The following is a 508,887-nucleotide window of genomic DNA, read 5'->3' as shown; positions in this document are numbered from 1 at the left end:
AACAAGCCCAGATAGGTTAAGTGGAGTGGCCAAAATGACCCTGCAGAAAGGGGTAGAACTGTCTGACTCCAGCTTCCAAGCATCTTACCTTTAGGCAGGAAGGCAAGGGTTCCAAACACCCACGCATTCCCCAGGCAACCTCACCAAAGCCCAGTGACCCCAGCAGCCAGAGGGCAGCCCTGAAAATGAGGCCCAGGAGCCCTTGGCTATGTTGTAAGAACTGTGAGAAGCAGTCACAATTAAATCCAGAAGGCTTTTTGGAGAAGTCTGCAGTTTGGGAACAATCCTGCTAAGTCATAGATGCTTTGAATTCCTCAGCTTTTGCCTTCAGAATTCCTGGCAGCTGCAGGCAGTAGATGAGTATTCGTGGACAGACACTGATTTCTCCCAGGCTGGGGAAGGTCAGGGCAGGCCAGGTCCAAGACTGAGAAGCCAGCAGACTGAATCTCTGCTCTAGAGAAGTCTAGAGGCAGGAAGGGTTTGTGCAGTAGATGCTGTGGTGCCCCGTGCCCAGGTGCTCCTGAGGGCCAAGGCACTCATTCTTCCCTCTCTCCCTACCCTCCACACCCCCAGCTGCCTCCCACTGCACCATAGGCCCTGCTGAAGAAAGATGTGAGCCTGTCTCCAAGATGACACTCCCTCGCATGGGCACCCAAGGACTGGTCGGTGCACACAGTCAGTGCACACACTTTCTTCCATCTGGACATCTCTGAAGAGAAGAGGCTCTTTCAAGATCCTCCCTCCAGCCCCAGAGCTCCAGGTGGGAGCAGCTGAGGCCACCCTCACAGCATATCACAGCCTAGCTCCTCTCCCCACATGCTCCTGCTCCGTCACAGATGTTGTTCCTGTGCTCACTCCCCAGTAAGCCACCTGCTCATAAATCTCCATCTCAGAGCCTGCCACCCAGGGACCAGAACGGGGGCTGCTTGAAAAGAAAAGAGAAAGAAGAATCCGGGAGGTGGGACGCTCAGTGTACCTACAAATAATCACATCTAGCCCCACCACTGCAGAGGGGAGAGAGTTTGCCCAGAGTCACAGAGCCCATCGATGGCAAAGCTGGCTCCAGGGACCTCTGACCCTCGTTCCCTCCATTCTTGGGGCTGATATTAAAACTGCTGACATGTTTGAATGTTATTTACATGTAAGCATTTTCCCTAATCATCACAGCACCCTGTGAGGTAGGTGTGATTCGCTTCATGTTTTTACAGATGATAAAACAGGCTCCAAGAAGTTGTAAGCGAGTTGCTCAAGGCTGCACTGCTTGCACATGGCGGAGGTGAGATCCAGCCCAGGTCTGTGTGATTCCCGAGCCCGCATCCTTTGCACGATGGCACATTTCCTCTGGCTCTTGGGAAAGAAGGGGTCTCTGGATTGTTATGAGGCTTCCCAGACCTGCGTGGATCCTATGCCCTGCTACTCTGAGCATAGAACCAGAGGTAGCAGGGCATAGGGCATGGTTCCTTCCCCTGAGAGAGCCCCAGGGAGGCCCTCTGTGGAGGTGGCACACACTCCCAGGCCTTGGCGGGCCGCGGCCCAGGTGTGGCCCCTGTGTGGAGCATCTCCTTTGGCAGATAAAGTTCCCACTCATTCCTCAGGGCAGCCCTGTTACTCTACATTCCAACCCAGGGATGCCGCCGCTTTAGGGCCAGGATTTAAACCAAATGTCCTGCCGCTCCCCAGGGATGTCCCCAAAGGTGGTAGAAATGTGTCACATTCATACTCTGTACACAAGATTCAGCATTGTTGTGATGTAAGATGTGGCTCACTGAGGAGGCAGGAGGAATCTCTCAGGATGACACACAATGAGGGAGCTGTGAATATAAAAGCCTCATTGCATAGCAGCCAGAACAGGAAAGGAGGCATTCCCTCTGCATAAGTGAGAAATGGAAATGGGCGGGAAACCAGGTGGGCCGACCTGCCATCCCTGTGGGCTGCTGTACCACGCCCACACATGCACACATCCCTGGACCCCCTGGACCTCAGCTAATAAAGCCTCCACCTGCAACTTCCACCTCATCCAGTTTCTGAACACACTTGTGGACCCTCAGTGCCCCAATGACATTATTTTACTCAAGCCTAGTGGCTAAGGCCCCAGGGGCTGTGGCCCTAAGCAGTGGCCTCTCCCCAGTCCCCAACACACCTGAGTCTCTGCCTTGGTCTCCTTGCCTGGCACTCTTGTTTCTCAGAGGAATTATTGCTGCTTGTGGAGCCAACCTGCTTGACTGAGGTTTTCACATCACGCCCAGTCCCTGGCTTTCTTTTCTGGGTGTCAGATTGAAGGATGTCAGTATCTGTGCTCCAGAATCTGGCCATTTGTGTTCCTTCTCAAAGGGATCGAGTTCCCAGAACTGTGCCGTGTTGGGGACAGCAGAGATCTGGGGATCAGTAGCCCAAACACAGAGAGAGGGTGGTCAGACGTGGGCACAGCACCATAGGGCTCCTGTGATGCTCCTTCTGAGCTCCTGAAGCTCAGACAAGGTTTGGATGGGACAGACCTGGGAAGAAATAATCCCATAGGCAGACATGGTGTCCAATATCCAACATCGGGAAGAAAGTGGGGGTTCTGGCTAGCAACCAGGCGCTTGACAGATTCAGAGCTCCAGAGAAGCATGAAAGGCTGAGCACCAGAACAGAAGAGGCCTCAAGGGCTGGACTCTGAGTCTTAGGTTGAAGGACGGAACTGCATCTGGACCAGCAGCAACAGTCCTGGAGATGACAAAACCAACCAGGGGAAAAAGATGAGGGCTCTTGACCCTGGGATGTTCACATTCCATAATGTGTGGCTGAGGAATGCCAAGAGTGAGCGATCCCAAAAAAGTGATCTGGGTGGGCAATGGAATGTCCAGGGATGCTGCAAGAGATAAAAGTAAAGGTGCTCCGTCTTGGAGAGGACCTGGGGCAGAACGAGACAAGATTCAGACACAAATATGCAGACTAGGGAACAGAGCCAGCCCCAGGTAGCACCATGAGGTGAATCACTAGAAAAATAGTTCTGAGATCTGTGTTTGAAAACCAGCTCTGCTCCTGAGTTGCTGAGAGACTTTGGACGAGTCACTTAAGGAAATGCATGGACCACTCAAACGGCGTGAGAAAAAATTAACAATGAGACGATTGATGAGAATACAAGGAAGGAGCTATTTTCAAAGGTAGGGGTAGGATTAAGGGAAGCAACAAGGGCTGATAAAGCCCTGGGGCTGGCAGCAGTGAGCAGTTGGTGCCATGCCAGGGACAGAGGCTATTACTGGAACCCAGCAAAATCTATAACTGTGAGAAAACTGGACAGGAGCCATGGCTTTAGGTAGAGGAATCCACTCACTGCTACAAGACTGAGGCCAGGCGGGGAGGGAGCAGAAGGGTAAACATCTCCCTCCTCCTCCTTCGGCCCTCCAGTCTCCTGCCAGCACCTACCAGAAGGAGGCCAGAGGCCAGGGCAGCCCAGCTGCGCTGTCCATAGGTGAGGCTCCTGGGACACAGGGAAGGTAGAGAGAGTTTCCAAGTGGGCCTGCAGGGGCAAACGAATACCCAGCATGCCCTCTCTGAAAACATTTCCTTACCCATAAAAGGAGGCAACAGTATCTGTCCTTCTTACCTCTTACGGGGCTATGAGGATGGGCAGGAAGTTCAAGCTTCAGGGGAAGGGAAACTGGATGACTTAAGTTCCTCTCAGCTCTCAGTGCCCAGGATTCTCAGTAAATAAAATCACTGAAAGAAAAACTGGACAGGAGAGAAAAGCCTGGAGAAGCTCAGTAGACCTATTCCAGAGAGACAGCAGAGTTCAAGTTTGAGTTCAAGTTTAAGTGGCCACCACAGTTGGAACAAACGTCCTTAGGAGACAGTGGGGCATATTGGAAAGGAGTGGTTAAAAGACCCAGATTCAAATTCTGGCTTTGCCACTTATTATTATTCTTGGTGTACCTCCAGGAAAGGTACTAAATCCTTCTGAGCCTTAATATCCTGAACTGTATAAATGGGAATAACGCCCCCCTAACACATATGCAGACTTGTTATAAAGATCAAATTCAAACAGAAGATGAACCCCAGTACTGGCAGACAGCAGGTTCTCATTCCATGTGAATTCCTTACTTTCCTTGCTTAGGGACACAGGTCATGGAAGGAAATCGCACAAACTTAATATGAAGTGGTGAAAGTCAAAGTGAAAAAGCAAGTGAATTCTATGTGACTCTGGAGAGGAAACCTATCCCCCAAAGGAGGACTGGGGAAGACCTGCAAGAATCTCAGACAGGCTGTAAGATAAGTACATGAGACTACAGAGTGACCTGATGTGAACGTCCAGGCATGACTCACACTCAGGGCGGACCAGGACTCTCCGTGTTCCAAAGCATGAACCAGCCAAAGCCCCAGGTCCCCACAGCGGCTGGTCCATCATGTCTCAAAGAACACGTACTTCAACAGGCATCCAGTGGCTTCCAGGTGCCCTGGTGGTTAGGACAGGCAGGTAGGGAAACCCTCGAGCACATGCTGTCCTCTGAGTCAGGGGCCACGCGCCTTGTTCATTCAATGAGGGATGTGAATCGGGTACTGAGGAAAGAGCCTGGATGCAGAGCCAGCAGTTCCGGATTCCATTCCAGCTCTGCCACTGGTTACAGCTTCTCCTTGGGTCTCCTTCTTTCATCTACAGAATAGGGATGACATTACCCTGACTTCAGAGCCCCCTGAGGATTCAGAAAGGACACATAGAAGAACATGTAAAAGTGAGCCGGACATGGTGGCTCACACCTGTAATCCTAGCACTTCGGGAGACGGAGGCAGGTGGATCACTTGAGATCATGAGTTCCAGACCAGCCTGGCCAACATGGTGAAACCCCATCTCTACTAAAAACACAAAAATTAGCCTGGCGTGGTGGTGCATACCTGTTATCCCAGCTACTCAGGAGGCTGAGGCATGATAATCACTTGAACCTAGGAGACAGAGGTTGCAGCGAGCTGAGATTGCGCTACTGCACTCCAGCCCGGGTGCACTCCAGCCAGAGCGAGACTCTGTCTCAAAAAAAAAAAAAAAGGGTGTATGTACAAGTGTGGTGTGATCAAACAGGAATGCCCCACACTTCCCTTCTGATGCTGCTGCTGTCTGTAGGGAAGCCACAATGGGGAAATGCCTCTTTCCATTAAAGGCCGAGAAGAAGCTAATCATCCCTGTGACGGTTAACATTGGGCGTCAACTTGATTGTATTGAAGGATCCAGCTTAGGTGGCTGGTAAAGTATTGTTTCTGGGTGTGTCTGTGAGGGGTTCCCAGAGGAGACTGGCATTTGAGTCAGCGGACTGGGAGAGGAAGCCCCACCCTCAGTGTGGGAGGGCACCAGCCAATCTGCTGCCAGCATGGCTAGAACAAAGCAGGCGGAAGAAGGTGGGATCACTTGGCTTGCTGAGTCTTCTGGCTTTCGTCTTTCTCCCGTTCCTCCTGTCCTTGGACATCAGACTCCAGCTTCTTGGTCCTTTGGACTCTTGGGCTTACACCAGTGGTTTGCTGGGGGCTCTCAGGCCTTCGGCCACAGACTAAAGGCTGCACTGTTGACTTTCCTTCTTTTGAATTAGGACTGAGCCACTTTCTTTCCCAGTTTGCAGACGGCCTATCGTTGGTTTTGCCTTGTGATCGTGTGAAATCAATTCTTCCTAAAAAACTCCTTTCATTTTACATATATCCTATTACTTCTGTCTCTCTGGAGAACTCTGACTAATATGGTCCCCAAACCCTGAACAGGTGGGAACTTATGCTCATTGGGATTGAGAACACAAGCATCCAGGCCCAAAATTCTGGGGAAAGAAATCATCTGGGGATGTGTGGTGGAACTAGTAGGGCAGACAGATTTGACAGAAGTGACCTCCATGGTGATGAATTCACCAAGATTACACTCAGAGCAAACTGAGCCACTGCAGACTCACGGAAGGAGCACCAGGGAAAGGTGAGCAGTGAGATCCAAGGCTGGGAATGACAGGAGTTGGAAGAAGGAGAATCCTGCCTGAGCCAGGGAGGAGCTGGCTCCCCTTATAATTCTCCTCCTTCCCCGCACACCATGTGCTAGAAGGCAGTGTAAACTGCGTAAGGTTGTCATTGCAGAGTGTGGGAGCAGTCATTCCCAGCAAATCCTCTTATCCTCGTGAGAGCACTCCAGGTATCTGGGTGGACACTAACTATAACCATCCTACTCAGAATGGGCCAATCAAAGAGGTTCCCTCTCTGCTTCCTATTGTTTGACTGAAAAGATGGCATCTCAGGTAGACTTGCTGCTTTCTGGATGTGCTTCCTGGGACACCAGCTCCCAGCCTGATTCCTGGCCCCTTCTCAGCCCTCTATAAATGTTCATGCTGCCACTCCTCCATGGGGTGCACTGCCATCCAGGCCCAGGACAACTGATGCTCACTGTCAAATGTTCGTGCTAAGCCCACTGTACAAGGGTTTCTCCTTGGAGCAGCCTAGACCCAATGCCCAAGACAGCACCCAGGTCCCAGGCCCATTTTAAAAGCCAAGCAACCCAAGGCCCAGGATCTCCAGAACTCAGCCTTGTAGACTGGGCCTTCCTCTGCTGTAGCCTCCTCTCCTGTAGACAGCCCTCCCTCACACCCCACTCCTCATCCCTCCTATTTCACTTGCTGGGCCCTGTTGACAAGGGTGATAGCTTTTCCTGCAGCCCCTGAACATCACGGCTGCTCCAGATGCTGTGCTGAGCTCCAGGGGTCTGAAAAGTCATAAGACGCGATCCTTGCCTTCAAAATGGTTATCCTGGGAATTGTAACTAGATCTGTGTGTGAATAGAAGGCTCAGAGTGGGAGTGAGTTTTGAAAGGAGGATCGGAGTTGGGTTATGAAGGACATTGAGTGTCAAGCTATGGGACCTGACTTTGTCCTGCACAGAGGAAATCACAGAGGGTCTCTAAGGCTTTTACAAAGCATGGAGGTGATACGATCAGGTGTGACCATGCAGTAAGGGGCCAAGGGCCCTGCCTGCTCCCGGAGCCCACACTGACGTGCTCAGCAACACCCTAGCCACCAGAGTTGTACCAATGCACACATCAATGCCTTCTGACCCCGAGTGCAAGTGTGAGGCCAGCTGTGTCCTTGCTCCCTTACTCACCCCATCCCACAGTCTCCTTACTGTTCTTTCCAGCATGATTGAGGGGTTTACATGGCCTTGTTGAAGGCCGAGAAGTCTCCCAGAGTTCAAAATGGAATACAAATATTAGAGCACAGGCCTTGGAGACAGGCGGATTGAGACCTAAAACCAAAGGTCCTTTCTGTGTGACCTTGAACAGGCCACACCCCCTCTCTGAGCTGGGTTCTGTTTCAGTCCAATGGCTCTGCTCACTACTGTGATGGTGCAATGAGATAAGATGCGTCAAGACAGCTAGTGAGTGGCCTGAGGAGCCAACACAGTTCATTACTGCTTGCTGAATGTGAACCTGACAGTTCAGGCTGGGGTCTCTGCGGAAAGAGGCCCGGGCAGGTCCAACCCATCAGGCCAGAAAAAATTCCTAATTGGGAGAATTCCGGGGACCACCAGTTTTCTGCAGACCATATCAGGCAGCCTTGTGACCCTCTGATGTCCCTGAGGTGGGAGGGGCTTGGGCTGCACTCCAAGGACTTAAAAGCTATTAATAGTCGGTAACATCAGAGCTATAGGTCCTTGTCCAAGGGACTCCATGGCTTTTCCCCTCTGCTCTCAGCTGCAACAGCCCTGTAGAACCACTGAGAAAGGATTGCGTTATTTGCAAAGCTGGTAAGGAGAGGGCATGAAATCCTTTCTAGAGAAGATCACCACTTTCCCCAAATTGTTTGTTTTCCAACAAACACCCATCCATTTCATCTCTGTGTTTCCAGCACAATAAATAAAAGCCTTATTTTTCTGCTCCTTGTTTAGTTACGTGGGGTTTTCTTCTGCATCATTGTCTGTAAATAGGAGCGCACATTGTAAAGCATGTCAACACTTTCTCATTTAATCCTTATTCTGAGGTAGGGACTACTTTTATCCCCATTTTACAGACAAGAAAACTGAGGCTATGAGAGCTTATGTGATTTGACCAAGCTGCAGAGCTGAAAATGGAATCTCCAGGATCAAGTTCAGGATTTCTGTCTCCACATCCTGCATGCTTCCCAGGGCTCCATGCTGCCTTTCATTCCCCTAAGAAGCTCCAACTAATGGCTTTTCAGAGTTGCTTTGTGAATAACACAGAAGCGGAGAATTTCAAAGTTTGAAAGGAGCCACCACATTTCCCACACAAGGCAGGAATCCTTCCTGCAATATTCCTGGCAGATGGTCTCCCAGAAGGGGAGATGAGGGGAGCCAAACTTAACAACCTCATGAAGGAGTATCTCATCTAGGTTGCCTTCTCTGACTTAACTGACCTAAACCATAAGGAAAATTCATCTATGTAACAAGAATCCCAGCACTGATTAGATCAGTGGCTCAGATGCTATCAAGGACCCAGGTTCTCCCAGCTTTCAGCTCCGCCATCCTCAGGGGATTGGTGTGGTTTTCCACATGGGCTCAAGATGGCTGCCACTTCCAGCCATCACAGACAAACAATAGCCAGTGGAAAAGAGAAGAATGTTTTGGGGGCTATTTCCCCCCATGTGTATTCTTCCTCTTCTTTGAAGCAACAAGACCTTTCTTGGTAGCCTTCAGTGACATCCTCTCAGGTCTCCTTGGCCAGGACAGAGCCTCATGGCCACCCCTAAACTAATCACAGCCAAAGGCAATGAGGTCATCAGGATGATTCATCTGAAAGAATGAAGATTTACCCCTGAGACAGAGATCAAGTGATCCTTCCACCTCAGCCTCCCAATTACCTGGGACTGCAGGCGTGCACCACCACACCTTGCTAATTTTTGTATCTTTTTTAGAGACAGGGTTTCACCATGTTGCCCAGGCTGGTCTTGAACTTCTGAGCTCAAGCGATCTGCCCACCTCGGCCTCCCAAATGCTGGGATTACAGGCGTGAGCTGCTGCACCTCAGTTTCTTGTCTGCCAAATGGAGTGCAAATAATTACCCTGAATCTTGATATGAATGTTATATATTTCCAAAATCCCAAGCACATTATGTGTGCTAATTAAATGCTAGTTACTTCAGTAATAATGAGAAAAATGTAGACCAAAACATATAAAAATAATCAAAAAGTACCAGATTGTAAGCTCAAGGGCAGAGACTCTGTCTCATTTATCTTTTCACCCCTGGCACACTACAGACTTCTTGGCATATAGTAGGCAACCCCCTGAATGTTTTTTGCATTAAACTGAGCTGATTTGTTGAGTATCACCTATGTGTAGAAATTATTTCAGTGCTGCTTAGTCTAACAGATAAGCATTTGAGTTATTTAGTTCTTCTGAAGATTAGTTTATTTGTAAGAGAAAATAGCATCTACTGGGACCAGAGATAATCGGTAAGCTCCCTCAAAACAGTTTTCCCTATTTTCCTTGTTGACAGACCCCAATTGTATTCAGTAATCCTATGTCTCCCCTTCCCTGATGGAACCTGCTGCCAGGGAGAACCCACAGTCAGGGAAGAGGGTGTGGGATGCTGCTTCTCTCTTTACTTTTTTATTTATTTTTTTGTGACAGAGTCTTGCTCTGTCACCCAGGCTGTTGCCCAGGCTGGATTGTGTCACAGTGGCAAAATTTTGGCTCATTGCAAGCTCCGCCTCCTGGATTCACGCCATTCTCTTGCCTCAGCCTCCGGACTAGCTGGGACTGCAGGCACCCACCACCATGCCTGGCTAATTTTTTATTATCATCGTGTTAGCCAGGATGGTCCTGATCTCCTGACCTTGTGATCTGCCTGCCTCGGCCTCCCAAAGTGCTGAGATTACAGGCATGAGCCACCGTGCCCGGCCCTCTTTACTTTTTTGATAATAAGTCCTCCTCAGGTCAGAAACATTGGTGAGTCATTCCTGGAATCATTTCCACCATTTTGAGTATCAACCCTTTGTTACCACCAGCCTCTGGTATCTTTGGGCCTCTGCCTCGGGATGAGCCGAAGAACATGGCCTCAGATGCCACAGGCAAAAATGAAAGACATTTGTTGGCCAGCTTTGCTCAAAAGTGTGCTTCTGGACATGCCATGTGGTTCCGGATCCCATGGCTCCACTATGAACCCATACCCCTGTTCTTCACCAACACAGACTGCCGGATGTTGCTGAGGTGTACTCTGCCCAGAGTTCTTTTCCCTCTCTGGGTTAAAGATGCTTTATTCCCTAGAAACAGATCCACTTCCATTCTCCTGGGTGCCCATAATGGGGCAGGGGTCAGGAGTAGGGGCAGTGAGCCACCCATCTGGTCTAGGAAGCCTGTTTTAATTAAAAGAAATACAATAAACATCCCTCCCTAAACTTCAGTGCGTCACACTGCAAGTCTCTTAGTGCCCTGGGACTTAGTGTCTGAAATCCTGAACCTCTGAGTACATTGAAACTTCTATGTTGACTGCACCCAGAGAGGTTTCTCCTTTCTCTTGGGAGCAAAGAGTTTTGGGCAACTTCTCAGAATACTTCAGCCTTTGTGTTAATTACTGGAAGTTCTTTATAAATAAGTGATTTCTGGGGAAACCTCCCCACTAGGCTCCCAGGACCCATGAGGTCTTCAGAGGTTGGGCTCAGAATGAGCATGAATCTAGCGTCTACTGTTTTTTCCACACTCTTTATCTGCCTACTTCTACCTTCTCCCACCTGGGTCTCAGTTTTCTGCCTTTGTTCACTTTAGTTTTTCTTGTCCGAGTCTCTTTTACTGACCTCTAATTAAGGACTCATTTGCTTATGGCCAGTGCCATAGCAAGCACAAGTAGAGGCCTGAGATTCAGGTTATACTGGGTTCAGATCCAGATACTTCCATTTGCCAGCTGTTTATTTGAAGGTAAGAGACTTAACCTATCTTTTTTGTATTATATATAGGAATAATCATTCCTACCTCATAGGCTGTTGGTTGATTAAATGAGATCTTCTGTGTAGGAAGCTTGTAACAAAGCCTGGCATTATCACTGGATACACAATCCATGTTAGCAAGTAGTTACACCACGCAGCTCACCTAAATAGACTCACTGAGTACTCAATATAGGTTTCTTAAATTGACCTGAAATAAACATTTTCCAGACTTCTGGGTTGCATTGAACAGGTTTCCTCTATCACCTCTATCTAAGTTAAAATTTAAAAACCAGAAGCTTGAAAGTTGAGGAGGGACAGGAGAGAAGGCAATGAAGTAAGCGGATGCTAGAAGCCTAGATTGCCTTTGGCTCAGTCCAGATTTGAGGGAAACCTGGAATTATTGCAATTTCATCACAGCAGCTGGTCCAAGCTAAACCTGCCAGAACTGCTTAGAGGCCAGATCTGGATTGCAGTGATAGCTGGGGCCTGCTGAGAAGCAAGAAGAAACTATTTATCTGACATTTTTTTCAACCCCAACCAAGAATTTTCTTTGGCTCAAGATGCTGTTGGGACCGGTTTTCATTTGCATGGAGCTCATTTGAGGACTGGTGCCTCTGACAGTGGAGACTTCTTAGAAAGACTTCCATCTTCCATCCCCCTGCCTCGTTTCCATGTGTGCCTTTCCCATGATTCAGAAATAATTATTCATCCAGGAAAGCTAATCCCTGGGTCTTATTTGTGCTTGGATTGTGCCAGAACCTCATGTATAAGTTCTCTCTGATTCAGCTCCACACACAGCCTGTGCAGGCCTGGGCATCAGCAAAGATGGCCACCAAGGAACATTTGCCCTCCTTCCAAATTGGCAACCTCCATCTAATTGAACCCATGTTAACTGATGTGGCACATTTTAATACATTTCACTGTTTCAAGCTGTGGCAGCAAATTAGAGTGTGAATCTTCTTAACAGCTGCTTCTAGAGTGCTGTATGAAATCTCTGCATCCTTGACTCTTTTCTGCCAGCCAAAGAGAGATTTGTCCATGTATTATATGTCCTGGAAGGGTTTCACGGCAGTCCTGTCTGGACTAAAATGTCACCATTTTGTATTACTATTACATAGATTCTACACTTTTTTCTTTCTTTCTTTCTTTTTTTTTTTTTTTTTTTGGTAGAGACAGGGCCTCAGTATGTACCCAAGCTGGTCTCGAACTCCTGACCTCAAGTGATCCTCCTGCCTTCGACTCTCAAAGTGCTGGGATCATAGGGATGAGCCACTGTGCCTGGCTCACTTTGCAAATAGGTAGCAGTTGAGGGTGGTATCAATATTCTAGGAACAGAATGAGATGTTTTTTGAGAAAACATTCAGAATGTATCCAATCAGATCAGCATTTTCTGCTCCAAGCAGTCACCCAGTTCCAATGACATCGCCAGGAGCTGCCTTAAGGAGCCTGTTGTATTTCTTTGGTTTGCCATTCTTTTACTAGAAGTAGTCAAAGCTAAGCACAGGAATGGGCTTTGCTTTATTGTTGTCATGGTGAAAGATTAGAAAAAACTTAAATATTCATTGATAGGGAAGTGGCTAAAATCAATTATGATACATTCAGTTAATGGAATACCACATAATCATTTAAAAAGTATGAGGCAATAAGAATGATCAATTGCCCAAAGTGATTTATAGATTCAAAGCTGTCCTTAATCAAAATTCCGATGGTGGTGTTTACAGAAATAGAAAAAAAAAAAAAGGAAACAAACACAAATATTCACATAGAATCATAAAAGACCCCAAATAGCCAAAGTAATCTTAAGAAAGAAGAATAAAATCAGAGGCATCATACTTCCTGATTTCAAACTGTATAACAAAGCTATAGCAATCAAATCAGTGTGGTTCTGGCATAAAAGCAGACACAGACGAATGAAACAGAATAGAGAGACTAGAAACTCATGCATATATGGTCAACTATTATTTGACAAGGGCACCAAGATTACAAAATAGGGAAAGGAAAGTCTCTTCCATAAATAAAGTTAGGAAAGCTAGATACTGACATGCAAAAAAAAAAAAGAGAAAGAAATAGAATCTTTATCTTACACCAGCACAAAAATTAACCAAAATGGATTCAAGACTTCAATATAAGACCTGAAATGATAAAACTCCTAGAAAAAAAAAAACAAAAACAAAAACAAAAAAAACAGAGAAAAAGCTTCTTGACATTGGCCTTAGTAATGATATTTTTACAGATGACACCAAAAGTCAAGGCAACAAAAAAGCAAAAACAAATAAGTGGGACTACATCAAACAAAAAAATTTCTGCACAGCAAAGGAAACAACAAAATGAAAAGGCAACCTAGGGAATGAGCAAAAAATATTTTTGAGTCATTTATCTGATAAGGGGTAAATACTCAAAATATACAAAATATTCATACAACTCAATAGCAAAGAAATCCCAAATAATCTCTTCTAAAAAGTGTTACAAAGAACTTGAATTGATAGTTTTCCAAAGGAGACATACAAATGGCTAACAGGTACATGAAAAGGTACTCAGTATCACTAATCATCAGGGACGTGCAAATCAAAACCACAGTGAGACATCACCTCACACCTGTTAGGATGGCTGTTATCAAAAAGATTAAGTAAGTGTTTGTGAGGATGTGGAGGAAAAGGAATCCTTTTATACGGTAGGTGGGAATGTAAACTAGTACAGCCATTATGGAAAACAATATGGAGGTTCCTCAAAAAACTAAAACTAGAACTACCATATGATCCAGCAATTCCATTTCTGGGTACATATCTGAAGGAAGTTAGATCAGTGCCTCTCTGCACTCCTATTTTCATTGCAGCATTATTCAAATTGCCAAGACTTGGAAACAAATGGATAAAGAAAAGGTGGTATATATAGACAATGAAATATCATCCAGCCATAAAGAAGAAAATTCTGCCGTTCATGACAATGTGGATTAACCTGGAGGGCATTATGTTAAGTGAAATAAGCCAGAAACAGAAAGACAAACATTGTATGATTCCACTTATATGTGAAATCTAAAAAGGTCAAACTCATACAGAGCAGAAGGATGGTTGCCAAAGGCTGGGGGTTGGGGGAAATGGGGAGATGTTGGTCAAAGAGTACAAACTTTCCATTATAAGATGAATACATCGTGGAGGTCTAATGTACAACACAGTGACTACAGTTAATACTTTTGTATTGTACACTTGAAATTTGCAAGTAGAGTAGGCCATAAGTGTTCTTACCACATACACACAAATGATAACTATGTGAGATGATGATGCATTAACTAATTTGATTGTGGTAATCATTTTACAATATATATGTATGTCAAATCATCACATTGTTCCCCTTAAATATATACAACAATATTTGTCAATTATACCTCAATTAGCTGGAAAAAAGAAAAAAAAGAATGAACACTAAGTGTTGCTGTGGACCAACCTCCGAGAAATACAGTTAAATCTGGAAATATACAAGATCTTGGCTGTATTCTTTCTAGTGAGGAGAACTAATGGCACAGGGGTAAGGACAGGGAAAAGATATCCTTCTCATCGTCTAATTTTTGTACACTTTAAATTTGGTACCTTGTGCATATTACTCATTCACACAATAATTTTTCAAACAGTAAGAGTCTAGTCCAAAAAAAAAAAAAGGCAGTTGAACTAGCTGTGTAATTCAGACAATTAAAATCATAAGTGCTCTCATTTTCTGAGCAATTACTCTATATCAGCTTGTGTGCTAAGGCTGCTTACTACATATTTTCCTCTGATTTTCTCCTCAAAGACATCCCATCAAGCAGATTTTACCGTCTTCTTTTTGGAAATGCAGCACTGTGACTCAAAGAGTTTAGGAAAGTTGCCTGAGATTACACAATCTGCACGAGGGTAAACCGGGATTCAAACCCTCGTCGGGCTAGCTTTTTCCACTGGCCCCTGGGGGCTTCGCATGGTCAAACATTCAATAAGACTGCGCCTCCCCCATTACTCTATCCCCAGAGCTTTGCAGAGTGCTTGGCACACAGGAGTTGTCCATATGTGCTGACTGAATGATAAACAAAAAGCAGAACAGAGCAAGAGTGTAGTGATTGCCTTAAAGGAATTTTACATAGATTGGAGCATCTTGGAATTGCAGGGTCACAGCCCATTGAGATTACTTGGAAGGCAACAACCTGAAATTGAAGGGCTAACAGTTCCGTGTGATTGCTTAAAAAAAATTACTCACATTGTTTCGAGTCACACCTCACAAAGCCTCATTGCTTCAAAATGCCTTTCTGGTGGAAGATGATTTCAAACAAACCAAAGGATGTGATTTTCATTAGGCTACCCTTAAAAATAGCTGTTTTCCAGATGGGATCATATGAATAAATAAATATCTCTTTTGTTTTATCTTCTGTTTTTTCTTCATGATTATTGGAAAAGTCCAACAACCTTGGTGATTCCTTTCAGGGTGAATGTGGGACCCAAACAGTTAAGCAAGCAGCCAATTTGCTTCCCTGCTGCCTCCCAGCCAAGGAGATGAATGGAATGCACATGAGGTCGCTTGGCAGGCATCCACATTCCTATGGGAACGATGCAGCAGCCAGAGCTTTGGGACATGAAGAAGCAAATGTGTGGGAGTTATGGGGCAAACTGCAAACGATCTAAAGTCCTGAAAAAATGCATGGAGCCTCTTTGGCCCAAGGATGCTCTGCAGAACACCGTCAAAGACCCTGCCCTTGCTCAAATCGATGATAGAGGCAGGACTCAGCACTGCCCTGTTCTTTCTTACTGTTGCCAAGGCCTGGAATCACATAGGCCACTTCCAGGACTACTGTAGATGTGAGTCCATTAAAAGAAGCTCAACAAGGAGTTCCATTTCTCCAGCTGATCTTTATACTCATTCCTTTTTCTCCCATACTCAAGGAAATTACCTTGAAGAATTTCTCTCCCCACTCTTCCTTTTACCTTTCCCATCCCTGTCTTTGTCCTTCCCCATCAAGGAGGGCTCGAACCCAATGGCATTTTCATTTTCTTCAACTATTTCCGTTGTGTCCTTTAAAATGCCCGCTAGAGACCAGGTGAGCTCACTTGAATTCTGCATGACAACTCCCTCCAGCTTTTAGAAGAGGCTACATCTGATCAATAATGATGGTGATATGGTGGAAGGTGGACTTTTCATTTAAAATTAGAAACCATGATCCTCACATATTTTCCCCCAAAGAGCAGTTTATAAGTTTTTTTGTCACCACATTAAAAAAGAAGCTCAAGTCTAGAGTTGTCCAACCAACCAGAGGCTTCTGGGTCTCCCCTAAACATCTCTTGTGCTAGTCGTGCTAAGAAATGCTTCCTACTCAGAGGAGGGAGCCCTGAGTTCTGTTTTACCTTCCCACTAAGGTGACTATGGTACATGGGAGTCACAGGCATTTTAGAAGCATTCCCTGTGGTGATTCTGGCTATGAAGACTGCTTTCTTTAGCGCCATTAGACTAGAATATGGAGGAAAGAGAGTCATTTGAAGCTATGGGGTTCTCTGTTTCCTCGTATCCCTAGTTTTTGCAAAAAGATACATTTCTATTCCATCTACAAAGGCAAAGATAAATGGGCAAGTCACTAGTTTTGTTAGTGAAGGCCTGCCTAATAAATGCCCTTAAAGGCAAAACTAGCAGTCTCTCCTAAGGCCAGCAAGCTAGGCTGAGAAGGCTATAAGGAAGGGACCATTCTGGCAAGAAACAGCAGTTTCTTAGGGAAGAAAAGGGGATTTTAGTTTTATTGGTCCCACAGGGCACCAAAATCCTAGACACCCTTAGGACCAGAGCAAAAAGAATAAAGGGAATAAGATGTCATGGGAATAACATTTCTCAGCTATTCAGTTGAAGTTCTCTGCCTGGCCCATAATTCACCTTCCTCGGTAGCTATGTTCCCTTGGTCACAAAAGTAGCTCCTGGCAGCAATACCTGTACGTATTATGCCCCACTCCCTGCCCCTGAAGGATTGCTCACTCGTGGATGCCTGACCGACCCAAACAGAACAAATCAGATTCTGTCTCCCGGGAGTTCAGATTTGGGATCCAGATATGCTAGTTGTCCCTGTTGGCTACTTGAATTGAAAAGATGTAATCTGGCAGCCATGGGGTGGCCACCTTCTGTCCTGTGGAGAGAGAAGTCTGAAAGCCCCTCTGCAGAGAGAGGAGAGGAACGAACTAACCAGGTGAACAGAAACAGAGAGAGACATCACACAGGGCCAGAGAGGCTGAAAGACCCCAAGCCTGGCTCCGGAGGGCATCCTTGCTCAGGTCTGGTCACAGGATCAGCCCCTGGATTCTGCAATACTCATTTATTCTTATGATAAATCCCCCCCCCCCGCCGCCCACACACACACACACACACACTTTTTAAAGTTAAGCTAATACAAGTGGGTTTCTGTTACTTGTAACTAAAAAAATATTGGCTAATGCAGTGTAGGAAGATCCACAGGCCAAGGTAGGCAAGGTTTGTATGCTCAAGTTGTCTACCTGGGCATCAGGGTGGGACTGCAACTGTACACGTCTAGTCTGGACCTCCCTCCTCCACAAAGCCCGAAGGGTTAGTTGTTGTTGCTATCTTACACAAGTCAGTCATATACATATTTCTCATAGCAAAGTTTCACGTAATAAGAAGTAAATACAGAAGTGCCTTAGGTGGAAGTCCAAGTGTAACTAAAGAATAATAAAGTAAAAAGTCCCTTATCATCTTTACCCAATCATCAATCCTACCTCCAAGATAACCTTTGCTAATGTCATACTTTATCCAATCTTAGATGCCATCACTTCCAGTTTTGGAAATGTTAAAAGGTAAAATGAGGTACAGTAGTATGTTGAGTATCCTTTCAAATATTTTTCTTGGCATTTCACATGTCCATAGTTTTGGGCAAAGCTATTCGTTTTTGTCATTCATAGACTCATTCTAAGAACACTGTTTTGCAATTGCCTTCTTAACATTTCTTGGAGCATTTTGCTTTTTGATAAAGGATTTTGTTCTATCTACCACTATATCTCCAGTGCCAGGATAGGGCCTCTCACATTATAGGAATTCAATAAAGAAAGGCTCAGCTAATCAAATGACCAGTCTCCTTAATTCTTCTAATGCCTACATGGTCTTCAATAATATTTATTTAACTTTTCCCCATTAAAGTAATCATTTTGGTTACTTACTTCTTTTTAATCTCTATAAATAATGCTGTTGTGAACATCCCAGCTCCATTGTGTTTCTATGACCAAAATAATTCTCATTGAGTGTTTACTATGTTACAGTTGTTAATCTAAGTGCTTTACGTGTAGTAACTTTTGAAATATTCACAACACCCATCTGAGGTCAGAGCTATGATCATTCCCACTTTTCAGATGACAAAGCTGAGACAGAGGCTAAATAACTTGCAGCAGCAGGGAATAAGTTAACAAGCAGGATTCAACAAGCAAGTAACCTTGCTCATAAGGCCAGGTTCTTACCACTGTGCTCCTTTATCTGGATGAGTATCATGAAATTGACTTATTATGTTAGAAGGGAAGAACATTTCACTCCAAAAAAATGCTACATCAATTCAAATTCACTCTATTCGTATTTGACAGCACCAGCTTCTCAAACACCCTTGCCAATAACATATGTTATCAGTTTTTAAATAATTTTAAAACATAGGTAAAAAATTATTTTATTGTTCACTTAATTTGTATTTCCTGGTTAACTGGGACATTGAGCTTTTTTCCATTGATTCTTGGCCATTTGTATTTTTCCTATGAGTTGCCAGCTCATTTTCCTTGCTCATTATTTTTCTTTTGGGTTGTCTTTTAATTATTTTTTGGAACACTGAACATTATTATAAATGTGACAAAAGTTTTATCTAGGTTTCTTTGATATATTTTGTCATTCAAAAGCTAAAAAGAAGATACAGTCAAATTCATCAGTTTCTACACATGGCTTCTGAATTTTGTGTCCTTTTTCACCCACAATGATAAAGTATTCCATTTTTCCTTCTAACATTTTATTTTTATGTTAAACTCCATATTCCATCTGGAACCTGTCTAGAGATGTAACTTGGGCTCTAACTTTTTAAAATGAGACCAAGTGTTCTCATCACTATTCTCTGATGTGCTATGCTTATCGCATTTTACATATCCATAAATGCAAGAGTCTATTTCTAGACTTTCTATCAAGCTTCATTGTCCTAATTGTCTATTCCTGTGCCATGACATTTATGTAAAGCACCAAGAACACAGTCAGCACATAATTAATGTCAGTTATCTCCCTCACCTCTTCTTAACCTTTCTATATTCTTTTCCTTTCCACAGTTTCAACCTATAGAATCATACCTATGTTATTTTTCACCTATTTAAAATCTCTCACCCTGAATTCTAGGGTAGTCATCTGACTATTCTTGTGTTTAATGAAATGAGATGGTGGGGTCACTTGACCAAATCATTTTTATAGCTTTACAGCTATGTATAATATGGCTTCCTCCCAATTCTATTAAACCAGCTAATCTTTCCTTATTGATCAGGATAAGAAATAAGGCTGAATTTCTTCAGGTTGCTTCTGAGGGTTCCCAGAGGTGAAATCACTTACAAAGCTGCTTGTCAATCATTCTGCTGTTGGCAGAGGTCTGAGGTTTTGGGAACCTCAGAGAAATAGCCTCCCATCACAGTTGTGTGCGCCATCTGTGTCCTTCCCATCAGCTGGGTCAGGATGCATCCTTTGGTCTCCTCAAGGCCATGTGGTCTGCCGCCCTTGCCCTTTCTCTCTTTACATAAAGGTGACTCTTCTGTCACCATATTCCAACCCAGTTCTGGTCTCTCCACAGAGCCAATAACACTATAAAATCCTTCTCAAGTAATACACAGTATTACTGCAAGTAACAAACTTTCACGCCTTGATGTTTTAATATTTAGGGCCATAATACAGTAAGTCCTCACTTAACCTCATCAATAGGTTCTTGGAAACTGCAAGTTTAACTGAAACAACATGTAACAAAACGAATTTTACCACATATAAACAAGAGGTCAGTTCCTACAGCATATTTGTGGTCCCCAAAACATTACCAAACTCCTAAACAAAGACCCAAACACTTCTAATAGTAAACATTGAAGTAAGTGTGAGCTATACATACCTTAAGAAAGATTAATAAAGAGAAGTAAGGTAATTGTTTACCCAATTTTTGGTAAATCAGCGAATGACAGTGGTTGTAGTGGTGATGAGTTAAATCAAGAAATAAGTGCTTGCAAAGCAAAAAATTGTCAGGAACACTTCCTCCTACCACATCGTTCGAAACCAACAATCACAAATATGGCAGGCTCGCAGAGCTTTTTTGTGCTGCATTGTTTATTGTTATGCATTTGTATGATTATGGTAGACTTGACGAATATTTATTTGACAATAATTGGTATTCATTTATTCATTCCTTTTCCAACCCATTTATTGCAGTTCAGGGTCACAGGTGGCCAGAGCCTATCCCAGCAGCTTAGTGTTGAAAACAGGAGCCAACCCTGGAGGCGACATCATCCCATCACAGAGCTCACTCACACACACCCACATTCTTAAAACCGGGACCATTTAGACATGCCAGTTCACCTAACAGGCACAACTCTAACACCTTAGTTAATATATATTGTTGATTCATTAACATTGAACTCATGACTAACAGCACTGGAACTCATGCCTGAACAAAGCTAATCTAACACATATATTTGCTCTGTAAGGCAGTTGGGAATACTAGATAACACTTCAGCACCATACTTAGGCACCAACAAACAGCACAAAAAATATGAAAATGTCATACTAAATGGGCTGGAAGAAGCCCACTTGTTTATAGTATTAGAGAAGGTAGAGCATCAGTTGTTTGACCTCAGCTGGGAACACGCACATGTCACACAACTGAAATTGGTTGCCACTACTTGTATCAAGAATGACTGCAAAAATACTATGAGTATAGATTCTGGGGTTATAAATACATTTTAGCAAGTAGGTGAATTCATAAATACAGAATATGTGAATAATGAGAACAGACTGTAGTTAGACCCAAATTTCACACTGTATACTAGAATAAATTCCAAAAGATCAAATCTTTAAGTGCAAAATAAAATAACCATAAAGTAGTAGAGAAAATAGTGGAGAACTTTCTTTATGACCTCGGAATGAGGGTAGAACTTATATTAAAACATAAAATCTAAAGGCCACAAATAAAGATTGTTAAATCTGACTGCAGTGAAAAAACAAAAACAAAAAAATGTTTTCAAGGCAAAAAAAAGTACTACAACCAAGGTCAAATTTAACTTATCAAATAATTAAAATAGCAAAAGATAAATGATGAGTCAGGAAAATATTTGCAATTTGTGTGACAGCAGAGGGATAATCTCCCTAGAATGTTAAATGTCCTGGACATAGACAAGAAACACGTGAAAAACCCAGTAGAAAAACTGAACAAAAGATATGACGAATTCACAGAAGAAAATATATAAACAGTTCATGAAACATATAAAAGGCTCGACTTTATTCTTAATAAGAGTAATGCAGACTAAAGCTATATTTAGGTATTATTTCTCAGTTATAATGGCAAAAATCCAAAAGATTTCAGAATGATGTAATAATGCTGGTATGAAGCAGTATATTCTTTCACCCTTTTTTTTTTTTTTTTTTTTTTTTTGAGACGGAGTCTTGCTTTGTCACTCAGCTGGAGTGCAGTGGCGTGATCTCGGCTCACTGCAACCTCTGCCTCCCAGGTTCAAGCGATTCTCCCACCTCTGCCTCCCAAGTAGCTGGGATTACAGGCACCCACCACCATGCTCAGCTAATTTTTGTATTTTTAATAGAGATGGTGTTTCACCGTGTTGGCCAGGCTGGTCTTGAACTCCCAACCTCAGGTGATCTGCCTGCCTCAGCCTCCCAAAGTGCTGTGATTACAGGCATGAGCCACCGTGCCTGGTTCCTTTCATACATTTCTATCACGAGTTTTAATTGGTGCCATCCCTATAGATGACAAATTGTCAATAATTATCAGAATTAAAACACATATAGCCTTTTTCTGTGAAATGCATTTCAATTTTAAAATTATTTACTGATACATAATAGATGTAAATATTTTCAGGGTATATATGCTATTTTGATACATTCATATAATGTGTAAAGATCAAGTCAGGGTAACTGAGATATCTATCACCTTAAATATTTATCTTTTCTTTATACTAGGAGCATCTGAATTATTCTCTTCTAGCTATTTGGAAATATACAATAGAATATTGTCAACTGTAGTCACCCTACTAATCTATTGAACAGTAGGCCTTATTTCTTCTATCCAATTATATATTTGGACCCATTAATCAACATCTCTTCATTGCCCCACCCCCCAACTCCCTAATTCTTCTCGGCCTCTTGTGAGTATAAACTTTTACCCAGAAATTTATCTTAAGGATTTATCCTATACAGGCATACATCAAAGATGCTATGGGTTCTGTTCCAGATACCACAATAAAGCGAACGTTGCAATAAAGTGAATCAATTTTTTTGGTTTCCTACTGCACATACAAATTATGTTTAGGGGAGGCACAGTGGCTCATGCCTGTAATCCCAGCATTTTGGGAGGCTGAGGGGGCAGGATTCCTTGAAGCCAGGAGTTCAAGACCAGCCTGGGAAACATAGTGAGACCTCATTGTTACAAAAAATTTAAAAATTAGCTGGGCATGGTAGTGCATGCCTGTAATCCTAGTTATTCAAGAGACTGAGGTGGAAGGATTGCTTGAGCTCAGGAATTCAAAGCTATGTGAGCTATGATTACGCCACTATACTCCAGCCTGGGCAAACAGAGCAAGATCCTGTCTTTCAAAAAACAAAATAAAATAAAAAGTATGTTTGTACTATACTGTAGTCTAAGTGTGCAATAGCGCTATGCCTAAAAATATACATAGTTAATTTTAAAATATTTTATTGGCAAACAATGCTAATGATCATCTGAGCCTTCAGCGATTTGTAATCTTTTTGCTGGTGAAGGGTCTTGCCTCCACGTTGATGGCTGCTGACTGATCAGGGTGGGTGGGGTTTGCTGAATTGAGGTGGCTGTGGCAATTTCTGAAAATAAGACAATAAAATTTGCTATTCAATGGACTCTTTCTTCCATGAAAGATTTCTCTGTAGCATGCAATGCTGTTTGATAGTATTTTACCCACAGAACTTCTTTCAAAATTGGAGTCAATCCTCTCAAATCCTACCACTGTTTTATCAACTAAATTTATGTAATATTCTATATCCTTTGATATCATTTCAACAATGTTCACAGTATCTTCACCAGGAGTAGATCCCATCTCAAGAAACTACTTTCTTTGCTCACCCATAAGAAAGAAGCAATTCCCCATTCATTCAAGTTTTATCATGATATTGTAGCAATTCAGTCATATTTTCAGGCTCCATTTCTAATTCTAGTTCCTTTGCTAGCTGCAAATCTGCAGTTACTTCTACTAAAGTCTTGAACTCCTCAAACTCATCCACGAGGACTGGAATCAACTTCTTCCAAATTGCTATTCATGTGGTATTTTTACCCCCTCCCACAAATCATGATTATTCTTAATAGCATCTAGAATGGTGAATTCTTTCGTGAAGATTTTCCATTTACTTTGCCCAGCTCCATCACAGGAATCATTCTCTATGGTAGCTATAGCCTTACAAAATATATTTCTTAAATTAAGTCTTGAAAGTCAAAATTACTCCTTGATCTAGAATGTAGAATGAATGTTGTGCTAACAGTCGTGAAAACAGTATTAATCTCCTGCACATCTCCATCAGAACTCTGAGGTGACCAGGTGCATTGTCAATGAGCAGTACTTTCTTTTCCCCCAAAATGGAGTCTCACTTTGTCACCCAAGATGGAGTGCTACGGTGCAATCTCAGCTCACTGAAACCTCCACCTCCTGGACTCAAGCAATCCTCCCATTACAGCCTCTCAAGTAACCGGGGCTATAGGCACATACCACCATGCCAAGCTAGTTTTTGCATTTTTTATAGAGATGTGTTTCACCATGTTGCCCAGGTTGGTCTCAAACTCCTGGGCTCAAGGGATCTGCCCATCTTGGCCTCCCCAAAGTGCTGGGATTACAGGTGTAAGACACCACACCTGGCAGAGCACTAATATTTTGAAAGGAATTTTCTGAGCAGTAGGTCTCAACAGTGGGCTCAAAACATTTAGTAAACGATGCTCTAAATAGATGTGTTATTATCTAGGCTTTATTGTTCCATTTATGAAGTGCAGCATAATTCTTAAGGTCTCTAGGATTTTTGAAATGGTAAATGAGCGTAGGCTTCAACTGAAAGTTACCAACTGCATTAGCCCCTAACAAGAGAATCAGCCTGTCCTTTGAAGCTAGGCATTGACTTCTCTCATCTCTAGCCACAGAAGTCCTAGTTGGCATCTTCTTCCATAGAAAACTGTTTTATCTACATTGAAAATATATTGTTTAATGTAGCCACCATCATCAATTATCTTAGCTAAATCTTCTGGATAACTTGGTACAGCTTTATCATCATCAGCACTTGCTGCTTCATCTTGCACTCTTATGTTATGGAGATGACTTCTTTCCTTAAACCTCATGAACCAACTTCTGCTATCTTCCAGCTTTTCTTCTACAGCTCCCTTGCCTCTCTCAACCTTCACAGAATTGAAGAGAGTTAGGGTCTCCTCTGGACTAGGCTTCAGTTTAAGGGAATGTTGTGGTTGGTTTCATCTTCTATCCAGACTTCTCAAACTTTCTCTACATCAGCAATAAGGCTGTTTTGTTTTCTTACTGTGTGTTCACTGAAATAGTACTTTTAATTTCCTTCAATAACTTTTCCATCGCATTCACAACTTAACAGTTGGGTGCAAGAGGACTTGCTTTCAGTCTGTCTCAGCTTTCAATATGTCTTCCTCATTAAGCTTAATAGTTTCTAGCTTTTGATTTGAAGTGAGAGATGTGCAACTCTTCCTTTCACTTGAACACTTAGAGGCCATTGTTAGGTTATTAACTGACCTCATTTTGCTATTGTTTTGTCTCAGGGAATAGGGAGGCCCAAGGACAGGGTAGAGATGAGGGAATAGCAGGTCAGTGGAGCAGTCAGAACAAACACATTTATCAAGCTTGCTGTCTTACATGGGCACAGTGATTCACAGTGCCTCAAAACAAATACAATAGTAACATCAAAGATCACTGATCACAGATCACCATAACAGATGTAATAATGAACAAGTTTTAAATATTGCTAGAATTACCAAAATGTGACACAGACACACAAAGTGAGCACATGGTGTTGGAAAAATGATGCTTATAAATTTGCTCCACACAAGGTTGCCATGAACCTTCAGTTTGTAAAAAATGCAACATCTGCAAAGCACAGTAAATCAAAGTGTAGTAAAATGAGGTATGCCTATACTTAGGCACATGCAAAATAACGAACAGACAGGCTTATTCATTGCAGTGGTGTTGGCAATAGCCAGAGATTAGAAAGTTTATGGATAAAATACAGATTTAAAAACTATGGTTATTTATACAATGGAAAACTGTGCAGTTGCAAAATGCATGAAAAAACTGGATTAACACAAAAAGATCACTAAGATATATTATTAAGCAAAAAAGCAAGATGCAGAATAATATCTTTGCTATCACTTGTATATAAAGGTGAAAAGAAAAATAGTTATGTGTACTGGCTTGCATATGCTTAAAAATTCGATGAAATGATTATTAAGAAACTTATACCAGTAATCACCCATAGTGGAAACTGAGCAAATACAGAAATGAGGTGGAAAGGATATTGTCTTATAATTCCTGATAGTTGACCCTTGGGAATGTATTACATATTTAAAAAAAAATAGAAAATTTTATTTTAAAATGGAAGCTTGATAGATTTGATTATAAGATGAAAGCACATTATCCTTTTATCAGCACAAACACAGAAAGGCAATTACAAGCTCTAGAAAGGGAGAAAAAAATAAATAAAAAGCTATACCTAAAGTCCTTGTCCAAACTGGAAGCAAACTAAACTTCATCATGATTTGTGTAAATGGCACGCTATATGCAAAGATAATCTATTTAACCTTGATGCTTGGGATAGCATTCAGAACTCACCTATTCCCTGATTTCCAGATTATTGAGCAGTATACAGTCACATCAGTGGGTGCCTTTTTAAATCCAGCCCAGCCTGTTACACACTTGATGAAACTAAGATCAATAGCATTCAATAGGGAAGATAACCAATGGGAAAAATCACTACTTGGACCAGCCACCTTGTCTTTCTGTAAAATTACTAAACTAGGCCAGGCGTGATGGCTCATGCCTGTAATCCCAGCACTTTGGGAGGCTGAGGAAGGAGGATTGCCTGAGCCCAGAAGTTCAAGACTAGCTTGGGCAGCACGGCAAGACTCTATCTCCTTTTTTGTAAATAAATTTTGGCCGGGCACGGTGGCTCAAGCCTGTAATCCCAGCACTTTGGGAGGCCGAGACGGGCGGATCACGAGGTCAGGAGATCGAGACCATCCTGGCTAACACGGTGAAACCCCGTCTCTACTAAAAATACAAAAAATTGGCTGAGCGAGGTGGCAGGCGCCTGTAGTCCCAGCTACTCGGGAGGCTGAGGCAGGAGAATAGCGTAAACCCGGGAGGCGGAGCTTGCAGTGAGCTGAGATCCGCCACTGCACTCCAGCCTGGGCGACAGAGCGAGACTCCGCCTCCAAAAAATAAAAATAAATAAAAATAAATTTTTAAAAATCACTAAACTATTAAAACTAAACCCAACTGTTGAATTTTTTTCTTTAAAAGTTCCACACTTCTCCATCTGATATTATCATAATCTAAAAACTCAACCTCACTTTGGTCATTCTACCAGCCCTACAAGGCTCTGGGAAGACAAGAATGATTCAAAAAGTCAGTGACTAGTATATTCATCTTATGAAAAGCTCCTTGGCCAAGGTCAACATTGTTTACTTTCTTACTGCAGTCAGTCTGTGATAAGAGAAGAGGAGGTACATGCCAGAGGGTTCCATCTGATTTTCACTACTCTACTGGAGTTCCAAGAGGAGCCACCCAGATTCTCTCCACCTGACTCAGACAGCACCTGGGAATTCCATGCGCACAATGAAAGCCTTAGTTTATGGATACACGTATGTGATTACAGCATTTTATCATGGTATAGACTCAAGAGCAGCGGCCAGCAAACCACAACCCATGGACCAAATCTGTTTTTATAAATACAATTTAATTGGGACACAGCCACACCTAGTCATTTACATATTGTTTATGATCCTTTCGCACTGTAACTGCAGAGTTGAGTAATTGTGACAGAGACCATATGGCCTGCAAAGCCAAAACTAGACTTTATCTAATCCTTTACTGAAAATGTTTGCTGAACCCTGCTCAAGAGTGTCCTGAACTGGTATCCAGCCAATTCTCACTAACAAAATCAGACAGTTATAACACATGTAGTCTGAATCATCATCACTAAAAACTGTTTAGCTATGTCCCTGTGTGTGTAACATATACACACACATATAAATGTATGGTGGCACGCTCTTACTAAAAAATAACAATAAGATTACTAATAAAATGTTCATTCAAAGAGACTATAATAATCTTATCCTCATTCTGCTTTCTCACAAGAATCCAGTATATTTCACATACCTAAGGGAGGCAGCATCATTTAAGGGACAGAACTATAGGTGTGCGCCACCACGCCTGGAATTTTTTTCATTTGTTGTAGAGATAAGGTCTTGCAGTCTTGCCTAGGCTGATCTCAAACTCCTGGGCTCAAGCAATTCTCCCACCTTGGCCTCCAAAAGTGTTGAGATTACAGTCATGAGCCACTTTGCCTGGCCAGGTACTTATTTTTTTAACTTCAAATTATTGAGGGCTGGAAGCTTCAGTAAGTTGCCACCAACTAGTAATCACAGAAAATATGTAGTTATCTGAAATATTTTATTTATGTAAATATATATAATCTTTCAGATATCTTTATAATTTTTATGTATAAAAATATACATATGTAGTTTTATATATATGCATACTTTAAAATTAATAACTAATGCTATCAGAAATACAGAGAAATCTTCACATCCTACAAATGAAGAGGAATCCAAAAACCAGAATAAACATGGGAACTGATTCTGAAATTCCTAGAGAATAGGGAAGAAATGTTTGTTTCAATAATGTAAGGATTTGTGTTTCTATACCCATGTGAGGACAGAAACGTCCCATGTGATACTGGGAGCTGGAACTGAGATATCTACACAAAGCTTGACATCTTCCAGGGAAGAAAAAACTATCCATCAGCATGCAAGTTATATTAGTTCATTTTCACACTGCTATAAAGAACTACCTGAGACTGGGTAATTTATTAAAAAAGAAAAAAAAAAGAAAAAAGAAAGAGGATTAATTGACTTACAGTTTCACATGGCTGGGGAAGCCTCAGCAAACTTAAAATCATGGCAGAAGGTGAAGGGGAAGCAAGGAACGTCTTACATGGTGGCAGGAGATAGAGAGCACAAAGGGGAACTGCCATACTTTTAAACCATCGGATCTTGTGAGAACTCACTCACTATCATGAGAATTACACAGAGGAACTACCTTCATAATCCAGTCACCTCCCACCAGGTCCCTTCCTCAACACATGGGGATTACAATTTGAGATGAGATTTGGATGGGGACACGGAGCCAAACCATATCACAAGGATTATGAGAAAGTTCATTAGTCTTTGCTTGGGCTCTAGGTTGAGAAAGGAAAACTCTCAACAACTTAAAAATGTGGACCAATACCATACATTGGTTTCAACTTTGAATTTACATTCTCCATGTGATCTGAGGATACCAAAGATGTCCAATGTCTAAAAACAATGATTTCATATATGTTTGTTAGCTTGTTTTCAGTGGATTTTCATCTGTGGAAATTCTGCGAAGTTGAGAAATTAACATAATCTGGTAGAAGGAAACACAAAACTACCCTTGAGGAACATTCCATCAACACAGGCTACATAGGATTCTGAAAGGAAAAAAAAAAATGTAATCAACAGGAATCATAGATATAGTCTGCATCCATAAAATAAGTACTTTAAAAGTACTTTTAAAGTTATTAAAGATGAGGACATCTATAGAGAACCCAGAAATAAATCCATACATCTATAGTGAACTCATTTTTAACAAAGGTGTCAAGAACATACATTGGAGAAGGGACACACAAATGCTGCTGGGAAAACTGGATATATCATATTCAGAAGAATGAAGCTAGATCCCTATCTCTCACCATATACAAGAATCAAATCAAAATGAATTAAAGCCTTAAATCTAAGACCTCAAACTAAGAAACTACTGAAATAAAACATTAGAGAAACTTTTCAGGACATTGGTCTGGGCCAAAGTTTCTTGTCCCACAAGCACAGGCAACCAAAGTTTCTGTGCCACAAGCACAGGCAACCAAAGCAAAAATGTACAAATGAGATCACATCAAGTTAGAAAGCTTCTGCACAGCAAAGAAAACAATCAACAAAGTGAAGAGACAACCCACAGAACGAGAGAAAACATTTTCAAACTATCCATCTGACACAGATTAATAATGAGAATATATAAGGAGCTCAAACAACTCATAGGAAAAAAATCTAATAATCTGATTTAAAAATTGGCAAAAGGTCTGAATAGACTTTTCTCAAAAGGATACATATCAATGGCAAACAGCTATATGAAAAGCTGCTTAACATTATTGATCAGAGAAACGCAAATTAAAACTACAATGAGATATTATCTCACCCCAGTAAAAATGGCTTTATCCAAAAGTCAGGCAATAAGGAATGATAGCGAGGATGTGGAGGAAAGGGAACCCTTGTACCTGTTGGTGGGAATGTAAATTACTACAACCACTATGGACAACAATATGGAGGTTCTTCAAAAAACTAAAAATAGAACTACCGTATAAACTAGCAATCCCACTGCTAAGTATATACCCAAAAGAAAGGAAAACAGAATTGTGAAGAGATATCTGCATTCCCATGTTTATTGCAGCACTATTCACAATAACCAAGATCTGAATTCAACCTAAGTGTCCATCAGCAGACTAAGAGATAAAGAAAATATGATACATATGCACAATGGAGTGCTATTCAGCCTTAAAAAAAGAATGAAATCTTGTCATTTGCAACAACATGGATGGAACTGGATGATAGCATGGTAAGTGAAATAAGTCAGGCACAGAAGAAAACAACTTTGTATGTTCTCACTCATTTATGGAAGCTAAAAATTAAAACAATTGAACTCAGAAATAGAGAGTAGAATGATAGTTATCAGATGCTGGGAATGGTGATGGTGGGAGGTGGAAGTGAGTATGGTTAATGGGTATAAAAGTACAGTTGGATAGAATGAATACAATCTAGTATTTGGTAGCACAACAGAGTGTCTATAGCCAAAAATAAAAAAGAAATAAAAAAATAAGGACTTCTACATGTGGTCAATATGGAGTAATAGAGATTGGATGCTCCCTCCCATCTGAAGCAATTGAGAAAAGGACAAAACACATGAAACAATTATTTTCAGACGCTGAACAGGCAGTTCCGGACAGTGTCATCTCACAGAGGGAAAACACAGAACATTTTAGCTTACTGCCTAGAGGGAGTTTCCAAGTCGCTGCATGAGAAGAGAGAATCTAAGCAGAGGCTAGCAATCTCCTTGAGCTGAGGAGAAACAGCTGGAAGATAGGGAGGCTAAAGTGGCTAGGCCTCACAGGACAGAGCACCAGAGAAGAGAGGGGCACATTAGGAGAGAGCTCCAGAATCTTCAAAGCCTTGAGTCTTCAGCTGAGGACAGATCAGAGAAAGCATGTGAGGAAACTACCAAAGGACGAGGAAAGAATCAACCAAAAAGAATCCAAGGAAAAATCTCCAAAGCTTACACAGAGCCAAGAATACTTTATATTCCTACCAGCCAGCATGGAAACCCTCATAATTCAAGGGCATTGAGTAAAGTACTTAAAAGGATATCATCTCATTAGTGGTATCAAGATTTAGAACAAAGAAATTTGCCATGGATAAAGAGAGATAAGTAATAAGAATGATGATGATGATGATGATGAAGGGATCAATTCAACAAAAGGATGACAAGTTGAGAAGATGTAGCTGAGAGTCTAGAGAAGCCAAGGCAGCTAGCATTTGCAGGACAGAGTATCAGAGAAGAGACAGTATCACAGAAAAGGAGAATCTGCAGAGGGTGCCTATAGGAAGACAGCCTGTTGTACCCTAAGACTGATGCCATCTTGAAGTGAAACTGCCATGATGACCCATGTTTGACTCCCACATACCAAGGTGTTCTGCAGTAAGATCTTTAGCAATGCCTCTAGCATAGATAATCCCTCATAAAGATGCTTATCTGATCTCCCCAGTGGTTGCAAGTTTTGCAGGAAAATTTGAGGCATGACCAGCTGCACATGTCTTTACCTTAAAAACCTGCTACATAAAGGACATTTTCTGGAGGGCAGGTGTGGGGAATCCACCATCTCTCAGTTCCCTGAGACCACTTTTTTTTTGCAAGCTCCTATTAAAAGTTTCTTTCTGAGAAACTGAATTTGTCAGCCTCTTTCTTCAGCCTATCAGCTCCCTAGCCTTTGGGGGTAGGTGTGCGTATACTTGCTCACTGTGGAACAGTACCCTTGAGGATTCAGCGAGTATAATAAGCACATGCATGCGGGGAAGCTAGACAAGGCTGGGGAAGGAACCACCAAAGATTTAGAAGTAACATTGTCCAGTGCTCACATACAGCTAGACATGATGCCTTTCCCCTTCAGCCAGACTGAAAAACTTTATGATCCTCAGAATGTAAGACAGAGTACACAGAACAGTCTTGCCTCCATAGTGGAAAAGAATTAGTCCTCTACTGAGTACTGCTCCAGCTTTACATAATAATCTGAAAAGCAAAACCTGAAAAGATCAAATGCTTCCGGTAACTTAACTGTGTCCCAGAACAAAGAGCAATAGCATTTTATGGAAACACAAAAATATGCAGTAACCATAATGGAAAAATTCACAGTATCTGGCATCCAATAAAAAATTCCTAGATACAAAAAAGGAGGGAAATATCACTTGTAATGAGAAAAAAATAAATTGAAAACAAACCGTAACTGATAATAGATATTAGAAATAGCAAGCATAGCCATTAAAAGTTACTACAACTATATGCCACATGTTTAAAAAGTTAAGTAGAGATATGGAAGATATAAAAAAGAACCAAGTAAAATTTCTAGAGAAGAAAACTGCAATGCGTGATGGCAAATACATTGGATAGGATTAATGACACATTAGATTTTGCAGAAGAAAAAATTAGTGAACCTGAAGATGTAACAATAGAAACTATGCAAAAAAAAAAAAAAAAAAAAAAAAAAAAAACCCAGAGAGAAAAGGGAATTTAAAAAAATGAGCACAGACAGCATCAGTGAGCTATGGGAAAACTTCAAGTGGCTTAACATACTTATAATGGAATCAGTAAAGAAGAGAAAACATAGGAGCAGAAACAAATTTTTGAAGAAATAATGGCCATAATTTTTACAAATTTGGTAAAAATCTTACTCTTACAAGATCTAAGAATCTAAAACTCTAAGCCAAAGAAATAAGAAGAAAACCATCCCAAGGCCCACCAGAATCAAATTGTCAAAAACCAGTGATGATTACAAAAAAAAAAATTTTTTTAAGCAGCCAGGTTAAAAAACATAATAAAAATCACCAATAGGTAACATGTGGGGGAACAAAGATAACTCAACAGAAATGATGTCAGTGGAAAGACAACAGACAACATCTTCAAAATGCTGAAAAAAAATGAACTGTCAGCCTCAATCTTCATATTCAGCAAAAATATGTTTCAAAAACAGAGGTGATTCAAGATCAAGGAGCTGGCAGGAAGAAGCAAAAAGAGAAGGTAATATTGGTTTTCCAGATATTCAAGAGCTGAAAGATTTCACCAACAGCAGACCCACACTACAAGAAATATTAAAAGAAGTCTCTCAGACAGAAGCAAAGAAATATCAGATAAAAATATGAATCTACACAAAGAAAGCACACTCGAAATAATAACTACACAGGTAAATATACAAGACACTGTTATATAAATGCCTATGAAGGTCCCTGATTCTAGTTCAGTCCTCAAATCCCATGCTATGCTTCTCTGGGCCTGTTTCACACATGTGCAGCTGAGGAATGACTTGTATTAGTTTATACAGAATCAGGGGATTCCCTTCTCTAGCTGTCTTCTGCCCAGGATTTCTCCCACACTTTCCAGGTCCTGAGGTCCCACCTCTTTTCGTTTCTTTGAATAGAAATACATGTTTCTCTCTCTGAGTATTAGCCTCTGTGCTTTCACAGTTTTGCATGGCTGGAGCCACACCCAGAGTAAAATGATGAGATAAAACAGAGGGAGTGCTCCAGAATCTCACACCACAGGAATCCCTTATTTCAGTTTCTCTGACCAGAGAGAGAAGTTTTCTCTCAAGGTTTTCAGTGTCTATGCTATTACCACCACCACTACAGCAGGGAGCTTCACAAATGGGGTTGCTGAAAAAAAAGATAAAAGAAAAACAACTGGGACTTTCCCCCTGACTCTCTGGCGTGCAGGAGTCTCCTCCTTTGGTCTTCTGGTCAGATGGGGAAGGCCTTCTCTGAGTTTTGCTGTCCATACATGTTATACAATTCTGCCACTGGGGCTACACTTGGATCAAACCCTGAAGACAAAGGAAAAAAAAACCAGAAAACTCCTTCCCATACTGCTTGTTCTTTAAGATTTGACATTCTTGCCCAATCTGACAACTAGTGTTTATTTTTGTCTTCAGGTAGTTTTTTTTTTTTTTTTTTTTTTTTTTTAATTCTATCCAGAGTTATTAATTGTAATCTGTAGGGAAGATAGGCCATAGTGGAGTGAGTCCATTTTGGCTAGCACCAGAAGTCTCAAATAAATTATTAAGGCAGGCAAAGGTTATAAACATACATTTGACAGTGGTAGAGAATCATAATGTCTGATAAACTCACGAAAGTACATTGACCTTCATTTATAATCAAGAAAATGGAAGTCAGTTTGATAAAATATACACACAGCAGTTTGGCAAAATTTTGTCATGTGATAACATCCAGAGTAGAAGATGATGTAAGAAAACAGGAATGGAATCATTTTATATTTTAAGTAGAATTATAAATTAGTATAACCAATTCCTAACCAAAGTCATCATACAGGTTAAAATAATTACAAGAGACTATCATATGCAATTCTATAGCTACACATTTGGAAACCTACAGGAAATATATCATTTCCTAACAAAATAAAAATTACCAATATTAATGCAAGAAGTAGCAAAAAAAAAATTGAATACATCAATTACAAAAGCTGTTAGAAAATGACAAGAAATCTACCTTTAAAAGTAATACTAAGTCCAAATGATTTTAGAATTGAGCTTTATCTAAGCTATGGGACAAATTATTATAATACTGTTTAAGTTATTCCAGACCACATAAAAATATAGAAACCTCTTGAACTTATTTCACTAGTAAAGCATTTTAATAACCAAATTGCTTGAAGATAGTATGAAACAAAGAAGATCAAGCTCACCCATGTATCTAGAAAAAGTTTTAATCAAAGTATTAGCAAAAAATACTGAAGGATGTAAAATAATACAATGTGACCAAATGGGGTATATTTTGAGATGAAAAGGTATAATAGCAAGAGATTGATAAACATATTACATAAAGAAATCAAAGGAAAAACTGTACCATTAAGCATCATCTGTCAAGATGTTCAAGATTAAGAAGTATAGCTGAGAGGGACCCCACCTGATTGTCTTTTAACTCCCTGAATTCTAGTTGTTTATGATCAACACTTCATTTGTTCTTCTTCATTATATAAACCAATACATTTTCTTTTTTTTGTTTCTTAAACTAGTTTGAGTTGGAATGCTGTCACTTGCAACTAAGTATATTTTCTGCTAGGTGCAGTGGCTCACGCCTGTAACCACAAGACTTTGGAAGGCCAAGGAGGAAGGATTACTTGAGACCAGCCTGGGAAAGCATAACAAGATATCATCCCCACAAAAAAAAATGTTTAGAATAAAAATTAGCCAGGCATAGTGGCACATGCCTGTAGTCCTAGCTATTCAGGAGGCTGAGGCAGGGGGGTCAGTTGAGCCCAGGAGTTCGAGGATGCAATGAGCTATAATTGTGCCACTGTACTCCAGCCATGACTACAGAGCAAGTCCCTACCATTTAAAAAAAAACAAAACAAACAACAACAACAACAGAAGGAATGTATATTAATACAAGTATCAACAGAAAAAATAGTTAATAAAAACAATTTTCCATAGTCACGTAGAGCATAAATATTTTAAAGTCAGTAGAAAACCATCATACATTGTTAGTAGGAATATAAAACAGTATAACCCTTTTGGAAAACAGTTTGGTAGTTTCTCAAAAAGTTAAACATAATATTACCATATAACCCAACAATTCCCCTCCTATGTATCTACCCCAGAGAAATGAAAACATGTCCACACAAAGACTTCATGTGACTGTTCACAGTAACATTATTCATAATGCTCCAAAACGGGAAAGAACCTAAAATGTCCATCACTGGTAAATGAATAGAGGAAACGTGGTTTAACCATACAGTGAAATATTATCCAGCAGTAAAAAACAAAATACTGACACACGCTACATCATAGATGAACCTTGAAAAACTTTATGCTAAGTGAAAGCAAGCCAGACACAAGAAACTATATATAGCAAGATTTCGTTTACATGAATTGTTCAGAAAATCTATAGGGACAGAAAGTAGACTGGTGCTGCCCTGGGGGTAGGGGCTGGGATTGACTATAAATAAATATAAAATATATCTTTGGAGAATGCAAATATTCTAAAACTAATTTATGGTAGTAGTTGGACCACACACTAAATGTTACTAGACATCACTGAACACTCGAAATGTTTATAATACTACAAAATATAACTTAATAAGATTGTTAAAAATTAGCCAGTAGATTCCTAATATACAAACAATAATCAGTAAAATATAGAAGAAAGCATTCAATTCACAACTATAGAAAGTCATAAAGTATCTAGAAATAATATAACCAGAAATGTTTGGTACTTATAGGAAACTACAAAATTTTACTAATAAACGTTAAATCTTGAATAAAAGGAGAGAGCTTGTTTTTTAAAAGTATATTGCACCATCGTAAATATTTCCTAATTTACACTGTAAATTTAATATATTTGCAAGCAAAATCCCAACAGGATTTTTAAAAGAGAAGAAACCTTAAAAATGATTAACTTTATCTAAAAGTATAAACATATGAAAATAATCAGGAAAATCTTTAAAAAGAAGAGTGAGAGCTGGGAACACACCCTACAGTATTATATTATCATAAAGCTACAATCCTTACAACAGTCCAATAGAATTTATAGATGTATCAATGGAACAGAATGAAAAGCTAATAAATTAGCAAATAAATATGCAAGTTTAATATCTTATAAAGCAAATTTCAAAGGAAGGGGAAAATATGAAATACTCAATATGTGGTGTTTGGACCTGTGTCAAGTCATTTGGAAAAACATAAAGCGTGATTCTGACCTCACTTCTTATACCGAAATAAAACCCAGATGGATGATACTTTTATAATAGCTCAATGGGAAAGGTTATTTTAAGCATTTCACAAAGATTAATGTCTATAGAGAAAAGGATTATAAATTGGATTGCATTTTAGTTAAAAGTATTTGAGAGCTCACTTTATCCCAGGCACTTTTCTGAGCATTTTATTTAACCTAAGATTAAAAGCAAGTAACGTATTTAATCCACATAACCAACTTGACCTATCTTCTGTTTCTCGTCATAGTCTCTCGGCCTCACCTGTCTCCCGGGCTCAGCCATTTGCTCTGCTTCACTCAGCATCTCAGCCAAAGGACACACCCTTCTGCTGCTTGAGGCTGAGCAGCCACTTACCTGGAGTCTCTGGCCCCTACTACAATCTCCAGACCCAGATGAAATGCCACTCCACAGAAGTGGCTACCCATAGCTGCCAAAAAGCCTGATAATGCAACCCACAGTGTGGAAAAGTTAACTCCTAGTGGGGAAAAATTTGACTCATAAAAGACAGGAAGCAGAAGGATAAAATCTCTCCTTCCTCCTGCCCACTGACTGTGCTGAGACATAGATGGCCATGCAGCCTGTCTGGAGGCTTCGTGCATGGCTGAGTGACTGACTCACCTGCTGAGACGCAGTTATGTGTTTGTAGTCATGACAGTAGCCAGTGCAGAAAGGCTTTACCCTACGTTGCTTCCGACACTTTACCACCTCCCTTTTCTTTTCATCCATTCTTGCTGCCCTGGGATCACATCTCTCACCTAAAGCATTAGCACTTAATCCTTGTCCCAGTGTTTGTATTTTAGAGAATCTAGAGTAGGACATTCAATTTTTCTGATAAGGAAACTAATTCACAGACAAGTAAAGAAACTTGTTAAAGATCATTCAGCCATTAAGCTTGGTTTTGAACACAAGGAAACTCATTAATCTTGTACTGTGTAACTCAGAAATAAAAACCCAACAGCAAACTGTGAACTATGGAATGCTATTTTTGGGATCAAGAGTAAGACAAGACAGGGGCAGGCACAGTGGCTCAAACCTGTAATCCCAGAACTTTGGGAGGCCAAGGCAGGTGGATCATGAGGTCAGGAGATCCAGACCATCCTGGCCAACATGGTGAAACCCTGTTTCTACTAAAGAATACAAAAAATTAGCCAGGTGTGGTGGCACATGCCTGTAGTCCCAGCTACTCGGGAGGCTGAGGCAGGAAAATCGCTTGAACCCCGGAGGCAGAGGTTGTCATGAGCTGAGATTATGCCACTGCACTCCAGCCTGGGCAACAGAGCAAGACTCTGTCTCAAAAAAAAAAAAAAAGTAAGACAAAACTGCCCACTATTATCATCTCTCTTCAGTATTAGATTGTTATACTATTATACTATGATACTAGAAATCCTAGCATAATGGCAAACAACAGAAACAGAGCTGATATTACTCACAGATGTTTTGATTATATATATAAGTGATTTTTAATCCATAAGTGAATTATTAGAATCAACTTGAAATACAAAATGTTGCTGCATACAAGGGCAATATACAAATCTCAATTATAGTTTCATACATCGCAACAAAACACAAAACTACAAATACTGCTTGTAATTGCATTTAAAATACCCAGGAATATATCTTACAGTAACTCTGCAAGACACTCACAAAACTATAAAACATTATCAAGAGAAATCAATAAGGATTCCAAAAATGGAGATAGAAATCACATTAATAGATTGTAAGATTCAATTTTATTATGTCATTTCTCAAATTGATCTATAGAGTCAAAGCAATCCTAATCAAAGTCCTAGCAAGTTTTTTGTTTGGAGGAAGTGGATTTTGAGTGTGTGAAATGTGTGCCAAGGGCCAAGAACAACCAAAAATGTCCTTGAAGAAGAAGAAATGGAGAGGAAGTTGTTCTAACAGATGTTAAGCTACAAGAAACTCAGTATTGTATTGGTACAAAGGTTGACAAAAATGAAAAAGAAAGACACAAGCAATAAGGTAAAAGATGCCATTGGATCTTACTTTATACCATAACTAAAATCAACTCTAGTTAGATTAAAGGTAAAATGAGAAGGAGAAACCTATGTAATTTTTAGAAATTAATATATCTTCATTTTCTCACAGCTGGAAATGATTTCTTTAAAAAGGTGCAAAAAGAAAAAAAAAACAGAAAAAGGCAGATAAATTCGACTTCCTTAAAAGTTAGAACTGCAGTTAATCAAAGAGAACTATAAAAAGAGGGAAAAACCAAGCAACAAATCAAGAGAAGCTATTTGCAACACATATAACTGGCAAAGGTTTTCTACTTAGAACACCACAGTTTTTGTATCTAAGACAAACAGTTTTCCACATTTTACCATCATGGACATTGGGGTGCATCTTATGATCGCTGGCAGGTTACAACGTAATTGAAAATGTTTTTTTTTTTCTTAATGTAATACAGTGGTACATTTTTATAGATGGTATATTAGATTTGATGAAAAACTGCATATAAAGAACACTGAAGATACCTTACATAAAAAACAATTCAAGACCAAAAATGGACAAATGACTTAACAGGAACTTCATGAGAGAGAAAACCAAAATGGTCAATAATTATGTGAAAAAATAGCTTCATTAGGAATCACATAAATGCAAATTAAAGCTATAATATATGTAGGCAAACATTTTTAAGTCTGGCAATACCAAGTATTAGCAAACATTTAAAGAAATAGGACCCTCTCATCCACCATGGATCAGAAAGTAAATTGGTAAGCCACTTTGGAGTACAATTTGCATTACCTAGTAAAGATTAACATGTCCAAACCCTATGATTCAATAACCCCTCTCCTAAGTATACATCATAAGAAAACTTTAATATACTTACACCAGATACATGTATGTGTGTGTATGTATTTAAAATAGCATCATTAAAAACATCAAAAAACTAAAAATGACACAAATGTTCATCAACAATCCACTGGCTAAACAAATTGATTTCTATCTCTGCAATGAAATATTATACATCAATAAAAATGAATGAACTACAGCTACATGCAGCAAAATTAATGTATCTCATTCTCAATGCTGAATGAAAGAAAGAAGTTACAAAAATGCATTCAGAATGATTTCTTTCATATAAAGTTCAAAATAGTCAAAACTGAACAAAAGATTATTTAGGAATACATAGATATGCAGTGCAAGTATGAAGAAAAGCAAGACAACAGTTGTCACAAAAGTCAAAGTCATGGTTTCCCATGTTCTAGTAGTAAGTAATTGTGATTATGAAGGGGCATAGCAACTTTCAAAGGTGCAGGCAATTTTCTGTTTCATATCCTAAGTAGAGATTGCACCTGTGTTCATTTAATTATAATTTATATGCATCCATTTATATAATCTTCTGTAGGTATAGCATATCACATTTTTTAAATGAAAAGAGTTGCAGAGCAATATGATCTCATTTAATTTTCATATTTAAATGTTAAGTACATATAGGTAGAAAAACTCTCAGCTGTTTTACTTAGGGGATATTATCTCTGGCATGTGGGGTTGTGAGTCTGTAAGAGATTTGTAGTCTGTGTTATGTGAATTTTTACAACAAGCACATATGACTTTGCAATCAATTAAAACAAGTAAGACATTTAATCAACTAGGAAAAGCATGCCAGGTAAAACACACCAGGTATTGAGACGGCCAACTTCACCCAAATAATTTGAATTGGACACTTCTGTAAAATTTTATATTCCTTGCCCTACTGCCTGGGTTGCTAAGAATCAGATTTCAAAGATAATTAAAGCCTTTAAGGAAAACCGATTCTACAAGCACAGCCAAAATTGTAAGGTGTTGACAGTAATTCTAACTACAGTCGCACCATCAGATCATTTCACAGTTCACCTTTGCCTCTTATAAATAATTCTCAGCTTCTTTAGACAACATCCCAGAGCCTCTTCCAAATATAACAAGAGTCAAAAACATTCCAAAATGTACACAACTGTCTTGTAGGGAGAAGGCAGTGGTCATGTAGTAGCGGCGCAGTGGCAGGGTGTGACGAGCGTCCAATTTGTAACACACATTACACCTCACACAACACCTCCAAGTTTAAAAGAAAAAAGAATCCCAGTATCTCACCTCTAACTACTTTATATACTAATGGGGTTTTTTTAGACCTCAAAAAAATGTTTACCAATTGAGTTTATATTAATAATATCTAATTTCCATTTCACAATTTTATTCTCATAAGCATTCAAACCATTTTTTTCTATACCAAACATTTCTATTTACAAAATCCCAAAACACCATTCTCCAACTCCCTGAACGCTAACTACCCCAAATAATAGAGGGCAGCAACCAAAGGCAACCACAGCTTTAATCTGTACTGTTCTTTGGCTTTTGACATTTGGCTCTGAACTTGGTCCCCTTCCCAGGGATTAAAGCAGTAGTAGTGTGCTGACAAATGTCTAACAACCAGCTTTCAGAAATGGGGGGACTGATATGTAGCACTTGCCAATTTCCACGGTGTAAACATTGGACAATGGACAATTTCAAGCTACCTTCCCAACACATCAGTGGGAAGAGATGCACAGTAGCATACCACTATATAGTATTTCTACCATTCAGTTTCAGTAGACATAACTCAAGAGCACAAATAATAGTAAAATGTAATAAAATCATTAGGAAGTAATAAGTTTTAAGTATTTGTTACCTTTGCTTTTAACATACTTTTAAATTACAGGTTTATAAAATTTAAAGTTTAATAATGACTATATCTAATAACCAGCTTGCAAAATTCCTGAAAATTTAACAATCAGCTCTTATGAGCTGGCACACCAGTGGCTCCGACCTGCCAAATGTCTTCCTGGTTCCAATTCGGACTTAACTTCCCATAAAGACCTCTGTTGGCTCTTTGCAGCTAAGAGATATATATTCCACTTTGGGCTTCCTTGGGGGCTGCCACACCCCTGCACAAACAGGTGCCTACTTTACTTACCTTTTGGCCAGGAAGAAACATTCCCTGAAGACTTTGTGCTATTCACAGCTTAGGTCTTCACCCTTGAGTTAGAAAAAAGAAAAAAAAAAAGCCTATTGAATTAAACTTAAAACTAGTTATTTAGAAGTTATAATAGTTACATTGCTTAATAAAGACAGAAAGACATTAATCCTAATCTTTGCTCCACTACTTACAAACTATAGGACATCATTCACCATCTGAGTTTCAGTGTCCTCATCAGTAAAATGGGAGTAACCTTATAGGTGGTTGTGAGGATTAAATAAATAATATCTGTAAAACAGCACAGTGTTTGGCATGGGATAATATTCAACAAATGGCGGCTGTTATTATCTGTTTTTAAATGCCACTTTTATGGGTTACAAATGTGATGCAAGTTTTGAAAGTTTAGAATAATATCAACTCCTGACTGACCAGCTCGTTATCAAAGCAAAATGCCTTCCAGAAATCACATTTCTATACTCACACTCAAATGTTAACATCAGGAATATGTTCTCTGACCCCCAAAACACCCAATCTGCTTTTTTATGCTAATGACCTGGAGAGGTGCATCCAGGCACGGGAAACACCATATTTAACAAAGTGGACACCATTTTCACCCTCATGGAACTCAGAGCCTAGTTGGGGACAGGGACATAGAACATAATCACACAAATATAAGTTCACATTGTTATAAGTGCCAGGAAGAGCAAGGAAGAGATGTTATAAGAAATTATTTTGGCTGGGCGTGGGGGCTCACGCCTGTAATCCCAGCACTTCAGGAGGCCGAGGCAGGCGGATCATGAGGTCAGGAGATTGAGACCATCCTGGCTAACAAAACCCCCATCTCCACTAAAAATACAAAAAATTAGCCGGGCGTGGTGGCGGGTGCCTGTAGTCCCAGCTACTTGGGAGGCTGAGGCGGGAGAATGGCGTAAACCCGGGAGGCAGAGCTTGCCCTGAGCCTAGATCGCGCCACTGCATTGCAGCCTGGGCCACAGAGTGAGACTCCATCTCAAAAAAAAAAAAAAAAGGAAATTATTTCAGGCAGATCTTATCTAGTCTAAGGTGTTAGGGAGTTTTCTGTTAGTAAGAGACATTTAAGCTAAGAGCTAAATGATGAGGAGTTAACCAGACACAGAGTATGGGGAACGCATTCAATGGTAAGGCCTCAGTCTTTGTTTAGGCCTTGAAGTGGGAGAGAGCATGGTGTGGTTGACATACTGAGAGAAGAAGCTACATAGGGCAATAAGCGTAAGAGGAAAACTATGTTGTTATTAACGTAAACTCGACTTGTTATTCCCCCCTTACTCTCCCCTACTGCATCTCTCTAGCTCTAAGAGGTAGACCCTATACCTAGAGAGCCCCTTGTGATTCATTTGATTGTCTACGTTTAGAGGTAGTGGCTGGGATCAAGTTTAATTAATTGCTCAGCATATTAAAGGTTGACTCAGAGGAGAAGCTGAGAGCCAGCAAGGCTGCATACTGCACTGGGGAAGGTAGTTGCAGCAAACAGGAAATACTTGCTGAAGATTAGAGGCTAGTGGAGGTATTTAACTCCCTTGTCACTGCCTCCAGCTAGGTCTCCAGCAGCAGCTGCATCTCCACTGTGATTTCAGATCCTACCAGCCCCTCCCATCTTGGTCTCAGCTCCCATCAGGAAACCCTGGCCACAGTGCTAGCTACCACTCAGTGGCACTGAAATACCATCCTCTCCCTGTGTTTCTTCAACCCTAAAGAAAGTTGTGTCTTCCTGTTACTGCTAATCTCTGGTTTCCTCAACTTTTCCTATTTCCTTACTATTCAAAAAGTGTTTCAGGAACCAGCAGCATTGGCTTTATCTAGGAGCATCTTTAAAATGCTGAATCTCAGGGCTCATCCCAAATCTATTAAATTTGAATCTGTGTTTGTTTATTTGTTTTGAGACGGAGTCTTGCTCTGTTGCCCAGGCTGGAGTGCAGTGGCACAACCCTGGCGCACTGTAACCTCCGTCTCTTGGGTTCAAGCAGTTCTCCTACCTCAGCTTCCCGAGCAGCTGGATTACAGGCATGCACCATCACGCCTGGCTAATTTTTGTATTTTTAGTAGAGATGGGGTTTCACCATGTTGGCCAGGCTGGTCTCAAACTTCTGACCTTAGGTAATCCACCGGCCTCAGCCTCCCAAAGTGCTGTGATTACACGTACAAGCCACCATGCTCAGCCTGAATCTGCATTTTTAAAAGACCCCAGCTGACATTAAAGTTTGAGAAGTAATGTCCTATTTGTGTCTTCAGGAAGACTATCCTCTAAGTAACAAATAGCCTATATTAAATTCCCTCTGATTGAAATACCTAGATGATTTCTGTCTTCTGACAGGATCCTGACAGTTTTTATGTTCACACTGTTCACTTATTTTCAATGCATATCACCTGTTGCGTTGTACTACAATTTTAACATTCTTGAATTAATTTAGATTCTACTGCTCAATCTAGTGATCTAGATTCTAGATTAGTGTTCACAGAACTCTACCATTTCTACCAGAATGTTTTTCCTTGAACAGCTATTCATTTCCAGATCCCTTGCCTGGTTTCTCTGACCAATACTTGCTCTTTTTTCTTAAGTTATTCAGTGTTGCCAATGAGAAATCTGATTTTTGTTTCTTGATAATGTGTTGCTGTGATTTTGGTTGTGTTTTATGATTTTTTTGCATGAATTTTTACATAATTTTTTTGTCTTCCTTAAAATTAAAAAAAAATGTCATCAGCAATATATAAAAGTCACCTGGAAAATACCAAATCATGTTAATCTCCAAACACTGGCCTTTTCTTCTACTAAAGAACAGGTTTTTTTTAAATTAAAACTTAGATATTTTTGTTTCATTCCAATCTTTTCTTCAGGAAATTTCATTTTATAAAATCATGTCTAAAACTGACATGAATGTTAGTCTTGCTTTTGGAATTGATTTATCAAACTCTTTTCATCTCACAACATTTCTGTTTCAGGTTTACCTGTCCTTTTTCAGAGATACCATGACTTTTTGCATTTTATTGAAAATAACAAGCAAATGTTTTCCAAAATATTTTCTGACTCCTGTAGCAAGTAATTTTTAGAGTTATGATTTCCCTTTGAGCCTAGAGAATAATTTTCCATTTCCTTTATGCTTTAGTAATTTTTATAGGGCACTTTAAAAAAACTTATTGACTTATCCTTGTACAAGGACCACTTTTTGCCAACAGGTAGAGGCCATGGCATCTCCTTGGTTTCTCTCTCTGTCCCTTTGGGTGCTGAAGTATTCTTTTATAAAATTTAGACTTCAAGTAGGAGTGTTTAGGCATTGCCCCCAGTCCTAGGCTGGGTAGGCAATTATCCTTCTTGACTGATCAGGGCTGAGGTGAACTCACTGACTTTGAGGCTAGATGCATTTGTTGGTTCTTTTATTATATAGAGCATAAAGACCCCATCCTTTTTCTCCTGCCTCTTCCGTCATCACTACCCCATCTCTACCGACTGCACTATTCCCAGAACTCTATCATTTCTACCAGAATGCTTTTCCTTGTATAGCTACTTTCCAGATGCAATGCATCACATGTTCTGTGAGTTGTAGCTTCTGATTATGTGTGGAAAAAAATTATGAAAATGAGAGGCTAGGACTTCTATCAAGCTAAAAAGTATCCAAACGCAGAAGAGACATTGCTGCATAAGGTTTGTCAATATTTTGGATCAATTTACATCCCTGCTTCCCAAAAGGGAGTTCCATGGTTTCTAAATAACTGTATTATCCAGGATGGACATATTTATCAACAGTAGAGCTGGAGAACATTCCCCTTCAGACTGTGGCATATGGTCCTTTCTGTAGCATCTAGTGTTTGAGTTTTTGCATATCTTCATGGATACATTAAGCGGAGAATATCAGAGAATATATTGGGCCCTGTTAATCTACTGCCATGGTAACAACAATAAAAGCTAACATTTTTTCAGTGTTCACTGCATGCCAAACACTATGCTTAGAGTGCTCTCTGTATATATTACCTCATATTTAATCCAGTTCTTTGCTAATATGGATGTTGGGGGCACCCTCCCTTTCTCAGGTTTCAGGTTTTCCTGTAGAATTAAGGATCTTCACTACAGCAAACTCTTGGCCTCTTGCTTACCCCTCATTCTCCCTGGGAGAGTCGCCAACCCATTGGTTAGTTGGGAAGAAGAAAGTAGAGTCACTTGGCTCAGCCACGTGTAAAACCACTCTTTGGCCTGAATGCATTCGAATCTGCTTGCTGAGTAAGCTTAGTGGAGAAGATTTACCTCCTAAAAGGGGCCTGTAATTTCCATTTCTGCCAGTGCCTAGTGACTATGTTCATTGTTGGGGTGTGGAATTAGGAAGCCCATCATTTCTAAGTATCCAAGTTTTTCAATACAGTTTTATAAGTAGCAACATGACATTTTTATACCCATCTATCTAATTTCTACCCTTTTAATTAGTTCCAAGTCTAAATGAGGAAGATAGGAAATTTTTTGTTGGTCCCTTAAAGTTTCCAAAGTAGGTATTACTAGCATCTCCATTTTAAGTTGGGTAAACACAAGCACCTGAACCAACTTATCCAAGGTTCATCCAGCTCATCAATGACAGAGCATGGATTCTCACTCAGAGTTCTACCTAGATATGGAGCAAATATTTGATTATCATGCCAAGCTAATCATCACTTCACCACTTCCCACAGCGATCTTCACAAAACCTCATCACAGCTTGAAGACGGCATTAGCGTTAACACCATCTGAGGAAAAGCCAACCTATCCTTCAACTCTCCTCTGCCCAATTCTCTCAGGTAGAGTTAGAGGCTCCATGCTCTGTGTTCTTTGTACCATCTTTTGTTGAAGAGCAAAGGTTTGTTCAGCAAATGAAAGGTTTATATATTCATTTCTCTCTCTAAACTTAGCATTCAGCACTGCATAGATGCCAGTTTAATTTTTTGTTAAATTGTTCATAGGAACACATAAACTAATACCAAATTATCCAAAGCAGCCACTTTAAGCACAAGGTCCACAATGATTCCAGGACAGACATAATTGCACTCCAGCAATATTTAAGCTACAGGGCTTGCCTTTATTCCATTTGGTTTGGTACTTTTTTTTTTTTTTTTTTTTTTTAGGTTTTTAAAGTTCCCTCTACCCTTGCTTTTAGAAAATACTGTGTGATAAGTCAGTTAATTGACAATATATATGATGTCCATGAGCCATTAGCACTATTTCGCTGCACTATGGCACCTGGCTTAATCTCACCCTGAATTGCTACAGGAAACCAAAGTAATTACATTAACACAACATGAAAATAATAACAATTATAGCTACCATTTATCAGCACCCACCAGGTACCAAACCCTATGCTAAATGGCTTAGACATATTAGCTCTGAGTTACACAAGAAGCCTCTGAGGTATTATCATCCCCATTTTACAAATGAGAAAACTGAGGCTTAGTGAGATAAAGATATTTGCCCCCTGCCACATCAGTAAGTGGCAGAGCAGGAATTCAATGAGTGCTGTCTAGCTTCAGAGCTGGATCCCTTTCCTTCATTCAGTGCCCTCTGGAATACTGTATATAGCAGCTGCTGTGGCGATTAGAAAAGATAATGGGTAGGAAAGTGCCTGGAAAACTCCACAGAGAACCAAGCATGTAAGAGATTATGAAGACTTGTGGAGAGCTTTGGCAAGGGCACTGTGACAATAGCCCTAGGGAGGGGGAACAAATTGATCTGGCTGGAGTTTCAGGACATTTCCCATTATCTAAGTGCTCTGAATTCAGTATTTCTGAAATAGTGGAGCTGCAGACCCTCTTTCTTTGTGAACCAGTCCCCATGTCTGAGAACAAAGGCAGGAGAGGTTAGTTTGGCTTAAACCAGTCATTTTCTCTTGAGACAGATTGAAGGGTTAGGGGTGAATAGTGGTGGTGTCCACTTGCTTTTGGGTCCTAGACATTGATTGATTCCGGACCCTACTCTGAGGGACAGCCAGTAACTTACAACACATGCTGAAACTTTTTCCATTTCAAATGCATTTCAAAAACACAATAGACCTGCATGTTTATTCTCTGAAATATAGAACAACAGAGCACAGATTGTTACATATGTTCTGAATGTTTCACCAGACTTCAGAGGCACAGAAAGGCTTTTTGTTCTTTCATTTACCCAAACATTTAATGGATAATTTCTGTATGTCGGGCATTGTGCTAGGCACCAAGGAACAAGACAGCGTCCCTGTTGTCAAAAAACTAAGACTACAGTAGGAGAGGCTGACCTATAAGCTAATTTTTAAAATATTACAATACAACATTAGTACAACAAGAGGAGTGTATACAAGATAAAGAAAATAGAATGAAAGAGAGCAATAACATTAGTACAACAAGAGGAGTGTATACAAGATAAAGAAAATAGAATGAAAGAGAGCAATACTTTCTGCCTATGGAGACTCCTTCCAAGAAGAGATGATGTCTGAGCTGACTTTTGATGACCAAATAGGAATGTTAAGCTCCACTCCTCCTACATGCATTGTTCCCCACTCTTCATATAGATCTGGTGCTTGAAAACACACTAAAATATTTTTAAAATAATTATTAAGCACATAACATATACAGAACACTAAGTTAGTACCTGTGCACAAGTCAAAGAACAAGGTATGATTCTATCTGTCTTACCTGTAAAAAAAGATTAGAGAAAAAAAGGCATGATCCAAAATAATAAAAGAATGAATAAGAATGAGGAAAGCATTTAACGTAACACTGGCTCTAAAAGATCAAGCGGGGAAAATGCAAACCCTGAATCGATAGGCAGATAATGGGTCAATAATGTAACCTTAAGAAGCTAGAAAAAGAAGAGCAAATTATATCCCAAACACATGTAGAAAGAAATAGTATAACCAAGAACAGAAAACAATAAAATTTTAAAAAAGATATTAGGGTTAGGGTTAGGGCAAAAGCAAAAGTTGGTTCCCTTAAATAATCAATATAATAAAACCCTACATCAACTTCTCAAAAATAAAAGAATAGAGCCTGGGGCTGGGTGCAGTGACTCACGCCTATAATCTCAGCACTTTAGGAGGCTGAGGCGGGCAGATCATGAGGTCAGGAGTTTGAGACCAGCCTGACCAACATGGTGAAACCCCATCTTTACTAAAAATACAAAAATCAGCCAGGTGTGGTGGCACACACCTGTGATCCTAGCTACTCAGGAGGCTGAGGCAGAAGAATCACTTGAACCAGGGAGGCAGAGGTTGCAGTGAGCAGAGATCACGCCACTGCACTCCAGCCTGGGCGACAGAGCAAAACTCCACCTCAAAACAAACAAACAAACAAACAAACACAGTCTGGGCAACATGGTAAGACCTACTCTACAAAAAATAAAAAAAGAAATTAGCTGGGCATGATGGTGCACACCTGTGGTCCCAGCTACTAGGGAGGCTGAGGCAGGAGGATTGGTTGAACCCAGTGGTTTCAGATTACAGTGAGTTATGATCACACCACTGCACTCCAGTCTGTCTCAGAAAAAAAGACAGACCTGTCTCAGAAAAAAAAAAAAGAATAAAAGAATAGATATAAATTGCTAATATCAGGAATGAAAAAGAGAACATCACTACAGATATTTCAGATATTGAAAGGATAAAATATTATCAATAATATAATGCCAAAAAATTGGCAACTTAGATGAAATGGACAAATTTCCTAAAAGAATGCAACTTACCAAAACTGACTCAAGAATAGAAAATCTGAATAAACCTATGTCCTATTAAATAAATTAAATTTGTAATTAATCGCCTTTACACACACAAAAATCTCTGGGGCCAGATATTTCCTAATGAACTCTACATTCAACATTCAAACATTTCAAGAAAAAAAAATACAAATTCTACACAAGCTCTTTCAGAAAATAGAAGATGAGGCCAATATTCCCTGTTAACAAAGCCTGACAAAAACATTATACAAAAAGAAAATTATAGATCCTTTATGAACATGGATTAAAAAAATCCTTCAAAGACAATTAGCAAATTGTATCTAGTAATATTTTTAAAGGATAGCAATTCATAACCAAGTGGGGTTTATTCCTGGAATACAATGTTGGCTTTACATTTATAAATCAATTAATTTATCATATTAAGCTATTAACAGAATTTAATGTTAATTTATAGTTTGTTAGTTTATCATATTATCATTGTAACAGAATATGGTGCATTTCAATAGATGTAGGAAGAGTATTTAACAACAGTTAATATCTATTCATGATCTAAACTCTGCAAACTAGGAATAGAACTTCTTCAACATGATTAAAGGTATCTACAAAAAACCTACATCTAACATCATACTGAATGGTGTAAAACTGAATATTTTTCTACATAAAATTTGGAACAAGGAAATATAATGCTGGAGATCCTAGCTAATGTAAAAAGGCAAAACAAAAAGGTAAGGACATATCATTTGGAAAGAAAGAAATAAAACTATTTGTAATTACAGGTGACATGACTGTAAACCTAGAAAATCCTAAAAAGTCTTCCTACTAGAATTAATAAATGAGATTAACCTTGTTTCAGCATACAAGATTAACATGTAAAAATCAATTGCATCTGTATGTATTAGCAACAAACAATGGGAAAAGTAACTAAAATATAATTTATAAGAGCATTCAAAAAGATGAACTACTTAGGTATAAATTTTTAAAAGTTATTCAAGATCTTAATTAAACTAAAGAGCTTCTGCACAGCAAAAGAAACTACCATCATAGTGAAAAGGCAATCTACAGAATGGGAGAAAATTTTTGCAATCTACCCATCTGACAAAGGGCTACTATTCAGAATCTACAAAGAACTTAAACAAATTGACAAGAAAAAAACAACTCCATCAAAAAGTGGGCAAAGGATATGAACAGACACTTCTCAAAAGAAGACATTTATGCAGCCAACAGACACATGAAAAAATGTTCATCAAACTGGTCATCAGAGAAATGCAAATCAAAACCACAATGAGATACCATCTCACACCAGTTAGAATGGCAATCATTAAAAAGTCAGGAAACAACAGGTGCTGGAGAGGATGTGGAGAAATAGGAACGCTTTTACACTGTTGGTGGGAGTGCAAACCAGTTCAACCATTGTGGAAGATAGTGTGGCGACTCATCAAGGATCTAGAACTAGAAATACCATTTGACCTAGCCATCCCATTACTGGGTATATACCCAAAGGATTATAAATCATGCTACTATAAAGACACATGCACACACATGTTTACTGCAGCACCATTCACAATAGCAAAAACTTGGAACCAACCCAAATGTCCATCAATGATAGACTGGATTAAGAAAATGTAGCACATATATACCATGGAATACTATGCAGCCATAAAAAAGGATGAGTTCATGTCCTTTGCAGGGACATGGATGAAACTGGAAACCATTATTCTGAGCAAACTATCACAGGGACAGAAAACCAAACACCGCATGTTCTCACTCATAGGTGGGAACTGAACAATGAGAACACTTGGACACAGGGTGGGGAACATCACACACGGGGTCCTGTCGTGGGGGGTGGAAAGGGGGAGGGATAGCATTAGGAAAAATACCTAATGTAAATGATGAGTTAATGTGTGCAGCAAACCAACATGGCACATGTATACCTATGTAACAAACCTGCACATTGTGCACATGTACCATAGAACTTAAAGTATAATTTTAAAAAAAGTATTCAAGATCTGCAAAATGGAAACTAAAACACTGCTAAGAGAAATTAAAGAAAATTTAAATGAACAGAGGGATATATTATGTTCATAGATTGGAAACTCAATATTGTTAATTTATCAATACTTTCCAAATTAATTTATATCTTTAACTCAATTCCTATGAAAATCTCAGCAGATTATTTTTAGATATTGATAAGCTTATTCCAAAATTTACAAAGGACATCAAATACCCAAAACAATTTGAAAAAGAACTAAGTTGGAGGACTTATATTACCTGATTATAAAGCTACAACAATCAGGGCCAGGCGCAGTGGCTCACACCTCTAACTCTAGCACTTTGCGAGGCTGAGGCGGGCAGATCATGAGGTCAGGAGTTCGAGACCAGCCTGGCCAACATGGCAAAACCCCGTCTCTACTAAAAAAAAAATACAAAAATTAGCCAGACATGGTGGTGGGTGTCTGTAATCCCAGCTACTCAGGGGGCTGAGGCAAGAGAATCGCTTGAACTCAGGAGGCAGAGGTTGCAATGAGCCGAGATCGTGCCACTGCACTCCAGCCTGGGTGACAGAGCAAGACTCCATCTCAAAAAAAAAAAAAAAAAAAAATTACAATCAGGACAGTGTGATGTTACAAGGGCAGATATATAAATCAAAGGAACAGTATCGACAATCCAGAAATAGATCTACTATATGTGATCTATTATTTATTTTTTGAGGCAGAGTCTCATTCTGTTGCCCAGGCTGGAGTGCAGTGGCACGATCTCAGTTCACCACAAACTCCGTCTTTTTAACAAATGGTGATGAAACAACTTTGTATATTCATTTGGAAAAACTTGACCTCATCCCTTATGATATAGTTTGGCTCTCTGTCCCCACCCAAATCTCACCTCGAATTGTAATTCCCATGTTTCAAACGAAGGACCTGGTAGGAGGTGATTGGATCATGGGGGCAGTATCAACCACGCTGTTCTCATGATAGTGAGTGAGTTCTCACAAGACCTGATGGTTTAAAAGTGTTTGGCAGTTTCCCCTTAGCTCTGTCTCCTGCCACCATGTAAGGCATGCCTTGCTTTCCCTTCACCTTCTGCCATGATTGTAAGTTTCTGAGACCTCCCCAGTCATGTGGAACTGTGAATCAACTAAACCTCTTTCCTTTATAAATTACCCAGTCTTGGGTAGTTCTTTATAGCAGTGTGAAAACAGACTAATAACCTTACCTCAAACATACACAAAAATTAACTCTAAAATTACCGTAAGTATAACAAAGAGGCTAAAACTATTAAACTTCTAAACATTGAGAAAATTTTTGCAAACTTAAGGTTAAAGATTTTGCATGTGTGATTTTCTCTTTTGTTATTTTCTTTTCTGAAAGACACAAAAAAGCATTAAGCACAAAAGAACAAAATTAATAAATTGGACTTAATCAAAACTGAAAACCCCTGCTCTGTGAAAGCCACCATTTTTAAATATTAAAAAGGCAAGTTTCAGACATATGTATATAATATATAGTTACATAGTCATTCTTATATATATATAAACACACAAACACATATGTGTGTAAATACATATGTACACATGGACACACACATCTGACAAGGAATTTTTTTCCTTTTTTTTTGAGACAGAGTCTAACTCTGCCACTCAGTGCAATGGTGTGATCTTGGCTGACTGCAACTTCCACTTCCTGGGTTCAAGCAATTCTCCTGTCTCAGCCTCCCAAGTAGCTGGGATTGCAGGTGTGTGTCACCATGCCTGGCTAAATTTTGTATTTTTGGTAGAGACCGGGTTTCACCACGTTGGCCAGGCTGGTTTCAAACTCCTGACCTCAAATAATCCACCAGCCTCAGCCTCCCAAAGTGCTGGGATTACAGGCGTGAGCCACTGCGCCCAGCCCTGACAAGGAATTTATATCCAGAATATATAAAGAACTCCTATACCTCATTCAGAAACAGATAAACAGGCAAAATATTTAAACCTCCATTTCACAAAAGAGGATTATGGGCAGCTAATAAATACATGACAATATGTTCAACATAACCAATCTTCAGGGAAATGTAAATTAAAATTATGAGACAACATGAACTAAAACTTCTGTGTAATGGTTAAAATTTGAAACACTGATAACAGTGTTAATGAGGATGTAGAACAACTGAAACTCCAACACTGATAGTGGGAATATAAAATAGTACCACTTGGTAAAACAGTTTGGCAATTTCTTAAAAAGTTAAACACATGCTTTGCATAAAACCCAGAAATTTCATTCACAGGAAATAAAAACATTTGAGAGATAAATAAAAGTATATGTCTAAACAAAGAGTTGTACACAAATGTTCACAGCAGCATTCTTTATAATAGCTCAAAACTGGAAACCACACAAATGTCTATCAGGAGGAATGCTGAATAAATTCTTGTCTATCAATACAATGGAGTACTACTCAGCAATAAAAAGAAATCCCAGATGTACGCAACAGTATGGATAAATCTCAAAAGTGTTATGCTGAGCAAAAGAGCCCAGACCCAAAGTGTACACACAATGTGTGTGTATATATACACAGAGACACATACCCCTTAGAATATCTATAAATCAGAATATGATAATAGTACTCCAATAACGTTACTCGTCTCTAAGTTCCACCCAAGAGATGACAGAATCAGGAGGTTCTGATATTTCTTGGAGATCTTTAGCCAGCCCTCTGAACCCTAACAGTTCAGAAGTAATTACGGCACCAATTACAGATCAAGCCAGCAGACACTGCTTTCTTCCCTGGGTAATAGACAAAACACAGGAAGTTGTGGCTTGGCAGTGATTCTGTGATAAAAGGAAAGCTTGCAGAACAAACCATAGGGAGGGAGGGAGGGAGATGGATAGGAAGTAAGGAAGGAAGACACAAGTAGAACTGTGAATAATTAGGTAGGAAGGGAGGGAGGGAGATGGATAGGAAGTAAGGAAGGAAGACACAAGTAGAACTGTGAATAATTAGGTTTCTCCCTTCGACTTTGACTCCAGGTTTTCTGTTCAGTTCTATGATTGGTCATGTCTATAGGTAACAAATAATTACGGTGTTCAGTACAGGATAGCCTGGTGGAAGGAAAACAGCCCTTGAAGCTCTCAGATCTAGGCTTCAATGCCAACTTTTCTATTGCACGGCTGTGTGATCCTTGGCAGGAGACACAGGATCTCCGTATTGCAGTCTCCTCACCTTCAAGATGAGGATAATAAAAGAATCTAGCTCACAGGGGCGTCCTGGGGATTAAATGGCACAGGCTTCCATCGAAATCTATTAGAAACTGGGTAGTCAAAAACTGGAGTTTTCAAGTGTGTGACCAAGAATAGACACAGGCTGCACAGAGCTCAGGGCCCAGTCCAGATTGGACGAGAAAGTTCCCTAGACCAAGTTGGCTAAGCACCACAGGTACCATTATAACGCCAGCCCTGAGGGATGTGAGCCAACTACTTAAGCATCAGAGAGGCCATGAAAGGCTTCAGCCTCCTCCACCCCATTCCTCAGCCACGTTCCTGCCAGAGGACCTAAGCTCTGTCCTCTGCCACTGTTTATCTTCTTGGTGCTGGAATCCCTAGAGCAGAATGTGAATGCGTCCTCCACCTGGGGAAGGATTGTGTCACAAGCTGGGTGCGTCCCGTGAAGTGTTTGCCCTGCTTGGGCTTAGTAAACACAAATGGCAGCCACCATGTGCTCTTGACCCCTCTGCTCCACGAGCGCGGAAGCTCCCTGGCCCAGTTGGTACTGGGTGCTTCTCCGCAGCGGCCGCCAGGGGGAGCCTGGGCCGGGAGCTCTGGGAAATTGAACAACTTGTTGAGGTCTTAGTTGTGGTAGAAAACCTTGAGGTAGTGTTAGGTCAGCACCTGGGAGGGTCTCATTCTAAATACACCAGTATTTGGAGGATGTTTGAGAAAGGGAAATTGTCCAACAGTTAAGTAAAAAGAGCTGGAAAATATATGATCTCCATACTCTTCCTTCACTGGCTGAGAGACTAGTCTGGGCCTTCCCGACTGCCCAATTTGCTGTGCAGTGGAGCCAGGTGCCGTGGGTCATGCCTGTAATCCCAGCAACTCGGGAGGCTGATGCAGGAGAATCACTTGAGCCCAGGAGTTCAAGGCTGCAGTGAGCTGTGATCATACCACTGTACTCCATCCAGCCTGGACAACAGAGCAAGACCCTATCTAAAAAAAAAAAACAACAACAACTGTGTAGTGGAAAGAGCAAGAATCAGAAGTCATGGATGGATCCAAGACTGTTCTGGACCCTCCCTAGTTATGAGAACTTGGACATGTCTCTATTTCCCTGAGCCTTTGTTTTTTAATAATGTCTGTAACCATTCATCAGTTATTTTCCATATGCCATGCTGCCAAAAATTATCTCATTCAATCCTTGCAATAATTACATGAACAAAGTGTTTGCTATGTACAGTTTATAGATTAAGAACTGAGGCATAAAAAGTAGCTTACACGAGGTTTTTAATCTACTAGTTGTTCAGATTTTTCTGACTTCAAAGAGTATGCTGAAGCCCTCTTCTATTTCCACTATACTCTCGTTTTCAAATGAGCAATAGTAATAATAATAATAATGCCTTTGTAACAGATTTTTACTTGCAAACTTGAAAGTTATTCAAATGATTATATTCAAAGTTTCTTGTTTTAAGTGTTTTGGGATCTGCAATGAGCTGAATGACATATGAATGAATGTCTCAAAATTCATATGTTGAAATCTCAATCCCCAATATAATGGTATTAGGAAACGGGGCCTTTGGGAGGTGATTAGGTCATAAGAGTGGAGCCCTCATGGATGGGATTAGTGCCCTTATAAAAGGGACCTCAGAGAGCTCTCTAGGCAACCCCACCACCTATTTTTTTTTTTCACCATGTGAAGACACAATGAGAAGACAAGCAGTCTGCAACACAGAAGAGGGCCCTCATCAGAACCTGACCATGTAGGTACCTTGATCTCAGACTTCCACCCTCCAGAACTGTGAGAAATAAATGTCCATCATTTATAAGCCACCCAGTCTGTTACTTTATTGTAGGAGCCGAAACTGATTAACACAAGGTCTAAAGGTCACTTTGCAAAGGGCTATGTCATGGTATGTGAATAGAGAGAAAAGGTCTGTGAAAGGGCTGAAGGCAAGACTGTGATCACAAGCATGACAAGGGCCTGAGCAGAGCCCATCTCGGGAGGCTCGGGCGGGCAGCAGCCTTGCCCCTCTGCCTTCTCCCCTTGCCTGGTGCTGATGCTGTTATAGAACAGCCCTATCTCCTTCCTGGCCACTCCTTTGCCCATGGAACAGAAGCTCCCAGTCCTCTAATGAAAAGTCTGATGAAACAATAACCTTTCCTTTGGTTTAACTATGCAGGCTCAAGGTAGCCTCTTGCTGCTTTATTCTTATGAAATTCTCTGTGTCTCTCATAAAACATTGGCCCTTTAATTTACCCAACATCTTCCTCCAATCTCCTCCTTCCACCAGCTCCAGGGATTGAATGACTTATAATAGCTAAAACTTTGAGCAACATAAATGCCCATCCATAGAGGACAGATTAAGTAAGTGATGCCACATCCTTAACAATGTTCATTATTTACCTAAAATGTTATTGTAGTTGAAATAAATACAACTCAAACTGCCTAAAGCCAAAATAGGGGTTTATTGGCTCTTGTAACTGAAAGGGCCTGGGACATCTGACTGCAGGTCTGGGAGGAACCAGGTGTTCAAATAATGTTGTCAGGAGCCTGCCTCTTTCCATCTCTTTTCTCTTTCTTCTGCATCAGCTTCATTCTCAGGCAGCAAAAATGGCTAACAGCAGCTCTAGGTTTTTATCTCACAAAATAGACCACCCCAGAAACTTTCAAGTGAAAATCCTGGGACTGTCTGTTTCTGGACCAATCTTGGTTATTCAGACCAGGTCAAGCCTTAATTAAGGGATTGATATAACATAAAGATTAGACCATTAAACTTCTAAAAGAAGACATGAGAAAATCTTCACAACCTAGGGATAGGCAAAGATTTTCTTAGATAAGACACAAAAAAGCACTACTTATAAAGGAAAAGAATGATACATTGAACTTAACCGAAGTTAAAAGCTGTTGTTTGACAGGTATCATTTGAAAATGGAAAGGCAAGACTCAGACGGAGAGAAAACAACGTCTCTTATGCTGTAAAATAGTTCTGCCACTGTTAAAAAATATACGTGTGTCAGTATGAAAAAAATCATTGAAAAGCTAGAGACATAGTGAATAAGTGAATAAAACAGAAATCTCTATTACCTAAAGTAGTTCATAATATTTATTGAATGAATCTTCAAAATATATTATTAAATTTAAAAGATGTACAGATTGATCCCATTTATGTTTTTAAAAAGATTGATCCCATTTATGTTTTTAAAAAGTATTTTGTGTATGTGTGTAAATGCATAGGAACAGATTAGAAGGGGTAACAGAAAGGTGGGCTTTTGTTTTTTACCCCCTTATACTTATGTAGATATTTAATTTATATAAAAATAAGTAGAAAATAAAAGATAATAAAAATCATCATGCAATCTTAAGCCCTCAGATCACACCCTGCGTGGAGCAGAGGAGCCATATCTTGTGGTTCTGGGAATTTCTCCAGATCCTGCCTCCCAACCCCACTTTAAAGTTTCATACATGATTGATTTTTCAAGTTTTAGTCTAGTTTGTGTAAAACTGAGCTTCTTACACTTGACAAATTGACATCTAGCTCTTAATTTGCCTTTTCTCCAAGATGCTACCTCTCTAGTCATTTCCTCAGTCCCGCCCATTTCAGCTGTTAAATGAATGATACGCCAACCTGTCGTTGATCTAAGCTCCCTACGCACTATGTCCTGCCCCAGCGATGTCCTCGGCAGAACAAGTGAGGAATCAACCTGGCTTTCTCAATAGGGTAAAACATTTGTGATAGGACTTTGAGTAATTTGAATCATGTGAGACATAAGACCGTGAGAAAAACTACCACATTTAACATGCGTTTAACACATAAGCATTACTATTTTCATTGAGTATGACGAGAACAAGCTCCAGAACAAGCTTTATTATTCCCATTTTAAATAGAGGGGGAGATTGAACCTCCAAGTTTAAAGAACATGCCCTAAACCACACAGCTAGTAAGTGGCTCTGGCACAAACGGAAGTCTGTCTGAATATAAAATTTATTCTTTCTTTTTTAACTACACCAGTTGGCAATGGGGAATATGAGGTGAGAGTAGGACCTTGGTTATCCCCAAATTTCCCTCCTATAAATTTAGAACAGACTCTATCTAAAGAATGAAGGAAGCTTCTAATCTGGTTTTATGTCCTCTGCACATCTCATAGATAATGTTGTTTTGAAATAGCCAAGGTACTAACCATCTCTGAGCAGAAATGGACATCCCGTCATCCGGAATGTGTCCCAAGTGGGCCTAATGACAATTTTTAAGTCCCCGACAAGAGGAAGCTGACTACTCAAAATAGCTTGATTATTTTTCCACTCTCCCAAATCAAGAGGAGTGATTTCCTTGAAAATATAAGGATTTCAGAACTTTCACAAGTGCTTCAAGTAAAATAAGATATAAAAATGTGCCTTATGAAGAATATGCGCATAATTTCCTCCCATTCAAATCCTCTTGGGAAAATATATTCACCTCAGTGCCAAAGTGGCAACTCTATACCATGTGACCAAGTCCCCTGATCACAGCTGATTGGGCCTGAGATGAACACCGGAAATTTAGGTAGTCACATTCTATTCCCTGGTGGAGATAATTTGAACTCAGGGAACAACTCAAAGAAGTGGTAAAGCATTGAATAAAAGTCATAAAACTGAATAGTGAGACTTCCTAGGACATTGGCAGCTAGGAGTATAACCCTGCTCAAGAAAAAAGACACACATATACTGACATTTTAATGACTCCTCCAGCCTAAGGAAACAGCAAGGTTAGCCCTGATCAGTGAAGTCCACTAACATCTTTTCTCCCCTCACCTCCCTCTCTTTTGATCTCTCTCTCACACACACACCCCCCTCTCCAATCAGCATGTAGTCCCTGTTTTTAAAACATTAAAAAGACACACCCACACAAGGCTTACCAGACATTTGAGAAAAGCCTTTTACCATAACAGATGAATAAAAAAACAAAAACAAAACAAAACAAACAAACAAAAAAACAAGAGGAAAAAAGGGGGAGAAGAGAGAGAGAGATACGGACAAATTAGAAACAATTCAGGAAATGAATAGACTTAAAATTATGGCTGGGAGCAGTGGCTCGCACCTGTAATCCCAGGAAGGTTGAGGCAGGCAGATCACAAGGTCAATAGATCGAGACCATCCTGGCCAACATGGTGAAACGCTGTCTCTACTAAAAATACAAAAATTAGCCAGGCATGGTGGCATGCACCTGTAGTCCCAGCTACTCAGGAGGCTGAGGCAGGAGAATTGCTTGAACCCGGGAGGCAAAGGTTGCAGTGAGCCAAGATCATGCCACTGCACTCCATCCTGGTGACAGAGTAAGACTCTGTCTTGAAAAAAAAAAATTGTAATACACTCAAGGAAATGGCAAATGAGGTTATTAATGTGGGACTAGATAAGAGAACCATTCTTCTGTTGGAAACATCTATAAAAACTGTGTTTTTAAAAAGTTTAAAACTGCCTAGAGTACTGAAGGGCCCAAAAGATAGTGAAGAACTGGTGGACCAAGATGCATAAGACAACAGAGCTAACATGGAATTAGGAGCTTCTTTTAGAGACACTTATCAATTCCAGAAAAAGTATCTAAGATGTTTAGCAGCCTTTGATAACCTTGCAGGCCTGGGGGCCAACAGGAGGTATCCAGGGTCTGCCAAGGAATAGAAGATGATAAACTTGCTATGTTTGGGTTAGGATCCTCAAGGGCTATGACTTAGAAGTGAAGGCAAATCAGAAGGTGACTCCCTTGTAGGAACTGAAGCCATGTTTTACATTATCTCACTTGTTGAAATTACATTAAGTTTATCCCAAATTGGTAGTGGCTCCAGAAACTTCACAGAAGCAAAGTAAAATCCTTTCCAGAGGAAGAACATAACTTCCAAGTCCTCACATAATTTCTAAAATAATTTGCACATATAAGATCTGGCACACAATCTTAAAATAACTTGGCATACCATAAGGCAAGGCAACAGAAAAGACCCAGCAGAAATAACAGACAATAGAAACAGACTCACAGAGATCCAAAGATTGCATAATTAAACAGTCTTTAACATAATTTGTGCCAATATGATAAAAGATAAGATTAACAGTTTCAGTAAAGACCTAAAAATATATACTTTTCAAACTCATAAAAGGACTTCTGCCATTTATGAGAAACTATCTTATATCAGACCAATATTTTGCCATAAATAACTAGAAAAAGTGGGAGATAAAGAAGAGCTCCCAACTTGACCAGGCGATGAAGGGATGTGAGCCCAGAGGTGGGAATCTCATAACTGGGCATGGATTTTTCCTTTGAAGTGTTCACTTCAAAAATGAAAAAGAAAAATTTGAAAGCAGGGTAGAGAAAGAGAATATATTATCCATACCAAAAAACCTCACAACAATCGCAGCTAACTTCTCAACAGAAGCTCTAAAAGCAAGAAATCAATGGGATGACATGTTTAAAGTGCCAAAGGACATTAAATTTTTATAGAAACAGAAGCAAAATTCTTAGGCTGGGTGCAGTGGCTTGTACCTGTAACCCCAGCAACTTGGGAGGCTGAGGCAAAAGGATTGCTTGAGATTAGGAGTTCAAGAAACAGAATTCCTTATAGCAAAATAATATAAATCAATAGAATTGAAAACAAAACAAAGGGAGAAAAAAGTAATGAAATCTAAAGCTAGTTGAAAATATCAATATAGTTGATAAATCTCCAGCCAGACTGATGAAGAAAAAAAATTTTTAAAGATACACATTACCAACAATAAGATTGCAGAGGCAGGAAAGATGTGGACATCACCATAGATTCTACAGACATAAGAGGATAATAAGGGGATACTATGATCAACTTTATGCCAATATGCTTGATGACATTGATAAAATAAATTCCTGAAAATTGTAAACTATCATAGCTCACTCAAGAAGAAATAGATAACATGAATGGTCCTATATCTATTAATTACATTGAATGTGTTGTTTAAAACACTCCCTCAATGAAAACTCTAGGCCCTGATGGCATTACTGGTAAATAATGTCAAGCATTTTAAGAAGAAATAATATCAATTCTATTTACAATCTTCCAGAATACAGAAGAAGAGAAACACTTCCCAACATATTTTGTAAAGCCAGAGTTTTCCTAATATTGAAACCAGAAAAAAAAATACAAAAAAACTGCATAAAATTTCTCTTGTAAATAGACACAAAACTCTTCAACAAAATAGTAGTCAAAATCTAAAGGTTATATATTGCATATAACCTTTAGAATTGGTATATTCCATTTACATGACATCTGCCAAACTCCAGAGGCAGAAACCATATCAGTAATTAGTTGGAGCTTAGGTAGGAGAAGAAGATTGATTTGAAACAAGCACAAGAGAACTTTTTTGTGGTGATGAAAATGTTCTATATCTCTCTTGTAGTGGTAGTTACATTACTATATACATTTGTCATATATCATTGAATTTATACCTAAAAACGGAGAGTTTTACTGACTGTAAATTATGCCTGAATTAGCCTGAATTTTAAAAACAATACCACTTACAATAGTGTCAGTTTCTTGAGGCTGCTATAACAAATTACTACAAACATGATGACTTAAAACAACAAAAATGTATTTTTTCATAGTTCTGGAGGTCAGAAGTCCAAAATCAGTTTCACTGGGGAAAAACAAGAAAATCAAAGGCACTTTCCAGAGGATCTAGGAGAGAATCTGTTCCTTGCTCCTTCCAGCTTCTGGAGGCTGTTAGCATTCTCGAGTTAATAGTCATCTCTCTCCAGTCTTCAAGGCCAGCATCTTCAAATCTCTTTCTGCTCCATTTCCAGATGGTTTTCTCCCCTGTGTGTCTATGTCAAATCTCTCTCTGTCTCTCTTATAAGAATGCCTGTGACACAATTGTATATTTAGAAAACGCCATCGTCTCAGCCCAAAATCTCCTTAAGCTGATAAGCAACTTCTGCAAAGTCTCAGGATTCAAAATCAATGTGAACAAAATCGCAAGCATTCCTATATGCCAATAATAGACAAACAACCAAATCATGAGTGAACTCCCATTCACAATCGCTGCAAAGAGAATAAAATACCTAGAAATAGAACTTACAAGGGATTTGAAGGACCTCTTCAAGGAGAACTACAAACCATTGCTCAAGGAAATAAGAGAGGACACAAACAAATGGAAAAACATTCCATGTGCATGGATAGGAAGAATCAATATCTTGAAAATGGCCATACTGCCCAAGTTCACTTATAGATTCAATGCTATCCCCATCAAGCTACCATTGACTTTCTTCACAGAATTAGAAAAAACTACTTTAAATTTCATATGGAACCAAAAAAGAGCCTGCATAGCCAAGACAATCCTAAGCAAAGAGAACAAAGCTGGAGGCATCATGCTACCTGATTTCAAACTATACTGCAAGGCTACAGTAATGAAAATAGCATGGTACTGGTACCAAAACAGATATATAGACCAATGGAACATACCAGAGTCCTCAAAAATAACACTACACATCTACAACCATCTGATATTTGACAAACCTGACAAAAACAAACAATGGGGAAAAGATTCTCTATTTAATAAATGGTGTTGGGAAAACTGGCTAGCCATATGCAGAAAACTGAAACTGGACCCCTTCCTTACACCTTACACAAAAATTAACTCAAGATGAATTAAAGACTTAAATGTGGCTCAGGCCTGTAATCCCAGCACTTTGGGAGGCCAAGGCGGGCGGATCACAAGGTCAGCAGATCAAGACCATCCTAGCTAGCATGGTGAAACCCCATCTCTACTAAAAATACAAAAAAAATTAGCCAGGCATGGTGGCGGGTGCTTGTAGTCCCAGCTGCTCGGGAGACTGAGGCCGGAGAACGGCGTGAACCTGAGAGGTGGAGCTCGCAGTGAGCTGAGACCATGCCACTGCACTCCAGCCTGGGCGACAGAGTGAGAATTTGTCTCAAAAAAAAAAAAGAGACTTAAATGTAAGACCTAAAACCATAAAACCTCCTAGAAGAAAACCTAGGCAATAACATCCAGGACATAGGCATGGGCAAAGACTTCATGACTAAAACATCAAAAGCAATGGCAACAAAGTCAAAATTGACAACTGGGATCGAATTAAACTAAAGATCTTCTGCACAGCAAAAGAAACTATCATCAGACAGAACAAGCAACCTACAGAATGGGAGAAAATTTTTGTAATCCATCCATCTGACAAAGGTTTAATATCCAGAATCTACAAAGCACTTAAAGAAATTTACAAGGAAAAAAACAACCCCATCAAGAAGTGCCCAAAGGATATGAACAGACACTTCTTACAAGACGACATTTATGCTGCCAACAAACATATGAAAAAAAGCTCATCATCACTGGTCATTAGAGAAATGCAAATCAAAACCACAATGAGATACCATCTTACACCAGTTAGAATGATGATGATCATTAAAAACTCAGGAAACAACAGATGCTGGAGAGGATGTGGAGAAATAGGAATGTTTTTACACTGGTGGTGTAAGTGTAAATTAGTTCAATCATGGTGGAAGACAGGGCAGCGATTCCTCAAGGATCTAGAAGCAGAAATACTATTTGACCCAGCAATCCCATTACTGGGTATATACCCAAAGGATTATAAATCATTTTGCTATAAAGACACATGCACATGTATGTTTATTGCAGCACTGTTCACAATAGCAAAGTCTTGGAACCAACTCAAATGCCCATCAATGATAGGCTGGATAAGAAAAACATGTAGCACATATACACCATGGAATATTATGCAGCCATAAAAAAGGATGAGTTCATGTCTTTTGCAGGCACATGGATGAAACTGGACACCATCAATCTCAGCAAACTAACACAAGAACAGAAAACTAGACACTGCACCAAAAACACATGGACACAGGAAAAGAAACATCATACACCGGGGCCTGTCAGGGGTTGGAGATACAGGGGAGGGATAGCATTAAGAGAAATACCTAATGTAGATGACGGGTTGATAGGTGCAGCCAACCACGATGACACGTGTAGACCTATGTAACAAACCTGCACGTTATGCACATGTATCCCAGAACTTAAAGTATAATAAAAAAATTTTTTTCAAGAAAAAACAGAATACCTGTGATAGCATTTAGGACCCACCCAGATAATTCAGGACGATTTCCTCACCTCAAGATCCTTAACGTAATCACATCTGCAGAGACCTTTTTTCCAAATAAGATAACATTTATAGGTTTTTGGGAACTAGGACCCAACATTGTTACAGGCCATTTTTCAACCTACCACAAGTAGGATCAAAAAACATCAAGCATCTAGCAATAAATTGGTTTAACTATGGTTAAGGCCTCTACACCGAAAACCACAAAATGTTATTGAGAGAAATTAGAAACTTCGATAAATGGAAGGAGAGAACATTTTCATGTATATTAAGACTTAATATTTTAAGATACCAATTCTCTCCAAATCCTCATATAAGTTACATGCAAACCTAACCAAAATGTCAATAGCTTATTAATGGAAATTGATGAGCTGATTCTCAAATTTATATAAAAATGCAAATCTGAGAAGAGCCAAAAGAAACTTGAAAAAGAAGAAAAAAGAGGAATTAGGAATAACCTAGTTAGGGAAAATAGCAGATGGGAGACAGGACTAACGTGCAGCTCCCGCTTGGACAGACAGAACAGCACATGGAGACTCACACTGTGAACTTCTGCTCCAAGAACCACCCCAGGTACATGCCAGGAAAATTGAAAAGAGTTCACAGATCTTGTGGAATAAGTGGCTTGCTGCTGGAAACTCCACGAGACAGCTGGAAAACTGTGAGTTCCCAAAGTGTGAGAGGGGAAAACCTGCCTCTGCATACACATCCCCATGGGAGAACCTGAAAATCCAGGTCGTGGGAGAGGATTTAATCTTACCTAGAGTTTAAACAGATTTAAGGAGCTCAGTGAAATATTAAAGTAGAAGAAGCAACAGGAAGAGCCCTGTAGGCACTCCCAGTCCCTAGCTCAAGCCCAGGGAAGCTATCCCTTACTTTATCTCACCGGGGTCCTCGGTGAAGGCAGCCAGCGGAACTAGAGAGGGGTCACAGGGTGAAAGAAGCTTCCAACTGAACTTTGTAAAAATTTCAACCAAGCACAAATTCTATTGAGCAGAATCAGGGGCAGCAAACAGGAATTGCTGCAGGAGTTGCAGCCAATGGTGTGAGCAGGTGAGAGGTGGGAGGTCTGAAAGCTTGCTTTCTCAGTGGGGAAACTTATAACCTGTGACAACATCTGAAATCCATGCACGGGATGCCTGGATAGAAACTCGGTGCTGTTAGCAGAGCATGACAGGAGTGAGACTGGCCTTGCTGGTTGCATGGAAGTTGGGTTATGCCTGCCACTGCCAGGTTCCCCCACTTCCTTGGCAACCTGTATGATGTAGCAGAGGCAGCCAAAGTCTCCCTTGGAACACCATCCCCCAAAGTGGCTGCAGCAAGCCCTGTCCAAGGAGAGTCTGAGCTCAGACCTGCCTAACCCTGCCCCCACCTGATGGTATCCCTCTACCCACCCCGGTAGGTGAACACAAAAGACATAAAACCCTGGGAGCTTTATAGCCCTGCCCATCACCTAAGAAACCCAAATAATTGTGCTGGTCAACTTAGGGCATGTTTATATCCCCCTTCTACTACCACAGCTGGTGTTCTCTTGAAAGTACCACCTCCTGGCTGGAGGTCAACCAACTCAAGCCATTACAGCAACTCATGACAGAATAATCCTGCTCCAAGAAAAGAGAAAACAACAGCTAATTCCACCACCTGTAACATCGTGGCTAACCAGAGGTCCTGAGCCTACCTACACGACAACTTCACTGCTAGCATAACCAGTATTCAAGAAAACCAGCACACTCAACAAAACTACAACCAAGGACTCTCACAGAGTCTACCTCACTCCCCTGCCACCTCCTCCAGAGCAGGTGCTTGTATCCATGGCCATGAGACCTGAAGACAGATCACATCACAGGATTCTTTGCAGACACTCCCCAGTACCAGCCCAGAGCCTGGTAGCCCCACTGGGTAGTTAGACCCAGAAGAGCAATACCAATCACTACAGTCTGGGTCTTGGGAAGCTCTATCCCTAGAGGAAGGGGGAGAGTACCACATCAAGTGATCACCCCATGGGACAAAAGAATCTAAACAGCAGCCCTTGAGTTCCAGATCTTTCTACTGAAATAGTCTACCCAAATGAGAAGTAACCAGAAAATTCTGGTGATATGACAAAATAAGGTTCTGTCATATCCCCCAAAAGATTACCTCCCCAGCAATGGATCCAAACCAAGAAGAAATACCTGAATTGTCAGATAAAAAATTCAGAAGGTTGATTATTAAGCTACTCAAGGAGGTATCAAAGAAAGGTGGAAACCAATGTAAAGAAACTAAAAAAAAAAAAATTAAGGATATGGATGAAAAATTTTCCAGAGAAATAGATACCATAAGGAAAAAAACAATCACAACTTCTGGAAATGAAAGACAAACTCAGAGAAATATAAAATACACTAGAAAGTTTCAACAGTAGAACAAGTAGAAGAAAGAACTTCAGAGCTCTAAGACAAGGCTGTTGAATTAACCCAATTTGACAAAGACAAAGAAAAAAGGAATTTTTAAAAAGTGAACAAAGCTTCCAAGACATTTGGGATTATGTTAAATGACCAAACCTAAGAATAATTAGTGTTCCTGTGAAAGAAGAGGAATCTAAAAGTTTGGAAAACTTACTTGAGAAAATAATCAAGGAAAACTTCCCTGGCCTTGCTAGATATCTAGACACCCAAATACAAGAAGCTCAAAGAACACCTTGGAAATTCATCACAAAAAGGTTATCACCTAGGCACGTAGTCATCAGGTTATCTAAAAGCAAGGTGAAGGAAAGAATTTTAAGAACTGTGATGCAAAAGCATCATGCAACCTATAAAGGAAAACCTAAGAGATTAACAGTAGATTTCTCAGCAGAAACCCTAAATGCCAGAAGGTATTGGGGTCCTATCTTTAGCCTCCTCAAATAAAATTATCATAGAAGAATTTTGTATCCAGCAAAACTAAGCTTCATAACTGAAGGAGAAATAAAGTCTTTTTCAAATAAACAAATGCTGAGAGAAGTCACCACTACCAAGCCAGCACCACAAGAAATGCTAAAAGGAGTTCTAAATCTTGAAATGAAACCTCAAGATATAGCAAAATAGAATCTCTTTAAAGCATAAATCTCACAGGGCCTATAAAACAATAACACAATGAAAAAAAAGAGGTATTCAGGCAATAACTAGCTTGATGAATTGAACAGTATCTCACATTGCAATATTAACATTGAATGTAAATGGCCTAAATACTCCACTTAAAAGATTCAGAATGGCAGAATGGATAAAAATCCATCAACCAAGTAGTTGCTGTCTTCAAGAGACTCATCTAACACATTAGGATTCAAATAAATTTAAGTTAAAAAGTGGAAAAAGATATTCCATGCAAACGGAAACCAACAGGGAACAGGAGTAGCTATTCTTATATCAGACAAAAAAACAGATGTTAAAGCAAGACAAAGAGGAACATTATATAATTACAAAAGGATTAGTCCAACAGGAAAATATCATAATTCTACATATTTATGTGCCTAACACTGGAGCTCCCAAATTTATTAAGTAATTACTACTAGACCTAAGAAATGAGATAGAAGGCAACACAATAATAGTGGGGGACTTCAGTACTCCACTTACAGCACTGGACAGATCATCAAAACAGAAAGTCAACAAAGAAATAATGGACTTAAAACTATACCCTAAAACAAATGGAATGAACAGATATTTACATGACATTCTACGGAACAACTGCAGAATATACTTTTTTTTCATCAACACATGGAACATTCTCCAAGACAGACCATATGATAGGTCACAAAATAAGTCTCAATAAATTTTTAAAAATCAGAATTATATCAAATATGCTCTTGGACCGCAGTGGAATGAAACTGGAAATTAACTCTAAAAGGAATCTTCAAAATGATACAAATACATGGAAATTAAATAATCTGCCCCTGAATGATCTTTGGGTCAACAATTAAATTAAGACGCACATTAAAAAATTCTTTGAACTGAATGAAAATAGTGACACAACCTATCAAAATCTCTGTGTTACAACAAAAGTGGTGTTAAGAGAAAAGTTCATAGTAATAAATGCCTACATCAAAAAGTCTGAAACAGCACAAATAGACAATCTAAGGTCGCACCTCAAGGAACTAGAGAAACAGGAACAAACCAAACCCAAACCTAGAAGAAGAAATGAAATAACAAAGATCAGAGCAGAACTAAATGAAATTGAAACAAAAAAAAAATGCAAAAGGTACATTAAAAAGCTGGTTCTTTGAAAAGATAAACAAAATTGATAGGCCATTAGCAAGATTAACCAAGAAAAGAAGAGAGAGAGAGAAGATGCTAATAAGCTCAGTTAGAAACAAAATGGCAGATATTACAACCAATACCACAGAAATACAAAAGACCATCCAAGGCTACTATGAACACAAACTAGAAAACCTAGAGGAGATGGATAAATACCTGGAAATATCCAACCCTCCTAGATTAAATCAGGAAGAAATAGAAACTGAACAGACCAATAACAAGGAGCGAGATTAAACAGTAATTTAAAATTTGCCAACAGCAAAAATAATCCAGGACCAGATGGATTCACAGATGAATTATATAAGACATTAGAAGAATTAGCACCAATCCTACTGAAACTATTCAAAAAAATAGAGAAAGAGGGAATGTTCCCTAGATCATTCTATGAAGCCAGTATCACTGTAACACCCAAACCAGGGAAGGACATAACAACAACAACAAAACACTACAAATCAATATCCCTGATGAACATACATGCAAAAATCTTCAACAAAATACTAGCTAACTGAATCCAACAGCATCTCAAAAAGATATGGGTTTCATATCATATGCAGGGATGGTTTAACATATACAAGTCAATAAATGTGATACATCACATAAACAGAATGAAAAACAAAAATCATGATTATCTCAACAGACACAGAAAAAGCATTTGACAAAATCCATCATCCTTTTATCATGCAAAATCAGGATGGAAGAGACATATCTCAAGGTACTAAAAGCCATCTATGATAAACCTACACCCAATGTTACAGGGAAAAGTTGAAAGCATTTCCCCTAAGAAATGAAACAGGAGAAGGATGCCCACTTTCACCACTTCTATTCAACACAGTACTGGAAGTCCTAGCCAGAGCAATCAGACAAGAGAAACAAATAAAAGGCATCCAAATCAGTAAAGAGGAAGTTAAACTGTTGCTATTCACTGCTGATATGATCATATACCTAGAAAACCCTAAAGACTTATTCAAAAAGCTCCTAGATCTGATAAATCAATTCAGTAAAGTTTCAGGATATAAAATCAATGTACAAAAGTCATAGCACTGCTATACAACAACCACCACCAAGCAGAGAATCAAATCAAGAACTCAACCCCTTTTACAACAGCTGCAAAAAATAAAAATAAAATACTTAGAAATATACATAACCAAGGAGGTGAAAGATCTCGACAGGAAAACTACAAAACACTGCTGAAAGAAATCATAAACAACACAAACAAATGGAAACACATACCATGCTCATGGATGGGTAGAATCAATATTGTGAAAATGACCATACTGCCAAAAGCAATCTATAAATTCAATGCAATTCCCGTCAAAATACCACATCATTCTTCATGGAACTAGAAAAAAAATACTAAAATTCATATGGAACCAAAAAAAAAAGAAAAAAAAAAGGTTCGTGTAGTCAAATTGAGACTAAGCAGAAAGAACAAATCTGGAGGCATCACATTACCTGACTTCAAACTATACTGTAAGGCCATAGTCACCAAAACAGCATGGTGCTGGTATAAAACAGGCATGTAGGCCAATGGAACAGAACAGAGAACTCAGAAGTAAAGCCAAAAGCTTACAGTCAACTGATCTTTGACAAAGCAAACAAAAACAAAGTGGGGAAAGGATACTCTATTCAACAAATGGTGCTGGGAAATTGGCAAGTCACATGTAGAAGAATGAAACTGGATCCTCATCTCTCACCTTATACAAAATCAACTCAAGATGTATCAAATACTTAAATCTTAGACTGGAAAACCATAAAAATTCTAGAAGATAGCATTGGAAAAACCCTTCTAGACATTGGCTAGGCAATGGCTTCATGACCAAGAACCCAAAAGCAATGCAACAAAAACAAAGATAGATTGATGGGACTTAAACAAAAAAGCTTCTGCACAGCAAAAGAAATAATCAGCAGAGTAAACAGCCCACAGAGTGGTAGAAAATCTTTGCAATCTATACATCCAACAAAGTACTAATATCCGGAATCTACAAGGAACTAAAACAAATGAGCAAGAAAAAACAAACAATCCCATCAAAAAGTGGGCTAAGGACATGAATAGACAATTCTTAAAAGAATATATACAAATGGCCAACAAACATACAAAAAAATGTTCGACATCGCTAATGATCAGGGAAATACTAATCAAAACCACAATATGATACCACCTTACTCCTGCAAGAATGGCCATAATCAAAAAATCAAAAAATAACAGATGTTGGTGTGGATGTAGTGAAAAGGGAACACTTACACTGTTGGTGGGAATGTAAACTAATACAACCACTATGGAAAAGAGTGTGGAGATTCCTTAAAGAACTGAAAGTAGAACTACCCTTTGATCCAGCAATCCTACTCCTGGGTATTTACCCATAAGGAAAGAAGTCATTATATGAAAAAGATACTTGTACATGCATGTTTATAGCAGCACAATTCACAATTACAAAAATATGAAACCAGCCTAAATGCCCATCAACCAATGAGTGGATAAAGAAAATGTGGTATGTATATATACACCATGGAATACTACTCAGCCATAAAAAGGAATGATATAATGGCATTTGCAGCAACCTGAATGGAGTTGGAGACCACTATTCTAAGTGAAGTAACTCAGGAATGGAAAACCAAACATATTATGTTCTCACTTATTAATACAAGTGGGAGCTAAGCTATGAGGATGCAAATGCATAAGAATGATACAATGGACTTTGGGTACTTGGGGAAAAGCATGGGGTGGGGGTAAGGGATAAAAGACTACACAATGGTAGTGTGTATACTGCTCAGGTGATGGGTGCACCAAGCTCTCAGAAATTACCGCTAAAGAACTTATCCATGCAACCAAAAACTACCTGTTCCCCAAATATGATTGAATAAAAAAAGAGAAAAAAGAAAAATTAAAGACCCAGATATCAATAGTTTAAAATATAAATGAAGTCATATGGCAATTGAATTTTAAAATAGCATTTTAATAATGTTAATGTACACAGGGGGACTAGAGAGGGATATCACTCAAATCATATTTCCCACTTTCTACCCCTGACTTTCCAGAGTAGCCACATCCATTGTAGTGAGGGCTTTAGTTAAGTGGAGAGAGCAGTAGGTGCTTAGGAAATATTTGTTAAATTGACTTTGGTAACTCAGTTCTGTTCGTAATTTTTAAAATAATAAATATCAAAAGAACAAAAACCTTCCCATGTCCATTAGTGATTCAGGGAAATAAGTGAGGACATACTAAATTTAGTGGATGTTAGATGAGTTAGTTCTCTATAAAGGTTTTTGTCCCATCTGTGATCTACAGACCAAGACAGGGGGACTAATTCTGTACTTCAGCTGATATCTAGGAAACGCCTGGCTCACTCAGTAATTCCTTCTGGTTAGGTGTGTATTTTACATCAGTACCTTTATCTACACAAATGACCCCAGAACCTCACTCTATTGTAACTCAGCAAACAGTACTGGTTAGTGATCTGAAATCAGCTGCCTATAGCAATAATGACTCCATTGGACCTTATCTTTCTATTGTGACTCCTAAAATTACTATTTCTTCCTGTTATAATGAAAAAAAGATCTCCATTGATTGCAAAAAGCAATGCCTAATATTATAGCATGATTACTTTCAGAATAAATTGAATACAGTATTGTCTAGTAATAATTATCATGTTAAGGAGATTTTAGTCTGCAAGATAGGAAGAAATACTGTCAATTAGAGACAATATCCAATACACCAATAACCAAACAGTACTAATGCATTAAACATAATTAGCCTTAGAGTTTCAAAAATACTTCAAAAGGCAAAGTTAAGTCATTTCCTGAGAAGATACAGTGATTGTCAACTGCAGCTTTAGTCATCCCTGTATCTGAGGCAGACCGAGGCTCAGAGGAGAGCACAATGTTTAAGAACAAGGGCTGGGTTATGTTTTGTCTTTTCTATTGCCCTCTGTCTCCACTGGACTAAGCCTTGTTCAGGCCCTTGTCACTTAACCTATGTTCCAATCTCCAGGCTGTGCCTCCAGCCATCTCTGCTACACACCATAATCCAATTCACTTAAAAAAAGAAAAAGTTAAGAGTTACGCTTTCCCAACCTGAAATTATTTGGGTCAGCTGGTATTGGTTACATTATGGTGAGGCAAAAAATATAGGTCTTATTGGCTTAACAAAAGTTTATTTCTTTCTTACGCTGCATATTCAGTTCTGATTGGCAGTGGGACTATATTCTTTTCAGACACTCAGACCTCCATGGAAGAAGGCTATAATGGGTCATAAGCCCCACAGTTGAAGGAAGGAACGTGACAAATCACACAATGATACTTAAATCTTCTGCCTGAAAGTGACATCCATGATGACCACTGACATTTCTTTGGCCAAGACAAGTCACATGACCCATGCCTATCTTCAAAAATGGGCAGGGAGATGCTATCCTACCATGTACCTGCAGAGAAGTGGAGTATGTGTGAACAATCCAAATAGCTCCTGCTTCTATAACAGGAGAATTTAAAGATGAGAAACATACCACCTTATGGGAAAGTTGAGGACCATTAACATCTCTTATAAATATTTTTTAATTTTCAAAGAAAATAAATTACTTCAGCACATCAGATAGCATTAGTTTTTAAAAACATTAAATTAGCAATAAAGACTCTATTCAATTAATTTCCTGTTATTATGGTTTTTGTCTCTGGAAAATTTAAGTTTTTTCTCCTCAATGATTTTGGCAGTAGCCATATATTCATTTTGCTTAGAAGCAGATACAATGTATGTGATAAGACATTTTTCTACTATCTGGTATTCCACCAAATGTCCCGTTTTATTTTTAAATCCTTATGACAAATAAAAAATCACATACTCCAGGCCGGGTGCACTGGCTCATGCCTGTAATCTCAGCACTTTGGGAGGCCGAGATAGGTGGATCACTTGAGATCAGGAGTTCAAGACCAGCCTGGCCAACATAGTGGAACCCCGTCTCTACTAAAAATTCAAAAATTAGCTGGGCATGGTGCCAGGTGCCTGCAATCCCAGCTACTTGGGAGGTTGAGGCAGGAGAATCACTTGAACCTAGGAGGCAGAGGTTGTAGTGAGTGGAGAAAAAAAAAATCACGTATTCTCTGTCACACATGTTCACAGTCTAAAATAATGTAATTTTATCTTCAATAACTCAAATTTTACAAGAAAAGATTTGAGATAGGAGAGAAATATCTGCAGTGGCTTATTCATATTTTATTTCTCTTCTCAAAGCCTTCAAAAATTTCCATCACCCACCTGTTCAGACACAAATTCTAATGTTTGGCAAACATAGTTAGCTATTTGCCAAAAATTCAGAACTTCCCAGTTCCATAATGTGGAGTTGGCACTGAGAAACAGCTCCCCTTGCAGCCAGGTATAGCTAATGAAATGAGTAGAAGTTTTTTTTTTTTAACTTTTTTATTATTTTATCTAAAAAGTACTTATAAAGCCCATACTATGTACCAGGTATAGATAAGTATTTGACAAATATTAACTCAGTTACTGTGCATAACAATCCTGTGAGGTAGTTCTATAATTGCCCCCACTTTATAGATAAAGAAACTGAGGGTAAAAGCAGTTCAGTGATGGAGAAGCACAGTAAGAAGTAATTGGGGTAAGATCTAATTCCAGGGCCAGAGCCCTTAAAAAGCAAGTGGGGCTTCTCTATGTTCTCTTCTATCTACTCTGTGGCCACAGTGGACTGCAGATCCACACAATTGTAGGGGCCTGGGTTTCTGATTAATCACAGGAAGTAAGCTGCCCACTGGCCAGGAACTCCCACACTAGACTGCCACATTAATGAAAAATAAAATTCTGTTGAGCCAAAGCACTGAAATTTGGGCATCGTTTGTTACAGCATCTAGTGTTTTTTCTTACTAATATCCATGGCAACCAAGACCACTGTAATTGATCTATGTCTGGAATCAGGAGGCCTGGTTCTAGCCCAAGCATAGTCTCCAGCTTAAGGAATGACCTTAAGCAAGCACTTCTTCCCTCAGGGCAACATTTAAAAAATAAGAAGGTTGGATTGATCAACATTTTACAGCCTGTATTTCATAGGACATTCTCGTTTTAATATATTTGCTTGAACTTTCTTGAAAACAACACTCCATGGACAATAAGGTAGGAAAATTTAGGATAATACATCTGCTTTGGAGACTCATAATGCACATTTGTGACATCCTTCCCTGAGGACTTAACACAGTATTCACCAGATGAATTTGACCATAGGACCTCCTAATTTTTTAAATTGGGAGATATTTATTAATACTTAGGGGATTAATTTTTTAATGGGGAATGATTAATTAGATGAATACAGAAACTATTCCCAGTACTACAACTGCTGTGCCATGATTTCCTACCTTTCCACATTTCCCAAATGCAGCTTTAATCAGGTTACCTCTTTATTGCTACATATGTGCAGCATGTATCTCCACTTAGGGCTGGGAACCTCTCACCTTGCTTCCTGAATCTGGAATAACACTTCCTCTCTTCTGCACCATTCCTAGTCTTGCCAATACTTCAAGGCCCAGCTCAACTCTGGTCTAAGAAGACCTCACAGTGTGATCTAGCACACGCCTTACATCTCTCTCACTCAAAACACATTAAACTGCCTGGACTCTCCACATGTGTTCATTAATTCATTCATTCATTCATTTATGAGACGGACTCTCACTGTCTCCCAGGCTGGAGTGCAATGGCACAATCTCTGCTCACTGCAACCTCTGCCTCCAGGGTTCCGGCGATTCCTCTACCTCACCCTTCCAAGTAGCTGGGACTACAGGCATGCACCACCATGCCTGGCTAATTTTTGTATTTTTAGTAGAGATGGGATTTCAACATGTTGGCAAGGCTGGTCTCGAACTCCTGGGATCAGATGATCCACCCACCTCAGCCTCCCAAAGTGCTTGGATGACAGGCATGAGCCACTATGCCTGGCCCATGCATTTTAGAATTAGATCCCAGAGAAAAATCTCTTGACAAACAGCATTTGTAGGACAAGAGTTAAGTAGAAGGTGAGGTTCTTGAACCATTTTGATATGCATTGCTGAAACTGAGACAAAATCTGTCTGGAAACAGTCATAAACAAGAAATATATGGGTTAACCCCAAGAGGAAGAAATGGGAGAACAAGTTGTGATCCTTACCCACAAAAATCTATGAAGCTCAAACAAGGAGTGATATGCAGTTTCAACTGGAAGTTCAGAAGCTAGTCTACAAACAAAAGGGGGTTATGTTGGGATTTCCTTATAAGTAGTTGCTACAAGATGGGTTTTTCTGTTTAAACCAGAATGAATATGCATTGACTGTGTGGGATTGGCTGTGTACTCAGTGTGCCTCCTCTACATTATGAGGGTATCCAATCCACTTAGATCTGGGTTTTAAAAATCTATCTCTGGCCGGGCGCGGTGGCTCAAGCCTGTAATCCCAGCACTTTGGGAGGCCGAGACGGGCGGATCACGAGGTCAGGAGATCGAGACCATCCTGGCTAACACGGTGAAACCCCGTCTCTGCTAAAAAATACAAAAAAAACTAGCCGGGCGCGGTGGCGGTCGCCTGTAGTCCCAACTACTCGGGAGGCTGAGGCAGGAGAATGGCGTGAACCCGGGAGGCGGAGCTTGCAGTGAGCTGAGATCCGGCCACTGCACTCCAGCCTGGGCGGCAGAGCCAGACTCTGTCTCAAAAAATAAAAAATAAAAATAAAAAATAAAAAAAATAAAAATCTATCTCTGATTTGGTGTGGAAGGTTGACGGGAATTAAAGATTGGAGTTAAAGACCAATTCAGAACAAGTTTCAGTTTTCTCCAGGTGGAAAAGGCAATGAGATTTTGACTAAAGCATGGAGGTGAAAGAGAATAAAGAGGTATTAGGCTTATTGCATGTATAAAGGGATGGAGGAGGAGAGAGGGAAGGAAGAAGAAAGGAAACGAAAGAAGGAAGGGAGAAGGAAGGAAAGAGGAAAGGAGAGGCTGAAGATGACTCCCAGCCTGCTGGCTACAAAACTGGCTGAATCCTAAGATTTTTAGAAGAGTCCTCCTATTTCCCCATACTCCCAGTTTGCAGAGTTGCCTAAGTGGGCAGCAGGAAAGGAGAGACCTTCCTCCCCTATATTATCCTGTTATGTTGGTCTCAAATTATCCCTTCAGCAGAGTAAATATTTCATACCCATTCTTCATTGTTCTAGGACTGGGTTTGGCAATCAGGAGTACATAAGGCAAAGGAGACCTTTCAAAAGGCTTGAAGTGGCATAGCCAGGATAGTCATAAACCAAATTGTCAATGACATGAAGCTAACTTTGGTTTCTCATCCAGATCCAGTTCCAGACAGGCAGCTCTCCTCACCTGCCCCATTTCCCACCTTACCCTACCACAAACCTCTCCATCAAGGAGTTAAGTCACTGTGAAAGAGGCCCTGTTGAGGGTTTAGGAAAGTGATAGAAAAGGAACATAGGAATCAGACCAACTTCATAGACCTTGCAGTCAGAGTGATCTGGATCTGAATTTCAGATGTTGGACACAAAAGTCTATGGTTCAAGAGAAAGGACCAAGCTGAAAATAGAAATGTTGAGTCCCTTAGGTCCTAGGGAGCAAAGGAATTTAAGGAGATGGCTCAGGGAAAGTGAAAAAAGAGCGAACTGTTTCTGAATCTGTTTGCTTTGAACCCCCCATGTTCAAAGCAGGCATTATGAGGGCCTTGCCTGGCTGTGGACACATTCTCTAGAGAAAGAATTTTCACAAACAATGAAACAACAATTTCACAACCAATTTCTACAAACCTCCCTCCAGGTTGTTTCACTCCCATTCTGTCATTTTTATATACTTGACTGTCTATTCAGACTGAGGAACCAACAAAAAAAAAAGAAGAAAAAGAGCCTCAGAGACCTAGGGACACCAAGTGTATCCATATATTCATAATGAGAGTCCTAGAAAGAGAGAAACAAAAGGGAAAAAATAATATTTGAAGAAACCATGGCCAAAAACTTCCCAAATTTGATTTAAAAAAACATGAATCTGTACCTCCAAGAAGCTCAACAAATTCCAATAGGGTAAACTCAAAGAGTTTCATACCTAGAAACATCATAGTCAAACTGCTGAAAGACAAACACAGAGAATCTTAAAAACAGCAAGAGAGAAGCAATACAGCACAAGTGGTCTTCATTAAGATTAACTTATTTCTCATCAGGAACTATGCAGTCTGGGAGGCAGTGGATGGCATATTCAAAGAGCTGAAAGAAAAACTCAAGAATTCTATATCTAGCAAAACTGTTCTTCAACAATGAAAGAGAAATTAAGTAATTCCAATATAAACAAAAACAGAGAATGGAGTTCTTCCAGCCTAAATGTAAGGATCCTAGACAATAACTTGAGTCCACATGAAGAAATATAGGTCTCTGATAAAGATAACTACATAACTAAATATAAAGGACAATGTAAATGTATCTTTTATTTATAACTCTTTTCTACTATATTAAGAGACAACTACATAAAGCAATAATTATGAATCTGTGTACCAATCATGTATCAGACCATGCAATGTATAATGAGGTAATTTATATGAAAATAACAGCACAAATAAGAGGGTAGGTACTAGAGCTATATAAGAGCAAAAGTTTTATATATGGCTGTAATCAACTTTGTATTAATGCAAATTAGACTGTTATAAGTTAAGATGTTAATTGTGGCCAGATGCAGTGGCTCATGCCTGTAATCCCAGCATTTTGGGAGGCTGAGGCGAGCGGATCATGAGGTCAGGAGATCAAGACCATCCTGGCTAACATGGTGAAACCCCAACTCTACTAAAAATACAAAAAATTAGCCAGGCATGGTGGTGTGTGCCTGTAGTCCCAGCTACTCGGGGGGCTGAGGCAGGAGAATGGCATGAACCCAGGAGGTGGAGCTTGCAGTGAGCCAAGATTGCGCCACTGCACTCCAGCCTGGGGGTCAGAGTGAGACTCTATCTCAAAAAAAAAAAACTGCAAAAAAAAAAAAAAAAAAAAGAGTAAAATAGGTCAATTAAAATGGCCCACTAAATAATATCCATTTTACACAAAAGAAGGCAGTAATGGAAGAATGAAGAAACAAACAAGACATAATACATATAGAAAACAAGTAACAAAATAGCAGATGTAAACCTTATCAGTTATTATATTAAATACAAATGGATTAAACACTAATTAAAAGACAAAGACTAGAATTATGATGGGAGGGTGCATGATTCAAATATATGTTGTCTACAAAAGGTACATTTTAGAATCAAAGTCACAAATAGGTTTAAAGGATGGAAATATGTGTACCATGAAAAGAGTAAACAAAAGAGCTGGAGTGGTTGCAGTATAGACAAAAGAGACTTCAAGTTAAAAATTCTTACTAGAAAAAAAGAGGACATTTTATAATGATAAAAGGGTCACTCCATCAAAACAATTATAAACATATATGTACTTAACAACAGAGCCCAGAAATGCATGAAGCAGAACTTGACACATTTGAAGGTATTAATAGGCAATTCATCAGTAATAGAAGGAAACACTTCCTAACTCATTCTTTGAAGCCAGAATTACCCTGATACCAAAGCCAGACAACTCACAAGAAAACTGCAGAAAGCTATATCCCTTATGAATATATATATAGAAATATCTTCAACAAGATACTAGCAAATCAAATCCAGCAGCATATAAAAAGGATCATACACCACGACAAAGTGTGATTCATCCCAGGAATGCAAGGTTGGTTCAACTCATGAAAAAAAGTCAACGTACTAAATCGTATTAATAGATTAAAGGACAAATCCACATTATTTTGCCAATAGATGCAGAGAAAGCATTGACAAAATCTAACAACCTTTCATGATAAGAACACTGAAGAAGGCAGGAATAGAAGGGAACTTCTTTGATCTGATAAAGGGCATTTAAGAAAAACCCAGAACTATCATCATACTTAATGGTGAAAGCTGATAGCTTTGCCCCTAAGGTCAGGAACAAGACCAGAATGTTTATCTCATCCCTTCTATCTAATCAGCATTGTAGTGGAGAATCTAGTCAAGGCACTAGGCAAGAAAAAGAAATAAAAATTATCAGATTGAAAAGGAATAAGTAAAACTGCTTCTATTCTTGGATAGCATACTTAAGAATAAATTTTAAAAAAGAAGTCTTGTACACTGAAAAGTACAAAATATTGTTAAGGAAAATAAAAGAAGTAAATAAATGAAAGAAATCTCATGTTCATGGATAAGAAGATATAATAGTGCTAATATGCTAACACTACTCAAAACGGTTTACAGATTCAACACAAGCTTTATCAAAATCCCAGCTGGTATTTTAATTAACAAACACCCTAAAGTTCATATGAAAATGTAAATAATCTTGAAAATAGCCAAACAAATCTTGAAAAAGTAGAACAAAGGAGGACTCACACTTCCTGATTTCAAAACTTACCACAAAACTACAATAATCAAAATGGTGTGGTACTGGCATAAGAAAAGACAAATAGATTAATGAGATAGAATTGAGAGTTCAGATAAATCCATATATGTGGCCAATTAATTACTGACAAGGGTGCTAAGACTGTTTAATGTAGAATGAATAGTCTCTTCAATTTATGATGCTGGGACAACTAGGCATCCAAATGCAAAAGAATTAAGTTCTTCCCTCAAACCATATATAAAAATTAACTCAAAATAGATGAAAGACTAAATGTAAAATGCTAAAACTATAACTCTTGAAGAAAACCTGGGTTAAGTCTTCATAATCTTGGATTTGGCAAAAGATTATTAGATAATGACACCAAATTCTTAAGTAACAAAAGTAAATAAATTTGACTTTATTGAAATTTAAAATTTTTGTGTATCAGAAGATACTATCAAGAAAGTGAGAAGACAACCCAAAGAATGGGAGAAAATATCATAAGTCATATATCTAATAAGCATTTAGTATCTAGACTATGCAAAGAATTCTTACATCTCAATAACAAAAAGACAAGTAATCCAATTTAAAAATGAACAGAAGACATTTCTCTAAACACACATTCAACATAACTTGTCAAATTATGGCAAATAAAAATCTCAACAAGCTACCACTTCACATCCACTAGGATGGCTTTCATTAAAAAAACAAATAACAACAAGTGCTGATGAGGATGTAGGGAAATTGGGGCCCCCATATATTTGCTGCTGACGTAAAAATGTAGTGGTCACTTTGGAAAACATTTTGACAATTCCTCAAAAAGTTAACTATATAATTACCATATGACTCAGCAATTCTACCAAGTATATATGTCTAACTTCTTTCACTTAATGTATATACAAACATTGAAAGCATATGTCCACACAAAAATATGTACACAAATGTTCATAGCAGCTTTATGCATAATAGCTAAAACATGAGAACAACCAAAACTTCTATCAGGTGATAAACGGAGAAATAAAATGTGATATATTCATATAATGGAATGTTACTGATCCATAAAATGGAATAAAATTCTGATTCATGCTACAATGGGTGAACTTTGAAACGTTATGGTAAGTGAAAGAAGCTAGACACAAAAGGTCACATATTTTATAATTCTATTTATATGAAATGTTCAGACAAGGCAAACCCATAAAAACATAAAGCAGATTAGTGGTTGCTAGGGGCTGAGGGATGGGGGAATGGGGAATGACTGTTAATGAGTATGAAGATTCTCTTTGGGGTGATGAAAATACTATGGAATTAGATAGTTATACAGTGGTAATGGTTACACTTCTTTATGAATATACTAAAAACCACTAAATTGTATACTTTAAAAGTGAATTTTGTGGTTTGTGCATTCTATCTCAATTTGAAAAATAATAAAAACACGAAAGCATTCCCACCCATCAGATGGAATCCCAGCAACATAACTTACGGACTAGTCTTTTAGGGCATCGTTTCTTCACTTGCCAATTAGACATATACCATCTGATATGGTTTGGATCTCTGTGCCCACCCAAATCTCATGTCAAATTATAATCTCCAATGTTGGAGGTGGGGCCTGGTGGGAGGTGACTGCATCATGAGGGTGGTTTCTCATAAATGGTTTAGCATCATCCCCTCTTGGTGCTGTATAGTGAGTGAGTTCTTACAATATACGATTTTTTAAAAGTGTGTAGCACCTCCCTGCTCTCTTTCTTGGTCCTGCTCCTGTCATGCAAGATGCCTACTCTCACTTTGCCTTCAGCCATGAAAGCTCCCTGAGGCCTCCCCAGAAAGCAGATGCTTCCTGTTAGCCCCATGGAACCATGTGCCAATTAAACCTCTTTTCTTTATAAATTACCTAGTCTCAGGTATTTCTTTATAGCAGTGCGAGAACGTACTAATACACCATCATTCCCACAAACTAGTGATGAAGTCAGTATACGTGAAGTTCTGAGCCCCATGTCCTTCATACTGTTAGTATTCCTAGTTGAATCTGAACTACTTCTTGTTTGTAGCATTGCCCTCTCTAATCCAGCCTTACCCAGGCCACCAGATGTTTTTCTGGTTCTTTAGTGTGGTGTAGTTTTTTTTACATGCTCTCTCTCTTTCTGAAAGTCCCAGGGAGGGAGACAAAGTAACATTCATTCAGGACCCATTATATGTCAGACTGTGGTCTGGAATACCATGTTAATTTAGGCCTCCAGACAATGCCATAAACTAGGATTTTTTTTTTTTTTTTGGAGATGGAGTCTCGCTCTGTTGCCCAGGCTGGAGTACAGTGGTGGGATCTCAGGTCACTGTAACTTCTGCCTCCTGCCTCCCGGGTGCAAGCAATTCTCCTGCCTCAGCCTCCTGAGTAGCTGGGACTACAGGCACATGCCACCATGCCCAGCTAATTTTTTTGTATTTTTAGTAGAGATGGTGTTTCACCATGTTGGCCAGGCTGGTCTCAAACTCCTGGCCTCAAGTGATCTGCCCATCTCAGCCTCCCAAAGTGCTGGAATTACAGGCACGAGCCACCATGGCTGGCCTGTTTATTTCTATTTTAAAGGAAAGGAAACTGAAACCTCAGTTTTAAAAATTCCCTCCAAGTCATGCCTTTGAAGGTAGGGACATTGGACTTTGACGGACCCGAGTTCAAATGTGACTCTCAACAAATCCTTTGAGATCTCCAGTAAGTGTCCTAAGCTTCTGAATATCAGTTCTTCATCTATGAGATGGGACAATAGGAGACTAAATGGAATTATGGAGTGGTTTTGAAGATTAAATGGGATAGAGAATATACACTTAGCACAGATTCTAAAATACATATGATGCTCAATGAATGTTAGCTAGTGTTAGTCTTATGAGGAACTAACCACTGGCTAAATTGAAATTAGAGGCTAGATCCATGGCCTACCAAAGCCTTCTCTTCCACTTCTCCATGTTGCCTCTTTCTTCTCTATACCTGTCTGAGCTACTCACCCTATCAATTGAAATGTTAAGTCAGCAAGGAGAGGGACTGAGGCAACTTATCGATAGACATACCTATCCAGTTTCCCTGAACACTTGCCAATCCCAGCCTTTTCTTCATGGATGTTACCCACGCTCACATGTGCACACACACACAGTGTTCTTGCCACTTCTGAGTAACTGGCACTCATACCCTCATGGAAAAAATGGATGCAGCTTGATCCAGAGTTTCACTGAAATATCCCCCCAATCTCACCTCATTGGCTTTTCACAAAAACTCCAAGACACATCCAAAAGGCTTGCAAAAACCTCTTTACCCTCTCTGGGTCTTCTTGGAAACTATTTGGCTTTTGCCTTTCCCAGCTACATCTGGTCTCAATGGAATGTGCTTATCGATCTTGGGAATGAGGCCAAACAACCTGGTACCCTGATGGCTAAAAAGGCTCGTACAGTTTGTGACATGCCATCAGCAAGTGGGTTAATACAGGATTTCAATTTCTTATCTTCTGCTAAGTTCCAGCAGACTCCGTAAGCACCCACCCTTCCAGATGAATTACCTTCTCCTGTCTCAATCCTTCTTTTTGGATCTCTATTAGTATTAACTGAGCATTAACTCTCACTATAATTATGAACTTTCGATATAACTTAAAGGAATCACTAATTCAGTTGGGCTTCCTGGGACAACTTGATAATAGGATTTCCCATTCTCTGGGGAGACATCATGGTAGCTATGGGCTTTGGTTTTGGACAGGCCTGGCTTTGGATGCAGCTTTATTCTGAAAGAACTTAAATGAGGTCCTTCACATATCTGAACCTCTTTTCTCATTTGTAAAAGTATCTACTGAAATTCACCTAACCAGGTTGTTAGTGGGAAATAAATAATAGGCACCATAGTACCTATTAGCATTGTCATCATTGTTGTTGCTCTTAGAATGCCACGAACAACCAGATAGGAACCCAGGTCAAATCACGCCCTCTTTGAAATTGTTACTTGTTAAAAAATTAACTATGGGATGTATAAACTTCAAGAGTATACACATTCTTTATACCCAAACACAACTTCTAAGACTTAGTAGAAAGAAGAAATAACCAAAGATGTAGGGCAAAGATTTAGCTACAAGACTGATGATCACATTGTTTACAATACTGAAAAACTGGAAACAAACTAGACATGAAAAATGAGTTCTTATACAGACAGTGGAACTCCCAATTCAGTGGATGACTTGCAGCCCTTTTAAATGTGGTAAACAAATGTTCATGATGTGGAAAATGGTTTACAATGTGTATAGTTGAATATACAGTTAAAGTGTTAAAAGATACTTACAAAATGGCATCTAGAACATGGTCCTGATTTTATTTGAAGGAGACTGTTGCAGAGGACAACATTTGAGTTCATAGAGAAAAAAATCAAAAGGATAATCATTAAAATATTAAAAGTAGGTTAGCCTTGTTGCAATTTTTCTGTTCTGTATTTTCTAAATTTTTGATAATGAAAATATTGAGAAAAAAGTAAACTTTTGGGTAAATTTTATTAATGAAAAACATACATGCAGAAAAGTCAAGAATTCTAGAATAGCTTCACAGATTTTGATAAAGTAAACACACATGAGTGATTAGTACCCAGATGATGAAACAGAACCCTTACCAGCACTCCACAAGCCACCCTTTTGCCCAGTTCCAGTCACTACTCACAGCCTAAAGATAACCACCATCCTGGTTTCTAACAGCCTGGACGAGTTTTGTTTATTTTTAGGCATTTCACAAATGAATCACCTCATATGCTCTGTGCCTATCTTTCTTCATTCACCATTGTCTGTGAGAGTTATCAATGTTATTGTATGTAATCATAGTTCATTCATCCTTATTATCTTCTAGTGTATGAACATTTATCCATTCTCCTATAAATGTACATTTGTCATTATTCATTTTTGACATTATGAATAGGGCTGCTAGATATATTCTTGTCCTGTTTTTTGTTGAACATATGTACCTGTGAAATTGCTGACTATAGGAAATATATATGTACAGGTTAGTAGATACTGTCAGTTTTCCAAAATAGTTATTCCCATACACACTTCCAGTGTCAGTGTGAGAATTCTTGTTGCTTGATTCCAATTACTTGTCAACATTTGGTATTGTCTTGTGCTTTCACTTTAGCCATTTCTCGTGGCATCACATTGAGGTCTTAATTTACATTTCCCAAGTAACTAGCGGAATTTAACACTTTTAAAATGTTTATTGGATATGTGGGTATTCTTTTTTTTGAAGTGCCTGTTTACGTCCTTTGCCCATTTGTCTATTAGGCTATCTGCCTTGGAAGAATTCATATGTTCTGTACACAAGTCATGTTAGATGTGTGTATCGGAAATGTTTTTTCCCCTTGTATAAACTTGATTTTTCAGTCTCTCAGTGGTATCTTTTGATGAAAGAGGGTCTTAATGACAATGTCCTGTAGGTCAGTAGGACTCCTGTGTGTCCTCTGGCAAGAGTGAGTCCCTGATGATATCCCATACCACGCCATCTAAACACAGGAAAGACAAACTTGTACTCAGAAGAGGTCTCTCTCCTTGTGAGGACAAACTGCTGGTCCTTTCAAGATGGAATAGGACCAGTAGCACTACTATCCCATTCGCAATGCTACTTTTGTTAGTCTGGGTCCTTGAGACACATGCCAAGATGGAACTAAATGTGCAAAGATTTTAAGAAAATGGGTAAAGAGTTGCAAAAATCTAGGAGAGGCATCAGACTATAAGTCTAGGAGATCCCAAGTATTGGAGTGACAGAAGAAAGGTTGAATAAAAACATCCTAGACTGCCGTGCAGCCTATGGAAGATTCTGCAAGGCCATCAGGAAGTCCTTGAGCCAAAGTCAGTTGTCAAAATTGTCCCATGCCTCTCAGCAACAGATCTGCCTTGGTATCTTGTGCTAGACTTAATTATTGCTGGGAGCAGCCTGTGGAAAGCACGGTCCCAGGGCAAACACAGTGATAGATTTTGGGGCACAGAAGATGTGTCCTTGGTTAATGATACTCCCTGTGGCTGGAGTCCTGCTAGGCACACTCTCAGAGGCAACACACCAAGATAGGGAATATGGGAGGAGGAGACAGTAGTGGTAAACAGGGAAGGTGATTGATGTGTTGACTTTGGGCATATATTGAGTTTGATACATCTTTTCCTCCTAGATATTCCATGTCCAGCCAAATATGCAGGTCTAGAATTCAACAAGGGGATCTGGGTTGCTCAGACAGAACATTAGGAGTGACTTCTAGAAGGGCCTTATGGGAAAAGGGAGTCTCAGGTATCTCCAAAAAGGAACAGTCAGGGGCTCCAGGCATTTCAGTGACTCCCTGCTCTTTCTGCCCAAATAGCTTAGTTGAGGAGATAGAGAGCAAAGAGGGAAGAAAGAGAGAAAGAGGCACTTTGTGGTAGACCATGGGGCCATTCTCAGACTTGAGGACTCTCATTACTATAATACTTCCCCAAACATGGCAGCCTGAGGCTGTTGACACATTTCAACTATATTTGTCTCTTGGATTTTCCCGCCTTGAACCTGAACCTAGCCAAAAGTAATTTGTAACAGCAAGAATTTTGGAGGGAAGCCAGTGTGCAATTATACACGAGCAAGCTTGCATGGACACTTACACACACACACACACACACACCACACAGTGCAAAGGATGTGAGGAGTCAGATGCAATGAATCACAGAATCTATACTCCACAACCTGAGAAAGACCATGTGGGCCCATGAGTCAGGATTAAACACCATGGTGACAAAGTCACTGAAGCCTGCCTCATGGGGCAGCAGTTTCTGCCCTTAACAGAGCCCCTAGATCTCAATAATTGCTTCAAAATCCACACACAGCAGCATACAGTTTTTCATAACTGGAGAAGCCAAAAATCGAAGTGTGAGGTCAGAACTGACAGCATCTCTTATGCACACCTGAGATGCAAGGAAGGTCCATGGTTCTGCCTGCTTTCCATTATCTGCCTCATTTCCAGCATCCAGAACACTGTTTCCCAAATGCCTGCAGCCTGGAACCTTCTCTGTGCTTGAATTTCCTCCTTGGCCTCCATCTTCCTGGCTGCTCCCAACTTCCCGTTCTACTTTTCGTTCTTACCTGAAATTGTCTTTTCAGTACTGTCCAGTATTTCTGCCCACCTCCAGGAGTCTCATGACAGACTAGGCTAGGTTTGTACACAAGGGCAAGGTATTAAAATTAACTCTGAACTAAGATTAAAATTCAATACTAAATTAAGTACTGAATTAAAATCCACAGATGCTACTGACCCATATTAACCAACTAGAAAAAGGTGTCCCTTCTCAAAACACCTTTCTTCTATGTCTGAAAATCATAATATACTAATTTTGTTAAAACAATTTACAACCATCATCCAGAAATGTTATAATAAATATACAAATTAATGTCTATTTCATGAAGGATGTCCTACTAGATGTGGCAGTATACAACCTAGACAACAGTCCATGGTAGCTGTCTCAGCAGTATATGGCAGCCATCTCAGCTCAACATCCAGGAATTGTCTTTCCTCTGTCTTTTTTTACACTATTGAATTTAACAGACTACATTTATATGAGTGCTTTTTGTGTGTGTGTGGAACCAAGGGACCAGGGGCCTCTGGCAGGAATTTCACAGATGTAGGCACTCACAGTCAAGCAAAGTCCTGGGGAGAAAGAAGAGGCAAAGACTTCCTGTGTGGGAGATACTCATGTGGTGGCCTTGGAGAATAAAAGAGCTTAGACTCAGAAAGTGTTCTAAGCAATCTAGAACACTGTTTCCCAAATGGTTGCAGCCTAAACCCACTCTGTGCTTGGATTTCTCCCTTGGCCTCTGTCTTTCTGGCTGATCCCAACTTCCCACTCTACTTCTCCTCCATCCTAGGGTGCCTCTGCAGCAGCAAATGTGGGTGCTTCAACAATCTGAAGTCTTTGGTTGTGAACAGTGCTAACCATCCCCAGGAAAGAAAAGCAGCTCTCTCCCCTGCTCTCCAGGGCCAGCAGATGGGCACCGTGGGGTCCAGCCCAGCCTGGCCAGAGCAAGTCCAGGAACACATGCTTCTCACTGTTCAGGGCACTGCTCAGATCCCCCAAGCATAGTTTTGGAAACTCTGATCCAGAACCCTGGATTGCAGGTTTTAAATCTTTTTTATTTCATGTTTACAAGTAATGCAAAATCATTTGAGAAAAATACTAAAAAGAATGAAGAAGAAAATAAGTTTCCCTTCATCTCATTAACCAGAAGTAAGTTGTCTGTTTTTTTGTTCTGATTACAGAAATAAGATAGTCATTGTAGAAAATCTAGAAGATAAAATTAAGGGAAACACTTTCTCTATCACTGACTGTCACTTCTGGTATGATCTTTTCAGTCTTTTCTTATGTACATTTTTGTTTTGAAACAGGGTCTGGCTCTATTGCCCAGGTTGGAGTGCAGGGTGTGATCTTGGCTCACTACAACCTCTACCTCCAGGGCTCAAACAATCCTCCTACACCAGCCTCCCAAGTAGCTGGGACTATAGGCACGTGCCACCGTGCTGGGCTGATTTTTGTATTTTTTGGTGGAGATGGGGTTTGCCATGTTGCCTGGGCTGGTCTCACTCTCCTGAGCTCAAGCAATTCTCCCACCTTGGCCTCCCAAAGTGCTGGTATTACAGATGTGAGCGACTGTGCCTGGCCTATGTACAGTGTTTTTAAAACAAATTAAATTATATCACAAATATGGCTTGCTATGGTATTTTTAAATTATTTGTATAGTATGAGCATTTCCAATCATTTTAAGATGTATTTCTACTTCTTTACTTTTAAAATCATTTCACTTATTAATTTATGAATAGGTAATATGTCCACATGGTACAAAATTTGAAAAACATGAAAGAACATAAAGTGAATAATTTTTCCCTTTGTTCCTGCTCCCCTAATGGGCCACCAGTTATAACAGGATTTTGTATGTCCTTCCTAATATAGCTTATCAATTTACACACACACCCACATTCCATTTAATATATTTAGGATATAGTTCCACAGAAGTACATGAGTGGAATGAATGATCTCATTGTTTTGAACAACTGTATAGTATGTTACATTGAAAGCTGTCCCATACTATGTACCCAATGCCCTATTGGTAGACATTTAGGGCACTTCCAGCTTTTGCATTAAAGCAATATTGTAATAACTCTCCTTGTATATATTTATAGATATCATTAGACACAAATGCAAATCCTGCAGTATAAATTCCTAAAAGTTAAATTCCTGGGTCAAAGGGTTTGCACATTTTAAATTTCAATAGATATTGCCAAATATCTTCCCACTTCCAGAGTATGTGGGACTCCAAGATGGCCCAGATAATCTTCATCTGGTTCATGTCCCCAAGTGCTCTCCTCCCACACTGAATCAGAGCTTGTCTATGTGATGCATAGAGTGTGGTGGAGATAGTGTGTGACTTCTGGGGCTCGATTATAAAAGGTCTTGCAGCTAAAATCTGTTTCCTTAGATTATTCAGGAAAGAGCCACCATGTCATGACAACACATGTCATGAGAAAGCCCTGAGGAGAGGTCCCTGTGGGGAGAAACTGAGACCTCCCACCACCAACTAGAATCGCCTTGCCAGCCATGTGAGTGAGGCATTTTGGAAGGGAACTGGGCGATGCAGTCGAGCTTTCAGCTGAGGGCAATCTCATGAAACACCCCAAGCCAGAAAGACCCACTAAGATGCTCCAAAATCACTTACACACAGAAACTAGGAGACGTGACAAATGTTTCTTGTTGTCATAAACTACTAAGTTTAAGAGTTTGTGATGCTGGGCGCGGTGGCTCACGCCTGTAATCCCAGCACTTTGGGAGGCCGAGACGGGCGGATCACGAGGTCAGGAGATCGAGACCATCCTGGCTAACACAGTGAAACCCCGTCTCTACTAAAAATACAAAAAATTAGCCGGGTGCGGTGGTGGGCGCCTGTAGTCCCAGCTACACGGGAGGCTGAGGCAGAAGAATGACATGAACCTGGGAGGTGGAGCTTGCAGTGAGCCAAGATTGCACCACTGTACTCCAGCCTGAGTGACAGAGCAAGACTCCGTCTCAAAAAAAAAAAAGAGTTTGTGATATTGCAATAGGTAACTAATACAGTGTATGAGAGTTCCAGTTCTCTCCCTCAAAAACACAAGTTACCAACCATTTTACTCGTTCACTAGTGATAATGGTATCTCATGTTGCTTTAATTTGCATCTCTCTTATTTGGAGTGAGGTTGAGCACTTTTTCATATATTTAAGAAAATTAGCCTGGCACAGTAGCTCATACCTGTAATCCCAACACTTTGGGAGGCTGAGGCGAGCAGATCATGAAATCAGGAGTTCAAGACCAGCCTGACTAACATGGTGAAACCCCGTCTCCACTAAAAATACAAAATTTAGCCAGGCATGGTGGCATGCGCCTGTAATCCAGCTACTCGGGAGGCTGAAGCAGGAGAATCACTTGAACCCGTGAGGCAGAGGTTGCAATGAGCCGAGATCACGCCACTGCACTCCAGCCTAGGTGACAAAGAGAGACTCCATCTCAAAAAAAAAAAAAAAAAAAAAAAGCAAATTAGTATTTTCTGTGAACTGTGTATGTATTTTCTCTGTCATTTTTTCACAGAGGCCTAATATTTCACCAAAGAAGTTTAATGTGACTAATTTAACTATTCTCTTATTATCAGACACTGAAATAAATTTCCACATTTTGATATGAGCAATACTGGCATAAACATCACAATTCTTTCTCCATATATCTGATCATTTCCTGAAAAGGGATTACTATAAAGAGAATTAGTAGGCAAAAGTGCATTATAAAACAGAATATGTGTAATCAGAGCTGTCTTGAAATCTGTCTAATTTCTTAAGGCTCTTTGTACAGACTAGTAAATGTCTTTTGTTTGTTTTTTGTTTTGTTTTGAGATAGAGTTTCACTCTTGTTGCCAAGGCTGGAGTGCAGTCACGTGATCTCAGCTCACTGCAGCCTCCGCCTCCCAGGTTCAAGCAATTCTCCTGCCTCCGTCTCCCAAGTAGCTGGGACTACAGGTGCCCGCCACCATGCCCGGCTAATTTTTTGCATTTGTAGTAGAGACAGCATTTCACCATGTTGGCCAGACTGGTCTCAAACTCCTGACTTCAGGTGATTTGCCCACCTTGGCCTCCCAAAGTGCTGGTGTGAGCCACCATGTGCAGCCACAAATGTATTTTACAAAAAACTTTCATTAACATATATTCCTACTTGTAGTATCTATCTCAACCCCACCCTTCACCAAAGTGAATATTATCATTAAAAAAAAAAAAAAAAAAAAGTTGTGCTGAGTATGGTAGCTTACACCTGCAATCCCAGCACTTTGGGAGGCCAAGGTGGGAGGACTACTTGAGGCCAGGAATTCAAGACCTGGCTGGGCAACAAAGCAAGATCCCGTCTTCACAAACTAAAAAAATTAGCCAGTCATGGTAGCGTGTACTTGTAGTCCCAGCTACTAAGGAGGCTGAGGAGGGAGCATTACTTAAGCCCAGGAGGTTGAGGCTTCAGTGAGCCTTGATAGTGCCACGGTACTCCAGCCTGACCAACCAAGCAAGACCCTGTGGCAAAAAAGAAAAAGAAAAAAAAAAGTTGCCAAAAGACAAAAATGGCCTTATACTAGCAACATTGCTTTGGAGGAGCATTCTCATCAAGAATTGAGAGATTCTTCCCAATCCCAACTTGGGAATTTTCTCAATCCCAACTTAGCTACCTGATGTTGGGATTGCACCAAGACGTGATTATTCAATAGAGACTCCTTAGGGCCTCCAGCATCATCGCAGATTCCCACTGTCACCTGCCTGTCACCTGAAATGAACCTAGCTTGGACAATAACTTAAGAAAAGGTAGCTGCTAAGCTTGTGAGAATCACAGAAGCTGGGATCCAATGCTCAAAGCTTTGGCCACATGGATGCCAAATTTCTGGGATAGCTCTGATCATACATATTCTGGTCATAACCCCAAAAGCACATGCATGGTTGTCAGACCTGGTGTCCCCAGACAGGGTGTGGAAAATGTGGGTGCAAATCTTATTACACATGCATTTCCTTGGCTCACATTCCCCAGGCACACTGTGAGGTACAATCGGGATGGGCCTATGAATGGCAGAGTGGCAAGAGCCCAGGGTCTTGACTGGGAGGGGTGAAAGTCTCCTGAAGCAAGATCACAGGCCTGTGAACTTCCCCTTCCAGGAGGTTTGGAATTCTCCAGGTCTCAAAGGCCTCTTCGATAAAACTTCAAACCAAGAGAGTTCATGTGGTATTATTTAAGCTTCAGGCCTCCTTTCTGCCCAGTCCCAGTCTCGTGCTGCTAAACAGTCAGGATCCTGCCCTCTTCTCTGACATTCCCCTTCCAGTCCTGCCCTGGACATTCTCACAGCCTTCCCATGGCCCTTGTCTTGCCCACCCTGCTTCCAGCCCCATGACAGCCTCTGGTCTCCCTTTCCTATGGATCACAGGCCTTCCCTGGGACCTTGGGGAATTAACAGAAGAAGGAAAAGAGCCTGTTTCCTACGCCTCTAGTTAATTCGAACATTTGGGGCCAAGGTACACCAGAGCCCCTTAGCAAAGGCTTTTCTCAAGACAATGGCTATAAGGCAGTCTCTTCCAAATCCACACATATAGTAGTGACCACATTGTCTAAACCAACCCAATCAAAATGTCTAACAAAATAGGGGTATCTCTGATTGTACTATTTTAGAAAATTCTCATAAAGGTAAGGAATTATTTAACAGACTGCTTTTATGTGGGGAAGATCATTTACAAATAAGATATAAGGAAAATACCCCCCAATATTAATCTTTTTCTTTCCTGAAACTCCCTGACTTTCACCTAATAAGCAAAGTCATCCATGTTGCCTTAAGAGGTAAAGGCCTTGGCCAGGTGCAGTGGCTCACGCCTGTAATCCCAGCACTTTGGGAAGCCGAGGTGGGTAGATCACGAGATCAGGAGTTCAAGACCAGCCTGGCCAAGATGATGAAACCCTATCTCTACTAAAAATACAAAAAATTAGTTGGGGGCAGTGACAGGTCCCTGTAATCCCAGCTACTCGGGAGGCTGAGGCAGGAGAATCACTTGAACCCAAGGGGCGGAGGTTGCAGTGAGCCGAGATCTGAGATCGTGCCACTGTACTCCAGCCTGGGTGACAGAGTGAGACTCCGTCTCAAAAAAAAAAAAAAAAAAAGAAGTGAGGGCCTTCAGGGAGTGAGTTCACAGACGATTAGATACTAACCCACACAAGTGATGGTGCCAAGAGGTGGTTCCACTGAAATGATTTCCCCCACACCCCCATTAAACACCACCAGTTACCCACTGCAGTCTCTCCACATCAACATACAACTTACGTTACAATTAAACTAATTCCCAAATTCCCAGCCACTGATTTCCAATAAGATTGTTCCTTCTGGCCGGGCGCGGTGGCTCAAGCCTGTAATCCCAGCACTTTGGGAGGCCAAGACGGGCGGATCACAAGGTCAGGAGATCGAGACCATCCTGGCTAACACGGCGAAACCCCGTCTCTACTAAAAACACAAAAAAAAAATTAGCCGGGCGAGGTGGCGGCGCCTGTGGTCCCAGCTACTCGGGAGGCTGAGGCAGGAGAATGGCGGGAACCCGGGAGGCGGAGCTTGCGGTGAGCTGAGATCTGGCCACTGCACTCCAGCCTGGGCGACAGAGCGAGACTTCGTCTCAAAAAAAAAAAAAAAAAAAAAGATTGTTCCTTCTATAGAAATCCATTCCTACCACAGGCCCCTACCCACCCCAAAGCCTCAGAACAGGATTATACTGTTTAACGATTCCATATCCCACAGGGCAAACATGGTGCCCAGTAGGCATGCTGTGTTTGTTGGACTGAACTAAACTTTGTGCATTGGTCTTGCTTCTGCCTAGTCCTGCCTCATGAACCTTTTGAATCTTTCAAAATACTGTCTTTCAAATATTTAAAGAAACCATCAAGTTTTATCTGAATATCCTCCAGTGTAAAATTTCCAACTCCTTCAACTGTACTGTGTGGCATTCATTCACTCATTCATTTAGTAATTGCATGCTCTGGGGTAATCACTTTAACAATGTGATTCAAATAACAGGTTCAGTGTGAACCACGGGTGAAAGAAAACTAGACTCACAATAGTGGAGTTGGTTTTTACATTTCATTAAATGGATAATTTAAAATGGAAATAGAACAGGAAGGTCAAGTAAAACTCAGAAAGTCCCCTAGAATTACCCCTCTCTGATGTCTGAGTGTTGTGTAGGTAGTTTTGAAATTCAAAGTTACATCCCACTTTATATGATCTGATCTGCTTGGAACACAGATCTTCTTTCCCACAGTCAGAAACAATGGTACATATAGAGGTGACTCCTCCCTACACCCTGAAAATCCAGCAAAGAGAGAAATCCATACTGAAGCTAACATGCTGTACATTTGCCACTGAATATTATGAGGTATTCTGTGGCCACAGTTGGAATGATTAAACAACACAGGAAAGCAATACAAGTTAATAAGGAAATTGTTACTTATTTTGCTGGTCCTTGAGGATAAGCAGATATTGTTCATTTATTCATTCATTCAAAAACCATGTATTGGGTTTATTTAGAAAAGAAGGAAAAATGTTGACAATATCTGCAGGGATTCTAAAAGGGTCTTCTGGACATCTCAAGGTACTCACAGAGTAATGCAACTAAATTACATGTGATTTCTCTTCTGAATGCACTGTTCTCTCTTCCTCAATACAGGTCTAATACCAACAATATTTACACACTGAAGGCATGAGTATGGCCATCTGGGGGGCTGTGATATTGTTATTGAGGAGTTTTCCAGAGATAACTAGACAAGAGCTACAAAACAATGGAAGGAACTTTAGAAGCTCACAGGTGTGTAACTGAACTAAAACAATTAACTGTGTACTGGAAAAGAAATGAATTTATTAAGTATCTACTTGTGCCAATAAACAAGACAGATATTTTCATAATTCTACAAGAGACAAAAGAAAGGAGGTAATGGGGGGAGATCTGAGTCAGCATATTCTGTGTTGGCCTCCATAAGTTCCTGTCATCTAGGATGTCTCGTTTGATCTCAGAGAAAGATCTAGGTAAGGGAGGAAAGAGTGACCTTCCCTATTGGTGTCAGAGGTACCAGAAGCAACACCTACCGCTGCCTCTGTGAGTTAAGGATGCCTGATCTGGGCAGCCAAGCTATATATACCTCCAAATGTAGATCCAAAATAATGTGTACACCTTGACCAAAACGTAATTGTTTTAGAATAATTGCATAAATTCTCAAAAGAAAAGTAAAAAATAAGTATTAACAACCATTGTGTTCTTCCCCACTTTATACTGCAGGATAATCCAGCATTGCTCACCCAATGTAAAGGCTCTATGGTGAATCCATCAGGCTGTCAGTCAAGTCTTTGTTGAGCTCCTTGGAAATGCACAATAGAAAACTATCCCTCATGGAGCTTACAATCAAATAGGGAAGTAGATGTTACTAAATAAGAAACAAGGCAGGGCACAGTGGCTCACACCTGTAATCCCAACACTTTGAGATCACTTAATCTCAAAGTGATCACTTGAGTAGAAGGATCACCTGAGCCCAGGAATTCAAGACCAGCCTAAGCAACATAGGGAGACTGTTTACAAATGATTTAAAAATTAGTTGGGCACCATGGCGTGCACCTGTGGTTTCAGCTAATAGGGAGGCTGAGGTAGAAGAATCGCTTGAGCTTGAGAAGTCAAGGCTGCAGTGAGCTGTCATCTTGCTCACTCTCTTGCCCCGCCTGGGCAACAGAGCAAGACCCAGTCTCCAAAATAATAATAATAATAAGGAACTTGAAATAATTAAATTATTACAGGTGTGGAAAGGGAAGATCTCAGTTTCAATGGAGCATTGGATTTACTCAAGTCAAGAGGCAAAGCGTGGGCTTCGCTGAATACTGATGCTAAAGCTGAGTTCTGGGCAATGAGTAGCAATGAGCCATGTAAAGAAAAGGAAGTGAGTAGGTCCTGAGGAAAAACAGAGCTTGCCATGTTTGAGGAACTGTGAGATAACTTTTGTGCCCAGTAGAAGACTAAGAATGAAATTGGTTCAAAATGAGGCTGCAGATGTAGGCTTAGATTATATAGGTTGACCAGAGTAGGAATTTTAGATTTCATTCTAAAAATCAATAGGGAATCATTAAATTGCTTTTAGTTAGAGAGGAAGAATAGCTTCAGAGCAAATTTCCATTTTTTTAAAGATTATTTTTGGGGTAAAACTTCCAGAATAGCCACCACCATCTCCCCCATCACCACATACCCCCCACCGCCATCTCCCCCCACATCCCCCTGCTACCACCACATGTCCCCAACACATGCTCCCCACATCCCTCCCACCGCATCTCTCCACGACAACCACATCCCCCCACCACCTCCACATTCCCCCCACCACCACATCTCCCCACTACCACATCCCCCCACCACCACATCCCCCCACCACCACATACCCCCCACCACCACATCCCCCTCACCGCCACCACATCCCCCTCACCACCTCCACCACATCCCCCCACCACCCCACCACCACCACATCCTCCCCACCACATCCCCCCACCACCACCACATCCCCCCACTACCACCACATCCCCCACCAACACATCCCCCCACCACATCACCCCCCACCACCACATCCCCCCCCACCACCACATCCCCCTCACCACCTCCACATCCCCCCTACCACCTCCACATCCCCCCCACCACCTCCACATCCCCCCCCACCACCTCCACATACCCCCCTACCACCACCACCCCTGGATCGTGGAAGCTGTATTCTAGGCAGGCACATCTGAGATGACCAGGGTACTCTTTCTCCACCCAGCCCTCATAGGATAGAAACTACCTCAGGATGGCAAGCTGCAAACACTGGTAGTCCAATAGCCCTCTGTCCACATTCCATGTGTTCTTAGGAGAGTTTCCATGCCAGGAAGGTCAAGCCAAGTAGACAAGGGATTGCCATCCACCCACCCCAACCCTATTCATAGAGCATGGGTGTCACATCGAGAAGTGGGTCTCGACCTCCAACTCTGGTGCATAGCACAGGGTCTCTGCCCAGGGGAGAGGCAGGCCATGACATGAAGAGTTCTGTGGCTCTGCCTGAGGGGACCAGCATTTGGAACACAGAGTGGAGAACTCCAGGCCTAAGAATGCTGTGGGTCATGGACAACATGGGGAAACCCCAGCTCTACAAAAAAATTAAAAAAAAAATTAACCTGTGTGGTGGTGCGTGCCTGCAATCCCAGCTACTCAGGAGACTGAGGTGGGAGGATCACCTGAGTCTGGGAGGTCAAGGCTGCAGTGAGCAGTGATCAAGCTCCTGCACACTGCACTCCAGCCAGGGCAACACAGCAAGCCCCTGTGTAAAAAAAAAAAAAAAAAAAAAAAAAAAAAAAAAAAAAAACCAACACTGTGGAAAACCATAAAGATCAGGTGGAGAATAATTAAGAGGAGGCTGGTAGCTCCGTTATACAAGCAAAACAGCAGAACAGAAGTTTAATAGAATGAGGGAAAGAGACAGCCAAAAAGAGGCCTCGTAGGATCACAGTCAACCCTAGCGGTCAAAAGGGTTGTGTGCATGTGCAAGGCTGCCCCCACACAGGAGCAATTGGAGCAGACATGGGGGACGACTTGAAAGCATTCCCCAAGCCTCACAGACTCATCAATACAAGGTGAAGCTTTACTGGAAAAAGGAACTTAAACAGAACATCTGACAAAACACTAAGTGAACAATAAGCTACTCTGCCCCAAGAGGCATCTCCTAAGAAGCCAAGCTTAAAAATAAAATCACACTCAGCCCTGGCAGCCTAGAAGACTGTGCTTCCTCTCTCAGGAGCAATCAGAGAGGAAACTTCCAAGTTACGAGTCCTCGGCTGAATCTGGAATAAAAATGTAAACTGCCTGCCCTGTGATAGCTGACTGCACACCACACATACATCCAAAAGTAAAAGGTAAAAATTTCACTGGTGACTTGCAGTTTCCAGTCTGGCATGTAAGAAGCTTGGAAGTCACCATTTCGTTGTAACTAAGCACACTGAAAAACCTGCTCTTCTTAGATCCGAGAAAGAAGTGAGGTTAAGATGCAAACCTCTGCCCCCCAAATTGGAAAGACCCACCGGTGAGTACAGAGAATCACAACTTACCACAGCAGAAACCACATGCGGAAACTTCCTCGGAACCAATGCTGTGGTACAGAAATCTGAACTGTAGCCGATAAATTGCTGGAGATAAAAATTCCATGGGGTCCCAGTCATTAGGGAACCTACACTTTTGTGAGTTCTGCCTGCTAGAATCCACAGAGTCTCACGGTGATTTGGGGGAAAAATCTCCTTGTGCTTCTAGCAGAAGAGAGGAGAAAAGGGAACCATTTTGAGGTACACAAGTGCATTTTATTCTTCTTAACAAGGTCTGCCCTCAGGAGAAAGTAGTTAACTGGAGCCTAACCAGCTGGAGTTTTATCAGCACCTAACTAATATGGAGGAAGGGAAATACCCAAATCTATTACCACTGGTTCCAGCTTTCCACGTGAAGGAAGAAAACTGCCTAACTCTAGCCCCTTCTAGACTTCCATGTGAGAGAAGGGAAATGACTAACTCCAGCCCACTCTTGCTATTCTGCTCCACCTGGGCTGCGAGGTGCTGAGAAGCACATGTGAAGTTCACAGTCCAGAGGCACAGGCTCCTATGGGCCTGTAGAACATTTCTCCGCCCCACAATACCTTACCACCACATTACTGAAGGCCTGTTTAGGGCGGTTCTTTTTACCCAGAACACCATATCCAGCCATCATGAAGAAATTATGAGGCATACTATAAAACAAAGAACACAGTTTGAAGAAACAAAGCAAGCATCAGAGCCAGGAGACATCAGACTAGGAATTTAAAACAAATATCATTAATATGCTAAGGGCTCTAATGGATAACGTTGGCAGAACACAGTAACAGATGGGCAATGTAAGTAGAGAGGTGGAAATTCAAAGAAAAAACTGCTAGAGATCAAAAACAACAGAAGAGAAATGAAGACTGCTTTGGTGGGGTTATTAGTAGACTGGACACAGGTGAGGAAAGAGTCACTGTGCTTAAGAATATCTCAGTAGAAACCTCCAAAGTTGAAATCAAATAGGAAAAAAAGACTAGAAAAAAACAGAACAGAATATCTAAAAACTGAGACAATTACAAAAGGTGTAAATATACATAATGAGAATACCAGAAGGAGAAGAAAAAAGGAACAAAAAATTATTTTTAAAAGAGTAATTATTTTAAATATTTGAAAAAATAATGACTGAGAATTTCTTCAAATTAATGTCTCACACCAAACCACAGATACAGGAAACTCAGAGAACAAGCATCATAAATGTCAAAAACCTACACCTAGGAATATCATATTTAAACCAAAGAAAACTGAAGATAAAGAAAAAGATCCTGGAAGAAGTAGAGAAAATGGCCAGGCATGGCAGCTCATTCCTGTAATCCCAGCACTTTGGGAGGCCGAGACTGGTGGCTCACTTGAGGCCAGGAGTTCAAGACCAGCTCGGCCAACATGGAGAAACCTCATCTCTAGAAAAAACACAAAAATAATTAGCCAGTCATGGTGGCATGCGCCTGTAATCCCAGCTGCTTGGGAGGCTGAGGCAGGAGAATTGCTTGAAACTGGGAGACAGAGGTTTCAATGAGCCGAGATCGTGCCACTGCACTTCAGCCTGGGCGACAGAGAAACCCTGATCCAAAAAAAAAAAAAGGTAGAGAAAATGAACACCTTATCTACATAGAAGCAAAGATAAGAATTACATCCAACTTCTCCTCAGAAAACATGCAAGCAAAAAGAGAGCGGAGTGAAATACTTAAAGTGTTGAAAGTAAAATACCATCAACCTAGAATGCTGCACCCTGAAAAATTATCTTTCAAAAATGAAGGAGAAATAAAGGCTTGCAGACAAAAAAAAAAAAAAAAAAAATTGAAGGAATTCGTTACCAGTAGACTTGAGTTTCAAAAAATGTTACAAGAATTTCTTTAGAGAGAAGGGAAATGATATACGTGAGAAACGTGAATCTATATAAACAAAGAAAGAAGAGAAGTCATACGTGAAGATAAAAAAAAAACTTTCATTTTTCTAATTCTTAATTGATCTAATAGATAAGTTTGTTTAATAATAGCAACAATGTATTTAATTATATATATTTTTCCACCAATATGCTTATGTATAAGTGAATGAATGACAGCAATAATACAAGGTACGGGAGGAAGGAATTGGGATTATTTTGTTATAAGATACTCACATTACCCATGAAGTGGTATAGTGTTGTTTGAAAGCGAACATGGAATAGTTATGAATGTAAATTACAAACACTAGAAAAGAAGCAGAGGGGCAAGAAAATAAAAAGAAGTATAATTGATACTGTAAGAAAGGAGAAAAAATGAAATTATAGAAAATGCTCTCTTAAAACCACAAAAGGAAGAAAAAAGACAAAAATAGAACATAGAACAAGGGCAACAATGGAAAACAGTTTTTTTAAATGATAGATATTGGCTGGGCGCAATGGCTCACGCCTTTAATCCCAGCACTTTGGGAGGCCGAGGCAGTTGGATCACCTGAGGTCAGGAGTTCAAGACCAGCCTGACCAACATGGTGAAACCCTGTCTCTACTAAAAAATAGAAAAAACTAGCCGGGCGAGGTGACAGGCGCCTGTAATCCTAGTTACTCTGAAGGCCGAGGCAGGAGAATCGCTTGAACCTGGGAGGCGGAGTTTGCAGTGAACTGAGTTTGTGCCATTGCGCTCCAGCCTGGGCAACAGAGTGAAACTTCATTTCAAAAAAAAAAAATTAGGCCGGGCGCGGTGGCTCAAGCCTGTAATCCCAGCACTTTGGGAGGCCGAGACGGGCGGATCACGAGGTCAGGAGATCGAGACCATCCTGGCTAACACGGTGAAACCCCATCTCTACTAAAAAATAGAAAAAACTAGCCGGGCGAGGTGGCGGGCGCCTGTAGTCCCAGCTACTCGGGAGGCTGAGGCAGGAGAATGGCGTGAACCCGGGAGGCGGAGCTTGCAGTGAGCTGAGATCCGGCCACTGCACTCCAGCCTGGGTGACAGAGCGAGACTCCGTCTCAAAAAAAAAAAAAAAAAAAAAAAAAAAAAAAATTAGACCAAAAATCAATGAAATTGAAATTAGAAATCAATAGAGAAAACTGATAAAATCAAAAGCTGTTTCTTTGAAAAGATCCACAAAACCAGTAAGTCTCTAGCCATGCAAGCTAATTTAAAAGAGAGAGAGAGAGAGAGAGAGAAAATACAAATTGTTAATATCAGAAACAGAAGAGGGAACATCACTATAAACATTAAAAGAATAATTTTTAAAATACTATAAACAACTCTATGCTAACAAATTTGATAACCTAGATGAAATAGACTAATTTCTTGAAATACAATCTTCCGAACTCATACAAGAGTAAATTGACAATCTCAATAGGCCTATATCTATTAAATAAATGGAATCAATAGCTTTCCAAAACAGAAAGGGCCCAGCTGAGATGGGTTCACTGGTTAATTCTACCAAACATTTAAGGAAGAAATCCTTCCAACTCTCTACAATCTCATTCAGAAGATAGAAGCAGAGGGAATATTCCCTAGCTCATTCTATGAGGCCAGTATTGCTCAATTCCAAAAACAGACAAAGACGTTACTAAAGTTAAAAAACTCATAGATCAATGCTTCTCATGACTATAAAAGCAAAAATTTTCAACAAAATATTAGCAAATTAAATTTAAAAATTTATAAAAAGAATTATACCTCAAGACCTAGTGGGATTTATTAACGGTGTTTAAGACAGATTCAGTATTCAAAAACCAATTAATATAATCCATCATATCATTAGGTTAAAGAAGAAAAATCATATGATTACATCAAGAGATGCAGAAAAACCGTCTGACAAAATCCAACACCCATTCACAATAAATACTCTCAGTTCACTAGGAATAGAGGGTGCCACAGTTTGGATGTTTGTCCCCTTCAAATCTTATGTTCAAATTTGATCCCCAGTCTGGTGGTGTTGACAGGTAGAGCCTAATAGGAGGTGGATGGGTCATGGGGGTGGGCCTGTAATGAACAGATTAATGCCCTCCTTTGGTGAGGGAAGGAGTGGAATCAGTGAGTGAGTTCTTGCACTATTAGTTGCCATAAGAACTGATTATTAAAACAAAACAAAACAAAACAAAACTGGCATTTTCCCTCTTTCTCTTGCTTCCTCTCTCACCATATGACTGCTGAACACATTGGCTTTCCTTCACCTTCTGCCATGAGTTGAAGAGCCTGAATCCCTCACCAGAAGCCAGTGCTAATGCTATGCTTACTTTACAGCATGAAGAACTGTGATGCAAATAAACCTCATTTATTTATAAGTCAGCCAGCCTCAGGTATTCCTTTATAGCAACACTAAATGGACTAAGAAGGAAACTTCCCACCTTACTGAAGAGTATTTACAAAAAATTACTGTAGTCCACAGCATACTTAATGGTAAGTAACTTAAAATTTTCTGAATAAGATCAGAAATATGGCAAGAATGTCTCCTCTCATCATTAATTTTGAATATTGCACTGGAAGTTTCAGTCAATACAACAAGATTAAAAAAAAAAAAAACCAAAAACAAAATAAAAGGTTTACAGATAGGGAAGAAAGAAAGAAAACAAAGGACATGAAAGGACAAAGGACAAAGAAAGAAAACATGATTATCTGTGTAGAAAATCTGAAAAATTCATTTAATAACTGGAAATAATAAGTGAACATAGCAGTGTTATAGGATACAAGGTTAATATACAAAAGTCAATCACTTTTTATATATACCGGCAATAAACAAGTGGGATTTGAAAGTAAAAATACAGTACCATTTACCTTGGAACCAAAAGCAATGAAGTACTGAGGCATAAATCTAACAAAATATGTATTTAGGATAGTGCAAAGGTAATTGTGGTTTTTGCAATTACTTTTAATGGCAAAAACTGCAAATTTTTTTCCTTTTCTTTTCTTTCTTTCTTTCTTTTTTTTTTTTCTTTTGAGATGAAGTCTTGATCTGTCACCCAGGCTGGAGTGCAATGGCACAATCTTGGCTTTTTCTACCTCTGCCTCCTGGGTTCAAGTGATTCTCCTGTCTCAGCCTCCCAAGTAGCTGGGATTACAGGCGTGTGCCACCATGCCCAGCTAAATTTTTTGTATTTTGTAGAGATAGAGTTTCTCCATGTTGGCCAGGCTGGTCTCAAACTCCTGACCTCAAGTGATCCACCCGCCTCAGCCTCCCAAAGTGCTGGGATTACAGGTATAAGTCACAGTGCCTGACCAAAAAAAACTGCAAGTTCTTTCATATACATGTTGTGTATGATATGAGAAAAGTTACAAAACTCTGATGAAAGAAGGTAAATAAATGGAGAGAGATTCCATGTTCATGAATAGGAAGATTCAATTATATTAATAGAGACATTGTGAAAAGGAATCAAATAATAGCAAGATACTATTTTTAATTCAAATTCAAAAAATACCTTTATATAATTTCTAAAAATACAAAACAGTCCCTGAAATTAAAAACACAAAATATAGTGTGCTGCCTAAAGATCATATTAGATACCACCAAGCTGGAAGACAAGGCTAAGACTGTAAAAGGAATGAAGTATTAAAAAGAAGAATTGGGCCTGGGGCAGTGGCTCAGACCTGTAATTCCAACACTTTGAGAGGCCTGGGTAGGTGGACTGTCTAAAACACCTGAGGCAAGCCTGGGCAACATGACAAAACCCGATCGCTACATAAAATACAAAAAAAAGGTAGCTGGGCATGGTGGCTCATGCCTGTAGTCCCAGCTACTTGGGAGGCTGAGGTGGGAGGATCAATCGAGCCTTAGAGGTCAAGGCTGCAGTGCACCATGATCACACCACTGCACTCCAGCCTGGGTGACAGAACGAGACCTTGTCTCAAAAAAAAAAAAAAAAAAAAAAAAGAGAAAATATTAGTGGGAGGATAGAGATAAAGAGGACACAATGAGGGGCTCCAACATGTTCAATATATATTCCAGATGAAAAAATACAGAGAATGCAAGGGAGGCAATATTCAATGGAATAATGGTAGATAATTTTTCAGAATTAATGAATAACATGAATTCTCATATTAAATAACCTTAATAAGAGAAAAAGTAAATATAAGTGTACACTTAGACACATTGTAATGAAATAGAACAAAACCAAAGACAGAAAAAAATTGCAAAGTCAATCAGTAAGAAAAGACAAGTTACACAAAACAGCAATAGGACTGATGTATATTACTTATTGTGTACTATTTATCAGCAGAAACTAGAAACAAATAAAGTATTATTTTCAGTAGAAATTTTTTAATCATAGGAGAAAATGATAAACAAGTTTGTGTGAATAAAATTTAAATCACATTTGCAATTCGTATTACCATTTCCTCTATTATTTCTCGGTAATGTTGTAATATGGTTTTTACAAACCCTAATACTAAGATTGACTCCAAAAGAAGCAGAAAACTGAAACAGGCTAATAACTACTTGTATTAATAGTCTAGTATACGTCCCCTGCCCCTCTACACACAAAGGAACTGGGACCAGTTTTATGAGTGGGGTTTGCTAAATCTTAAAAAAAAAGGGACAACTTTTTTTTTTTTTTTTTTTTTTTTTTTTTTTTTTTTTAAGACGGAGTTTCCCTCTGTCACCCAGGTTGGAGTGCAGTGGCAAGATCTCGGTTCCCTGCAAGCTCCACCTCCCAGGTTCACGACATTCTGCCTCAGCCTCCCGAGTAGCTGGGACTACAGGTGCCCGCCACCATGCCCAGTTAATTTTTTGTGTTTTTAGTAGAGTCGGGGTTTCACCGTGTTAGCCAGGATGGTCTCGATCTCCTGATCTCGTGTTCCGCCCACCTCAGCCTCCCAAAGTGCTGGGATTACAGGCGTGAGCCACCGCTCCCGGCCGACAACTTTCTTTTATATAAACTTTTCAGAAAAAGATGATAGATGATAGAGAAAGAGAAAAGATGATAAATTTCTTTTATGAGTTTAACAAAATATCGATGCCTAAACTAGGCAAGGAGGGTACAGAAAAAGAAAATTACAGACACATCTCTTCAAAAAATCTAGAACCAAAAGTCCTAAACAAAATATTGGTAAATTGAATAAAGGAATGTATTAAAAAGACAATAGTATGCTTAATTTTGACTTATCCAAGGATACATGGATAGTTTTTATATTAAAATGCCTGTCAGTTAATGTACCATATTAATATATTTTAAAAACCATTTTATTGGCCGGGCGTGGTGGCTCACGCCTATAATCCCAGCACTTTGGGAGGCCGAGGTGGGCGGATCACGAGGTCAGGAGATGGAGACCATCCTGGCTAACACGGGGAAACCCCGTCTCTACTAAAAAATACAAAACATTAGCTGGGCGTGGTGGCAGGTGCCTGTAGTCCCAGCTACTCTAGAGGCTAAGGCAGGAGAATGGCGTGAACTCGGGAGGCGGAGCTTGCCACTGCACTCCAGCCTGGGCCACAGAGCGAGGCTCCGTCTCAAAAACAAAAGAAAAACATTTTATTACCTTCTAGTTTGATGCATGCTAAAAGCTTGTACTAAAAGCTTGCTACAAATTGGGTGCTTGGGTGATGGGTGCACCAAAAATCTCACAAATCACCACTAAAGAACTTACTCATGTAACCAAATACCACCTGTTCCCCAATAACCTAGGGAAATTAAACAATTTTTTAAAATAAAATGCAATAGGCCAGGCACGGTGGCTCACGCCTGTATTCCCAGGACTTTGGGAGGCCGAGGCGGGCAGATCATGAGGTCAGGAGATTGAGACCACAGTGAAACCTCATGATCCACCAGCCTCGGCCTCCCAAAGTGCTGGGATTACAGGCGTGAGCTACCACACCCGGCCTAGAATTTTATATTTTAAAATTAAAGTAAAAACTTTTCAGACAAAAGCTGAGAAAATATGTCACCAGAGCCTTGTACTCTAAGAAATACTCAAGGGAATTCTTCATACTAAATGGAAATGACCCCAGTCAGAAGCATTGAACTATAAATATGTAGATAAAATAAATAAATTTTTACTGTTTAAAAACACTAGTAACAATGCCATGTAGAGATTAAAACATAGGTAGTAATAAAATGTGACAGTAACATAAAGTGTGAGAGGGATATAAATGGAACCAAACTTGTAAATTTTTTTTTTTTTTTTTTGAGATGGAGTCTCGCTCTGTCACCCAGGCTGGAGTGCAGTGGCACAATCTTGGCTCACTGCAACCTCCACCTCCCAGGTTCAAGCAATTCTCCTGGCTCAGCCTCCTGAGTAGCTGGGATTACAGGTGCCCGCCACCACGCCCAGCTAATTTTTGTATTTCTAGCAGAGATAGGGTTTCACCATGTTGGCCAGGTTGGTCTCAAACTCCTGACCTCAGGCGATCTGCCTGACGGCCTCCCAAAGTGCTGGGATTACAGGCGCGAGGCACTGTGCCAGGCCAACTTGTAAATTTTTGGCATGGTTCAGAAAGTGGCAAAAGTATTCATTTAAGGTAGGCTTTAATAAATCAAGGAATATGTTGTCATTTATTTAGTAACCACTAAAAGATTAATAAAAGTATACATTACTCAAAGATCAAAACAGAAGGTTATAAGAAAAATATTTTGTTAATCCAAAAAAGAGTAAGGGAGGAGCAAGGAAGAAACAAAGGAATAGAATGAACAAATAGAAAATAAACAGGACAGTAGACCCAAACTCAATTGTATCATTGAGTATAAACATTAAATACAAATGGGTGAATCACTGCAATTAAAAGATAAATACTCTGAGGTGGGAAGATCACTGGAGGTCAGGAAATCAAGACCAGCCTGGGCAGCACAGCAAGACCCTGTCTCTTAAAACATGGAAAAAAAAAATTAGCTGGGTGTGGTGGCACATGCCTGTAGTCCCAGCTATTTGGAAAGCTAAGGCGGAAGGATAGTCAGAGCCAAGGAGGTCAAGGGTGCAGTGAGCCGTGATCCAGCCACTGCACTCTAACCTGGGTGACAGAGCCAGACTCTGTCTCAAAAAATATATATTTATAATTTTTTAAAGGTCAACTATAAGCTGTTTATATGGACCTGGCATGATGGCTCATGACTGTAATCCCAGCACTTTGGGAGGCTGAGGGGGACGGATCGCCTGAGGTCAGGAGTTCGAGACCAGCCCAGCCAAAATGGTGAAACCCTGTTTCCACTAAAAATACAAAAAATTAGCTGGGCATGGTGGTGGGCACCTGTAATCCCAGCGACTCAGGAGGCTGAGTCAGGAGAATTGCTTGAACTTGGGAGGCAGAGGTTGCAGTGAGCCAAGATTGTGCCACTGCACTCCAGCCTGGGCAACAGAGTGAGACTCCATCTCAAAAAAAAAAAAAAAAAAAAGAAAGAAAGAAAGAAAAGAAAAAAAAAAACTGTTTATATACCCCAGGGGGAAAAAACCCTTTTAAGTATAAAGTTAAGATATATTGAGAGAAAAAAGAAAGAAGAAACATTGTATTTTGGTGTATGTTCCCTATACACTTGAAAATAATATGCATCATGCAGTAGTTGGCTGTAGTGTTTTATAAATGTCTATTAAGTCAAGTTGATTAATTGTACTTTTCAAACCTTTTATATCCTTAGTGAGTTTTTAATCTGCTTGTTCTATCGTTTCCTATAAGAGCTGATACCAAAGTTTTCCACTGTAATTGCTGATTTACACAGTTCTCCTTTTAGTTTTATTAATTTTTGCCTTTATATTTTGATACTGTCATTAAGTGCATAAATGTATATATATACACATAAGTGTGTATATATATGTTCATACATATATAAAAAACAACATAAGACACTAATGAAAGAAATATTACTACAGTTAAAGAGATTTCATATAATAAAAAGAAATTGGAAGATTTAACAACTTTTAAACATGGAAATTTTAACAAGTACTTTGAATAGCAAAAATATAGACTATATTTGTTGAACATAGTAGATTTCAACTATAAATAAATTTTTAAAAGATTCCTAGAATCCTTAGATATTTTGAGATTGGACACTTATTTTTGAATAGCCCATGGGTCATAGACTTAATCACAATGAAGGCCAGGCGCAGTGGCTCACACCTGTAATCCCAGCACTTTGGGAGGCCGAGGCAGGTAGATCATGAGGTCAGGAGATAAAGACCATCCTGGCAAACATGGTGAAACTCCATCTCTACAAACAAGTAGCTGGGCATGGTGGCGGGCACCTGTAGTCCCAGCTACTCAGGACGTTGAGGCGGGAGAATAGCATGAACCCAGAAGGTGGAGCTTGCAGTGAGCTGAGATCACGCCACTGCACTCCAGCCTGGGTGACAGAGCGAGACTCTGTCTCAAAAAAAGAAAAGAGTTAATCACAATGAATATCAGAAAATACTTTAAACTGAACAAAGAGCAAAAAATTTACTACATATAAAAATGTGTAAGAAGCAGTTACAGCAGTGCCAAGAGAGAAATGTAAAATGTTAAATGTATGTATGAGAAAAAAGAGAATGATTGAAAATAAATTATGAAAGTCTCCAATTTAGGCTAAAAACACAACAGGAAACAACTCAAATAAAGTAGGATAGATAAGATCTGAAAACAATGAAAGAGAAAGCGAATATACAATACAGAAACTTAACAAACAAAGCCTAGAGTGGCTCTTTGAAAATATTATTAAAATCAATGAATACATAGAAAAATTGATGAAAATAACGGAGAGAGTACAAATTATGAATTTCAAGAATTCTACAGATAAAAAGATAAAATGATATTATTAAATAATTTGGGTAATGATTTTGACAGTTGTGCTAAAATAAAACAAATTATTGCACAAATAAAAGTTAACAATATTGAAATAAAAAATACAAATTCTCAATAGTTCCATATCTATGAAATAAGTTACATTTGTCATTTATAAACTTTCTCCAGAGAAACCCTCAAACTTAAATGTTCTCACTCTTTAGCTCTTCTAAATACATAATTTAAAAATTCTTAATTTTACAGAAGCTCTTTGAAATCATAAAAATTTGACAGTATTTCCCAATTCATTTTATGAGCTAGCCTAATCTTAATACCAAAACTCAAAGAGGACATTCTAAGAAAGGAAAATTATAGATTACCATCCTCATGAACCTAAACACAGTAATTCTATATTTAAAAATCTGGGGTTATGTAAAAAGAGTAATATATAATGACCAATGGGCTTTTTCCACTAATGCAAGTATATTCATTATGTATTACTGCATAATAAATTACTTCTTTTTTTTTCTTTTTTTTTTTTTTTTTGAGATGGAGGCTCACTCTGTCACCCAGGCTACAGTGCGGTGGCGCCATCTCGGCTCACTGCAACCTCTGCCTCCTGGGTTCAAGTGATTCTCTTGCCTCAGCCTCCCTAGTAGCTGGGACTACAGGCACGCATCACCATGCCCAGCTAAACTTTTGTAGTTTTAGTAGACATGGGGTTTCACCATATTGGCCAGGATGGTCTCGATCTCTTGACCTCGTGATCTGCCTGCCTCACCCTCCCAAAGTGCTGGGATTACAGGCGTGATCCACCGCGCCCGGCACTTCAATTTTTCATGGTTTAAACAAAAAATATTTATTATCTCATAGTTTCTGTGGGTCAGAAGTTTGAGAGTTGCTCAGAAAGGTAGATTTGGCTCTCAGGGTGTCTCGTGAGGTTGCAGTTAAGATGTCAGCTGAGGCAGCAGTCATCTGAAGGTCTGAGGAGAACCAGATAGTTTTGCTCCCAAGATGGCTTACTTACATGGCTGTTGGCAGGAGGCTTCAGTTGCTTGACATGTGGGAAAGGATGTATATTTTATGATTTTATTTACATAGAATTTCTAGAAATGACAAAATTATACAAACAGAACAAACAGAAAACATTTCAGAGATTGCCTGGGGATTGGAAAAATAAGAGCAATGAACTGCAAAGGGGAATAATGAGGAAAGTTTTGGGGTGTAGCTTGTGATAGTGATTGCACAACAGGATAAATTTACAAAAACTCATCAAACTGTACACTTGAAATTGGTGAATTTAAGATGTGTAAAACATGCCTCAATAAATTTGTTAAAACATCAATCAGCATAATTCACCACATGAACAAAATAAATGAAAGTCTTACAAGTGTCTTACGAGATGCAGAAAAAGTATTTAATAACATTTAACTCTCATAAACAATAAAGTCTTACAGTAGATTAGAAATAGAGCAGAACTTTCTTAATCTTCTAAAAAGGTTGTTACAAAAAAAAAAAAAGCTAAAATTTAAAAAGGCTAACAACAAATGTTGTGGAGAATATAAAACATTTGGTATTCATATATTGCTTGTAGTAATAGAAAACAGCACTATCATTATAATAAACTTTTGAAGTTTCTTATAAAGTTAAACAGACTTAATCTATGACCCGACAGTTCCTATCCTAGGGATCAACCCAAGAGAAATTAAAACTTAAGTTCACAAAAGGACTTGGATGGAAATATTTATAACAGCTTTATTTATAATAGCCCCAAACTAGAAACAGCTTAAATGTTCGTCACATAGGAGAGTGAATAAAAATTTATGTCATGCTAAAAATATTTTGCTCAGCAAAGAAGCCAAACACAAAAGAATTCATGCTTTATGATTCCATGTATGTGAAATTTTAGAACAGCAAAACAAAAACATTAACAGAAATCAGAATAATGTTTGTGTATGTGGTGTGAGTAGTGACTGGAAGGAAGCAGATAAAATTTGGGAGAATGTAGAAATGTTTTGTATGTTGATTGAGTTACTGGTTACAAGGATATATTAAAGTTCATAAGATCTGTTTATTTTTACATATGTAAATTTTACCTAGATTTAAAACTCTTCAAAATTTTTATTTAAACATTTGCTACCTTCTCAATTCCTTATTCAAAAGCAGGTTACTTCGTTTGTTCTTTGCTAATTACACTTTACAACCTGCCTCTGAGTTCACAGTACCAAGTCTTAATAACTTATGTGGGGCTAAAGCAGTGGTCCTCAACCTTTTTGGCACCAGGGACCTGTTTTGTGGAAAACATTTTTTCCACAGACTGAGGTAGAGGGATAGTTTTGGGATAATTCAAGCACATTACATTTATTGTGCACTTTATTTCTATTATTTTACATTGCAATATATAATAAAATAATTATAAACACCATAATGTAGAATCAGTGGGAGCCCTGAACTTGTTTTCTTGAAACTAGATGGTCCCATCCGGGGGTGATGGGAGACAGTGGCAGATCATCAGGCATTAGATTCTCCTAAGAAGCATGCAACCTAGATCCTTCACATACACAGTTCACAATAGGGTTCGCACTCCTATGAGAATCTAATGCTGCCACTGATCTGACAGGAGGTGGAGCTCATGCCGTCATGCAAGTGATGGGGAACAGCTGTAAATATAGATGATGCTTCACTCATTGGCTCACTGCTCACCTCCTGCTGTGCGGCTCGTTCCTAACAGGCCATGTACCTGTCTGTGGCCTGGGGGTTGGAGACCCCTGGGCTAAAGGATGTTTTTTAAAAAATTAGTTCTGAATTTTGCACATGTAAAACAAAATAAAAGCCTACAATATTCTATAGCTGAAATCCTACACAAAGGCAAAGTATTGAATATTCCCACTGATTTCATATAAGATAGGATATTCACTGTCACCAGTTTTATTATGTTTTGTGCTGGAGATCTTAGCTCATACAACATGGCAAGAAAAATAAATAAAAATAAAGAACAGAAAAAATGAAAGAACTAAAACTGTCCTTATTTGCAGGAATATGATTAAGTACATAAGAAATAACAATGACTATTGAAATACTTAAGTAATTTAGCAAGTTTGTTGGGTACAAAGTCAATACATAAGCAATTTTATTTCTACATACTAATAACACCTATAAAATAAAATTAAGGAAATAATTTCATTTACAAACAAAAAGTATTAAATACATGAATATAAATCTAATGAAAAATGTTTAAGATCTTTAAATTGAAAACTACCAAGTATTTCTAAGAGAAATTTAGGAAGACACAAATAAAGAGTCAGTATTCAAAAATCAATGTGATCCACCATATTAATAGGCCAAAGAAGAAAAGCTATATGACCATATCAACCGATACAAAAAGAAAATGTGCTTGACAAAATTTATTTTCTGTTTGTGATAAAAACACTCAGAAAACTGGAAAAAGGGGGCCCTTACTTACCTTGATGAAGAGCATCTGCAAAAACACCATAAAGCTAATATCCCACTTAATGATTAAAGACTGAATGTGTTCCCTCTAAATTCCAGAACAAGACAAGTATATTAGCTGTCATCACTTTGGTTTGACATAGCACTGGAAGGCCTAGCCAGCATGATAAAATAAGAAAATGAAATAAAAGGCATATAAATTGAGGAAAAAAAAAATAACTGTCCCTATTTACAAATGACATAACTATCTACATTAAATAATCTCGGCCAGGCGCAGTGGCTCAGGCCTGTAATCCCAGCACTTTGGGAGGCTGAGGCGGGCAGATCACAAGGTCAGGAGATTGAGACCATCCTGCTTAACACGGTGAAACCCCATCTCTACTAAAAATACAAAAAAATTAGCCAGGCATGGTGGTGGGCGCCTGTAGTCCCAGCTACTTGGGAGGCTGAGGCAGGAGAATGGCATGAACCCGGGAGGCAGAGCTTGCAATGAGCCGAGATTGCACCACTGCACTCCAGCGTGGGCGACAGAGCAAGACTGCATCTCAAAATAATAATAATAATAATAATCTCAAGGGATCTTTTTCATTTTTTATTTTGAGACAAGGTCTCAATTTGTTACCCAGGATGGAGTGCAATAGTACAAACATGGCTCACTGTAGCCTTGATCTCCTGGGCTCAAGCAATCCTTCTACCTTAGCCCCCTAAGTAGCTAGGCCTACAGGCACACACCATTACATGTGGCTAATTTTTGTACTTACTATTTTTTTGTAGAGATGGGGTTTCACCCTGTTGCCCAGGCTACGAAATCTTTAAAAAACAAACAAACAAACAGGGCGCAGTGGCTCATGCCTGTAATTCCAGTACTTTGGGAGGCCAAGGCGGGCAGATCACCTGAGGTTGGGAGTTTGAGACCAGCCTGACTAACATGGAGAAACCCTGTCTCTACTAAAAATACAAAATTAGCCAGGCGTGGTGGCGCATGCCTGTAATCCCAGTTACTTGGGAGGGAGGCTGAGGCAGGAGAATCACTTGAATCTGGGAGGTGGAGGTTGTGGTGAGCTGAGATCACACCATTGCACTTGAGCCTGGGCACCTGGGCAACAAGAGTGAAACTCCATCTCAAAAAAAAAAAAAAAAAAAAACCCAACAACAACCACCAAACTAGTCTCCTAAAATTAATCAATGATTTCAGCAAAGCCCCAGGACAGAAAATCAATACACAAAATTCATTTTTATTTCTATACACTAGAAATGAACAAGTAGAAACTGAAATGAAAAACATAATGTTAACTATAATCACTCACAAGGAAAATTTAATAAACTGGAATTCATTAACATTAAATATGTTCAATTAAGAGAGTGAAAATGTAAGCCACAGGCATGGAAAATATATTTTTGGTGTACATATCCATCAGCGGAACCCTATACAGAACATAAAATGTTTTGGCAAAACACTAAAGAAAAGTTAGATGACCTTCACAAAAATGGGCTAAAGATGTAAACAAACACATCACAAAAAAGGATCACCAATAACTGAATGAAAATTTACACAGTATTATAGAAAATCTGGCAAATGCAAAGTAAAACCACAATCAGATAGGACTGCGCCTATACTGCTCTCTGAAAGGACTGGCAATATCAAGTGTTCATGCTAATGTGGAGCAACTGGAATGCTCATCGGAATGCTCATATATTATTATAGAGGAAATTTCATTTGTATAATTACTATAAAAACTGTTTGAAAGTATCTATAAAACCTGAACAAATTTATGCTTTATGACCTTGAATCCCTGAAAATATACCAAACAGAAATGATTGCTTATATTTATCAAAAATCTGGCCAAGAATATTCAAAACAGGTTTATTCATTATATTCCCAAATTGGAAGGCACACTAATGTACATCAATAGTGAAATAGATCATATATATATATATATATGACCATTATATATTAATAGATCATATATATAATAAAAGTATAAAAATAACTGCAACTATACATTTGAAATTCATGATTGTGGTGGCTTTTGAGGAAGTAGAAGGGAGGATAAAATTGTAAGAAGGGGTCAAAGAGAGTTCTGAATTGGTCAGTAATCTTTTGTTTCCTTCATTTAGAAGATAAACAAGAAAACAGTATCACCCTTAGATCTAGATCTAGGAAACAGTCGTCTCTCGTCAGCTCTGAACTTTAAACTTTTTTACATAATCACAAATTCTCTCAAGTATTTTATTTTAAAAATAATAAAATAAGGATAAAGCTCTCAAGTGCATTTTTAAAATATGCACAACTCTTTTCATTTACCATTACATTATTACATGATAATAATATTTTATGGGACAGAGAGAATCATCATTTGTAAGTGACAGCAGTAATTAATATGATGAATTTGAAATATTTTATAATACATTTTGTGATAATGATTATTTTTCATACAAACAGAAAGATATCTTAAGCTCTGAAAATGTAAGCAACAGTCCAGAAATAACTATGACAAAATGTTAGCAATTTTCAGTTCTGAGTAGTGGAAATACAACTGTTTTGTTAATCTAGTTATTGTATTTTATAGTGGAAATACAACTGTTTTATTAATCTAGTTGTATTTTGTAGACAGTTTAACATTTTTAAAAATATTAGGTGGTTAGTTTTATGATATAGCACAATGGGTGCTAATAATTTTCTTCCTTATACTCTTACTTTTCTAAATTTTAATATAATTAACACATTTTATTTTATAATCAAAAAGGAAAATAGCATTCTAAAATTAAAAATAACTGTTTGGAATGAGGATGATTTTAAGAACCTGATCCTTGCAGGAGCCTGTTTAAGCTTTTTAATACTTAAAGAAAAAACTGACCAAATAGGCCTTGTTAGTCATTCACAGACATCCACCAGTAGCAACTAGGTTATGGAGGAAAGTATGATGCTGGGGGTGCTGGGTTGGGGGTTTGGAATACAGAAGATAAAGGGAGAAGGTTAGAATGGATCTGATTACATTAGTGCAAAATAACAGCATGATTTAATCGGAGTGGATACCAGAAGGGGTGAATTGGCTGTTGGGAGACCAGCAATAAAGGACCCTAGGCTCCATGGACTCATCCCCTACCTTGTGTAATGTTGTCGTCTAGTATTTTAATTCTAGGCCAGGATTCCTCCACAAACTGGACATTATTTTTTACATTTTATACCATGTTTGTTTAGAGTTTGTGACATATTTACAAATATATTTGTTCATCATTCCTTCAAAAATTCAATCTATCATCCACTTCACTAATTATATCTTCAGTGGTATAACCTGACTTTCTTCAAATGGGTTTTGTATTTTCAATGGGAATTGTATTTCAATTCTGCCTGGTTATTCCATGCTCATACTTTAAGCTAGTCTTATATTTATTTAATTATATTGTATTAGTCAGTTCAGACTGCCGTAACAAACACCATAGACTGGGTGGCTCAAAACAACATACATATATTTTCCCAGAGCCCGAAGGCTGGAATTCTAAGATCAGGGTGCCAGCATTGCTGGGTTTGTGATGAGGCCTCTCTTCTTGGCTTGCAGGAGAAACCTTCTCACTCTGTCTTCATTTGGCAGAGGGACAGAGTGAGATCTCTCGTGTCTCTTCTTAGAAGGACACTGATCCTTTCAGACCGGGGCTCTATCCTTATAACCTCATTTAACCTCAATTACTTCCTCACTCCAAAAACAGTCAGGTTAAGGATGGGGGCTTCGATATATAAGTTTTGGAGAGATGCAATTCGGTCCATAGCACATATTAAATTTAATTACTTCAGTGTCCACGTCTTATATTCCAGTATCTATAGCTGTAAAGTTCCTACTTCTGTCTTCTGTTTTTTCTGCTGCTTCCTGTGAATGATGCCTTGCTTCTTAGTATGTTTTGTGATTTTGTTTTATAGTGAGTTACTCATTTTTGTTGGAACTTGATCTGTGGGAGTTCTTTGAGGCCTGGATTGAATATGCATTATTCCAGAGAGGATTTATATTTATGTCTCTCAGTCAACTAGCAGCCTAACAAGCAACCACTTTCAACAGTATCATCAGCTTTCTTTTTTTTTTTTTTTCTTTTTTTTTGTGCAACCATTGTAAAATCATTTGATGATTTGTGGTTACAAATTTTCAGATGATTATTTTCCCTGACACCCAACACCAAGGTCAAGACATGTATACAAGTTTTTGTTTCTTTTTTTGTCTCCTTTTTGTTGAGACAGGGTCCCACTTTGTCACCCAGGCTGGAGTGCAGTGGCACGATCTCAGCTCACCGCAACCTCTGCCTCCCAGGTTGAAGCGATTCTCCTGCCTCAGCCTCTGAGTAGGTGGGATTACAGGCACGTGCCACTACACCCAGCTAATGTTGTCTCCTTTTTTCCACAAGAGTTTGTTTTTCTCATTCACCTTGCCCTTAGAGTGGGGTCCCAGCTTTACATAAGGGTCTCAGGTTTGATTTCTTGCTTTTAGCGGCCTTCAGCTTTGCTTTCTATTCTCCACGCATCACATGGCTATGAAGGCAGGAGCCCCAGTTCTCTAGTATTTGGCAGGGTTTTCTAGGAGCTGCTCATCTCTCAGGGTTCATGCTTTCACATCATTTATGGCTCTGTAGATTGCTTATAGTTATTCTAGTTCAGAGAAATAATTAAAATGATATGTGTTTTTAAAAAATATAAAGTTGCATTTTTATTGCTCAGCTGGGAAATATGGTAAATTATTACACTAATAGTCCCCAGTGAATTATGTTTCCCTATGTCAGTGCTCCTTTGTAATGTGACTTGGATGTTACAGCTCTTATCATCCAGAGGTGTGGACAATTTTCTCCACCCCTTGAATCAGGGCTGACCTTTGGCTTATTTTGACCAGTAGAATGTGGTATAAGAGACACTGTATGACTTAAGAAGCCTTTCCACTTTGTTTTTGCTTTTCTTGAAAACTTCCAACATCATATGAACAAGTCCTAGATGAAAGACCACAGTCTAGAGGAGCAAGGCTGAGCCATCCCAGCCATCCCAGCTGAGAGCTCAGACATGGGAGTGAGGACATCCGAAAATGGCCATTCTCCCTGTAATCTATTAACTGAATGTAGCTCCATGAAGGAACTCAAGTGAGAGAAGCAGAACCTCCCAGCCAACTCACAGAATTGTGAGAAATAATAAATCATTATTGTTTTAAGCCACTAAGTTTTGGGGTGGTTGGTCACACATCAATGGAAACTGATACAAAGGGTCATTGCCATATGTATCCTCCCATATTGCTGGAAAAGGATGTCCCCAGTGTGGATATCAGAACTGAAGAGGGGTAATGATGGCATCCTTGTAGGGGAAACAGGGCAGGGTGTGGTGAAGAGAAATTGCTTGTGATAAAGAAATTTATAAAATACACATTAAGAATAATGAGGCTGGCACAGTGGCTCATGCCTGTAGTCCTAGCATTTTGAGAGGCTAAGGTGGGCAGATCATTGAGCTCAGGAGTTCAAGACCAGCCTGGGCATCATGGTGAAACCTCATCTGTACAAAAAAATACAAAAATTAACCAGTTGTGGTAGCATATGCCTGTAGTCCTAGTTACTTGGGAGGCTGAGGTGGGAAGATGGCTTGAGCCCAGGAGGCAGAGGTTGCTGTGAGCTGAGATCGCGCCACTGCACTCCAGCCTGGGCAGCAGAGCTAGACTCTGTCTCAAAACAAAACAAACAAAAAAAGAATAATGGAAGTTTTAATCATAAAGGAATGCTGGATTTTGTCAAATGCTTTTTCTGCATCTATTGAGATGATCATATGATTTTGCTTTTAATTCTGTTTATGTGGTGTATCACATTATTGACTTGCATATGTTAAACCATCCCTTCATCCCTGGTATGAAACCCACTTGATCATGGTGGATTATCTTTTTCATATGTTGTTGGATTTGGTTTGCTAGCATTTTGTTAAGGATTTTAGCATCTATGTTCATCAAGGATATTGGTCTGTAGTTTTCTTTTTTGGTTATGTTCTTTCCTGGTTTTGGTATTAGGGTGATGCTGGCTTCATAGAATTAATTAGGGAGAGTTCCTTCTTTTTCTATCTTGTGGAAGAGTGTCAAAATGATTGGTACCAATTCTTCTTTGAATGTCTAGTAGAATTCTGCTGTGAATCCATTTGGTCCTGGACTTTTTTTGTTGGTAATTTTTAAATTACCATTTCAATCTCTCTGCTTGTTATTAATAGGTCCATTCGGAGTATCTAATTCTTCCTGGTTTAAGCTAGGAGGGTTGTATTTTTCCAGGAATTTATCCATTTCTTCTAGGTTTTCTAGCTTATGTTAATAAAGGTGTTCATAGTAACCTTGAATGATCTTTTGTATTTCAGTAGTGTCAGTTGTAATATCTCCTGTTTTGTTTCTTAATGAGATTATTTGGATTTTCTCTTTTTTCTTGGTTAATCTTGCTAATGGCAAAATCATGGAATCAACCCAAATACCCATCAATCAACGAGTGGATAAAGAAACTGTGGTATATTTATATGATGGAATACTACTCAGCCATAAAAAGGAATTAATTAATGGCATTTGCAGTGACCTGGATGAGATTGGAGACTATTATTCTAAGTGAAGTAACTCAGGAATGGAAAATCAAACATCATGTGTTCTCACTGATATGTGGGAGCTAAGCTATGAGGACACAAAGGCATAAGAATAATACAATGGACTTTGGGGAATTGGGGTGAAGGGTGCTGGGATAAAAGACTGCAAATAGGGTGCAGTGTATACTGCTCAGGTGATGGGTGCACCAAAATCTCACAAATCAACACTAAAGAGCTCACTCATGTAACGAAATACCACCTGTACCCCGATAACTTATGAGAAAAAAAAGAATAATGGGAGCCAGTTTGTTCACTGTTGGAGAAGAGAATTAGAGACAACTAGAATGAATCCAAGGTTTGGCCGAATTGGAGGTACCAATATAAATTTAAGGCTGTTGATATATACGGATGTATAGAGAAAAAAGTGGCCAAATATGACATGATTTGATTATAAAAATAAATAATGATACTGATGGATTATAACCCATTGAATAAAATATGAGTCCAAACATTTATACAGATATAAAACAAAGAATAGGTCGGGCAAGGTGGCTCGTGCCTTTAATTCCAGCACTTTGGAAGGCTGAGGCAGGAGGATCACTTGAGTATAGGAGTTTAAGACCAGCCAGGCCAATATAGTGAAACCCTGCCTCTATAAAAAATTTAAAAATTACCTGGGCATAGTGTTGCATACCTGTGGTCTTAGCTACTTGGGAGGCTGAGGCAGGAGGATTGCTTGAACCCAGGAGTACAAGGTTACAGGGAGATGTGATCACACCACTTCACTCCAGCCTGGGTGACAGAGTGAAGCCCTGTCTCAAAAAAAGTGAATATAGCGAAAATTTGATAAGACACAGAACAGTTATACAGTGTCAGTGTATTTCGTCATGAATTGCTTATTAATTACATACATAGAAATAGAGTAACTTTCCAACTCCACAGCATGACACATATCACTTTAATCAAGTGATCAAATTTAACATCACCAATACTGTGACAAGTTGAAATCATCCAGGACATGATAGAAGGTGATCAGAAGAACACAGTATCATTACAGCAACATGCCTGGCAAACATGAGGAACTTGAATGCAGTCAGTGAGAAGAAGACAAGCCTGTATTTGTTAGCAATTGCCAAGTAAAATGACCTCAAAACTTCATGGATTAAACCAATATTTATTCTCTTTCACAGTTTCTATGGGTCAGGAATCTGGGAGTACATGAGCTGGAGGGTGGGGTGCAACCTCTCTTGAGGTTGCTGGATCCACTTCCAAGGTAGCTGTCACATGGCTTGCAAGTCAATGCTGACGGAGGATGGGAGGCTCTGGTTTATCTCCAGGTGGGCTTCTCCACAGAGCTGTCTGAGTGTCATGATATAATGCCTGGCTTCCCCCCGGAATTCTGCTTTTGATTTTGCTTAAAACAGGCTGGGCACGGTGGCTCACGTCTATAATCCCACCACTTTGAAAGGCTTAGGTGGGTGGATTGCCTGAGCTCAGGAGTTTGAGAGCAGCCTGGGCAACATGGTGAAACCCCATCTCTACCAAAATACCAAAAAAAATTAGCTGGGCATGGTGGCACGTGCCTACAGTCCCAACTACTGGAGAGGCTGACGAGGGAGAATCACTTGAGCCTGGAAGGTGGAGTTTGCAGTGAGCCGAGATAGCGCCACTGCACTCCAGCCTGGGTGACAGAACGAGACTCTGTCTCAAAAAAACCCAAACCAAACCAAACTAAACAACCAAGCAAACAAACAAACAAAAAACGTGTTTAAAGCATAGATACTTAGGGGTTTTATAGTGCAGTTATTTAATGCAGATCGTTTCTTAGCTGATCTTCCCTATAAAAGTCACAATGCTGGCTGGGCGCGGTGGCTCAAGCCTGTAATCCCAGCACTTTGGGAGGCTGAGACGGGCGGATCACGAGGTCAGGAGATCGAGACCATCCTGGCTAATATGGTGAAACCCCGTCTCTACTAAAAAAAATACAAAAAAAAACTAGCCGGGCATGGTGGCGGGCGCCTGTAGTTCCAGCTACTCGGGAGGCTGAGGCAGGAGAATGGCGTAAACCTGGGAGGTGGAGCTTGCAGTGAGCTGAGATCCGGCCACTGCACTCCAGCCTGGGCGACAGAGGAAGACTCTGTCTCAAAAAAAAAAAAAAAGTCACAATGCTTTATATTTCTTTCTTTCTTTATTTTAGACAAGGTCTCCTCTGTCACCCAGGCTGGAGTGCAGCCGTGTGACAATGGCTCACTGCAGCCTTGACTTCCTGGGCTCAGGCGATTCTCCCACCTCAGCCTCTCAAGTGGCTGGAACCACAGGCACATGCCACCATGCCCAGATAATTTTTTGTATTTTCAGTAGAGATGGGTTTTCACCATGTTGCCACTCCTGACCTCAAGTGATCCACCTGCCTTGGCTTCCCAAAATGTTGGGATTACAGGCATGTGCCACCACACTTGGCTCATGATGCTTTAAACTTGAGAAACACAGAAAAGGACAAAGAAAACATTAAAAATCACCTATCATCTAATTACCTGTCAATATGTTGGCATATAGCTTTCTGGTCCTTTTTCTGTGCATATGTATATATACACACACACACACATACATATACACACACACACATACATACACTGTATATTGACACATACTTAAAATATATATAAACAGACTATTAGTCATATTTTTATTTTAAATGCCCATAAACAATATTTTTCTACAATATAAAAATAAATTACTTACCTGCTTTTACACATCAAGTAAACAATGAGGCTGAGATTCAACCCCGTCTTGCTGAGCTACAAAGCCTTTACTCTTGCTCCCTGCCCTACTCTTCCTCCTAAAGCAGGAAAAAAAAAAAAAAAGCACAGATTTTTATCCCCCTCACCCATCAAAATGTATAAATAACAGCAATGATGCTTGCCACCTGTGCAGCTCTTTGCAGTTCCCAGCACCCATTCACACTGGTCTTCTCAGGATCTTCCAAAGAAGTGTACTTTTTTTTTTTTTTAATCCCGAGATGGAGCCTTGCTCTGTTGTCCAGGCTGCAGTGCAATGGGCCAATCTCAGCTCATTGCAACCTCCGCCTTCTGGGTTCAAGCAATTCTCCTGCCTCAACCTCCTAAGTAGCTGGGATTACAGGCATGTGCCACCACATCTGGCTACTTTTTGTATTTTTAGTAGAGATGGTGTTTCACTGTGTTTGGCCAGGCTGGTCTTGAATTCCTCACCTCAGGTGAACCATCCCTATCAGCCTCCCAAAGGGCTGGGATTACAGGTGTGAACCACCGTGCCCAGCTAGAGGTGTACTGTTTTTAATGCACCACCTTCATCCATATGGCACTTACATAGCTAATGGTGGTGGCAGTCTCTATTTTATAGCATTTATTTAAGAGGTTTATTTAAAATAGTGCTACATAGTTTACCACTGGCCCCTTTGGAAGTGATGTTGGGATATGTCAGTGATGTTGGGATATGTCAAACTTCATGTCAGATGTTGGGATATTCAATCATTCAATATTTGAATATCCACTCTGCACAAAATTCTGCATCTCAAATCTCTTGGGAGTGCAGAGATGTGAATACTAATTTCTTGCAGGAAGCACTCTGAAATTCAGCTCGGGAGAGAATATAAATATACATTTAGCAACACACAGTAGCAGCAGGCAGTCTGTACTCAGTGGTGGTAGCCATGGGAAGCAGAGAGCATGATGGGCTTTATCATCAGAAAGACTTCATTGAGAAGTAGGGACTTGAGCTCATTCTGCAATGATGGATGGAATGTACATGGAGCAAGGATTTCTGGCAAAATAAATTATTTTATTTTATTTTATTTTTATTTTTTTATTTATTTATTTTTTTAAGAGACAGAGTCTCGCTCTGTCGCCCAGGCTGGAGTGCAGTGGCCAGATCTCAGCTCACTGCAAGCTCTGCTTCCCGGGTTCACGCCATTCTCCTGCCTCAGCCTCCCGAGTAGCTGGGACTACAGGTGCCCGCCACCTCGCCCGGCTAGTTTTTTTGTATTTTTTTAGTAGAGATGGGGTTTCACCATGTTAGCCAGGATGGTCTCGATCTCCTGACCTCGTGATCCGCCCGTCTCAGCCTCCCAAAGTGCCAATAATAGGCCGGGCGCGGTGGCTCAAGCTTGTAATCCCAGCACTTTGGGAGGCCGAGACGGGCGGATCATGAGGTCAGGAGATCGAGACCATCCTGGCTAACATGGTGAAACCCCGTCTCTACTAAAAAATACAAAAAACTAGCCAGGCGAGGCCGGGCGCAGTGGCTCAAGCCTGTGATCCCAGCACTTTGGGAGGCCGAAATGGGCGGATCACAAGGTCAGGAGATCGAGACCATCCTGGCTAACACGGTGAAACCCCGTCTCTACTAAAAAATACAAAAAACTAGCCGGGCAAGGTGGCGGGCACCTGTAGTCCCAGCTACTCCGGAGGCTGAGGCAGGAGAATGGTGTAAACCCGGGAGGCGGAGCTTGCAGTGAGCTGAGATCTGGCCACTGCACTCCAGCCTGGGCGACAGAGCGAGACTTCATCTCAAAAAAAATAAATAAATAAAATAAAAAATAAAATAAAATAAAATAAAGATGCCAGGACCGGAATGCTTCAGATTTGTGTGGTAGAAAGTGAAGAGATGAGGTAGGTAGAAGGTGATAAAGAGAAATATGGATAAGAAGTTTCACCAGGTTGGGCATGATGGCTCACATTTGTAATCTCAGTGCTTTGGGAGGGTGACACAGGAGAATTACTTGAGACCAGGAGTTTGAGACCAGCCTGGACAACATAGTGAGACCCAGTCTCTATAAAAAATAATAATAATAATAAGGTGTGGAGGTGCATGCCTGTAGTCCTACTCAGGCTGAGGTAGGAGGATTGCTTGAGCCCAGGAGATTGAAGTTGTAGTGAGCAACGATCATGTGAATGCACACCACTCTGGGCAACAGAGAAAGATCCTGTATCCAAAAAAAAAAAAAAGAAGAAGAAGAAAGAAGGGGAAGAAATAAGGAGAAGGAGAAAGAGAAGAAGGAGGAGGAGAATAAGAATAAGAAGAAGAGGAATAAGAAGAGGAAGAGGGCTGGGTGACAGAGTGAGACTCTGTCTCAAAAAAAAAAAAAAGAAGAAGAGGAAGAGGAAGAGGAAGAAAGAAGAAGAAGAAAGAAGAAGGAGGAGGAAGAGAAGAAAAGGAGGAGAAGGAGAAGGAGGAGGAGGAGGAGGAGAAGAAGAAGAAGATGACGACGATGACGACAACGACGACGTCAGACCCAGGACATGTTGTGAAGAACCCTGAGTGTACATCCAGAACACATTTTATTAAATGGGATGAAACTTAGTCTGATGAGAGCCAGGTTCTAGGTGCGAAGTGAGGATTTAGAGTCTTTTTATAGAAAACTCCCCAGAGCCAATTGAAGGGAAAAGAAGAAGAAATGGGATGGTGGCCCTATAAGGTCAATTAAAGTTACAAACAATATTGGGGAGTTATGTTGTGCAACAAAGTTATGCATACTTGAAGGAAGAGACAGTCCTAATGGAGAGAGAAAGATGGAAGATGATAGACAGGGAGAGAGAGAATAGTGAAGCATTTTCCAATGAAGTGAAGAGGGCATAGAATCCAGAACACATATGTTGATGGAGAAGTTGGGAGGATAATTCCTTTGAGAAGGAGGGAAATCACATACTCTGAGACAAGAGAAATGGAGCCTGGCCTAAGGGTAGGGATGGACTGGTCAGAAGCAGGGAGGAGGGTAGATGATGTGTTGTCCTGGTTCTGGGCTAGGCAAGGCTCAGTGAGTTCAGGACAGGAGGTGATGAATAGTCTGGTTTAGAGAATGATGGTAATTATTTAAAGTGAGATTGATTGGCTGGGCGTGGTGGCTCACATCTGTAATCCCAGCACTTTCGGAGGCTGAGGCTAGAGGATCACTTGAGGTCAGGAGTTAGAGACCAGCCTGGCCAACATGGTGAAACCCTCCCTACTAAAAGTACAAAAATTAGCCAGGAATGGTGGCACGTGCCTGTAGTCCTAGCTACTTGGGAGGCTAAGGCAGGAGAATCACTTCAACCCATGAGGCAGTTCAAGAGATTATAGTGAGCCGAGATCACGCCATTGCATTCCAGCCTGGGCAACAGAGTGAGACTCTGTCTCATAAATAAATAAAGTGTGATTGATTGCTCAGAGGACAGATGGAAAAGAGGCAGAAATCTTGATGAGACAGCACATAGTTGCAGAAGTGAATTCATATCCAGAACCCCTAAGGGACCATTTTTAACAAGTGAGCTGGGTTTTCTTTTTTGTGTGTGTGGGGTGGATAAGTCCCTTACATTCATAGAGAAGACAGTGACTCTCCAGTTCTTTGTTTTGCCTTCCTTCATGACACTGAAATTTTCAGGGGCTAGGATTACCTCGGTTCTTTGGCAGCACCATCCAGTAGAATTTTCTGTGATGATAGAAATGTTCTGTATTTGCACTTGCCAATATGGTAGCTACTAGCTACATGTGGCTTTTGAGCACTTTAAGTGCGGCTAGTGTAACTGAGGACATGAATTTTTAAGTTTTATTTAATTTTAATTATTTTAAATTTAAATATCCACAAGAAACTAATGGCCACATTCAATAGTAGAACAGCTCTTGAATGGTCTCTTTCTCCTTAGTGAGAAAGGAGATAAGAACTTCTACAGGAGTGAAGGATGCATGAGGCCACACAGAAAATTTTGCTGTGGAGAGGCACTAGCTTTCCTAGTGACTACTCTGGTGAACTCTTAGAAGAGTAAGTTTGTAGTTTCAGAAACTCCACACTCTCTTCTCTTTGCCATCTTTGTGAGTTTGTTCACGAGGAGACGGTTTTGGAGAATTTTTTTTTTTCATAACTAGATTCTGAGTATTCTCTCATCTTAAGGACAGTCCTGTCCTTAAATCCACACATCTGCAAAGCAGAATTAGCTCCCAAGGATGTTTGGTGAGGAAATATGGAAACACAGGAGACCATTTCACCAAGGCCAAAGCAGCTCCAGTTCTTCTTTTGTGGTCTTAGAGAGGAAGTCTGGAGTCATTGAAATTATCCTGGCTTAGAATCAGAGAGACTTGGATTCAAATTTTGGCCCAGAAACAAGTTATCTAACCATTTTGGCTTTGCATTTGACATGTGTAAAATGGAAAGAACAATACCTACCTAAAACGACTGTTCTGGGTGTTATACATAATTAATAACTTATTTATATTTATTACACATGAATGTATTAATACCAGGTAATATGTTAAATATTGGGGATAAAATTGTGGGCAAAGCAGATAGGAGTCTTGTTCCAAAAAAGCATATGTTCTAGTATGGGAAGTTTCTTCATTCATTTTGTGTTGCTATAACAGAATACCTGTGGCTGGGTAATTTATAAAGGAAAGAGGTTCATTTGGTCCACAGTTTTGTGGGCTGGGAAGTTCAAGAGCATGGTGCCGGATTCTGGTGAAGGCTTTCCTGCTGTTGTAATAGTAGCAGTTCAAAGGGTGAGTCAAATTTGAAGGGGCCCAACATGCAAGGTGTCCTCGCTTTATAAACAAGTTGCTCTTGCAGGAATGGATCAAGTCTAATGAGAGCAAGAACTCATTATTGCGAGAACAGCAGCAAGCCATTTATGAGAGATCTTTCCCCATTACCTAAACACCTCCCATTAAGCCCCACCTCTTAAAGGTTTCACCTCCCAACATTGTTACCTTTGCAATTAAATTTCAGCATGAGTTTTGGCGGGGACAAATCACATTCAAACCATAGCAGGAAGATAAACATTCATCAAATAATCATATGAGTATATACTATATCTTTATAATACAATGATATGCTATGTAAAATTACAGACTATGATAAGTTCAGGAAAGGAGAGTAAAGGTGAGGTGATTTTTAAAGTATACCTGCATATTTTTTGATGCTCTTCCTCTCCCTCTTTTTAGAATTAGGTAGAATCTAATTCCTCTCTGATTAGATATGAGCCAGTCTTAGTGACTCACTTTTGAAAAATAGAATGTGGCAGAAGTGGTGCCATGTGGCTTCTGAGGCTAATTCATACAGAAGGATACAGCTGTCCTCTGTGCACTCACTTGCTCTCTCTCTCTCTCTCTCTCAATGCTTAACTTTGAGATCAAGTCAACATGTTATGAGGAAGCCTAGGAAATAAGGAGAGTCCTATGTAGAGAAGAACTGAGGCTTCTCAACAACAGCCAACACCAACGTGCCAGCCACATGAGTGAGCAGTCTTTAAGTGGAAACTCCAGTCTCAATCAGACCTTCAGATAATGCATTCCTGGCTGACCTCTGCAATCTCAGGAGAGACCACAAGCCAGAACCACTTAGCCATGCCATTCCCAAATGCAGAAACTGTGAGAAATAATACATGATTATTACTGTTTTAAGACATTAAGTTTTAAAGAGATTTGTTACCCAGCATTAGACAACACAATAGAAAACCAGGAGATAAAGTCTGAGGGATCAGTAAAGACTTTCTTGATGAAATAACCTTTGAACTTATAACAGGAGGAGAGGAATTAATTAGCTCAAGAAGAGGGAGAAGTATTCTAAGGAGCTATATCAACACAAACAACGGCCCTGCGGGCAATTGATAAATTCGAGAAATTAGGAGTTATCTAGTTTGGGAAGAACACAGGGTTGGGAGGGAGAGGTGCAAGATGCTTGAAAAGGTGTCAGAGGTAGGGGAGAGTTAGATCATTACGGGCCTTAGAAAGGACTTTTTTTCTAAACATGACAGAACACTCTTGAAGGGTATTCATCAGGTAGGGAGGTATCAAGCCTTACATTCTAGGTTTCTACTGATTCCCCAGAGACAGAAACACTGGATGAGGACCAAGTTTAGAGTGGAAGATCATGGTTTTGGATAGGTTGCTTAAGATACTTTTGAGATACCCAGATGGTGGTATCATGTAAGCGATCAGATATATACATCCGGAGTTCCAGAGAGAGAGATGGATCACATATGCATGTTTGGAAGACAACAGCGAAAAAATAATAATTGAAACCAATGGAATGAATGAGCTCAGCTGGAGACAGGGTATAAAGTGAAACTAGAAGAAAGCCTAAGATCCAGGACCACAAAATTCATGGCTTGCTAGAGACCAGGTCAGCTAATCAAAATGAGAGAGAGCCTCCAGAGAAGCAGGAATTAAATGAACAGATTGTCTCAGGGAGGTGGTGGTTAATAATGTCAAATAATCCAAGTGAGATGGTAGATGAAAGGCCTACCTAACTAGCTAGACTCATGAAAGACTAGAACGACCGCTGTTTGAATGCAATTCCTGATGGGTGCAGAAGCTCAATTGGAGAGGGCTGAGAAATAAGTAGGAGGTAAATAAATGGAGGCAATGAGGCTAGACAATTCCTCTCAGAAGTTTCGCTATGAAAGGGAAGAGAGAGGACAGTAGCTGGGCATGAGGCTAGAAAAACAGAGGTTATTTTTGGTTGTATTTAAGAGGGGAAAGAGATTTGTTTAAATGCTGATGAAAAGGATCCAGTATAGAGTGAAGCTGAAGATCTGGAAGAGAGAGGAATAATGTGTACAGAAAGGACTATGAAAATGTGAGAACGGGTAGGACTCACAACCAAGTGAAGTCCTTGGCGCATGGGAGGTATGTGACTATTGATAGTTCTCTTTAGCATGTATTTCTCACTTTGAAGAAAAATGGTGGCTGGGCACGGGGGCCGATGTCTGTAATCCCAGTACTATGGGAGGCTCAGACGAAAGGATCATTCGAGCCTAGAAGTTCAAAACCCGTAGGGGAAAACACACACACACACACACGAAATTGGCCAGGCATGGTGGCGCATGCCTGTAGTCCCAGCTAATCAGGAGGGTAAGGTGGGAGGCTTACTTGAGCCTGGGAGGTGGAGGCTGCAGTGAGCCAAGATGGCGCCACTGCACTTCATCTTGGTTGACACAGTGAGACCCTGTCTCCCCCCCAAAATTGTGAAATATTAATACAATAGTAGAAAAGAGTGTTTAAAATAAATACATAGCTTCATGAACCATTACAGTGAGCATTCGTGATGCAACCAGGCAAAAATAGACTTTGCCGGCAGTCCAGAAGCCCCCTTCCTGTGTCTTCCTTCTTCATCACAACACCTTTCTTCTAGTGATAACAACTACCTCAGATTTGTTGGTCATTCTTCTTGTTCTTCTATTGAACTTCTTTCTTCTTTCTAAATATGTATCTCTAAACAATGCTGTTAAATGTTCCTTGTTTTTGATCTTCATATAAAAACAATTATACTATATGGGTTCTTTTATTCATACTTTTTACTCAGTATATTTTAAGGATTCACCCATGTCATTGCATGTAGCTGTTGTTCATTCATTTTCATCACTGTATAGAATTCCATTGTACGATTATATAACAATTCGTTTATCCTTTCTAGCACTAGTGGACATTGCAGTTGTTTCCTGTTTGAGGTTATTACAAAAATGTCCAAAGAATATTCTTGCACATGTGTCCTGGTGCACATGCATCTGAGTCTCTCTTTGGTATATTATTAAGAGTGGAACTTCTAAGTCACAGAATGAGTGATTGTACCAATTTATACTTCTACAGGAAAAGATGCTCAATCTAATTAGAAATGAGGTGACTTGTATCATCATTAATACATCTCTCCTTGTCTTCCAAAGCAGTATCTTCTGGAGCCAGGTACAACTTCAGGGTAAACTCTAACCCATTGGCTCTGGCTCTCCTTTGTAGCTTCAGGCTGACTCGGAGTTTGTCTCAGCATGATTTGTTACCACTAAGTGGACCACTGTTTCAGTTTCTTTCTTGGTAAGAACTGGTCGGGGGAAATAAAGCCTTTTGTATCATTAGTGATAGACATGATTGTCACATCTCCAGGTAGGTCACCCCTGTGGACGTGGATCTTCCGCCTTCACTGTAGTGGGCAGCTCAGTGGGAGGCTAAGAGCATGAAATCTGGAGCTGGACTGCCCAAGTTTGAATCTTTGCTTTGCACTTATTAAATATGTGACCCTGATCTAGTTATTTCCTCTCTCCAGTCCTTGGCTCGTTCATCTATAAAATGAGACTAATAACAGTACCTACCTCATAGGGTGGCTGTGGGGATCAAATGAGGTAATACCCGGAAAGTACTTAGATCAGTGCCTGGCATTCCACTGCTTTGATTTATATTCATTTCAGCTTTGGTGACAGTAGAGGTCAGGGGTTATGAATACAGGTTATAAACATGAGTCAGAATGAATTCGGGTTCTGACTCTACTCTCTTCTGGCTATGTGACCATGGACAAGTCATATAACCTCCCTAACATCTCAGTTTTTCCCTTGTGTAAACCGGGGGTACTAATTACTAGTTTACACAGGTGCTGTGAGAACTAATTGAGATGGTCAATGCAAAACGCCAAGTGCTAAGCATGGTTGCAGTATATTGTATCTGTTGTCATTTTAGCAGGTTGCAGTTAATGTTCTTGCCCTTAGATGCTGGGGCCCTAAATCCATGCACTGGTCCTATGCATTGATCAAGGTGGCTGAGAAGAGTGAAAACATTTGGAAGAGTGGAGAGATGACAATGACAATGAGAGTCACTTCCCATTTGTGTGTATGTCCTGGGCAGGGCATACTTAGCTGCATGAGACCCAGACCACTCTCCAGGGGCTCAGATAGGTAGGCATCACCAGTAACACACATATGCTGGTAACCAACAGAATACAAGAAGCGTATCTGGGGCAAGGAGCTTCAAGGGTCCTAGAGAGGAAATATTCAGTTTAGCAGTCTTCCCGGAGGAAGAGGTTTTTAAGGTGAGTCTCAAAAAATATACACATAGAAGTTGGAGAAAATCTGGTCAAAAAGTCACATCATGTCGTAAAGTACTTTGGATCCTAGGTCAAGGAATTTTTCCTTAATTCAGTATGGAACGGGGAGATATTGTATTGCAAAGTGGCTATAAGACAGGAACTAATCTGAAAGGTGCTCAGGCATACTGGGCCAACAAAGAGTGGTTTAGAAACCCTACTAACTGGTTGGCACTGCCATCAAAATTTATCTGGTGCTTTTAGAAGATGAGATTTGGAGAGAGATATGCCTAGTACAGTTTTAATGCCAAATTAATTATGTGTTTTCTAACACATTTCCAAAAACCAGTGCCAAGGTGGTTGGGTTCATTATTGTGAACCTCACTGTACTACCTTATCATTGCCTATGAATTAGAAATAAAATGCACTTGTACTTGACTGTGGTGGTACCTACACAAGTCAGCAAATTGCATAGACCTAAATACAGGCACGTACGAATACGTACAGGTAAGACCAGCGAAATCTGAATAAGATGGGTGGATTGTATCAATGTCAATATCCCAATTGTGATACTGTATTAGAGTTTTGGAAGACATTACCAGTGGGGAGAACTGGGCAAAGTGAACAAATGATTTATTATTATTATTATTTTTTACAACTGCCTCTTACTCCGATCACTTCAAGAGTTGCAATTAAAAATGTATTAATAAGACTGGGTTCTGTGGCTCACTTTTGTAATCCCAGCACTTCAGGAAGCTGAGGCAGGAGGATAGCTTGAGCCGGGGAGTCTGAGACCAGCCTGGGCAGCATGGTGAAACTCCATCTCTACAAAAAAATTTTAAAAATTAGCTAGCGTGGTGGTGCGTGCCTGTAGTTCCAGCTAGTTGGGAGGCTGAGAAGGGAGGATGGCTTGATTCCAGGGAGTCGAGGCTTCAGTGAACCCAGATTGCACTCCAGCCTGAGCGACAGAGCAAGATCCTGTCTCCAAAAATAAAATTAAATAAATAATAAAAATAAAAATAAAGAAAAAAAGAAAAAGAAGAAAAACAATGTATTAGTAAAAGTTATGTTTTGTAGAAATGCGTTGCAGTAAGTCACTGTCCAGTCTCCTCAGTTACCCATATATAGGGATACAGGGATTCCTTGGGCACAAAATACGTTGTTATTTAATCCGGAGGCCTCAGCTGGAAGAGAGAACCAAGTGCCTAGAAGGAATGAGGCCACTGTACAGGAATTGCTTTGCAGCTTCTTGATAAATAATTGTAACAATCACCCGAAACTTCAGACGCTTTCTGTCCCCAGTGGGTCGACTTCACCCCTTTTCTGACTTACTGACTGGGTCTCTGTCACTTTTGCGTCACTACCTCCAATGGCAGGGTTAAAATTATTCCTTTATTATTGAAATGAAGTTTCTCAATAAAGGGCTAACTTAAAGTCGCCGGACGCAGCGTTTTAAAGTTTAGGAAGTTACTTTTGAAAAGTACAACCGGCAGAGATGAGTGAACTTAGTTTTTTAAGTGACTTGCAGAAGACCGTGCTAGCAGGGGAGGTTTATTATGAACTCTGTAATTATCCTTCTTTGCTAGGCTAAAGGTTTTCCTTTCCCAACAGGAAAAGGAAATTTCGACTTTAGTGAGATCTGTGAACTTTTATAAAAGTGAAAGGGAAGAGGAGAAGAAATGGCAGGCTGGGAATCTGGCCCGGAGACCAGACGGCGTCCACCGCGCTCGAGAGCAACAAACTGAATCGCCAGCAAGGAAACTTCTCTTCCCCACACTTGCAGACTTCCGCGAGTCCGGGAGCACTCAAGGCAGCAACCCGCGTTTCCGCGTCCCGGACTAGGGAAACTGAGGCACAGCAGGCAAGCCGCGCGCAACTCCGGCCTCGGCGCCTGCCCCCTGGAAGGAGCCCAGGCTTCCAGAGTTCCTCGCGCGAGCGCAGGGACTTGCAAGCCGCGGTACTCCCGTCCGCCCCGCCCCGCCCCGGCTCGGGACAAAGCCCGGAGCCCGCGCCGGGAGACGGAGGGCGGTTCCCGCGCGAGCCACGCTCCCCCGTGGGCGCGAGACTCCGCCCAGCTGCCGAGAGCCCGCGCTCCAACGGCGAAGCGGCCGCGCCGGCCCGCCCCGATTCCCCATGACGTCACCGGCGGCGGCAAGCCCCGCCTCCGGCCCCGGGCGGCAGGCCGCATGACGTCACCGAGGCCCCACCCCTCCGGAGCGAGTTCGGTCCTGGCGTTCATTTCATTCCTGTCCTCATTCCGAACATTCTTAGCATCGCTCGCGCTGCGCCGCGCCGCCCGAGCCGAGCCGAGCCTCTGCTGCCGCCGCCGCGGCCCCGCCGCCCGCCGCGGGCGCCCACCAAGCACTTTGCAGACTCGCTTCCACCCTGCGGGCCATTCCGCGCGGCGGGGCCCGGGCCCGGGGCGGCCGCGTCCAGGGACAGGCCATGCAGTGACGCCCCCCCACCCCTCCACCTTTGCCCGGAGCGCGGGCAGCAGCCCAGCGCGCCCAGCCGGCCCCGGGGCAGGAGCGGTGCTAGGCAGGGGTGGGGTGGCCGGGCCCGGGGACCGGGAGCCGGGGAGGGAGCCGGGCACCGAGCAGAGGGCGGGGGAAGCGGCGCCGAAGTTTGCCTCGGACTCGCCGGGCGCTGCGGCGGCTCCCTGGGCCGAGGTAAGTTGGCGCGCGGGGCGGATGCTGGGGTTCGGGGGGCGCACGGGGCGGCGGGGGGCCGGCGGCGCGTCCCTCGCGGGCCGCTCTTTTCTTTGCGGGCTCTGCTTTGTGTGCGACGGCGGGCGGGCACGCGGAGGGCCGCGGCCGGGCCCCCACACCCGCCTGCCCGCGCCCCCTCCGAGGTGAGCGGCCGGGCGCCGCCGCGCGACTTGCCAGGACGCCAAGTTGGGCCGCGCGCTGGGAGCCCGCGCGGCAACAGGCGGCCCCCGGCGGCGGCCCTGGAGGCGCCCGGCCGGCCGCGCCGCGCCCCCCGCGCGCCCCCTCTCCTGCCGCCTGCACGCGCACACACGAACACACCCTCGGGCGCCTTGCACGGGGTGCGCTGGGGAGCCAGAAGTTCGGAGCGAGCGCGGGCGGGCAGAGCCGCCGCCGCCGGCGCCGCCTCGGAGCCAGGAGCCGGCCCGGACCCCCCTGCTTTCGCCGCCTTTCCCCGGCGCCGGGGACCCCCGAGGCCGGCCCGGGTCTGCGCCGACTTGTGCTGTTGGCGGGGGGTTCGCTCCTTCTCAAAGATGAAAAAGGGCACGTTCGTCTTTGCCGCTTCTCCAGGACTGGTGCTGCCGCCGCCGCCGCCGCTTCATTGCACATTCAAGTGGAAAATTTTCAGGAGTCAGCAGAAACATTGTGTCCAAAAAAGACTGAGTCGCAGTTACCACCAAACCCAGGAGGAGACTCTCCCTGGAAAACTTCCCTTCCCTTTCGGTAGGAAATACTGGGGGATTTGTTTGTTTATTGGAAAAGAAATGATCCCCAGGAGGGGAGAAAATCTGGGTACACTTCTAGTCTTTGTTCGTAACATCAACACTTGTTTTCAAAAGTCTAGAGTCCCGCTTTAAATAAAGTTCAACTTCTGTGACTTTCCTTTTTTAAAAAAATAACGTTTGTATTTTTTTAAAAAGCAATATTTTTAATGAGTTGAAAACAATGAGGGCTCACACCTCCCCTCTCTTCTCATGAAAATAAATGAAATCCAGATCAGAATTTTCTTTGCTTTTAAATTGCCTTTTTTAAAAGATTTATTTAAAGTTGGATAGTGTCACTATATAAAAATATTTATAAAACAATGAAATACCAGCCACCAGCGTTTCTCAGGAGGCTTGTTAACTTCTCAGAAGCAAGTGGCTTCCTGTGATTTGCAGAAATGAAAATTGACCTCAGTGAGCCCTGGAAACTAAGAGACAGATGATGTTCCAGGAGCAGGGAATGTAAAAAGGCCATGTTTAAAAACAGTGCCTTGGAAGGAGCCCAGGTCTTGGGACAGAAAGGTCTGTTAAGCCTGCCACATTTCAAAATAGTAAAAAGAAATATTAAAAACACTACACGTATTGCAAAGGAGCAGAACATTATCAGTTCACAACAACCACAGGTTTCTTTCTCCCCGCTTTCCACCTTGATTGTTTTTGGAAGTTCGGGTGATCTGATGGCTTGGGGTGCGCTGGGTGCCTGCAGTGGTTACCTGAGTAGACACATCCCTCCCTTCGGGGAGATGTGATCCACTGTATAGTCACAGCCGCGAGTGGTCTCCTTTTTCTGCAGGCTGCAGTGAATCTTGCTGGTCTCCTAGGGATAGGGGCTTCTCTGAGGCACAGACTGGGGAACAGTCTTCAGGCTATGCCCGGTGCTTCACCCTTTCACTGTTGGGTTTGTGCCCCCCTTCTGTAAACAGCAGGGTCTTTGGGCCCAAGCATATCTGAATGCTTATAAGGACTAGACTTAAATCCAACTTCTTTACGAATCTTTTCCTTTTTAGAAGGAAATAGTAGAACTAATTACAGAGTGACTCAGGAAAGACAAATGGATTCGTTGAACCTTTGTCAGTGGTGAGGTTTTGAATTGTAGTATTTTTGGGGAAAGGCTTATTTTTCTAATCTCACTGTTTCCATAAATGGGCACAGATATTTTTGTTTAGTGTTTCTTTGTATGTGCAACTCTGTGTTGAACTCTCAGGTTTCAGGTTTTAAACAGTTAATTCTTTTATTTATTGTTGGTATAAAAAAATGAACTGATAAGCTATATCCATTACGGGTTCTTGCTGATGGTATCAAAGTGCCAAGGTAGACTATTTTATTTTTACTTTAATGGTAAATATTATTTGAGCTGCAGTTTTAGGGGACTATTAGAACTTTTTTTTAAAAACAAGCTTGAAACAAAACCAGTATGACACTTTACCTTGACAATAGGGGTAAAGAAAATTATAGGAAAGAATCTTTGTGTAAATTCCTCCTCTGTGTGATCCTTTATAAAGTAATGAACTCCGGGGAACATGCATGAGAGAGATTATTGGAGGGTTGGAGGGTTTTTTTTCTTTTCTTTTCCCAAAACAAAAACCAGGACTCACCATGACGTACACTTAATGAAATTTAATTTAAAGGGGGAGGACATCCCAATTTAGTTTGAGCCAGACTGATAGGAATTTCTCACTGAGAGGCTTTTTCTTGCCTTGTGGTACAATGTGTGCCCGGGCCCCAGCAGCAAACTAATTACACATAAGGGCGGGTTTGGGAGGGCAGCCTTGGGGGAGTCGGCTTCCTCCTCCCTTTCCCATTTCCTCTCTCCCCCCACTTACTTGATACAGCAGGAATTATATATTGGTGTACTCACTTGGGAGATTGGAGTCCCCTTTTATTTAGAAAAAGAACAAATAAGTCATAAGGAAAAAAATGTTCGAGTTTTTTTTCCCTGCTTGAGCTTCAGCAATTTATAAACAATTTTGTGTTTTGTTGGTTCTTAGAATACAGAGCAGCAATTATGAGGGCATTTCTTAATGGGAACATTTGGGAAGAATATACTTTTATCATCAGTGTTTAGATCATATTTGTTGTTACATATTTAGCAGAAAAGTATGTAATAGGAACAGTTTAAAGCACGTAGATCCCAAATGTTAAATAGACTTTTGAAGAAATGAACTGTAACATTAACAATATTTTAAGGTTGGTTAAGGTTGGTTGCTTCAGAAATGGATTGATCTCTCATACATGGTGGTCATACAAGAGCCTGGGCATTTGTAGAATTACTTTTCTCTCTAATCCCATGTGTTATGTGTTAATTATGAGCATAATTATGCTGCCTGCAAATGAAAATTGTGGTGTCTTATCACTCAAGATTGGTGCAAATAACTGTATGTATGATCTGATGGACTTAAAAATCATCATATTCACATACAGTAGTTGGATAACACTTTTAAGCTCCATTTTAGGCACTTTTTCTTGTACCCAGTAAAGAGATTGTGAAAGGGAAAATAAATAAATAAATATGAAAGCTGTGTTTAGAGGCTGAATCTGTTTAGTGGTAAAACTTTAGGGTCTGTTTTCTCCAAAGACTGAAGAATGTGGCCAAAACAAGTATCCAGATTTCTCTGTAGAACTGCAAGAAAATCCAAGCCAACCTTGCTGTTTTTAAATGTGAGCATTACAGCTTCCCCTTTGGAGTTCAGTGACTGGAACTGCAAACTGCTAATGTCCAACTTTTGAACTCAGCCAGAAAAATATATTGTAAGCTTATTGCCCTTTGACAAACCTAGGCTGTGCTGCTGCTGGGCTGCTTGGGGACTGATTGATGGCTGGCATAATCTTTTATAGCTGCATGGTGCTTTTTATTTTATAATAAGTCATAGATTACCTTGTAGTATTAATGTTTAAGTTGCATCTAGAGTTGTGTTTAAACCACATCGGTGATATATTTTATTCTTTCATATTCATAAAAGTGATGAAATGAGGTAATTCAAGTCTATCCTAAGCACTTCATATTTCAGGGTTGAGCTTTTTGACAGACACCTTATTTAGACATTGTTGTATTGCAATTAATGTGTACCTCTGAAATCGGAAGTTCTGGGGCTTCCCTCTTCTTGGGATAGTTTGTGGAATGCTAGTGTATTTGGATCTAAATAGTTGGAGTGTTTTTCTGTGGGTTTTTATTTTTCGTTTCAAAACTGTGAACTCTTGAGTGTCCTCAGTCTGTAAGATTCTCATTATGAGCTTCGTGGTTCATATTTGAATTTGGAGTTGAAATTTGACTGTTTTTTCAAATACATTCCAGTTTTGTAGTGGTACAGAATAGGGTAGCTTTGAAATATGTATTTTATTTTAGTCAAAGTAAAAATGGGTTGTCCTGGTGGGTGCATTTTCAGGATGATGTTTCTTACAAGGGTAGGTTACTCTTAGCTTTTAAATTCTCCTTTGGTCCACTGACTTTTTGCATAGTTGAGAGGATTCTCAAAAAAATAGTTTCTAATAGTCCAGGAGTCTTGGCTAACTGTGAAACTCACTCGTTTCCTCTTCTTGATTGGACAATGGTGGTGGTGGTGGTGGTGGTGGTGGTGGTGGTGGTGGTGCTGGTGGTGGTGGTGGTGGTGAGTAGGGGGAAGGTCCTCATAAAAAGCTATCTTTTTTCTGTGTTTGTGGCCAAGGGAAGGGTGTGTTGTACGCGCTATGCCCACCCCACTCCTTCTTTAAAACTGGTCTTTACTACCCGAATGCAATGCTCTTTATCCTTTTTCATGATTCACATTTGTTTTGAAGGCTGTGTCCTAGGATTTCATTAGTAGTTTTAATTTGCAGGCATGGGACCCTGGAAAAGGGGTTTAAAAGAGAAAGCTGGCTTATTGATGAGTAAGTTAAGCATCCGTCATCTCTAGTGGGAAATTCTGGTTGCTTTTAGGCATCTCTCAGGTTTAAATGTATGTGTAAAGTGACTGAAACACCCTTGACTGGGAATATACAACACTGTTGTTCTTACTGATACGTAAACTGAAAAACTGCCGCTAATGGTGGGAAATGTTAATTATGTGAGAACATATTGAACTTATATTCTCTGGCATGAACTTTTTTAAAAAAATGCATCAACTGTGCTGCTTTTTTTTTTTTTTAATAGGCACAGCTTTCTAATTATCATAATTCAGTTCAGCTCTGCTCTTGGATGGTGTTCAAGTGCAATCTCAATTTAACTTGAAAGGGGATTTTTTTTTTTAAACTTGGAATGTTGAAGAAAATTTGAAAAGTTCATCCAAGAATGTTGTCTGCTTAGGTGTGAGTAAATCTAGGGGAATGAAATGAGTGCCTTTCTGTAATAGTTCAATAGATCTGAGTATTAAGAAAGAGATTTTTTTTGCTTTGCTTTCTATCCAAGCATTTTTGTATAAACTGATGCTACACACTGCTGAGTTCTCTTTGAAAACCAGTGTTTTTCTAATAGATAGTAAACTAAATAAATGAATATTTTATTACCATCTGCAAAAATGGGAAAGTCTTTTAAGAGAGTAGAAATACAAAATTGTTATGAATTTATTTGACAGAAATCACTGTTAATCTTTTATACCAGCCAAGCCTTTAGAAGGTAATTGCTTTATCTGCTCCTTCTTTACTCTGTGACTTGATGGCATTTTGTGAAGGGAGTCATCTTTGACAGCGTTCATCCCAGTGTCTGTATCCTTTAATTTTTCTCTGACTTTAATAGCTTTTCAAAGAAAAAAAACTAAATGAAGCCCAAGCGCCAAATCCTCCGGGAATCAATTTTAATTGTAAGAAAGAAGAACTTAGATGGGCCTTCCGACTTTCGTCCAGCCTGACTCCTTCTGCTGAAATGCAGAGAGCCCGTGGAAACCAAATGACTTCATTTGCTCTGGCACTTAAGAACCGAATTCACTTCCGTGGTGGTGAAATAAAAGGAGCCAAGTGTTTTAAATAGCCACTCCCCGAGGCCCGCCCGCCCGAGCCTGTTGAGAAAAGCGCATTGTCTGCTTGCAGCTCTAGCTGGGAGCCTGCCTGGCTCGCCCTTCCCCACCGGGCAGCTCCATTTCTGAAGTTGACATCTGGTTTTCTCTCTGTTCACCTGATCTGTCCCCGTACACGCGCTCACATGCAGTGTGCACGCATGCATTCTGCAGGTAACAGGGATTTGTGACATTAAGTATGTGTGTCTTTCAAATCCCTACTGGGATAGGAGGAGGAACAAAGCTAATGGCACAAAATAAAATGTAAACACAGTAGCTGCCCCACATGCCGCCGCTGCTGGGTTTCTGTCCGATGGTGCTTTCTGGGTAGGCGTGCCTATTGTTATGGCAGCAACAGGCGGCAGAACTTGGGGCACCATATGGCGGATGTGGGCCTCAGATAAGCTGTCTGGTAATTTAGCTTATCAATAGCATTTTGATATGCTTCATTTTCAGATCACCCATTACTGTGGCTGGGGGTGTCTTGGGGGCTAACTGATTCTGAAACCATTGTGAGCGGATGCTTCCTTTGGTGGAATCTCTTTCAATCCTTTCTCCCTGGCTGCCTTTTCATCTCAAAGCCTTTGAGAGACAGTGCTGGTTAGAGTTAGAGCTCCATTAGCTGAAGGAACCATCAGCCCCATCTTGAAATGCTGGGCACTTAGAAGACCTTGTCATGTATTGTCATTGAGAGAAAAACAGAAAACAGATACTTAATAGCGTTTCATATTGTCCCAGCCAAGAAATTCTCTTAATTCAAAGTTGCTTTTGCTTTAAATATTGGAGTAAGTTTGATACTGTTTTCTAATTTTGATGAAAGGTTTCTACTTTTGTTATGCATTCAGAATACTCCCTAATTTCCTTTCACCTTTAGATTTTACCTTAGCTGTAAAATGCAAACATTATTACCATTTATATAACTTGAAATCAGGGAATGTGCCGTTTGTAATTTGGAGGCAAGAAGCGGCTTCCTTCATGCCTAGAAATTGTGAAAGTGGAAAAAATGCTTCCAGAACACCACTCAAGTGTCCAGTGAAGCTGAAGCAAAACTAAAATCTCCCCTACTCATGAATTGGTAGGGGAACTGGTGCCTCAGCTGGAGCCAGCTCAGGGAATCTGCACTTAGTAAGTGGCTCAGTGGAAGTGTGATGGTGTGCATGACCATGTGCTCATCACCTGTGTGACCCTCATTCACCAAATACTTGTGTCCCTGATATGTGGCAGGCATGGGGGCAGCTAGGGCGAGGCTGCCTGCATGTTCTCATTCACCTTTCCAGACCCTGCACCTTTTCTCACATTTTGCCTTTTGGGTTTGCAATTCAGGGCACATGGATCCATTTACATGGCTAATTCAGGATGGTTTTGACTGAAACCCAGGTCAGCCTCTTTCTGTTCCTGCTCCAGGAAGCTTCTGCCACATCAGTGGTTCCCACCTTAGCGTGTGCACTGCAGCCTCCATGGAGCTTTTACAGCCTGGGCACCACCTGTGAAGGCTTAGGAGGGTTGTGGTAGGTGCAGTGTGTCTGTATTTCTGAAAGGCCCCATCATAGTATCCGCTCCAGGCTGGGAACCATTGATCTAGATATTCTAATTTTTATCTGCAGATAGAATCAGGTTAAATTTGACCACTTCCAATTCTGAATGTGATTTTCTTCCCTCTATATTTGTGAGGCGGTGTACCTAGGAACATAGGCTGAATCTTTATGGAATTGACTAAGATGTTCATCATTGGTTTGAAAGATAAGCCTGCACAAAACTGAGGTCTTACCTTTCTATTCAGGGGAAGCAATAAAATGAACCAGAACCACCTTCTCTGTGCTCGGCATTCATCTGTTACTTCTTGGGAGTGTAGCACTTGTTTCCAGATGTGATTGTAGAGGTGTGTGTCATGCTTACTGGTGAGGGGCTTGAGAATGGAGTTCTGTCTGGCTGCTTGTAGAGGTTTTGCTTTCTCAGTAGCAGGGATGCTCCTAGAGGTCCTTGGGTGGTATGCCTGGTTTTGGAAAATGAGGGGATAGGAAGGGTGATCCTGATGGCTTTCTTTCTGGAGATGAACTGTGGATAAACCACCATGCTTTTCATTCTTTCCTTCCGTGTCTCTTCCCTTCACCTTGGGCACTTTGAAATCCAGATGCTCCTGGTTTTCATGCAGCTATACTTGCCACTGAGCATTTAAACGTTTATGGGTGCTACTGTGTGCCAGGGATTTAGTGATTAGGAAAAGGTGGCTAATGAACAGCGATCAGTAAAACTCACCTGCCTGGCAGAGTTTACAGTTTAGCAAGGAAAGCAGGCATGTAAAGAGGTCATGGTAATCCAGTAGGAAAGTTGTGTGTATGGTATTTTGTGAGTTCCAAGGTGCACATTTTTAACATGCTTGAACATTTTTGAAATTGGGATGTGTTTGACAATCATGACTGGCCAGGTGGTGGTAATGACCCTTGATGTTGGATACGCTCACCAAAGCCTGTGGAGTGAATGTAGTGGACAGGAAGAAAATTCCAGAGTCAGTGGTGAGCATTCCTAAGAATACCCTTATTACGGAGGGTGATATTGTATGGACACTGATCACTCTGAGAAGTTACTTTAGCTTATGTTAACCTGATTTATTTAGCTTATATTTTCCTTTTTATGTATGCACAAGATTGATAGTAAAAAGTTTCAACATGTATAAAATAGTATTTCTAAGTGATAAGCATTGTGACATAATTTGTTTCACAGTAGTACCTCTGAAATAAAATCCTGCTACATCTTACTGGCAGTGGTGTCTTAGGGTTAGTGAAATGTTGAAACAACACGTTTGCATCTCTAGTCCTAAGGATCTGGGAGGTTATACATTATGGATGGTTGTTGCCTTGAGAGTTGCTTTTAGGGAGTGGGGTTTTTTACATGTTTATATTTTTTAGGAGCATGAATTTCCTTGTGTAACATCAGAATAAAGGGGAAACACACTCACTGGGGTAAGCCCTCATGGTATATCCAAAGAGCTGTGTTTCTTGTGGTAGGAACTGAGGAGGGCTTTTGGAGGAAGTGATGTTGGAGTTGGGCTTTGAAGGAATGGGGGGAATTTTTTTCCAGATGCCATTTTGTAGGGTGAGTTGGGAGTAGGTTGTTAGAAAATAAACAAACCTTGTGAAATATTCTCCTGAGTAATGAACTTAACCCTCGCATATCGATAGGTTTATTGCCAATAATGGGCTACTACAGATTTGAAACTTGGCTATGAGGAATTAATTGAAAGGAGTGGGGTGGGGGAACTGATTGACATGAACAGTGGGCCGTTTCCTGATTTTGGTTTGGAAAAAGACAGGATAATGTGGGTTCAAAATTACAGATTTGGAATTGGACATACCTTGGCTCAGCTACTTGCTAGTATGGCCTTGGACAATTTACTTGTTCTCTGCAAGCCTTGGTGTTCCTGTCTATAAATTTCGATTGTGCCCACTATATACCAGACACATGGTTTGGTAAATGCTCAGTAAATAGCAACTTAAAATGTTATGTTGCCTAACAGATCTTGAAGGATTTTCTGCCAAGTCACCCTGGACAGTGAACCTTGAGGAACACCCAAGGCTGAGGTATTTACTTAGAAGAGCTGGATTCCTGGTCTCAGGCAAACAGATAGAAATCTAGGAGAGGCTGAGGCAAGCCCGTAAAGCCCTTGACCATTAATCACTTTGAACCACACTTCCCTTATTCATAAAGTGGAGGAAATCCATCAGTAAATACATAATATTTGAGGTCATTCCTTACCCAGTATGAATTAAATGGAAATACTTCAAAAACTGGATGGCATGGTGCAACTTCATCTGTCTAAAAGAAAACCTCTTTAGCTTCTTGCTTGAAAGTCACACTCCTAACATTGCAAGGGTTGGGTTGTAAAAGTTCTTTTATAAGTGGTTGAATGGAACTCATCTTTTCATAGGGAAACAAGCTTAGGGTCTCGGGCCTTCTTGTAAAACCATTGCATAATCCCCCCTGGGGTGCAGAGGGCATCCAGCTTCAGGTGCGGAGAAGAAAGGTACTTTTGCTGCCCTCATTACACCTCTTAATACCTGCTCAGGGCTTAGCTTCTCTGTGCCCGCACTTTCCCCATCTGGAAAATGGGAATGATGTTATCTACTTGGAAGAGTTGGAGTAAAGTTTAGATTAGGTAACTGCTGGCTCAGTAGGCTAGAGCTGCAGGTGTGGCTGCTGTTAAAACCCAGGCCATTCGTTTCTCCCAGTACTCCAGGCTCCAGAGATAAATCTTTGCCGCTCTCCTAAGACTCGCTTCCTCTGGGCCTTAAATGTGACTCAAATTATTCACACTCATGTGAATGAATGGTTGCCCATCTCTTTAGCCAATGATGTTTGTGAATTCCAGTGCCTAACTCCAGGTACTTCCTGGGTAGATGAGCTGAGTTCCTTCTGGAAGCTGTTGATAGAACCTTGTGTTTTCAGTCAGCTGCCTTAAGCTGGTCTTGCTCTGCTCACATTCCCAGCTACACTTCTGGGTGTGTCAGTGTCCCTGTGTTTTTAGATCTGGGCCACTCCCGGTGACTGGTCTGAGCAGTTAAGATTGCTTTGTGTGAGCCTGGGCCAGGGACCACCTGCATTTTATTGACATCTTTTCCTATTGTCTCTTAAGCAATGTATAGACGTGTGTGTTAATTAATCTGGTTTCCCAGTCTTTAAAAAAATTTAACAATTTTTGAGGGAGGAGAGTAGTCTGGTTAAGGAGAGAGACTTAGATTCAAGCAGGCTGATAGTGGATAAGGGGAGAAAAATAGGTTTAAGAGCACTTATTCACAACCCTGGGAGTCTACTAAAAGTACTGAATTACATACTTTAAAAGGGTGAACTTTATAGTATGTGAATCATATCTCATAAAGAAATAAAACCCTGGATCTAGTCACCACACAGAACAGCATCTTGTCATGCCCACCATGGTGTCCCCAGCACTCTGGCTGTCCTGTTTTTAGGTGGTCAAGTGATTAAGAATTGATAATCAGACCTAATAAGAAGAGTTTACATTTCTACCAGTTTGTTTAGAGGGGAGCCAGGAAAAAACATACAGTTCCTTTCAAAGATAAACAGTAGTAATATTTAAAATGAAAGATTTTTTACTTCAGGAAGATTCAGTTTCAATAATGTGGAATGATGTGCTCCTTAATGATAAATGTTTACCATGTTAACCCATCCTTATGGATTATACTTTTAAACAATCCAGGAACTAAGTCATAAAGGATAAAGTGGGAGATCATGAAGAGGAGACACCTGGAAGGCATGGGAGGCCACAAATCAGTCATTGAATCTGATTTACAGATTGACTTAAGAATGGGAAAAAACGGACCCAGAATCAGGTTAATGTGTACCTCAAGTTTCAGGCTTTGCTCTACCTAGCTTTTTTCTTAATTTTAACTTGGTCTTCCTTGTTCCTGTGTCCACCCACCAGATCTTGGCTGCCTTCCTTGTGGTTACTGTTGTGGCAGTTTTGCCCGTTTGTATTTTCTACAGGGCTGCCCTTTATGGTTCCCCATGGCTGTGTACCTGTTTGCCTGGTATAGTCCTGGTTTATGTTGCTTGTCTTGGCATAATCCTTAAAGAACCCTCTTTTACTATCAGAATGTCCCAGTTTGGATGATAAATTATATGCCTATTGTACTAATAGGAAACTGTCAGGGAAACTGGCAGACTAGACTTCTCTAAAATGGAGAGAAAATCCCGGGCAGGAGGGCTTTGTGGTGTCTTGGTATTGAGCTCATAACAGTATTACTTTTGAAGGATTGTCCCAGGCCATTTCTGAGGCCAGAGCTACAATAGAGGGGAATTTCAGGAAACAACTTTCCCTTCAAATCTGTGCTATTTCAACCAAATTGTTTCAAACCTTGTTCTTTTCTGTGGACGCATTCGTAAGTATTTTTAAAAAAATAATTCTCATCATTCATAGGAATGATTCAGCATTGGTTCATTTCCTTTTAGACCAACAAAGTTTAATTTAGAAAGAAGTTTTTTTTCAGTGGTATTCTGAAAGGTTGGTTTGTACTGTATGAAAATGGAGGATTTCAGATTATAATTTAGAACCTGTGGTCTTGGCACTCTTGACATTCTTAGGTTTCAAACTCACTTACCTGTGTTCTTTGGGAGACTGTGTGATGATGTTCTATGATGCACCTAAATAGATAAGCCAGAGCACATTGAGTGGAATTTTAGAAATTTTAACATAAATTTTTGTACTTTTAGAACTTTGCCTAAAACCAAAAGTAATTGGAAGGACGCTGCTCAGTTCCTGGTGGTTCTTTTGACACCACTGTTTAGTTATTTTGTGGTGTGTCTTAGGCAGTGACTTCGGGCAGGAGCGGAGGTGTTCAGTCCAGTGTTCAGCTCTGGCCCAAACAATGGCGTCTAGACTTTGCTGTTGAGAACTCTGCTAGAGAATTGTTACCTTGTTGGGGTGGTTCACTTGAGAGAAGGCATTTGAGGGTCCTGCAAGTGCTGGATCTTGGTCTCTCCACTTCTAGCTGGTGTGGAAGGAAGTCTTGGTTGGGAGTGCTCTGCTATGACTCTTCCTGTGACCTTAGGTAAGTCACTTGAAAATCTTTGGTTTATTTTTCTGGGAAGATGATGCTGTACTGCCTCTTGCCCCTCTAGCTGTTTTTGTGCTGGGCTTTTGATTAAAGAGAGAAAATGTGTGAGCCCTTAGGCAGAAAAGTCCTGGAGAACTGTTATCTTATCATACCATCCATAACCCTCAAAGACAGGTTTTGTGGAGGAGGAGCAGTACTGCTGAGTTCACTTTTAGTTGTGCTAATTCCTGGGCTTCTCGGATGGGAAGGGAAGGCTGACAGGCCAGGTTCTGTCTTAAGCCCATATGAGTTCCAGTTGTAGTTGAAGAAGCTGAAGCTCAGGGCAGTTGAGCTCCCCAGCATCACACAGCTACACTCTGAAACCAGTTCTTTATCTGTGTGACTCCACAGCCGTCAGGCTAACAAAGGACTGCACATCAAGTCACCTGTCAGGTTTTCTTGTGACATTTGAAGGGAGTTAAGATTGTGACATTGAAACAAAGGTAATCTTCTCATTTAGTGTATTTGCCCAAAAAAACGAGGACACAATACTTTTGTTTTCTTGGTGGCCCATTTTACTCCCTCTTCAATACAAACTTATGGCTAAGGTCTTGGAAAGTTGGGTGTGTCTCAGTTGAGCCTCTCAGAGGTTACTTATCCTACCTCGTTCACCTCTCTCCTGTGGGTTCAGTCCTCCAGGACTTTGGGGACCAGTACCCCTCACCCCCACCCCGTGACTGGTTATACTCACCATTGAGAGAGAGGGGGCAGGACTCCTTGGGGCCAGGCTAATCCAAACTGCTCTCTAGGCGGGTGTAGTGGGTAGGGGGGGACTGCTGTAGTTTGGAAGCTTGGAACTGGACCTGCCAGTATATCTGGTTTTGCTTTGGAATGTGCTGTCTTGGCAGGCAGGCAGAATAAGTTAGCCCCTCCAGCACCCTGAAGGCCTGGGTATGGAAATGGCCTTATGCTGGGGATACAGTTTAGGTAGATGACCTTGACTTCACTTTTTGATAACGGGAGTGCTTGGGAGCCTGCTGAGATGGGGTGAATTTCTCTCCTCCCACCCAGGTGACCAGCTTAGCCTGTGATAGGTGATGGGCAGTGATGGGGCAGCTGGCAGAAGAGAGTTAACTGTGCTTGCCCAGAGCCCTTCATAATCAGGCCTCTGAAAAAGGACACTGGGACTTTGAAATGGTGTTGTTTACAGGGTTGATATCCATCTTTGACACCTTGGTGGGTTTTTGGTGGGAGGCAGTGGGGCTGGTTGATACAATCTCTTCCTCCTGTCTACCTATTTCTGGTGTCTCTCGGCCAAAAGGTGCGTGATCACTGATTGCCAATTTTTAGGTATCTGTGCTCGTGTCTTTCCCCTCTTCCCAACTTGCTTGTACCTTCTTAGTCTTCATGCATTTCTTAAATTCTTCCTAGGTACTTCTGTTGGCTGTTTTGGTGTTGCCCTAACTCTGTGCAGTTCTCACTAGTGCTTGGTATATTTAGCAAAGTAGGCTGAAAGCATGGCTTGGAGGTCAGATCTTGGTTGCAGCTCCAGTTCTGCCTATTGGCTGTGTGATTTTGAGTAAGTGATTAACTCTCTCTGGGCTTCTTGTTTCCTCCTCTGCAAAGCGGAGAAAATAATAGTGAGCTTAAATGAAATATAGCAAATGACCCACTGCCAGCCTCTCTATTGGTTCCCCCAACCCACTGAGAATTCTCCTGCTTCTTCCGCTCTCCAGTTCTCTGTTCAGAGTCCTGAGGTTTTCCTCCCAGCTAACATGGGCTGGTCTGACTGGGGGTCATTTATTTGCCTTTTCATCTTCCTCCTTCGGGTTTAGTTTTAAGCTTTGCCCCAGCTTCCCCTCTTGCTGGATTTCCTGCTTTGTCATTTTTCTGTTTTTTTGTTTTGTTTTTAAATTTTTGGTTTGTCAGGCTGTTTCCCTTTAGTTTTCATATTTTCTGTTGTCTCTCCCTCCTCCCTGGAAAACACCCATCCACCCTTCCCCCGTCCACTTTTCACCCTCTCTCCTCTGCTCTTATCACTTTAAGATCTCAGAGACTCTACCCTGCAGTTCACTGCATTTCACCAAAAATGGTCATCAGAAAAGCACCACTTCTGCTCTCTTTAACACTGGATTGAATCTGTTGGCTTATAGAGTTCCCAGCACTCTTGAGAGTTGTTACTATTTTGGAATAATGTAACTCATTCTCATTACGCTTATGAACTTGTGGAATGACACAGGTTTCCTTCACTTATCTGTTGGACCTTGGGCAACCTCTTTATCCTTCTGCACCACAGTTTCCTAACCCCTGAAATGGACATAGTAGTGTCTTCCTTATGGGTTACAGTGCAGGTTCAGTGAGGGTGAGCACAGTGCTGACTCGCAGAGAAGTGTCTCATAAATATTAGCTGCCGCTGCTGTTTATGATTGTGACCACCATCATCCAGCATCTGTGAAGTAGAGTGCCAAGTACCTCTTCCGTAGCATCTGTCTCTCTTTTTTAAGGAGGGGGTCAGGAGCAGAATCTTATTTTTATTTTAGATTTTCAGTGTCTTTGCTTTGGGAAAGTTTAGTACAGTAGAGGGCAATGAACCCCTGTGCACCCATTATCACCCAGCAGCAATCATCACCTCATGGCTATTCTTGTAAACTCCTGGCTCCTCTCCCACTAGATTATTTGGAAGCTATCTTAGTTGTCATACCATTTCATCTGTAAATTAGTACGTATTTTAAAAATATGACTCTATTTTTAAAAAAACAACCAACTATGATACCATGATCACACCAGCACTTTAATCATTCCTTAATGTCGGCTGGGCATGGTGGCTCATGCTTGTAATCCCAGCACTTTGGGAGGCCGAGGTGGGCAGATCACGAGGTCAGGAGATCGAGACCATCCTTGCTAACATGGTGAAACCCCGTCTCTACTAAAAAATACAAAAAATTAGCCGGGCGTGGTGGTGGGCGCCTGTAGTCCCAGCTACTCGGGAGGCTGAGGCAGGAGAATGGTGTGAACTCAGGAGGCGTAACTTGCAGTGAACTGAGATCGCGCCACTGCACTCCAGCCTGGGCAACAGAGTGAGACTTCATCTCAAAAAAAAAAAAAAAAAAAAAAAAAAAAAAGTCCTTAATGTCAATTATCTAGTCACTGGATTTCTTTGATTGTCTCATAAATGTTTTTTCACAGTTCGCTTGTTCAGATGAGGGTCCAAAACCAGATCAACAGGTTATATTTGGTTGCTGTATTTCTTAAAACTCTTTAAATCTCATCCCCACCTTTCTTGTAATTGATTTGTTACAAAAGCCCCTGTGTTTCTCTTCTAGACTTCCTCGTTCTGGATTTTGTAGTTGTATCTCCATTGTGCTGTGTATTTTATTCTCTTATCCTGTGTATTTCCTATAAACGGAAATTTAGATGTCGACATTTGATCTAATTCAGGTTTTTTAAAAACATTTTTAATGCAAATATTTCATAGCTAGTATTCTACCAGGAGGCACACAACGTACAGTGTCACTTTTTCTGTAATGTTAGTGCCATTGATTGATGATCTCTGCCTGTATCTATTATTTCATGTAGTTTTTGCAAACGGATGGTACTCTGGTACTCTAGTTCTCTTTTTGGAGACAGGTCTCACTCTGTCACCCAGATTAGAGTACAGTGGTGCGATCTCGGCTTGCCGTAGCCTTGACTTCCTGGGCTCAGGTGATCCTCTCACCTCAGCCTACTAAATAGCTGGGACTGTCAGTGCGCCACCATGCCTGGCTAGTTTTTTAGTTTTTTGTAGAGATGAGGTTTCATAACCCAGTCTGGTCTGGAATTCCTGGGCTCAAGCGATCTGCTCACCTCGGCTTCCCAAATTGCTGAGATTACAGGCATGAGCCATCCCACCCAACCCATTCCTTCTTTTATGGAGAAGGTTTCTTTTATCAACTATATGGTTAACCTTGCATATAGTTTGTAAAGGAAAGTTTTTTTGTTTGCATATCATTAGGCAATCACTGATTTTAAATTATTGAATGCATTTCAGTCGATTGCAGTTCCTCCTCTTACTGATGCTCACATTGTTTCGTCTTTGGCCAGAGGGAATTTCTTTAGTTGGCTCCTGTGGCCTTTTGATGTGACCCTAATAATAGTCTTTTATAGTTTCCTTGCTGTCCGATCTCTTGTATATTCTGGGAGATAGAATGAACCATTTCTGCAGAGTTTGGGTTTCTTTTCTTGAGAAATGGAATTTCCAGGCTATGATGTGTATGCTAGGTTCTCTGCATTTTTCTCCTCCCACTCCTTCAGTTGAATAATCTGCTTACCTTTGGAAATGGATCCTGCCTCCCCTGTCAACTCTAATCGTGGTAAAAGCTTTCCTTGCACACTTGCTCATGCCTGGCCTCTTTGGCTCTCGTTTACCACTTTCATGCTTGTGCTTGTCATCTTGTCCTTTCCTCCCTTAAGAAAAAGACCAAGCTGAAGAATTACCATGGATGGTATGTGGTTTGACTTGCCTCCTGAAGGCCAAAACTCATGTTAATGTAGGCTTCACAGAAGTCTTTAGTCATTGCCTTCATCATGTCTACCTGATAGTTTGTTGTATCCTTGTGTACATAACCAGGACATGAGAGATTCCTTATCTTATTACCTTTGTGAGCCATTCAGGCTGCAAGCTGTATTTCGATGATATTGTTGGGTGCATTTGTACTCATCTGTTTCAATAAATTTTTGTTGAATTAAACTTTGTACTTCTTCTCCAAAGTGTTTAAAATAGAATGTATTTAATGTCCTAGTCATTTGAAGAATTTATTACTAGTCTGTTATTTTCATAAGCTTAAATAAGTTGAAGATTTGTAGTTTTACATATATTTATGCCTTGGACCCCTAGTTGTAACATAGCTATTGTTTTACTGCTGCGGGCGTACAGTAGTAGGCCTGTAAGTCTAAGATGAGTGTTTTTTATTTAACAAGTCTGCTATTAAACTTATTTTTAGTATTGTAATTTCTGTCTTTGCTTCTTGGAAATTGTTTTATACCTGTGTTGGTGCATCATAGACTATGCACTTAGGCCAGCCCCCCGAGTCGCCCCAGCGAAGCAGGGCTCATTTTAAAGACAAGCTCTAATGCTTTCTTCAGCGGTTCCATTCAGACCTACAGTTTTAGCTTCGGTAATACTTTTTTGTTTTGTTGGTGAAACAAAGCCGTATGCGTTCACAGTGCAGCCAACACAGTCTCACAACAGCACAAGTGAATAGTCCTGAAATTATCATCATTCTCCACACCACTGAGAAATTAACCAGCATCCCGGCCTGGGAAATTTTGGATACACATTTAATGCCCCTCACCCACCACCCTGGCTTTTTTTTCTCTTTAAAGCCCCAAGCTTAATTTAATGGTTCCTCTGTATTGAAGGAAAGTACAGTATTGTAGGGGTTTATTCCCCCCCTTCCTCCGTGGGCACTGAGAGTAGGGGGAAGAGCCCCGTAATTCACAAGGCAGGCCTCTGTGCCCCGCGGTAAACTCAGTTTCACAAAGGGAATTTTCATTATGGTCCTGTGGCTCCCTAACATAGTGGAGGCTTCAGGAGGCAAGTGGTAAAAGCTACCAAAGAAAAAGCTGGACTGGAGCCACTGACGTCATGTCAGTAAATCTGCTGGAGGAGCCCAGCCATGCAGCGCCTGCCAGCCGGCCCCTGCACTTTGGCCTTGCCTGGTCAACTGTTCTTACTGCTTCCTCCACCCCCACCCCACAGAACAGCCTGTGTTTTTTGTTCTTTTTCCCCTTTTCCTTCTGTGCAACTGGGCTGTGTCGAAACCCATAAAGGCTTTTGAAAACCACCCCTACTGGTCCTGTGCTTAATGTCTTGTGTGGGGAGAGTGGGGAGAATCCAACGATTCATGAATGAGGGAGGTTTTAAAACTTTTTTCTAGTGGCGACCTCTTTGTGATGAATAAATCCACGGGGAACATCATGGAAAGCAGCCAGAGGTGCGACCCCTGGTGCTTAGTACTTTCAAAGAGCTTTGCTTTTAAGTCCTGGGCTGTGTGCATGTGTGTCCATGCGTGTGTGCACGCGCACAGTAAAGGAGAGAGAAGCCCAGTCAGCACATGGGTGGAAATACAGAATATCAGCCTTCCAGCAGAGGATGATTTAAGAGAATGAGTTCCAGTGCGAGTCCTTTATTACCCATTACTCATTGGTCAGCTCACTCTGAACTCTGGTTTGCAACTGGAACAGTTAAGTCTTAAGCTGCATGCTTCTGTACATCCTGGATATTTAGAGTCACAACCCCAGATGGGCCTGAATTAAAATATTGCTGTGCTAAATCTATTTTTACATCTAGGGGAATGACATCTAAAAATAAACCTTATCCCACCTGTTATCCACTTTTGGGAAGTTGAAACGCTGTTAAGTCGCAGCCCATGGATTAAGCTTTGATGACGGCTTCCCATGTGATGCCTGCATTCCACTTTTCCTGCCATTGGCGTGATGTTTTCATTGTTTCAGTGACCGTTGTCCTCCTGTTTATTTTGCTGTGAATATTCATTTGCAAATAAGAGTGAAGCATAGGTTCAGATTGGTTTTGATGTTCCTGAATCTTAGGGTCAGAAACATATTAAAAGCAGTATCTTATCCATGAATCATGAGATGAGTCAGTTCCTGAAACCACTACAAGCCTCATAGTTCTTGGCTACAAGCAAAGGCAGGAAATCCAGGCTTCAATAACTTCCTTTCCCAGTCCTGGCTATAGCCGCGTTGGTGGTTAGGTTCTGCTGCCTGCCTTTGTAAGCGGTAGGAAGATGTATGTCTGAGGAACAAAGGCACTTGAGTCAATTTACTGAAACTGTTTATAATTTGTGGTCTTGATCTGAATGTCAGGCTGCATTGGCACACCCTGCTCTGCTGTGCGGCCCGGCACAACTCAGCCAGGAAAAGCGGCAGGCTGAGTCCGGGGAAGTGCCCCAGCAAACACATGGCAAGTATTTCAAGGGGCTTTAGTGTTCCAGTGAATCCTAAAACTTGGGGACATGCAAGCGGACACTAGGCAGAAAGCTCTGGATTCCATATGTATAGTTGAAGTATCAACTCTTTGTTTGTTCTCCATTTGAGAAAAAGGAGAGAAAAAAGAGAGAGAAGGGAGAGAACAAGCTAACACATTTGCCAGCCTGCCAAGCTCTGGCCTGTCTCTTGCTTTGACTTGCAATTTACTTCCTTATATACAGGGTCCTTTTTTTTTTTTTCTTTTTTTCTTTTTTGGGGTTCCTTTTGCTGTGTTTCAGGCCAGTCTTCCTGACTTCAGAATCAGTTTTATAACTGTTTTATTAAATATTTTAAAGAGTAAGGGAGAAACATGAAGTTGTCTCCCAACATTGGGTCTGCTGTGACTTGTATTTCTTTTTCTCCTTTGTGAGCAGTGCCTACTGTGTGTATGTACCCAAGTCAGAACAGAGTCGGGCTGGTCGTTCTATGTGAGGTTGGGACTCACTGTTGCTTTATGCTTTACTTGTGAATTTATGAGCTTTTTCAATCTTGAAAAAAATGGAAATTGAGTGTGACTCATTTTCATTTATCAATTCTTACATTCCTTTTCTACGCTAATTGGTGTTAGCTAGCTGTGGGATTTGAGAAAATGGGACTGAAATGAGACCCTTTCTCCCCCTACTGTAGGTTTATGTGGAGTCATTGGAAGTTCTGATAGAAGTCTAAAAATAGCATGGGTAGACCAACCCTGTGAAGAGACACTGAGAAAGATGGAAAAGAATTTGAGATGATGAGCAGTTAGATATTGATGCTGCCTTTTAAATTGAGCTTATTTCCAATTCATAGCTGGCAATAGCTCAGAAAGGTCAAATTCTGTTTCAGCCTTTGTAAAGAGTAAAATAAAAGCAAATGCAAAACTTTGCCTGGCTTTTTAATCAAGTGTGGCTCATTCAGCGCACAGCCAGGCTGGCGAGTGCCACTTCCTTCTTGTCGTTTGTATTTGTGTTTGGGTAATTTTCTGTTCAACTTCAGGCCTCACTGAAAGGTTCTGATAAGCTGTTGAGAAAGTCAGGCTCATTTTGATTTTAGAGGCTTGACTGGGAGTCATAATTTCTGGCTGTGATTCTCCAGATTTCAGGCTGGTACAAAAGCTCCTTAGTCTTAGGTGAGTTTCTTTGGAAATCACTGTGAAAATTTATTACTCTTATTAACATGTTAATAGTCACTGTCTAAACTTGGAAGAGATTTTTCCTTATGTTGAGAGAGATACAAATCCAATTATTTTTATTTGTCCTTCACTGATGGTGAGAGTTAACTTCTTTTTCATGTAGATTTCAGACTGGGATTAGAGACTGAATCGTGAATTGCTTATCGTCTCTGGACCGAGTTGTTCAGGGCCAGGGATTGATTCATTAATTAAAATAAATGTAAATGGATTTGTAAGCCTCCCGTAACAGATTATCCTATTAGCAGCCACACAGAGCACAGCCCATGATCTGTGAGGAATGTTTGTTGCCTTAGGTGAAATGGATCCAGACTGATGGACTCTTTAGGGTTACTTTATGAAAAACCCAGTGGCTTTTGTAAGGAAGGGGGCCTCACTTAACCTTTACACTGAGCAGATATTTCCTATAGATGGCAGATTATTTTGTTTTCTGAGCCTGCCCCAGAAGGCTTGAGTTCTGTTTGTGTGTTGTGTGAGTTTCTACTGTGCCTGCGTCTCCCCAGCCCTTGGCATTCATGCTGTCCAGGACTTTGCCATATTTTAGCCAGGTTCTGCCCCCTTTCAGGTGAGATTACTGCTAAGAACTCTAAAGAAAAAAGGAGGAACCAGAAATACGTTCCTATTTGATAGCAACAAAGTGCTTTTTTCCTCCAACCCAAGCAAGCTGCAAAGAAGACAGTTGCTTGTTATTCGAGGCTCTGACTGTACAGCTGTGCCTCCTTAGAGTGGTAAGAAGACAAGATGATGCTTTTGAAAAACTTTGTGGATTTAACAAAGGTCGGAGTTCATTCAGCGGCTGTCATTTGTGTGTGTTTTTTGTTTTGTTTTTGTTTTGTAATTGTGTTGGACAGGAAGATGCTTTCTATAGTAGGACCAGCTCACCTACCTTTTCTCTGTTTGGATCGAAGTGGGGATATCTGAGCCAAGTTGAGTTAAAATCTGTCTCCTGCCTATTTTGGGATTGAGATAGCAATCCTAGTTTGTCTTTGATGCTCACACTGTAGTTCAGGGAGACCTTAACTAGGCAGTAGATGTCGGACTCATGGGTGTAGAGAAGTGTGGAATAAAGCCACTTTGCAGAGAGACAAGGAAGCACAGTTGTGCTGAGGATGAGACGAGAGACCAGGGGAATAGTCTCATTTCCTGATGGTTTTCTGTTTCCTGGTTTTCATCTCTGCTGAGAGTTGGCTGCAGTTTCTGATTCAGGGGTCTTTTGATGGACACCTTGGCCTTATAATGAACTCGTATTCTCTTACCTTTTTTTCCTACCTTAGGTTAGTGGGAGTGGGTTTCTGTTAATTGAAACCAAATGGTGTTTTGGCCGACTAGTTTGTTGGGAAATACGCCCTGTGTGGTGTTCTAGGGTGGCCCTGTTCAGCAAAGGCAGCTCCATTTGGTTGTACGTGCCTTCTGCTTTGTCTGCCCTGCAGGGCTGCTCCCCTCAGCAGATAGAGCTGTCCTGGACCCCGTGCTCTCCTGTGTATTGGGTTTGAGGGAACATCATTCTGGTTCCTGGACTGTCTAGCTAACTGGGGAACAACAAGGGTTACCCACTTCCACCCTGTCTCAGACTGGAACATTTCAAGGCTTGACTTAGTCCTTTCTGCTGCCTGGTGTGCCCTGTGGATTTAGGCTGTGTGGTGCTAGGTTCAAGCATGGCAGGTGAGGAATTTTCCCAGTCGTGCCTGGGGGCACTGAAGAGTTCTGGTTGGCTGAGCACGTGGAAAGCAAGCCAGGTGTGTCATTAGACCTGAGTGTCCTGCCTGGTGGTACCACCCCTCCCTTCTTCCCCTCCCATCCCTGAGCAATGTGGAAGGCATGCTCTCAGTGGCCTTTGGCAAGTGCTTCCCTGTGATAAATCTGAAAAATAAAAAGTGCACAGGTGAGTACTTCCTCTGTCAGGGAATCTTCGGAAATCAGAGGATTTTATTAGCAAATGGATTATACAGCAGACGCCTTTCTCAAGGAGACCAGTATGGTTGGGGACCCATAGGGGTGGTGTCAGAATAAAAGCCTGCCCAGAAGGGAGTGTGGTAGCAGTGTCAATAAGCAGGGAGCAAATTTAGATGAGACTTGAGAATTTTAGGTAACAGAGTACAAATTATTTAAGAGGATAGAGGATAGATTTTTGGGGGGAGGAAAACCCCTACAAGCACATTAGCAGAGGTACATACATGCAGTATGGTTTGTTGGCACCTTCTACAAATTTGAAGCCATTTTAACTTGAGGCTCATTGTAACATATTTTACCTGTTTTGTTGGTGAAGTTTAGTTTGTATATTTAGGAAGTGGAAATATGGAGACTTTGTGCTTTAAATTGAGAGGAGCACAGTGAAGGAGGCGGGGGATATAGAAAGTTCTCAGAACAGAGGGCCGGGCGTGGTGGCTCATTCCTGTAATCTAACACTTGAGAGGACGAGGCGGGCGGATCACTTGAGCTGTGGAGTTCGAGACCAGCCTGACCAACATGGTGAAACCCCGTCTCTACTAAAAATGCAAAAATTAACCAGGCATGGTGGCATGCGCCTGTAATCCCAGCTAGTTGGGAGGCTGAGGTGGGAGAATCACTTGAACCCAGGAGGCGGAGGTTACAGTGAGCCAAGATCACGCCACTGCACTCCAGCCTGAGCAACAGAGTGAAACTCCGTCTCAAAAAAAAAAAAAAACAAAAAAAACAAAAAACCACACACACAACCCTCAGAACAGGTACCTGAGGGGTTTAGACTTTTACAAGTGTGTTTCTTCTGGTCATCATAGATCTAATAAAAAATAACATGTTCATATGGTGCTTTAGAGTTGACAAAGCTTTTTCAGTAGAGTAACTCTTTGATCCCTCACAACTTGGTTTGTGCAAGTGAGGAAGCGGGGACCGGGAGGTGAGGAGCCTTACAGTGAAGCCATGGCTGAAATGCCTCCTGTCATAGCTGCGACTTCCTTGCTGCACTGTTTTTTTTTTTTTGTGGGAGGATTATGTGTTAGGACAAGCTAGGGGAAAGATGAAGTGGGGGTGGAGGAGGGAGGGCAGGTGGGGTCTGGAGATGGTAAAGGAATTGTTTATACTACCAGAGCAGATGGGTCTCTCTGCAGTATTCAGAGCACAGGCAGAGCAGGAAGGGACTCAGATGTGGTTTTCAGACCAGCGAATATCTTTGTCACTTAAAAAGGTTTTTTTGTTTGTTTGTTTGTTTTTAATATTGATTCCTGCTGTTCATCCTGGATCTTCTAAATCTTAATCACTCATGGTGAAGCTTGGGTGATTCAGTGCTCTGAAACCTTACCAGGTGATCCTTAGGAGGTATCTGAGTCCCACTCAATTCTAGCCCCGTGTCTCTTTTTTTTTTTTTTTTGTCACCCAGGTTGGAGTGTAGTGGCGTGATCTCGGCTCACTGCAACCTCTGCCTCCCGGGTTGACGCTATTCTCCTGCCTCAGCCTCCTGAGTAGCTGGGACTACAGGCGCCTGCCACCACGCCCGGCTAATTTTTTGTATTTTTTTAGTAGAGACAGGGGTTTCATCGTGTTAGCTAGGATGGTCTCGATCTCCTGACCTCGTGATCTGCTCGCCTTGGCCTCCCAAAGTGCTGGGATTGCAGGAGTGAGCCACCGTGCCCGGCCAGTCCTGTATCTCTTGAACTACAAAAGTTTTATAGAATTTAGGTCTTGGTATGTCCGGGGAGCTTGTTAGAAATGCATTATATAAGATCCCATCCCAGACCTGCTGAATTAGAATCTGCATTTTAATAAAATTCCAGGTGATTAGGGCATGCACATTAAGTTTTGAGAAGCATTGCTATAAGATGCTTCAGGGAAACTTTAGGGACTGTAGCTGGGGTAATTTCACATACTCTTTCCAGTTTTGTTATTTGCCTTTTGACTTACCTTACGCAACTTTTTCATGCAGAAATTAGTTCTAAGTCAGATTTATCAGTACTTCCTTTATAGTTTCTGTGTTTTTTATTTGCATACGAAAGGCTTGCCTATTCTAAAATTACTGGAAAAAAGTCTTCCACTTTAAAAAATGAAATCATGGTATATTTTATATAACTGGATACGTCTCGAATTTGTTTGGACTGTAAGGAGCAAGGTAGGAATCTAGTCCCAGTGGCTGGTCACTTGTCTCAACACTGTATCTTTCACCTTTTTTTTTTTTTTTTCCATTGGTTTCTTCGTGGATCCATACACTAATTCATATATGTTTTATTATCCACATGTTGAGTTAATTACTGTAGCTCTATAATGTGTATACCTACCTATTTCTTATTACTCTTCTTTAAAAATTTTTTTTTTCCCTAGCTTTTCTCATCTGTTTATTTAATGAATTGTAGAAACTGCTTGTCTGATTTAAAACAATTCCAGAAGCTGTTTTTATTGGAGTGGTATTACATTTGTGGAATAGTTTACCTCATTCTGTTTTTTTAAATAGTTTTGCCTTTTCTAAATTATATATACCAGTAGTACTTCAGAACATTTTTCAGTAACAGTCATGCCAGCCTTTGCAATGGATAGTTTGAAACTTACATCTTCTGTGGGGTTTTATATTCAGAGAGACTTTCCATTTATTCTGTATCACTGCATCCTGTTTATTTCTCTCAATAAAACTAGTTTATTATCTGATTAACTCACTAGATTATAAGCCTCACAAGGGAAGGTTCCATTTCTCTTTATTTACCAGTGTAATTGCTCAGTATCTAGAAAATCTCTGGTACATGGATGCCCAATACATGTTTGTTGAATGAATGAAATTTTGGTAACCAGAGACTCTGGCCCTGCACTTGAAGATCGATAACATGTCGGATTGTTTGGATTTGGATCCCAGTTTGAATTCAGTGCACCTTTTGAGATTATTTTGCAATCTTTTGGGGGAAGCGTTCCTTCTCTGCCATTGAATTGAGGATGGAACTGGAAATGTTTTGATCTATGAGACTTGACAATTGGTGTGAATTCATTGTGAAAGTGGAGACTGATGACCCAGCACAGGCGTTGTCAACCCACAGGTTATTTGGAAAATAATGCTGTGAATCAAATCTCACCACTTTGATTCAGCAGCATCCCCCTTTTAGATCGTTCTGGTATTAATTTTTCTTTTAATTAGGAAAAATAAAATATTTCTGCAAAGAACTTTGGAGCTTTTTTTCTATAATTAGAGATCCCTTGGATAAATTAGCATCACCCATTTAAGCCCTTTTGTTTTAGGCACAAATACCCAACCTGTGTGCTCCTTATGGACAGGAATAGACTCTTCATTCATTTTTATAACTCTTAACCAGGTACTCAAAAAAGGTTTAATAAGAGAAACCAAATCATAAACATACAGTACATTCTAAAATTATAAATTAAAAAATGATGTTATATCTGTGGGGTGCAGTGGAAGTAAGTTTTGCTTGTATTTTAAAAGCCACACTGATCTACCTTTTTAAAAGCCACACTGATCTTGGAAACTTTTTTTTCTATGATGGGAGGATTTCTAGAAATTATGTTTCTTAACTCTCATTTATTTTCCCTCACCGTAGTATGAGACGTGCGGGATATTTGGATGGAGTTGGTCAGCTATTTGTAATACTGTTGCTTTTGCTTCCTAATTTATTTCAGTTTTATATTTGGTATAAAATGAAACTCCCCTAATATTTGAGGCCTTTAATGCATCTGGTGCCAAGTGACTTGATTTTGTAGATTATAAGTAGTTTAGTTGACTGCTTCTTCAATAAAAATTATTTTGAGAACGATGACAGTCGCTCCACTGCAGATTTTATGGTCCTCCCCTTAGCTTGCTGTGATGGTTGGTGAGAGAGATCACTTTGGGGAAAGACAAAGCAGTCTCCTCTGCTCTAGCACAGTCATGCCGTAGAGTTTAGATTTTGAGCAGAGCTGTAGCAGACTCCTCTGGGACCCCTTTGAATTTTGTGTTTGATTCTTCATGTGTACAGTGTACAATATTTGGAGAGTGTTTGTAAGACCGTTATGTTTTCTTTAATAAAACTGCATTTATCCTTGTGTGGACAGATTGTGTTCTTAGAGTCTAATTTCTTAGAGAACACTGGGAACTGTTTACTTAGATTTTTTTTTTCTTTCTTTAAATAAAGGCTTCCTCTGGTTTATCAGCTTTAAAACTATTGAAAGTCAGCCAGAAAAGTTGGTTGAAGGGAAAAGGCACTATTTTGGAATGTCTTAAATTTTAGTAACTATGTGTTGGGGGTGATTAGGGCTTTTACTTTTCTAGAACCTGTAGCAAACAAAACAAAACAAAAACTTAGACGTCAAGCCTAAGTTTCACCTTTCTTTTGATCTTGGAAATTGGAGTTTTGGAAAACCAAGCAGGGTAGGCTTAATTAAAGGAGATGCTGTTATCTTGAAGTCTTTCCTGAGTGAAGGGGAAAGTTGAGTAATCGGAAGGGTCATGCCTGTGGGTTTTTACTGTCTTTAGGTTCCAAAAGATGCTGTGAATTTTCAGTTCATTGTTTGCAAGTGTCTGTGTTGGGTGGTGGGGATTCAGAGAAGAAAAACTCTAGGCTAATGGGAAGAGAGGGTTGTGTTAAGGGGGCCGCTCCAGTCTACAGTGGTGAGTGATGTACAGGAGGTGTGGGGCCCACCAGATAAGTGACTTTAAGATAAATACTTAGAACTAGGAGTCCTGAGTTCCTTTTGAAGCTAAAATAAATAAAAATTATATAGGGAATAGAAGCTGCTGGTCATTATGATCTCCTGGACTACACTGGACATAAAAAAGATGACTTTCTATTAGAAGTTCTATCCAAGGAATGGGAAGATTATGCAGGAAATGTAGTCATTTGGTTACAGCCGAAGGCAAACTGGTGCAGAGCTGCCTGCTACAGCAGTCACAGGCTGCTTATTTCATCCCCAGCCCTCTCTGGCTGGCTCCAGGGCGCTTTGATCTGCTCACAGACTGTATAAATAGAGAGCTGAAGGAGATAGAGCCAACTGATGTTACTTTTCTGTGTATTCCCTTTATCCATGGTGTGCCCAGAAATGGTCACTTTCCCTCTCAGCACTCAGGGGCTGTCCCTTGGACCAGATCCTGTCTGCATTCAACCCTTGGTGCCATGGCAAGTCAGTGGTCCTAAGCTGGTATCAGGCTGCAGCGGTGCAGGGTAAGAATGTTGGAAATTGACCCTGTGTGTTACTATCTGAGAACATCATGGACAAGGTTAAGTGGAGTTTTTCTCTCTGGCTCACTGTCCAGACCAGTCCCTCGACACCACTCCCTCTTTATAGCTTCACGGCTTCCATCTGTAGAATGCTTTATGTCTTAAATATATTGTAGCCAAGTTCATGTTGAGCCTCACGACAATGCCAAGAGTAGAAGGGTAAGAATTGTTAGCCCCGTTTTAGAGATAGAAGAATTGAGGCTCAGAGAAATGCATCTGGGTGTGCATTTCAGTCTTCCCTGAGTGCATTTGTGGCTGAGCAGCTCCTCCAGCAGCACTGCCTTTCTCCAGGCCGCAGGCCTCCGTGAAACATTTCCCCTTCCCTTCCGTGTTCTTCCAAATCAGTTACTTCCTTCCCATTCCCTGGAAGCTACTTCCATCCTTCTCTTGTCTGGATTACTCTGGCAGCCTCTCAGATAATCTTCCAGTGCCATTGTGTCTCAGCAGGTTAATTAATTTGCTGCATCATCATCACCGTCATTATCTGATAGTGTACTTACATAGCCATTCTTGTGAACTGGCACTGTTCTTATTGCTTTGCAATTCATTTAATATTCACAATAATTCTGTGAAGGAGGTAGTAATATCAGCCTCATTTAATGAGGAAGTAGAGGCACAGAGAAGTACCTTGTCCAAAATTACACAGCTGTTTTAGGGGCTACAGCTGAGATTCAAGCCCAGGCCTGCCAGCACCAGGGTGCTTGTTCTGAGCCACTACATCTTATCCTGGGGCTCCCATTCTCAAAGCCTCCTCCCTACCTGCTTCATCACCCAACCAATGAGCACATTCCCCTTAGCCTGGTGCTTGAGACCTCCTGCAGTGTGGTCTCAGTATTGGGCAAGCATAGCAGTCCCACAAATTGAATCCTTGTCGCTTCCCAGATGTGCTGCCCTAGTCATACCATTCTCTCTCCCAAAAATGCTTCCCTTAGCAGAGGATGGGGGCTTTGGTTCTTGGCTCTGCCACTGACAATACATGTAACATAGGATGAGTCAGTCCACCTCCCCTAGCTGGACTCCCCTGCCCGGTGCGCGGAAATATTATCATAACACTGGTTGGTTGTGAGATTTGAGTGACGCATAGCAAGTGCTCAAAAATGGGGAGGATCTTTTCCATTGGTTTTGCCTGCCCAAGCCTCCCTATTTTTTCTTAAAGAGCCTCTTTTAGGAAGTTGTCTTGGAGTTCCTCCCTCCTTTACCAGGAGGGAGTCTTAGCTTTCTTTAGCCCATAAGTGTCTTAAAGCCACTTTGACCATCCAGCATATTTTATCATCCTTCGTTGTTGTCCTCCTTCCTCCTAAACTCTGAGCCCTTGCAGGATACAGGCTGTGACTTGGATATCTTTATATTCTCAGTGCTTTGTTTATAATAGACCCTCAGGATATATCCATTGGAGTGAGTGAATTTGGGGCCACTGGAATTCAATTATTGCATCCCTTGGAAAGCTTGGTGAGTGGTGCCCAGCGTGAATTGACCTGCAGGAGCAGCCATCTATTGTGTGTGCTGTTGCGCTCTACTTTGTATTAAATTCTTCCCTGCTATAGTTGGAGATCCCCCCCACCTCTTTTTATAAAACAGAGTCTCATGGGGTAGTGTAAATTTGCACAACCATCTTCTAAGCAAATTGGCTAAAACCCTAAATTCCCTAGAAGCAGAATGCCCCTGGGTGTGCTTTTAAAACCAGCATGGATTTGAGAACATGGAAAAAGTTATGTTAGAAGAACTTGACTCCTACCAAGTCAGAGATACATATTATATTTATTTTTATGGTTATGTTTATTTTCTTTTTATGGCTGAGTTGGCATTGTGTTTGGTTTGTGTTGGGAGCTCCCCTCTATGTACCTAGACTAGAGGAAGATGATAAATATATTAGACAAGCCTTCTGCCAAGCACAGGAAGAATGCATCTTAGTCATTCAGTTTGGTATGTGAAATTTGCTGGAGGGGCCACTGTTTTCCTTCTGAGAAGTTAGAGTTGAAGTGTCTGAGGCCAGTTGACCCCAGTCATAGTAACTGTACAGATGAGAAAGTCTTGGTTCTCTCTTCCAGCCTCCTGGCCAGTCAACCATGTTCTTCTGTCTCAGTCACTTGCAGCAGCCTCTTCTGCCTCTGTGCCTTTGCTTCCACTGGCATCTGCCTGGCATGCCACTCCTGACATTCCCCAACTGTTGTCCAGCTCTTGCTTCTTTCTAAAGAGAGGAATGTACATAATTTTACAGAAACCTTCCCAACTCCAACAGCATAATAAAACCAAGCCTTCCTTTTATTCCCTTAGTCCTCCATACTGCTGCTCTGTGTTGGCATTAACCATCTAGTCTTCTGCCTGTTGGATTTACCCTGTTGTCTCTCTCTGAGCCTTTTGAGGGGAGGAACTGGATTTTATCTTTGTATCCTGCTTGGCTCTCAAAGTGTGCTTGCACAAGTCAGAGAATTGGGATGGGATGATAATAACGTTTACCAAGTGCTGTGATGTTTTATTCATAGAACTGGGTCTTGGTTCTGGTATTGCTTATTCATTTTTGGCATCTTCAGATTACCTGGAAGGGTATTGCTACACTGTCAAAAATAAAATACAGTGAAATTTATGCTAATGAAAACATACGCCATGTGTATGCCCAACTCTATGCTTTGCACATTCAGTGGCTATCTCTGGAATGACTGGATTAATGAATAAGTGAGTAGTTGATTGAATGGAAAGAGACTCCATCCTCTGGGAAGGAAAGAAGAATGGAATGGGATTGACAGCCATACTACTCTTAAAGCTGAACTTGTTGCTTGGCTGGAAGGAGGGATGAGGCAGGAGCTAAGCTGACAGAAGCACTCAGGGAATTTGCGTTTCTCTCTTGATTTCTGTTTTAGGGAACCAAGAGGTCTTCGGTACCATCTCCCATTTTTCTAGACCACAAGCTTTTACCTTATTCTTCAGAATCCTAGAATTTTGCCACCAAGTTACAGCCTAAAGGAAAATACACTTGTAGCATGCAAGTTCTCACCTCAAAACCTGCTGTGAAAATAGTTGGTGTCATTGTAGAGTGATGCAGTGCAGAAAGGGGCCTGGGATGCTTCACCTGGAGAATGAAAGTCCCAAGTCTGGATCCCACATGCTCTTACCATCCACCTTGATAGGAGTGTGGGTGTGGCACCTGTCACCATTCTGGTTGCATTTGTGTGAGTTTATGCCAGGCAAACATGAGTAAAACCAATTCCTTCAAACACTTGACACAGAGAGAGGTGAAGAAAATACTATCTTACATTGTGAACACAATGGCAGGTAAGATTGCAGGAATGATGGTTTGTGTACAAGCTATTAACAAAAGTTGTGTGTTGCATATACAAACTTTGCTTTATTGTAGGTGGCCTTTTAGTTCGGTGCTATACATGTAGTATTCAAAGCGTATATTATATTACCATGTTGTCTTTTTACTTTTGTGAGTTTTTTGTAATGTGGATAATAATTCTTAGTTCACATCACAGTTTGTTGACCACTCAAGGAAAGGTTGAACTACAAATATTTCAAATGAGGTGATAAATTACTGTTGTTTTTTTTAATTGTCTGACACAGAAACTCCATTGTTCTAAATCTTTCAAATATAATGTGTGTACCCTCGTTTGTGTGTCTTGCTCAATTTTAAAGTATAAATAGAAGGAGTTCCATTAAGCAGTACAGGCTGTTTTCTTACCATGCTTACAAGGGCTGTTAGAGTATCAATGATGAAATTGAAACTTAGTTTGAACTTGATATGCAAAACAAAATAAATTTGACTCGTTTGAAATATTGCGTAAATATGTTCCGGAGCCTGGCACCAAGTATCTGGGGATTTTTAGAGCTGACCTCACTGAACATTGACTTATAAGATACATTTTAACAGTGTTTTTGAACTGGTTGAAGAAACCCCTTTTCCATTCCCTTCAAGTCAAGTATTTCCTGATGAGAAATATTCTACTTTAAAAGAGAAATTTCCTATTGCACGTCTTCAGGTTTCTGGGTTAGTTTAATTGAATGGATTCCTGAAGCTGCAAGTGGAAGGTTAAATAGGTACCATTTGCAACTATTTATCTGTGAATCAGAATTTTTTGAATATTGTGTACGCACAATGAAAGAGAAACATACTAGAGACTTCATTTTTGATTTAAACTATGTTCTTGAGAACATACTGTGATTTACATAATTCAGATAAATTATCTGTTTTGTATATTGTGGTTATATATAAGGTTTCCTCTGACAGAGGGTGATTTCTGCTGCTAAAGTTGTTTAAAGGCATTGCCCTTGATATTTCTGGCTGACAGTGGAGCTCCAAGGTGCAACCTGCTGTGGTTAAATTGGAAACTTGTCTCTGAGCCCTTTTCTTACCTGGCTCCTTCTAGGAGTCAAGATCCTCTGGTGTGGCCGGGCCAGATGGGCTAGCGCTGATGCACATGTGCTTCTGCGGTTCATGAGTGTTCCAAGCTTGAGCGGGAGGGTCAGCTTGGCAGTGGTGGTAATAGTCATATCCTTTCACCATCTCCATAATGGGCCTCTTCTTCCAGGCAAGAGCAGGTGTTATCCCCATTTTACACTGAAGAGAAAACCAAGCCGACAAAGGGCACATGATAGGCCCAAGGGCATCTCCTGACCTTGACCTCTTTTCACCATGCTGTTTTACACTCGTATGTCTCAGTTGCTGTGCCTAGGAGGAGTTCCAGTTTGTAAAACTCTCTCCAAATTGATAGCCAGTTGGAGATTTTTCGGAAGGCTTAAGTAAGGGAAAGAAATAGTACTTGTGGCACTTTTTTGGTTTTTTTGTTTTTTGCAGAAGCATAATGCCAGCAGAAGACTTATTTACTTGCGGTGCTATACTTGTGCGGCTGGTGTTTATCTCACTTTCTATACAGGAACGCAGTTGATGTGTTCTTTTAAAAACACTAGACCCGAGACCTGGGATCACCCTTCCACCCCTCCTCATGCTGTTTGCTTTGGCCGTCAGCCAGCTGCCTGCCTCTATGTGTCAAAAACAAGATCTCCCCACCCAAGGACATGATAGAGCTATCTGTAAGCCATTTTAAGGCACGTATTCACGTTTAATGGTGGCATTTGAATTAGTTTTCACAAAGTCTGTGCACCAGAAACAACTGCCTCACTCTCAGGCCACCTCTGAAACTTGGTGACATCATTCCTAGGTGATTCTCTCAAGGCTCTGCCTATTTATTCTTCATGCCTTTGCAATTCTAACCTTTTAATTTCTGTTTCTTGCAGCATAAACTGCTAGAAAGTAGGGAAGAGGGTGTCTGCTAGAGAGAGAGAGGGTGATAGCTGATAAGACAGGAAAAGATAAACACTATAGTTGGCACATTTAAAAGGCATATTGAACTGGGCTCTTTAGCCCTAATTGCCTTTCTTTTTTTGGAAGGTCAGTACTATCGTCTGGCACAGTAGGACACTGGGCACAGTATGATTGTGATGTTTACAAAGCATCATCCTTGTGTCTAGTAAACTCTGTTTAAGGAAACAGGAAGATTGTTAGAAATACTAAAAAATTAAATGAAAATTTTTGATGATTGAAGTGCTGATTAGTTTTTGGACTAAAGTATATGAATGAATAACAGTTTTTTCCCTGCAGATACTGCAGCATGAAATCTCGTGCTACATTGACTGGTGGCAGTGGTTTTTATTTTATAGAACTTTCTTTTCTATTGTTAATATCTGTGCTGTTGGAGCTGGCTCTGCTTTGGCAGTTCCCAAAGTCCCTTACAGGACAAGAATGATGAGTGGGGATATAAATCTCAGTTCTAGCAGCTGCTCACTCACAGGTGTCTTGGTGGAAGAATTGGGTCTTGTTGAGCCTGTAGCTTCTCTCTATATACTGCTGGGAGATGCTGCCTGTGAGTGCCTTGCTTGATGGCCGGGAGCTAGGGCTGAGGACCTCTTTGTGGAATAGCCATCTCTGCTTGAGGCCTGTGCAGTTGTGTATGCCTGTAGTGCGGTGTCTGGTAAGGCTTTCAAACTGTGGGCAAGAATGTAACAATAACCGTCACTTGTGAAGAGACACAGTTGGTGAGGTGAGTATGGATTAGTGCCGAGGAAAGTTTTGTGGGTCAGAGACTTTATCCTGCTGCAGGAGTTAACTCTTTTGGTCAAAAACAGCCTTAATTGGGATGGGACTGTGGAGAAATTTCATATGCGATTGGCAGGAGTCTAAACTGTGTAGCTTTTCTGGAGGGCATTTTGGCAGTGGGGATTAACGAGTCAAATGTGCATACACTGTGACTGGACATTTTCACTTCACAGAATTTATCCTAAGGAAAGATGTACAAGTATACACAAACGGATGTTCCTCCTCACCATAGTGGTTAGTATTGCCATCACCTGGGGCTTTATTAATAAAGGGGAAGTTAGATAAATTCCAGTAAAACCATACAGTGGAATATTATAAGCTGCTGAAGAAGATGGGGTCAATTTTTTTGTACTATTATGGAATGATGACAAAGAAATTATGTACAAAAGTCACAAATCAGTGCGAACAGTGTGATCCTATTTTCAATATATATGTGTGTATTAATGAGTGCATGTTATGTAATGGTTTATATGCATTAATTTTGGGAGAAAGAATATCAAGTGCTAATAGTGATGATCAAATGCTAATAGTGATTATGTAAAAACTCTTATTTTCTACTTCCTACTGCTCTGTATTGTTTGAACTATTTATAAAGGTAAAACCACAATAATTTGGGCCGGGCGTGGTGGCTCACGCCTGTAATCCCAGCACTTTGGGAGGCCAGGGGGGGTGGATATCTTGAGGTCAGGTGTTTGAGACCAGCCTGACCAACATGGTGAAACCCTGTCGCTACTAAAAATACAAAAATTAGTTGGACTTGATGGTGTGCGCTTGTGGTCCTAACTACTTGGGAGGCTGAGGTGGGAGAATTGCTTGAACCCAGGAGGTGGAGGTTGCGGTGAGCTGAGGTTGCACTATTGCACTCCAGATGATAGAGCAAGATTCTGTCTCAAAAAAATAAAAAAGCAACCAGAATAATTTGATGTTTACTTTTTATAGTTTTGTTTCTTTTTTTTTAATTTTAATTTTTTTTTAAAGATGCGGTCTTGCTATTTCACTCAGGCTACACTTGAACTTCTGGGCTCAAGTGATTCTCCTGTCTCAACTTCCTGAGTAGCTGATGATAGTTTCTTTTTCTACTTATTTGTTTTAGAGATGAGGGTCTTGCTTTATCGTCCAGGTAGGAATGCAGTGGTGTGATCATAGCCCACTGTGTCCTTGAACTCATAGGCTTAAGTTATCCTCAGCCCCCCAAGTAGCTAGAACTACAGGTGCGTGCCACCACGCCTGGCTAGTTTTTAAATTTTTGTTTGTTGTGTAGGGATAGGGTCTTGCTGTGTTGCTCAGGGTGGTCTTGAACTCCTGGTCTTTAACCCGAGTAATCCTCCTGACTCGGCCTCACACAGTGCTGGGATTGCAGCTGTGAGTTACCGTGCCCAGCCCTGATAGTTTCTTTTTAGAAAGCTGATCAGCATGGGGCCCTTTTTATGTCTTTTAGTTCTTTGACTTACTGGAACTTTTCAGATTTCATTTCTTAAAAAGGACTCTTCGACCTTTTAAAAGTCTACGACATCTTTTTCTTGTTTACCTAAACAGTAATGTGAAAAGAAATAATGAAGCCTTAACAAATTGTTTTTTTTTAAAAAAATGGAATTAGCCAGGTGCGGTGGCTCAAGCCTGTAATCCCAGCACTTTGGGAGGCCGAGATGGGCGGATCACGAGGTCAGGAGATCGAGACCATCCTGGCTAACCCGGTGAAACCCCGTCTCTACTAAAATATACAAAAAACTGGCCGGGTGAGGTGGTGGGCGCCTGTAGTCCCAGCTACTCGGGAGGCTGAGGCAGGAGAATGGCGGAAACCCGGGAGGCGGAGCTTGCAGTGAGCTGAGATCCGGCCACTGCACTCCAGCCTGGGCAACAGAGCGAGACTCCGTCTCAAAAACAAAACAAAACAAAACAAAACAAAAATGGAATTGTAGGCTAGGCACTATGGCTCACACCTGTAATCGTAGCACTTTGGAAGGCTGAAGTAGGAGGGTCATTTGAGCCCAGGAGTTTGAGACCAGCCTGGGCAACATAGCGAGTTCTTGTCTCTACAAAAAATAAAATTAGCTAGGCGTGATGGTACACACCTGTGGTCCCAGCTTTTTGGGAGGCTGAGGCAGGAGGATTGCTTGAACCTGAGAGGTCAAGGCTGCAGTGAGCCATGATCGCACCACTGCACTAAAGCCTGGGTGACAGAGTGGGACCCTGTCTCAAAATTTAAAAAAAACCCATGAATTGTATATGTGTTCTTTATGAAAATAATGCGACAGATATCATTGGGCATCAACTGTGTGCTGGGCGTACAAGGATGAATAAGATGTGGTTCCTGTTCTTCAGAGTTCACAGTGAAGTCAGGAGTGCAGCTATACCAGTAGTTGATGGTTAAACCGGGTGGTAGGTGCAAATGGAGGGCGGTACAGTAGACACAGTGAGAATAGAGTGGTGCTGGTAATTCATTTATTTAATCAAGAGCAAGCACTGGCCAGACACTGTTGTAGGCACTGGGACAGCAGTGAACAAGCAGGTAAGATCCTGTTCTCATGGAGCTTCTGTTCAGCAAGAGAAATAGACATGTCATGAAGAGCGTGACCGGTGTGAAGAGAAAGAGGAGAATAATGCCAGGTGAGGGGTTGTGACAAATGAGTTAGGGAGAGTAGCCCTTCGGGAGGAGGAATGATGGTATGTAAAGGAGGAGAGAGTGAGTGCTAGCGTCTCCTGGAAGGAGATGGAAGAGATGGAAATGGCATTGCAGGCAGAGGACCCAGCTGGAACAAAGGCACAGACATAGGATATCTGGGAGGCCCAAGCTGGAACAAAGGCACAGACATAGGATATCTGGGAGGCCCCTGCCATTTTGGGTGTACAGCAAGTTGAGGATGGTGTTTTTAGGACTGTACCGTGAATGCCATGTTTAGGAGCCTGGATTGATCTGTTGGTGACTGGCTGGCCTGCTGGACTTTAAACTGGGAAGAGATATGATTGGACTGGTGGTTTAGGAAGTTTCCTCTGACTCTGAGACTGGATTGAAAGAGAAAGACGAGTCAGAGTGGTCACTGGGGAGGCCACTGCAGCAGCTCAGGAAGAGGTGATCAGGCTGTGGAAGAGAGGTGGAATGAAGAAATAAGAATGTGCAGGACTAGAATCTGCAGGACTAGGTGATTATAAGCCATAGAAATCCTGGCTAGAGCAGGAGTTGAAAGAGATTGAGGTAATAATAACATAATTCATATTTGTTCATTTGAATCCAAGTTTGTCTAATGCCACTTCAAGATGTCCTCTTAGTAGTCACCAGTGATGTCCTGAGGTCAAACCCTGGTCTTTTCTCAGTTCGGCATCTCCCTGTTGTTTGAGATCTTGCATACTGCAAACCTCCCTGGAACCTCAGAGACCCTTTCCCCAGAGGTCCCTGGCTGGTGAAGGCCTGAAGACTGGGCCAAGTCCTCTCTTTATTGCTGTCAACATTGTTAGTCCTTTTGTGTTCCCTCCCCTGCATCTGGGAATGCAGTGAGATGCAGTTTCCCATCTCCTTTCTTGTTCCCTAAAGACTAGTAAACAGGCCCTTTACCCTCTGGGGGTTTTTACCAAGAATCAATAAAAGGAAATGGCTAAAGAAGCAAGGTAAGGTGTAAGGTGACTGATGTAATAAAGGCCAAGTAGCAAAGATAGCAAGGTAACAAGTTAACAGCTGTAGCAATGAAGCAAGTGTGGGGTTGCTCAGGAGGTTCTGCTCCTCTTGAAAAGTCACTGTCCTGATTGCTGGTCCCTGACTCTTGGTTAGGCTGTATCAAGCTTCCTGATCTCTTCTGTTATTTTTCAGGGTTGAATGTGCAGGGCCTGCCTCTCTCTTCTCTACTCCCCTTCTCCAGGTCCTCTGCACCTCTTTCTTCATGAAAGCTCTTCAGTCCAGTCCTAGATACTCAGGGAGGGTCCATTTCTGGGCCCACTTGGATAATTTGCATCTTTTGAGGGACATTCTCCATAATAGTCCCCAGCCTTATGGGGCAGTCTTTTTGAAGTATTTCTTCATGGAATCACCCTTGTCCTCAAATATCTCCCACTTGTCCGTCCGTCCGTCTGTCCGTCCGTCCGTCCATCCGTCCATCCGTCCATCCATGCATCCATGCATCCATGCATCCATGCATCCATGTATCCATGCATCCATCCAATAATTTGAGCTTCTTATTAGAGCAAATCACTGTTCTTAGTACTCAGGATATAAAAATAAAGTGCTAAGGGACTCTCAGTTTTCTTCCTACCACTCTGACCATGTTGCCTCTGGAAACTTTGCTGGCATTGCCTCTTCCTATGAGACCCACTGACATTTTATGTGCCACCTACACAGCTTCACCTGCTATCTGTGAGCTGCTCTCTGTGCATGGTGACCGCCATCCCAGCTCTGCAATTTATCTTGCTGTGTGGCCTCAGGCAAGTTCCCTAAACTCTGTTGCAGCCCTCAGTTGGTAAAATGGGAATGATAATGTACTTATTTGAAAAGTTGCTTTGCAGATTAAGTTAAATAATGCATGTGAAGTACTTGGCACATTGGCTGGAACAGATTAAGTACTTAAATGTTATTACCACCACCACCACCATCACTACTATTAGTATTGCTGCTATCACTACCATTCTTTCTGCCCTTGGGAAATATATCAATCATGTGAGAGTAATAGGGAATAAAATGAGAGACCAGACTTTTATCTGAGTGAGAATAAATCAAATCCAGTATCTTTGGGATTGATGTGGAAGCATTATGGGGCAATTTTGAATTGACATTTGTTGGGGGAGCCTGTGGGAAGACTTCATTAGGGATAAGTGAGTCTTAAATAGTACTTGGGCCTGAATTGATAAAGAAGAGGCATCAAATTTAGACCCAAGCTGAGTTGGAAAGGTCTTTAGCCTTCTGTCTAGTAGGAGGGTTCTTGGGTTGGTGGCCAGGTATTTCTCAGGTGAACAGGGTAGGGCCTGTGCATTCATTTGTTTGTTTGTTTGTTTGTTTGTTTATTTTGAGACAGTCTTTCTCCATTACCCGGGCTGGAGTGCAGTGGCATGATCATGGCTTGCTGCAGCCTTGATCTTTGGGGCTCAAGTGATCCTCCCACCTCAGCCTCCTAAGTAGCTGAGACTACAAGCATGTGCCACCATGCCTGGCTAATATTTTTATTTTTTGTAGAGGTGGGGTCTCATCATGTTACCCAGGCTGGTCTCAAACACTTGGGCTCAAGTGATTTTCCTGCCTCAGCCTCCCAAAGTGCTGGGATTATAGGCATGAGCCATTGTGCCTGGCCTGGGGCTGTGCATTTAATGGGAGGCTCCTCAAACCCGTGCCAACATTGAGGATTGTCTGCAGATTTATTTAATGTGCTGCATGTTTATGATTATGCCTGAGTGTTTTCAGATGTCTAAAATGCAAATTTATTCAAAACATTACTAAACATTGTATTAGTTTGTTGGCTCTTAGTCATTAGATATTAAAAGTAGGACTTATATTATGTGGGTGGCCTGTAGAACATTTTGGTGTTAGAAGGGGTTCCCAAACTTGAAAAAGTCAGAAACCACAGAATTTGCCTAATAAAACCAGAAGCAGATCCTGGCAGCATTCTAGCTGGAGGGTACAACCCAATTAAAATGGCTGTGTAATAAGGCGATCTTATATCTCATAGGACAGAAAGTCTAGAGGTACAGTGATGCTAGGGTTGGTGAGATCAGCAACTCAGTGACCTCATAGGACCTGGTTGTTCCCCTTTTCTACTCCGCTGTCCTTTGCGTGTCAGCTCCCTGCTCTCATGTTCAGCAAATGGCTGCAGCAGCTCCAGGCATTACATCTCCACACTGATGCCCCAATATATTTGTTCCTGGCCTCGCTTCTCTCAGTAAGGAAAGCTTTCCAATTACTGGCCAGCCTTCAGACTTTCCCTCATGTCTCACTTTGATGAATGGCCTAATATCACATCCCTAGATGAAACAGGGCCCAGGGAGTGGAATTCCCACACCCAGGTCAGGGATCCCAGTGGAAGAGGGAACGTGTAGATTGAATCTGGATTCTGCCTTCAAGAAAGGTGGGGTGGAGTATTTGGGTAGGCAAGAATATCTGGGCAGACAGGAACTCAGTAGGCTGCCAGGCAGTTAAGCAGGGTGGTAGCTGGGAGAAGACTCCCAAGCAGTCACATCCAGGGCTGCTCTTTGGCCAAGAGGCAGAAACCTCCCAAGCAGCGGCCCCAGGGAGTCTCCTGGCCCAAAGCGCAAGGAGAAGTGGAAAGGTGTTAGAGTGGGATGATAGGATCTGCACCCTGTCCCTGTCCCCAGCAGCTCTGGGCCATTCATCCTCTGTATAGTGCTCCGGGGAGAGACTACAAATGCTGCTTTTGACTTTTTTTTTTTTTTTTTTGGAGACAGAGTCTCATTCTGTTGCCCAGGAGTGCAGTGGTGGACCACACCTGGCTAATTTTTGTAGTTTTTATAGAGACAGGATATCGCCATGTTCTTTTGGCCTTGTTAAATGAGAGCCCACTGTGTCTTGGCCTAGGCACTGAAGATATAGTGAAGGACAAATAGGCATGGACTCATCGCTCTTTCATTCATTTATTTGGTCATTCATTCCAGTAGTAGTTTCCCGGGGCTGCTATAACAAAGCACCATAGGCTGGGGATTTAAGCAACAGAAATGTATTTGCTCACGGATCTGGAGGCTGGAGGTCCAAGATCAAGGACCTTGATCTTGGTTTGATTTCTTCCGAGGCCCCTCTTGTTGGCCTGCAGTAATGGTCTTCTTGCTGTGTCCTTGGGTGACCTCTCCTCTGTGTGTGTGTGTGCCCCTGGTGTCTCTATGTCCCAGTCTCCTCTTGTAAGGACACCAGTCACATTGGGTTAGGGCCCACCTTCTTAATCACCTCTTTAAAAGGCTGTGTCTCCAAATGCTGTCACATCCTGAGGTGCTGGGTATTAGGGGTTCAACATATGATTTTTTTGAGGGGGAGGCACAGTTCAGCCCATAACAATTCCAAAACAGTTCTCTATCGAGTGTCAATATGTGCCAGTCACTGCCCTGTAGGAATGTAACTGTGAATAAAACACAAAAGTCTCTACCCCGATGGAGCATACCATGGCGTCGGGGAGTTTAGTGGTCCTCAGTCACTGCTTTCAGTTTCTGTTTGGGACCCACCTAACTTAGTATGATTTTAGTACCCTCCTCTCCTCCAAATTCCTTATTCCTGTAAATTGCATGCCCTGAGACTGTTCCTCCACCAGAGACAAAACCCGGGGGTGGAAACGCTTTGTGACCCAGTGTAACCAGCAGAACAGGTGTCAGGGACAGGAGATCCTTTCCAGTTGAGCAGGACTCCTTGAGGGATCTGAGAAACAGATGGAGCCTGGGGACTGGGGAGGAGGAGAGGGTATGGGTCTTGGGTCCAGGGGATGGCTGGGCAAGGAGAGGCTGGGGTCAGTTTTCTTTAGCCAAGGGCTGGTTGCCTTCGTTTCAGTTGGGTGCGGGGCCCAGGTGTTCTGCTCCTGGAGAAACTTGTTTCTGGAAGCGGCAGCAGGCTGGCCCTCTCTCTGGGGAGCTGTGCGTGATGCAGACCAGGCTGCTGGAGACAGGCCTAGTGGCATGGGGGGCTTTGCCAGAAGGGGTTGGGACCAGGGAGTCACTTCCTGAATGATATGGGTTCTAGATGGGCTTACCATATTAAAAAAAAAAAAAGATGCCCAGTTAAATTTGAATATCAGATAATCAGTCTATGTCCCTTGATTCAAATTTCAGATATGCAATATTTGGGGAAAATTTATACTAATAAATTAATTTGAATGTCATTTTTCTGGCATTCACATTTAAGGGGGCATACCATTTTTATTTCCTGAATCTAGCAATCTCAGCTCTAGGGATTCCCAGATTAACAGGTGGTAATGGAAGATGGGGGAAAGGCCAGCAAGAATAATCATAATTCATTTTTTTACAATAAAAAGCTTGGCCAAGGAATCACTTCCTAGCTCACCCTCCCCACCCTCCCCCCAAGACTGAGACTGTCATTTGCCCCCTTTACATGAACAGACCTCACAGAGAGGTCATAGCCTGGTGACTTAGGATGGGCTTCCTGTCCTGTGCGGGCTCTTTGTCTGTTGACTTCCGGCCGAGGGATGGGGGCGGTGAGCAGGGAGCAGTCTGAACACTAGTGGAAGCTCCGGCGAACTCTCTTCCCTGCCCTCCTTTTCTTTTGCATTGGGGCCACTGGACAAGCAGAATTGCTGTGCCCCAATCCAGCCTCATCTATCTTAGAACAGTCAGGTGTCTGCAAGGGGGTGCAGCGGATAGTGTGACTAGGAGTTCACTGGGGGTTCCTGCAGCGCTTGGAGAGCACCCATTTTCTGCTGAAAATGGTTCCCCCTCCATTGAGGCAGCTTATAGTAACTGCTGCAACAGATATCAATTACTGCAACTTTACTGTATGCCAGGCCCCAGGTGAATACTTTAAATGTATTATTTAATTAGCAGAACAATTCTATGAGGTGAGCATTATTATCCCCCTGTATAAATAAGGAAACTGAGGCTTGGGAGGTGAAGGTCTCATTGTCAGAAAATGGTGAAGGCAGGATTTGAATCCTTGCTGAATCCCTAGACCTGAACCCGTGATCAAGAAGTAATCCTTTTTCTTTTCCTCCCAGGCAATGTGTAGATTTTTGAGGTCCCATTTTTAGCAGTGTCCTGGCACTTGCTTCTTAGTCAGGGCTCAGAAAACTTTTTCTGGTATAGGTCAGATGGTAAATATTTTTGACTTTACAGGTCACCTGGTCTCTGCCACCATCACTTAGCTCTGCTGTTGTGGCTTGAAAGCAGCCATAGACAACATGAAAACCAGTGGATGTGGCTGTGTTCCAGTAAAGTCTTATTTATGGACACAAATGTGAACTCCATGTAGTTTATTATTCCTTTGATTGTTTTTCAACCATTAAGGAATGTAAAAACCATTCTTCCTTCATGGGCCATGCAAAAACAGATGGCAGACCAGATTTGCCCTGTGAGCCATGTTTTGCCAGCCTTCTTTTAAGTCATCAGCAGAGAACATAACAGATCAGAAGCCTGGCTCTGTGTTCCCCACGTAGACCCTGAATAGCTTCTTGCCCTGAGGTCACAGCTTCTGCTGCTCCCAGGTGACTGACTGAGCCAGGATCCGAAGTAGTGGACTTGGCCTCTCAGCTGCCCACGATACGGGTACCAACTCACATACCATAGTTTGCTGTACAGAAAAAGATTCCTGCATGGATTTGTAGATCTTCAGAGAATGAGCCATAAACGATCAAGTCTGGCCATAGAATATAATGAATGTAGTTATAATGATCATAGACTATAATATCCAGAGTGATTTGGGACTAATAAATAAGTAGCCAGCAGAATTGAATGCGGGGCAGTTGTATGCCTCTGGTATAATGCTACCTTCTGCGTACAGCTGTGTGGGTGCTTGGTATTGTGTGTTTTTAAGTGAAAGGATCGATTGGATTTGACTTTCTGTCACTGGTGGGGTCTAGCTGCACCTGAAACACGAGTCAGGAGGCAGGGCCTTCCATTCCTGTTTGTCTTGACTGATGGAGGCTTTGTGTTTTATGGATAGAAGATGTGCTGTGTAAGGCGGACAGTGGAATTACACCTCCACAGAAATCACTCCTGGATGGAGAATCAAGTTTGCATGTGTGCCCTGTAGCATTCATTCTTGCCACATGCTGGGAGATGGGTGGTTATTAGGTTATGTCAAAGTAGTGTTTGCCTTAATACACAATCCTCCTGCAGTAACCCAATAATGGAAGTGGAAGGGAGGGAGGAGGGGAATGTGGTGACCTGCTTATTTCTGAAAGTGGGAAGCATCTGAAAGTCAAGGAAGCTTTGTGTGGTGTTAACAGGGAGCTAGTAGGGCTCTGTACCCCACTGCTCACCCCAGGCCCCTGGCAGGTTTGAGTTCACTAATTCTAGTCCTCAGGTAAGGTAGCATGGCTTAGCGGTCTGCAGGACAGCATCTGGGCTCAGACTGCCTGGCTCCTGGCCCACTGTTTTTCACCTCTGCCTTTGGGCAAATTACTTCACCTTGCCATTTACTGGGTTGTACAATGGGGGTATTAATAGGAGTACCTTTCTCATAGGACTGTTGTAAGAGTGAAATGAGTTAATGGATATGAAGGGCTTAGAACCATGTCTGGCTCATAGTGAGCAGCACGTGAATCTTCCTTGTGGTTGTGGTGGTGGTGGTGAAGGTAGAGGAGGAAGAGTGGTTTTCTTAGCCTCTAACCTCATGCTGTGAGGGTAAGCACAGCTCTGGTAGTCATCATTCAGAATCTGCTTATAACCCTGTCTCCTCCCTCCATGTCATACTGAGACACGTGAACATCCGCAGGGACGTGCCCCAGGCATTCTTTGTGAGTAGTGGTTCATGGAGGATGCTTGGCCCAGCCACAACCCAAAGTTCTTATGCTACACCTGTCACTTGCTGGCTGTGGGACCTCTGGCAGGCCTCTAGCCTCTCAGAGCATGAAATAGAGATCATCAGGTGTCCCCACACCCCTCACAGGATTGTCTTGGGGGCATGACAAGATAATGAAAGTGAAAGTGCTTTGCAAACTGTCAAGTTCCCCTCAGAGGGAAGGTGTGATTGCAGCTGTTGGCATCGTCTTCTTCATTATGTTCTTGCATTCCCCTGGTCTCTGGGTTTCCTTCCTCCAGCTTCTGTGGGGCAGGGGTTTTGATACAATATTCACAGAATCCTGGTTCTTCCATAAAGACATTTTGATGGACCCCTGTTTTTTTTTTTTTTTTTTTGGGTGAAATTATTGATGTAATTCAAGTTTGAAGTTGTATAAGAATAATATGCTGATTTTGTATAAGGGTGTTATTTCTGAATCCAGTTCTTTCCTTTTCTTTTTTCTTTTTTCTTTTTTTTTTTTGAGACGGAGTCTCGCTCTGTCGCCGGGGCTGGAGCGCAGTGGCCGGATCTCAGCTCACTGCAAGCTCCGCCTCCCGGGTTTACGCCATTCTCCTGCCTCAGCCTCCTGTGTAGCTGGGACTACAGGCGCCCGCCACCTCGCCCGGCTAGTTTTTTGTATTTTTTTTTAGTAGAGACGGGGTTTCACCGTGTTCGCCAGGATGGTCTCGATCTCCTGACCTCGTGATCCGCCCGTCTCGGCCTCCCAAAGTGCTGGGATTACAGGCTTGAGCCACCGCGCCCGGCCTTCCTTTTTCTTTAATTACACTCTTATCCCTGTAGTGTTCTCAAGTACAGTCCAAGGCCAGTCTAGCCGTATTCAGATGGCTTTTTAAAATTGGATTGTCTGTGACCCAGGCTTTTTTTAAAAGGAAAATTTTCATCAAATCCCAACAACTTTCATCCTAATGTTACCTTCTTAAATCTCTTCCTGTACCCTAACTTGGGTTGAGTGGTATAAATTTTACTTTCTGATGATTTGTGTATATCATCATAATTCTTTAAGGACATAATAATTAAAGCTAACTTAAAAGCTTGAAAACTTTGCTCTGGGTGTTTTTTTTTTTTTTTTTTTTTTTTTTTAGGAGTCCGAGTGTCTTCTGAACAACGAGTTTGCAAATGTGGTTGGTTTCTGGGATTCCCAGGGATTGGGAAGCTGTCTCTTTGATGGTGACATTTCCAGGAATCAGGACAGGACTCACATCCTGGCCTGGGTCATTCCCAAGCCCCTTCCTCTGCAGCCCGTGTTTAGCTGACTCTGACCAGAGTTAAACATGAGAGCAGTTTGGGGAGGTGATAGAAAGTACCTGGGGACCTTTGACTCTGCCTAGTGGATGAGGGACTGTGGTGGCTGCATCCTGTGGAAGTGATTGTGTCCTTTGGAGGAATGCTCTTGTCTCACAATGGGAGCAGGGAAAGTGGCTTCCATATGCTCACGTTAACAAGGGTGAGATTCTGTCGCACGAGCTTCCTGAGAGAGATGCCGCTTTTGCTCTACCTCATGCCTTGCTGAGTGCAGGCAGCCCAGCCGCAGTCCCTAACCACACATTGCGGCTCTCTACCTCTTATGCTGTGCTCCTTGCTTAATTCCAGATGACTTTCTAGCACATTTCTAACTCTCCCTTTTCTCCTTCCAGTCCTTTTTTTTGGGGGGGGGGGAAGGGGAGCTGGTGGGGGCTGTGTCAAAAAGTCAGGCTGGGGCAGGGATTTGTTTTGCATTGAAAAAGACAACCAAGGCTGAGGTAAATCTTGGCAGCCTTTTCAGAATTTGATCTGGGTGAAGCCGTGGGTTGGACATGGGGTAGGGGTATTGGGATACTGGTTCAAACTGCGAAGAACTTGGCCAGGTATACAATCTTGAGCTAATAGCTATGAAACTCTGACTTGAAAATTGTGGTTTGTGAGAAAACATTGAGGGCGTAGCCTTCTGAAAGAGGGGAAGGCTGAGTAGGAGGAACATAGTCCAGGTAGCATGATCTGTAATGAAAATTCAACTTTGCAAACCGGGGTGTGTTTGGAAATCTAACCTTTTTTTTTTTTGGTGGGGACCCAGCCAGGCTAAGTGCTTTGTAGATCTCACAACCAGTAATCTGCTGAGGTGGAGCTCTGGCCTTGGCCTCTCCTGGTAGTGAGGGGCATATCTCATTATATAATGTTGCTCTGCTAATTAAGTCAGGGATAATGTCTATGGCATATTTAATTTCCAATTAGACTACTTTATGGATCAATTTGAATTTAATGTTAAATCTAATGTGGAAATCATTAAAAAGTTGGATCTCTAGAGAGAGGAATAGGCACTTACTCTGAGTATTAAAAATAACAATTATAGGCCCTGTGTTAATACATGAAGTTTTTTAATGTGGACTGAGAAGAAATTAGTAGAGAATGCAGAACATATAGATACATAGATAGTCTGCATGCTTGTGATTTGGGGAAAATTCTGGTGTTCAGCTCAAATTTTACAATGCTTATAGTAACTGCTGCAACAGATATCATTTACTGCAGCTTTACTCTATGCCAGGCCCCTGGTCATTACTTTAAATGTATTATTTAATTATCAGAACAACTCTATGAGGTAAGCGTTATTATCCGCCTGTATAAATAAGGAAACTGAGGCTTGGGAGGTGAAGGTCTCATTGTCAGAAAATGGTGAAGGCAGGATTTGAATCCTAGCCAGTTTCATTTCAGAGTCAACTGTTGACTAGATTGAGGTGCTTTGGAAGGTCCCCAGTAATTATAACCAGCAGAGCTCTGCAAGTGGTCTGAGTTTAAAGCCCATTTGCTTCTGAAGTGTTTGTTGCTGCTGATAATTTGAAGAGTGGCATCCGCACTGCCATTATTGCTTTAAGGAACAGATATGGGCCCCAAGGTGCCAAGCCGAGACCCTCTCCCAGCATTCCCAGGCTGAAGGGACAGTCCTCAGGAAATGGGACTCTCTGACCATGGTTTGTCTGAGGTCAGCCCCGGCACTTCCTCTGGGCAACTTCTCAAAAGTTAACTCATCCAACACCTTCAGTCTTGTGTGTACCTTGGATTTCCTTTGGACCATGTATTCTTTATGGGTTATACTTTCTTGTATTCTTTTATTTTTCATATTTGACTACCCTGTGTTTAGACAAAAGAATGTGGTTTTGAGTCCAGACTCTCACTTACTGCCTGGTGTATTGGGCAAACGATTCAATGGTTGCTAGTTACTAGTCTGCCATGCAGTGTAGTTGTGAGGTTTTTTTGAGGACGAGCGAGTGTAGAAGCACCTGGCTCAGTGCATGGTGTGTACTCAGGAAGGAAGCTTACCTTCTTGCGTTCTTGTTCCCTCCCCTGTAGGAACAGCATCCATTTACTAATGAGATGACCAGATTCAGGAGCACCGTGTTTTTTCTGGCTCTTGCGAGTGCCTACCGTTCATTTATGCAACCACTGTGTATGAGGGCACAGTCTCTCCAGTCCCTGTTTTAGCAGCTAGGGTTACTGTGTGGAGTAAGAAGGATGATCTGCACACACCCCTATCCCCAGCATCCTGGAGCTGACACTGTAGTGGAGAAGAGAAGAGGGGCAGGTTAATAAGCAAACAAAGAAAATAAATGCTATGTATAGTTGGATGTAGACACTCTCTATCAGCTCGCTCACTCATTCATTCATTCACCCATTATTTCAACAAACAGTTCTAAATATACGTTACATTCCCAGCAGTATGCTAAGCATGGACTTGTGAAATTGGATAACATCTGTTAGCCCAGGAATTATTTCACCAGAAAAAAAAAGTCTGGAAAACACAGATCACTCTCTTGTGTTCTTCCCTTTTGAACATCCTAACTCTTTAGGGTTAAATACTCATTTGACCAAGTACAAGCTTCTAAGTATACCCACCCCTCAAGCCCCCTGCCCCACTCTTCAGCAGGTTTTCCTGTTGGTAGGACAGTGGACGTATGAGTTTGAGTGTTTGGCAGATGTTTGTGTGATTCTTAGATCAGTGCTTCTCAAACATCCCTGTGCGTAAGAGTTGCCTGGGAGTCTGTTTAAATTCAGATTCAGGTGCCTCACTCCCAAATATTCTGATTCACTGGGTCTGGGTTGGTGCCGGTTGTCTGAGCTTTTAGCCTGCAGCGCAGGTGAATTGGTTGCAGGTGGTCTGTGAACCACACATAGATGAAACAGTGTCGTATTCATACCAGGCTGGAAGAAAGTTTAACCTCTTCATTTTAAGGAGGAAACTATTTCCCAGGGAGCGGAGGGGCTCCGAAATTAGAAGCTACAGTGGACAAGATGGGCCAGGACTTTTGAACAGAACAGATCTGGGATCTCTTCCTGTCTCCACCATCTCCTGAACTGGTCATCTCATCAGTAAATGGATGCTGTTCCTATATGGGAGGGAAGAAGAATGCAAGAGGGGAAGACTCCTTCCTGAGTGCACACCATGCACTGAGCCAGGTGCTTCTGCACTTGTTCTTCCTCAAGAAACCTTGGATAGGTCATCTGGTAGCATCCCTTTCCTCATCAGCCTGCCTTGCTAGGTGGGTAATGCTGAGAGATATGATTGGAAAGACCCAGGCAGAGTATAAGATAGAGACTTTAGGGGTAGGTTTTGGTCCATGCTAAAAAATAACGTACAAATTGGTTTCCCAAATTCCTGATGGCTTATTTGAATGTGAGTTGAGTCTCTGCATATATACCCTGTGATTTCTCTCTTTTTTTCCCCCACAAAAATATACTATAACCACACAAAAGACAGTCAAACAAAAGAGGGAAAAAATTCATCCAGAACTAGCTCAGTGCCCTAACACAACTGTTTTCATTTTAACTTTTAGCCTTGTCTGTATGCAGGCATATTTCTCTATATCTGTAATCATATGTAGGCTCAATTTTGTATTCTGCTCTTTTCAGTAAACCTTAAATAAATGCTTTCCAAATGGTTACGTAGTCTTCAGGATGATTTTTAATGATCTTAAAATCTATCATCTCACAGGCTGAATTTACGTAACCATTCATCTACTGATGGACATTTAGATTTTTTTTTTCTGTAGTTCTGTGCTGTTATAAGTAATACTTTGGGATATGGCCTCATGCTTATTATGGATTTTTTCCGTAGGGCGAATTCCCGGGAGCAGGATTTCTGGGTTAAAGGGCGCAATTATTTTTTTGGCTCTCAATGGATATTGCTAAATTGCTTTCCAAAAGGGTTGTACCAGTTTATAATGCCACCAGCAGTGCATGAAGGTACCAATTTCAACATCTTGGCTTGTGCTAGATAGTATAATTTTTACAAAGGTTTGGCTCAATGGTGCATCATCGTTTAATTGATATTTCTTGGATTATGACAAGGTTGACTATGGCTTTACTTATTATGTTTTGAGATTTTACTTAGTATTTTTTTTTTTTAATAGTCAGAACCTAGCTGTGATTGAGGTCAGATTTTCTGTGTAGAGCTTTTCAGGCTCTTGAATTTTACAGCGAAAAAACAAACCAAACTAACAAAAACCAAACCCAGAATTCATCTGTAAAGTAAATACTTTGGACATATTTTGTGGTTGGATTAACTGTTCGTGATCTTAACTTCCTTATAGGTCATAAGTTAATAGAGCGGTATTTGGAGAGTAGGGGGGGCTTTTCCTCTTCTCCTTTGATTCTCCTTTGTTCTTTCCCTCTACCATCCCCCCATTTCCTGTTTCCCTCCTCCCCTGTAAGCCCTGTTTTTGTCTTTTTGGAGATAAAACATAAAAGGATCAGCTTTTAGTCATGTTCCTTCAACTTATAAAATGTAGGTTGCCTAAATTATGTAGTACAAAGTGAGGATAAAGAAAATCACAGTATTGTAACAAATTGCCTGTAACTGCTTTGCAAAAGCAAACGTCTCCCACGAAATCTTAGAAAGGTGTGTTTGAGGGTGTAATCTTGGCTTGTGGTGCAAGCGAGCCCAACTTGTTTTTCCAGTTGGTCTTGAATAAGTTTGTTCTTTCTGGAATGCTCGCCATCCTCAGTATGACAGAGTTCGCTTGATGACAAACTCTTTTACTCTCCTGTACATACCATGGCCACTGAACTGGTTTGTTTATTTGCCTGGGGTAAATGATTGCAACACACTCCCCTTTGCAGTGGCACTCAGCATTTGATAGATGATTCTTATTCCCCAGGCTCCCTCATGGTGATGCCAAGCCTACGTTTAGCCTTGCAGCGGCCCCTGCGGCCACACTGTCCCCTCCCCAACACACACTGAGAAAGGACTAAAGGACACACACTCTCTTGGGTGTGCACATAATTTATTGAGCTCGTGGGCTCTCTGAGTAATGCTGCCCCATCATGCGCATAGGAGAATCCGATATTGGCAGAATAGCTGGGTCTATGTACATGAAAGAGAATGGTCGAGGCTCGATTTCAATTTAATTTGTTAATGAAACAAGATGGAGCACATTTTCCCTTCCCGCACACCTCTCGGGCTGTTTGAGATGAGGCACAATTAATTTATTTGTACTGTCTGTGGAGGCGTGTGCCAGCTAATGTAGTGCGAGAGCTTTTATCTTTATGTTTGTAATGAAGAGGGGCAGGCCGCTGGCAAATTGACAAATAGCGCTGATGACTCATCCTCTGAATGCGAGTGCTTTCTTCTGAAATCATAAAATGCGTGCGCACACGCAAGCCTAGTTCCTGTTTGAAGTGGACAGAACCCATTTGGGAAAGTTCAGGTGCCTCTGAAACACTGCAGGGAAAAGAACAGTCAAGTGAGGCTGTTTCTCCAACTCCCTGGTCTGTCTTGAGGGCGGGACCTCCTGCTCAGTGGGAGCCCTATCCTGGCATGGGAATTCCCATCCTCTCCCTGGCCTCTTTTCCTTGCCCCTCCTTTCCTTGGAAGGCTGGCTTCTTTGTGCTGGTCTTTTGTGCTCCGGTAGGCAACCTTCCCCACCTGCCAGACCAGGTGCCCGGTTCACCTGGCGAGGCCTGTGCTTCCGGGCTGCTCCCTAACCTCCATCCTGGGCAGTGCCCTGGGGCTTTGCTTTATGAGGCTGTGGATTCTGGGACCTGGTTGATTTTAGCCTGGGAGTATACATGGGATTCCTCTGGCCTTCGCTTGAGTTCCCCAGGCCTAGGCTTGGTGGTGGCTGTGATGTCACTCTGTTGATATGCCTCAGAAGAAATAGTTTACACAGTAACTAAAGTTGGTTTGGCCCTTTACAGTGTGTAAGGCTTTCTGGCATTAAAAGAACTCTGAATTGGATATATTGTTACCCCACTTTATGGATGAGGAAATCGAGGTGCACAGAGGTTAAATAACATGTCCATGATCAAGCAGCTAGCTGGTGGAAAGGTAGTGGTGACAAAACCTTGGACTTTAGAGTCTAAAACCTGAGCTTACAATTCCTTTATAACATTCATTCATTAAGGACAAAATGAAATTTTTTTGCATAAGAAATTTATAAATTCTCTTCAAGAGTTATGTGTTTGACAGCAGACTAGAGTGACTATGGTTAACAACAATGTATTGTGTATTTCAAAGTAACTAGAAGAAAGGACTTGAATTGTTCCCAACACATAATAATGATAAATGCTCAATGTGATGGATACCTTAAATTCCCTGACTTGATCATTACATATTCCATGCGTGTAACAAAATATCACATGCACCTCATAAATATGTAAAGTATTAGGTATCAGTTAAAAAAATTAGAAAATATGTGAGTGAATATACAGTTTTCTGTAGTTCAGTAGAATAACAGGAAATTCACAGGATACTTTCTGGAGACTTAAAAGCAAAATGTTTGCAGTGGTCTGAGAAAGAAACCCTGAAGTGTAGTCTAAGAAGTTTTCCTTCCTGTGTCAGATGCCTCGTTGAGCTGGTTGTACAGGAAGGCTAAGTGCAAATGTCCCAGTCAGTCCTGTCACCCAGGTGTAAGCAACACAAATCACTGTGCATGATCTTATTGAATTTCAGAGCCAGGAGGAACCATGGAGATTTTACAAATGAGAAAACTATGGCCTAGAGTGAGATATTTTGTGTTGGGAAGAATTCCATTCATTTATCCAACCATCCATCCATGCATCCAACAAATATTTATTGAGCCAGTTTTGGGCTGGGAGATAAGGCTTAGGCTGTGAATGAAACAGGCACAGTCCCGTCTTCAAGGAACATACAGTAGCAGATGACATGGCTGAGCAGGAATGAGCATGGTGTGGTAAGGGCTGTGATGAGTGAAGTCAGGGTAGCTTGAGGCACATAGGTGGGGCACATAACTATTGGAGTGGGAGAAGGTAGTTAGGGAAGGTTTCCTTGAAAGAGTGGTACTGTTGAGACGTGAAGGATGTTGCTGAATGTCATTCTAAAAATGGAGAGCCTGTGTTGGCTGAAAATTGGGACGTCGTAATTCTCAAATCCAGCTGAAGTTGGTAAAAGGTTGTATGTGCTTGGAGACCACAGATACTAGGCCCTGAGACTTAAATGCATGTAAGAAGTGGTTGCTCTAGGCCTGTGCTGTGTGTTGGGGGAGTCACCAGCCTTGTGTGCTATTCAGCACTAGGAAGGTGGCTGATCTGGGTTGGGATGTGTCATAAGTAAACAATGACCAGTGAATTTCAAAGACTTAGTATGGGGGAAAAAAAGGTAAAACACATCATTAACAATTTTGGGCTGGGCACGGGGCCTCATGCCTGTAATTCCAGCTCTTTGGGAGGCTGAGGCTGGCCAATTGCTTGAGCCCAGCAAGGGCAACATGGTGAAACCTCATCTCTACAAAAAATACAAAAATTAGCCAGGCGTGGTGGGACGCGCCTGTAGTCCCAGCTACTTGGGAGGTCGAGGCTGCAGTGAGCTGAGATTGCGCCACTGTACTCCAGGCTGGGTGACAGAGTGAGACTGTTTTAAAAAACAAACATATAATTTTGATTATATTGATTATAAGTTGGATAATTTTTGGATGTGTTGAGTTAATAAAAGAAGTTATTGAAATTAATTTCACCTGTTTCTTTTTACGTTTGAAAATGAGTCGGTGGGCTGTGGTGCCTCACAACTGTTATCCCAGCACTTTGGGAGGCCAAGGTGGGCAGATCACTTGAGGTCAGGAGTTCAAGACCAGCCTGGCCAACATGGTGAAACCCTGTCTCTACTAAAAATACAAAAATTAGCTGGGCGTGGTGCTGCATGCCTGTAGTCCCTCAGGAAGCTGAGGCAGGAGAATTGCTTGAACCCAGGAGGCGGAGGTTTCAGTGAGCTGAGATCGCGCTATTGCACCCCAGCCTGGCGACAAAAACAAAAACAACAAAAAACGAGTCTACTAGAAACTGTAAAATGATGCCTGTGGTTCACATTATAGTTCTGTGAGTGGGGATACTGACCCAGGAGAGGAAGCTCCATTGGTGGTGTGAGGGGGTTTTAGAGTGAAGAGCTGTGAATTGGGTCCTGCGGGCTCTGGGGCATAGTCTGTGGTAGGTGCTTCGCATCTCTGAACCTCGCTGCCTTGTTTCTGACATCCCCTTAACTAACACCCATCCCACAGTGGGCATGGAGGATAAAGTCAGAATGCCTAGGAAAAGCATTTTTAAAAAATATTACGTATGAAGCCATTGTGAGCGCTGGTTCTCTTTGTAATAAAAATTTGGGATTAAGGCCACATATGCCATACTCCATACTGTGTACCAATAGTTCAAAAGACAGACAAGAAACCTGGCCAGTTATAAAATAGAAGGTTGAAGTGTGGGAAATGCATTTAGCACAGAATGAATTACAGAGTAGGAGTGGATCTGTGTGAGATGCTGTAGATAAGAAAATTCCTTTTCTGTTGCACTTGGCTTGCTCTACTCCAGGAATTCCCTCACCCTTACATGGGAGTTTGTATCCAGGCTTTCATAGTCCTTGTTCCTTGTTTTGTTTAGTCTCAAAAGGCCAACAAGGAATATCCGTATCTTTTTTTTTTTTTGGTCTTCAAGTATTTCATATGGTATTCCTGAAACTCCACACTCGTTAAATGCTTGAATGAATTGCCGTCATACCACTGTTTCCTGAAAACCTGGGGGTGTCAGGCATCTGCTGGGCTGGTAGGACAATGATGGGCAGGACACAGCCCCTGCCCTCAAGGTGCTCACTGTTGGGAATGAGACAGAATGCAGTGTGACCAGGCCATAGTAGAGGTGAGCCTGAGGACTGTGGGAGACCTGGAGAGCGTTCCTGACTGCTAAACTTTGTGACTTAAAGGATGACTGAGTTAAAGACAGCAAAGGAGGGAGCTAAGGGACAGTTGTAGCTCCCTGGAGTGCACTCTGTTGTGATTCTCTTTTGGTCAGTGAGACTGTGGGTCTGAGTTTGCATAGGATCCTGCCAGTCCCCAGGGGTCTCTAACACTGTGGCAATGTTCAATATTAATGTTGCACCTGTATATTAGTTACCCTTTTCATTGCTGGTTTATGTACTTCAAAGGTGTAGCACACAGATAGCCCTCCCTGATAGAGAGTGACCCCAGTTAGTTGGAAGGCTCTCAGAGGACCAGTGGGGCAGAGACAGTTTGGCAGCACTGAGCAGGGGGTATCTGAGGGGTATAAGGTAGCTGTGACCTGGCATAGAGTTGGCAGGCAGGCAGACAGTCATTTCAGTGTGAGATAGCATCTGATACTCATCCCTTCAGGCTAGTCTTGTAATAGCGGCAGATAAATAAGCTGCCTCCAGTGTGTTCCCAGAATATCTCTGTCTGCAAAATGTCTTTGAGGAGATGTTTGACTTGCAAGCATGTGGTTGATAAAATAAATACATTTTAAAAATGTAAACCTTTCTGAAAGAGGTTTTAGTCTCTTCTCTCCCCAGGGAAAAATAAGGTCCTTCTTTAACCTCTTTTTTCCCCTAAGTGTAGAATTCTTGCCATGCTTTATAAGGAAAAACATTTTTTGGAATGTAGCACCTGCAGAAATATAAAGGGGTTGTGCCCAAACCATTGGACTGTGGCTATTGTGTGGGTGGTTTCTTGGATGTTTTGTGAAGAGGTATCAGCCCTGACACCTGCAAAGCTGGTGGAGCTGGAATTTAGAGGTGCTTGAATTCTGAGGGCAGGCAGCTGTAATGAGTGATTCTCTCTAATATTAGAGGAGCCTTGCCATTCAGTGACACTTGCTAGAACAGGACTTGGTGCCTGGAAAAGTACCTCGTGCAATGTAGGAACTTCATATATAGTTCTTGAATGAGTGAATAACTGAATAAGTAAGTGAATGAGTGAATGACTGGAGTGCTTTCCTGGGCTTTCAGATCATGTGGACAAGATTCCCCAGGCCTTCCCCTTGCTGCTTAAGGGCAGTCTGTGCAACAGCAGCGTCAACATCACCTTGTTAGTGTTTCTGAATCCTGGGTGTCTTGTTAAGCATGCAGATTCTCATTCAGTGGATCTGGGACAGGGTCTAAGAATCTGCATTTCTAGGAAAGTCCCAGGCGATACCATGCTGGTTTATGGGATACACTTGAAGTAGCACGGCTCTGTTAGGGTTCAGTGAGATCATCAGTAAGTCTTTAGTAGGTATTCAGTGTTGCACTAGGGATTGTGGAGAAAGATGGACCTTGGTTCTCTTGTTAAAAAAATTTGTAATCATGGTGAAAAATCAAGACTCATCCTTATAAACTGCAGAAAATCCATTCATTATATTGTGTGATATGATAAATGGTCAGGAGAAAGCTACAGAGAGGAATGAAGGACCTTCTTGTGGAGATGGTGCTTGGAATCATGAGAATCATGAGACGCTGGAATTAAAGTTGTGTCTGCTTCCAACCCTGCATGATCTCTAAGCCTCCCTGATGGTTGGCTATCCAAATTCTGCTGAAATGCCCTCATGATAGAGATTGCACTGGGTCCCTAATTCTCAAGGCATGTTGCTCTCCTCATATCTTGTGGCATGCCCTGAGGAAAGGGTTTGCCTGGGTGAATAATGCCCACGTGTGTTGCCTATTCCATCCACATACTGCAGATTCACAGTGCAGCATATTAAAGGCTTTGCAATGCCTGACACTAAGACAGCCAGTTTAACTTTGTGTTACCTAAGATAACTGGGTCCAACATGGGTGACCACAACTTCCCTCCTGTTTTATTAGTACTTATTAATACATGTTAGCAAGCCTGTATCAGGTGGTTCATCATACTAAGTTAATACAGGACTGATTTATCACTCATAAAACAGTTATTAAGCAGCCATGATGTGCCAGTCACTGTTTAGGGGTGTGCACAGAGGAGTAAATTGTCTCTTGCTTGTATAGCACTTCATTGTTTACAAAGCACTCTCCCAGGCTTTATCTTGAATTGTCAGCAGAACCTTGTGAGGTTGTATAAATTTTACTGCCATTTCACAGTTGAGGAAACCAAGGCTTCTGGAGATTAAAGTGACTTGTTTAAGGGTATATTCTTTCCAGTGGTACCATTGGGATTTGAAACTTTTGATTCCCAGTTGAGTGTTTTTTTTTTTTTTAATAACTGTATTCCATTTGACTCCGATTTGGTGAGAGAACTGAGAGAGGTAGGTCTTAAAAACTTGATGGAGAATTGAACTTGTATGAGAGAAATAGAGGTGTTGTGGTTTCTGGAGCAGGGATGGCTCAAGCAGTGCTGAAAGAATTGGAGTATGTAGATTAGAGGGAACTTTAAAGGTCATTCAGGAGGAGCTAACCCTGTACTCCATGACTTTATGGAGGCTTCGCTACAGTGCTTTGCTACATAGCTTTTTTTTTCTTTCTTTCTTTGTTTCTTTTTTTGAGATAGATTCTTGCCCTGTTGCCCAGGCTGGAGTGCACTGGTACAGTGTTGGCTCACTGCAACCTCCACCTTCCAGTTTCAAGTGATTCTCATGCCTCAGCCTCCCAAGCAGCTGGAACTACAGGTGTGCACCACCATGCCCAGCTAATTTTAGTATTTTTTTAGTAGAGATGGGGTTTCACCACGTTGGCCAGGCTGGTCTCGAACTCCTGGCCTCAAGTGATCCACCCGCCTCGGCCTCCCAAAGTGCTGGGATTACAGACATAAGCCACCATGCCCGGCCCCTTTCCTACATAGTTCTAATGCATCCTGGGGGCACAGATCCTTTGATGAGGAGCTTACTACAGCAAAGGGCTGTTTATTTCACTATGTATATACATATTCTATATATACACTATATATTCACAACATATATATATATATATGTTGAACTTAGATAGGGTCTCCTAGAATCTTTATCCATTAATCTGAATTCCCTGTCTCTGCTGGAACCATACACCACAAGCCTAATTCTGCTTTTCACATGCTAACGCGTTTAGGTTTTTTCTTTTGAAAAATCTAAAATAATTTTTCTTATCAGATTTGCAATATATGTCCAATATGAAACAATGAGAAAATGTAGAGAAGCAAAATACAGAGAAGCAAAAACTTAAATTTAGAACTATCCATAATTTCACCACTCATAGATTATTAGTATCACACTACTACTTAGTCTTCCAAACTATTTTCAGTAGTTTTTGATGTGGGTGTGTATATTTTTTTGTATATATATTTTTTAAAAAAACTAAACCATACTATTTGGGGATAATATTTTGTAATTTTCTGGTAGGTGGAATTTTATTAATATTTTTATTATCAATAAATACTGCAATTAATAACAATTTTAAAATAGGACATATAATTTATTCCCGCTTGTGAGATATTTTGTTGGTTCCTTCTCATTTTTTGGCAGTTATAAACCATGCTGTAATAAATATCCTCATAGGTTAATTTCTGCCTTAGACTTTTTTACCTAGACTGTAAGTCTAGGTAAACTGTTTCCGTTACCTATTCCTAGAAATAAAAAAGTAAAGCCTAAGACTCCAGCTTGAAAATAGCTCCATGGCCCTCTTATTCATTCTCTAGCCTCACTGTCCCCATTTCTCTTAGGATGTGACTTTGTACTCATTTACTGTCTTAAAATGTGCTCACTTTAAACCATTTATCTCTCTGCAGTCTCTGGGATCCAGATTGGAGATCCTTTCCTTACCCTGAATGCCACATTTCTAATCAGAACAGCCTGATAGTGCATTAACTTTTACAGGGCCTTGTCACACTGAGTCATTAAGCTTGTGGGCAACCCAATCCCTTAAGTCTCTCATATGATCTTCTCCATCCTATACTTGTGAGTTGATTTTTTTTCAGCCCTAAGTGCATGACTTGACATCTATCCTTATTAAATTTTGACCTTATTAAAGTCAGCTCGTCATTATATCCTTTGAGATAGTATCAGGAATAAACTCTATCATCCTTCATAGTCACTATCCCTTCCAGCTCTCAGTCACAGGCAAATTCCAGTGTCAAATGATTCAGCAAATCCCAGCAATCATTTCTATCTCTGTCTTCCTTACTGGATTGTAAATTTTCTGAGGCCCAGACCATATCCTATTAATTCTCTTTAAAAACTAGTTCCTACTTCCATTTTGTCACACAGGCGGGTACTCAGGAAATGTTGCCATGTGAATATTTGTTTTGATTTAACTCCGGGGATGAGGGCTTGGTGGTGGTGGTATCACAGTGATGAAGAATATAGAGAAGTCTAGGCTTGGGTCTCTTGAGGAGCTTACAGTGAGGATGAAGAGACAAAAAACTGGTCAGACCATGGGTAATGGATGTAGTAGACAAATTTCAGTACTCCTCTGAGGGTACTCAGTTGACAGGGGGCTTGAGCTGATTCTTCAGATGCATTTTGACGCCCTCCAGAAAGGCAGACAGTGGAGGGATTCCTCAGTGGACAGTTGGTGAATGCCCAAGGCTGTGAAAAATCAGAGTTGGGACTAGGGGTGGAAAAGGAGATGATGTTTGCTGGGAGTTGACCAGAAACCGGCCACCCAGCTTTTGAGAATTGTGTTGAATAGTGATTGCATAGAATGGTCTTATCTGCTTCTTTTCTGTGAGATGTAGAAAAAGGATTACCCTCTCTTTTTCTTTTTACGTTTATTGAGCTTAAGGCTTGCAAAGCTAATACCTACTCAGGACTGATTACTCTCTGATCAGAGGATGAACTGAAACCAGAACCCAAGAGCTCTGATTCTTCTCACTCTGTGAGTACCTTTAAGCCAGATTCATGGTATGAAGGCAGCAGGATAGCACCTCCATTGACCCACATGGGGGCCTGCCTTGGGCTTCATCAGCACTTTGGAGTCTCAGATCCCTCCCCTGTAAAAGGAGAGTGGTACTACCCACTTACCTTTTTGGGTTGTTGTGAAACACACGTAAGACAGTATTAGGAGAAGTAAGGTCTGAGGGGTAGGCTTTGGACCCAGCGGCCCATAGGTAAAGGCCTGTTGAGTTGGGTGACAGTGAACTTTGCAGCATTTCCTAGCCTCAGAAGTTCAAGAGCAGGAGCCTGAGTGTTCTGGGTCCCTGGTATGGCTGTGGATTTCCAGGCATGCAGCAGCTCTGGGGCCTCTGCTTCCTACCCACCAGCGGTTCCAGCTCTCTGATTAACTGAAAGGGAAGTTTTTCTTGAGGAAGGGAAGAAGGTTTCTTAGTGGCCCAGGTCCAGCCACAGGGAATTTGAACACCTCGAGCCCTGTCCCAGTGGCCTTGGAAATTTAACAGCTTCTTCATTGGTGGAACCTTGGTTATTTGTGAAAAGTGAGCTTACAGGGTTCTGAGGTAGACACTCAGTTGACCTCTCCTGCCTCCTGCCTGTGTGTGTGTACGTGGTGGTATCTGTCACATTTCCCTCAGCCACGAGAAGGTGAGTTTGTATTTCTATATAGATGCTTGCCCTTTTGCATACTTATTTAAATAACATGTGTATGTGTGAATGTATGTACATATAATCTTGTGCCATATAATGATGTTTTAGTCAATGATACATCATATATACAATAGTGGTCACTTTATAATGGAGGTGAAAAATTCCTATTGTCTAGTGACATCTAATGATCCTGACTCTGTGTAGGCCTAGGCTAATGTGTTTGCTTGTGTCTGTGTGTGTGTGTGGGTTCCCCCCCGCTGCCCCCTCTAGGAACAGGGTCTTGCTCTGTTGACCAGGCTGGAGTGTGATCATGTGATAATAGCTTATTGCAGCCTTGAACTCCTAGGCTCAAGTGATCCTCCTGCTTCAACCTCCCAAGTAGCTGGGACTACTGGCATGCACCACCATACCTAATTTTTAAGTTTTTTGTGGAGATAGGATCTTGCTATGTTGCCCAGGCTGGCCTTGAACTGCTGGACTCAAGAGATCCTTTTGCCTAGGCTTCCCGAGTAGCTGGGATTACATTGTGAGCCACTGTGCCCAGCTGTGTCTTTGTTTTTGAAAAGTAAAAAATAAGGAAAGAAAAAAAATTTTACATAGAAAGCTTATAGAAAAAGACACAAAGAAAATATTTTTGTATAGCTGCACAGTATGTTTGTGTTTTTAAGCTAAGTGTTATTACAAATGAGTCAAAAGTTAAAAATTAAAAAGTTTGTAAAGTTGCAGTGAGCTAAGATTATTTTATTGAAAAAAGAAAAAAATTAAAAATAAGTTTAGTGTGGCATAAGAATACAATGTTGATAAAGTCTACAGTAGTGTACAGTAATATCCTAGGCCTTCACATTCACTCACCACTCACTCACTGACTCACCCAGAGCAGCTTCCAGTTCTGCAAGCTTCATTTATGGGAAGTGCCCTATGCCAGTGTACCATTTTAATCTTTTATACCATATTTTTACTGTACCTTTTCTATGTGTAGCTATGTTTAGATATACAAATACTTACCATTGAGTTACAATTGCCTGCAGTATTCAGTATAGTAACATGCTGTACAGATCTGTATCCTAGAAACAATAGGCTATAACTATACCAAATAGCCTAGATGTGTAGTAGGATATACCGCGTAGGTTTGTGTAAGTGTGCTCTGTGATGTTGATGTACGACGACGAAATTGACTGACAACATATTTTGTTAAGTAACATAAACACCTGTGCATTCACAACCACTTATACAGAAACACACAAACACACCACCATATATATTTTTAAAGAATTTGAAAGATCTAAGATTATATTAAAGGTAGTTTAGTCTACTTTCGTGTTGATCAAATGTTACTGTGCTGTAATTAATTTAGTAAAGGAAATTAAAATGGGGATGTGAGGAAAATGTGAGTATGCCTAATTGACAAGAATCTGGGGCAGTCCAGAAAAGCATTATGGTCAGGCAGAAGTTGAAACCTTTGAGATGTCTGGCCCAGGACTTTAAAAATGTTTTTCCAGGTTAGAAATACTGAGGATTTCCATTCTGAAGGATGAAAAGGATCTTCTGCTTTTTCAATAGCTAGCCAGTGGATTCTCTCTTCCTCTCTCCTTTCCTACAGTTCCTTTTTGGTTCATTCACTCTGAGTCTCATCTGAATAAGTATTAGGGGAAGGGCTTCCTGGAGGATTGGAGAAGGGCAAGGAATAAGTGGGGAAAAAAAAATCTTATCCCACTGCTGTGGTTCTTTGTCATCCCTGGTTCCTGTCCTTGGCAGAATCACACAGCTACAAAGTGGTGGAATGTGCATTCCAACCAGACCTCTGTGTCATGCTCACTACCAAACTCCCAACTCTTTGGGCTGATCTCTGCCTGGCCTCCTTGTCTCCTTTCCTGCTTCGAGTTTTTTTTGAGTGCTTGCTGTGTGCTATGTACTGTTCTGGATTCCGGGGTTATAGCTGTGACCAAGGCAGACGTATGCTTGACATATGTTAACCATGAGGCATGCATCCTCTGGTCCCACCACCACTCTGCTCCCCACAATTTCTGTACCTATCTCTTTCTATCACAACAGTTACTGGGTTGCATTAGAGTTATCCTTGGTGTATCTGCTTCTCTCACTGGACTGTGAAATCTTTTGAGGGAGGAGTTAGTTACTTTTCTTCATCTACCCATCACAGAGCCCTGATTGAAGTTGGCTGCATGCTTGTCTAAGGCTAATTGAACGAATGCTTGCATGCCTTTTATGACACAACTCAATTGTGAGCAGTCCAGGTACGTAACACTTCTGTGTCTCAATTGGTCCTACTGAACTAGTATATAATAGGCCATGTTTTATCCTCCAGCTAGACATCTAGGAAAGTAGATAAGCCTTCAAGTGCTTCATTAATATGTGTGAATTGGGAAGAAAAACTTTCATTAAAACGTTAATATGATTGTGATAATTGTTTACTCTGGCAAGTAGTTTGCCTCTTGAATTCCTCTCTGTGAATCTGCCCATGATGTCCTGAAATTCCAAATGTGTCCTTTTCTCTTCCTCTCATTTACTATTTCTATTCAAAACTGGAATGTGTGGACATGTATACAGCCTTTTAAGACCAAAGACTTCACGTTTTCTAGCTTTTTGTTTTGTTTTGTTTTTGTCATTGCCCTACCTAGAACAAACTTCAGGAAAGATAGATTTACACAGTAGTGGTATATCTTAAAATAAAAATGAATTCAGTTTTTTAAAGAAAAAATAGGGATTTAAAATGTTATTTGCATTTAAGCTTTTAGATATTTTGCTAAATTCAAAAAGTTATTGTAAGGTGGGAAAGAAATAATCACCTCTCCTCCTTTGAAGATGCAATTTGTTAGTGATTGTCTTTAAACCTAAAAAATGTGCGTCTATAAATATTTATTGTATTCTAAGTTTCACATGCAGGCGTAATCCTCAATGCTTGTGAATGATGCTTGAATATATTAATTAAATTTAGGATTTATATGAAACTTGATGGTCTTATGGAGTGCAGTAGGATCCAGCTGGAACCTAAGCTTTTGATTCTTACCCATTCACAAAGAAATATAGATAAAGCAGAAATTTAAAAAACAGAGAATGTTTCTTTGAAATGGCCAAATGAATCTCTCTTTTTACTTTAAAAATTTACCTATAATTTTTTTATAGGATGTCCTTTTGAAAAGTGCCTTTTTTTTTTTTTTTTTTTGAGACGGAGTCTCGCTTTGTTGTCCAGGCTGGAGTGCAGTAGCGCGATCTTGGCTCACTGCAAGCTCCGCCTCCTGGGTTCACGCCATTCTCCTGCCTCAGCCTTCTGAGTAGCTGGGACTACAGGCGCCCACCACCACGCCCGGCTAATTTTTTGTATTTTCGGTAGAGACTGGGTTTCACCGTGTTAGCCAGGATGGTCTCGATCTCCTGACCTTGTGATCCACCCGCCTCAGCTTCCCAAAGTGCTGGGATTACAGGCGTGAGCCACCATGCCCGGCAAAGTGCCTTTTAAAATAGTTGGACAGAATTGTAATTACCGTCTTTTATTATTTTGTTAGAAATAGTCTGCTTCTTTAGAAACAAAAATGGTGTTAGAACATTTGTATCTATGTGTATGTATTAAATATAGTCAATAATACTTTATGGGACTTGAAGAAAAATTTAACTCTTGGGCAGTCCAGCTGTAAGGCAGAAATCTACTTGTTCTGTTGGACAGGTGAATGGAGTAGAAATAGAATATTACACTTTGAGAGCTATCTAAAAAAGTCATGTTTCAGCTCTCTTGTTTTTAGATGAGGAGACGGAGGCCTAGGTAGGGGGAAAAAAAGGAATTGCTCAAAGTTATGTTATTGTTGTATCTTATCTTAACTAGCAGAAGTTAAACTCCTCAGACTGTGTGTTTATACATCCCTATCTTTGCAGTTCACATGAGTCCTTAATAAGGATGGTTTGACTAAAATCAGTGAAAGACTAAGCAAAAAAAAAAAAGTAATCATCTGAATTTAAAAGTGCACTCTGAGTCTTAGCTCCTCTATCTCAGGTCCTCAGATATCCTTTACCTGTGGTATTTCTTGGTGAATGAATAAGACTCAAGACCTTAGGTTTGTGCGAGGACTTTGCTTACTGATGGAGAATTCCCAGACAGCTCACAAGCAAGTGTGTGTCCTCTACTTACAACCATCCCTTATCATTTCAGCATTACCTGTTTGGAGCTGTTCTGCATTGGGTTTGCCCTAAAGCTAAATTTAAGTCATGTTGGCAGTCATTTGTGCTTTTCAGTTGCAGCTCTATACTCTGGCAGCTTACAGCTTGTGGTGCTCAAGTCTGGATGTGCCTAGCTTGTGTGTGCCTTTTAGTGTCACTCTTACCATTTGCTTGGTAATTGGAGGGAAAAAAAGAGGAAACATTTTGCTCAGTAGCAAATCAAAAATTCTTTTCTCTTATGTGAAACATAAACCAAGAGTAAAGGTAGAGGTGTATATAGAGAAGCATTGTAAGGATGATGTATTAGTCCATTTTTACGCTACTGATAAAGGCATACCCGAGACTTGGGTAATAAAGAAAAAGAGGCTTAATGAACTCAAAGTTCCACGTGGTTGGGGAAGCCTCACTATCATATCAGAAGACGAAGGGCATGTCTTACATGGCGGCAGGCAAGAGAGAAGGAGAGCTAAGCGAAAGGGAAAACCCCTTATATAAAACCATCAGCTCTCATGAGACATTCACTACCACAAGAACAGTACTGGGGGGAACTGCTCCCATGATACACTTATCTCCCTCTGGGTCCCTCCCACAACATGTGGGAATTATGGGAGCTACAATGCAAGATGAGATTTGGGTGGGGACACAGCCAAACCATATCAGATGGTTAAGTAATTTATATGGCAGAAATACAAAGAATAAGAAATCCTAGGCATGTACCAGCTGCCTTAAAGCATGGAAAATGGAGTAGGGGAAGAAAAGCAATTACCACCCCGTACCTTCTGAGCTGACCCCTAAGTATTGATAAAAATTTAGCGTCAATAAAAATTTAGCGTCAATAAAGATTTAGCAGCCTTGAAGAATGTTTTCTAATTTTAGCCCAAAGAATAGGGGTCTGACAAATTGATCAAATTTCAATTTAAACTTATGTTCCTGTAAAGAGGAAAATACTCCTTTGATATCTAGAGAATTTGAAGACGTGACATGTCTCAGCCGCTGGACCATGCCTGACACCTGAATCTTAGCCCCAGGATATGAGAAGACAGGCACAGAGCTTTAACTCTGTAGATGTGTTGATTCTGCAAATCACCTTGCCCACAAATAGATCTCCCTTTTTCTAATAGAGGAGGTGGCGAGAATCTTCCTGGGACTCATCTGTAGTTGGATGGTTTTCCTTTCAGTTTCAGATGAAAAAAATCTGAAGTTTTTGTATTTACTTGCCTTACTAACCACTCCTTAAGACAGCCTGGCATGTGAGCTCTGAAAATCAGAGCAGTATTCCAGCCCCTCCCTTTTCATCAATTAATGAATTAATTCTATATTCATTAAAGGTGATGTGTGCCAAACCAGGTCCTAAAGACACACCCCAGTAAGACAAGGTTGCTGCCTTCATGGAGTTTGACATTGGGGAGATAGACTTGTTGATGGGCAGCAGAGTTGCTCTGATTTAAGGGCATGGTACTGTGGAAACAGGCACAGGGCCACTCAGCCTGACTTAGGTATCCAGGAAGGCTCCATGGAGGAAGTGATAGCTCTGTTGAGATGAGGAAATGCTTGGAAAGATACAAGGGGTGACTCTGTGTATGTGTGAAGCATCTATTGGAATATGAGTGCTCCAGCACCGAGAGTTAGTTTAGATTACACTGTGAGTATAATCTGACTTGGTCTGATTGCTTTCCTTTGAGGTCTCATTCTATCTGTCTTTCTGTCTGTCTGTCAGTCAGTCATCTGTCTCTGTCTGTCATCTATCTATAATCTATCTTTTTAATTGTGATAAAGTACACATAAAATTTACCATCTTCATTTTTAAGTGTACAGTTTAGTGGTGTTAAGTACCTTGACATTGTTTTGCTATCATCACCACCATTCATGCACAGAACTCTTCTTATCTGCAAAACTGAAAATGTCTATTAAACAAAGCTCTCCATTTCCTCCTCCTCCTCCTAGCCCTTGTCAGCCACCATTCTACTTTCTGTCTCTGTGGCTACTCTAGGTACCTCATATGAGTGGAATCCTACTGTATTTGTCCTTTTGTGACTGGCTTATTTCACTTAGCATAATCTCCACAAGATTTATTCTTGTCATGGGTGTCAGAATTGCCTTCCTTTTCAAGGCTGAATAATATTCAAGGTGCCATTTTATTAAAACCTCAAGCATATGTGAAATATTAACTGATCAACACATTAATGAGCTCTCTATTCCCTTTACTGATAAGTCATTCATGCATTTGTCCCTTTCTCCCTCTGTTATTGATTACATGTTGGGTGCCAGACATCGGGCTAGTTGCTGCAAATACAAAGAACACCTGTATCTACTCCCCACCCCAAATACATCAGGGAGAGAAGCCCAATGAATTATTAAACAGTATTAGTGAAAGTGTAGTTGTATGTATGTAGTACTCTGGGACTTAACAGGTAACACAAACAGAAGCTGCATGGGAAAACCAAATAAGGCTTTACCAAAGAGGTAGCAATTGAATCGGCCTCTGAAGTATTTGTGGGAGCTTTGTAGGTGGTGAGGAAAGGCATTTTAGACAAGAGGAACAGCATAACAGTGGCTTGGGAGTCTTGTCTGTACACATAGGCAGTCTTATGTGGTAGTTATCAATTAAACTGTGGAGTCAGACTGTCTAGATTTAAATCCTGGCTCTTCCACTTCTCTGAGTGATGAGGCAATTTGTTTTCTTTTTGTGCCTTAGTTTCCTCATCTCTAAAATAGGAATAACAGTTATACTTTTCTCGTAGTATTGTTATGGGTATTAAATGAGTCAAGACATACAAAGTGCTTAGAACAGGGTCAGGTACAGAATATATACTCTAAGTGGTAGCTACTGTGATTGATTATTGCTTGTGTAATGTTTGAGGGAATATCAAGTCATTTGGTCTACCTAAAATAGGATATAATGTGTGTATGTGCAAATTGTCACTAGACGTAAAGTTGGTGTATTAGTCTGTTTTCATAGTGCTGTGAAGACATACCTGAACCTGGGTAATTTATAAAGTAAAGAGGTTTAATTGTCTCACAGTTTTGCATGGTTTGGGAGGCCTCAGGAAACTTATAATCATGGTGGAAGACAAAACAGATATGTCTTACATGGCGGCAGGAGAGAGAAGTGAGTGCTGAGCAAAGGGGGAAGCCCCTTATAAAACCATCGGATCTTGTGAGATCTCAGTCACTATCACGAGAACATCATGAGGGTAACTGCACCCTGCCCCATGATTCAGTTAGCTCTCACCGGGTCCTTCCCACGACACATGGGGGTCATGGGAACTACAATTCAAGATGAGATTTGGATGGGGACACAGCCAAACCATATCAGTTGGAGATTGCCTCGGCAGATCCTGATGATAAAGGATTCAAGTATCCCCATATCTGTGACTTCTAAGCTTTCTTCTTGCATTACAGTGCTTGAATATCTGAACTTGTGTCTGATGTTTACTTAAAATTTTTTTTTTATTCTTGTTAAGTTCTAGAATACATGCGCACAACGTGCAGGTTTGTTACATATGTATACATGTGCCGTGTCGGTGGGCTGCACCCATTAACTTGTCATTTACATTAGATATATCTCCTAATGCTATCCCTCCCCTCTCCCCCGACCCCATGACAGGCCCTGGTGTGTGATATTCCCCTTCCTGTGTCCAAGTGATCTCATTATTCAATTCCCACCTATGAGTGAGAACATGCGGTGTTTGGTTTTTGTTTTTTTTGTTCTTGCGATAGTTTGCTGAGAATGATAGTTTCCAGCTTCATCCGTGTCCCTACAAAGGACATGAACTCATTCTTTTTTATGGCTGCATAGTATTCCATGGTGTATATGTGCCACATTTTCTTAATCCAGTCTATTAAATTTTCTTTTTAAAAATATTGGAATCCTTTCTTAAAAATTGCAAAAACAAAGGAACATTGAAAAAAGTATAAGACAAAAAACTGCAATATCACTGTCCTTAGTAACTATTTCCTTTTTATTTTCACTTTGTGTAGCTATATGCATAAAACTAGTTATAGTCATTATATAATTTTGCTTTGCTTTTAAAAATTCATATTCTATGATAAATTTTCCCTTATGTTTTAGTTCATTTTGATTATTCTTATAAAGGAATGCTCAACTTTCCTTTGCATTCATGTACCTTTTTGTAAGTCATTCTCTTTTTCATCGTATTGTAGTTTTATAATCTACATGTTTGTGCTCATAATTTTTATCTTCTAATGTATTTTCTCTTTTTGATAAATTTCTAGGGTTAGGATTGCTAGGTCAAAGGATTTAAGCCTTTTGAGACTCCCAATAAAGGTACCTAATTGAATCTTCACATCTACACCACCAGCAGCATATTTTCTATGTCATATTCACTAGAGATGTGATTATAGTCTTTAAATTCTTGCTGATTAAGAGGTTTAAAATAACCCCTTGAGTTTGCTTGAATTTGCAATTTTTCTCCCTCCTAGTGATCATGCGTATTTTCCCATATGCTTATTCTCCTCTGTAATTGTCTATTCATCTCCCCTTTCTGGTTGTGTTCTTGATATTTTCCAGTATAGATCTGTATTGTTTATTTACCTTGTTGGTTCTGTGTTGGAGAAAAATGCAGGTGCAGGATATTAAAGAGGAGGTCAAAAAGTCTTTTTTTCCCCTGCCTTGCAGTAACAAGGCTCTTATCCTTGTAGTTGTGGTTCTGGGAAGGCAGAAAGAAGCACAAGCTTTTGCCGCATGCCAGTGCTCGTGGGATCACTGTGGCCAGAGTCTGGGCTCTCCAACAGCCTTGTTTTTCAGCTGCCTTGCTTTTCAGCAGGAAAATCATGTGGTTGGCTGTTATCTCAGCTCTAACTGTGTGTACACTTTGTTTAGAGGGCCTGGCCTGCTCTTCACATCCCACAAGCACCTGATACAGAGCCAGCACACAGTAGGAAATTTGTTTTCACCCACCATAGATCAGAGGTTGGAATGCACCTTTTTTGATATCTTCATCTGCCTCCTGTCCCTTTACGGCATCACTGTTTTAAGAGGTCTTGAAGCTATTCTTGGATTACCTCTAGTGATGGGAGGTTTACTGTCTCACAAATACATTTAGACCTTGAGCTCAAGGTGAGATGAACCTGGGTTTGAATTTCAGCTTGACTACTGACTAGTGGCACGATTCTGGACAAATAGTATTTCTAAACTTTATTTTATTTATCTGAATAACAGAGATAGTAATACTACATTTCTACCTCTTATAATTGTGATGAGGATTAAGTGAAATAACAAAAGTTAAGTTCTGGACTCTAAAGAAGTCAAACTCATAAAAGTAGAGAGTAGAATGGTAGTTACCAGAGGTTTTGGGGGTGAGAGGGTGGGTAGGGAAAGGGGAGCTTGGTCAAAGTGAGAAAAGTTTATCTTAGGAGGAATAAATTCTGGTGCATAACGTGGTGACTGTAGTTAATAATAATTATGATATATTTCAAAATAGCAAAAAGAATTTAAATATTCTTATCACAAAGAAATGATACCTGTTGGAGGTGATAGATATGTTAATTCATCAGATTGGATCATTCCACAATGTATACATGTATGGAAATATCACATTGTACTCCATAAACATATACAACTATTATTTGTCAATCAAAAATAAAACTTTAAAAAAGGAAAGTCTTGACCCCTATTCCTCACATCGTGTCAAATAAATTTAGTTGTGAATGTAAATTTTATTCACTGTTACAAGGTGTATTTCCTTAAACTTTTACCGTCTATTAGAATCTCGGTGATTTGGCAAAGAAGCCATAGCTCAGCCTCCAGCTCTTATAGTGGCCTGGAATTTGGAGTATATTCTTCTGTAATGGAGATGTGGGAGGGTATTGTCTTTGAGCTGATTCCAGAGTGGGCCGCGGTCCAGCGGTGGGACTGGGCAGTGCTGTAATACATCCAGGCTAGCACCTTCTCGGTTTTCAAAGTCCGATTACAGAGACCTCTTGTTTGTCCTTCTCTTTCTTGGCTGGTGTTCTTGCCTTGGCATCCCCAATAGAAAATAGATAAAAACGTTTAGAAGAAATGAAACTCTGATCCACATACTAGTTATCTGTTGCCCTCCACAGGAAAGGGTTTACTTTAGCAAAAAGAGGTAAAGGTAGAGTTCATACTTCTAAATTCATAGCAATATATGTCGAGCTCATTGACAGCACTCAATAAATATTGTTTTTATTAGTATTACAGGTAAGCCAATACGAGGGTGACCTGGGCATAGGGTAGGCAGGGCCTAACTCTTCTCTTATCTCCAGACTTTAGTACTTCAGTATTTTTGCTGAGAATCTGATTAATGATCTGAAAGTCTCCTGTGATTTAAGCAGATAGCTTTTATCCTTGGGGAACCAATATAATTAGTATTAGCACTAGGTTCATGAATCTTAAGATTATGGAGTTCATCTTTGTCCAACCCATCTCACTATGCTTTGTAGAGAATAACTTAGCAGAAACAGCCCCCTGCTAGGCATCTTGGCAATTGCTTCCTAATAACTGTTAATTTTTGGTTTTATGACTAAAATATTAGGGAGTCTGGTGAATTTAAGAAATAGTGTTGAAGTGATGGTAATTAAGATTTTAAAAGTTGCCTGTATGACAAATGAAATAGATTTAAGGTGGGGGGAAAAGGTTACCCATGAACAGGGGTGGTATTGAAAATATTTAACAACCAGTCTAGAAGGGTATTGACACAGTAGAAACTACTGCAGGCCCCTGGATTTGCCAGACACCTATCCTTGTTGAATAGTGAGGAGACCTTGGGGCACTATGAGGGGGACAGAGCATTCAGGGGAGCTTGGGGCACTGACTCTTTACACGCTGTTATGGAAGTATTTCAGTATTTTAAACAACCAGTATAGCTATACCAGTTGGGTACTGGAGGTGGTGTGGGAGAGTGTCTGAAATTGGCAGGTGTTCAAAGGTGTTGATAGATTCTTCACTTGTCATCTTTAATTCATTGCTGAGAAAACTTTAGTTGCGCTAGGCCAGATTATCCCCAAAGGTGCTTGGGCAGTGTCACTTTAGGATTTAGGGCTGTCTGTTTAGACAGCACTGGGACATGTCCTTTTATTCAGAAAATACTGTGTATACGGTGTGAGAGGCACACAGCCCCTGTCTTCATGAGGTCCCCAGTCCATTGGTGGCCTTGAAATTGTTCTGCTCTTTGACTATAGGCTAGGAATCTGTCCTTGAGAAATGATTACAAGGATGTTTACTACAACAGTGAAAAGTGGGGCAAAATCCAAGCATGGGAAAAGAGCTAAATCATAGCATGTCCACCACCCAGAATATTATGTACCTCTAAAAATCACAGATACGAAGACATTTTCAGGACTCAGGAACTAATTCTGACTGTGAAATGTTAGGTGGGCAATAAAAACCTAAAGCTATAAGGAATAATTAGTGTAAGAAAGGACATCAAAATGCCTGGTTAGCACTGAGTATTATTTGATGGTGCAATATGGGTAAAGTTAATTTTCTTTATGGATGTTTCTATATGTTCCTTTTTTTTTTTTTGTCATCTATGGGTATTAATTTTATAACGAGGTGTTCCAGAAATATTTTTAAAAACCCAATTAAAAATTTAAAAATTATTGTATAATTAGTGAGTGGGTGAACATTTTGGATTTAAACTTGGAGAAGCACATTTGGAGGTTGTATTTATCTCGTGTAAAGAAAACTGCTGACTCGGTGGGATAAAAATAAGAGGCCTAGATCAGCCTCCTCATGTTGAGGCACCCAGCTCCCCTAGGCTTCCAGACTGCACGGGTTCTGAGAGGCCCTAATGGGCTTGTTGAAAGGCTCTACTTGGCTTCTTATTAATGTCCCTCCCTGAGCAGTGCTCTGCTCTGCTGGCTAACCTTGTCAGAAGGTTACCCACGGCTCTCCAGGGCTCGGCTAATTTTAAACCTGGTCGGGGAGTGTGGTGGCATTGCTCTGCAGAGACACGAACAGCTCCGTGGGAGACGCTGCTGGGGAAAGATGAGTCGAGTCTACGGGTTTTTCTCATCCTCATGTAAGTGACCAGGCACGCTGAACACGCAGAGAGAGCTGGGATAATAATGAGAGCTTTTATGGTAAAAACCAGGATTATTAAAGATCTTTTAGCAGTGTCATTGCTGGTTGATAATTGCACGGTGTGATGTGCCCTGCATGAACTGTGTTAATTCTGACCACACTAGGAGTAGCAAGGTGAATGAGATCCTCTCTACTGGGAACTAGACTTTGGCTGCTTTTAAAGACAGAATGAAACTACAGTGAATTTCACTACTTATTTGGTATTCTTTTAACTTTTCAGGACTCAGACTCCATTGGTGATAGGTTCTTCTGTGAAGTTTTTGATCGATTTGATTGGGAGAGGGCTATTTCTGAAAAGCTAAAAAAAATTTAAAAACACAGAATCGCCGCCTGCTTGCATGTCAACTGCTGGTCTGGCTGCCTCTAAAATTGTGATTTTAAGTGTTTTTTTTTGTTTTGTTTTGTTTTTTGACTGTTTGCAATAGTCTTGTTCAGAATACGACTGTGTCTTATAATACGTGCAGCCCTGATATTGTAAAATGAAACGTAAATCAATATCTACAAAATAATGTGACAATTGAGAACCTTTTCCCCATCAAAATTAATTGTTTTTTCAAAAAACTTAGCCCATATTTTTCTGCTTAGAATTTTTTTGTCCGTCTACCTTTCACCACCTTCAGGTTGGGAATCTAAATGTGCCTATTAGAGTTGGCTCTGTCTTCTCCTGCCAAGGCATTCATAGCTTCTTTTGCACGTACGGGATTACAATGGGAAACCCATTCCACCCAGTGGATAGCCTGGTCTTGAGGCTTACCTGCCTGACTTAAAGAAGTGCATCTTTTCTTGTAGCTGGGCCTATACCCACCCACTCATAAAACAGTTGCTAGGAGCAAATTAAAGAGACATTGTGTGTGGAGTAAACCAAGATGAAAGAACAATGGATGGAGAATCAATACCCTTCTAACTCCCTACAGTGATTGAAGTTAACTTTATTTGAAATATCCAGGCTGGGCCAGACCACATCAAACTAGCAGCATTCTTGCACGAGAGTAGCACGGGAGTGAACTTTGATTTCATTTTAGGGAAGAAGAAAAAATAATGAATAAATGCTTTTTAATAGCCTTTTCCCTCCCCTTGAAGTCCTACCTCTTCTACAATAAACCTAATTAGCTTCGACATGTTTGGATTTAGTTTTGAGAAAATTAAAGCTGAGTAATATTAGGAATTTGTTGAGTGGGAATACTTGTTTAAACCTTCATTGACCCAAATCTGACTTTTATAAATGGTATTAAATAAGCAAACTAAAGAAAACTTCATCCCCGTCTTGTCCTAAAATAATATGTTTAAAAACACATTCAGAGTTAAGTATAATATAAATATCTTACCTTGATCAGTTACTAAATGAGTTACTGAAGAGGCTGTAATGGCGATATTGAGTGTAGTTATGAATTTAATGGTCATTTCTTAAAAACCAAGTCCTCTTTGACACATGTTCAAAGGTCTTCCTTTTTTTTCTTCTCCTGAGCTTCTCTTTCTCACCTCTGGGACACTTCCCTCCTACACTTGGCCCGCATGCGTGGCTTAGGCAGGCCCACTGTTATTTTTGTGGTAACCTGACGCTTTGGGCCCAGGGCAGCCCCCTGGCCCCTGTGGGAGGTGAGCTGGCTGAGAGCCAGGCTGCATTCTCCCAGGATGAGCTGCTGCTGAAGCAGGCTGGGCTGAGGGCTGCAGGCAGGCTGCAGCAGGGGCCGGGATGCCACAGACCAGGGGGCTGGAGGGTCACCAGTGAAGACCTCAGATTGTGGGGCTCAGCAGGTAGCAGGCCCTGCCTGAGGTTAAAGCAAGGTGGAGTTGGTCGCAGGTAGTCAGTGTGTTTGGAAACCTGAGGAAGATTTTGAGGCCAGTGAATCTCTTTTATCTCACTCTGTGGTTCTAGTCTAAGGTATGCCTGAGGCCGTCCTTGTAATTCCTTAGACAAGGATGAATTTCTGGCCGGGCGCGGTGGCTCAAGCCTGTAATCCCAGCACTTTGGGAGGCCGAGACGGGCGGATCACGAGGTCACAAGATCAAGACCATCCTGGCTAACACGGTGAAACCTCATCTCTACTAAAAAATACAAAAAACTAGCCGGGCGAGGTGCGGGCGCCTGTAGTCCCAGCTACTCGGGAGGCTGAGGCAGGAGAATGGCATGAACCCGGGAGGCGGAGCTTGCAGTGAGCTGAGATCTGGCCACTGCACTCCAGCCTGGGCGACAGAGCGAGACTCCGTCTCAAAAAAAAAAAAAAAAAAAAAAAAAAAAAGGATGAATTTCTTAAGAATCATCAAAATTGTATTAACATTTTAGGTTAAAATAAAGCAAATGGTTATTTGTTGAGCTGGGCTAGGGGGCTGGAGTGGGGTACAGAATTGAATGGGAAATAGTACCTGCCTTTGAAAATTTGCAGTATAGCAGGGAAGAAGGTGGATATATAAGCAGTAATTATTAATTATTATTTTTTAATTAAAAAAATTTTTTTTTAATTTTTTGAGACAGAGTCTCGCTGTGTCATCCAGGCTGGAGTGCAGTGGCACAATCTTGGCTCATTGCAACTCCACCTTATTACAGGCGTGAGCCACCACGCCTGGCCTATTAGTATATATTAGTATATATAACTACTCTGCCATATGGATTCTCCAGATGTCCAAGGTGATCCCTGCAATTCTCTTTTTTTTTTTTTTTTTGAGACGTAGTCTTGCTCTGTTGCCCAGGCTGGAGTGCAGTGGCACGATCTTGGCTCACTGCAACCTCCACCTCCTGGGTTCAAGTGATTCTCCTGCTTCAGCCTCCCAAGTAGCTGGGACTACAGGTGCCTGCCACCACGCCCGGCTAATTTTTGTATTCTTAGTAGTGATGAAGTTTCACCATATTGGCCAGGCTGGTCTCAAACTACTGACCTCAGGTGATCCACCCACCTCTGCCTCCCAAAGTGCTGGGGGGCGTGAGCCACTGTGCCTGGTCTAATCCCTGCAATTCTTAGAGGTACCTACCAAGGATATTATTAGCAAAAGTTTTGTGAGCTCCAACAATCTGTCAGGTATTGGGAGAGCCCCAGGCACCGGAAGGAGTGGAGTAGGTGGTCGGCTGTGTCCGAGCATCTTGGAGTGCACGCATAGCTAGAATGTTGGGGTCCTGGATGGGTGGCTGGAGGAGGAGGCTGAGAACAGGTATGAAAGGCCAGGGGTCTCATAATGCAGTTGAGTCCTGAGTGAGTGGGGATCTGCTGAATGACTTCAAGTGAGTGTATGATAAAAGTCCTATTTGCATTTTAGGAAAACCTTTCTGACTGCAGGATAGCATAGGAGAGACTTGCTAAAAATGTGTCTCCTGGGATTCTGATTCAGTATTTCTGGCATAAAGCTGGGAATCTCTATGTTTAAGAAGCCACCTATGTCATCCTGTATAACCAGGCTTGGAGACCAGGTTGTTGGCAGTGGTGAGAGTGTGGGGAGGTGGGGGACAGCTCAGCTCTGGCAGAGTGCTGAGGCAGAAATGGTGCGGTCCTTTCCTTGAGACAGGAGCAAAGTTAGTGGGGTAGAGAGGAGCAGAGGGGATCCGGGAGAGGCTGGGGGACTGGGGGTCAAGTGGACGTTCTTGGTGATCATTTAGATCAGGAGGGGAGGAGGGGAACCTAGGATAATGGCCCTCCCTTTGGGTGCTGCTCCAGCCAGTTTACCTGAGAAACATCATCTCTGAGACGAGGCTGTGGGATTGGGTTATTTCTCCCAGGACTTGGGAGTTCTTTTGGATTTTCATGGGGACTTTTACAGATAGATCCTTAATCAGCAATGTGACGTTGAAGGTGTCAGGGCCCAGTGTGCCAGAACTGTGTGTGTGTGTGTGTGTATGAGGATTTGCACTGGTTTGCTTTGCCTGTGGGGGACTTTTGGCCTCTGAAGTCACATCCCCTACCTAAAGTCACCATTAGGCAGTTGGACTGAGAGGGAATCTGCACCTGGAAGTCTCCCCGGGAAGGAAGGCTTTAGTGGCCATTTGTAGGTGTAATCGGAAATGGATTACATTTTAATTAAATCTAAGGGGCTGAGAGCTCATCTTGTTCCTCTGCCAGGGTTAATAGAATCTGTAGAAGGATGTAGTCTTGGAAGGAAATATAATACTCCCCCTCCCCCACTGGACACCCCGCCCACCTTTTTCCCTAAAGAAACTGTGCATGTGTGCTGGGGAGCCTTAGAAAATGTGGATTGAATGAAGTTGTGGCCTTTGCATATTTTACTGAATTCAGCGGACTCATTTGCTGGGGTTTGTCAGAGGGGAGCGGGAGGAGACTGCTGACTGGAGAGGGCTCACAGCACCCTGAGCCATGGGGAAGTGAAGGCAGGAGAAGGCAGGCCTGATGTCAGACGTGAGTGCATCAGACTTTCTGTCCGCACCTCTGTTGGGCTGGGCATCTTGCCCCCACTGAATGCCCTTGCAGTGCTTGTGAACGGCTCAGAGCTGGTGGTGTGCCCACAGCAGGTGCTCCAGTAATATTTGTTCATTTGAATGAGTGGCCTGTCTGAGGGGGGGACAGTAGTTACTCACTTATCCTGCCTCAGCCAGTCTTCAACTAAAGTGCCAAGATTCTTTCTCTTGCTGAACTTGAACTGGATGTAAAACAAGGACCAGGTTTACATTTTGAGGATTGGGATGGGGTGCGGGTGGGGCTTTAATTGGCCCCTGTATTTGCGTCTCTCAATGTGAGACCTGTTTTGCAGCTGCGCCATCACTATGTCATCATTAAATGGCAGATTGTATTTCTCGTTTGAAGGGTGGGGACTTGCTTGTGTTGGTTGATCATTGGGGACCCAGTTGACATTTGTGAGCCAGCAGTGTTGCGTATTTTGGGTTAAATTCATGCATTAGCTCGTGTCGGCATTAGTTGGTGTTTGCACATTGGCCAAATGCAGACGTGTGTCTCTGTGTAAGCGAGCAGCCTGGTTCCCATGCTGGGCTTGAGTGTGACCCTGCTGTCAGCTCACAGCCTCTCTTTAGGGACGAGGGGAGTATGTTGAGTGCTTGAAGACAAAGTCTGATGAACATTCATTAGACGGGCTGAGTGATCAGGTACTGAGCAGAGTTAATCCCATGGCTCTGGGTTGTTTAAACAAACACACCTTTATAAACTTGGAACACTTAAGGGAGACGTCACATTGTAATATTTCAGTTTATCTAGAGAACTGTTCTGGCCTTGGACCATACTGAAAATACTTTTGATTTAAAAATGCTGATTCCAGATACATAACATTCTCTGTTCTTCACCCTTTATCTTCCCAAGTAGACAGATATACACACACGTACATCTTCAGGAGTTGCTCACACACTCCTGGTGTTTCTGGTGTTTTCCTGCTTTTTGTATGAAACAGTCCACCTTCCGTCATGGCCTGTGAGGCCCCCTGTGATTGGCTCAGCTTACATTTTCAGCCTCTGCTCTAGCCTTTCTACTTTCTCGCTTGGCTCTCTCTTCCCCACATCTCCTCCACTAATACTTGGCCTATGAGTCCGGTTCAGCCTTTCAGACCAGCGTAAATGCCACCCCCCGAGAAATTCATTGATCCGAGAGACAGAATAAACTCCTCCAACAGCAGTCTGTTGATTCCTCCATTGCATCAGGTGACATATTTATTCACCTGTTCATTCATGTGTTCACCCATTGACTCACTATTTCCGGCAACCATTCAGTCTTCTTTTTTGGGGAGCAGTTGCCATGTGCTAGGCATTCTGCTGAATGCCAAACATAGAAAAATGACTAGGCTGGGTGAGGTGGTCCACGTGTGTAGTCCCAGCACTTTGGGAAGCTGAGGCAGGAGAATCGCTTGAGGCCCGGAGTTTGAAACGAGCCTGGGCAACATAGTGAGGCCCCGTCTTTACAAAAAACCAAAATAATTAGCTGGGCATGGTAGCATGTGCCTGTAATCTCAACTACTTGCGAGGCTGAGGCAGGAGGATGGCTTGAGCCCTGGAGGCTGAGGCTGCAGTGAGCTGTGATTATGCCACTGTATGTACTCCCAACCTGACTCCAAAAAAAAAAAAAAAAAAAAGAAAAACGACAAAAGGCACAGGCCTAACCCTTAAAGATCTCACAAGCCCTCTAAGGTGAGAGACACATCATTCCTATACGGTGAGTGAGTTCAGTTCATTTGTACTGGCTGGCAAAGGTACTACCTGTAGGAACACAGAGGAGTGGGGAAAGGTCAGGTCAGGCTTCCCAGTGGAGGGGCTTGAAGTCTTGCAGGTATATGTACTTATTTGTCTCCCTGCCAGAGAGGGTGCTTGTTGAGGACAGGGAATGTGGTATCTTTATCTCCATATCCAGTGCTTGGCACATATGGGTGAGGAGACGGAGGTGGGAGGGGCTTTCAGTAAATGCTTTACCACATTAAATTAAAACAGATAATTAGAAAACAGAAACTTTCCCTTTCATGTTTATGAAAAACGTGTTTTTCCATCATGTTTCAGAATCGTTTTAAGGCAGTATGCAAGACTGTAAAATAGCATAAATAGAAGGTGGGAGAAAGAAGGGAGAAAAAGAAGAGGATAGAGGTGAAGACTGAAAGTGGACTTAGGAATGAAACCAAACTTGCTGACCAAAACCACCTCTGAGCGCTCTCCAAGGGGCCTGCCAGTGTGGCTCAGTGTGGCTCAGTGCACTTTGGCGGCTAGTGAGTAAAGGAAAGGCCAATGGCTTGACCACGAGCTAAAAAACACATTGCGTTTTGTTTCCTTAGAACTTTCCTTTGGGATCTTTGTAAAGATCAGTCTGTGTGACATGATGAGCAGCATCTTCCACATCCTTGCAGTCAATCTAGAGACAAATCCCATAGGCTGTTTCTTCTAATAACCCTTCATATGCTGATGGCAGCACATCAAAGCATAATTCAATAAAAGCAAATGTTTTCAGGGCTCCTGGAATAATCTTTCTCTAAAGTAACTGTGGAATCAGAAAGGCCCTGAAACAGGGCAGTTTGGTTTTTTCATTTCTTTATTTTACTTTTTAAAATAATTTTTATTGAAGTCTAACTTACAGAAAAGGGCACACACATCATCAATATTGAGTCCCTTGTGTTTTTCCATTTGAATGTATTGACATCCAGAGCCATTGATCTGCGATCTGCACTAACATGGCGAGAACCTCCTAAGCCTCCCCATGCTGCCTTCCAGTCAGTACTCCCAACCCTAAAGGGTGGTTACTACCCTGACTTCTAATAACATAGCTGATTTTTGTTAATGTTTGAATTTGGTATGAATGGAGGGAGACAGTGTAGTATATATTTGTTTGTATCTATTTTTTTTTCTCAATATTGCATTGGTACAATTCACCCATGTTGTTACTTGTAGTTGTCATTTATTTATATTCTCATTGCTGTCCCATAGAACTTTCTGTGGCTGTGAAATGATTTTTGGCTGTGCTGTATATGACACAGTAGCCGTTAGCCACTTGTAAATATTGAGCTCGTGAGATACGGGTAGTATGACTGGACAACTGAATTTTTAATCTTATTAATTTACATTTAAATTCACAAATGTGTCTAGTGCCTACTGCGTTGGACAGTGCAGCTGTCTATTTTATGAATATGCTACAGTTTTTTGTTTTTTTTAAGACAAGGTGTGTCTCTCCCGGGCCAGAGTGCAGTGGTGTGATCACAGCTCACTGCAGCTTGACTGCCTGGGCTCAGGTGATCCTCCTACTTCAGCCTCTGGGGTAGCTGGGACTACAGGCATGTGCCACCAACACCCAGCTAATTTTTTGTATTTTTATTGTAGAGATGGGGTCTCACTATGTTGCCCAGGCTGCTCTCAACTCCTGTGCTCAAGCAACCCGCCCGCCTCGGCTTCCCAAAATGCTGGGATTGCAGATGTATTCCACAGCGCCCAGCCTGATTATGCTATAGTTTATATGTCCTATTGTTAATAAAAATGTGGCTGTTTCTGTTCTGACTGTTACAAACAATGAAAATATAAACATTCCTATACCCATCTTTTGGTGAACATAAGCATGCATTTCTTTAGCATCTGTACCTGGGATTTGGCATTGCTGAGTCAGAAGGTATGCATATAATCAGTTTTGGTATGTAGATATTACCAAAGAATTTTCCAGAATGATTGTACCAATTTACGCTCTCACCAGTTCTTTGAGAGTTCCATTTACTCCATATCCTTGAAAACCCTTAGTATTAGTCTCTTTATTTTAGCTCTTCTAGTGGCTGGATAGACGTATTACATTGCTTTATGTTTATGGGCCATTTGCTTAGGTTTCGTAACATTAGCTTTTTCCTTTTTTTTCTATTGGGTTGTCTGATTTCTTATTTTTTGGAGTTCCTGTAGGATGAAGGATATGAGTCTCTGTTGAATAAATGTATTGCAAGTATCTACTTTGTGGCGTGCTTTGATTTTCTTAATGGTTCTTTCAAGAAAGCGAGTTCTGAGTTGTGATATGGTCCAGTTTATCATGTTTTTCCCTCCTGATTAGTGCTTTTGTGTTCCTTTAAAGTGATCCTCGACTGCTTTATGGCCCTGTAGGTAATCTGCTAAGTTTTCTTCTAAATTCTTTATTGGTTTTTTACTTTCAGATCTAAAGTCTATTTCAGATGGATTGTAGACTATTGTGTGTGGTGATGTCAATTTTAATTCTTTTTTGTATGGATATCAATCAACCTTGCTCATTTATTGGGAAAAAAATTTCTTTACTCAGGGTAATGCAGTGTCACTTTTGTTACAAATCAAATGAACATATGTGTATGAGTTTGTTTCTAGACTCTGTATTCTGAGCCCTTGGGTTATTTTCTTTATTTTTGTGCCAGTACTATTAATGACTAAGCTTTGCATTGAGGTTTCGTATTGGGCAGTTTAAGTTATTCAACTTTGGTTTTGTTCTTCAGGATTGCACAAGAGCTGCATTTATTCAAGCAGGTTCGTTTTATTTGTTGTTTTATGCTGTCTCACTTTTATCCAGCATCCAAATGTTATTTGACACTGTCCTAGGTTGTAGAGGTCACACACGCTCTGCCTCTGCCCCAGAGGAGTTTTATGATCATGTTTTGGGACTTAGAAATATCCATGTATGATTTGGGTGCGCTATGAGGATCTGTATGCTCAAATCCATTAGAAATGGGTAAAGGCAGATAGACCAGATCTGACAGCCACACAAGAGAAAGTGACAGCCTGATTTCTGATAGTCTAGAGGATGGGAAGGAAAACAATGTGATGAATTGTGGTTTTGGTTTCTTAGGTTGACAGGAAAGAGTTTTTTCCTTTTGGGCATGTTAGAGCCTAGATTTTGGATCCTGATGTGAGTGCTGATGAGATCCACTTGGATCCATTAGATCTTGAGAGCATGGAATGTCAGGAGCTGTGGTTGAAGGACCAGAGCAGGGCTTGGCCTTCGCAGTTCAGCTCTTTAAAATGGCATCTTGATTCAGATTTTCCTTGTTGATTGGCTTATGACTCAATCAGGAGTGAAGTGTGGATTTCCCTATTGCTTCTCTTCCCAACCCCCAGAATGCCTGTCTCAATAATTTAGGATAGATAGGGCATGGCCAGAATGAGAGAAGCATCCAAAGTCATAGAAGCTGGTGGAGAAGGCCCTGGACTATTTTTGCATGCAAAGTAGGGAGGGCCATTTCTGATGCGGCACAATTAGAATTCTGAATCAGCCAGGGGGGTCACATCTGGGCCGGTTGCTGCTGGGACTTGGAGTGAGGCCAGTGCCAACATACCATTTAAGTTGGCTGTCAACAGACTGTGTAACATTGGGTGAGTCTTGCCTGGCCTTTAGTAAGCAGGGTTGACTCCCCAGGCATTTACCCATAGACTTGCCTCTTAGGGAGCCATTTCTAATGGCATAGGACCCATTTCTAGGCATTCCATCAGTCATGCAGCTGAGGGAACTTCTTGAAATGGTGTATATACTTATATTTTATCTTGTATGTTGATGTCTTTTTACTTCTGCTTTTGATTTTTACTTTATGCTCATTGTCATTTAAAATACTGAGCTATAATAATCGGATGGTGAATCTTACCGACTGAGAAAGTGATGTGATCCATAGGTTAGTGGCTAAGGAGTATTGTTTTCCTGGTGTTTTCTTTATTTTTAGTAAGCTTTATGGTTGGTTAGTCTACCCCAAGTGTATGTTCACTCTGCAGGCGTACTGGAATTGGGGAGTTATTCTTAAGGTTTTTTTTTGACTGTTACTCCTGGGAAAAGGCTTACGAGTTTTCCTTTTGAAATACTGACAGCTCCTTACTGCTAACAGATGGGACGTTTGCTCTCTTAAAACAGGAAAGAAGCTTCTGTTTCTGGGTTTGAAATGTGTTTCCCGAGGTTAAGTTGTCCAGTTCCCAGGGTGAGAGCGACTTGGGCTCCGAGTCATGTCCTCTGGCTCACGCTCACTTTGCGCATGCACTGTCTTCGTATCAGGTCTTTGCTTTGGAATGGTCAGATAGGATAGACTGCCTGAAATTGGGGCTGTGGCCTTGTCCTTTTGAAGGAGTCTGCTGATGAAGAACAACAGTGATCAGCTTGACTGGTGGTAGTGACGGGAGAAAGGAAGGGGCAGGATTTCTGTTCTCAATGGCTAACAGATTCATTAAGGGGATGGGGTGGGCGATTACCCTAAAGGCTGGTAATGCAGAGTGGTCCCATCAGAGCTGCATAGCATGAAATCAATCAGAGCTTTTCTTGAGCTGTCACCTGGGCAAGTACTTAGGGCTGATGGAGCGGAGAATTAATCAGGGATTCTCAGGAGGGTAATGCTAAGTCCTCTAATGGGATGCTCAGCATTGGGGCTTGGTGAAGAGATATTGGCTTGTTGATGGGATTCTGTTGACACGGAAGTGATTTTTGAAAACGAGAAGGAGTAATTATCCACTCCTCCCTGCTGAAATTAGAGGGAACCTGTTGGCGTTGGCACCAAGGCTCACTGGCTGCTACTGTCGTCGTGGCAGATGTTGCCTCAATTCTCAGCATCAGCATTCCCATTCCCTGAGAATTCTGCCCTGTCTCTGACAATGACATACTTTCTGTGCTTCCGTCTCTTTTGTGGTTGCCTACAAAATCCAGGCTGCCGATCTTCACCTATATTTTCCTCAGGCCACTTGTTAGCAAGGTTGGCTAGTGTCTTAAATGGTAGGAAAATAATAACACAACCCACTTTACATATGCAAAAGCAATTAACCATTATTAGTGTCTGACATTCCTCTCAGCTGCCCAGAGCGGTGAGTCAGGATCATCACTATTCATTAGGAATTAATTAGACTGTCCTTGATGATGTCACTCACGGACAGAGCTAAGAATTCAGCACTGCCTACATCCTGCTGTCTAGTGAGGGTACAGTGTGTCTGATATTCCCACAGAATGTGCATTCTGTCTGGAAAATTACTCCTAGATTCAATCTCTGTGAAGCATAGGACTTCGGACAATTGATTTAGGTCTCTGAACCTCACAAAGTGGGGATAATACTGAAGGGGGAAGTGCAGCAATTAAATAAGATCCTCCAGGCAGAAACTGCTGGCATTGTGCCTGATACCTAGTTCTGGGAGAAGGCTGAACTTGGATTTGAGGTACCAGTTCACTTTGGAAGTAAAGCATCATTTTTCCCCCCAGTCTTTTTGTTGGAGGGCAGCTTTTCTCCTATGAGAGAAATTTGGACGTTGACTAAGATTATAGTGACCTTCGGACCATCAAATGTTTGGTTGAGTTGTCCACTATAAATATTCCAACCATGTGATTCTCTTTCTAGAAACCCTGAAGTGGTCCTCACTTGTACTGACTTCTCTCTCCTCCTGGGCTGTGAGAAATCTTTTCTCTTAGTGCTCATCCCGTTACCACTGTCTGGGTGCTGCCCTTTGCTCTCCTGCTCACTCAGATTTGCTTTACCATTTGTCACCTTTTCGAATTTCTTCCTTGGCCACCTCCCTGGCTTCTGGTTTTTACACCCTGGCCACTCTGCCTCCCTTATCTCTTTCCCTGTAGCTGTCACCTTTTGGTAATTTTCTTCTCCAGTCATCAAAAGGGAAAGAGAAATGGAGAAGACAAAATTATATATTATCTCAAAAATTACCATTCTCCTCAAAATGAGATTTGCTCATGATAAAAGATTACCTCTTAAAGGACCCAAATCTTACTTGTCCCTCTAACACAGAAGGACTATTAGTTGCCAATAATTGTGATTAAGAAATTGGATCAGCCAGCCAACTCTTCGTTGTTTACACTGTGCCTGGCTTAAAGTCTGTCTCCTTGTGTCCTCCTAATTTGGCGATTTCCTCTGGGTCTCTTACTACTCATTGGAACCTTGGCCAGAGTCAGGAATGTGAAAGTAGCTGAAACACTTCCTTTTCTTGTAGAAACTTTGGGTGATACACTCAGTCATGTTGTTATCAAAGAATATTTGTGTCGTCTGGTTGTTGCTTTGCCTTTTCTTTTTTCTTTTCTTTTCTTTTCTTTTCTTTTCTTTTCTCTTTTCTTTTTTCTTTCCTCTTCATCTCCCTCTCCCTCTCCCTCTCCCTCTCCCTCTCTTCCCCTCTCCTCTTTTCTTTCTTTTTTTTTTTTTTTTGATTCAGAGTCTTGCTCTGTCACTCAGGCTAGAGGGCAGTGGCCCGATCTCGGTTCACTGCTATCTCTGCCTCCCGAGTTCAAGCGAATCTCCTGCCTCAGCCTCCCAAGTAACTGGGATTACAGGCGCCTGCCACCATGCCTGACTAATTTTTGTATTTTTAGTAGAGACGGAGTTTCACTATGTTGGCCAGGCTGGTCTTGAACTCCTGACCTCAGGTGATCTGCCCACTTCGGCCTCCCAAAGTGCTAGGGATTACAGGTGTGAACTGCCGCGCCCGGAGGTTCATTCTTTCTTTCATTGACTATTTATATGTCAGGTATGATACTGGCGCTAGGGACACTGTAAATGTTATATAGTCTCGGCCCTCAGGGAGGGACACTGGGGTGCAAGTGGGAGGAGCAATGACACAAACTGACTCACTAAGTTTTTTTTTTTTTTTTTTACTTTTTTTTTTTTTTGTGATGAAGCCTCGCTTTGTGCCCAGGCTGGAGTGCAGTGGCGCAATCTCAGCTCACTGCAAGCTCCACCTCCTGGATTCACGCCATTCTCCTACCTCGGCCTCCCGAGTAGCTGGGACTACAAGCGCCTGCCACCATGCCTGGCTAATTTTGTTTTTGTGTTTTTAGTAGAGATGAGTTTCATCATGTTAGCCAGGATGGTCTTGATCTCCTAACCTTGTGATCTGCCCGCCTTGGCCTCCCAAAATGCTGGGATTATAGGCGTGAGCCACCGCACCCAGCTGTTTTTTTTAATAGAGACAAGGTTTCACCATGTTGACTAGGCTGGTCTCAAACTCCTGACTCCACCCGCCTCAGCCTCCCAAAGTGCTGGGATTACAGGCCACTGCTTACCAAGTTCTGTTATAGGTAAAGTCTGTGGGATCACATGGTGATGAAGGAATAAGTTGGTTTCCTCCAGGGTTAATGGTGGAAACTGAGGCATACTGGAGCTACAGGTGCTGTGTGGTCCTGGGTTACTCAGGGGGACAGAGCCCTAACTTCATCCCAGCTCTTTTCCTGTGGCCTCATAGAATATTGAGACACTGGCAAAAGCAAGCCATATAGATTTTTTTTTTTTGGTGATCCTTGTGTTCAGTGGCATTTCATTAATTATGAGGATTGCTTAAAATCAACCCTTTTACTTAAGAGCCTTTAAGTAATCTGAAGATGGGTGAGAAACTGACATTATGAGAGACCCACAGGAATTAAGATCAAGGGAGCAGCAAATTCCTGTGTCCTATCTCATCGCTTGTTTGGATAGAGTTGGTGTCAGAGCATCTGCATTGGACCATCTTATCCTGGTCATCCCCCAGGCTTTTATAATAAAATGTGTATTGGTTGAATGCACATGTGATATCTCCACTGTACTCATGTTACTCTTTTTGAAGCCTCAGTAGGTTATGATGAAGGAATTACCCATTTAGGGAATGTGGTTGTTGTGGCAGTTACCAGGATATTTGGATAGTAGTAAGAGTTTGTTTTTGGAGTTTATTAGAGTGCATTTGGGAAAAATTTAAGGAATAAAGGATCTTTCAGAAAAGTGTTTATGATGGAAACTGAGGCACATGGGGGCTACATATTTTTAAAAGTATTTCCGGCTGGGCGCGGTGGCTCACACCTGTAATCCCAGCACTTTAGGAGTCCGAGGCGGGCGGATCATGAGGTCGGGAGTTCGAGACCAGCCTGGCCAACATGGTGAAACCCTGTGTCTACTAAAAAAGACAAAAATTAGCTGAGCGCGGTGGTGCACACCTGTAATCCCAGCTACTCGGGAGGCTGAGGCAGGAGAAGTGCTTGAACCCAGGAGGAGGAGGTTGCAGTGAGCTGAGATTGTGCCACTGCACTCCAGCCTGGGCAATAGAGTGAGACTCCATCTCAAAAAAAAAAAAAAAAAAAATTCCAACAAACAAGACTTTTCTCTTCTCTTTCCTTGAAGGCATTCTGTGGAAAGGGTTACTAACCTGAACCACACTGCCCGTAAGAATCTGAAAGCTGTTGAACCCGTGAATAAATTCAGATTTAGAAGAGTGTTAGAAATAAAGGTGTTGTTACCAATTTACATTTTCTATGCAGTCATTTGAAGACCTTGAAGAAGAGATCCTTTGTAAATCAATTTCCCAAAGTGAACCGTTAGAGGAAGCTCTTTCTTCACCATCCATCACAAGGTACACAACATTGTCTAGAGAGGATGGACTTGGACATAAGCGAATGTCTGTTCATGGTTTTACAGATGACAGAGCGCCTTCACTCATGATCTTACTATCTTTATGGCAACCCTGTGGAATAGAGTCCCTCCATCCCTCAATCATTTTTCTGTATTGGGATGGATTTTGTTATCTGTATTTAACAAATGAAAACCTGAGCTTCTGACAGAGTTATTAGGTTGGCCGCAACAGTAATTGCGGTAGTTTAAGCTCCATGGCTTGAGGGCGAGTAGGTTTGGAACCCAGATCTGTTGGAGTCTTCATAAACTCCCTTCCCTTCCTCTCCCACCTCTTGCCCCAACACTGTGTTCTTTATTTACTGAATTTAGTGAAAGCTGACTCCTTCACTTAAAGGATTTATATGTATGGGGAGGTAAAGATATCAGCTCTGCAGGTACAGACATTGTGTGCATAATTCACTCGTTTAGATTTTAGTGTTGATTATAATCAGTTGCTTATTGCTATAGATTGAGAATCGAGGTAGATTGCATGGCAGTTAGACAATTCCACACATTTTTAGGGTTCTCCTAAAGTGTGGTTGATACTGTCAGAGTCTGTAGATACAAGGCCAGTTTCCAGGATAAGGTGGAGTTTGGACTGGACTGGAAGGAACCTGAGAGATGGAGTGCCAGAGTAGTTATTTTGGTATCCAGTATGGGGAGCTTTTCTCAGCCAGCCGCAGTGTTGTGATAGGAAATTCTCTGCCCATATGTAAAGTCTTCATCTTACTATGGGGTTGTAAAACCAAAGGCCTGTATAACTCTGTGGATTGTGTATCTGGTAGTTTCTGGGGCTGTGTCCTGGCCCATTGCTAGATTAGGTAATTCCATCCTGCTGAACTCTAGTTGACCAAAAATTGCAAGACCTGGACACAGAGGGTCTTTTCCTTTGCAGTAAATGAATAAAAATATGTGAGCATTTAAAACTGGCTCTACTTACTAAGTAGATAGATCAATTAATGCTAGTTAATACTGCATTCCCCCAAATAACCAGGAACTTGTGATTCATACCTACAGAAGTAATGAGAAGATGTTGTCTGCAAGACCCTGCTGCCTGTCAGCTAGAACAGCCTGCCCCTTGTGGAGCAGTTCAAGTAGCAGAAATTTTTTTCTTATGTTGAGTCAGAATGTTCTTTGGAACTTCCCCACAGTGGATCTACATCCTTCCCATGTGACAGACAGCTCTTCAGAGATTGTTTAGTGTCTTAGGACACTAAGTGTGCAGTTATGAATCAGAAGAATCTTCCCATCTTTGGGCTGTGGGCTGAGGCTAAAAATGATAGAATTTAATAGGAATAAATATAAACTCCTGCTTTTAGCTCTGACACCAGTTGCACAAAAGTCAGGATTCAGGGGCAACCTCTGAGGGGCATGAGCTTAGAAGTTTAATGGAAAGTAAGTCCACCTCTGAGTGCCATTTATTGGGGGCCATAACATGCATTCATGTGGTGGGCGGAGGGATGATGGTTTCTAGTCTGGAAGACAATTAGGATCCTGGGGGCTGCTCCTGTCATACCTAAATGGGTGTCTTAGGAGAGATTTGCTCCCCCGAAGGATGGGGTATACTCTCAAGGAATGGATGTGTAGATGTTAACCAGGAGATGGGGTTTCGCCTGATAAATGGAAGAATTTCAACTTGTCAGTATGAAGTGGGGTAGTACTGAGAAGATAATGCGTTCCCTGCTGTTGGTGGTGTTCAAGGGTAGACTGTGACCAGTTGAGTAGATTTTGAGGGGACTTCAAGCACTGAATGGGCGTAGTTGGTATGTTTTGGTCTGGAGACTCTGGGGCTTACAGTTATATGAGAATGTTCTTTTTAGGCAATTGAAGGTCCCTCAGTCCCTTCACCTATCCCCTGGGTCCCATTCCCTGCCATCCTGACTGAGCACTGGGCATACCTATTATTTATCTTAAAGTGCGGCTCCTTGGAGTAAATTCATACTGTTGTGAACTGCCCAGAGCTCAAGGACTGGCCTGTGGTTTTGTACGTGTGTGTTGTTTTGGTCTGTTTTTGTCTTTTTGTTTGTTTGTTTTTTGGCGGGTAGGGTGGAGAGGAAGAAGGTGGGCTAGCCACTGCTCAAAGAATTCCTTCTTATTCTCATAATTTATTTAATAAACTACTTTGGAGCTAGAACAGACTCTAGAGTATAGTTCAGTTTGAATTTTATAAGACTCTTGGATCCTAACAAAAATGGTAATAGTTGGAATTCAAAAGGCCCACACTGTAGGCATCGTCAGGTTCATCCGGAGGTCAATCACAAAATGCTTTCTTGTGGCATAATTTATACCTTCACATTTGGCAATTTTGAAAGTCCTGTGTAAATGTACATATATTGGTAAGAGGCAGTAAATATTTTGCTGGCAAGTTCTTTGAATGATGGCTCAGTAGCAGCATTTAAAGGCAGACAACCAGAGGGTTTTTGTGTGTGTGTGTGTGTGTGTGTGTGTGTGTTTAATCCAGGTGCTGCCAGGTCTACAAAGCTGGAAGGGAAGAAGCCAAAAGTGCCCACTAGTTATAGTTATACCATTAATTGTATAATATTCATGTGTCTCAGAGTTTCTGCACCTAGCATCTGTTGATATACACAGGTCGGGGAGGACAGGGGCACAGGATACAGTTGGGAGAGAGCGGGGAAGAAGACAGGTTGCTTGCTGTCAGGGAACGGCCCTGGAACAGGGAGCAGTCCCTGGTGCCAGGTGGGACCACCAGCACCTGCTTCCCTCCTGGGTGTCCGTATGTAATACTGCCTGGACTTGATGGGGTGAGAAGGGGGGGAACTGTGGCCACATGAAGCCCTCCCTACTCAGGCCCTCGGCCTCCTCTTTTCGATCAAGCCTTTCTCCCCCAATTTTGGAAGGCCTTTCAATGAATGATCCTGTGCCTTTTCAACAAAGGAATATTGATATGTTAGTGTGCCAGACAGTAGGGAGCACTGGATGAGATCATTTTCACATTGGTGTTATGCCAGTTTGACATTTGTTTGGAAAGCTTATCCCTTTATGACCATAGGTTATATGCATACTTTGAGGGGAATAGATCTTTGGGAGGTTTTCTTTTTGGTACTATAATCTTCAGTGCTACAGAAAAAAAAATGAAATACTCCCCCACAGTTTTCATGTGATCAGGAGTTCAGCATAGGCTACGACAGGGAGTGCTCCATGTCAATAGAGAATATTTCCATAGATGTGCTAGGCACTTGTGATAGATGTTGCAGGGAAGTCAGGACTGGGGACAGCTTGGTCCCTGCTTCAAGGTTACAGTCTAGGAGCTGAGAGAGGCAAAGTGGCCTGATTCTACAAGGTAAAAGCCTCAGAGATAAATGACATAGGTCCAGATCAGTCGGCGTTGCTGTCTCGGTAGAATGAGTATGTGTGATACCAAAATAATCTTCCTCTTTCCCTCCTTGATCCTGCCACCATCTTGTATCTTGATGATCTCATATTGGGATAGTGAAACTAACAGTTTCCAAGTTATAATGCCAGTTGCCATGGTGAAGTGGACATTTTAAAAACTTTATTTTCTTATAAATAACTTGTTCTGCTTTGGAGATTTGATGATCATTTAGCATAGTGCCCCTGGTAGATAGTGGGCACTCAGTAAATGGTTTTTGTATGAATCACTGCAAACTTGGAACTCCGAGTGAGTACTATTCTTCCATATAAATTTCCTCTTGACTGTGAAGATTATCCAGCTTCTGCCCACTGTTGCATTTCCGTGTGGGTGCTTAACATGATACTTAGATAGTAAAGCCACTTGGATCTCAAAATTCCGTATTCTCCACTAGGAGTTCTCCAAGCAAAGCTGGTGACTGAACCAAAATCTCAGAAATCACCACTAAAGAACTTAACCATGTAACACAAAACTACCTGTACCCCCAAAACGACTGAAATAATAAAATGAAATAAAAAAAGCTGGTGACTGAAGAATTTGCACTAGAGCTAGCAAGAGCATTATGTTTGTGGTTACCACATCCTTACACTGTTTTTTGTTTTCTCTTCTAGGTTTATTTTCTTGAAAAGGCTCCAGGCTTCGGCTTGGAAAATCCCACCGCCAAAATTGAGCCCAGCAGCTGGAGCGGCAGCGAGAGCCCTGCCGAAAACATGGAAAGGATGAGTGACTCTGCAGATAAGCCAATTGACAATGATGCAGAAGGGGTCTGGAGCCCTGACATTGAGCAAAGCTTTCAGGAGGCCCTGGCTATCTATCCGCCATGTGGGAGGAGAAAAATCATCTTATCAGACGAAGGCAAAATGTATGGTAAGTGGCCTGGAACACTCCTTTGAAATACTACAACCTGCTGTTGTGGTAGGGGATAGATTGTAGCTGGTCTTCCAGCAAGAGCCATTCATTGTATGGGGTTGAATGATATTTGTAGAATTTTAGTGGGTCATCCAAAAGGACTAACCCTCAACGAAAAAGGAGAGTCAATAAAGGACCTTTGGGAAATCACCCCCTGGGCTTTTCTTCTTCTTCTACATGTGTAGCAGCATTACGTCAGAAGCTCTAGGGGTCCAGGCAGGAGCATAAATAGTTGCAATGGCATGTACAGACACCAGATGGTGGGGAGGAGGTCTTTGGAACGCAGACCAGATCGCAAGGAAGCACTGCCGCTTACCTCTAGATAACTGATGCCACTAGGAATGGGGGCCTGGTGCTGCCGAATCCTTTGATTGCCCCCCAGCCTCCTTGAAGAAGAGCCAGCCCTCTAGATGCTTATATGAAGTCTACTCTTTTTAAAAAGCCAGCATTTTTTTTAAAGCAACTCTGTACAGGCCAGAGAAAGCATGTGCATGGGCTTGATCAGCCTCTGAACCACCAATTTGCTGCTTTGCTGCCAGTTTACAGTTGAATGATCAGGCAAGGCATTAGCACCCCTGTCACTCTCACCATCGCCCCTGCTTTGGGGGTTGCCTTGAAGGGCATTCTGAAGGAAACACCAAGAGTGCTCAGGAGAGAGAGACCTGTTGACTAGTTGGCTCGGGATGCCAGGGGCGGCAGTAAGGATCCACCTGCCGGTCTGGGTCTTGCCTGCTGGGTTTGGGCACCCCCTAACTTCCTTCCATAAATGCTTCCAGCTGCAGACCTGTACTTTTTGGCTGCTTACCTTTTGGGAAGCAGATGGCAGGTGTGGCTGCTTGAACATTCTGATTGTCTAATTGAGCACGTTGAGTTGACAGAGTTCGCACTGTAGCTGAGTCTAAAAAGATGCAAACACAAATAACCTAAACTCAAAGAGAACTGGCTCAGTAGTCTACCTGAAGTTGTTAACTTATCATGGGAGTGATTATTTCTAAACAATTTGAAGTCTTTTTCATAATGGTGTGTTGTACCTTTAATACTGTACTTCCTCTATCAGGAGCTGTAAGAGACTGTGGCTTCAACCAGCACACACTGCTAAGGAGAAAGCAGATGGTGGTGCAGCTGCCACCAGCTGTGCCCCCACCCCGCCCTCCTCCTCTCCAACTTGGATGATGTAATGGAAAAAAGGAAAATTTTGCTTTCTGCAGCATTGGAGTCTCAGCCTGTCACACACAGGGGAGGAGGAGACCCAAGCCTTCAGCATTTGTTTTATGTTCCCATAATATCCTTTGTAGCCAGGGAAGCCTCTTCGTAGCTGGTGAAATGCTACTATGGGAAGAGAGTTTCAGGGCCCTAGATTTTCTGTATGTCTGGATCTTTCCTGGTGTCTTCTTCCTCAGCCTGGCTATTTGCTTTGTGGTCTTGTTTTCATACCTGAAAATGTAGCTCCTCCCTTTCTTAAAGGCAGAGAAAAGCATTTGAATCTTTGAAGCTTCTTTGAAGATGAATTATTATGGGTAGTAAAGGGTAACTTTGGGACCTTGTACAACTCTCATTTGCTTACCCAAAAATTGTTTCAATTTCAAACAAAGGCATAGTATTAGAAATCCCAGTTGGGCATAACTACTGTACTTCATTTCCCACAGGAAATACTGGGAAAGGTCCTGTCCTTTCAGGATTAAGGTTTTGGGGCTGAGAACCCCACGTTAACTTTTGTCAACTCCAGTTTTGTTTTGTTCTCCATTGAGATTTTACTTTATAGACAACAGCCCTGGTGGATTTAACCAATTTGCCTATAATTCAATTATAAAAATATTTTTATGTGAAAATAATTGTGTAAGAGCTCTTGTTGGTAATTGGGTCTCAGAGGCAGCAGGCTAGGAAGAACAAAGAGCAGCTTTGGATGTGAGTAGTTGTATCAACAGTGAACTTGAACATTTTACCCTTGGTCTTGGTGTCAGTTTTCTCCTGTGTAAAATAAGATGGTAAAGTAGTTGATGATGTCCGTGGGTCCTTTGGACTCTTGCATTTTGTGATGCCATGGTTTTGTTTCTTGTCACTGAGCAAGAGGGTCAGTTTTGAGCCATATGGTGCAGCTTGGGAGCCTAGCCTGTCTTGAGTACCCAGCATAACTTAAATTCTGAGTGCTTCCTGAGTGTGCATGGTTTTGATGTATGGATTCTTTTCACCTTAACTCAGCAGCACATTTAGTGACTGTGTTGGTGGCTAACCTGATTTAAAATGGGACATTCCTTTTGAGCAAGCAGCATTAGGAATTTTAACTCATTTGGAAAGAACAGACTTACTGGTTGTGGATTTTTCAGCAAGTGGAGTATACAGCCTGGGGGAGTGTGTATCCTAATTGGGGCTCAGAAGATGCATTGGCTGCACTGTGCTGCAGCCACCCCCAGTTCCAGGCAGCTTCCTTGGGGAGGAAACATCCGCCCTGAACTCTGTCTCTCTGGTCGACATGAGGAGCTTTGCTTCTACTGCTACCTTGGAAGGGAACCATGGTGGTTAATGGGGCTATTGGTGGTGGAGACTGAACCCCTTAAGAAGAACTGCTTGGGAGCTGCCTCTGACCTGCCTGTGACTTGGAGGATGAGAGAAAGTTGACTTGGGAGCCTTCACGGTGAGGCCCCAGCCACTCGAGAATTGAATCATATGAGTAGTGTGGGGCCAGAGTACTGTCCTGGACTTTCGGCCTGTTCCCCATCTTACCATACATGAATTGGGACAAAAACCAGACCAGGAGTCAGGGTTTCTTAAGGCCTTAAAGAGCGTACTTTTTCTCTTAGGATTTTGAAAACGAAAGCATTTAAAGCATTTTTGAATTCCGTGCAGTAAAATAAAAATGATTTAGTCTTTTAGTGAAATACCAAGTGTTTTTTACTTGAAAGGGTTATTCCAATATTTCAGAGCATTTGTAGAGTGTTTTGTGATGTCACTAATCCTGAGCCATTGGAGAAGCAAGGTCAAGTGATTTATTTTGGTAATGAAATTTCCTTCGTGGTTGGCAGTAGGGCAAACGCAGTCTTATAAAGGAGATAAAAGGAAAACTCTCTTTATGATGAGGTTTTGGCCACTGGAAGAGATGGCTTCATTCGCTTTCTGCTAACTTAGTCTTTGGGGAGCTGAAACTTTATGTGTTTGGGCTCCATGTGGATAGGTGGCTTCTGCTGTGGGCACCCTTATGTGTAGGCAGTCGTTTTTATGGGTTACTAGAAGGGGTATGAGACGTCCTTAGACCTGGTTCCTAAGGGTGTGTGTGCTCATTCTCTTGGGCTCTCTCTTTCTCTGTGCTTGTCTTTTTCATTTTTTGTTTTTACATAGCTGTGTGTGTCTCTTTTCCTGGTAGATCATGGGAGAGGAGATTGCAAGAGGACAAGATGAGATGGAAGTTCTTTATCAACAAACTTATCCAAAATTGGATTTCAGAGGAGCAGGCCGTAGTTTAAAACAAAGCAAAATAAATAGCAAACCACAGGAACACCTGAATATGTTTCTTTTGCACTGAAAACCCCAGTCAGATATACCCCATAATCAAATAGGGCAGGGACAGGAACTAACCTTCACTTGTTGCTTGCTGTAGAGGCAGAGAAGTATAGCACTTAACAGTCTGGACTCTATAAATAATATGAATCCTGGCCCTGCACTTCTAGATATCAGGCTTTGATCGAGTTACCTTACTTCTCTGTCTCAATTTCCTCAACTGAAAAAGAGGATTACATAGATCTTACTGTGTAGGGTTGTTAGAAGAATTAAATGAACTAATTGTTACCTGGAACACCACCACCCCCCGCAGTGTTTGAACTGTATCTAGCATATAGTGAGAGGTGTGTAAGTGCTTGTGAACTGAAAACAAAGAAGTGCTGTCTCCCAAGCACTGTGCTAAAGGCTTCACATACAATTCTGTCTAATGCTCTTAACAATGCTTTGAAGCTGGTATTATCCTCACTGTATAGACAGGAAGCTGAGTCTGAGAGGGGTAAAGTGGCTTGCCGATGTAAATGGTATAGCTAGCAGGTTTCAAATTCAGGGCTGTCTGACTCTACATCTTGGACTCTTTCTACTGAGCATTTGTTCCTTCCTTGGTAGAGACAGTTATACATAAATCCAGTCAATCAGTATTGAGCACCAGGGCAGATGTATTCCAGCCCTGTGCTAGGGGTTGTCAGTGATACTGTGGTGAACCAGACAGACATGGTCCCTTCCCTCATGGAGCTATCTCAAGTTCATTTGCAGGAAACTGACCTGAGGTCAGGACTGTGTGCCAAAGCTTTCTGAGAAGTCTGAGAGCCCTTTGAAGATGGTCACCTTCCACTTAGCCTTTTGAAGCCTATTCTTGGCTACCAAGGTCCAGGGCACCTGGCCTGATGCTGGCAGGAAGAAATCATCTCAAATAACATAACGGAGAGGATCCCAGATCACAAGGCTGGCCTCGGTAGTGGCCAGGAGGATGTCTGGAAGGTTCTAGTGCCCTAGGATCCTACAGGCAGTCTGGGCAGAGCTGTTGCTTCCAGACATCTTCCCGGCCACTATTGACTTTCTCCTTTTGCAAGCAGATGTCTTCAGGATCCTTGCTTAGGTCAGCTTCAAGGAAGGACCCTTTCTTACTGGGATACCAGGACTACTGGTCAGCCCCAGAGACCTAAATTGTGAGGACCAGCGAAGATGAGGGGGAGGGTGTCTCTAGTCAGTCCTCCCCCGCTGCCGACCTGTGCCCTGCCCACCAGGGTAGCACAGGACTTAGGATTTCTTCTTTCTTTACCTCATAGGAGCAGAAGTCAGAAGAGGAAAGGGGGCTTTTTAAATGAGTTAGTGGCAGAACTGACAAGGGGATGTCAGAATGAGAGTGCGTGCAAGCAAGTGAGAGTATGTCTTGATTAGTACAGCAAAGAGACTGAAATCTGTGGTCACTACACTCCTCTGGATGCAGAGGACTGATCAAAAAATTGCAGAATGATCCTTTCACAAGATATTATGTTCTCACAACAGCTCTTTGAGGATCAGGGAGGTAGGCTTTGTCAGTGGAGACCCCAGAGCCCTGGTGTGGAAATGGCCAGACTCCCAGCTCTGGAGGGTCTCCAGGCCTTGGCAAAGTGTTCTTCTCGGTGATCCATCTGAATATCATGTGGCATCTTTGATTTCCTCTTTCAGACCTCTGATTCAGGGTGTTATTTCAAGTTAATTGGTTACAAGTATGAAACAAACAGCTATGTGGTAGAACAGGCTAGAAGCTCCCAAAGCCGGGACCCCACCGATCACAGGATGTATTTCAAGGCCTGGAATATAGAAGGTGTCAGTAATGTTTGCTGAATAAATACTTATGGGAGATGAATTATGGTTCAAACAGAGAATGTAGGTGATTAAGCCTGTAAGCCCTGAGGGCCTCTCCTGTGGGAGGAACTGGCTAGAAAGAGAGAAAGAAGGAAAAAAAGAGGAAGATGTTTATTTAATGATCTTAGATTGAGAAAGAAGAACCCCTGTTTTTTGTGTTGGCAAATGTTAGTTGAAGAGATAGAAAGGATTTCTGTGCAAAATATGGACAATAGCAGAGCAAGGGTTAATTCTGGAATACTCAGAACAGATAGAGTGGGGAATTTTTGAAATAGTTTGGTTCCCGTGAGAATAGCAGGGCCAGCGTCATCAGCATTTTGATTGGGAAGCTTAATGTGTGGGGGGTATGCAAAGGTGTATGCACAAGGTGTGAGCTCTTGTGCAATCCGGGTACAAAACAGCTAATTAAAGATGGCTCAAGAATTGGTCATATGGGAGGTAGAAAGAAAAGAATGTGAAAGTATTACCAAGTTATACTTTCCAACAGCTTTGCTGTGGCAGTGATGAGCCCTGGGATTCAGGAAGATGTGGATTTATAAATCATTTTTTGAGGGCCTGCAGTGTGCTTTGAGTGTGGTGGGGACAACAGACAGAAAATAACTTAAAAAGCTGACTTGTGTGAGCAGTTAACGTACCAGGCACTTTCCCATTGTTATAGGATGTGCTATCTTGATTATTCCTCAAAAACAACCCAATAATATAGGTACTGTAATTATGCCCATTTTGCTGCTGAGGAAAGTGAGGTCCAGCAAGGTCAAGTTATTTGCTTGAGGTCACATAGTAAATAAGCTGTGGAGCTGACGTTGACAACTAAGCCAGTCAATACAAATGACTCTAGTATTGATATGGAGGGAAGTATATTCTGTACTAGAGATATGCCCGGTGGAGCAGCACAAAGTGTGATTATTTATGATGGGGGAATGCACTTGTATATGTTTGAGAATGAAAGAGAGCATGAGACAGACTTAGCTAACCTTGAACTTTGGGAAAAAAAATCACGAAGCGGTTTTTAAACTTATTTTGGATTATAGATCCCTTGGAGAATCTGTAGAAAGCTATGGATCCTTTCCCCCAGAAAAATCACATATTTGTATGTAGTTTCAGGACTGTTGCATATATAACTTCAGGCAAATTCTGAAGACAGGTTCAGACTTGCCCTTGTTGGGAAAAGGAGATGGGAAGGGCGTTCTGGCTGAAGGAACATACGATAAAGGCATGGAGGCCTGGAAGGGCACAGCCCTGATGTGCTTAGAAATGAAAATATTTCCTGGGAGAGGAGTACAGGAGCCAGCGTTGTGTCGTTGTGGGTCCGAGTGCCACGCCAAGGTGCCTGGCACTCATCCTGGGGGCAGATGGAAGCCATTACATTTTTTTCAGGAGAGATGACATGTCTCAGCCTGTGTTTGACAAAATGAGGTCTGAAGGCGTGAAGACAAGTTAGATGGCTATTACAGTAGTCCGATAGGAGAGCATGAGGCCTGCACTGGAATGCAGGCAGTGCTGGTGGGAGGAAGGAGTTTCAGAGATAAAACCAACAGAACTGGCTGATGGGATGCGATTTGTGAAAAAGAAGGAGGAGTTTGTTTTCAGGTTCCACTTCTGGGTCATGGGGAGGATGGTGGTACTGTTAAGTGAGATGGGGAGTGGAGGCAGGAGAAGCAGGTTTGTAGAGAGGAGAGGAATGAGGAGTTAAGTTTTGTCATATGCTTGATGTACTGGGTGACCATTCAGATGGAGATGATCTGTAAGGAGTTGGAAATTCCTGTTTAGAGCTCAGTCAGATTGAAGTTGCAGGGTTAGTTTGGAGTCTCATCATCAGAGAAGTGATGTGATAATGGCCTGTGATGCCCAGGCTCACAATTTATCAAGGGCAAAACTGGCATGGATTTTAAATGGAATGTCTGTAGCACTGGGAGAGTAAAGTGATTGCCTTTTTCAGAAAAGAGAAGACAGATTAGTGGTTCCCAAGCCTCACTATCAACAGAAACACTCAAAGAGCTTAAAAGACAAAACAACTACTGACTAAGAATATCTGGGAGTATGGCCTGGGAAACTGTATTTCTAAATGCTCCCTGGGTCATTTGGGTGATCAGCCAGGTTTGAGAGCTGCTGGGCTAGCTGCAGTCTGGGTCCAAGAAGACAGGCCCACATTTTTAGAGTTGATAAAAGAAACAAGTGAGCAGAGAATGAGGCTAACATTTGAAGCAGTCCTTATGAGGTTTTGGTGCAGGAAATGAATGAGGCTAGTTTCGTTTTTCAGTTTATGTTACCTTTCTACAGAGAGGGAACATTACCATGACCCGGTCTTCAGAGAGTTTGACCATGCACGGAAGGAGACATGATATCCTGAAGGACAGAACAAATTAAGAGAAGACTTATTCTAGGACAGGGGAGACGCTTGGCCATTTGGTTAGTTGGGGAGAAGAATTTATGAGTTGAGGATGTTTTTGATAGAGCAAAACCCAGAAGGGACTTTAAAGGGAAAGGAGCCTCTTTTCCTCTGATGCAGAATGGAAGAGGATGGTGGGAGGGCCGAGAGGGGGCCTCATTGCTTTTCTCAGATGAAGGTTATTGTGGGCTTTTGAAAAGTAGAGCAAATGTAGTATAGATGTTATCATTGACAGACAGGGATGAGTAAAAGAACTACTCAGGAGTGAAAGGCCCAAGAGAAGTTGGAGAGTATTACTTTCTTTTTTTATTTAAAATTTTTATTGAGATATTGTAGATTCACATGCAATTATGAGAAATAATACACGAAGGAATCCTTTATGCATGTTGCCCATTTCCCCTCAATATGGTTACATTTTGCAAAACTGGAGTGTAATGTCACAACAAGTGGTATATTGGCATCGATACAACCCAGTGATATGACTCAGATTTTCCCAGTTTTACTTGAACTTGTTTGTATGTGTGTACTAAGTTGTATACACTACTTGTTGTGTGTTAGTCTTGTGCAGGCTCATGTCTCCATCACCACAGTCAGAATACAGAACAGCTCCAACACCACAGGACCCAGGTTGCCCTTCTCCCTAACTGCTGGCAACCACTGATCTGTCCTGTTTCTAAAATTTTGTCATTTCAAGCATGTTATGTAAATGGAATTAGACTACATGAACCTCTTGGGATTGACTTTTTTTCAACTCAACTTAATTCCCTGGAGATTCATCCAGGTTGTGTGTATCAAGTTTGTTCCTTTTTATCATTGAGTAGTATTCTCTGGTGTGTATGTACCACAGTTTATTTAACCATTCTGCTGTTCAAGGGCATCTGGGCTGATTCCAGTGTTTGGGCGTTTCAAATCCACTATGAACATACACGTATAGGTCTTTGTCTGAAACTAAGTTTTCACTTACATGGGATAAATGCCCACGAGTGTAATTTGCTGGCTCATATGGTATTTGTACATTTAGTATTTTTTTTTCTTTTAAACTACCCAGGTGTTTTCCAGAGTAGCTGTACCACTTTACATTCTCACCTGCAATCTAATTTCTCTGCATCCTCACCAGCATTTGGTGTCATCACCATTTTTTATTTTCATTGTGATAGGTGTGTATTGATACCTCATGTGGTTTTAATTTGCATTTTCTTAAAGACTAACAATGTTGAACATCTTTTCATATGCTTATTTGCCATCCGTATATCCTCTTCAGTGAGATGTCTGTTCATGTGTTTTGTTCATTTTCTAATTGGAGGGTTTATGTTTTTACTGTTGTGTTTTTGGAATTCTTTTTTCTAAATACAACTCCCTTTTTTGGATATGGGGTTTGCAAAGATTTTCTCCTTATCCTGTAGCGTATCTTTTCATCTTGTTCACATGGGCTAAGCAAAAGAAAGAACTTTTAGCGTAGCAAAACTTTTAACAGTGAAAGTTTTAATTTTGATGAGGTCTTATTTATTAGTTTTTTCCTTTTGTGAGTCGTGCTTTTGGTGTTGAGTCTGAGAACTCATTGCCTAGCCCTAGGTCCTGAACATTTTCTCCTGTGTCTTGTTCTAGGAGTTTTATAGTTGTGTGTTTTAAATGTAGGTCTATGATGCATATTACTTGTGAGGGAACAATTGGCATGATTATGTAATTTTTTTCTTTATAAGATTATTGGGTTTATTCATATTTTGACAGTTGTTATGGCTTGGTCGTAGGAGTCTAAGTTGGGAAAGGGGCAAGGTGAAGCTGGAGGGGCTGGTCGGCCATGGGGCATGCTGTTCAGAGGCCCTGCTGCATGTAGGAGAGGAGGCAGGACAGGAGGCTCTGGTCATGCGTGGGAGAGGCAGCACTGAGATTAGAGATGGAGAGATTTCAGGGGATGAGTTTCAAGGTGTGGTCACAAATATGGTCAACTGATGTGAATGTGGGCGATGGGCATGTGAGATGAGGAAGCAAGGCACTGTGAGGCACATCCACAGTGAGTTGATTAATCACTTAGATGCTGGACTTCACAGTGGTAAAGCGTGAATTTTTAAAGAAGGTACCAAAGTAAACCAGATGCTGAGGGATTTCTTTGAGGAGTACATGGCCCCATGGATATGAATGGAAAGATGTTGATAGAGTATAAGTGGTATCTATCTAGTAAAAAGCAGAGAGCAGAATAGTGGGACAGGAGGAACATCAAGATCAGAAGAAAATGTCAACATTTCTACCATCTTCCTCCCAAATTCTTTGGTTGGTCCAAAACTATACCTATTTGTGATGTATAGTTATCGTTATATGGGCCAGCCGTACAAGCTCTTTGAGCCTTGTTGCCATCTCCAATAGAATGGGGCCAGTAAGTCAGCATGTTTCTTTCTACCTCTCAACAGTGTTGAGAGAAAATGTAATTATGTATGAAGAAGTTCTTTGAATTCTTAAAATTAATGGTTTAATTAATTTAAACAGAAAACCAAATATTGCATGTTCTCACTTGTAAGAGGGAGCTAAATAAGGAGAATACATGAACAGACACATAGAGGAGAGCAGTAGACATGGGGCCTGATGGAGGGTGGGAGGAGGGCGAGGATTGGGAAAAATAACGAATGGGTACCAGGCTTAATACCTGGGCAACAAAATAATCTGTGCAACAAACTTCCATAACACGATTTTACCCATATAAGAAACCTGCACATGTACCCCAAACTTAAAAGTAAAAAAAAAAAAAAGAAGTTACATCATATTTTTTAAAAAATTAATGCTTTTAGAAGTTAAGCCTGTTCAGGACTTGTTGGAAAAGTAGGAAAGAACACGTTGGAACCATCAAGGCAGAGTTAAGCATCCCTAGCTCAGTTAGAGGGCTGTTTGGTTAAGGGAGAAATTGAGCTGAGCCCTCCTTTCTTAGGGTTTCTGCCGAAGGACAGGGGGATGGGGGAGCTCCAGGGCAGACTTTCAGAGATCAGAGCCACAAATGAGGGAAGGGACCAAAGAGAGCCTGTCGCTAGGCAGAGGTTCATCAGGCCTCCCTCATAGTGGCCCTCTGCAGCATCAGAGGGAAGTAGAGAGTTGGTGGACTTCTGTGTTCTTAGCAGCACAGGCCTGGATTCAACGCTGTTTCTCTGTTCTCCTCCCCACCAGACCCCCATCTCTAGAGCTTCAGTTCCTCACTCATCTGCTGCTGTGACCTTCCATTTTACGTGAAAATGTGTTTCTGATTTATTATTGTTGTTATCTATTTTATCCCATTCCAGCGATAGTATGTGTTTAAAGTGGTCTTTTTAAAATAAATGACCATTATTGGTGGTGGTGTTCTGTTGGTCTCTCAGTAAAGGTGCTGTTTTAGAGACTGTTCAACATGATAAATTTAAATACAGAAGTGTGTTCTTGGGGAGGATCCTAGAAAAAAATCTGGAGGAATTTACAGTCTACTAATAGTGGTTGCCACAGGGAGATGGGATTATAGGAGACTCGGTTTCTATTATGTTTCTGTATTAATGGGATTTTTTCAATCACAAACATATGTTACTTTTGGAACTAGAAGAAAAAAGATAATTGTGTCAAGTTTATTTTTTCCTCTGGTTCTGAGTAAAGGATATTCATTAAAGAAAAATGTGGAAAATAGCAAGAGTTAGAAAGCAAACCATATTGCCTGGGTCCACTGTGGTGTGGTGTTTACTGGGGGTTCACTCAGGGGAGTCATGGTGGGGTCACAGTGGGCAGGGAGGAGTGCAGGGGTGTTTAGAGAGCATCTCTCCCTTCCACCTGTGGGTGACTGAGGTGTTGAGCTCAGGGGACAGGTGGTCAGAGACGGAGGAGGGGAACAGGACATTTTTACTTTAGGTTTTAGGACATTGGTCCAGGACTTCAACAGGTACCCTGGCCACTTGGGTGTGTCAGTCAGCTGGCCCAGCTCAGAGACGCATAATTCCAACATTCATGTATTATGGTAAGATGGTGATGGGAGAGAGAGGGGAAGACGTCCACATCCATTCTTCGAATGTCTATAGGCTCACACCACAAATAGAATGAACAGGATCCACATCTCTGCTGAGTGTTTTTTGTTCAGCTTGTACGTGAGAGTAGATGTGGTTTATTCCTAGAGGCTTGGGGGCTTCTCTCTGCCAGTAATGTTTTTGATGGCCATGTTATCCTTTGTAATAGATTCCTGGCAAGTAATCTTGTATTTGTACTGCCATTGGACAGAGGTGGGTAGATTTTAGAGAACAAAAACACTCTGGGTACTTTACAGTGTGCTACAGATTCTCATTTGATTATAATTGTTAATTATATTTCATCATGAATGTGTTTGATTGGCTTGATATTGACCTGCTATGCATACCCTGCAGATTATTCTGCCCACCTACCTTCCCTTTCCTCACATGTTTCAGTTCCAGCTAAATAATAAAATCAAATTTGTTTTTCAAAGCCCATTTGGATATTATTATTATTATTATTATTTTTGAGATGGAGTTTCGCTCTTGTTGCTCAGGCTGGAGTGCAATGGCACCATCTCACTGCAATCTCCGCCTCCTGGGTTCAAGTGATTCTTCTGCCTCAGCGCCCCCAGTAGCTGGGATTACAGGCATGCACCACCATGCTCGGCTAATTTTGTATTTTAGTAGAGATGGGGTTTCACCATGTTGGCCAGGCTGGTGTCGAACTCCCGACCTCAGGTGATCCTCCTGCCTTGGCAAAGTACTGGGATTACAGGCATGAACCACCACACCCAGCCTTATTTTTTTTTTTTTTCAAGTTTGTTATTGTATCAATATACTCTCCTCTCCCTTTTAGCCTTTTAGAACACAGTCTTAAAGGTGTGATAGTGAAACCTGCTGCCTAGGACACTTAATTTATTTAAAACAATTTTTTTCTTTATTGCATTGTAGTCCCCACCCCCTGCTCCTTCCCCCCGGCCCCCAGGCAGTGAAACTGGTAATTAACTGAAAATTTCCATAGGGCTTTGTTCCTTTTGCAAAAGCCAGAGGAACTTTTAGGCTACCCAAAAGAGAATGCTTTGGGGGAAATATAATTTATCACCCCAAAGCTTTACAGCTTCTGGGGTAATATTTAGCATGTTAATAAGCTGAGTTTTTTCGGCTATTTACAAAGTTCCCAATTGCTCACTCTATGCCTACCCTCTTCCCTGGATCTGCCTCTGTGCTCTGACTTGCCTGATATTTTGTTGAGATGGGCTTTGGCAACTGTCTCTTAGATGAATGGTTCTATTACAAACACAGTAGCTTCCATGACAGCTTAGAAGAGATTGTTGTTTATGGCTGCTTTTATTGAGAGAGGTTTGGTGCACGTTAATGTCCTGATAAAGACATTTGTACCTATAAAGTAGCCACAGCCTTAAACATATTTGATTGTCAGTAAAATATTGGGGATGATGACATGCCAGATGTGAGGTATCGGATTGCATGTTTATTCAACTGTTATTGCAATCTCTGTACTAAGATGTGCCGTTGTATTTTCTGTCTCACAGCAACACACAAAATGCAATGGTGATATGATCCTGATTATGAAAGATGCTATTTAGGTTACTTGGATGGTAAACCATGTGTATTAGGAAGCATTCTCTCAGTCCCCATATGTCCTTAGACAGCAACCACAAACAGTTGTTAGGTGAAGGGAATTGTCAAATGGGTTGAACACATGCGTTGTGATAGGGACCTTTTGAAATCTATGAATCTTAGTAAGGCCTGGACTGACCAGAGCAGGTGATGTGACAGGGACTCAATAATAATGAATATTTATCCTTGCAATGAATTTTTGCGATAATGAATATTTATGCTTGCAATGTGCTAGGTACTGTTCGGAACACTTAGCATTAACCCATTTAAACCTTCTAACAAGTCTTATGAATAGCTACTATTATTCTCACATTACAGATGAGGAAACCAAGGCCTAGAGAGGTTTAGTAAGTTGCCCAGGGTCAGATTCTCATTTGATTGTAATCGTTAATTATATTTAATCATGAAAGTAGTGGTTAAGAGCTCAGGCTTTAGGGTTCATATCCTGACTCCAGTCCTGGATGTTCTCCCTGCTGCCTAGCTAGGGTGGAAGAGAGTTTTGGTTCCAGGTAGACAGTAGAAAAGAAAAAATGGACTTTCCTAGTGTCTGGGATACCGTTCATCCTGTTTTTTGCTTGGTAAACTCCTACTGGTCGTTAAAAAAGCACTCCATCCTCTCTGAAGCCTTCCTTAATCTCCACAGACAGAACTGATTTTTCCCTCTCTTATGTTTCCGTAGCACATGACTTTTAACTGTCCGTTAAAGGCCTCATCAGACTCTTTTTTTAAAACTGTGGTAAGCACTGTCAGGGTCTCTTTCTGTGGGTCTGTACCCACTGAGCACTCTTCAAGAGCCAGTGCTGCTCAGCCTCCAGTATGGTCGCTGGCGCACAGTAGGCCCTCAAAAAAATGTTTGAATTAGTGAAAGTTGTTGGTAATAAAATTCCATCTTGTGCCTCTCAAAAGTTTTCTTTCCTACATTCTTGGCATTTTTATGACATTTATAACATTCTAATGAAGCAACAAGGGCAAGAATTTTGATTTCATAAATAAGAAACTGAAGCACAGAGACCAGGATGTTTTCTGTTAGATTGTTTTATCTTGAGAAACCACCTGGTGAAACAAAACTTAGGAGAATTAACTCATTTACAAGACCCCACTTCCCTATTTACACTTTTCCATTGTAACCATTTTGATCTTACACCTGAGATGCTGTGAACTAGAGTAATTTATTCACAGTAGTAAAGCATAATCCTAGAAAGTTAGTGCTTGACCATTTCTTTTCCCTGGTATATACTGGACATAATATGTTTGTAAGCTTATTTGAGATGTTTCTAAGTGGTAGGGGTGTGTGTGTGTGTAAATGTTACTTTTTTCAGATTGACTGTGGGTTTAGTTTTAGTTGTCTGAAAATCACTTCCACCACTGATTATTCCAAGATGACATTGTTGATCTTGAATGATACAGTTACTGGGAGCAATGAACTAAGTAAGCTCTCACTGTAGAGTTCAGCAGGGTGTTGAGTTAGGGTGAGTTTCCAGGATACAAAATCTGGTTAGCTCATTGGCTGATTTATAAGGGGCTTATTAGCCTATGGGAGTAAGTTCTTCATTGGTGGTAAAGGGCCCGGGGTTGGGAGTAAGGGTTGTTGGGGTTTAAATCCTGACTTTGCCATTTCACTGGCTGTGTAACCATGACTAATATTCCTAAACCTCTATGTCCTCATCTGGTCAAGGGGACCAATATTGGCACTGTATCTCACAACTTCAGTGTAAAGATTAAATTAGGTAATACATTAAAATACTTAGAATACCCAGTTCATTCTTTGAGAACAGTGTTACCGTGACAACAAAATCAGACAAAGATATCGTGAGAAAATAACTAATATCTCTTATGAATATAGATGTAAAACTCCTCCACAAAATATGAACCCATTCAGCAACATATAAAAAGAGGTTAATAGTGACCAAGTGGGATTTATCCCAGGAATGCAAGGTTGGTTTGACATCCGAAAATCAATGTAATACACCATATCAATAGAATGAAGAAAAAACCACATTTTTATCTCAACAGATACAGTAAAAAGAGTTCACAAAATCCTTCATGATGTAAACAATAAGCAAACTAGGATTAGAAGAGGACCTCTCACCTGCTAAAGGGCATCTATGAAAAATAGAAGCAAATATATGTAATAGTAAAAGACTGAATGCTTTCCTTCTAAGATCAGGAGCGTGACAAGGATGTCTGCTTTTACTCCTTCCATTCAATATTATTCTGGAGTAAGAGCAATTGGACAAGGAAATGAAATAAAAATTACTCAGATTATGAAGGGAGAAGTAAAACTATCTCTATTCAATCTTATATATACTTTAAAAAGTAAAACACAACACTATTAAAGTTCATAAACAATTGTAGTAAGGTTTCTGGATACAAGATAAATACATAAAAATATAAAACTCAATTGTAAATTATTTCTTTTTTTTTAAATTTTTAAATTTTTTATTTTTTTTGAGACGGAGTTTCGCTCTTGTCACCTAGGCTGGACTGCAGTGGTGCAATCTTGGCTCACTACAATCTCCGCCTCCCAGGTTCAAGCGATTCTTCTGGCTCAGCCTCTCGAGTAGCTGGGATTACAGGCACCTGCCACCATGCCTGGCTAATTTTTGTATTTTTAGTAGAGACGTGGTTTCACCACATTGGCCAGACTGGTCTTGAACTCCTGACCTCAGGTAATCTGCCTGCCTCAGCCTCCCAAAGTGTGATTACAGGTGGGGATTATAGGTGTGAGCCACTGCACCCGGCCACTCAATTGTATTTTCATACTTAACAACAAACAACCTGAAAATGAAATAAAGCAATTTTATTCATCATAGTATGAAAAAGAACAACATACACAGGAATAAATGTACAAAAGAGCTATACATTTACCTCCAAAACTACAAAATATTGTTTAAATAAATAACTAAATAAATTGAAAGACATTCTATGTTCATGGGTTGGAAGACAACATTGCTAAGACAGCAGTACCTACAAATTGATCTACAGATTCAGTGAAATCCTTATCAGAATCCCAGAATCCCATGACTTCTTTGACAAATTGATTCTAAAATTCATATGGAAATTCAGGACCCAGAATAGCCAAAACAGTCTTGAAAAAGAAGAAAAAAAGTTGAAAGACTCACACTTTGTGATTTCAAAACTTACTACAGAGCTACAGTCTGAATCAAGACCGTGGGGTACTGGGATAAATTAGACATATACATCAATGGAGTAGAATCACAAGTCCAGAAATAAACCCTTACGTTTATTGTCAGTTGATTTTCAACAGATGTACCAGGACAATTCAATAGGAAATAATAGACTTTGCAACAAATGATGCTGAGACATGCGAAGAGTGAAGTCAGATCCCTTCCTCACATATCATATATCATAATGAACTAGAAAATGATCATAGATGTAAAAGCTATGATTATGAAACTCTAAAAGGAAATATAGGAATGAGTCTTTCTGATTTTGGATTAGGCAAAGCCTTAGATGTGACAACAAAAGTGTAAGTAGTAAAGTAAAAATAGAGAAATTGGTACTTGGTGAAAATTAAAAAACTTTCCTGCTTCAAAGGATATCATCAAGGAAGTGAAAAGGCAACCCAGAGAACAGGAGAAAATTTTTTTAAATCGTAAATCTAGTAAGCAACTGGTATCTAGAATATATAAAGGACTTTTGCCATTAATAAAAAGATAACTATCCAATTAAAGAATGGACAGAGGATCTGACTAGACCTTTCCTTAAAGAAGACGTACATTGTAAAACGCATCAAAGATGGTCAAAACCATTAGCTAGCATGGAAATGCAAATTAAAACTACACTGCTATATCCTTTATATCTCTTAGGATGGCTATCATTAAAAAAAAAACAAAAAACCCCCAAAAAACAGACAATAACAAGTGTTAGGGAGAATGTAGAGAAATGGGAACCCCCATAGGTCACTGGTGGGGATTATAAAGATGGCATAGCCACTCTGGAAACAGTCTGGTAGTTCTTTAAGAGGCTCAGCATAGAGTTATTATATGACCCAAGAGAAATGAAAACAGATGTCCATACAAACACTTGTACATTAGGTTAGGTGTGTTGGCTCCCAGCACTTTGAGAGGTGTAGGTGGGCAGATCATGTGGATCTAGGAGTTTGAATCCAGCCTGGGCAACATGGTGAATCCCCATCTCTACAAAAAAAAAAAAAAGCCGAGCGTGGTGGTGCACACCTGTAGTCCCAGCTACTCAGGTGGCTGAGGTGGGAGGATCACCTGAGCCCCAGCGGTGGAGGTTGCAGTAAGCAGTGATCTCCCCACTGCACTTCAGCCTGTCTCTAAAAACAAACAAGCTTGTACATGGTATTTATAGCAGCATTATTTCTAATAATCAGAAAGTGTAAACAACCCAAATGTTTATCAGCTGATGACTGCATAAATAAAATGTGGTAATACCTGTACAATGGAATTTTATTTGGCAATAAAAAGGAATGAAGTCTTAATACATACCACAATATGGATGACACTTGAACACATTGTGCTAAATGAAAGAAGATTGATGAAAGACCACATATTGTATGATTTCATTTATACATGGAATCATATGAAATGCCCGGAATAGGTCAATCTACAGAAACAGGAAGCAGATTAGTGGTTACCCCAGACTAGAGGATCTGAGAGAAAATAGGGAGTAACTGCTAATGGGTATGGAGTTCTTTCTGGGGTGATTAAGATGTTCTAAAACTAGTTATGGTAATGCTCACACAACTCTGTGAATGTACTAAAACCTATTGAATTGTACACTTAAAATGGGTGAGCTGTATGAAATATGAATGACATCAAAATAAAGCTAGTATCTGTATATGCTTAGCATCATGCCTGGCCTTGATAAATTGGGTGGCAAATGTTAGCTACCATTGTAATAATAACTCTCTGACTTCATGTGCAGAGTACTTTCATACTAGCAAAGATGGAAAGAGAGGAAGATGCTGAGAGAGTAGATGAACATACCAGTTAACTCAGATACCAGGTGAGGGAGAAGGTGAATCTGTGGCAGCAGCATGGTAGGAGCTGAGTGCTGCTTTTGGAGAAGATGAATGAAGTTATGTGGTGCAAGAGCCTGATACCCCAAAAGTGTCTAGTAAACCTGAATCTAGTTACCCTTAAAATGTGGTTGAACTTGGGTCTCAGGATCCAGATGTCACTAAACAGTATCTTCTTCACAAAAGAGTAATCACTGTCAGGGTGATAAAAGCCAGAGTTTTTGTGTCTAGAAGTCGCTAAACCAGGTAGGGGTGTGTGTGTGTGTGCGCGCGCGTGCGTGTCTGTGTGTCTGTGTCTGTGTGTGTGTGTGTGTTTTCTTTTTAAATCACTGTATGACAAAGGCCAGAGTTTTAGTTTTTGTGCCTCTTTATTATTTTTTTTTAAAGGCACTGTCTGGGGAACTTTCTTCCCACAGTCAGCCCATGGCTGACCAGCTTTGCTTTTTGCAGGGTGCCTTTGGGCCTGAGTGTTTGAGCCTCCCTACAGGAGATGGCTAGAGCCCAGCCCTCGTGCTCTGGAAGTTAGTGCTGGTAAAAGCTTTGCAGTTGGCGCTGTCGATGCCCTGTGCTATTTAACAGTGATTCCTCCTTTAGAACTTGGAAGACATGTGCCAGTAGGGAGGAAGGTTCTCTGCTAAGATGCATTTATTTGTAAACACCTCTCACAGTGTTTTTTTCAAGGATATACCTGTGGAGGGAATTTCCCATTTCAGTTTTGGGGAAAACCTAGTGAGCTACTTCTCAGATGTTTAGGTCACACACTGACACTCAAGGTAGAAAGGCTACTGAGTGGTGGAGCTGTGATTCCAAAAAACCTTCCATGTCTGACTGCTAAGACAGTTCACAGTCTTAACCACTAGGCTGAATTGTCCCTTAGGGATGGACAAAGTGGAAGAGAGAGAAGGCCGAAGGCAGAGACATGTGAAAATACAGTGTTTTCAGGAGTAGTAAGGAGGCTGGTAAGCATGTGGGATGTCTAGAAGGGTGGGTGGAGTGTGGAGTGGCTTGTAAGCTGAGAGGTTATGGGAGTGAAGTGCCAGGCAAGGACGTTCAAACAGTAAGATTAGAGGCTCTCAACTTTTCTGTGTATGTAGCATATACACAGGAAGGGGGATGGGAACCCTTGCTTTTAGGATATTCAACAAGTATTTAAGGAGAATTATTCTGGAGGCTCTGTCTCCCATAAGAAAACTTACACTGCAACACTCCTGGTAGGCAATGAGGAGGGCTTGAACTAGGTCAGAGGCTATGAGAGTGACAAGGAGGGGATGGATGGGAAGGACATTTTATATCAGTATATTAGAGATTAGGTATTTAGGTGTATTAGAGATGAGAGGGCTCTGCAGGGTTTTCTGATGAGGGAAAAGATGAAAGTTTTTCATCTGCATGGATGGCAGTGCCATTTATAGACACAGGTGTACAGCAGGGGAGACAAGTTGTAAGGACCAGAGTTGGGGTAATGAGTTTGAGTTGTATGGAGTTTGCAGTGCTTTGGGGCACTTCATGGGGAAGGGGCCAGCAGGCACTGGGCAATTCAGCATTCTGGATTTGAGGAACAGTTTGGAAAACAACATCACAGGGTTTGGAGTTGAGACCCTGGAAGTGGATAAGCTTGTCTAGGAGACAGAGGGAAAGGACAGAAAGGAAGAAAGGCTAGGAGAGAATCCATTGGAAGCATTAAGAGTCGTTGTCTTGAGTAAGTATCTTCCATGTCATATGAAACCTTGCAAATGCAGAAGCAGGGGAGTCTGAATTCACGTATGTTTACTAAGTGTGCTGAAGTGTTTGTCTCCTGGTGGTGTGTTGATGGAAGCAAATGACTTTCTTGCACGTTCCAGGGGTGCTAAATGTCTTGGCATATTCCTTTCTGTGGCTCCCTAGGGTGAGTTAATGGATCAGTCCAGGATCCTAGTTCCTCCTTCCTTTTCCTTGAGTCAAAACTGGCCTGGGCTCCAGGTGTGATCTCTTTCTTCCCAGCATCCCTGGGAGTGTTGCTGAGCTCCGTTTGGAGTTTCGGTTGCAAGGCTTTAGCCATTTATCCACCCATGTTAGCTGTAGCTCCTGTTGCTGAGAAGTGCACTGAGAAGTGCAGGGTGAGGGGAGCCTGGAGAATCAGCTTCCTTTTGAAATCTGCTCCGGCTTGCTCTCTTGGGGTCAGCATGAGTGTGGAGAAGACTGGAGAAAACCCAGAGACGGTAGGCATGACCTGCCAGATGCAGCAAGCCCTGCCCTCTCTCTGTGTCAGATCAAAGACTGACTCTTCAGTCATTTGACACTCTAATGTGAGGATGTTTCTGAGCCAGGCCCCAGGCTCCTGGTGGCCTGTGCCGGGGAGCCGTGGGGAACGTGTGGGCCTGCATGTGCTCTGGGTAAGTGGGGGTAGGAGAAGAGAACAAGTACTTTCCCAGCTGCTCTCTTAGACACAGAGCTGGTGGGATCTGGAGAGATCAGCCCAGCCTCCTCAGTTTTCAGATTGGAAGCTGCTGCCCAGAGATGCCCTTTTCCCGGTTCCAGTTCTGAGGGTGAGTTGGCCCAGCTTGGTTGCAGCTGCTCCTGCGTGGCTCTTGCCTCCTGTGCCACAGGTCCTGGGTTCCAGGGCACAGAGTTTGTTCCCAGTTTGGCTGGTGCCTAGAATGACCATATCATTTAATGTTCAGACTAAGACACTTTGGAGAATAAGTGGGGGCAATGTTAACAATGACACCAGGAATACAGAAATAAACCTTAGACAAACCAGGATATATAATCTTCCTTCCTGTGCCTTCACTTTTGGTTCAATTCTTATTCCTATCCCAGGTAATATTCCCTCATCCCCTACCCTCCTGGTCCTATGGCCCACATGACTTTAGGTTGTGGGAACTTACAGATCTTGGTCTTTGGAGATTTGCTCTGTGGATCTTGGTATCTAGAGGTTAGAAACCTCAGGGATCTCCCATGTTGGAGGGTCCAGGAGATGGGAAACCTGGGAATAACATGGTGAACATATCTCTGACGATCCATGACTATTCAGAACCTAGATCCAGGAACTTTGGTTTTCAGTGGCTAGGGTGGGTATGTTGTAATTTACTAACTTAGTTTTTTTTTTTTTTTCCAACATACATTTGTCTCTTGCATGTAGCATAAGATGGCATGCTGGTAACATACAAATCATGAGAGAAGCATCCTAGTCTGCAAGCCTGTAGCCCCAGACAGAGCTTAGCAACTCAGCCATGCAGTCTTCTGCATTGGAGGTGGAGGGGAGCCAAGGCCCTGGGCTCCTGACAGGTGTGTGATGGAGCAGGGCATAGTTACTTGTCTCCCAGGTGTCCACAGTCACAGCACAGGGTGAGAGGGGACATAAGCAGCTGGGCTTCGCTGAGACCAAGCCAAATGAAGATTTAGGCAGAGAAGGTGTTCTTTTTTGAGAGTAGAGGAGGTGGAGATGAATGCTGTGCCTGGTCACTTTCTCGGACTGCACTGGCTTATTTTTCTATCTAAAGCTGGCAGAACCCAGACCACCATGGATCCTCAATGACAAAGAAGAGAGGAAATGCTTCTTCACTGGGTCTTCTGGCTGTGTCCTTGGACCTCTACCTCTCCCAGCTGACCAGAGTGGTCTGGATTTGCCCATTCTCTCACTGGAGTTAGGAGTAGGATTGCCAGACCTGGCAAATAGAAGTACGGGAGGCCCAGTTAAATTGGAATGGCAGATAAACAAAAAATAATTTTTTAGTATGAGTATATCCCATGTCGTGGTTGTATTTTATATAGCAACCCTACTTAGTAAGGACTGGCCTGATTTTGCTTACCTCTGGGGCATGGTTTCACAGTGCCTCTTTAATTCAGTAGATGCTTATTGAGTGCCAAGGATAATCGTCAGATGCTACTCTAGGCACTGGAGATATTGCAGTGAGCAACAACAGACAAGAGTTCATGAACTCGTGGAGCTTACATTCTAGTGGGGGCGATAGACAATAAGGAAGATATGTAAGTAAGTTAGGTGGTGGAAGTGATAAGGAGGAAAATAAAGCAGAGAAGGAAGATAGGGAGGGTTCAAACCTGCAGAAGATGAGGGATTGAGGAGATAAGCCAGACAGACATTTGCAGAAGAGTATTCTAGGCAGAGAGCACCATAGGCATTAAAGCTGGTCGTGCCTGATGTGTTTGAGGACTGGTGGGCCTCCGTGGCTTGGGTGGAGTCAGCAGGGAAGAGGAGCCAGCACGGAGGTCACAGCTCGGATCTTGCAGAGCCTTACATAGCCCTCTGTAAGGATGTGGGCTTTCACTCTGAGCAGGAGTGTGATCTGATTAGGTTTTGAAAGGATCACTAGCTGCTAGGTAGTGAAAGACTGAAAGCAAGCGTGGGCCCAGGTCTCTCACCCTATCCTCAGGGCTGGGCCATGGGATTTGAGACCTGCTTGCCATTTGGAATAAAAGGGCATGCCACCTGGACACAGGATCACCTTGCAGGATCTTTGATTTCTTTTTGCCTTTTTCTTCCTCATTTAAGAGACACATTCCTACCAAGAAAGGGATGGATATGTTGCAGTTATCTACCCCTTTTTTTGCTAACCATTGTGTGATGCTCCTGGTTTAAGGTACAGTTCCCTAATGCTTCCTATTAAGCTTTGGAGAAAGAGTAGTGATGTGGTGGGTATCACATACCTGGAGCTTTAAAGCCTTCTGAGAAGCTAATTCAGTAAAAATACATCATTTTTTGGTTGGTGTTGAAGGAAGTTGTTTTTCTTTGGACAGATTAAATTTAAATTGTTTATGAGAGCTAAAGAGCTTGAAAGCATTTCCTTATTTTCTAATCTTTGAAAAGTAGAGAGGAGTGAGCTGGCTATATAATATAGAACTTTCTCGGCTTTACTTTACCAAAGCAGTCTGATTTAAAAACTTAAAGCCAACATATTTCACATTAATAGTTTAAGATTATAAAAACTATGCATTTCATAAAATTATGTTTTTTGGAGAAAAATACTGAGGCTATAAAATCTTGGCTTGTAAGTAAATAAAATTATTTAAAATGTCGCCAGTTTTGATGATGAGAGCTATAACTCTAATGAGTGGCAAATATTTTCTAGATATCTTTGAAATGATACTGTGGTTTATATTCAGACTGTATAAATCTTTCACTTTTTTTTTTTTTGAGATGGAGTTTTGCACTTGTCGCCCAGGCTGGAGTGCAGTGATGCAATCTTGGCTCACTGCAACCTCTGCCTCCCGGGTTCAGGCGATTCTCCTGCTTCAGCCTCCTGAGTAGCTGGGATTACAGGTGCTCACCACCATGCCTCACTAATTTTGTAATTTTTTTTTTGAGACGGACTCTTGTTCTGTCACACAGGCTGTAGTGCAGTGGCACGACTTTGGCTCACTGCAACCTCTGCCTCCCGGGTTCAAGCAATTTTCCTGTCTCAGCCTCCCTAGTAGCTGGGACTACAGGCGTGAGCCACCCTGCCCAGCGTAATTTTGTATTTTTAGTAGAGACGGGGTTTTGTCATGTTGGCCAGGCCAGTCTTGAACTCCTGACCTCAGGTGATCTTCCTGCCTCGGCCTCCCAAAGTGCTGGGATTACAGGTGTGAGCCACCGCGCCTGGCCAAATCTTTCACCTTTTACTAAATATCTTTGACAAGCCTTTTGACTTAGTATTCTGGTAAATTAGCTTTGGTAATTATTATTAACAGATTCGTAAATTTTTGGTATATCCACAAAATTCATTCAAAAAGAAGCAAAAATGAAACCTTTTTAAAAAAAGTATAATGTACACATTCCAAATATGAAAATGTACTACTTCACCAGAGTTGTGAAGCATGTAAAATGTAGTCAATATTTAAAGTAAGAACAAAGCATACTTTCTAAAGTGACTGTCTTGTACACAACATCATGCCCTTGGGCACTGAGAATTTGGAATTACAGGGATGATCTCTGTAACAAATACTGAGTAGAATGCAATGTGTGCTAAAATGCAACTATATTTGTCTAATTTAAAAGGCAGGCATTTCAGTTTAAAGTTATTTTAGACTAGAGATTTTAGCTGTTTTCTTAAGCAGGGATTAGAAACCAATTTAAACTGGAGGTTTTTTGTTTTGTTTTTAGAGATGGGGCCTGGCTGTGTTGCCCAGGCTGGTCTCAAGCCCCTGGCCTCAAGTGATCTTCCTGCCTTGGCCTCCCAAAATGCTGGGATTATAGACTTGAGCCCCTGCACCTGACCCAAAACTGTCTTAATGTAATTGAGACTCCTACACACGGAATAAATTGAGACTTTTGTCATCTCAGTTTGGAATTAACGTTGTAAAAGTCTGTGCACTTGAGGGTTAGAAAGATGTAACATTACTCCCTCTAGCTGTATGACTTTGCTTTTAATAAGTCTCCTCTGTAAAATGGGGACAATGAAACCTACACCGAGGACTGGTTGTGCCAGTTAGATGAGGTAACCTGAATTGGTTCCTTAGACAGTACCTGACACATGGTAAGCTCTCAGCACCTGTGTCATTCTTATTGACTTTGCTTTTATTATTTATTATTTTTGCTATATTCATAAAATCTATTTGAAAAGCAAAAATGAAATACTTTTTAAGAAAGTACAGTGACCTGAGTGAGACCATACAGTTTATGTTAGCTAATGATTTCCAAAGCCATCCAAGTTCAAGTTTTGTGTGTGCAGCTAGCATCTTTTGAATACCTTGAGAGAGGGAGCAGACAAGAAAGAGTGTGGCTCAGAAAAGGTAGGCGGTGGGAACCCAGAGTCCTGGTGAGTGTGCCTTTACACCCGACATCTCCCTCCAGATGGCTGTTCATCCAGGTTGATAATTAGCATCAACAAATGCAAGCTGAGAGTCTCCTGGGCTGCATGTCTCCAGCACGGATATGTATGGAGAGAAGCATGCAGCATGTGGAAGCCCGAGCTCAGTTGGGTTGTACGGCTGGGCTCAGCTGGGCCTGTGGAGGCATTGCTCCGAGCTGGGCCTGCCTGAGTCTCAGCTGGTGCACAGACACTGCCCTGCAGCCGAGGACCTGCCCAGGGGGCTCAGCGAAACAGACCTACCTTGGTGGGGGAGCTGCTGCTTCCAGCTGCTTTGCAGCTTCTGTCAGGCCAGGGCTGCCTGAGTCCTTGCTCCGCTATTTAAATCTATCACTCGTTGGTGACAGCTTTCTGCCTAAGCAGTGGCAGCGTGTATGCTACAGGTTTCAGCTCATTACCTCTGTAAGGCTGTTGGTTGGGGGAAAGGCCAGCCATACAGACTGAGGCACCAGCCCTAAACTCTCTATTGGGTGTTGCTGAGCCTGTGTGGCGAGTGGGGCTCTGCAACCTACAGTGCCTGCTACCTGCCCTTCAGAGGACCTGTCAGTTTACCTCTTGGGCAAGTCAGTTTACCTCTTGGGGTTCATTTCCTCTGTTAATAGGAAAAGTGGTGAACATTTCAAGGGTGATTAACATGTCATCTTTATCTCCATATTCCTTGGACACAGTAGGTACTCAGTAAATGATAGCTTAAATTTGTAAAATGGGGATGATAGGACCCTTATCCCTAAGTTGTACTAGGCAGAGACAATGAATATAATTCTATTAAACTTTGACAAATGGGAATAAAGTGAAGGAACCCTTGTATTTCCCCAGGTTCGTCTCCTATATCCCCAGTATTAAAGAATCTCAGACGAATGGGGATTTAAAAAGGAGTTCATTTGTGTATCTTTATTTACTGATTCAAACTTTTACTAGCTTTGCCAATTGATCTAAATAGACATCTCTGTTTAAGGCATCTTCTATATAAAAAAAGTATACAAATAGTCAAGAAGCACATGAAAAGATACTTAACATTAGCCATTAGGGAAATGCAAATGAAAACCCCAGTGAAATACCACGTCATACCCTCAGGTGACTATGGTCAGAAAGACAAAACGTGTTGGTGAGGGGGGTGAAAAATGGGAAGCCTCATGCATTGCTGATGGGAATGTAAAATAGTGCAGCCTCTTTGGAAAGCAGCCTGGCAGTTCCTCAAAATGTTAAACATAGAGCAATTCTATTTCTAGGTATTTACCCAAGAGAAATGAAAACATATGTCCACACAAAGACTTGTATGCACATACTCACAGTAGCATTATTTTTATATGTGCATCTGAATGCCCTGGTCTCTGTTATGGATTGGATGTTAGGATGCCCTATAGAGGAGATTTCCAGGGGTAGCTATTCTCGTGTTTGTCGTCTTATATGGTGTTCGTGCATAGGAAATGCCAAACTTTTGGCCTCTCTCATTTATAATTTTCAGAGAACAGCGTAAGTTTGGTCTATGTTTAAGGAAATTCAGGAGTCTCTTGCAGGGCTTCTGTAGAAACCTTTATCAACCTAAAGTAATCTGGTGTTTTCCAGACTTTGCTCTCCTGCGTTCCTTGTAGTCAGCTGGGAAGGACCCCTTCTTGTTATGATGTGAGTTACTCTCAACATTTCAGACTTTTGAAGATTAATTCCTGATCTGAGGGAAGATTCTGGCAGTATTGGGATGTCTCTAGAATGCACTGATAAGGGCCTTGTCAGTTTCTGGGGTGGGCAGGTCCTCCTTATAGACAGTTTTATGACTAAGGTACCTGATAACAGGCTTTTTTTCCTGGCTGTAACTAGTGATGGGTTGCAGGTGGGTGCGTGTGGGGATGGAACATCTTTGAGTTGTCTACAAAGTTTAGGCGTCAGAGAGCATCAGTGTCAGGGAGAGGATTTCTTGATTGAGATTTGGGGCCAATTTAAGTCAGTTCTCTTATATTTTCTTGCATTTGAGTTATAAGCTCTTCCTATAAGTAAATGATAAGGGAATAGGGGGAAAATGCACACTTAATAGGCAGAGTAAAACTAGGTGGCCATAGGAAGGCCATGAAAAGCCCAAGGAAGCAGCCCTGTTTATTTGTAGAACATAGGTGCAATGTTTATTATATGCAAAACAAGCTAAACCAAAACATCTAAATGCACCATGGTATATGATTACAGAAATCTGAAAGATCCAGGAATAACAATAACAAAGGAACAAATGAACTAGAAATGGATACTAATCTTCCCTGGAACTAAGGATAGGTGGGCACTTAGAAGTGCTTCTGGGATGGGAGGTCAGGCTGCAGGGTGATGGACATTGGGCATGTGCTTGGGACACTCCTTGAGGCACATGGAGACTATTTGAGATCACCTCCCTGATTAGAAAGTTGTTTGGTGAGAACCAAAATAGGACAAAAATGAGCAAGTGTTTTTAAGGGAGATTTCCCTCAAGCTCTGTTTGGTAGATAAATAATAACTCTCCGTTCTGGGATATTTTCTCTCTAGGCCACTGTCAGTGACCTCGCAAATGCTTGGGGGTGAGAAGGGTAAAGATAATATAAAAGTATCAAGAAAGGAAAGTAAAGGGAAAATAGTAAAAAGAAAAAAAAAAGTCCTATATAGTTCCAAGAAGAAAGTTTTGACCTAGATATAAAAATATAGGCAACTCTGAGATCTTGTTGCTTTTCTCTTTAGTTTGCCTTCTTTGATATAAGTCTGTTTATTCATGTCTGTATGATAACCGCTGACACTTAAATGTGAAATTGTTCTCAGGACTCTGCTGCATTGTCCTGTTAGTAGAAGTCTTGGTTTTAGAACATAAGGTCTGGATATGTACAGTCTAGCTTTTGGATGAGCAACTCTATGCAAGTTCCCCAACCTCTGTTCAGCTTCAAAATAAGGACAGTTACACTGAACGCCTGTATGGGTGCTATGAGGATGGCATGAGATACATAGTAAAGCTAGCCAAAAAACACTGGTTATGGGCCAGGTCCCAAAGTGTTATAAAATGAGCCGGGCATGGTGACGCATACCTGTAATCCTAGTGGTTTGGGTGGCTGAGACAAGAGGATTGTTTGATGCCAAGAGTTTGAGACCAGCCTGGGCAACATAGCAAGACCCCATCTCTACAAAAAATAAAAAAATTAACTGGGAATGATGGCTCATGACTGTAGTCAGCTACTCAGAGGCTGAGGCAGGAGGATTGCTTGAGCCAGGAGTTTGGGGCTGCAGTATGCTATGCTTATACCTGTGAATAGCCACTGCATTCCAGCTTGGGCAACATAGTGAGACTTTGTTCCTTTAAAAAAAAAAAAAACAGATTTTTGCATATCATTGAAAATCTATGAAGTTGTTTTTTTAAATTTATAAATATACTTTATTCAACTGGTTGCCTCTTTTAGAGCAATGAAAGTGGGTTTTCCCTACTACAAGTAACTACAGTGAGTGTCCTTGAGTGAGATACATAATTATTTCTTTAGGACCAATTCCAAGAAGTGGAATGGCACAGTTAAAGGATAGATTATTTTCTTTAAGAGCTATGATAATATTTCCAGATACCAATGTCTGCTCCACTAAAAAAGTGGTGAGAATGGTCATTTCCTCAGTCTGTGATCTATGCTGAATATTTAGGTTTTTAAATATCTTTGCTATTTTAGAGGTAGAAAATATCTTATAGTTTATTTGATTTTTATTTCTGATAACAGCTGAACTTAAATAATGGTATATTTTATTATGTACTGTGTTTCTTTCATACAATACAGTTTTTCCTTTAGAGTATTGTCTGTCTTATTAGTTTGTAGGACATTGACTGTTTTCACTTTTGTTGCAGATACCTACCTCAATTTGGCATTTCATTCATTAAAAAAACCCACCATTTTTAGATAACCCACTGACGTGGTGAAGTAAGGACATCGTTAGGAAAAAGGCGTGTAGGATATGGAACATGAGTCAAAAGAGAACTATTCTGGGTGATCTCTTTGTTGTTAAGCCCAGTGATTGTCTGTGAGGGAGTGGAATTGGTGGGGATCTCACTGAGTGCTGGCTGTCCAGAACTCACTTTCTCATTGTGATCTGACTCCAGTTGTTCAAAAGCCATTCCTTACTGGTAGAAGTCAGAGCATGGGATATCCCTTGAGAGTATATGTGAAATGCATTACTTTGAAGAATTGGTTTTGGGACACTAAAGTGGATAATGGAAGCAGCTATTTCATTCTTACGGCTCTGGAGTAAAATGGCCGTGATCTTTGGTCTGCCCCAAAACCGTCTTAAATTTTGCTTGCTTTGGCTAACTCTGATAGGAAATAGTTATGGGAGAGTAGGAAGGGAATAGGGCTTAGAGCCCGTATTTCAAACCCTAGTACCACTTCTAGGTATGAGCTGTGTGACCCTGCACAGGTTACTTATCTCCGTTTTTTAGGTTTCATGCAATCCATGTGGCATGACCTAAGCACTCAGTACATACTCGTTAATTATTTTTTCTCTTCTCACCAGGTCTGGTCTATGTCATGTTCATCTCTATCCTCATTAGCGTGATAGTCTCTTTGAGATTACTTGATGACCAAATGAATGGGGCCGAGTGTAACAGCTTAAATAAGAGCAGGTACATTCTGAAGAGTGAGAATAAACTTTCTCTGTGTATTATTTATTGTTTAAGAAAAAAACCAAAAACAACCCTCATGGTGTTGATAGATTTTGGGTAATCAAGGTAGATTTGGAATGCCCCTCTCTTTTCGACATGTGACAGCCTCTCTAGGTGAGGGCCAGGGCCACAATGATGGTTCTGATTATTCCTCTCCAGGAGGCCCCCTGAGCTTTCACATCATCTCCTAACACAGTGCGGCTGGAGTCCTTCCTGTCAGAGCCTCCTGGGCCAGAATGGGCCTCTGGGGCGAGCTGGGCCTATAACTGTTCCCACTCGTAATGAGCAGAGCTGCTCCTGCGACCCAGCGGGAGCACCTGAGTGGGTGTGCATGCACATAATGGGCCTGGCTGCTGTGGCTGCAGCCTGTGAATGCCCTCCAAGAGGCCAGATGCCTGGACACATCTCTCAGCAGCTACTTTTCCTTTAAGGGGGATGCTCACTCCCTGGTGCTTATCCTTAGTACCTCTGACAAGGAAAGGGAATCCATCCTGCCCTGATCAGCAGGGTGAGCACCTTCACTGGATTCAGTCTCACGCAGCTCAGCAAGGGAGTTGCTAGTATCTAATTGTCTTAGTTTCCTAGGGCTGCCATAACACAATAGTGTAAACTGGGTGACTTAAAACAGCAGGCATATATTTTCTCACAGTTCTGGAGGTGAGAAGCTGGAGGTTGAAGTGTTGGCAGGGCCATGTTTTCTCAAGTCTTTAGAGGAGGATCTGTTCTGTGCCTTTTTCTTAAAGGCTATAGTGTCGCCATCAGTGCTTGGTTTTCCTTATCTTACAGCTGTGAACTTCAGTCTCTAACTTTGTTGTCTCATGGTTTCTCTCCTAAGGTTGTCGTTGCATTATCTTCTTGTAAGGACAATTGTCATATTGAACTAAGGGATCACCCTACTCCAATATGACCTTGACTGATCACAGCTTCAATGACACCATTTCTCAATAAGGTCAAATTTGAGGTATACTGAGGGTTAACACTTCAACAAACCTTTTTGGGGCATGCAATTCAACCCATAACCCTCATGTTGTATACAAGGGTACAGGTTTAAAGAAGATCAGTAATTTGGATGTGGTCACACTTAGGAAGTGTTGGGATCAGGATTGGAACTCAGGCCAGCCTGTCCAAAGCCAGTTCTCTTTCTACTAAACTTTGGTGTGTCAGAATCACCTGGAGGGCTGATAAGAAACACTGGGGCCCAGGCTTTATACCCTTGCTCCTCCACCTGTGGTCCATGGACCAACTGGCAGCATCAACATCACCTGAGAGCTTTTTTGGAAATGCAGCGTCTCCCCCACCACACACCTATTTTTAACAAGATCCCCAGGTGATTTGGGTGTGCAGTCAGGTAGATGAAGCACGTGAATTGGTATATGCTGCTTTTCAGTCCTGATTGCATGTTAGATTGCTTGAGAACAGTAAAAGACAAAACGCAAATAACAGCGATGACAGCCTTACCCCACGCCATTGAATCGGATCTCTGATGAGGTGCCGACGTTTATATTGTTTAAAAGCTGCCCAGATTATTCTGATTCACAGTACAAGTTGAGGATCACTGTGGGGCTGGAGAAATGAGCACTGTGTGCTCATTTCTGGAATATCCAGACCTCAGTACTGAGATTGAGAATTCTTTTTGCACAGGCTTTTCTTTTTATTTCCACAGTAGTGCAGAAACTGGTCCTGGAGGGGGGCTACTGTGAGGAATTTATTTCAGAGAAGACAGAATATTATATAGCAAAGGAGACCACACTGCATTTTTTTTCTGACTTTACCTCTTACAGATACTAAGTGTGGGGTAGCAACCTATTTGTCTAGCCTGGGAGCTTGGGAGAACATGAAAGGTGGTATGGAGATAGCATATAGTGGGCAGTCAGTGCTTGTTGAATTAAATTGAATAACAAAAACCATAGGAAATCAGCATTGTTGGTCTCACTGAAACATACCATTTATAGAGATGCTATTGTGTTACTTTGGGGTACACGGAAGAGTTGCAGAAGACTGCACAGACACTCTCGATGTTTAGCAATTCTTAGGCTGCATGGGATGGCTTATGCTTGTAATCCCAGCACTTTGGGAGGCTGAGGTGGGCAGATCACTTGAGCTTAGGAGTTTGAAACCAGCCTGGGCAATGTGGTGAAACCCGTCTCCACAAAAAATACAAAAATTAGCTGGGTGTGATGTCACACACCTGTAGTCTCAGCTACTTGGGAGGCTGAGGTGGGAGGATCACCTGAGCCCAGGGAGGTTGAGGCTTCAGTGAGCCATGATCACACCACTGCACTGCAGCCTGGGCAGCAGAGCTAGATCCTGTCTCCAAAAAAAAAAAAAAAAAAAAAGCAATTCTTGTTATATTAATAAACATGGAGTAGTTATTGGAAGTTTTGAGAATAAAGTGGGAGCAGCCCTTAATACCTACAGATGTATTTTCTGCTGTAGGTTTTGTGGTGAGGGGAAGAGCTAGTATCCTAGATGGTGACCTCTTAACTTTTAATTCTTCAAGATAGATTTGAAGAAGGATGGTGATTGTGTTCAAACCATCTTGCCCTACTGTTCCCTCAAACTCTGTCCCATCAGTCCTTCTCCTCTTAGCTGATCTTTTAGACAATCACAGAGTGTGGAGAAGGGGCTCATTTCAATCTGGGGTCTTGATGTAGCATGCATTCGGTCCTCAGACTAGGGCTTTCACAGACAGTTGGCACCCTATCCAGTGACAGTTCTAGTGTCCTTTTCTCATTCCTGGACTTCTTGATGTTTGTGCTTTTGTACCCCCTGGTGTGCCACCCACCACATCCCATCCTGAAAATCCATGGTATAGCCCTTAAGTCTTAGATGTGCATGCTCTCCCTCTTTTTTTTTTTTTTTTAAAACCTTTCTTCCTCTTCCTTACTCCACTAAATAGTGGTTATCTTTAAGGTTTTATTTACCCCCTCTTTTTTGTAAAGGTTTCCTCCACTCTGCCAGTTTTACTATCCTATCTGTGCAGAGGATCACCATTTCTCTTCCAAATGATTGTCCCTTCGTCAGCAAAACATCCCATACATTGAAAATGGAATTCTCCAATTTCTCTTGTTTGTTTTCTGGCTTGCTTTTTTGTGTCAGTGTATCCTATCTACTATTTTTCAAAACCCCCTTGTCTTTGAAACCTCCTATTTGATTTACCCTGTAGGGACTGATCAGTCCCTTACTCTTCCATTCTCCTTTGGGACATCTTTCATATGTTCATTTCTCCTTTGGATAATTCTCATTTTCCAAACTCTAATTGCCTGATACCTGGATGAGTCTCTAGCTATGCTTCTTATCCCTGCAATGGAAATTAAACTTTTTATTAAAGGCCTTTGTATAACATATCAACTCTACCTGTATTTCCACTTTTATCTTGCAGTACTGCCCTGGTGACCTCAGCTCCAGCTACGCTATTGTTTTTACCTTCCCCATGGTTGCCTTCTGCGCACATGCTCTGTGGTTGGCCCCCATTGCTGACTGCTGATTGAAGGTGATGTGTATTCATCCTCTAGACAGTCTGTGCTTTTCCTGTCTTTGGAGCTTCCAGTTCTACCCCCATTAGTTCTTTCCTGACCACTCCATCTTGCCTTATTTCTCACTCTTTCCTTTTGACTGGAAGAGTACTTATCTTTTCTAACATCTCTTCTTGAACTCTGTTTTGATTTCACTTATATTGATTTTTAATGTATAATATGCTGGTGTTCCATTTCCTCAGTTAGATCAGAAGCTCCCTAAAGACAGGGCTCCATTGGTGTTAAACTGCCATCTTCAAGGTCTGGGAGTTGATTTCTCTTTTTCTACCCCCACAACAAGGCACTCCTGCACCCAGTCGGAACTCAGTGTCTGTGGTCAAGTAAATGCATGAAGGAAATTAGAACCCATGGTGAGTATGTTTATTTAAATGTGTAAACCAAGAATGCCTTATGGTGTGTATGCCAGAAGTGAAGTTCTCATCTGTAATTACCAATGAAAAAAACACCTTGTATTTACAGTTGAGTTTGGCACCAAATCAGCACTGGTCTTTCCTTCTGTGGTACAAATGTTGTAAAACTCTGAATGCTGTGTTTCCATAAAAGGAGCATGCATTTCTGTGGAGGTGGTGATTAATGTTGGATGCCTTTAGGCGGTGCCATCCTACTCATGAGGGAAGCAGCGCTGTTCTAGGTTCAGCTGTGAATTGGTTTGCCTTTCCTCCTTTCCCAACTCTGCCACCTGGAAAACAAAACAAAACAAAACAAAAGCAACATCAACAAAAAACCCCTGGCATTCTGCCTGCTGGCACCCTGTTAGAATAAAAAGATTAGAACACTTGGTATCTGTTCACTCACTCAGGTGAAGTTTGAGATGTCCTACTGGGCTTTTTGTCTATAGACCCTTGAAAATCTCGTTGAATAGGTGTTGTGGAAACATGAGAAATACATGTTTATCATCATTTGTTTGTTTATTTACCTACCTATCAAATTAGAAAAGTGCCAGGCGTTTATCTCAGTGTTTTGCAAATATTAACTAGTTTAATTTAAATTTCATAACCACCCTGAGAATTGGGTGGTATACTTTCATTATCCCACTTCACAGATAAGGAATCTGGGCACAGAGCTCTGATGGTGCTTGTTAATAGTCACATGCAATCTTTTTCCTATTTCTTGGCTTCCAATAATTATTCAGGTAACTAAATGTCTATTATTCCCAATTAGATGTCTAGTTCTATGGCTTTTATTTCTATAAATCATTCTGGTTTCTTTTTATGACCATGGCTGTGCTTATATTTCCCTCTGAAATTGGCAGAAGATGAGTGTGTGTGTGTCAGCATTTTTAACACCCACTAAAAAGAAATCTCCTACAGCGCTTTACAGTTTATAATTGCTTTTTCAGATATTATCTTCCTTAGTCCAGCAATGCTGGTAAGAAGAGTTATTATTTATTTCCATTTAACAAATGAAGTAAGTGGCTTAGAGAGGTTAAGAGACTGAACATATCCTAATGTGATTAGTACATTGGAATTTGAACCCAAGTCCTCTTAATCCTTTGCTCTTCCAAGCTGTTATGCTGCTTGTAAATTGGGAAATCCTATAGTCTGTTTTTCTTGAAATTCTTTGTTTTTCTAACCTCTGTCAAAATGATGTATTTTTTTTTTAAACTTATATCCTAAGCCTGTATGGTAGAAGATGTGAAAGTAGGGGGGTTGATAATGCAGTTTTTTTGAAAGAGAGGAGATTATCAGATGCCACAAGAAATATTTTTTTTCTATTTTTCTTTGACAGCAAAAGAGTAAAAATTTTGTAGCGTTTTTCTTGGTATTTTTGGAGTCCAGGGGAATAAGTACATAATGGTAATAATTAAATACAGTTTCCAGTAAGAGAGTGTTCTCAGTTGTAGCTGCAGAGGCTTAGAAAGTTGGGTGAGAGAAGGCTTTGAGGAGAGATTAGAAGTTAGAGAGCCCATTTGTCGTGCCAGCATACAAAAATGTCCGCAGATGATGACTATTTGCACCTCCAGAGCTAGTCTCCTCTAGGCAAAATCAACAGTCACCAGTGCAGGAGAATGAATGAGTCAGAGCTCTGGGTCCAGAGCCGGTTTTACCTCTTAGCTTTGTGATCTTGCATAAATTATCCAAAGGCTCTGGACTACAGTTTAGTTCAATGTAGCAAGCTTTTATCAAACAGCTATGTGCCAGGTACTGTGGTAGGTGCTCTGGAGAGAAATACAAATTAGATAAGGCTTCTGCTGTTGGATAGTTCTCATACCAGCTGGGGAGACTGACAGGAAACACAGCGATGGTTCCTGCTGTGTTAGAGATATGTTCAGAGGGCTGATTAGGGAGGGGGAGGCAAAGCACATCAATCAGGGAATTCTACTAAGGTGCTGATTCAAGGTCAGCTTCCCTCCTCCTGACCCCTATACTTAGCATGTAGAGGGGACTGTAGGGAATGCAATGAAAGTGAATGGTGACAAAAAAATGAAAAAGAGCCTCGAGGCAGGAGCCATGGTTTTCTCCTCTGGGGTTGGAGTTGTCTTCATTCTGGGAATACTGTGGTGGGGCCACTCATCTTCCTTTGCTCCCGTCTCTGTCCCCAAGCACCATGTCTTTTTCCTAGCACAAGGCTAATCTCATAGATTTGTAAGAGTCCTATGTAGCTGTCTTTATCTTTGGCACTAGCCTAAGTACCCCTTGTGAATGGGGTTGGTTGCATCTTTGTGTTCTCAATGTCAGCACCATGCCTGGCACAGAATGGGTGGTTTAAAAATTCTGTTGAATGCATGGATGGATGGGGATTGCTGGAAGCACAGCCTGGAAGGAGCAGAGGAAGGAGGGATTGAAAGGAAAAGAGTGAGATGTCCCTGGGCAATGGCTGATGAAATTTAACCCAGGCAGGGAGGGGCTTGGGCTGAAAGCCTTATTAAAAAGCTGCCATCTGCAAAGCAAGAATTTAACTCCTTGGTTTCACAAGAAAGGAGTAAATGTAACCTAGAAATTGGGGCTGGATTTGAAAATTAGCCCCAATTCTGCAATTTTCACCACAGTAAAAGCTTTTCCAGTTATACACGGTGATTGGTCTTGATGGGCTATTGTGGACAGAGGAGGGCGCTAGGTTGGGGTGGAGAGGGCCACAGCTCAGACTAAAAATCCGCTTTTCTCTCAGCATGAGCTTGGCTGCAGGTGTAGAAACTAGAACTAACAGCAGTTTTACCTCACCTTAAAAATAGTAAATTATTGGAGACTTTAATTAATTGCTGTGATCTGTTGAGTACTTACTACAGGCTAAGGGCTGTAGGGAACACTTTAATTCACTGAATAATGTCAGTAACTGTGAAATAGATATTAGTATGCCTGTTTTGCAGATGCACAAACTGAAGCTCAAAGGGGTCAGTATTTCACAGATAGTGCAATACTGAGTTGGAGCCTTGGTTTGAACCTGAGCGTGTCTACTTCCAAAGCCCATGCTCTTGGGTGGATTTTCAGCGATGCCAGAAGATGGTTGGACTTTCCTGAAGATGTTTATATGCGTTGTTGCCACAGAGTCAAACCAAGAATTGTATTGTTGTATTTATTTCATTCAGAATCATAACATGCTTAATGCAGATGATGCCTCAGATTGTGAAGGTGGGTTGCCCATAGGCTGTATTGATTGGTGATTCTTAAGAGTGTAAAAAATGGAAACCACTTGATTTTGTTCTAGGCAGAATGTATCACTCAATAGCTTGGTTGAGTTTGGCTTAATGTAGATATGTTTAATGTAACTTGAAATTAGGCTGAGGGCTGAAAGGGCACTTTCAGGTCACTGCGGAGTGAGACAGAGCCCTCACTCGACTTTTGGGTCACTTGAGGTGGTTATGCGAAGCCCTGTTCACTTTTCACACTCGAGTTTAAATATTTGTGAGGGGAATATAGATCTTTGGTTTGAACTAGGTACAGCTCAAAGGTTACCCATTCAGAACAGAGCGTTTCAGCCTCAGAGCACCAGCTTAGCCTCTAAGATGAGACCACATCTGAACCAGCCAAGTCAGCCTGGGATAAGATTGGAGGAGAAAAATTCATGTGATAAGTCAGATCACAATTAACTTTTTTGTTATATTTTTTGAGTGACCACAATGTGTAGGACTTGGAAATATGGAATAATGATGAGTTTTATTATTTCTTTTTGAGAAAAATCCAGTCACTTTTTTTTCTTAACCTGAGGAAGATGAATCCTTAAGAAGGGGAGATTTATCTCTGCCCTTTGAGCTTAAAGCCCGTAAAGTAAAATATATAGTTTAAAAGAATTACATGTTCCCCCTACCCCACTGCCGCCTGAGCCTTCAGAGTGTTTTGTCTCCAGACTGGGATGAAGACGCCATTTAGGAAAGTGCCTGGCTGGTGGTGTGGGGCCTTGCTTCCTGGAATCTGCATTCCCCTTGCCAGCTGCTTCCTTCCCTGAGAGGTACTGGTGGCCAGGTGTTACGAATCCAGGTCAAGATGAAGAAAACGCACTTTTGTCATTTCTTCAGGCATGTAGCCGACCTGACCGGGTCTCAGGTATTCCAGATATGAGCGATGTGCCGATTGCGCAAGGCTGGAAGCATTGCTCACTCGGAGATACCGAGGCCTGCCTGCCCCGAGCCCTTTGTTCTCCTGGTTGAAAGCAGTTAATTAGCAACTGTCTCCATAGCAACACCCTCACAGTCCAAAAACATTGTCTAGTTTTTCAGTTTAGCTTATCACACTGTTTACCTGAAGGGCTTTTCACTGCTCTGAGTCTCATTTGAGTTGGCGGCATGCCTGTTGGGGAAGTGAATTGTCAAGATAGAAAAAAACACCATGGTAGCAAGAAGCGGAGGAGACTTCTCCCTACCCAGCCCGACCCAGGTGCTGGATTCTGGGAAAACAGAAGTTGCGCCTGCCTAACATTTTCACCTGTTTTTTTTTTTTTTTTTTTTTTTTTTTTGCTGTAAAACTGCTGTTCTCTCCACTGAGCCCTGAATTGTGAGGATTTTTTCCCCCTTTCCTGGAGAGGCTTTCTAAGCTTTTTAATATTCCCTGTTTATAGTACATTTCCATGATTAGTCATCTCAAAACCCCAAGTGTTCTCAGCCCCTGTACATTCGAGGAAATTTTGCTTCCCTGAGGGTCTTGGCATTTCCGAAGGCCCTTGGGTGAAGGATTATGAGTCTGAATGTGAATTAGTCAGAGCAGCTTTGTCTTTAGGCGTAATGAGGAAGAGCTTCTCTTTCTTGGTTTAAGTTCATGATTTGTGAGAAAGGCAACTTCAGGTGGCTTGTTGGTAAAATAGGAAGGGAAACTATAGCTTTTTTATAGGCCACACAATGAAGATAATTTTCATAGCTTTCATTGATTGAGTGCAGGCTGTGTGGCTCTCCGTGCTAGCTGTGTGGCCCTCTGTGCTGGGACGCTTAGGATCTTTTAGCTCACATCTGCAATGGGAAGACGGGAGGCAGATGGGAAAGAAGACTGCGTTTCCTGAATGCCTACCACGTTTCAGTCGCTGAGCCAGACTTTCATAAAATGAAGTCTCCTGTATCCTTCACAGCAAACCTGCTAATGAGGCCCTATTACGTATTTTAAAGATGGGAAACTGGGGTTCCATGGAGTCGTTGCCTGCCCAAGGTTGTGGAATTCTAATCTAGACCTGTTGGTTTACAGGGCACCAACACTTGTCTTGGAGCAGTGTTACGGATTTTGTGGTGGAGTTAGGTGGTGTGTATCACTGAATGCAGGGCTCTGGGAGACTTTTGCCAAGGAGGTTAGTTAGAATTTGGTGGTGTACATGTGTAATCAAATCCCTAAGTATGTCTCAGGAAATCATGAAGCTTAGGTCCAGTGATAAAATAGTAGAATTTAATTTTGAGGTGTGTGTGCCAGAGCTTATATACCCAAACAAATGTAATTCTCTTTGAAGTATTAACTTGGAAAGACTGTGCCTTGTGATGTTTCCATTCTTCAGACCTTTTTAAGGAAACTTTATGGGGGAAAATGTTTTCCCAGCTTGCAAAATACGGCTTTGAATGCATTCAGCAGACCATGCTTGAGCATTTAACTCCCCTTAATATGGGCGGAGAAGTATGGCTTTTCCCTAGTGGTGATCACTTCGACCTAGCATGGGTTCACTAAGAACAAGTCACCCCAGGCTAGCTTCTTTTCTTTCTTTGAAAACCGTATTAAGCAGAAAACTATAGTTGATATAATGCATAAATGAGAACTTTGATCTGCTTTTTAATTTTATCTACTTTGTCAAAAACAGAGACATAGTCTGAGCTGAATGCAAGAACTGTGGTCTGAACTGCACCTTAGTTAATACCTAAGGGTGACAAACAGGTGTTGTAATGGCAGGTCAGTACTATGTGATTTTTGTGGACTGTGCGATCACAGTAAGTTCATGATGTGGCTTCTGCAGAAGCGAGTGTTACCTTGGGCTGTGCAGATAGAGGAGGATGCATACCATATTAGAACACACTTGGAGCCAGGGGTTCTGTTTTCCTTTCTTTGCTTCCTCACTCTCTCCACTATACTGTATGCCAGGTACCTTTCTACGTGTTGGGATGCAAAGGTGGACAAAAGAGAGAGAGAATGTAAAAATGGCCGGGCGCGGTGGCTCACGCCTGTAATCCCAGCACTTTGGGAGGCCGAGACGGGCGGATCACGAGGTCAGGAGATCAAGACCAGCCTGGCTAACACGGTGAAACCCCGTCTCTACTAAAAAAATACAAAAAACTAGCCGGGCGAGGTGGCGGGCGCCTGTAGTCCCAACTACTCGGGAGGCTGAGGCAGGAGAATGGCGTAGACCCGGGAGGCGGAGCTTGTAGTGAGCTGAGATCCGGCCACTGCACTCCAGCGTGGGCGACAGAGTGAGACTCCGTCTCAAAAAAAAAAAAAAAAAAAAAAAGAACGTAAAAACTAGGGTTTCTTCAGAAACCTTGTATCACCCAGATGGTAAAGAGAAGAAACCACATGTCACACAAAATCGTTCAAAGGATGGAGTGGGTGTGGGGGTGGTAGTATTTGCCCTGACTTAGAAAAGACTCTGCAAAGGCATGAGTTGTTTTAAAATATCCAAAAGATGCTCCTGGGTGAAGAAGCAGCACGTTTGTCCAGTAGACTCTACTTATAATCTTAAAAGGCAGTTACATTTTGGCTCAGTTATAAAAAATATATTCTTAACAGTCCTGCAAAGGTGGATTGGGCTTCTGCTTTAGGATATGGCGAGAAGTATTGAAGCAGGGATCAAAAGACCAGTTGATGGCTTACTGTGAAGGTCAGCAATATAATGAATCTCCTTTAAAATTTCCACTCATAAAAATTGTATAAGTGAGCAGGCATGCCGTCTGCCTGCAAGATACATGCTAGTAATGAAGGAAGATGTATATCACAATTAACATTCCTACTTTATATATTTTTTTAATCTCTTTTGGGGGCAGCTAAATATGATCAATTTAGAGATGTTAGAACATTTGTAACTATAGTTTGTGAGATGGGCAATTTTAACCACAGGAAGTCTTCAGAATCACAACACAGGTTCAATTCACTGTGGTTATGATGTCATAATTATATATTGTGGATGTCTAATTCCCACCTAGAAGTAAAGATCATGTGACATATCCTAGCCAGTATTAAAGCAATATTATTATAAAAATGATCTCTGATGTAGAACCACTAAAATTAGGGCCTTAGGTATACCCATATTGAGTTTGCCCTTTTTATTTGCAAAATGCTTGATCCCAGATTGCTATGAGTGATAGACATAATAGTGATCTTTTTGCTTTTGATAGTTAGGCATCATAGTTTTAAGACAACCTATGGAGTTTTAGAAATTGTGTCTGTGTCTACAGAATCATGTGTGTGATTAGATAAAGATTAGTAGGTACAGAAACTAGTTGAAGCATTCCAAAGAATTGATCTATTTAAATCAAGTTAGTTTTGCAGCTCCGTTTGTTGCTTCTCTAGATTATTAGGTGGTTTTATGATGTTTCTTTTATTTTTTTCACTAGGAATTTTGCTGAGTATTTTTAATGCCTGAATTGACAGACTGGTTTATCAGTGTTGGGGGTCTGTGTGATCTTCTCATTAGTACATTTACAATGGCGGCACTTTCATGTTTGAATGTAGATACACCTGTCCCTAATATTTATGGAGCCTGAGGCAAAGAGTGTCAGTGGAAGCTCATGTACTATATGTTGAAATATTTAAAGGTTATAATTCGAGTTAATACACTGTTAAATAAAATTTTCTCACTTCCTACTTTGACAAATTTAGTTGCATAGTAACTTGGAACCCAGGTTCAAATTTAGAGGCCTGCCCCCTTCTCTTCCCACTCCAGCTACATCTTGTAACATGTTCATATGGATGCTGTAGATTGTACAAGCAAACCCTCTTTTCCTTCCTCCTGCTAACAGCTGCTCCTGGGCCACTCCTTGCACTGAAGCATACTCACACCAGTGACACAATCTGCCCTTTTGACAACAGACTCAGGGAAGTGGCCTGCACAGACCTTGGAAGTAGAAAGGGGTTCTTGGACTGAGAATTCTGGAGTCTCGGGTCGTTGGTCGATGGTCTAAAAGGTGAGGGTGTTAGGTGAAGTGTCCTCTTGATCCTCAAAGGCTTCTCGCCCTGGGGATGGTGGGGGTGAGGGGGGGGAAGAGGAGGAGGAGGAGGAGACCCTCTAAAGTGTAGGGCCCAAGTTGAGCCCTCTGTACAGAATATGGATAGAAGAATGACTAACTTCCAACAGCCTTTCATATTTTAGAGCTTGAAGCTGAGTAGTTTCAACCAAGTAGTTGGGTTGGCCTAAATGCTTTGCCATTTAACCTCATAAATTATCTAAACATCAACATAGCCTGAGAGTTGAGTAAAAAATAAGTGAAGTAGTTGATCATTGTCAGGTCAGGTTTGAATTCTGTCATATTTGAAATCCCTGCAACTGTGAAATTGCCTGTAGGAATTGCAGTTGTGCTAAACAATCAAACGAATTGGTAGGTTGGCTTCCATAGGCAAAATCTTGAGGCTGTTTGGGGGAAAAAAATTACAAAATGTAGCTAGTAATAAGTGGGTTGCAATAAGAATCAAATGTAATACAATTTTCTGGGGAAGCAAATTGCATTGCACTTTGTTTTATTTTAAAAAATGATGTGAAAATACAGAGCATCACAGCACAGACATATTTTACACCAGTTTTCACAATAAAATCCCCAAATGTGAAAGCTCTCCCTTTTTGCAAAGGTATTTGGAAGCAATAATGTTTGTGTGCATAGTTGAGTTGATCAGAGTATACTGATTTTTTATCCCATGAGGTTTTCAAGGAAAGTGCAGCTGGTCAACCTTTAGTGTTTTCTTTGCCACCGGATATAGTTCTGTTTCTGTCAGCTCAAATACAGTATTTTGGGAAATGAATTCTCCGTAAGATACCTTAAAATGTCTTTGTGTTGTAACACAGGGTAGGAGGCAGTATGTTTAATAGGTTAGTGTGGATATGTAGGTCCTGAAATCACAGTCCTGCTTTTTGCTCCTGGCTCTGCCACTTCTGGTTGCTTGCGTAACCTTGAGCGAGTTACTTAACCTTCTCTAAGTTTCAGTTTTCTCATCAGTAAAGTGGGTTGAATAATAGTGCCTTTGTTGAAAGGTAGGTGTGAGGATTGAAAAATATAGGTTAAGGGCTTAGCACATAGTTAACATTCAATAAATGCAAACTATTAATTACTATTAGCTCACTTGTGTAAGGAAGGCCTACGGGTTTATAGAAAGGTAACATTTTGTGGTAAGAGAACCTCTCCACGGGAACCTCTGTAAACTCCAGAGGGCTGCATGGAAAATTCCACTGTGGATGATGGCCTTCTCCTGGAGTTTACCTATTAAGGTGAAGTAGGTCGTGCTTTGAAGTGCTTGGCAGTGGCCAGACCTGGGCAGGTACTGAGAGTTGCACTGGGCCCTGTGGTTGCTGTGTCCCCGCCTTCCGTCCTAGGTGGCAGATGGTAGTCCTTACTCATCTCTGAAGAGTCCTAAGTCGCCCGAGTCCTCGATGTGACTTGTTGCTTATCCACAAAGTGTTTTTGAAGGGTATGGTTTTTCTTCTTTGGGTATAAAACATAAGAGGATGAAGGAAAAATGAGAAGTTTTGTTTCTAAATGAATGCAGTACACAGCCTCAGAAAATATGGGGAAAAGATGAGAAGGAAAATTATTTTTATTTCTAAATGCACTATTCATTTCACTTTCCAAGTAACTTGTGGCTATCATTATTTTTAGTGATTTATGCTTAAATAGTCTTCCTTGGGAATAATCAAATACTGGCTTCAAATATAGACAGGGAAATTACAGGTCATAGTAGGCTCATAAAATAATGCTTAGAATGAACTTGGGATGGGACGTGGAACAGGGCAGCAGACTTTCCACCAGGCGCCATTCCTGTGTTCTCAGCTCTACCCTCGAGCCTTCTCCATTGGGGGCCCAAATGCACCACCATGATGTAAGGGTCTGACCAACTACTTAGTTTCTAGCAGCCCAGAGTGAAAGCACTTCTCTGTGCCTTCCTCTTCCCTAAGCCTCAGTTTTTGTTGTTGTTGTTGTTGTTTTGTTTTTTTCCCTTGCAAAAATTGATACAGTAGCGTCCAACGTGCAGAGGGTCTCTGAGAATGAAATCAGAGGCACCTAGCAACTGCCTGGACAGTGCCAGCACTCCACCTGCCACTCCTCCCCACTGCCCTCTATTTGTGGATAGGTGGATGATTTTGCTGGTCACCAAGCCTGTCTTCTTTGAGACAGTAGGGAAAAAGCAACCAGTATGATTCACAGAATTTCCTGAATAGGTACAGCTGCAATTTCTCTGCCTTTACTCATAACCATAAACATAATTTAAAGTTGTCAGTTATGTTTTCTTTCTCATTTTTGGTGTTGAAAACAACCTTTGAGTTTCAGTTTTCTTGTCTGTAAAATGGGGAGAAGAATAGCTCCCATTCCATAAGGTGGTAATGAGATTGTGAGAATATAGGTGACATTCTCACAAATGCAGTTGGAATCCCTGGAAGGGGAGGAGGGGAACTGTGAAATCCTGTTTTGAATTGGGAATTTTCATCCTGAGCCGGTGTTAAGGAAAGGAATGAGGCCCATCCCAAAGTAGAAACCAAAAATGTTCTTTCTGAATATGGCACAAGCACTGGTTTTCTTTCATAATGAGTGTGGTCATTATTAGAGTTAAGCCTTTCCCTGTATGGCAAGTGTGAACATGTCCGCAGACCCCGAGGACACCAGAGCCGCAGGCTTTGAAGGGAGAGCAGTGGACAGTGACGGGGCCTCTCACGGTCTAGCTCTGACCCCACCAGATCCCGTAGATCAGCTTCCTGGTTTTGTTCCTGGTGAATTCCTGACCATTCCTTTTACACAGTAATAGAGCCTTTATTTCTACTCCACATGGAGGCGTATTGCATTTGAAAGATTCAAACCCATTGCTGTCCCCATTGACAGGGAACATGTTAAGGGTAAGATGCTGCATTTCACTCATTGCTGGGCCCCCGTTTCTGAATCTGGACTTGTATCTTGTAAACATTCAAGAAATACCAGTTTGGAAGACTGTCACTGATGAAATTGATGTTTCTGTGTGCACACCCCCAGATCAAAGACCATGCTTCTTGGTCTAGCCATAGGAACTCTCCACCCCTGAGACACAGCCAGGACGTGGGGCCCAGCCTTTCTTCACCTCCCTGGTAGTGTTCTTTTTAGAAGGAGGCATAAAATGACAGTGCTGCCCCTCAAATCTAAAGGAGGGGGCAAAACGCAGCATCCTGTACTTCACCACTGGGGGCTGCCTGGGCCACTGTTAAGGTCTGTGGAGACTTCTGTTTGCAGGAGAGGTTGATGAAACCCTTGGCTTTAGCTCCGGCCAGAGGATCCAGGCTTTACCTTGCACTCTCCAAGCGTTGTGCCTGGCAAGTCTGCCACATGGTTATGGAAATGTTCCTGAGGCATGAAGGAGGCTTTTCTGGACCAACCGATGGGGGAGTGGGTGAGGAGGTGTGGAGGAGGAAAGAAAGAAAACTCTTTCCCCATTCTTTTTTTTTTGAGATGGAGCCTTGCTTTGTTGCCCAGGCTGGAGTGCAGTTGTACAGTCTCGGCTCACTGCAGGCTCTGCCTCCTGGGTTCAAGCAGTTCTCCTGACTCAGCCTCCCGAGTAGTTGGGACTACAGGTGTGCACCACCACGCCTGGCTAATTTTTGTATTTTTAGTAGAGGCAGGGTTTCACTATATTGGTCAGGCTGGTCTCGAACTCTTGACCTTGTGATCCACCCACCTCGGCCTCCCAAAATGCTGGGATTACAGGCTTGAGCCACTGTGCCCGGCCTCTTTCCCCATTCTTAACTACCTAGTAACAGGTCTGAGCTGTTTTAGGTGTAAGGGAGCTTGGGAAGTTGGGAAGTGTACAGATGTATGGACGCCAGAGCATTTTCTCCATGGGGGTCTAAGCCTGGGAAAATGGCCCGATTCTACTCAGAGGCATTCTCCCATTTTCTTAAACTAGGGAGTTTAAGAAAGTGTGCTGGGAGAACTCTGGGCTCCTTGCCCACAGGACAGCCAAGAAGCTTTTTTCTTCCCCTCTCTTGCTGAGCTACGTCCTCCCTCTGAACTTCCCACCTTAGTCTTCGGAGTGTCGATTTAGACTCGGGATTTCTAGTGACTTGAAGGTTCTGGTCTTTCTGCTATGATTGGGAGCAGTGCTGCACCTCTGGGTCTGGCAGTGTCCCCAGTGGTGGGATGCTGCCCAGCACTAGGTCTTTCATGCTGATGAGCACGGTGGCTGATGTCATTGTGGGGGAGTTCCTTCTGTGGCCATAGAGGTCTTGGTCTTTAGTGCTGTACCTCCTCCTCCCTGGCCCTGAGATAAATTCCTTTGGGCTGCTGACTTCTTCCTTTAGTGGCTGCTGGCAGTTAATAGTCCTTTTTCTAGGCTGGTGAGATGGTTGCTTTCATCTCAGCCTGTGAGACTGGGAGCCATTTGGATGGAGGTGGCCAGAAGCTACTTGAATGCTCCACGGCTATAGAGGACATTCAGCATCCATTCTGTTTTTCTTACCAAGTGCATAGAGGCCAGCCCTCTCACTGGCTCACTGTATGATTCAGGTGGGATTGACATCACTGGCAGCTCTGGAAGTAGACCGTGATTGACGTAAGCCTAAAACAGCTATGTCCTGGTAACTGATTGAGGGATGATGCCTGACCAATCGGAGCCAGAGAGATAGAGGAGGTATCTTTCTGGGGCTGCTGGGAAAGGAAAGCTTTCTTTCACTGAAGCTTTCAGAAGAGAATCACACATCCTGTGGACGGTGTAGTGCGAGGACGTGAGTTCTATATGGTAGCAGTTTTCTTTCATAAGAATCCCACACATGTGCAGGACTGGTCACTGGTTGGAACCACTGAGTAACCTACTGGGAGGCAGATTGGTAATGATGCCCTCTGAGCTGTTGGAACAAGACTTCTTAGTTAAATAAGCCACTAAGCCCCTCCATTGCTTAAAAGCCAGTTTGATCATTGTTTCTTGGAACATAGTGACCTGATATGCAGACCTTGTGAATTTGTTGAGGACTTTTCCTGCAAGGTCTTCTCCAAGGCCCGTATGAGGGCTCAGCGTCAGCATCTGGGGAGCCAGGGATCCTCATGCTAAGGCAGAACAAAAACAGGAGTCAGGGCTGGAGAGGGGAGTCTGTGGTCTCTGGGGCAAGGCAGCTTGAGGTGGGACCCAGAAGTCCAGGGAATCAGAGAGGAACAGTGGGTTGGAGTAGATCTATGGGTTGGAATAGGTCTGTGAGAGGTCTTAGGGGAGTGGCCGTGCCCACAGTGGAGTGGCCCCGAATCCACTGAGGATCCCAGGGTGGAGGTGCAGGCCTTTGGTTATCATAGACTGTATGTGTGTATCTGGGTAGGGTGGGGGTAGGGTGGTGTGTCCAAGTTCTATCATGTCTGGGGTGGTGGTGTAGATTGAACTTCTCCTACACAGGTTCAGCTACACCAGTAGAACATAGTCTCTTCCTATTTTGCTTTATGGTGTTCCTGTCTCTTATGCTGAAAAGAGCCCCTGAAAGCCACTGTTTAGTTGCCTATACTGACACACACCTACGATTGGATGGATCGTCTCACACAGTGTTACCATCTCACACCATCCGTAGCTAACCTCAGGGCCGGGGTGGAGCTCAGAAACACTGTCTTTATGATATACATGGGCTTTTGAGCTCGTGGCTTGTGGTTGTGGACTGAGAAGATTGCTTCCTGGGTTTATAAGATATGATAGGGGAAATGACCCTCTTGCCACCACTTATTCAGTGATGGCTTCCTGGGGTGATGCTTGGAGATGGATATGACTGAAAGGATTTCAGGAGTTCATTGGAAGAGTACATAATACCATGCATGACTGATCCCTGTGTGGTATTATCATTATTAGAATCCCAAAAAGGTGATGGTTAAAAGAGTACTTAACTATTTGCTGGTCACTGGAGAGATGGAAACACTGAACATGTTTGTCCTTATCCTGCAAGAGCTCAGAGCCTAAAATAGACAACAGATATGTAATAAATATCATAGGGGATGGTAGAGGGACAGATTCACACTGACACAAATTTTTAAAAAAATAAAGATTTAAAAGTAAAACTTTTCCCCCCAGAATATTACTGGTATTCATCGTCTTCCAAATAGAGTAATATAAAACCTATAAAATTTATCAAGAGAAGGCTTAATACAGGAGATGCTGGAAGCCCATAGATTTTCCTCAAATCCCTCTTGGTACGTGTGAATCCATGACATCCAGAATCAGGCCATGCATCTTCACTGAATCATTCCCTTTTGGGAAGTTGTGGCTCAGTGCTCTTCTGATTCAGGAACACTGAGCCAGAGTAAATCACCCCAATGGTCCTCTCTGCAGCCAGTGAGATTTCTAATACAGCAAGAATTCAATAGAACAATACCTTTCTAAGGTACTAGCTAGACTGTTAAGAGGAGCTAATGTGGTAGCAGCCTCCTGGCACAAAGGCGAGGGGCTGTGGTTAGTGACTGTAGTGTCTGTCTGAGCAGGGAGAGTGTCTGTGAGCAGAGTAGCTTGTGTCCAGATACTCCTAGTGAACTTTTATCAGTGAGCAGATGTGGCCCGGGAGGGCAAGCCAGACAATCCAGCCAGCTTGGAGCTGGAAGGGAGGAGTTCAGTCTTAGGTCAGGATACTGTGCTGAGGGAGGTGGAGCTGTAGAGGCAGATGGGCAAACTGGGGGCTCCCTGAGAGCCCTGGAAGTAGCTTCCACCACTTTGGATACTTGGGAATTGGAGGTGGAAGGATGCCAGGCAAATTGTTTGGGTTTCTTTTCTCTGTGAAGTTACGGTAGTACCATCTTCCAATCAACCATCAAGAGAGCCACCTTTAGGAGCGCCTCAAGTGAACTAAATTAAGGGATCGCCAGGACAGAAAAGCTGCTGAGGTGGGATGAGCACCATGGATCATCTTCTGCCCTTCTGGCAGTCTTTGTGGGCTGGACATCCCAAATGTGGGCCTGGGAAAATAACATTTCCCATAGTTTGTGTGTGTATGTTTCGTTTTTTACAGTCGTGCTTTTGATAAGCAGTGTAACATCAAAGGCAAGAACTGTGATTTCCATTTCTGGAAATGGAAAGCCCAGAGGCTTCTCTTTGAGATAAGAGCTATGTGACTTTGTGTGAGCTACTTAATTTCTCCGAACCTCAGTGTGCGCCTTCTTTGCAGGGCTGTATAAGGATTCATTGAGATGCTAACCATGACACACTTGGCTCATAGTGGGTACTTAGTCCTCGTCAGCTTTCTTGCCCGTCTGCAGGGGTGGCAGTGGTGCCAGGGGTGACGTGCTGAACTGCAAGTTCATCTGGGATCTCCTGGTTGTGTTTGGATTTAGCTGGGGTGTGTCCTCTGCTCCTATACCTTGAGTCATCAGCCAAGGTGGATGAGAGAGGATGGGGTGCAGCCTGGGTCCAGCTCTCTCTTGGACATGGTTGGGAGGTGCTGACCACAAGTCTGAGGCCCTGAAAAGAAGTGCTACAAGGAGGGTGTTTCTTTCCCCATTGGTACAGCATCCAGGTTCTCGACAGCTGGACACAAACAAGCTGTTCTGGCAGCTGTGTCTTGTTCCCCTTCATCTCCTGCTTGCTGCCCGCTATGCTGACTGGTCACCAGGGCTGTTGTGTGGGGAGGAATGGAGAGTGGTCTCACTGCAAGTGGATGTCATTGTTTGCTCTCTCTCGAAGGAGCATGTCAGACTGAGGCCAGAGACCACACTCAGGGGGCCTGGGCGCCGGGGGAGTGCATGCGAGCCTCTGTCCTCAGTGATGGAGTCCTGGGCTACTGGGGCTGTGGCTGGGTGCTGCTTCCACTCTGGCTCTTGACAGCAGAGTTTGTTCCCTTTGAAACAAAGTTGTAGGAACCAGAGTGTGTGAGGGATCTTTGACCCCCTCAGGCCCCCGCTGGCCTGACTAGAGAGCTCTGCCTGGAAGGGGACCTTTATTGCTGGTCAAGGGAAGGCACCTTTGGCTTTAGGAAGCCTGAGGGTCTTGTCCCTGTCCTGGCTGCCAGGGCTCTGCCTAGTGCCATGGAGGGAGAGACGGGATTGGAAGGGATTCAGAAACCGAATACATGAAGAGCATGACAGCACTTGAGAGTCTTTGCGCATGTCATCTCATTTAATCCCCTAACAGCAGCAAGGGTAAGAGGCTTAGACATGTTAGGAAGCTTGTCACACCGTAAGTGAGAGAACCAGGAATTCTAATCTCAAGTCTAGCCACCCTTGACCATCCCAGAGCTCTGTGTGTGTGTGAGAGAGTGTGTGTGTGTGTGTGTGAGAGAGTGTGTGTGTGTGTGTGCACGCGCGCGCGTCCCAGAGCTCATGCACCCATCAGTGAATGCTGCCTCCACGTGGGCAAGGCATATGCGTTTTTCTTTCATTATTCTCAGGAACAGGCATCCAGTGCAGAACGGGCCTGTAATGGTTGCTGACTAAGTGCTTAATGGAGATGTTGCTGCTGATAAGCCTCAGTTGAAAAGGGAAAGACGCAGGCAAACTGGCCAACATCAAAGCCGGGTTTTGTTTATAGATAAGGGTAGGTTTCATTCTGTGGGCTCCAGAGCCCCTGTCCCTAAATCCCAGAGGGGGGCAGTTTTAAACAGAAACTGTGTTTATCTCCCCCAGTGGGCTAGAAGACAGGCCTGCTGGGACTCGGAAGCTTCCCTCCCTCCCATCCTCCCTTCCTTCCTTTTCCCTTTTCTTCTTCCCTCCCTCCCTTCCCAGATAGCTAGCCACTGCCCTCATTTATAATATAACATAAATAATGCTCTGCTTGCCCCAACTGTTTCTGTTTGGTTTTTGTTCTTCACATATTTTATTCGTACTTGATTGTGGGATATTTAAAGTAATTTGGAAAATATGAATATTAAGTAGAGGAATCTGGAGAAGCGTTCACAAAACTGTAATGGACCCAAACTGCAAAAATACAAAACACAGTGTGTAACAATGTGTGTGTGGAGCTTCCCTCTTAGTTAAAACTGGACATGACATGATGGCATGCCCCTGGTAACAGGTGTTTCAACTAGATGTAACCAAGTAATAAGTAGCTTCAATGATTGGGTGATGACGATTGGACTAAATTGTAATCTAGGCAGAAGTATAGAAATTCAGCAGTTTTAAGGGCATTTGTGATACATGTGTATGTGTTACTGATGTGTTCTTCAGGACATAGATGGGGCCAAAGGACAAATTTTCTGTGTTTTCAGCACTGGGATGCATGAGAGAGTGGGTGTCGGCCACACCAACACATATAAGCTGTTGCCTGTGGTACAGATCAATGCATTCTTTACTGTTACTTCATGGCTCAGGGGAAAGAAGGAAGAGGTAGCAAGTAAAGGTCATATACATGACATAGACCTAATCCTTTTAAATTACATGTTATAGCACTTCAGGTTTTGATTTGCCCAGGACTGAGGTCCTTTTCGGTTTTCAGAAGACTGAGAATTCTTACGAACCTAGGCAGGGCCTCTGTTAAGGCTGAGCAAGCTGGGGACTGCCCTGTTCTCTCTTCTGTTGGGCAGTCACAGAGGGGCTGATGCCAGGTGGCTTGTGAGCCTTCCCACTTTGCACTGTGCCTGCACTCAGGTGATTTTTTATCAACCCAGTACTGTTGCACCCATGTCCCACTTGAGGCTGGATGAAGTCAAGCTGCCTGCCTTGCCGCCACCCTCTTTCATTCCAGTGTCTCTGCCCATATTCTCACTAGGCCCTCTGGAAATCCCCTGTAGGGTTTTGGAAAAGCATTCTAAGAATGGTTCTCTTGTACACGCTCTTGTTGTCAGGACACTTGAGCCAAAATTGTTGGTCATTTGCCCCAGGAGCTGCTTTTCTTCTGCACAGTCTTTTTCCAGGGGGTTTCAGGGTAGGTTCGACAGTTTAACTTACCCCACCCCCTTTTTGGTATTTGTAGTGGCTTACACGCCCCAAGTAACTGAAAACATTTGTTGGCTTATTAAGGGCATTTCCACATTGGGGCTCTAATCCCTGGAGATCAGGAAGACGTTTTCTTTGGGTGACTTTTTTCTCCTGGTGATGCAGTGGACTGGTGCAAAGAGGAGGGTGAGTTTAGTTGCTACACACAAGGCAGGTACAAGACTTCCAGAGTGAGAGGGATAATTTACACCCTATGGCTATTTATTTAGCACATCTTTTGTGCGAATCTCCAGTGCTAGGGAAAAGGATCTCAAGATGAATAATACCTGGTTCCTGCTCTTAAGATGCTCACGGTTTAGTGGAGGGGACAAAGTGGGACACAGGTCATGACGGCATTACAGTGAGAATGTAGAGAACCTATAATGGCTGCACCCCTCTCTATTCCTCAAGATGCCCTCTCTGGCCACCAGGGCAGCATGGCCAGAGGCCTGCCGGTTTGGAATAGTGTTTCTTTCCATGTGTGATGCAGGGTTCCCTCAAAGCCGAGATGAGGTTTATTCACACTGCACAATTGAAATGTGTCTCATGTTCACTCACTGCTGGATCAGCAGAACCTCACGCGGGCATTCCTTGGGCTCACGCTAGCTAGGAGGACTTTGTTTCTTCAGGCCTTGCGCTGCTTGGATTGAATTGGACTCTGCCATGTTGATACTATTATCTCACCCCTTCAAAACCAGAATTTATAATAAACTACTAATGTTCTTGGAATAAAGGCACTTCAGAGCATGCATAGCTTGAAATAATTCTTCTAACACCTAGAAAGTAGCCAATTTTACTTTTGAAGGAGGTGGGAATAAACATTTAGTGGTCAGCCAGGAGAATAAATGGCTAGCATTTGAGATTTTCTTGTTCCTGTTTATGGAGAGAGACTGGTATGAACCTAATTCCCAACTTGTTGATCTGTTGTACCCTATTTTAATTATTTTGTCAGATGTAAACATTTTCCCTTTTTTGTGAACGGAGTGTTTACACCATCTATCACATTTAACGTATTCAGTGCCTGTGAGTGCTGACCTCTTCAAAATTGTCGACTTCATCATCCATGTGCTGTCCAGAAATGAGATCTTGATGCTCCCCAAATGAATTATGAAAAGCTTTTCATAGTAATATAATTGATCCACTGTTGGCCACACTTATGAAAAAAAAATCAATGTTAACGTGTTAATATTTCATGAGTGCCCACATTGCCAGCTCCTTGCAATGGGACCAGACTATAAAGAATGAGAATTGTTTCACAATAGCCCAGCACATGGACAGAGTGCCAGGAAAGGGAGTTTGGGGTTGACTTTAAAGTTTGAAGTGCAACAGGGCCATTGAAAAACAATCCTCTGACTCATGTCAGATTGTTATAATTATTTAATGCCCACAATGCAGCTTTGTCCCCACGGATTTATACTGGAGAGGTTTCTTACCCACACATTGTGGTTATTAGCTGCAGAGAAAGCGGCGTTTGTTTATAATGACATGGGGTATATCTGGATGGCAAAGAAAACACTGCAGATTCTGTCTTCTTAGGAAGGAGGCAGGAATTTGGCAGACAACCTATAGGAAATTGGGAGACATGCTCTCATTACTTTTCATGTATGTGGGTGGTTGCAGCCAATAGCCATTAGACACCTTTTATTTTTTACCTTTGTCCCAAACTCTTGAGAGAATGAAATTGCATGCTTGCTTTTCATCTATATGACGTTATACAGCTGGTATGCCCAGAGTGTACCTTGACTTAATCTTTTTAATGTGTCTCTCAAAATCCCTTTCTCTAGGCTCTACATCCTGCCTCCATGAAATTTGGTGTCACCAACATTATCTTACAGAACCACTGTTACTATTTTTATAAAGAGTTTATAAATATGTTTTGAACAGTTCTCATGTGGCCCAATCTCATCAAGGGATTTTTTTCAGGGTCGAAAAATAAAGTTGAGGCCAGATCTCATCAAGGGATTTTTTTTTCAGAGTCGAAAAATAAAGTTGAGGAAGTAAGGCTCTGGGGCCTCCCTGGGGACATGTCTGGTTTGGAGATCATTGGTGGTGCTGATGGCCCAGAGTCAGGCATCCGGCTCCTTGGGAGATGAAAGGTCATTAAGTCAGAGAGGACCAGTCAAGTCCAGCTCCTCCAAACTGCCTTTCTGTCTGTGTCTTCCTTGGACATCCTCCCCTCTTTCCCCACGTGGAACTCTCAATTGCCTTTGCTGTCAGAGGAGGTTCAATATCAATGGGTTTCTCAAGCTTAGAGGGCAGCAGGGAGACATTGAACCACATTAGTGTGAAATTGTCCACAGGTACTTACAAGCTGGGGTGTGCAGATGCAATTTATAATTGCACCGGAAATACTTGTAACCTTTATCTTGCTTAGTGGTGGAAATGAGAAAATCTATGTGAGTCAGCTTAGTACTGACTTGGGACCAATATGAAGCAACTGAATCCTCTTAGGTTTTGCAAGGGAACTACAAATAGAAAGCAGACACAAAACATAGGCTAGAGTAACAGTAAATGTATTTGGAGTCTCAAATTAGGACTCATATATTTAGTTCTTTATTTTTTGTTTTCTGGTTCAACAGGAAGTCTGGGAGATCTATAGGAATTTGAATTACCTTCAGTGGTTTATGGGGACCAGAGAACCTAAACTTTAGAATTGGGATTGTCCTGGAAAATCTGGAACACATATTGACTGAGATCCAGACAGTGGGATATTGAGTGTGATGCAGATGATGGGCCAATTAAGAGAAAGCTTTGCATTTAAGCATCTTCCTCTTGTACTGGTGACTAAGTGACTCCAAGGTGGCACCGTTATCACTGGTGCTTGTGCAGAGGTGATTTTTTTTTTTTTTTAACACTTTGCTGTCTTAAAGGCTTTAAATGATTCTTTTAATTAAAAAAATTAGTTATCTATATAAATATTCACTTGGTAACCCCTTCATTTAAACAGTCCATTTATGCCTTCTGCACTTCTATGTGTGTGTGTTGTGTTTCATGGTAACAAAGTTTTAAAGGCAGTCTTATTCTGTAATATGTTGGCCAGTTTGGCCAGTTTTAAACCATTTGCAGTAATGCATTTAAAAGATGTTATTTCATAGATAACAAAATGGCTTCCTGATTTTCATGATAAACGTACACTCAGAGCCTTTTTCTTTTCACCCAATTGTGAGTGAGCTTTTGGAGGGCAGGGACAGTTTCTCACACCTCCTGGGATTAGAGGTGGAGGAACAGAATGGGCTGGGTGGTCAGGAACTGGGTGGTTAGAGCTCAGGGACTGGGCGAGGGAGTTGGAAAGGGAGGGTGGGAAGGTGAAGGGGAGGTGGTGGCAGGTCATGGGGGGCACTGAGTACCATGCTGTGGAATATAAACCTCTCCATCAGTGCAGAGCCACACAGCAAAGGTTTGAAGTGGATAAGTGTGTATGGGGAGTGGGACATGATCTGGTTTGAGTAATGTATACTCCGGACTCTTGCCATACAGTAATTTTTTTCAACCCCGCTAGACACTGTTGCCGTGAGGAAGTGGAGAGTGGTTTCATCCATATGGCAGCATCATGGCTGTGTAGCCTCAAAGTCATAGGCAGCTCCCACCCCACCCACCCACGGTGGCATCCACAGTTTTAGTCTCTGATAGCACTTTGTCTCCTGAGAAGAAAAGCAAAGTTGTTTTTCCTTTCTTCTCTCATCCCCAAAGTGTTCTCCTTCTCACCCAAACCATGATCTCAGACCTTAGGAGTTACAAGTCAGACATGTCACGGAGCCTGTTTGAGATCAGTTGTCTACGTTAATGATGAAATTTTAACACCCTAAAAGAAGACTTTGGAGTAGAAACTTGCCAGGGTCATTAGACATAGTTGGGTTGAGAGAGGAAATGTGATTATACGAAAAAAAGTAGAATACAAAGTAGTGCTTATTCTGTGATCATGGCTACTGTTTCAGGGGACAGGACTGGAAGGGAACCCGGACGAATAAAAACCCTTGGCCTGTGAAGGCTGTGGGGTTGTGAGTGCTGTTTCCCCAAATTAAACTATCTTTATTATTGTCATGATTTTGTTGTGCCATTGATGCACATTAACGTAAATCAAGATGAACAATTTTAAGATGACAAGAGTAAGTCTGGAGAAAAACCTAGGACCCCAGAAAGAAGGCATATTGTACACCCCAGTCTGCTGTAACTTCAGGAGCTGCTGCTGATGACAAAGGGCTTTAATTTTAAGGCAAGGGAAGTGTTTGCAGCACTTGGGGGGCGCTATGCCTCTCTGCATGCTTGTTTAGTCTTTGCTTTGGCCTGTTCACCAGCCTGTCTGCCCTTAAACTGGGGAAGGTGGATCCAGCTGCTGTCCAGGCCTTCAAGAAGCAGAGCCCCATTCAGTTTGTCCACTGCTCTGTTGCTGTCCAGAGCCAGATCTTCTGTGGGATACTTGGCTTTTCAAGGGCCCCTGAATGGTATGTTGTTGAGTAGAAATGTCTGAGATGCTCCTTTAGTAGCACTTGATTCTTTTGCATCAGTGATTTGCCATTTCTTGTATGAAAACGAGAAGTTCAGAGTTTTGAATTCTGGCCCCAGCTCCATCACTTTCTTGCCCTGTGATCTTGTTCTACTCCCAAAACCTTTCTGAGTCTTAATCTTTAAAAATATGTAATTGGATCTCATGAAATGATACAGGTGAAAGCATTTAGAAATGGATAGCACTGTGGGAGAATATTTTTGTTCATAATTGTATCATAATGTGGACATGGAGAGTTAACCTTTGTCAGAGCTTCGTTTCTCAGCCTTTTTATCTATTAAGTGGGAATACAAATGAGACCTTCACTGGGGGTTCCCTGAGCACGCAGTCAGAAACTGTGACCTCTTCTGGAGGACTGTGACTTTTATTTTTTGACTCTATAGTGTAGGAACATCTTAATTAAACATTATGGAAAAAATGAAAAATGGGTTTATAAAAAATGCCCAGATCCAATTTCATGTATTTGTAAACTATTGGTCAACCTGTGTGGAACCTATGGCCGGATATGAATTAACCAGTGTTAGCATTGATATGAATGCTTTTGTCAGTAGAGCATTGATAAGGCATTTCACGGAACACACGTGTCAACTCGTTCCCTCACTTTACCTACCTCCTCCTCTATCTGCCTCCTCTCTCCCTTAGACCTTCTCCCTCCCCTTTTCTCTTTCTTCTTTTCCTACACTCACTCTCCCTTTTTTTCTTTTCCTTAACTGTTGTGCTGCAACTGTAGAGAAACTAGAGGTCTAATTTCTCAAATACTGGTCCTCTGTCAACTGCAATATAGATCATCTCTCACAGATGCAGATACGGTGACTGAAATAATTATTTTGAAGGAACCATTGTATACATGATACAGGTACTGCCAGATAAAGTCTTTGGGGGGGAGATGGGATAGTGTGTGATGTCCACCCTGTCACTTCTGCCAGGGTGAGGGCTCACCTAATTTATTCTAAGCGTCCCATCCTCAGCTTCTGCACAGGAGTACAGTGGAAGATGGGGGGCAGAGGCCTTGCCTGTGGAGCCTTAACTGGAAGAAAGACAAAGAAGGCATGTAGCTGGAGAGCGCCAGTGCTTTTTCCAGGGCCGGGGGCTGGGAGGTGATCTCTTGCACTCCTATAAGCTAAGCAGAAGCCAGAGAACTTTCCCCCGTCATGCAGCTCAAAGGATAACGTGCTGTAGAGCTCAGCTAAAGGAACTTCAGTTTCAAGAGCGCCTTCACTCCGTGGTACCACAGATAAAATTAGCATCCATATTAGTAAGCCCAACCCAGAGAACCATGCAGTTATCTCATGATTTTATTTAATGACTGTGCTCTTTTCACAGCTTATCAGGGTAATCTTTGGAGTATGTCCTGATTACATGTTGTACAGACCATATAATAAGTGAACTTAAAAAGCAATTCAAACCTAGCTCCAATTTAATTTATAATTTTTACATCCCAAGAAAACAGTTTTAGTAGATAATTGTCTAGTATTTGGTTTTGTTTTTTATTTTTATTTTTTCAATTTGTACTTGTCTTGCAGTTTCCATTCCCCCAGCACGTCTCATCTTTGCTTGTAGCAGTGAAGAAGAGAGAGCAGCTGTCCTGGTTCTCCTTCACCTTGCTAATCAGGCCATCCCCCTGAGCTCTTTAGGGAATGTATAATGACAAATAAGACCTTGTAGGACTTGTGTGTGGAGCTTCAGGGTCTTTTCTAAATGGCAAACCAAAGTGGCCAACACTTGCTAGCTGTGTGATCTTGAGTAAGTTACTTGACTTCTGAGCTCTGATTTCTTGCCTTTAAAATGTTCCAGCTTCACAGGTAGTGGTTGATTCACAAGGTTGTCAGTGAGGCCTCAGTGAGGTACCTACCTGTGAGAAGTGCCTAGTCCCTGGAAGGCGTTCAGAAGTCATTTCCCAGGGCAGGTCGGATACTGAGGCTTCCCAGGCTGCTGTACAGGTGGGCATGTTGGGGACCTTCTCAGACATCCTGGCCTCTTTTTCTTTCCATCTAGCACTAGAGATGCTTTCTCTAGTTGGGATATGCAGGAGGAAAGGGAGAGCAGGTGCTTCCTTGATGTTGGTAATTTATTCTTCCTTCAGATCATTCTGATAGTGCAGCAACCTTTGGATGGGAAAAGGTGCAAGGCTGGGACATATACTAGTGTTACATCACTGGAGTTATGTTGGGGATATGTCCAGTGTCAGATTTTTTTTTGTCCACAATCCCATTAGCAGAGGAAAGGAAGAAGATACATTTCCTTGGCAACTATTAACATCCCAGGCACAGGGATTACAGAGGCAAGAGTGACAGTTGTTGAGGGATACAGTGGATGTGACAGGTAGGGATGTAAACTGAAGAGTTACCCTCATAAAATGTGGTAGAATGTTCACAGAGGTTCACCTACCGTTCCCCAGGGAGATATTTATTCTAATTTTGGGGGAGACTAAGTGATTGGGGCTGTTCACTTCTCTGAGACACCAAAAAAGGAGAACGTCTGTAAAATTAGGAATATGAACTCTAGTTCGGTCTGCATTTCCAACTTCTTCATTGTTTTCTTTCTCACTAGATTTTAAATCCCTTGAGGAAGTCATTTTTTTAAACAGTATTTTCTGTGAAATCCCCAATTGTAATGTCTACTTTGTTTACTCCTCCACTCATCCTTCCTTATCAGATTTATTGCACAGTATAATGGAATATATGAAATTAAAAATAACTACACTCTGGACACTGGACTCTGCATATAGTAAATATTCAACTGTTGTCTGCAGACTTGCCTGAGTGTTTGCACAGAAGTTATTCTAGGCAGGTGCTGTGCTCCAGGCTGGAAATTGTGTATAGGATAGAGAGAGAGGGTGCCTCAGGGCTGGCAGTTTCCTCCCGCAGTCAAATTCTGAACACCCAGCTGTGCCTCTTGCTGGGGCATCGAAACTTTCACCTTTTAGAGAAAACAAGGTCTTTGGAACCAGTGTGTTCTTTCAAACAGTGTTGGATACTGCCCGATTGTTTCCATCCGGGAACCAAGTTTTCAAAGAAGTCCGGCTGCTTTGTTAAGATAAGAGACTGTTGTGTGAAAATTGCTGAGTGAGAGCTCCCACTGGAGGCTCCTTGTCTTCCAGGCCCTTACCAGTTTACTTCTAGCTGGGTGATGGGGGTGAGGGTTGGGGCCAGATTGCTAGAGCCCCATTCCCACCAGTTCCTCCCAGTCCTGAACTCTGGGGTGAGTAGAAGGTAGAGAGGGTTGATGGGGCTGAACTCCTGGCCTCGCAGAACCATGCTGACCTGGAGCCTGTTCGGAAGCTGGCAGTGATCGCAGCCTCTCCCGAACTGTTGCTGCCCTTGTTTGCCCTCCCTTCTGTTTCCTTCTCTCTACTTCGACCTTTCATTACGTGAGATGGTACTGCTTTTTCATATATTTGTTAGGAGAATTTTATGTTTCATCTATTAGAGGACATTTTTGATTCTATTCTTAACTTAAAACACACACTCATTTTTAAAAGTTTCTAGGTACGTTTTTTATTTGTATGTGATCATGGTTCATCAGTATAAGAAAATATTTAGTCAGTTCTGTTTTATAAAGTCTTCAAGAAAGATAATAGCTTGGATAGACTGCTTCTTCATGCAGATTATGAATGTGGCTTCCTCTTAAGATCTGGAACCAGGCAGAGATGTCCACTTTTGCTACTTGTATTTTAAATTATACTGCAGGTTCAGAAATCAAAGGCATCTGGATTGGGAAGAAAGAAAGAAAACTGTCTTTGTTTTCAGATCAATTGAGCCTCTACTAGAAAACCTAAAGGAACACACGTCCAATCCCCATTCCCCCAAAGTATGAACCAACTAATGAGTTCAGCAACCTTACAGGATAAAAGATCAATATACAAAAATCAATTGTATTTGTATATACTAGCACCAGGCAATCTGAAAACCACATTATGAACACAATTCTTAGGAATAAATTTAATAAAATCAGTGCAAGACTAGTTTATTGCTAAATAAATGGAGAGATATCCCATGTTCATGGATTGGAAGACTCAATATTGTTAAATCTTCCTAAAATGATTTATAGATTCAGTGCAGTCCTTATAAAATTTCAGTATGCATTTTTTTTTTTTTTAAGAATTGTCAAACTGTTATTAACACTACAGAAATGTAGATGACCTAGCATAAACAAAACAATTCGGAGAGGGAAGAAAAAGATTATATTTCCTAGTTTCAAAACTTACTACAAAGCTATACTAATCAAATCAGTGTGTTACTGGTGTAAGGATAGACAGTGGTGTAAGCATAGATAATGGTACAGAATTGAGAGTCTAGAAATAAACCATTACATTATTGTCAACTGATTTTTCTACAAAGGTACCAAAGCAATTCAAAAGCAATTCAATTCAATAGTCTTTTCAATGTATAGTGCTAGGACAATTGGATATCCACATGTGAAGAAAGGTAAATTTAAATCCTGGCCTCACATGGTACACAGAAATTAACTCAAAATGGATCCTAGGCTAAAGTATAGAAGGTTAAGCTAAATATTCTAGCAGAAAACATAGTAAAAAGCCTTCATGACCTTGAGTTAGGCAAAGAGTTCTTAGATATGAAACTGGAAGCACAGCATGTCAAATTACTTTGGAGAAGGTTTGCTGGCTCATTCAGTGGGCGAAAATGAGTGAAAAGTGAGCACATTATTTAACTATATTCTCTTGTTCCTAGTTAGGTTGAACATATTTTTACTTACTAACCACTCAAAAATATTACCACTTTCTGGGCTCTTGTAGGTCTCTGTTACATCTTCAAAACCACCAAATCTTTCAGGAGAAAATATACTTCCTTGGAGAAGAGCATAAAGTTGTAGGACTTTGTACCTTGGATTACACTTTTCCCTCAACTCTGGGTCCTCCATAGTAGGGAATCCATAGTGGTTTTTGTCCTGCAAAGATAACTGTGTGTCTAAGTAGTTTTCCAGAAATGAACAGCAGAGTGGGGAAACAGACACAAGTCAGACTAATGTAACAATCAGGGTGTGATAAGAATTAGCATAGGATTTGAAATCAACTTACTTGGGTTCAAATCATGGTTCACCTCTTACCGGTTATGCAAACCTTGGGTCAGTTACTTAACTCCATCAAATCCTTCACTTCATCTGCAAAATAGAGATAAGAAAATTCCTTTTCCCTTAGGGTTGCTTTGAGCATCAAATGAAAAAGTGTGTGTAAATGTTTAGTGCTTTGTGCCTAGCATATAGGAACCCATTATTAAGTAATATTACAGTTTGGATTTCAGACCTGTGAGCTTAGGGCTCAGACTCTAGAGGTTCCTGAACTAGGTTTTCCTAGGCATTGCATGTAGAGTCTTATCTTTTAAAAAAATACATTTTAATTGAAAGATTGGCAGCAAATTCTTTTTGTCACTCCAGACATGATTTCCTTTGGGGCTCTTGTACTCCCATGGTTTGAATTCATAGAGTAACTCAAGGGCAATAGGGAATTCCTCTCAACTCTCTGTCTCTGAGAATACCTCTGGGTGCTGGAGAGATGCCACTTATCAATTCTGTTGTTATTGTTTTTAGGGCTGTAAGCCTTCTGGATAGAACCCAGTGGATTTTCCTAAGTACTGAAGAATTAAGTGAGATGAGGGAAAAGCATTGAGAGTAATTATCAGCAGTGGGCTATGCCTGAGTTTTTGTTAGACCTGAACTTACGTATCCTGACTCTACTAGTCCATGAGTTCTTCATAGTCAGGAACTGTACCTTTTAATTCTCTGCATCTCCTAGGGGCCTTTCTCAGTGCTAAGCAAATAATAAATATTCATGAGATACTGGGATCGTGCCCAGCATTTTCTGAGTTTCCAAATAGATGAAGTTATAGAATCATATTCATGTCAAAGGAAGTTTCTGTGCATAATCTCATTTCATTCTCTCAGCAACCCTAGGCTTTGGGATAGGTGTGTCGGTGTGCATGAGAACACTTAATATCCCTATTTTATAAGTAGGAAAAGTAAGACCCAGATAAGTTAATGACTTGCTAAAAATGATACAGCCCTTGAGAGAGAGCAGACCTTTGAATCCCATCTACTGATTCTAGGTCCTATGGTCATTCCTTTGCTTTATGTTGCCTGTGTTGCAGACTGTCACACGCATCAGACACTTCCAATTCAGTGGGTTTTTGTCCTAGTGACAGTCCACACATCCTGCTCTCTTATTCTCAGATTTGCAGGAGGAAGTGAAATGTTTTTTGACACTGGTGATATGGGAGAAGGAGAAAAATCCTAGAATCAAAGGTATTTACTCCTTGCTTCCCTCCACTCAAACTCTCTGGAAAGAAATGTTTAGGGACTTCTTATGTTGTGTTCATTGTGCCAGGACAGCTCAAATGGATGCTTTTGTCACAACCCCTCCACCTTTAGCAGAAGTTGTTGTGTTCCTAGCCAATGCAAAAATAAACAAGTGAGGGAAAATGACATTTCCTGGAAATGGGAAGTAGCAGTTGGTGAGACTTTAGACAAGAAGTGCGCGTTCCAGCGAATGAGCAGTGGCCACAGTGGGGCTAGTTGTCGGTTTACTTGGCTGAAGAGTATGTTTGCCGGCATCCTGATTGTCAATAAAGACCTTTAAAAACCCCAGCTTGACTCTGGCGGGCCGAGGGTGCTGCCGTGCCACTGCTGCAGGATAGAGCTCTCTTCCTGGTGGACACTTGATTCACAAGGACGCTAATTATTCATTCTTCCTCCGTACAGCCCGCTGAAACAATTGCTGTGCTTGTTTGGTGCACAGTGTGGCGTCGGACAGTCAGGCCTTTTTATGTAACTGATGGCGCTGTATGTTCATATTGTTCTTTATGTACTTATTTTATAGCTTATGCAGCAGACATTCGAGTCAATTAGCTTCTTGTCTTGCAAACTGGGCACTGCTGTTCTAGAACCAAGTTAGAAGGGTGTGTCGAGGGCGACCCGGGCAGACCTCTCTTCTTTCTTTTTGTGCTGTGTGGGTTGGTTTCAAGTTACAGCATTTTTATTGGCTCTTCTTTGCTGAACCTTGGTTTCAAAAGCTGATGTTTGTGAGTTGAATTTCTTAAAGATATAGCTTTTGTTTTCACAAAACTGAAGTCAGGCAATATGCATAGCCCTTGGGAGTGTGGTTTTTGTTTTTGTTCTTTTTTTTAAACTGAATGATTTTTTAAAAAATAGTACCTATTAACCAAGAAATCCAAGCGAATGATTTCTTAACTCACTTTTTCTTAACTGGTGTCAGCATGGAGTCCTTGTTTCTTATTGATTTGCATTTCATTTTTTTTCTGTATAACCTTACTCCTGACTCTTTTGTCCTGATTTTTTTTTTTTACCCCATATTTCTTGAAACCTGCCTGTTTTGGGGACAAGTTAAGAGTTTAAATAAATTAGTTAAATTCTGTTGTGTATATTTCTGCAGATGATAATGTTTGTGAAACATGGATTCACTGTTTTAATCTTGTGAAGATTTTTAAATATTGGAAAGAAAATTTCCTGCTTCCTCTTTCCATCTCCTTTTCTGTGATTTTAGCCCCCTGGCCCTTAAGAGCCATCTGTTTGTTATTGCAGATTGAGGTAGTGATGGTGGAAGCAGAGGCTCTGATCCAGAGGAACTCTCCAAGACAAAAGTGCAGCAGGTAGAATTTTTATCCAGCGGATTTTGACCCAGTAGACCCTAAAGAAGCTGCATGACAGAGGCTCATATTTACCATACCATTGAATTCTCAGAGCCTTCCGTGGTGACTGGCCCAAGGCAGTTGTTCCAAACATATGCGAGAGAATGAATGAACAAATGACCTTGCCCACCAAACCTCTCCCTCACTCTGTGTAAGCATCCCTTAAACTCCCCCAACCCAGGCGGCCTTGACATATCCTGTGCTCACCCAGGACCCCAGAGTATGCCTCAGAGCAACTGGTTTCTCCTGACCAGTTAGTGTCAACTGAGACTAATGCAGAAAATGTAGCTTACTGTAATGTTTGCCTTTAGAAGTAAAATCCAAACCGAAGGAAAGGACCTTGAATTTGTTTTTTATTCTCGCTGACTTGGAACATTGATAATGCTCATACTGATCCTCTGGCTAAACATTTTTCTTCCTTTATCCGTGTATTTATTGAGCTCTCCACTGTTAGCATGAGAGGTGGAGAAGACGTGGTGTGTGCTTCTACTAGCCTTTTACTGTCCAGTTGTAGAGAAGTAGGCCCAGTGAACTCAGGTGTTTATAAGATTGAGCAATTGAGCAATTACTGTATCCTGAAGACTGTATCTGGTGCTTTACTTTTATATAATTCTTGAGACAGGAATACCTGAGTGTTGAGGCCATCTTTATTTCTCCGTAACACCCAGCACAAGACATTTACATGGATGGGCTGGGTAGGGTAGGAGTTTGTAGCTGTCCATAGAGCAGGGCAGGGACATTTCTGAGAAGGTCAGAGAGGGGTTTGATGAGGTGATTTTGCTGAGCTGGGCTTTGGGAGTGGAGAGATAGAGGGAGAACAGGTACATGGACACAGAGGCCAGAAAGGCATCAGACAAAGGACCCCTGGGGCTGTGGGAAAGTCCCTGAGCCACTGGGAAATAGAGGAGCTTAGCCTTGCTAAGAGGAGAGAATTCAGAGAGCCATGAGTGACTGAGGTTTCAAAGACCAAATAAACAAAGGAAGAGAGCATCTTGGGGAGGGGGCAAGACCATATCTCACCTGGCAGGTGAGGTCAGAGGATACCTGACCTACAAAGATCCACAAAGGCTGGCAGTGGGGGCATCCCAGTGGACAATGTTGTGATGAAGCAAGGGGCCCAGAAGTAGGAAGACTTAAGGAGTCCTGGGCCTTAAGGAAGACTCAACCCAAAACTGGCCACCTCTTTAGGCAGCTTGAGACTTGGCCTCTCCTACCAGCTGCTGAAGGGAAGGCTTCACCCAGTTACATCTGGCCGCAGAGACCTTCTGTTTTAGAAGCAGGCAGGGAGTGGTGCCCAGGCTCTCAGGGCCTCCTCTTGTCTGGGAGACTGCAGCCTCCCCACACAGCACAGCCCTTTTGTTCTTTAGTGTCTGTTGCTCACGTGAGCTTAATAAACAAAATCTAGAATGTACTCATTCTTTAAAAAAATCTGTTATCCTGGTTAATGTGTATATAGTACATATAAATCTATGTACATACACTAATTGTATATAAATTATATTTTGTGTCAGTTATATTTGCAGACACACACACACACACACACACACACACACACACACACTATAATTCCTATTTAAAGGGAAAAATGAGCCAGTTTTTTAAAGGGAAAAAACAAGCAAAAGGTGTAGGGAGAGGGAGATACCCCTCCCTGTCCCCATCTGCTGGTTCTCTTCCCTTTTCTGTCCTCCCTCTGGCTGGGTTTATGGACAGGCCCTTCTCCCTCTTGCCCTTCATCTGCTGCAGGACCTCAGTGCTGGTGATGGTGAGCCGATGACCCTACTTCTCTCTCGTTCTCTGCTCTTGTGAAGGCTAGTTCCAGCTGTTCAGTTCCACTGAAGCAACCTCTTTGGCAGATGAAGCTTTCTCTGCCTGGAATTCCTTCCTTCTTTCTTTGGTTCCCATTCCACCACTCCATGGTTCCTCCTCCAGGAAACCTTCCTTGTCTGGTTTTCTTCCTTCTGACTCTCCCCAGCCCTGTCTAAATCTTACCCTTCTTCAGAGCCCATCTCAAATTTTGTTTATTCCATGAATTCTTTCCTATAGAACTTGTCCTTCTCCTGCCCCCTCTGCCAGCTGAGGGCTTTCTTCTTTCCCTGAATTCCCCCAGTTGCCTGAGGTGATCTTAGATCTGCCTTGTTTGCCATTAATTGAGGGGTACATATTTCCCCCAAACTCCTTGAGGGTAGATGGTCTGCCTTATTATCTTTGTGTCTTAAAAATCTTGCTCTTGTATAGTCAGTAAATTATTATTTGAAATGGTTTTTTAAAATAGGTTTTAGAGATAGTGGTATTGTGTTTTTTTTTGTTTTTTGTTTTTTTTTTTTTTGGCCAAAGGAAAATATTCAGCCTGGCCTATGTAGTGAGACCTTGTCTCTACAAAAATTTTAAAAATTAGCCAAGTGTGGTGATGTGTGCCTGTAGTCCCAGCTACTCAGGAGGCTGAGGTGGGAGGATTACTTGAGCCTGGGTGACAGAGGTTGCAACGAGCCGAGATCATCATGCTGCTCTACTCTAGCCTGGGTGACAGAGTGAGACTCTGTCTCCAAAAAAAAAAAAAAAAAGTAGGGTCTCAGTTTGCCTGTAATACTTACATTGCACTATAATGCATTTATTTATTTTTTTACTTACTGAAATATGCCACTTGTTTTTAAATAGCATGTAACATGCAGATACTTGCACTTTTAATTGATATGCCAGGCAGGAGATTTACTGCTCTCAACAGGTATTAAGACGTGGGAAAGCTGCCCCCCCCCCCCCCCCCCCCCCAGTTTCTTAGCACTGTGGAACTGATCCTAGTGCCCTGGTGAGTAAGTAGCAGACCTCAGATTCACACCATGTCTCTGACTCCCAGTAAACCACACTGTTCCCCCACCACCAACCCTCATGGTGATTAAAATGATTACTATGTACACACAAAATATATTAGGTTACAAATTTTTTGTTTACAATTCTAAGCTTCTGAGCTCTGTTCATTTGTATTAGATTTTCGTAATTTGGGGGCCTATGAAGGATTGTTTATCCCTAAATTCAAAGCAAGCAAACTAACAAAAAATGAGATCGAACATTGTCAGAGACAGTTGTTCAGTTAATCCATGCATTCAACAAGGGTTGTAAATGTGGCATAGAAGACTAGGGGGAAAAAAATCCAAGTTTTTGATAAATAGTCCTCAAAGCTAAACCGTTCCTTAGCAAAGTAAGAAAAGGCATAATGTTCCCAAGACCATATTTAATCTTTACGTTCTTGGTAAGACCTTATTTTTCTCCTCTTTCCATTAAGTTTAAGGTTTCCTTCTGCTTCTTGAACTAATCATTAATAACTATACTGTTGTCACAGCTCAAAACTTCCCTATTGACACTTCAATCATTTTTAAAGATCTTGAATGTTCAACCTTTATGAAGCTAACCTTTTGCACTCTATTAAAATTTAAGAACCGTTTGATTCTCAGTGAATGCCCCAGCTACTGGATCATGAAAGCATTACCTTGTGCCAAGGGCATGATGCAGTACACTCATTCCTTTTTAACAAATAATAAGAAGTTTGACTTTTCATTTACACATCCTGCCAATTGCTAACAAGTTTCCATCTCGTTCAAACACCAGATTGATCCTAAGAAATTGAAAATATTGATTTAACCCTCTGTCTGATTTGTACTGCAGGCACCTGCTAGTGCAGTCTTAGCACATTACAATTGCTTGGCTGTAATTCCTCAGGGGACCACTAATAACTACCACATCTGTCTTTTCATCTTCCGAAATTATGCTAGCAGTTGTCCAAGTCAATTGTGATTCATTTGATACTGCTCTCCTTCAAGACATATTGCAACCAAATAGACTTGCTCACCAGTAATATATCTGATGACATAGTTAGTTCTTGTTAATTGACAGAATGATTCGGGCTTTTATGGATGGCATTAATTGGTCCCTTGTGTCCATGCAATAATTGACCAGAGAAGGCAGCATTTTCTTTCACCCAGTCAGGAGAGTTTTGAGGTGAGATAAATGTAGTAAGGATGACAAAATGTCTGTATTTTTAATCAAGACTTTAATCAGTGAGTTGGAAAAAGAAGATTTGGGGGGAATTCAGGTCATCTTAATTATGAACATTGCGTTGCAGCTTGCAGAGATGTGCTGAAATGCAGGTCTGCCTTCTCCTTGGCCTCCTTGTGCTGAATGTTTTAATGCAGGGTACAACATGAATCTAACATATGCCAAGCAGAAGAGGGCTGTACCTGAACTAACATAATGAAAAAGGAGAACCATAAGTAGCTTTGTTTTTCTTTTGACATTCATCATTAGTGACCCAGCAGACTGGGCATGTAAAATCTGAAAATGTGGAATTTGCATCACCTCCTGCTTGCTGAGAGAGCCAGAACGTTAGTTACATTTATTTCTGTTGCCATGCTACTGAAAAAAGTGTTGGTTCCCTTTTTCCTACAGGATAAAGTTTTCATATATAACAATTTTCACAACCTGCCTCCGCCATTTATTCTCCCTTCCCATTTGGTCACACAGAATTACTCAATATTTCCAAGTTATGGTACCATTTTGTTCCTTTTTTGTACTTAGTATGCTTTCTTTCATTAGCCATTTTATAGATTCCCACTCATTCTTCAAGAATCCCTTAGGTGCCTCCCAAATTTCTCAAACCAAATTAGTTGCCCCCTCCTTGTGTTTACTCATTTGGTTGCTTATTTCCCCAACTAGACCTTGAGCTTGCCTTGGGCATGGGCTGTGTCTGTTTGCTTGACACATGCAGTTATGTAAGGATTTAATAAATGTTTATGGAATTGAGTTGCAACTGTTACATCTTGAGGAATGAGAATTTAAGATTTGAATCTGAGAGAGATGACTTGGATCAAACTAGATGTCAAGCAACCTGTACTTCCAATGTGAATAAGTGACTGATGACCAGCCCTGGGGAATAATTATAATTTGGTGTAAAACAAACAATTTGAGGTGTGGAAGATAAATTAGTCAGTTGACTTTTGGAGAGGGGAGGGTGAGTTATGAGTTACGTGGAATAGATTTTCTGGTGTTTTATTTACTTAGACTATTAATTCTTTCTAAATCACTGGTCACATAGGCTAGACAGTGACTGTAACAGATATCCATGGAAGCTTTGGACTTGTGAACATCTGACATGACCTCCTTTTAAGGGCAGTGCAATCTGACAGACCTGGGCTGAAGTCCCATTGCTACCATTTATTAGATGTGTGTTTTGAGTGAGCTCCTTAATTGGTCTGGGGCTGTTTCCTCATCAGTAAAATGAAAATAATAACAGCCTCTCTCGACTTTTGTAATTGTGGAGAGAGATGTATGGGAAGTGTGTTGCACAATGCCTGGTGGTATACAATAGACACTTAATAAATAGTACTTGTTACCAGTTAAAGATATTTTTTGTTTGTTTTTTTGTGTGTTGTTTTCTTGTGGGGATGGGGTCTCACAGTGTTGCCCAGGTTGGTCTTGAACTCCTGGGCTCAAGCGATCATCCTGCCTCAGTCTCCCAAAGTATTGGGATTATAGGTGTGAACCTCTGTGCCCACTCTTTTTTTTTTTTAATCTTAATTTTAAGTTTGTTTGTAGAGATGGGATCTTGCTGTGTTGCCCAGGCTGGTCTCAAATTCCTGGCCTCAAGCTATCCTCCTGCCTTGGCCTCCCAAAGTGCTGAGATTACAGAGCAATTAAAGATAAGTTTTGACTCTTTTTTTTTCCCTGAGAGTTCTGAAAGGCAGAGGGTAAGTACAATTGTGTATATAGAGAAAATGCTTTACAGTTTTGTGATTTTTATATTGCTTCTAGTTGCGCGAGGCTGACCTTGTCTTTGTGACAGTATATGTCACTTCCATGGGGTTCAGAGCTTCTTGTTATAGCTCAGGAAGTTGCAGAGGGAGATTGGAAGCTAATGCACCAAAACCAGCAGTGAGTATGTGTAATATCAAACCTTGTTGGTTTGTTTTCTTAACTACAAAGCAGCAGATCGGCCACTGTGATAGGATTTGATTTTTACTGGTTTGGGATAGATTCCTGGTGATGCTGATAGTTTATTACCCAATGTAGGTCTAGAATTTATTCTTGCAGAACATTTGCATATTTGTGGGAGAATAAATTTATTTGGCTCTGAGGTTTGTTTGTTTGTTTGGAAAGGAGTCTCGCTCTGTCACCCAGGCTGGAGTGCAGTCGCGCAGTCTCAGTAACTGCAACTTCAGCCTCCCAAGTAGGTGGAATTATTGGCTCATGCCCGCACACCTGGCTAATTTTTTTTGGATTTTTAGTAGAAAAGGGGTTTCGCCATGTTGACCAGGCTGGTCTCAACTCCTGGCCTCATGTGATCCACCTGCTTCGGCCTCCCAAAGGGTTGGGAATATAGGCGTGAGCCACTGTACCTGGTGGCTCTGAGGTTTTTAAATGGTAACACTTATGTAAACAAACTCTGGTTTCTTTCTAACTTACAGCTGACCTGGAAGAATGTGTTACTTTTTCATAATCTACAGGTAGAGATATAGAAGAAGAGAACTTCTATTCAAAGAGGCAAACTTAGGGATTCTGAATGTGTTAATGCTGCTATTTGGAGTTTTATTTGAAAGCATTAGTATTTTCTTTTTTGGGGTGGATGGAGAAAGGAGAGGTCTTAGTCAATGAGTACAAAGTTTCAGTTAGGAGGAATAAGTTCTAGTGATCTCTTGCACAGCATAGTGACTATAGTTAATAATAATGTGTTGTATATTTCAAAATTACCAAAAGACTAGGTTTTAAATGTTCTCGTCACAAAGAAATGATAAGAATATGAGGTGGTAGATATGTTAATTAGCCTGATTTAATGATTCTGCAATGTGTACATATATGATAACATCATATGATATCACAAATTTATCTGTCAGTTAGAAGCAAAATTAAAAAAAAATCTTTTGGGCCGGGCGCGGGGGCTCACATCTGTAATCCCAGCACTTTGGGAGGCCAAGGCGGGTGGATCATGAGGTCAGGAGATCGAGACCATCCCAGCTAACACGGTGAAACCCCATCTCTACTAAAAATACAAAAAAATTAGCCTGGTGTGATGACGGGCGACTGTAGTCCCAGCTACTCAGGAGGCTGAGGCAGGAGAATGGCGTGAACCCGGGAGGCGGAGCTTGCAGTGAGCCAAGACCGCGCCACTGCGCTCCAGCCTGGGTGACAGAGTGAAACTCTGTCTCAAAAAAAAAAAAACAAAAAGAAAAACAAAAACCTTTCAATTGTTGCCTTTCCTGCGATGATGAATAAAGGGGTCACTTAGTGTTGTGTGGATGAATTCAACTAGACTGCTTCCTCCTAACCCCAAACTGGAATCGTTATGTTACTAGCATGAGACTTTAGCTTGGAGGAGAGAGCGGGTTTGGTAATTTTGGAACCTAGTAAACTTTAGGGGTAGAACCTTAGTGAATTTCAAATATATGCTACAGGATTGCTAATTATAGTCAACTTGCTGTATATTAAAGCTCCAGAATGTATTTATTTTTATGCCACCTTTCAATTTCTGATTTCAGTCCTTGGAAAACCACTCATTCTTGTGCTGGCTACTCCACCGACTAGTTTATCTGCCTTAGAGGTTATTTTGATAAACTTTCACCACATCGCAGACTTAGCAGGGTAAAAGGTGGAGAGTAATGGTACATTTGTCATAAGAAGAAATGGATCTGTTTTTCTTTGGCAAAGATCACCTTTGGAAAGTGTTGCATTATGAAATGCAAAGTTAAATACCACTAACTCAGCTTTGATGTGTCCTTTTTTAATGTTCAGGATCTAAGCGCCAGTTGATTAATGATCCCACAGTGACTTTTTCTCAAGCCTGGCGAACTCATATATACCCTAGTATATAAAAGCAAACAACTTAATTAACTTACTCTTCATCCATAATTATCTTGAAATTAACTACTTATAATGTCCAAAAGTTTACACTACAAGCATATTTAAAAGTCTGTTTAGAGTAGAAGGGACGGTATAATTGGTTACCCTTTTCCTTTCTTGCCCGCTTAGCTATTAATATGAAAAGTAGCCACTCCCATCATACTCTTAGGCTGTGTGCTTAAAATTATTATTATATTAATTTCTGCAAACACTCAAGAAAAGGGCTTTCTGTTATTTTTTCATTGAGCCCCTGCCCTGGGCCAGGCATCGGGTCCTTAGTAATGGACAGGGCAGTTTTGGCTACTGTCCTCAATGAGATTAGAGTCTCTTTGGAAGCTACAGATAGGTTATACTAGTCTAGTAGGGCTGCCATAATAGAATACTGGGTGGATTAAACAACAGAAATTTATTTTCTCCCGGTTCTGCAGCCTGGAAGCCCAAGAGATCAAAGTATTATCAGGTTTAGTTACTCCTGGGGCCTCTCTCGTTGGCTTGTAGATGGCCGTCTTCTCATTGTGTCCTCACACGGCCTTTCCTCTGTGTTCATGCATCTCTACTGTCTCTTTCTCTTCTTCCTTCTTCCTCTTTCCTCCTTTCTTCTTCTTCTTTCTTCCTTCTTCCTTTTTTCTTTCCTCTTTCCTCCTCCTCCTCCTCTTCCTTCTCCTTCTTCTTCTTCTTTCTTCTTTCTTCCTTCTTCTTCCTTCTTTCTTCTTTCTTCTGAGACGGAGTTTTGCTCTTGTTGCCCAGGCTGGAGTGCAATGGCGTGATCTCAGCTCAGTGAAACCTCTGCCTCCAGAGTTCAAGTGATTCTCCTGCCTCAGCCTCCCAAGTAGCTGGATTATAGGCGCCCACCACCAACCCCACTAATTTTTTTGTGTTTTTTTAGTAGAGACGGGGTTTCACCATGTTGGCCAGGCTGGTCTCGAGCTCCTGACCTCAGATGATCTGCCCTCCTGGGACTCCCAGAGTGCTGGGATTACAGTTGTGAGCCACCGTGCCCAGCCTAATCTATGAGATTTTGAAGACAGTACTGTCACTTAATGACTTACAACACATCCTCATGAATCCTAATAACAGAAGTTCTGGGTTCTGTGTTAATACGGGACTTCCTTTTGTGAAACTTGTAATACACTCAGGAGAAATGTATGACAAATAGGATTCTAGTTTTTAGGGGCATTTGGAGCACTGTATTGTCCTTGGGTAATACTTAATATAGATGGTGCTACATGGCATCCAAGAATATTTCTAGGCCCCTGATCCTTTAAGGGAGAAAATCAACCTTTACGTTTTGATTATGTAATTGTGATCAGAATAGCCTCTGAGATATAAATTCCAATTATATCTGAATTGGTTTTTTCTAATTAAGAATACTTTTGGTTTCAAATCATATTGGCAGCAAATTAAAGACATGTTTCTTTTTTTTTTTTTTTTTTTTTTTTTTTTTTTTTTTTTTTTGAGACGGAGTCTCGCTCTGTTGCCCAGGCTGGAGTACAGTGGCCGGATCTCAGCTCACTGCAAGCTCTGCTTCCCGGGCTTACGCCATTCTCCTGCCTCAGCCTCCCGAGTAGCTGGGACTATAGGCGCCTGCCACCTCGCCCGGCTAGTTTTTTGCATTTTTTAGTAGAGACCGGGTTTCACCGTGTTAGCCAGGATGGTCTCGATCTTCTGACCTCGTGATCCGCCCGTCTCGGCCTCCCAAAGTGCTGGGATTACAGGCTTAAGCCACCGCACCCGGCCTCATGTGTTTACTAAATGTTAATGATGGGATTACTTTAAAGATAAATTGTAACATTTTAAGTAAAACGTTCATGTAAAACAAAAGTTTATTATATATTAGTTTTAAAATGAGCACTGCTTCAGAGTCAGGAGATTCTTAGTAAACCCACAAGTGTTGTGGCCTTGTACATGTCTTTTGACTGCTTTTTGCTTTCATTTTGTCACCTGCAAAATTGAAACTGTTAGATGAAATTATCTCTAAAGTGTCTTCTAGAGCCAAACATTTCTGATTCACTAATACTAAAGTCTGTAAGAGAGTTTCTCTAAGCCCAGGCAGTGCAGTTAAAAATATTTTCATTGTTTGCTTGTTGGTTATAGAGTGATAATATTTTTGCAGTTAGGAAGCTTGGATAGATGAGAAACCACACACATGACATAAAATGGTTTCTCAACAGAAAATCTGTGTAGCTCAAACTGGGGAAACAGACTTACAAATTTCTTTTGACAAAAGACATGTCACCACACAAGCAACTTAGGAAAGAACTCTGAGCATTGTTTTTCATAGACTTGGGACAATTCCCAAATATTTTTTTTCCTCAAAATAGTATTTTTCATTCCAACTTATTAAAAAAAAAATTGGGGGCCGGGCATGGTGGCTTACGCCTGTAATCCCAGCACTTTGGGAGGCAGAGGCCAGTGGATCACCTGAGGTCAGGAGTTTGAGATCAGCCTGGCCAACGTAGTGAAACCCCATCTCTACTAAAAATACAAAAATTAGCTAGGTGTGGTAATGCATGCCTGTAGTCCCAGCTACTCGGGAGGCTGAGACAGGAGAATTGCTTGAACCCTGGAGGTGGAGGCTGCAGTGAGTCAAGAGCGTGACACAGCACTCCAGCCTGGGTGACAGAGTGAGACTCCATCTGAAAACAAAACAAACAAACAAAAACAAAAGTCTTCGAAGATCACGAGCTTCTGATTGAAATACTGCATCCACTGTCCACATGCTTCTGGCCCATCCATTCAGTTAACAATTATTATGTCCCAGGTGCTAGGCTGTGTCCTGGGGACTGAGGTAACAGAAATTACAGGAAAAAGCTCCTGCCACGTAGTAGTACTTTAGGGAGTAGTAGAGACGTTGGTTGGGAAAGAAGTGGTGCCAGAACGTGGCGGGGACTATCAGAGCTGGTTCAGAACGTAAGGAGCACAACCAGGGAATCACTAACTTTGTGTAATGGAGGGTTTTGTTTCAGTTGGATATTAAAAGATGAATAGAAATTTGCAGGCAGCAACAAGAGTTTGCATTCTAGGTGTGGGGGACTATATGATAGAAAGCCCACATTCAGGGTAATGTGATAAGACTCATTAATCTGAGAAAGATCCTTCTGGTTGTAGCCTTAAGGAAGGGTGAGAGTGGGAGCAGATGGAAAGTAAGGAAAACAGTTCGGAGGCGGCTTTAAAAGACCAGAAACGAAATAGGGCCAAGGCAAGAAGGGTGGAAGGTGAATGAGTCTGAGAGATGGATGTTTTTGCAGTGGAATGATTGTGTAAGGATGGGGAGTCAGAAGAAGCCATGAGAAGCTTGTGAGAGTTAAGAGGCCATAGCCAGTGTTGTGGTGGTAAATACAACCTCCTACAATTAAATTATAGAGAGGTCAGTCCAAATGCGTATACTGGGGATGATCGTTCCTGCGTAATAGTCTTTCACTTAACTTTTACTCGTTTTCACTTTCACGAAATAAATGGCCATGTCTTAGCCTGGGTCCAGGGTTCGACTGTGGGCTCTTCTGCAGTTTGGAAGTGCCGTCTGTGTTAATAGATATTCCCAACTCTCTGCAGATCTTCTCTCGAGGCTTGAGGGGCCCCATTCCTATCAGAAGCCTCTCATTTTTCTCTGAGGTAGAAAACTAAGGCATAGACTTCATAGGGAAGTTTATATGCAAGTGGTGACTTTCTGCGTGGGCCCTTGTGAGTGGAATGGGATGAGATACCCAGTGGCTTGCAGAGTTCTGGTGGGTATTTGATTGTTCTCCATTGGTAGTAACTTGATTGCTTTTACAGGGAGAGTTGTACTGGAAATTTACCCTCCCTGTCCCTCAGCTGGTTTGTTCCCAAGCCAGACCTGTCTGAAAATTGAAATGGAATACCTTTTCTTGTCTCAGGTTATCAGTTGTAGCTGTCAGGAATTTGTTACTGTCTGCTAAAGCCTTTTAACATGAAAATACGCTAGGGGCGGTGCATCTGTGAGTCATGTGGGAAGTTACATTATTTTATGGATGCAGAGAGGCACATAGACTCAGATTTATTCATAGGTGAAAGGGGAAAAGGAACAGAATTTAAAAGGGAAATCCTGAAAAATGTATAGCCGCTGTGGCTCTGCCTCTTTTCCTACCTGCGTCTCTTATACACCATGGGGTAGATAGAGTGTAAGCTCAGTGGGTACAGAAGAGCTGCCTTTTTTCCCTCCTTTGGTCTTCTTAGCTGTCCCCACCAAGCCATGCCTATAATCGGTGCTTAGCAAGCCACTGGCTTAAGAGACTTTCTTTCTGCTCTGAGCGCAGCTCCTGAGATGGTGGGGATGGATGCTGATTAGGAAGTGTGTTCGCTGCCTTAGCATAAAGAATAAGTACAGTTTTCCTCGATTATTTTTTTCCAAGGGAAACTCTATGGGGAACATTGGTTTCACGCTGATCTTGGAGGGATTGGTTTAGAATTCTCTCTTTTCTGAGAATCCCTCCACATGCCTCCTCCAGGCTGCTGTCATGGTAGCTGCCCTTCTTTCAGCTACTTGCATTTATTGGGAAATATGCTATCTTCCTTCGGTTTGCACCCTGGTAACTCAGCTCCTTCAGTGTTTAGAGGGAAACGGGAGATGGAGAATCGAAGCACACCAGTGCTTTCTGGTGTTCTCTGCATGTGTTTGGAAGGAATGTAGAAGTAGCTAGGGCTTATCATGGTATCATAGCATTATAGGGTAGGAGACCTTTGGGGAAACTGAGGCTCACAAAGGCTAATAACTTTCCCTAAAGTCAGTGACTGCTAATGGCAGAGTCCTAGCGTCTGTACTTTTCCATACTTCACCGTTCATATGAAGGAGTCTGGGAAGGTCTCTTTTAAAATGTATCATGACCTCTCCTATAAACCTCAAGGTTACATATGTTAAAGAAATGTAGTTAGCTTTCTTCATGTGCCGAATTCTGAATCAAGCTGACCCAAACCCCCAAATCATTTCCACGGCAAAGGGGGGGAAAAAAAACAGGCAAATGTGAATCATGGGAACCTATTATAATGATATATAGCTTGTCATAACACATTATAATATTACAGCAAATATATTTAACTCACTGAACATTCTCAGGGGGCTCTTAGCTCCCTTTAAAAGCGTTCTCCAAGCCTCTGCGGCAAGATCGAGCTGCCTAGTCTTGCAATACTTCCACCTCACTTTTGACTAAACCACCGTTACGAGAATCCCTATTGAAAACCCCTACGCTGTTGCTGTTTCCCTGGGCTTAAAAGTATGTTTGGTTTTGTCAGTACCTGGAAACAGGAAGTTGAGATTTGAGGAGAAATCTTTGGCAGTTGTGCACGAAGCTTACTGGAGTCAGGAGTCTGTTGCCACGGAAACCACACTGCTGCCTCATTTATTAATGGAGGCTTGGTGAACTTCCGGAGATACTCTTAGCCTGTCCTGTAAATTCATTCTAGAGAAATGCAGGGTGACTTTTAAGAGATTTCTCTGTCGTTTCTCAAGCATTCTCTCCTGGGTCTTCATGAGCTCCAGAAAATTGCTTGTATGCGTTTCAGAACCACTGATTTTTATCTAGCAAGCATGTCTGTAGGCCGTTTCCTTTTTTTCATGCTTAAATCGTGTTTATGCCTGTCTGCCTTGTTCAATAAGTGAATTTTTTTTTTATTATGCTGCCCTTAAGAATTACATGGATTTCAAATGAAGGACGAGGGAATAGAAAAATGAACTAAGTAAATATATTGAAAACCTTCTGACACTGACTTTAAGAGAGTTATAAGCTTCAAAGCCTTTTCTAACTTTTAAAATTCTAAACTTAAAAAATGTAAAATGAATGGTTTATTTCTTCTAATTCCAGTGAGATATTTTAAGAACATTTGTCTGAGACATTTTCAAATTTTATTCTAATTTTACTAAACTACCTCTCTTCTGCTGGGCAGATTAACAGCATTGGAAGTTGCTTCCAGGAAAAAAACAAATTTTTTTTTTCTAGCTAATTGTTTATCTGGGAGGATGCAAATGGTGGTTTTAAGTCCTTTAAGTCATCCATCATGCCTGGCAGCCTCTATTGTCTCATTGTTGGGTTTGAGCCAAGTCAGACCCTTTCTATTGGTCTTGGGAGGGTGCACATAGATCTGGCTCTGCCAAATCTGTGTTCACAAGGAGTCCGAGCCCAGCTCTTAGGGAAAGTAATGTTGGCAGATCCATAGATCCCCTCAGGTTGGAAAAGATCATGCATCCTCATTTCTTATGTCACATTGAAGTAGGAAGTAGCTCTCTATTCAAAGTAGAAGTGACAGGACTTGTTCTCTCAGTTCTTCCAGTGTCTATGAATTACTGTTAGCTTTTAAATGCGTTTTTGTGGATGTAATAAAATACTGTTTATAATCAGGTACAAAGTAAGTAATTACAATGTGGGAAATGAAATTCAATATAGCTTTGTCATGGTTTTTTGAATTTTAATTAAACCAGTCTTAGAGTAAATTATAAATGCTGCTGCTTTTGTTGTGACAAGTGACATTGACAAAATATTAATCTAATGGATTGTTATTAACAAAAGCTAAATGTCTTTTCAAATCTGCAGGGTTTGGTTGTTGATTTTGTTTTACTTTTCAGTTTGTGTTTTAAAAAATCTAGAGAAAAGAATAATGTTTTAAAACCACATGAAATAACTCCATGTATGAATATTTCATTGTTGATGTCTTGCCAGCCATAATTGCATACATCTCGTTTATGGCACTGAAAACTTGTTCTTTTTTAAAATCAGATGTTTCTGTGGTCACTTTTTTGCTATCATTAAAACTGGAGCCGGGGTAAATAATCAACTATTGACAACAAAGCCTAATATTAAAGGAATAATCAGCCCATGTTCCTATTAGATCATTTCCGTTTTGTTTTACCATATAAATTAATGACATTTTGTTGGTTGTGAAGTCCTTTTATAGCTAAATTATTCAAGTTATTTTCTTTGGAAATTCTTTTAACTTGAATTTATATAATCTGTAAAGAATGTATATTAAATATTCAAAAACTTTTCTTTATGCCAGTTTCTTTCACCCATCGTGACTTAAACTTTTTTTGTTTTAGTGTTTTAATGTTTAAATAAATGTAAATAATTTAGTTACAAGGTCTTTATGGTAGTCCCGCCATTGTTTTTAATAAGACAAAATTTAATCCAAGGCTAAAAACACATTTGCTTATCTCTTTTTATTCTTAAGAACTAAGAGTCCAGAGGTTAGAGTGAAATCACCTTTTCCTCATAGCTTTTTCTTTCAACGTTAGAAATTCCTGTTTGAAAAGGAGAGCCAGTTCCTCCCCCTTTTTATGTTTGAGGGGATGATGGTAAAATCACATTATTCAGTCAGTTTCCACATGTGATTTGTTGCCTATATTTTTTTATCCAGGGATTAAATTGTTGTCACCACCAGCATCAAATCATTGGAGGGCAGGGGTAGGGAAGGTGCGAGACAGTTGGTTATAGACATCCAAATATGACGGCAGAAAAATCTCTGCAACAATATGGCAGTGGAGCATTTGCTGACTTCAGAGTGCCAGATCAACCCCAATATTTTTTTCAGGGATGCTAAACCTCTTGTAACTGCTAAATTGGATTTGTCACTGAATGAAGTATCAGCTGCTGTTGGACAAGCCCATAAAAGCCAGCCGGCTGGCCCTTTGTAGGCCGGGCTTACCCAACGATTGATATGTTTTAGCACTTTTGGGATTATTGTGATTAAGAGGAAACCGTTCTGAATGAGCAAGAAAAGGGGGTAAGGACACACAGCCCACAGCTGGTGAGCAGCATGTGTTGGCTCCAAGAAAGTCACCATTACCGCTTTCTCCTGGTTCCTGCCCTGATGGACGGGTATGAAATCTTTTTTTTTTTGAGACAGAGTCTCGCCCGTCACCCAGGCTGAAGGGCAGTGGCACGATCTCGGCTCACTGCAACCTCCGCCTCCCAGGTTCAAGCAGTTCTCTGCCTCAGCCTCCCGAGTAGCTGGGACTACAGACACCCACCACCATGCCTGGCTAATTTTTGTATTTTTAGTAGACACGGGGTTTCACCATCTTGGCCAGGCTGATATTGAACTCCTGACCTCAAGTGATCCACCCTCCTTGGCGTCTGAAAGTGCTGGGATTACAGACATGAACCACTGCGCTGGGCTTGAAATTTTTATATGAGGAAGTGGTGTCCTTATTTTCTCCAGTTGCAGCTCTCTCTTCAGGGAAAGAGACATTTGGAATGTTGTGGACTTGAGAATTCTGAATGCTTTCAAAGCACTATTGTGTGTGTGTGCAAACACACACACACAGTAGCTAGAAGTGTTAGTCCAGCACAGGAGTTAATTGAGTTAATGTGTAGGGAATTCAGTAATAACAACAGTGTCCTCTTTCGTTTCCCAGATCCAAAGCTCTGTAGCATGCATTAACAATGTACCTCCACGTAGTTTGTGTCTGCGTCTGTGTGCATGTGTGTGATGGCTAAATGGGAACTGCACAGCCAGTGGATTTGTGAACTCGAGCACCTGCACCTGGCTAAGGGTTTATTAAGTATGGAAACCATACTGTCTTTGTAGAACAGGTTTCGTCTCAAGAACTACCTGCCCCTTTTAGTGGTGGCCTTTTGCATGCATCGTGCATTAGCCAAGAGAAGTCTATCCAAGAGGCAGCTTGTGGAGTAGGTTGACGTTTGAATCTTTTCCAGTACTCTCAAATGCACATAGAATTGGTCGCCTCTCTGGCTGCCCCAGGGGGCTGTGCCTCGCTCATGTTCAGAGTTTGCTCAGCATACCACACAGGAAAGAGGCCGGCCTGCCAGGTCCTGTGGAGCGCCTTTCCAAGCCTGTGAAAGGCACGAATCATCCAGCAGCCGAGCATGCTTACAGCTGGCCCTTTGCTAGCTTTGATCTGCGAATCAGGGCACACCATGAATGCCCTTATTGTCATGTTATGTGTACACAGTGTGTGAATTATTGAAAATAGGGAGGCCTGAGCCTCATCTGGTAGAGATTACAGTGCAGGCATGCTGGGCGAAGGTCTGTAATTGAAAATCCCCAGATGCTGTTTATTTGGCCTTTGTCACATGACCTGCTGCAGGAAGATTGTCTGAACAAAATGTTGCCGGCATGGAGAGTGGAGCCCGCCCTCCCCCACCCCCCGGAGCCTCCACAGGCTCAGTCTGTGCACAGCTTAAACACCTGCCCAAAGGATTTTTAAAGGCTTAAAATAGATTCACTCATAGCATTTAAATAGAGGGCATCTTGCTTGTTGGTTTAAACTGCTTAAGCGGTTGTTGACTTGTGGAACCTTCTATCCACACAAGGGTTTGCTGGATAATTTCACTCTGAGATATCTTTACAAAGCAACATTCAGAGCCCAAGCCACATGAGTAGTTTGGGTTCTGCCTTTTTTTTTTTTTTTTTTTTGGAAGTCAAACTTCTGTGTGGCAGATGAGCTTGCAGATAAAGCTACGTTGACTGTATATATTACTTCTATCTGTAGAAAATATTGTGGGTACTGAGAATAAGGCCCTGAGTTAGCTTATCTGTCTTCCATTTGTCCGGTTCATTCTTACCTATTCTGCCTGTAAACAAGTTGAGGTGTTTCTTAGAAAATTTGTTTTTCTCAATTAAATACTGAATGTTACCCTCTCAGTGGCTGATTGAAGCAAGATACTAAATCTGAAATTGATGAAGATCACAAGAATTGAAAACAGGGAAGATTGAGCTAATTTTGAAGTAAGAAGGACTTTAAGCTTTCCAGGTTCATTCTGCTAGGGAACAAAACAGCCACATATCCTCTTTCGTTGCCACTCTGTCTCAGCTGTGCTTATGGGTTCCTCTTTGATTTCTTGGAGCTTAAGAAGAGGAAGGATTCATGGGTATTTCTGCATTCCATAAGCATCCAACACGATTGTGAGCTCCTTGAAGGCAGGACCCCTGTTGCATTCTTCTTTGCATCCCCAGTGCCTGCCAGCACAATGCTTTCTCTGTCTTCCTGTGGCTTCCCCCTCCCTTTCTGCCTGCCCATTCAAAGAAGACAGTCACTGCCTCCCATGAACCGTGATGTCACTTATTCAGATATTTTTTCTTTCAGGAAGAGACTCAAGTCAGCAGTGGCAATATCATTAGGTAGCACATTCTTCATACAGGGCCAGAGGTTGGGAGGATGGAGTAGATGGGAGTAGGATGTGGGTCTTGCCTTCACAGAGCTCACAATCTGCCAAGGAAAAAGCAAAAACAGGCAGAATACAGTGTAGCAAGCTTGTGCTAGCAGTGCGCACAAAGTATGGTGAGCGGGAGGGGCAGACCCAGCCCACTTCTGGGGAGTGAGTGGAGGAAGTGCCAGCTGCAGAGGCCTGGCAGCTCAGGAATCATTGTTCAGTATATTTGGTGGGGTGGGGGTGGGGGCGGTGGCCATTTCACACAAAGGAAATAGCACCCAACATGATAGGAATAAGGATTTTTAGAGACAGAAGTGTGTGTAGAGAGTGGCAGGAGAAAAGACAAAAACTGGTTTGCCCGTGTAACATTTTAAGATTTTACGGACAGAATGTGTTTATGTGTTACCAAGATCATTAGAAATTTATTTTAGTTTAGTTTAGTTTTTAGAGACGGGGTCTTGCTATGTTGACCAGGTTGTTCTTGAACTCCTGGCCTCAAGCATTCCTCCTATCTTGGCCTCCCAAGGTGCTAGGATTATAGGTGTGAGCCACCATGCCTAGCCTGGAAATTTAAAAGGAGGAGAAAAACGAGGTGACTATCCTGAATCTAAAGCTCAACCGAGAAAGGTGATTTTCTTGGTTTGCTTGGTCATCAACTCCAGTGGGAGGCCTGTATCTTAGGCCACTGCTTTCTCTGTAGTCACTGGCTGATATGGGGTTACCTCTGGCTGCTGCTAGTTTTGAGATAGGTCAGATGTGGCTAGGGCAGTGGGGACAATGACCCAGAGCATGGCAGCCCTAGGAGGAAACATCTCTGGGCACCTGTCTCAGGCCCTTCCTCAGTACATCTCCTATCCATGTAATCGTTCTGTCTTTGATTACCATTGTTTGGCTTCTAGCCTCCTTTCTCTTTCTAGACCATAAACTCCCTGAGGGCAGAGAGTGTGTATTATTCCAGCGTGTTTCTCTTCTAGAGCCTAGCACAATTCCTTTTATATAGAAAATATTCTATGAATTTTATTGAATGGGAGAGGGGAGTGCCTTGGGGCCAGATTATATAGGTCTTGGATGCTTAGAGTTAAGGCCTTATTCTGTATTGTGGATGAGAAATTAGAGAACTTTAAAGTGATGTGTGTACAATTCAGTCCATTTCATGGCTGAATTCTGCCCCCATCTAAGATTTTGTTCTCATTAAACGCTTAACAGTTGGTGTAATGTTAAGGAATAAGGAACTTGGAAGACAAAGCTGGATTCAAATCCCGACTGTACTGCTTAACTAGTTTGGGAACTTGGGCAAGTTTCTTAACTTCTTTGAACTGCAGTTTTTCAGCATGTATAAAATGCTGAGCTAGGTAGAATTAGGTGGATGTGAAGATTAAATTTGTGGTATATAAGCACAGTGCTTTGGCCGGGTGCAGTGGCTTATGCCTGTAATCCCAGTACTTTGTGAGGCTGAAGCAGGAGGATTGCTTGAGGCTAGTAGTTCAAAACCAGTATGGACAACACAGTGAGACCCCCCCATCTCTACAAATAATAATAATAATAATAAAAAATTAGCTGCGTATAGTGGCACACGTCTGTAGTCCTAGCTACCCGGGAGACTGAGGTGGGAGAACTGCTTGAAACCAGGAGGTCTACGTGGCACTGAGTCATGCTCGCACTACTGTACTGCAGCCTGGGCAACACAGTGAGACCCCGCCTCAAAAAACAACAAAAAAAAAAACCCACAGTGCTTTGCATAGTTATGCATAGTAGATATGCAGTGCATGTAATTGCCCAACTTTGTTTTTTTTTTTTTCTTTCTTTTTATTTTGAGATGGAATCTCGCTCTGTTGCCCAGGCTGGAGTGCAGTGGCGCTCTCTGGGCTCACTGCAATCTCCGCCTCTTGGGTTCAAGCGATTCTCCTGCCTCAGCCTCCTGACTAGCTGAGATTACAAGCGCATGCCACCAGGCCCAGCTAATTTTTTGTGTTTTTAGTAGAGATGGGATTTCGCCATGTTGGCCAGGCTGGTCTCGAACTCCTGACCTCAAGTGATCCCCCTGCCTTGACCTTCCAAAAGTGCTGGAATTACAGGTGTGAGCCACCATGCCCTGCTTTTGCCCAACTTTCTATAGCCTTGCAGCATCTCTAAACCCTGCACTAGTGTTTCATTTAGCTTATTCCTCAAATTTCAATTTCTTCAGATTGAGGGCATTTTAAAAATGTCATTTCTTCTCATCATACTTTCCATATTATTATTAGATTACTGAGTGTCTAGACATTTAAAAGGAGTATCTTCAGCATGTTTTCTAAGCAGCAAGTCGTCCCTGAGCATGCCATTTTGACTTAATGGTTGCATGACTTACCTTTGTGTAGCTATTGTTATAGCAGCTTTGGAAGTTGATACAGTTCTTCTGGTGATAGTTATGTTTTTACAACAAGAACTGAATACTGGACGTCCAGTGAGGGACATGCTGTTTAATGCAATGCCTCCAACCTATTCATAGGCTTTAATTTACAGTCTGTCACAAATTTTAAGAATTTTGGCTATACTTACCCTCTGGCAAAAACCTCATTCCTGCTATTTATTCACTGAAGAATCTATTTCAAATTAAAAGATGACTGTAGCAAGCATGTAGCTTGCATAGTGCCCTCTTGATGTTAAGATATCACAATAAATGCTCTGTTTACTTGGGAACAATTTTTAGGACCATAACAGTTTGAAAATTGAAGAGGATGTAAAGATTGGAAAAGATGTTCAATTTCAACAACATTATAACAATAGAAGCATCATGGGTTTATACCAGATGCCATGTAGTATGGTGTCCTGAACAGGAAGCCTTTTTTTTTAACCCCTTTTAGGACCTTATATATCAGTTCAAGCAATGAAGACATATAAGCCCGGTGCAGTGACATTACATTACAGTTAAAGAACTGGGCCAGGTGCGGTGACACAGGCCTATAATCCCAGCACTTTGGGAAGCCAAGGTGTGTGTATCACCTGAGGTCAGGAGTTCGAGACCAGCATGACCAACATGGTGAAACCCTGTCTCTACTAAATAACAAAAGATTAGCTGGGTGGAGGCTCATGCCTGTAATCCCAGCTACTTAGGAGGCTGAGGCAGGAGAACAGCTTGAACCCAGGAGGCGGAGGCTGCAGTGAGCCGAGATCGTGCCTTTGCACTCCAGCCTGGGCAACAAGAGCGAAACTCTGTCTGGAAAATAGTTAAAGGACCATTTTAGAGCCCCTGAAGGTGCCGGAGGCGTCCCATTTTCTGTTACTAACGCATATAGCAGCCCTCCAGAGTAGGAGCTATTATTTCCGTTTTACAGGTAAGGAAATAGAGGTCTAGAGGAGTTGAGCAAGTTTCCCAAGTTCACACAAATCATAAGTCCATTTTCCTCAGAAAAATCTAGACAGTCATACCTCTGAGTCAAAGAACCAGAAATCGGCAGCATTGTATCATTAAAGATTCTTCATTAGAGACTAGCAGTGTTTAGCACTTCAAATGTGTGGATTTCACACTTCTCTAAGGCCAAATAATTAATAAATAGAGGCTCTTAGCAAAGTTTTTCATTAACAAGACTTTCTTGGGTTAATGTTAAGATTAGCTTTTTTTTGGACCAGGTCCCTATGACTGTGGCTTGGGGAAGTGGCAGGGGCATGGGTGTAGAGCATGAAGAAGCAATGAGCATGCGTTGGCCATAAGAGACCAGAACAAAGGTCTGGAAAATTGTGCCACTTCTCACGGAAATAGTTGCAACTTTAAAAGGATTTACACATTTCAGGTGATACTGGCAGTGCTGTCTAATTTTCATAATCTTTTTCTAGATCTTTTCTTCGGATTTTCTTTATGCAAAAGAGGTGAGCTCATTCATTCATTTATTAAAACCATTTATTGAGCAAGACACGGAAAGAAAAAGTATTTCATGATCTCACTTATATGTGGAATCTTTAAAAAAAGTCATATATATACAGAGTAGAGGAAAGACAACAACGAGGATACTAAGAACCAGAAGAGGAGAGAGGAAATGGATATGTAGGTCAAAAGATACAAAGTAGCAGATATGTGGAATGACCAAGTCTAAAGATCTAATATACAACATAAGGACTATAGTTAGTAGAATTATACTAGGCACTTTTAGGAGGATTTTAGCTATTCTTGTCACACACAAAAAATAACTATGCAATGATAGCTATGTTAATCTGCTTCACTATAGTAGCCATTTTATTATCTATATGTATTTCATAATATCATTTTGTAAACTTCAAATATATGCAATAAAATTTATTTTAAAAAGAAAAAAAATGGCCGGGCACGGTAGCTCATGCCTGTAATCGCAGCACTTTGGGAGGCTGAGGCAGGCAGATTACCTGAGGTCAGGAGTTTGAGAACAGCCTGACCAACATGGTGAAACCCCATCTCTACTAAAAATACAAAAAGTTAACCAGGCATGGTGGCGGGCAACTATAGTTCCAGCTGCTTGGGAGGCTGAGGCAGGAGAATCACTTGAACCTAGGAGGCAGAGGTTGCAGTGAGCCGAGATTGTGCCACTGCACTCGAGACTGGGTGACAGAGCAAGACTCCATCTCCATAAAAAGGAAAAAAACAAAACAAAAAAACTATGTATTGAGCACGTACTTAATAGCTACCAGATCTGGGGTCACAGAGAACCAGACAGGTGCTTTACCATGGAGCAGTCACTATCCTAGGAGGTGGGTGAATAGTCTGTAGATAAGTAATGGCAGTGCAGCAGTAGCAGGGGTGCATGCTCAGTACTTGAGGTTACAAAGCAGGAAATGACTAACTCAGTTTGGATGGCTCCCAGCAGACATCGGGGAGAAAGTGTTCCAGGTGGGGCTTACGGGGACGAATAGGAGTTTGCAGGCAAAAGAGAAGAGAAAGAACATGTAAGGATAGGTGGTTCCACAAAGGCATGGAGGTATCTTTGGAAAAGAATGACAGTGGTCTGGGAACTCTGTGAAGATCCACATACTAGAATAGAGGAGCCCTATACAGGTGTGAGCTCTTAGCTTTAGGTACCAGGCTAAGGAGTTTGTGTTTTGCTTGTAGTGGATTGAGGACCTGTTGGTATAGGAAGGCAACATAACTAGATGTGGAGGTGAAAGAAAAGGTAAATGCCTGCAAAATGAGTGGCAGGAAATGTTGGGCCCCTGAGAGCCTGTGGGTAGCAGTCTATTTAGGTCACAGTTGGGGGCAGCAAGTTCAGGTTCCATTAAATATCATCTTTTTTCTTTCTTTCTTTGTTTTTTTTTTAAGACAGAGTCTCACTCTATTGCCCAGGCTGGAGTGCAGTGGCGCAATCTTGGCTCACTGCAACCTTTGCCCCCTTGGTTCAAGCAGTTTTCCTGCCTCAGCCTCCCTAGTAGCTGGGATTACAGGTGTGTGCCACATGTCCAATGAATTTTTGTATTTTTAATAGAGATGGGGTTTCACCATGTTGGCCAGGCTGGTCTCGAACTCCTGGCCTCAAATGACCCGCCCGCCTTGGCCTCCCAAGGTGCTGGGATTGATTACAGGCGTGAGCCACCATGCCTGTCCTCCATTAAATCTCATCTACACTTTAAGTGTATGGGATACCAAGATGTAGAAGACATGGACTGTACCTTGAAGAAGCTTGTAGTCTGTTACACAGGGAACTCAGCAGAGTCTGATTGTGGGCGGTGCCCTGACACATGAAGCAAGGAACTATGAGACCAGGAAAGAATGGTGAATCTCATGCTGCTTGCCTAGTTAAGAGTCAAGCCATCATTCCCCTCATATACTAAGTGATTTGTTTTTAACTCATAGCACATTTTGTGTCACTTTATAATATTACGGTGTTTCCCAGTCACTGGTCTGGTAAAGTGAGCTCTGGGCACCTGGCTGCCTGGCTTACCCCTCTCCATACACTTCACGTCTAGCACATGTTTCAGGCACGTGTCAGGTGAGATTTCGTGGAGGAGACATCTGAGCTAGACCTGGAAAGATTTTCCTTGGTGGTCTTAAGGGGTATCGCAGCTATAATACCTTAGCATGGCAGGATGGATTCAGGGAACTGGAAGCTTGGTATGTATTTTAATGGTGGTAAAATGAATTAAGGTGGTGGTGGTGTGTCATGAAAAATAGTTAGGGGCCAGATGGTGGGGACAATACTGAACATCATACTAAAGCAGTTTATTCCTTTAGATGTGGGCAGTAGGAGCCATGGAAGTTCTTATAACTGAGAGCGGTGTTTTAGGTAGCTGTGTAGAGGATGGATTAGAAAGAAAAATGATTGGTTGGGCGCAATGGCTCACACCTGTAATCCTAGCACTTTGGGAGGCCGAGGCAGGCAGATCACGAGGTCAGGAGATCGAGACCATCCTGGCGAACACGGTGAAACCCCGTCTCTACTAAAAATACAAAAAAAATTAGCTGGGCGTGTTGGCGGGCCCCTGTAGTCCCAGCTGCTCCAGAGACTGAGGCAGGAGAATGGTGTGAGCCCGGGAGGCGGAGCTTGCCGTGAGCCAAGATCTTGCCACTGCACTCCAGCCTGCGCCACAGAGCGAGACTCCGTCTAAAAAAAAAAAAGAAAAGAAAAATGATCAGAGGCATAGTTACAGTATCAAGGCTAGTCAAACTATTCATTAGAGGATTAAGAAAGTGATTATGTGGTGTATCTTTATTGCCTCGTAGAGAGTGAGCCACTAAGAAAACTTCATTCATATTTATGTTTCATCTAGAAATAGTTACAACAGAAATAACTTCTATCTAACATAGCAGTGTTGTATTCACTACACAGCCTTAGACATTTTTACTTGCTCATCTCTTTCAGACTCTTGTAACCCAATGCAAATGTGTAGTTTGTAAGCAGTTCCTCTAAGATGCAGGAGTTCTATGGAGTCAGCACGTGATAATGTTATCAGCTGCTGTTGACTGATACAAACTCCTGAGAAGGTGGGACTTGAGTTATCGCCAGACACTTGCAGGGATATGAGATAGAAGTTCTGAGTAACCAGGAGTTAACACAGCCTTTCTCTGCATGTTCTTTCTCTGAAAGCTGTTTTTCATAAGCCCCTGGGTGAATGCAGACACATATTTTCTCCAGGGATTGCTATTGTTTACCACCTGAGGGCCGTCAGTCCTTTGGTGAACTTCTAGTTTGGGAACAAGTAGTACCAGCCCCTGGCAATCCTGAATGGGCGGCCTGGCCATTTCTGGTGATTTTCCACATTGGTGCTGATTTCTGGTCAATGATTTATATTGGGGATTAACTGAGACCTTGCTGTCTGAACTTCCTCATTGGACATGCTGTGAGACTGGTTCAGAGGCTGTTTTTCATGAGCCTGTCCTTACACCTAATCTTAGCCTGTGCCCCTTCTCCCTCCCTGGCTCTCCGTCCCTCTCACTCCGTCATTTACTCCATCAGAATGTACCCACTGAGGACCTGCCATGTTCTCAGCACTGGGTGCACAGTGATGAGCAAAACCCAGTTTGTGCTCTGGGCTCCTGTAGACTTCTCTGTCTGGTAGTAGAGGGATGGGCACATGTTCATCTGGTAGTCATTCAGATAAATGGAACACAGTAGCTGTACTGCATGCTGTGAGCGAGAGGCGTAGGGTCCTGTGAGAGCGCATGTTAGGGTGATCTGACCAGTTCTCATGGGTTAGAGTTCTTCCAAACAAGACATAAGCACCTCCAAGGCAGAGATGGCATATTTTCTTTTTCTTTCTTTTTTTAGACAGGGTCTCACTCTGTTGTCCAGACTGGAGTACAGTGGTGTGATCTTGGCGCACTGCATGCTTGAACCCCTAGGTTCAAGCGATCCTCCTGCTTTAGTCTCCTGAGTACCTGGGACCATAGGCAGATGCCACCATGCCTGGCTGATTTTTTTTTTTTTTTTTTAAAGAGATAGGGTTTCACTCTCAGCCAGGCTGGTCTCAAACTCCTGGGCTCAAGTTATCCTCCTGCATCAGCCTCCCAAAGTGCTGGGATTACAGGTGTGAGCCACTGCACCCAGTTTGAGATGGCATCTTCTTACCCCCATAATTTTAGCATGTTGTTTGTGTTCCATTCACACACAGTCCATGTGTGACCAGTGGATGACTGGCCAGCTTCTGTAGGCCTCCTTTCTTTTCTACTGTTGCTGGGACAAGTTGCTATGGCATCAGTGTAGAAGAAATGGTTAATTAGTAGCTCCTCACAGGTTAATAAATGTTCTTTACTGCTTCCTCTGGCAGTATCCACAGATACATACCTCCTAGATCTTCAGGAGGATGGATGGGGAGATAAAACACCCCCATTCTGTGGACCTCTCCCAAGACAGTGACATGTGGTTCCCTCAGTGTCCCCTTCATCTATACTTTTTGGTTGTTGGCTTTCTTTTTCTTTGTTTCTTTTGTTTTTTTTAAGACAGAGTCTCGCTCTGTCACCAGGCTAGAGTGCTGTGGCGTGATCTCAGCTCACTGCGACCTCTGACTCCCTAGTTCAAGCAACTCTCCTGCCTCAGCCTCCCAAGTAGCTGGGATTACAGACATGTGCCACCATGCCCAGCTAATTTTTGTATTTTTAGTAAAGACGGGGTTTTACCATGTTGGCCAGGCTGGTCTTGATCTCTTGACCTCGTGATCTGCCCATCTTGGCCTCCCAAAGTGCTGAGATTCCAGGCATGAGCCACCGCGCCTGGCCAAGTATTGGCTTTCATATCCTAAAATATTTTTTTCCTTTTGATGAACCCCAGCTGATAAAAATGGACTCCATGGGCTGGGCACAGTGGTTCACAACTGTAATCCCAGCACTGTGGAAGGCCAAGGCAGGAGGAGGATCACTTGAGACCAGGAGTTTGAGACTAGCCTGGGCAACATAGTGAGACCTCTGTCTCTACAAAAACAATTTAAGAATTAGCCAGGCATGGTGTACCTGCCTGTGGTCCCAGCTACTTGGGAGGCTGAGGTGGGAGGATCACTTGAGCCCGGGGGGTCAAGGCTATAGTGAGCCATGATCATGCCACTGCACTCTAGCCTGGGCAGCAGAGCTAGACCTTATTAAAAAAAAAAAAAAAAAAGAAAGGAGTGGTGGGGGCATATGACTAGAAGGCAGTTTAACACTGTCTTGTAGAATCTTGCCTGAGAAGTTTCTTTGGAAAGCACTCTCCCCATGCTTTGTGCTGATGCCGGCGTGGGTCCCCTGTGGAAGACATTGTTCTTTGCTTCTTTCCACTGGGTTATCTTTTTCTTTTTTTTTTTTTTTAACTTTACGTTGATGATCTGGTGCCAAACTGGGACTACAGGGATGTAGGAGCCTCTTTTCTGACCTGAAGAATGACTCGATCCGTAAATGTTGAGCCACCTGGGAAAGGGAAGCAGAGAAGAGATTCCTGTCATTGGTTCTTGTTGCCAAGGACTTTATGACCTGATTACAATCATGACACGTGCTGAAATGATATCACATAGGGCAGAAAAAGATACGCGTTACCAGCAAAGAAGCCCAGGTTAAAGGCTTTGAATGTGTAGGGAAAGGGGAGGCCTCCACCAGCTGGAAGGCTCATGAAGGATGAGGCCTTGGGAAGATAGGCAGAAACCAGACATGCAGAAATGGGCAAGGACAGTACAGGCCATGACAGCAGTTGTGCACCCATGTACAAAGTTCAAGGTGTTCACAGGAAACATTCGATAATCTAGTAGTACTACTGGACTGAGTTAGGGTTTGTGGGGTGGGGGATATGTGGAAGACCCTTGTTTGATGTAGCTTTGGTCTAGCATTCAAGGGAAATAAGTTTTCTTTCTGATTTTCATTGTTAATATGGAAGAAGGGGGTGGAGAACCCTCACACATCCCTCCCGGTGAAGAGAAAGGGCCAGCAGATGTTTCCTTAGAGAAGCCAAGCTAGAGCTCCTTCCTAGGCCCAGGGCAGTCCAGTCCTGCATGGGTGTGAGTTTGCCTTAGGACTGGCCGTGGCCCGGGAAGAGGAGCATTGCATTTGTTGCTTCTTTCTTGGTGGCTCCCTGACTCCATTCAATTACAAAGTGGCTCTTACACTGTTAAAGCTTGAGTGTCTCTGGGCTACAATTTCTAGCCACAGACCTTCATTTGCTGTGCCTCAAACATGACCTTGAGGCCACATCCCATTATATATACAGCCCACAACAACGTTAACCAGTCTTCTATCTGGTAAGGCAAGCACAGTGCAAACTCCATGCCTTTCTGCTGGGATCTCTCTCTGTATTGCCCCTTTAGCAAGAATTTCCATGGCAATCCAAGATGCAAGAGAAGCCAGTGATGGGCTCACTTCGAACTGTGTTATATTATTTAGGGAAAAATAAAATAAAATGAAATAAAAACTAGATTACAGTGCCTGGAGAGGATCACAGTGTAAAAGTGACAGGTCAGGCTGTGTTTGTCCTTGCTGCTTATGTGCAGCCAGTGGGAAAAACAAGGGCAGCTACAACTACAGCATCTGAGGCTTAAAGAGGTGACATATTGTGCATTTCTAAAGGAATTTTTGTGTTACAGAGAAGCTTTATATCTCTCTCTGACACATTAGAGAGGTGTGGTGTAAGGCACAAAGGAAGACGGTCCCCAGGTGACTGCAGGATTGTTTTAGGAAAATAATAATTAAAGTTAACTTTATTGAGAGTCATTTTTGTAGCATCAGGTTTACTGAATCAAGCACCACTCTGTATGTGTGTGTGTGTGTGTGTGTGTGTGTATGTGTGTGTGTGAAGATCATGGCTGCAACAGGACTATGCTGTGTAGCTTGGAGAACCACTTTCAGTTACATCAGTGATGGTGCTGCTTATCTTCTGGCCCTTAGGAAATGCTGCATCTTAGTAACATGATTAAAATCCAGGGCTGTGGAATCTGTAAGCTCACCCCTTTGGAGGGCAGGGCTGTAGAAATATACATAGGGGCCAGTGCAGTGGCTCATGCTTATAATTTTAGCACTTTGGGAGGCCAGGGTGGGCGGATCGCTTGAGTTTAGGAGTTCGAGACCAGCCTGGGCAACATAATGAAATCCTGTCTCTACAAAAAAATACAAAAGTTGGTCTGGTGTGGTGGAGCAAGCCTGTAGTCCCATGAGCTACCACAGTCCCATGCTACTTGGGGAGCTAAGGCAGGAGGATCGCTTGAACCTGAGAGGTTGAGGCTGCAGTGAGCTGAGTTCGTGCCACTGCACTCCAGCCTGGGTGATAAAGTGAGACCCTGTCTCAAAAAAATAAAAAAAGAAGGAAATATAGGTAGGGCTTAGGATGTCGTGTCAGGGCCACTGACAAGACTCTCTTCAGAACCTAGTTGATATCAACCATGCATATACAATCCCAAACAGCCAAAAAGATCTTCCAGAATTGTTTGGAATGGCATACTTCCTTAAATGGGTAAGTATAGTTTAATTCTGGAAACATTTAGAATTAAACATAGAAAATGTTAATAGAATTAAAGCCATAGTGTTAATGTTTTTGATTTAAAGGATTTATGTATATTTGATATTTCAAGTAATTAAAAAAAATAATTTGGCCTAGGTAACAGATCAGCCTGTATTTCAAAATTAAAATGTACAATGAATTAGCTGATTTAGACATTTGATTTGGGGGAAGGTTGAAATTGTACTAGTTTTATAAGCAATATTTTAGTGCATTTAAGAGAATTTATTAGGTTTCTAAGACTTGTTTCAGGGAAGATTTTATAATTTAAAGCAGGTAGTTCTAATATTTAAAAGAAATAATTACTATTCATGGCTTGAAATATAGATGAAAGAAAGAACATGGGTTTTTGAAAAGCAAGGACATGAGAGTTAAGACGAGCTTTTAATGAAATAATGACTGCAGCATAATGCCCAGGCCACAGTACTCAGTAAGGACCTGTTGAAGTCATAATTTTTAGAAGTCACTGAACAACAGGATACGTTCTGAGAAATACATCATCAGGTGATTTTAGTCATTGTTAGAAAATCATCAAGTGTGCTTACGTAAACCTAGATGGAATAGCCAACTATACACCTAGGCTGCAAACCTGTGTGGTGTTACCGTACTGAATACTGTAGGCCATTGTAACACAGTGGTAAGTATTTGAGTATCTCAACATAGAAAAGATACAGTACAAACATGCCGTTATAATTTTATAGGACCACCATCATGTATGCAGCTCATTGTTGACCAAAATGTCATTATGTGGTATATGATTGTACTTCAGTCAAAGTATGAGTTGACACTGTTTAACTTTAAGGGGTGCCATTTGTATAGGCTGTGGTACAGAGTCAAATAGGGCTGTCTTGGATATTGATTTTATTCTTTCAACCCCAAGTGCTGCAAGAAATTGAAAATTAGTTCTATAGGTTTTGTGTCACACCCATCAAGCTATTCTGTCTGTTTTCCCAGAAAATAAGCAAGTTTGAGGGTAGGCGACATTTTTGTCATCTGGACAAAGTTCAGACGAAATTGTATGTAATACAGAGCGGTGGATCTGTTTCACCTTGGCCACTCAAATAGCCCTGAACAGGATGCACAGTGAGGCCCCAGGCTAGAGGATGCTTGGCTTGTCTGCAGACATTGTCATTTAGCTCTGGCTTCTGGTAATTAGGTACTCCTAGCTGGGCTCTGCTGTCAGCAAGCCTTCGAGACAAATTGCAAAATCTGTACAACCATCTGAGAGATGGAGAAGTAGATGCAATGACACTACAGGGGATATTGGTAGTTCTCAAAAGTTTGAAAGACAATGCTTGGAAAAGCAATCCTCAAAACTGAATTTAGAGGTCCTTTTCCTGTGGTAAAAGGGTTCAGTCACAGAAGCAGGATCTGAGAAGATCTTGCAGGCAGGAATGATAGACTGAATCTAAGGGGATGAAATGGAGTAGAAAAAATGTAAAGTTCTGTTTTGAGGTCTGAAAATCTCAGCTATGCATTAAAAAGACTGGAAACAGGGGTAGGGACTATCCAAAGAGGAACCCATATGAAAAAGATCTAGGAGTTTAAGTTGGCATATATTGATAATTTATTGTGCTCCTTAAAAATTTAATGCAGTGTTTGGCTGCATTAACAGAGGTAGAGTATTTAGGATGAGAGAGGTAATAAACTCACTCTGATGCTGTAGCAGGAGCACTGCCACACTTCTGGACTTCAAGCTTTGAAAGGAAAACAGACAAAGGATGGTCACAGGATGGTGTGTGGGAGTGTCCAAAGCTTGTCAGATAACAAAGGAACACGGAAGGTTTAGCTTGTGTACAACTCTAGGAGGACCTGAGAGCTGCCGGTAATATCTGAAAGGCAGTTATATAAATAAAGGACTGGACTTCTTGTTAAGAGGAACAGGAAGGATCTGGGATGAAAGTTAAAGCAGACCCCCCAAAGAAGAAGGGTCTTCTTATTCGTAAATATGTTCTAAGATAGAATGGGCTACTTCCTCAATTTTAGAAGTGCTGACTTAGGCTTATGAGGACTTAGACTTTCAGGAATGGGAATGGATGACCCAGGGATACTTTCTAGCCCCAAGATTTCATGATTCCTTTGCCTTCCAGTGATGACCATGTCCTGCACAGTCCCAATACTGGCAGGTGGTGGACAGAGCCATGACTATAGGACATTCTAGGCAGTGATGAGAGAGTCTTTGGAATTCTCAGACAAGATTTCCCTAAGGACATTTTGATGTTGGTCTTCAGTGTTTCCAGTTCTTTAGTCTGCTAGGGAAGATCTGGGGGATATGGTCACTTCCTTTCAGCAGAGGCTGTGTTATTTCCTTATTCATTCTTTTCTCTGTGCCCAGCGGTGTGCTAGGTGCTAGGGGTACTTTGAGGAAGAAGACAGAGTTCTTCCCCTCTTCAAGTATGCAGTATACCTGGGAAGAAGTGAGGCAGCAAACACAAATTTTACAACTAGCTATAAAGTTATAAATACTGTTACAGTTTGGGTACATCCTAGGAAGGAGAAGTGCAGTTTGTGCCACCATGGGGGTGTAGAGCAAGACAACCAAACCTAGTTGGGCAATTAGAAAAGACTTCCCCAAGGAAGTGACATCCAAGTGAGGCCTTGAAGGAGAAGTAGCATTTAGCACAATTGTCTCAGGCTGGTAAAGCACTTGAGTGAAGTCCACAGCAGCGGGCTTCAGACTTGTTCTTGACCAAAGGAATTTTTCACAAGGATGGAGCTGAGCTGATACAAAACCAGCCAACAGTAGTGCTATGAAATGGTGGTTTTCCGTTTACTGTATAGAGTATGTAGAAATAATTTCAGTTCCTGGTATTTAGAACAAGTTGAAGTCGTAAATAGGAGCTGCTCAGAAGAACCCATGTCTTGATGAGTGATTTTTATTTCACGTGGTATCTTAGTAATACATTTCTCTGCTTAGCTTCTGGGGATATTTTTTCCTATTATATTATGGTTTTCTGAAGTCAGGTTATCTAAGACTTCTCAGTTTCCTTGTGGGATACGGATAAAAGGTTTTTGTTTATACTTTTGGGCATCGTTCTTTCCCCAGAAGGTTATATAACTTGGAGGAGATTGAGTCATTTTTTCACTGACTACCTTTAGGGGATGTCTGCTTTCGTACGGTTAGCTTCTTGTCATTGTAGGGCTTCCATGGCCACAGCAGCTCATTCATTCTCTTGTGACTGTGATTCTAGCTGGAGTTAACTATGAGTAGAAACTTGAATGAGAAGGAAAAGGAATATGAACGTGAATATGAAAAATCAAAGACTAGAAGAGAACTGGGTTTATTCCCAGACTAATCCTTGTTTGTATTTGTTGCTTATTTGAGTGAGCCACCACCCATTTCGGTATCAGCATACAAACAGATAAAAAGGCACATCTTAAAAAGATAAATTTCGGCTGGGCGTGGTGGCTCACGCCTATAATCCCAGCACTTAAGGAGGCCGAGGTGGGCAGATCACGTGAGGCCGGGAGTTCGAGACCAGCCTGACCAACATGGAGACACCCCGTCTCTACTAAAAATACAAAATTAGCCAGGCGTAGGATTACATGCCTGTAATTCCAGCTACTCAGGAGGCTGAGGCAGGAGAATCACTTGAACTTGGGAGGCGGAGGTTGCCGTGAGCCAAGATCGTGCCATTGCACTCCATCCTGGGTGACAAGAGTGAAACTCCGTCTTAAAAGAAAAAAAAAAAAGAAAGTATAAATTTCTATTCTCAGATGCTGGTCTAAGTTTAAATTTAAATGCCTTTCATCTTAATTTTTCCTGGTAAACATTTTTGCAGACAATTGTGCTGTTTTATTTTTCTAGCATTAGTAAACACATAGTTGTAATTTTAAAATTCTTGATTCTGAATTCTGTTTCTTGCTTTCAGGGGCTTTGTTGGTTTGGCTTTTTGGTAACCCACCTCATGGTAAATTCTTCTATCTTTCAGGTAGGAATGAATTGATAGCCAGATACATCAAACTCAGGACAGGCAAGACGAGGACCAGAAAACAGGTAAAATAACCCACCTGGAAATTGTGCATGTCAGCGAATGGCCCACAAAGGCATTTTGGCTGCAGTGGCTGGCTATGCTTTGGCTCCTAGGAGCCCCCAATTTGAGTTCCCTGTAAGGACGTCAGTGTTGGAGGTATTTTAAATTGGCTCAGTTTTCACTGTTCATCATTTCAGTGACCCTTTATTATGTGGTCTTACAAGTTCCTTTTATACTCATGTGGGAAAGTGTCACTGCTAAGGACAGTGTGTGAACTGCTCCTGTGTGGTATTTCAAAGCTAACATTTCTTTCCCAAAATGTGTGCCTGCGAACATTGCAAAAACTGCAGGTGCAAATGCACTTGCAGGTCATGAAATTTTGAGATTTTGTGCATTGTAAAATCCTGGAACGATTATATATTAGTCATAATTTCAATGAAAAAGTAACACCAGCAGCCTTGAGTACTGGCCTTAATGTAATGCTAAATGATGTGAGTCCAGGGAACTGTTGCTTTTTAAGCGATGGCTTTTTGTCAGTAGCTGCTGTGACTGAAATGAAGTTACAACTTCAATACCTCTGTGCAGAGCAGTATCAGGAACTCTCTGCCCTTTGTCAGAGTTCTGCCTTCCCTCGTTCTTTCAGATGTAAAACAGCCCAAATCTCTGACATGAGCCAGTTTAGAATTGGAACGGATGAGAAATTAGTGTTTAAAACCAAAAAAAGAAAAGAGGGGGGAAAAAACCCAAAAACCTCATGGGTGAGTTGTTAACAGAAAATAATTATTTTTTAATGTTGATTTATGCTGAATGATACGGCATGAACCTTAAAAACTGTAATCAGACCAAAAAGCCAGCTAAACTGTGGTCTCATTAAGATTGAGCAGCAGATTTCAGTTCTCTTCCCAGTGAGGAATTGTTTTCATGAGTGTTTATAACGGGGAGAGGCTCTTCCCCAGGAATGCTACTTGTGCCACAGCCTGGGAGCCTGGCTGCTGAGTCAGCACAAAGAGAAGTGGCCCCCTGCCAGCGCACAGAGGCAGCGCATTGTCTGTTTGGGGGATGCTAGTGGCCCTCATCAAGTCAGAGAATCACAGAAGAACAAAATTCGGGTGAAAACAAGTAACAGCAGGAGCCAGATGGAGGGGTGAAGAGGATGGGGGAGTTTCTGCTTCTCTGTACTTAAAAAAAGAAAAGTACCAAAGCAAATTGGAAAAAAAAAAAATTGAATAATTTAAGCTCAAAGACAAAGTTAAAGATAAAAGGACCGTTTATTATAAATCCTGTTTTAGAGCCGCTGGAGAGTTGGAAATGGGGTAATCACCACACAGTCTGAGTTGCTGAACTTTTAAATGGAAGGTTCTAAATTTCAGAAACCAGTGGATCTAATCACCTATATACTGACAGTGCGGGACCTGGCCTGTCTGCTGGTCTGTGAGCTCTGGTCATTTGCCCGGTGACCCTTCACTGAGGGACTCTTCTAAATTTAACCAAGTCCCACTGAAAGAGATGCAAATTTCAGTGGAATCATTGTGTTTCAGAAGCTGGGCTTGGCTACATTTCCACGCCCCGGCGTCCTGGGGATGTTTTTAGGCAGCAGTTGGTGATACCTCTCCAATGTGAATTTGTTGTTCAGCAAATCCATGTGGTTTTCAACCCAGATTTTTAACAGGATGGCTGGCTGGCTGTATTCACACATTTCGCTTTGTAACAATATGCAAATCCACTTGGCGCCCAGTCAATACCCAAAAGAGTTGAAGGATTAAAGATATTTATAAGGGGGAAAAAAAAAAAAAAAAAAAAAAAAAGCAGCTCTGCTAACTGGGTCTTTCCATTTCTCTTTGAGATCTAATTTACATGTCAGTATTATTTTAACATTTGCTACAGAATCCAGAGCTCTTAATGAGATCAGAATACAACTGACAGCTTCAGCTTTTTGATTCTGCAGAATGTGCTAATTTATGGATAGTCTCTTCTAAATTGAGAAAAAGGGATTTTCCCTCCTGATACTGAGAAGCTATAAATATTTTCATTTACCTTTACCCCCACCTTTTTAATTTTAGAATGAAAACAGCCCCTCTCATCCCTCCCAAAATTAGTTTTTCCCAGTGCCCATGATTTCTCTCGGATGGGAAAACTAAGATGAGTCTTAATTTTCATCCTGAATCAAGTCACTGCAGTGATGACCCAGTATGAAAAGCTTAGAGCAGCGCTGGGGGCTTGTGTCTGGCTGGGACTGTGTATTCCTAACTGCAGAGCTTTGTTGAGATGCAAATAACCACCCCCCCCCCAACCCCACCCCAAAACCCTCCCAAAGAGTAGCGATTTTATATTTGATTTCCTTTTTTTGTTTTGTTTTGTTTTGTTTTGTTTCCCCTCATAAACCCGAACAATGTAGGTGTCTAGTCATATACAGGTCTTAGCAAGAAAGAAAGTTCGAGAAATTCAAGCCGCCATTAAGGTACGTCTGGCTTGCCCACTTGTAGGGGGCTTTTCATCTCCATGGTTACAGGCTTTTCCTTTGTTTTCCTCCCTTCCCCTACCCTGCAGGTGTCTAGTCACATTCAGGTTCTTGCCAGAAGGAAATCTCGTGATTTTCATTCCAAGCTAAAGGTATGCGCTTTTCTGCTTTTTGGCTTGTGGTTGCTATGCATCTCACTTCCTGTTTTCCATGGTGACTGGTGAATGCCTGGTGCTGGGATTCTCGTAACCTAGTTTCCTTGCATGTGAGAGCTGTTTACATTTCTTTGTGTTTAATCTCTCTGTTTCTGTACTAGCCTCACATTAAACTCAGTGTGTGCGAGCGCGTGCGTGTGTTTGCGTGTGTGTGTGTGTGTGTGTGTGTGTGTGTGTGTGTTCCTAATAACAATGCAAATGCAGCAGAGAGCTCTTCTTGATAACTTTTCAGCACAGAAACGTGATTTTTTTTTTTAAACCTTCAGATGCCCACCAAGCAGCCCTGGGCTAGAAAAACTTAAAAAAAGAAAAGTCCAGAGATGCAAAATTGAGTAGAAATTCTTTAGAATCATTTCCAAAGTGGTCATGAAATTACCTTTTTAAAAAATTTAGAAATTATTTTAACTCATGCTTTTGATGTATTTTTAAGAAGACTTATAAAAAATACGTCTTTTTCATGCATGTCTCTTCCTGCAGAGTATTTTCAGCGAGATTTCTTCCACATTGCTTACTACTGTTTTTTAAGTGAACGGCACTCTTATTAAGAGAGAAATCTGAGGAGTGGCCTTTAAAAAAAAGATAGATCTTAGAGATGGAAAAGCTCTTGATCAAACCCATTTGCAGTTTCATTTGTACTTGAGTTTACTTACATGTTTTTTTTTTTACTTGTACCTCATTTTTCAGTCTCAAAATATATTTTATAGGAAAAATGGGGGCATTGATAATTTTTTATATACAGCTTCTTTCTTTTTCCCTTTATAAAATTTACAATAAAACATACCTGACTTTTATTTTTCTATAGTGCCCTATTTTAGAAATGCGAAGGGATTATAGTTTGCAAGGAGGAGCCTTCGTTTATAATAAAAATTGATTTTGGCCCATATTGATAACTTTCCCATGTGCCTTTTTTGGTTCTGTTCTGATATTTTTCTATACAGTAATTAAATTTGTGGTTTTGTTCTGAACTAAAAAACAGTACAGTTTCACAACACTTGAGTGGTGAACACTGGGACTCTTCCCAAAGTCCTTCTACTTTTTTTTATGCAAACAAGGCTGGCTGTGGAACAGGACAAGTGATTAGGAAGGAGCATTTGGTGTGCCCTCTGCAGTGGGCAGCATGCTGGCTCGCTCGCACGTGTGGCTGATGGTGGCTGGCTTTTAGCTGCACTGGCTGAGCAGTTGGAAGACTAAGATAACTTTATAGATCCTGCTTTTTAACCAAAGGTGCAATACTCTCTATATGGATGTAACTACCCCAGTTTTTGCTCAAGTTCTGACTCTGTTTCTAGTTTCTCTGAGCTAATGAATTAATGATGTACAAAGAAGTTTACAGATAACAATGTTGTTTCCATCTGTGATGATATGAATTGCTGTATTTCTGCACCGTCTGTGTGGTTCCTGTGGACTTACTAGGCACACAGCCGTAGACTGAAAGCCCTATAGGTGATGAATAAAGCTCTTCTGTTCAGAAGGGATTCCCATGGGATATAGGAAGCAGTCTTTTTCTCACTTGGTGAATTTTAGAGTTTTCTTCCATAGAAACAGTTTTTCTGTTGCTTTATACATGTACATATGTAAAAATACACAGCTGTATTGATGTTTGTTTCTAAAAAAAATTAACAGTAATAAAAAAGAAACATTCCCTTGACTTTCAGCTCTGGGCCACTCTCTTTTGGGGCAGGCACAAGGAAGAGACAGAAACAGAAGCAGTAGGATAGCAACTGGCTCAGCATTTAAGCTCCAAGAACCACCTCCGTCTTCTTGTAGTTTCTTCCCTTCTTTCCTACCATATTGTTCTTGGAAAAATGGAGTCCTTTGTTTTTCCATCTGCTAATACCAACTGAGTGTTCCAGGCATGGTGCTCACTGTGATGGGCAGTTAACAGCCAATCTCCTATTCAGGGAGCTGGCCATGTAAATGGGAATGTAAACTAGAGGAGCACTTTGGGTAAGTGTTAGCAGGAACAGCCGAAATGAAATGTGGGGTGCAGGGATGAGCTTCCTGGGGAGTGTACTGTTACTTTTGGGAATTGAAACAGGAAAGACAGCCTAATGTGTGCTCCCTCATTTAAGCTCACTACAGTATTCTGTTTTTGGGGCATGATATTGAGGAAACGGGGGCTGAGAGAGTATAATTGACTAGTCACACAGCCTTCCTAGTAAGTGGTGAAGCCAGGATTTGAACTCAGATCTTTTTGCACCCTAAACGAATTTTTTTTTTAAGATAAAATTTTATCTAGTGGAGGTGGGCAAATGTTTTCAAGCAGAGGGCTTCACGCCAGCACACTGTACCTAACCTGTCATCCCTCACAGTCTTTGGGGCTGGGCATTCAGCCTTTGCTACCAGCCCTTCACTTGGCATCCACATTTTAACTTTGAGCCCTTGGTCAAAATGTGGACTTAATTTGGGTTGGTGCTGTGAGGGTCATCAGTAACTGGGGGGATGATATGGTCCTGGAGACAGAACTGCTTGTCACTACTCTCAGGGCATTAGGACAGTCACAGAGAGGGAGGCTGGCTGTCACCTGCTTGCAGGAGTTGGTGCTGCTTTCACTCCCTCCATGAACATTTTATCTCAAAGACCACATACTTAGCCTTCCTAACCAGCCATTACCAGGATATGGGCTCAACTCTGTTGGTGTCCCAGCTCCATCCATACCCCCTTGTTCAGCTCTGGAGTCTAATAGCACATTTGTGAGGAGGCAGGGACAAGCATCTTTACCAAGGTCATCATGGGGTCAGGCTGATAGCCATGGTCTTTTTGGCCTCACATGCTAGCTAATGAGATAAACTCGCTACAGAAAATTGAGGTCATCCCAAAAGACAACAAGGATAGCTTCTGGGTGGGTGGGGAGCAGGGGGTAGTGGCAGGAAGTATCCAAGCTTAAAATAGACACTGTGCTTTGCCTGGGAAGATGTAGAAAGGCCTCCTGGAGCAGGTGGCTGGTGGCTGACCATCCCAGTAACTACCCTTGCAGGCACTGCCGTAGCCAGGCTGGTCACCACTTCTCCACAAACTCAGACATGGAAGGGGTAGACAAAGGTCTGTGCTTCTCATTTGAAGACCAAAGCCAGGCTTGCATTTGTCTGTCCCTCTGTGGAGTTGGAAAAGTGGCTTACCCACAATGGAGGCCACTGCCAGGTGTGTCTTCCTTGTGAACCTTGTTGCTTATAAGCTTCTCTTTACTCCAGGGAAGGATGTAGCAGAGTTCTTTGGGCTGGTGTTTTCTAGCCTTTTTAAAGTAGCAAAACTCATGTTTCTAATTGAAACTTTCTCTCTCAAATCCTTAGTAATGGCCTCTTGGGCTACTCCATTGAATCAGGTTTGAAAAACCACCTGTTATAGGCAGAAGGAAAAGGAGGTGTCTACCTCCTATGCTGTCCCTTCCAGCCTTTACAGACAGCTCCTGTGTCCCATTTAAAGTCCATGTTTTTAAGTTCTGTAGTTTCTAAGTTCTGCCATGTTCCTCGGAAGAAAACAGACTCCAGGAGAGAGTGGTCATTTTGATGTCACATTGATAGATAAGTCATCCTAGCTACAAAAGTTACTCTTCTGGAAATCTGTTACAATAAATTCTAAAGGTCAGCTTTATGCTTCTGCTAATTGGCAGTTGTTCTCAATGTGCTGTTTGTGTACTAGATCACCCCCAAAATGTGTAGACTTAAATTTTTGTAAAGAAAAAAATCATTCTAGTGAAAGTCTAAGATTTCTACATGTATTTGAACTTGAAAGGCATAGGAATGATTACTGAATTCAGTCCAGTGGTTTTCATTGAGAACCCAAGTGTGTTCTAGGTCCTTTTGTAGATGTTGGGCAGTAGAATTGAATCCAGAGTTTGTGTTCTTGAGGAACGCTGAAATTTTCTGTTATTTTTTCCAGTGGGTATCCACAGCTAGGGGGCTCTGCAGTAGAAATTAAACAGGATAGTGCAGAGGCTGACCAAGTGAAAAGAGTGATTCATTCTGAGAGTGAGGGAATTAAAGAAAGCTTCATGGAGAAGTGTCGTTAGAACTAAACATAGTTGAAGTCAGAGAATTTCCATAAAGTTGGGACTATCTGGGGGACGATGAAGAACATTGTGTAGTTAGGGGCAAACGGAGGGAGGTAAGACTGGAGGAGCCTAAGGGAAGGGCCCTTGATCATCCCACTGAGGAGCAGGGATTCATCTGTGGGCCTCAGGGCGTACACAGGGCTCATACAAATTAACACTCTGAAAGGACCTCACCAGCCGGGTTTTGCAGGATAGCTAATAAGAGGGAGGCCAAGCGGAGTCAGGGAGGCTAATTCCTGGACTGCTTTAAGAGTGGGGAAGAGAGTCGCAGGCCAGGACCAAGGGCCAACCCACACCCTCGGGGCTGCTCCGTGGCACTTAGCACTCATCCTTGGCTGGCTCCCCGCTTCAGTGCTCTCTGCCCGCTCTGTAGTCTTTTCTACTCTTTGTATTTAAAGAATAAATTATAAGTTCTGTCCTTATGAAGTCTGAAAAGTGCTCTCTGCCCGCTCTGTAGTCTTTTCTACTCTTTGTATTTAAAGAATAAATTGTAAGTTCTGTCCTTATGAAGTCTGAAAAGTATTGTGTGCCAGAATTTTTCAGAAAGATTTTCAATAGCAGCATTTAAAAATTAACTTACTAAAAGTTGGGTTTTCTTAATAGTAATTAACTAGGAGTGTGCGTCTAAATTAACTATGAAGTTTTTGTTGCAAAATCTTAAATATACAAAATTTAAACAGTACAGAGAATATCATATTAAACACTCATGTTTATACTATCTGGAATTGATCATTTTCATTATGTAAGTTTATTTTTAAATGAAAAATCAAGTGGCAAACATTATTCTGTACTTTTTCCTCTACCTACCCTCCTTCTTCAACTAAAATTAATCTTTCTTTCCTACCACCCACAGTGTCTTTCCTTGCCATTTATTTCCCTTAGAAAATCAAATGCAGTGAAAACTCTCTTCTCTTTTTGCTCCTAGATTTTTGCCCATTGTCCTTTTTTTTTCTGAAACAGAATCTCACTCCATCACCTGGGCTGGGTACAGTGGCACCATCTCGGCTCATTGCAACCTCCGCCTCCCAGGTTCAAGTGATTCTCCTGCCTCAGCTTCCCAAGTAGCTGAGATTACAGACACCTGCCATGACACCCAGCTAATTTTTGTATTTTTAGTAGAGACGGGGTTTCACCATGTTGGCCAGGCTGGTCTCGAACTCCTGACCTCAAGTGATCTGCCTGCCTCAGCTTCCCAAAGTGCTGGGATTACTGATGTGAGCCACTGTGCCCAGCCGATTTTTGCCCAATTGTCTACCATGAATTTGTGCAATAGCCATTGGCACCAACATGAGACTTTTCTTCTGGAATTTTTAGCAGCTTAAGTTAAGATAGACTCGGCCAACAATTTGATTACCTTGGATACAGACCATGACTGCAAAGGAGAGATACGAGGTCCAGGAAATATAGGGAATGGTTGAACTAGAAAGGGAGTAATGCGAGGAGACAGTGAACCAGGAGCAGAGAAGCTGGGATAGTAGAGACAAGGCGCCAGTAGATTGAAGCTGAGATTCAAGAGCTTGGTAAGATGGAGAACAGAAAGAAAAAAAAAAGGCATTTGTGGCCAGAGCATAGTAATTTTGGAAATTAAATTTATACATGCAGAGTTGTGGGGATTTTCTCTCCCCGGTCCCCCCGCCGCAGTGAGGTCGGGGCATTTTCAAAATGTCTAGGACAAGGCTGGGCACCGTGGCTCACACTTGTAATCCTAGCACTTTGGGAGGCCGAGATGGGCAGATTGCCTGAGCCCAGGAGTTAGAAACCAGCCTGGGCAACACAGTGAAACCCTGTCTCTACTAAAATACAAAAAATTAGACAGGTTATGGCAGTGTGCACCTGTAGTTATAGCTACTTAGGAGGCTGAGGCAGGAGGATTGCTTGAACCTGGGAGGTGGAGGTTGCAGTGAGCCGAGATTGCACTGCTGCACTCCAGCCTGGGTGACAGAGCGAGAGACTGTCTCCAAAAAAAAAAAAAAAAAAAATATATATATATATATATATATGTCTAGGACAGAAGCTAGAGTACTAACTACAGGCCTAGAAGAGAGCTTAGCTTTGAAGGAGTTGTTTCTTAGTGATGGGAGTGCTGTGTGTTTGCCTCCTACTCAGACAAAACCCTTTTGACCCACTGCTCTCAAGGGGGTAGGTTTTATAGATGACCCACAGCCCGTAGCTGGGCCTGAGTCTAATTCTAAAGTATAAGATGAATCCGTGCAGTTGCAGTGTGAAAGAGGCTTCTAGGCCTATGGAATATCCATTTAAGGACCCGAGGATGCTGAGTTAGAGGTCTCCCTTGGACCTTGCATCACCAGCTGCAGAGACAGCAAGGTCAACAACACCAGCTTTACCTGTTGTCTTCCATCTCGCCCTTTCCCTTAGTTTAGCCCCTACTGGCATCTCCAGTGGAGTAGTGAGAAGCAGCAGCATGTCTGAGGATTAGCTCACAGCCTTAGAAATTATTCTCTACTTCGAATTGTTTCACTCACCATTAATTCATCAAAAAGTCATTAACTGTTCTTTTAAGCTCTAGGGATTTATTATCCTAGCATGTAGAAAGAATGCAGAAGCGTTCTCTATGTGTTAAGCAGTTTTTTTCCTACTCAGAGTTTCTTTATAGAGTTCCGTGCCTGAGTCTCTTTCTCTGTATGTTCAGTCGCCCTAGGAAGTTGTTCAGACCCCGCTCAGAGTCCTTCTTTCCCCATTAGCAGCAAAAAGGCAATCCTTTCTTGCTGTGTTCAGAAGCTGTGGCAGCCCCAGCCAAGGTCTGGGAAGCACCACCACACTGTGGGCCATCTCCATCTTCCCATGAAGATGGACCACCTCTGGTTCACTTCTCGAGTGTGTTTGGGTGAGTGTATGACTCGGGACAAAACTAAGAGGAAAGGAAGTGTTCGCCATGCCCTCCCCTCAGCAGGAATACATCTTATGCGGTAGATGTATTCATGCCAGGCTCTGGATGTGTACTGAAGAAAAACCTGTACTTGCTGACATTGCATCATCCCAGTAGAGCAGAAAAAGACCTGAGCCCCTCTGATTATGTCCAGTCGCTGGTGACTAATTTATGAGCTACATGTGCTCCCCCGGGGCCGTTTTCTTGTTCTCACCCTGGTGGCCTTTGTGATTTGATTTCTGAACAGGCCATTCTTTCCAATCTGCTGTTCCTTCCAATAAGCAGAGAGCTTAAAGTTCAAATTGTTGATTTAATTCTTTTGAGTTCAAGAACTTCACTGGGGCATTGCTAAAGTCCACACTGCTGAATCATGTTTGTATCATCACTGATTCCATCCAGGAATGGGCCTGTCCACAGGGAAGGCAGACATGCTTCACTTCACTCTGTGGTGCCCGGTGAAGCCCCCTGAGCCACTCTGCTCCTTCAGGACGTGGCTGTTAGCAGTGCAGGAGGCAAGGAAAGCCTGAGCAACAACCTCATTTGTCTGCGTCCGCACCAAGACACTTGGCCTTGTCACAGGATTTGGGAAATGATACAATCTTTCCTGGCATTTCCCAGTCTTCAGGGGGAGTTCTTTTGCATTTATGACATGTACCCTTTCTCCTCAAAGATATTTTTATTACCTTGTTTTTAATTTAACTGAACAAAAACTAAGATTGGAGACCATTTCTCAGGCTTCAGTTAGAACCACTTACCAACAGTGTGGTGATGGAGAAATTAACGATGGGAGCCAGAGCACTGAATATGTAGATAAAGATAATTCTGTGTGAACTGAGCCAGGTTTGGATTTTCTTTTTAAGGGCAACAGAAACAGCCTCATTCTACATTTTTATCTCTTCATAGAGAAAACCCATTGTTAATTGGCCTCCAACTTAGATAATGCCCTAGAGTGACATCAATCCGAAAGATTATCTAGTGAGGACTAGGGCTCCTGAGCATTTCAGGTCCCGAGCAGGATCCAGCCTGGAAAGCCAGTCCGTCACCTGGGCCCTGTAGACTGCAGGCTCACCCAGGGCCAAGGCTGCAAGCACCATGCTAAGTACTTGAAGCAGTCCTGAATGGAAGTGTTTTTATCTTCGATTTATAAATTAGGACGCAGAGGCTTGGAATAGTTAACTGACTTGCTTAGAGTCACAAGTCTGAAGTTAATCCAGGGATATCTGATGCCAAAAGCCAAGCTCTTCGCAGGATGTCCTGCTGCCTTCCCAGAGAGTACTAGTCCAGGATGAGGTTCATTTTCCTGACTTGGGATGCTTTGTATTGTCTCCCTCCACTGAGCCCTCCTCATTGTGTCTGTATGTTTGAAGGAAACAGAAGATAAACAATGGGAGCAAGGACTCACTCTGGGACTTAACTTGAGCCTGGAGCCAATTTGGGTTCCTCTGGCTCCTTGCTGTCACCTCCTAGAGAAAAGTGGGCTAAGGTCAGAAGGGTGCCTTCTCCCAGACACCTGGATCTGGCATGAAGCTGTCCTAAATCCCAGGCTTCCTGGGAGAGAGTCATGAGGCACACCTATGAGTTTGCTCATCTATATTCTCATCTACAATCCTTTATGATGTGAAGCCCCACATCAGAGTTAAGGGAAATGCTGTTGACAATTATAAAATACCAAATATAGCTGAATATATTTAAAAATGAACAATAGTAAAAGCCTTGAACATTTTTCCTTGGATGTGAATGGAGTCTTTGGCATTTGGAAATACAATAAGATGAATTAATTGCTACTTATTAGGCAGTAAGTCAGGAGAAGTGTGAATGTGCCTTCTGTCCTCTGCAGTAGCTGTTACCTGACCGAAATAGCCTCCTTTTGTATTTAGTCCTGCCTTTTCTAATGATAAGCAAATTAGAGATCATAGCTAGAAAAAAAAATAAAGTGCCCTCCATCCTTTCTCCAAAACCATAATACAGTTCTGTGATGTTTATCTGCTCAAGGGGTATGGCTAGTAATTGCAGAGGTCATGTGAATCCACACAGTACAAGATTAGAAATAACATCTGCAAAATTACTTATTAGGAAAGTATTTTATGTTTTGTCTTTTTCTGAAAAAGTGATTTTGTAAGCAAATTGCTGTCCTTCCTCCCTTGCACTATGTTATGTTGCTGGTTAAAGCACATTTGGAGAAAAAACATTTAATAACTGTCAAGAGTTTTTGAATCCATGGTCGTTTTTTGACTTTACTATTTTTTCTAATGTAGTTGATGGACTTCTATATGAATAAATTAGATTGGAATCCTATCTTTTTTTTTTTTTTTTTTTTTTGAGACGGAGTCTCGCTCTGTTGCCCAGGCTGGAGTGCAGTGGCGCGATCTCGGCTCACTGCAAGCTCCGCCTCCCGGGTTCACGCCATTCTCCTGCCTCAGCCTCCCGAGTAGCTGGGACTACAGGCGCCCACAACCGCGCCCGGCTAATTTTTTGTATTTTTAGTAGAGACGGGGTTTCACCGTGGTGTCGATCTCCTGACCTTGTGATCCGCCCGCCTCGGCCTCCCAAAGTGCTGGGATTACAGGCGTGAGCCACCGCGCCCGGCTGGAATCGTATCTTTAAATTCTGAAATTATGGCCCATGAATAAACTGTTTGGAAGGTATTGATTATGCTGTTCATTAAAATTCCATATATGGCAGCTATCATATATTGTATATGCAAGCATGTAACCTTTTTATATTATCTTTAAAATTTGTTCATGGTAATGCCTATAGAGTATGAGATAATTGATTTTGCAGAATAATCAAAAACTGGGAAGCAGAAGGAAGAGAAGGGAACAAGACTCCTCTGATATCCAGAATGATCCATGAGATGTCCTCGAGTTTTAAGAGTACAGCACTCCAGCCATGTGCATTTATGATACTGCTTGCCCTCCTGTCATGTATATTACATGTAGATATTTTCCAAACATTGTGTCCATTTCAACCATAAAAAGGAGGCAGTCAGCAGAACAGAGAGCTATAGCAGCAATAACCTTGCTCTGCTTCATGAAATATGAAAACCTGTTTTTACTTAGGAACAATAACAATTTGTAAGGCTTCAGGCTGATGAGTTTATGCATGACACAGCCTGCTGGACCATGTAGCAGAGGCAGCACGACCATTGAGTATGGTGTGCTGGAAATTGGATAATGACAAAAGTAGGGTAGATGATGAGACAGGCATCCCGAGTCTCAGGTCAGTTGGACCATTTGTTCTTAGAACCCATCGTCTTCCCCATACAAAGTCCATAGACCCATGGTTCCTGCTCCATGCGTGTTTTCTGCATTGCAGGTCATGGGCTTGGATTGGGGTTCAGTTGGAAAAGGGAGATTTCCCTTTTCTTTCTCCACTCCCCAGACATTTGGCTTTTTATGGCCTCATTCTTTGTAATCTTAGGGATAGAGGGACAGAAAATCAGTAATAAGGAGTCAGTGTGAACTTGTCCAAACTTTTCTAGGATGCAATTTTCTTATTCTTGCTCATATGCATGTGTGTGCTCTCTCTCCCCGCCCACCCGCCCGCCCCGTCTCTGTCTCTCAGAATATTTCCTGTAACCTAAGACTTCATAGAGCATAATTCAGTGTTAACCTAACAGTTTTCCAGGATCAAACAATGTGCTCATCCTTTGTAAATATCATCCACATCTCAGAAATATTGGTGTGAAAACATCTTAAAATTAGTGTGGTGTACAAATGTAGCATGTTTTTGAATTTGCCCAGCTTCACTTGTTTGGATAGGTTAGCCGCCGCCTCTTTAGAGCGGGGATGAGTAGTGAGGATAGAGTCGAATGCTTCAAAGTCTGGGATATTAGACTAGAGTGACACAGAGGAGCAATTCGCTCAAGTCTGACACTTAGAGTGATTTTTTCAAAGCCAGGCAGGTATCTTTGGGCTGAAAATGACAATTTAGAGATCCTTCCATTGAAATCTCTTAGCTTGGCATCCTTTTGAATTCCCATTTCAGGATAAGTGGGTCTCTAGTCAGACCGTTGGTTCTGATTTCAAGATATCCTGGTGGTGCTTATTACTTCCAGGGTCACATTAGATTTTAAACAAAACATTTTAATCCTTTTAATTTTCAATATATATTGTAGATAAAGGGGAGATGTTATAAAAATTAAATGAGTAGTCAGAGTAGATCAGCCACAAAAGGTAGGAAATCACTGGTATGGGCATTTTAGTCCATTTGCAGAAAATTGCCTATTCTCAAATAGGTAAGTCAAGTGCAGAAAGAACCTCTACTTGAGATAAAATTTCCTTTCCACACTTAGCTTTCTATTAGGACAGCAGCCAAGAGCTGCCCACATTTTAACATCCTGCCATCTTCTCACTAGTAGTTTCCTTGACTATATGCATTAAAAAGTATTTGTTTATAATGGAATTTACCCTCATAGCTACAAGTACCTTTAAACCTGGAAGGACATTACACATAAATGTGCAACTTTTAATTTTGTAAATAAAGAACTTAGAAGTCGTTAAATGACTTGATCCACATAATGCAGCTCATTAATGTCAGGCAGGGACAAGTTTGGAGCCAGGTCTCCGGACACCCCAGTGGGTACACCTTTTAGAGTCTTGGAGCAAGTTGATGCGATAAAAGCAATTGATTTGTTCTCCTGCTCTTGAACTCCTGTTTTCATTTAGGTACCTGGTAGGATGCTGGGTAATGAGAGAGTCAAACCTTACTTTGTTTTTAACAGAAGAAACAGATCATGTTCTGAAGCTGTGTGACAAACAGCAAAGATAGGTGCTTTTCTCCTTTTCCACACTGAGTTCCCTGTTTCAAAAAAGAATATCAAACTTGGATGAAGATTTCAAATGATTTTGAATAACCTGGCAGATGTCAAGCAGCTCAGTAAAGCGGGATGTGGAGATGCAGGGAACTCATTTCCATTTGGACCTGGACTTAGAATTCCTGAGCTGCCCCACCCAAGTGTGCACAAACAGATTCTGTATTTGGACAAGCAGAACTGCCTTTGTCTGCAGCACTTCAAACACGTGGAACTCTTCGGGTCTGTGAGAGGCTCCACGATGTTCTGGAATGGAGCCAAGCCCTCAAGTTTTTTTTGTAGTTATGGGTCAGACGTGTCAGGCAGGCAAGACATCTGTGCTGCCATTTTCCAATCCCCCTAGCCTGGGCCCCAGAGAAGTTGTAAGGCTTATTCTGTGCTGAGGAAGGCACCTGTGGTCATACCTGTGCCATTACCTCAGTTTCAGAAATCCGCCTTGAGAGCATTTATAACCCCCTCGTTAGGGATTGAGTGGCGTGGGGGCTGGAGTCCAAAGTGACTGGTCAAAGAGAAACCAATGGATTTGTATTGATGTCAGGGTGGTGGCGATGGGGAATGGAGTAGGCGTGACTAGGGCTATGGTTTCTGTTCACGGGCTACCCTCTGAGGGAGTGGACCAGCGTGGAGCAGGTGAAGCCACAGAATAGCCAACAGTAGATCGCCTGACACTGAAGTCTGCATGTGTGGGCCCAGTTTGTCAGTTTATCATAAAATCCCGTCCACTTCAAGATTTGCCCTTTTCTTGGCATCCTCAGTATCTGAAATGTTTCAAATCTTAAAAGGTGAGCTGAGGAAGCTAGCTTTAGGTTAGAACGTTTGACAGATTAGCAAATGGAGCCCCAAGTCGAAGAATGCCATTTGATGAGAAGGAGATAACATCAGCGAAAGGATCATTCTGAGTCACTTTGGCCATTCTATTGAGACCCAAGAATCCTGTCAGCTTGCAGGGCCCTTGGAGTGTCACTCGGCCATGGGAGGTGTCATTACCGATGTTCATAATGACCTTGTGCATCCATGAAAAGCTGTTATTTGAGGCTCCTTAGTTTTTCAGTCACAGCCAGAGTAATATATAAGACATAAAAAATTAATGTAGCTGGGCACAGTGGCTCACGTCTGTAATCCCAGCACTTTGGGAGGCCAAGGCGGGTGGATCATCTGAGGTCGAGAGTTCACGACCAGCCTGACCAACATGGTGAAACCCCGTCTCTACTAAAAAGACAAATACAAAAATTAGCCGGGCGTGGTGGCACATGCTTGTAATCCCAGCTACTCAGGACGCTGAGGCAGGAGAATCGCTTGAGCTTGGGAAGCGGAGGTTGCAGTGAATTGAGATCGTGCCACTGCACTCCAGCCCGGGCAACAAGAGTGAAACTCCGTCTCAAAAAAAACAAAAAAAAGAAAATAATGGAAGTGTTAGGCTCTGTTTTCTTTTCTCCCCTCCCCTCCCCTCCCCTCCCTTTCCTTTCCTTTTTTCCTCCCTCCCTGTCTTCCCTCCTTTTCTCCCTCCCACCCTCCCTGTCTTCCCTCCTTTTCTCCCTCCCACCCTCCCTGTCTTCCCTCCTTTTCTCCCTCCCACCCTCCCTGTCTTCCCTCCTTTTCTCCCTCCCACCCTCCCTGTCTTCCCTCCTTTTCTCCCTCCCACCCTCCCTGTCTTCCCTCCTTTTCTCCCTCCCACCCTCCCTGTCTTCCCTCCTTTTCTCCCTCCCACCCTCCCTGTCTTCCCTCCTTTTCTCCCTCCCACCCTCCCTGTCTTCCCTCCTTTTCTCCCTCCCACCCTCCCTGTCTTCCCTCCTTTTCTCCCTCCCACCCTCCCTGTCTTCCCTCCTTTTCTCCCTCCCACCCTCCCTGTCTTCCCTCCTTTTCTCCCTCCCACCCTCCCTGTCTTCCCTCCTTTTCTCCCTCCCACCCTCCCTGTCTTCCCTCCTTTTCTCCCTCCCACCCTCCCTGTCTTCCCTCCTTTTCTCCCTCCCACCCTCCCTGTCTTCCCTCCTTTTCTCCCTCCCACCCTCCCTGTCTTCCCTCCTTTTCTCCCTCCCACCCTCCCTGTCTTCCCTCCTTTTCTCCCTCCCACCCTCCCTGTCTTCCTTCCTTCTTTTCTTTCTGATGGGGTCTTGCTCTATTGCGCAGGCTTGAGTGCAGTGGCTTGATGAACACAGCTCACTGCAGCCTTGACCTCCCAGGTTCAAGCAATCCTCCCACCTCAGCCTTTTGAGTAGCCGGAACCACAGAAGTGCACCACCACACCTGGCTAATTTTATTTTTTGTGTAGACAGGGTCTCTCTATGTAGCCCAGGCTAGTCTTGAACTCCTGGGCCCAAGTAATCCTCCCACCTCAGCCTCGCAAAGTGATGGGATTATAGCTGTGAGCCACCACGCCTGGCCCTTCCCCTTTCCCTTTTTCTTTATTGGCTGTTTTTCAAAGGTTAATGTAAGCTTTTTGCAAATTCACATGGTCTTCCTGACAGTTATAGGGCAAAGTAGTATCTACACCCTGGGAACACCTAGCAGATCTTTCTTAGAAGCCCCTAACAGTTGTTTATGGGCTTTGATTTTTTAAAAAACTCCTTTGGCCTTGCTTGTGACGCCTTGATGTGTTTTTTTCATCACCTTTGTTTATATCAGTAAGCATTCTAGCACCCTCTCTGCTGGTACTTGGTGTCTTAGCCTGAAGCTCCCTTTGACGTTCCCTGGAGGTGGAAAGCACTCTTTTTATTTTGATGTCACCATTTTGTTTTTGCTTTGATGGCATTTGGGCCTGGAGTATAGACCCTCTATTGGCACCGGGAGCCTTTATATGCCTACAAGGCTCAAAGCCCTGCCTGTGCCCGCTGGACCTGTCTCATATCAGGAGGCTGACTGTTTCTCCGTCTGTCCTGGGGAAGCCATAGAACCAGTGCAAAGGAGTTGGGGGGTAGTTTTTTATTATTGCTGTTGTTGGGTGCCCTTCTCAATCATTGCCTTTCTAGATAGCCATCTGGATCACTGATTCTTCCTAAAATGTGAGAAGGCCCACACCCCTATGCATTTTATTGTTTCCAATTATTATATGTTTGTGTACATACGTACATATATATATATATATATATATTTTTTTTTTTTTTTAACCAAAGAAGAAAAGAAAACATCCCTTTGTATGCAATCCTTTTAACAAATTGTTTATTATTGTATCCAGGTAACAAGCATGGTAAGTATTTTCACCAAACTGAGTATTCTGTATTTTAGCTGTGCTTGGCAGACTTTTTTGGCTAGCTTTGTGTTATTAGCCTTGGCTTTCCTAGAAAAGATCTGTTTAGGAAAAGGAGAAACCACGTACCTGTAGCATCCCCTAGGCTCCTGGCTTTAGTACGAACCCATGTAGCCTTAGCCCCACGGCGGGGATACCTGAGAAAGCATGCGCCCCGCCAGCATGCTGCTTGGCCCTGTTACCCCACCCCCTGCTGCTTCTGAGCCTCCCCAACCAGGTGTCTGCAGGGCTTCCAGGCCTTGCATGACCCCAGCAGCTCCTGGGACCGTGGTCCTGTGACAGCCAGGACACACAGATAGGGCTCCTCGAGCTCTGGACGGTCCTACCCCAGTCCACAGCTACATGTCTTCGCTCACCCCTCCTGCCATCCATGTGCTTAAAAGCAGGTCCTTTATTTTTTTTTTTTCTACCTTAAATGTTTTAAGTAATTGGAGAAATCTCCTTCTGGAAGCTGAAAAGCTAAATAAACACATTGTCCACTCTTCTGAGAGGCTTCACATTCTGTTGGAAAATGGATTTAATCCCTACAAAAAAGCGTTGCCCCATTGGGTCTTCCCAGTAAATGTTGAGAGGTATGGTAGGTTGAGTGTGGTTTAGCCTTCTGGCTGTGTTATTTATCCATGCATGTTTGCTTTTTTGGCCTATTTTGTGGCTCTGTATTTTAGTCCATGTGCTCGTGGCTGTGCCTGTGTAACCTGCCTGGTAGCCATGCGTTATGTATTAAGTCGGTGTGTCACTGTCACCTTCAAGGATCAGACTGCAAAGGATAAGGCCCTTCAGCACATGGCAGCCATGTCCTCAGCCCAGATCGTCTCGGCCACTGCCATTCACAACAAGCTGGGGCTGCCTGGGATTCCACGCCCGACCTTCCCAGGGGCGCCAGGGGTAAGTCATGAGCTCAGTCCAGTAATGACAGCTGCTGGGGTTGGGGTTGGCATGGGCCAGTGTTAAGCCTCCCACCTCCATTTCTTGTCACGTGGGTCAGGTATGTGAGAGGGCAAAGGCTACCTTGTCAACTGATAACTGAGTCTAAATGGTGAAAGTAAGGAGGGAAGGGAGGCAGAGAGCTAGAGAGAAAGAGAGGGATAGGAGAAGGAGGAGGAGAAGAAGAAGAAAAGAAAAAATGAAAAGAGGGAGAAAATCAGAAGAGGAAGGAATTCTGAGTCCCTGAAGACATGGAATTAAATGTGCCTTTCTGGGTTGGGCTCAGGCCTCTTCTCTCTTCATCTTTTTCCCGGCCCTTGGTCTCTGTCCCTCTGTCTTCAGGGGCAGCTAGCCCCTAAAGGGACAAGGTATTCTATTAACATTTACAATTTTGACACCTACCAAAGGCTGAGAAGCGTAGCATTATGTTGTAATCTCAATCCTCCAGGTAATCTTAAATGCTTCTTATTGTCATTGCCATTTTGCAGATGAAAAAGCTGAGGTTATTCAGTAGCAAAACAAGAGTTTGGATAGCTGGGATCCTAGTGGAATGGATAGTGATGTCAAGAATCAGCCCCAGGGCTGCTTGACTCCTGAGGCTGCTCTTTCCCTCCTCTATGTCATGCTGCGTCTCCAGCCCACACCAATCGCTGCAGGGAAGCTCTCTGCGGAGATGCTGCCTGCATTGCCTCTTGGAGCTCCTGGCCTTGTTCAAGCTTTGTCCTCTGCCTTGCTGGGCCTTCAGTGCTATTGAGGCAGAATATTATGCAGGGAATGTTTCAGAATGGAGGGAGGGTACATGGATAAATCAATCAGTTAAAATATTTGTAAGCACCCTGCAGCACACCCAGATCTTTGCTTAGGTGTAAGGAAAACACTGAGGAGCTGCTGCCTGCCTCTGCCCTTGGGGGGATTTTCAGGAAGGAGGAGCTAGAGGGAGCTCTGGGTTGCCAGGCCAAGAATATAGGTTGTGGTCTTGTGCAAGTGGTGACTGCATTTGCACTCTGGCAAGGCGATTCTGTTGGGTGATCAAACCTGCTGTCTTTTAGCAGGGGTTGCGATGCGTAGGCATCCTAAACTGTGCTTTGAAGTAAACTCGTAAGTCTGAGGCCTCTGCATTTTGCCTTCCAGTTCTGGCCGGGAATGATTCAAACAGGGCAGCCAGGATCCTCACAAGAGTAAGTCTTGAGGGGTGGGCACTGACAACTAGGGGCTGGTCCCTGCCCACCTGGGGAGAGCTTTTCCTGGGCCATACTGTCTCAGGGCCTGGAGGAGAAAGGAGCATTACACTGAAGTCCCAGAAGGCATCCCCTCCTTATTGTCTACTGAGGCCCCTAGCAGAAAAGAGACTGGCTTTTCAGATCTGGGAGAGGTGGAAGCACCTCACTGCCACCTTAAGTATTAGCAGTCGTCCAGCTGGAATCAAGAAGTGAACCCCTCTTCCTTCATGGTATTGAAGGCTGAGCTGTGGTCTTCCTTGCCTGAGAAAGGGCGGCACAGGTATTCCTCTAGCCCATTTCATTCTGGCTGGCCCTGTGGTAGGGTGGCTAGTAGACAAATCCTACTGATGCCTTGGGGGCAAGAAAAGAAAGATCAGTAAACTGGAAAATAAGGGCTATTTTGGGATAAAAGAAAGGAAATCCTGCCTGTATGCTGTAAAAAACCTTGCACTGTTTGGCCTAGAGAAGGAGAGCCTGAAGCATGTCCCACACTTTGCCTAGAAGCGGTGACTGCTTGACCTCAGAGGTTCAAAGGCAGATGTCACAGCACAAGGAATTAAGGCTGTCTTTCCAGCGTGTCCCACTGAACTGGCATGAGGCTTGGTGGTTTGATCCCTAGCTGGCTGCTGGTCTCTGTTGGTTTATGGAACAACTGCCTCTGCCTGGGCAAAGGCAGAGGCTACCACCTGCAGGCAGGGACCACAGCAGTGAAGGACCTCCCACTGGGAGGTCATGGTGGGACCTGGATAATAGCCGCTGCTGCAGATGTGATCTCTGACTCTGTCTGCCATCTCTCTGTTCCCAGCGTCAAGCCTTTTGTGCAGCAGGCCTACCCCATCCAGCCAGCAGTCACAGCCCCCATTCCAGGTGAGTCTCCCTGAAACTCCCTTTTGGGAGCACAGCCCCACACAGCTGACAGCTGGGTCTGGCACTTTGTTCCCTGAGTCAAGAGATGCTCAACTTTGCCACAGCTGCACATTGCCCCTGACTTGCAGGATCCTTGGGTAGCCTGGAGCTCAGGAGGGCCACAGGGGTGACCTCTGCCAGGTCCTGATTCCCTTCAGTCATCTCCCAAGAGCTTTTCAGATGGTATAAGAAACAGGAAGCCTTCATCGTGATTATCCTCAGAAGGTGAAGTTGCTGCAGCATATTCCTCAATAAAAACTGACCAAATTAGGCAGTCTAAGTCTTGAGGGTAGATAGGGTTTCATTCACCCTTTCTTAGATAAGTAGATTTTGGTGCCGCTACCTTTCTTCAAAGGAGAGAGTACATGGAAGCTCAAAGTGGAAAACATGAATCTGTCCAGCCTACCTGTCTCCTTCCCCACAAAGCGTACCCCCAATCCCCCCGTATGCATGTAAAAAACCTTGCACTGTTTGGCCTAGAGAAGGAGAGCCTGAAGCATGTCCCACACTTTGCCTAGAAGTGGTGACTGCTTGACCTCAGAGGTTCAAAGGTAGATGTCACAGCACAAGGAATTGAGGCTGTCTTTGCAGCGTGTCCCACTGAACTGGCACGAGGCTTGGTGGAATTACTCCTTTGCACTACTCGAGGTATACAGTATAAAAGTCACTGCTCTGCCTTACGGATTCCCCAAACTGAAAATGCTTTCACATATTGCCCTGTTCCCCAGTACCATGGAGCATTCAGAGAGAATATTCTATAGTGCTAGTGACCACAGTCTTCAGGAAGATGGACAAACACAAGAAGTGCGCAGCATGTCCGGGTCTTACAGGAAGTCTTTGGAAGCATTCACTTCTCATTATCCCATCATTCTTGGCTTGGTCCCCAAGTAGACCCCTCGGTCCAGGATGGATGTCCTCATGCTGCAGCCCTTAACTTTAGCTGAAGTTGGCTTAATGAGGAACACATGCTTTGTGCTTATCTGACTGTTCACCATCACTGGGGTCCCCAGCCAGCATCTATCATCACCTGAGTTCTCCCCGCCAGACCTGGTGGAGAGGGGGCTGATGGCGTTTCCTTCTGGGTCATCTGTAGAGCCCTATTCCAGTATTTGCCTGAGGCCCAAGGGGAGGTGAGTGACCACCATCAAAGGTGACAATTGCTCTTTCAGGGTTTGAGCCTGCATCAGCCCCAGCTCCCTCGGTCCCTGCCTGGCAAGGTCGCTCCATTGGCACAACCAAGCTTCGCCTGGTGGAATTTTCAGCTTTTCTCGAGCAGCAGCGAGACCCAGACTCGGTGAGTGTGCCCAGAGAGGTGTGTCTTGAATCCAGGATTTCTTTCCTTTTACTGTTCACCTTCTTGCTTCTCTTTCTTTCCTCCTTTACCGCTGCTCCATGCCTGACAAATATCCTGTGTGAAAACAGGCCTAGTAAAGAATAGCCTTTTGATTAAGTAAAAAGGGATTCCTATTGGCAGATTTGTAGAAAACAGCAGAGCTAGAGGTGTATAATTGTCCTGGACCCCAAGGTGCTGTAGGGAATACTTGAGTCAGAGAGCGGGACATTTGCAAGCTCTCTTATGTTTTGTAAAATTTAACAAGAAGTAACATTTATTGAGCCTTGCCGTATGCCTGGTCCCATGCAGAGTTATTTAGATATATGATCACAATTCATCCTCATAAAAACCCTAGGAAGCTAGATACTGACTGACAGATAAGGAAACAGTGTAACTTTCCCAAAGTCACACAGTTTATTTAGATATGTGATCACAATTCATCCTCATAAAAACCCTAGGAAGCTAGGTACTGACTGACAAATAAGGAAACAGTATAACTTTCCCAAAGTCACACAGTTAATCTCTGATGGATTAGAGATTCAAGCTCAGGTCCTGAAAACTCTAAAGCCTAAACATTTAGCTGTTATTCCATACTCTCTTTCCAACTCTGTTTTCTCAAGATAGCAAGTTGTTCTCTAAGTGGCCAGCACTTTGGGAGGCTGAGGCGGGCGGATCACAAGGTCAGGAGATCAAGACCATCTTGACCAAAATGGTGAAACCCCGTCTCTACTAAAAATACATGGCCATGCTCATGTAGTCCCAGCTACTCGGGAGGCCGAGGCAGGATAATTGGTTGAACCTGGGAGGCGGAGGTTGTGGTGAGCCAAGATCGCGCCACTGCACTCCAGCCTGGCAACAGAGCGAGACTCCATCTCAAAAAAATAAAAAAAAGAAGAAGTAACAAAATGGCACTTTAACACTTTGCCATAGAGTGCAGCACATTATAATATCAAATACCAGTAACATTGGCATCTGGACTCTATTTGTCACTTTCTTCTTTCCTACCTCCCCCACCCCTATCTTGTACCCATCGTCCCATTGTTTCTCAGCCAGGCATTTCCCATACATATGTGATCCTCCCTTCTTCCCCACCCAACAAGCCCCGTACCCTTTCTTCACACCCACTCCTTGGCTGTGAGTATGAGCATTGCATCTGTGTGTGGGTGAGCCCAATCCTTAGTTTGTCTCTGAGATCCTCACCAACTCTCACCACATTCTCTATCTCACCCCATCCTTCCCATCTCTTAAGTCCCAGGCTCTCTGTGTGTTGCCTGCCTTACTGTCATTTCTATTATCAGGAGAAAGTGTCAGGAATGAGTTAAGAGCCTGTGGTAGATAACTGAGATGCTGAACAACTGGAGGTGACCTCTCACGGGAGTGTGTGCACTTCAGCTTGAGGAAAGGCCTCCCGTGGGGCAGAGGGGCTTGACCAGCCATCACCAGAGTGGAGAACCCATATGTGGCCCACTGATGTCTTTGTCCACAAATTGTGAACTTTGGGAGCTGGTGGAAAAATAGAGCTGCTTCCAAATTAGGGGGAAAAAATGAGGGAAGGAATGTAAATTGGGCCCATTAGGACAGTTACAAGCAAATGGGGCTATTGGGACCAGGAAGGAGAAGTGAAGGCCAATTGGATGACTCCTTCCAAGCAGCTGAGTGGCTAACAGGAAGAGTGATGGTGAGGGTTCCATCCATCTAAGTGGAAGGCATTAAGACAGACTGAAGGATGCCCTGCGTTACTCTGTACTGCTGGTTCTTTCTGGGAAGCTGACTTAGTTCTTTGGTTGAAGGCTGAGCTTTGGCCCAGATACTGCTTTTGCCTCTTGTAACTCATGTTTCCATGACACTTTGTTGTTTACGGAGTACTTTGTGGTTGAGTATTTCATTCCGTCCTCATAGTATCCCATCAGATACGTTCTGTTTTTCCTGTGATAGGTTCTGTTTCCCCATTTTATGGATAAAGAAACTGAGGCCCAGACATACTAAATGACTTACTCAAGATATCTAGTCAGTAAACAGAGGGTACCAGGAGCCCAAATCTTGTATTTCAATGCCCCCTTTTCACTATCGTAAAAGACCACCTCCCAATTTTGAGGGTCTCTTGAATTGTCTTTTCAGTCTGAGTATCTCCTGTGTGAGCAAATTTCTCTTTGCATATGACCGTTTTTTTTTTTTTTTTTTTAGGAAACAGCTCCAAGGCACTGGAAGGCAAAAGTCCCCACGTGATTTTTGCTTCCCTGGTTAAAATACTGTGGAATCATTTATAAAAATTCTCTCTTTTTAAAAGAAATTAAAATATTGTAGTAGCTCCCTCATTGTTAACTGTACTCTCCAGTTATGGACCTCTTAGGGCCCAGAAGGCTTGATTGCCTTTTTTTGTTGTATTTGTTGGGCTAAATATTTTGAATCATTCAGACCATTCTACAAACATTCATGTGCAAGAAGCTGCACAGGAGAGGGGCTCATTGCTACCCAGACAGCCACAGCCTCAGCCCCTGGGGAGTAGAATGCCTAGTAGGGGAGACAGACACGAAACAGATGATTATCTGAGAGATCATTGCAATGTGCTGTGACTTCTAGGAAGGAAGAATACTGATCGCTGTAAGTAACAGGAAACAGGGCAAGCTTCCTTGTGGAAGCAGCCCTTAAGCTGAGAGATGGAGGATTGGACAGGGAGAGAATAAGGGAGCAGAATATTCCAGAGGTGATGAAGCTGAAGTGTATGTGGCAGTATATTAAATCGGTGACTATTGTAGGAAAGTCAGGACCCACTAAGTCACTAGAGTAGAGGTCAGAGATAAGTGTTTTAGTTACATTCAGAATACACATAATAATCTGAATGGGTAAACTGGATCTGGCCTGCTGTTGAATAAAAAAGCTTGACTTATATAGACTCCAACACGTGACTTAAAAGGCCCTGAAATGAAGGCAGGCCTGGTGTAACACCCTTGGGCCCTTTGAGAAAGATAGTTATATTTTAGGGGATATGAATTGGGGACTGAGAGAAATTAGAATTTATTTAACAAGTACTTTTTGAGCACCAACTGCATGCCAGCCACTGTTTCAGGTGTTAGAAATTCGGTAGTGAACAAAACAAAGTTCTTTTTCTCATGGAGCCCACACTTGGGTGGAGAACACAAGAACTACCCAAGCAAATAAATACTCAGTATGTCAGGGGATGCTAACTGCTTATGTGGAATAATGGTCCTTTGTCACAACTGATTTTTTTTTTTTTTTTTTGAGATAGGGTCTTACTGTGTTCCCCAGGCTGGCCTAAACTCCTGGGCTGAAGTGATCCTCATGCCTCAGGCTCCCGAGTAGCTGGGACTACAGTTATGCACTGCCATGCCCCAGCCTTCTTCACAATTGAAAGTTACTTGCTTTTTGGATTAAAAGTGTATAATTTCAGAAAATAATTCCCCCAATAGATATGTTGATGTTTCTGGCTTGTATTATGTACTAAGTGATGTGCATTAGACATTACCAACCAGAGCTCTATCACTGCTGTGAAATTATTTTGCCTAACCTCAGTCGCTATTGTTGGTGTTGCTTCTGATATTCCCATGTTACAAACACTCATTCTGCAGTTGAACACAAGTGATTTAATGTGTGCAAATGAATGTGGCAGATTGTGAATAGGATCTATATTTGATTTTAGTGGACATGTGAGGGCCCGAAGGTTGGTTCTTGTGCTAGAGGGAAAAAGTGGTGGCTGACCAGTTGAAATGATGGAGAATTAATTATTTAAAGCATTTGACAGTATCTTAAGTACCAGCCTCTCAAGTTAAATACTGTGTGCTTTGTTGGACAAACACAAGGTGCTATTACAATCAAGGTATAATGGTACTTCAGGGCTAAGGTTACGCTGAAAAATTTTTATCATGTAGATAGTTTCTTTGGCTCTTAGAGTTTTTGTGACTTCTCAGACTTTAATTTTGCTATATTTTTACTCCAACAACAGAAACATTAAGGCCATCTAAAATAAACTCAGCTGATACATTTTAACAAATTTGGGCATACAGTACTTAAAATTTAACATCCAACATTAACCACATTAATTTGATAAGGAAGCAAACAAAGTGACCAATAATTAAAGGGCCCTAAACAAGTTAAACTTTGCATTTGGATTCTCTAGATCTTTGTTACAGACAGACATGTACATAGGTTTCCCCCTACTTCCATGTAATGGCTTAGGCTCATTAGACCCAAGGGGTTATAAAGTATTTTTAGTAGAGAAGAGAACTGATAGGTATTGCTGGCAAAAAAAGAAACTATGTAGCCAGGTTCCATGCTATTTGTCATTAGTGACTTCTTTCATGTTTACTGAGCTCTGTGAGGTAGGTTATTCTGTTCCTTTCTATGGAAGAGGCTTAGAGAGATGCTGCCTTATAATAGCCAGCTTTGCACCCCAGCCTGCCTGTACCATCTCTTAAGAGAAGATAAGACATGATTGCTGGCCGGGTGCGATGGCTTATGCCTGTAATCCCAGCACTTTGGGAGGCCAAGGTGGGTGGATCACTTGAGGTCAGAAGTTTAAGACCAGCCTGGCCAACATGGTGAAACCCTATCTCTACTAAAAATACAAAAATTGGCTGGGCATGGTGGAGGGTACCTATAATCCCAGCTACTCGGGAGTCTGAGGCAGGAGAATCGCTTGAACTCAAAAGGCGGAGGTTGCAGTGAGCTGAGATTGCGCCACTGCACTCCAGCCTGGGTGACAAGAGTGAAACTCCGTCTCAAAAAAAGACATGGTTGCACACTTTGGTACCAGCAAAGCCAAGAGAAGAACCTTAGTTTGTCTCCTCTTTAGTCTGAAGTGGCCTTAGAACCGGCGTTTTCTGAAATTTACTTGTTGGCTCACCACATATGTCACCCTTGCCAACACTGAAGACTTCTTCACAACCCCTCCACTCCTAGCAATAGTGATGGCCAACATTTACTAAATATTTTCTGTGTGCCAACACTATGCATTATCTTATGTAATCCTTATGAAGTAGTTTGCCCAGTGTTAGACAGTCAACTGATATGGGAAATAGGATTTAGATCCAGGTCTCCACATCCTGAGATTGTGACCAAAAGGCTGTACGGTCCATTTGTATCTGATGAGTAGTCTGTTTTTGTAGTCCAGGGCTGTAAGGAGCCAATGGGAGAATAATTAGGGGGATGATCGCCCCCTGCTGGCTCCGTGTCGTGTGTAAACCAGACAGCAGCTTCCCCAAGTTGGTGGTGGTTTATGTTGGAGGAGAACCAGCGAATCAGTCCCTCTGTTACCTTTGGCTCTACTAGAAGCTAAGAGAAAAACAGCAGAGGGTGAAGAAAGGAAGGCAGAGTGTAAAAAACAGAGACTATTTGAGTTGGAAATACACTTTCTACATGATTTCAGTGTTGCATATCAAAGGACCTCAAGTGTTAAGTGTGATATCCTCCACCCAGGGTGGGCTATTTAAAAGGGGCCTCCCTGAAATCAGGGTCCAGTTTCTGGAGGCCAAGTTAGGTAGATGAAAACCTGGCCTGGCTGAGCTGTCAGCTAAATCCTGAAAGTACATAGGGAGTGGTTTTCCTGATAAAGCCTGGAGTGATTCCTCCACCTCAATTCTGGGGCACGGTGGGTTCCTCCAGCCCTCCACAGGGCAGCAGCTGGCAAAGCCCTGCCTGCTCAAACTGCCCGGACACCAGGCTATGTGTCTCCTGCCTGTTTTGGTCTGGATGCCACAGTGAGCAGGAGCCAGGAAGAGAGCACAGAAGGGATTTACTTAGGCGGGAGTTACACAACCAGAGGAGGGAAGAGTTGGGGGTGGAGAAAGAGGCAAAGAGATTGTTCTCTTTAGATTTTGAGGAAGCACTCACTGCCTTGCAGAAGAGAAGTTCCGTGACACAGTACAGGAACAAACCCAATCAGGGAAGGCACACATTCGCTCAACATATGAAACTGATTTATTTTTATTTTTATTGTTTTAATTGAGACAGGGTCTCACTGCATTGCTCAGGCTTGAATGCAGTGGCACAATCACTGCATTCTCGACCTGACTGCAGGCTCGACCTCCCAGGCTCAAGGGATCGTCCCATCTCAGCCTCCCAAGTAGCTGGGACTATAGGCATGCGCCACCACGCCCAGCTGATTTCTGTATTTTTAGTAGAGATGGGGTTTTACCATGTTGCCCAAGCTGGTCTTGAACTCCTGGGCTCAAGCGATCCACCCACCTCAGCCTCCCAAAGTGCTGGGATTACAGGTGTGAGCCACCATACTCAACCAAGAAACTTATTTATATATTATGTCAATAATGATCACCAGCATTTATGAGCTCTGTTTTAGTATGCTGAGCATTATGTCCAGTCTATACATAAAGGAACCGTAGCTCAGAAACGCTAAATAAAGTTATCAAGATCTATCTCCAAGAACGGTGACTGTGCCAAGGTTTACCACCACTCTGTATTCTTAACCACATCACTGTACTTTTGAAGAAATAAAGACAAAGTTCGAAAGTTAAAAATAGCTGTCTGTAAAGTAGGAGCTCCCCAAGCAAGGCCAGACCTCTGAGGGCCTTCCACACTGGGTAGATGGTTACTCTGGGTTTCCTGTGAGTTCCTTTTCCAACCCATAGAAAATTGTCTTCCACAAAACCAGTCTCTGGTGCCGAAAAGGCTGGGGACCGCTGCTTTAGAGCCTATCTTTCATCATGCTCTAGTTGCAGCAAAGAGGTGACTGATACTAGAATTCTTAGCAGCTGTTTGAGATTTGGGGCAAATTACCTCACAGCTCAGCCTCAGTTTCCAGTCTGTCTTAAGTGGACATAACAGGATCGCTGCCACGCTCACTGTGATAATTACATTTAGTAATATCTCTGAACATACTGAGCACTCCACAAATGCTTCTGAACCTGAATGTCTTACAGTAATGTGAAAGGAAATTGAGCCAGAGATCTGGACAGGGATCAAGCTTGCGAGAATGTGCTCACTAGGTGCTTTGGACTCTACTGAAATTCTAACAGGAGTCAATATTTTTCAATTACTTTTGAGAAGGAGTCTTGCTCTGTCACCCAGGCTGGAGTGCAGTGGCGCAACCATGACTTACTGCAACCTCCACCTCTCGGGTTCAAGCAATTCCCCTGCCTCAGCCTCCCAAGTAGCTGGGATTACAGGCGTGAGGCACCATGCCTGGCTAATTTTTGAACTTTTAGTAGAGACAAGGTTTTGTCATATTGTCCAGACTGGTCTCAAACTCCTGACCTCAAGTGATTTGCCTGCCTCAGCCTCCCAAAGTGCTGGGATTACAGGTGTGAACCACCATGCACGGCCTCAGTTAATTTTTAAAATCAATTAAACTTTTCATAGAGGTAGTAAATTTATGTGGTCAAAAAATCTCCAAGCATTAAGAGAATGGAAGGGAGACGTCTCTTCCTTCTCATTCCTATCCTACCCTTAAGTAGATAGCCACTGTTACTATTCTCTTATGAGGCTTTGTAGATTTTAATGCATATACAGTCTAAGATGAATATGTATTCTCCTACCTCACCCTGCTTTTTAAAGCGAGGATGTGATCTGATTTGTGCTTCAGGAGAGAGCCAGGGCTGGAGGAAACTGTACTGTTGGCCAGCTGGTGGCTGATGAGGACCAAACCAGGGCAGGGACCGTGGCTGAGGAAATGGCAGAGGGGAGAGATGTTACGGAGATAAAATTAAAAAGCCTTGTGGATTAATGAGCTGTGAGAAGAGGAGGATAAATGGTAATGACTGGGTGTTTGAGACCAAGGATGCCGATATAATTTCAAGAGTCCTGCAACAGAGTAGGAAGCAGGACTGCTAAGAACTGACTTGGTAATAACGCTTTTGCCTTTCATTCTCAAAATAAGCTTGTTGAAATATGTATTGGAGACAGGAAAGCTCAGAGAGTTTAAGTAACTTCACCTGGGACCTGGCTAATAGATGGCAGGGTTGACTATTTGAACTCTGTCTGAATTTCACAGTGTATGAGAAAGTGACACCCCATTATCTGGAAAATGGAAAATGGGAAGGGCAGGGATGGTTCTCCATCCACAGATGGACATTTCATTTGGGCTCCAGGAGAGGAGAGAGTTCCTGAAGGGGCACTGGGCTTAGTGATGGCAGCCCCCTCAGCCAGAAGGAAGTGAGTGTTGCTGCCTGGTGTCCTGGCCCTTACCTTTATTTCTAAGGGGCTGGACCTCCTGGATGTGGAGGTGGGAGTTAGCAGTCTTCATAGTCAGAGGGAGCCCAAGATCTCCCCTCTGGGGGACTGGCAGGCCTGTGGTCGAGCCCGCATGGAAGGTCTGCAGATATATCCTGCAGATAACATGATTCTTTTTCCTAAAGGCAGTTGGTCAAATGTGAGCCCAAGGATGATTTAATTTCACATTTGTATACTTCTTTCAATGGCCTAAATTCACAGATAACTAAAATTCCTTTGTCAGAACACAGATCCTGTCTTGGTTTGGAAAATGTGATCAGGACAGCTCTAAAGACATATGACATTGATGAGGCCTGTGGAAGAAAGAAGAGGGGATGACTGTGCATGGGGGTTAGGTTGGAGACACAAGATAAGAAGCAAGGTTTTGGCTGGGCTCGGTGGTTCTTGCCTGTAATCCCAGCACTTTGGGAGGCCAAGGTGTGTGGGTCACCTGAGGTCAGGAGTTCAAGACCAGCCTGGCCAACATGGTGAAACCCCCTGCTTCTACAGAAATACAAAACTTAGCTGGGCATGATGGCAGGTGCCTGTAATCCCAGCTACTCAGGAGGCTGAGGTGGGAGATTCGCTTGAACGTGGGAGGAAGAGGTTGCAGTGAGCTGAGATCGTGCCATTGCACTCCAGCGTGGGTGACAGAAGAGACTCTGTCTCTAAAATATAAATAAATAAAAAAGAAGCAGCAGCAAGGTTTCAATTTCCGGTTGCCAGGAGGGTTCTTGCCTTTATCCTGGGCAGGACGGAGAAGGGCACCGGTGTCTCTGGAGAAGCTTCCTAGTTTTATAGTGGCTGCTGAGGCAGTTGCTCCATCTTGGTGTGGAGAACGGCTGTTTGAACAAATCTGGTTTCTGGTCCTTCAGAAAAGAGGCTCCTTCTCTCCTGTAGTTCAGGGCTTGGAAGTGATCTCATGCCAGTAAGCCAGGTCACCAGCATCTATGCGACTCTGTGTGGCCTGGGCAGAACTTTCACATTGACTGTTTCATTTGACCTTGGATACAGGCTAGGGTTCATCACTGCTCAGATGAGGAAGCCAAGGCCCAGAAAGGTTAAGCAACTTGCCTCAAGCCACTCAGCTCAAAAATAGCAGAGCCTAGATATTCTAACCCAGGTGTCATTAATGTGCCCATCTCATGCTTTGGAATAAGTGATTGGAAAGTACATTTGTCCTTCCAGGTTTGGGGAGGAAGGCTGCAGCTGGTCTGACAGTTGGCTGTGCTCAGTCCTTGAATTTATCTCAGGTTTTTCTCATGTTTTTCTAAGCCTGGTTTTCCAGTAGGACATAGGAGATGGAGTGTCTCCCGGGGAAGGGGACGATGGCTCAGTGTGGAGCTCCCCTGTGCCCCTCACAAACCTGAGCCCTTGCCGAGCCACCTGTGAGCCCCTCCAGGCCCAGGGCACACCCTCTTGTGGCGGCAGCCTGTCTGCTGGTGCTTTGTACACAGTGTTTCTGGGATGCTCTGGCCACTCCCTCTCTTTCTTCATTACCCTTTGGGAAGGAGGCCACTGAAAGCATCTGAAAATCCGGGTTCTATAGACATTTCGCAGAGGCCCCAGCCAGGCCCCCTCTGCTTTCTTTGGCAGGTCGGCACCCCATGCACCTGCCTTCCTGGTTGCTCACTCAGCTGGTGGGCCTTTCAGCTGCACTTCTGTGGGGAAGACATACTCTTGTCTAAGGAAGCAGTAGCCCCTCTGTGGAGATGGTGCTGGGAGTGGGAGGTGGGAAGGATGCATCTTGGTGTGAGATCCTGGAAGGAGAGATTCACTTGTTGCTTGTTTCTCATGTTTCTCTCTGGAAAGAGCGAGGGGCATAGGATGAAGTGGCATGTCAGGGCCAGGTGGCCAGAACAGGGCTGGTGCCCTGAACAGTGAGCTGAGGAGAGAACTCACTTCAGAATCACTTTCTCCTGGGCAGGAACCTTGAGCACAGATAGGCAAGCTCCTGGGCTGAATGTGCGGGAACCTTTCTTGGCTTGGCTCCGCAGCCGTTCCTTATCCCCCCAGGGGCCACCGCAGGCTGCCCAGCCTGCCTTGGGGGTAGCTGTACAGACATTCCCGGCAGGACCGTGACAAGAAGTAAATGTAGGCGATTTGTCCTTGTTCTGTTCCAGCTTGTACATTAGCGTCCCTTGACATGAGTTATTTGTCTTGATTTCTTTAAATTCCTAAGTGGATTATAATTTTTCTCTTGGTATTATTTGACAGCAGTCATTTTTCAAGGTTTCACTACGTTCTTTAAATACTTAGAATTTTTGGAACAAGTTTAGGAAAAGACTGCCATCTTCAGGTTGGACGGTGCAGTGCAGGGCCCAGTGTGTCTGAGGGCACCTCGCGGATGCTGAGAACTAGCAGGTTTGTAGTGTAGGGCTTTTTCTTCCTTTTCCACAAAGATTGAACTGCCTTCATCAGAGATCGCTAGAATGTATTGGCAGTCCTTTTAAAAAGAGAAAAAAGCCCCAGTGACCACTGTTGGAAGTTGTACGTTGTGATTTGTTTCATCTACAGTGATGGGCAACCTCCTAGGCTGCCCCCACGCCACTTTTGGGAACAGACTTTGCATGCCTTAGAGGAAGGTAGGAAGCAGGTATCTGGAAAGGGTACTGTGTGCCTGAGGGAAATGCGGAGGCCAGACCCCACAAGACTTCCCTGCACTGCCGCTACCCTTCACCCTAGCACCGATGGTAACATCAGAACAGTAGGAATCGCCTTAATGTGTCTGAAACTTTCCCTCTCTTCATTTCTGCTTTAAGTTTTAATATGTCCAGTTTTTTTGTTATCAGAGGGACAGTATTAATTTCACATTATTTCGTCCAAAGTAAAGAAACATCATGATTCTTCCAGAAAGTAACAACAACAAATTATGTGCTATGTATGGTGTTATGTGTTCCTTGCATTATCTCATTTAATATTCTTGACACTCTGATACAGTAGGTACTATTATTATTCCTGCATTATATTTCTACTAAGTATACGTATTTCCACTATGGATGTGGAAACTGCAGCAGAGAGGGCTATAATCACTTGCCCTGGATGACTCAGTTGGGAAGTGGTGCCACTGTTTGAATTCAAACCCAGATCCCTCCTGACTCCACAGTCCAGGTGCTCATCACTCCTCACTGCAGGCTCGCTAAGCAGCAAAGAACAGCAAGGACCAGAAAACAAAGTGACGTCATAGAGCAGCTTTGAAGGAAGACGAAGTCCTTTATTAAACCCCCAGGGTATCTCAGAAGCCCTTTGCAAGTGAATGGTTGAGTTTCGAGGGTTGCATTCACCTTTATTTTTGTTTGCAACTGCTATGAAGAGTAACTGGAGGGATGATGGCAATAGAAAGAGAAAATGGACATTTCTCCAAGTCAAAATAGAAATCCACATATTCAGATGGCATCAGGTACCGCATGGCATCCTTGATCCATGTAGGGTTTTACTGGTGCAACATCTGTCCTTTTGGTGAACCCTACCTGCAGATAAGCATCCCAGCTCCTGTCCAGCTGTCCTGAGCATTTGAGCTGTAGGAAAGCTTTGCAGGCTGACCCGAGCTCCTTTAGAGCCCAAGGAACTTGTGGCCAACACAGAATAAACATCCTGAAGTAGTGTTTTTTGCTTCCTTTTACGGTTCTTTCCCTTCCTCAGAAAAACTCCATAATCTTTCAAGATAGTTTTTGATTGGTGGTTTATTTAATAAAATAATTGTGTAAGCCAAATTGAAGTGCATGGCCCATAGGAAAAGCAGTATTCTGCTGCTTCATGACTCCTCACCTCCCAGTTCTACTTTTTGGGGACCATTGTTTGCAGCTTTTTCAGCCATGTCTTTGTATTAATATATTTACTTCCACCTTTCTAAATAACATGCTTATATTGTATATCTTATTCCATTGATTTTAGGCCTCATCTATTGACTTCTTAACATAGAAGACTACGATTTAGTTCTCCAAATTTAGTATATGCCCCCCCACCCATCTTCCTTTCAGTCCCCTTATGTACTTATATCACGTTAAAAAAAAATTAACATTCAGTTAATTTTACAGACCCATATAAATTTTGCACACAGCGTGGTTAATGTTATATATTGGAACCATTTTCTTAATTGTAAAACTTTTTTTTTTTTTTTTCTGGGGTATATGGTTGTCTTTTAAAAAAATTGTTCAGTTTTACATACCTACACCAATTCATCCTCAAAGTTTCCAGGAGAACTCTTATGTTCTTCTCCAGATGGTGAGATATAAATCAGGTCTATTCTCTTGGTGACATCCTGCCAGGAGTTCTCAGCTGCATGGATCCACTCTGGACTGGTTGCTGACCTGGCTGGTTTCTTCACCTTTCTTCTATGTTAGGCCCCATCTCTTTTTAAAATTTATTCCCTCATTTTGTAGGAACATATCCTTCTCTAGCTCCCTGGGAACAAGTTGCAAGGAAGGTCAGTTTTCTGATACCTTAAATATCTGAAAGAGTGTTCTGCTTTCGTGTACAGTGGGTAACTTGGTGTTCATTACGGTTTTTGCCTTGGACTTGTGAAACTTTATTCATGTTTTCTAGGTGATTTCCATATGTTTTCTCCTTGCTAATGAACAATACTGTATGTTTAATGTTGGAGAATAAGGTCATTTGTATAAAAAGAGCAGATAAATGCTGATTTAGTTAATGTGATATGTAGAAGTGGTATTGACTGTATTTATTATCCCCATCTTCTCTGTAGGAATTTATGAGAACATATATTTATTTGGGAAAGATACAATTCTTAGAGGCAATAAGCTTGCTCTGTACAATCACTCTAGGTTCTACGAAGATGAGCACTTCGTTGTTAGCTCATGGATGCCTGGTGCCTAGCACAGTGCCTGGCATATATGATGGATGATAGGTGTGCTGGTTCATTCTACTAAAATCTGTAGAAGAAACAGGCAGAGTGAGTACCTTTTCCATCGTTGACCTCGAGATGTTGATTATCAGTTGTGCCTCTACTGAGTGACTAGGGGACTCTTTTGGAGAAGTCAAAATTAGCCTCTGCTTTGGATATTGAGGAAATCTAGTCTTGGGCCTTGTATATGTGAGTCATTGACATTCACCTGTTTTCTGCTCATATCTTGCTTCCAAATGCCTGTTTTCTTTTATGAGTGTTTGTTTTGTGCCCTATAGAACAGAATTGCCCTTTTTTGTTTTATGTGCCACCTTCACTTTTGGGGAAACCACCATTGCTGGAGAAGAAATGGGATTTATTTGGGAAGGAGGGAAGCAAATAAATAATTCCCTTATAAGGACAACTGGCAAGACTGGAAATAGAGCCTCACCAAATGATTTTTAGGTTAATTTCATTAAAACTTGAACCCAACATATAGATATCTTCCTTTCAGCCTTCTGGATTTGGGGACAGAAGGATTCCTGACCTACCCAGGTTGAATGAAGTAGAGAGGGTGGTCTGTTTGTTTCAATGCTGTGGTCTCCAGGGCACCTTCTGTAGTACTTTGTATTCTTAGAAACAGAGTCACCACCTCTTGGCAGCAGTGAAGCCACTCAGATGCCAATGGTCAGAGTTTGGTTTCAAGTCACCAGCCTTGTAGAGACAGTGCCCAATTTCCTTTGGCAAAGACAGCCTGCCCTTCTCTGTTCATTTCAGCCTTGAACACAGAGGTAAATTCGTCAAAATAGAAACCTTTGTGGACTCTGTCTGATGCGTTTGTGAATCATGTTTGTCCATAATTCCAATTTAACTTCATAGAAGCTTTAAAACATGGTTTAGTTTTTTTGTTGTTGTTCCTTTCCCAAATCAACTTTCAAAAAACGTTGGTTTAACGGTGTTGGAAAGGCTTAGACATTTTCTTCTGGGGGACAGTGTGATTGATGTTTGCAGCAAACGCAAGGGCTGTGGTGTTGACAGATCCAAGTTTTATTAACTCCAGGACTATTCCTGGATGTATGACCTCAGGCAAGTCAGTTCATCTCTAAGCTTCTATTTCCTTGTCTGTGAAATGATTTAAATTAAATCCACCTCCAGCAGCATCATGAGGCAAAGATTACCTGAGATCACATCTATAAGCAACACCATTGCTCACAGTGCCCAGTGGACACAAGTTCTCTGCCTTCCTTCAGGCACAGGTGAGAGGCCCACACCCTGAGCAGCTGGTTATGAGGCGGCCACGATCAGGGATTTGAACAGTCACTTGGCTTCACTGCTTGTTCCCAGCTCTTGGCTTATTTGTGTTTCTTTTTTTTTTTTTTTTTACTAGGCAGGAGGGATAGCAAAAGCAGGAAAGTTCTTTTGCTTCTACCTCAGGATCTAGTGAATCTCACATGATAATAAACTATAACAATGGTCATTTTAGCTATAATTTATTGAACATGAACGCTTCTGTTTTTTGTTTTATTTTGTTTTGAGATGGAGTCTCTCTCTTATGCTCAGGCTGGAGTGTAGTGGTGTGATCTTGGCTCACTGCAGTCTCTGCCTCCTGGGTTCAAGCAATTCTCCTGCCTCAGCCTCCCAAGTAGCTGGGATTACAGGTGCGTGCCACCACACTCAGCTAATTTTTGTATTTTTAGTAGAGACGAGGTTTCTCCATGTTGGCCAGGCTGGTCTCGAACTCCTGACCTCAAGTGATCCACCTTCCTCGGCCTCCCAAGTTCTGGGATTAGAGGTGTGAGCCACCAATCCCAGCCCCTGTCAAACATTTCTTATATGCCAGGTCCTATGCCGAGCACTTTCAGCTGTTATGTCCCCATTGCACAGATGAGAAGTCTGAGGTTTCAGGTTTGTGTCTGGCTCCAAGGCTTTTGTGCTTTACACTCAGCACCTTGCTTTTCAGGTGCACCTTCATGGTCCCCATCGGTATGTGGTAGATTTTACCCCCATTCACCTTCTTGACCTGTGGATGTCAGGGCCATGGTCCCCATTTCCAGCAGTGCAGTGCAGTGCAAGGGACATTTTGATGTTAAGCGCAAAGACTTCAAGTTTCCCAGCTTCTCAACTTCATCCCAGCTCTGACCTGGCCTGGGGCAGCTAGTGAGGCAGAACAGCTAGGAGTGAGGAGCCTGAAGGGAGACTCAGATTCAGCTCAGTGGGTCCCCAAGGCTTGTGTCTCATGCCTCCCGTAAATTCACTCCCTGCAGAAGGCACTAGAATAGACAGAAACGGTGCCTTCCAGAACTGGGGAGGTCTGAGAGCTAGCTGTAAGCAGAAGTTATAAATCAGGGTTGGATGGATGGATACATAGCCAGTTGTCTAGGTAATAAAGAAACAGTGCCTTTTGCTGTGTACTCCACGTTCCACTTTGTGTTTCTGATTGCCTTTATACCAGCGTCTGTGCCCACACCTTTGCCTGTGTTTTTTTTTTTTTTTTTTTTCACTTTTGCCCACTGAGACTAGAAAGACCAGAAGTTTCTTAGCAGCTATGACTGTGCCGCATACATTTCCATGAGCTGTTGTTTATAATTGGAAAAAGTGATGTGGCAACATTTGAGAAAATGTATAAAAAGCTCAAAGATATTCCCTCCTACCCTTATAATCTCGCCTCTTCCCACCCCCAAGTCTCACTTCCCTAACATAGTAGCTTTTACTTTTAACCTGTTTCAAAATAATTTCTTCCCACTTTTACTTTTAACCTTTTTAAAAATATTTTCTTACTTCTCAGGCATACACTATTGTTTTATAGTATCTCCCAGCTTCTGTCTTAATGCCAGGCAGCTAGTCCATGCAGCTGCATCCATGTCAGAGCTTGATAGGGTCCTCTTTTTCACTTCACCTGATATCTTTTAGGATTTTTGAAGCTTTGGAAAAGATACCACTCTGATGTTGAATAGGAGAGGGACCTGGTCCTCTTCCAAAAGATACTGGCCCCAGTTGCACTGCCTCTATATGCAACACTGGCATCAGATGGAGTGTCCAGCCTCCTGTCTTTTGGCATGGTGGCCAGAGATCCAAATGTGGGTAGCAGGTTATAGATTTAAACCAGTACTCCTTCAGGATATATTTCACAGGATTTTGTGACCGAGTTTGAGAAACTCTAGATTATATGTTTAAAAATGTTTTTTTATGGAAGTGCCTTTTAAAGAGATAAGGTCTTACTCTGTTGCCCAGGCTGAAGTGCAGTGGCATGATCATAGCTCCATTGCACCTTTGATTTTCCAGGCTCAAGTGATCCTCCTGCCTTAGCCTCCAAGTAGCTGGGACTACAGGCATGCACTGCCACACCTGGTGAATTTTTTTTTTTTTTTTTTCTGGTAGAGCTGAGGTCTCACTGTGTTGTCCAGGCTGTTCTCGAACTCTTGAGCTCAAATGATTCTCCCTCCTTGGCCTTCCAAGGTGCTGATATTAAAGGCATGAGCCACCACGCCCAGTCAGTGGCACTGCTTTTAATACTCTAATATTTACTTTGAATCTCTAAGAGGAGAAGTCTTATTAAAACAATAATAGCTAGATTTTATTGAGTGCTTATTCTTGTTAGATCTAGGATCCCTGGTGAAGTCTGTGGAGTGTCTTATTTAAACCCTGTAACAATCCAGTGAAGTGAATGCTATCACGGTCCCCATTTTAGAGACTTGAGAGGCACTTGCCCAGTATCATAGCTAATTTGCCTTAGGCACAGTGTTTTGTACTTGAGCAGGATGAGTCTACCACACAATCTTGTTTTGTTGTTTTTTTTTAAAGCAGGCCCCGATGATTAGGTTCCAGGGACTGTATATTCTTAACCCATGTATAATACTCAGCTTTGCCCAAGCCTTCTGTTACTTGGGACCTCCTGTGGAATAGATTAGTACTCGGTATAGTAGTTGGAGAATTGCCAGTTTAATTTGGAATGTGAGCAGACTTGGACTGCTAGATAAAGAAGGCAGATGGAGTTTGTCATTGAAATCTCTTTGGTTCTGAGGCCCATGGAGCCCTTGCATCCCCAGGTTTCTTGGTCTGTGTCACATTATGTTGGTGTTACTGCCTATGCAGTGGGAGAGGCATGCCTGAAGGGTCTCTGGAGTACAGCGTCTAGACCAGTGGTTCTCAAATTTGGCTGTATATTGGAATTCGCTGAAGAAGCTTTAAAAATTACTGATGTTTGACCTCATTCTCAGACATTCCAGTTTAATCTAGATTGTGCTCAGGCCTTTGTGATGTTTAAATGCTCCTTGGTTATTCTGATGTAGCCTGGGTTGAGACCCATTGGTTTGGACACACTCCTTTGTGGTCCAGTTACCATGTCTTATCCCAAAGCAAGGGGAAGAAAAGGGTTCACTTTGTGAGTGAAATGACTTAACGTGGTTTAGAGGTTTTTGTTTGTTTTGTCATGAATGAGTGACCTATGTTCTTTTTCATCAGCCATGTATGGCCTTGTAGATTTTCTCTGTGATCTATACCCCAATCCTAACTTTGCACTGACAGTGACATATTGAGCAGTCCTTATGCAGAAGTTTTGGATTGGTTACTAAGGGGACTGGTGACAAAGAGGCTCAGCACTCTTACTCCTACTGGAAGAAGGAAGTGGGTACCATTGCTAAGATCACTGTATCCACGCTGTTCCAGGAGAGCTGAGACAAGAAGTGCATTCTGGGTTATGACATGAGCTAACTGCACACAGATTTCTTATTGGACTCCAAAGAGTATCACTGTCATTTTCAGTTTTGTCAGGTGAAATTGGGTAATATAATTGTTTCTTGGTTTGATAGCTGGGTAACTTAAGCTGTTGTAATTAATGTGTCTGCAAAAAAAGCCTTTTTTAGGTATTTCAGAAAATACATGTCCTTGTCAGTATGATTGTCTCCACCCTAAGCTATAATCGCTTTTCTAAACATGCTCATCATTTCAGAAGCATTGATCCTAGGCTCAAAAGCCTAATTCCAGAATTTTGGTACTACTGCTCTTTATCCAGTTCAAGATGGATGAGTCCCAGGTTGATCAAAGAGTTTGTAATGGGAATGTTTCTTTTGGTTTCTTACAGTACAACAAACACCTCTTCGTGCACATTGGGCATGCCAACCATTCTTACAGTGACCCGTTGCTTGAATCAGTGGACATTCGTCAGATTTATGACAAATTTCCTGAAAAGAAAGGTGGCTTAAAGGAACTGTTTGGAAAGGGCCCTCAAAATGCCTTCTTCCTCGTAAAATTCTGGGTGAGTAGGACATTGCTGTGATTTCCGTGGTTTTTGTCTGAATGGTCACGTCTCTTAAGTGAGCACAGTGCAGCACAGCTGGCTGTGGATTTACACTGAGTGCACCTTCATGTGCTTCTGCACAATTGCCACGGGAGCATGGACTCACACCTGTGAATGGTCCTCATGCCGGCCTTGTGCATCCACATGGCACACCTGGGTGACATTCTCTGTCCCTGCCAAAGGGCAGGAGGGACAAGCAGCCTCTTTGGACTTCACTTACTCACAGATGGCTGGAGTAATAATTGAAAATGTGAGGCACTGTACCCTCTTTCTGTGTCTTCTCCATTAATCAGAGCAATCTATAAATTCCATTGGTGTGCAGGACCCGGAGCTGGGATGAAGATAAAGTTACACGCTTCAAGATTTTGTAAGCATCAGAGAGGAAATAGAATTGCTTTGCCCAGTGTATACTTTATTTGTGCTTTAAAATGATGGGCAAATTCCCCTGGCTGCTGCAGCTTTGCTGATGTTCCAGAGCCTCTGAGAGGAGCTTTGCCACTCCTTCGGCACTAGTGAGGCTTGGGCCAGGGAAATGCTAATGGGTCAGAATGGGCATAAGGATAATGTGTGTGTGCTGAGGCATTAGGCACACCAGTAGACCAGATAACCTGCTAGCACTGTGAGTTTATGATTCCTCAGCCTTTACACACATTTTTTTTTAAACTATTGTAAATGTTTGTGCTCCTTAGCATGGCATTAAAGGCCCTTAGCGACATGGTTCCAGGGTAGCTTCCTCTTGTATCCTGCCAAACCCCTGCTGCCCCACCTGCCCAGTCTATGCTCCGCCTTCTGTTTGTCTAGATGGACTTTCTGCTCCTTTCTGCCTGTACCACTGGGCCAGCTCCTTCTCTTCCGTGAGACAATAGCTCCACTATAATAGAACCTTCCCCATGTAAGCAGACCATTGATTTCTCTTCTACTCCCATTGCATTTGGTCATCACTTCCCACGCTGTGTCATGATTGTTTGGATGTGTCCCCCTTCCTCTGGACTCTGCCACAGGGGGCCTTATTCATATAGTGGCTTCCATTTATATGCTTGCTTTGTGCTAGGAGCTGTGCTGAATGCTTTACGTGCATTTCATTTCATCCTCCAAGGTTTAGGTGGAATTTGCCTCAGCTCCACCTAGGAAAAAAGGCTCACAGATCACCAGAGACAGGCTTGTGGGTTGGGTACCTGGAGCTTGACATCAGATCTGTGTGACTTCAGTGTCCCTGCTCTCTTTCCTTGTTGCTTAATCCCTTGATCTGTCAACCTAAGCCTCTTCGTATCTCTATACCAAGCAAGAACCCTACACAAAAAAGCCCAACAGATGTGAGAACAAATGGATGAATTAAAGAAAAATTTATGTTTTAGGTTCCTTGGAAGGAAATTTGCATATTAAATTAGCTTGTTTTGTATCTTTTATCATTTTGTGCTTCCATATTGAAATTTGGTTAGTAGGCCAGGCACAGTAGCTCACGCCTGTAATCCCAGCACTTTGGGAGGCTGAGGCAGGGTTATTACATGAGCTCAGGAGTTTGAGACCAGCCTGCGCCAAATAGCAAAACCCTGTCTATGAAAAATACAAAATTAGCCAGATGTGGTGGTGCACACCTGTAGTCTGAGCTACTCAGGAGGCTGAGGTGGGAGGATAGCTTGAGCCCAGGAAGTCGAGGCTGCACTGAGCTATGATTGTGCCCCTGCACTCCCGCGTAAGTAACAGAGCAAGACCCTGTTCCAAAAAAATAAATTTGGATAGTAGATGTAGCCTTCTACTTATAATAATGGATGTTGGGTCAGTAATACACATGGACAACCTGAAAAAACGATCACAGTCACATTTTCCTTTTCTGAATTGGTGGCTGCCTTCTAGTAATTTGGCTGGTGGTTGGAGATCAGTTATATGGTAACAGAGTAGCTTTCAAAATGTGGCCTGTGAACCCCTAGGGAGTTCCTTGATATCATTTTAATGGGTTGACAAGGTCAAAACTATTTTTGTTGTAATACCAAGACATGATTTGCCTTTTGCATTCTGCTTATATTCACACTGATGATACAAAAGCAGTGGGATAGAACTGCTTTAGTATGAATCAGAGCAGTGGCTCTGCTGCTAAAATTCATGCAGTTGAAAAAAAAGTCCTTCATGAATTTTATTACAACCTAGAGTACACATTGAAAATGAACACATGAGTCTATCACATCAAGGAAAACAAATGACATTATTTGTTGCTAAAGATAAAATTTGGGCTTTCTTTTTTTTTTTTTGAGACGGAGTCTTGCTCTGTCTCCCAGGCTGGAGTGCAGTGGCTGGATCTCAGCTCACTGCGAGCTCCGCCTCCCGGGTTTACGCCATTCTCCTGCCTCAGCCTCCCGAGTAGATGGGACTACAGGCGCCCGCCACCTCGCCCGGCTAGTTTTTTGTAATTTTTAGTAGAAACGGGGTTTCTACTAAAAATTAGCCAGGATGGTCTCGATCTCCTGATCTTGTGATCCGCCCGTCTTGGCCTCCCAAAGTGCTGGGATTACAGGCTTGAGCCACCGCGCCTGGCATAAAATTTGGGCTTTCAAATGAAAATTAGAATATTGGGAAATTTGTGTCTACCTTAGTGAACTTCTCAATACTTAAATACTTTTCTGATAAGATCCACCATGATATTGACAAATGTAATCTGATACAGTGTTAGAGCAATGGATTTAAATGTAACAGAGTTGGAAAAATTCATTGAGATGGTTTCAGATTCCACATTCCAGCCTACTATTAAGAAGCTACTACTCCTTGTTGACTTTTAATGTAGGATCAAAGGAAAATGACCACTATTATCTGAGGAGTCTGTCACATAATGTAAAGCAGAACTACCTGTCTCATTAATTTTTTAAAAATACAGGCATGTTAAATGTTTTTTTAAAATGTGTATCAACATGTAATTAGCTTATTATTTCTTTTTTTTTGTTTGAGATGAAGTCTCACTCTTGTCCCCTAGGCTGGAGTGCGATGGCGCAATCTCAGCTCACTGCAACCTCCACCTCCCGGGTTCAAATGATTCTCTTGCCTCAGCCTCCCAAGTAGCTGGGATTACATGCCCAGCTAATTTTTGTATTTTTCATAGAGACGGGGTTTCAACATGTTGGCGAGGCTGGTCTCGAACTCCTGACCTCAGGTGATCCACCTGTCTCAGCCTCCCAAAGTGCTGGGAATTACAGGCGTGAGCAACTGCGCCGGCCTGTTAGCTTATTATTTCTTAAAATGAAGTAATATTTTAAAATTTTCTCAGTTTTAATTTCCAATAAAGAAAATATAGATGTAACCTACAGTAAGCAAAGGTCTTTGAGGTCCTCAATAATTTTTTTGGTCCTGTTTGCAGTGTCATACATGATCACCAAACTGCTGCTAGAATGTTTACGCCTGTTACGGCAAATTCAAAACCCAGGAAAGACGACTCCTGGGAATTTACTTTGGGTCAGGGTCAGGCTGTCTGGTGCATCAATAATTTATTTATGAGTTTAAGGGGGTCCTGTGATCAAAAAGTTTGAGAGCCACTATTTTAAAGGGTATAAAAAGAGGTTGTTTATCCATGTGAATGAAAGCTAATTAGAAATTATAGAATGTTATGAAAAGAAACCATTTTCAGTAATTTCAAATTAAACTGTTTTTAAGTAAGATTTCTGATAATTAGCATATTGTTTGAATATAAAGTAGTATAGAGAGTGCTTAGAAAGTGTTTTTTGGTTTTGCCTCCAAAATTGCCCTTATTTTACCCAGTGGATGATTTTAATAAATATTTTCCATGGTGGAGCCCTTCAGTCATAAATCCTCAAATAATGAAGTCTAGATTGCAGATGTTTAGCGTATGGTAGCTGATGGGAGATGTGCAAATTTAGAAACAATTACTCTGAGATCAGATACTTGTTTATTAAGATTTGTAGAATTAAAATGGAGAACTTCCATGAATGTGATAGAAAACATCACTCCTTCAGTACAGTTGTTAGGAATTCTTAACCTTTATAAAGAAATTCAGTCATAACTATGTGAAAATGAAGGAGGGAAGGCAATTTAAATTTGGTTTGCAATTTGAAATGTCATTGGCTTTCTCTAATGACTCAGTAAGAATGAATTACATTTAGAATATCTATCATTGGATATCAGTACGTGCTTCCAGTGGGTGTTTCTGAAGTACGTTTCACACCCCCTTCAAAATATCTTTTAGCAGTATGCTTAGCAGATGTGCTTATTTTTGTTACAACAGAGGCTCTATACCTAGTCCTTTTCTTCTCTCTTTTTCAAATGGCCTAAAGTCTCTAGGCTGTCAGTATCAGCCTGACTCTTGTTCATTTGGTTGTTCCTGAATTCGGTTTTCAGAATGTCTGCTACGTCCAACCTGGGCTTGGTCAGGCTAGACCATGTGAGGGGTTTGCTATGGAAAAATACTATGTGTTACCTAAAGTACCTGCACTTAAGCCCCAGATGCAGGCACTTCAGCTCTGCCAGTTGACACTTTGAGGCAAATGGGATGGCGATGAGCCAAGTAGCAGTCACTCCACTGATTTTAGGGTGGAAGACTCTACTGGCATTCCAGGCCCCAAAGCATAAATGAATAACAGAGTCAAGGATGCCAGCATGAGCACCCCTCTACCATATAAGCTTTACATTGTCCATGCCTTCATGGTGTGGGACCCCTTAAAAGCCCCTGTGAATGGCTGTGTATCTGTTAAGATCTTTTTTAAGAGCCTTATTGAGGTATAATTTACATACTATAAAAATCACTCATGTTAAATGTACAGTTTAGGCTGGGCACTGTGACTCACACCTGTAATCCCAGCACTTTGGGAGGCCGAGGCAGGCAGATCATGAGGTCAGGAGATCAAGACCATCCTGGCTAACATGGTTAAACCCTATCTCTACTAAAATTCGCTGAGTGTGGCGGCGGGCGCCTGTAGTCCCAGCTACTCGGGAGGCTGAGGCAAGAGAATGGTGTGAACCTGGGAGGCGGAGCTTGCAGTGAGCCAAGATCGCGCCATTGCACTCCAGCCTGGGCGACAGAGTGAGACACGTTCTCAAAAAAAAAAAAAAAGAAAAAGAAAAAAAAAAAAAGAGAAAGTACAATTTAGTGATTTTTAGAAAAATTTACAGAGTTGTGTAATCATACTAAAATCCAGTGTTGGAATTTGTCTGTCACCCCACAAGGATCTCCTGTGCCCATTTGTAGTCAGTTCTTATTTCCACCCCCAGCCCCAGGTAACTATGGATCCACTTTCTGTCTAGATCGGTTTGTCTTTTCTAGACATTTCATATGAATGAAATCATTCAGTGTATTATCTTTCGCAGCTGGCTCATTTTACTTGTGTTGTGTTTGAGGTGCATCCTTTTTATGGTAGAATTAGTGTCCCATCAGATGTATATACCACATTTTGCTTTGTTCATTCACTGGTTGATAGGCATGTGGATCATTTCCACTTCAGGCTATTATGAGTAATTGCTATGGAGTCTTTGTAGACAATTCTGTGTGGACATACTGTTTCATCTTTCTTGGGGAGCTACCTAGGAGTGGAATTGCTGGGTCCTATGGTGACTCTATGTTTAACATTTTAAGATACTGCTAAACTTCTTTTTTATGTGGTTGTACCATTTTATATTCTCACCAGTAAGATCTTAGGGGTGCCTCTCCTTCAGCCGTTATGTCTGCGAGTATTGGGCCTTTCTTGCTGGGAAAAGACTGGCCTTTCTGGGTCTAGCCACTTCTTAGAGTAGGAAAATGATTCTGTCCAACAGGATAGTCCAGGAGCCTGCTTTTCATATGCACAGATTACAGGGGACGTCTTAGATGGGCTGGTAAGCAAAGGCACTGAGACAGGATGTGTGTAACGTATGTTTCAGGTGCATTGAGGTGTGTTGCAGCTGAGTCTTCACTGGTAATGGAAAGATAGGTGGGTAGAAAAATTTGGAAAGAGAAGGAATCAGAATTTAGTTGTGGCAGCAGTAGGGAATAGTCGGTGTTTTAACAATTTTTCAGTCAAGAGAGTAATGGGATTCTTTTTACTGAGTGTTACAGACTCTGCATTTTGCCTTTTCTAGTTTTATTATGTTTTCCTTTTCATGACAGCTTCTTATTCATTTCTTTCTATTTCTTTTGCCTTCTTTTTATTTACTCCTATGTGTTTTAATTCTACAACATACTTAATTACAAAGAGAGAAAAGGTGATTTTGCAGGAATGGAAGGGAAGGGAAGAGGTTCCTCTCTTTTTCAGCAGTACCTGAACCTGACGCTTAACTGGTACCTTCTTTAAGCCAAGCACTGTGCCAGGGCTAAGCACATACTTGATATTATTTAATCCTTATGAGAACATGTGATGAGTCCCACTTTACACATGAAGAAACCGAATCATACAAAGGCAAAGTGACTTCTGTGACATCGTATTGCTAGTAAATGCCAGATCTGCTAGAGTCCAGAATCCATGCTCTTTCTGTAAACCTGCGTATGGCCTCTTCTGGGAGCACAGTTCTGTCACTAGAAACCATCCCAACACAGCTTCACTTAAATGGAAGCCAATGGTAATTGCTGAAGGATAGCAGCCTTGGCAGTTTCTGTCTGAAGTCCTGTCATTATGGGATGCTGTGGTGTATGTTTACATGGGAGCTAAGGTGTATTTTCATATACGTATTCTGTATATTACTATGTTCTGATTTTTTTTAAAAAGCCTTTCTTGCTGGGAAAAGACTGGCCTTTCTGGGTCTAGCCACTTCTTAGAGTAGGAAAATGATTCTGTCCAACAGGATAGTCCAGGAGCCTGCTTTTCATATGCACATGAACCAGTCCAGAACCAGACCTCCTCTATCTGGTCCAACCCCAAGATGCAGCGTTCCTCTGCCCTAATCATTCCCTGGAATGGTACCAGACAGCTAGGGACCACCTCTGCAGCTTAGAGCCAGCTGGAGTTATTCAAACTAGTCAGTCCTTAATTGGTCACTCTGTTTCCCCTGCCATGTCCATGGAAAGCTCAGGAAAGGCTCTGGTCTAAGCTAGCCCCTTGTTTTCTGCCTCCTGACCACCCCAGTATCTTTCCATGTGGCCCTTCATAGCCTGCCATGTTTCCTGTCTTGGGGACTTTTGAGTGTAGTAAATTTTTTTCCTGAACTCCTCCTTTGTCCTGTGGCCGCACCTGACTGACCGTCACATAAAAGAATACAAAACGTAAGGTGAATCAACTACCATTACCAGGAAATTCAAGTTCAAGTCTAAGTCTTACTAGACAAGTCAGTGAGATCCTGCAACTACCATTAGAAGGAGAAAGCAGCATTGTTTTTATATTATGATTATGAAGGTATAACATTCTAGACAGTTGGGAATATATAATTTTTAATTCAGTCCTAAATGCATCATGAATATAACCTAATGTGATGCGTGTTTATGTAGTTTTGATCAAGGAATACGTGCAATCTGACACTCCACTTTTATTCTTTATGAAATATCATGTTAGCCATATGTCATTATACTTCAAATTATCTTTTTTTTTTTTTTGAGACAGTGTTGTGCTGCTGCCCAGGCTGAAGTGCAGTGGTGTGATTTACACACATGGTTATGTGTGTAAATAACCATGTTGCTTTCTAAAATAGTTGTAGCAGTTACTCTCTCAGGCCATGCATGAGTAGACCAGGCATCTTCATCAGCCTTGCCTGGCGGAATTTAAAACAAAACAAAAAGCAATCTTCTATTGTCACTTGTTATTTGAGTTCCTCTACATCTGCTTTCATTTTTTCTTCTTATTCAAAAGTCTTTGATTCTTCCTCATCCTCTGTAGAAGCAATTATTACTATTAAGGTTGAAGCACCGTGTTTCTTCAATTCTAAGACATGGACTTGTTCCCATTTCAACAGTTCTAAAGTTGGGATGCTTCTGTCAGTTGATGTCCAAAGCGCTTTGCCACATTTTCTTTATATCCAGTCTATTATTGAATACTATGCAGCCATAGGGAGGAATGAGATCATGTCCTTTGCAGGGACATGGATGAAGCTGGAAGCCATCATCCTCAGCAAACTAATACAGGAACAGAAAACCAAACACCGGTGACATGTTCTCACTCATAAGTGGGAGTTGAACAGTGAGAACATGGGGACACAGGGAGGGGAACAACACACACCAGGGCCTATTGCGGGGTAGTGGGTGAGCGGAGGGAACTTAGCGGACAGGTCAGTAGGTGCCACAAACCACCATGGCACACGTATTCCTGTGTAACAAACCAGCACATTCTGCACGTGTATCCCAGAAATTGAAGTAGAATTAAACAAATAAACAAAAAAAGCATCTTCTCCACCCCTAGGCAGAGGAATAGGTTGTGATTGGTTATTATCACCTGACCCTGGCCAGCGTAGAAGACATCTTGCCATTCCATGGACACCTTAGTTGAGTTATTTGCACTTTATAGGACCATAGCAGTTCAATTTTAGCTTAAATTTAAATCCCTAATTAAACCATCTCAGAAAATTACACATTGATGTGGCATTGAAATTGTTATTATGGTTCAAGAGGAGTTTTGGAACCAGCTTTGTTATACGTGAGGCAAACACTTGTCACTGGCAGATAATCATACTTCTTTTTTCCTTGCAAAACATGATCAGGTGCTGTGTAGGCTCTAGGAAAGAAGGCTGTCCACCCCCAAGTGGATGAAGCTGTGCTTCACTGCAGCATTGAGATTCAGGCAGATGGATTGCCAGTGACGTGGCAGACAGTGCAATTAATGTAAGAAAATGTCAACAGCCTTGGGAATTGATCATAGATTGAATTCCCAGAACTAGAGGACGTATGATTCAGTCATGCATCCTGAAGGCCAAAAACCCAAGTGTAGCTCACAGCTGACTGTCAAAAGCAGTTAATTTCCAGCTACATGAAGTTTACTTAAGGAAATAAAATTATGTTTTTTGCCAAGTAAGACATGCAGTTGAGACTAATACCTTTGGAGGGGCCTCAGAACTCTATTCCCTGTCCTAATGCTCAAGGGCGTCAAGATTGGAAACACTGGTCTAAAGAAAGCTATATGCTTTTAACATTCTATTCATAAACATTACAACCCAAAACCATTCATAATAATAATTAGTACGATAAAGGCTTAGTCTTAAACTTTGATTGGAATAATAAAGAAGAAAGCAATATAAAAGTGAAATCTTATGGATTTGTATCATGTTGCCAGGTTATAACAAATTTTTAAATACACATTTAATATAATTCTTTCTCTCTAATCATTATCAAATTAGTCATATCTAGAAACCAGGATATATGATGTTACCCTATACTTATTTAAAAATGTTTTGTATTTTAAAATTCTTGGAATTATGATCATTCAGTGTAGACAATACTGTCTGCATAGTTACTTAATTTACTTTCCTTCTTTTTTTTTTTTTTCTGAGATGGAGTCTCGCTCTGTCCCCCAGGCTGGAGTGCAGTGGTACAATCTCAGCTCACTGCAACCTCTGCCTCTTGGGTTCAAGTGATTGTCCTGCCTCAGCCTTCTGAGTAACTGGGATTACAGGTGCCTGCCACTGCACCCAGCTAATTTTTGTATTTTTGGTAGAGATGGAGTTTTGCCATGTTGGCCAGGCTGGTCTCGAACTCCTGACCTCAGGTGATCCACCCGCCTTGGCCTCCCAAAGTGCTGGGATTATAGGCATGAACCACCGTGCCTGGCCAATTTACTTTCTTAATCTATTATTTTTAAAGGAAGAAAAAGCAAGCCTACTTTTACTAACGATAGCAGATGTGAGAATATTTTATAAAACAAAAAAAGGGAGGCCGGGCACGGTGGCTCAAGCCTGTAATCCCAGCACGTTGGGAGGCCGAGACGGGCGGATCACGAGGTCAGGAGATCGAGACCATCCTGGCTAACACAGTGAAACCCCATCTCTACTAAAAATACAAAAAAAAACTAGCCGGGCGAGGTGGCGGGCGCCTGTAGTCCCAGCTACTCGGGAGGCTGAGGCAAGAGAATGGCATAAACCCGGGAGGCGGAGCTCGCAGTGAGCTGAGATCCGGCCACTGCACTCCAGCCTGGGTGACAGACCAAGACTCCGTCTCAAAAAAAAAAGGGGAAGCAAGTTACCTGGAAAGAGGACAGCCTTCAGAAGATTCTTTTGTCTTGGTAGAAATGAAATCACGTTTGTTCAACAAAATGACAGTCACTCTGCATAAAACCAGGTTTTATTTAAAGAGAAGAAACAGTAACCCGGCAAAACAGACCCTGCCCCCATTGGAGTCTCAGCCTGTTTCTAATTGTATTCTGCATGGTTTAGGTTGGAATTGTAGACCTGAGTCTGTCATTTGGAACCAAACGTCTTGTTGCTATTCATGGAAGAGGAAGTTAACAATATGAAATCGTTTGCTTTCCACATGTTTTGAACTGCTATCAGGAAGGAGGGGCCTTTCAGCTCAATAAGTGTTCCATTTCTCTCTACTTCTGTCTCATCTCAAAATGTGTTAAGTTTTAAAGTTAACTGAACAATATTAAGTTATGAAATGATTTAAGTAGAAGAAAGATTAGTGAGAAGTATCATGATATTTAGAGGTACTTGGGGGCTAGACTGTAGTTATATGAGCTTTTTTTTTTTTTTTTTTTTTTAATCTCTTGGTAGGCAGGCCCTGCTATTGTAAGTACAGGAATAGGGAAATCAATACATTTGTGTATCTGCCCATTTTGGTTTGTTTTCATAAGAAAAATATCTGGAGCTTGTGAGCACTTTCTGTGTTGACTGCTGCTTAGGATTGTTCCTTCCTGGTTCCCGAGCCCTGGATGCCAAACTTCTTTGTAGGCCTTTCCAAGGGAGTGTACCCTGTCTGTGGCCTTTGTTCAGTGCTGCAATGTGTATAATAGATTTTCAAGGTTTTTTTTTTAAGTTACCTGGAAAGTGATTTTATTTCAGTCAGTAAATGGTCCTAAAGCAATTGCTGTGCACAGGGCACTCTGCCACATTGCCAGCTCACATTACCACCTAAGAGTTTGTGAAGAATCATCCACAAGCAATTCGTAGGAGGAGGAGGAGACCTCAGGAGACTCACTCGAAAGCTTTTCTGGGCCACTTCATTGCCAGAAAGTCATTCAACAAACATTTGCCAGTCTCGACTTTGCTTCTGGAAAACTGGGAAGCAGATGTGATTGAGAAGTTCTGATTTCATGGCTCAGGGTCTGGTGAGGGATGGCAGACATGTGGGCAGGTAAACGACAGCACCGAGGGGTAGGAGCTGTAGTGGAAGTGGGCAGAAGTTGCTGTGGAAGCACAGAGGTGGAACGCTTTTTCCCTGAGAACATTCTGGAAAGGCTCACAAAGACATGGCATTTAAACAGAATCTTGATAGAATTTGGTCAATGCAAGGGGAGTGAGAAGGAGTTTTCAGGGCAGTGAATACTCATGTACAGACAAGGAGTCTTACTGGGAGGTGGTGAGGGGTCCCATGGCCACTGGGGCTTACCGAACTTGGAGAATAGGGAGAGATGTGGGTGGAAACACTGGTCATGGGGGATTCACTTCAAAAGACCATACCTGAATCCTCTGAAAGCCTAAAACATGGTAGGAATGAAATCATGGATTTCACAGGATAGGATAGCTTGGAAAATGATCACAAAAGCTTACATTACTTTTCCTCCCATCCTCTTCTGATAAACCACAGAACTTTCTTTTTTTTCAACCTTCAACTCTTAAATCTTCAGGGCTTCTGGGCAGAATCTCTTGCATCGGGAGTTGTCGTGACCTCATGGAGGAATTCATTCCAATAGCTATTCCTACGAGACTTTCTGTCCTGGGTCCTTCGGCTCTGTGGTTGCTAAGAAAGCCCAGGTCAGGGGTCTGTCCCTTCCTTCTGGGGCCATTTAATTCCACTCCCTTCTGTGACTACAGACTGAGATGCTAAGCCACGATCCCACCTGAGCTGCTGCCACGATTAGCTTGATTCATGCTGTCACTGTTACCATTTCACCTCAAGAAAAACCTGAGAAGGAAAGAATTGATGTGGCATAGTCGGGGTAGCTGCATATTTTCAGACCCAGTTTTGCAAGGCATAGTTGAATTAACTGGACACTTCAGGGATCTCAGTCAGTTGCATAAAACTGAACCTAGGCCCTTGGTGGTGTGAGAGATCACCTCTCCGTGTGCAGGTGAAGATCCACGGTACCTCCTACCCCCAAGTCCACCCCATTTTAATTTACTTTTTAAATTAAAAATGTAATGTAGGTTTGTTATGAATAGTTTGAGCAGTTGAAAGGAATATAGAATAAAAAGTGAGATCCTCCTTGCACACATGCATGCCTGTGGTCAGCCAGATCCCAAAATTTGGAACGCATCCTTTTAGACTTTTACATATGTTTCTACAAACATTATACATACACATATACATCACTTGTTTTTACTAAAAAAGGATTATGCTCCAAGTGTTTCCTGTAACTTCATTTTCTCTACCTAAAGTATCTTGGACATATGATGCCTTTTACAGCAATGAAAATTTGAGGGTAAGTCTCAGTTTTTATTCTTCGTAGTAAAGGTTTCTTGATAGTAGAGTTGTCAGATTTAGCAGGTTGCCCAGTTAACTTTGCATTTCAAGTAAACAATGAATACTTTTTTGGTGTGCATGTCCTATAGAATATTTGGCATATATGTTCATATGTACTGAAAAAGTATTAGCTGTTCATTTGAGATGCGAGTGAACTGGGTTCCCTATTTTATCTGGCAACTCTGCACTTGTTAGTTCACTTACGTATCATTGGTTTGGAGTTGTTATTGTTTTTCTATGAAAAACTTTTCATGCACAAAACCTTGAAACCATAAAAAGGTCCTGTTTCCTGGGAAAGGTGGTGTCTGGGCCAGTGTTCACACACCTGATGAATGAGAAGGGTTTCGGGCCAGCTCAGCTGGGCACCCAGAACTCATTACTTGCCTCTATTGGAAAGAACTGGCCCGTGTAGCTGCTTTGTAGTTGGAGCTGAGACCGGACTCTTTCATCCTAGCCACTATGTGAAGTTGCCACTGGCGGTCACCTGAAGTTGTGTGGGTGATATTAATTGAATTTTTGAAAAACCGAATGCTGGTATTTGTAGGAATTTGCAGTGCAGACAGGCAGCCTTTCAACTACTGCATATCATAATTAGAGCAAGCTTTTAAGATTCTTTGAAGTACTAAATGTTTATGAAATTCAAATAGGGGTGCCAATCTGCACAATAAAGGGGGCCTTGGTGGTGTTTTTAAAAATCTTCTATTTTGTAGATGTAAATATATGCCATAATTAGCGGGAAGTAACTTGAAGAGCCCCGGCTGAGTTTATTCCTATTATTCTTATTTAAAACAGCTGTGGCAGGCAGGCTACAGCTGCTGTCTCATCATTGGGTTGGGCAGGGCATAAGGGCCGAAGTGAACACACTCAAAGACTCTCTTTTCTGAGGGCAGCTCCTTCACTCCCCCTAAATGCAGGCTTCCTTGCTGGGGAGCTGTCTCACAGTTGGCCCAGCTTCCCTACCCACCCCAAGCCTCTGAATGTCAATGGGACGGACTTCAAGCGTCTTAGCCAGGATGCAGATGCATGCAAATGAGAGGGTGAGGAGCCTTTGAGAGCAGCCAGCTTTCTCCAGACCCCCGCATGACAGTGCTGCCTCTAGGGGCACTTTTGCCCCACAGCTCCAGGCCCAGTGCAGAGCGATTGTCCTTTGGTGCCTGTGGGAGCAGCTGCAATGCCGCACTGCATGCCCTGCCTGGTCGAGCCTCACCATGTGGCAGGCCTGGACGGCTGCCCATCACAGGGCCCAGCTCCCAGCACTGCCTGCCAAGGAGCCAGATGCTACCATTGGAAAAAATTGCTTCACAATTTGAAATCTTGGTTCTTTGATCATTGCTCAGAGAGGATGAAGAGGAGAGGTTCAAAGTAGTGTTTTAAAATGCCAGCGTCTTGTTGCAACCATCAGTGCCTATTAGACTGTCTCTGGTTGGGGACCGTCCTCTTGATGTTTTCATTTTTGCAATCATGTCATTCTCTGCAGCTCTTCCAAGCCCTCTGGATAGGAAAGGAAGGTCCACAGCCTTCTCCTGACCCTGTGCCCCTGCTGTGCCCCGGCCTCATGCCTTAGAGGTTATCTCTTTGCCTTTGTTCCAACAGGCTTTTCCCCAGTGAAGCTTGTGACAAAGTTGTTGTCATCTGCCAAATGCTGCTGCCATGTGAGCTGCTCACTCCCATTCTTCACTGGGCAGAAGCAGCCTTCACTTCCTAATCCTTCTACCCCCACAACCAGGTCTCCAGAGGACAGAGGTTTTGCAGGGATGATCCACTCTGTCCCTTGGCCTAACACCCGCCTCCAAGGACTTCAGGTCCCACATACTTGGGCGAGGCCTCATTCTTCCTTACCCTTGAAATGGGAAGGGTCAATCTTTGGAGAGTGTTGCATTTTTCATATTTACTCCCAAAAGACAAAAACATGAAATTAAACCAAACAGCTCCAGGATGACTGGGCATGGTGGCCCACACCTATAATCCCAGCACTTTGGGAGGCCGAGGCAGGTGGATCACTTTATGTCAGGAGTTCGAGACCAGCCTGGCCAACATAGTGAAACCCATTCTCTACTAAAAGATACAAAAATTAGTATGGTGACGTGCATCTGTAATCCCAGCTACTTGGGAGGCTGAGGCAGTAGAATCACTTGAACCCTGAAGGTCGAGGTTGCAATGAGCCGACATTGTGCCACTGCACTCCAGCCTGGACAGCACAGTGAGACTCTGTCTCAAAAAAAAAAGAACAGATATATGAATAAATGGGCTTACTGAGTAAGAGGTGATAGAGGAGAAACCAATCCAGACTCTTATCTGGGGACTTAAACTGTTTCAGTTATGGAAGTAATGGGTGTAAGAGAAGGATGATTTGGGAAAGAATTTGGAAGCTTTTGATGGGGTGTATTTTTGTTTTCTGTTGCTGTCCGCTTCCTCTGCCCATCATTCAAACCTGCTTCTGCTTCGACTTTTTGTTGTTTTTCAGGACTTGCCCACAAATAGACCTTAAAGTCTTTAATTCATTCAACACACGTGTTAATGGTGCCTTTTTTTATTCCCAGAAAGAATTCTATAATATGTCTAATCATGCCTTTGTGAGAAAGATAATTTTGTACCTGTTTGAGCTGTTGTACTCAATACATAAGACCCATCATAAACACAAACCAGAAAAAGTCCTAATTTTTCTGTTTGGAAAAAGCCAGTGTTGCATCTGTGCCACACACCCGACAAATGTGGGTTGGGGCCAAGACTGGCTCCGTGGTGACAGTCTTTATTGTGTTTATTGATCACAAACTCTTGTCTCGTTGAGGTAAGGTATCTGTAGATGTGACTTGAGGCTCTGTCTTCATCTCTATCGTGGTCAATATTTCAAATTGACAAGTGAACAGGAGTGATTATAGGTATTGTTAATGACTGTAATTTTTATAGTACATTATAGATTGCAGATGAATTTCATATGCATTATCTCTTCATATTACCACCGTGGCCTTTGGAAACAGGTCATCTTCCCTGTGGTTAAAGATGAGAAAAGTGAGACCCAAAAAGTGATTCCAAATCCCTCACTTCTGCTGCCTGTGCTGTCAGTCCAGTGTCTGAGATGAGATGACAGATGAGAGGCAGCATTCACAGACGCCTGGACCAGTGTCAGACTGGATGGGATGAATGGAGGACTGAACTTTGGGCAGAGTTTAAAAAAGTAAATGTAAAACTTGAATCTTGGGAAGCAAACAGAACCTGAAGAACTATGTGGGTGAGGAGGAGGAGAGGAATGGTGAAGTTAAGGAGGAAAGGAAAGAGAACTGCAGAATTGTTACAGAAGTGTTCTTAGGTCTGTGGTACCTGAAGTTCTGGATGGAAGTTACAGAGGAGCTCATTTCAACTTAAGAGATGTAATAGGCAGCATCATGGATCCCCAGAGATGCCTCATCTGTAGCCATGGAATCTGTGGATAATGGTACATTACATGGCAAAGGGGAATTAAAAGTTGTTAATTAGCAGATAGAATATCTTGGATTATCTAAGTGGGCCTAGTGTGGTCCCAAGGTCCCTTAAAAGCAGAAGAGGGAGACAAAAGAAGACATCCAGAGAGATGACAGTTGACATGTGAGAAGGATGCGGCTGGTGTTTCCAGCTTTGAAAATGGAGCAAGGGGCTCCTGGACAAGGAATGTGGGTGGTCTCAGAAGTTGGAAGAGGCAAGGAAACAGAACCCTCTTCAGAGCCTCTGTCTAGTAAGGAGTTGCATCCCTTCTAGTTCCTTGATCTCAGCTGGCTGAGAGCTGAATTAAATTTCTGACCTACAGGAATATAAAATAATTAGCTTGTCTTGTTTTAAGCAACTAAATTTGTGATAATTTGTAGCAGAGAAAATTAATATAACAGAAAAAAGAATTATCTAACAGTTAAGACTGTCCAGCAACATTATTATTATTATTATTATTATTTATAAATAGAAAAAAAATTATTTATAAATAGAGATGGGGTCTTGCTATGTTGCCCAGGCTGGTCTCAAACTCCTGGGCGTAAGTGGCCACTGTGCCTGGCCCAGCAGCGTTATTGAAGTGGTTTTCCTGTGTCTGACAGTATTTAGCTTTAAGGCAGTGCAGATCAGGATGCTGTGGAAAGGATTTCTGCTTTTGGAAGTAGGAGAGAGTTGACCTCTGAACTAAGTTTCAGCTTAGAGTTTAGGGTCTCTGTTTCTAGAGCAAACAGGAAGAAGATTTCTTAGAAGCGCTCATTTGCCTGGACTTCCCCAGCCATATTTTTAAGTGTTGTTTTTTAACACTGCAGAACCTGGCCCGTGACCAGCCTTTTTGGCCAGCTTGTGCCCAGAAGATGGGATATGGTTTGACTTTGGAATTTATTGGAAAGATAAGTTTTACTAGTTTTCAACTGCTTCTTGGATTTTTGTTTTTATTTACTTTTAGAAAATATCCTGTGGTTAGGTAAAAGCTGCTTAGGCAGAAATAGTTTGTATCTCTGATAGTGGTACATTTTTTTAAACTCATTTTCTTGCTTTCAGAACTACATGAAATAGGTTTGCTTTCCACCTGGAGTGATTTTCATTTGGGAGGGGGACGTGTCAGTAGGGTAGATAATGAACTCTGCAAATCCCAGACTCCTTTGTTGTTGACTTAATGCTAACATTCTTTGATATTAGTCTTTGCTTCATGGGAGTTCAGTGACTGCATTTCTTTCTGGAATAGCCATAACACTATCAGCTGACAGATAATTATATTTTACATCATTACTTCCTCCTAGAAAATTCATGAAGAGCATTTGTGATATGGTTGGATAGCTACATAATTATTTTCTATGTTCAAGGGTAATTACAAAGCAGTTATAATGGCAAATTGGTTATTTACTGTTAGTTGGGAAGCCTTTTAAAATCTAATCTCTTAAATTTACACTAATAATTAAATAGAGAATTTTCTCAGACTGTTTCTCCTTACTTACCTAAATGAAGGATAAAATGCACATAGACTCTATGACTGAGCAATTGTACTCCTAGGAACACCCAATAGAAGCACATCCGTATGTTCATCAAAAGCATATTCAAGAACGTTCATAGTAGCACTCTTCATAATAGGTCCATTTGGAAGCCTTGCAGATGTCCCTAAGTAATAGGGTGGATAGATTGTGGCATTTTTCATTCAGTGGAATATTCTGCAGTAATGAGGATAAATGAACTATATACAGCAATGTGGTTGAATCTCACAAATCAAATGCTGAGTAAACAAACTAAACACAAGCGTAAACCCTGTTTAGTTCCACTTGCTTAAAGTTCAGAAAGCAGACAAAACTAATGTGTAATGTTTCAGGATCATGGTTACACTGGCAAGGTGTATGGATTATTGTGCCTGGAAGGAAGGATATTTGGGGGAGAGAGGGACTTCCATTTCTTCATCTGGGTGCTGGATCACTTGATGAAAATTAATCGAGCTGTAAACTTCCAATTTGTTTACTTCTCTGAATGTATGTTATGTTTTAATTTTATGTAAAAATAGTAACTTTGACGACTTTAAAACACGTAATTTGTTGGGATGGTTTCTGAGGGTAGGTTGGGTATTCTTTAATAACTTTGTTTTGAATAATTCTGTCATTGTAACTACAGATCATCCATTCCAAATGAAAGCTATATTAAAGTCGTTTGGGGAGTTCTAAGAGATAATGGTAAACCAATGGTGAGGTGGTAGGCACGGTCTGCCCCAGCTGCAAACAATAAGGACGTTGCTTGGCTGTAAGGAATTTACGACAGTGACAAAACCGTCTAAAAAATCAGTTTTCTTTTTATTATCACCATATTAACCGACAAAACCTCCTTTGTTGGCCTGAGTCCTAAATAATTGGTGAAGTTAGTGTTCAATTTTTTTAATTAATTTTTTTTTTTTGAGACAGCATCTAGTTCTGTTGCCCAGGCTGGAGTGCGGTGGTACAAATCATGTGGCTCACTGCAGCCTCAAACCCCTGGGCTCTAGGAAGCTTCCTTTTGTAGCCTCCCAGGTAGCTGGGACTACCAGCACATGCCACCATGCCCGACTAATTAAAAAAAAAAATTATTTGTAGAGATGGCATCTCCCTATGTTGCCCAGGCTGGTCTTGAACTCCTGGGCTCAAGCGATCCTACTGCCTCAACCTCTGAAAGTGCTGGGATTATAGGTGTGAACCATGGTACCCAGCTGAATTTTTATTTTTTATATATGTACGTATACAACATATATAATGGTGAATTTTTATTTTATATATAAAACATCTATATGCTTCAAATTACCATGCACATTATCCATTATATTCTCCTTTAGTAACACATGCAGACCCAGCCTTGTACTCATTTCAGGTGCAGTCTGAGTCCACAGTCCCCATGGTGCTACTTGTTCCAGTAGTTAAACAGATTTGTCCATGAGCAACAATAGTAGAATGATTATGAAGATGAGGAAACAGAACTTTTTTTTCCCTTCCCTCAGTCTCTGTGGGAATTTTTATGTTTAAAAATTTTATGTTTAAAATTTTAAATAGCTGAAGTAGAGTGCTGGTTATTATTGAAAATCATTTGTCAAATAAAGGTAGGCAGTCTTAAAAATGTGTCAGATCTGCTAGGTGTGCCGCTGCTGTGGGACAGCTGCCTTCACCAGCATTACTTAAGCGTGGAACCTCACACAGACAGAACCGTAACAGTTGTGAGCGTATTCAGCAGTTTTACTAACATCATGGTGAATAATACCATTCTAAACTTAGTTAACATTTTAAAATTATATATATTGACAGATTATTTTGTATGTTTTAAGTTAAGGTTGACAGTTTTAAAAAATCTATTTACTCTCCCAGTGACCCCCCCGTCCCCCACACACAATGGCTTATTTCACTGTGTTCCCTTCCATAGTCCACTCTGTACACCAAAACCACTAGGCTGCTTTCCCCCCTGCTTAGAGATAGGGTCTTGCTATGTTGCCCAGGTTGGTCTCAAACTCCTGGGCTTAAGCAAGCCTCTTGCCTCAGCCTCCCGAGTAATTGGGACTACAGGTGTTCTACCACACCCAGCTTGCTAGACTACATTTGATTATTTACTAGTCTTTCAGAACAACTTGATTAATCAAAATCAACTAGTACAACATTAGCTCACAGTGTATTTATAGCACATGAAGACTCTTTTTCAAAGCTGGGAATTTAAAGTTGAAAGAAAGAAAAATAATTTTGAATACACCTTTTCTGCTCAACATAAACTTACTGCAGCATCATTGGGAAGCATCGTAGATATTCATCAGTAGAGCGTGTATTAAATTATGGTGTATCTGTGCCATAGAACAGTATGCGCAGCCACTAGAAAGTGTGGCTGTTCATTATTTTAAATGGCTGTACTTTATAATACTGAAATTCCATATTAGTACTATATGAGTTCTAAGATGCCTAGGTATATATGTTTAATGCCAGGTTTTAGAAAAATTAATATAATGTGCTACTATTTGTGTGATAAAGGAGGAATTGGAATGCTTGAATGCCTAAGTGCTGAATGTCTCTGAAAGGATACTTGAGAAAGGGATAACGTTGGTTACCCTTAGGGAGGTTGGCAAATTTTTGGGTTCATGCCCATTTTATAGTTTTATTTTTCCCCCCTCTTTACCACATGCACGTTTTTACTTTTTAAAAAAATGCTGGGCCAGGCCGGTGGCTTACGCCTGTAATCCCAGCACTTTGGGAGGCCAAGGTGGGTGGATCACCTGAGAATGGGAGTTCGAGACCAGCCTGACCAACATAGAGAAACCCTGTCTCTACTAAAAATACAAAAAAAATTAGCTGGGCACGGTGGTTCCTGCCTGTAATCCTAGCTACTCAGGAGGCTGAGGCAGGAGAGTCACTTGAACCCAGGAGGCAGTGGTTGCAGTGAGCCGAGATCGCGCCACTGCACTCCAGCCTGTGCAACAAGAGCAGAACTCCATCTCAAAAAAAAAAAAAAAAAATCTGGAACGTTTTGGCACAAGCTCCATCATAATAGTAACAGCGTTAATACTGCCACCATAAAGCACCTGAGCTGCTTTTCACAGCAAAGTATTCTGAGGTGGTAGCAAAGCAAGCCAGTGGCAGTTCTTAAAGGTAACACCACCATGTTGAAAGCTCGATGGGAATTCCAGTGTTCAGAGCCCCTGTGTGCCTGAGGTGTATGGTAGCCCTTCTTCCCTGGAGGCTGGAGCTCAGTTAGACCCAGGGGCCCCTTCAGCCTTGGGAGTTCAGATGCTGATCTCAGTTAGGGAAAGACATGCATGATTTCTTGCTGAGCTGCTCTTTTGTGGAGCCAAATGTTAAAACCTTTGAATGTGAGAAAAATGCACACCTGGGTATTTTTATTTATTTATGATTTATATCCCATAAAATACAAAAAGCAGAATGTGAGAAAGCTCACTACATTTATGGGTAACGTAAAACCGGATAAGTACAAGTTAAAGCAGGTTGGAAACCAGTAAAAGGAGCTGTACCTTGACTGTTAGTAGCTATTAGAAGCACCTGAGGCAAGTTAATTACTGTAGTTGAACTCTGAATTTAGCTTTGAATTTCTTGGCACATAAGGTGAAAAGGGGAATGTGGAGTACATGGTTCTCTTTATTTGTAGACAGAAAGTAGGAAGTTTTGCCTAAGGAGATGGACATTTTCCTAATAACCAATTCAAAAAGGAAATTTAAATGTAGATATTTATTTTTAAGTATATGATGACTCAGGTCTTAGTGGTTAGTGCCTGTCAAGGTATAAAAATTAGCCAGTCAGAATCTGCCAAATCTGGTGCGATATGGTGCCTCACACCTGTAATCTCAGCACTTAGAGTGGCTGAGGTGGGCAGATCACTTGAGGCCAGGAGTTCGAGACCAGCCTGAGCACCAAGGCAAAACCCTGTCACTACTAGACATACAGAAATTAGTTGGGCGTGGTGGCACATGCCTGTAATCTCAGCTACTCGGGAGGCTGAGGCGGGAGAATCCATTGAACCTGGGAGGCGGAGGTTGCAGTGAGCCTCGCACCACTGCATTCCAGCCTAGGTGACAGAGCCAGACCTTGTCTCAAAAAAAAAAAAAAAAAAAAAAGTGCCAAACCTCACAAAATATAAAATCTCATTTGAGTGTCAGATCCACGCACCTCTGCTTCAACACCCACCACAGCAGCCCACATTTATCATCTCTCGCTTGGACTGCTATAATGGCCTCCTAGTATATATATACATCCTCTCTGCTCTCTTCTGGAGTCTTCTTCGAGCTGTGGTCAGAGGTGCCTTTTTGGAAAGCAGAGCTGGTTGTGCCCTGTCACTGTTCCAGGACTGTCTGCTCACTGTGTCCTTTGGTCTCAGGATATTAGACCCAAGCCCTCCCACCTCTCCAGCTCTCCTGCCATCCTCTGTCTCTTGCTTTCTCTTTAGTCCTTCTTTCTGGCTGTGTGCCCTTTGAACACCCTCTTCTCTCTTATGGAATGCTTCTCTTGCCTAAGCCTCGTCTTCTTTCTTGGGATCTGAGTTGCATCATCATTAGAGGCACCTCTGACCCTGGGAGCCCACTCCTCACCATTTGTGCTCATGTCCCCCCGTACCTCTCTCCCTGGTGCTTAGCTCTGTGTGGTGTGTTCCTCGCTTAATTGTAAGCTCACGAGAGCAGGTCCTGGCTCAGATTTTGCTTGTTCTATCCCCAGCTCTGAGCATTGTGCCTGATGCGGAGCAGGGGGTTGGTAGATATTTGAGGGAAGGCAGCTATTACTCTGTGGCTGTCTTTGGTCTGTTTTGTGCTGCTACAACAGAATGCCACAGCCTGGGGTAATTTATAAAGAACAGAAATTAATTTCTCACATTTCTGGAGGCTGGGAAGTCCAAGAGCAAGTCTGCAGCATCTGGTGGAAGGCAGATGAAGGGCCAAAGAGAGCCAGCTTACTTCTGAAAGCCCTACTTATAGCAGCATTAACCCATATGCAAGAGCAGAGGCTCAACACCTAAACCCATCCCAAAAGGCCTCACCTCCCAACGCTCTTGCACTGGGGATTAAGTTTCCAATGCATGAATTTAGTGGGGGCACATTCAGACCACTGCAGTGATCAAACGCTGCAGCAGCCAGTTTCTCCTCTCCAATGGACCTGAGACCCCCTGTGGAAAGTCATACCTTCCATTGCTGGAACTCTAAGTACCTTTGACATGATACTTATTTTCTATCTGAATGATAGTTATTTTATGTAACCAGTTGTAGGCAAAACCTGTACATTGTCTAGCATGAACCTCTCATGTAGGTACTTAATAAAAATGTGTTAAATGAATGGCAACTTATGCTCATTATTTAACATCTTTGTAAGTCAATCTTTAATAGGAACCATTTCCCCTCCAGATATTCTAATTTTTAAGAAAGTTTCTGTTTGTACATGTATGACAAATGGCTAGTCAGCTGCAGTCTCCTGGTTTTTTTAAATATCTTTAAAGATGAGTGAATATGAATCCAATTAATATCCTGCTTTCTGTGCATATTTCAAAGACCTTGTGGATCTTTTATTGCAAGGACATAGTGTTATTCTGATACTGAATGCAAGAGAGTAAAACAAAATTGATACATGTAGCTTGTCATTTCAAGAGAGGACTGCCCAAATCAGCAACCTCTTTAAAAAATGACAGATGAGTATTGAACTTGTTTCTAGATGAGCATCACCTTCCCAAGCCAGCCGGCTTCATTCAGCCAAGCGGATGTCTTACCCTGAAAGTTACTGCTCGGTGCCGTGACTCCTGGGATGAGAGAATAACCCACACCTCCATTTCCTTTCCAACAGGCTGATTTAAACTGCAATATTCAAGATGATGCTGGGGCTTTTTATGGTGTAACCAGTCAGTACGAGAGTTCTGAAAATATGACAGTCACCTGTTCCACCAAAGTTTGCTCCTTTGGGAAGCAAGTAGTAGAAAAAGTAGAGGTAAGTTGGCCTCTGTATACTGGAAACTTCATTCAAGGGCAGACTGTTGCCTTCCTTTAAGCCTTCCTTGGGGCAGAGAGTTGTACTTTTTTGGATGTCTCCTTCTTACCTTCTGTATTACCTCACACTACTATGAAGAACTACTTGCAAATGGGTAATTTATGAAGAAAAGAGGTTTCATTGACTCACAGTTCCACAGGCTTAACAGGAAGCATGATTTGGGGGTCTTAGGAAACTTAGAATCATGGTGGCAGAAGGTGAAGGGAAAGCAAGGCATATCTTCTCATAGCGGCAGGAGAAAGGTGGGTGGGAACCACCACACACTTTTAACCCATCAGATCTGGTGAGAACTCCCACAGTATCACAGGAACAGCATGGGAGAAACTGCCCCTATGATCCAATCACCTGGCACCAGGCCCCTGCTCTGACATGTGGGGATTACAATTTGAGGTGAGATTCGGTTGGGGACGCAGCCAAACCATATCACTCTCCTCCTTTCTCCCACTTCTTTTTCCTGTTACTTCTAAAAAGGTAAAGTGATTTGGAAGCACCTGAAAGGAAGCAAATAGGAGGTCCCATGCCAGTCCTCTGTGTCTGAAGTCGGCTGTGCCCTGCTGAGCCAGTGCTGTGCACCTCTGCGTGAGGCCTTGTGGGGTAGCCTGGCATGAAAGCTGGGTGGAGATAGGCCCTGCCACTCAGAATGATGCCCTCTCTACACCCAACCCCTAGGTCCAAGGACACTCCCAGGCATTGTAGATAGACGTCAAGGTGGTACTCAGCTGATTGGCACCTGCCCTCTGAAACCATGACAGCTTGAGTTGGATATTGTTGCTTTTGCCATTTCCACTGCCTTTGCTTTTAACTGTTTTAGATAGAGTTTATTATATATTAGGATCCAATATTTTTTTACGGCTTTTATGTTTCATACCTTCCTCCCTTTAAAAAGATGTATATTTGTTTGATCAGGGTGAGTTGCTCTGTAGAATAATGTTTGTTGTTGGCATTTCTTAAAGGTTGTGTTTTTTAGTGTCTTCTACCCATCACCCAATTAATTGATCCATGTTCAGTAAGCCAGTGGCCCTGGACCTTTCAGGTACAAGAGCCCACCTTAGCTGTACAAAGACTTTGTGCTAAGGAGGGAGAGAGGGAGAAGGGTTTATTTCTTAAGACCCTGGGCTAAGCAATGAGGATTTGGTATGCTGCAGGCCCTCATAGCAATAGCACCAACCCCCTGAGCACTGGACAGGCCTTATGAGAATGTGGTTGAAGAAAGGTTATGCTGGCAGAAGAGGATCCAGAGGAGTTGACTTAGATGGACAATTTAAGCTTAGGGGTCATGAGATTTCCCACGGTGGTGGCAGTGGGAATCCAGTAAGACGTTTTGAATGGAACTTAGAAACTAACTGGATGTTAACGAGGAGGAAGAGTCAAAAGTCACACTCACATTTTATGCTTGGAAGGATGGTACTGCCACTAGTAGAGATAAGGAAATAAGGTGTTCAAGAGGGTATAGGTAATGATTATAGATGCAAGGCTAGAACTTGGATGACAGGTAAAGACTGGAAATATGAATTGGGAATCCTGAGCATTAAGGATTAGGAATGGAGACCTAGCTGCAGAGAGGGAATAGAAAGGGCACAGGAATGAGGATTAAATTTGGGGAGCAGCCACCAGCCCTAGGATAAGTAGAGGGAGACATAAACAGAAGAGCAGAGGACAAAAATGAGTTGGGAGGAGGGGAATTGGCTCAACATAATGTCTGGAAAGCCCAGGAGGTGAGAAGGTGGCTGTATCATGAAACATGGCTGGGACACCTGGAACCAGATGACCTCCTCTCCTCTAAGAAGGAGGAAGCAAAATTACCTGTGGGTGATTGGGAGTGTGGAAGATGTGTGTTAGGCAATGTTAGTCAATAGCTAAGTTGTCAGGGATGTTCTCTGTAGTTGGAATTCCCTGCCTGGACAGGTGCATTTGAGAAAAGATGAACCAGACAGCTTACTCAGTTTCCCAAATGTCAAATTACTGGTGTCCTCAGATGATACATCCAAAGCTCTTTGCAAATTCAGGGAGCAGGGAAAGATTGCTTTTGACGGATAAAATCACAGGAATTTTTATGGAGAAGGTGGTGTGTGTGGTAGGTGGGGTTTTACACTTAAGCCTTTTATCTATTTAGAATGTATGTCTGCATTTGGTGTGAAGTAGTAGTCCACTTAATATTTTCTTCCAAATAGGCATTTGTATCAAAACCACTTACGAAATGATTCATTCTTTTCCAGTTAAACAGATCTGCCCGCTTTAAATTACCATATATTCTGAGAGCTCTTCCTGGAGTCCCACTGTTCTATTCCACCCACTATTTGTCTCTACGTATCCCAGTACTATGTTGATTTGATTACAGTGGCTTTATAGTATATTCTGATATTTGATGAGGCAAGTCAGTCTCACTGTTCTTCTTTTGCATATATTTTCTAAGCTAGTAACCAACATTTATTCTTCCAATTAATTCAATCACTTAAAACATATAAAGAAGAAAACCTTGTTTGAGCAATCTAATTGTAATCGCATCAGATTTAGATGTCCTTTTGGGAGAATTTGATACTAAATCTTTCCAATCAAGAACGTATTTGCATTCTCATTTCATTTTATATATTTCAATAAGATTTTATCATTTTCATCATACAGATTTGTCTCTTTCTTGTTAAATATATTTCTAAATATTATATAATATGTTGTAATTTGCTATTTCTAGATTTGAATTAATAGAATAGAGAAAAGCTCTTAGTTTTGCATCTCTGTCTTCAATATGGCCATTTTAGCAAATTCTCATACTTAACTTTAGTTTTTCCCCTGGATTCCTGGGTTACCCTTGTATAGTTAACTGATGTTAGTTGAAAAAGTTTTGGTGTTTTGCCCTTTAGGATTATATTTACTGTAGGCTTTTATTAATGGTATTTATTACTAATTTAAATGTTTTCTTTTTATTCCTGTTTTACTTAGGATTTTTATTAGTTACAGCTGCAATACATTATCAGATGCTTTTCAGCAACTGTTGCTATATGATTTTTCTTCCAAGTTGTTGACATAACAAGTTAATACATTTCCTCAATGTATATGAAACACCACAGCATTCCTGAAACAGCCCTACTTTGGATGTATGGTTGGATTCTATTTGCTGGTATTTTACACAGAATTTTCACATTACATTTCATAAGTAATATTCGTCTATACTTTTTTCTTTTTTTCTTTTTCTTTTGAGATGGGGTCTCACTCTGTCACCCACACTGGAGTGCAGTGGCATGATCTTGGCTCACTGCAGCCTCAGCCTCACTGGTCTCGAGCAATCCTCCCATCTCAGCCTCCTGAGTAGCTGGAACTACAGGCATATGCCACCATGCCTGGCTAATTTTTTGTATTGTTTTGTAGAAATGTGGTTTCGCTGGTCTCAAACTCCTGGGCTCAAGCGATCTGCCTACCTCAGCCTACCAAAGTGCTAGGATTAAAGGCGTGAGCTGCCAATACCCAGTTACATACTTTTTTCAATAACCTCTTTGCCAAATTTCAGTCTTGAATGTACACTAGTTTCATAAAAAGAATAACACTGGAAATAACTATTCTTTTAAGATTACATAAAACTTAGGCCTGAAACTGTTTGGTCTTCATATGTTTTTTAGCATCTACTTTTAATTATTTATTTTTAATTGATAAATAAAAATTTTATACATTTATGGTATATAACATGATGTTTTGAAATATGTATACACAGTAGAATGGTTGAATCGAGCTAATTAACATATATATTACCTCACATAGCTTAGCAATTTTTGTGGTGAGAGCACTTAAATCTTCTCTTAGCAATTTTTGAGAATAAAATTTTGAGAATAAATTTTTGGTATTAACTATAGTCACCTTGTTGTACAGTAGATCTCTCGAGCTTATTTCTCCTAATTGAAATTTTATATCCATTGTGGCTTCCCCTTTTTTCAATGGTAAATAGCTAAACTTGTTAGTTGTGGTCATTTCCACAATGACTGATCTATTTATTGACAATTTCCCATTCTTTTTGATTCAGTGTTAGCAAGTTATATTTTTATTTTTCTGGGAAAGCATCTCTATCCGCTGGGTTTTCTTTGCTTCGCCGTGTGTGTGTGTGTGTGTGTGTGTGTGTGTGTGTGTGTGTGTGTGTGTGTCTGCTTTAGGGTTATGTGAAATCTTTTATGTATCTTGTAATTTTTACTGTAATTGTGGTTTTGCCACTTCTTTTTTCTCCTTTTTACTTATGTGAAGAGTTTATTTTGTCTGTCTAAAGGACCAGTTTTTAATTCTGTCTACATTTTACATTTCTATTTCATTGATTTGAGCTTTTATCTTTATTAATTTCCTTTTCCTGGCTTCCTTTGATTTCTTTGTGGTTTGGGTTTTTTTATTTTTTATTTTTTAAGGATGTGTATTTTATTCTGTAAATTTTTATCTTTAATGATGAAGACATATGAGGCTGCTTCATTAAGTTTCCTTCAAGTGCAGCTTCATCGTGGCTGATACGTTTTGATGTAAAATATCTCCCTTTTCATTGCTCTTTAGTTTGTAATTTTCTTAATTCCTTTTGATCCAAGGTTATCTAGGAAACCTTGTTTCTTATTTCTGAGTTCTTGAAACAGCATATATACTAGTATTTTCTTAATTTCTTCCTTTCATAAACAGCCAACATTCAGGGGCTCATGATCTGTGAGAAATAATCAGTTTTTTCTAAAGTAGAGAGATTAGCTGTATTGGTTGTTAACCTGTGAGGCTTTATCACAATAAAGAGAGATTTTCTTTGAAGAATTGTAACTAGCTGGTGCCTGCTTTTACAGATCTCCTCCAGGTAATGCATCATAATTAGGCAGTTATATTTTTTTCTGACCTTTGCTAAAAGGATCTATCAACTCTTCTTAAAGCTATCATCTTTCCAACTAATTTTTTTTTAAACTTTCAGAAAAATAATGGATTCTATGTATAGCAGTAAATTTGGAGATAGTTTTCTTTTTAATTAAGTAAATTACGTAAGTAGTATAGCATATAGAAGATGATTCATGTTGAAAAAAGGCTTTTTTATAGGCAGTAATATCTGTTTCATGTGTTTTGAAGTCAAAAGTGTAAAAATACTCAAATCTTTTTTTCCTCACAGACGGAGTATGCAAGGTTTGAGAATGGCCGATTTGTATACCGAATAAACCGCTCCCCAATGTGTGAATATATGATCAACTTCATCCACAAGCTCAAACACTTACCAGAGAAATATATGATGAACAGTGTTTTGGAAAACTTCACAATTTTATTGGTAATGGTTTTGTCTCTTTCCTGTGTGGGCAGATGCTGCCACGAGGCTTGACAGAAGTGAGGAAGGTGGTCCTGGGAGGTGCTGGGCCTGTGCCGAGGGAACTGACCAGGCTGTTGGATTGGGCTCCTGGTGGTCAGTCAGCAGTTGAATTTGCAGCATCCATAGGGAAAACTTGGGCTTGAGTCTGTAGAAGAGAAGGGGTTTTATGTGGCTGGGGTTTCTAAGGTTCACAGAACTGGAATTCAGTTGGGTAATAAAAAGTGATGTGTTTTTATCTCTGGCTGCAGAGTAGAAAGGCCTAGAGAACTTTTAAAAATCCAGATACTCAGGCTGTATCCTAGATCAATTAAATCAGGATCTCTGAGAATGGGACCCAGGCATGTGTATTTTTTTAAGTTCCACAGGTAATTTCAACGTTAGCCAAGTTTTAGTCTCAACAGCAACATGGTATGCAAATCAGACAAAAGCTGAGTTGGTAGGTTTGTACTTCAGACATACCTTGACACATTCCATGATGGACTTCCAAGGCCTTCTAAGAAGTTACATGCATTAAAGCAAGAAAATAGAAGCTCTCAGTACCAGAAGAAATATAGATTAGAATAGAATGCATGGAATGCAATGAGCAGGAGGAGGAAAATGTTCTTCATAGGCTAAAAAATCTGGCTAGGCTGAGTGCAGTGACTTATGCCTCTAATCTCAACACTTTGGGAGGCCAAGGTGGGAGGGTCCCCCGAGCCCAGGAGTTCGAGACCAGCCTGGGTGACATAGTGACAAACAGACAAAACAAACTTAATGGGCAGCTAAAGGAAAGGGAAAATAGTGCTCAAGGTCCATGATGGGAAAACTCACAGTGCCCCTGGATGGTTCTGTGTTTTCCCCTAATACTGAACTTTAAAACAAATTTCTTCTGGGAGCTTTATTTGGGGACTTCGGAAGCTATTAGGAACAGTGTCATGCTCAAAATAGAAAATATTCAGTAATGGGTTTCATAAGACTCATTAAAAAAAATAACATTACTTGATTAAAGGGAAAATGCCAAAACAAAACTTGATGGAAACAATCTTAGCAAAAGAGGGGCAACAAGGCTATACTGTGACCAAATACTCCTCTGAAAGCCTACTTTATTCCTTTTTGTTACTAGGATTAAGAAGAATACATAGAGCAGGAATTCTTTACTTGGTGTTTTTGGTTCCATTGGGACAGTGGCTTTCAATCAGCAGTGTTCTTTTTTTTTTTTTAAGGCTGTTTCCCAATTTCCCAAAACCCTAGTTTATACCTTTTGCCTATTTCTGTGGTGTAAATATGCTCTCCATGGGCAATTTGAAGTTCCTGATAGCTATTCAGCTCATCAAATTTCTTAATATTTAACAATAACTTCTATGAGCCAGTAGGAGCCAGCTTCTGTACACCATTGTAAAAAAAAAAAAAAAAAGTAAGTAACATTTAAAAATAAAAAACCCTGTGCATATTAGATTCATCCAGGAAGCTTTAAAACATCTAAGGCCTAGGCCCCACCCCAGATGAATAAAATGAATCCCTGGAGATGGGGCCCAGCATCCTGGTTTTTGTTTGTTTATTTTTAAAGCTCTGCATGTAGTTGTAGTGTGCAACCAGGTAGAGACCCATTGCTGTAAGAGATTGGGAAATGAGCCGCAAGGACTCTCAGAGTTCACAGACACATGATTGGCATACAACTACCAAACAGATAATTTTGTATATAATTTTTGTTTGTATCAAGAAGAGAATCTTAATGGATTCTCAGATGTGCTCATGTCCCTCTAAAACATAGAAGCCAGCACTCAGGGGAAGTTTGGAATACATGCTCTTCAATAACATTGATCAGTATTCCTTTCTTTAATGGCCCTTTGGTGAAAATAGAGCAGTTCAAGGTTTGCAGGACTGGCAGGTAGTAGGTGCTTGCCATATAGGTGCTCCCTGTTGCTATCTAAGAATAGATGCATCACTTTAGCAGTCAGATGAGTAGAAGGTGAGTGTGACATATGTTGAGGATCTCAGGTAGCCTCAGGAATTAACCAAAACCCTGAATGAATGGCTTCCCTGCCTCTCCTGGGGGGAGTCTTAACTGTTTATTAAAAATCACTTCTAATTCTGTTTATGCATGCTAAGGATGCATGTCCTCAGTCCCTAAAACTCTACCTCAGAGAGCACAGCTAAGATAAATGTGGCCTGGAAAAGTGTTAAAGCCCCTGTTACCCATAGAACCTGACTACAGTTGTGCACTGCATAGCAGCGTGAAGAATAGACCGCACGTATGATAGTGCTCCCATAAGATTATAATGGAGCTGAAAAATTCCTGTCACCTAGTGATGATGCAGCTATTATATAATATAGCATAATTATTTAAAAAAATAAATTTAGCTTAGCCCTAAGTGTACAGTACAAACGTTTACAGTAGTGTACAGTAATGCCCTAGGCTTTCCCATTCACTCATCACTTACTGACTCGCCTAGAGCAAATTTCAGGCCTGTAAGCTCCATTCGTGGTAAGTGCCCTATATAGGTGAACCACTTTTTACCTTTTACACCATATTTTTACTGTACTTTATGTGTAGGTATGTTTAGATACAAAAATACTTACCATTGTGTTGTAATAGCCTACAGTAATCAGTACAGTAACATGCTATACAGATTTGTAACCTAGGAGCAATAGGCTACACCATATAGCCTAGGTGTTGTAGTAGGCTGTACTATCTAGGTCGGAGTAGGTACACTCTATGCTGTTGGTTCGCATGACAAAACCACCTGATTACACATTAGAAAGTGTCCTCATTGTTAAACAACTCGTCACTATATATCATTAACCCTCTCTTGAAACAAATGACTTCAACCAATACAGCCATCCAGATAACTTAGCAGGTTAATTTCAAAATGTGTCATTAAGCAACTAAATAAATTCCTTTAATATGGAGAATTAATACCTATCAATAAATATATGTTAGAATTAATAGTTTAGTTTTAGAAAAACTGAAATTAAGCCAGCACTCTTGGATTATGAAAATAAAATCATCTAATTGATGAACAGGAGAAATTGTACCTTATATAAAATGACATAGTATTTGCAGATAACTTATACAAATCGTCTCTTATACTTTAAATCATCTCTAGATTACTTATAATACCAAATACAATGTAAATGCTATATAAATAGTTGTTTTATCTAAAATTTTTATTCTTTTTATTGTTATATTATTTTTATTATGTCTTTTTTCCTCCCCAAGTGTTTTCAGTCTGATACTGATTGGATCTGCAAGTGTGGAATCGCAGATAGGGAGGGCCAACTGTATTCTTTTATAGAAAGCTTGCAAGAAGTTTGCATAGATTGTAGAAGTGCCAGGTGCTGTGCTAGACCCTTTGTAAATGTTATGCAAATCTCACTTTCAGACTATGAGGTCATTTTTATTCTCATTTTATGGATAAAGAATGTCAGGCCACCCCAAGGTCACAGAGCCAGTGATAGAAATAAATTAAGACTTGGATGGATAGAAAAGACTTTGCAAGGTATCTTATGGTCATGAAATGAAAAGACTTGAGTTTAAGACTTTATGGCCTTGGTCACTTAATCTTCAGACATCAGTTTCACCTTCATTTATAAACAGAACACTCAAGTCTGCACTTTCTACCTCAAAGGTTATCATTGAAATATTTTAATTCAGCTAAGCTATGACAGATGGTACCGCCTTCTGGGATACAATGCAAATAAAACCCAGTACTTGTCATATAGTAATTCATGGTGCTTCAGGACGAAAGAGGCAGGTAAATAAACCATTGCAAGGAAATGATGGCTGTAGTGTACTCATGAAACAGGTACCTCTCAAGTGCAGAGTGATGAGGTAGGGCTTCTCAGGGATGTTGCCTCGATAGATAAGCAGACATCTTTCTGATTACTAAGAATAGGGGTATCCCATGGGTGCATACTTAGGTGCCAGGGCTGGGGTGCTGTGGTGAATTAGGCAGGTTGGCTGCCATCCTGGGGTCTGATGCAGGAGGCAGGCATGCATCAAGTCATCACAAAATAAATGAAAACTGTAGCTCTTGCTACCTGGCAGAGGGACACGGGGCATTTATAGAACAGGAGAATTTGACCTAGTTCAGGAGGAAGCTGAGTAAGGCTTCCTGAGGAAGAAACAATTGAGAGCTATCTGCATGGTGAATACACAACCATGACCAAACAAACCTCTCAGCTCCTTCCCTGTCAAAGAGCACCTACTCCTAGAGGTATTATAATATCATATGAGACAATCTGTGTAAAGCATTTGATACTGAGTAGATGGATAGTAAGCACTCAATATTTGTTGGCTATTCTGATGTGAATTTTCATTCATTCATCAATTATTTACTCATTTATTTTTGAGGTAGAGTCTTGCTCTGTTGTCCAGGCTAAAGTGCAGTGGTGCAATCTCGGCTCACTGCAACCTCTGCCTCCCAGACTCAAGTGATTCTCCTGCCTCACCCTCCTGAGTAGCTGGGATTACAGGCTCCCACCACTGTGCCCAGCCAATTTTTATATTTTCAGTAGAGACGGGTTTTCACTGTGTTGGCCAGGTGGGTCTCGAACTCCTGATCTCGTGATCCACCCACCTCGAGCTCCCGAAGGGCTGGGATTACAGGCATGAGCCACCACGCCCAGCCCAGCAGATATTTATTAAATGACTGTTGTGTGCCATGTCTTCAAACTAGTTGCTGGGAAACAGGGCCCCTGTTCCTTAGGAACTTATATTCCGCTGGATGAGATGGACATTAGAAAAAAAATTGTTCACACCTATATGTGTTTACCAACTGTATAGCATGCTGTGATGGGAAAATGAGATGTACTGCAAGACTTTATTCTTTAGGTAGGGACTGGAGGAAGCAAGGATGCGTTTAAGGGCAAGGGAAACTAAACAGGGGAAGCAGCCTGATAGAGGGAAATTAGGCCTATGACAAACTGGATGAGGCTCTCAAGTTCAGAATGTTTTCATTCAAACAATGCTTTGGTGTAATCAAGTACAAAAGTAACAGTCACTGAAGCGTTTGGTGGTGTTTGTACTTGATTAGATTTGCTCTTAGAAAGTTCCTTCTGAGAATAGCATGGGGAATTGAGACCAGAGTGAGGACAGGAAGGAGTCAGGGTCTGTCTGGTGTGGAGGAAGCTGCAATGATTTGGGCTGGAGAACTCAAAATCTGAAGGAGAATTAGAGGGATTCAGGAGACTCGAGGGGAAACGTGAGTATTTCACAGTACATTTTGAGAGATAAAGCCCGTGTCCATGGAAAGAATGTCATTCCACAGGATTCTCCCTATCCCACTGTTCCTTGATTCAGCAGATACTTTGCTGGGTCCAGGCACTGCTAGTTAATATGGTGGTGAGGGAGGCACTTCTGCAGTTTCTGTCTGTTATTGGCTATTGTGAAACAAGATTTAGCGCAAGTTTAAGACTAGGATGGGAAAAAGTAGATTTTAAATGTTCTCATCACAAAGAAGTATATGAAGTGCTTGGTATGTCAGTTAGCCTGATGTGATCGTTCCACAATGTATATACATCTATCAACACATTGTAGCCCATAAATGTATGTACTGCAAGACTTTATTCTCTTAAGTAGGGACTGGAATTATTACTCGTCAATTTAAAAAATTCAAATAAAAAATAATACAATTTGTGTTAGAGGACACAGAGCGAGGCTGAACAAATCTCTGTTGGACTTAAGACTCGTTCTTCTCCAATTAAGTCATAGTCATCCATAGTCCATACAGATGGAATATGTTTTCATCCGTGTAGTATTACACTTACATACCTTTTTTTTATTTTAACAGGTGGTAACAAACAGGGATACACAAGAAACTCTCCTCTGCATGGCCTGTGTGTTTGAAGTTTCAAATAGTGAACACGGAGCACAACATCATATTTACAGGCTTGTAAAGGACTGAACATGGTTATTTATATATATAGATATCTGTATATACACACACACATATGTACACACACACACTCTCTCTCCATTATCAAACGACTGACTGTAAACCTCACCACACAGGGTGGTGCCCTGGCCCCGAGGTCACCCCAACTTTTCTAAATCTTGTTTGAGTGAAGTCATTTTTTCATGTGTTCATACTATCATTGTAGCTGTGAAGTTCTGGTACAGTTGTAAAAAGAGAAACTGAGTTGTTTCTATATGTTCTTCAGATGTGCAGCCCACAATTCCTCGGGAAAGGTGAACCTGAACAACCCAAGTCTCTCTCTGCAGAGCCCTGTTTCTAATTGTGGTAGAAAATATTGAGACAGAGCATTTGCCATGGGACATTTACAGCCTTTATACAAATGTATTTAGTTCTCTTTTTTCCAACATAAAATTCTTGTTTTAAGATACAAGTAAAATTAATCTTTAAATATAAATGTAAATTAGTACACAAAACTAAGAATCTTTAGACTTATCTTTGTAACTAATTAGGGTGGAAGTTATGAAAGAATGTAATTCACTAAATTATTTTTTAAATGAAACCTTTTTTTTCTTTTTGAAACCAAATGTTAAACTATAGCCTTAAGAAATGCTTGGTAGAAGTGTCCTAATGAGACAAATTTGTACTTTTTTCCTCAAGGTTAACACTAATCTCCTAATCCATTAAACTCTTGAACAGGTATTACAAAGGAAGAAAACTTCACCCCTTATCCTTAACATATATAGTATATTTAAAAAATATAAAATTGTATTGTACTAATGTGATGATTGATTATTTAATGAAAAAGAAAAGATGGCTCTTTTTGCAATAAGTAGATACTGAAAAATCTAAACTTACAATGTTTATAGTCTTGTCTGTGCAGTTATATTTTATATGGACAACCAAATTTTTTATTAAGATGAGTAAATATTTGAACCACTGAATTTTAATAACAAAATTTTTAAATTGGCGTCAATACTGAATACTGCACTGTGCGATGCAAAGTATACAGAATCCTGTGGCTGGGAGAAAATTTCATCAAACAGACAAGTAAAAGGCTCATCAGTTTTAGCATCTCTGCTCCCCAGAAAATTGTAAGCATCCTCACCAGCCTGTGGACACATTATTTCTAATGACCCAATATGCATATTAACCTATAACTAGAGCTATATGTGTATGTATGTGTATACATAAACACAAATGCACATATAGAATTACTCAACACATTTAGTGAACACTTGTTTAGTGTCACTCAGTTTGCTAGGTGCTGATACGTATGTATATCTTAATGTGTCTGTAGACTTAGATACATCCTCTCGAAGCACATCCATTTCCTTAGCCTCTCTCAGTAAGTTACAGTTCTTGTTTGGCCTAGGTTTAAGAGGCCCAGCTACCTATCTCTGACCTTTTCAAATAGGCTCATTTGGGAGATTCTCTTGCCAGGAGAAATTCAACTTTCCGGTCTAAGAATTCCAGAGCATTGCCCAGGCAGAGTTGGTTTGATGTGGCCAGATGTTTTGAGTTATTTCCCATAAGTGTTTCACTGGGAGAGAACAAGGAGTACTCCTCCAACTTCCCAAAGAAATATGTTTTTATAAGTGGTAGGAACATGTGCACACAATAGAACATGAAACAAGTTTTTTAACTTGTAAAACTTGTCAAGATTTTTTCACCAAGCTAGAAAATAAACTTAGTTCTACCACATCCAGTTAACTTACACGCCCCCTTCCCTGTGTCAACACCTGCTTTGACCCTGCTTATATTAATACATCGGTCAGCATCTCGTGGTTCCAAACATGAGGGTGTGGCTGGCTTGTGGGAAACAGCAAAACACTGACCTCTCCCAAATGCATCCCTGGTCATTGGGAAGACAAGAAGAGAAAGTGCAAAACTGTCCCCATTTGGAATGCCCATTCCTTCTAGAAACCAGTTGGACAGTGCTACTCTGCCCTTCATAAAGAGACTACTGTTGGTTCCCTGATTCCAGGCTGGCCTGTGAAGGATTGTGCCAGGTGTCCCCTTTCACGGTCGCCACATTTACAATGACTTCTGTTGAACACTCCTCTTAGGGATGTTTCTTTTGCTCTTATTTCCTGCATCTTTCCTTAAGGGAAGCCCCATCCTCTCCCAGGACCAGGAGTATATGACCAGGCGAGCACAAATGGCTAAAAGCCAAGCTATCCTAGAACCTCAGTGGGAGAGATATCTGTTTCATATTCTACCCAGGAATGGGACTTTTCATTGCAGCCAGGAGGGCTCTTGGGATTTACTTTCCAAAGCACAAAAATACTGGGACCCAGGAAGACCAGCTAGAGGACAACTCTGTTGGCGCAGAGACGGACACAGCCCAGTCTGCTGACCTAACAGGGTCAGCGGGGCCCCTGGTGCTTCACCACCTGCATCCTCTTGCTCAGAATGCCTTTGCATTTGAGTTTTCTGGGTTTCTGTGGTTGACCTTGAGGTTTACTCCTTGCTCTTACAACATTTCTAAAGATTTTTAAAAGTTTACTTCTTGTCGTCGTCTTCTAAAGCCTTCTCCAGGACAGATATTTTCCCTATCTTAACCACTGGTCCAGTCACCCCAGTGGGCTTCTCTTTGTCTCTCTCAGATTAGACCTTTGGGTGAGATTGGCATCACAACATCTAATCTGAGTCTGTCTTTTGTCCTTCATTCTGTATGGCAGTCTCCCTTTGTTTATAAAAGCTTTCTAAAGCATACTAAAGAAGCCTTCGCAGAGCCCTGTCTCACTTCTCTTCCAGATGCTCTATCCCCTCAAGACCCTCTGGTGCCAGGCTTGCTTCACGGCCATCTTGTGCTTTCTTTCACTGCAGAGTTTGGAGGCCAGTTTTCCACAGCCTAAACAGGGAGGAGCTGCAGAATGGGGGTCTGGTCTGTGGGCGTTCATTTCCATCATAGAGAGAGGCTGAGAATAAAACAAGGACTTCTTTACACATGTCCTAGAACCTCAGAATGTGCAAGCTACCTGAGACCAGGGTTTCTCAACCTTGACACCATTGACGTTTTGGACTGGGTAATTCTTTGTTCTGCAGAGCTGTCCTTTCCACTGTAGGAGATTTACTAATATCCCTGGCCTCTACCCAGTAGTACCATTAACACCTCTTCCCCACTCAGCGTGTCTTCAGACATTGCCAAATATCCCATCAGGTACAAAATGATCCCCAGTCAAGACCTGTTGCCTAAGATGTTACAGGTCACAATGACCACATTTGAAATTGTTTTCCCTTCCATTTTACCCCGTGAAAGCATCTCTCCCAGAGCCTTGCAAGAGGCAGGTAGGACTATTAAGTGACATTGTGTCCATATTTCTTCCTGTTTCAAAACTTTTGTTTCCCAACAATTTCTCTCGCTACAAGTATTCTTTCACTCAGCAGTGGGGAAGTTGGTGACAGCTGGTCACCATCATCCCTTTAATCACCTCACACGGTTTAAAGAGTGTTTCTGATTTGACCTTCATCCTTAGTTTACTGGGGTTAAAAAAAAAAAAAAGGTCTCAGCAATTTTCATTATTTCTCATGGATCTCATTATCAAACCTTTACTTCAGCATATTTCCTCTGGGCTTCTTCCAGTTTCTGCCTTACAATCAATGCTGTTTTGTAAATTTATTGAAACCTCTGGAACATTTCACCTTTAGAGATGGAGGAAGAGGACTTAGAGAAATTTTCTCTCTCGAGCTGAAAGCACAGTCTACTCTCCTTCATTTTGTCAATGAGAAAGTTGAGGCCCAGAGGGGAGGTGACATGTTTAGAGTCACCCAGCTGGTTAGTGACAGAAAAAGGGTGAGACTTGTCTAGGGTTCCTGCCAGTTTGATCCTTGGCCTCTCCTGGGAGAGGCTGCTTTTCTTCGCTGCTCTAAGCTTAAACAAGCCCTCAGAGTGTGTGGACAGGTCAGCTTAGAAGAGACTGGGAGATTGAGGATCTCCCTGTGCTGGAGCACAGCCTCACAGGATGCTGCTTCCCACACTGAAGTGTCCTGTCTGACTGTTGCTGTCTGAGGCATCCACAAGCAGGTAGGAGAGCTGGTGAGCCATTTTACTTCCTGAGAACAATTCCCCAGCCTCAGGCTCTGAGTCAAATTTCTATTTGGTAAGCATCCTAGCAGAAAAGTCCTGCACTCAGACCAGCCAAAAAACAGCCCCCGTTCCAAGTACTTGGTGTCAAAAGTCCCCGAATGACTTTTAAACCCAAGTCTTCTTAAGGTTTCAGTACTGTGGTGGCTTTAGCAGTTGTTTTTGTGCAACTATAAATTATTTAAATCATATGAGATGACAGTCAATTTTACAAACCAGGTACATATTAATTTGTATAATTTTGTATATGCTCTGGTACACTATACCTGAACTAACGAAGGGTAGAACTAATTCTGTTTGTCGGTGTTCACACCTGTGACATTAGGAGGATATGTCTGCATTGCTTATTTCTTTATGTTGGTGTTTCTGTGGCAAAGCCCTGCACATGGCATTTCTGAAAAGCCTTAAATCTTTAAGATGTTGCATGTAGGGTATGCAGTGCAAAAGGCTGCCTCGGAACTGTGAGCCCTTTTGTAAGCTGGAAGCATTTCTCTTACTACTGTTACTTTTGTAGGAAGTTTTCAATTCAGAGCTGCCAAAGCGTTCCCGTAAGCAGTGCCTTAGTAATACCTTAGTCATGCCGCCAGCCTTTTCTTACACCGATTCCTAATGTTCATTTACTAATTGGCCCAATATTGGAAACAAAACAAGCAAAAATTGTCTTCATTTTTGTTTGTAAGCCCATTTTTTCTCCAGTTCTATAGGAAACTGACTAGTTGGTCTAAAATCTGAAACTGGACACAAGTCAGTTCTTTCACCACACTCTCAAATGTATATACCAAAACAAAAGGTTGCAACTTCATAGTTTACTATGAAAAGCAAATTGTACTTTTTAATGTTGCCTTTTAAATTTATGACCAAATACTTAGCTATTTGTGAATCTTCTGCACTCTAGCATGAAAGTGCCTTTGGTTTGAGATTCCAGCTTAGAAAAGTGCTGCCATAATAACGATAATTTGTAGAGAGACCAAAAATATTTTGAGATCACCATAATGCCTTTGGTTTACCGGGATGAGTAACCAACCACAGGCCTCTGTTCACAAGAGCACGACGTGGTCCCCGCCTGCTGCTAGTCTGTCTGCCAGTGGGGGCCTTCCAACATCCATAGCACACTGCAGCGGAAGGACCCCAGAAACTGTTGTGTTTGTGTATGCTGATGACCCAGTGTGTCATTTCACCTCGTCACCCAGCCCTGCGTCCGGATGAGGGGACTTCCGCACAAACGACAGAATCTTGGCCGGTGGACAGATATTACAGCTTTCTCCTCCTCCTTGTGTTCGTGTTCAGTCTCTGTGGAGACTTTCTTTTCCATTCAAATGACAGTGCGCACTTATCTGGTTTACACAATGATACCATTTTGAAAGTTGGAAGCCTCAAACTGAGACGACAGTGCAGAACAAAACAAAAGTGAGGGTCGTTACAATTGAAGTGTTCTTCTTAGGGCAAACATGTTGACTCCGAGTAGTGTGTATGAATGTGCTACGAGGAACTTCCAAAGAGCACCATTCACAATTTGGCATTTTCAAAGCATGTTCCAGCCCTCAAAGGGGCAACTCTTTAAAGTCCTTGTTGGCTTTTATCAAACCTTGTAGAAATTGGGAAAGCTGATAGAGGTAAGAAAGATGAGTGAAAAGGACAAGAAGGCCAAACACCAGCCAAAAAGAAGCCAGGAAAAAAAGATTTTTCTTTGCTAATATAGATGTAAAAATAACATCAGACATCTTTGAAAATTAGCCTCAAAACTCTTCATACATATGTTCTGTGTGTCTCTACCTGGTGTCTTTAAGAATATCCTCTCTGGGCTCTGAAATTTTAGGAGTGATTCTTATCCACTCCAAGTTGTGAGTATTTATAGAAATTTGTGCAAACAAACAAAAACTATCAAATGAAAAGAAAATGTACTCAATCTAAGTTATAGTTAGCTGCTGGAATTCTCAACTCCTCCCTGCCAGCACTATACCACAGTGTGGAAGAAATTAGTCAAATGCTTGTTTTCCTGCTTCTCTTTTCAACTGTTACTGTGCTTTGTTTGACAGTAGTTTTCTCTCTTAAAGTCATTGCTTATATTGTTAAGAATGAAGGTTTGTGTTTAAAATTTATTGCATTGCAAAGGGTAGTTTCACTGAAGTCATGAACCGTTAAATAAGATGAAATATTTGTATTTATTGTCCTACTTCCTAAGCCGTAACTTCTTTTACTCTGTGAATTTGCATTGAGTCACTCATGCTACACTACATCGCTTTAGTATTTGAGATGGCATTTATGTTTCCTCTCGTTTATCATGAAATGGGGTCAGATTCCATCAGATTCCACCTCTGTCAGGTGGACTCTTTTGTCTGCCTTCCATGATGAGATTTTTTCTCCTTCCCCTTTCTCTAAGAGAGGCTGACAGATCTAGGTGTCAATCAGTTGGAAACCAGTCTCTGATTTTTTTTTCATTAGTCATTTTCTGTCATTAGTTTTACTGTGTAAATTAGATATCAACTGCACTTCTTAAAAAAAAATACATCTCCCTATTACCTCCTTGAAAGATTTACTTCTGTCGGCCTTTTTCAATAGGCTCATGACTGCAGACAAGAAAAAAAAAAAAAAGTAAAAAACAGTACGTGCCTGAAAATGACAAAAAAAAAAAAAATTTGTAACATTTAAAAAAGAAACCTGAATAGCCTTTAATTCTTTAATAATACACTTAAATTTTATGTAAATCGGTTTTTGCCACGTGTGTTTGTTCACATTCTAAGTGACTTAATGGGATTCTCACGGTCTGTGTCTTCGTGTCACGTGTATAAAATGGGCTTGTGACGTAAGCGTTTCATCTGGTCAGTGGTTCCTTTGATATTGTACTGCTGCTGGGAGTGGGCTGTGGAACCTGCCTTCGGGTAACCGGGTTCCTCATGGGTAGATTGGAGAGATGGGGGTGGGCGTGGGCAAATTCTCACACATGTTTTCTTAACCTATTTGCAGAAACTTTCAAAAGGCATTTGATTAAACCTCTTGGCAGTACAGTATTCTCGTATTTGTTAACGTCTGTGTTTAGGTACTGGTACCTTTTTGTTTTAAAATGTTCTAAGTGTTGGCTTTAAAGTGAATTTATCTTTAGTATGATAGTTATATGAAAATTATAGGATTTGTGTGCAGAGAATTTTTTTATAAAGTGCTTTGTAAAAAAAAAAAAAATGTATTCTAGCTTTTGCGGTACATATGTGTGATAACTTTAATACCCATGACAGTTAAGTGCAATTATTTCATCACTCTAAAAATGCTATTTTTGTGTCAGTTCCTGCAGGTGTTTTCATGTCTTTGCAAAGTGACACATTTTGATGCCTTCTTGATAAAGTGGTAGACATTTTGTAGCTTTCTAGAAACTTTGTATTCATACGGTATCAATGAAAAATAAAGAAAATGAAAGTGTGGGTCACCTTTTTTATCTGCCAAAGTGTATGTTGTTAGGAATGAAATGTGCTTTATGTATTTTGAGTGATGATATGAAGGACAGAGTAAAGGAGGTTGCAGCTTTCATCCTTTTGAAGGTGTCCACCAAGCTTGATAATTGGAACTTTAGGTGTTATATCTAACAGGGTTTCTTAAAAAATACCCACAAGTCAATCAATCCCCCTGCCTGTCTCACTCTTTAGTGCTTCATTAAAATTGACATAAGTTTTGCAGAATGGCTTGTCTGTGGATCCCAGACTTACCCTGAGAAGCCAAGTCCCATGGGCCTCAGCACACCAGCCCAACCAGAGTGTTTTTTGTCGTTGTTAACCCAACTTGTTGGGCACATGCCAGGAATGAGGGATAGAGCAGAGGATGGGGTACAGAGATGGCTGTACATCTCTGTACAGCATGGCTCTTTCCCACACAGTACTTAAATTCTCAGGAGTTGGATTGCATATTGAGCAATAACTCCTCCCGACCCCTGTCCTCAGCATCACCATGGGGTTCATGATTCAGGGGTATGCAGCACAGGTGCCTAACAAAACTTTGGATTCCCCAAGTGTTTACTGTATGCTGGGCTCTATGCCAAGTGTGTTGGTACAATGTATATATACATTGTACTTTAAAATTCTCGCTATAGTTCCAGTGACATCATTCCCCCAAACTGAGGCCCAGAAAGGAAAGGATAGCTTATTAAAAGTCATGACTAGTATGTTGTGGAGCCTTAAAGAAGGTCACTCTGATAGTTCAGCCTGCACTCTTGGCCCCTGCATCTTGGCTCACTGCACTGTGGAAGCAGCTCAAGACTAGAGGAGAAATCTGGCTTGGGGGCAAAGAACTTTCTTAAACAATGATTATCTTGGACTTCTGATAGTGAGACTCAAATGTACCTTGGGATCCTTCATTTATGTGAACTAGATCTCAGAAAGTCTTGCTTCTCCTTATTTCCTTGAAGTCTGAGGCAAAGCCTGCCTGAAATCCCAAGAAGCATGCTCTGGAGGGGAACATGAACAGAGAAATAACTTGCCTGCCCCTTTGAAAAGGGATTATTTTCAGCAAGCCACCATTTGAGAGGAATGCCATGGTCCAGTGAATTGCTCAGAGCAGAGGGAAGGAAATTATTTAGCATTTTGTTGAAGTCCTATGCCAAGCATCTTCACCGTTTTCTTTAACGCAAATACTCTTGAAAAGAGGAATCATTTCTAATTTTTCCATAAGGAAATTGAAGCCTTAGAGACCCTTGTTAAGGTCATACAAGCTGGTAAGTGGCAAGAATTTAGAGGTGAAAGCACCTCCTTCCTTGCAGTTCTGGTGCAGCTGCTCATGACACCTTTCTACCTCCTCCCCTAAAACAGGGTACTTTAATACCTCAAAAACATCCTTTGTTAGTGCCTAGGATTCCAGTCACCTTGAGTTCAGCAGAGAGAGTGACCCGTTAGGTAAAACAACATCATTGAGTAAAGAGACTAGAGGAGCAAACAAGAAGGTTCTGGTATGATCAAGGAACAAGCAACTTTGCTGGAAACCCCTAGTCATTTCTTCCTGCCATATTGCTTCAGGGTACTAATATGTTCCAGGGTACTATTGAATTCTTCCTGCCTTATTGCTTCAGGGTACTAATACAAATAGCTACTACTTATTGGAAGCCATATAGTTATAAAGTAATCAGTGTGAGCAACTGATAAAATTCCAATAATGTGTGAGCCTCTGGGGTGTTAGTGGGTAAAATTGCCTTCAAAGCCTCCATTGTACCGTGTGATGCCCCATAACGCCCCATACACCTGATTTTAAGTAGGTTATCACAAGTAGCAGATAGGCTGCTGATTATCTGACTGCATCTTTTCAGCAAATATTTTCCCAATTGCTTAGGTTTCCAAGAAGCTCAGATTTTTAATTTGTGCCCTGTGCTATTAATAACGAACTAACTAAAATATAAAGGCACAGAATGAAAGAATGAAAAATGTATACTATCAAAACACCAAAATAAAGCTGATGTAGCCATATTAACCTCAAACTAGTATAGCTCAAGGGAAAAATTACTACTAGAGTTAATGATGATTACTTCAAGAAGACACAGGTTTCAGTTGACCAGGAAGAATAAAGATGTTAAACTTGTAGGCACCTAATAACATAGCTTCAAATTATATAAAGCAAAATTTGACAAATGACCATAGTGGGAGTTTTCTAAACTCATTCAGTTACTTACAGATAAAGCAGACCCCAAAAATGTAAGAGAGAATTTGAACAGCATAATTTAATGTGCTGTTCTAATACAAAATACAAAGTAACGAACCCTGAAATTGGAGACTCCATTATTTTCAAGTGCATACAGAATTGTTATAAAAATTGATCATGTCCAAGGCCAAAGGCCAGGAAACTATGGCCCATGGGCCAAATCTTGCCCATTGCCTATTTTTGTAAATGAAGTTTTATTGGAACACAGCCATTTGTTTACTTATTGTCTGTGGCTGCTGTCACATGACAATGGCACAGTGGATTTTTTTTTTTTGCAGAAAAATCCTATAACTCACAAAACCTAAAATAGTTACTATCTGTACCTTTACAGAAAAAAGTTCTCAAATCCCATCTTAAGCCAAAAAGCAAGGTTCTACATCCAGTAGTCCTAAAAAGATACTCATGATTCCCTTTCTTCAGTGTATAGACACTGGCAAATGGTTAAAGATCCCTTTAATACCCTCATGTGGCATCCTAGTATCATTCTTCAAGTGCCCCAGCCTCTCCTTTGATCGTGGTCTGTGGGTCCGAGAATAGGCTTAGATCTTGAAAGGATGAATGAGAAATGGTGATTTTATATATATATATATATGTTTGCTGCAGCAGCTGACAGCTAACATCTCACCTGATCTTAATATTTTATTAGAACAGTCAAGCTGCCCATCTACCTTATCCCTATCTTGTCATCTCCACAGATCCCTGTGGGATTGCATCCTTGGTTGCCATTCCCTGCTACCTATTGTGGTAATAACTATCTTGCCTCTGACAGCTAAGTGCTGTCACCTGGGCTCTGCTGTTCCAGACTCCTGTCGTCCATTCACACAAGGGAAACCTTTCAACTCTGTTTCCCAACAGCACAGCCCACTCACTAGTGCATTCACTCTGGTTTTAGTGAAGGAAATGTCTTTGGCACATAGGTAGTGGGTGTTCTGGTCAGAAATTAGAAATCCATCTCAGGAGCATTGCCACTTTGAACTTTCTGAGCCCTGCCTCTGTTCTGCAGGGCAGTTCCAGCATCTCCACCTCATTTACTGTAGACCATTATTCCCTCCAAACTTCAAGGAGCTATCCAGCAGCATGTTAGTATCAGCTTCAGGTTTCTGCTGGGACGTTAAATCCTGAATTGTAGAAGAGTATCCCACATACTGATAAACCATCCCTAATCTAGTCTAGTGTCATGTCCTCAAGATTCATTCCCAGGCATGTTCTCCCAATTCCTGCTGAGAAGAGTAGCCAAATCCTGCAGCTGTCTTGATGATGATCCCTCTCCTCCTGAAGCAAGGACCCAGCTCCACAGTTGAACCATGCTGAGGCTTTACCCTAGTAATTGGTCTAGACGCAACAACAGGAGGTGGGGCAGGCCTTGGAGGAGGAAAGCACTTCATCTTGCGGGGCATTCATTTCATTTGAGGCCTTGACATGGTCTCCAAGCAAGGAAGCCTGTTATCCATCTGCAGGAGGGAGTGGACCACTAACTCAGAGGGTTCAGAAGTATATGAAGTTCAGAGTTCTCAGCATTTCTATCCAGATGTTCCCTCCCCATGTCTAGGGTCCCACCCCTTAACTATTAGTGCCTGACTTTAACAGGATACTTGTGAGGGCTGTCAATTCAGTATTATTTGTAACTTCTAGCTTGGTTTTTAGCAGTCTGTCCTCTAGCTGCATGAGCTGGGGATCACTTTAGATGCCAGGGAATCCTTTGACACCATGCCCTAAGTTGAGCCTGATGTTGCCTTCCATCCTTGCACTGATTGCACTTAGCAACAACCAACCCATTCCACAATCCTTATAATTAACACCACCCCATCTCTCTATCATTCTAGAGATTACGTAAGTGAGTGTATCCCCTTCCTCATGGGCCCAATAATACTTTACCACACGTGGGAGTCTTAGCTTTGTGGTGCTACAACATACCAGGGGAGATAAACTGTCGTAGTTTAGATTCCCCCAAGAAGCAGACCCTAAAAAAGGACTCAAGTGTAAAGTTTATTTAGGAGCATTAATAGAAAATATCACTTTGTGTAATAAAAGGTTATTCATGAAGGTGAAATAATTTTAAATTGGTATGCACTTAAAACAATCGCCATAAGGATATGAAAGAAAAATGAGCAACAAAAGAAAGTGCAATTCAAAATCATACATCACTCAGTAATTAATGAAGCAAGCAGACAAATACCAGGAAATATGTAGAAATTTTGAAGTACTGGAAATACATGTTTGTGTGCACTGTGTGTATACTATATCCCCAAATTATCAGTATTTTTCCAATCACATATGGAAAAATATGAAAACCTTGTACTTGCAAATTAAGCAAGTCTCAATGTATTTCAAGGAATTGCTACAATACACACAGTATTCTCTGACCACAATGGATTTAAGATAGAAATCAGTATAAAAGGCATCTTTAGGAAAGCTCCATATATTTGAGAATTAATAAACAGATTTCTAATTAGTCATGGGAAAAAGTCATGGAAATTATTTAAAACTGTCAAGTCCTATTAAAATATGTGGAATGCAGCTAGAGCAGTATTTAGAGAACATATAGGCAGACATGCCTAGAAATGTGCATATTAGGAAAGAGAGACTAAAATGAGTCATTCAAAACATGAAGTTAAACAATAACAAAAGGAACAACAACAAAAGGGAACTACTAAAGGTAAGAGCAACCTCGAAAGTAGAAAACAATAGAGATCAACAAAGTCAGCAGCTGGTTCTTCAAAAATACTCATAAAATATATGAAACCCTGGCAAGACTGAAAGATCAGAGAGAAGCAAAACGATAAGAATGAAAATATGAGCATTCCTACAGGTCATATAAAGATTAATAAAAGTGTAATAAAATAGGTAATAAAAGTATACTATATAAACTTTATGCCAATAAATTTGTAAGTATAGATAAAAGAGTGAATTCCTTAACTACTATAACTTATGAAAATTGTCTCATGAAGATGTAGAAAAACTCAATAGTCTTAAAATCATTAAAAATAACAGTACTTCCCAATATTTCCACACAGAAAAACCCAAGCCTAGATGGTTTATAAGCTCTATCAAACTTTAAAGGAACAAAATTGTGGAATCTTACATAAAATAAATACTCCAGTGCATAGAACAAAGGAGACAATTTTTGTCTTAGTTTAGGTCTTCTAGAAAACAGAGCCTGAGGAAAGGATTAAGATGCTAATATTTGGCCAGGTGCAGTGGCTCATGACTGAAATTCCAGCACGTTGGGAGGCCGAGGTGGGCAGATCACTTGAAGTCAGGAGTTTGAGACCAGCCTGACCAACGTGGTGAAACCCCATCTCTACTAAATATACAAAAATTAGCTGGGTGTGGTGGTGCTTGCCTGTAATCCCAGCTACTCAGGAGGCTGAGGCAGGAGAATCACTTGAAGCCAGGAGGCAGAGGTTGCAATGAACTGATACCACGCCACTGCACTCCAGCCTGAACGACAGAGTGAGACTCCATCTTGAAAAAGATGCTAATATTTTATTTGGGAAATGCAAATTCAGCACAGTATGAATGAGAGAAAAGTAGAAACAAAGCAAGGGAAATCCAATTAAATGTGGTGTGATGCATTACTATATTGACTACCACTTCATAGTAAGTCAAAACGGACATGTTATGTTACTCAGTATGTGAGATTCTTGGAATGTGGATGTTTTTGGAAAGGTTGCAAGGAGGAACAATATCTTGGAGTAGGCAGTGGAAGAGAGAAAAGGGCGTAATCTTCCTGTCAGGTAAGCTCCCATCTCCCTGTTCTCATTGAGTAACATTTACCCAACACGGATATTACTGCCGTTTCATCTGTGTTGCATCATCCCGACTTAGCAGCTGTTCAGGAATTGAGATCCATGTACTATGATGGTGGTGTTTTATTAAAGTTCAAAAGTGAAGGGGAAACCTGGCATGTGTGGGGTGCCAACCAAGGGAAGGAAAGAGGGAGGCAATTAAGGGAATCTGAGAAGGTACACAAAGTGTGTTTCTAAATATGCTTTCCCATTTATTTGATAAAGCTGAAATACCAACAAGGACAATATGAAAAAGGAAAATTATAGGCTAATCTCATGCATAATAGAAATTGACAAAATATTAGCAATTTAAGAGTAACAATGTAAAGCATAATGAATGATGGCAAAAATGGGGTTCATTTTAAGAATGCAAGGTTAATTTAACATTAGAAAATCAACCCATGTAATTCACATTAAAAGATGAAAGAAAAATCATAGATCATTTCAATAGATGAAGACACATGCACCTGATAAAATTCAATGTCTGCTGTGGAATTAATATTTGTGTCCTTCCTTTCCCAAATTCATATGTTGAATCTCTAATTCCCAATGTGCTATTTGGAGGTGGAGTCTCTGGGAGGTAATTAAGGTTAGATGAGGTCATGGGGTTAAGGACCCTATGATAGGATTAGTGCCCTTATAAGAAGAAAAGGCTAGAGCCCTCCCTTTCTGTTCACCATATGAGGATACGGCAAGAAGGAGGCCATTTTCAAACTCAGAAAATGGTGCTCACAAGACACAGAATCTGTCAGCACCTTGATCCTGAATCTCTCAGCCTTCAGAATTGTGAGAAATAAATGTTGTTTATGTCCATTCATGATTTTAAAAAACTTCTTAGCAAATTAGGACTAAAAGAAACCTTTCCGAACTGATAAAGAGTATCTAAATCAGCTTACAATAAAAACATTTCTTTTGATGTTGCGAATGAGACAAGAATGCCAGATTAAGACATCTACTCAACATACCAAGGTTCTAAACAGTGTAGTAAGGCAAGAAAAAGAAACTACATAAAGATGGAAATTCAATCTGTCATTATTCTTAGATGATGAACTTCTTTATGTAGAAAATCCAAATGTTAAAATGGGGCAGGGTGAGAGTAGTGATAAAGTGTAGATTTTTTTTTCAGTTTTTCCTTTGTACATTTTTTATGATCAAAGATAAGTTGTCATCTGTTTAAAATAACTTTTAGTAGTAATACAATGGTTTTTTCTAAGCCTCATGGTAACCACAAAGCAAAAACCTGTAATAGATTGACTAAAAAACAACAAATTAAAACATACTACAATAGAAAATCACTTAACAACACAGGACAACAGTAAGAAAGGAAGAGAGGAGTTACAAAACAACTAGAAAACAAGTAACAAAATGGCAGTAGTAAGTCCTTCCCTATCAATAATAACACAAAAAGTAAATGGACTGGGGGGCGCACCCAAGATGGCCGAATAGGAACAGCTCCAGCCTCCAGCTCCAAGCGTGAGTGACACAGAAGACGGGTGATTTCTGCATTTTCACCTGAGGTACTGGGTTCATCTCACTGGGGAGTGCCGGACAATCGGTGCTGGTCAGCTGGTGCAACCTGACCAGCGAGAGTCGAAGCAGGGCGAGGCATTGCCTCACCTGGGAAGCGCACGGGGGAAGGGAATCCCTCTTCCTAGCCAAGGGAAACTGAGACACAACACCTGGAAAATCAGGTAACTCCCACCCTAATACTGTGCTTTACCAAGGGTCTTAGCAAAAGGACACACCAGGAGATTATATCCCACACCTGGCCTAGAGGATCCCACGCCCACGAAGCCTCCCTCATTTCTAGCACAGCAGTCTGAGATCTAACCGCAAGGCGGCAGCCAGGGTGGGGGAGGGGCGCCCGCCATTGCTGAGGCTTAAGTGGGTAAACAAAGCCACCAGGAAGCTCGAATTGGGTGGAGCCCACCGCAGCTTAAGGAGGATGGCTTGCTTCTGTAGACTCCTCCTCTGGGGACAGGGCATAGCTAAACAAAAAGCAGCAGAAACCTTGGTAGAGGTAAATGCCCCTATCTGATAGCTTTGAAGAGAGCAGTGGATCTCCCAGCATGGAGGTTGAGATCTGACAACCGACAGATTGCCTGCTCAAGTGGGTCGCTGACCCCTGAGTAGCCTAACTGGGAGACATCCCCCACTAGGTGCAGACTGACACCTCACACCTCACACGGCAGGGTACACCCCTGAGACGAAGCTTCCAGAGCAAGAATCAGACAGCAACACTCGCTGTGCAGCAATATTCTATCTTCTGCAGCCTCTGCTGCTGATACCCAGGCAAGCAGGGTCTGGAGTAGACCTCAAGCAAACTCCAACAGACCTACAGCTGAGGGTCCTGACTGTTAGAAGGAAAACTAACAAACAGAAAGGACACCCACACCAAAACCCCATCAGTACGTCACCATCATCAAAGACCAAAGGCAGATAAAACCACAAAGATGGGGAAAAAGCAGTGCAGAAAAGCTGGAAATACAAAAAATCAGAGCACATCTCCCCCTCCAAAAGAACGCAGCTCATCACCAGCAACGGAACAAAGCTGGACGGAGAATGACTTTGATGAGTTGAGAGAAGAACGCTGCAGTCGATCAAACTTCTCAGAGCTAAAGGAGGAACTACATAACCAGCTCAAAGAAACTAAAAACCTTGAAAAAAGAATGGATGAATGGATAACTAGAATAATCAATGCAGAGAAGACCTTAAAAGAACTGATAGAGATGAAAACCATAACACAAGAAATATGTGACAAATGCATAAGCTTCAGTAACCGACTCGATCAACTGGAAGAAAGAGTATCAGCGATTGAAGATCAAATGAATGAAATGAAGCGAGAAGAGAAGTGTGGAGAAAAAAGAGTAAAAAGAAATGAATAAAACCTCCAAGAAGTATGGGATTATGTGAAAAGATCAAATCTACATCTGATTAGTCTGCCTGAAAGTGACGGGGAAAATGGAACCAAGTTGGAAAACACTCTGCAGGATATCATCCAGGAGAACTTCCCCAACCTAGTAAGGCAGGCCAACATTCAAATTCAGGAAATACAGAGAACGCCACAAAGATACTCCTTGAGAAGAGCAACTCCAAGACACATAATTGTCAGATTCACCAAAGTTGAAATGAAGGAAAAAATGTTAAGGGCAGCCAGAGAGAAAGGTCCAGTTACACAAAAAGGGAAGCCCATCAGAATAACAGCGGATCTCTCAGCAGAAACTCTCCAAGCCAGAAGAGAATGGGGGCCAACATTCAACATTCTTAAAGAAAAGAATTTTTAACCCAGAATTTCATATCCAGCCAAACTTAAGTTTCATAAGTGAAGGAGAAATAAAATCCTTTACAGACAAGCAAATGCTTAGAGATTTTGTCACCACCAGGCCTGCCCTACAAGAGATCCTGAAGGAAGCACTAAACATGGAAAGGAACAACAGGTACCAGCCATTGCAAAAACATGTCAAAATGTAAAGTCCATTGATGCTAGGAAGAAACTGCATCAACTAGCGAGCAAAATGACCAGCTAATATCATAATGACAGGATCAAGTTCACACATAACAATATTAATCTTAAATGTAAATGGACTAAATGGTCCAATTAAAAGACAGACTGGCAAATTGGATAAAGAGTCAAGACCTATCAGTTTGCTGTATTCAGGAGACCCATCTCACATGCAGAGCACACATAGGCTCAAAATAAAGGGATGGAGGAAGATCTACCAAGCAAATGGAAAACAAAAAAAAGCAGGGGTTGCAATCCTAGTCTCTGATGAAACAGACTTTAAACCATCAAAGGTCAAAAGAGACAAAGAAGGCCATTACATAATGATAAAGGGATCAATTCAACAGGAAGAGCTAACTATCCTAAATATATATGTACCCAATACAGGAGCACACAGATTCATAAAGCAAGTCCTTAGAGACTTACAAAGAGACTTAGACTCCCATACAATAATAATGGGAAACTTTAGCCACCCCACTGTCAACATTAGATGGATCAATGAGACAGAAAGTTAACAAGGATATCCAGGAATTGAACTCAACTCTGCACCAAGCAGACCTAATAGGCATCTACAGAAATCTCCACCCCAAATCAACAGAACATACATTCTTCTCAGCACCACATCGCACTTATTCCAAAATGGACCACATAATTGGAAGTAAAGCACTCCTCAGCAAATGTAAAAGAACAGAAATTATAACAAACTGTCTCTCAGACCACAGTGCAATTTAACTAGAACTCAGGACTAAGAAACTCAATCAAAACCGCTCAACAACATGGAAACTAAACAACCTACTCCTGAATGACTACTGGGTACATAACAAAATGAAGACAGAAATAAAGATGTTCTTTGAAACCAATGAGAACAAAGATACAACATACCAGAATCTCTGGGACACATTTAAAGCAGTGTGTAGAGGGCAATTTATAGCACTAAATGCCTACAAGAGAAAGCAGGAAAGATCTAAAATTGACACTCTAACATCACAATTAAAAGAACTAGAGAAGCAAGAGCAAACACATTCAAAAGCTAGCAGAAGGCAAGAAATAACTAAGATCAGAGCAGAACTGAAGGAGATAGAGACACAAAGAACCCTCCAAAAAATCAATGAATCCAGGAGCTGGTTTTTTGAAAAGATCAACAAAATTGATAGACCGCTAGCAAGACTAATAAAGAAGAAAAGAGAGAAGAATCAAATAGACACAATAAAAAATGATAAAGGGGATATCACCACCGACCCCACAGAAATACAAACTATCATCAGAGAATACTATAAACACCTCTACGCAAATAAACTAGAAAACCTAGAAGAAATGGATAATTTCCTGAACACTTACACTCTCCCGAGACTAAACCAGGAAGAAGTTGAATCCCTGAATAGACCAATAGTAGGCTCTGAAATTGAAGCAATAATTAGTAGCCTACTAACCAAAAAAAGTCCAGGACCAGATGGATTCACAGCCGAATTCTACCAGAGGTACAAGGAGGAGCTGGTACCATTCCTTCTGAAACTATTCCAATCAATAGAAAAAGAGGGAATCCTCCCTAACTCATTTTACGAGGCCAACATCATCCTGATACCAAAGCCTGACAGAGATACAACAAAAAAAGAGAATTTTAGACCAATATCCCTGGTGAACATCAATGCAAAAATGCTCAATAAAATACTGGCAAACCGAATCCAGCAGCACATCAAAAAACTTATCCACCATGATCAAGTGGGCTTCATCCCTGGGATGCAAGACTGGTTCATCTTACGCAAATCAATAAACGTAATCCAGCATATAAACAGAACCAAAGACAAAAACCACATGATTATCTCAATAGATGCAGAAAAGGCCTTTGACAAAATTCAACAGCCCTTCATGCTAAAAACTCTCAATAAATTCGGTATTGATGGAATGTATCTCAAAATAATAACAGCTATTTATGACAAACCCACAGCCAATATCATACTGAATGGGCAAAAACTGGAAGCATTCCCTTTGAAAACTGGCATAAGACAGGGATGCCCTCTCTCACCACTCATAGTCAACATAGTGTTGGAAGTTCTGGCTAGGGCAATCAGGCAAGAGAAAGAAATCAAGGGTATTCAGTTAGGAAAAGAAGAAGTCAAATTGTCCCTCTTTGCAGATGACATGATCGTATATTTAGAAAACCCCATCATCTCAGCCCAAAATCACCTTAAGCTGATAAGCAACTTCAGCAAAGTCTCAGGATACAAAATCAATGTGCAAAAATCACAAGCATTCTTATACACCAGTAGCAGACAAACAGAGAGCCAAATCATGAATGAACTCCCATTCACAATAGCTTCAAAGAGAATAAGATACCTAGGAATCCAACTTACAAGGGATGTAAAGGACCTCTTCAAGGAGAACTACAAACCACTGCTCAGTGAAATAAAAGAGGACACAAACAAATGGAAGAACATACCATGCTCATGGATAGGAAGAATCAATATTGTGAAAATGGCCATACTGCCCAAGGTTATTTATAGATTCAATGCCATCCCCATTAAGCTACCAATGACTTTCTTCACAGAATTGAAAAAAACTGCTTTAAAGTTCATATGGAACCAAAAAAGACCCCGCATCTCCAAGACAATCCTAAGCCAAAAGAACAAAACTGGAGGCATCATGCTACCTGACTTCAAACTATACTACAAGGCTACAGTAACCAAAACAGCATGATACTGGTACCAAAACAGAGATATAGACCAATGGAACAGAACAGAGCCCTCAGAAATAATACCACACATCTACAGCCATCTGATCTTTGACAAACCTGACAAAAACAGGAAATGGGGAAAGGATTCCCTATTTAATAAATGGTGCTGGGAAAACTGACTAGCCATAAGTAGAAAGCTGAAACTGGATCCTTTCCTTACTCCTTATATGAAAATTAATTCAAGATGGATTAGAGACTTAAATGTTAGACCTAAAACCATAAAAACTCTAAAGAAAACCTAGGTAACACCATTCAGGACCTAGGCATGGGCAAGGACTTCATGTCTAAAACACCAAAAGCAACGGCAACAAAAGCCAAAATTGACAAATGGGATCTAATTAAACTAAAGAGCTTCTGCACAGCAAAAGAAACTACCATCAGAGTGAACAGGCACCCTACAGAATGGGAGAAAATTTTTGCAATCTACTCATCTGACAAAGGGCTAATATCCAGAACCTATAAAGAACTCAATCAAATTTACAAGAAAAAAACAAACAACCCCATCAAAAAGTGGGCAAAGGATATGAACAGACATTTCTCAAAAGAAGACATTCATACAGCCAACAGACACATGAAAAAATGCTCATCATCACTTGCCATCAGAGAAATGCAAATCAAAACCACAATGAGATACCATCTCACACCAGTTAGAATGGCAATCATTAAAAAATCAGGAAACAGCAGGTGCTGGAGAGGATGTGGAGAAATAGGAACACTTTTACACTGTTGGTGGGACTGTAAACTAGTTCAACCATTGTGGAAAACAGTGTGGCGATTACTCAAGGATCTAGAACTAGAAATACCATTCAACGCAGCCATCCCATTACTGGGGATATATCCAAAGGATTATAAGTCATGCTGCTATAAAGACACATGCACACGTATGTTTATTGTGGCACTATTCACAATAGCAAAGACTTGGAATCAACCCAAATGTTCATCAGTGACAGACTGGATTAAGAAAATGTGGCACATATACACCATGGAATACTATGCAGCCATAAAAAAGGATGAGTTTGTGTCCTTTATAGGGACATGGATGCAGCTGGAAACCATAATTCTCAGCAAACTATCACAAGAACAGAAAACCAAATACCGCATGTTCTCACTCATAGGTGGGAATTGAACAATAAGATCACTTGGACACAGGACCCTTCCTGTGGACCCACACACTGGGTCCTATTGTGGGGAGAGGGTAGGGGGGAGGGATAGCATTAGGAGATATACCTAATGTAAATGATGAGTTAATGGGTGCAGCACACCAACATGGCACATGTATATATATGTAACAAACCTGCACATTGTGCACATGTACCCTAGAACTTAAAGTATAATAATAAAAAAAAAGTAAATGGACTAAATTCTCCAAGTAAAGGACATACAGAGGCTGAATAAATAAACATCCAACTATGTGCTGCCTATAAAAAAACCTACTTCACCTACAAAGACACACATAGACTGAAATAGGGGATGGAAAAAGATATTCCATGCAAATAGAGACCAAAAAATTGCAAGATTAGCTATACTTAGTTAAAATAGACTACAAGTTAAAAACTGTAAAAAGAGACAAGGTAACTATATAATGACAAAGGGGTCAGCTCAGCAAGACAATATTACAGTTATAAATATCTATACACCCAATACTGGAGCACCCAAGTGTATGAAGCAAACACTAATAGATTTAAAGAGAGAGACTGCAATATAATAATAGTGGGAGACTTCAACATCTGACTCTCAGTAATGGATAGATCATTGAAGAAAGAAACATTGGGGTTAAACTACACACTAGACCAAATAGGCCTATCTGACATTTACAGAACATTTCACTCAACTGCTGCAGAACATACATTCTTCTCTTCAGAGCATTATCCAGAATAGACCATATCTTAGGCCACAAAACAAGTCTCAGCAAATTCAAAAATGTTGAAATTATATTAAATATATTTTCTGATTGCAATGGAATAAAACTAGAAACCAAAAACAAGAGTAACCTGGAAACCACACAAACGCATGGAAATTAAACAACATACTCCTGAACAATCAATGGGTCAATGACAAAATTAGGAAAGTGGTTTAAAAATTTATTGAAACAAATAAAAATGGAAATACAACATACCAAAATCTATGGGATACAGCAAAAGCAAGACTAAGAGGAAGTTTATAATAATAAATGCGTATGTATAAAAAAAAAAGATTCCAAATAAACAGCCTAATGATGTACCTCAAGGAACTAGAAAAGCAAAAACAAACCAAACCCAAAATTATTAGCGGGAAAGAGATAATAAAGACCAGAACAGAAACAAATGAAATTGAGACTAAAAAAATACAAAAAATCAATGAAATTAAAAATTGGTTATTTGAAAAGATAAACAAAATTGACAAACTTTTAGCTACACTAAGAAAAAAATCATAGAAGGCCCAAATAAAATTAGAAAGGGAAATGAAGACATAATTACAGGCAGCACAGAAATGCAAAGGATCAGAGACTATTATGAACAACTATACACCAACAAACTGGAAAACAGAAGAATACATTTCTGAACACATGCAATCTTCCAAGATTAAACCATAAAGAAATGGAAGACCTGAACAAACCAATAATGAATAATGAGATCAAAGCCACGATAGAAAGTTTTCCACCAAAGAAAATCCAGAACTTGATGGCTTCACTGTTGAATTCTAGCATATATTTAAAGAAGAAGTAATACCAATTCTATTCCAACTATTCAAAAAAATTGAGGAGTAAGGACCAACCTCATTCTAAAAGGCCAGCATTACCCTGATGCCAAAACCAGACAAGGACACAACAAAAAGAAAGATACAGGCCAATATCCCTGATGAACACAGATGCAAAAATCCTTAACAGAATACTAGCAAACTGAATTCAACAGCACATTAAAAAGATAATTTGCCATCATCCAGTGGGTTTCATCCCAGCGATGCAAGGCTGGTTCAGCATTCACAAATCAGTAATATAATATATCACATTAATAAAATCGAGGACAAAATCCATATGATCATTTCAATAGATGCTGAAAAAGCATTTGAGAAAATTCAATATCCTTTTATGATAAAAACTTTCCACAAACTGGGTGTAGAAGGAATATCCCTCAAACAATAAAGGCCATATATGACAAATCCACAGATAGCATTATACCAAATGAGAAAAAAATCGAAAGTCTTTCCTCAAAGATCTGGAACAAGACAAGGATGCCCACTTTCACCACTGTTTTTCAGTGTAACACTGGAAGTCCTAGCCAGAGCAATTAGGCAAGAGTAAGAGACGGAAAAATTGGAGAGAAAAATTTCAAAGTATCTTTGTTTGCAAATGACATAATCTTATAATGTGAAAAACCTGATGACTCCACCAAAAATGGTTAAAATTGATAAATGAATTTAGTAAAATTGCAAGATACAAAATTAGCACACAAAAATTAGTATTATTTACATATGCTGGCAGTGAACAATCTGAAAAAGAAATCAAGAAAGCAATCCCATTTACAATAGCTACCAAAAACATACAAGACCTACGAATAAATTTAACCAAAGAAGTGAAAGATCTCCATAAGGAAATCTATAAAACACTGATGAAAGAAATTGAAGAGAACACACAAAAATTGAAAAACTATTCCATGCTCATGGATTGAAATAATATTGTTAAAATGTCAATGCTACCCAAAGCTACTTACAGATTCAATGCAATCCCTTTCACAATGAATTTTCCAATTACATTCTTCACAGAAATAGAAAAGAACGATGTTAAAATGTATATGGAACCACAAAAGACTCAAACGACCAAAGCAATCCAGAGCAAAACAAAACTGGAAGCATCACACCACCCTGTCTTCACGATATACTACAAAGCCACAGTAACCTAAGTAGCACGATACTGATATACAAACAGATACATAGACCAACGGAACTGAATAGAGAACCTAGAAATCAATTCACACATTTACAGCCAACACATTTTTAACAAAGGTGACAAGAATATACAACGGGGAAAGGACAATCTCTTCAATAAATAGTGCTGGGAAAACTGGATAACCATATGCAGAAGAATAAAACTAGACACCTCTCTCTCACCATATGAAAACAAATCAACCCAAAATGGATTAAAGACTTAAATGTGGCCAGGTGCAGTGGCTCACACCTATAATCCCAGCTTTGGGAGGCCAAGGCAGGTGGATTACTTGAGGTCAGGAGTTCGAGACCAGCCTGGCCAACATGGTGAAACCCTGTGTCTACTAAAATACAAACAATGGGTGTGGTGGTGTGCACCAGTAATCCCAGTTACTCAGTAGGCTGAGGGAGGAGAATCGCTTGAACCCAGGAGGCAGAGGTTGCAGTGAGATGATATTGTGCCACTGTACTCCAGCCTGGGCGGCACAGTGAGACTCCATCTCTAAATAAATAAATAAATACTTAATTGTAAGTCCTGAAACTATGAAACTACTAGAAGAAAATACTGGAGAAATGCTGTAGGACATTGGTCTGTGCAAAGATTTTTTGAGTAAGACCTCAAAAGCACAGGCACCAAAAGAAAAATTAGACAGAATTATGTCAAACTAAAAAGCTTCTGCACAGCAAAAGAAACAATCAATAAAGTAAAGCTACAACCCACAGAATGAGTGAAAATATTTGTAAACTCTCCATCTGACAAGGGATCAATAGCTAGAATACATAAGGAACTCAAACAATTCAATAGCAAAAAAACATAACCCAATAAAAATGGACAAAATATCTGAATAGACATTTCTCAAGACATACAAATATTTAATAGGTATATGAAAAAATGCTCATCATCACCAATCATCAGAGAAATGCAAATCAAAACCATAATGAGATTTCATCCAAGTTAAAATGGCTTTTATTTAAAAAATAGGGAATATTGGATGTTGGCAAGGGTGTGGGGAAAAAGGGAACACTTGTACACTGTTGATGGGTATGTAAGTTAGTACAGCCACTATGGAAAACAGTATGGAGGTTCCTCCAAAATTTAAAAATAGGACTACCATTTGATCCAGCAATCCTACTACTGGGTATATATCCAAAAAAAAGTAAATCAATATATTGAAAAGATAACTGAAATCCTATGTTTATTGCAGAACTACTCACAATAGCCAAAATATGGAACCAACCTAAGTATCCATCAATGGATGATTGGATAAAGAAAACGTGGTATATATACACAATGGAATATTATTCAATCAAAGAAAAGAATGAAATCCTGTCACTTTCAACAAAGTGGTCATTGTCTTAAGTGAAACAAGCCTGGCACAGAAAGACAAATACCACATGTTATCACTCATACGTGGGAGCTAATAAAGTGAATCTCAGGAAGATGGAGAGTAGATTGGTGGTTCCTAGAGGCCAGGAACTGTGGAAGGGAGGGGGATATAAAGAGAGGTTGATTAATGGGTACCAAAATACAGTTAGGTAGAAGAAATAAGACCTGTTCAATAGATCAGTAGGGTGACTACAATTAATAATACATCTATTGCATATTTCACAATAACTAGAAGATAATAATTCAAATGTTCCCAGCATAAAAGATAAATATGTGACTAAAAGAGAATAATTCAAATATTCCTAGCATAAAGAAAAGATAAATGTCCAAGGTGATGGATATCCCAATTATGGTGATTTTACCATTACACATTATATGAAAGTATCAGTATAACAGACGTAACCCCCAAATATATACTGTTATGTAAATAAGAAAGACTACATAAGGTAGGATTCTATTTATATGAAATTCTAAAAAAGAATAAAATCATATGAAAAAGAAAGATAAGTACATTTATAATCTACAACCCAATACAATTTATATGTAGAATTACTAGCAGAAGTTCTCCAGGGACCAATACAAGAATGTTACACCCCTCCATTGGTCTACTCAAAAAAGAAAGAAATTATAAACATTACAAATGTTCAGCAATGGTTAACTTTAAAAATAAATTATGATTTATTTATATAATGGACCATGATATGAGTACAAGGGACTCTGGAATATGTGGACCCAGTATCTTTCAGCCATGGAGAAGAGCCCATTGGCTGTGATTTTGTGTTTGTTGTTGACTTTTTCTCCAGCTGTATTGAGGTATAATTTACAATACAGTAAAATTCATGTATTTTAATTGTATAATTTAATGGCTTTGGGTAATTGTATACAGTCATGTAAACATCACCACAATCAAGATACAGAACACAGCCATCACTTGCTAAAAGCCTCTCATATCTCTTTGCAACCCACCCTTCACCTGGCTCACAGCCTCAGGTATGCGCTGATCTGCTTCCCTTCCCTGTAACATTGCCTTTTCTAAAATTTCATATAAATTTAGTCATACAGCATGTAGTCTTTTGTATTTGATTCCTTTCACTTAGCATAATGTGTTTGAAATTCATCTATAATGTATTGTGTATCAATAGTTCATTCCCTTTTAGTGCTGAGTAGTATCCCCTAGTATAGATGTACCACAATGAATCTATTCACCAGTTGATGGACATCTGGGTTATTTTCAAATTTTGGCTACAATGAATAATGCTGCTATGTGCATTTGTATACTTGTCTTTGTGAAAACATGTATTTCCATTTCTCTAGGAGCGGGGATTGTTGGGTTACTGGTAATGACATTTTTCACTTTATTGGACCAGTACCACAACAGCAGTTGTGCAGCAGGAAAGTGAATGAAGCATCATCTGTCTTTACAGCCACCCGCCATCAATCGCATTACTGCCTGAGCTCTGCCTCCTGTCAGATCAGCAAAGGCATTAGATTATCATAGGAGCACGAACCCTATTGTGAACTACGCATGCGAGGGATCCAGATTGTGTGTTCCTTATGAGAATCTAATGCCTCATGATCTGTCACTGTTTCACATCACCCCCAGATGAGATCATCTAGTTGCAGGAGAACAAGCTCAGGGCTCCTACTGATTCTACATTATGGTGAGATGTATAATTACTTCATTATATATTACAATGTAATAATAATAGAAATAAAGTGCACAGTAAATATAATGAGCTTAGATCATCCTAAAACCATCCCCCTCTCCCACTGTCCATGGAAAAATTGTCTCCTATGAAACTGGTCCCTGGTGCCCAAAAGGTTGGGACCACTCCCTTATAGGGCTTTGCCACACTGTTTTCCAGCCTGACTGCACCACTTTGCATTGCCTTCAGCAATGTGTAAATGTGTGAGAGTTTCTCACATTTTTATTCTTTTGGGTGTTTTCTTTTTTTTTTTCTTTTTGACAATGTCTTGCTCTGTCACCCAGGCTGGAGTGCAGTGGCATGATCTAAGCTCACTGCAGACTTGCCTCCCAAGGCTCAAGTGATCTTCCCACCTCAGCCTCCTGAGTAGCTGGGACTGTATGTGTGCTCCAGGCTAATTTTTGTATTTTTTATAAAGACAGGGTTTCACCATGTTGCCTAGGCCAGTATTTTATTATTATTTTAATTTGCACTTCCTTGAATAACTTGTGATGTTAAGCATTTTTTATATGTTTGTTGGCTATTCATTTATCTACTTTTATAAAGTGATTGTTCAAATCATTTGCCCATTACTTGCTATGTATTTCTTTTTATTACTGAGTTTTAAGAGTACTTTATATAATCTGGATAGAAGCCTTTTTTAATAGCTGTTTTGCCAATGTTTTCTCCCAATCTGTGGCTTGTCTTTTTATTTTCTCAACTCGTTATTTGAGGAGGAAAAGCTTTAAATCTTGATGAAGTCTGTTTTATCTTTTTTTCTTATGTGATTTGTGCTTTTTGTGTCCTGTTTAAGAAATAATTACAGGCCAAGGAGAGAGGATTACTTGAGTCCAGAAGTTTGAGACCAGCCTGGGTAACATAATGAAACTTTGTCTCTACAAAACAACAACAAAAAACAAAACAAAACAAACAAACAAAAAAACCCCAAAACTAAAATTAGCCAAGTGTGGTGGTGCACACCTCTAGTCCAAACTACTCAGGAGGCTGAGGCAAGAGGATGACTTGAGCCCAGGTAATTGAGACTTCAGTGAGCTGAGATCACGCCACTGCACTCCAGCCTGGGTGACAGAGTGAGACTCTGTTACAAGACAAGACAAGACAAGATGGAAGGAAGGAAGGAAATTCTTTTATGCTGTTTTCTAAAAGTTTAATAGCTTTAGCTCCTTCATTTAGGTCTATAATCAATTCAAATATTTGTATATGATACGAGTTGAGGCTATATACATACATATATATGATATATATATGTATGTGATTTATATATGAGTGTGTGTGTATATATATATAATGGAGATATATATATTTATATTTATATCCAGTTGTTCTAACACTTTTTCTGGAAAAGACTATCTTTTCCCCATTAAATTACCTTGGCATCATTGGTGAAGATCAATTGACCATGTAAGTATTGGTACGTTTTAAAGTTTTTATTTTGTTCCATTGATCTTATATGGTCTATCTTTATGCCAATAACACAGTTGTGATTATTGTGTCTTAATGGTAAGTCTTGAATTCAGGTAGTTTAAGTCCTTCCAACCTTGTTTTCCTTTCTTAAGAGTATTTTTGCTATTCTAGGTCCTCTGCCTTCTCATACAAATTTTAGAATGTATTTGTCAATTATTTTTTAAATTAAGTTTTAAACATAAATACTTTTAACTGCCTGGCATTTTAACATCCAACTTGAGATCTTGTAAAAAAAATTGTGGTACAATACACATAATGTAAAATTTACCATCTTGACCATTTTTAAGTGGCATTAAGTACATTCCATTCTCCCTATGAAAGTGTGCTGAGTTACCTGCCTAGTGGGTGACAGCATTCGGCCCACACTCTCGTCTGCATGGATCTCTCCTGGTGGAATTGGGGAGTGCATTTTAGCACTCTCATCATTGCCAAGCTCTGTCCTCCAGGGTAGTCTGTTCTGTAATGCAGGTGATGTTTCAATCTCCATCTGTCTAACTCCAGAGTCTGAATTGGTTCCTGAGGCTGGGACAAGGAGTCCTGTTTTTTTGTTTGTTTTTTTGTGTTTTTTTTTTCTTTCTCAAACTCCAATAGCAAGGAAATGGAAAAAAGATTAGACTTTCAGCCAGGTGCGGTGGCTCACGCCTGTAATCCCAGCACTTTGGGAGGCCAAGGCAGGCGGATCACGAGGTCAGGAGATCTAGACCATCCTGGCTAACACGGTGAAACCCCGTCTCTATTAAAAATACAAAAAATTAGCCGGGCGTGGTGGCGGGTGCCTGTAGTCCCAGCTACTCGGGAGGCTGAGGCAGGAGAATGGCGTGAACCCGGGAAGCGGAGCTTGCAGTGAGCAGAGATCGCACCACTGCACTCCAGCCTGGGCCACAGAGTGAAACTCCATCTCAAAAAAAAAAAACCAAAAAAACAAAAAAACCAAATTAGACTTTCAATACCACTGCATCATAGCTAAGAGAAACTGATTCCCCTCAGCCTGGCGTATTAGGGAGAACCTTACCTGCAACTCCTCTCCCCACATATTCTCCTAAACTTAGATTCTTTCAGGGAACCACCGAGACTGTCATAGCCCTGAAGTGTAATGTCAGGAGCAGGTAATAATGAGGCCAGCTTCAGAGTGTGGGACATGGTGGCACAGGTCCCACCCTCAAAAATGTCCACAGCTTAGCTTAATACTCTGTTCGCTGTCTTGAAATTCTCACTGTTTTTAAGACGTTGTCCCACATTTCATTTTTCACCACACCCCTCCAATTATGTGGCTTTTCCGGCCCTCCCTCCCTCTGGGGGCGCCCAAGCTCCTCGGATTGTGAAGGCTGGCGGTGCTGCTGCCCAGAGCATCCTCCCCAGGACTTCTCGATATGGACAGCAGAGGGCAGCAAACTGCCATTTGAGGGCTTCTCACCCAGGACGACCCAGGGGTTTGAAGCTGGCTTTGTCAACGTGAGGTGAGAGGGGTGGGAGGAGGGTGGTGTTAGTTGTTTGCGTGTTTTTAATAATTGAAAACCAGAAACCCGACACTCTGAGCACCACTTCGGGCGACGTGCTGTGTGGCATTTTCTACCCTTGTGAGGTCTAACCATCCATTCTGAAATAGAGCAGTTCCTTTGACCTTGACAGTACAGTAAGTTACCGTTGTCCATAGGGTCTTGGGAACTGCAGCTTAAAGGGAAACCAATTTTACCATAGGCTAATGGCTATAAGCAAGAGTTGAGTTCCTACAGTATATTTCAGGTCACAAAAACATCAGCAAACTTCTAGGTAAAGACTGAAAACACTTCTAATATTGAACACTGAAATAAATGTGAGCTATACATGCATTTGATTATTAAAAACAAGTAAGATCATTATTTACTTAGTGATTCCAGTTCAGGGTCATGAGTGGTCGGAGCCTTTCCTGGCAGCTCAGGGCATAAGGTGGGACCCAGTCCTGGATAGGATGCCATTCCCTCACAGGGCACACTCAACCACACCCACGCTCGCTCAGACTGGGACGATGTAGACACACCAGTTCACCTAACGTGCACTTTGCTGGGATGTGGGAGGAAGTGGTAGTGCCTGGAGAAAACCTGTGCAGACATGGAGAGAGTGCAGACTCCACACAGACTGTGACCCCAGCAGGCATGGATTTTGTTTTTTTCTCATCCATGTTCCAATGGAATGGTGTAGCCTGGACAATGTAGTGAGACCCCCATCTCCACAAAAAATTTAAAAATTAGCTAGGTGTGGTGGTGTGTGCCTGTGATCCCAGCTACTCAGGAGGCTGAAGTGGGAGGATCTCTTGAGCCCAGGAGGTTGAGCCAGGACTGTGTCACTGCACTCCAGCCTGGGTGACAGAGCGAGACCCTGTCTCAAAAAAAAAAAAAAAGACATTATTTGAGGACCTGCTGTGCAAGCCAGCGGCCAGCGTGTGCAGTGCCACATGCCCCACGCTGCTCCTGATGATAGCTAGACCTACTACAAAGAGCCTTCCAGGGGCCTGCATGGGGTCTTCCACATACCGCCTCTAATCCTTACGGTACCCCAACTAAGTCTGTATTTTTGCCTGCATTTTCCTGATGAGGAAACTGGACTCAAAAATGTAACTTGATGTTCCTTGTCCTAGGTCCTACAACTGTGAAGTAGAAAAAGCTGGATTCAAATCCAGGTTTTCGCTAGTCCACCTAGTGTCTAAAAGGCATGCTCCTTCTACAAGTCCAATGTGCCTCTGTGACAGATAAAAAGGACAATGACAGTTTGTTTTGCCTTTACTTTGTAGGGTGAAATTCTTGTCTGAAATAACAATCCCTAGGGCGGTGCCCCAGCCCTTTCCAAGGCACAGTGGACTCCTGTAAACAGAAAAGCTCTCATGCACCAAATGCCTGTGATTTGGGATTGCATCTGTCATCAGGCAAAACAATGAGAGAAAAATGTGTTAAAATATTTTTGTTGTTGTTGTTATAATAATCCAACGGCCCATGCTACTGTCTCCTAAAGCCTCAAGTTCTAAGGAAAAGCTCATCATTGATTTGAGCCTAACGAAAACCATCTTTGGTGAGCATGCTTCCACGTTCCCGAACAGCTTGTAACAGTTCTATAGAAATGTGTTAAATTCAAAGCTACTTAGAAGGCTTCCTAGCTATCCCCAAAGCATATCAATATCAAAATAAGACAGAGCTGACATTTTTCCTATTAGAAATGTTGTAGTCCTGGTGTCGCAAACTCAAGTGCACACCAGAGTCAGGCAAAACTTACAAATGCGCGAAGCAGATCAGCTGTAACAGGCAGTATGTGCCTCGCTGATGGGCATTCACAATGAAAACAAAAGTGCCGTGAGACTTAGCCCATGTGAGGGGTGAGGTTCATCGAGCCCATGCATCTTTTGCTTTGCCTTAGTGGCCAGGGAATGCATGGCTGAACGACTATGGGTAGTGACAGTATGGGAAGGAGCACAGTGTAGTGGCTAAGGCTGAGGGCTCTAGAATTACCCAGCCTAGGTTCAAATTTCAGGTTCTACCACTTAGTAGCTGTGCATCTCTGGGCAATTTACTCCAGTTCTCTGAGCCTCCATTTCTTTATCTGTGAAATGGTTTACCATACAGTGTTGTGAAAAGTGAATGGGAAGGTGGATGCTAAGTGTTGACAGGACTCACACTTGGAGGCCGTCGTGCTATTCTCCTCCTCCAAATTTGGAGTTTGGAAAGCAAATATTCTGCTCCGGTAAAAGACGCTGCTTTGTTTCATGTTTAAGTACCTTCTCCTGTGTCATGCTTTACATAAGCCCTTCAGATGTTTTCAGAAGATAATTACATTTTAAGTTCAACAACAGCAATGAGTAAAATGGCTTTCCTTTGTTTCCTTTGCTTTCTCTTTAGCCCTTTGGGCTGAGGAGAGGATCTTGCCTGGAGTTGCTGGTAGGAAGAGAAGACCCTCCTTTATCCCAGGGTGAAACTGCACATGAACTTCCTTGAATTTCACTGAAATAAACACCAGAGAAGCAAGTCCTGTTGCAACCCCCCAAAGCAACCTCTGTGAATGTGGGAAGGGGCACCTGCCAGATTCCCACAGTGTCAGAGTCCCCAAGAATGGGACCTCCTGCAGAAGCCCCCCAAGGACAAAGCTGAACCCTTCCCTGCTGAGCTGGGCTTCAGCCAAGAGGCCTTTTAGTAAAGGATGACAGTTCCAGCTGAGATCAATTCGCTCCCTGAGGGATGAGAGGCAAGTTTGTCTGCGAAAGGGCCTGGGTTGGCAAGATCTGGGATGCTGCAGGGGCTCCTGGAAGGGAGGAAAATTATTTCTCTCCTCCAATGCTCCAAATACCTGGTTTGGACGAAACGCTGCTCTTCAACACAACCTGTGTACCTCTTTTTCTCTAGACCAAACAAGGAAAGAAAATCAAAGCAGTTATACTTCTGGCTGTCCCAAACTCTGAATCCAAACTGGGGGTCTCCCATAAGACTATATTTCTGGGGCCAGGACACCCAATCCTGTCTGAAACTTCTTAGCATACAAAGTACAATGCACCTATTTTAAAACTTGGAGCCAGGTTTCAAAGGTGTTTTGTGTGTTGTTTTGTAATTAAACTATGAAGATCATCTATATTTCGTGGGTGTGGATACAGGTGTTTGTGAAGAGGGGTGGTAAGGCAGATTTATCAAAGTGATTATCACGTTGAAATGTTAGAAGCTGCTTCCAATCCTTTTTGGAATGAGGCTGGGTATGAAAATCAATAAGTAAATGCAAATTTAATTAAAATATAAGTGTTGATCAGTATCAACTAGATCTAAGACAAGAACTTTGAAAGGGGATTTATGCAGAAAAAGCCAAGTTGTAGGATCATAGGGAGCCAAGGCATTGGTTTCTAGATTTGGAGAGGAGATATGTAAAGTACTGGGGTTGGGCCTTGAATGTATTCACTCTCAAACTACCATCATGAGTCCCTGTTGGTGGATGGTCTGGGGCAGGCTGGAGAGCCTGATGAGGTCAAGTCCATGGTGGGAAGAGGGACTGAATTTCCCCTGAAGAGAGCCTGCTATTCTTAGTACAGAATGGGAGAACTTGAGCACTTCACCCTTGACTCTTCCCTTCCTGTTCTTTCTCCTTCAGCCTCTTTTCCTTCTGCCTCCCCACACCCTCTTTGAAGTTCCAAAGGGGAGTAAGTGGCATTCCATATATACCTTTTCCTCCTCAGAACTCTGCCAACAGGATCAGGGGCCACCTTCAAGTGGAAACTTGAAGTCCTTTTCTTCTGTCTCTTCCTTCAGTCATAGCCCCTCCCTCCCACCTCTCATTGAATCATCCTTTCTCTCCTTAATAAATATTTTCAGAATTCCTACACCATGAGTCCTCTTTTAAGCTTGGACCTGTCCACAGAAGAGCCAAGCCTGAGAGTTCTTGGTGATTGGCAAGCACAGGTGAAGTCCCTTTTCTTCCCTAATGAGGAGTCTTGACCTCCTTAACATTTTCCTTCCCTTATTACTGACCCCATGTTAGGACTCACTGGTCACATGTCTTCCATACCACCCTGGGGCCTGCATATTTCCTTAAACCACAGAAGGGAACTGACATTTATTCACACCCAACTATAGTGAACACTCACTATGTGCAGCCTCCTGGAGGGCATTGCTGTCCCTACTTCTCATGGCACAGGATGCCGGGAAATAGATATTAAAAGAAAAAGCAGTAATTAAAACAGAAATGGGAGAAGGGGCCCAGGCTCCCAGCTTTTGGCTCAGTTGCTCTTGAGGCGCGAGAGAAGGTGTAGGCTTGGGGCTGAGTTCGCTGGGAGGCTGTGGCTTGTCATGGCTGCGTTGTCAGCCTTTGCTTGTGGAGTTCCTCCAGAAAGCCCTCCAACTGAAGCCCAGGCTGCAGCACCTCTACACTCCACCCTCTATGATTCGATCCAACACGGAATGATGATCCCGAGTAATTTATAAGCTGACTCCACTGACATGGGCTCCAGCAAGTCCTGGCGGGTGTTTGCTGGCGCAGGGAGAGCAGCCCCTTGTTGGCTGGCACAGAAACAGAACACCTGCGGGCCCCAGAACTGTCCCCAGCCCGCCCCCTCCTGCAATCTTGCGCTGGATCTCACGTTCCAGCTCAGATGTGAGGGAGATCAGACATAAAATTCCAGGGGCTGAAAATTCCTCACATACGGACATCCCCCCACCATCCTCCCTTCTAATTTCCAGTGAAGCAGAAATTTTAACTCCTCAGGGCAACTTTTCAAAGCTGAGCAACTTCAGATTACACACTTAAGTCCTGTTATTTGTTAACAGCATTTGAATGAGTAACTTGCTCCCATTGCTTTGAAAATGTTTCTTTTAAACGGAGAAGCAGGAGCAATTAGAGATGGAAAGTACCTGTACATTGCCTTCCGAGATGCCAGAGGCTGTTCCGAACTGGCATTCCAAGTGGGTAAAAATAACTTTCTTTAGGAAAACATAGAAGGAGGGTGACTTACAGGGGGAAGGAGCAAAGGGCATGTCTGAACTGTAGGAAAGATCACTCTGTGCTTGTGAGTCAGGGACCTGTTCTCTGATGGCCAGTTTCAGATGCAGACAAGTGTTTCTTGCTATATTTGGATTTTCCAGGCTGCTAGAGAAACAGGCCTAGGCTTTTGGGATAGAACAAGGATGTCGACTAAAAAAAAAATATATATATATATATATATATATGTGTGTGTGTGTGTGTTTTCAGAATATATATAAATATATAAATATATATATATATTCTGAAAACACAGGGCCTTTTCCACCCTACTCTCTTTTATGGAAGGTCACCTTCCCACAGCACACCCAGCAGTCCCCACCCACTTCCCTAGTGTTAAGCTAAGCTATAGAAACTGTGGAAAAAATAGATATTTCTACTTCTCAAAAGAAGATATATATGTGGCCAAGAAGAATATAAAAAATTGCTCAATATCACTAATCATTAGAGAAATGCAAATCAAAACCACAATGAGATACTATCTCATACCAGTCAGAATGGCTATTATTAAAAAGCCAAAAACTAACAGATGCTGGTGAGGCTGCAGAGAAAAGGAAATCCCTATACCCTGCTGGTGGGAATGTAATTAGTTCATTAGAAAAATTAGTTCAGCCACTATGGAAAGCAGTCTGGAGATTTCTCAAAGAACATACAACAGAACAACCATTTGACCCAGCAATTCCATTACTGGGTATATGCCCAAAGGAACATAAATCATGCTACCCTAAAAACACACACACACATATGTTCATCACAGCACTATTCACAATAGTAAAGACATGGAATCAACCTAAATGCCTATCAACGGTGGACTTGATAAACAAAATGTTGTACATATTCACCATGGAATATTGTGCATCCATAAAAAAGGATGAGACCATGTCTTTTGCAGCAACATGGGTGGAGCTGGAGGCCATTATCCTAAACACATCACAGTGAACATAAAACCAAATATCACATATTCTCACTTGTTAGTGGGAGTTAAACATTGAGTACACATGGACACAAAGAAAGGAAAAACAGACACCAGGGCCTACTTGAGGGTGGAGGATGGAAGGAGGGTGGAGGATGGAAGGAGGGTGAAGATAGAAAAACCACCTATCAAGTACTATAGTGATTACTGGGTGATGAAATAATCTGTACATTAAACCCCCACAATGTCCAATTTACCCATGTAACAAACCTCCACATGTACCCTCGAACCTAAACTAAAAGTTGGAAAAATCCCCAAAATGAGTAGGTGGTTTTGATGATGTCTCCAGGATGGACACTTCCAACCACTCTGTAGTCTCTTGCACCCCAGAGGGGGACTGCAAAGCTGTCAATAGAGGGAAGATGCTCCCTGCAGTCAAAAAATGAGGCCAGAGACCTGGAAGATTATTGAACACTGGGAACCCCACCAGGCTCTGAGCTCAGCTCAAAGAGGGTTATTATATAGATCAGAGGTTCTCCAAATGGGTTGCACAAGAAAATCACCTGGGGAGCTTTAAAAATCCTGATGCCGGGCCACACAATATCTACTCCAACCCCACCCCAGCCAAGGTCTATACTCAAGAAACCAGAATCTCTCGAGGTAGAACCCTAGGAGCAGTCATCTTCACAGTTCTCAAGTGATTCTAATGTGCAGCCAAGTTTTAGAACTAGTTGCGAGTAGTTGAGAACTAGATGCAAAATGGTTGAGATGATTCAGAGACTCTGGGAATAGAAGAAGGGTTATCATCTTCTGCTTGGAAAAGAAAGTGTTCAAGCAGAGAAGGCTCAGAATCCTCCTTCCTATGAAAATGGTGATATATATTTCTATAAATAAGTACATACATTCACATATATAATATCTCTATGTATATGCACACACATATATAAGGGGACTTTAAAAAGTTCATGGAAAAATTGAATTAAAGATAAAAATAAAAAATATAAGCTTTATTTCTCAATATAAGTTCATTAAGTTCAAGGCAGTTTTGTAAGCAATGATACCAGCCATTTAGTCCATCCCTAAAGAACTGAAAGTCCTGGGAACTTAACCATGTCAATGCAGCCTTTTTAACATTACTAACTAAGAAAAATGGGTGTCCTTTAAAGACTTTTTAAAATTAGGAAACAAACAAAAAGAAGTCAGAAGTCACTAAAATCGGGACTTTAAGGTGGATGCCCAATGATTTTCTGTTGAACCTCTGGAAAATTGCTCTTGTTTGATGAGAGGAATGAACAAAAACACTGTGGTAATGAAGAAGGACTCACTGGTAAAGCTTTCTCAAACATTTTTCTACTAAAGTTTTGGCTAACTTTCTCAAAACACTCTAATAATTAGCAGATGCTATCATTCTTTGGCCCTTCAGAAAATCAACAAACAAAATGCCGTGAGCATTCCAAAATAGTGTTGCCATGACCTTTGCTCTTGATTGTCTGCTTTGGCTTCAACCGGACCACTTCGACCTCTTGGTAGCCACTGCTTTGAGTGTGCTCTATTGTCAGGATTGTATTGGAAAAGCCATGTTTCATCTCCTGTCACAATTTTTCAAAGAAATTATTAAGATCTTGACCCCACTTGTTTTTGAAACAAGCTCATCTGGGCACAGTTGTTTGGCACCCATTGATGGGAAAAGTTCCTCAATTTTGATTTTTCAGTTAAAATTATGTAAACTGGGCTGGGCGTGGTTGCTCACCAGTGTAATCCCAGCACTTTGGGAGGCTGAGGCTGGCAGATAATTTGAGGTCAGGAGTTCAAGACCAGCCTGACCAACACGGTGAAACCCTGTCTCGACCAAAAATACAAAAAATTAGCCTTGTGTGGTGGTGTGCACCTGTAGTCCCAGCCACTCAGGAGGCTGAGGCAGGAGAATCACTTGAACCCAGGAGGTGGAGGTGGCAGTGAGCTGAGATCACACCACTGCACTCCAGCCTGGGTGACAGAGCGAGACTCCATCTCAAAAAGAAAAAAAAATTGTGTAAATTGAACCAATTGAGATGTTTATGGTGCTGGCTATTATTTGTGCTGTTAATTGTTGGTCCTCTTCAACTAGGCCCAAACAAGATGAATATTTTCCTTGCAAATTGATGTAGGTGGTCTCCCTCTGCAGGCTTCATTTTCAACATCATCTTGTCTCTTCTTAAAACAAGTTATCTATTTGTAAACTGCTGATTTCTTCGGGACATTGGCCCCATAAACTTTTCATAAAGCATCAATAATTTCACCATTCCTTCACCCAAGCTTCACCATACATTTGATGTTGGTTCTTTCTTCAATTTTAGCAAAATTCATGTTGCTCTGATAGGCTCTTTTTCAAACTGATATCTTTTTTTTTTTTTTTTTTTTTTTTTGAGATAGAGTCTTGCTCTGTCACCCAGGCTGGAGTGCAATAGTGCAATCTCAGCTCACTGCAAGCTCCGCCTCCTGGGTTCACGCCATTCTCCTGCCTCAGCCTCCTGAGTAGCTGGGACTACAGGCGCCCACCACCATGCCCGGCTAATTTTTTGTGTTTTTAGTAGAGACGGGGTTTCACGGTGTTAGCCAGGATGCTCTCAATCTCCTGACCTTGTGATCTCCCCGTCTTGGCCTCCCAAAGTGCTGGGACTACAGGCGTGAGCCACTGTGCCCAGCCCAAACTGATATCTTATCCTTTTCAGTGCCTTAAACTAGATCCTGTTCAGACATGTCATAACAAGCTAATATGAGTTTATTGTGATGCAAAAACGTTTTGAACTTCATGCATAGTTTTTTCATAATATGGATTTTCCATGAACTTTTTGAAGACCCCTTATATACACACACACATGTATACATAGGTATCTCTCCATATACACATGCATACATATACATTAAAAATAAAATCATGTACATATACACACATATGTACATATTGTACATGTTTTTTTCCGAACCGTTCAAGGATAACTTACATACATCATGCCCCTTCTCTATGCATATGTGCCCCTTTATTTTTACTATGTCGGTGTATGTTTCCTAAGCTCAAGGATATTATCTTATATAAATATACTACACTTATAAAATCCAGGAAATTTGACATTGATACACTATTATTATCTACAGTCCATATTTCAATATTACCAATTATTTCAATAGTATCTTTTATGGGGTTTTTTTTTCCAGTTCGGGGTTCAATCCAGAATTACACATTGCATTTTGTTAACAGCTTAAACTTCATGGTAGAGAAGAGAGATTTACACTTAAAATTTCTTACTATATAATACAGCAAGTAACATCAGAAAGATGTCATCTGATCTTAAATATATTATTCATCATTCCCAAAATTTATAAGGCAAAGTTTTCAATTAAAAATGTCCTCAAAAGTTGATATGGTTTGGCTCTGTGTCCCCACCTAAATCTCATCTCAAATTGTAATCCCCATGTGTTGAGAGAAGGACCTGGTGGGAGGTGATTGGATCATGAGGGCAGTTTCCCCCATGCTGTTCTCATAATAGTGTGGGAGTTCTCATGAGATCTGATGGTTTTAAAAGTGTTTGTCGGGTCCCCGCTTCTCTCTTTCTCTCTCTTGCCACCATATAAGACATATCTTGCTTCCCCTTCACCTTCTGCCACAATTGTAAGTTTCCAGAGGCCTCCCCAGACATGTGGAGCACTTTTGTTTGAGGAAAGTAACCTACATCAACTTTGTGATGTGAGAAACACTATTCTTGGTAATGTCTTCTTAGGAGGTGGCCAACAAATGCTTGTAGTGTAAATAAATGAATGTATAAATGAATGATTATTTCTCACTTGGATTACTGCAAAAGACTTTTGGCTGGTCTTACTGCTTACTCTTCACCCACTTTGTTTTGTCTCAGTCCAGCAACCAGAATGACTTTTTTTCTTTTTGAGACAGAGTCTCACTCTGTCACCAAGGCTACAGTTCAGTGTGATCATGGCTCACCACAGTCTTGACCTCCTTGGGCTCAAATGATCCTCTCACCCCAGCCTCCCAAGTAGCATGAACCATCATGCCTGGCTAATTTTTGTATTTCTTTTTTTTTTGTAGAGATGGGGTTTTGCCATATTATAGAATTATCTTTTCAAGAATATAAGTCAGAGTGTGTCCCTGTTCACCTCAATAACCTCTATGGTTTTCCCACTAATTCAGAATAAGAGCCAGCATCTTCAAAATGACCTACAAGGCCCTGTATGATTTACCTTTGGAGACTGCCCCATGCCCATCTGCCCTCCCTCTAATATTACCTTTTCCTACTGCCTCCCTTCCCACCCTTTGTGCCACGGTTCCAGCAATACTGGCATCCTTGTGGTTCCTTGCAGGTGTTAGGTGCACTGCTGCCCCAGGGCCTTTGCACTTGCTATAATTCTGCTCTTTCCCTATATAGTCACCTGGCTTGTCCCTTACTTTTTTCAGGTCTTTGTTCAAATATTAACCTGCTCCCCCTACATTCATGCTCCTCCGTGTCTGCTCTGCTCACCAGGAGGTTTCTTTTTGTGCATTTATCCTCCTTCTCCCCATCTAAGTGGATATTGGGGTCTGTACAGCATTTTTAGACTACTTACAGCTGTGGAAAGTTGAGAATCCAAATTCCTGATTTCTCTCTTCAATTTCTGCCTGCAAGCCAACCAATGCTTTCTAAACTCATCTCTTGACTTTAATTCCTTGTCAAATGCAGCCAATGGCAACATATTATCTAAACTCTTCCCCTAGACTAGGGGTCAGCAAATAGCCAACAGACCAAATCCAGAGTACTATCTGTTTTTGTAAATAAAGTTTTATTTGAACACAACCATGTTCATTTGTTTACATATTGTTTATGGCTGTTTTCATGCTACAATGGTAGAGTCGAGTAGTTGCAAAAGAGTCTGTATGTCCAATAAAGCTGAAAATATTCATTATCTGGCTTTTTATGGAAAAGTTGGCTGGCCTCTGTGTTAAATGTATAAACTCAGTTGGCTCATGGTCTGCCTTCCAAGTTATCACCAGTCTTACTTCATTAAACTTTTTGCCACTGCATATCATGGATTTCCATCTATCCAGCCTAACTGGTAAGCTAATGCCACATCTCTTAGATTTTTTAAAACTATTGCAATATTTCACTCCTGCTGTTAGTCAGGATAATTGACAGCAGCTGCTACAATCAAGATCTCAGGGGTTTTGATCTCCAGGTAAGCGGATGACAGTTTGTTTACTGCTCATGCAAAGTCAGAAGTCGGGTGGGCAACCATCCTCCATCTTGTAGCTATACTGTCTTGGAAGATGTGACCTCCAGGGTCACTGTAGCAAGTTAAGAGGGAGATACAGGAAGAATATAATTCTCAGCTGCCTTTCCTTTTATTGGCCAGAACTAGTTATAAGTCCCAGATCTAAATAGAAGAGGGGCTGAGAAATTTAGAAGAACACTTAATGTTTGATGAGTTCTATGATCATTTACCTCCAAACAAGACGGGATCGTAACTCATTCCTGTAAGAGCCTCTTGGAGGATTCACATGGGATGGCCTTCCACAGCTCTTCCAGAAGGCCTGGAGGTCTTTTTTCATACACAGCTAACACAGGGAGTTTCTTTTAACTTGAGAGCTCCTAGTGCATAGGAAAAAATAATTGAATAAAGGATAAGGGTGCGAGTGAAGAAAGCAGGTTGCTGAAGTAAAGACCTGTGAGAAGGAAAGGGATACTTGAAGTCAAGAAGAAGGGTAGCCACTGGAAGGTCGAGGAGGGTGGATCACCTGAGGTCAGGAGTTTGAGACCAGCCTGGCCAATATGGTGAAACCCTGTCTCTACTAAAAATACAAAAATTAGCCAGGCGTGGTGGCAGGCGCCTGTAATCCCAGCTACTTAGGAAGCTGAGGCAGGAGAATTGCTTGAACCTGGGAGGCAGAGGTTGCAGTGAGCCGAGATCACACCATCACACTCCAGCCTGGGGGACAAGAGTGAGACTTCATCTGAAAAAAAATAAATGAGGAAGAAGGGTAGCCAAATGAGACCAAAGGTCTGCAGAAGCCTGTGAACTACACTGCTTTTCAGAGCACAAGCACCATTTAAATCCAAGCTATCATTATAACTACAAAGCTATTTACTTATTTTAATACAGTATTATTTAATACAGTGAATCAAGCATTTTATGACTTGAAGTAACTTCAGAAATAAAGGTTGGCTTTCTCTGTCATTGAAGACAGGTTCAGAGTTCATTTCTGCTTAACAGATCAAGGTAGTAAATTGTATTTTCTATCAGAAAGAAGTGTTTAGAGAGCTCTAGGAGGAGGGCTGGGTCTTTGGCCTGAGCAACAGGAATCTGGGCTCAGTGCCCAGATCTCTCTCTCTTTCTCTCTCTTTTTTTTCCCCCCTGTTCATGACCCTTAGAAGTCACAGAAACCTTCCTGGAAGCTCAGTTTCTCTCTTTGAAACAATCACCACTTGCCTCCCTTGGCAAGTTGTATGATTAATAATGACACAGTGTTAGCAAAGTTTCTTTGAGGTCTTTGGATGAAAGACAACCTATAAACTCTGCTGAAGATTTACTGTTTTATTAAAGGAATAGCTACATATAGCACTCCACTAATAAATGTTGACAAAGGTAAACATTCTTCACTCATCCCAGCAAGAGCAGGTTATTCATCTATTGCAAGTACAGTGAGGGAGGGTGTGTTCCAAGGTCATAAAAATTTCTATTAATATTGTCCAGAAATGTATTTTGGATCTATACATTGTTACCTGGAGTTGAATTAATGGAGTCAGTCATCTAGACTTACAGGTGTTAGGTGCACTGAATAGGTGAATATTGAATAATGAACAAAGCAAGCATGTGGCCTAGCTTTGTCCCTTGACTTGGGTTTGTAAAGAGTAACATGGATTGCTACTCAAAAAATTAAAACCAGAATTCTGGTAAAACAGGAAAAAGCTTCAAGATGAATATGGATCATTTTGCCAGGACTGGATTTGCAGAGTATCCTGACAAATTAGACAGGAAGACATATGTTGGCCATAAAGGAAGGTTCTAGAGAGATTTCAGATCTGCCATTATTTACTAATATCCAGGTTTCTCACCAACTTAGTCAATTTACAGAGGCCTGAACACACCCACATCTGTGTTGCCTGGGAATTTTAGGTAATTTCTCTGGTTATGTGGGAAAAGTTAAGGAATAAGAGTCTAGGAAACTATTAGCTCTGTCATTAACTGTGCAATCTTGAGCAAACTATTTTCTAGGCCTCAGATACCTTATCTGTAAAATGAAAGCATTGAACTAACAATAAAACTAACCATTTACTGAGCATATACTAAGTACTAAGCTCTTTGCTATATACTGTATGTACTTTATCTTATTTAATTATCTGAGGTAGGTGATATTACTTTCATTTAACAGAGGAAACTGTGGCTCAGAGAGTTTGCAAAATATTTTATGCATAGTCATTTATTTGATAAATATTTACTAAGCATCTTCTATGTATCTTATGTCAAGAGTTAAGGGTTGACATTTAGCCCTCATCCTCAATGAACTCACAATAGGAGTCATAACTAGAAGACGGAAGCCTGAGTATGTGAGCTTAGGCAGGTCTAAGCTCTTAGCCTTTTCAATGCACTGGATCAGAATACAAACATGCTGATGTTTCTTCCATCTAAATGAACAAATGGCTTCTCTCAATCCCACTTTTCCCACCAGCTTCCACCCCATTTAGATGCTTCTCATTGCAGCGCTCCTATGAGTTGTCTGTACTGCTTGTCTCCAATGCCTGTCCTATTTTCTCTTAAACTCACCCCACTCAGGCTTTTGCCCCCACCACACACCCAAGTCTTATCATGGACATCAAGGATCTTCACACACTAAATCTAATGGGTAACTCCCACTCCTCATCTTACTTGAGTATCAGTGGCATTTGACACAGTTGATCCCCTTTCTCCTTGCTATATTTTCTCTTCACTTGGCTTCTAGGACTTCCCCTTTCTCTTAGTTTCTTTCCTATCTCCTTGGTTGCTCTTTATCAGTCTTATTTGATGGTGTTTCCTTTCTCATAGATTCTTAGCGTTGTAATATTCCAGGACTTGGCCCTCTTCTTTGTCTACACTGACTCCCTTGGTGATAGCACCCAGTTTAGAACTCTTTAATATCATCTGTATGCGGATGACTCCCAAACTTGTGTCTTTGGCCCAAACCTCTCTCTCAGATTTCAAATGTAAGAAACAACTCCCACTTGCCATCTCCACTTGAACATAATAGACACCCAGCATCAGCATGTTCAAATGTGAACCTACGGTCTTTTCTCTAAAACCTGTTCTGCTTACAGCCTTCTCCATCTTAGATGATTGCAACTTTACCTTCTAGTTCCTCAAAACCAAATCCTTGCCTCATTCTTCACGCCTCTCTTGCTTACGTACTCCATGGCCATTCCATTAGGAAACGCATTTGGCTTTATCTTCAAAATGTATTTAAAGACTGATCAATTCTCACCACTCCTACTACTATATCACCCTGGTCTAAGCCATCATTAACTCTTAGCTGGGCATCTACCCTGTGCTGGGCTTTGTGCCAGATGCCAGGAATGTAGATAAACAGGACACAGTCCCTGCCCACAGAGCGTACACAGTCTAGTGAGAAGACAGATATAAAACTTGATAATCATAATGCATTATGATAAGTGCTGTGGTAGAGTCACGGAAGTTTAGAAGATGGTATGTCATCTTTATATCCCTTTCAGCTCAGATGTTAAAGCTGCTCGCCTTAGTCCTATATCTTTAAGCTAAGTTGACCCACAATGTACTAAACACCTTAAAGCTAATTAAAACAAGTCTTGGGTTCCATTCACAAATACCGGACCCATTCATTTACAATACTTCAGTACTTGTCTTTCTACTTTTATTTTTGCCTTCTCTTCCTTGTATTATGCTCATCCATGAGCTTAGAGGTAGAACTCAGAATTCTCCAGCACTGACGTTCAGTGTGTGTTTCCCAGGATTGGCCTGCATTCACCCTTCTTCTCCTGGTAACTTTTAACAAATTGCCCACTGTACCTGCTCCAGCCCCACAGACTCAGACCCAGTGGCCTGACTGGTGCTCAGTCCGTGGAAGATGACGATAGCAATATACCTTGATGACATCTCAAATTCCCATGGAATTAACCAGGTTGGTGCTTAATTAAGAACAATTGGCCTTGGCACCCTTAGTATGAGAAATATCTAGGTATCCATCTGTTCCATCTGATTTTCACTGCTTCCCCTTAATCCAAGTTCTCTCCTTTCCTTCTTTCTCTCCCGAAAGTCTAATTTGTACATGGTTTTCCATACACATTTTTTTAAAGTACTGCCCTGGCTACATCATTCTTCAGGCAAAAGTCTTCCAGGGTTCTTTATTGACTACCAGATAAAATTCATATTCATTACCAATCAAGGCCCTCCATACTTGGACTCAAACTTTCCCTTCTTATCTCCCAGCATACTTGTATATAGCCATGACCTATCTACGCACGGAGCCCACAACCTGCACACCCTTTCCCACCTTCCTCTTCTGCTCTCTCCACCGCCGGGCATGCTCTTCTCCCCTTCATTCACTGAGACAATATCTTCAAGGCCCAAGCTAACTTTCTCCTCCATCTTGCCCACTGTGGCCCACAAATCTCTGCCTACTCTGAAGTTACAGCCCTTTGGCCTATATTCACTAGCAATGAGTCATGTCCATCCCTCTTCATAACATCTCTTGCAATGTAGTCCTTATTGTTTTATTTTCCTACTCTTATACTGCTATTGATCCTTTTGTCAGCTATGTCTTCTCCTTTGGGCTATGTCATGAACCTGTGCAGTGGGAAAGCACAGACTTTGGAGTGAGATATGGGTTGTATGCCAGCTGTCTTATCGATTAGATATGTGACTTTGAGCAAGCCATTTATGCAGCCTCAGGTTCCTCATCTATAAAATGGGGATAATAAGTATCTCAAAAGACTGTTGTGAAAATCAGATAAGATAGCATGTGTGAAATTGCTTAAGGTGCATGGTACATAGTGTTTTTTCCCTTTTCGTGTCCCACATGGAGCTTTATACATAGCATGGCTTGAAAATCTATTGATTTAATTTTGAAACAATATGTCTATAATTACCTTGAATTATGAACAATTAGAGAACACCCATTTCTGCCATATACATTAGTGCCACAAAACACCTAGAAATAATGGGTACATTGTATCCTTTTTAATGCATAACTGGATTTGCAAAAGGAAAAGAAAAAAGGAAGGAAATGCTCCGTGTCCACAAATGGAGCGTGAGCTGATAAAAGGAGTTGCAAGGAGTATCTGATATTTCGGCTGTCCTTGGGGGCAAGGTTGTCCATTTGGGGTTTCATTGCTCATTCAGGAACAAGACCTCAAACTGAGAAGCCTGCATAAGCCAATACCTTTTAAAGGCACATTTGGGGAAATTCTGCTTTGCTGTAAAGGGCTCTGGGTAGGAAAAAATGTTTTCCTTCTGAAAAATCATAGCAAACATCCAATTGTAACTAAAGGATTATACCCACAGCGGGTCTTATACCATAAGGGTTTGAAGTTCAAAAAATATTCTGGGGGACAGAGTCTCTATTGCCCAGACTGGAGTGCAGTGGCACAATCAAAGCTCACTGCAACCTCCTCCTCCTGGGCTCAAGCAATCCTCCTACCTCAGCTTCCCGAATAGCTGGGACTACAAGCATGTGCCATCATGCCTGGCTATTTTTTGCAATTTTTCTAGAGACAGGGTTTTGCCATGTTGCCCAGGCTGGTCTCGAACTCCTGGATTCAAGTGATCTGCCCACCTTGGCCTCCCAAGGTGTTGGGATTACAGCCATGAGCCACCACACCCAGGGAGGTTCTAATTTATATTACTTGAGTGTGGGGGAGGTCATCCCCAATAATTCAACATAAGAAACAACTTGAGCTGATAACAAGGTTAGCAGAAGCAAATGAGAAAACCTTTTTGAAGAGATACTCTTAACCCAAGCTGCACAGAAATTCCATAAACCTCATCGAACATCAACCCACACACCAAAACTGTGAAACACACATAGAAACAATCTCACAGGAAACAGCAGACATAAAAAAAAAATAAGCAAAGCAGCAACCACAAAAGCAGCAGAATTAGACCCCCAAGTTAGCAATATTTACTGCAGTGGTTGGACCCGGGTCTGTCTTCAAGGAGCATTCAATCAGACTGGGAAACAATTCATTAACAGTCTAAAGCAATACAGACAAAACCCAATTTAAGAATGGCCCAGGTTCCACAAGGTAGTTAGAATATGCTGTTCAGCAATCAGAATGTCATTTTCCTTAGAAAACAATGTTTTACCCAGTAGATCACAAAAGCTTTTGGAATTCACAGGTCAGAACCTCTTGAGGACACCGAGGCACAGTTTCCAGCACAAATTTGTGCTCCATAATCACTGGCTAAATGAATTCATAAATGAATGAATGAGGTAGCTAAATCTGACACAAGTTCCAGTACCGCAGAACACGAGGCCAAGGAGTGAAGAGGAAGGAGGAGAAACAAATATTACCGTATTTCCAAGGCACAAGCCCAGCTGTCTGGAAAGCTTCTGAATAGATACAGTTTGCATCAGACACTCTTCCACCTGCCCATTGTAGATACTGGAGATTATCTCACTGATCCTAAACCCCGGAGTCACTGAGGCTGTCTACACCTAAATGCCCCCCTGCTCTGAATGCCCATCTTCTCAGTGCTGGGATCTTAGCTCCATGTTCTTGGAAAGCAAATAGAGTGAGGATCAGGGTAAGATGTAAGATATGAACAGCCATTTACCCCTCAGAGATGTCTGTAACTCTAAAGGATGCTTGTTTCCCCAAATGAATCTCTAATTCTTGTGACAAAGTGAAATAAATGTATTCCAGCTATGTGGTCATGATGGACTAGGACTGAAAACCTTTGCCCAGGCTCACCTTCCTGAGGTCCATCCTTGGGGTCTTCATTCATTCACTCATTCCTTCAGCAAAGTGTATGGACTGCCTACTTTTTTTAGGCTCTGTCTACCTACTTCTGTTTCAGGCCCTGGAGAGGCAGCAGTAAACAAGACACTATAGCCATGCTCCTATGGAGTTTTCATTCTAGGTAAATGGACAAATAATAATAAAAGAAAACACATGGACAGGATATATGCAGAGTGATACATGCTACTTAAAAGAACAACAAAACAGGGAGAAGTAAGAGGGAGCAGCCCTCCCTTCCTCTCATTTAAAAAAAAATCAAAGCATGGATTCCTTTTTATTGCTTCCCCCGTGTTTTGTTTGTTTGTTTGTTTTTTGTTTTTTGTTTTTGAGATGGAGTTTTGGTCTTGTTGTCTAGGCTGGAGTGCAATGGCGCGATCTCAGCTCATTGCAACTTCTGCCTCCTGGGTTCAAGCAATTCTCCTGCCTCAGCCTCCTGAACAGCTGGGATTACAGGTGCGCACCACCACACTGGGCTACTTTTTTGTATTTTTAGTAGAGACGGGGTTTCACCATGTTGGCCAGGCTGGTCTCAAACTCCTGACCTCAGGTGATCCACCCACCTCGGCCTACCAAAGTGCTGGGATTACAGGCTTGAGCCACCACGCCCAGCTGCTCCTCCCATGTTTCTGTCTTCCCTACCACCTCTGAGGAACCCACAGTTTTTTTTGTTTGTTTGTTTTAAGCTTCTGGTTTTTTTTTTTTTTTTTTTTTTTGAGCTTCCTCTCTTGGTAGCTGAGTCTGTTGACTCAGGGAGGGAGGAGTGAGTATATAGAGGTGTTGAAATATTTGTAGAAATGTCTTAACCTGCACTGATAACTGCCATCACACTATCTGATTCCTTAGTGGTTCACTCACACACACTCCAGCAAAGTTCTTTCTCTATGTGAGTTTTAAGGGTCTGCCTATCAGTGGACTCATCTTAGCCTCCCTATTAATTTCAGCATAGAAAAAGAAGTTTTCCCACATGTAACCTTTGGAAACAAAGGCAGAGCTTGAGCAGTGATCGAGGCAGTGATTAAGCAGTCAGAAATAAAACGTGAGCTTGCATTCACCTCTGCCGGTGGTAGCCTGAGCTTCTTCCTGTAGACTGTTGACAAAGAAACTTGAGAAGGCAAAAAACCTTTTCAATAGCAAGAGGATGCTGTGAAGTGCAGGGAGGACCACATTATGTTGATGACGGATGAGTGGATCCCTCTCCGCTGAGTGTGCCAGGTTGGAGCCCAACCATTAGAGAGAGCTTAATCTGCCCAGAGATCTCAACAGCTCCAGATGCTGAAAGAGAAGCCTCCTCTTCCTGCCTCCTCAGAGGGCTGTTCTCCTGGAGAAGCCACCTGGCGTCTGTGTAGTGTTCAGAAACTGCAGGAGTGATTGCTCCTCCTCCTCTCTGGCTGGCAGCCTTTGGGGTGCCAAGCATGAATCCAACCTGGAGTTCTCATGCTGCAAGCTTCCCTGGTGTCCTGGTCACAGCAGTCCACAGTTGTTCTAACATCGTGGAAGAAAAAGTCTTTTATACTTGAAAACTCATAGTGAGGAGAGCTTAAACTTTCTCCCTGTGCAGAAAAGAAAAAAGTGGATCCTGTTTTTAAATGGATTTCCTCATAGAATCTTTCGATGTGTTAATTCCAGGTCTTGGTCTACAGTTTGAGAATAAAAATACCAACAAATCAGTGTCCCTTGTGAAGGACTTCTCTCGATCTCTGCCACACCTCTGTCTGTCCCTGTCTCTGTTGTCTCTCTCACATGTCTTCCCCACGCCCTCTGTGTTTTGTTTTGCTTGTTTTGTTTTGAGACAGGGTCTCTGTCACCCAGGTGGAGTGCATTGGCTCTGTCACAGCTCACTGCAGCCTCAACTCCCTGGGCTCAAGTGATCCTCCTGCCTCAGCCTCCCAAGTAGCTGGGACTACAGGTGTGTGCCACCACACCCAGCTAATTTCTTCTTTTTTTGTAAAGACAGGGTCTCACTATGTTGCCTAAGATGGTTTTAAACTCCTGGGCTCCAGCAATCCTCCCATCTTGGCCTCCCAAAGCGCTGGAACTACAGGCCTGAGCCACTGTGCCTGGCTTCTGCTCTGTGTTGAACCCACTGTATTTCTGCCCATTCTATTCCATGTATTGTCCCCCTCCTCTCTGCCCCTACCATCCCTATCCACACTTTCAACATCTCCCACTAGTGCCATCAGCCTCCTAACAAGCATTCATCTCTGTGCTTTTATATGGGTTTTTTTTTTTAAGTCTATCCTCTTCACTGTCTTGGCTTATTATTATGTTGGTCAGCAGCTCCTTATCACCTACAGTACAGGGTCCAAACATCTTAACATGACATAAGCAACACCTGTCTACTCATTCCTTTCTGCCTCCTGCAGATACTCTTCTCACAGCTGAAGCACTCTATTTAAAGGGTCTCAAATGCTGAACTGCAGTCTCTAGTTGTTGCAATTATGTCCTTTGCTCTTCTTTCTAGATGAGCTCCTATTCAGCCTTCAAGGCCCAGATTAGAAACTTTGGAACTTTGAGAAACACATTAGGCTTCTGGGATTGTGTTGCTATTGTAATATTGTATTGCTTATCTATTTCAATATAATGAGTTGCATAAAAATTTAGTGGCTTAAAACAACAAACATTTATTAGCTCACAGTTTCTGTAGGTCCGGAATTTGGGAGTGGTTTAGCTGGTGGTGCTGGCTTACAGTATCCCATGAAGTTTTAAGTGGAATAACAGCAGGAACTGCAGTCATCTAAAGGCTTGACTGGTACTAGAGGATCCAATTCTAAGCTCACTAATGTGGCTTAGCAAGAGACCTCAGTTCCTTGCTTGGCTGTTGGCTGGAAGCAAGTCCCTTACCAATTAGGACTTTTCTCATGACAGGGCAGTCATCTTCCCCAGAGAGAGTGACCCAAGAGAGACAGGCAGGAACCATCATGTCTTTCAGGACCTAGATTTAGAAGTGCCATGTTGTCAATTTTACCATGTTCGATTGGTCCAGCAAACAATGGGGTGGGAGACCACGTGGTGTGAATACCAAGAGGCCAGGATTATCACTCAAAATTCACAAGACCCGGGCTCAAATTTTGGTTCCATCACTTATTTGCTGGCGGACCACAGGTAAGTTACTTAACCTCTCTGAGCCCTGATTTCCACATCTGTAAAATCTGAATGATAGGATTGACCTGACGGGGTTGACGTTGAACCTAAAAACATGATTTACATTAAGCACTTGGCAGGTAGTGAGCATTTAATAAATGCTAGCAATTACTATGTTGATAACAGTTCACAGACTCCCTGGGCCAGTGGCCCCAGGGGTGCTCCCATACAGTCCTATAATGTTCTTATCTTACATTACTCTCCACCTGGGTGCTCACTCTTAGATTCACAAGTGTTTAGGCCTTCAAATATATGGCCTCTATGTCCATCTCCTTCATGAACTGTTTTTCTGTGCACAATCTCAGACTTCCCTAATGATATTAAGCTTCAATCCCATTCCTCCAGATCCCAAAGATGTGAATGAGATCATATTTGCATCCTTAAATTAACACTCCAAGTTTAGCTTGTTTGTTAACTCCATCCCACATGTGGTCATCTGCTTCAGACCTTGGGGCCTCATCCCCATTGAAATTGTTTTTGTGTCATTTTCATTCATTTGTCAGCTGTGAGTGGTTGCTCCTTGTTAGGGCCTAGGCTCAGTGCCAATGATGCTGAGATAAAGAAAACAGAGACATAGCCCTTTAGAACCCTAGTGTTGCTTCATATCATCATTTTTGTATTTTATCTGGATATGTCTTCACTTTGCTTGAAATGCAGTTTTATTACTAACAACCACCAATTCTTGAGTACTAGCTTCATGTCAGAGTATGTTCATGTCATCCCTCTGCCATTCCTGCAAAGTAGGTATTACCTTTCTCACCATCCCTTCTCCATCTTGGAAACATAAGGCTCCTTATTTATTACAGAAATTTCTGACTCTGGATCTTGAGCCCTTTCGAAAATGACAAGTTGCCAATGTAAATATTGTTTAAATTTAGTTTTATTCCTAGAATGCGATCACCTTACTGCAGATTGGCACATCACTCCCAGTCATGTCCCTTGTCCTAGGGAGACATGCACGCCCATCTGCAGGTGTTTGTCCAAAGGGTGACAGGGCCCCTTCAGATCTTTGGTTTCCACATTAACTGTGCAGCCAGTCATTCACTCCTGGCTCCAGTCCACTTTCCAACAAAGAAGAAATGAGCATATTAATTGAAACCCTAACCCCTTCAGTTTTCTACTTAGGACTTCACAGTTACCAGGAAGTCCTTCCAGATCTCATTTGCCTGAATAATTCTTTCGCAGGTTGGTCCCCACCCCTACCCATGTCCACTCCCTGCCTTCCTTTGCTCTACTCTGTGCTCTAGGAGCCTGGCCCCTCTGAAGCATCACCACAGCTTTTTTGCCCGCTGGTTCCCTTTGGGTTCAGACAAAGTGAGGCACTAGCTAGAGATCAAAGGGCAGCAGGAGAAGGAGATTGAAGTATTTCTTCTTTCTTGATTCCTCTCTGCTTCCGTGCCATGTCTCAGGCAATATTTGTGTCCCTGGTAGCCATAGCTCCTGCCAGGGTTGGTGGGAGGGAGGTACCTCCTCTGAGTCTCTAGCTCTTACTTGGCCCAGAAACAATCTTTCTTCCCCTTGTCCTTTCATGCCTAGGGGTGCTAATCCCTTCCAGATGATGCAAATTATGCCCTATACTAGGTTATTGTCTCAGTTCCATGAAATTGCAAAATACATTATTGACCATCATGGTTTTCTTAACACTACTTCTGATCAAGGAACACGTTTCACAGCAAAATAAGTGAGGCAATGGGTCTCACCCATACCCATGGGATCTGCTCTCTTAATCTTGTAAGAAGCAGTGGGCCAGATAGAATGGTGGAATGGAACAGCCCGCTGAAGACCTATTCGTGGCACCAGCTGAGAGACAATGCTGTGAAAATTCAGGGTGCTGTTTTACAGGATGCAGTATACACTTTGAATCAGCATATGATGTATGTTGCTGTTTTACCCATAGACAAAATGCAGAGGTCCAAGTATCAAGGGGTAAAAGCAGAAATGGCTCCTCTCACTTATTGACCTAATAACTCACTTATAGAACTTTGTTCTGATGTCTTGGTGGTCTGAGTACCCAAAGGAAGAATGCTTCCACCAGGGGACACAACCCATTCAACTGAAACATTATGGCCTCCTCAGGCCACTAAATTAAAAGGCAAAGAAGGAAGTTATTCTACCTGCTGGGGTGGTTAGTTTTGATTACCAAGGAGAAATTGGATTGCTGTCATACAAGGAGGGCATGGAGGACTGTCTGGAACCCAGGGGATGCTTAGGGATGCCTGTTAGTACTTCCATGTCCAACAGTAATACTTAACGGAAAAACAGGCAGAATCCGAAAGACCCCAACCCTTTAGAAGTGATCATTCTGCCAGCTGTGATCATTCTGCCAGGTAAAGAACCCACATCAGCTGACATCCTGGCAGAGGACAAAGGAAGGAAATGTGGAAAGAGTAGCGGAGGAAGGAAGTTATAAATATCAACTTTGCTGGTGATCAGTTACAGAAACAAGGACTGTTAAAAACTATGCATGGTTTTTTCCTTACGTGTTATTTACACATGTATTATTACACACATACTTATGCCTTCTTTTTATTTCTTCCTTTCCTTATGATTTACAATTATTTACGATAAATATTTATTGTATTTATCGTACAATTATTTATGATTTACAATTTATTTACGCATTGGTGGTGGTTAACTTAACTTTAACATATAGTCTTTAGTAGAGCAAAACATCAAAGGCCAAATGAAGAAAGTCTGGAGGAAGATGGGGACGGTCAACTGGGTTAAAAGTGCTTTCTTCATTTCCACACCTGCTGAGGGGCTCAAGAATCCCCTTGTCTGGGAAGCTCTTTTGACATTCTTTGACCAGCAACTTTACTAGCCAGCCAAAGCTACCCTTGACTGAGGACTTTCTTAAGTACTTCACAGGCATAATTCCATTCAGCAGAATACTCTTCAATTTCTCTGTGAGATAGGAATTGTGACTCCAATTTGCACATTCAAGAGCTGAGGTTTACAGTATTGAAGACACACACTCAAGTTTAATATCTGTGGTGCTATTTGATCTAAACCAGGTCTGTATGAGCCAATGTCCTGTTTTTCATTGCCTCATACTTGATTTGTTTCTTATTTTTCACTAAGGTAAATACTATTGATATAAACATTGTATACAAAATTAAAATTTAGCCTCTAGATCACAGAACATTCAGATGGGACTTTAATTAAATGTTCAGACAAGACTGATAATCACATCACCCAGAGACAGATACTGTGACTGTCATCTGGAAATGAACACAATTACTTTTCGGATTTTGTGTCTTTTGTCTTTTTTTCTCTGTATTGCCCAGGCTGGTCTCGAACTCCTTACCTCAAGCAATCCTCCCTCCTTGGCCTCCCAAAGTGCTGGGATTACAGGCTTGAGGCACTGCATCTGGCCTAAAATAAATAAATAAATAACAGTGATTGATTTATTAAACACTATCTTTTTCTCTGGAAAATTCAGTTACATGGATTTGACAAGGTTACCGACTTTCAATGTATGGCTAAAATTGGTGGTAGATTAATTTATGGACATTCTAGTAACAAAATAGAATTTAATAATCTGTTTCATCTTCTAAGTATTTCTGACATTTTGTTGTTGTTGATCATTAGTCCTTGGCTACAAATAACCACAGACTCCCTAGTTAAGATGATGTCAGGACTCTCAGACTAGGAAGAAAAGCCACATTTTGAGTTGTAAATGAAAATTTAACAGAGAATAAGATATTTGAAAGAGAAAATCATTGTTTTGAGAAAGGAACAAAGAAGCCAGACAAGATATAAACTTTACCAAATGTTCAAAAAATTCATTTAATATTAGGCTTTATAATACATGAAGTTTCTTTTCTTTTGGCTGCCAACTTATCTTTCTAATTGCAATTCTAGATTGACAGCAAAAATATTTAATATTCTCTGAGGAAATACCCAACTCAGGTGAGACAAGGGCAGAGCAATGAAAAGGAAGAAAACTGTGGGAAACCAGGGAGACCGTATTAGTCCGTTTTCACACAGCTATAAAGGTCTACCTGAGGGCCAGTCATGTTGGCTTATGCCTGTAATCTCATTACTTTGGGAGGCTGAGGCAGGTGGACCACCTGAGGTCAGGAATTGGAGACCAGCCTGGCCAAACTGGTGAAACCCCATCTCTACTAAAAATACAAAAATTAGCTGGGCGTGGTGGCAGGCGCCTGTAATCCCAGCTCCTTGGGAGGCTGAGGCAGGAGAATCACTTGAACTCAGAAGGCGGAGGTTGCAGTACACTGAGATCGCGCCGCTGCACTCCAGCCTGGGCAACAGAGACTCTGTCTCAAAAAAAAAAAAAACAAAACAAACAAACAAAAAAAACAAACTACCTGATACGGGGTAGTTTATAAAGAAAGGAGGTTTAATTAACTCACAGTTCCGCATGGTTGGGGAGGCCTCAGGAAACTTACAATCATGGTAGAGGGTGAAAGGGAACCAAGCAGTTTCTTCACAATGCAGCAGGAGAGAGAGAGAGAGTGAGGTAGGAAGTGCAACACTTTTAAGCCATCAGATCTCATGAGAACTCACTCATCATCACGAGAACAGCATGGGGCAAACTGCACCATGATTGAGACACCTCCCACCAGGTCCCTCCCTAACACATGGGGATTATAATTCAAGATGAGATTTGGGTAGGGACGCAGAGCCAAACCATATCAGAGATGATCCAGGAGTGGCCATAAGGTCGGCTCAGCCCTGATGTACTCTGGAAATCCTGGGATCAATGTGCCCATAGAGGGCTGTGTGACAGGGAGGAGGGACCCTAGAGGGTCACAATACAACCTGGAGGCAATGAGATCAAATTCCTGGTCCTGCTAAGCCCCCAAATCATAATAGCTTACATGCTTTCAGGTCTTTTTGAACTGTGCTTTTTAATATCTCAAAACCTTTTTACATATATCACCTCATTTAAGCCTGATACAGACTAGTGCGCTAGGTGAGGTTCTTCTCCATCTAGGTGAGGAAAGTGACAGTCGGGAAGAGAAAGGACAAAACCACTGCATGTTAATGTAAATAAATGACAAGGAGAAACAAAACAAAGGCAAGGACTCCATGGTGATGAAAGAAAGGCACATTACCCAGGAAGGGAAGTGGAGGCCACGGCCCCACTTCTGCTCCTGACCCCAACCAGGAGACCACAAGGTTGAACCCAAGGGTGTGGCTGAAGATGTGCCTGGTCTTCTAAGACGTTTGCTGTGTATTGAACCTCCACCCCTCTTAGTTCCTTAACAATCATGTAGATAGTCCATTTACATCTTCCACTAATACCAACTTTTACAGTGGCATGGGGTAAAGCCCTAAAAAGTATTTGTTACTGTAATGTATCATATAGCAGTAATTATTATTATATAAAAGTACCTTGTAAACTGCCAAGTGCTACACAAATGCCCATTATCATTATTATGATGATGATTATATAATGATAATGTTGTTTTTTCCTCCAACCCAAGGAGTGCTCATTCAGTCCCATCTTTTCTTCTTCAACTTCAGTAGCTTCTCTATCCAGAGCCAAATAAATTTTAGTGCTTTTAATACCCTCAGTATAGTACCTTGTCAATGTCTCTTAAAAGCTCAAATAATTTATGCTTACTTTTTTTACTTTCTTCTAATAACACAGCTTCCCCTTCCTTCCCTCCCTGTCCCCCAAAGCCAGAAACTCCAGTGGCCTAGAGAAATCTCCAACTGGCAGGGCTGTTAGAAATAGAGTTAGGTGGCCGGGTGCAGTGGCTCACGCCTATAATCCCAGCACTGTGGGGGGCCAAAGGCGAGGTGGATCACCTGAAGTCAGGAATTCAAGACTAGCCTGGCCAACATGGTGAAATCCTGTCTCTACTAAAAACACAAAAATTAGCCAGTTGTGGTGGTGTGCACCTGTAGTCCCAGCTACTCAGGAGGCTGAGGCAGGAGAATTGCTTGAACCCAGGAGGCGGAGGTTGCAGTGAGCCGAGATCGCACTGCTGCACTCCAGCCTGGGCGACAGAATGAGACTCCGTCTCAAACAAAAACAAACAAACAAACAAAAAAGAAATAGAGTTAGGCTCACAGTCACAGTAGTGGAAGGACATGGAAGTGAAGAGATGACAGTACTCAAACCCACAGTGGTGAGGTCACCTCCCCAGGATCACAGTGGGGCAGCTGCAGTCATGAGTGAAAGTCAGGACTTCCAGCACCTGGCCTAGTGCTCTTTCCACTGAGCAGGGCCCTCTGATGTGATTTTCCTTTGCCTCCAACGTCAAAATCCCAGGCTTCTGAGATTTTATTCTTGGTCATAGTTTCCCCAGAATGGTTCCATGTAGGGGGTCGATCATAATCTTGAAAGACCCATCCCAAATATTGAAATCCTGAAAGATCAAAACCCCAAAAGTATAATTCTGGAAAAATAAGAAGAAATTATCTTTAAAACATTTATTTACATTTTTAAAGGGAGATTTATTTGAAAACCATATAAAAACATGACAGAGCACTTCAGAGGCCAATTTACACAGTAAAATAGGTAATAATAACATATATAACTTTGCAAACATAAGCACTCAGCTATTCTAACAAGTCACATGGTTATAACAATTACAAGCAGAAGAACTGTATTCATAAGGCAACAGGCCAAAAACAAAGTGTATAAACGCATATCATTATGGTTGGTAGTTGTGTGCACCCAGCTTTATAACTGCAGTCATCTGAAATACCATGACCGACAACCTGTCTTTTGACAAGATCAATCAAAAACCTCTATAGATCACAACTGCATATGCAGTTGCCCAAAAAGGCAAGATCTCAAGAAATTTTGTCTTACACAAATGCAGATATACAAAAAGGAAATACCTTCGTTTATTGAGGAGGTTTCAATATTTTTATATTGAGAACCAGGGCAGCCCATGGTGTTACTCTGAGGCCAAAAGTCCTCAGGACCCAGGGGGCCACTGGTGTTAAGTACTGGAGTGCAAAGGCTGGTGAGCCTGGAGTTCTGATGTCCAAGGCAGCAGAAGAAAAGTCTGTCTCAGCTCTCAGAGAGAGACCAGTTGGCCTTCTATATTTGTTATCTCCAGTTCCTTGGCCAACTGAATGGTGTCCACCAATATCAAGGGGAGATCTTCCTCACCAAGTCTACTCAGTCCTCTGGAAACACCTTCACACGCACCCAAAGTAATGCTTTACCAGGGTTTCAGGCATTCCTTAATCAGTCAAGTTGACACCTCAAATTAAGTCAACAAATCCATCCCTGTCAACTTGGCACCTATATGCATCTCCTTAAACCATACTTAATTTCCAAACGTAGACCACAACAAGGTAATAGTTTCACCTAACATGATGCAACTATCCTATGATTGTGATTTTCAGGATTTTAGGGGTTTAGTCTTTAGAAAGTTTGGTCTTTCAGGATTTCAACCTCGGGGATGATGGCGTTCAGGAATATGTCTTTTGGGATCATAATCCAAACTCTCCATAAGTGTGTTTCCCAGTGGCCCTTCTAGGGACACTCTCATGGATGGAAGTCACCTGGGAATCTGCCAGGCTTTAAGAACAGGGGCTAGTGAGAAACCAAGAATGCACACAGTGTGAATCAATAATCCTAAAATGTCTCTCTTGAGGTTCTTGGACATGTCATGGTCTAGCCATGGTATCCTGAAAATTTGCCTGCATTGAGTTATGTCTAGAGTGGAGAGTCTCAACTGCAGTGACGTTCTTAGAGTCACTTGGAGGTCTTTTTGAAAATATTGATTCCAAGACCTCACTCTGAACTGCTTGAATCCAAATCTCTGGGGGAGAAACCCTGGCAATGGTAGGGTTGAAAAGCTCCCAGGGGATGCTAGGGTGCAGCCAGGGCTGAGAATTGGAGCTTCAGAATCTAGAGATCATACTAAGTTCTCCACAGAGATCTGGTGTCTTTGATTTGTTAATTTCAAAGTCTAAAATCCACTGTTATTCATTCTTGAGAAAGATCTCCTTTTCTTAAACCCAGATAAACCCACAGTCTGCTCCAATGGAAGAGTTTTACCTGCTCAGCCTCCCAGGTCCACCCTCAGCATCCATCCTTAGACAAGTGCCCTTTGTCTTCTGGTGAAGCCCATCATTCATATGCTGGCTTCCCCCCAAACCCAAATACCCCATCTCTAAATGAACCCCAAATCTGCCTCCTTGGTTGCTACACTAAAAGAGTCCTCCCCAGACAACTGAATATGGCAGATGTTCATCAGATGAGGACATGAGACAAATACAGCTCACGTCTACTGAATCCTTAATTTGCCCCAATTTCCATTGAATTATTCATTCATTCATTACGTATTTAAGGAACACCTTTTGTAACCAGATTCAGCCTCTTCCCTTCTGAATATCTCGAATAATCCCACATGAGGACCAATATCTTTGCAACCATCAGACAAGTCCCCATGCAACTTCTGGTACTGTCTAACATCCAGCTAAGGTTTATGCCTGATGAACCCATCTGTAAAGCGGCAGCTTTCCATGCCTGTTAACTTGCTACCCTCTCTCTTTCCTGGTGTCTCTCTCTTCAGAGAGAGAACACTGATGATTTCTCACTGCTTGTTTATATACCACACTGTATGCTTTGACAAAAAGCCCCTAGGAGTCAGACTAGATACCAGCATGCGAACTGGTTCTTCCTAAACAAAACAAGAAGGCCTTATTCACAAATTTAAGTGTGTCAACATTGCTCTGAGAAAGAATGCAGTTATGCTGCCCCAGCACATTCCATACACAAGTCTGCTGGTCATTTCAGAGCCTGACATTCTCACCTGCTCTGATTCATGAGTCACCTCCCAATAGACAGTGGTTAACTCCCTGACTTCCCATTTCTCCAGATATAAAGTACGAATGCAAACTCAACTTTAAGCAACAGAATCTGCCAACAGATTCTAGTGTACAAATTTTATAGCCAGACTCCCTGGTGCACCTGTCCTTCTACAGGGAAACCTCTAGAACTGCCTGAGGCAAAGGCCTGAAGAAATGTGAAATAAGTGGTGTGTGGATTCCCACTTTCCCCTTTGGCAAGCTTCGGCAAGACATCTCTTTTGTCTTTCCCTGTCAACCTGGATGAGGCTTCAGTCTTCTCAACATGAGATCCAAGTGGTCACTATCCTTTGGAGCCAGTACAACAGGGGCAAAACCTATTGTCCAACAGAAGCAGTGGAAGAAAGTATCTTTAGAACTGTACACACCTATGTTTGGAATTCAACCCTATGACTCACCCAACCTCACTTTCCTTATTTTTAGACTGAGATACTACTACCTACTTACCATGGTGTGGTTGTGAAAATTAAATGAGTTAATGTCTGTAAAGTATCTAGTATCTTCCTAGCACAATAAACACAGGTTCCTTTCTCTTTTCTCCCGCTGTGGGACATTTCCTTGAAGATGTGATGAGCATTTTGTTACGTAATTTTAGGGTCGGGGATAGATAAGATCCATTAGAGTGGGGGAAATACTATGTATAGATAAAAATGGAAGAATTTTTAGAGTTTACAGAGGAAAATCCCACAGAAACTGGAAATTCTAGCTGTAGAGGGAGGCACCAAAGGTAAGAATACAGTGTGGTGAGGCTGTGTTTTTGAAATATAAGAAAAGGTAATGAAGGGTGATTACCAAGAAATGAAAGTGCATGACAAGTTTCAAAGAAAATAGCAAAGCAGCATACATGGTTGAGCCTAAGTTGCTGGTAAACTAGCTGTAATTAAATAAAAATTCTTAAATGAGATCCTTACACCTTCTCTAACTATTTGATCCTTTGTTTTTTCTAATAAATCACAAGGGCCCGTAGTACAGAGAGTGGCTATAAAGCAATGACATTAATTGCCAGAAGATACACTTGAGGAAAATCAGTTTTAATATTTCCGAACATATCCAATCTGTGGTTAGAAATAAGGATAATGCACATTTTACTCATTGTTACCAAACCCATCACAAGTGGCTAGAATAGTAAAAGGAGAAAGGCCTGGAACTGGGAAGGCAATTCCTCCTAACTAGTCACGTAGCATGCGCAAGACTTAGTCTTTTCTTCTGTAAAGTGAAGGAAGTGTTTGACATGGATCACTGGTGTAAGCAGAATGTTTTTGGTTCTAAGTGACAGAAAAGCTGGTTCATATTGGCTTAAGTAATAAAGGGAAATTACTAGCTCATGTAATTGAAAAGCCCACAGAGATTCAAAAAACTTCAGGGCTAGCTCAAACAACTTGATCAGGGACCAACATTCCCCTCACTATTTCCTGGCTCTGCTATCTCAGTGTTTCTTCATTAAGGAGACTTTGGCAGATCTCCCTGGTTGCAAAATGGCTTCCAGCTGTTCTGTGAGGTTACATGCCCTCATTCATTAAAAAAAAAAAAAAAAAAAAATCTTTTTTGCCAATGTTATCAGCAGAAGTCCCGAAGTTTACTCTAACCACACCTTCTTAGGTCACATGTCCATCCCTGAACCAATCACTGGGTCGGGGATAGATTGTGATGATTGATCCACCCTAGGTCATGTGGTGATAGGTTCATTCCCATTGCTGAAGGTGGATTCTCCATAAATGCATGGATTCCCATACAAAATTAGGACGGTTGGGAAGTGAGAAGGAGAGAAGGAAAGGTGCAGAGTCGAGCAACCCATTTTCTTTCTTTCTTTTTTAAAATTTTTATTTTAAGTTCAAGGGTATATGTGCAGGTTTGTTATATAGGTAAACTCATGTCATGGGGGTTTGTTGTACAGATTATTTCATCACCCAGTTATTTAAGCCCAGTACCCATTAGTTCTTTTTCCTGATCCTCTCCCTCCTCCCACCCTCTACCCTCCAGTAGGCCTCAGTATGTGTTGTTTCCCTCTATGTGTTCTCATCATTTGACTCCCACTTATAAGTGAGAACATGTAATATTTGGTTTTCTGTTCCTGAATTAGCTTGCTAAGGATATGGCCTCCAGCTCCGTCAATGCCCCTGCAAAGTACATGATCTTGTTCTTTTTTATGACTGCATAGTACTCCATAGTGTGTATGTACCACATTTTCTTCATCCAGTCTACCACTGATGGGCATTTAGGTCAATTCCATGTCTTTGCTATTGTGAATAGTGCTTCAGTGAACATGCACACACACGTCTTTATGATAGAATGATTTATATTCCTTTGGGTATATTACCCAGTAATGGGATTGCTGAGTTGAATGGTATTTCTATATTTAGGTCTTTGAAGAATCACCACACTGTCTTCCACAATGGTTGAACTAATTTACACTCCCACCAACAGTGTATAAGTGTTCCCTTTTCTCCACAACCTCACCAGCATCTGTCATTTTTGGACTTTTTCATAATAGCCATTCTGACTGGTGTGAGATGTTATCTCATTGTGGCTTGATTTGCATTTCTCTAATGATCAGTGATGCTGAGCTTTTTTCATATGATTGTGGGCCATATGTATGTCTTCTTTTGAAAAGTGTCTGTTCATGTCCTGTCCTTTGCCCACTTTTTGATAGGGTGATTTGTTTTTTTCTTGCAAGTTTGTTTAAGTTCTTTATAGATGCTAGATATTAGACCTTTGTCAATGCAGAGCTTGCAAAAAATTTCTCCCATTCTGTAGGTTGTCTGTTTACTCTGTTGATAATTTCTTTTGCTGTGCAGAAGCTCTTTAGTTTAATTAGGTTCCATTTGTCAATTTTTGCTTTTGTTGCAATGGTTTTGGCATTTTTGTCATGAAATCTTTGTCTGTGTCTATGTCCTGAATGGTATTGCCTAGGTTGCCTTCCAGGTTTTTATAGTTTTGAGTTTTACGTTTAAGTCCTTAATCCACCTTGAAGTAATTTTTGTATATGGTTAAGGAAAAGGTCCAGTTTAAATCTTTTGTATATGGGTATCCAGTTATCCCAGCACCATTTGTTGAATCTTTCTCCATTGCTTGTTTTCATTAGGTTTGTCAAAGATCAGATAGTTGTAGGTGTGCAGTCTTACTTCTGGGTTCTCTATTCTGTTCCATTGGTCTGTGTGTCTGTTTATGTACCAATGCCATGCCATTTTGGTTACTGTAGCCCTGTAGTATAGTTTGAAGTCATAAGCAACCAATTTTCATGGTCAATGGGATTTAAATCTTTTTTGGGGTGAACAGAGTCCCACCAATATATAAATACGTGCAAATGCTTTACTAGCTGATACAGAAATGGGGGTTTATAGCCATGTCTTCTCTCACTTTTTTTTTTTTTTTTTTTTTTTGAGACGGAGTCTCGCTTTGTCGCCCAGGCTGGAGTGCAGTGGCCGGATCTCAGCTCACTGCAAGCTCCGCCTCCCGGGTTTACGCCATTCTCCTGCCTCAGCCTCCCGAGTAGCTGGGACTACAGGCGCCCACCACCTCGCCCGGCTAGTTTTTTGTATTTTTTAGTAGAGACGGGGTTTCACCATATTAGCCAGGATGGTCTCGATCTCCTGACCTCGTGATCTGCCCGTCTCGGCCTCCCAAAGTGCTGGGATTACAGGCTTGAGCCACCGCGCCCGGCCTTCTCTCACTTTTAAATGATCTGCTTAGAAACCTAGTGCTTTAGAGGACAGGGATTAGGCTCTCTTTGGGTCCCTCCAGCTCTATTGTTTGCTATTGCTTGATAAGCAAATATCTACTAACAACATGTGTTCATGTCTACTGTCTCCAGGCACTTTGGCAGGCTTTGTGCTATTTATCCTGTGTACAGCTTTGTGAACTAAGTAGAACATTAATTTTATTAAGAATATCCTTTTTAATGTAAAGACTTATCAGTATCCAAGCATCATTTGTCAAGTTGCAAATATTTACCTAAGTTTCTGATAAAGACCAGAGCAATAAAGCCACAGACTAGCACAAATAGCTAACAAAGCTGACTAGCATACAGCACTAGGGAAAAATTATGTGAAAGGAGAGAGAAAAAGGAAGTCTTTCTTCAAATAAACAGTGATCAGAAGTTTGGTTTTCTGAAAGTCCCAGGGAATTAATTAAATATTGTATTTACTTTGAAAGTTAGGTGGAAAGCATTTTAAACTTTTTTGAAAAAATTGAAAGTTCCCTTAATAAGAACTTTGGCATAAAATTTGAAATACTTTCAAAAATTATTATTTTAAATTATGGTAAAATACAAATAACATAAAACTTACCATCTTAACTATTTTTTAAGTGACACTTTCAATGGCATTAAGTATGTTTACATTGCTGTGCAACCAATACCACAGTCCATCTCTAGAACTCTTTTCACCTCACAAAACTGAAACTTTATGCCATTAAACAGTAACATTCCTCCTTCCCTCTAGCCCCGATTACCATCATTCTACTTTCTGTCTCTTGAATTTGATCTAGATATATAAGTAGAGTCATATAGATTTTGTCTATTTTTGAATGGGTTATTTCACTTACCATAATGTCCTCGAGGTTCATACATGTTACAGCATGTGTCAGAATCTCCCTCTTTCATTTTTTTCTGTCTTTTTTTTTTTTTTTTTTTTGAGGCAGAGTCTTGCTCTGTCACCCAGACTAAAGTGCAGTGGTGCAATCTTGGCTTGCTGCAACCTCCACCTTCCAGGTTCAAGCGATTCTCTGGCCTCAGCCACCTGAGTAGCTGGGATTACAGGTGCCTGCCACCACACCTGGCTATTTTTTTTTTTTTTTTTGGTATTTTTAGTAGAGACAGGGTTTCACCACGTTGGTCAGGCTGGTCTTGAACTCCTGACTTCAGGCAATCCACTTCTATCGGCCTCCCAAAGTGCTAAGATTACAGGCTTGAGCCACTAGCCCAGAAGATCCTTCCTTTTGAAGGCTGAATGACAATTCATTGTTTGTATATACCACGTTGTATTTATCCATTCATACATGGATGGGTGCTTGGGTTGCTTCCACCTTTAGCTGTTGTGGATAATCTGCTATGAACACAGGTATACAAATATCTCTGAGATCTTGCCTTCAATTCTTTTGGGTATATGCATTCTTAGAAGTGGAACTGCAAGATCATATGGATGAAATACTTTTTATGGCACAGTTTTGTTTTGTAAAATTCTTAAATATATATTGTGAAGTAGCAAATACTCGCAGATTGATAATTTGGTGATTTCATTTTATAGCTTAACAATAGGTATAAAAGAGAAAGCAACCAGGCAGAACTTTTATAAGATCAAGTGGCTTCTTTCCTGTTCATGGAGATGTAAGCAAATAAGAGTGCGATTGTGTTGTAGGCTTGCATTTGTGTAAGTCTTACAATCATAAAATCAAGTGTAAGGGATCCATAGTCTAACTCAGGTTTAACTTGATGCACGGGTCCAAGAAAACAACACGGTGCTTCAGGAATGAAACAAAGAGGAGCTTCTTCAGCAGTCAGGGAGAGACTGCTGGGCTACCCAGATGTAACCGATTTTCACTTGTCTAGCCCACAGACTTTCTTTTCTGTCCAGATGGACATAACGACAATAGGAAACATGTCTCCATTTCTTCCTCAGTGGAGAAAATAAAAGCATCTCCTTGTGAATATGGTTTCATTGTTTGAAAGTTATTTGCATTAAAGCTTCCAAATTTAGTCAAATGTAATTTCTTAGAAACAAAATTTCTTAAAGGGAGTTATGTGTTCCTTGAAGTTTGCACCAGCTACTAAAACAATCATGCTTTCAAACCAATAAATGTGGTATTAAAACGTCTTCCAACTCTTACCAACTTCAGTGAAAAAAGAAAGCTAGCATTTTTTTTGGCACATAAAACAGCAATAACTCAAGCACAAGCCTCACATTGTGTTCTGGTTGTGACACACAATAACTGGTGTTGGAGTACTTGGAGAGACAGAGTTTCTATCTCCCTACAATGAAGAAAAGACACACTTTGGGTCAGGGCTATTCGTCCCTGAAAAAGCTGGGAATGCTTCAGAGGTGGTAACGAAGACACTGTCTCGTTCACACACTCATTAATAGTATCACCTTTCATTAGTTGGGTAACAACAGATAATGAAAATTAATCAAACAAAACCCCTTTTGACAGAGTCTTCAATGGTGATGTCATAGACCATTGAATATGCAATGCTTTTTGCTCCAGAGACTTCTTTCTGGCTGTAAGTGCTATACACTCCCAGGATGATTTGTGAATCAGGGACTAGGTTGGTTTTGCTGAAACAAAGACATGGCTCATGCCTGTAATCCCAGCACTTTGGGAGGCTGAGGCGGGCAGATCACTTGCGCCCTGGAGTTTGAGACCAGGCTGGCCAACATGGTGAAACCCTGTCTCTACTTAAAAAAAAAAAAAAAAAAAATTAGCTGAGTGTGGTGGTGCATGCCTGTAATCCCAACTACTTGGGGGGCTGAGGCAGTGAGAATCACTTGAACCCAGGAGGCAGAGGTTGCAGTGAGCTGAGATTGCGCCACTGCACTCCAGCCTGGGTGACAGAGCGAGACTCCCTCTCAAAAAAAAAAAAAAAATACTAAGAATGCTAAATATCTTGCAGAATGTCTTTCAGGAGACTGAAGTCACTGCTACCTTAGACTCTCTTACGTAAACATTTCTGCATTATCATCTTAGTAACCTATGCTTCCACCAAAGTTACAAGATTCTAAGGACGATAATGACTGAGTAGCTCCTTCTCTACTCTGCCCTGTATTTCTTTCTCCTTCCTCCCAGGGGCAACTCTTTCTCACCTGTCATATGTTGGCATTATCCTCTTGTGTACACATATGATATATGTATCACTGCCATCTATGGGGTCAAGATGGCTAAAGAGCATTTGTGCTATGAGCATTCTTGTCTCTGGTTCTTCCCTCCTCATAGTTAGGCCCAACCTTTAGTGTGCATAAGAATCTCCCTGCTTTAAATGCAGATTCCTGGACCACTCCCGGGGATTCTGATTTACTAGTTCTAGGATGAGACCCAGGAATCTGCATTTTAATAAGCACCACAGGCACTTCTGGACAGGTGACCTCTTGACCTCACTTTGAGAAGCCATGTCTCTGAGTATGACAGCCCAGCATCTCTGCCCCAGCCTGGAGCTCAGTCTCATCAGGGATGGGTTAGTGCCCTTGGACAAGAGCAGCAGTTCCCAAATTTCCTCCAGTGTGTTTGAGAGCAGCTGCATGTTTCTGTAAATACATTTTGCAGATCCATTTTCTGGGGTTAATCATTACAAGGATCTGATTCAGACAGTAGGTTTTAGTCACACTTTTTCATGGCTCAATATAATTAAGGGCGGAAGTTCCTGTGTTGGGTGTTCCATGGTGGCCATGAACCGTGACTGACAGATTGGACAGGCAGAAGTTCCAAACAAAACACCAGCTCCCTCGGAGCTTTGTGAGCTGGGAAACTGGCCAATTCCTTTTCCTTGGCCTCAGTTTGCTCATGGGTAAGGGAGCTACGTCTTACCTCTCATAGGTGTTAGGAAGATAAATGACTAAAAAAACCATTGGGTCGAATGACATGCCACCTTTGAGATCCAATATGAGGATTTAGCAGAGGGCTCTGCCACCACAGTAAAAACTGCTGTCTTCTAAAAATCTTATCTGGAAGAGAAAGAAAGAATCCAGTGTAAAGCACATACTTTGAACCAGATGCCCCATTAGATTCCTCCTTAATCTTCATAACCCCTTGGGATACAGTAGTGGATTACTTAAGTTCCACCAGGGTACAGGGAACAGAGATTTGCAAATGTTACCCTGGGGCTTGGTCCACAGAAAAGAGACACAGGCAGGTAAATGAAAGGTCTAGAGCAGGGGTCTCCAATCCCCGGGCTGCGGACTGATATGGGTCTACGGCCTGTTAGGAACTGGGCCACATGGCAGGAGGTGAGCAGCAGGTGGGTGACTGAAGCTGAGCTCCACCTCCCATCAGATCAGTGATGGCTTTAGATTCTCATGGGAGTGTGAACCCTATAATGAACTGCGCATGCGAGGGACCTAGCTTGCGTGCTCCTTATGAGAATCTAATGCCAGATGATTTGTCACTGCCTCCTATCACCCCCAGATGGAACTGTCTAGTTGCAGGAAAACAAACTCAGCACTCCCACTGATTCCACATCATGGTGAGTTGTATAATTATTTTATTATATGTTACAATGAAATAATAATAGAAATAAAGTGCACAATAAATGTAACACGCTTGAAGCATCTGGGACCACCCCTCCACCCAGTTCATTGAAAAATTGTCTTCCATGAAACCAGTCCCTGATGTCAAAAATGGGGGCCGCTGGTCTAAGGGAGAACCAAGATTTAGGGATCCCAACCCAAGCCCTTTCACTTTTAAAAAGTTACACGTTGTAATTGCATAATGAAGTAACATGTGACTCAATTCCTCTTGCAAATTCATCCAAGATGGAGTTAAATTCCTCTTTGTCTCTCCTTCTGTAAATGTCCACATTCTTCTAGGAGGATTCACTGCTTTAGGTTTGCTGAATATTTTAAAGACCTTGTGTTATGCACGCACATCTGTACCCCTGGAAAACCTATGGAGTGATTTTATGCATATGTACCCATGTTCTGTGTATGTGTTTTTAAAGTAGAAATGGAACCACATCATATATATCACTCTGCAACTTGCCTTTTGCACTGAACAATACCTCTGGAGGATTTGTTATTACCTGTACATGTCAGTCTACTTCACTTGATTTAACTGCTGCTGAAGCTTCCAAGCTTTGAGTATCCCCAGCTTACTCAGTCATTCTGTTATTGGTGGACATTTTGATTATTCTCATTGTTTGCTAAAACAAATGTAGTGAACACCCCATACACGCCTCTTTGTGCACACGTGTCTTTCTAAAGTAGATTCCATGAAGTTGGATCGCTTCATGGTATGCAGGTATGCCCAGTTTTATTTTTTAGTAGAATTGTCTCCAAACTAGATACATGTATTTACACCAGTGGTGTCTGAGAGGATATTTCGCCTGTTATCTTGGCCAATATTGATATACCATCAATTTAAAAAACAGTTGCCAATCTGCTGGCAAAAAAGAGCATGATCTTTCACTTAAATTTACATTTTCCTGATTACTGGTGAGGTTGGGCATTATTTTATATGTTTGTTGGCTATTTATGTTTCTTCTTTTATCTACTTTTTACCAGTTTTCCACAGTGTTGCATAGCTTTTTTTCTTGCTAAATTTTTGGAGTTCTTTATTCATCCTGAATCTTAACCTTTTAGGATCTATTTTCTCCTGGATTACTTGACATCTTAACATTATAGTGTATTTCTCTCTCTCTCTCTCTCTCTCTCTCTCTCTCTCTCTCTCTCTCTCTCTGTGTGTGTGTGTGTGTTTTCAAATAGAAGTTTCTAATTTTGATATGATCATATACTATTGAGCTTTTCTTTTATGAATTTTAATATATGTTCTGTCTATGAATGCCTCCTCTATCCCCAGGTCATAAACATATTTTTTCTATCATGAAGCCCATGTATTCTTCTGGCCAGGGCACAGCATGAATCTACGTACCTTCTATCAGGCTCAGGGCTGCTGCATGAGCAAGTCAACTGACATCCTGTCTGGGGAGCAACCATTTATACTTTAACTTTCAATTGGATTCAGCTGCAGGGTGGTCCTCAGGACTATGATTCTTAGGCAGCCTAAGGGGACTGGCTTAGGCTGTAGCAAGAAGCTTTTGAGGGCCATCATCAAACAGAAACATTTAAACCACAAATCCAGAAAAGGTATGGAATGACTTTCTTTGGAGACAGCCAAAACCCAGATGGATTTATTATCTTAGGATATTTAGGGTAAGTCCACACTTGAGAAGGTTCAAATGATCTGCTACAATTTACTGGGCCTTCCCACCGGCAGCACTGTGTAATGGAAATATAACTCAAGCTGCATAAGTATTTTAAGACTTCTAGTAGCCACATTAAAAAATAAGTAAAAAGAAATAGGTAAACTAATTTTAATGATTTAACCCAATATATCCAAAATAGTATCACTTCAACATGTAATCAAGATTACATATTAATAACATATTTTACATTCCTTTTTTTTGTATGAAGTCTTTGACATTTGCTGTGTATTTCTGCTCAAAGCCCATATCAATTCAGAGAGCCACATTTCAAGTATTCAACAGCCCCATTTGCCTAGTGGCTACTGTATTGGACAGAGCAGCCCTAAGGATTAAGACTGCAAAAGATCTATGATGTGCTGAAAGGCATCTTCTCTATTTATATGAAAGTGATTAAGCAACCAGTCTGAATTTTTAGTACATCCTTCACCCTCCCCCTATCCTTTGTTCTCCTAACACAAGTGTATTATAACTTCAATTGATCCCACCTACTGATGTAGACTAATCTTCCTAAAGCAGTTTTGTTTGGATTCTTTCCTGGAGAGGATGTTGCTGCCAAAGAAGACTTTTAGGAGGAGGTGAAGTTAAGCGGAAACTTGGAAGGTGGGCAGCAATTAGCCAGAGGTCAGAGGGAACTGTGTGATTGAGGATGTGGCTGCAGTGTACAGGCTGAGAGTCAAGCAGACCTCAGATCCTACAGAGACGTATAGGTCCTGCTGAGAACTTGAAATGGATTCTGAAGATAATGGAGTCATCAAACATATGCAGTAGAGAGTATGGGGGAGAGGCAGGATTTGAGGCAAGGAAGCTAGTTTGAAGGAAAGTGCAAGATCCAGGTTAAAAATAAATGAGGGCCTAAGCTAAGGCAATGCATGCATTCATTAATTAATTCACTCTACGAATACTTATTGTCTACTGTGTGAGAATTGATGTCTCAGGTACTGGAGGTTAAGTAGGAAAAAAAGCACGCAAAACCCTCTGCCCTCACAGAACTTCAACATCCTGTGGGGAAAGGAGGTGGATGGTGATGAACAAGGGTGATCCTCAAGTTTCAGGTCTTGCTTGGTGAATGATGGGACCATTTTCTGAAACAGACATTCCAAGAGGCAGAACAGGCTTGGGGAGAAATGATTGGTTCAACTTTATCTATTTGGCAAAGGTTTGGATGTTTGGCGGATACTCAAGTGGAACTACCCAGCAAGCTGTTGGATATGCATATTTGGAGAATTCTGGAATAGATGTGGGAGCCATGGCATATCAATTGTATAAAATTCCTGGGAGTGAATGAGATAACCCTGGGAGGATGTATGGAAGCAAGAGTCACAACTCAAATGATTACAGGACTCAGGTGAGTCATGAATATATGTGAATTGGGACATATGTTAAATAGAGTGTTGTTTTTGTGGCTAAACAGAAAGAGTATATTCTGTCTAAGGCAGCAAGATTTGGCTGGTAGGCCACCAGTTTGCAATTCCTATACTTTTGGAACTTCTTTCTATGCCTCTTGTCTTACTTTTCAAATAAATATTTTTATGGTAGGCAGCTAGCTGTTCATGATAACCCATTTCCTCTTCTGAGGCACTCATTGCAGTTTCTAGCTTCCTTGCCATTACCAGTGGCCATGACTGGGTTCTAGTCAAAGGGGTATGAGCTCAATTTCCAGCCAACGCCTTGAAGAAGAGGGTGTGACCCTCCATACTCTCTCCTCTTCCTCTGGCTCTATGTACATGATGATGAAGTCTAGAGGATTTTGGAGTCACGAGATGGAAGGAACCAGGGTTTCTGTATCTTTATCTGGAATAAGGTCACCTCCCAACCAGGACATCTTCTTTTGACTATTATCTGAGTGAAAAATAAACCTTTGTTACTTTTGAGCCACTATACACATTTGGCCCTGTTTGTTACTACAGCCTAGCCTAACTTAAGAAATCCATTGCTAAACCACACTAATCCTGGCCGTGACATCTCTAAGGTCAGGGACCATGTCTGTCCAGTTATTTCACGGATCCTCAACACATAGCCCAGGACATAGCATGCAGTAGGTACTTAATACAATTTCTTGACAATGCTAGCTGGGTTTTATTGAGCATGTTTTATGTGCCAGACACTGTGCTAGATCTTTTATATATTGTGCATTATTTCATTTCATGTAATGACAACTCTATAAGGAAGGTTCCACTATTATACTTTGTTCCTGGTGAGAAGACTGAGGGTTGGAAAGCTTATAGCTGGTATTCGAAATGAGGCAGGGTAACTCCAAAACACACACTCTGAAACACTGGTACATGACCACATGCATACTCATTTTAGCATTATAACTAATGTATCTTCTCCCACCAAGAATGCTCTCAACCCCTCCTCCGCATTTGTTGAAGCCTGCCTTCTGCATCCTTCCTAGCACCCATACAATCACTCTATCCTTTAATTAGTCCGACACAAATTTCATATATATCATTACTACAACAGGGATTCCATGTATTTGTCTGCTTCTAGAAAGAAGTTATCTTGAGGGTAGCACAATATCTTAGACATTATTTATCTGGGTGTTCCTTAAAACATAGGAGAAGATGGAGAACCTGCCATGTGCCAGGCACCCTAGGCACTAAGGACTAAACTGTAAATAGGACAATCTTTTTTCTTTTGAAAAGCTCTATTCTTGTGGGAGTAAACAGACATAAAAAATGCATCACAGCACAATGTAATCTCTGCATTAATAGACGCAGAAGAAGAGCGGGGAACCAGTTCTTTCTGGAGGAGGAAAGAAAGGACTCCCAGAGCAGGTGACCTGTATCTGAGCTTCTGAAGAGTGAGTAGAAGTTCTCCAGTTGTTTAAGAGGAATCTTAATTGTGGGAAAAGCATGTACAAAAGTGTGGATACATAAGATGCAGGAGTTCTTCTGGATGGATGAGGTGTTGGCTTGCTAAAATGTAGGATTCCTTCATTGATTCATCAATGTATTCGACAGCTACTGAGTAAACCTAGAATGTGGTAGGGATTGCACTAAATGTAAAGGATTCAAAAGTGAGCAAAACAGATATATGATCCCTACCCTTGTGGAGCTTAGAATCCAGCAGGGATGGCAGTTGACTACAAAGCTCTAGCAATCCTATGTGAGAGGAAAGGAAGAAGGGATAGCCCACATGTAAGTGAGAAGTTGGAGAAGTGGGCTGGTCCAGATTGCAAGAGACCTTTGACGCCATTCTAGGGAGAAAGAAATCCTTCGTCAATCTATCACCACATCCTGCCTCTCCCACCTCCTTGATAGCTGTCAATTGTGTCCAGTCTTCTCACCCCCACTATTCTCAGCATAGGTCATCATCTCTTCCTCGAATGAATGTGATAGTCTCCTAAAAGGCTTTCTTGCCTCTCACCCCCCACCCCCACCCATTGTCCTCAGTGCAAACAGACTGATCTTTAAAAAATCAAAATCTGTTCATGTTATGCCCTATGGTAGGCAGAATTCTAAGACAGCCCCATAATCTTCATCTCCCTGGGGGCGACTTTGGTGATTATATTACAGTACACAGCAAAAGGGGTTTTTCAGATATAGTTAAGGTTATTAATCAGTCAACCTTAAGACAGAGAAATTATCCAGGTGGGTTTGACTAATCAAGCACTTTAAAAGCAGAGAGTTTTCTCTAGCTAGTGGCAGAAGAGGATGGTAGATTGATTAAAAGCAAAGGAGGACTGGATGGATTTGACATGTGGTTGCTGACTTTTAAGTTGCAGGGAGGGGGGTGGATATCCTATAGAAAGGATCTGAGAGAGTCCTGTAGGAGCTGAGAGTGACCCTGGAGGACAGCCAACAGGAGAATGGGGACCTCAGACCTACAACTGAGAGGAACCAGATCATGCAAACAACCTGAATGGATTTGGAAGTGGGTATTCCCCCAGAGCCTTCAGACAGGAACTTGAACCAGCCTATACCTTGCCTTTTGCCTGGGACATCCTGAGCAAAGTATGCAGCAGCCATGCCAACTTGGACTTGTGATCTACAGAACAGTAAAGTAATAGATGGGTGTTGTTTTAAGTCACTAAGTTTGTGATAATTTGTTACACAGCAATAGAAAACTAATATACCTCCCAGCTTTCCAACCCCCCAATAAAACTATTGGGGATTTACCAGGCCCAGGCAGTTAATCCTTACACCAGTTCTATTAGGGAGGTATTTTTTTATTATCAACATTTCACAGATAAGAAAACTGAAGCTCAGAGAGATTAATACTTTTCCTAAGGCTGTAGAGCTAGTAAGTGCTGCTGAGATTTTTACTTGACTGTTCTGACTCCAGATTTGCACCCTATGGGTTCTCACTGTCTTAATGACAAATCCAAATACATAAGCATGGAATTAAAGGCCCTTCCTGATCCTGTTCCTGTTCAATCATTCAACCTCAATTTTAGACACTCCTCTCAAATTCCTGACAGCCCCAGTAACTAACACGCTCTTGATTCCTGACTGCACTACAATTCCTTCTAGAATACTGCTTGTCCCTCCCCTCCATCTACTTTCCTTTTGGCAGACTCTAATGGTCCTTTGGGTCTTGCTTAAGACACCTCCTCTGGGGGAAAGCCTTCCTTGCCCCTCCAAGATGGGTTGGATGCCACTCCAGGTTCCCCCAAAACCTCATGCTCTCCCTTATCAGAGGACACAAGACATTGTGTTGGAAATGTTTACTTGGCTGTGCTCTCCCACTAAATTGTGAACTCCTTGCAAGCCAGAACTGGCGATTCATTCATTGTCAAAGCCCTAGCGATAGGACCTGGAGCACAGTAGGTACTCAATAAATATTTGCTGAGTGAATCATTGAATGAACAAAAGTGCTTTAGCCAAGAGGCAATGGGGAGCCATCCAAGGTCTTGAAGAAAGGGAGTGAGCTTATTATTAGACCTGTGCTCACAAGGACAAGCTAAGTGCGAGGCTTGCACGCAATAGACTATCCTCATCAGCAGTTAAGGATGAAACAAGTTCACTTGCATTGTGGCCTTGGGTTTCTTGCGCTGTAAAGCTTGGCTGTTATCTCTTCTGGACCACGTCTGAATATTAGAAAATGCCAGAAGCCTTCACGGTTTCCCCTTATGGATGTGGAAAGCATAAAAATAGCTTGTGACTCGGGTCTGGGCCCTGAACTCCCACTAGAATGAGAAGCCCCTCTCCCAAGAAGGCTGTGGGAAGCTGAGGTGAAGATGACGTGGAGACCCACTTACGTGACACTACAGAAAACCGGCAGCCGCCTCTGAACGTCTGTCCCCCTCCAGCCCAGACCGTTCCATGCCTGCACTTGCTCCCGGAGCACGTTGCTGAATCTTGTTCTCCTTAGATATGCAAATACTGCTTCCTGTCGAGGAAGACTGGGAGGCCTTCCGCGTTAGAGGCAGCTCTTCATAGCGCTAGCTGGACGTGGAATGTGATTAGAGCGTCTCCATTGGAGACCGCTGAGTGCCTCGGTTTCCCTGTCTGTGCAAAGTGCACTCCCCAGGCACCGCTGCCTTGAGGGACCAGGAAATGCGTCTGGAGGCGCCAGGAAAGATGAGAAGATAAAAGTCAAGATGCGTCCGGCTAGCTATAGACACAAGGAGAAGAGCCAGTAGGCCAAGGGAGACGCACAGCTGATCCGTGCCAAGGCGCGGGCTCCACTCCCTGAAGTGGAGGGGCCCTTGAATCTTCCCTTGCGTAGGCGCGCGGCAGAGCAGCGATTTGGCGAAAAAGGCCCAGACTCAGGATGCCCGCAACGCGAGCGAGGGGCGGACGGGGCGCACGCCGCGCGGCAAGGCTGCAAGGGGCGGGCCTGGGCCCTGAGCCTCCTGTACTTCCAGCCACAGCTCCGGGCGCTGGGGGCGGGAAGGGGTGGAGCCACGTGGGGAGGAGCAAAACCCGGAGGTCCCGGGCACCTTGGGTAGAGCCAGAGCGGCGGGAGCCGGTCCCGGGCGCGTTGCCCCGGGAGCGCCCGTCGTCCGGGCAGAGCGCAGCTGCAACCGCGACCACAGCCGCAGTCGCTTTCCAGCCTGCCTTCGGTGCGCAGTGGGGAAGCAGGGCTAGTGCGGCCGCAGGAGGGGGCACGGGCTCCTCTCCCCTCCCAGAGCTACTGGGCTGCCCTTGCTGTCCTTTCTGCCCCAGCAGAGCCCGGCCGGACCTGCCACCTGCGCCCTGGTTGCGCCATGGATCCTTCGGAAAAGAAGATATCGGTGTGGATCTGCCAGGAAGAGAAGCTGGTGTCCGGTCTCTCCCGCCGCACTACTTGCTCGGACGTTGTGCGAGTGCTTTTGGAGGACGGCTGCCGGCGGCGACGGAGACAGCGGCGGAGCCGGCGGCGGGGGTCGGCCGGCGACCCGCCTGGCCCGGGAGAGCTTCCCGAACCTCCAGACGAGGACGACGACGAGGCGCTGCCGCAGGGCATGCTGTGTGGGCCCCCGCAGTGCTATTGCATCGTGGAGAAGTGGCGCGGCTTTGAGCGCATCCTCCCTAACAAGACTCGCATCTTGCGCCTCTGGGCTGCCTGGGGCGAAGAGCAAGAGAATGTGCGCTTCGTGCTAGTGCGCAGCGAGGCATCGCTGCCTAACGCCGGCCCCCGCAGCGCCGAGGCGCGCGTAGTGCTCAGCCGAGAGCGCCCCTGTCCGGCCCGCGGGGCCCCCGCGCGGCCCAGCCTGGCCATGACCCAGGAGAAACAGCGGCGAGTGGTGCGCAAGGCCTTTCGCAAACTGGCCAAGCTTAACCGGCGGCGCCAGCAGCAGCCTCCGTCGTCCTGTTCGTCCACTTCGTCGTCCACTGCCTCGTCCTGCTCTTCGTCGCCGCGGGCCCACGAGAGCGCGTCGGTGGAGCGCATGGAGACGCTGGTGCATCTGGTGCTCTCCCAGGACCACACCATTCGCCAGCAGGTGCAGCGGCTCCACGAGCTGGACCGCGAGATCGACCGCTACGAGGCCAAGGTGCACCTGGACCGCATGCGGCGTCACGGGGTCAACTACGTGCAGGACACTTACTTGGTTGGGGCAGGCATCGAGCTCGACGGGTCCAGCCCAGGAGAGGAGCCAGAAGAGGTGGCGGCGGAGGCAGAGGCGGCGGCGGCGCCGCCCCCTCTAGACGGCGAGGCGCAGGCGGCGGCGCTGGAGGAGCTGGCCCGGCGCTGCGACGACTTACTGAGGCTTCAGGAGCAACGGGTTCAGCAGGAGGAGTTGCTGGAGCGCCTTTCAGCCGAGATTCAGGAGGAACTCAACCAGAGGTGGATGCGGCGGCGCCAGGAGGAGCTGGCGGCGCGGGAGGAGCCCCCGGAGCCCGATGGCGGCCCCGAGGGCGAGCTGCTGCTGGAGCAGGAACGGGTCAGGACGCAGCTCAGTACTAGCCTTTACATCGGGCTCCGGCTCAACACGGACCTGGAGGCCGTCAAGTCGGACTTGGATTACAGCCAGCAGCAATGGGACAGCAAGGAGCGCGAGCTACAGGGCCTTCTGCAAACTTTGCACACTTTGGAGCTGACAGTGGCGCCGGATGGGGCTCCTGGCTCCGGCGGTCCCTCGCGGGAACCCGGGCCTCAAGCCTGCGCCGACATGTGGGTGGACCAGGCCCGTGGTCTGGCCAAGAGCGGTCCTGGCAACGACGAAGACTCGGATACGGGGCTGAGCTCTATGCATAGCCAAGACTCGGACTCCGTGCCTATGTGCGAATCCCTTGTCTAGGGGTAGCGGGGGAGAGGGGGAAACAGGGATCTCTTTTTTCTTGCAAAATGCAGTGGGCCGGCCGGCTCAGGGACTTGAAACCAGGCTGTTGGGCCGGGGGAGGGCTTAGGACGCCTGCCCAGCCTCGCGCTCATCTGGCTCCGGGGTGAGTGCGGAGGAGGGTGGGGGACGAAGAAGTAGGGTCCCCAGTACAAGTTATTTAAAGAGAGGGAAGGAGGGAGGAGGCGAGAACCACCTATATTGGAAAACAAACACCCCAAGGAAATTGACGTGGTCCGAGCCCATTTTCAAAGTAAGGAAGTATTATGGAGATTTCACTACTCTTCTGTATGGGAAGTTCTAGCTGATGGCAGCTAGAACTTTAGTGTGTGGTATGAAGTGCTTTTAAAAGAAACACTTGGATGAAAAGGAAATTCCTTGAATGTTAATTGTGACTGTAAACGTGTTAAAACTAGCCAAAGAGGACACACTGGTGTCGGTCTCAGCCTTTCTTACATCTTTGATAAAACCCATAGGCACCAAAATCCTGGCTGTTTACATTTCTGCAGATTTGGGAATTACCCATCTGCTAAATCATTTGTCTTTTATTTTCTTTCAAAGGCTAAACTGTATCGAAGTCTAACTCTGTATTTCCTCCTAGTAAACAGAGTAGATGTTAAAAGGGAATTCTTTTCCCAAAATAACCTTTTATTATTACAAAAGCCAAACATAATCATTTGAGATATAAAATCCTGGCAAACATAATCCTGGTTAAAATTTAATCTGGGCCCTTTGGGGTCTGTCCCTGCAAAGGCAGGTGTGTTGTCCTTTAATTCATATTGCCACTTCATTGACTCAATCACTGTTATTTCAGAAAAAAATAAAAGGAAGTGGCAGAATTCAAGTTACGCACAACAAAACTTGCTGTTTAACAAGCACTCTTTGAAAGCAAAGGTATGTTAGTGTTCAGCTTTTAAATTGAGCTATGTGATTAAAACCAACCATGACCTCAACGGATTTTACCCAAACTTGTCTAACTTCAGTATCTTTTGTCAGAGATTAATTAGTTACTTGTTCAAACTCAGATAGAGTAAATATCAGGGTTTCCTAGATAAGGCCAGAAAAGAAAAAATAAAACAAAACAATCTCATAGTACTCCTTGGGTGAACAATTTGATTAACGATGGCACATAGCCGTGGAAAAAAAGATAAAAAATGAGTTAAGAACTTGAATTACTCTTTTCTGGCACACGCCTATGCACATGCCAGGAGATGCAAGTACACCACCATCTCAGTAGCTGGCGACAGAAGTGGTGGGGACTCCATGTAATTGTTCCAGTTATTTCAATTAAAACTTATCAGTTGTAGCTAGTGGTTGGCCCTGCGGAAGGAGCCTGCTGGCCGATTTCCCTCTGCAGCTCAGTACTTCTGAGGAATGTGGGATCTAATCTGTCCTCAGGAGGTATTAACAATGGGTCCTGTGTGTGGTACCAGCATGGTGCAGAAACCTCTTATCAACCTACTCTTGAGGGGCTGGCTCCAGTTTCAACACTACATGTGAAGATAACTTAAGAGGCCTTTGCTTTATACAGAAGTTCCTTCCCTTGCATAGATTCTCTATCTGCTTGTTGCCAATGGGAGCCTGCCCTTCTGACCTCCTCAAACCACTGTTTGTGCTGTCTCCTTTTTAGAGACAGCACCCCCCACCCGCCCCTCACTGCCACCACCACTGCCCTGGTATTAAAACTTGTGTGCCTGTTCGCAGATTTTCAAGTAAAAATGGGAATTTAAAGGCCATTTTCTTAATTGATGTTTTCAAAAGACATTAGCTGGCATAGCTATGGTTTTTTAGTTTCATCTGATGCAGGAAATGTCTATGCATTTGGTCTTGAACGTGATTAAAATGAGGAAGGGACTGAAAGAAACCCACCATCCCCAGACAATCATTTGATCCCATAAACACGAAACCTAATGATAGCTTTCGTTTTGAGGCAGAGGTAAAATCCTCATTAGAGTGTGACAAAATGCTACTTGTCTGAATGGTTTGTGCTGACAATGGGCTGACCTGGTGGTTTTAAAATTATTGTGCTGTTTTTCCCACTCAGGGTGGTAGGAGAGGTGATTCTTGGACGTTTATTAACTCAAAAAGAACGCAGAAGTTGGCAGAACAGGACTGCCTGGCAGAAAGGGGCTGTTTTCCTTTTCACTATTATTATTTTAAACTTTGATGGGCTGCTGACGTCAGCAAATATGCTTGACACCTGTAAAGCAAACAAGCCACATCACAAGGAGAAGGCCTGTGGGATTTTCTGGTGCCCTATTTCTAGAACCTTCCCTGTCTTGACCATTTGAAGGTGCTTCTTTAGTCAGCTGTTCAGACAGCTGTGAGGCTTTATTGATAACAAATGGCAGCCTAGTTGGCCCATTTTTTTTCTCTTATCCAGATCAATTATATTCCTAAAAGGCTCTCTTGGTGAGTAGAAGAAAGGAGTGTGTAGAACACGCTGGCGTGGGGGAGTGAGGAGGAAGGAGACAATGGTTCTTTTTACTAAGAGCTTTTGTAAGCCTGAGAAAGGTGAAATACAGTTATAAAAAGCACCAAAACAGTGCCTGTGCATAGGAAGTGCTTAATAAATGCTAAATACTTTAAATTTTCATTCACATTTATGGTCACCATGGCCCTAAGAAGGAGAGTAAATGCATGACAGGGAATGTACCAATATCAGGATTTCAGGGCCCCTGGGAAAATTAACTCAGCTCCTATTCTCCAGTCCTAATGGAAATCCTGGGCAGAAACCAGCAAACTTAAGAAGGGTATGAAATGTAGGTCCCTTACCAGCCAGCCCCACCTTTTTTTTTTTTTGGAATTGAGATAATTTATTGTATTTTTGATCTGAGTTATCCCAGTCTCAGCCATCTCTCAAACCAAAAGATTCCATATGGCATCTCTATGTTTGTTTATTTCCTTATAAAGTGTGTTTATTTTTTTCTGATTAGAAAAGTTGTGTACACTATAGTCCTTGTGATGAACCTGAAAATAACATAAATAAAAAGGCAAGAAAAGTCACTCTAAATCTCTGTACCAAAAACCTGTCACTACCAAGATTAGTATATTTACTTCCAAACCTTTTGAATTGTGCAGATTTCATATTTGCTTCTGTATTTAAAAATATATAATTTTGATAAGATTGTATATACATGTTTATACTCAGGTTTTGACAGACTCCCTATAAACAGATCCACCCAAATTGGTGGATATACCATAGTTTACAGAACTGGGCATGTTATCAGTTTGTTTCTCATACTTTTTTTAATTGTTATAAAATAACACCATAATAAGTTTCTTTGTGCATGTATCTGTTTACCTAATTAGATTCCCACCCTCCCCACAATAAGATAGGTTTCCAGAAAGAGAATTCCCAGGTCAGAGTACACACATTTAGAGGCTTGATACTGCCAAATTGCTTTTCAAAAGATTTGTTCTAATTACAATCAGCTATGCATGAGCATGCCTGTTTCACTACCGCTTAACTTTCATTAGGTATTATATTTTGTTAGGAAAATATTTTAATCAAAATTTACTAATTAATTCTTTGTTGCCTCAGGAAGCCAAAGCTGACAATCACTGACTTAAAATGTTCTTACAACAGCAAGGGTGGGCCGGTGGGTCAGAAGTGTTAGTCAAGACGGTGTGATGTTTTCTCTCCTTCCCTTTTGTTTTTTCCTTCTCTGAGTACTTGCTTAAGGTAATATTAATAGAATTTTATCTCATATCAGAATTGGTCAATGATCTGAGAACAGAAGGGACAGAAACTCTATATAAGCAGGACTAAGGAGATAACAAATTGAATCAGAGTTATAAAAAGAAAATATTCATGATCTTTTTCATCTTGAGTCTAGCGGAAAAGGCTATTCTTAGAAAGTGATGCCATAAAACATATTTGATTTTGTGCTTCTCCATACCAACCTCTATCAAAAATTACATCAAAATAAACACATAAACCAAGTTGTTTATAAGGAATCTGTAAGTTTAGATTTTTCTAGGAATTTCTTTCTACATATGATACACGCTTGAGGTTGTTCTTAATATCTTGAAAAGAGAAGATTTGATTATGACAATCTGTGAAATTTCCATTGTGAAAATGGGAAGACGGCTGTGTGCTAATCACACTCATATCTGGAAGGTGGTATCAACCATGGCCGTGCTGGTGGGAGCTGTTCCTAGCACTTTTAACAGGCCTTGTTTCTGTTTGAGCCTCTGGGTACATAAGAATGAGGGAGGAGTTGAAGGAGGGAGTGCCAGGCTTTCCAAGGATCTTTGTGTGTGGCATTAGGTATGCACACCTGGCTCAGTGCATCTTTGGCCACATTGACCCCATTGTGCTCATGGAGACCTTGCATGGGTTGCTTTGAAGGCCTGCTGCCCCCCAGCCTCTCCCCTTCTCATCCATTCCCATGCAAATCTTTCCTGTTTCAGACACTTCTAGGATTTCCCATAGCTTTCAAGATAAAATCCACATTTCTTAGCAGGATTGAGAAGGTGTTGGTTTTCCAGCTCAAGATCCCTCTTTTGGGTCCAGCCTCCTCCACTTAAGACCACGGAATTGAGTTGATTCTATTTCTTCATTTCGGGCACACTATCATCCTCCTTTTTATGCATGTACCCTTTTCTATATTCACTTTACTTCATGTTCTCCTTCCTGTCCATTCCCACTCCCATTTCCCTCCTTGCTCTTATGATAGGCACCTATTCCAATGCATTAATCTACAACCTTCCAAACCATCTTATATATTCAAGGCTGCCATGTTGCACACTCTGCACTAGTCACACTCATACCTGGAGTGTAAGCAGCACACAGTGTACAACATGGCAGCTCCCATTCCCACTCCCTTTTCCCTCCTTGCTCTCATCATAGGCACCTATTCTGACATTAATCTACAACCTTCAGTAGTCAAGCCTGCCATATTGCATACCCTCAGGGGGCACCTTTCATGTTGTATTCTGGCATCTTTCCCCAGAGGGCACCATTTGCATGGAAAACTGTGTGAATTTTAACCCTGAGGCTGAGCAATGTGCCTGCACAGTTCATATGCTTGTGTATGTATATGTATCTTGACAGTAGACTGAAACTGTCTGTATGCTTGTGTTTAATATATATAACTTTATTGAGCTATAAAAGTTATTATATTTCTTTCTTTTTCACATGACACTAAGTTTGTGCAAGCATTCTGCATTGGTATATACACATTTAGACCATTTTTTTTTACCTGCATGGTATTCTGTCACTTTCTATCATTCCTTAGTGAGCGATATCTAGGTTGTCACCAATTCCTTGCTATCTCAAACAAGGTATCGATGAACACAGATAGAAATCAGTGGACATATGTGAGTGCTGAAGTGCAAGATTACTCTGCCAAATTGCCATTACATGTTAGCCTCTTACTAGGAGTGAAGATGTCCATATTCCCCACAAGCACTTGATATTGACCAACCTTCTACTATTTGCAAATCTGCTTTAATTTGCATTTCTTTAAAATCTAGTAAAGTTGAGCTTCATTTGCTTGTTATCTTTTAGGTTCCCTTTTGTTAATTGCCTATGTTGTTATTGACCATTTTTCCTTTGAGTTTCACTTTTCTGGCAGATTTTCAGAAGTTCCTTAAATATTCTGAACACTACTTTCTTTTAACCTTAGAGCAAGTGTAAATATCTTCTATCTGCCCTCCATCTTTAACTGTGTCCCTGGTGTCTGTTGTTGAAAATGTCTTTACTTTTAATGTAGCCAAATTTAGCATCCATCTCCGCTGTGACTTGTGGTTTGGGGTTCTTGTTTAAGTAATGTAGTCACAAAAATATGGTTCTATGTATTTTCTTCTACTAGCTTCATCCTCTCTCTCTCTTTCTCTCTGTCTCTCTCGCTGTCTCTTTGGTTCTTTCTTTCTCTATCCCTCATTTCTTCCTTCTCCCTCATTTCTTCTTCACAGATGAAGTGAAATACTTCTGTGGAAATAATCTTTATCTCATCAAGTTTTACCCTAAAGAATAGTTTAAATCCTGATTATCCTGAAACATAGACTATATTTTTGTATTTTTGGTAAAGATAGGGTTTTGCCACGTTGGCCAGGCTGGTCTCGAACTCCTGGTCTCAAGGGATCTGCCTGCTTTGGCCTCTTACAGTGCTGGGATTATAGGCAAGAGCCACTGTGCCCAGCCTAACTTTCTTTTTTTTTTTGAGATGGAGTCTCGCTCTGTCGCTCAGGCTGGAGTGCAGTGGCGCGATCTCGGCTCACTGCAAGCTCTGCCTCCTGGGTTCATGCCATTCTCCTTCCTCAGCCTCCCAAGTAGCTGGGACTACAGGCGCCCACCACTAATTTTGAGACGGAGTCTTGCTCTGTTGCCCAGGCTGGAGTGCAGTGGCCGGATCTCGGCTCACTACAAGCTCCGCCTCCCGGGTTTACGCCATTCTCCTGCCTCAGCCTCCCGAGTAGCTGGGACTACAGGCGCCCGCCACGTCGCCTGGCTAGTTTTTTGTATTTTTTAGTAGAGACGGGGTTTCACCGTGTTAGCCAGGATGGTCTGGATCTCCTGACCTCGTGATCCACCTGCCTCGGCCTCCCAGAGTGCTGGGATTACAGGCGTGAGCCACCGTGCCCAGCGCCAGCCTAAGTTTCTTACCTTATATTTTTATTTACCAGTGTTCCAAATAATGAGGTTGTCCACTAGCATTCTCCAAAGGTGACTAATAGTTTTTCTTGTTTGTTCATCTTTTTAAGGATAATTATAAAATTTTAAATTTAAAGTATTTCATTTGCTTCAAACCACTGTGGTTATTAATATTACTGTTGCTCCGTTTACCTATGTAACAAACTTGTACATCCTGCACAGGTTCCCTGGAACTTAAAATAAAAGTAAAAAAAAAAAAAAAAAAAAAATGCTGATCTTAAATTGTCCCCTCTTTAGCTAGTGGGAGCCTTTTCTGGTCAGCTTCTGAATTCTTTTCACACAATTTTCATAGTCTTTGATAGTGTTCTTTGCTCTCTGGTAGGTCAAACTATTTCTGGCTCCTACTGTTCATTTTCTGTGCCGGTCCTGAAATCAACCATCATTACAAGGAGTCCTGATTCCTTTTAGTGGGAAATGATATTTAGAAGCCACAGTCTGGATGCTAGGGGTGCTCATTGCCACGAGGTTAGTGATTGCTTTTAGGACTTTTCAGTGTCAACGTGTAGAAAATATGGTTTTGTTTTCTTATTATTCTTTTGTTTGTTTGGCTTTTGTTTTGTTTTCTATTATTTTTAAAATTGTGATGTAATATATATAACATAAAATTAATCATTTTAACAATTTTTAGGGCTGGGCATGGTGGCTCACATCTTCCCAGCACTTTGGGAAGCCAAGGAGGGCAGGTTGCTTGAGTTTGGGAGTTCAAGACCAGCCTAGGCAACATTGCAAAACCCTGTCTCTACTAAAAATACAAAAAATTAGCTGGGTGTGGTTGCGCATGCCTGTAGTCACAGCTACTTGGGAGGCTTAGGTGAGAGGATTGCTTGAGCCCAGGAGGCAGAGGTTGCAGTAACCTGAGATCATGCCACTGCACTCCAGCCCCGACAACAGAGTGAGACCTTGTCTTAAATTTTTTTTTTTTAATTTACAGTTCATTGGCATTAAGTACATTCACAGTGCTTTGCAATCATCACCACTATCCGTTTCCAGAAATTTTTCATAACCTCAAATGGAAACTCTGTATCCATTAAACAATAACTTCTTTCGTTCTCCCAGCCCCTGGTGACCTGTATTATCTTTGTGAAGAATGCCTATTTGAGCCATTTCACCATTTAGAATTGGGTTTTTGAGGGGAATGGGAATTGTTGAGTTGGATTTCTTTGTTTATTTTGGATATTAATTACTTATCAGGTATGTCATCTGCAAATATTTTCCCCCATTCCATTGTTTGCCATTACTGAGTGTCTCTATTAGTCTGTTTTCATGCTGCTGATAAAGGCATACCCCAAAACTGGGAAATTTATAAAGGAAAATTTAATTGACTTACAGTTCCACATGGCTGGGGAGCCCTCACAATCATGGCAAAAGAGCAAGGGATGTCTTACGTGACAGCAGGCAAGAAGAGAGCTTGTGCAGGGGAACTCCTCTATATAAAACCACCAGATCACATGAGACTTTTACTCACTATTATGAGAACAGCATGAGAAAGACCCACCCCTGTGATTCAATTACTTCCCACTAGGTTCCTCCCCTAACGTGCTGGAATTGTGGGAGCTACAATTCAAGATGGGATTTGGGTGGGGACATAACCAAACCATATCAGGGTCTTTGATGCACAAACAGTTTTAAAATTTTGATGAAGTCCAACTTATCTATATTCCCTTTGTTGTCTGTGCTTTTGGTGTCATATCCAAGAAATCCTTACCAAATCCAACATCATAAAACATTCTCCCTGGGTTTTCTTCCAAGCATTTTATGGTTTTAGCCCTTTTGTGTTTAGGTCTTTGATCCATTTTTAGTTAATTTTTGTAGATGGTATAAGGTAAGATTCCAACTTTATTCTTTTGCATATGGATATTTAGTTTTCCCAGAACTATTTGTTGAAATTATTATCCTTTCCCTATTAAATGGTCTTGGCACACTTGTCAAAAATTAATTGACCACACATGCAAAGGTTTATTTCTGAGTTCTCCATTCTGTTCCATTTGTCTATACATCTTCCCTTAGTCTAGTTCCACACTGGTTTAATTGCTGTAGATTTGTAGTAAAATTTGAAATCAGGAAATGTGAGCTTTCTGTATTTTATCCTTCTTTTAAAAAATCATTTTGGCTATTTTTGGGAAGCACCATATGACTTTTAGGATGAATTTTTCTGTTTCTGAAAAAAAAAAAAAAAAAAAAAAAGCCAGTGGAATTTTGATAGGGACTGCAGTGTGTCTTTAGATACCTTTGGATTGTATTGTCATACTAAGAACATTGTCTTCTAATGAATGAACGTGAGATGTCTTTCCATTTATTTATGTCTTCTTTAATTGCTTTCAGCAATGTTTTATAGTTTTCAGTGTCCAAGTCTTTTGCCTCATTGTTAGAATTATCCCTAAGTATTTTATTTTATTCTTTTTGATGTTATATTAAATGGAATTTTAAAAACTTCTTTTATAGATTGTTCATTGTTGATGTATAGAAATGCAACTGATTTTTTTTTGCGTTGATTTTGCATCCTACAACCTTGCTGAATTTATTTGCTCACTTTTTTGTGTATGGAATCTTTAAAATTTTCTATGTACAAGATTATATCATTTGCAAATCTTGTATCAAGATTTTATAATTTCTCTTGTGATTTATTCTTTGATTTATTAGTTGTTTAAGTGTGTTTTATTTAATTTCCACATATTTGTGAATTTTCCAGTTTTCCTTCTGTTACTGATTTTTCACTCATTCCATTATGATCAGAAACGATATTTTGTATGATTTCAACTTCTTAAATTTATTAAGACTTGTTTGTGGCCTAACATATGATCTATCCTGGAGAATGTTCCATATGCACTTGAGAAAAATTTATATTCAGCTTTAGTTGGGTGTAGTGCTCTGAATATATCTGTTAGGTGTAATTGGTTTATGGCATTGTTCAAGTTCGCTATTTCTTTATTTTTCTTCTGTCTTGTGTTCTATCTATTATTGAAAGTGGCATATTGAAGTTTATTTCAACTATTATTGGAGAACTATTTCTTTATTTGATTCTATCAATGTTTGCTTCATATATTTTGGGGCTCTGATTTTGGTGCATATAGGTTTATAATTGTTACATTTTCTTGGTGAGTTTACCCCTTTATCAATAAACAGTGTTCGTCTTTATTTCTTGTAACAGTTTCTGACTAAAGGTTTATTTTGACTAATGTTAGTATAACTACCCCAAATCTCTTTTGGTTACTATTTGCATGAAACATCTTTTCCCATCTTTTCACTTTCAACCTACTTGTGTCTTTAGATTTAAAGTGAATTTCTATATTTTCTATTTGTTGTGACAGCATCTTCATACTTTCCTTTAGCTTTTAAGATATGGCTTTCTTTGTTCTTTGGACATCCCTAAAATAGCTGATTTAGTCTTGTTAGTAAGTTCTGCTTTGAGCTTCTTCGTTGATAGTTTCTATTGACTGCTTTTTTCCCCTATGAACAGGCCATGCTTTCTTATGTCTTTGCATGTCTCATAATTTTTTGTTGAAAACCAGACTTTTAAAATAACATAACATCGCAACTCTGGAAATCAGATCCTTCTCTTCCTAGGGTTTGTTGTTGGTGCTGTTTGTTTTTGTTGTTTTTTCTTTTTGTTATTTCTGTTTGTTTGTTTAGTAACTTTCTTGAACTAGTTTTCTAAAGTCTGTATCCTTGTCATACGACCACTGAAATCTCTGCTTAGATAGCCTAGTGGTCATTAATGATTGGACAGAGATTTTCTGAAATGCCTGGAACCAATAAGCCTCTCAGCCTTTACTGAGGGACTGTGTGTGTATGTGTATGAGTTGGGATATGTCTTCACTATTGAGGGGCTCAATTTACAACTCTGCTTTAGCTCTCACTTTCTACTTGCTTAGAGCCTAAAGGTCAGTCAGAGTGGGGAGCTTAGGACCTTCTCAGGTCTGTCCTGAGCATGTGCACATTCCTACACAGGTGAAACCTTCTAGATTTCTAGAAATGTTTTAGAGCTTTTCAAAGCCCCCATGGACTATTTCATTCACCAGCTTTTCCTTTTAACTAATTTGATCAGCTTCTTAGTTTTCCCAACTGCAATCACTGCTTCAAGCAGTTGTGATGTTAGATAATTGTTTGTAGTTGTTTTTGACAAATGTCCCCGGGGAAAAAGTTGTTTGCATTGTGTGAGATCTGAGTCAGGTCAAATAAATACCAGCCAGGGAACTGCCAGACAGGTCAAATATTGGCAAATCTCAGAACGGTACTTTAGCCAGCTCTTAACCCATTCACTCCTTCCAGTGGTTCCTGAGCTGTTGGTTTTCACTGTGATTGTGGGGCTGCTTATTTTCACTGTGACTATGGGGTTGCTGATTTTCACGGTGAGTGTGGGGCTGTTGGTTTTCAAGGCTACTGTGGAGCTGAGGGCGGGGATGGAAAGAGGGTAAGTTAAAACACTAGAAACCATGTTGTTTTTACTAATATTCTGTCATTTTTCTTTATTAAATGCTCTTTGGATCCTTGTAAGCTTTTGGTTAATTTGAAAAAACTGGGAAAAGTTGATTTTGACCATTTTTTGCCTGTATTCTTGTTGCTTTTATTGCCAAGTGGCTTTTTGGAGGTTCTTACTCTGCCACACCGACATAATTTGTCGAGATTGTTCTTTGTTCCCTCTTTTATAGGATGCACAGAATTTTCTTTGGCTGACTCGAAAGTTGTACATTTAATTTTACTCTTCGTTTCTCCAGATTTACTACGAGCCATACTTATGCTTATTTTTCCTGACCAATCTATAAACTTATCAAATCTGTGTTTGCCTCACAAGACCTCTAACACACTACTCTCACTTCTCTGGTCTCTCTCTCTCTTTTCATTTTGGCATCATCTACAATTTTAGTTCTAGAAAATCTTATTTAACTAATAACCTTTCTCTGCCTATTTTACTGGGATTGAATTAAATGTATACATTATCTTGAGCAGAATTGGTATCTTTAGGATGCTGTATCATTTTATTCAAGAATAAGATAATACCGCAGTATAGCAAACCACCCCAAAATTCAGTGTGTCTTAAAATAACAATAATTTATTCTCACACATGCATCTGTATGAGGCAGCTGGGGCTTAGTTAATCTAGGTTAATTTCAGCTGAACTTGGCTACAGTCTGAGTTAGCTTTAGAACTGCTTCATGTATTTCTCATCCTCCTTGGACCAGAGGCATAGAATTTTCCTAAAGCTTCCTTGGAGTTGTTACAGAGGGGCCAGCCTAAACTCTTCTTTTTTCATCTGCTTCTGTGGGCCTTGGCTTTTTCAATCCAAGTGAATACACAAATATCACATGACGGCTATGGCCCAGGCCTAAGGTTTGGGCCTGCAAAAGCAGAGATAAGTGAAACAGACAGCATTCCATCAGTAAAAATACTCTCTAAGACACTGATAGTAGGATTTTAAATGGATTCAATATACTAGATTTATACTTTACAGTAACAGTTCTACTTTTAGGAATCTATAGAATATTTGCACAAGCAGTTAAGGATGTAAGTTAGTAATCTCTTTTACAGCAATTTTTAAAATAGTTAAATATGAGAAATCACCTCAATAGAAGACTAGTTATACAAGCTGTAATAATCATATTATTTTATGTTATATAGCTATTAAATAATGTGGATCTGCATTTCTGATGTAGAAGAACACCTATGATATGTTGTTAAATAAAAACAAGGAAGTAAGTGGAAAGAGTATAAACTCATTACTTATTTTTATAACTCTAAAAATCACATATTTCTTAGCTCTGACCACTGTTAAGTTCTGGAATCAATGACCACCAAGTAGTAATGAGCACCCTAGCACCTATACTGTGGCATTTAAATATGATTTTTCATTAATAGAGTAAGTGCCCTTTAAGATAATGACTGATTTCAAATACAGGTCAGGACATGAGTAAAATGGGTCTACTACATCTTATGTACTATAAAGCAAGAAAATGGTTAAAAGCTTTGTGGTTATGTCTAAAGAACTCAGGACCAACCTACCAGGCTCCCAATGGCTAAAGATGGGAAAAATTTAAATTTCAATGAGAATAAAACTGTAACGAATTTGTCAAAAATATAAAAATCCTGAGATTCACAATGATACTACAAAAAAGAAATTAACTCATTAACCAGCTTTAGAGATTGCTAGAACACCGAGTTGTTTTTCTAGAAATCAGTAATAAAGAGAACATTTATTCTATCTTTTCTGTACACACTGTGTTTCTACGTCATCAAACAGTTGATGAAGGGAAGTTCTTTACAAAAGAGTTTTAGCTAACAAACACAGAAGGAATAATTGCACTAGAAAAATACCCTTATGCAACTCCTAAAAACTTGATTCCTGGCCGGGCGCGGTGGCTCAAGCCTGTAATCCCAGCACTTTGGGAGGCCGAGGCGGGTGGATCACGAGGTCAGGAGATCGAGACTATCCTGGCTAACATGGTGAAACCCCGTCTCTACTAAAAATACAAAAAACTAGCCGGGCGTGGTGGCGGGCGCCTGTAGTCTCAGCTACTTGGGAGGCTGAGGCGGGAGAATGGCGTGAACCCGGGAGGCGGAGCTTGCAGTGAGCCGAGATCACGCCACTGCACTCCAGCCTGGGAGACACATCGAGACTCCGTCTCAAAAAAAAAAAAAAAAAAAAAAAAAAAACTTGATTCCTGATGGATGCTAAAGTGAGTAGATGTCAAGAAAAATTTATAGTGGATATATCAACTGTGACAAGATTGAAATCCAGGGATCATCCAGTCATGCTTGCCTCTTGTTATGATAAAATAGGAAGTACTCAGCCCTACCTATCAAATATTGCACCCAAAATAATTGAATCTGAATTTAATCAAGAATCTAGTTCTATTGAGGAGATTATAGGAAGTTGGCAGACTAGAGAACATGTGGAATGATATTCTGAGTATGTAATCAACCAAATCCATATTGTGGGAAATTCTACAGAATTAAAACCTCATTTCTTTAGTAAATCAATTGCCTAAAAGAAGGAAGGGAGATGTAACTATTGTAACCACTATAGATGAAAAGAGACTTAAGAGACATATCAATCATATGAATTTTGTTAGGATGTTAATTCAAACAAACCTAAGGTAAGAGAAAAAATTCCCACACATTTTAAGGACAAAGAAAAGAAAGAACAGAATATTGTAAAAGATTATTGTTTTTAAATATGATAATGGTAAAATCTTCATATTTTTAAAATATTTTGCCTGTTAGAAATACATAGTAAAGTACTATGGTGAAATAATATGATGGCTGAGATTTGCCTGAGATGTTTCAGGAAAAGATTGGAGGTAGTAGAGAAAGGATAAATATTAATAAAACAAAATTGGAAAACTGTTGCTATTTGTTGAAGCTTGGTGATAGATACATGAGATTCATTATGCTCTTCTCTGCATTTATTTATTGGTTTGACAATTTCTATAATAAAAAGTGAAAAAACTAAAAGAGAAAGAGAAAATGAAAGTCAAGTTGTGGAACAATGTGTATAGTATGCATTAATTTTTTCTTTTTAAAAAACAAAATAGAACAAAGCACTGTTATACTATTATCTGTGGTTATCTTTGGGAAATGAGACTAGGGAATTATGTAGGAAGCTTCTATTTTTTATTTTATGAACTTTGATTTTGTTTGAATTTTAAAATAAGAATATATAACTTAAGTAACTAAAAAAAAGAGAGAAAGAATAAATAAGATGTCATAAGTAAAGTATGAACAAAGTACTGTGGAAGCTTATTTCCTGTGTCGTGTCTGAACTTGGCTGCTGAGAGGGGGACCTGAGGTTGTGAAGATGCAGGGCACACTTCAACTCAGTGGAGCAGCCTTCCGCGGACCCCATACCAACTCACCTGCCGTGCTGTGAGGTGGCCTCAGCGACGTGACCCATGCTGTCTGGGAAAGGCAGCGATCGCAGTTCATTGTGTGACAGCTAAGCAGGCTTTACAGTAGAGTGAGTCCACAATTAGCTGCCTAAGGGAATGCATTAGATCTGCTCACTGTGTGTTAAAATACAAATTTGTATCATTCTGAACAAATCGCTTAATGCCTGAGTAGACTATTTTGTTATAAAGATGTTACCAGTTATTCGTTTTTTAACCATGTCTTCCACATCAGTGAGTTTCCTGAGTTGGTCCAGATCTGGGAGGAGAGAGCACTTGAAGGGCATAGAGGGCCGGGATGACTTTGGCATCAGTTGGTTTAAACCGTGGTTCCTGCAGGGGCTGTGGAGATTTCCTAGGGGGCCCGCAAATCCATAGCCATGCCAGGCATAATCTGAGCATCATAAACCATCCTTCACTTTCATGTACTGCTAGTTTGTGAATTTTCTGTAGACAGTATTGCGATGAGTTGAAATCCTTACTGAAATTGGAAGATTTTAGGATTTTCTGCATCAACTACCATGACCTGGGGTGGGGAGTGTCTAGATTCTATACTATTTGATATTTGAAGGGGTCTTCATGTGGTAAGAAAATAGGGACCTCTGGTGTGAATTATGAATTATTCTTAAACTGCTCTTCAGGGTTGGAAGTTTGGGTGCCCTTTCTGTTTGTTTATAACAACATCCTAGGCATATTTCTGCCATAATGTCCATTGAGACACCCGAGGCTTCTCCTTGCTCCCAGAGCACAGAAATCCATTACAGTTTTTATAACAGTGATGTATGATAGCTCAGTGTTATGTCTCCCCCACTAGTGGGGTGGGGTGGGAAATTTGGAGAGATGAGGATAGGGATTCATTTATTCAACGAACTCATGAAGCCACTGGCTGAGGACCTAGAGGCAGAGAGATGAACAAGATCCCTCACAGAGCTCGCTGAGTGACCATCACGGTACAATATGAGTAAGTTCTGTGGCTTTCCTGGGAAAACGAATGAGGCCTCTCACCCAGATTGTGGAGGCCAGGGATGGTGGGAACAGATGATGGCTAAATTGAGATTTGAAAGACCAGTTGGAGTTTGCCAATGAAATGAGGGTGGGGGGAGCAATCTATATAGGAAAACCAGAAAGTGAAAAAGGGCAGAAGAAGAGATGATACAAGCCAAGTTGAGAGGTGGACAGTGTGGGGTGGGAAGGCTGGAAAGCTTTGTTGGGGCCAGACCATGATGGGCCCCCATCAAGGTGACATGATGAAGACTTGGGGCTTTATTTCGAGACAAATGAGAAGACACTGAAAACTTAAAGGCAGAAACCCCAAGATGAGCCAATTTGCCTGCTTGCGTGACTTGGGCAACGGTGTGCGTGATGGCTTGTTGTGTGCAAAATGGAAGTGAAGACAGGTGTCAGGCAGCTGATTCCTGATGCAGGTAAGATCCAGGTGGGGGTCTGAATGAAGGCAATAGAGTGGTTGGGATGGAGAGATGAGGACAGGCTCATGGGATGCCGCAGAGGAAGAATAGACTCAGCTTGGCACTGGTTTGGATGTGCAGAGGGAGGAGGAGGGAGGACTCAGATAATGACTGGGTTTCTGGCTTCAGAAACAGGTGGCCATTCACTGAGATAAGGAATACAGGAGGAGGAGTAGGTTTCAGGGAAGACAGTGCAGGAACTCAAACTCTCTTTGGGTGATATTTTATCTATTTTAGTATTTCTAAGAGATAGCTAGCTACCAGAATAATCAAGAAGGTGGATATCTTAAGCCACAGAGGAGCATATAAATCTTCCTGCATTTGGTTGCCAGGGGCAGTTTCTGAAATGTATATACCAGGACAGATGCCTTAACCTAGGTAGCACAGGACCACACACTCTTTGGAAAAGCGACAATGAAGACAACCTTTGTGTTCTGAGGAAATGAATGCAGATTTATTTCCTGAGGGAAAAGTGTCATTTAGAGACAATATCGCCCAGTAGAATAGAAGATCAATGTGGCTAACATCAGCTTTTAGTAAGACCTAAAAATAATGCAACTGCTGGAAAAAGCTCTATGATTTGATGGAACGTTTAAGGTTTGACCCCAGTAGTTCAAATCCAGGCTTTTCCACTTACTAATTCTATGAACTTAGTCAAATTATTTAACCAGAGAGGTTAAGAATAATAAGTGCCTAAAACAGTTGTTGTGACAACAGAGGTTAGTAAATTTTAGTGTCGCAAACATATTATATTGAACTGGGCAATGCCAAGTGCCGTGTCCCATTTGTCCGTTCTTTCACTTATAGAGTCACAAATACCTACTACAAGTATCTACTAGGTGCCAGACACTCTGGCAGTCCCAGAGGACATCAAGTTTACTAAGACATGATCCTTCAGAGTCAAGCAAGGAAGAGAAAAGAAGAAAAGCAGGGAACCCAGGAATCAGGTGGTCCATTTTTGAAGAGAGTTGAAAAGGACCTGAACTAGGGCATGGGAGAAACAGACATATAGGAGCTGTTTAGGAGCTAGCCTCATTCACATGTCGTGATGAATCACTGATACAGCGTGAGAGAGGAGTAGCCTAGAATGAATCTCAGCCTTCCAGCTTGGGCATAGGGAAAGATATGGATGGTGCCTCCTTGGATAGTGTGGAATCGGTCTTGGCCAGCAGTCGGGGTAAGAGGTAATGAAGTTACTTTGGAAGATATTGAATTGAGGTGTGTGTGTGTGGATGTTATCTGAAGACAGGACGGCACAGCCATGGACAGGGATTTAGCTGCTCAAAGAAATGTGTAGAGTGGAAAGAGAAGAAGACTGAAGATGGGGCTCTGGAGAAGACTGATATTTAAACAGTTAGATAAAAGGAGAGAAATACACAAAGACTAAGAAAGAACGGAGAAGCAGGAAAAGAAGGAAAAGGTAACATTGTGAAAACGACCTTTGAGGGAGTAAGTTTCAAGACTAGGTGGCCACCTGACCTCATCAGGTTTGGCAATGTATAAATGTAACCTTGAAGAGGGTAGTGCGAGTAGACTGGTGGAAACCAAAGCCACATTCAGTGGCTTGAGGAGCAAGTGGGAAGTGGGAAGGTGGAGACAGCAAGGAGTAAGAACTCATTTGAGAGGTTTGCTGTGATAGGGTAAAGATACGACTGTAGTTGTAATAGGATGAAGGTCCAAGGAAGAATGACAGAAAAGGGGGAGGGAGATCCGAAATGAAGCTGAAGAAGTAGGTGGGAGGCACAACATGCAGAGCCCAGGAGGCCACAGGAAGGAGTTTGGATTGTATTTGCAATGTCCTGATTATCAGGGAACAGATTTAAGCAGGTGAATGATGTAACCAGACCTCTCTGACTGCTCAGTCAATGACAGAGGAAGGGAACAACTAGGGTTTGAGTTTCTCAAGGTGGAGATGGTCCATGATGAGGCCCTGGCAGTGGGTGGCTGAAGAGGTCTACTGAAGGTGAGGGTCACCGAAGCTGGAAGCCAAAGGTGTTGGGAGACCCAAAGGACCCATGGTGATGCCAGGAATTGGAATGGAGAGAGGGAAAGGTCTGGGGTGAGGGAACAGCGGGAGGTCAGTCAATGGAAGCAGGATTGTGACTCTGGGGGAGGTTTGCATTGGGGGCAGTGGCTAACTCTGAGCATGTTCCTCCTCTGTTCAGCATTCATCAAAACTCTCTATTACCCACTGGAGAATGCCCAAATATCTCAGCTCTGTCCTGCACAATACATCTTAACAGCCTTATCTCCACTCCACTCTCCCCCAGACTCACTGAACCACTTGAGGTTTCCTGAACATGCTATGCTGTCCTTACCATTCTCCTTTGCACACAGAGCTCCTCCCATCTGAAATATCTGTCTCTTCTTCCCTCCCTTGCAAGAACCCCTACTTATCCTTTATAATCAGTTCAAATATCACTTCTCTGTAAACCCTTTCTCAAGCGCCCCGGTCGTTCAGGAAGCCAATATTTACTGAACACCTATCACATGCCAGGCTCTGAGCAAGGCACATATTCATCTACTCCCTGCCCTGTGCCGCCCCATGCAAGCGTCCCAGGCCTGCCAGCAGAGTGGTGGCTGGCCCCGTGCCAGAGCTCCCAGACTTGGCTCAATAATCACTAAATGTGAGAACCAGGCTCCATTGGAATCTCATCAACAGGAAGGGCTGGGCAGGTTTCGTCTCATTTCCTTGCCTTGACTCCCACCTCAGCAACTTCTGCGGCTATAAACAACAAAGGACACCTAGTGTGGGAGCTTCCCTGGTCTGTGAAACAGTGTTCTTGATTCATGGGGACACTGTGATCAGCTTTTACTGCAGTACATTTTCCATGTTTTGATTTCTGGATACCTCAGTGCATGGCCTGTCTGTATCTGGGTGCCAGATGATTTTTCCTCAACAGTCATTTGCTTTGCTGTAAGCAGAATGGAAATAACTGAGAGCTTCTCTTTGGGGGATATTCCTGTTAGAGTAGAGACATATGTAAGGTGGCAAAAGCACTCAGTCAGGGGCCGATATTGAGTAAACAAATATTTTGTGAGATGAGTGTTGTGCCAGGTTATGAGCTAGGCACTGAAGGACAAAGATGAACTTGGTCCCAGCCCTCTGGAACATCAGAGCTGCTGTTGAACCTGCAATGGAGCTGTTTCCCTCACCCTCCTCTTGGCATTGACACTCTCACTCAACTTTCAGCATCAGCCTAAACCTCCCCTTCTCTGGAAAGTCTTCCATGGGGCCCAGCAGCCATGATAAGTTGTCTATCTAATACTTTTTTCCCTTCTTCCTTATAAATAAACTCTGGTTATATGGTATATTTTGGACAGTATCGTATATTGTTGATGAATTTCATTTCTCAATCTCCTCTGCCATTGAAATGCAAGAAGTTGGGTGATGTTTCTGGCAAAGTGCCTTAAAAGGAAATGATTCAGTGGAAAGGAGCCCCTATTTGCCCTCACTCATTTTCTCCCTTTTCATTTCTGGACCTCAGATGTGATACCTGGAGCTCTTGCAGCCACCTTGAACCATGAGGCAATCTTGCCAATGTAAGACACATTATCAATGGCAGAGAAGAAATATAGAGGGCGCTTGATGATCTTGAAACTACTCTAAAAGTCCTGGACTGTCTACCTCTGGATTTCTCCATGTCAGAGAAACAAACCTTATATTATGCCATCTTTATTTGTGTTGCCTGTCCTGTGCAATTAAACCTGATCCTAACCAATATAACCCCCAGGCTACTTTACTCCTTTATCCTGATTTTTTTTTTTTTTTTCTTTTGGTAGCCCTTACTACTATCTAACATTTTTACTGGTCTGTGTTGCCCATTAGAATATAAGTTCCATGAGAATAGTGATTTCTCATGACCTAGAATGGTGCCTGGCATGCAATACAACCTCATTAAAAAGTTGCAGCACTTGTTATTGTTATACACGCCCAGCACATTTCTTCTGTACAGTCATCATACTAATCACACTTGCAACCACACATTCAACATCTGCCTTCCCCACCAGGCTGTATACGTCATATTGACAGGGAATATATGTATATATTCACACACACACACATATATATATATGGTGTGTGTATGGGTGTCTTGCTCTGTGTCATATCATCAGCATGTAGCTTAATGCCATTATATAAAGAATCTATAGAAATGCAATAAGAGGAGAAAATATTAATTTGCTGAATTGTGGGCAGGAGGAGGTGGCTGAGGAGGTTAGGGTGGTCTGACAAGGGTGGTCTCTGTGAGAGGAGCAGTCCAAGTTGGGGTGGGAGGTGAGAACTGGAATACGTCTTCCAGGGAGCTGCAAGAAAGAGTCTCTTCAGAGGATCCTGGGTTGGAAACTGGCCAGGCTTCTGGAAAGAGGTGAAGTGAGAAAGATGGCAGCTGCCTGATGAGATTGTTCCCTGCAAACATTTCTCCATCTTAAATTACTAATTGCATGAAATTCCTGATCTTATTAGATGAGTTGTTGAAAATATTGAAGACATGGGGTAATGGGGGCTGTGTGTTGGAACTGGAGCAACCCATTTGAACACAGGAGAGGAAATGCAGAAAAACACGATGGCATAGGCCATGGCAATCACAGAAATTCCATGGGAGGCTCCTGACTGCCAGAGTGTCTGAAGTGAATGGTTATGGACAAGTAGACATCATTTCCCATTGTTATGGCTTGAATTGTGTCCCCCAGCCCCTGCAAAAAAAATATTGAAGTCCTAATCTTCAGTACCTCAGAATGTGACCTTATTTGGGAATAGGATCTTTACAGAGGTAGTTACCTTAAAATAAAGTCATTGAGGTGGGCCTTAATCCAATGTGACCAATGTCCTTATAAAAGGGGAAATTTGTGGGAACAGATTGTGAGGACAGAAGAAAAAAATTATTTTAAAAAGGGAAATTTGGAGACCAGGTGCAGTTGCTCATACCTGTAACCCCAGTACTTTGGGAGGCCGAGGCAGGTGGATTACTTGAGGTCAGGAGTTAAAGACAAGCCTGGTCAACATGGGGAAACCCTGTCTCTACAAAAAATACAAAAATTAACCGGGAATGATGGTGGGTGCCTGTAATCCTAGCTACTTGGGAGGCTGAGGTGGGAGAATTGCTTGAACCCAGGAGGCAGAGGTTGCAGTGAGCCTGAATCGTACCACTGCTACTCCAGCCGGGGCAACAAAGTGAGACTCCATCTAAAAAAAATGGGGGCAAAGACATAGGCACAGAGGAGAGATGATGTGAAGATGCGCAGGGAGAGGACAGCTATGTGACAGGAGTAGTGTCTGCACAGCCAAGGAACATCAGAAACTGCCAGCAAACAGCAAAGCCTGGGAGAGACAAGGCAGGATCCTCCCCTTGAGCTGTCAGAGCACGGCCCAGAGACACCTGTCCTCCGGAACTGTGAGACAATACATTTCTGCTGTTGTAATCCACCCAATTTGTGGTGCTTTGTTACGGCAGTCCTAGGGAACTAATAGACCCATGAAGTATGTAGGGCCAGCTGACACCTGTCACAAAACTTAATTAAATTGAACTGAATTAGTGACGCTTCCTTTTTAGTGGAATGATAGAAAACTGTCCCAGGGCAATGGTAGCATAAAGTAAGTGGGCCTAACTCCGCCTAAGAATATCAGGGTGGGTTTTACAGAGGGGGTGTCATGAAACAGAGTCTTAATGGCTAAGTAGATGTTCACTGAATGGGTAAAAAGAAAAGGAAGGCTGGGCTGAGGGAACAGAAAAGAAAGGACATGGAAGGAAACAGGTCATAGGTGTGTTCAGAAAATGACTAGTGCTTTTTATGGTTAAGTGTAAGCTCCCTTCAGGGGAACAGCAGAGAAAACACTGCAGGTGACAGTTTGCCTAGGTTATGAAAAGCCCATGTTTCTAGCTAAAGAGTTTGGATGGTGTCCTCAGACAATAAAGAGTCACTGAAGGATTTTAGTTTTCAGAATTCTATTATTTCATCTGTGTTCTAGAATACCAACCAGTGGCAGAGTGGAGGATGGTCTGGAAGGATGGATTATAGTTAGGAGACTGGTTGGTGCAATAGTTCAGGGTGATAATAATAATAATAGCTAATATTCAACTAGCATTTTATTATCTATGTCTACATCTACTTTCTGATAGTTTTGTCAGTGCTCACCCAAAGCCTGAAAAATAACCATTAATGATAATTATCCAGGCCTTAGAGTTGGGGAAACCAGACACCTACAGTCTAGATAGACACATACATTTCACAGTGAGGACAAAAGGGTATCAGGCAAGTGCATGGATTCTGGGGCAGACTGTCTCAGTCTAAATGGGGGAATTCCACTTCCTAGCTGGGTGACCTTGGACAAGTGATTTAACTCTGGTCTCAGCCTTTTGATTCATACGTGAGGCTAAAGACAATAGTTACTCCTTGGTTTGTTGCAAGGATAAGATGAGTGTGCAAAGTGATCAGAAAAATGCCTGTTGCATAACATGCTATATGATTGCTATTATTAAGAAGTGTTTTGAGAAGGCATTTACGAGGGATATAGAACCGTAGATGATGGTATTACTCACTCCTCCTGGAGGGATTTGGAAAAGGAGAGGGGATGGGACCTAAAAGATGTATGGGAGGCTGCTGGGCAGCAAAGAGGGGGAAGGCATTCCTGACAAGGGGAACAGAGTGTGCAAAAGCATGGAGAAATGAAGAAATGAAGACCACTGCATTTTAAGGGAGGATGGAGAGTTTGAAACATAGGGTTTTCCTGGAATAGGTGGTGATGTAAGTGTGATAGGCTGGGGCCAAAGCTGATGATCCTAGAGTTGGAGATGTGTGTAACATCATCAGATCTGTCCTATGTTGGCCATGTGTGGAGGGAAGAGACTATGGGCAGAAAAACCTAGAAGGAGGTAAACAATGAATTGGGGCCGGAACTAGAATTATAAACAGTGTTTGTAAATGTGGAGAGTAAGAAACAGATGTGAGCAGCATTTCTGATTTGGAATGGACCAAATTTGATGCTGTATGTGGGAGGTGAGAAAATAAGAATAGAGGAGGAGTAAAAGATGACAGGTACCGTTCATTTAGACAAAGAATTCAGAGGGATGCTTAGACTTCAGTTGGGCTTTGTACATGCTGGATATAAGGTGCTTTTCAAACATCCACTTTGCTGGAGGAGTGCAGAAGACAGTTGCAAAAATAAGTTTGTAGTCTGGAAAGCCAAGTGGGAGCATGATGTTGACTGGGGACCCATCGGCACGTAAACAGTGGCTGAAGCTGTGGAATTGGCAGAGCTTGTCTAGGAATGTATACGATGAGAAGAGGAGACGGTAGCAAACCTCCCACGACAAGTCATGGTTTCTTAATTTGGCTCATTCACCAAAATCCACATCCAAATTAACAACGTGGAACTCAGCAAATATTCTCTTTACTTTCAGCGCATTGAAGAAATGAGCTGAAGATGAAATAAGTTTGAGTTTTGAATAGGAGTGTTTCAGGAACCAAGACCTGATATTAAAGGGAATGAATAGAAATGAATGATCATTATAATACATTTAATAACTTAATATACTTAATAATACCTGGCATTTATAAAGCACCTTTCTCCAAAAAAACTGGAATCTCTCCCCAGACACTATGAATCTTTAGAGAAAGTTTGAGAGGTCTGGTAAGAGGCAAGGGAGATCATATTAACTTGAGGGACACAGAAAAAAAATGGGGCTCTCGAAAGACCAGGAAATTCTGGTTAAGCACAGAGCAAAGAGTGTTTTGTGACTGAACAACCATTGCTCTAAGCCCCTTCCTTGTCTCCAGCAGTCTAACCTACCTTCTTGTCTAGATCTGATAACAAAATCTCGTGCACTTCTGGTGTTGCCAAATCCTCAATCTTAAATCCTGTCTCAAGCCATCCCAAGTATATGGGCTGCATACATTCCAGAAGAGGACTCTATTGCAACAAGGTATGCCCTACTGTAGAAAGCAGAGTATTTAGAATCACACCCACCTGGGGCCAAGGGCCACAGCTGCTACTTACTAGCTGTGTGATGCTGGGCTATTTATTTTATGTCTCTGGGACTCAGCTTCCCCAACCTCGAAGTGAAGATAAAACTTCCTACTTCAGGGTTGTATGAAGTGCAGTCAACAAACATTTATTGAGCTATGTGCCTAGCATTGTTTAAATTTCTTGGGTTATACTGGAAAACAAAACAGAGATCCTTACCCTTGGGATCTTACCTTTCAAGGAGGTAAGAGGTGGAAGGGAAGGAGAGATGGATGATAAACAATGAAATAATAGACCAAAGAATCTGCTGTGTTGGGAGACTATGTTAGAGTTCTGAGAAAAAGAGAGAACTGGTGTGTCTGTCATTGAGCACCCCGTCTAGCTAGCACACAGTAGGCATTCCCAGAATTGGTGCCACTATTATTGCAACTAAGAAAAGAGTGAAGTGCCTGAGGCAGAATGAGAGGCTGTAAATTTTTATGAAAATGTGTCTATCTCTTAAACTTCAATCAGGAGTAAGCAGAAAAGTTGCCAAGAAAGGATAACAGTAGAAGATTACAAAGTGAAAATAAAGACTGAAATACTTTTAAGTAATGTGTAATCAGTTGCATCTATCCTAATGACCATCAATTAAGCTGTCTCATGCAAGCTCCCAGAGAAAATCACTTGCCCAAACAGGTAGACTATGAAACGCACATTATAAGACCTTCAGCATTAAACTCATGAGTTTTATTTTTTATCATAACTCAAGGAGCAGTTTAGAAAAGTTAGCCTATTTTATTCTAACAATCATCCTCCACAAGTGACCACTTAAAACCCACATATTTTTAACTGTATTTTAATTAAAAAGTTGACATTATATCAATGACATTTTCTTTTTTTCTTTTCTTTTTTTTTTGGGGTGGGGGGAGATGGAGTCTAGCTCTGTCACCCAGGCTGGAGTGCAGTGGTGTGATCTTGGCTCACTGCAACTTCCGCCTCCCAGGCTCAGGCAATTCTCCTGCTTCAGCCTCTAGAGTGGCTGAGATTACAGGCGCATGCCATCACACCCAGCTAATTTTTGTATTTTAGTAGAGACGGGGTTTCACCAGGTAGCCCAGGCTGGTCTTGAACTCCTGAACTCAGGTGGTCCGCCCGTCTCGGGCCCCCAAAATGCTAGGATTACAGGCGTGAGCCACTGCGCCCAGCCAACATTTTCTACTACATTTCGTTCATGATGCCATCTTCAGTTGGCATAAAGGGTCATCATCAAAGGTTTTGGTGGTACATTTATTAGTTTGTCTAACAAACATTTATAAAGTTAATAATAAAAATGAAAGTGAAAAATTCTTCAACATAAACCCGTTACCATGTCAAATATTTATGTGCAATGAAAAATTTAATGTTCTCAACAACGGAGAGGTGGATACCTTTTAGATAAGAAAGAGAGATGCTTAGAGAGATTAAGTAAGTTCATATGATCAAATAAGTTAAAAAAAAAAAAAGGCGAAGTCAGGATTTAAGCTCAAATCTGACTGGCCACTGAGCTCTCATAGTTGACTACTGTTATACATGACAGACCTCATGCTTAAGGGTAAGGTACGGTTCTGGTCTTGGAGGACCTAGTTATTCAACAGGGAGGCATACAAGTAAGCAAATAATTATGAGACAGTATGGCAAGTGCTAACCTAGACTTACTAGGCATGCTCTGGGAACCAAGAAAAAAAAAATTGCCTACTCAGATTGATTGCATTGGAGAAATGTTTCCAGAAGTGATTCTTAAGGTGGGTGTTGATGGATGAGTAGGAATTTCTCTGAAAGCAAAGGGCGAGTCATGAAGGAAAGAGCATACTGAGCAAGCTCTCTCTGGCTCTAAAGCCTATGCTTTTACACACGATGCTAAGCTACCTCCATACATCCCACGATTAGTCAGACGATCACTGAGTATTCTTTAGTATGCTCAGGTCTTTTAGGGAACCAAAAAGAAAAGAAAGAAATTACTCGAGTTAATATCTATAATCAACCCAGAGAATTCAGGTCTTACTCATGCATACTCTCCTTGTACATGTTTGCCCCAACGATTTTGAAATGAGTCACTTATCTGAACTCTGCCCAATGAGACAACCAGCTCTGACAGGCAGAGTTCACAGGGCACTGGGGACCTGGCTGTGTATCCCAGGAACTGATCACAGTGGGCTCTCACCCTGAAGCTCCTCAGCGAGTACCTGGTACACTCTGGACACAAAAAGTTAACGACAGGGAGCTGTTTAAAATAGGCTTGATGCAGCAATCTCAGAACAAGTGGTCAATGGGAACATGGTGAAATTGGTTTGGTTTTGGGCTTGTAGTTGTGTGTGATAAGAGAAAGAATGATTGCAGTGGCGACTGCGTAGCCTTGTCCCCCTAAAAGGATAGCTTTGTAGGAAAGAGTTTTTCTGTTCTCTGAGAAATGAAAGTGTGTTTGCATTTCTGTTGAATCATGGCAGAGATAGTCTCAGCTATAGATATTTCTGTACTAAAGGCTATAATCACAATGGGAGCCCTTACATAATGCTTATTGCAATTGGGCTTGAAATTTGAAAGCTGAACAAGGGAAATAAAACATCTCACACAGAGGTAGGAAGATGGTTGGCAGACAATGGGTATTTGCTAAATTAAATAACTAAAATATTAAGTATTAGAAAAGTCAAACAAATAGATACCTTTATTTGATTTTCCTTTGGTGTGGACATTTTAATTAAAAGTATGGGTTATTCAAAGGATTATAAATCATGCTGCTATAAAGACACGTGCACACGTATGTTTATTGCAGCACTGTTCACAACAGCAAAGACTTGGAACCAACCCAAATGTCCATCAATGACAGACTGGATTAAGAATATGTGGCACATATACACCACGGAATACTATGCAGCCATAAAAAAGGATGAGTTCATGTCCTTTGTAGGGACATGGATGCAGCTGGAAACCATCATTCTCAGCAAACTATGGCAAGAACAGAAAACCAAACACCGCATGTTCTCACTCATAGGTGGGAATTGAACAATGAGAACACTTGGACACAGGAAGGGGAACATCACACACCGGGGCCATGACAGGGAGGGGGGAGGGGGAGGGATAGCATTAGGAGATATACCTAATGTAAATGACAAGTTAATGGGTGCAGCACACCAACATGGCACATGTATATATATGTAACAAACCTGCATGTTGTGCATATGTACCCTATAACTGAAAGTATAATAAAAAAAAGTATGGGTTATTTATGATTACAAAAGAAAAAAACCAAGCATTGAAGCAAGAGGAACAGCATGTACAGTGGCCCTGGGTAGGGGGACATGTGAGGTCCCTAGGGAAATGCAAGTATTCCAGAGTGGAGTGCAGGAGTGGACGGGGAGATGGATTCTGCCACATTAGGCTGGGGAAGGTGAGAGGTCCAGACTCGTGATTAAGGAGTTGAGAACAATGGGAATATTAATGGGTTTTTAGGTATAAATGATTTATGTCTTCAGAGGACTCCTATGGCTGCTATGTGGAGAAAAGATTGCAGGGAGCAACAGTGAATGCCAGGAGAGCTGGCCAGAGAACACCTGCAGGTTTCTCAGTGAGAGGATAATGAATCAGGGGGTGGCAGGGACATGGGCAGACAGGACGGATTAGAGATTGGGCAAGTAAAAGTTTTGGCTAGGCCAGAGGGAAAGAGAGTAATCATCATCAACTCCTGGAATTTTCACTTGATCACCTGGGCAAGGGTGGCGGCACATCCGGAGATGGGAAAGAGCAGAAACAGAAGGTGAGAACATCTGGAGGAGAAGATCAAGAGGTTGGTTTTGGATCTAGTAGGTTTTGGATTGCTGGAGTGACATCCAAATGGAGATTTCAGGCATAAAATATGGAGTATGGAGCCCATTGGAATGGTTTAGGGACACAAATTCAAAAGAGATGTGTGTGTGTGGTGTGTGTGTGAGATACTAAACAAAAACAGATCATAGGCTCCTACTATACAGCAACCTGTTTTCTTGGTCTAAAATATTTCTTGTGCACATTTCTTTGATAACCTATATAGAATTCTCTTATGTTTTAAATGGCTGCATGGTATTCTATTGTGTAGATATGCCATTTTTTAACTAAAAATTTTACATTATGAAATATTAGAACAATAGATAAGTACAGGATGTATAACAGATACCGTTACACCTAACAGCTAGAGTTAACAGATGTTAACATTTTCACGTATCAGTCTCGGATCTCCTTATTTCGGATTTAGAAAACAAATAGTTTAGATACAGATAAGCTCCTGCTCCCATCCCTCTCACTCTTTTTCTTCACCCCCCCTTATCCTTTTTCAGAGCTAACTAACTATCCTAAAGGTGGTGTGCATGATTTCTGGCCATGGTTTTGTACTTTCCAGTATGTGTTTGCTTCTGTAAGTAATATATAGCATAGGTTTATTTTAAAATTCACATACATGGCTTCATGTAGTTACATATCCTCTTGTAATCCATTGTTTTCACTCAGTATTGTATTTATGATGTTTATCCATCTTTAAAAACAAAGTCCTCTATTGATGGACACTGTAATTCTGGTTTTAATCTGCATATTCCAAAATAAATACAAGGTGGTTTAACACGGGTACAACCTCGGGGACATAATCCCGAAACTGCTCTTTAACCATGTGCCATCTATGAACATTGGCATGAAAATCACATGTTTATTTCCTGAGCCTAACTCTGGAGCTCCAGTCTTGGATATTAATCAGAGACACCCGCAGCAGCTGCTGCATGCTGGGCAGGTGTTATGTAATGATATATTCTGGTAAGAATGCCCTGGAAGATGCCTTGTCATCACATCAGCTCAGGACAGGAATGAAGCTGTAGATGGAGAGGCAGAGAATAGGGCCTAGGCTATTTCTTCTGGGATGGGAATCAATGGAGCTGTTCCTTAGCATTGCCCCACTCTTAATCTTGGCTGTTTCATACTTTCCTTAATTGTTCACCTCTGAAGCCGGCCAGCCAGTTCTTACACCAAACACTCACTCTATACCTAAGAAACATTTTTTTTCTTCTTCTCTTCCTTCTTATTTCTTTTTCTTTTTAATGTACACCCAGCACCTCCCAGCTTTAAAGAAAAGCTGAATGCTTTCAGTCTCAAACAAAGCTTTATAGATTTGTTGGCAGGAAATCCAGAGTGGAATTTGCTATTAAATCTTAGTAAAGCAACTCTTCATACAACATGTACTGAACAATCAAATACTTTTAGATGTCAATCCCCAACAAAAGCATGCATTGTGCCTGAAGAACACCCAATGGGCCTAACCTTAGAGTGAGAAGAGTTTACATAAATGTTACTTATTTCATATCCCAGGTTGTCTGCTGAATGGACCTTTCCACAATCCGTCAAGAGTAAGGCTTCCTGATAGCACATTTCAGCTCAAGTAGCTCCTTAATAGATGGGTTTTTCTCCTCTTAGGTAAAAACAGAAGCATTTTTACAAATTGAAAAGTAAGTTTGTAATGATGACAAAGTCAAGTAGCAGGTGTAGTATTGCTTGAATTCTTAAGCCTCTCAGCTTCTGGAATATAGTATTTAATATTTGTTGAGTACTTACCACGTATCAAGCACTGTTATCTCATTTAAGCCTCCCAACAGCCCTTTGAGTTGGATATTGTCACCATCTCCACTTTCCCCATAAGGGAACTGGGGCCTAGCAGAGCTAATGAAATGTTAAGGTCAGAGAGCTTATAAGAGAGGGCAGCAGGTTTTAAGTTCAAGGAGTAGGACTTCAAAGCCCATGTTCCAAATTACTGTACTGATTTGATAACTTCTGAAAAAGCTTTCAACTTTTCAGCATGATAGGAAAAAGGACCAATGAATACTGAGTACCTACTAGCAGCCAATATTCCACACATGCTCTCTTATTTAAATCTCTCAACATGTTTATGAAGATAATGTTCTCTTCTCTAATTTATGTATGAGGGGGTGGAGTCTACAACAAAGGTGGTTGGCTGACAAGCCGAACCCAGGTGCAGTAGAAAGAGCCAGACCATCCTGTCCCCGGAAACGGATTGAACACATAGAAGGTCCTTGATAATGCTTTAGGTTTTACAGGTCTTCTCCCATTCTTGCTCCCTCTTTATAATGTAAAAAATGTGCATGTGATTCAGTGGGAGAATGTCTGGCTCTTAGAAATTATAAATTTGTTTAAATCAGAAAAGTATTAATTTATGACCTGAATGTAAGAGCCTGCAAGTAAATCAAAATGTCTTATTATGAAAGGTAATAAAAGAAGAGACAAGCTGGTGGAAAAGACCTTCTGTGACCTGAAGTTTTCTCCACTGCAGCCATTCATAGCTTTTTCTGTCACCTCCATGCCATTGGAGGCACACATGATGTGTACAGGCAGGATAGACATTACACATATGAGCCTATGCAAAATGACGCTGCTTCCACTGGAACCCCACCCTCCTAGCAATGAAAACGTTTATTTCTCTTACTTTGGGTATTCTTTAGAATTTTCTCACATGTCTTCAAACATACACATTAGGAGGTTATTTGATGGGTTATTTGGTACACGAACCAAAGTTAACAACAAAACAAGAGGCCGGATGAAACTATGTGATTTGGTATGACGCAAGGGTGTGGGAGCTGCTGGCCTTTGGTGTTGTGAGGTCTGGCTCCAATGCAGGTTATGAGGGAGGCAAAGTCCCCACCTTTGTTTTCTTCAGGCTCCAGGGCAGTTGTCAGGGGCATTGTGTTCTGAGGAACTCAACCTGACCCCTGCTGAGGATGGGGTGAACTCTCCTTTGGAGGAGGTCCCTGGGATGGTGGGTGGGGCAGTCAAGGAGGCCATAGCCCTGCAGCCTCTGTCAACAAGCAAGGGGAGCTGATGTGTCATTGTTCTTTCAGTCTCCATGGCTGGCAAGAAATTCAGGAGGAGAAATGGGAAAAGAGGGGTGGAGGAGAAAAGGATTTGTTCCAGCTGTAGAGCTGGCTAGGAAACATAGCTAGAAAAGCAAACAGAGGGAGTTTTTGCAATGAAGAGTGCCTTCATTACTTTTAAAGGTATATACAGTATATCCATATACAAATACTCAGAGACAGAAGCAGACCCTAAATGTCTGTCCTGCTGGGGCCACAAAGCCCTCAGCTGCATCCAAGCCCCTTCAGCTCCAAGAAGGGTACCTGGTGTCAGGTGACTCAGGATAGCCTCTTTTAAGGAATACAGAGCCCAGGAATACACTTGACATATATTCTCTCAGGTGTTAACACTGGCAGTGAGTTACACTCCATATTTTCATCTATCCTTCACAGAATAGCTGAATACAAAATACTCTTGAATTCAAGCAGAGAAGTCTTGTTGAGGGCCTTGAGCAGACTGAGAGCAACAGAAAGGCAAGGCATTTGGACAGCATATAAAAGCTGAGCTGACCCAATTCTAAAATTCTAATTTTGTCAAGTATAGATTTAGGCCTTCCCCATCCACATGTTGCTGCATGGTTATTTAACACATAGAACTTTTAAAGCAACCGCATTTAAGACCCTTTCACTCCTTGGGAGGCGAAAGTTTCTACTTTTTAAAATCTAACATACAGATTAAAAAATCCAATTATATGGAATTAGGAAATCAAACTTTTCAGGATTCAAAGAGGACTCCACCTGGACAGTGTTTGGAAAAACTCCAAATTCCCATAGGGAGAACTGGAAAGCTTATGGTAAGTGCCTTTCAGAAGTCCTGGGAGACTCCAGGCACCAAGCAAGACAATGTCTGGTCCCTGGGCTGTGTTTTATAAGTGTTTACAGAGCTGTGAATCTACAGAGAGGCAGAGGCCATTCATGGGGTAAGGCCAGGGCAGTTCACACTTTTTCCATTATCCCAGAGTTCTCTCAAGGGCAGGAGGAGCATTTCTTATTTATCTCTGTATCTTCTCCTCAAGAGTGTCAGGTGCACAATCAGATGCAGGTAATTGTTTTCAAATGAATTAAAGAGTACTCTTAATTTGATTTTTGTAATTTCGCAAACACAGTTGCTGTACCCTAGAAAAGGACAGGGCAACCATCTGAGCCCACTGATCAATTTCAGCATCACTCCCTAAGGTACTATTCACCTTACAAAGGAGGAAACGGGCTGAGAGTGGGACAGTCAGCACTGCTGCCTCTATTGCAGTCCCTTGTGAAGCACACAGCACCACCTTGAAAAAATCAATGCCAAAATAATTGAAGCTGATTATACGTTTAAAGCCAACTTCTAGTTGACAGGAATTATAGGGGAGAGAGAACAAGTTCAATTTCACCATAAGAAACCAAATAGACTAACACAGAATGTGGGACTTTCTACAGGACGATGGACCTGGTTCTTACCTAAGCGTTGGCTTTAAAAACATAAGGGAAGGGCTTGAGAAACTACATTACCTAAAATGATTTAAGAGACATAACAACTAAATGCAGCGTGTGGATCTGAAATTGTGATTCAAACATGCCAGCTGTTGAAAGGAAGGAAGGAAGGAAGGAAGGAAGGAAGGAAGGAAGGAAGGAAGGGAGAGAAAAACATAAGACAACCAGAGAAATTTGAATATGAATTCGGTATTAGGTGATACCAAGAGATTGTTATGTTTGCCTGGTGTAAAAATAGTCCCATGGTTGGGTGAAAAAAAATGCCCATTTTTAAAAGATGCAAAGTAGAGAGTGAAATGATAGTAAATTAGGAAATTGCATTAAACATACATAGATGAAGATGAAATGGCAATATCTTGCTAACTGTTGTATACATTGATTTAGTGTAAGTTTCTCTATTGGGTCATTATACAATTATACTAGTATAATTGTATGTTTACAATTTTTCACTATTAAAATTTTGAAAAGTTTTTAAAAACATGGAACATACATAGGCCAGGCGCGGTGGCTTATGCCTGTAATCTCAGCACTTTGGGAGGCCAAGGTGGGTGGATCACCTGAGGTCAGGAGTTTGAGACCAGCCTGGCCAACATGGTGAAACCCCATCTCTACTAAAAATACAAAAATTAGCCAGATGTGGTGGTGGGTGCCTGTAATCCCGGCGACTCGGGAGACTGAGGCAGGAGAATCTCTTGAACCTGGGGAGTGGAGGTTGCAGTGAGCCAAGATCGTGCCACTTTACTCCAGCCTGGGTGAAAATGCAAAACTCTGCCAAAAAAACAAAACAAAACGAAACAAACCAAAAAAACATAAAAACACCAGAACATATATAGCAAAATGTTCAGTTTCTTGATCTTGCTACTCTCCTTTCTAGCTGCAGTAAAATTTGGGCACCTCAGCTCTACCGTGCTTTTGCTATCGTGCCAAAACTGGATGGTGAGTTCCACTTGCTCAGAGTGATAATTTACTAGTCTTTAAGACTATCCTTTAATCTCTTGCCTTACATATTTTAAATCGGGTCTGAAAATAGTAAGAAGAAGACTTCACATCTCCTAACCATGGTGCTAAGCATGGTCAGGTCTGGCCAGGGAGGGGCAGGAAGAAGAAGGAGAGCAATTCTGGGGAAGGGAGCAGGCAGAAGGGCAAGCAGAATGCCAGGCTCCCTCCCGTCTGAGGCTGACACAGGGTCCTCCAGGCAGTGTCCGGAAGGCTTGCTTAGAAGCCAACCTCAGAGGGGAGAAACAATGGCAACAAAACGAAATAAAAAACAGAATGAGGTAGCTATAAACTATAAGTGAAAAGCCATTACTGTTGGAATGAGCTGTTGGTCCAGATAACTTAACCTCTCTTGGCTTCTGTTCCTTTCCCTGTCAAGCTGTGATGACACCACTCTCTTCCAGTGTAGCTGTGAGGAGTCAATGAGGTGACACTGGTGAAAATTCCCAGCATTGGGATGGGTACCTAACAGCTACTCAGTAAAGAGAAATTGGATCTGAATTTAGAAAACAAATATTTATTAAGCAGATATTATGTGTCAGGCATTGTTATAGGTAGTGGAGCATGAAGATGAACAAAATAGGGTTATTGCCTTTCAGAAACTCTTATTTTTGCACATATTTGGGGGTGGTGGCAGAATGAGCAAGGGTATGGAAGTAAGTTAAAAAATAAACTAGCATTTGTTGAGACCCTTCTGCGTGATAGTCATTCTGCTCTATGTTTTGCCTATGTTAGCTCATTTTATCCTCAAAAGAACACGCCATGGTATTCTTCACTTCACAGAGGAGGAAACAGGCTCAGAGAAGCTCACTACATTTGCCAAGATCAGGATATAAAATCTCCTCAAACCCCGAAGCTACTCTCCCCCTCCCTACATTCTGGATCCTGTGGATCCAAAAATGTGGAATAAAAATAAAATCCTAAGCTCCTTAACCCTCTAAGCACACCCCACTGGCCAAAGAGACCCCAGAAAAACTTTGAAAACTGTTTCCTAACCATGACAAGAAGGGAGGCCCATCATATCTCAATGCCTCTTTTCTTGCTAACCATTACCAGACTTTTTTTCCTAAGAGTTAAACAGAAGCCAGCCCTGGAAAAGAAATAAGGGAAGATTCATCCCTCCACTGACTTCAACCAACCGCCTGACACTATGGCTAGACTCCCCTCCCTTTTTGCAATTTTGACATGACAGCTAACCAGCTTACAAAGCATTCCTTCCTGATCCATGACCATCGAGTGGTTCTGGCCAGTTTACTGAGGGTGCACACGAAGTGCCTTTGTGTCCTGTGTTTCTCCTTTTGACATATAGAGCCTAGTTTTACTGCATCTTAAGGTTGTCTCCACCCTTTAGCGCACATGGGACATATGTCACATGTGTGTTTGCTTATCGTACATGTACCTACCCTCTTTCATGAATATTCATAGCTCTTCCTATAACCTGTAAATATGTATGTTATTTAATAACATACGTATTAATGAAACTCCTGCCCCACCATTCCTCTCTAGAAGTATCTGCATTTGGTCTCAGCCAGATCCTGCTTCCCAACCTGCAGGTTGCAATCACTCAGAAGAAAGCTCTCCTTTCCAAATGTATAAATCTCATGATTTTAAGCAAACAGAAGCTAGCTGA

General features: G+C 41.7%; 2 protein-coding genes, 2 long non-coding RNA genes and 1 other non-coding gene across 15 annotated transcripts; 2 read left to right on the top strand and 3 right to left on the bottom strand.

Moving 5' to 3' along the window:
• Nucleotides 1-132,950: 132,950 nt before the first annotated feature.
• Nucleotides 132,951-404,243, top strand: LOC105486900 (TEA domain transcription factor 1). 11 transcript variants are annotated; one of them, XM_011750006.2, is made up of 15 exons: nucleotides 133,254-133,365; nucleotides 133,972-134,124; nucleotides 224,197-224,452; nucleotides 321,678-321,742; nucleotides 324,115-324,177; nucleotides 324,267-324,329; nucleotides 339,316-339,327; nucleotides 340,138-340,272; nucleotides 341,443-341,489; nucleotides 342,337-342,398; nucleotides 343,607-343,731; nucleotides 361,875-362,048; nucleotides 385,350-385,490; nucleotides 390,655-390,807; nucleotides 396,618-398,969. In XM_011750006.2, exons 3-15 carry the CDS (start codon nucleotides 224,296-224,298, stop codon nucleotides 396,729-396,731), a joined length of 1,311 nt encoding a protein of 436 aa, XP_011748308.1. In that variant the 5' UTR covers nucleotides 133,254-133,365; nucleotides 133,972-134,124; nucleotides 224,197-224,295; the 3' UTR covers nucleotides 396,732-398,969. The 11 variants fall into 11 exon arrangements, with proteins under 11 accessions (XP_011748314.1, XP_011748317.1, XP_011748318.1 ...); XM_011750009.3 differs by lacking the exon at nucleotides 324,115-324,177; XM_011750008.3 differs by lacking the exon at nucleotides 339,316-339,327.
• LOC139357506 (uncharacterized) lies at nucleotides 284,279-301,559 on the bottom strand. Its single transcript, XR_011610808.1, has 4 exons — nucleotides 301,491-301,559; nucleotides 285,737-285,819; nucleotides 285,419-285,606; nucleotides 284,279-284,406 (listed from the first exon to the last, which is right to left on the bottom strand). It is a non-coding gene; the product is annotated as an uncharacterized lncRNA (long non-coding RNA).
• LOC112427601 (small Cajal body-specific RNA 16) lies at nucleotides 365,422-365,593 on the bottom strand. The gene has a single exon (XR_003019285.2). It is a non-coding gene; the product is annotated as a small Cajal body-specific RNA 16 (non-coding RNA).
• Nucleotides 390,909-445,805, bottom strand: LOC105486899 (uncharacterized). Its single transcript, XR_011610809.1, has 3 exons — nucleotides 445,414-445,805; nucleotides 437,840-437,986; nucleotides 390,909-390,991 (listed from the first exon to the last, which is right to left on the bottom strand). It is a non-coding gene; the product is annotated as an uncharacterized lncRNA (long non-coding RNA).
• A 26,303-nt stretch (nucleotides 445,806-472,108) lies between these two features.
• On the top strand, nucleotides 472,109-480,052 carry LOC105486903 (Ras association domain family member 10). The gene has a single exon (XM_011750018.2). The coding sequence runs from the start codon at nucleotides 472,369-472,371 to the stop codon at nucleotides 473,881-473,883; it is 1,515 nt and encodes a 504-aa protein (XP_011748320.2). The 5' UTR covers nucleotides 472,109-472,368; the 3' UTR covers nucleotides 473,884-480,052.
• The last annotated feature ends 28,835 nt before the right edge of the window (nucleotides 480,053-508,887 follow it).

The sequence above is a fragment of the Macaca nemestrina genome, chromosome 12 (assembly GCF_043159975.1).
Source record: "Macaca nemestrina isolate mMacNem1 chromosome 12, mMacNem.hap1, whole genome shotgun sequence".
In the NCBI taxonomy this organism is placed as follows: domain Eukaryota; kingdom Metazoa; phylum Chordata; class Mammalia; order Primates; family Cercopithecidae; genus Macaca; species Macaca nemestrina.
Note: the sequence above shows the minus strand (reverse complement) of the source record. Positions and strands in the feature narration are given on the sequence as shown.

Coding starts and splice junctions, on each gene's coding strand:
- LOC105486900 (XM_011750006.2), top strand. CDS start 224,296: ATGGAAAGGATGAGTGACTCTGCAGATAAGCCAATTGACAATGATGCA. Junction 343,732..361,874: donor AGCAGCGAGACCCAGACTCG/GTGAGTGTGCCC, acceptor GGTTTCTTACAG/TACAACAAACACCTCTTCGT. Junction 385,491..390,654: donor AAGTAGTAGAAAAAGTAGAG/GTAAGTTGGCCT, acceptor TTTTCCTCACAG/ACGGAGTATGCAAGGTTTGA.
- LOC105486903 (XM_011750018.2), top strand. CDS start 472,369: ATGGATCCTTCGGAAAAGAAGATATCGGTGTGGATCTGCCAGGAAGAG.